This window comes from Diabrotica virgifera, chromosome 10 (assembly GCF_917563875.1).
Source record: "Diabrotica virgifera virgifera chromosome 10, PGI_DIABVI_V3a".
In the NCBI taxonomy this organism is placed as follows: domain Eukaryota; kingdom Metazoa; phylum Arthropoda; class Insecta; order Coleoptera; family Chrysomelidae; genus Diabrotica; species Diabrotica virgifera.
Genome location: NC_065452.1, coordinates 14073886 through 14540905, shown reverse-complemented (window position 1 = coordinate 14540905; position 467020 = coordinate 14073886). Strand labels below are relative to the sequence as shown.

Here is a 467020-nt window from a genome sequence, read left to right as displayed (position 1 = left end):
CCAAACCAATTTTCAACTCATATTGCTATATTTACGAAAGGCGCATGCCGCAAATAATTCAGATATAGTAAGTTACTTATTTGAGGCTGAAATAGGAGTCGTTTTAGTAGGATTTACTGCAAATCGTAGTTTCGAACTCCAGTTAAAACCAAAGTACAAATAATATATCTCACATGAAATCAGCAATGTACTCATAGGCGCCCATCATGCCCTCGGGCAGGGGGGACGGTGCCCCCTGTCTTTTAGGATGCTTTAAACTATTTAATGTCCAACATCTTCATGTCTGCCCCCACCCTAAAAATTTATGGGCCCATATGTACCGGGTGTCCCAATAAGAATGGCTCTCGGCCATATCTCAGGAATCGTTTATACTACAGCTTTGGGGAAAAAAAAATTATAACAAAAGTTGCCTCGGGAAAAGCCTGGAAATTATTTTCATAATTGTAAGTACACCGCTAGAGGGCGTAACTAAATAACAAAAATTTAAAAATCAAAATTTTACAAAATTTGCCTAATGAAAGGGCACTGGAAATTAGATCATCGTATTCTTCATAAAATTATGCGCATATTTGATTTCACAAGCTTAAGTCTGCCTTTGCAAATAAGAGGTGGGGGTGAGTGGGAACCTTGTTATGAAAAAATGGCTGTAAGTCTGGTTCTGCTAAATCGATTTTAGCAAACTTGGTCTTGTTGAAAACAGCTCTTTTTCGCCCATGTAAGAGTTATAATTTCGAAACAGCCTAATAAGTAATATACCAGCTAGGAGGCGCTATTTTATTTTTTTCAGAAATCTAGTTTTCTTTGGAAAATATTAAATACAAGTATGCATTTTTAATCCTGTATTACAAAATTAGGCCAAATTAGCAACAGGATAGCCAAAACCGCATGTCGATACCTTTTTTCTATCTCGAGATATCTTAAGAAACGTATAAATTAGAAACATAACTGATACTTACTGGTAAACGAAGTTCAGGAAATCAAAATGGAGACAAGTAGTGTGCTATGGAAAAAAATTAGAGCGTAGCACTTACGAAGTGCCGACAGAAGTGAATATTTCCTATAGATTCGATTATATTCGGTTCGATTCAATACGATTCCACTCCATTAGATTTAATTTTATTTAAGAATATACCAATTATGCCTATAATTTAATTTATAATATATACCCAATTTAATACACAATATATATCTATGATTTGTCAAACGTAGCAAAGAGTTTGAAAATATTACAATCACCATGAGGTTTTATGGCGATTGTGAGATTCTTAAACTCTTTGCCACGTTTGACAAACACTAGTGATTTTAACAAATGATGATTAACAAATTAAAAAAAAATTAAAGCACTCATGGGAGTGCCGACAGAAGTGAAAACTTCTTCTAGTATCTAAATTACGAGCTCAATGCTTTTTCCTTATCCAAAAAGAAGTGCTATACCTATTATATTATATACGCGTTGCGTACGTTCTATGCTATTTATGTATACATATATACATAATACATGTACGTACGAAATTTAGATCGCCAAAGTGATGACGGTCGCAAACACAATAAAAAGTGCAAAAGGTCCCTAAAAAAGTTTTCACTTCCAAATTGATTTCGTCGAAGCAATGACGGTCGCTAATTTAATACTTTTTCTCCATCTAAAAAGAGCACGACGTCTCTAAAGAAGTTTTCACTTTAAAAATTTATTTCGTTAAAGCAATGACCCATCGAAAAAGTGCAAAACGTCCCTAAAGCAGTTTTCACTTCCAGAATTAGTTCGTCGGAGCAATGACGGTCGCTAATTCAATACTTTTTCTACATCTAAAAAGGGCACAACCTCCCTAAAGAAGTTTTCACTTCAAAAATGCATTTCATCGAAGCAATGACGGTCGCTGATTCAATACTTTTCCCCATCTAAAAAGTGCACAACGTTTCTACGAAAGTTTTCGCTTCAAAAATGTATTTCGCCGAAGCGATGACGGTCGCTAATTCAACACTTTTTCCCCATTTAAAAAGGGCAAAACGCCCCTAAGAAAGCTTTCACTTCAAACATTATTTCGTCGAAGTAATGACGGTCGCGATGACGGTCACTAATTCACTACTTCTTCCCCATCTAAAAAGCGCACAACGTCCCTAAAGAAGTGTTCACTTCAAACATTTATTTGATCGAAGCAATGACGGTCGCGATGACGGTCGCTAATTCAATACTTTTTCCCCATCTAAAAAGTGCACAACGTCCCTCTAAAGAAGTTTTCACTTCAATAATATTACTATTATTATACGTAAATTATAATAATATACGTACAAAATTTATTTCGTCGAAGCGATGACGGTCGCGATAACATGACGGTCGCGAAATCAATCCTTTTTCCCCGTCCCAAAATAGATTGTACATTTATTTTAAATTTAAGTACTTCTACAATTTATATATACATACACATAATAATTATACGTACAAAATTTATTTCGCCGAAGAGATGACGGTCGCGATGACGGTCGCGAAATAAATCCTTTTTACCCATCCTCAAATATGTTTTACATTTATTTTAAATTTAAATACTTCTATACAATTTATACAGGGTGTTAATAAATAAGTATGAAAAATTTTAAGGGCTAATTCTACATAAAAAATTAATACCAGTTTGATCCATAAACATATGTCCGCAAATGCTTAGTTTCGGAGATACGGGGTGTTGAAATTTTTATTTCAAACTGCCAATTTATTTATTGCTCTAAGACCAGTTGAGCTATGAAAATGAAATTTGGTGAGTTTTAGGAGGTAGTTATTACGAATTTTTTGACATACAATTTAGAATTTTGTATTCATCATTGGCGCGCCTACGGGAAATGGTCTGAATTATTTTAAAGAAAAAAATAGTACGCCACTGAGATATTTCGAATTAGAAATTATTTTTAAATTCCACGTCTAATTTATGATAAAAAACCTCTCTTACCTTTTTTTCATATGATGCACCGCTTTTATGCAGAAAAATAAAACATCTGGCGCGTATTTTTCATTTCTTAATACATCATCAAGAACTATCCAATATAATAATACTAAACTAGAACAATAACAGACAATATTACTAATAAGATTTCAACTAGGTGCAAAGCTGCAAGAAATGTTTAAAATAATCTCCTTTACAGATAACAGAAAAATTTTATATTCATCATCGTAATGGTCTGAATTTTTTGAAGAAAAAAATAGTACGCCACTGAGATATGTCAAACTAAAAATCATTTTTAAATTTCTCGTTCAATTTACGATAAAAAATCTTTCTTTCCTTTTTTTCATACGAGGCGCCGTTTTTATACAAAAAAATAAAACATCTTAACGCTTACCAAGTATTTGAGGTAGTTTCCATATGCATAGAAACTAAGTTCAAATACTTTGTAAACGTTAAGATGTTTAATTTTTTTGCATAAAAACGGCGCCGCATATGAAAAAAAGGCAAGAAAGATTTTTGTCATCAATTGAACGAGGAATTCAAAAATGATTTTTAGTTTGACATATCTCAGTGGCGTACTATTTTTTTCTTCAAAAAATTCAGACCATTACCCGTACGCGCGCCAATGATGAATATAAAATTCTTCTGTTACCTGTAAAGGAGATCATTTCAAACATTTCTTGCAGCTTTGCACCTAGTTGAAATGGTATTAGTAATATTTTCTGTTATTGTTCTAGTTTAGTATTATTATATTGGACTAGTTAGGCCGTACTAAATCCATAGAATACTATAATTTTATACTAATACTATACTCTAATATACTATACTATACTACGACACTTTCGATTAGAACTTTTTAACCACGTTGAATAATATATCGCTTATACTATTTTAGTGAGTTTAAGACTTCCATTTACTACTCAAAAATTTATTTTTTAGCTCAAAATTCTAACATTTTCCGAAAAAACTCGCACCCCTAAACAAATACGAAATTACGCCGCTAACAAAGTCGAAATCGCCAAAAACAAATCGCAAAAAATTCAAAAATCACAAACCTCATATTGCGCTCCCACGCCTTTACAAAACTCGCACCCCTTAAAAATACGAAAATACGCCACTGACAAGGTCGAAATCGGCAAAATCAAATCGCAAAAAATTCATAAAGTATAATTCAAAAAATGCAAACCTCATATTGCCCTCCCACGCGTATCCAAAAACCCGCACCCCTTAAAAAATCCGAAACAACGCCAATGTCAGGATTAAAATCGACACAAAAAATTCGCAAAAAATTCAAAAAGCTTAAGGCCAAAAGTACTAAAATCATATTGCCTTCCCCACACCTATTCAAAACTCGCACCCCTTTAAAAATACAAAAGTACACCCATGAAAGGACTAACATCGGCACAAAAAATTCTCTAAAATTTTTAAAAGCTCAAGTCCAACAACACAAACCTTATATTACTACTTACACACCTATATAAAACTCGCACCCTTTAAAAAATACGAAAGTACGCCCATGACAGGGGTTAAAATCGGCACAAAAAATTTTAAAAGCCTAAGTCCAGTAGCAGAAACCTCATATTGCTACTTACACACCTATACAAAACTCGCATCCCTTAAAAAATCCGAAACGACGCCACTGACAGCGTTAAAACGGGCACGAAAAATTCGCAAAAATTTGAAAAAGCCTAAGTCCAACAGCACAAACCACATATTACCATCCCCATATCTATTCAAAATTCGCACCCCTTAAAAAAACGAAAGTACGCCCATCACAAGGTTCAAATGGGCACAAAGAATTCTCAAAACTTTTTAAAAGCTTAATTCCAAGAAGCACATACCTCATATTGCTACTTACACGTCTATGCAAAACTCGCACCCCTAAAAAAATCCGCAACCACGCCACTGTCAGGGTTAAAATCGACACAGAAAATTCGCAAAAAATTCAAAGAGCTTAAAACCAAAAGTAAAAACCTCATATTGCAATCCCACACCTATTCAAAACTCGCACCCCTTAAAAAATACGAAAGTACGCCGATGAAAACGCCAAAAACGGCACAAAAATATGTCAAAAAGTTTTAAAAGCTTAAGTCCAAAAGCGCAAACCTCATATTACTACTTACACAGGTATACAACACTCGCACCCTTTAAAAAATTCGAAAGCACGCCCATGACAGTCTTAGAATAGGCACAAAAAATTCTTAAAAAATTTTAAAAGGCTAAGTCCAGAAGCACATTCCTCATATTGCTACTTAAACACCTATACAAAACCCGCACCCCTTAAAAAATACGAAACGACGCCACTGACAGGATTAGAACGGACACGAAAAATTCGCAAAAAATTGAAAAAGTCTAAGTCCAAAAACTAATAAACATATTACCATCCCCATATCTATTCAAAACTCGCACCCCTTAAAAAACCGAAAGTACGCCCATGACAAAGTTAAAATCGGTACAAAAATTCTTAAAAAATTTTAAAAGCTTATTTAAAGAAGCGCATACCTCATATTGTTACTTACACACATATACAAAAGTTGCTCCCCTTACAAAAACCAAAACGACGCCACTGACAACGTTAAAACCGTCACGAAAATTCGCAAAAAATTCAAAAATCTTATCCAAAAGCAGAAATCTCATTTTATGTTTTTTTTTCTTAAATTTCATACCTATACAAAACTTGCACCCCTAAAAAATCCGTCACCACGCCACTGACCGAGTTAAAATTTACACGAAAAATTCGCAAAAAATTCAAAAAGCCTAAGTTCAAAAAAACAAACCTCATTTTCTTATTTCTTGTTGGAAATATCCCTATTTTTAACCCCTTTTTCCTCCTCATGGATACACCTCTGAACCAAACTTGGTTTTTCCAATCCACCACATCAAAACATTAACAACTATAAAACTTTGGTCAAAATCGAAGCCATAGGAGCGGAGCTAGATAATTTTTTCCGTTTTTTTTTATTTTTTGTTGTTTTTATTTTTTTTGACATTTCCCATCAAAAATTGAAAATTTGGAAAAACTTCTGTTTTTCGCCTCGCCGATGCGCAACTTTTGATGCCTCACGCGATTCGATACGTTTCGCCATAAGGGCGCTACCGGGGCGTAAAGTCAAAAAGTTGACCCCCCTTTGGTAGCCACCCCCACCCTTACTGTAGGGGAGTGAACGCCATTCGCAGTTGCCTGGCACGTAAGAACTGTGAAATATTTTGGCCATTTCAAAAATTTTAAAAAATTTTAAAAACTCTTCGTACACGAGGGATGAGTTTGCCATTTTTGACCATTTCTTCAAATTTCCCCTTTGCGAATTTTTTGTCCCGCCCCTGTTCCATCTAGCGGCTCCAGTCGAAAATCACACTTATTCCTAACGCTTATCGTCAAAACATGCTAAAATTTTATTGCGTTCGACTAACCCACCCCCCACCCCTATAAAAAACTCGCTCCCCTTAAAAAAAATAAAGTACGCCCCTGGGAGGGATGAACTTTGCACGAAAAAATCGCAAAAAATTTAGAAAGCTTAAGTCCAAACGCACTAACCTCCCCGGTCAAATGCACCCGATTTACGTCCATCTGAATATGTTTTTCAATTTTTTTCTTCAATCCCTTAGTAGGAGATTTTTTTGTGACGCCCCTGTTCGAGGTAGAGCACCCCGGTCAAAAGTGGCACTTCCAACGGTACTTCCATTTACTACTCAAAAACCTTATTTTTGAAGTCGAAATTCTCACGTTTTCCGTACAAACTCGCACCCTTAAACAAATACGAAAGTACGCCACTGACAGAGTCGAAATCGGCAAAATCAAATCGCAAAAAATTCATAAAGATTAAGTCCAAAAGTGCAAACCTCATATTGCCCTCCCACGCGTATCCAAAACTCGCACCCCTTAAAAAATCCGAAATCACGCCACTGTCAATTTTAAAATCGACACAAAAAACACAAAAAATTCAAAATGTTTCAGGCCAAAAGTACAACCTCATATTGCCATCCCCACAGCTATTCAAAACTCGCACCCCTTAAAAAATACGAAAGTACGCCCATGAAAAGGCTAAAATCGACACAAATAATTCTCAAAAAATTTTAAAAGCCTAAGTCCAGAAGCACCGACCTCATATTGCTACTTACACACCTATACAAAACCCGCACCCCTTAAAAAATCCGAAACAACGCCACTGACAGAGTTAAAACGGGCACGAAAAATTCGCAAAAAAATAATAAAAAAATTTAAGTCCAAAATCACAAACCTCATATTACCATCCCCATATCTATTCAAAACTCGCACCCCTTAAAAAATACGGAAGTACGCCCATGAAAAGGCTAAAATCGAGACAAATAATTCTCAAAAATTTTTAAAAGCCTAAGTCCAGAAGCACCGACCTCATATTGCTACTTACACACCTATACAAAACCCGCACCCCTTAAAAAATCCGAAACAACGCAACTGACAGAGTTAAAACGGGCACGAAAAATTACCAAAAAAATAATAAAGTTTAAGTCCAAAAGCACAAACCTCATAATATTACCATCCCCATATCTATTCAAAACTCGCACCCCTTAAAAAAACGAAAGTACGCCCATGATAAGGTTGAAATCGTCACAAAAAATTCTTAAAATTTTTTAAAAGCTTAATTCCAGAAGCACATACCTTATATTGCTACTTACACACTATACAAAAGTCGCCCCCCTTAAAAAATCCGAAACGACGCCACTGGAACGGTTAAAACCGCCACGAAAAAATCTTAAAAAATTCAAAAAACTTAAGTCTAAAAGCAAAAACCTCATTTTGTTTTTTTTTAATATTTCAGCCCTATGCAAAACTTACACCCCTTAAAAAATTCGAAACCACGCCACTGACACTGTTAAAATCGACACGAAAAATTCGAAAAAAATTCAAAAATCTTAAGTCCAAAAGTACCAATTTCATTTTGATTTTTTGTTGAAAATATCGCCATTTTCCCCCCTTTTTTCTCCCCATGGATGCGCCACTGATTGAAACTTAGTTTTTCGAATCCGCCACATCAAACCATTTACAACTATAAAAGTTTGACCAAAATCGCAGCCATAGGGGCGGAGCTATGTCATTTTTTCTGTTTTTTTTTTTTAATTTTTAATTTTTTTTTTGACATTTCCTGTCAAATATTGAAAATTTCGAAAATCACACATTTTTCGCCTCGCCAACGCGCAAATTTTGATGCCTCGCCCGATTCGATACGTTTTGCCATAAGGGCGCTACTGGGGCGTGAAGTTAAAAAAATGACCCCTCTTTGATAGCCACCCCCACCCTTACCGTAGGGGTGGGAACGTCATTCGCAGTTGCCTGGTACGTAAGAACTGTGGAATATTTTGGTCATTTCGAAAATATTGCAAACACTTAAAAACTCCGGGTACTTCGAGGGATGAGTTTGTCATTTTTGGCCATTTCATCAAAATTTCCCCTTTGCGAATTTTTTGTGCCGCCCCTGTTCAATCTAGCGGTTCCAGTCGAAAATCATATTTATTCCTAACGCTTAGCGTCAAAACGCGCTAAAATTATATCGCATACGACCAACCCACCCCCCACCCCTATGAAAAACTCGCTCCCCGTAGAAAAAAAGAAAGTACGCCTCTGGGAGGGATAAAAATTCCACCAAAAAATCGCAAAAAATTTAGAAAGCTTAAGTCCAAACGCACAAACCTCCCCGGTCAAAAGCACCCGATTTACGTCCATCTGAAATTTTTTTTCAACTTTTTTGCCCTTTTTTTCTTCAACCCGAACGTTCGCGATTTTTTTGTGACGCCCCTGGTCGAGATAGCGCACCCCAGACAAAAGTGACACCTATTTCTAACCCTTGGCTTTAAAACCCAATGAAATTTTTTCGCCTTCGACAATCACATCCCCCACTCCTAAGCAATACTCGTACCCCTTAAAAAATCCGAAAGCACGCCTCTGGCCGAATCGAAATCCCCACCAAAAATCATCGAAAAATTCAAAAAGCTTAACCCGAAAAGCACAAATCTCCCCATCTCGTACTTCCGGAGCTACAAAAACGCCCACTTGTGAATTATGTATATAGATAGACGAGGGACGACATCGTCATTTTTGGCCATCTCATCAAAATTTCCCATTTGCGAATTTTTGTGTACCCCTATTCGATCTAGCGGCTCCAGTCGAAAATCACACTTATTCCTAAAGCTTAGAGTCAAAACGCGCTAAAATTTTATCGGGTTCGACCAACCCACCCCCCACCCCTATGAAAACTCGCATCCCTTAAAAAAAAGGAAAGTACGCTCCCGAGCGGGATAAACATTCCACTAAAAAATCTCAAAAAATTAAAAATGGTTCAGTCCAAAACCACAACATTCCCCGGTCAAAAGCACCTAATTTACGTCCATCTGAAAATTTTCTTCATCTTTTTCGCCATTTATTAACATTTTTTCCTTCAACCCGAAAGTTGGCAAGGCTTTTGTGACGCCCCTGTTCGAGCTAGTGCACCCCGGTCAAAAGTGACACTTATCCCCAACCCTCGGCTTTAAAACAGACTCAAATTTTTTCGCCTTCGACAATCGAACCCCTCTCCACTAAGCAAAACCCGTACCCTTTAAAAAATCCGAAAGTACGCCCCTGACCGAATCGAAATCCACACCAAAAAATCATCAAAAAATTCAAAAAGCTTAACTCGAAAAGCACAAACCTCTCTGCCTCTTACATCCGAAGCTACAAAAACGCCCCAATTTGTATTATGTACAAAGAGATAGAGATTAGGCCGTTTTAAACGCACGAAATATACTCTACTATACCAAAATATTGCACTTTTGGTTAGAACTTTTTAACCGGAAATGATTAAAAAACCAACAGTATATATTTGTCCCCATCTTTATAAAGAACGTCGAATAATATATCGCTTATACTATTTCTGTGACTTTAAAACTTTCGTTTTAGGCGCGTTGAATAATATGTCGCCTGTACTATTTTGGCGACTTTAAACAGTACTTCCGGTTGTATTTCTAAATCCGTTAATCCGAGTTAAAATTACATTTTTATAAAAACCGAAATAAATCAAAACACCCTGTATTTAGGTATAGGGAAACAAATCGCAAAAAATTCAAAAACTTAGGTCCAAAAGCTCAAACCTCATATTGCCCTCCCACACCTATACAAAACTCGAACCCCTTAAAAAATACGAATTTGCGCCCCTGACACGGTTAAAATCGGCACAAAATAATAGCAATAAATTTAAAAATCTTATTCCAAAAATACAAACCTCATAATAATATTGCCACCCCCACACTTATACAAAACTCGCACCCCTTAAAAAATCCAAAACCACGCCCATGACAGGTGTCGAAATTGGCACAAACAAATCGCAAAAAATTCAAAAAGCTAAGTCCAAAAGCTTAACCTCATATTGCCCTCCCACACCTATACAAAATTCGCACCCCTTAAAAAATACAAAAGTACGTCCCTGACAGGGTTGAAATCGGCACAAAGAATTCTCAAAAAATTTAAAAAGCTTATATCCAAAAGCACAAACCTCATATTGCTCAACACACCTATACAAAACTCGCACCCCTTAAAAAATACGAAAGTACGTCACTGACAGAGTTAAAATCGGAACACAAAAATCGCAAAAAATTTAAAAAGCTAACACCAAAAGTACAAACCTTATATTGCCACCCTCACACCTATACAAAACCCGCACCCCTTAAAAAATACGAAAGTACGCCCATGACAGGGATCAAATCGGCATAAGCAATTCTCAAAAAATTCAAAAAGATTAAGTCCAGAAGCACAAACCTCATATTGCCCCTTACACACCTATACAAAACTCGCACCCCTTTGAAAATACGAAAGTACGCCCCTGATAGGATTCAAATTGGCACGAAAAATCGCAAAAAATTCAAAAAGCTTAAGTCTAAAAGCAAAATCCTCATTTTGTGTGTTTTTTTTAAGATTTCAGCCCTATGCAAAATTTGCACCCCTTAAAAAAATTCGAAACCACGCCACTGACAGGGTTAAAATTGACACGAAAAATTCGCAAAAAATTCAAAAAGTTCAAGTCCAAAAGGACAAACTTCATTTTCTGGTTTTGTTGGAAATATCCCTATTTTTGCCCCCTTTTTCCTCCCCATTGAGAAGCCTCTGATTTAAGCTTATTTTTTCGAATCCGCCATATCAAACCATTTACAACGGTAAAAGTTTGGTCAAAACCGAAGCCATAGGGGCTGAGCTATGTCAGTTTTTTGTTTTTTTCTTTTTTTTTTTTTCATTTTTAATTTTTTTTCGAAATTTTTTATCTAAAATTGAAAATTTCGAAAAACCTATGTTTTTCGTCTCATCGATGCGCAAATTTTGATACCTCGTGCGACTCAATATGTTACGGCTTAAGTACGCTACTGGGCCGCAAAGTTAACAACTTGACCCCTTTTTGGTTGCCCCCCCTACCCTTATCGTACGGGTTGGAACGCGGTTTACGGTTGCTTTGCATGTAAAAACTGTGAAATATTTTGGCCATTTCGGAAATTTTGCAAACATATAAAAACTCCGGGTACTTCGAGGGGTGAGTTTGTCATTTTTGGCCATTTCTTCAAATTTCCCCTTTGCGAATTTTTTGTGCCGCCCCTGTACGAGTTAGCGGTTCCAGTCGAAAATCACAATTATTCCTAACGCTTAGCGTCAAAACGCGCTAAAACTTTATCGCTTTCGACCAACCCACTCCTTACCCCTATGATAAACTCGCTCCCCTTAAAAAAAAGGAAAGTACTCCCCTGGAAGGGATAAACTTTGCACAAGAAAATTGCAAGAAATTTAGAAAGCTTAAGTTCAAAAGCACAACATTCTTCTTTTAAAACCACCCGATTTACGTCCATCTGAAATTTTTTTTCAACTTTTTTGCCCTCTTTTTCAATTTTTCCCTTCAACCCGCAAGTTTGCGATTTTTTTGTGACGCCCCTGTTTGAGGTAGTATCCCCGGGTCAAAAGTGACATTTATTCCTAACCCTTAGCTTTAAAACCCAATGAAATTTTTTCGCCTTTGACAATCGCACCCCCCTCCCCTAAGTAAAACTCGTACCCCTTAAAAAATCTGAAAGCACGCCTCTGACCGAATCAAAATCCGCACCAAAAATCATCAAAAAATTCAAAAAGCTTAACCCAAAAAGCACAAACATCTCTGTCTCGTACTTCCGGAGCTACAAAAACGCCCCAATTGAAATTATGATATATAGATAGATAGTACTTGATGATGTATTAAGAAATGAAAAATATGCGCCAAGATGTTTTATTTTTCTGCATAAAAACCGTGCATCATATGAAAAAAAGGCAAGAGAGATTTTTTATCATAAATTAGACGTCAAATTTAAAAATAATTTCTAATTCGAAATATCTCAGTGGCGTACTATTTTTTTCTTTAAAATAATTCAGACCATTGCCCGTAGGCGCGCCAATGATGAATACAAAATTCTTAATTGTATGTCATAAAATTCGTAATAACTACCTCCTAAAACTCACCAAATTTCATTTTCATACCTCAACTGGTCTTAGAGCAATAAATAAATTGGCAGTTTGAAATAAAAATTTCAACACCCCGTATCTCCGAAACTAAGCATTTGCGGACATATGTTTATAGAGCAAACTGGCATTAATTTTTCATGTAGAATTAGTCATTAAAATTTTTCATACTTATTTACTAACACCCTGTATAAACCTACACATAATATACCATATATAATGTACAATATTTATTTCGCCGAAGCGATGACGGTCGCGATGATGGTCGCAAAATCAATCCTTTTCCCACATCCTAAAATAGGTTTTACATTTATTTTAAATTTAAATACCTCTACACAATTTATATATACATGCACATAATAATATAACATAAGCGACGACGGTCGCAATGACGGTCGCGATAACAGTCGCGAATTCAATGCTTTTTCACCTATCCAAAAATCGCACAACGTCAATAAAGAAGTTTTCACTTCAAAAATATATATATACGTATGTACAAAATTAATTTCGCCAAAGTGATGACGGTCGCGGTGACGGTCGCCAAATCAATGCTGTTTCCCCATCCAAAATAGGATTTACATTTATTTTAAATTTAAATACTTCTACACAATTTATACACACATACATTATAATATTTATATACATACGTACAATATTTATCTCGCCGAAGCGATGACGGTTGCCAAATCAATCATTTTTCTCCATCCATAAATAGGTTTTACATTTATTTTAAATTTAAATACTTTTACAAAATTTATATATTTATATATTTATATATATATATATATATATATATATATATATATATATATATATATATATATATATATATATATATATATATATATATATATATATATATATATATATATATATTGTAACAATTTAAACGTAATGACTAGTGGGTGTATTCCTATGTTTTACCATTGTTTTATTTTGTGACGTCTATTTATCTATTTATGTATTTCTGTTTCACTACCAACTTTGCATGCAGGGTAAGTCAAAATCTTTTATTAAATTTTAGTATTGTATCGTTGATGAATTGTTTTTTTAGTCATGTAATAATAATTCTTGAAAAAGGCATGGATATCCAGCCGAAACGTCGAATAAATATGACATAACATCATAGCCATCTCTCTTTTTTATGAACCTAAACCCAAGAAACCAAATTATTAATATATATATATATATATATATATATATATATATATATATATATATATATATATATATATATATATATATAACAAATGAAATAGAGAATGTGGAAAAATCCCCTTACGAATAACTTACACATCCACTATTTCTGGCTGGGAAAAATTTTTCGAATAGAATCAAAGATCCAAACACCAGTTCTTAGAAATGTGTTTCGCCCTCTTCAACCTCCGTGGGCTCATCGGTAAAGATGAGAGGTTGAATATCTTTAGACACATTCCATCAAAATATATATATATATATATATATATATATATGTATATGAAACTTAAAGCTAAAATCAATATCAACAAAAGAATTAATATTAAAATTAAACTCACCAGGCTTCCGGGTTGAACCGCGTCGTTGGTTTCTAGGCCGAGCTTTCGACGTCCTCTCTGACGTCATCTTCAGGGCTTCCGGGGTCTCAGTCTCCTGAGGCTCCAGACACTACACTCACTACTCACTACTTCACTACTCACTGTAATACTGTTGTTGCTGACGCTGGGGCGGTCATTTATACCGTGGACTGATGTGACTGACGTGGCTGTCGATGACGTGGCGGAGTGGGAATTAGCGCGAAGACTATTTGGAGTGGCGCGAAGATTTTTGACGGCTGGAATTGTATTTGTAGATGGAGCGGACGATGTTTTCTTTAGGAGGGGTCTTCAAGTCGAAGGTAAACGGATGCCGTCATCTCTTTTATTGAGACAACTTGGCCGTTTTTCGATTTCTATGGCTTCTCGGATAATCCTTTGTTTATAGAAGCGGATGGGGGCTATGGTTCTGGAGTTTTCAAAGTCAATTTTGTGACCTGTATGAAGATGGTGTTGGCCTAGGGCTGAAACTGAATCGGAATTGCGAACAGATATGGAATGTTCATAAATCCTATTTTGGATTCTACGATTGGTTTGTCCTATGTAAGATCGGGGGCAGTCTGCACAAGGAATTTCATAAACTCCGTGTTGTTCATTTGGAATGTTGTCTTTGACGGATCGGACAAGAGATGAAAGTTTTTGTTGGGGGGTAAATACTGTTTTTATTCCTCGTGGTTTAAGAATTCTGTCGATTTTGTCAGTAACACCTTTGATATTGGGAAGAAAAGCTTTCGTATGATCAGGATCTGACTCTTTGGGTTGTGATTGAGCGGGAGATTGAAGTTTATGGATGCTCCTAAAAACTTTCATCTCTTGTCCGATCCGTCAAAGACAACATTCCAAATGAACAACACGGAGTTTATGAAATTCCTTGTGCAGACTGCCCCCGATCTTACATAGGACAAACCAATCGTAGAATCCAAAATAGGATTTATGAACATTCCATATCTGTTCGCAATTCCGATTCAGTTTCAGCCCTAGGCCAACACCATCTTCATACAGGTCACAAAATTGACTTTGAAAACTCCAGAACCATAGCCCCCATCCGCTTCTATAAACAAAGGATTATCCGAGAAGCCATAGAAATCGAAAAACGGCCAAGTTGTCTCAATAAAAGAGATGACGGCATCCGTTTACCTTCGACTTGGAGACCCCTCCTAAAGAAAACATCGTCCGCTCCATCTACAAATACAATTCCAGCCGTCAAAAATCTTCGCGCCACTCCAAATAGTCTTCGCGCTAATTCCCACTCCGCCACGTCATCGACAGCCACGTCAGTCACATCAGTCCACGGTATAAATGACCGCCCCAGCGTCAGCAACAACAGTATTACAGTGAGTAGTGAAGTAGTGAGTAGTGAGTGTAGTGTCTGGAGCCTCAGGAGACTGAGACCCCGGAAGCCCTGAAGATGACGTCAGAGAGGACGTCGAAAGCTCGGCCTAGAAACCAACGACGCGGTTCAACCCGGAAGCCTGGTGAGTTTAATTTTAATATTAATTCTTTTGTTGATATTGATTTTAGCTTTAAGTTTCATTGTATTAACCGCGGAAACCTTTCCGAACATATATGTATATATATATATATATATATATATATATATATATATATATATATACATATATTTGTAATATATACGTACAATATTTATTTCGCCGAAGCGATGACGGTCGCGATGACGGTCGCAATGACGGTCGCGAATTCAATGCTTTTACCCCATCCAAAAAGTGCGATGACGGTCGCAATGACGGTCGCGAATTCAATGCTTTTACCCCATCAAAAAAGTGCACAACGTCCCTAAAGAAGTTTTCACTTCAAAAAAATATTTCAAATTTAATAGTGAATTTAATTATTATTATATAAAATAAATAAAATGTTCAAAACTACAATTTGAGGATATGTAGGTTAAAAGGAATAATGTATTAACAACTTTAAAAAGGTTAATTTTGTATAAGGGCTTCCCCTTTAACAAGAGTACTTATCTAATAATAATCGAACTCTTCCATGCATTATTTACGATTCAAATGTACACGAAGTATTTACTATACTTCATTAGTAATTAAATTTTTCGCCAAATTGAAAAAAATATGGGTAACTTTATTAAGAAAAATAACTTAAAGCTTTATGTAACTTTATATTTATTAATCCTAAAATTAACGGGTAAAATCACTAGTATATATTATGTATTAAATTGGGTATATATTATGTAGGTATATATATATATATATATATATATATATATATATATATATATATATATATATATATATATATATATATATTATACTATAGGCATAAGATATATATTAAATAAAATTAAATCTAATCGAATGTAATCGAATTGAATCGAACCGAATATAATCGAATCTATAAGAAGTATTCACTTCTGTCGGCACTCCGCAAGTGCTATGCTCTAGTTTTTTCCACAGCACACTACTTACTTCCACTTTGATTTCCGGAACTTCGTTTACCGGTGACAGCATCAGTTATGTTTAAAATTTACACGTTTCTTAAAATATCTCAAGATAGAAAAAAGATATCGACATGCGGTTTTTGCTATTCTGTTGCTAATTTGGTCTAATTTTGTAGTACAGGATTAAAAATGCATACTTGTATTTAATATTTTCCAAAGAAAACTAGATTTCTGAAAAAAATTAAATAGCGACTCCTAGCTGGCATATTACTTACTAGGCTATTTCGAAATTATAACTATTACATTAAAGAAAAAGAGCTGTTTTCAGCGAGACCAAGTTTGCAAAAATCTATTTAGCAGAACCGGACTTACAGCCATTTTTTCATAACAAGGTTCCCACTCACCCCCACCTCTTATTTGCAAAGGTAGACTTAAACTTGTGAAATCAAATATGCGCAAAATTTTATGAAGAATACGATGATCTAATTTTCAGTGCCCTTTCATAAGGCAAATTTTGTAAAATTTTTATTTTTAAATTTTTTATATTCAGTTACGCCCTCTAGCGGTGGACTTACAATTATGAAAATAATTTCCAGGCTTTTCCCGTGGCAACTTTTGTTATAAAATTTTTTTCTCCAAAGCTGTACTATAAACGGTTCCTGAGATATGGCCGAGAGCCATTCTTATTGGGACACCCGGTACATACTTAGACACTATCAATAGCTGCGGCTAAAACTCGCTCTGATGGAATACAATGTTGCCAAATTTTGGCTGACAAAAATGTCACTTTTGGCGGGCAATTCAAATTTCAGTGTCACTCAAGGACAGTAGACTTTAAAAAATAATATTTTCATTTTTTTCAGTCATTTCAGTATTTATGGAGGACGGAGGCTACTGATGGATAATTCCGTTCAGTTTTCCAATTTTTTTTGTGTTCAGATTATTAATAAATAAATAATATATATGTTAAAAAGTTTATATAATGTATTTGAGAATTTTTTTGATGTTATATTTATAAAGAAAATGAAAAAAAGCACTTGTTTAATTTAAGTATTTTAAACAAAATCTGTTTTAAACATAAGCAAACGTTTAAAACAGTTGATTAAAACAAAACAACAACCCTGTTAAAATTGATGTCTATAATTTTTTTTTGTTGAAGTGTTCAAATGCCAAGAGCCAGGAAGGATGTAGTAAAACTGAAGAACAAAAAAAGGAATACATGATATGGATTAATAGTAATAAGGTGTAAGGCGTACAGAAAAATGAAACGAAAGCTTAAGAGATAACCAAAACAATGATAATAAATAACAAGGAAGGCCTAAACAACAGAGAAATAAAGTGCAATCAGATAACCTTAAAAAAAGTATCAACCTATGAATACCTAGGTAGGGAGTATAATAACTCACGACGGAAAAATAGACGCTGAAATTGCAAACGAAGGAAACAAATCGACACGAATATTTTATACCTTAAATAAACCCATACTAGGACATAAATACATACAAATGGAAGTGAAAAGGAAGATGCATAATACAATAACAAGACCAGTAATAACCTATGCAAGGCGAAAATTGGACAATACAGAAGAAACATGAGTCAAAAATAGAAGCAATGGAGATGAAACACTTAAAGGCTGTATGACACTATGCATTTTCTTGTATCATTTCTTGTATGTACTTTTGTGCCCTGTATGACACTATGCAAGTTCTTGTGTATAGAAAATTGTATGAAATTCGGCACGTGATTGGTCGAAATTTTGTTTGTCACCCTGTGTCACGTTATGGTAGTACTGCATCTACAGCTGATTTTAAAGATTTTATAAAATTTATAAACATTTTAATGAATTTTACGTTGACTGTTTGAGGTTGATTATTTGTGTTTTTATTTTGTTTTGATATTTGTGCTAAAGTATTTTCATTAGAATTATCTTCAGTTTGATCCAAATTAGGGATATTGTATTTTCGTCTATTAAAAAATTATGCACCATGAAACCTAAATTTATAGTTTGAACTTTACTAGGAGCTAAATATATGGTTATTAGTAGAACAGTAGTCCATACCAAACGGTATATTAAGTATCAATAAAAGATTTATAAATAATACCTACAAAAACACAAATAAATTCGTCAATACATTATATCTCATTTTCATTTCAGCCGCCATTATGAGTAAGTAATTATGACATTTTAGATGTTTTACCAGCAGGTTTTACGTTTTTGCTCTTTGCGCAGTTCTTGTACAAGAATCTGTGTCTGACTCAAATTCTTGTATCGTTTCTTGCATCTGTGTATGACACTATGCATTTTTTTGACATATCAGAAACGATATTAGAAATGATACAAGAAAATGTATAGTGTTATACAGCCTTACGAACGATTGCAGGAAAATGAAAATGGGGTACAATAAGAAAAGAAATAGAGCCAATATTATATCACATCCAAAATAAATAACTGGAATGGTATGGACATATCATAAGAATGAAACCAGAAAGGATGGCCAGGAAAATTCTGGAAATGGGAAACACAACAAAAAGGAGAAGAGGACATCCCCGAAAGAATTGGAGGGATCAAATAGAGGATATAGTACATGTACGAGGGACAACGAAAGAAGAAATGAAAAGCCTAGCCAAAAACAGAAAAGCGTAGAAAAATGGGTGAAAGAAACAGACCATGATCCGATACCGTAATAGGCATAAGGAAAAAAGACAAGAAGGATAGATAAACTGAACGAACATTCATTAAAAATTCTTGTTTTATGTAAATTCTATCTATAAAATTTACATTTATATTGAATTTAAATATATGGATTTGTTGATACTTTTAAAAAAAAAAAAGAAGTTCGATAAAGAAACAACTGTTCAGAATAATTATAATTATTTTATTTGTTCTTATAAATATTACAAAACTAAAACAAAAATACAAATGAAAATAAAATGTACAAAACTACAACCACCCATTTAATATGAATATACCTTTGGCCGCCCTTTAATGGTAAATTAATTTACAAATGCTTGCATGTAAGAACAATGTAAAATTAGTATGGCAGAGGATCACCAGGAAATAATACGAAATTAAATAGCATTTCAACTTATTTTTGTAACTCTACACAGAAAGCAAACATTTTGTTTTTATTTTAACTAAAACTTTGGTTTAATAGTAAAGTTTTTATTATTATTTTGTGTATCTGATGAAACGCATTTTTTTAATACCTAAAAACTTAAGTAACATCAATTTTTTGGTGGTTTCGGTCTACCTGGGGTAAAAACTGAACATACTTTTTTATGAGAAAATGGTGGAGAGTCTAAATTTGGGATTTAATATTGAAACAATGAAAAAGTGAAGCTGAAAGTTTCAAAATTTTATGTCTATTTTGTATAACAAAGTATAATAATATGTCCTTAGACTACTCGTTAAACATGTCTTACACAAACATATGGCAAATATCATCAAAAGCTAAACGAGTTAAAAATATTTACTATAACTTTTTTCTACTCCCGCAAGAAGTAAATTTAATGTTGTTCATTATAAAAATAAGATATTTATATTTTTAATTAAAAATATATGTTTTAATACTAGGTAATACATACAATACTGGAAGTATAACATTTAAAATGAAAATAAACCAATAATTTTATTGCATCTATAAGTAAGCGTCCTATGATGGCCACATCTACACTAAATTTAAAATTAAGATGCAGTAGAAATAAACAGACCAAGACAAGTTAAATGCTACTATTAGGAGTACTCCCGAATCATAATTCACAATGTACAAACTTTGGAAATCATGATTTGGGATTTACAATGTATATACATTGTAAATTATGATTCGGGAGTGCTCATAGTAGCATTTAACATGTCTTGGTTTGTTTATTTCTACTGCATCTTGAATTTAGTATAGTATATTTCTATAAATATTTAGGTAAATTTAAATACCAAAACAAAATATAATATGTTATTACCACTGAATGTTAAAAAATATTTGAGTACAGTAAAAACTATTAAAACTCTATTTTGTCTATTTTGTGAAAAGTTACTATTCACAAAGTTTATTTAGCAATAATGTATCAAACCCGGTATTACCACATCTGCGAAAGACAGTACCTCCGTTGACTAGGGTAGGTTTGTGACTATGGCCACTAATGTAGACACAATGAAATTCCAGGTTAATGTATGTAAGTGTAAATAATATGAAATATAGATTTATTATTTTTATAACAATACAATAATTTCGATGGTTAAACAGATTAGGTTAATCTTCATTGTACAGATCTATTTATTCTTACGAGATCTTTCCTTAGAACACTTAGAAATCAAATGCACATTGTTTCTCACTGGCCCTGGGAATAAAAATTATGGTTACTATTGATTTGTACACCAAGTTACTTGGCAGGTAATATTTATATTAACCATATACTTTGTTTCTATAAATGTTTAGATCAATTAAAAATGGTCTTCATTTGCCAATCTGTTAACATTTTTTTCAGCTCATGTACTGAATGTTCCATTAATTTCACATTTTCCCTAAAACAATATCAATGTAAAATCAAAAATATTCCTTTCATGATTGCATTTATTTTTGGAACTTTACATACCTTAAGGCGGGTTGACATTACTAGTGAATAACGAACGTGGCTCACGCTTACCTATTTTGCCCGTGCTATTGTCAGATATTTTATTATCTATTTTCAAACAGTACATTTGTATTTATGCAATGCATAGATACAAATCGACGCATTCAGCGAAGACTGTACTAACTCATTTTTTTAAGTTTTCGAATAAAGCAAGTTAAAGTTTTGCTTAACGCATAAAATCAGGGGTTCCTATTTACTAAATTGTTTTTATATTTATCCATTGTGTTTACCGTATTGTTCCACTTGTGCTTTTGAACATGTCAATTTTTTTTCTTTATATGGTTTTTGAATGAGTTAGTACAGTATTCGCTGGAAAAAATCGGGAAAATCCTGGATAGTACATCCTGGATACTTATGTATACTTATAAAATGCACCTTCTATTCACATGTATTATCTATCTAATAGAAATTTATACGCTGTACAACTTTTAAAACGTAAACAATGTTATTCATGTAGGCGTATTTTACTTAACCTAAAAATGCGAAAACTATACTAACTCACAAGACAATGACGATTCCGTTCGGAATGCCGAGGAAGACTATACTAACTTTGATTGAGATAGCTTATTACCTATCTCAGATAGGAGATAGGATAGTTTTCGTGGGATAATGTAAAGATATACAAGTTAGTACAATATCGAAGTGCAAAATTGGTTGCCTAAACGTAAACAGATTAATATAGAACTTTGTTCGGTGAAAGACATCACTGTTATCTAATTTGTCAGGGGTGTAACTCAAAAACGCCAAAAACTGAGTTAGTACAGTCTTCGTTGGATGCGTCGAAATGCACTGCTCGAGTTTGAAAATAGATAATAAAATATCTAACAATAGCAGGGGCAAAATACGTAAGCGTGAGCCACATTCCTTATTCACTAGTAATGTCAACCCGCCTTTATACTTACATTTAACAAGAGTAGAGACATGTTTACATTTTCCACTATTTTCTGCTTTACAAGAACATTTGGCTAATGCTCATGCCATTTGTGAAAGGTAGGGTTCCTTTAATTTCGTGGGGATTGGACCTTACTGAAGGAATAAACCATATTATATTTTGATGGTATGCTCAGAACTTCCTCTATTTTTCCAGCCAAAATAAGATGACCAGAGTTTAAAACTTCTTGAATTTTCAGTACCCAAGAACTTCAAATATCCCACGATACTACTTAACTTCATGACTAAAAAATAGAACCAAATAGAAAATAGAACTTAACACAGAACAAAACAAAATATTGTAGAACTTTCTTGAAAACAAGAACAAAACCAAATTTGTTTTTGACAGAATGACTTGAATGGAATGACAGACGATTTGTGACGGAACGGAACAGTAAATTAGGCAACATTGTATTCCATCAGGGCGAGCTTTAGCCGCAGCTCTATCAATGTTCACGATGACATCTAGCCACTGAAGCCTAAAGCACGAAGTCCTTCTCTTTTGAGCTTTGTACTTTCACCACACTAAAAGAACGCTAAAAGCATTACTCATCCCTAAGTATTACAACCGTTGTACAACCTAAAGGCTGTATGACACTATACATTTTCTTGTATCATTTCTAATATCGTTTCTGATATGTCAAAAAAATGCATAGTGTCATACACAGATACAAGAAACGATATCAGAAACGATACAAGAATTTGTGTCAGGCACAGATTATTGTACAAGAACTGCGCCAATTTCTGCGCAAAGAGCAAAAACGTAAAACCTGCTGGTAAAACATCTAAAATGTCAAAATTACTTACTCATAATGGCGGCTGAAATGAAAATGGGATAATGTATTGATGAATTTATTTGTGTTTTTGTAGGTATTATTTATAAATCTTTTATTGATACTTAATATACCGTTTGGTATGGACTACTGTTCTACTAATAACCATATATTTAGCTCCTAGTAAAGTTCAAACTATAAATTTAGGTTTCATGGTGCATAATTTTTTAATAGACGAAAATACAATAGTTCCTAATTTGGATCAAACTGAAGATAATTCTAATGCAAATATTTTAGCACAAATATCAAAACAAAATAAAAACACAAATAATCAACCTCAGTCAACGTACAATTCTGGTTAACATTAAAATGTTAATTATATAAAAGTTTATAAATTTTATAAAATATTTAAAATCAGCTGTGTCTGTAGATGCAGTACTCAGTACTACCACCGGTACTACCATAACGTGACACAGGGTGACAAACAAAATTTCGACCAATCACGTGCCGAATTTCATACAATTTTCGATACAAGAACTTGCATAGTGTAATACAGGGCACAAATGTACGTACAAGAAATGATACAAGAAACGATATTAGAAATGATACAAGAAAATGCATAGTGTCATACAGCCTTAAACGGTTATGATGATCAAAATGAATTTAGAAGCAAGGGATATTATTTTTTTGGTATATGTAATTAGTGTTGCAGGATGCGTGGCGCTGGCGCTTACTATAACACATGTACACCGTTCTGTGAATACCGACGTCTTTGACGTTCTATGTCATCACAGAACTTACCGCCAAATTTAAAAAGTAACTTCCAGCAAAATTATGTTTTGGGTCTAAAATAAAAGTCTTTATTGATGTATGAGACAGTATGAGAAATAAATAAATAAAATATGTCCATCGAAAAATCGTTAACTGTGTTCAACTCAAAATATTTTATATAAAATGCATATATACATGTAAATGAATTAATAAAATAAAAAAATATGAAAAAACATTTTTAAGAAACGCTTTTCTTTATTTACGAGTGACTAAAATTAAAAATATTATAAAAAAATCAACTAAAAAGCAAAAAGTAAAAAAAATTGAAAAAATCTAGCACGTCCGTCAAAGAAAAGCGTGGCGCGTGTTCATCGAATTTTCGCGCCACGCTTTTCTTTAACGAATGTGTTAGATTTTTTCAATGTTTTTTTTTGCTTTTTGGTTAATTTTTTTATAATATTTTTAATTTTAGTCACTCGTAACTAAAGAAAAGCGTTTCTTAATTTTTTTTTTCATATTTTTTTATTTTTTACTTTTTAGTCTTACACTTTTCAAACATTAAAATATATCGTCATGTTTATTAAAATATGTATAAAACATATGATGTACTAACATGAGAAGTAGTCGGAATCGGCAAAAAATTTGAAACTTTATTGTTTATTAATGAAGCATAACGTAAACAAATAACGTAAAAAGTGAAATTATGTATTGTTCATATCATTAGCTATACAATCCGTAAAAGTTTCAAGTTTTTACATTGTAAAAAACAAGAGAATTTAAGCGTTTTCCGTTAAAATCGTTTTTTTTTATTTAAACAATTATTAATAAACATGAAAACATTTTTTATTGACTATTCGTGTATTGTTCCCATGAATGCATATGTCTGCAAATTTTCATTCATTTGCATTGAAGAAAAGGCAGTCAGATTTGACGCAAACTATTGAACTAAATAAAAGCGTTTAAAAACGGTATTTTCTTGCTTTTATGTCCGGTATTTCCGACATTATCATGATTTTGAAGAGGTAAATAATTCTAGTAATCACAGCAGAAAAGAAATTTACAGAACGTTTATCAATTAACCGTTTTACGATTTATGGACTGCGAGTTGCGAGGATTTCGCACTTTGTCATTCCTGATATTTGTATTTCTATTATTTTTGACTACCATTATGCGTCACCTCTCTGTTATCTTAAGACCATATTAGCGCTGTTGCCGGCTTTTCTATATTACAAAGAACTGAAGATACAAAGCCGACTGACTATATTTTATCAAATAAAAACTTACGTTCGATGACACACACAAATAATTATTATTGTGTGTAAAGCGTAATTTTAATTAGTCGAAGTAATTAAATCATTTCAAGATATTACGACAAATGTATGCAAATGCAATTCAAGCATTTAGGGACAAAACTGTTGTTTTCATAATATTGTAATACTATTTGAACAATTTTAACGTTTGTGTTTTTGAGTTTATTAGCAAACAGGACTGAAATAACATTTCATACTCCATAATTTTTTCTGATTCACTTTCGGTTTTAATAAAATAGTTTACAATCACATTTGGCGTGGGGTTATAACGAAACTGATTCCAATGGCCAAGAACTAGAAAAATGGGCTAAAAGCGTGAACCTAAAACTTATTCACGATCCAAAGCAGCATGCGTCGTTCAACAGCGGAAGATGGCGCAGAGGTTACAACGCAGATAATATATTTGTCAGCGACAGAATTAGAAACCAGGTGACAAAAATCGTTGGAAGCGCCCTCCTAAAGACACAGCACATACCAATAATTTGTCTTTCCAGCGCGGCAATCGGATACGACATTATTCCTTTCAAGAGAAAGTTCAACTTTACTAAAGCAAAATGGGAAAAAGTCTCTGAAGTATTGGATCAAGGTTCCCAGCTAGAACCTTGCCCTGATTCATACGATAAATTTGTAGAAATCGTAAAGCAAGTATTACGGAAATTTATCCCTAGAGGTTGTCGAACTGAGTACATAGCGGGGCTCAATGAAGAATCTAAACCCCTACTTAAAAGATAACAGCTATATGAAGAAGACCCTTTCTCGGAAGCAACAATACAGGCTGGGGAGGAAATGTTACATGCGATATCCGCCAACAGAACGGAAAGGTGATGCAAGCTGGTCACGAGTCTGGACATGAAACAAAACAGCAGCCGTGCCTGGAAGCTGATTCGGAATCTTGGTAACGATCCCGCTGCTCCGGCAGTCAACATGACAGAAGTCACACCTGATCAGATAGCCCATCGTCTTTTAATGAACGGTTAGACGACATCAAGAAAGAACAAGGTGAGATCTCAAAGGAATATCGACGAAGAAAGAGATGTTCTAGGTACCTCTTTTTGTCTAGAAGAGATGAGAGGCGCGATCCACCAAATGAACCATACGAACAGAACAAATAAAGAACTTTGGACTAAAAACCGTAGAGTGGCTCGTAAAAATGATGAATTGGTGCATCCGTACATTACAAATCCCCAAAATCTGGAGGAAAGCTAGAGTGGTAGCCCTCTTAAAACCAGGGAAGGATCCGGCAGATACAAACAGTTTTAGACCTGTCTCTCTTTTGTGCAACACAATCAGATTGCCTGAAACCGACACCTGTCGAAGAGGTATACCCCATAGCTGGGATTGCTCCACCACCTATCAGGAGGAAGGTCACGTCAGAGGTAGAACGAAAAAAGCAGGAGACGGACCGAAGACACGCGTTATATAACCACCAAACTCAGCCAAGCAGACTAAGATCTCAGAAAAGCTTCCTGAAAACATCACGATCCATCCCTGAAGTGCCAGAGACGCGCCGTATACACCTATGGCAAGCGTCAGCTACCGCGACACATTTTCCTCCCTCAGAGGAAATGGCTGCTGGACACAATTTACCGTATCCGACTTGGAAAGAGCTAAACAGACTAAGAACCGGCTTTTAACGTTGTGCTAGTAACCTGAAAAAATGGGGACACCAGGAGGACGATACCTGCGACTGTGGCGCGGTTCAGACCAGCCGGCATCTACTATCATTCACAGAGATGAGAGATACCTGAACAGAAGAAGACTTAATTATAGCAAATGACAGGGCCATCTATGTGGCCAACCATTGGAAATACAGAATTTAAAGTTGTTGGTGTTCCGGACACGGAAAGTAAGTAAGTATCACATTTACAAATCAACTCCGCATATAGTCATCCTTACATAGCCAAAATAAAAACTTTGCTCTCTCAAATGCAAAAAACTAGAAAACTTATTTTTGTGTGGGTAAAAGCACACTCAGGTATCACATTCAATGAACAAGTTGCTAAAGCGGCTAAAGAAAAGTTGGGAGAAGATGTTACACCAGTGGCGGCCCGTGAGGTAGTGCCATAGAGCCATGGCACTACCTTGCTAACTATCCATAAACATATTTTTTATCTTCAAAACTTTTTAATTCCTATTAATTTTTTTGTGTGTATTTCTTTTGATCTTCATAAACTATATAAAATATGGCAACTATGGGCGCAATACAATCCCTGCCGACAGCGGAGAGTATTCGACAGGAGAATCTCCTTCGCGCCGAAGTCAGTACTGGCACGAGTAAAGAGAGAAAGATTTTACGAGCATTATATGTAAGTGACAGAGAAAGAGCTATATTGGACTATTAGTATACCTTAACATTAGAATCTCTGTGCCAGGCACGAGGGTATGAAGCCAGGGTCTATTTATTTTGAGTTTCTTTACGTGCTGGTTTGTCGCTTTTATTATGTATATTTTCTGTTAAAAAGTTTTTGTATTTATAATTAAACTTTTAGTGCATCATGATCGTGGGTATTTGATAATATTTTGATTATTTATTAAGTTTAATTTATTAATTGACAATAAAGATTAGTATTTTAAAAAATTTTTTGGTGGTTTTTCGCTAGAAAAAAAACTACAAATGTTATAAGGTGTTGTGGAGCTTTCGAGTTAGCTTTAAGAGGTCACGACGAAAAAGAAAATTCAGAAAATAGAGGTATATTTAAGGAGCTGGTCAATTTTAGCGCCGAATTAGACAAATACTTAATGGTTCATACTATTCAAAGTACCAGTCTTTCAAAGGTCTACCTTCTCCGGACATTTAGAAACTCGGTTTAAAACTGAATTAGAAGTAGGTACTGTATTAGCGAGACGAATTAAGTACTACCTCTGGGGCTGTTTTGCTATCGGTTTTATTGTATAGGGAAGGTTTAAAAAGCACATTTGAAGAAACTATTAAACTTTTAAGTATTTTAGTTACCATTCCTATATCAACATCTGAAGCAGAACGCTGTTTTTCGATGTTTACATCGAAACCTAGTGCTTTAGGTATGCTATCTGCAGAAAAGCATTTTGTAAATTGTATTGATAATTTTAATTATAAAGTCATTGAAAACTTTGCAACCAAAAAATAGAAGAATGAACTTCATATATCGTAAACTTTAAAAGTGACATTACAAAAATTTGTGCATTTGTGTGAATAATGAAATAGTATTATTTTTATAAATTGGTAAATAGAGACTAAATCGTAATAACAATTTTCAAGCACTATCAGCAGTAAATGCTGGTGGTAGCTTAAGAGGTTTTTATTATTAATTAATTTACGGAACTGTTTTGATCAATGTTGGACAATTGCTTGGCACCTCAGATCAATAAACTTAAGATATAGATAAAAGTATCCGCGCATATTTTTTTTTAGTTTTTGTTGTCAGTATACCTTTTTTTGACAATGTCGTGAATCCGTCACTAAAAATTTTGGCGGCTGCCCGAGTTGTGGCACTACCTTCTTAAAGTGGTACGAGCCGCCACTGTGTTACACCCTTATTAACATTAGATGAGAGAATAAATATTGCTAAGGATAATTTATATAAAAAATGGTCTAAACAATACAAAAATTTCATTTTGACAAAAGGTACAAGATATACATTGCTAGAACCCGATATTCGAAAAAATTACTGGTTTAAAAATTACGACTATCCGAGAAGTTCCATAACAACCATATCTCGGATGAACTTTGGACATGCTTGCTATCTGGCACATTTATCTCTCTCTCCTGTCGTTTCCCCATTACTGAGGATCGTGATTTCTTCCAATATTCCTAACAATGTTTCTCCATTGGTCTCTATCTTCAGCTGCTCTAAGAGCTTCGCAGAATGAGTTTCCAGCTGAATGCTTTATTTGGTCAGACCATCTAGTTGGTGATCGTCCTCTTGATCTTCTCCCCGGAACGTTTCCAGAAACAATTAATCTCTCCAAACTGTCGTCACCTCTGCGAACCACGTGACCAAAGAATTGCAGAATTCGTTGCAGACATATTGTGGACAGCCTTTTTTTAATATTGAGTTGGTTTAGAATGGAAACGTTTGTCCTATGAGCTGTCCAAGGTATGCGCAGCATTCTTCTCCAGCACCACATCTCAAAGGCATCAATTTTTTGGCGCTCGCATGCGCGAAGAGTCCAAGTCTCTGCTCCGTATAGAAATATTGAGAATACAAGGGCATTCACCAGTCTCATCTTGATATTTTGAGAGAGAGATCTGTCTTTCCAAAGTTTTGTTAGGCGACTCATCGCATTTTTTGCCATAACAATACGTCTCCGAACTTCTGCTTCACAGTTACCATCGTTAGTTATACTAGACCCGAGATAGACAAAGATGTTTACTATCTGGTATTCCTGTAATATGTTAGTCAGTTGAATAGTGTCAAATCTGTCGACCACCATTATTTTTGTCTTAGCTTTATTGATTTTCAGCAGTGGCGGCTCGTCAGAGGAGGCAAGGGAGGCTCAGCCTCCCCATAAATTTTTTACACACTCTATACTGTTTTGTTTATCATGAATCGCGAAAACAACAATTACTCTCACTATTATACAACGTGTAAATTCCATATTATCACTAATTATCCATACGTACGGAGCATTAGCATTAGAACGCATGATCGCGTCTCAGTTTTATTACATATTATTGTAGGCAGGACCCTGGGTTATCCCGAGATGCACGAACGGAGCCGAGAAGCCCAGCTTTCTCCGTTGCTAATGCTCCGTGCAGCGCAGCAGGCGTTTAAGGAGACCCGGTCTCCTAACAGTGGCATCTACGGCGCCATCACACGTTGCTCGGAGATATACCAAGGGAGGCAGTGTAGCTTCTCAGCTCCGTTGGGTGGTTGGGTGCGTCTCGGGACAACGAATTTTAGGGTCCTGACTAAATATAATGAAAAATCTAAAAGTGCGAATTTTGTTATGAAATTTGGTATGTGGGGTTATAATAATATTTGGAACAACTTGCTCAAATAACTTTTTCCGATATCTCTAACTCAAAGCAAAATATCGGTAATTTATCGTGTTTTTGAATTCGCAGTAGGCCGCGTTTAGAATTAAAAAAATTCAGTTGAGTATCTTAAAAATTTGAAGCTTCATTATGTATGGACTGCAAGACTTCAAATCTGTATTTATTTTGATATGCATAGGTATCTATTTACAAATAGATGGAATTGTTAACAAATAAACGACACAAACTTTGGTATTAAACTTTTACTATTAGACTAACTATTTTTAAAATGATGATATCATGAAATTATGAATTAGGATGATATTATGAAATGTAAATAAAAAATGGTCAAAAGATGGGGCCTTAAATTACATTTTTTGGCGCATTTTTTTGCTAGTGCAAATTTGTCTAGATATTTTACAGTTAGGTATAGCCTCCCCTATTGTAAAAATCACGAGCCGCCACTGATTTTCAGACCAACTTTATTGCTTTCGTACTCAACTTTTTGCAGAAGATCAAACATTTCTTGCTCATTGCTGCTATAACTGTAGTGTCATCAGCAAATCTTAAATTGGAGATTTTTCTACCAGCTACTGTTACTCCACCGGCCCATCCTTCTAAAACCATCCTCATGACATGTTCACCATAAATGTTAAATAAGTCAGGTGACAACACGCATCCTTGTCTAACACCTCTCTCGGTCTTGAATTGGTTTGAGAACTTCTGATCTAGTCGTACTGTCGCTATATTAGACTGGTACAGATTTTTAATAAGTGTCACCAGGTGCATTGGTGCGCCCATTTCTATTAAAATTGACCACAGATTTATCCAGCTTACACAATCAAATGCCTTTTGGTAGTCAACGAAGCATATAATCATAGGTACTTGAAATTCTCTAGACTTTTCAATGAGTTGTCTCAGGTTCAGGATTTGTTCCCTTGTACCTTTACCCTTTACAAACCCCGCTTGTTCCTGAGGTATTTGGTAATGTAGATAGGTTTTTAATCTGTTTTTGATGATATGCAACAAGATTTTACTATAGCATGTGTTATTAGTGACAGTGTGCGGTAGTTTTCACATCTGGTAGTAGTTCCTTTTTTGTGTAGTGGGATATAAATTGAGGTACACCAATCAGATGGCCATTTACCTGAATTCCAAAGAGCGACACAGATATAATGGATGATATGTAATCCTTTGTCACCTAGTAACTGTAGTATTTCACATGGTATTGAATCAATGCCTGGGGATTTATTTCTCTTTAGTGATTTAATTGCATCTTTGACTTCAGCGAGTAAGACAGTAGGTTCTCTAGGGTAGTCAGAAGGCCACTGATTTTCTGCTGATACCTCGTTATTTTTATATAGCTCGCCACAGTAGTTTCGCCATGTTTCCAATATTTCATCAGTATCGGTCTTTAAATTACCTTCCTTATCTATTACAGACCACGTTTGAGGTTTAAATTCTCTGGTAAGGAGTTTGATCTTCTGGAATAAGTCCCTCGGTTCATTTCGACAGCCATGTTCCTCTATCTCTCTGCATATTTGAGAGATGTAATCCGCTTTATCTTTGCGGCACTGTTTTCTGATTTCTCTCGATAACGCTCTGTATTAATCGTTTGTTCCGTATCTAGTTTTATGTTCTTTTCTGCGTTGAATCACAGTCCACGTATTATCGGATATCCATGGCTTACGGCCAGTGGAAACCGCTGCCTCACAGTCTTTTGCAGCCTCGATTACCTTATCTTTGAGATAGATCCAAGTGCTCTCAGGCTCACTATCTACTTGGTCTAAAGAAAGAGCACATTTATACAAAATAAAAATAATTGATAACAATCTTTGTGATATTTGCAATGAAACGGCAGATTTAGATCATATATTTTTTAATTGTAAGAAGTACACACATCAGTCGGACATTCTTACAAAAAATTTAAGCAGTTTAAAAGTTTACGGTCCCTATAATGTTATGTATCTTTTGGGACTGAGTGCTAAACGCATTTTTGATTTTAATTTGTTTTTCCTATACTCGTATGACTGTACAATTAAGTTATATAATGACTAGATTAGGCTTGTAGGTAACCTTAAATGGCTTTCCTTTTGATTGCCTACGTGCCTGCCTTACCGTGTGGGGTAGGTGTAGGTATATATAGGTAATCAATAATTAATAAAAAATGCTAAGAAAAACCCTTGGATGAGAAAAGTGTGACCCTTGTCCTTATTGCAAAATGTTTATTAAGATTAATTTAACAAAAATTCACTTTAAAAAAATGTTTATTATATCTATTCTTAACAAAAAGGTCGGTCAGACTTAGATAACCTTAACTTAGATTACTAATTAGATAATTTAGATAAGATATATTATGTTTATATATGTACTACTTACTTTGTTTCTGGTCGCATGGTCTAATACTAAAGCCAATAAAAAAAAAAACAGGACTGAACAAAGTAACGTCGATTCTCACTATACATTCCGTTTACTATACATACCCGTTCCATACACCTCCCATTAAAATTCAATTCTCACTTCCGTTTACTTCCCATACCCCATACCCGTTCCATACACATCCCATTTTGTAACCAGCATTTTCAGTAGACGTCGAGTTTACTTTCCGTCGCCGTTTACGTTTAAATATTGTATTTTCTTCCAGTTTGGTAACATTTGATCCTAAGTTTTTGACAGGAATACGCGTATTTTTTCCGGTCTGATAAAAATGTGGACTGAACAGGGCCGGATTTAAGGGGTGGCAGGCTGGGCAGCTGCCCGGGGCCCTCACATTCCGGGGGCCACCACAAAGCCTCATACGTAAAAAATATCAGCAAATTATTCACATAGAATTATTGTTCATCATCACATTGTTTGATTTGCTTGTATAGGATAAGTTGCTATGTGGAAATGCGTTCAATGTGTGTCCCCGTTTAGGATTTTGTCCTCTTCAGGGTTTGTAGTGAATGTATAGTGTTGGCAGCAAAAGCAAACAGTCCGAAAAACACACTGGGGCAAGCGCCGTGTCCTGGTGTTTTTGGATCCTGGGTTATGCCGGACGGTGGTGTCCAGAAGGCTAAGAAGTCAACAGAGAAGAAAGTTTGATGGATTGTTGTTGGTTTCATAGACATTTACGTGTACTGTCCGTGCTTTGCTCTCGACCAGTCTCCCTAGAAACCATTGTACAACGACAGGCGAACCTGCGTCCCTCGTCGGCGGTCAGGAGGTGGCTTTGAGCGCGGCGTGAACAGTCAAAGCCACCTCCTGATTAAAGAATTATTGTTGTTTTATACAAACACTTGTGCCGTCCACTCTCTAAATTTAGTTGCAAAAGCTTCAGCTGAGTGTTGTTCTGCTGCTACAGCATTATCTGATTTCTTAGAAGAACTATTTGTATTTTCACTTCCTCTACATATAGATACAACTTGTTAATCAAATGTTTAAAAGCTGCATCTTTAAGCAACAGCAACGCAGACCGTGGCAGAAATATTATTGTTCCTAAAAGAGTAAATACTACTAGATGGTTATCCAGAAGTGATACCGCAAAAGTGCTAGTTAAAGATAAATAAATAAATAATTTGGTAAAATTGTGGCTTATTTCCCATTAAAAGTAATTTATAATAAAAATGCCACAAGAAAATAGCTTCAGAACAACACTATAGTTAAAGATTATAATCAGACTAAAGTAGACTTATCCAAAATTTCAGGAGCAACAATTTAAAACTCGTAGCGATAAAAATTGTCTGTATAATCGGATGTGCTTACTATAAACAGGAATATTTGAAATATTTTGGAATGAAATCTTAGAGAAAACAAACAGTCCAAGTCGTATTCTCCAAGATCCAAATATTGCCCTTAATTCAGGAGTGGCAGCACTTAGATCACTTAAAGAATTTATACAGTCAAGACGTGACAATTTCAAAACATATGAGAGGCGAGGCGCGATGGTAAGCGGAAGTCAAGACTATTCGACACATAGAAAATAACTACGGAATATTCGACTGACTCCACTGGATTATGGAACATCTCAAGAGACTGAAATGACAACATCAGAGAAATTTAGGAATCACAATTTTATCGCTATTATAGATCACCTCATTACCTCTTTAAGTCAGAGGCTTTCTGCATATAAATGCATTCATTACAATTTTGGATTTTTAAATCATTTAGACATATTTTGGTCATGCATATAAATGTACAATATTTTGGCCATGTTATGCGACACCCAGAGAGATATAATATACTTCATTTAATAATACAAGGCAAGGTAGACGGAAGAAGAGGGCAGGTGGAAGAAGAGGGGCAGGTCGAAGAAGAACGTCATGGCTTAAAAATTTGAGAGAATGGTTTAACAGTTAACAGATTCTCTACATCCCTTTTCCGAACTGCCGTGAACAAAACTACTATAGCCAATGCTCGATAATCAAGCACGGCACATGAAGAAGAAGACATCATTTAGCTTCAGAGCTGTCAAAGCTTAGGTACTGAATTCTGTAGCAATAATTTAGACGAAATCCTAGGTGTCGAACTAATACAATCTGTAGAATTTTTCAAAGACGATATCTGCTCATTAAATATAAGCAAATAAAGAACTTTAAATGTACCGATTGCTAGAAGAAAAGAATGTGAATGATGCGTTTCCAAATATTGAGGTGATACTTCGTTTATATTTCTGATACTAACTAACTGTAGTGGGGAGAGGTAATACTCAAAATTTAAGTTAATTAAAAATTGACTTCGGTCTATGATAGGCCAAGAGCGTTTGAATGATCTCTCTATACTCTATAATGAGCATTGAACACGATGTCTTAAAGCAATAAGACATGTCCGACATAGTCAAGGAATGTTCAAGTAAAAAATCTCGAAAAGTATCCTGACTTCAACCCTACATCCTATGTTTATTTTTAATATTTTACTGTAAGAAATTTTAATTTTTACTGTATTTAAAAATATAGATATAGATAGTATTAACATTTTTTTAATGGTAGGACGTAGGGCCCCCACAACAATTCTGCCCAGGGGCCTCCACTGCCTTAAATCCGGCTCTGGGACTGAAGAAAATGTAATATTATATTGAATGAAAACAATGATTAAAACTAAAACAATAGTTATCATTAAACAACAAATCAGATATAAAATAGAAATTGATGGCATCAGTATTGAACAAGTAATGGAAATTAGATACCTTGGAGTTACATTGTGCAGCTACGGAGACCTAGGCAAAAAAGTGAGAAATCAAGTACCTACAAAAACCAAATACAGTCGAACCCGCTTATTGGAATAGCCTTTGTGACAATCAAAAGTATTCCTATACCCAGGATATTCTAATAACCGATCATTGGTCGCTAATAAAAACGTTTCGGGACCTCAAATTTTTATTCCTTAAACCGGGATATTCCTTTAAGCGATATTCTAATAAGCGGGTTCTACTACTGGGACTGGCAGGAAGCCTTAATAACACTATAGGGCGAAATCGACATATTAGGTAACACTGAGATGAAGTCAAGAATTTTTAAAATAATTATTATAAGACCAATAATGACATATGGATCAGAAAAAAGACCCGATACAGGCATAACACAAAGACTACTGGAAATGAGACTACTAGAGACGAGCAGGGCTGCTTTATCCATTAGGCAATATAGACAGTTGCCTAGGGCGGCAAATTATGAGAGGGCGGCAAAAATACTGTACAAAAAATATTTGTATATAAAAATTAAAATCGAATAACATTTAAGTACATAGTATATCCATCAATGGAATATAAGTGGGCATTCATTTCTAAAAAAAATTGCATTTTCTTAACCTTAACACTATTCATTCAACTTCAACTCAACAAAAAAGACAGAAGTCGTAAATTTAGAGATTATTGGGAATCCTTTTGGATTACTCGTGGTTGAAAATTTGCCATTTTCATTGAAAAATGTCGCCTTTTCGAACGGTTTTTTGCGAATACCTTAAAAATTATGCATCTAACGAAAAAAACTATATAAAACATTTTTGTAGCTTATGAAAAATCAAAGAGATTCGTTCCTTCATAAGTCTTCTAGTGATAACATAAAAAGAGATATGGTAGGTGAAAAGAAATTTTTTTTGTGCGTGCTCAAATGGGTGTGTTCAATTCAATAACAGAGAAATGGTCAATTTTAAGGGTATAATGCTATCAATATATTTTGTCACTACTGCCTGAAAAGACCTTTAAAACGACCGTACTGTTAAATTTCGATTACATTCAAACTAAGCGAGATATGGTGCAACAAAAAAGGATGACTAATTTATTTTAAGATAAAATGCGAAGTATGTATATTTTAACCCCTCATCCACCAGGTTTAAATGCATCGTTTTGCTTCTACAATACCTTTTACTATAGTGTTATTTCTATGTTCAACAAGTTGGACGGGTTTAAAATGTATGGTTTTTGAAAAAAATAAGATCAAATTATAGAGAGCATTTTTAAATTTTTTTTAAATCTTCCTTTTTCTCCATGTAACTTGAAAATGATAATGAGATACAGTAATGAAAGAAAAATAAAATTTTTATCTAAAAGAAACCCTACATTTTTGTAAGGTATTTTTTTACGTATCTCTTATCACTTTCGAATTACATGGAGAAAAAGGAAGATTTTTAAGAAAATTTAAAAATGCGCTCTATAATTTGATCTTATTCTTATTCTTTTCAAAAACCATTCATTTTAAACCCGTCCAACTTTTTGAATATAGAAATAACACTATAGTAGAAGGTATTCTAGAAGAAAAACGATGCATTTAAATTCTGGGGGATGATGGGTTAAATATACTTCTAAATCTCGCTTAGTTTGAATGTAACCGACATTTAACAGTTCTCGTTTTAAAAGTCTTTTCAAGCACTACACAAGGTATTCGTAGCATTATACCCCTAAAATCGACAATTTATCTGTTATTTTAAGTTGAATACACCGATTGAGCATGCACCAAAAAAATTTTTTTTCACCTACCATCTCTTTTTTTATTAAAACTAGAAGATTGATGAAAAAATGAATCTCTCTGATTTTTTATAAACTACAAAAATGTTTTATATAGTTTTTTTCGTTAGATGCACAATTTTTATGGTATTCCCAAAAAACCAGTTTCCGAAAAGTGTCATTTTTCAATGAAAATGGCAAATTTTTAACCACGAATAACTTATAAAACAGTTATTGCTTAGAATTAGGTTCTCTGGTCACTTCCGGTGTTAGTTTGATAAAAAAAATTTCCACTCCCGAGAACGGGTGGAAACCACCCCTAAGTTAAAAGCGTCATAGGACATGGCGTAGACAAATACCCTCACTGACTGCACTACATCATTCATAAAGGTTCATTTGGATACCACAATTAAATCACCAATCACCAATAATTGACATATCTAAATATTTAAAGAAGAGTGTATTGAAAGATTTTTCCCTAATTTTGATATTGCTTTGCGCATTTATTTGTGCCTCCCAGTTGCCAACCAACGTGTCCGCTGAAAGGTTATTTTCGAAAATGTCACGAATTTAAAATAGTCATGAAAATAATTTCCGATCAAGTAAGACGCAAGGACGTCTTAACAATTTGTCGTTTTTTTCCATAGAAAGTGACGTAACAAAGGCAATAAATGATGACGACATATGTGTTTTATGTATTCTTATTTAAATAAAAAAAATCTGCTTGCATTTTTTTTTCGCAAAAATGGTACATGCTTGAAGGGCGGCTACTAGAGAATTGCCTAGGGCGTCAATTGACCTAAACGCGGCCCTGGAGACAAGAGTACTAAGAAGAATTACAGGAAATATGCTGAGAGATCGAAAGAGGAGTAAAAACATTAGAAGAAAATATAACGTAGGTACAATTTATAAACGAATGGACACTAAAAAAAGAATGGAATAACAACATAGCAGAATGGAGAGACACGTGTGGTCAAAATAACAAGAAATAAATCACCAATCGGTAGAAGAAGTATCTGCCGAAAAAGCAAAAGATGGAGTGACAATCTTCCACAGAGGTTATCAATCCGCAATCGCAAATGAACAAGCATAATTGCTTATAAAGAGGAAGAAGATGATATTAGATGAAAAATATTTAATTATTTGTAGTCCAGGGCTCATCTGTTTTGAGATGGACGTTGAGAGGTGACTCAAATTTTTTTGCAGAAATTGCTTAAAAATAACTCAAATTAATAATATTTGAGTTATCCTCCCACTCAAAATGGTCCGGAACATTGTTTAAATAATCAAAATATCAAAATATGAAGGAAAAATTCGATTTTTTTATTGATTTTTTGAATATAACTTTAAAACTGTTCATTTCTGAGAAAAGTTGTACTGACATAAACGTTGCGTAATTAAATTTACTATAATATAGAATTGGTTAGAAATTTAAAAAATAGTCACCCTTGTTGCAAAATAGCAATACTTGCGAAGAAAAACCATACAAGAACAAGTATTCGCATTTTACGTTTTTCAACCATTTATGCTACACTTAGGACCTTCATATTTTACTCAGAAAAACTTTAAGATATAGTAAAACAACACTGCAAATTTCATTAAGATCGGTTTAATAGATTTTGCAAAATAAATTTTGCATTCCAGCTTTCGCAAAAAAAACTCATTTTTTAAAAATGTTGCAGGACTGAAAATAAAGCAGATAGTAAGTTGAATTTTTTTTGCTTATAGAAGTGTACTGTACCTTTCATTTGCAATTTGCAAAATTAAAATCGAATAATTACCACGGCGTCAGGAAATTTTTTAAATAAACATTAATTTTTGGTGCTGCATGCAGGACAGCGGTGTTCGATTCACACAAGTTGATTTCCATCAAAATTTCTTCTAATCTTTATTTAATATATTATTTTCTTACTCTATATTTTGTTAAATTTTAATATTTTAATTCCACAAAAATCAAACTAATTTTATTATTGTTTGTGAAATATTGTTTAAAAAATTTAATATGTTTAAAAATAATAAACTTTATTCTCTAAGTTAAAATATATGAACAAAGAAAGTTTTTGCTAAAAAAAGTGTTATTTCAAAGGATAGAGTATGTGTTTTTATTTTGCAATAAACAAATTTATTTATTTATATCGAAATGTAATAAAAATTAAAATCTATCAATCATTATCAAAGGTCATTGAAATGCCCAATCAGAGCAAACTATCCGCTATCCTGCGCGTAGCACCAATAATTAATGTTTATTTTAAAAAATTCCTGACGCCGTGGCAATTAATCGATTTTAATTTTGAAAATTGCAAATAAAAGGTACAGTACACTTCTATAAGCAAAAAAAATTGAACTTGCTATCTGCTTTATTTTCAGTCCTGTAACAATTTAAAAAAACGAATTTTTTTTGCGGAAGCTGGATTGCAAAATTTATTTTGCAAAATCTGTTGAACCGATGTTAATGAAATTTATAGTATTGTTTTACTGTATCATAAAGTTTTTCTGGGTGAAATATGAAGTTCCTAAGTGTAGCATAAATGGTTGAAAAAACGTAAAATGCGAATACTTGTTTTTGTATAGTTTTTTCGCAATTATTGCTATTTTGCAACAAGGGTGACTATTTTTTAAATTTTTAGCCAATTCTATATTGTAGGAAATTAAATTATGCAACTTTTATGTCAGTACAACTTTTCTCGGAAATGAATACTTTTAAAGTTATAATCAAAAAACGAAGAAAAAATCGAATTGTTCCTTCATTTTTTGACATTTTGATTATTTAAACAATGTTCCGGACCTTTTTGAGAGGGAGGATAACTCAAATATTATTATTTGAGTTATTTTCAAGCAATTTCTGCAAAAAAAATTGAGTCACCTCTCAACGTCCAAATCTACTAATATTTTTGCAGATCCGCCCTGGTCTATTGGCAACAGCCGGCAAAAGCAATGCCCTCAAACAGTTCCGGTTTAACCTTATTTCGGGCCCTGGGCGCTGGAGGTTTAGGGGTCTCCTTCACTGCTATTCTTTGTCATTTTTTTAACAAGAAAACACATGCACTAACTATAAAGGTTTATTGTAAAATCCATAAAATAAATTTTTTTAAACAAGCAAGAAGAATAGCAAACATAAGAAATAATCCAAAAAATACATTTAAAAACATAATAAAAAACAGAAAGTTCCACAAAACAATACATGACAAACAAAAAAACATATTCTAAAAAATATCTACATAAAGACAAAAATTAGACTCTTTTTCTTGACTTGGCATTCGCAAACTGACATATAATATTAAGTATCACAATTCAGTTTTATTTCGGCAGTTCTTCATTCTCTATATTTAATAGTGATAGTGCGTCTAGGTTTTCTTGGCCCAAATTCAAATTTGACCTTAAATATGTTTTTATTCTTTTTAAAGCCGAAAAAGACCGCTCGCCTGACGCATTACAAATTGGTATCGTCAAATAAAGGGCCTAGCCGGGTAAGATGATGAAAAGTGCCCCCAACTCGATTCGAATTCCATATAGGTTGCCGTTTAGCATATACAGTGAAACTCACTTTCTGAAATTTTTAGCCCGTTAAGTGGTCATGTGACCCACCTAGAGCCTAATTAGGGTTTTTATGTTTTTATTTTTTATCTCAGCCGCATCGAGAACTAGCGAAAAACTTTAAATAAAAAAGTTGTAAGCTTTAAAAAGTTCTGTCCGAATTTTTTTTTAATTTTTGGCGGGAAATTTAAATTTTAGAACGATTTTAAAATTTTGAATTAGTATAAAAAAATAACTAAGACATTCGTTTTCACGAAAAAAATATATAACGTGTATTTTTGCATAATGTTTCACCCTGAATTTTTTCAAATTTTTAAAATTGGTGAAACGCACCTTTAAAAATAAAAAACCGCATTTTTTCGGTTTTTTTTTTCGTTTTTTGATAAAATTCTATACATATTTTTCAAAAAAGATAACACCGTCACTAGAATAGGTAAAAAATTGAAAAATAATTGGGGTTTGCTTAATAAAATTTTTTTGTAGTGCCATCCATTTTCAAGATACAGGGCGTTGAAGAAAATAAAATTTTACACATTTTTACGATTTTTCCGAAACTACTAGCAACATTGTAATAAAATTTGGCGAGTTTTAAGAGATAGTTGTTGTGCATTTTTTGACATACAATTAAGAATTTTATATTTATCATTGGGGCGCATAGGGGTAATGGTCTGAACTTTTTAAAGAAAAAAGATAGTACGCCACTGACATATTTCAAATTAACAATCGTTTTTGAATTCCTCGTTCAATTTCTGACAAAAAATCTATCTTCCTATTTTTTCATACGACGAGTCATTTTTATTCAAAAAATAAAACATCTTACCCTTACAAAGTATTCGAACTTCTAGTAGTTTCTACATCTACATAAACTAGTCTATTTACATCCATTATAAAAACTAATTCTAATACTTTGGAAGCGTTAAGATATTTTATTTTTTGCAGCAAAACGGCGCGTCGTATGAAAAAATAAGAAGATAGTTTTTTTATCGCAAATTGAACGGGGAATCCAAAAATGATTGTTAATTTGAAATATGTCAGTGGCGTACTATCTTTTTTTCTTTGAGAAGTTCAGACCATTACCCCTATGCGCGCCAATGATGAATATCAAAGCCTTAATTGTATGTCAAAACATGCACAATAACTACCTCTTAAAACCCGCCAAGTTTTATTACAATGTTGCCAGTACTTTCGGCAAAATCGTAAAAAATGTGTAAAATTTTGTTTTCTTCAACGCCCTGTATCTTCAAAATGGATGGCGTTACAAAAAATTTTTATTAAGCAAACCCCAATTATTTTTCAGTGTTTTACGTCTTCTAGTGACGGTGTTACCTTTTTTAAAAAACATGTATAAAATTGTATCAAAACGAAAAAAAAAAAACCCGAAAAAATGCGGTTTTTTATGTTTAAAGGTACGTTTCACCAATTTTAAAATTTTGAAAAAATTTAGGGTGAAACATTATTCAAAAATACACGTTTTATATTTTTTTCGTAAAAACGAATGTCTTAGTTATTTTTTTATACTCATTTAAAATTTTAAAATCGTTCTAAAATTTAAATTTCCGGCCAAAAATAAAAAAAAAAAAATTTCGGACAGATCTTTTTAAAGCTTACAATTTTTTATTTAAAGTTTTTCGCTAGTTCTCGATGCGGCTGAGATAAAAAATAAAAACATAAAAACCCTAATTAGGCTCTAGGTGGGTCACATGACCACCTAGGGGGCTAAAAATTTCAGAAAGTGAGTTTCACTATATATGCTAAAGGCGACCTTTATGGGATTCGAATCGAGTTGGGGGCACTTTTCATCATCTTACCCGGCTAGGCCCTTTGCAGTAAAGTTAAAATATTGGGAAAAGTTGCCTTTACATCCTGGATGACATCAAATTTTTCATAAATTGTATGTTTATTCAAATTTTGGCATACCGTTATAAAATTGGTAGGTAATTTTATTATCCAAGTTCTCTTTGGTTTCATCAACATCGTTTTTATATTTCTCGCATAAAGTATTAATAATTGACGTCTTAACTTCTTCTTTATGTAGAAAAAAACATTTAAAAGCTGATGTAACATCCTTGTAGCATTCAATTCTCTTTAAAAGATGTTGAGGAATATTGTCGCATATAACATTAAACACTTCAATTTTGAATCTCTCTTGCCCCTTTAAAAGTGTTTGACTTTCATCTGCTTCATCGAAAAATGTTTTTTTTTTCTTTATTCTTAGAAGGTCAGTTGTATAGTAGATGTTTGAGATATCCTCGCCTTCGAAAAAGAAAGTTTTCGCCTCTTGTTCAATTTCGCTAAACTTATTTCTTGCGTCTTTAACAAAGCTCAAAAGAGATGCCATTAGTTTTACTCCAATTGACACGTTCAAGTCCACAGTTTATAACGTTTTGTTTGTTGCATTCACTTGTTCCAAAATTCTTACCCAAATCAATGGCAATAGAGCTGTCTCAAAGGTATCTATTTTATTGTGCAGTGCCTTGGCTTTATAAACTGCTGATTTGTTTTCATCACTTCCAGGAATTAATTGCAAATTTGGTGAGAGAGATAGCTAACTGAACCTTTTCCTGTATTCGCATACCGCTGTAAATGCTCAGCTAAGAAGTTGTCAAATTTAGCCAAGTAAACAAGACAACTTAAGTAATTGCCTCTATGACGACTCGTTAAATCCTCATTGAATCCACAGAAAGCTAGTCCTTGAGCAGCAAGTAATTTAATGGTAGCAACAACTCTTCTTAGGACCTTTACCCAATAGTCAGCTTCGCGTTCCACTTGCTCTTTCAAGCCAGCGTCTATAACTCCAATTAATGATGATCTTGTTATTAATGTAACCATAGAATTCAGATGAAATTTACATACTTTCTTCGCGAGAAAATTTTTTTTTCAATTGAAAATAATTTGCATGGGTAACAATAAACAGCTTTAACACTTGCGTCGTATATTAGCCAATCTCTCTTTTCTTTGCCTCCATTGGGTTTAACTCTATAAAAGTTGCTTTCATTTAATCTTCTATAATAAGCTTTGTCTCCATCTTGATACATTTTTTTACAATTATCTAAGGAATCACTCTTTGGTTTAAAAGTTATCACAGTCCTTATATGCAGTGTATTGGCGTATCTGCGTATGAAATTATTTTCGGAAAATATGTAGATTATTTAGCGACTTTATTTTTTTATAATTAAAAGGAACGGGCCCCTCCGGGGCCCGGGCCCCTGGGCGCCCACCCCAAGCGCCCAGTGGATAAACCTGCACTGTCCTCAAATGTATTACACTGTATTTTTTATTTTCAAAATTTTATAAGGCATGCCAAACAGGTTCTATAAATTTTTTGTCGTTCATATTACTCATCTCAACAACTTCGACTGAACCACGAGGTAACAATGTTCGAACATCTTGGATATTAAAGCACCCTATGTAACGCACAGCCGGCACAGCTGAATGTTGCTGAATTTTTATGTACAGTGTTGCCATGCTGTTTTCTATATATTTCTTTCATAATTTCAATCAATGTTAAATGTACCTACAAGAATAATAGAATAATAACATTTACTTCTCCGTCATTATACTAGTTATAATGACAAATGAGGTGTCAAATTAAAGCTTATAATCCAAGGATAGTACTAAAGGTGGAAAATTAGATCGGTTGTCTGTCCGTCTGTCTGTCTGACCGCGAATCTAACTCCTCCGTCACTATAACAGGTAGAATGACAAATGAGGTGTCAAATGAAAGCTTGTAATACAAGGATCGTACTAAAGGTGAGAAATTTCTCACCTTTAGTACCATCTTTGGATTATAAGCTTTCATTTGACACCCCATTTGTCATTCTACCTGTTATAGTGACGGAGGAGTTATATTCGCGGTCGGACGGACAGCAGGACAGACAGCCTATGTCAAACTTCTCACCTTTAGTATCATCCTTGGATTATAAGCTTTCATTTGACACCTCATTTGTTGTTCTACCTGGTATAGTGACGAAGGAATCATATACGCAGTCGGTCAGACAGACGGACAGACAGCCTAGGTTAAATTTCTCACCTTTAGTACCATCCTTGGATAAACTTTCATTTGACACCTCATTTGTCATTCTACCTGGTATAATGACGGAGGAGTTGAGTTTGCAAACAGACAGACAAGACGGACGGACGGACAGACGGACGTGGACAATTCAATGTTTTCACATTTTTTCAAAATTGGTGAAAACAACAACATAATAAACTTTACTTAATTGGTGTTTCAAAACTACATACTTACTTTTAACACATTACACAATATTACAAGGTTTCTAGCAAGTTAAACGTCACAATGATTTAAAATAATCAAGTAAAAACCTATATATACATAACATATTAGAACATACCTAAAATACACAAAAATGATACATTTCACACACAAATATAATGTCACAAAAAATTGTAACGTGATAGTATGAAAAAATAGAGGATACGGCAACGGTGTTACATGTGACGGTCGGACTGAGTCGGATCCAATGCCAATATCTACACAGACATAATTAGGGTGCTTTAATACCCAAGATGTCCCAATGTTCACACTATCCATAGCGTACACGAAACGTCGCCGAAAAATACGTGGCCGATACTGAATGCACGCCGGGGTTCAGGGCCCCCGCAAGGCTGATTGGCGCCCGCGTGCGGGACATATTTTAGCGCCCTTTAAATCTACTGTACATATAAAACTAATAAATATTTTTGAAAAATTTAAACCCAGAATGAAAGATACATTATTACTGAAGCCGAAAGTCCCTGAAAACTTCTATAAAGTTTGTTTTAATAAGTTACAGGGGTGAAAATAAAAGAGAAAATTTAGTGTGATTTTTAATAATTGCAAATATTTAATTCAAAAGAAACTTTTTGTTTATTTTAAGGGACTGTCGGTCCTCGGCAATAACATTATCGTTCATTCTGCGTTTAAATTTTTTAAAAATACTTATTAGTTTTCTCAGGATTCGAAAAAAATGAATACATTTAAAACACATTGAAAATGTTTATATTCTGTTTTATATATATTGTATACAATATTTCTGTTTATTTCTATTTTACTTCACTTTCTGTTATTTCTGGTCCAGTCTCTTCAACGAAATATTCGTTACAAAATAAGTTCCCAATCAAGTAGTACAGAAAACGACAATAAATATCGTTCTCACACCACCAGATTGACAACAGGTGGAACTTCTCTGGTTACTACCCTCGTGATTTTCAAAAATTATAAATCATATCTACGGGTGCCGAGACGAAATTAAGATGAGGGAATTTTAAATAATTCACGTCCCATCTGCTCAGCGTGGTAAAAGTTCAAACGAGAAAGCTTCCTAAGTACTTCACAAAAGAGTATAAACATTTTCAATTTCTTTGCAATCCGAAAATGCAGCATCATTATACTCTAGTTAAATCGGAGAGTGCAGGCAGAGTCTATACTGGTTTCGAGGATTTTTCCTCTCATCAGTAGTCCCATATCCTCTTCTCTCCATCGCAATTTTTTCGTCCAGCATGGATTTACTTGAAATTTACACAAAAGGTAGGGGATAGTCCAAGGATCATTTTCTATATCATGCCGCTGTACGCTAAAACATTGGGGGTGGTTGCCACCCCATCTCGGGGGCGGGAATTTTGTATTACATTTTAACCATGTAAATCGATGTAAAAAGTAATTCTAAGAAAAAAATGTTTTTTACATTTTCTTCGTAAAACTAATATTGTTCGAGTTATTCGCGCTTGAAAGTAACAGTTTTTCGACGAAAAAATCGACTTTTTTAGAGGGTTTTTGAGAATACCTAAAAAAATATGCATTTAATCAAAAAAGCTGTATATATGAAAATTGTATCTTTTAGTAACACAAACCAAATTCTTTTTCTGTAATATCTTTAAGACAAATACAAACCGAGATACTGCATGTTAAAAGTTAGCTTTTTTCGACAATTGCATAATTTTCGAGGAAAATTTAAATAATCGTTTTCAAGTATACAGTTAGACTTTTCAAAAATTAATAATAAAGTTTCTAGCCTGAAAATTAAGCGAAATATTCTGCTATCTGACACCGCAGTATTCAAATGGTAAGGTTTTTTTGACCTTACCATGATCAAATATTCGTTTTATATACAGAGAGAGTCTGTAAAGTGGAATAAATTCAATATCTCAAATGCTAATTGTTTTTTTGGAAAATGCTCAGACCCGTCGATTAGTATTTCAAATTGTCCTTTTTGACATTCAATAATAATGTATACAGGGTGTCCCAATTTAGAGATATGACGTCATCGTCGATTTTCTTAAATGGCAACACTGTCATTTTGATAGCTAATTTGATAGGGTTTGTAAAGTTATACATAACTGCAAAATATCAAATTTTTATTCTCTACCATTTACAAGATAATAGAAAATAACAAAGTTATATCTGTAATTTGGAATATATTCAATAATTAAAATACTAACTGTTTTTTTGAAAAATGCTCAGACCCGTCGATTAGTATATCAAATTGTCCTTTTTGACATATAATAATAATGTATACAGGGTGTCCCAATTTAGAGATATGACGTCATCGTTGATTTTCTTAAATGGCAACACTGTCATTTTGATAGCTATTTTGATAGGGTGTGTAAAGTTATACACAACTGCAAAATTTCAAATTTGTATTCTCTACCATTTAGATGATAATAAAAAATAACAAAGTTATGAAAAAGAAGTAATCAACTAATAATTGAATTTAATTATTTCAATAAATTAAGCAAAAACTCATAATGTTGCCCTCAATTATTGTCAAATTGTCAATGGGCAACGTTATGAACATTTGCTTAATTGAAATAAATAAATTCAATTATTATTTGATTACTTCTTGTTCTTCATAACTTTGTTATTTTTTATTATCTTGTAAATGGTAGGGAATAAAATTTTGAAATTTTTCAGATGTGTATAACTTTACACACGCTATCAAAATAGCTATCAAAATGATAGTGTTGCCATTTAAGAAAATCAACGATGACGTCATAAATTGGGACACCCTGTATACATTATTATTATATGTCAAAAATGACAATTTGATATACTAATCGACGGGTCTGAGCATTTTTCAAAAAAACAGTTAGTATTTTAATTATTGAATATATTCCAAATTACAGATATAACTTTGTTATTTTCTATTATCTTGTAAATAGATAGAGAATAAAAATTTGATATTTTGCAGTTATGTATAACTTTACAAACCCTATCAAATTAGCTATCAAAATGACAGTGTTGTCATTTAAGAAAATCGACGATGACGTCATATCTCTAAATTGGGACACCCTGTATACATTTTTATTGAATGTCAAAAAGGACAATTTGAAATACTAATCGACGGGTCTGAGCATTTTCCAAAAAAACAATTAGTATTTGAGATATTGAATTTATTCCACTTTACAGACTCTCTCTGTATAATGTAATTTTCGTGTGAAAGTCCTTTGTGCTCGTTGTTGATGTTTAACTTTTCTGGATACAAAAATAACCAACAGCATATTGAACAATTTTTTAAACAGACAGACAAGGTTTTTTCCAACCAATAAAAAACTACATAAGAAACAGAAGTATTTCATATCATAAATGGAACCCATCTCTCTTCATAGTGGTATTTTGACCTTTTTGACCATAGCTCCGAAGATGGCTTTATAAGCCGAAAGCGCTCAGCTAAGAATTATTAATTTTACACACTTCAAAAGTACACTTCTCCCCCTTTTACCTGTCAATAACAATATCGTTCATTCTGCGTTTAAATTTTTTAAATAACTTATTAGTTATCTCAGGATTCGAAAAAAATGAATACATTTAAAACACATTGAAAATTTTGACAGGCGACATTTTGCGCCTTTCCCCTTAAATTTTTTGCAACATTAATGAAGCACCCTGCATATTAAATTAAAAATATACATTTAAGTAAATAAACAATAATATTTTGTCATTTCAAAGTTTCCAAACAAATGTTATACAGGGTGTCTACATAACTAGGAGCCATATGGGAAACTGTTTTATTATTAATTTTACGAGAAAAAGTTATTCTTCATAAAAAGTTCTGCATTGTCTAGAACTCAGAATGCAACCATCAAATATCAAATTTTATGAATCTTATACGAGGTATGTCAAAAAATATGAATTTCGGTCAAGAGCAAAGTACGTTTAGTTTTCACAATATTGAAAAGTTATTATGAAAAGTTGTTCAGCATTAAAAACTATGTTTCTATATGCAATTACATATTTCTAATTGAAATATATTGTGATCTAGAAAGGCACTTTACTTTTGATCGAAACTCATATTTTTTACATATATCTCATATTTATAAAATTGAAAAAAAATTGATAGGATTTGATGGTTGCATCTTAGATTTTAGACCGTGCAAAGCTTTTTAGAAAGAACTTTTTATCGTACATTAATTGTACTTTTCAACAACGCCCTTTTCATTTATTAGAAATAATGTGATAAGTCTTTTATTATTAATAATTAGCCCTTTTCAGTTATTACAAATAATGTGATAACTCTTGTATTATTATTAATTAATTAATCAATAACAATAAAAGAGTTATCGCATTATTCGTAATAAAAGAAAAGGGCGTTGGGTACCTATCTGTCATTTGAGAAAAAAAATTTCAATTAAAAGGATGTAATTGCATATTAAAACATAGTTTTTAATTAATTCCAAACAACTTTTCATAATAATAAATTTCGATATTGTGAAATATAAGGTACCCTTGATCGAAATTCATATTTTTGATACTCATAAGATTGACACAATTTTATATTTGATTGCATTTTAGTTTTTAGACTATGCAAAGCATTGTATGAAGAATAAATTTTTCCGTAAAATTAATAATAAAAAAGTTTCCCATATGGTTCCAAGTTACGCAGACACAATGTCTTAATTATTTTCTTTTTTTTTTCAAAATAAATTGTAAATTGTGGATTTTATTAGAGGAAACCCGATTATAAATATTTAAAATAAATTATTATTATTCTATGCAATGATTATGATACTAAGCATTTTCACAATTAATTTAATTTCCACACCTCTTAAAATAACAACAAATAAAAAGGATTGTCCAATATTTTTTACACGAAAACAAAAGTTTAAAATCAGGGCAGAACAAACCCAACGGATATTGCAATAATAGTCGTAGGTAATTATTAACACCAATATAAAATAAAATTTTAAACCTTTCACTGCAGGAAACCACCCGTTCACCAGTAACAATAAATAATATTTTTGTCTAATAAACGCATAGATGAGAAGGGAAAAGATACTCAAGTCAAATACATAATCATAATTCATAGAGTATTTGTTTACTTAAGGGCAATTATCATAAATTCGAGTAAAAGATTCACTGATCCAGCAAGTTGTGTTTTTGTTGGAGTAAAACTGCTAAGTTGCGTTTTATGGGTGTTAATTTATGTTTCTCCTCGTCAAGGAGTGTGATTTGATATTTATTTCACTATTTTGAATGTCGCTTTAGTTTACAACATAAAATCGATTGGATGGTATGCCAAACGTAATTCAATCTACTTCAAAGGAAAAAATTAGGAAGGAACAACAAAATGTAATATATTTTTGATGGAGTAACTTATATATATTTCAACATTTCAAGACGGGAATAATTATTTTTTCAGTAATAACACAATATTTGATTTTTGAGATTTCTCTAGCTGTTCATGAAATAATTAAAATTGTATATAAAAAATTATTGTCTCATTTAAAATAAATATTTCTTATTTACCAAACCTTTGACTTGGCCCCCTTTGGAGTTACGCAGGCGTGCGCCGCACGCGTTGCACGCCCGGTTACGGGGGCCCTGTTTCTTAATAAACCTTTGGGCTAAAACATGGTTAAAATACAAAAAACCAAATTAATGGCATAAAGTAGACTGTATTTCAAAGAACATTATCTGTCTAGAAAGGGATTGATCGACACTCACCTTATATGAAATGGAATAAAAGATACAATTTGGCATTTATTTAAATAAAAAATAAAATATCAATGCAAATTAATGTACATTACAGACTGCTGCGCGATTAAAAAGAATGATGAGTTTAAATTTCTTTATCAAAGATAATCAAACCGAAAAGGTAACCTAATCTCTTTTGCGATTAACATGCGACATGTGTCGGTGTCATAAACGCCGAAAGAATAGCATATCAAAGAAACAAACTTATTGTTCATTATGTTAAAATATAATAGAAATATACTGTTGTTTGATAGTTAGTCGAAAATAGCCGCGCATTCTCAGCAAATTTTGGTTTGTTTAACTGATATCGCAACCCAGCACAAACGAAGTTTAGTCTTATAATTGAGACCGATAAAATTTGTGGTCAACTATTTCTAATGGGAATAAGCCACAATTTTACCAAAAAAATGATTTTATTAACGTTTCGAAGCCCAAATCGGGTTTCGTTGTCAAAATACAAAATACTACTAGAATAAACAAAAATGTTGTTGCTAAGTAAACAAATTCTTCTAATAATTTATTTAATCTGACTCATTTATATTGGCAATTCAGACGTATATTATACATTTTAAAGTAGGAGACTTTAAAATGATATCGCCAATATTTATGAGTTGCGTTCCTGGGACGACTTTACTAAAAGATAGTTCATTCGATTACATGAAATCAATCCCAACTCAAGAATATCCGTCACAAAAAAATCATAGCAAAAGTCAGAATTTGGTATTAGTTTTTTGAAGGTAAATTAAATGTAAGACCAAATACTTACTATGTCGGGATAGTATCACGAGGTTTTTTCCTGGTTTTCCCTCGTGATTTACTATGGAATCTTTAACGCGAGAATTTTACCGTCATCGTTGCATTTATGCCGACGGATATTCTTGAGTTGGGATTGATTTCATGTAATCGAATGAACTATCTTTTAGTAAAGTCGTCCCAGGAACGCAACTCATAAATATTGGCGATATCGTTTTAAAGTTTTCTACTTTAAAATGTATAATATACGTCTGAATTTCCAATATAAATGAGTCAGATTTAATAAATTATTAGAAGAATTTTTTTACTTAGCAACAACATTTTTGTTTATTCTAGTAGTATTTTGTATTTTGACAACGAAACCCGATTTGGGCTTCGAAACGTTAATAAAATTATTTTTTTGGTAAAATTGTGGCTTATTCCCATTAGAAATAGTTGATTAAAAAAATGCCACAAGGAAATAGCTTCAGAACAACAAAATTTGTGGTATTATATTTTTTATCAGCTAAGCTAAGATCACATAATTTTTAAAATGTTGTGGCGGCTATTATCACAATCTGGACAATTAATTTCAGAGCGAAGAAATCGTCTGCTGGGAAAGCATGTTCAAAATGTTTTATTAACCTCTGAGTACGTATCAAATGTGTCAAATATGTTCTTTTAATGGATATTTTGATTCGCTATGTATGCTTATGGTATTGTTCGTAATGCGCATATGTCCAATTTTACAAATTTTTGTTACATATTTTTTTGCGTCTCTTAGAGTCTCTATGCATCTAAGCATATACCCTAAATACTATACTCCCTAAAATGACACTCGGTTCTAACTGCAAGACGCAAGAGTCTCGCAGGGTTAGTCTTGTTCTTGCTCAAATCTTGCAGGGTCAGTCTTGGTCTTGGTCTTGCTAAAATTAGGCGGTCTTGGTCTTGGTCTTGCGAAAATGCAAGAACAAGACCAAGCCTGCAAGACCAAGAGCGATTTTGGGCAACACGAGTGGAGAAATATGACAACTATCTTTGTAAAGTCATTGTCATTGTTTGTATAAATTTGATCAAATATGGTAAATAAATGTTAGGTGTTTGTCATTATGAGGGTAGATTAAATATAAGAAGAGAGATGAGTTTGCAAGAAGCAGAAATGCAGCTCGAAGGCATGGATGATAAAAGAGAGAAAGATAACATCTCAACAGAGGAAGAAGTCATCAAATCAATACATAAATTGAAAGAAGACAAAGATCCTGGATCAGATGGCATACAGGTAGTATACCTAGGCTAGTAGAACTGATTTGGAAGCAGGTAAAACTACCAGCAGACTGGAACGTAGGAATAATTATTGTACTTATCCACAAGAAAGGGGATCAAACAGTTTGTGAATACTACAGAGGCATTACCCTGCTAAACGTGACCTACAAAATATGGGCCTACATTCTTTAGGATCGACTGTCGGGATATTGTGAAAGCATAATAGGCAAATACCAATGTGGGTTTCGCAGAGAAAAGTCTACTATCCATCAAATATTCCTTCTAAGACAAGCTTTGGGAAAACATATTAGTATGGAATTGATACTCACCATTTATTTGTGGATTTTAGATATGCCTATGACAATGTAGACAGAAATGCACTATACAAAGCCATGGTAGAATTTAATATCCCAATACACTTAGTAAAATTGGTGAAAGCAACTCTCTCAACAGTCGAGTGTACGGTTAGAATCAGTACGAAATATCAAGAATTTTCCAGACACAAACAGAACTACTTCGACAGAGAGATAGCCTATCGTGCCTTCTATTCAACATTTCCCTATAAAAAGCTTTTAAAGAATCTGGAATAGCAACAAGGGGGACCATTATTAATAGGAGTGATTACAGACTACATTGATATCATAGCAAGAAGACAGGCGGACCTGGTTCAATCGTTCGCGGCATTGGAAGCAGCAGCAAAAGAATGGGGACTCGTTAATACTAATAAAACTAAGTAGGTACATGAAGGTCACAAATAATAATTAAGTAGCCAAACCCGAAGATCTAACGGTTGGGACATATACTTTTGAAGGAATAAGAGAGTTCATATATCTAGGCTCACAAATCAACCAAATAAGTAATACAGTGACTGCAGAAATTAACAGGCGTATATATCGAGAAAGAAGAGCATACTATGGATTAAACAAACTTTTAACATCAAATTAATATACAGGGTGATTGATTAGTAGGGTAAAGCTCAATAGCTCCGCTATAGTAATAGATAGCAATAAAAGTTAATAACAAAAATTTTAGCCACCTTTGAGCTTCACATTACAAAATTAGTTAAAATGTTACAGGGTGTTCGATAACACAGTGGCAGACCTAACTTATGTTTTTTTAAATGGAACACCCTATATTTTATTTTACATTCGAAATCCTGTTAACTTCTCCATCACAAAAATATAAAGGTTTGTAATGCTATACAGGGTATTCACAAAGTTATAACCAATTTTATATGAAAATCGTAACAAGTTCAACTCCCTGTATAAATAAAAATAAGCACAACAGCAATGGTCTATTAATGGCATATTTTTTATTTATTGTCAAAATTTTTAAGAATTATTGATATTGCTAATTTTCTTTATATCAAATACAGGGTGAGTCAAAACGCAAGTACATTATTTTCTCAGTAATGTTAAATGGAACACCCTGTATTTTATATCATTGTTGAAAAGTAACATTACCGTACTTTAATTTTTATATAACATTCCCTATGCCCAAATTTATTAGTTTTCGAGATATTTTCATTTTTCAGAGCAAATTATTTTAGGTGTTTAAATTTATCTAAATTTTAAGTATGCCATGACTGAATTGACAATTGAAGATTACCGATTTATCAATCCGGTAATCAATGTAACACTGTAGCAAATAAAGAAATAAAAATAACTTATTAGTAATATATTTTACAAACAAAAACACAACCACTACATTCAACATTTTTGAAACAATTAAAAGCTATCTTTTTATGTAAATGCAACAAATAAACAAAGAAAATTAGTAATAAATTTTACAAAAAAACACACAAACACAAAATACAATATTTTGTGAAGACAATTAAACACTACTTTTGTATGTAAATGTAACAATGTAACAAATAAAGAACGAAACATAATTTATCAGTAATACATTTTGCAAAAAAACATGTTTGAAAAAATTAGAAGCTACTTTTAATAAAATATTTTTAATATTTAATTACATAAGGTGTTCAAAATTATCTCCTAACACATTTATGTACGCCTAAAAACGATCATTGAATGAGCTACTTACTCTACGGAGCATTTGTAAATTAACACATCGAAATACACTTTGTATTCTATTTTTCATCTCATCCCTTGTTGTTGGAGGTATTTTATAAACTTCATTATTAACGTAACCCCAAAAAAATCAGTCCAGTTTATTAAATTCTGGTGATTTGGGTGGCCACGGTACTGGTCCATTGAAAAATGAAAATATCTCGAAAACTAATAAATTTAGACATAGGGAATGTTATCTAAAAATTAAAGTACGGTAATGGTACTTTTCAATAGTGATATAAAATACATGGTGTTCCATTTAAAATTACTGAGAAAATAATGTACTTGCGTTTTGACTCACCCTGTATTTGATATAAAGAAAATTAGCAATATCGACCATTCTTGAAAATTTTGACAATACGTTAAAAAATATGGCATTAATAAACCATTGTTGTTTTGCTTATTTCTATTTATACAGGGAGTTGAACTTGTTACGATTTTCATATAAAATTGGTTATAACTTTGTAAATACCTGTATAACATAACAAACCTTTATATTTTTGTGATGGAGAAGTTAATAGAATTTCGAATTTAAAATAAAATATAGGGTGTTCCATTTAAAAAAACATAAGTTTGGTCTGCCACTGTGTTATCGAACACCCTGTACCATTCTAACTAATTTTGTAATGTGAAGCTCAAAGGTGGCTAAAATTTTTATTATTAACTTTTATTGCTATCTATTACTATAGCGGAGCTATTGAGCTTTACCCTACTAATCAATCACCCTGTAGTCTCAAAAAGAACAAAAATATTGATATACAGAACTCTAATCAAGCCCGTGCTCACTTACGCGTCAGAAACGTGGACGATAACAAAAAGTGATGAAGAGTGGTTAGGCTGTTTTGAACTTAAAATCCTCAGATTTTCTAAAGGCAGGAAAACTGATTATGGCGTAGATGCTATAATCACAGTATAAAGAGGGACAGTAAAACCTCTTCCATGTCGGCACTTTGATCTCAAGAAGTAATACCGGCAGTACGCAAATTGGTAATTCACCAGTGGTGGATGCGGGTTTTCCCTGTTAAGGGAGCGTTCAAGTATTACGTAACGCAATTTTTGAAGATTTTTGACCCCCCTCCCCCTAGGTAACGCACTCTAATGGGCGTTTAACTATTGCGTAACGCAATTTTTGAAGATTTTTAACCACCCACCCCCAACCTGCGTTACGTAATACTTGAACGGCCCCTAAAACCCGTACGTTTCTATGCGACTAGCAATGCGAGAGTGGGGCAAAGGCGACTGGGAACATTGCGCGGTCGCCATGCTCGACTAAAGATTTTACTTTCAATTTTTCCGAGAGTGGTTCTACTGTCCCTCTTTAAGCCAAGCGTCCACAGACCCGCATCGTACGCATCGTACGCAACGGATTTTAGTTTGCCTTACAATGATTGCCGATAATGCGATCCGTACGATGCGGATCAGTGGACGCGGTTACATAAGTTTCTGTACAAGGCAAACTAAAATCCGTTGCGTACGATGCGTCCGATGTGTACAATACGGGTCTGTGGACGCTTGGCTTTATACTGTGCTATAATCTTCAGCTTTACCGCCTTTATAATGAGCCTAGTGTTGGTAGGTCTATCAAAATAAACAGTCTGCGGTGGTTATGAGGGACCACTTAGAGGGAATGAATGGGATGGAGCCGTCGAAAATCATTTATAAGCAAAGACAGGATGGAGTAAGGAGAAGAGGCAGGTCCAGAGTACGATTTAAGGACCAGGTGGAAGACGGCTTACGAGTATTAAGATTACGATGGAAGCTGATTCTGGAACAGGTCAAGACCCATCATGAGTTGTAGTTTGTTGTAGGTCTTGACCCACCATCATATGCTTAACGTCAAATTGTGAGATTTCAGGTAAATGTCAGTCATGTACGGAGCGAATCAGAGGTGTAACCAGGATGGCACAAGGGGGGGAGGGTTACAACTACTTGATGGTCTCTGGAGGGTATGAAATAGTAATGGTGTTTAGCGTATATACCTCAAAGTAGTACATCCAAATTGGAGGGGGGTTATAACCCCCAAACCCCCCTAGTTACGCTTATGGATCGAATACCTACAAACTATTTATTTTTATATTTACTTACGATTGGTAAGTTTTGAATTTTATTTATTTATTTATTTATTGACGGGATTACCCCATTAAAAGTTATACAATTAACAATAATAAGTTAACGAGCTAAATATGTACTAATAATACTTTAACAACATTATAATTAGATAACAAATATTAGAATAAGAATAGATAGGTACTTATAACCTTAGAACTAACAAAAAAATTAAATAAATACTCTATTTAAATTATTTTTAAACATATTCAGAGATATATCAAAAATTTCAATGTGTTTGTCATTTATAAGTTTACAGTAACGATCTATAGGTGAATTTTGGCCATAACTTGTGCGATGGAAAGGAATATAAAATGTTATAAAATCACCTCTTCGATTTCTAGTTTTATATCAACATTAATACACTGTAATAGATCACAGCAATCTAAATTTCCATTTATTAAATTATACAAAAATACTAATCCTACTTGATTACGTCTATTTTCTAGTGTATTAAGTTTTAAACTGTTTTCTATTAATGAATAATCGTGGTCTACAATAGTTTTACCTAATTTAAATGCACAGAACCTCAAAAATTTGTGTTGAATTTTTTCAACAGTCATATTATGAACTGCATGGTATGGAGACCATACCATAGAGCCATATTCAAGTTTAGATCGCACCAAAGAACAATAAACTCCTCTTACAGTGTCAACTGAAAAATTACTACAGTGTCTCAAAATAAATCCTAACATTTTTGAAGACTGAACTGTTACGTAATTAATGTGTTCAACAAAACTCAAACTTTCGTCAAAAATCACTCCTAAATCTTTAACTTTTGAAACATATTTCAGATCTTCATTATTTATTTTATATGAAGTATTGATCTTCTTATTACCTTTGAAAAAACTAATGTAACAGCATTTTGAGACATTTAGGTTGAGTTTGTTTACTGTACACCAATGTGTCAATCTATCCAGGTCTTCCTGCAGAAGGTGTTGGTCTAAAGGACTAGAAATTATCTTTGATATTTTAAAATCGTCAGCAAAAGCTAAACCATCACTGTTTTCAAAGCAGTCGAAAATAGAATTCACAAACAGATCAAAGAAAATCGGTGAGCAGTGCCCGCCCTGAGGAACGCCCGATGTAACTGCAATAGAGTTTGACAGAAAGGATCCAACCTTAACCTTCTGCTGGTGGCCAGACAGAAAACTCTTGACCCAGATGACTGTGGTTATGCCAAAACCAATATCGATGAGCTTCTTAAGGAAAATGCTATGGTCAACTCGATCAAAAGCTTTAGATTTATTTATTTTATTTAGCGTATGGCTTAAGTATATCACAGAATATATTTAGATTTATGCATTATACAATGCATCACAAACAGATGTCCAATTTTTTTTATATTCGATTGACCCTTCGGTTGCCATTACAAAGTCTATAGGGTCGCCTGTGTATGCTCTGCGTGGGCAGTCCTGAACAATGTGACTGATCGTCTGTCTTGCAGCGCCGCAGTCACAAGAAGGCGAGGGGAGTTTACCCCATCTGTGGAGGGAGTCGGCGCATCTTCCACAGTTTGTTCGAATTCGATTAAGGGCTGCCCAAATCTTACGGGGACGTTCAAATTCGCCAGGTTTCCCTATGATGTCCGGTAGACTATGGTAATGCGGATCTGTCCTACTTTCCCAATCTTCTCTCCATCGGGTATTTAAGTCAAAAGCTTTAGAAAAGTCTGTATACACTGTATCAATTTGTTTAAAGTCTTCCATAGCATTTATTAATCTATTCTGATATAAAACTAAATTGGTAATAGTAGATTGACCCGAAAAAAACCCATGCTGATTCTTATTTATTAAATTTCGACATAACCAATTTAACTGACCACAAACCAAGCTGTCAAAAAGTTTGGGAATAGATGAATGTATGCAAACACTTATATAGTTCTTAACATTGCTGTTATCTCCGTTCTTGTAAATAGGCATAATATAACTATTTTTCCAGTAATCAGGAAAAACAGATGTTGTTAGGGACACATTATATAAAACATGCAATGATTTTGTAAGGCAAGCCGCACACCAAATAAACATGAAACGAAAAACATGAAACATGAAACGTGAAACATGTTTCATGAAAATAAAACACTGCTAAACAAATCTCAAAGTCCGCCTACCAATGAAACGAGTGTGATTCATGCTCATGACACATTTTTATTTTCGGAGAGTTTCATAAATGGCCGGACGTATATTTATTTAGCAGTGTTTTATTTCCATGAAACGTAATTTACGTTTCATGTTTCTTTGATGTGCGGCCTGCCTTAGAGTACAGATACACCTTTTAAGTAGAATATTGGGTATTCCATCAGAACCTAATGTAGTTTTACTAGGTAAACGCAAAATTTTATTATAAATTTATTGTATAGAAATGTCTGCAAAGTCAATATTTTGTGAACAATTTACAGGTAAAACTAAATTATCCACAGAACTATTTTGGTCTCCAGGAGTGTAGACTGTCTGAAAGTATTCCTTAAAAAGGTTCACAATGTCTTGGCCATTTTCTGCCAACTCTTCATTATACTGCATTGAGTGTGGTAGTGAGTGATTAGACTTTAGGTCGCGCACATACTTCCAAAAGTACCTAGGATTAGTTTTGAACTCATTATTTACATGAGATATATACTGAGACCAACATACTTCTCTGACTCGTTTGCATTCTGTACGTAGTTGACAAAATCTTAGGTAATCTGAATGTAATTGTGATTTACTGTAAGTTTTATGCATTTTTCTCTTTTGAGATGTTATGCATCGCAATTCTGGTGAAAACCATTTAGGAAAACTGCTAGATATATATTTTTTCAAAGGTACAAAAAGAGCAATTCCCATAGCCAAGATTTCATAAAAATTGTTAACTGAATCATTAATATTATTTGAGAAACATTGCTCCCACTGTACACTTGCTAAAAAATTATTAAGACCAAAATAGTTTGCATTCTTAAAATCATAGTAAAAATCATGTAGATGTAAGGTACTAGAGTCTTGATTGTTAGAAAATAGGTTTAAAGTACATTCGTAACTAAAATGGTGCAAACTATCAGCAAAAATAAAATCCTTAGATTTACTAAGTTGTACATTTTTGTCATTTGTAAACAACAGATCCAAATATATATTCCTACTATTGGGTATTTCATTTAATTGATACAGTTGCAAAAAACCAAATTGTTGAGCAAGTCCTACTGCATTCGATGTACCAGGACACTCTACTCGAACTCCATAATCGTCATTAAACCACCTAGCATCTGGTAAGTTATAGTCACCAAATAAATATATTTTATTCAACGGAAACCTTTGCAACATATTTTCAACTGCTTCACAATGTTTATTGTAATATATTTCAGGCATCTGAGGTGGAATATACAGACCTCCAATTATGAATTTTATACTTTTAAAATTACAAGAAATAAATAATTGCTCCACAGTTACCTGTTCTATATGGATTCTAGCAGAAGATATAGTTTTACGTACATAAACAAGAATGCCACCACCTCGTGATTTTTGACTAGTTAAACTTGATCTATCATTACGGTATATATTGTAATTTTGACATTCCAATTCACTATCCAAATAGTCACAGCACAGGTTGCTCTCAACTAATACTAAAATATCATAGGAGGAACTATTCACAGCCATTTTTAGAGCATCTAACTTAGTACGAAGACCTCCCACATTTTGGTAGTAAGCTATCAATGGGGTATTGATTAGTTTTCCTGATTTCTATGATTAATTCTTTTAGCTATAACCTTTGGTATCCCATTTATATATTTAATCTGAAGATCAGGTTCACCATTGCTTATTCTGCGTTGCAATTCCTCCTTAGCTGACTTAAAAGCATTTTGTTGTAGCTTTGTTGAGTCATATGATATTTTAAATGATTCTAGACGTCTTTTGGAACGAAAAATGTGCTTGACAGTTTCAGAATTATTGCAAATGATCTTAATTGGTCTAGGTTTGTTGTTTCTTCCTTTCTGACCTACTCTGAGTACCTTAACAATATCTGGTACCTTGGTTTGATGCCCTACTTTCTCAAAAATCTGATGCACAATCTGAGTATCATGTCTAATCTTATCCTGAAAATCAATAGCAGAAGACTCGGGAACATCATATACCATAAGGTTGTTTGCCCTAATGGAGCGTTCATGGGCTTCACTTAAAATCAACTCGATGTTCGATGATACTGGAGAAGATTTGAGTTCCTGCAGTTCCCTTTTAAGACTGTTAACTTCATCTTGTAACTCACTCATTTTTCTTACTACCATTGGAGCCGATTTGAAGGCATCTCGGCACTCCAAGCATAGAAACATTAAAGTTCTTTTTTGAAGCACTACAGCCCTCATTTCAGATGCAGACATTCCAGAACATTCCTCTGTCAGATGAAAAGTCGTCCTACAGCAATCACAATATATATGCTTGTCTTGGGATTTTATTTCCAAGTTGCATTGTTTACAATCTGCAGGCATGGTTAACCTCACTTTTAGCCTAACTGCTTTTAATTTTACAAGATAATAAAATATTACTAATATTTCTGGTAATTTCGGTCTTGTCAAAAATTTTTTGCGGCACCTGTCGGCGGCCTTTTTGAATACGTCGCCGGGGGGCACCGCCCCTCTTCCTCGTTATGGCCCTGATAGTAGAAGCGGAACGCGGAACTTTATCAGAGTGCGCAAAGTGGCCTTATCAATGTTTAATATGTACATGTTTAAGAAATTTGATACGGCCGCTTTAGATACGAGCTTGCCGATATTTTAATATCCCATTAATCATGAAAATTAGTCATTAGTACAGTCTTGCATATTAGTACAGTTAAAATTATTAGACGACAAAATATTTTGCCAGATAAATTAAAAAACAATAAAATCCTTTATAAAAGGTATAAATTTTTTAACCTTTTATAAAGAACACGAAATCAACACAAATCTAGAGAGAAACCCAGGAAATAATTGCAACGTAGAACAGCAGTGGCAATTCTTCAAAACCTCTATATTAGAACCAAGTAAGAAAGTACTTACTACAACCAAATGTAAGAAAGAAGAATGGATGGCGGAGGAAATTCTAGAGTTGATGAATGAAAGAAGAAAAACAAAACCATTAATAAGACCCGCTATAAACAGCTTCAAAACCAAATAAGAAGAAAAATTAGGGAGGCTAAAGAAACCTACTTCTCTGAAAAATGTAAAGAAATAGAAGAACTGCAAAATACATATGACAACTTACCTACATAAAAAAGTCAAAGAACTAGCCGGAATAGGAAATAGAAGAATCTCAAATATATTGCTCGACAAAAATGGAAATATTATAATGGAGACAAAACGAAAACTACGACGATGGAAAGATTATATCGAGGAACTGTTTCATGACCAGAGAGAAGCTAGTACATCCGTAGATAGCCAAACGGGAGATGTAGGCCCAGAGATAACCAAATCAGAGGTTAGTCAGACAATAAACTCTATGAAAACCAAGATGCCAATCTGCTGGTCCAGATGAATTGCCTAGCGAGCTGATAAAGTTGGTCAACGAGAAAAACCTGGACATAATAGTAGAACTGTTCAACGCTATCTATACTACAGGAATCATCCCTAGAGAAATGTTGACATCAGCCTTTGTGTGTTTGCCAAAGAAGGTGAATGCAAAAGAATGCAGTGACTACCGAACCATAAGCTTAATGTCACATAACTTGAAAATTCTATTGAAAATTATCCACGCCAGAATACACTCTAAACTGGAGCTGGATATTACTGACACTCAGTATGGGCTCCGCAATGGTATGGGTACCAGAGAGGCATTATTCTCCTTCAACGTGCTGGCACAGAGATGTTTGGATGTTAACCATCCTCTTTACGTATGTTTTATAGACGACAATCAGGCGTTTGATAAAGTAAAACATGATCGACTCATGGAAATCCTAAAAAATAAAAACCTAGATGAAAGAGATTTAAGACTAATAACACACCTCTTTTACAATCAGCGAGCAATAGTAAGAATTGAAAAAGAAACATCTGAAGAAATGGAAATAAAGAGAGGAGTCAGGCAAGGCTGCATAATATCACCTCTATTATTTAACGCTTATTCTGAAGAGGTAATGCGAGAAACTCTGGAAGATGAAACAGTCGGCATAAGAGTAAATGGAGTCTTAGTTAACAACATCAGATATGCAGATGATACCGTAATAATAGCCGATAGTTTACAAGACCTGCAAAGACTCATGAGTAAAATAGTAAGGTGTAGTAGGGAGTACGGACTCTCTCTCAATATCAAAAAGACGAAGTTTATGAAAATTAGTAAAAACAACCATAATACTAAGGAAATCTTGATAGTAGAGGGCCAGCAGATCGAAAGAGTAAAAAAGTACACTTACCTAGGAACACTTATAACAGAAAATAATGACTACACTGCAGAAATAAAAGTCAGAATCGAAAAAGCACGTTCCAATTTTATAAAAATGAAAAAGGTCCTATGTAGCAAAGATTTAACATTAGCTCTTAAAGTACGCCTAACAAAATGTTACGTCTACAGTGTTCTATACTATGGAGTGGAAGCATGGACGTTAAATGTAGAGACAATGAGACGACTTAACGCCTTTGAAATGTGGACCTATAGAAAAATTATGAGGGTTTCCTGGGTAGATAGAGTTACAAACAATGAAGTACTGAGAAGAATAGGTAAAGAAAAAGAAGTTGAACTTACAGTTAAAGAAAAGAAGCTACAGTATCTCGGACATGTGATGCGGGGCGAGAAGTATGGCATCCTACGACTCATAATGCAGGGAAAGATATATGGCAGAAGAAGCATCGGAAGAAGACGAATTTCATGGTTGAGGAACCTGAGAGAGTGGTTTGGATGCAGCTCAAAACAACTATTTAGAGCTACTGCCTCAAAAAAATTAAAATAGCTATGATGATTGCCAACCTCCGTAGCGGAGATGGCACCTGAAGAAGAAAGGATTTTATTGTCTTTTGTATTACATTGGTATACAGCCAACCACAGGAAAACTTTTTTCCACCTACCTCTACCGAAAGTATAATTTTCCGGACTTTATTGTAGGGAGCAAAGTAAAAATGGCGTCATGGTATTTCATTCATGAAATATAACTTATTGACGCCCTGTACAATATCTATTTTACGTAAGTATCTATACATTTTAACGTTTATTTATAAAACACCCTGTATTTTGCAGAATGGTAAAAAAGCAGTAAATTGTTATTTTGATTTAAAATAGGTTTGTTCTAGCAAACAGTCAAACTAGTCAGAAACCGTCAGCAAACAGTTGGTCAGTGAGAAAACATAATACAGTCACCAGTGCTATCCCCTCTACTCGCGCTGGTCCACTATTCGCTGATGATTTCAAACCGTTTGGAACTGATGCTAGAACAAACCTATTGTTTACATTAATAATTTGACAGTTGACAGTTATATTGTACCTACTTGTTAGTTTTCGTTCTAATACATTTTGTTGGTTAGTTACATAAATAAATTAAGTAAAAATGAAAAAATGACTTGAGATTTGAGGAAGGTGGAAAAACCATATATATAACATGGGAGTAAAGTGCCTTTGCCTTTTCCTCCTTTGAATGATTACCGCCCAGCTAGCAAGATAACGTTACCTTAACGTTAAATTTAGGTTTTTTTGTACTGTTCCGTAACATCTACCAAAAAATGACGTTAGTGGTTAGTGATACGAAATTTTAACATGTATGTATATTATACTGTAGCGGAAGAGAAATCTTGGCCGATCCCCGTATAACAGTAAACACCTCGAGAATGACGTAATCGGATGTGCTAGGCCTCGCCGGAGAATTCTGGAAGGTACGTCACGTAGGCGGAACAAGCCGATAGCTCGAGATGGGAGTCGATTGTTCCAGAATAACAACTGGGTATAAATACGGGCATATTTTGTGAATAAGTTTAGTGTATAAGATAAATTCGTCTGTAACTTATATAAATAAAGTCGTATATAAATTACGAACCGCTAGTTTTATTGTAATTAGAAGTAATTACACTAATCACGCTACAGTTGGTGTCAGGTGTGGGGTTAACTTAGTGCGATATAAATAAGTGAATTACAGAGAGACTTTAAAATACTTTTGGACTTTATTCGTCGGGAATAGTTAAAGTGCGTTGATTGTTCGGTATTCGGAAAGACTGTTAAAAGACATTTTGGAAAGTACGTGTGTGCCGACCAAAGATGTTGCTACAAGAACTTACAGTAAAACAGCTCCGTGAACAGCTAGAGGAACGGGATCTGGACAGCAGTGGGCTCAAGATAGTCCTACAAGAACGACTCGAAGAAGTCCTAACGAAGAACGGAGATGATCCAGAGACGTTCCACTTCCAGTCAGCAGAACAAGCAATCTTATCGAAATTAAAAACTGTTTCTGAAACGATTGATGATACTTCTAAGATAAGCAACGAGAAATTTGAAAGTGTTTCTCAAAAGATCGATGAAACTTCTAGACAGAACAACGAGAAACTTGAAGAAGTTAGTAGAAAAAGCGACGAGAAATTCGAAAATGTTGCTAAAAAAACTAGAAGAAGTTTGTAAACAGAACAATGAGAAATTTGAAGAAGTTTCTAGAACATTCGATAAGATGCAGAAAAGTGTAGAGACCGTAGAAGAAAAGATCAAACAGCTAGAGAGCAGGATAACCGATACAAAAGTACAACCATCAGTTAATGCAGCAGCGTTAGATCCTTTAGTGAAAGATGAACTACCGAGAGACGAAACGTCGCATAATATGAGATTCAAATTACCACCATTTGATGGAAAGTCCTCTTGGTCCATATATCTTAGACAGTTTGAAGCTATTGCGACCGCCAATCATTGGACCGAACAAGAAAAGGCTGTTTCCTTGACTGCTGCTTTACGAGGTGATGCTGCAGATATATTAAGGTCAATTCCCAAGGGTCAAGAAAATTGTTACCAGACCTTGTTCACTCGTCTAGAAAAACGCTATGGAGATGCCCATCTACAACAAGTATACAAAGCACAACTGCGAAGTAGAAGTCAACGAGCAAGTGAGAATCTGCAAGAATTTGAAGCAGATGTGGCTCGTGTGGTGCGGTTGGCTTATCCAGAGGTGCCAGACAGCGTTTTAGAAGAAATTGCAGTAGATACCTTCGTCAATGGGCTGAAAGATAATGAACTACAGAAAGCTTTACGACTAGCAAGACCGAAAGTTTTAGATGAAGCACTTGCTATTGCATTGGAACACGAAACGGCTAGTCAAACTTCACGAGGCCATAGAGTAAGAACCATTGAAGAAAGTGACGAACACAACGATGAACGTCTGGAGGAAATGATACGGAGAGTATTAAGTAATCAGATGCCAAAGAGACGCGAGCCTAGATGTTGGAATTGTGGAGACGTAGGCCACATTCGTCGTAATTGTAAGAAGATCGTACAGCCGTCGGAAAACTAGAGCGGGTCGACACCAAGGGGCAACTGCCGACCTCGAGAACTAGAGCCCCCATAGTAACTGTCAACCTTACGTCCTCCGGTGGAATCCACAACTTATACATCGAAGGTCGTATCAGTAATAGATGTAGATCATTTTTGGTGGATACAGGTGCAACGAGAACTATCGCACGTCCAGATGTAGTACGAGACCATAATAAATTATCACCTGCAACAGTAAAGCTTAGAACAGCGACTGGTGAGCTAATTAATACATATGGCGAGGCTAATATGTCAGTATCCATTGGCCAGACCACAGTTGAACATCAAGTATTAATTGCCGAGATCTCCGACGAGTTCATATTGGGGATGGACATACTACGAAAAGTGGGGGCAATATTGGATGTTCAAAATGGAGTTCTCAGGATCAACGGTGAAGAGTTGCCCTTTCACGACGACAAAGAAGATGTCATCCGCTTACTAACTACATGCGACGTAACCATACCCGGTAATAGTGAGAAAATTCTGATGACCATGCTTGATGGACACTGCCGAGAGGGAAGTTTAAGGATGGTCGAAGATGTAGAAAATGTCGAGTTCCTAACGGCGAAAACTTTGGTAAAAGTTCGAGATGTCATCCCTGTAAGAGTTATGAATTTAAGGGAAACTGCTATTAAGTTAAGTAGAGGAGCTTTGATCGGACAGTGTGTTCCCGTGGCTTCAATTTGCTCTATGAATACCAATGAGAAATCATCAAAGTTAAAATATCCAAAAGACCTTGTCGAGATGATCATTGAAAGATGCCAAGACCTTGACTATGAACGAACGGAAAAAGTAAGGTCTATGCTGATAGAGTATCAAGATGTTTTTGCTATTGATAAGAAGGATAAGGGCAAAACAAGCATAGTAACGCATAAAATAAATACCGGAGACGCTCAGCCAATCAGACAACGGCCTAGACGACTTCCATTTGCGAAAAGAGATGAAGCCGAAGAGATTATCAAGGATATGGACAAACAAGGGGTAATTGAACCATCGAACAGTCCATGGACATCACCAGTAGTTCTGGTAAAGAAGAAAGATGGTTCAACGCGTTTTTGTATCGACTACCGCCAGCTCAATGCGGTAACAAAAAAAGATAGTTATCCTTTGCCCAGAATAGACGATACATTGGATACTCTCTCCGGTTCTCGTTGGTTTTCCACACTCGATTTAAAAAGTGGATATTGGCAAGTAGACATGGAGCCAGCCGATCGGGAGAAAACCGCATTTTCGATAGGATCAGGGCTTTGGCAGTTTACGGCTATGCCGTTTGGTTTATGTAATGCCCCTGCCACATTTGAAAGATTAATGGAGGCAGTTTTAAGAGGTCTAACATGGAAAACATGCCTGGTTTACTTGGATGATGTAATTGTGGTTGGAAGGTCCTTTGATGAACATGCCAAGAATCTAATAGAAGTCTTTCAACGATTGAGGGCAGCGAACTTGAAGTTAAGTCCGAAGAAATGTCACATGTTTCGACGAGAAGTTAAGTATTTGGGACATATTGTATCGAGTAATGGTGTAACAGCTGATCCTGAAAAGATTGAAGCAATTAAAGATTGGCCAGTACCAAAAGATAAACATGAAATTAGAAGTTTCCTTGGCCTATGTACATATTACCGACGATTTGTCAAAGGATTTGCCAATATCTCCAAGGCCCTAACAAAGTTGACGGAGGAGGGCAAAGAATATACATGGAGTGAAGAGTGCCAAAAAGCTTTCGAACAACTACAAATGGCTCTGATCAGTGCACCGATATTAAGCTACCCGGGACAGGCAGGAAAATTTGTTTTGGATACCGATGCTAGCAACAGTGCTATAGGAGCTGTTCTCTCCCAAATCCAGGACGGACAGGAAAAAGTCATCGCTTATTTCAGCAAAGTCCTGTCGAAACCGGAAAGAAACTATTGCGTTACCAGAAGAGAACTGCTGGGTGTAGTGAAGGCTTGCGAACATTTCCATAAATACTTGTATGGCAGAAAGTTCCTTCTTCGCACCGATCACGCTGCTCTAAAATGGCTCATACAATTCCGTAATCCAGAGGGCCAGATGGCAAGATGGTTAGAACGATTACAAGAATATGATTACGAGATAGAACACAGGGCCGGAAGAGTTCACTCAAATGCTGATGCCCTTTCGAGACGACCATGCAGTGCGAATTGTAATCACTGTGCCAAATTAGAGGAACGATTTTGCCCCGTGAGACGAACCACCCTAATTAATGAGCAATGGCAGCCCCAACAGTTACAAGACGCCCAAGAAGATGATCCATGTATAAAAAGAGTATTGGATTGGATGCGGCAAGGTGAGAGACCTAGTTGGCAGAACATTAGTGCATGTAGTCCAGAAGTCAAGGCCTACTGGAGCCAATGGAATTGCCTGGTACTAAAAGATGATCTTCTGTACAGAACCTTTGAGAACGATGATGGTACAGAATCTAAGCTTCAGTTAATTGTACCTAAAAGTAAAGTGTCAGAAGTATTGCGTCAGTTGCATGACGGTACATCAGGTGGACACTTTGGTATTACGAAGACTCTGCAAAAGGTTCGAGAACGGTTCTATTGGGTGAACTGTAAAGATGATGTAAGAAGATGGTGCCGAAAATGTGAACCGTGTGCATCCGGTAATGGTCCGGTTGGTAAAAAGAGAGCACCCATGAGACAGTACAATGTTGGAAGTCCTATGGAAAGAGTAGCTATCGACATTGCAGGTCCATTTCCAGAAACCGATGCTGGAAATAAATACATCCTGGTAGCCATGGATTATTTTACAAAATGGACTGAGGCCTATGCATTACCAAATCAAGAAGCTGCTACCGTTGCAGAGGTACTTGTTAAAGAATTCTTTAGCCGATTTGGTGTTCCCTTGGAGATCCACTCCGACCAAGGGCGAAACTTTGAGTCAGCTCTTTTCCAAAACGTTTGTAAATTGATTGGTGCCAATAAGACCAGAACAACACCCCTGCATCCTCAATCAGATGGGATGGTCGAGAGGATGAACCGAACGATGGGTAAACACTTGTCCAAAGTTGTATCTGAACATCAGCGAGATTGGGACCAACACATTCATTTATTCCTGATGGCCTACCGCTCGGCCGTAAATGAAACTACAGGTCAAACACCAACCTGCCTGATGTTGGGTCGTGAAGTTCGGTTGCCCTGCGACCTAGAGTTTGGCTGCGGACCTTCCGAGGAACATGTTGCAGGCGAAGACTACGTTGACCGCCTGAAATTACGAATGAACAACATTCATGAACTTGCCCGACAACACATCCAGATAGCCAGTGACAGAATGAAAGATCAATATGATTCTCGATGCAAGAATGAAAGCTTCGAAGTAGGTGATCTTGTCTGGCTTTATAATCCGCAACGTCGTCGAGGCTTGTGTCCTAAACTGCAAAGACAATGGGAAGGTCCGTATGAAGTTAAGAAGAAAATAAATGACGTAATATATAGAATTAAGAAGTTGCCAAACGGTAAACCAAAAGTTATTCACATAAATCGTCTTGCACCATATGCTGGCTCAAATGAAACAGAAGAAGCACGAGTCCTCCAACAGGAGATGAAAGATGTCGCACAGCCAAGTTTTAATCAATTTATGTCAAATTACGCAGCGAGAAAGAGTGCTAGATTCGGCGTGACCACAGAAGTTCAGCAAGATCTGTTTGGTGTTCCAGAAAACGTCTCTCTGGCCCACTGTGTTGCCCAAGACCTCGAGATGACTAAAGGAATATCGTCCGTATTCAATAGAAAGTTCGGCCGCCTGGACGAGTTAAGAAATCAGCAGCCTAAAATTGGAAGAGTACTGCGATTGGAAGATGGTCCTCGATCTTTGCTGTATATGGTGACCAGAAAGTCTTATACGGACACGCCAAGCTACGAGAACATATGGCGTGCTCTAACTAATTTGAAGAAAATCGTGTGTAATTATGACATCAAAAATTTGGCTTTACCAAAAATAGGCCATGCAGTAGAAAATCTGGATTGGAAGATTGTGAGAAGCATGCTTGAAGTGGTCTTCAGAGGAACTGGTGTACAAATCACTGTGTGTTGCATGAACCCGAAGATGTCGTACCCTTCAAAGACAGTAGACTGTTATTTCTTCTTGAAGGGTGTATGCAGAGCTGGAGAGTCGTGTAGATTCCGCCATCCTGGGCCTTCATTTAGAGTTGCTGATCGAGACGCTCAGATCTTAAGAGGGGAGCAGTGTAGCGGAAGAGAAATCTTGGCCGATCCCCGTATAACAGTAAACACCTCGAGAATGACGTAATCGGATGTGCTAGGCCTCGCCGGAGAATTCTGGAAGGTACGTCACGTAGGCGGAACAAGCCGATAGCTCGAGATGGGAGTCGATTGTTCCAGAATAACAACTGGGTATAAATACGGGCATATTTTGTGAATAAGTTTAGTGTATAAGATAAATTCGTCTGTAACTTATATAAATAAAGTCGTATATAAATTACGAACCGCTAGTTTTATTGTAATTAGAAGTAATTACACTAATCACGCTACAATACGTATGTATTTATTCGTTTCTGAAACGTAGCTCTTTGGTAGTTATTTAATACGTATGAATTTATACATCCCTAAAACGTGGCTTTTTGGTGGCATTGCCACCGTGGCAATCACCGTGGCACACACAATGTTGCCAAACCGAATTTTTTTATATTGGGTTTAAATTTTCCAAGTGAATTTCCGAGTAATAACTGTAAAACTTTATTGTAAAAAAGTAAAAATCCTTTTAACCACTAACGGCCGGTTTCACAAGGTAAAGTTAACTTGTGGTTAAGAGATAACCAGAAGTTACGTCAAAATATGCGTTTTAGTTTCAGGTCAACGGCGAAGTATGGTTAACTCACAGAATTTTTAACCAGAGTTTGGAGTGGGTTACCCTTATGGGTATACCCAGAAGGGTAACAATTATGAAACTGAAACGCATATTTTGGGGTAATTTTGAGGTTATCTCTTAACCACAAGTTAACTTTACCTTGTGAAACTTTCTGTCCCGATTAAACCCCGGAAAGTACCTCGTCACTTGCGTTGTAATAAATGCAATTATAATTATTATTACTCCTGTGGGAGTTCTTTGTCAGTTCTCCTATCACGCGCGGCCTCCTGCGAATGGGGATGCTTTCTGGGTGTTCGTAGAGCCAATACCCAGAGGGTAGCAGGGATACTTGCCGTGGAACAAAAACTGACAGCTGGCAGTAGGTATGAAATGCACACCTATGACAATGGAGATTAATAGTTTATGTTTAGGGTCGCTGCCTAGGGATCGCCAGGGCACGTCTGGAGCCGGCGCTGGACGTGACAGCATGCGGGACGTCGCACAGTGGTGAATTTTGCCGAAAACCTGGCCAAAATGCAAAAATTTAAGTTTATATATTCCGAGAAACTTTATGTGAATCTTGCTCTGTAGGTTTCTGAGGATCATAAACGGCCGTTGAGGGTAGAACACTACAAGCATATCACATATTTATATTAGTGTAAAGTTGGGATTGAACGAAAGCGGACCGAATAAAATTAAAGTGAGTTTACAATTGAGGCATTGTTAGGTTTTCGTTTAAAACTATTTCTCTCTCTCCTGTCGTTTCCCCATTACCGAGGATCGTGATTTCTTCCAATATTCCTAACAATGTTTCTCCATTGGTCTCTATCTTCAGCTGCTCTAAGAGCTTCGCAGAATGAGTTTCCAGCTGAATGCTTTATTTGGTCAGACCATCTAGTTGGTGATCGTCCTCTTGATCTTCTCCCCGGAACGTTTCCAGAAACAGTTAATCTCTCCAAACTGTCGTCACCTCTGCGAACCACGTGACCAAAGAATTGCAGAATTCGTTGCAGACATATTGTGGACAGCCTTTTTTTAATATTGAGTTGGTTTAGAATGGAAACTTTTGTCTTATGAGCTGTCCAAGGTATGCGTAGCATTCTTCTCCAGCACCACATCTCAAAGGCATAAATTTTTTGGCGCTCGCATGCGCGAAGAGTCCAAGTCTCTGCTCCGTATAGAAATATTGAGAATACAAGGGCATTCACCAGTCTCATCTTGATATTTTGAGAGATAGATCTGTCTTTCCAAACTTTTGTTAGGCGACTCATCGCATTTTTTGGCATAACAATACGTCTCCGAACTTCTGCTTCACAGTTACCATCGTTACTTATACTAGACCCGAGATAGACAAAGGTGTTTACTATCTGGTATTCCTCTAATATGTTAGTCAGTTTTAAAACTATAGACGTGTATTATTTTGTTATTTTATAGTGGATGCTATTTCTGGAGGTAAGTGTAGTATTTTAATATACTTTTTAGATTCTTTTTCCTAACATAAACTTTATTTACAACATAATTACAAAATAATGGCAAGAATGTTCAATCGTTTTCTGTTTACCAAGTTTTAAAATGGGAAAAGTAAAAAAGTCAGCTTTGGCCAGCAAATATTTTTTGCTTAATAAATAATTCAATATGTATAGAAATATTCCTCAAGAAATCATCTGCAACAAGTTGCAAACTTAGCGGAATTCTTCATTTTAAAAAACTTTAACATGCTGGAGAATTTCTACATTAAGAGACTTTAATGTTACGGTCAGTTAATAAAGTAAGAACAAAATATGAAGCAGCTGGTCCAGTAAATTTACAGTTTTTTTTACACAAAAACCGCCGTTTTCTGTTATTTTTTTGCTTTCTTCTTCTTTTTTTAATCTTTAAGTCCTTTTACCTTTATGTATAAGCCTATCTTTTTTGCTTTCTTATTTTTATATTTTTTAATAATAATTTTGGTCGTGTGAGTCCAAAAATGTTGCCTTTTTTAAAAATAAAATGCATAAACGATACTTTATGTTAAGAAGCCAAAAATAGGTAGGTCAACTCTTAATACATCTGAATTGTTTTGTAAATGGATCCGATTAATTATAATAATTACCTACTAATGTGTGGCTTCTTAACACAAAGTTTCGTTTATGCATTTCATTTTTAAAAAATTAAAAATTTTGGTTTACACGACCAAAATTATTAAAAAATATAAAAATAAGGAAGCAAAAACATAGGATTATTCATAAGAGTAAAAGGAATTAAAGATTAAGAAAAAGAAGAAGAAAGCAAAAAAATAACAAAAAACGACGGCTCTTGTGTAAAAAAACTGTAAATTTACTGGATCAGATGCTTCATATTTTGTTCTTACTTTATTAACTGACAATATAACATTAAAGTCTCGTAATGTAGAAATTCTCCAGCATGTTATATTTTTTTAAAATGAAAAATTCCGCTACGGATTAACCTGGCTGTAGATGATTTTTTGAGGATTATTTACATACATTTTGAACTATTTATTAAGCAAAATATCTTTGCTGAGCAAAGTAGACTTTTTTACTTTTCCCTTTTTAAAACTTGGAAAACTTAAAACGATTGAAAATTCTTGCCAATATTTTGCAAATATGTTGTAAATAAAGTCTATTTTATGAAAAAAAAGTCTAAAAATACTCCACTTACCTCCAGACATAGCATCCAGTATAAATTAACAAAATAATTCACGTCTGTAGTTCTAAATGAAAACCAAACAATGCCCCAATATTATCGTATAACACACTTAATTTTTATTCGGTCCGCTGTCGTTTAATCACAACTTTACACTCATATAAATATATGATCTCATAGGCGCCCATAACCATGGGCACGGTCACGGCTCCCCTATCTTTTCTGTTGGTTTAAACTATATGTTGTCATCCAAAGTATACAAAATGTATTGTGCAACATCTTCACGTCTGGCCCCTCCCCTAAAAATTTTTTATATGGGCGCCCATACATGATCTGCTTGTATTTTTCTACCCTTAACGGCCGTTTATGATTCTCAAAAACCTACAGAGCAAGGTTAATAGAAAATTTCTCGGGGTATATCTATAAACTTAAATTTTTACATTTTGGCCAGGTTTTCGGTGAAATTCACCACTGTGCGTCGGTGGCAGGGTGTTGAGGAGGCGGGCCCTGTCATACAATCAGCTACAGCCCAACCACAACAACCACAAGTGAGCCAAACAACAACAAGTGCCGAACCCGCCGAAGGTGCTGTGCTTGGACATCAGCCGGCGCTCACTCAAGCGGGACGACCGAGGCAGCGCATGAAAGGGACTGTGTCCATTAACGAAAACATTTTGCGCATCTACTACAAGGTGACAAACCTCGGTCAAGAAACAATCGGCTACAGACAACAGCTGTATGCCGAATTTTGCAGGACGTCCCGGATATTCAAGTATCGGAGCAACGAGTATCAGACCAATACCGGGTAATTCTAAGAAACAACTCCTACAAATTCTCCTAAAAAGCCACATCTCAAAAGTTTCCATGCTTTCTCATTAAGTCAACAATCCAAATAACCTGATTTATCAATGCCCATAAAAATCAGGTTACTACGATTACTAACTTTCCTCAGGGCGTTTTGTTAAGAATGCAAAAAGAAAAAGAGCTGTTAACCACAATAAAAATAGCCAAAATCGAACACCTCTGTCACATCATGAGGAACAACGTGAGATATGGACTGCTGTACTAGTTTTACAGGGAACAGTAGACGGACAACGGGGAGTAGTAAGACGAATGGCTTCTAGTAGGTAGAATTTTCCTGGCTGAAAATTCTACCTACGTGGTTCAGCAGAACAACCACAAATCTTCTCAAAGCAGCAGTGTGCAAAGTACAGATTGCCATGATGATCGCCAACATCCAAAACGGATAGGCACTACAAGAAGAAGATGCCACAATATTATTGGCAGGGCCGTAACTACGATATTAGGGGCCCCGGGTCAAAGGTGATCTGGGGGCTCCCCCGGCAGGGGCAGCGGAAGGCGGGGTCCGGAAAAATGTTTGATATTTAACCCCTTGAAAACGCATTTTAATGGATTTCTCTGACTTAAGTTTCTTGTACCTACATATTGCTATTTTAGTTGACCAACACAAAAATTTTGAAATCACCTTATTTTTTATTCGCTTTAAAAAATTTAAAAGAAAAACAACAAAAGAGCAGATAGTAAAACAAAATGAGATAATATAATGAACCAATAAAAAGAAAATTTCTTAAAACATGGAAAAATATGAAGAAACCGAGTGGAAAAATATGAAGATGTGAAGGTTTATTTAGAGAAAATGCAGGAAGAGGTAAACCAGATTGCTGAGGAGATACAGAAAATTGAAAAGGTGGAAGAAAAATTCAAGAATGCGGTAAAATTCGCGGCGGGTGTAATTTCCTCACCAAAATAATCTTTTGCCTGCGTTTATAAGGGTATGTCATAATCCCACAGGTATTTTCCTCACCAAGACCAAAATGGTTATTTCAGTTATATCAGGTAGATTTTACTAAAAGGCATTCAATTGAATTATTTATCTACTATTAAATTACAGTCCCTTAGGGCCAGTATTTCAATAGCTACTTAAGCTTTTGCTTAGCTAAGCCTGTGTCAAAAGTTAAGGAGAAGCTTAAGCTGGGTGCCGTATTTCCATCATTCTCTTAACTAAACTGATGATCAGCTGTAAAGTTAATTGGTTTGGTACCTCTGAATACGTCAAAGTGCCAGAGCTAACTGTTCTGAGGTAAAAACCACCACTGTTGACATTTAATTTTATCTTGTCATCTGTATCAATGTTATTTTTACTTCACTTAATTTTGTGTACATGGTACATGTTTTTTTTTAGTTTATTGTCTATATTTTCTCTGGTTATATTTTTATTGTTATTTTGCATAAGCAATAGATCCGTCTTTGTAATTTTGTTTATTGGATAAATTCCTTAAAATGTCAAATTGGAATGTAAGTTTATTTTTGTAAAATAAATGTACCTATCAAGCATTGTAGAAATAAACAATTTTGATGTGCCTACCCCTTCCAAAAGTAGTAAGAATTTTAATAATCGTTATTACGATTAATAAATTAATAGATTATTATTTAATAATCCAATAATAACGTTATTACTTAAAAGTTGGTTTTCAAAACAATTCTAATTAATAATCTATAGAAATAACCTCAAAAAACAGAAAACAAATTTTAAGCAAAGGCTCAAACCAACTCCCGCTCGAGCTTAAAATTATTTGGTTTAAGCCTAGGCTTAAGCCTCAAATTGAAGTGGAAATACAGGCATCTAAGCTTAAGCAAAGGCTTAAAGTAAGCTTTGGCTTAAGTGAGGTTGGAAATACCGGCCCTAAGCTTGGTATAGAAATGTCTTGGTCTCTTGATTTAATATCAGAATATAAAAATGATTCTGAAAGAGGCAAGTGGCTCAAACATACTTTTGGCCTTACACATAAAACCAGAAGACGTATCAGATTGTTTTGTGTTTGATTTAATACCATGCAAACCAGGATAAATGAAATTTAAGATAGATATGTTGATTATTTAGTTTAAACTTATATAGACGAAAATGCCATATTCTCCCCATATTTGTGGACAGAGGCAAATTATTCTGTTATTCGTATTACTACGAATGCTTGCGAATCTTTTCATTCGCATTCTAATTTATCGTTTTGTAATACGCATCCATCCATATTATATATTTTCTTTGAAAAAATTAAAGAATTTCTTTGAAAAAATTTAAAGTTTGCATATTGCAAAACCTATCAAAAATAAACAAGTTAAACTGAAATTGAAAAATGTAGTAAATTTATTAATAAGATATCAGTCTAATCAAATGACTAGAATGGATTTTGTAAAGTGTCTGTCTTATTATAGTAAATATTAAATAATAATTTATACCTCTTGCATATTATCTATATTATAAACTATTATTATAATGTAAGGAAATGAATGTCTTCTATTCGGATTTCGGATGCTTTCATAATAGACATTCTTAAATTAAACCTATATTTTTATTTTATTACCTGAGCGAGTTGGTAAGCAAAATACCTACCGGATTAATAGGAACCTTTAAATTTGGTGAGGAAAATACCTGTCGGATTATATGTTTTTACTGGTTGGTGAGGAATTTACCTCCGCCCAAAATTCGATATGGAAAAAGTGGAAGAAAAATTGAAGGAGATCGGAAAATGTCAAAGAGGACGAGACCGTCGGGAAGTAATTGTATATCTACAGCTCTAACGAGAGCAGAATCCTATTTGACGAGGATAGTAGAAAACGATATCCGGTACCTTCAGCAGTGACACTCTCGAAGGCGAGTACTGTTACTGCTGTTAGATTTAGTATGCTGTGGTACTGGTGGGGCTGATTCCAATGTGCTCATTCCATCTTACCCTTACCTTTCTTTTTCTTTTCAATATGTGGTTCAGTTCACGTACCAAGATGTGGTCTGGGTAAATTGGTTAAGACAAAGTAGCTGGGACCAGGGGTCCTATTCCGGTTGCATTTTAGTTTTTATTTCGCCAAAATAACTAATTTCCTCAGTAACAATTTATATCTTTATGAAAGGTCTCGGGGGCCCCAGCTTAGCCCGGGCCCCTCTTCCAATGGCATTTTAGGTTTTATTACGCCGAAATAACTCATTTCCTAAGTAATAATTTAAATTTTTATGTTAAGGTCTCGGGAGCCCCTGCTTAGCTCAGGCCTCAGCGGACCCTTCTAATGGTTCTGTTCCAATTGCATTTTAGCCGAAAATACTAATTTCCCCAGTGAAAAATTAAAACTTTATGTTCAGTTCTAGGGTACCTCTGAAAGGTCTTTTTAAAATTGTGTCATTTGAAAATATTTTGTTGGGATCTGCTTTTAAAATACATATCTTTATTTTCCTCATTAAAATCTATGCACGGTCAAAAAAGGAGGACCTGCGGGGCCTCCTTGGCCGGGGGCCCCGGGGCACTGTCCCGGTTGCCCCAATGGTAGTTACGGTCCTGATTATTGGTGTAATGAAAATTACATTTTTAATTAACTAACGTTTGACGTTTCGATTTCAACTCCGGAAATTGTTCTCAAAAAAAAGATTATTTAAAAAAATTCTTGGAAGATGATTTCATTGGCGTAATTTTTATTATACCAATAATTAATAATTGTGGCTTAATCCCTTCCTTATCTTATAAACATAATACTTAAATTTTTTTAATAAACATTAATATTAAAACTTTTTCTATTTAAATATCAAAGCTATTTTTTTAATAATATAAAATTGAAATTATATTTTCGTTTGAGATTTTGTTATTAACATATTAAACAGAATAAAAGACTACAAATTTAAATTCAAAAATTTCCAGTGCGTCTATCGATAGTAAATTAATGATACGTCTCACTTGGAGATCTGGCAACGTTGACATCTGCAATCGGCTAACTTTGTCCAGCAGTCAGTTGATTTTCAGAGAACTATTTTAATATAGTCGACCAAGTCAGGCGCAAACGGTTCTGTGTAATAAAGTGGTAATAAGTGAGCTGAACTAATGTCTTTAGCGGAATCAGGAATTCAAAGAACTACGACAAATCTTCCCTCTCTTCTCTTGTTTAGTTTACTGTGACAGTTGTGGACGAAGGGTGTACAGCGTCAGTGTCAGTTACTAGACATGAACGTATTTAGATAGGGATGTTGAATGCTGAGTTCCTTAGTTTTAAGGTTACAGGACCCAATGATTTACACTTTATATGGATTCGCAATATTTTTTTTGGTGTTTTGGTGTGCACTATGGATAATTCACTTGTTAGCAATATTTTATGGGTAAGGGACCTTTATACATAACCTCAAACAGGGGCAATAGTGTTGTTTTTTGTGATATTAGTTTATTAAATTGAGTGCTTTTGTGTGTTTTAGTAAATACAGACTGCATAGAAAGGTTAAACCCTTGTCTACAGATGAACCTTACCCCGGTGTCTCAATTTTAAAGCCCCTAATGGGGACTGATGCCCATTTGGTCTCTAACTTGGAGACCTTTTTTACCATGAATTATCCAATGGTAAGTACTGCATTATTTTCAAAATTTACAAACTTATACATCTATTTTCATTATAAAATATTTTCCAAGCAATAGGCATCTTCTATATTTTAACGTTTCTGTTCTTCAATTATCTGCATCACATTGAATTCTCCTTATTACACAAATTCACAAATAAATAGTACAAAAAGTAGGTGAAACAATTCATTTTTAAAATATAGATAATCATTTACACTGACATTTGTATAATCTATGATTTCTTTTGGCAAAAAACCATTTATAGTTGTGTTCAATTGCTTTTTAAGTGTTGAGGCATATTATTTGCTAAACACCATAGAATAAAAAATTGATACCTGCTTGCTAAAATAAATAAAAACTAAAAGTTTATTTAAAACTTTATTTTTGAGTTTTTTTAAATGCCTTCTTTCTAAATAAATACCTTTTATTATTCATCCATTTAAATTTTTAGTTTGTGTTTAAGAGCGTAGGCCAAAATTTCGGGGCAGTGTTTTTTTAATGTATTAATTTTTTTCGAATCCTGGAAAAACTAATAAATATTTTTGAAAAATTTAAACGCAGAATGAAAGAGAACATTCGTACCGAGGGCAGAAGGTCCCTTAGAATAAATAAAAAGTTTCTTTTTATTGAGATATTTGAAATTAAAAATCACACTCAATTTTCAATTTTTTTTTACCACTGTAACTTATTAAAATTAACATTACCTATACCTATACAAGTTTTCAGTCACTTTTGTGAAATTATCCATGTTTTGAAATTTTGTCAGTAGGCTAAAAAAACATTAAAAATGTTAAATTTTCCATAAAGTATCTCGCATTTCTCAATCAAAGGAGCATCAATAAATATCATAAAATTACACACTAATTTGTCATTTTTCTGCCTGCCCCTTACATCTTCAGAAATTTGTACTTTTAGTTTGGATTTAACAGAACGAAAAATTTAGGATTTAGCAGGTTTTGATTCTGATGGGCGATGGGCCCAAATATGTATTAGTTTTCTCAGGATTCGAAAAAAAATTAATGGATTTAAAATTGCATTCGAGCAAAATTTTACGCTTCCGCTCTTAACAAATCTTTAAGAAATCTCTTTATTGCTTTTTGAAAATACACTGCTCAAAAAATTAACTCCATTTTTGATATCTCGAATTTCCTAAATCTGTTGTCCGATTTAAGTGATTTTTTTAATATTATATTATAGCCTTATTATTTAACAATATCGCTGTAATAATATTGTTGCTAGACAGGTAAAATTATCATTACATACCGAGTGTACCAATCAAACTGTGTTTTTCGCAAACACCCTGTGGAATATTCTAGCAATTATAAAATACTGAAATTAAAACCCAACTATAGCTTCAGGTTTTCTTAACATTCTGTTTTTTGGTTCATTTGCTTATGTTAGGTAGTTAGGTAATAAAAAGTTAGGTACTTGAACAACTAGCCATGTTTTTCGTCAATACAGGGTAATATCACCCGTATGCTTGCCTATGGTGAATATAAATTTCTTAATTGTATGTCAAAACATACGCAATAACTACCTCTTAAAACCCACCAAATTTTATTTGCATATCTCAACCGGTTTTAGAGCAATAAATAAATTGTCATTTGTAAGAAAAAATTAAACACTCCGTATCTCGAAAACGAAGCATTTGCGGACGTACCTACGTTTATAAAGCAAACTGTCATTATTTTTTCATGCCGAATTACCCCTTTAAGTTTGTGGTACTTATTTAACTACACCCTGTATAGATGAAGAACGTGCCTAGTTCAGTGTTCGGTATAAATGTTTAAGTAATTCAATACGGCCGTTTTGAAGATAAGCGCTTGCCGATATTTTAACATCACATTAATCATAAAAATTACTCATTAGTAGTCGACTTGCATATTAGTACAGTTAAAATTATTACAGAATAAAATATTAAACAAGAATAATTAGACTTTTTTCTACTTTTAAGGACAAAAAAGCAATTTCATTAATAGTCCAGGGCGGATCTGTTTTGAGATGGACGTTGAGAGGTGACTCAAATTTTTTTGCAGAAATTGCTTGAAAATAACTTAAATAATAGTATTTGAGTTATCCTCCCACTCAAAATGGTCCGGAACATTGTTTAAATAATCAAAATGTCAAAATATGAAAGGAAAAATTCGATTTTTTCATTGGTTTTTTGATTATAACTTTAAAATTATTCATTTCTGAGAAAAGTTGTACCGACATAAAAGTTGCGTAATTAAATTTCCTACAATATACAATTGGTTGAAAATTTAAAAAATAGTCACCCTTGTTGCAAAATAGCAATAATTGCGAAAAAAAAACATACAAAAACAAGTATTCGCATTTTACGTTTTTCAACCATTTATGCTACACTTAGGACCTTCATATTTTACCCAGAAAAACTTTATGATATAGTAAAACAGCACTGTAAATTTCATTAAGATCGGTTTAATAGATTTTGCAAAATAAATTTTGCAATCCAGCTTTCGCAAAAAAAATTCATTTTTTTAAAATGTTGCAGGACTGAAAATAAAGCAGATAGCAAGTTGAATTTTTTTTTGCTTATAGATGTGTACTGTACCTTTCCTTTGCAATTTGCAAAATTAAAATCGATTAATTACCACGGCGTCAGGAAATTTTTTAAATAAACATTAATTTTTGGTGCTACGCGCAGGACAGCGGTGTAGAATTCACACAAGTTGATTTCCACCAAAATTTCTTCCAATCTTTATCTAATATATATATTTTCTTACTCTATATTTTGTTGTATTTTAATATTTTAATTCCACAAAAATCAAACTAATTTTATTATTGTTTGTGAAATATTGTTTAAACAATTGCATATGTTTAAAAATAATAAAGTTTTATTCTCTAAGTTAAAATATATCAACAAAGAAAGTTTTTGCTAAAAAAAGTGTTATTTCAAAGGATAGGTATGTGTTTTTATTTTGCAATAAACAAGTTTATTTATTTATATCGAAATATAATAAAAATTAAAATGTATCAATCATTATCAAAGGTCATTGGAATGCCCAATCAGAGTAAACTATCCGCTGTCCTGCGCGTAGCACCAATAATTAATGTTTATTTAAAAAAATTCCTGACGCCGTGGTAGTTAATCGATTTTAGTTTTGCAAATTGCAAATGAAAGGTACAGTACACTTCTATAAGCAAAAAAAATTTCAACTTGCTATCTGCTTTATTTTCAGTCCTGTAACATTTTGAAAAAATGAATTTTTTTTGCGAAAGCTGGATTGCAAAATTTATTTTGCAAAATCTATTTAACCAATCTTAATTAAATTTACAGTATTGTTTTACTGTATCATAAAGTTTCTGTGAATGAAATATGAAGGTCCTAAGTTTAGTATAAATGGTTGAAAAGCGTAAAATGCGAATACTTGTTTTTGTATGGTTTTTTCGCAATAATTGCTATTTTGGAACAAGGGTGACTATTTTTTAAATTTTTAACCAATTCTATATTGTTGGAAATTTAATTACGCAACTTTTATGTCAGTACAAGTTTTCTCGGAAATGAATACTTTTAAAGTTATAATCAAAAAACGAAGAAAAAATCGAAATTTTCCTTCATTTTTTGACATTTTGATTATTTAAACAATGTTCCGGACCTTTTTGAGAGGGAGGATAACTCAAATATTATTATTTGAGTTATTTTCAGGCAATTTCTACAAAAAAATTTGTGTCACCTCTCAACGTCCAAATGTACTAATATTTTTACAGATGCGCCCTGGTCTATAACGTAACCGAAATCAAAATTACTCTGCACATCATTTTTGAAACGCTATTTGTTTATAATATCTCGTTTTTGTTGGTAAAAATAGTTATTTATGTACTAAGTCAGTAAAGTTACTCTTTATGGAACGAGTCTGATATTATGAGCAGAGCCAGCGAGGCGAATAGCAGACGAGTTCGATAAAGAGTCTTTACTGACGTGGTGCATACAAAATTTTATCGCCAACAATTTGATATTGGTTTTAACACTTACGTACAATTTACAATTTAAAAACTTTTTAAATTCTAGACGTCATAATAATTTCATGACATTGATGACAGATAACTTTTGCAAGATGACCGCTTTCGATTTTTAATCGATAGTTATCAATATTGAATAGTTGCTAAATCGGTAAAGTTTCAATTTATTTTATATGGATATAATTACAAAATACTAAAGAATTTTCCTTTTTGACATAAATTTAATTGATAATATCGCCAATTGTGTACAATATTTTTAATAATTATTAAAGTAAATAAATTTTAAGTTTACTCAAATACTCGCCATTCGATTACTGCTGTCGACAACTTACATTCAATCTCGGTTAATTTGATTAATCGCGGCAGGTAAAGTAAAATTCTTCTTTCAGTACAATAAAGTGTTACTTTACTGCCACAAATGAGGGCAAATGAGTACAATAATGAATGACTTTAGTGACGGTTGGCGATAATAGTTATTTGTGTACCAAGTCAGTAAAGTGACTATTTATCGAACGAGTCTGATATTACGAGAAGAGCGAGCGTAGCGAGCGAAGCTCGTAATAACAGACGAGTTCGATAAGGAGTCTTTACTGACGTGGTGCATACAAAATTTTACCGCCAACATATATTTTTTTAATTTAATGTCTTCCGAACCACTGGGGTTATAAACGACAACAATGGAAAATACATATTAAAAATAAAAAGAGATTATAATATTAACTGGGGAAATATTAACCCCGAACCACTGAGGTTATAAACGACAACAATGGAAAATACATATTAAAAATAAAAAGAGATTATAATATTAACTAAAAGGGGTAGTTCCCTGGGTTGGCTGTATACCTTATAGTTAAACAAACTGGAACATGAAGTAAAACCACTTCTATGTAAAAGGTATATTTACTAAAATTTTTTTTTCAAAATCCCAATGGATTGAATAAAATGTGTTCATCAGAACGTTTTCGAACCTATCGGTCCATCATCAGTGAATTTGAAATACTTGCAAAATAGCCCCAGAACCAAACAATGGTTGTGATTATAAATCAATCTACATTGTGTTATAATAATATTGTAAAGGCTAAACGCCGATGTTCAAAGATATAACCTCTGGGAACATGGTGATGCTATACCCGAGGACCCAATCAACCATCTTAGGTCAACGATGACTACCAATTATAATGTTAAGTAAATACATAATGTACTAACAAAAAGTATACCTAAAAAATTTGTGATACAATTAAATGTCTTTTATTCCTATTTCCTTTAAAAACTGTATTATTATATTGTTGATATTAATTTGTATTGTCTCTAAGAAGCTCAGATATGTCCCTGGGTAGGTTTAGTTTACTTCTCGTTTGCTGGTATATTTGACAATCGGTCAAGATATGTTTTATTGATATAAAATAATATTTGCCAACATAATTTGATATTAGTTTTAACACTTACTTGCAATTTACAATTTAAGAACATTTCATATTTTAGACGTCATAATAAATAAGTTCATGACAGTGATGACAGATAACTTGCAAGATGGCCGCTTTCGATTTTTAATCGATAGTTATCAATATTGAATAATTACTAAATCGGTAAAGTTTTAATTTATTTTATATGAATATAATTACAAAATATTACAGAATTTCATTTTTTGACATAAATTTAATTGATAATATAGCCAATTGTGTACAATATTTTTAATAATTAAAGTAAATAAATTTTAAGTCCACTCAAATACTCGCCATTCGATTACTGCCATCGACCACTTACATTCAATCTCGGTTAATTTGATCAATCGCGGCAGGTAAAGTAAAATTCTTCTTTCAGTACAATAAAGAGCTACTTTACTGCCGCAAATGAGGGCAGATGAGTACAATAATGAATGACTTTATAGTGACGGTTGGCGATAAAATATATTAATTCGTCTGGACTAAATTACGATTGTATTGAACTTGATACTCACACAATGTTGCCAAACTGAATGTTGTTATATTCGGTGTAAATTTTCCCACCGATTTCCGAGGCGACCATACTTTAACAACTAGCCTTGTTTTTCATCAATACAGTTTTTTTTTTTCAAATAAGCACGACAAACTTCAAAACCCCTTAATGCACAGTTTTTTTGAAAAAGACCGGCCAAAAAAAAGCAATTTGTTTTAATGAAAAAAGTGATCTAGTGCGCAGATCAGCCCAAAGAGTACTTGCATTTATCCGATTACTGAAATGATCGTCACGAAACTGTCACTGGACGATAACAATTTTTGTTGGAACAATCGGAAGGACGATGAGAGCAACAATCATCTTTTTGTTGGAACGTATTTTGTTTACTGCGCAGGAGCGTGATCATTACATACCTGTTTTTCATTGTGTTGGAACAAATGTATTATTATTATATTATATTTTACATTAAGTTTTAGTAAAATATATATTTATGAGCGAATCAGAATATGAATATGCACATTTGTCGGAAAGCGACTCACAAGGAAGAGATCAGCCGTAAGTAGAAAAAGCATATATTTTTTTGCGTTCACATTGTTATTTTCAATAGGGAACTTGCATAAATTTTTAAATATTAAAATGATATTAAAACACATAAGGTAACATCATGATCTTAAAACGCTTGCATGCGAAAAAAACAAATATTTTTAACCCGTACGCTAATTACGACGCTTTGAAAATGCTATAAAATTCAAATATCTTAGGAGGCTCTTGAACGTCCTTCTATTGGTTCGACGTCACGGGCCACGGTCGGTCAACCGGGCTAGCTAGTCGGAAACAACGCGATTAGGGTAGGTATCACGGGTATATTACATTTTAATCGTCTTTAATGGAAAATGCCTAGGTATTATTTATGTTCATCTTATATATTGTAATAAGTAGTTCCCTAATCAGCTTAGTTTTAAACTGAAATTGATAAAGTTGAGTGCTACTTTGTAAAAAGTTTAAAACGCATAATATGACGGACGAGGGTTTTTCAAAAGGTCAATCTGACTAACTTACCTACCGTTGATGTCTTCATCGTGGCAACTTTTATAAAAAGTAGTGAAAGCTATTCTATTGGAGAAATGCGAAGTGTCAAGGCAAATAAGTAAGAGTTATTAATAAGCATGTTTAAACCGTTTATAACAATAGTTTGGTACCATTATATTATAGTATACGATTTACCCCGTGGGTTTGATCTACCTACCTCTAATCGAATGATTTCGTATATCCTGGAAAAGATTACGGTGTAACTTTTTAATTTTTTATTGTAATGTTTATTAGTACCTACTGGAGCCTTTCATTATTGTGTTCAAAGCCTTCTGAGAAAAGATTATGGTGATTAGCAGACGTACTGATAGAACGTGTACATAGCCAACAAAATCCTTCTTTACAAAGTTAATAATACGCATAAATAAGAAGAATCATTATTGTAATTTTACAAGTTAATATCTTTATCATCTCAGCTTATACTTACACCGCATCCCTCGGTAGACCGCAAGCTATAGTAGAAACCCTACTGTAGACCGCATACTATAGTAGCACTAATACTTTTTACTTACTCTTACTTTCATTACTAAAAGTTTTGTTTATTTTTAAGTTAATTGTTTCTTCTTTGTTCTTCAACACAAGAAACGACAAAAGTAATTTCATAAAAAAGAACTTTTTGATACATGTCAACAGAGATAAAATGTTAATATGTTGCCTGTCACAGAAAAAATCAGTTTTGCCACAGAGTAAAACAAGATATTTCAATGATATTATTTATCTATGGGCAAACTGCATTAAATGCAATAGCCCACCCCGAACGGGCAAACGATACGAGTGGCCTGTGACGTCAGACCCCAGGTCTCGCTTTTGAAGTTGTTTAAAACGGAAATTTTAGGCGCGAAACTTTGATTAGATGTTGTACGTACACTATTCATTGTTAAGACGTAATATTTTGAATATAACATTTTAAAACATAAATTAACAATTTTATGCAAAAATTTTTTTAGTGCAAGTTCCCTATTCTCGATTGCATTCGAGTGTAAAAAATTATAGCAACATAAAATACAACGCCGCTCGAATTATCTCGAGTGTGCATAGTTTGGTTAGTTTAGCGTGCTCGAGTTAACTCGAGTGTGTACGTTAAAGGGTTAAGGGGTAATTCTGCATGAAAAAATAATAACAGTTTGCTCTATAAACGTCTATCCGCAAATGCTTCGTTTCGGATATACCGAGTGTTGAAATTGTTCTTACAAATGACGATTTATTTATTGCTCTAAAACCGGTTGAGATATGCAAATGAAATTTGGTGGGTAGTAAGAGGTAGTTATTGCGCATTTTTTGACATACAATTAAAAATTTTATATTCACCATAGGCGCCCATACGGGTGATTCTTAAAACCCACCAAATTTCATTTGCATACCTGAACCGGTTTTAGAACAATAAATAATTTACCATTTGTAAGAAAAATTTCAACACTCCGTATCTCAAAAACGAAGCATTTGCGGACATATGTTTATAAAGCAAACTGTCATTATTTTTTCATGCAAAATTACCCCTTAAAGTTTGTCATACTTATTTAATAACACCCTATCGATGAAAAACATGGCTAGTTGATAAAGTACCTAACTTTTTTATTATCCAACATAAGTGAATGAATCAAAAAACAAAATGTTAAGAAAACGTGAGGCTATAGTTGGGTTTGAATTTCAGTATTTTCTAAATGCTAGAATATTTCACAGGGCGTTGCGAACTTTGAGAAAAAACACCGTTTGATTGGTACACCTGTATACAATGACAATAAACCTGTCTAGCAACAATATTATTACAGCGATATTAATAAAGAATAAGGCTATAACATATTAAAAAAATCACTTAAATCAAACAACAGATTTAGGAAATTCGAGACATCAAAAATGACCCACTTTTTAAGATGGTGCCTAATAAAGGGTTAGCATAAGAGGTGGTCATTTACTGTGACATAAATGCTTTGCTAGTTAATACTCTGTTATAAATCAGTTAATTTTCTAGTAAATATCCAAAATTATTAAAATATACATATGTACTATAAATAAGTGACTGATGTAGGTATATATCCTAGGAATATTATCAGCAATAATTTGTATTGTATTTAAAAGTGGCCCTGCCAAAAAGATAAGATATGTAAATTAGGAGAATTTAGTTAAAATCTTATACAATGTGTACAGAAATTATCATAAATTGCTTTGATTTTATGTATTTAAATACGATATACGATAGATTTATAAAAACGTGAATTATCTTGAGAGGTATTGTCGAACCGAAGATCGGTGGAATATGCGCATTTTATCAATGAAATTCGATATTTTTAAGATATTCCAGAAGCCGCTACAGATAAAATGTTTTAACGACCTATTAATCATTCAGAATTACTCAACGGATATTAGTACAGTTAAAATAATTAAGACGATAACCGGACAACATTGATTTAATGAGTAAAATTTAGTTTTTTTTACTTTAATGACAAAAAAGCAAGCCCATTAGCAGAACCCAATTAAAAATTATTTTGCACATCATATTTGAAACATTATTTGGTTGAAAAATCTCATTTTTGTTGGCAAAAAAAATATATTAATTTGTTTGGACTAAATTACAGTTATACTTATCTTAAAAAGGATATGTTACTATCAACATTCGCACAGTGTTGCCAAACTGAATTTTGTTATTTTGGGTGTAAATTTTTTCCACGGATCTCCGAGGGTACAATACTTTTTAATTTAGCTAACTCAACATTCAATCAATCTACATTCAAGGGCGAATCCAGAGAGGGGGCCATGCCCCCCCCCCACCCCGAGAATTAAAAAATATAAACTTAAGGTAAATTCCATAAATGAGTCAGACAAAAACTTGAGGGTCTTGGATTTTTGTGAAAGTCGTCTTTTTTCCTGAGTGTTTTAATATCATTTTTAGCGATTTTACTATGATTTGGTATTTATTTAAATAAATTTGTATATTTCATCATAAAGTATAAATATAAAAGATGTTTCAACAGAAGAGACTCAAAAATGTCATTATACGGCATTATAATAAGATAATTTTGATATTTTCGGTCAAATTTTAGTATAGAAAACATTAAAATACTACTTTTTACATTATCCTCAATTCCAAAAATACATATCCTTCGATTTGGCTGAAAATTTGTCCACAGATAGCCCGTATACAGACCTTTAAGTGGTTAAAAGCAATTTTATTTTTTTACAATTAAAAAATAGTTCATTCAAAAATAGCAGTCAAAAATATAGTCGTCTAATGTACCTAAATACGATTAAGTCGGAAAATATCGACCGCACAAAAAAAAATGGTTAAAAGAAATTTTAATAATTGTAAATGCGATTTATTTGGAATAATTTTAGTTCCTACCATTTTTGTCGAAACGTTGAAAATGGAGGAGATATTAAATAAAAGCAACTGCTGTAAAACCAATCAGGTCTTAACCGCATACGTACTACCTTAAATATTGATTTTAGCAAAAAAATTAAAGATATCAATATTACATAAAATTTAATTCTCTCCATTTTTGTGTAGGTAAAGTTTTGTCGTAAAACTAATATTAAACGAGATAATTCAATAATTATGCTCTAACTGTTACTATTTCCCCCTTAGCTCTGAAATATCGGCCGCACCAAAAATTTGTAATAAAAGAAATTATAGAAAATCGCATTTTCAACAATTTCAACCCTACACTTTTTGTCGAAAAGTTGAAAATGGCGGAGATATTGAGCAAAAACGGTTCTGGTTTAAAATCAAGACGGCTAACGCAACGGCGGAATTCATTCGCCATTTTAAATTTACACTGCTATTGACCCCCTAAAGATTAGGAAAATAAAAATTTTGGGCAACTCGGCATGTAAGGTCAAATACTATCCCTACTGGACTGTAATATATTTTTTACTCTGATATTATTGCATGTGGTAAAAACGGAACTGGCAGAAGGCTCAGTGGCTTTATCAATGTTTGATATAAATGTTTAAGAAATTTGATACGGCCGCTTTAAAGATACGAGCTTGCCGATATTTTAACACCCATTAATCATGAAAACTAGTCATTAGTAGTCATCTTGCATATTAGTAGGTACAGTTAAAATTATTTTAGACGATAAAATATTTTGCCAGAGAAATTAAACATTTTTTTATTTGTAAGGACAAAAGAAGCAAGGTTATTATTAACGGAACCGAATTCAAAATTATTTTGCATATCATATTTGAAACGTTATTTGGTTAAAACATCTAATTTTTGTTGGTAAAAAAATATATTAATTTGTCTGGACTAAATTACGGTTTTGTTGATGTCCGATACTTTCGGTAGGACTTGGTATTCACACAATGTTGCCAAACTGAATTTTGTTATATTCAGTATATTGTATATTGTTTAACATTTTTTTTCATTGTAAAAAAGTAAAAATCCTTTTAACCACTTACAGTCCTGTATTTTGGCTATCTGTGGGCCAATTTTCATCCAAATCGAAGGATATGTATTTTGGGAATTGAGGAAAATTCTCGTTTTAACGTTTTCTAGACTAAAATTTAATCAAAAAAATCAAAATAACTTGTTATAATGCCCTATAATGACATTTTTGAGTACAGTCTGTCGAAACATTATTTTTTCTATTGATACCTACTTTATGATAAAATATACAAATTTATTTAACCCGGGAGCAGTCGCGGGGTTATAAAAAATCTAACATTTTATCCTTTTCTGTGATAACTTGATGAACAATTTTGCAGCATAACTTTCCACTCGTAAGTGCCTCGAGAAAAATTGTAGTACTGCGTGGGAATTTTTTTAAAATTTTTTTAAATTTTTTATTTTTCTTTGTGGAATCAATGGCTTTGGTGAGAACTAATTAGCTTTTAAATTGTCAGAAATAGGTATTTTTAACATAACAAGAAAATAAAAATATTATAAAATAGAAATTCATATTTAAATTCGTATTGTTAGATTTTTTCTCTACGCACGACTGCTTACGCAACAGAAGTGAGCGCGACTGCTCCCGGGTTAAATGCCAAAATCTGCCATCACTGCAGAATCACTGTAAAATTGCTAAAAAGGATCTTTAAAACACCCAAAGAAAAAAAAACGATTGTTCGGGTTTAAATGTCTTATTTTAATGTTACGCAGAATCTATACACCAAGTTTCAGACAAATCGGAGACCCAAGAATTTTTTTGGATCCAAAATTGAGTGGTTTGGGTTTGAATTTTAAGTTTTTTTATACAAAAGATACCGGAGATATCCTCCCCCCGGTATCCCCCAAAAAAGTTCATGCTTGCCCCCTCCTCGAAAATCGGACCTGGATCCGCCCTTGTCTACATTGTCTTTTTATTGGTTTTTATGATATAGTTATTTCTTTATAACCCGGTCTATATAGACATTTCAAATAACAAAAATTGCCGGAGAGCCAAATTTTGGTGGAGAGCTAGGGTATACCATAACAAATAAAGTTTAAAAAGTCGCCATCGATCCCATGTGTGCGTCAAAAGTTATTCGGGGTCAAAGGTCAAAATTTGAGAATTTTTGGATTTTTTTCGAAAACGGTAAGTTTTATCAAAAAAAAACCTTAAACCAAAGTTGTAGATCTTGAAATTCTCTACAAAAATAGTCCTCACTATTTTTTTCGTAAGAGTTGCCATTCCTGAGATATCGCGATTCAAAGAGTCACATTATACATGATATGCACACGTTTGCACACCACCTGTGAGGTAGTGTACTCGGCGCGTTTTTTACCGTGGTTTCCCCTGTAGGCCTACTCCACTAACTGTTTTGACAATTTTAGGATAATTTAAGGAAACAATACCGGTCAAGTTCTACATATTACCTTATTATTGATATTGATTATTGATATTGCTATTGATTATTAGGTTAACTATTGTTTTGATTTCTTTAGATATTTTAATCAGATTCATATTCTTGAAAGTCTACTTCAACAGTCAAGTCTTCTTCGATTTCATCTTCTTCCTCTTCCTCTTGCTGGATGTTCAAAATATGTTCAAATGGGACTGAGTCATTGGTCTCTTCATTAAAATCACAGGAGTCTTCCTCTGTTGTACTAAACTGGACATTTGAGCAAGACTGACCTTGGCAGTTGGTACACACTAGAGAACACAGCAACCCGACTTTTTTACATCCACATTTGGCACTACAACCTTTTTTGCAATTGCAAAAAATAGTGTCAATGAGTTTTTCTGGAGCAGGTGGGAGTAAGGTTTTAATCGGTTCCAGAGTATTATCTATTAATTTCCAACCCCAGTCTTCCGGATTCAGTTCATTGCCTAGCCATGTTTGAACTTGATAATATACTCGATACAAATGTTGAAAAGCAGATGCTGATGTTGGAGGAAGACATGATAGTTGTACTTGTTTCTTGTTTCGCGTATTTTTTACAAAAGTTAAGTATCGGTATTTATCAAGACAAATAATTTTTTTTGGAGCTCCATAAACCGCAAGAAGCTGAAAGAAAGCTGAAATGTTAACTGAAAAATTAATAGCTGCGAATATTGAAGTGAAACAAGCTAAAAATGACGCAGATGTCCTTATAATTGAGACAGCAATTGAAAAATTTAAGGCAACAAACACAACAATAATTGTAGTTGGTGAAGGTGTTGATATGTTGGTACTGATTACTGCAAGGACTCCAGTAGATAAGTTATTTATTTTCTGAAACCTGGAAGGGCTCAACAGCGAACAGAGGTGTATTCTTCGAATAGTTTATCGGCTTATCCCAAATGCCAAAAGTACATTTTATTTTTACATGCGATAACCGGCTGCGACACTACGTCCGCAATGTACAGAAGGGGCAAAACGTCAGTACTTAAATTATTCGAAAAAAAAGATTTGACTGACTGCTGTAAAGTTTTTACAGAACTTGATTCTACACCGCAAACAATAATTACGCAAGGAGTTCGCTTTCTTCTTGCGGTTTATGGAGCTCCAAAAAAAATTATTTGTCTTGATAAATACTGATACTTAACTTTTGTAAAAAATACGCGAAACAAGAAACAAGTACAACTATCATGTCTTCCTCCAACATCAGCATCTGCTTTTCAACATTTGTATCGAGTATATTAATTATCAAGTTCAAACATGGCTAGGCAAGGAACTGAATCCAGAAGACTGGGGTTGGAAATCAATAGATAATACTCTGGAACCGATTAAAACCTTACTCCCACCTGCTCCAGAAAAACTCCTTAACACTATTTTTTGCAATTGCAAAAAAGGTTGTAGTGCCAAATGTGGATGTAAAAAAGTCGGGTTGCTGTGTTCTCTAGTGTGTACCAACTGCCAAGGTCAGTCTTGCTCAAATGTCCAGTTTAGTACAACAGAGGAAGACTCCTGTGATTTTAATGAAGAGACCAATGACTCAGTCACATTTGAACAATTTTTGAACATCCAGCAAGAGGAAGAGGAAGAAGATGAAATCGAAGAAGACTTGACTGTTGAAGTAGACTTTCAAGAATATGAATCTGATTAAAATATCTAAAGAAATCAAAACAATAGTTAACCTAATAATCAATAGCAATATCAATAATCAATATCAATAATAAGGTAATATCTAGAACTTGACCGGTATTGTTTCCTTAAATTATCCTAAAACTGTCAAAACAGTTAGTGGAGTAGGCCTACAGGGGAAACCACGGTAAAAAAACGCGCCGAGTACACTACCTCACAGGTGGTCTGGAAACGTGTGCATATCATGTATAATGTGACTCTTTGAATCGCGATATCTCAGGAATGGCAATTCTTGGGAAAAAATAGTAAGGACTATTTTTGTAGAGAATTTTAAGATCTACAACTTTGGTTTAAGGTTTTTTTTTTTTGATAAAACTTACCGTTTTCGAAAAAAATCCAAAAAATCTCAAATTTTGACCTTTGACCCCGAATAACTTTTGACGCACACATGGGATCGATGGGGACTTTTTAAACTTTATTTGTTATGGTATACCCTAGCTCTCCACCAAAATTTGGCTCTCCGGCAATTTTTGTTATTAGCCAAGCATTTTGATGTCTAAGTTGACCGGATTATTAACTAGCTCCTTATATCGTCAGTTTAGCAAGATTAATATTTGTATTATTTTTTGTTAATAACAGTCCCTGTATTTTGTATCGTACAGTTGTCATTAAAAAAAATCATTCCAAATAATCTAATAAAACTTTTCTTCTGTATTTCCTACGGACTTGTACCTTCTGGCACTCAGCCAATTTTCTATCCAGAAAATACTTGCCTTTTACCTCACGTGAAGTTAATTTCCCTGCAGTATTTATTATATTGCAGGCTTTTTGTAGTAATATTAACATATTGCAATACATAAAATGATTTTTTTTAAATGTAAGTAATTATTAATTATAATTCTTCCACTCGTAACTTTTTCCATGCGTCACGTCACGATTCATTTTCAAACAAGTTAAATCAAAAAATAAAGTGAAACGTACGTCAATGTGTAGTATCATTGATACATACTATCAGAGTGTCAGTGGTAATAATTAGGAAATATCTATTATCCCGTGAACGTATTTTATAAAGTTATTTTATTGAAGTGTTTAATATTTTTCCACTATTGAGGAGATTGATGGACTCAACATTAAACATAAAGATAAGACCTATAAAGCTAAATATAAAACGGTAATAAATAAATTACAAAACAGTCACAACAAAAAAGTTAATATTGTTAAGATTTAATATAAATATTACCTAACGTTGAGAAATACAAAAGTATTGGGTGAATTACATAAATAAATTATTATTAATAATATTTTTAATACAGGGTGAGTCATGAGGGACTGTACATACTCCTACCTCGTATAGAGGCTCCTATGGGAAATAACAAATGACCATTAAAAAGTGTCTGCTCCCATTGTTTAATAATATACAGGGCGAATTTCGCATTTTGACAGAAATTTATATTCGTCATAATTTTTGAACGGTCAGATCGATGTGTCTCTTATTTTGGTCAATCGTTACACTATTATCACCCAATCAACTGATTTAGTCAAACTAGAAAAAAATCAGGTAAGGCTTTAAAAAATTAGTTCGTTTGGGTCTTACAAAAAATTTCACCCTGTATACGCTTTTTGAAAACTCTAATATGAATTTTACAAATTATACAAATAGACCATTAAAAGGGCATATTTATTTTTCCCCACACGGTTACTTAATTTTTTATAAAAAAAATAAAATTTGACTATGAATTAAAAGTATGGTAAAGTGAACCATAGATTTAAAAAAAATAACTTATTACAAAAATTAATTTTTTTTAAACAAATATTTAATTTATGTTACCACCCAATCAACTGATTTATTTAGACTAGAAAAAAATCAGGTCCGGCTTTAAAAAATTAGTTCGTTTGGGTCTTAGAAAAAATTTCACCCTGTATACGCTTTTTGAAAACTCTAATATGAATTTTACAAATTAGACAAATATGCATTTAAAATGGCATATTTATTTTTTCCCCACACGATTACTTAATTTTTTATAAAAAAGTCAAATTTGGCTATGAATAATTATTATATAAGTTTGGTAAAGTGAACCATACATTTAAAAAAATTAACTTTTATTACAAAAATTATTTTTTTTTAACAAATATTTAATTTATGTTACCACCCAATCAACTGATTTATTCAAACTAGAAAAAAAATCAGGCCCGGATTTAAAAAATTAGTTCGTTTTGGTCTAAACAAAATTTCACCCTGTATACGCTTTTTGAAAACTCTAATATGAATTTTACAAATTAGACAAATAGGCAATTTTAAAATGGCATATTTATTTTTTCCCCCACACGATTACTTAATTAAAAAATCAAATTTGTCAAAATCGGAATGTTAAGCTAAAAATGAAAAAAAAAAAATGAAATCACGGTTTAACTCGCTACAACTCTGTTCCATTTTAATATTTTTTTTTCTGAAATTTTTACAGCACATATCTCTTACCATTGAGAAGACTATGAAAATTGTTGTAGACTTTGAGTCTTCTTCTCGTAAAAGTTATGAATTTTAAAAAATAAAAGGTGCAGATTCGTGAATTGCAAAGTTAAATCGCAAAAATTAAGTGAAAAAATTTAAAATTTATCTATTTGATCACGTCTATGTTAAACTATAGAGTCCAAAGAGAAGTGTATGGGGAGTTTTAGATCTAGACGTGTTATAGAAAAAAAAAATGGTGAAACTTTTAATTTTAAGAAAAACGTTGTTTAATTTTTTTATTTTTATGGTAAAATTGCGATTTTGACAAATTTGATTTTTTAATAAAAAATTAAGTAATTGTGCGGGGAAAAAAATAAATATGCCATTTTAATTGCCTATTTGTCTAATTTGTAAAATTCATATTAGAGTTTTCAAAAAGCGTATACAGGGTGAAATTTTTTCTAAGACCCAAACGAACTAATTTTTTAAAGCCGGACCTGATTATTTTCTAGCTTGAATAAATCAGTTGATTGAGTGGTAACATAAATTAAATATTTAAATATTTTCAATTTAAAAATCTTTTAGTGATTTTTAATATTTTTCAATATTATTCATTTGCTATTAGGATTGAAAACTTGCTTCGTCTTTCAATTGCCAGATGGCGCTAGCCACCTATTATCATCCATTTGGTTGCGATGTGTGGGAAAACTTCTCGATGCAATTTAGTTGGATTATGGAGAACAGTGCCTACGTTTCTTCTGATGAAGCTCCAATAAGAGCAGAAAATCTAGGTTAAAGGAACTGGACTGCACTCCGTAATCTAATTAAAAAGTAAGATTGGTTTGCCTTCGCATCGCAACCGAATAAAAATGGTACACATTTTTATTTTAAATTAAATATTTGTTTAAAAAAATTAATTTTTGTAATAAAAGTTAATTTTTTTAAATCTATGGTTCACTTTACCAAACTTTTAATTCATAGTCAAATTTGATTTTTTTATAAAAAATTAAGTAATCGTGTGGGGAAAAAAACAAATATGCCATTTTAATTGCCTATTTGTCTAATTTGTAAAATTCATATTAGAGTTTTCAAAAAGCGTATACAGGGTGAAATTTTTTCTAAGACCAAAGCGAACTAATTTTTTAAAGCCGGACCTGATTTTTTTCTAGTTTGACTAAATCAGTTGATTAGGTGGTAATAGAGACACATCGATCTGACCGTTCAAAAATTATGACGAATACAAGTTTCTGTCAAAATGCAAAACTCGCCCTGTATATTATTAAACAATGGGAGCAGACACTTTTTAATGGTCATTTGTTATTCCCCATAGGGGCCTCTATACGAGGTAGGAGTATGTACAGTTCCTCATGACTCACCCTGTATAACGTACCTTTGGGGAAATAGTGATACAAGTGCAATTTTTTCACAAATTGAGTTATCAACACTACGATTATTATGTATGTACTCGTCTTTGTCTGGGACTCAATAGTCAGTATTGCAACTCCTCTTTTAATTTACTGAAATATTAGGTATATTAATTTATTTTTTATAAACATGAAACCAAATAAACTTTATTAATAAATAAATAAAAGTTTATTGATTTATAAAACCAAATATACAATGAATGCAAATAAACCAATAAACTGTCACTGTCATTGAAAATTATAAACTTCAAAATTCATAAGCTATCAAAGACATTCCGTATTGTTTATCTTTGGTTAACTTATTATGATTTCTATGGAGAAGCGGCTCAATTTTGCGATACTAGTTTCTGTTAGTTAAAGAGATATCTAGTTTAAAAAGTAATTCGTGAATAATTTTATGCATGGGAAAAGATAGCGTGGAAGAACTATAAAAGGCAACATTATAGTTCAGTGTCAGATATTTGACCTTTAAAAACAAGATGAACAATCTGAATTTTACTGCAAATATTAATTTTGGCATCCTAAAAAAGATGCAAAAAAGTGTGTCACTCCTACCCTCGGCTTTCCCTTAAACCTGCCCCCTCTCGTAGGGGTAAAAACGGAAAACATCGATTTACCAAGACTCTGTACGCCCAGTGCCGCCGAGAGATGAGCGGGCCCCGGTAAAAAGTGAAGGGCGGGCCCCCGGCAAAAAGTGAAGAGCAAAAAATTGTTTAGTTTCAAATATAAATTTTATCAAATTTTGATTATATTTATACCTAATAGTGAAAATATTTATAATACAGGTGTTTTTCGAGTTTTCTGATCGGCAAAAATACCTCTAATTTTCGAATGATTTTGCCAAATCATTCTCAATTCACAAAGTTGATAGGCAGCTAACCGATCCTGTTTCATTGTAGCTATCATTACCTCATAGCATTTTTTATGCGAAAAAGAAAACTAAAGGATCTATCTGCTTCTGCGACTGTCACCGGCAATGTGCAAAATATTCTTAACGCGATAACGATTTAAATTTGAGATGTTTAATTTTATTAAGCAAATCTATTGGAGAAAGTTGAGATTCACCAATATTATCCGTGTATATCGCTCTCAAATGAAAAATTTCATCTATCAATTATTCATTGATATCTTCTTTATAAAACTCGCGCAATACATATATCGATTTTTTTAATATTGCCTTCATCTTCATCTCTGAATATCCATAAAATTTTAAATGGCGAATGAATTTTATTTTCCGCATTAAATCTTCTGGTTAAATTGCTTATTATATGACAATATTAAATATTTCCCAGCGAAATATTGCGTGGGGCTCAAAATTATCAGTCGCATCACTACTATTAAATGTATAGGCCCAAGCAAATCATCAAAAATCTCACAGGCTTTTGCGCCGTTTTTCTTTATTTGATGTAAATACTGGATTTATTCCATATTTGCTTGGAACTAATTTAGATTCTTCAACATAGATTCTTCTGACTTTTTGTAAATCTTCTAGAAGCCCTGATATATTTTTAATCTCCATATCCATACCATAGTTTTATCTGACTGCACTGTAGTAATTGACTCCTGTGATTTATTGCTGTTAAAATTTGAAACCAAATCGATTAAAGGTCATAATATTAAATATAGCCGAGTATTAATTAAACGCATTATGGACTAAAGAAAAACGGGAAAAATTACGTCTTTGGTCTGATCGACGCCGGGCCCCTTACATCGCCGGGCCGCGAATTTACAAAACCTATACTATTTCAGTCATGGGGGCGACTGAATTCGAGTAGATTTTGTATGCAGAATATTAGAATATACAGTATGTCCCTGTAAGTTGGAACCATATGGAAAACTTTTTTATTATGAATTTTACGAAAAAAAGATACATATTCTTCATAAAAAGTTCTGCATGGTCTAAAACCGAAGATGCACTCATCTGATTTAAGTTTTCTTAATAGTATATGAGAGATGTCAAAAAATATGAATTTTTGTCAAGAGTAAAGTATCTTTATATATTTCACAAGTTTGCAAATTGTTATTATGAAAATTTATTTGGACTTAAAAATAATGTTCTACTACGCAACTACATTCTTCTAATTGAAAGAAAATTGAAAATTTCTCAAATTATCTCAAATTAATTTTCTCGATATTATTAGTCTTACGAAAAAAAAAATTATTCTTTATAAAAAGTTTTGCATGGTCTAAAAACTAAGATGCAACCATAATTTATCAAATTTTATCAATTGTATACAAGGTTTGTCAAAAAATATAAATTTTGTTCAAGAGTAAAATACCTTTATAGTTCACAATATTTCAATTAAAAAGATGTAATTGTATACTCATACATGTTTTTGAATTCTGAACAACTTTTTATAATAAATTTTTTCAGTATTGTGCAAAATAAAGGTACTTTACTCTTTAGCGAAATTCATATTATTTTTTGACATACCCCTTATAAAATTGATAAAATGTGAAATATTATTATTGAATCTTATTTTGTAGAACGTGCAAAATTTTTATAAAGAATAACTTTTTTTTGGTAAAATTAATAATTTCTGAGTTAAAAATAAAAATGATGTTAGGTATCTTCAATTTTTTTTTTCAATTAGAAGAACATAATTGTGCATTAGAACATAATTTTTAATTCCAAACAACTTTCGATAATAACAATTTTCAATATTGTGGAATATAAAGGTGCTTTACTCTTGAGAGAAAATCATATTTTTTGACATACCTCGTATACTTTTAATAAAATTTGATATCTGATGATTGTATCTTAGGTTTTCGACCATGCAAAACTTTTTATAAAGAACAACTTTTTTTCGTAAAAGTAATAATAAAAAAGTTTTCCATAAGGTTTAAACTTAGTCGGACATATTGTATAAAAATTAAAAAATATCTAACATGGATATTTACTAATATTAGATACTTACTAAATTATTGAACAGAGTTAAGTCAGTGTTTTTTTGCACTAGACTCGTTTTTTTCTATGCTTAAACTAATGTGAGGTTTCTTCTTTTTCTTTTTTTCCAGAGTGGTTGGTCTTCCAGACTGTATGCGATTCTGACCTTTTAGTCCCCTTTCCTTTCTTCGAGCTATATCGGTAGGTTGTATTCGAATATTTCGGTTCCTGGCAAATCGAGTTGTGTGAGAAAACATAGATACTATTTGTGACGGAGTTTTCATTTTTTCCAATGTTGTCACAAATTTTTTCAGCACTGTGGTATTCGCGGGACATTGATCTTTTTTTAATATATCTGAAAGTCTTATAAATTCGACGTGCATTCTATAATTTTTTTTTTCAATTAGAAGAATGTAGTTGCATATTAGAAAATTATTTTTAAGTCCAAACAAATTTTTGTAATAACAATTTTCAATCTTGTGAAATATATAAAGGTACTTTACTCTTGAGACAAATTCATATCTTTTGACATGCCTCGTATACTATTGATAAAACTCGATATCAGATGATTGCATCTTCGGTTTTAGATCATGCAGAACTTTTTATGAAGAATATGTACTAACCTTTTTTTCGTAAAATCAATAATAAAAAAGTTTTCCATAATATGGTTCCAACTTACAGGGACATACTGTATATATTCGTATATTAGTAATTATTCATCTGTTTTTAATTTTGAATATTATCCAAATATATATTATTCATTTTAATTTTTAAAACATATCTAAATTTTATGATATAATAATAAATCCACTTAGTAAATATTTGATTAGTTCTACTTACATGACTGAAACAGTATACACATTTGCTCAATAATAATAAAAAATTTCGCTTACAAATCCTACACCGATACAGTTACTTTCTGGACCGAAATAACATAGGATATGTAACTAATATTTTGCATACAAAACCTACTCGAATTCAGTCGCCCCCCATGACTGAAATAGTATAGGTTTTGTAAATTCGCCGCCGGGCCCCGGTAAAATGTACCGGCTGTACCGCCCTCTCGGCGGCCCTGTAGTACGCCCTAGAAAAAAATGTTTCAAACAAGAAATGTAGCTGAGACAATTTTGAACATAAATGCTTATTAGCACTTTTTGTGTAAAATTAACCTTTCTCTCATAAACAACGCTTGAAGCGACCGTGGATTTTTAATGTCAGTAACGCGCGCAAAATCGGTTTTTTAAATAAAATTTGTATCAACTCGACGGTAAAAATTCAGGTCCGTGAACTTAGCCCGAAAAAGTCGGGAAAAAATGTGATCGATGCCATTCGATTGTCCATTGATTGTCCACGTTTGTCCACCATGTTATTTCGTTAGTCCACCCATTAATTTTTTTTTATAAACAAAAATTTTTTTTCGGGCTAACTTCACAAATCCACAAATTTTCGAAAATTTAAAAAAACTCTTGCTATATTGTTTGTCCATCGTTTGTCCATGTTTGTCCACCACGTAATTTTTTTTGTCCACCCACTGATATTTTTATAATAATTTTTTTTTATATATAATATATTGCTTACGGATAATAGGACAATACCGCCGAAAAAGTACTTCAGACATTAGAATGAATGTTTATGCGGGAGCAGAATCTCAACTACCCATTTGTCCACACCCTCGCAGCGTTTGTCCAACCCCATAAAGTGCAAAACAACCCCCCTTAAAGACTTTAATCTATTTTTTTTAATTCTCAACCTGGCCAAATTCACGTCCGCTTAAGAACGCATTTAAACGTTATTTCAGGTTCAGAATCCCAACTACCCGTTTGTCCACTCCTTCGCCGCGTTTGTCCAACCCCTTAAAGTGCTAAACGACCCCCCTGGAGATTGTAATTATTTTTTTTAATTCTCAATTCGGGCTAACTTCACGTCCGCCTAAATGCGTATTTAAACGTTAATTCGGGGACAGAATCCCAACTACACGTTTGTCCACCCCTTCGCAGCGTTTGTCCAATCCCTTAAAGTGCGAAACGACCCCCACGCAGATTGTAGTTATTTTTTTTTATTTCTCAATTCGGGCTAACTTCACGTCCGCTTAAAAACACATTTACATGTTATTTCAGGTTCAGAATCCCAACTATCCGTTTGTCCACTCCTTCGCAGCGTTTGTCCAACCCCTTAAAGTGCGAAACCACTCCCCTGTTATTTGTAATTATTTTTTTTATTTCTTAATTCGGTAACTACAAACGTGTAGTTGGGACTCTGTCCACGAATTAACGTTTAAATACGCATTTAAGCGGACGTGAATTTAGCCCGAATTAAGAAATAAAAGAAGAATTCCAATCTCTAGGGGGGTCGTTTCGCACTTTAAGCGGTTGGACAAACGCTGTGAAGGGGTGGACAAACGTGTAGTTGGGATTCTGCCTCCGAATTAACGTTAAAATACGCATTTAAGCGGACGTGAAGTTGGCCCGAATTAAGAAATAAAAAAATAATTACAATCTCCAGGGCGGTCGGTTCGCACTTTAAGGGGTTGGACAAACGGTGTGAAGGGGTGGACAAACGTATAGTTGGGATTCTGCCCCCGAATTAACGTTTAAATACGCATTTAAGCGGACGTGAATTTAGCCCGAATTAAGAAATAAAAGAAGAATTCCAATCTCTAGGGGGGTCGTTTCGCACTTTAAGCGGTTGGACAAACGCTGTGAAGGGGTGGACAAACGTGTAGTTGGGATTCTGCCTCCGAATTAACGTTAAAATACGCATTTAAGCGGACGCGAAGTTAGCCCGAATTAAGAAATAAAAAAATAATTACAATTAACAAGGGGTGGTTTCGCACTTTAAGGGGTTGGACAAACGCTGTGAAGGGTTGGACAAACGGGTAGTTGTGATTCTGCACCCGAATTAACGTTTAAATACGCATTTAAGCGGACGTGAAGTTAGCCCGAATTAAGAAATAAAAAAAATAATTACAAATAACAGGAAGGGTGGTTTCGCACTTTAAGGGGTTGGACAAATGCTGCGAAGGAGTGGACAAACGGATAGTTGGGATTCTGAACCTGAAATAACATGTAAATGTGTTTTTAAGCGGACGTGAAGTTAGCCCGAATTGAGAAATAAAAAAAATAACTACAATCTGCGTGGGGGTCATTTCGCACTTTAAGGGGTTGGACAAACGCTGCGAAGGGGTGGACAAACGTGTAGTTGGGATTCTGCCCCCGAATTAACGTTTAAATACACATTTAAGCGGACATGAAGTTAGCCCGAATTGAGAATTAAAAAAAAATAATTACAATCTTCAGGGGGGTCGTTTCGCACTTTAAGGGGTTGGACAAACGCGGCGAAGAAGTGGACAAACGGGTAGTTGGGATTCTGAACCTGAAATAACGTTTAAATGCATTTTTAAGCGGACGTGATTTTAAACCGGGTTGAGAATTAAAAAAAAAAATAAATTAAAGTCTTCAAGGGGGCTGTTTTGCACTTTAAGGGGTTGGACAAACGCTGCGAGGTTGTGGACAAATGGGTAGTTGAGATTCTGCTCCCGCATAAACATTCATTCTAATGTCTGAAGTACTTTTTCGGCGGTACTGTCCTATTATCCGTAAGCAATATATTATATAAAAAAAAATTATTTTAAAAATATCAGCGGGTGGACAAAAAAAATTATGTGGTGGACAAACATGGACAAACAATATTGCAAGAGTTTTTTAAATTCTCGAAAATTTGTAGATTTGTGAAGTTGGCCCGAAAAAAAAATTTTTGTTTATAAAATAAAATTGATGGGTGGACTAACGAAATAACATGGTGGACAAACGTGGACAATCAATGGACAATCGAATGGCATCGATCACATTTTTTTCCCGACTTTTTCGGGCTAACTTCACGAACCTTAAAAATTCGATATCATTGATCAGAGTGCCCTATTAACACAAATCAAAATGCGTTTAAAATTGAAGAGTGCATCTTTCATATGCAATTTTTGAATTTTGTCGCAAATGAAGTCGGTTTCTATAAAGCTGTTAAATTAATGAACGCTTTAAACTATTTAAAACTACTTAACTTTAAAACTATTTAACTTAACTACTTAATGGTGCTAGCAAACTAAGAGAGTCATTCATATTCAGCTCAGCGGGGTACTATTGATGGAAATGTGTACTTAAATAAACAAGAGAACATTCCATAAAACAGGTAAATCACTTGTTGATAGAATTTCACACCTCGAAGAATAGCACCCCGCTGAGCTGAGTATTAATGACTTTTTTATACAGGGTGTTTCATTGGGAAAGTAGCATACGTTAACTGTAGAAAGAGGACACTTAGGCGGTCTCAAAAATACCATACTTAATGGGTGTTACTCCATTAATAATAAAGATACTGAGTGTTTTATCTATTTTGCCATTTTCTTAATTGGTTCATATCTTTTTAACCACACTGTATATTTATCCTATATTTGGCAAGAAAATATTGTTTAAGGTGTAAAATAAATTAATTAATTTACAATTGTAAAAAATCCAGGTCCGGATTAAAAAATATTGGAAAAATATTCCGACCCAAAAACAACACCCCGTAAATTCAATTTTTTTAAAATGGATTTTTCAGTTGAAAAGAGGATGAAAAACTAAATTTAGTGATATACTTTGAATTTTTGGCAAAATGATTTTTCTGGTCAAATTTTGAATTTGAATTCTGAAATTATGTGAATTTCGAGAGCTCTAAGTAGAAAAAAATTGAAATACAGCTTACAACTTGTCAACCGCACTGTATATTTATTTTATATTTAACACGCGAATATTCTTTTAGGTGTCCAATCAATTAATTCATTTACAATTATAAAAAATCCAGGTCCGGATTAAAAAATATTGTATAAATGTTCCGACCCAAAAAAACACCCTGTATATTAAGTTTTTTAAAATGGATTTGGCATTTGAAAAGAGGATAAAAAACTAAATTTAGTGGTATATTTTGAATTTTCGGCAAAATAATTTTTCCGGTAAAATTTTGAATTTGAATGTTGAAATTATGTGAATTGCGAAGCCCAAAGTAAAAAAAAATTAAAATATGACTTAATTTTAATTACTACCATTATTTAATCTAAATTGGTAAAATATTAACATTTTGACTCATAACAATAATTTTTGATGGTGGTAATTTTGTATAATTTTTAGATACTTTGTTTATTAAAGTGATGTATTCTTTATTGACTCTTTATTCATTATTTAAAGATGAATATTCGCCATAACCTATTTGTCACACATAATAAAACACACTGAAATGTTTTAACATTTTACCAATTTAATTAAAGAATGGTATTAATTAAAATTTAGTCGCATTTTAATTTTTTCTACTTAGAGCTCTCGCAATTGACATAATTTCAGAATTCAAATTCAAAATTTTATCAGAAAAATCATTTTGCCGAAAATTCAAAGTATACCACTAAATTTAGTTTTTCATGTTCTTTTCAAATGCAAAATCCATTTTAAAAAAATTTAATATACAGAGTGTTTTTTTGGGTCGAAACATTTTTACAATATTTTTTAATCCGGACCTGGATTTTTTTAATTGTAAATAAAATAATTGATTTTACACCTAAAAGAATATTGGCGTGTTAAATATAAAATAAATATACAGTGCGGTTGACAAGTTGTAAGCTGTATTTCAAATTTTTTTACTTAGAGCTCTCGAAATTCACATAATTTCAGAATTCAAATTCAAAATTTGACCAGAAAAATCATTTTGCCGAAAATTCGAAGTATACCTCTAAATTTAGTTTTTCATCCTCTTTTCAACTGAAAAATCCATTTTAAAAAAATTTAATGTACAGGGTGTTGTTTTTGGGTCGGAACATTTTTCCAATATTTTTTAATCCGAGCCTGGATTTTTTACTATTGTAGATAAATTAATTTATTGTAAACCGTAAAGGATATTTGTGTGCCAAATATAAAATTAATATACGGTGTGGTTAAAAAGTTATGAACCAAATAAAAAAATGGCAGAATAGATAAAACACCCAGTATCTTTGTTATTAATGGAGTAAGACCCATTAAGTATGGTATTTTTGAGACCGCCTAAATGTCCTCTTTCTACAGTTAAAGTATGTTACTTTCCCAATGAAACACCCTGTATATCGTTCTGCTGAGCGGGGTGCCATTGTCCGAGTTGTGAAATTATACAGGGTGTTCAGAAACTCTACCGACAAACAAAGACTGGAGATTTCTCAGATAACTTTAAGACAATTTAACTAAATTCGTCTAGTCCGAAAATGCTTCCTAAGGGAGCTAGAGCTCTTTGAAGATGGCGTCTTGTAATTAGTTTTTCTTAAATACCTCCACTACTAAAATTGGCACGCGTATTTATCTACCAGAGATTAATCAATTCCATCAATTGCGAATTTCTCATAGGTGTCCGTTTTGGATAGGGCAACGGTTATTTTATCGTATAACTTTTTTGCATTTAACTTTTAAGCATTTTTGACTCTGTATTAATAAATTGTGCGATATTCTAGTATTAAAAGGTACTCTTGCTTTAAGTCGGTAGGACACACCGTTTTGTAGAAAAATCGATTTGAAAGTATTTCGTTTCCTGAATTTGAAAAAAAAAATTGAAAACAATTTTCAAAAGGAAACGGTGTATTTACCAACTTAAAGCAAGAGTAATTTTTAATAGTAGAATACCTCATAATTTAATAATCTAGTCTCAAAAATGCTTAAAAATTAAAGACAAAAAGTTATGCGATAAAATAACCGTTGACCTACCCAAAACGGACGCATATGACCGGTATTAGAAATTTGCAATTAATGAAATCGATTCATCTCTGAAATATAAATAAACGTACCAGTTTTCGTTTTTCTAAATTTTTTTTTTCGAATTTTTTTTTGAAATTCAAAAAACGAAAAATTTTCAAATCGATTTTTCTAGAAAACGGTGTACCCTATCGACTTAAAGCAAGAGTACCTTTTAGTACTAGAATACCTGACATTGAATAATCCTTAGTCAAAAATGCTTAAAAATTAAAGACAAAAAAGTTATGCGACAAAATACCCGTTGCCCCACCCAAAACGAACGCCTATGACCGGTACTATAAATTCGTAATAGATTGAATCGATTTATCTCTAGAAGATAAATACGCGTACCAATTTTCTTTTTTCTAAATAGAAGCGTTCTGGAGGTATTTAAGAAAAACTAATTATAAGACGCCATCTTCAAATAGCTCTAGCTCCATCAGAAAGGAAGCATTTTCGGACTATGTGAACTGGGTTAAATTGTCTTAAAATTATCTGGGGAATCTCCTGTTTTCGTTTGTCGGTAGACTTTTTGGAACGGAGTAACCTAGTTGAGTCCCAGAGTTTATAATCCGTATTTATAATAGCCGAGTTGAGTCCCGAAGATGGGTAAATTGAGCCCCGTGTCTACCTGTGGCTTAGTCGGTGTACGTAATGATTTCTAGGAATTAGAAAACAATAATTTATTTTAGAGCATATAATTTTATTACAAAAATGTATACCTACAATATTTACAAAAAGCAATATAAGCTACTTCTACTTACATGCTAATTCATTTATTTAACTATTCTAAATTTTTCACCTACACTTTTGTGGTAATCAAATTCTGATATTAATCTATTATTTAATTTTAAAATTTGTTCATCTACAAATTTTTTTGATGTAAGGGTTTGTGCAGAATAATTTTTTTTTACTTTTTTTGTACACTTCTAATATTTTAACATACGTTTCACTTTGAAAGTCTATTAAAACTGTTAAAAATTGAAAAATATGAGGATGAGCAAAATAAAATGACGAGTTAAACCTGGAATGAAAACTATCACATGCGTTCGTCGTCCTTTGTAAACTGCTTGACATCTCCGCCCATATTTCTGGCGGAAACTTAGCCGATTCTGAGACATAATTATCGACCAGATAGTCCGCAAATTCTACTATTCTATGATTTTGTGGCTGTATTGATGATAAAGCTTCAACAAAGCAATCTCCTACATCTTCTGGGTTGAAAAATGGCATTCCAAAGCAGTATGTTAAATATTTTCCTACATCACTCTCTTTGTCTTTGTATAAGGATGTTAAATCTAGTGCCTGAATTTTGCGCCACCTGAAAAAAGAAAAAAACATCATTAGAATTACAACAGTATGACATATGGAAAATAAGTAAAAAACACCGGAAAACAAAAAGCGTATATACACATCATCATCATCAAAAATACAATTCAAATACTCGTATGTTAAATATGACTACTTATCAGGACCAGGAAAATTACAACAACGTGCATATGGGAAATCAGTAAAAAACACCAAAAACCAAAAAGTTTACATACACATCATCATCATCATCATCAAAAAAAAAAGATTCAAATATGTCAAATATGACTACTTATCAGGACCAGGAAAATTACAACAGCGTGGCATATGGGAAATCAGTACAAAAAAAACCAAAAAACAAAAAGCACACATACACATCATCATCATTCAAAAAAGGATTCAAACATGACTACTTACCAGGATTGTCCTAAATGGAATCGGCAGCCCTTCAATGAAACATTAGTCCAAACTTCAGTGACACTTTGCTGAATTGCTTCTTCAAAATCTGCAAATACCGTTCTTAAAGCGAGTTTTTTATTGCATTTCTCAACTTGTTCTGTTTAAGTGCCAGTGTATATGTATGTTTTTGTTTATTTGGCAATAAGAAGAAAACCAAAGGTATATCTTCTTTTAGACCATGGATGGAGAACATTTGCTTAAAAAACCTTGGGCAATATTCAAAAGTTCCATCTATATAAATGGTGTCCAAATCTGCTAAAAATTCTAAATTGCTGCTACAGGAAAACATAATAATTTGGTTTTCTATGTCGTTCACCATTAGAAAATCCTCGTTTTTGTTGGTTTTCACTGGAAATGTTTTTAATATATCATGAATTTCCTCCATACTTTTTGGTAATTTAGACAGAAGAGATCGTCGGGCGTTATACATATTTTTTCGAACCAATGCCACGTCTTTGGTAGTCAAGGTACTAATATCTCCATTTCGTAATTCCTTTTGCAAAATTTTCGTAGGTCTTTCACCGATGTCTTCTACGGCCTTTCGTTTTAAGGAGTTACTTAACATTTGACAGTTAAGTGCATCTTCGTTTAATTCGCTATGGTTGTGTTCATCCCGAATTTCCGTCACTACGTTGTCACCTTGGGTTTTTAAAAATGCTTTACATTTTTCTCTCGTCTGCGCACAACACATCCAACGCTTGTCGTTATTCTTTAAAGATTTGTGAAAACGATATTTGAAGCCATTTAACATAGTCAATTGTTTTTCTTTTTCACTAAAAATAATTTTGACTGAACTCATTTTGGCAATCAACTTAACACCGTATCGTATACAGATAGATCGCACCATACTAAATATTTTGTAGGATATTGCTTTTTTATATTTGATTACCATAAATGCATAACCAATAAAATCATTTCATTCCTCTATTGTTATTCCAGGTAATAACAATATTTCTAAATATGCTTAAGTACAAATTAGAAAGTACTTACAAATTAGAAAGCTATTAAAAGGTAATTAGAAGGATTACAATGCCCGGGACTCAATTCGACCATCTAAATATTTTGACCCTTCTTAATTCAGGTATATGGGACTCAATTTACCTATGCCCTTCTGGAAACCCTGTATAAACAAAGGTTTAATTTTATAAAACAGGTATGGTATGTTAAACAGTAAATGGTTAAGTTCAATTAGTTACTACTATAAACAGCCCGGATTAACCGATAATAGTATAAAAGGCCCGGTTTCAGGTAATATTTATTTTAGGCTTTATTATGGGAGTACCGTCTAGTCAGTGTTAATTGCAAAAGACCAACTCTGTCTACCTCGGTGACTTATCGCTCCGCGTGGGTCTTAACAATGGGCCAGACCAGATAAATTTAATAATATTTACGACCGCACTAATTGAACTCAAACCATTTACTGTTGAACAAACCATAGATCCATCGTTAATGGAATTTCTCAATTCTGACAATAGCATCACGCTCAGCTGAATATTAATGATTCTCTTAGATAGTTGGCCAGACTTTACTTGCGTTACTTCTTGAGTTATCTGATGTATCAACTGTCATTTTATAACGCGTTATACGTGGAGTTACGAGATAACTTTGTAGTTATGTAAGGATTTGTAAGGTTTAGGTTCATCTTTTGCGTTCTTTTTAGAAATAATGTTGTTCTGAAGCTATTTTCTTGTGGCATTTTTTATAATTAACTCCGTTTTGATGGGAAATAAGCCACAATTTTACTAAAAAAAACGATTTTATTAACGTTTCGACGTCCAAATCGGACGCCGTTGTCAAAATACAAAAAATATTAATGAATTAAACAAAAATGCTGCTTAATAAATCATTCTTCTAATAATTTATTTAATCTGACTCATTTATATCGGCAATTCAGACATATATTATATTATACATTTTAAAGTAGAAGACTTTAAAATGATATTTTTTCTCAATATTGATATTTCATGTAATCGAATGAACTATATTTCAGTAAAGTCGTCCCAGGAACGCAACTCATAAATATTGGCAATATCATTTTAAAGTCTTCTACTTTAAAATGTATAATATATCGCACCCTCAGTGCAAGACTGCAGTAACTCAAAATTTTATGAAAATGAAGTAATCATGGAATTCGATTGTAAACATGCATATCTATCCCCTGTAAAACTTTAGTAAGTTTCAAATGCTTAATGGGCTAAATATTACAACAACAACAGTTTAACTATTTTGCGTTTTTGAACAAAAGTTCCGTGCAAAACTGTTGTAACTCTAATGTAACAGAGTTACAACAGTTTTGCACGGAACACTGCAACAAGCAATGAAAAAAGTAAGATATTTGTTATTTTAATATCTATATCTGTGGTGTTTAATTTTAATATACAGCGCGTCTACGTAATCCATTAACGGCTGAGACAATAAACAAAGATTTTCGATACCAATCTATTCATGTAAATTTTATGTCCTTTGTGTGATATTATATTTATGTTCCATAAGATGTGTGCGATGTCGTTTGACCATTTATTTGTAAGATTGGATTAAAACCACATAAATTAAGACTAATTATTTACGACCAAAAAGTATTTTTTCTCATGAAAGGAAAAACAGTTATCTTAAAACTTGTGTATTGACAATACTGAGAGGTCAAAAATATCTATTCTCAGAAAACTTGCCAAAGAACAGCCAAAAATTCAAATGGCCAAAAAGAAAGATTTGGTATACTTATGCCATTCGGGTATGATACCAGAAGCCCACCATAGTTTTTATAAAAATATTTTGGCACAAGATGATGTACGAGAAGAGGACAACAACTACGGTAAAACCTGTCAGCAACGGCCACTAAAAATGAAAGAACTATTGGCCGATATAGAAAGGTGGCCGGTATTGCCAGTTTTTGTAGTCAAGATATACATAATTGGATTGGGGAATTTTTAAACTGGCCGTTATTACAGGTGGCCGATGTTGGCAGGTGGCCGGTAACACAGGTTTTACTGTAAAAGTAAATGTGTCTACACTTTTTACAATTTTCTCCGTGCAATACTGTTGTAACTTTGAAATTCTAATACTAAATGTGTAGTGATGTAACAATTTTTTCCGTGCAAAAGTGTTGTAACTTTGAAATTCCTAATTTTTTTGCATTAATATTATTTTATTTAAATTTCTATTTTTGGTTAATGTAATATAGGCTGAAATGCATGCAAAATCATAATTAAATGTTAATTTTTCTTAAAACTTGTGTCTTATTTCACCGATATTAGCACGAAAATAAACAAAATCGTCTTCGAAATGCCGCCTCTAAAGTGGATAGGCGCAAAATTTCGGCTTCAATGCTTTTTAAATGCCATTCATTTTTTTCAAATCCTGAGAAAACTAATTTGAAAAATTTAAACGCAGAATGAAAGATTACATTATTACCGGGGACCGAAAGTACCTGAAAACTTCTATAATGTTTATTTTAATAAGTTACAGGGGTGACAAAAAAAAAGAAAATTGTGTGAAAATTACGTGTGATTTTTAATTTCAAACATCTGATTAAAAAAAACTTTTTGTTTATTCTAAGGGACTTTCGGCCCTCGGTAATAATGTAATCTTTAATTCTGCGTTTAAATTTTTCAAAAATATTTATTGGTTTTCTCAGGATTCGAAAAAAAATGAATGCATCTAAAAAGCATTGGAGCCGAAATGTTGCGCATACGCCCTTAAATATTATTGAAACTTAACTTTTATTTTTATTAAATAAAACACAAAATGAACCAAAACTTTTTGAGCAAATGAACAAATGAACAAAAAACAACATTTACAAAAATTTCAATTTTACCCTTCTGACTTTAATTTTGGCAAACTCATCAATCAGATTGGTGTAGTCATAGTCTAAAGTAGCAGCTACTGAGAACTCTATTGAAATGAGTGCTACATTTTTTAGTTTTGTTTGTCTTATGGATCTTCGTAAAAAGATTTTATTAATTTTTAATTTTGAAAAACTTCTTTCCCCACTAGCTACCGAGACAGGGAGTGTTAATTAAATTCTTAGTGATACAACTACATTTAGGTATAAACGTTATTTTGGCACAAGTACATAGTTCATAACTTCCAAAGATTTCATGGAGTATGGTATCATTTGGCATACATATATCATGAAATTCTTCTAGAAGATCATTTGAATCTATATCCGATTCTTTTTCTTTTTCTATTGAAAGTATTGAATGAAGATTCATACAACATTTTTCTAGTGTTCCCTCAATTTAAAACTATAATAAAATCTATCAAACATTTAAATTTTTATGAGTTTCTAGAAGCAAAAATCGATCAATCAAAGCATTAAGACGATGTCTAAAATATAGATGAAAAAATTAATTTCAAATTTATCTTCCACTGTTTCCAAACTTTTCGTAATCAACTTAAATCAAGATATCAACTTAAATCAAGATATGAACTTATATCAAGATTTTCTGCAATTTCATTTGCAGTAATTTTCATTTGGTCATAGCCAGATTGTCTGCAACTTTTCATTTTTTCGCTTAGACAAAACATGGCTGTAAAAACAAATCCATAAAAAATAAAAACCTTATTTTGTAAAAGCTATATGTATTTAAAATCCCTAAAAAGGGCTGTATCACTTGTCACCTAAACTCTGCCACCAAACAGTTGTCAACTAAACTCTGCCTTTTCCAACCAATATGGTTGATGTCATGTGATGCCAGGGGTTAATCTGGAAATATTTTAAACATCTTTCAAAATCAGATAATATAATGTAACCCCAACTGTTTAAAATCAATTTAAGGGTTTTTACCCGTACATTTTTGGTGGCTTAAAGCATCTAAACCTGTGATAACACTGATGATGGAATATTGATTCCGAAAACGTTTTGTGATACAGCCCTTTTTAGGGATTTTAAATACATATATCTTTTACAAAACTAGGTTTTTATTTTTTGTGATTTATGGTATACAGCCAGTACAGAAATTTTTTCCTTGTGATATTTATAAATCCAATACCGAAATAACAAAGTCTGCATCCAGGGATTTTATTGTCCTATTTAACCTACTTTTATGGTGTATGTTGTGGTACATCATTCTCTTTCTCGCTCCAACCTGTACTATTTCTACATAAGGTTCTCGTTGTTAGACAAAACAATACTTACTTCCTTTTTAACTTCTGGGAAATAACTCACTCCGTATCGGTGAGATAAGACGGAATTTACGTTAAAAGTTATCAAGACAGTTATCTGTCAGTTATTTTAACATAACGCAAAACGTTCAAAATAACTTTGGTGATACATCACAAGGCTGAATGCCTTCTTTGTGGAAGCATTTCCGGTAGGTTTTAGTTTCGGAGGGGGTTCAAAAAATAAAACGACTAAAACTAAATAAAATAACCTTTATTTATATTCATAATAAAAATTTGAAAGATGTTAATATCTTAACTTTTCGGGGGGGGGGGGGGGTTTGAATGCCCAAAACCCCCCTGGCTACGCCCGTGATTTCCGGTGACGTCGACGTGAGGTCATTTGTAACGTGAAAGTTTAAATTTAGATTTTTTTGGCATATTTCAAATGCCTAATATTTGCTGCTAAAACTCAAAATCGAAATTTCGTGTTTCGTTTGAAGATAGGTTCTAACAACGGAAATTCCATAGCGACCGGTCAATGGAAGCGATAAATTTTATTGATCTCATAAGAATCGTAAAAAATGGCAAAAATCGCGCAACATTTATTTATTTAACAGCTTTATAGACAAGGACTTCATTTGCAGCAAAATGCAAAAATTGCATACAAAAGCTGCATTCTTTTTTAGGGTAGAAGGGGGTTTTAGGAGGAAACCCGAGGGTAGGAGTGGCAAACTTTTTTGCATCTTTTTTGGAATCCAAAAATTGACATTCTTAGCATCTGCTTGTTCTCGTGATTTTTAGAGATTCTGTGGCATTTTCATCTCTGACGATTGTACTTATTTATTTTTAACTCTTTATAAAGGCAACCACTATGCGAACCAGTGGCGTAGCTGAAGATTGGGGGGCCTCCCCGCCACAATTTTTGTGGGCCCCGTATTATAAACATAACGACAACTAATAACAGTATAATTACTAAAATATGTAGGTATACGATATCAATATAATATCGATATTTTTATCGAATATTGTTTTGAAGCTATTTCCTTGTGGCATTTTTACAATCAACTATTTTTAATGGGAAACAAGCCACAATTTTACCAAAAATGATTTTATTAACGTTTCGAAGCCCAACTCGGGTTTCGTTGTCAAAATACAAACTACTACTAAAATAAACTGCTTCTTTGATTTTTCTCTTTTTACTATCTGATTCTTTCAGGACTATACTTGAATCTCTCCACTGAACTCTATGTTCATTATCCCATGTGTGTTGACATATTTGAGATCTATCAAATTTTTAATATAAGACTGATGTTCACTTATTCTAACGTTTAATGGTCTTGATGTTTCACCTAAATAAAATTGTTCGCATTCACAAGGTATTTTATAAATGCAATTCTTTTTTCTTTCTTGTTCATTGTTAGGTTTAGTTTTAGATAGAATAGATCTCAATGTGTTTGTTGTTTTGAATGTTGTTGAAATGTTGAATGTATTTCCTATTGTTTTAAGTTTCTCGGATAGTCCTTTTATATATGGTATTGATATTTTCCTCGTATTATTTCTTGTGAATGTTGTAGGATCCCGTTCTAAGTTATTCTGTTCCATTCGATACAATCTTGACAATTCCTTATTTATAAACGATAAAGGATAATCATTTTTTAATAAAACAGATGTTAACAATTGTTTTTCTTCTAAAAATGAATTTTCGTTAGAACAAGTAATTTTGGCTCTATCATATAAGGATTTAATGATTCCCTTTTTAACGTTGATGTTGTGATTTGATTTGTAATTGAGATATCTGTTGGTATGTGTTGGTTTTCTATATACTTGAGTCTCATATCCAGTATCCTTCTTTGAGACTAAAACATCGAGGAAAGGCAAAGTGTTATTGTATTTCTTTTCCATTGTAAATTTTATTGTCTCTTCTTGATCGTTTATAATATTCAGGAATGTATCCAACAATTCTGATCTATGAGGCCATATTGAAAACACATCATCTAAATATCTCCACCATACTGTGGGTTTTAAATTTTGTTTAGAAATGATATTAGTTTCTAAATCCTCCATAAATATATCAGCATAATGGAGATAATAATGGAGATAAAGAAGAGCCCATTGCTAGACCAAAATTTTGTTTATAGAATTCATTATTTAGTTGAAAATAGGTATTATTAGTACATAATGTCAATATTTTTATATTTTTTATTTTTGTTATTATTTTTGGTAAAATTGTGGCTTGTTTCCCATTAAAAATAGTTGATTTTATCGAATATCGTAAAACTCTAACTGAAATTGATGGTGTGCATTTTAAGAAATATTTTCTTCTATTAGTTGTATTTTTGTTACAGTACGAAATCCTTTTTTGTGTCGAAGATGCAAAAGACCCAGCAATAGATGTAGTTAACGCATTATTAAAAAAATACCCCAACGTTCAAGCTGAAGTTTTCATTGGCGGCTCAAATGTTGGTGTCAATCCAAAAATTAATAACATGAACCAAGCATACGAAGCGTCTAGTTATGATTTAATTCTCATATCGGATAGTGGTATAAGAAGTAAGTCTATTTTGTAGTCTTGATGGTCAGAACTTAAGGTATTATAATAATCTACTGTTAAACCCGAATACGTTATTGTTAAAGGTCTACAGGGTGATTGATTAGTGGGGTAAACCTCAATAGATCCGCTATAGTAGTAGATAGCAATAAAAGCTAATAACAAAAATTGTACCCAACTTTGAGCTTCACATTACAAAATTAATTAGAATGCTACAGGGTATTCGATAACACAGTGGCAGACCAAACTTTTGTTTTTTTAAATAGAACATCCTATATTTTATTTTATATTCGAAATCTTTTTAACTTCTCCATCACAAAAAATAAAGGTTTGTTATGTTATATAGGGTATTTACAAAGTTATAACCAATTTTATATGAAAATCGGTAACAAGTTTAACTCCCTGTATTAATAAAAATAAGCACAATAGCAATGGTTTTTTAATGCCATATTTTTTTTATTTATTGTCAAAATTTTAAAAAATTATTGACATTGTTAATTTTCTTTATATCAAATACAGGGTGAGTCAAAACGCAAGTACATTATTTTCTCAGTAATTTTAAATGGAACACCCTGTATTTTATATCACTATTGAAAAGTACCATTACCGTACTTTAATTTTTAGATAACATTCCCTATATCCAAATTTATCAGTTTTCGAGATATTTTCTTTTTTCAGAGGAAATTCTTTTAGGTGTCTGAATTTTTCAAAAATTTTAAGTAAGCCAAGACCTAATTGACAATTGACGATTACTGATTATCAATCCGGTAATCAATGTATAGTGTAAGAATCATAGGTTGAACCTCTCAAAAGTCCGGTTTTATTTTTTTCTGGTATATCAAGGGGTGCTTATTATGAGACTAACTTTTTCTTGAAAAATTTCTCCCCGGAACCCCCCTTTTCATCCCTTTAAAGGGGGTAATTTGTGGCTTTTGCGAAACGTAGCCCTTCCTGTACGTTTTGTAAAAAATTTACTTAATAGTAAAATGAAGAGGACTATATTTCCTACTATTTTTTTTCCGACAGCATATGTCTATCACCCACCGTTTAGCGGGGCTGTCGCCCCAAAGTCGACAAATTTTTAAAAAAGATGTTTTTAAAATATTTTTTTCCCTAACTGTAATGAAAATTAAGAGGAAACTCTGGGGAGATTAATCACAAATAAGTGGCTGATTTTTTGGTATAGGTTTGATTTAAGGGTAGTTGCCCATTTTTTAATTACAGGGTGTTACATTTAAAAAAAAACCCCTTTTTATACCATCTGAACCGCGTATGCTAGAGTAATAAAACTTTCAGCGATTATCCATGTCCTAGTGTTATTTACAAATTTGTATAATGCACCCCCATATTTTCCCCGGAACCACCCCAAAAAAAGGAGAATTAATAAAGAAAATAATCAAAAATTGATTTTGCGCCACCACTGTGGCTTTAGGGTGCAGAGAAAATAAAATATGCATAGGTCATAATGTGTAGCAGACAGTGTGTTCTTTTATTTTCCATAAGTATGTTATCCATAAAATGTATAGGTGATGAAAAAAAAAACATACTGAAGCCCGCCAAAGCATTTCTGAGGTTTACGGCGCCACTGTGCCGTAACGGTTGCTTATACGAAAAAAATGCATAGGACCTTATTTGTAGAGAAAATAGTCGTCTTTTAATTCTGTATAAGTTTTGTTTAAAAAAAATGCATAGGTAATGAGAAAATCGTCAAAACATGCTCTCCAAGGGATAGGGGTAGTCTCTGCAGTTTATTTTCAATGATGAGGAGCAGTTTCCGCTGAGATGTTGCAATAATCATATATATTTATGAAAAACCCTATTGATGGAGCATATGTCCATATGGGTCAAAAAGCAAAAAAAAATTTTTTTTCAACCCCCCTTAGCTGAGGAATCTCCGGTTTTCGTTTGTCAAGAGAGTATCTGGAGACTCTGGACAGTATCTGGTTTAAAAGTAAAAACCGACATGTTTCGGGATTTTTCCTTGAAGTCGCCGGCTTACGAAATACCTAATTTATTACAAATATTTGTATTATACTGTATATTAGTCATGCACTTATTCATAAAAGTATAAGTGCGTGACTCAACAAACTGATTAGTCTAAAATCTCTGCATTTGGTGGGCCTGCTTTTCTTTGGTAATGTTGTGACAATGTAATTGTAACAGTGACTCCAACCAATCATCTGGTATTTTTCTTTCGTTGTAAATTTTGTTAAGAAAGTGGTTAAGTAGGTAATGTTTTCCTCGTCCAAAAGTTTAAGTAGCTTAGCCTCAGTAGGCTTAGGTAGAATACGAATATCATATTGTCAGCTCGATATCTCGAACCATATTCGATATAACCGATCTCAAAATCGAAAATTGTCGCAATAAAAAGTGTATCATTCATTTTGAATACCCATTTATATATGCTAAATAGTGATATTACTATACAGGGTGTTTCGTTAAGAATTGTCCATATAGTAACTGGAAAAACCTTAGCACAAAATAAGAAGATTTAACCTAAAACACTTAAATAAAATATTCCTCATTACCGAGATACAGAGTGTTTTATTACAAATATTCTAAAATGATTTAGCCCATTGTTTTAACACCTTCCAATGTTTTTTGTTCAAACTTGACAAACAGTTTACACATAGGATACTTTAACTAGTGTTAAAAGATAGTTTTCTGCTGTTACCAGAGGCGTGCTGTAGGGATATATACTTCCTTTTCGCCCCTTTTTCCCCCTCACAATCTACGCCACTGTCGTAATAATTATTTCAGCATGTTTGATTCTTCGTTGCTCTTCGATTCTTCGTTTAATATCGGAGAGGACCACAAAAAATCAAGTGGTGGATGCTAAAAGATGAGAAGAAAGGTCTATTCAGGGAAAGAATAGTAGAAAAAATATGTTGGAACATGAAAGAAGCCCTAACACAATTTGGAGAAAAATGGCCAATATTATTAGAGAGACGGCTATTGAAATAGTTGGGAAAACGTCAGGAAAGAAGTTTGAGGATAAAGAGACTTGGTGGTGGTCAAATGAAGTACAAGGAAAAATAAAAGAGAAGAGAAAATTATATAAAAAGTGGCAAGAAACCAGATCGGACATAGATCTTCAAAACTATATGGTGAAAAGCAATAGTTTTAAGTACCTAGGATCGGTATTACAGGGTAATGGAGAAATAGATGGAGATGCATGCAGTAGAATTAGGGCTGGATGGATGAAGTGGAAAGTGGTGTGTTGTGTGACAGAAAAATTCCAATGAAGCTGAAGGGAAAATTCTATAAAACAGCCATAAGACCGGCTATGATGCACGGAACTGAATGTTGGGCATTGAAAAAGAAAGAGGAACAACGAATGCATGTGACGGAAATGAGAATGCTTAGATGGATGAGTGGAGTGACAAAGAAGGATAAAATTAGAAATGAGTATATTAGGGGAAGTCTAGGTGTGGCACCAATTGATGCCAAAATGAGAGAGCATAGGTTAAGATGGTTTGGTCATGTTCAACGTCGAGACGTTAATCACCCAATACGAAGAATAGCTGAAGTGCAGATTCCTGGAAGGAGTAGGAGAGGAAGACCAAAGAAGACCTGGGGGGAGGCGATAAGGCAGGACATGTTGGTAAAGGGGATTAACATTGATATGACCCAAGATAGAATTGTGTGGAGACATGCAATTAGGGAAGCCGACCCCGCATAGGGATAAGGCAAAGAGAATGATGATGATGATTCTTCGTTGCGTTTTAAATTTTATTCTCTTGTCTCAATGCGGTAGAGTAAGTAGTTTTCAAGTTATTTGCGTTTAAAGATAATGGATTCAATAAGATTATGTATTTTAATCACATAATCGTATTGAATTTTGTTTAAAATACATAATCTTATTTAATCCATTATGTTTAAACGCAAATAACTTGAAAACTACTTACTTTATCGCATTGAGACAAGAGGGTGATATTTACGTAACATGTAACGAGGAATCAAAAAAACATGCTGAAAGGATTATTACGACAGTGGCGTAGATTGTGAGGGGGAAAAGGGGCGAAAAAGAAGTATATACCCTACAGCAGGCCTCTGAAAACAGCGGAAAACTATCTTTTAACACTAGAAGTGTTTTAGGTTAAATCTTCGTATTTTGTGCTAAGGTTTCTCAAGTTACGATATGGACAATTTTTAATGAAACACCCTGTATAAATATATAGTAATATAGAAATGATGTTTGCTAACCATTATCAGCTTGTTTCTCATGCGAAGATGACTTCAAACTCTGACAGATCGAGTTTTCTAAAAAAACACTAGTTTGTTTTCCAGTTAGTATTGTCACGAAAAATAATTACAATTATACACTATTTATTACATCTACATTCACGACCTCATAAAACTGTCACTGACCAGCACAACATTTATAGTTTCGAGATAGATCATAGGTAGCACAGAGTTCAACCACATTGACGCCAGTTTTCGCAGAATTAGAAAATGTGATTGTATCTGATTTTCGCTTATCACCATTTCCTTGATCAATGTTTTGGTTGGATCATTGTTGGTCATAATGAAGGGAAGACAGTATCAGCACTGCTTTAGACTGTTTATGCGTCATATCTTTTTGGAATGCAAACTGATTCGTCGAAGGCATTAACGAAATTGTCTTCTTCTTTTTCTTTTTGTATAGACATGACTCTGTCTGTTTTTTAATGTGCCTCAAGTAAGTTGTCGTTCCATCGTTTTCGTGGTCTTTCCTCTGATTGTCTTCCTATTGGGGAACCGTCTCTGGTTGTCCTTATTACTCTACTTGTTGCCATTCGGCTTATGTGGTCATTCCATTCTACTCTTCTGTTTCCTACCCAGTTATAAATGTTATCCACCTTGCATCTCCGTCGTATATCTGTAGTTCTGGCTCTGTCCCATAGTCTTAACATCGATTATTCGAAGGATTTTATCTGTCGTATCTGTGTTTGGCTCTCTCAGTTTGACATCAATTGGTGCCACACCTAGACTTCCCCTAATATACTCATTTTTAACTTTATTCTTTTTTGTCACTCCACTCATCCATCTAAGCATTCTCATTTCTCCCACATGCATTAGTTGTTCCTCTTTCTGTTTCACTACCCAACATTCAGTTCCGTACATCATAGAAGGTCTTATAGCTGTTTTATAGAATTTTCCCTTCAACTGGAATTTTTCTGTCACACAACACACCACTCGCTTCCTTTCACTTCATCCATCCAGCCCTAATTCTACTGCATACATCTCCGTCTATTTCTCCATTACTTTGTAATACCGATCCCAGGTACTTAAAACTATTGAAATCAATGGAAAAATTCCAATAGTTGGCTGTATACCATAGTTTAAAAAAAACTCATGCAGAAGTAAAAACTTCAAGTTGTATACTGGTATAAAATGGTTTATTAAAAAACTTCATAAAAAGTCGTGCAAAACGTTTTCGTTCTAATTCAGAACATCTTCAGTGCATTCTGCTGAGTAGTTGAAACTAGCACACCAATTAGAGTGGTAACATCATAATATATGGTTTACATCAGCGGTTCTCAACCTTTTTGAGTGATGTACCACCTACAGTTATTTTTATTATTTTTGGTACCACCTATATTTTTAAATTGTATTATCAATACTTACTAAGTACTACTATTTTAATTTTTTCTGTGTTTTGTGTACCACCGCCAATAATGATATGTACCACCAGTGGTACATGTACCGCAGATTGAGAACCTCTGGTTTACATGATAGATTTAGATAAAATATGGTGAATACCAGTCGATGTTAAAGAATTAAATTAGTACATGCTTAAAGGGCAACATGCTTCCCTGCTCGAAAGACTAGGTACTTGCCAGTTCAATGGGCACAGACCAACTGAACCATAAACTGACCAATAAACCATTTTATACCAGTATACAACTTGAAGTTTTTACTTCTGTATGAGTTTTTTTTAAAACTATTGCTTTTGACAATCATTTCACCATCCAAAAATACCATTTTATTTGTAGTAACTCCATCTTTAAATGAACATTCCAAATACCCTGTTTTTGTTCTACCAAGTTTTAAACCTTTTCCTCCAGAGCTTGTCTCCACTGTTCCAGTTTTGGTTCTAAGTCTCTTTCACTATTTCCTACTAACACGACATCATCAGCATACATTAAGCACCTTATAATGTTACGCTATAGTTTCGCTGTTATCTGGTCCAAAACTAATGAGAATCAATACGGACTAAGCACCGAGCCTTGGTGCAATCCTACTTTCACATGAAATTTATCAGTCTCTCCCACACCTGTCCTAACACTAGTCGTTACTCCCTCATACGTATCTGTCACAATGTTTACATATTCACCAGGGTCTCCTTTCTTATTGAGTGCCCACCACAGAATCTCTCGAGGAACTCTATCATATGCTTTCTCAAGATCAATGAATACCATATTAGCATTTGTTTCTTTACTCCTGTATTTTTCCATCAACTGCCTTATATTGAAAATTGCATCTGTTGGTGATCTGCCCTGCATAAAGCCAAATTGATTATCGGATATTTCGGTCTTTTCACGTATCCGTCTATCAATTACTCTCTTCCATATTTTCATGGTGTGACTAAGCAGTTTTATAGCCCTGTAGTTTGTATATTGTTGTGTATCTCCCTTATTTTTGTAGACAGGTACTAGTATACTGCTTCTCCATTCGTCTGGCATTTGTCCAACTTCCATAATTATATTCAATAAACCTGCTAGCCAACTTGTTCCTGTCTCTCTCAATGCTCTACACTCTACATACTTCCTCAGGAATATCATCTGGTCCGACTACTTTTCCTTTCTTTATTTTTTGAAGCGCTTGAGCCACTTCCTCGTTTGTTATTTTGGTGACCATTTCTGTTACTGTCTCCGTAACTCCACAGGCTGTCTGTCAAATTCTTCATTTAATAAACTATCAAAGTACTTTCTCCATCTCTTTTTGGCATCCTTTTCGTGAACCGAAATAATATTGAAATGATATCGAAATGTTTGTATTAAAATATAATTTTATATGCAAATAATGCAATATTATCATAATAATTATTATTTGAATTATCTATGTTTACACATTAGAATTCCCACAAAATCAAACCCCATGATAAACATCGTAGGTAATTTTGTAATGAAATCATAAAATGTCTGGGAAAACCAGACACCAGCAACCTTACACTACACTACCGTATCAAATATAATTATAAAAAAGTACAAAATACTGATTTTTACACATTCTTACGTGTTAGGTAGAGGTCATTCTGTAATAGTAGACAACCATGCATAAAACCACGTAGTCGGCTAAGTGAGTGTTATCAACGAACCTATTTATGTAAGCTCATTATCATAAATGCAGTTATTTTTGTCTTCCTAATAGACGGAGAGCTGGAGGTCGAAAATCATCGTCATAAGTAATATGGAGTTTGTCCTGTGAAATGCGTCCATTGTATATTGATAATTATAGTTTCGTTCGCGGTAAGGATCCTGGACTAGTCCAGGATTACTTCGCATGCGCACTTTAAAAAAGAGCGTTCGCGGTAACCGAGTTCTGAACTCCTAGTCCAGGATTTTGTCAGATTTTGTCATTCGCGGTAACCGAACTGCGAGTTCGGAACCAGTCCGACCTTCAAATATTACTTTACCATGTCATGTTGTATCTTTGCGTCAAGATATAAGAAATCTGGCCTGGCGTTTGTGGGATGTCCCTACCGATTTAGTATCATAATAACAAACAACAAACCCTCCAGGAGCGGATTCGCTAAAATTAAGGGGAAAGGAACAAATGCAAAATTTTGACGCCTGTCAAAATTTTCAATGTGTTTTAAATGTAATCATTTTTTTCGAATCCTGAGAAAACTAATATGTAAGTATTTTTAAAAAATTTAAACGCAGAATGAAAAATTACTTTATTACCGAGGGCCGAAAGTCCCTTGGAATGAATTAAAAGTTTCTTTTGAATGAGATATTTGAGATTAAAAATCAAACTAAATTTTCTCTTAGTTTTTCACCCCTGTAACTAATTAAAATAAACATTTTAGAAGTTTTCAGAGACTTTCGGCCCTCGGTAATAACGTAACGGCTTAAAGCCGAAAGTTCGTATCCATCCCCTTAACAAAAAAAATTCAAGTCTTCAAGTAGATATAATATTTTAATGGGGTTGGAATAATAAATATAAATTTAAATATCATATCATTATATTTATTACGTATTTATATCTATGTAGTTATAGGTACAGTGGAACCTCGATAAGTCGGATTAATCAGGACCGCGGCCGATCCGGGTTATCGAAAATCCGGGTTAGCCGGAGAATATGGTAAAAATTAATAAAATACGGTACTCTTACAGATAAACTTAATTATAATTGCCAAAAAAATGAAATACTTATGTCCTGTACATCTAAATTACGTACAGTTTTATACATTATTGTTTATGTCTTGGTAAAAAAACTCAGTCAAAGTGAGTTAATACATTGTCTAGAAATTTTAATTTTAATAATTTATTTGCATTGATAGGCAACGAGTCATTTCTGTAAATAATAAAAAGTACGGCCCTAGTAGCTGTTCCAAAACTATTGCCACCCGTCGCAAAGACAATTGAGGGATTAGTAACGTCAACTATTTATTATGATACTAAATCGGTAGGGACATCCCACCAGCGTCAGGTCAAATTTCTTATATCTTGACGAAAAGAATAGCAATGCAGTTTGTTTCTTATGGAGTTACCAGCCGCCTCCTTCACTCTTTTATACCTGTTATCTGTTTTCAAGTTCTTCAATGACATGACACTGTTTGGCTAGATGTTGACTCTTTGCTTCTCGTATTTTACGTCGAATTTATTTTTGTATGCTGTTATAAAGGTTTCGTTGTTTTTCGCTAGTCGCCGTTGTTCCATCAAATCCAATATGTTTTCGTCATCTAAGCCTGCTTTTTTAGCTTTGAGCTGCCTTGTAAATTCCTCACACAGATTTCTTTTACTGTTGTTATGATTTTATTTAAGCCCTAATCGACATTCTCACCGATATTTTCCCAAATTAAATTTTCGTTGAGTTGTCTTTGATAATGATGTTGATGTATCAACGATCGCATCAAATCGGAGGTGAAAACCTTCAGTGACTCCACTAATTTTCCACTTTCACCCCTTATTGCTACTTCCTGTATCCACTAATTTTCCACTTTCACACCCCTTATTGCTACTTCCTGTATCCTCTGAGGTGCCAGCCTGCAAGGGATCACAATTATTATCAATGTACAGCCGGTTCCTAAAAAAACTGATACGACTCTTAGTAAGATTTCATCATGTTGAGCAGTGTATTTGATTGATCTGACATTATATTTATTATGACAGACAAATAATAAAATAAACAAAAACAAACAACTGATTCATGAAAAAACTAATAAGTATTTTAGAAAAATTTAAACGCAGGATGAAAGATTACATTATTACCGAGGGCGGAAAGCCCCTTAGAATAAACAAGCAGTTTCTATTGAATGAAATATTTGAAATTAAATATCACACTTTTTTTTTATTCTCAGCCCTGTAACTTATCAAAATAAATATTATAGAAGTTTTCAGGGACTTTCAGCCCTCGGTAATAATGTAGTCTTTCATTCTGAGTTTAAATTTTTCAAAAATATTTATTAGCTTTCTCAGGATTCGAAAAAAAAATGAATACAATTAAAATACATTGAGAATTTTGACATGCGTCACAATTTTGCATTAACTCAATGTAAAATTCTAAACTGTTGAATTCCAGCTTCCCTAATTATTTGACATCAAAAGACATTAGAAACTATTTGTAGATGATTCAAATCTGTATTGAAAACAACTGTTAAAATTGGTCTACGTAATTAAACATATTCCAAAATTTTGTAAAAATGTAATACATTTCAGTTTTCAGCCCAAACTTAGGCCACACACAATGGAATAATGTTCACATTTTTGAACTGTCAATATTTTTATTTTATCATCTATTGTTTAAAAACAATACAGTTGATAAGATACCCTCAGTTGCGGAGAAAGTATTAATAATAAAGATTAATAATAAAGTCTAATAACCGTGGAACAGAATAAGCTATCTGACAAATTTTAAGATTTGGCAGTGACATTGACAGTATGTAAATATTAAGTATTTATCCTTCAAAATACACTGCTCAATTTTCTACAAAATACGCGTCAAGAGTCGTATCAGTTTTTTTTGGAACCAGGTGTACAATGGACGGCATTTCACAGGACAAAGAACGTATTACTTATGCTTATGACGATGATTTTTGACCTCCAGCTGTTAGTCTATAATGCCTGTAGTTTACACGTAATAGTTTAATTTATGTTAATAGCAGATTAATGAAAGATATTGTGGAACTACAATATTTGGTAATAAAATTGGTTTAAAAATTTGAAAAGTTGTTCTATAAGGCGCGATCTATATAATAGTCCAGTTACTTTGGAAGAAAACATGTTAATACCTCTATATTTTTTATAACCTCTATATTTTGGAATCAGTCTTATTATACCCCCCTCGTGAATTGTTATACTAATATTTTCATAATATTTATTACCAGGTCTCTATCTTCTTACCATATAAAAATAAGTGGTGGATTTTACAAATGTTCAAAATATCTCGATAAAAACTGGCTTATCGAAAAAGTACTAAGAGACAACAAAGTTTTAAAAACATTGTGTTTAACTAATGGTACCACAATTATAAGTTAATTGGAACGTACACAAATAATTGACGGAGGCACAAATTTCACCGTTATTTTTTTTAAGATGTTCCTGCCGTAAGAATGCCACATGTCATTTCAATTTCAATAAAAAATCTCTAATAGTTTTCGATATATTGGGAAAAATCGATTTTAATTTTATAACTTTAAAGGGCTGTAACTTTTTTATGTGCATATTTGTACTAAGGTAGGTAGGTAAGTTAGGTTCAAATAAACTATTTTTGGTCCCAGAATATGTGATTTAATTTAGGACCTGTCTTTTTGTTACACCCTGTATTATTGTACTCAAAGATCTACGTCAATTTTGGGTTTTAATTCATTTTCTTGTCAATCCGATATTCCGTAGAAAGAGTGGTGCAATATTTATACCACGACCTTGTTGTTTTATAGATGCACATAACCTGTTATTACGACTAGAGGCGATTTTAGAAAGTCGATGGAAAATTATTTAATTGCATTAATATCAGAAGTTTTAGATCAATACAAGCTATATTGTGACTACTTACTAAGGCTACGGCTCCACGGGCGAAAAATTGACGCTAGCAGTAGCGGTAAAATTACGGCAGCAGCACAGCTGTAAAATCTTGGCTCCGCGAGAACGACAATTTACAACATGCATAGCGCCGCATCTTGGTTTGTAGTGGTTCCATGCAGGGTCGGCGATAACGGGCCTGCGATGGATGCACTGCAGGCGGGTGCTCCTATTTGAGGGGCTCCAAAATGAGCTTTTTTCTGTATACATGTTAAACAAAATATTGTACTAATTAAAAAAACCGAAGGGCGTCTATGCTAATTTTGCAGACGGGACTTCATATCACCCATTTTCATAGGTCCACTGACATCTTCAAGGAGTTACTTAACATTTGACGATTGAGCACATCTTCGTTTAATTCACAATGATTGTGGTCATCCATAATTTCCGTCACTACGTTGTCCCCGTGGGTTTTTAAAATTGCTTTACATTTTTCTTTCGTCTGCGCACAAAAAATTCAACGCTTGTCATCATGCCGTCATTTTTTAAAGATTTGTGAAAACGATATTTGAAGCCATTTATCACAATCAATTGTTTACCTTTTTCACTAAGAACAACTTTCACAGAATTCATTTTGGCAATCAACTCAAACATTATCGTATACAGATAGATCGAGCTCTATAATGTTACCCTTCCTTATTAACTTATTTATTTTTAGCATATAGGCAAAACGCTCGGACGGGTCGAATTTTAAAATAATCATAGTATATTATAGCATCAATGTTTCGAACTTTACGCGATACATTTTGAGGTGACAGGCATAAATTTGATTTTTTTAACTGAGAAAGTACATCATGTGACACCTCATTTAAAAGCTTTTGAACTACTGATTACAAAACTGTATAATACTTTAATCCTTTTTGAAAGCGTAGGTGCAATATTTCGATCGAATTCTTTTTAAATGCATTCATTTTTTTCCAATCCTGAGAAGACTAATAAGTATTTTTGAAAAATTTAAACGCAGAATTAAATATTACAGTATTATCGAGGGTCAAAAGCCCCTGAGAACGTCTATAATGTTTATTTTAATAAGTCACAGGGGTAAAAAAAAGAGAAAATATAGTCTGATTTTTCATTTCAAATATATCATTCAAATGAAACTTCTTAGTTATTCTAAGGACTTTCAGCCCTCCGTATTAATGTAATCTTTCATTCTGTGTTTAAATTTTTCAAAAATACTTATTGGTTCTCAAGATTTGAAAAAAATTAATGCGTTTAAAAAGACTTAGATCAAAATTTTGCGCCTACGCTCTCAAATAGGATTAAAGTATTATCCATTTTTGTAATCAGTATTTCAAAAGCTTTTAAATAAGGTGTCACATGATGTACTTTCCAATTAAGGGGGGGGGGGTATGGTTTGAAATATAATTTTTATTCGAAGCTATGGTACAATTATTTTATTTTTAAATTAAATAAACATATTTAGTACAATTCTAAGAACATTTAGAAAAAAATGCAATCCAAAATATTAAAAAGTAAGCCATTGGTGACAAATTTTGACAGGCAGCTCACAAAAAAATGGATTTTGCGGTGGACATCAGAACTCGTCACTAGATCATACGAAACAAAAAATTCAAAAAGATTTAATTAGACTATGAGTTTCACGAGATCACAATCGAGTTTTTTTTATTTATAATGATTTTTGAATTTTTGGCATCACTCAGAAATCAAAAAATGAAATTTCTGGTAAACATTTTGTGAAAATCAACAGATTTACTATTGTTGAACAAAAAATAAGCAAAAAAAGAAAAATATCTCGACGTTGTTACCTCATGAAATGTCTCAAAAAATATGTGCAAAATATCAGGTAGATCGGCCGAGTAGTTTTTCAGTTACAATGTCCACCGCATTTGAAAAATCAGTTTTGAGAAAAATGCGTTTAAAGTTTTGACAACTGCATCTTCATCTTCTTATTTGTCTGCCAAATCGTAAAGTGCTGCACATTGAAATATGTTTTTTGAATCGAGGAGTAATCTACAAAAGAGAAGGCGAACAGTTGTTTAACGTTTCTCACTACGCTCAGGCGTGCTGGCGCGAAGTCGCGGCAAAGCGAGTCGAAGGTGGGGATATTCAACACGCTCTATCTCTGCTAATTTTACTCTGATTATTTTGAAATTTTCAGAGAGTATTCTTGAAAGTATGCACTTTTATTTGAAATAATAAAAAAAATTAAATATTTCAAACCATACCCCCCCCTTAAAAAAATCAAAGTTATGCTTGTCACCTGAAGAGGGATCGCGTAAAGTTCGAAACATTGATGCTATAATATATTATGATTATTTTAAAACTCGACCTGTCCCAGCGTTTTGCTTATGTGCTAAAAATAAATAAGTTAATAAGGGGGGTAACACTTATTCCAGCGCACTGTATGTATTACATTTTATATTTGATTATCATAAATGCATAACTAATAAAATACTTACAAATTAAAAGCTATTTAAAGGTAATTAGAAGGATTACGATGCCCGGGATTCAATTCGACCATCAAAATATTTTGACCCTTCTTAATTTAGATATATTTATGGGACTCAATTTACTTCCGCCCCTGTAAATTACTGTAAAAATAGGTCTGGACCTATCCATCTGCGACATGACCTTGACGACGCGCCTTTTCCCGATCTTGAGCGACAATGTACAGCTTCGTGGAGCCGCCCAGTATTATCGCTGTTGGTTTCATTCATCACTCTTCATTTTACTGCTACTGATAGCGTCAATTTCTCGCCCGTGGAGCCGTAGCCTAACGATTCAAGAAAAGAAAAACAATCTTTTTTTAAAACTATTTCCGGAGAGGAAATCGAAAAGTTAAATTTTTAGTTAAAAATGCAAGTGTCGTTACAATCAATTGTGGCTTAATTCGATATAAACACAATATTTAAAAATAATAGTCTAAGATACGATATAAGGTCGATTTGCACCGATCTGTTTATTGGATAAAAATTATTGGATATGTAATTTAGCATGTTAACAATTACAAAAAACAAGGGTTGCCCGATCTAATCTTGTTCTAACTATAATTAATTAATAATTAAAAAATTACATTTTTTTTTATAAATAAAAAAAAATTCGACTCAGGCAGATATTATTTCAGATTTTTTAATTTTATCTTTTAGGGAAAATAGGTCTTTTGTAATTTTTCTCTAAAGTTGATCGTTTTCTAGTTATAAACAATTTAAAACTGAAAAAAGTACGAAAGATGACGATTTTCAAGGCTCAAAAACATACGAATAAAATATCATTTTTGAAATTACGAAGTACCTAAATTCCAGTTCAAACCTTATTCTATCAGTTCTTGATAAGTCTTTTGGACTTATTCATTCTGAAACATTGTTTTTTAGTTGTTAATGCCCATAAGAAACCTTCCTCATTAACAATTAAAAAAATATGTTTTAGAATAGGTTTGTTCGTAGAACGATCAGCAACCGTTGCCAACCGTCAGACGCATGCGCGTTCGTAATCTACGAACTCATAACTGTTAACTGCGCAGCGCTAACTGTTAACTGCGCATGCGTCTGATGATTGGCAACGGTTGCTGATCGTTTGGATCGTACTACGAACAAACCTATTAAAACATGGCTAAAATTCTTATCGAGACCTGATAGAAAAAGGTTTGACCTTGAATTTACATAATATGTACTTGATTACAAAAATGATATGTTTTACTTGTGTTTTTGAGCCTTTAAAATTGTCATCTTTCGTTCTTTTTTCAGTTTTAAATTGTTTATAACTCGAAAACGGTCAACTTTAGAGAAAAATTACAAAAAATCTTTTTTTAGAATGACCCAAAAAATCTGAAATAATATCTGCCCGAGTTGAATTTTTTTTAAATTCATAAAAAAATTGTCATTTTTTAATTATTAATTAATTATATTTAGAACGGACGGGGTCGAGTTCGCTCCCAATGGTAAGAATTTTACCTGAACTAAAAAAGGTAGAGTCCGAATTGGCTCCCATAGACAAAATTTATTTTACCTAAACATGTCGAAAATATCACCCAGCGTTGTCACTTCTTTCAAATTTTCTCTTTTTGTTAGAAACAGGTACCTTCCTAGAAATATCTATGGGAAAGGAGGAAGACCTAACCCTTCGGTCCTAACTTAACTTTCGGGTATTAGAGTGTAGAGCGCAAACCGGCCGATTTCAGGTAAGAGCGCAAAACGGTCGAGCGCATACCGGCCTACACCGATAATTTGTGTTAAAATTGCCACATATGCCAATGTTGAACTAAAACAAACTCTAAAAGTATTTGTCTAAAAGTATAATTTTCCTATAAAAAGTCTATATCACTATGTAAATTTCCTAAGAAGTATAAATATTACACGATTTGGCAACAATGTCTAATGTTTCCGCGATTATATGAGAGCCTACCCGCATTCATGCGGGAGCCAATTCGTACCCTTCTAAAATATACCTGAACGAAGCGGAGCGAACTCGACTTCACCCGTTAGAACAAGATTAGATCGGGCTACCCTTGATTTTTGTAATTGTTAACATGTTAAATTACATATCCAATAATTTTTATCCATTAAACAGATCGGTACAAATCGAACTTATATCGGATCCTCTACTAAAAAAGAAAGTTATTATTACTAGTAAGCACCATACACCGCCATAACAATTCACTGTCAATAACACAAATTAACAGTTACGTTTATAAGGGTACCAATATAATCGATCCTATTCACATGAAATTAAACAATGAAGATACGTCAGTACAAGAAAAAGATACATTCTATCAACAACTGCAAGAGATACTGAAAAATAGGCAATCAGTGAGAAATATTAATAATTGATGAGCGATCTGAACGCAAGAACGGGAAGAAGACGAAATAATCCAGTGCCCTTAAAGATTTGTCGGACAATATTACCAGTTAATTGTAAATATTTTTCCTGCAGAAATCAGCTGTGAGGGTATAAATTGTATGACCCTTTATGATGCGTACGCCCCCCCACCGGGGACCCACTATGGAGTCATGGTTTTTTATTGCAGGATTGATAAAAATACCTACAATTTACTGGTAATATTTTCCGACAAATTTTTAATGCTACTCCAGTTGTCGGACGGACCAAAGTTTAGAAACCTCTATAATTACTAAACGCAATAAAAATTCGGACAAATTTTCGGACAACAAAATTTGATTCATGGATTTAAACCAACCCTTTAAGTTTTCTCGTCAGCGTTCTGACACTTACATTAACTTGTCTTGTGATCAAAACTCATTCTTGAGATTGGGAGCTAAGTGTGCGATTTCGCAAAGATTGAAGTTTTAAGTATTGATCATCTCTTGGCGTTTTACATCGTTTTCGTCCTTGATCAGGTCGCCAGGTTTCGTTTGTATTCTCCAGTCTCATTGTATCGCTTTGCTATACGAGCAACAGTCGATTGATATATACGCAGAAACCTTATTGGCTAAAAAAGCTAAAGTAACAGTTTTAACACACACTAACTCCCTTAAATGTGGCATATGCAATATCAGACATAAAAAAGTTAGTAAAAAGTAGAAAATCTAGTATACATTAAGTTCTGACCATCTGATGTCGATATATAATTCGTTTCGATATGTAACATTGATATTTTAGTGAAAGAAGATACTTTACTTGATATGGTAGAACATCTGACTGAAAAAACTGGCATTGTACACCAGATGCCTTTCACATCTGATTTTAGACCTGGATTTGCAGCCACCTTAGAAAAGGTACTTTGCACGATTTTGCTAAGACTCATAGGTACTAACACGTTTTGTTTCGTAGATCTATTTTGGTACTGCACAGTCAAGGATGTACTTAGGGGCAGATTTATTAGGGGTCAACTGTCACACGGGCATGTCAACACTAATGAGGAAGACTGTTTTGGAGGACCAGGGTGGTTTGAAAAAATTTGGCTGTTATTTAGCTGAAGATTTTTTTATAGCTAAGTCATTCCTCGATAACGGATGGAAAACTGCCATTAGTAGTCAGCCTGCTCTACAAAACTCTGGTATCTGTGATGTAAATAGTTTTCAAGCCAGACTTACAAGGTAAGTTTTTCAATTTTTCCTCACCTATGCTTTTTTAATACTGCTTTTAAATTTTTAATGTCGTCTCAATTTGTATCAAATACCTCGATATAAGTAAGCGATAATTATTATATAAATGAATTTGTTTTAATAATAGGTTGTTTCCCCGGTTTATATGCAGGGGTCTAGAATTATTTCGTCCGATATAAAATTCTTTAAATTAAAATATATAAAATAAAAATGAAATATAAAATTCATATATAAAATTTATATATTATATAAAAATAAAGTCCGATAAAATAAAGTCTTTATATTTTATATAAAGTCCGATATAAAGAAAAGTAAAAAACTTCGGTTTGTATAATGGTATAAAATTTATTAAAAACTTCGAAAAGGTCATTAAAATGGATTACAGAAAAAGATCAGAACGTTTTCGATCTAGTCAGATCATCTTCAATGACATTCTGTGTAGTAATTGAAACTAGCCCACTAGATGTTATATAAGATGTATAGTATAGTCTTCAAAATTACGTAGTTATTCATTAAAATATCTTTTATTACTATTAATGGATTTAACTATTAGTACTCCAAAACAGCATGGCTTCCCTGCTCGAAAATCTGAAGCGGTACTTGTCAAAGCGAGTGACACAGACCGAATGTGTGTATCATAAAGATTCAGGTCAATGTTCATTTGATAAATTTGATATTAATATACAGGGTGTTTCATTAATAATGGAAATATTTTAACTGTAGATTCCTGGTCTCAAAATATTACGGTTTTACCCAAATCACCAAATCACAAATACCTCTAGAACGCTTATATTTAGAGAAACGAAAACTGGTACGTCTATTGACATTCCAGGGATAAATCGGTTCCATAAATTGCGAATTTCATAGGCGTCCATTTTGGGGAGGGCAACGGTTATTTTATCGCCTAACTTTTTTGTCTTTAATGTTTAAGCATTTTTGACTCTGAATTATTAAATCGTGAGGTCTTCTAATACTAAAAGGTACTCTTACTTTAAGTCGATAGGATACACCGTTTTCTAGAAAAATCGATTTGAAAATTTTTCGTTCTGTGAATGTCAAAAGAAATTATTCAAAAAAACACTATTTAGAAAGATGAAAACTGGTACATTTATTTATTTTCCAGAGACTAATCGATTTCATTAATGGCGAATTTCTAGTACCGGTCATAGGCGTCCGTTTTGGGTAGGTCAACAGTTATTTTATAGCATAATTTTATTGTCATTAATTTTTAAGTATTTTTGACACTAGATTATTCAATTATGAGATATTCGAGTACTAAAAGTTACTCTTGCTTTAAGTTGGTAAAATACATCGTTTTTTTTTAAATTTTTTTCAATTTTTTTTTCAAATTTCCAAAACCGAAAACTTTTAAATCGATTTTTCTAGAAAACGGTGTGTCCTACCGACTTAAAGTAAGAGTACCTTTTAGTACTAGAATACGTCACAATTTAATAGTCCAGTATCAAAAATGCTTAAAAGTTAAAGAAAAAAAGTTATGCGATAAAATAACCGTTGCCCTACCCAAAACGGACGCCTATGACCGGTACTAGAAATTCGTAATGGATGGAATCGATTCATTACTGGAAAGTAAACATGTTCACAAATTTTCGTTTTTCTAAATAGAAGCGTTCTGGAGGTATTCAAGAAAAACTAATTACAAGATGCCATCTTCAAAGGGCTCTAGCTCCCTTAGGAAGCATTTTCGGACTAGGTGAATTGGGTTAAATTGTCTTAAAATTATCTGAGGAATCTCCTGTCTTCGTTTGTCGGTAGAGTTTCTGGACACCCTGTATACAAATTATGATTTGGGAGTGTTCTTCGTAACATTCAACGTGTCTTGGTTTGTTTATTTCTAGTGTATCTTTATTGTGATTGTAGTATCGAAATTCCAATGTATGGAATCGATTTACCTCTGGAAGATAAATAGGCGTATCAATTTTCGTTTTTCTAAATAGAAGCGTTCTGGAGGTATTTAAAAAAAATAGAATTACGCCATCTTCAAAGAACTCTAGCTCCCTTAGGAGACATTTTAGGACTATTACTATTATTAGGCCGATTTAGTAGGTACACAAGTTTCTTTGAAATTTTCAACGCCATAGCTCTTGTCAAAATCCATTACCTATAATTAGTAAAATTCAATTCTTCTAATGTGCTAAAAATCTAATTGTTATGTCTAGAGCTCGGGAAATATGCACTTAAAAAACCCTAAAATATGCATGCAGATATGCACAAAAAATAGTTAAAATATGCACTAAAATAAGCTTTTATGCATTTAATGTGTATAAATAAAAGACGCAGTAATCTTTGTATTGAAGTTATAAATTGAAGAAATTTATTTTATGCTAAAGCAACAAAAAATATTTATTAAAATTTCTATGACCTACATCATTAAATTCAATTATTCTTTATATTCATCATCATCATTCTTTATTATATTATTAATATAGTTCAAACTATATATTTTAAATGTTTTTCTAAATTTTCTAAAACTGTGCCATCTATCTGATAATAATTGTTTAGACGCGGAAGAACTTCTTTCTACACTGCGGTGCAAACAAATCGATCCACTAAGAATTTGGTCATTTTTAAAGTTTCGAATTTCCTAAACCTGTTGTTGGATTTAAGTGATTTTTTTACCACGTTATAGCCTTATTCATTGACAATATCGCTGTAATAATATTGTTGCTAGACAGTCAAACTGTCATTGTATACCGGGTGTACGAATCAAACTGTTTTTTGTCAAAGTTCGTATCACCCTGTGGACTATTCTAGCATTTATAAAATAGTGAAATTAAAACCTAACTATAGCCCCAGGTTTTCTTAACATTTTGTCTTTCGATTCATTCGCTTATATTGGATAATGAAAAAGTTAGGTACTTTAACAACTCTCCATGTTCGTCATCAGTACAGGGTGTTTCTATGTGTGACAAACTTTAGGGGGTAATTTTACCTGAGAAAATAATCACAATTTGCTTTATAATCATAATGTCCGCAAACTCTTCGATTCCGAGATACGGGATGTTCAATATTTTTTTTACAAACTGACGATTTATTTATTGCTTTAAAACCAGTTGAGATATGTAAATCAAATTTGGTGGGTTTTAAGAAGTAGTTATTGGCGCACAAACGGGTATTATGACCCATAATATTACCCGTACGCACGCCAATGGTGAATATAAAATTCTTAATTGTATGTCAAAAAATGTGCAATAACTACGTCTTAAAACCCACCAAATTTGATTTGCATATCTCAACTGGTTTTAACCGCTTAACGCACACATTTATTTGCAAAAATACGTCAAAAAATTACCTATTTATTTTATTACAGTAAAATAAACTACGAACAAGACCATTGTCACTAGATATAATCTAAAGTAAAAAAAATGCATATTTTATTAGAAAAATATAAAATAACAAATACCCTCATGCGCTCACCCGAGTTAACTCGGTCGTAACTTTTTGCATACAAAATACTACAAGTAAGAGAAAAAAATCGCAATTATTCAAGTATAATAATGTTAAATATTGCTAACAGTGTGATACACTCTAAACCAAGGGGTTACACACAGAGGTACGTCACAGTCAGGGCAGAACGTGCCATCAGCAAAATAGAATTCTACTCATCGTGATCCCACCCCAGTCGGCAGTCGATTGTAGAAAGTTTAAAATTAGAAACGAGTGGGCACTAGGATGGAACGAAAAAAATGATTTTATAATTTCAATGTGTAATAGTGATAGAAAGTTGCCTATAGCCATTGTGAAGCCACAAGTAAAATATTTTTCCAAACAATATATTTTTAGAGGTGCCGCAAAGGGGTTGAAAGTTAGAATTTTCAATTAAATTTTGCAAATTTTGATGATTTTGGTTTGATAAAAATAGCTATTGTAATGTCTTAATTCCTATTTTAAATGATAAATACACACTGTAAAACTACTCTTTCAAGATAATTTTAGTTTTAACTTACAACAATCCATTGTTTATTTTTACTAGAACTGGCAAAGTTTGAACTCGAATTCCATATCTAAAGAAATATTTTATAAAAATAAAATAAAAATTTCATTTTTAATTCAGTTGCAATGCGAAGGCAAAAAATAAGATTGTTTTGCCTTCGTTTTGCCTTCGCATTGCAACTGAATTAAAAATGAAATTTTTATTTTATTTTTATATTAGTCTTTACTCCTTTGAGTAACTAGGTCCATTTTCTGTTGTAATTTACCCGCTGAACAGACGGGGTCGTGAATTGTAAGGTTTTGAATTCCCTCTTGTCTTCTTCGCTTCAGCATCCATATGGCTTGCAAATTTTAGAAGCCTTGGGAGGTGTTACCAAGGAAATGGACCAATAAGTTTTCAATTTAAAAATCTTTTAGTAATATTTTTAATATTTTTAAATATTAATAATAATACTATTAGGATTGAAAACTTCATCTTTTAAATATTTTATAGGAAATATTTATTTCATTCCTTAATACAATTTAACATTCTGACTATAGCAGAAGAGCACATTTCAATAGCAGAGGAACATGGATCAACCTTGCTAGGGTATATAACTTCTGCTTCCGGAACAGGTGAAGCTATAAAAGATAATGGAGCATTTTCAAGAGGACAATCTTTTGAATATTTCCAATATAACAGCTGTCGGATTTGATGGAACTGCCACTAACAACGGCATTAACAATGGTGTAATTGCTTTTATATAAAAAAAGCTAAATAAGCCGCTGAAGTGGCCATGTTGTTTGTTCTATACCAATGAATAATTGCCTTTGCATCATTTGTTTTGCACATTGGATAGAAAAACTAAAGACCTTAATGAATTTGGAGGGCTTTTAGGCAAAGAACTTCTGTAACCAGCTTCCTGTGGTTAATTTCGTTCCCATACAAAACAACCTCCCTACTCTAGAGATTAAGGATGATCTAAGCACAGATCAAAAATATTTACTTGAAATGTGCAAAGCAATCTCCAGTGGTGTATATCCTTCTGATCTTTCTTTAAAAACCCATGGGAAATTAGCTCATTCACGCTGGCTTACGTTGGCCAATCGCCTTCTTCGGTTATATGTTGCAACAGAGAATCCTTCAAATAATCCGAAAACTGTAACTATGTATGTGATGAAGGTGTATGTCCCAGTCTGGTTTCATATCAAACTGAAACCATTTTGTGTAAATGGATCAAAACATATATGCAGACTCATCAAATTTTCACGTTATCTTTGTGAGGAACATCTCTAAATAATTGATCCAGTAATTCAACGGAATGGGACAAGAGAAAACATATAAGGGAGCTAGATCTGCTGCGACTTTTGAAGGCAAGATTGGAACTTATAAATGGTGTAGGGAAGTTTGTTGTCCCGAAACTTAACTTTAATGCCAATGACTTACATTGATATAGATATAATTAACTGGACGGTAGAATAAAATTACTTAGCCTCCTATGACAAAACATAGAACTGACGAGGACTTAAAAAATTTATAAATGAAGCAAGATACCCTAGTTGTCAGGTACAGTGTGTGGATTTTCCGTGTTTTCCCTGTCATACACAGGCAGTGAAAAGAGCCATAAAGCTCGTGACTTCTGTGGTCTTAAAGCAAAAATGGCTTTGTTAGAGCAAAGATTTCTTCCCAGAAGATCATGCTCAAGTTTGAGACAAAAAACCATTTTATTCAAGTATCAAGATGAATATTGTAACTAAAGAAATCTTATAGAAATGTGTACATATAGCAATGATAGCAATGTTAACTGTTATTAGAAATAATATTTGGCTAAGAAATGTTAGTTACGTCACCAGGTTAAATATAAAAAATATTTGAAATTTTCTGTATTTTTTGTTAAAAACCTATCTTTTCAAAGCTCTTGCGGCACCTCAAGATGTAAACCTAGAACAAAAATATTTTGTAGTTTTATTGTAGAAATGATAAGGCAACTTTCGAGTGCTATTAGAAAGTTCCATGAAAGAAAAAAATGTTTTTCCTATCCTTTCATTCCACCCTAGTGGGCACGGGCTAAAAATTTTTAGGGTGGCAGACGTGAAGATGTTGCAGATTACATTTCGTATAATTTTGATATATAGTTTACAGCACCCGAAGAGCTAGGGGGGCCACGGCCCCCCCTGCCCATAAGTATGGGCGTCCATGCAAGTGGGAATACCGTTATTTAACGCTAGAGGAGTTAAAACTCGTAGGCGCCTTATATATCGTTCAAATATTTTATACACGAGTTAACTCGGTTAAACGAAAATAGAAACGTAGTTTAAAACCGAGTTAACTCGGGTAAGCACGTTAAGCGGTTAAGCAATGAACATCCCGTATCCCGGAAACGAAGCGTTTGCGGACATATGATTATTAAGCAAACTGTCATTATTTTCATGTGTAAAATTACCCCTTAAAGTTTGCCGCACTTATTTCAAAAAAACCCTGTACTGATGACGAACATGGCCAGTTGTTAAAGTACCTAACGTTTTTAGTATCCAACATAAGCGAATGAATCGATAGATAAAATGTTAAGAAAACCTGAGGCTATAGTTAGGTTCTAATTTCAGTATTTTATAAATACTAGAATAGTCCACAAGGTGATGCGAACTTTGAGAAAAAAACAGTTTGATTCGTACACTCAGTATACAATGACAGTTTGACTGTCTAGCAACAATAATATTACAGCGATATTGTCAATGAATAAAGCTATAACGTGGTAAAAAATCACTTAAATCGAACAACGGGTTCAGGAATTTCGAAACTTCAAAAATTACCAAATTTTTAGTGGATCGATTTTTTGCATCGCAGTGTACTTCACATGAAGTTAAAGAAGCAAATTTAAAATATTGTGTAATTGAGGGTTCTACCTAAAAAATGAAATTATCTTCACAATTCCCCATCTTAATAATATTATTTATTTGAATTATTTTTTGATATCCCTCATTTTTCTTTACCGTGCGGAATTTTCGATACACGTTTTTGTTTTTTCCAAAGTGTTTAATTTTTTCATTTTGAATTGATAATTTCAATACATTGGTCTGATAAAATGTTTCTCTTTTCTAATTTATTAATTGATTAATATAAAATATGTTTGTCATCAATGATTTTGAACTCTGTTTTATTATTAATACACTTTTTCAGAAGAATTGATTTACTTACAATTTGTTTTGGCATTATCAAACATTTGATAAACACTCAAACAAAACTTCGCTGAATTAACTACGGACAGGACAGAACGACGATTGCAATTTGTGTTTTGCTAATGCAAATTCTGGTAGTTTGTTATTTCGGAAAAAAGCATACTGATTTATGATTTTATTTTTAATGCCGGCAATCGGCTTATCGCATTACTGTCCATTAGGGCTCATTGTCATATTACGCTAATACCAATATGAATTATTTCCGAGGGATATTTTTACCTACTTCGCTGAATTGCACTACTTGTGTCCTCAGATGTTTGTCCATATTGTGATATATCTGAAAATATGCACTTTTAATAAATGCATATGCACTTATAAAATTTATCCAAAATATGCAAATATGCACTTAATATGCATTTTGCATATTTCCCGAGCTCTAGTTATGTCTAACTGTTGAGGATATCTGATCGTACGTTGTGCGTATGGTTGCTGCCGTGAAGAGCGGCTACACTGTCAAGAAAATCTCATTTACTTTGCATTACATATCTCTCGTACACTGCATCGCATGTCTGAAATACGCTATAGGTGATGTGGGCTAAACCTTAATATTTTGAGCCCCGGAATCTACAGTTAAAATATTTCCAATTATTAATGAAACACCCTGTCTAACCAGCTCATCCGATTACGATAAAGTAAAACATGAAACATTTTTTGAAATTTACATTATATTATACATAAAACCAAAAATGCCGAGACAGTGATAGATAGTAAAGCATTGTTTCAATTTATACCCATTATTCAATTTTCTAATTGTCGCATTTTGTAGAATTTTGCGATTTTTTATCTACTTGCATGCGAAACGATAATTCCATTTAAATTACCCCCAAACAAAGTTTTCCGGGTTAGTTCTATTTCGTTCACCTGGTTAGGTTTCTTTATAGATTTAACATTCGACGAAAATACTTTTCCCATTTCCGTGATACTTATTAATTCGCCTGATGCATTGTAATTATAAGTTTTGTCAATTGGTGCAATTCCAATGATAGAGAGAACGGAATAGTAATGTCAGGGAGACCCGTGAAGTTGTCCCGAAAAAGGCGGGAAAAAAATGTGACCGAGGCCATTGGATTGTACGTTATATTTTCACGTTTGTCCACAGTGTTATTTCGTTAGTCCACCCATCAATTTTTTTATAGAAAAAATGTTTTTTTGGCTAACTTTACAAGTCTACAAATTTTCGAAGATCCCAAGTCTCTTGCTATATTGTTTGTCCATTTTTGTCCACCGCATAATTATGCTTGTCCACACACTGAATTTTTTAAAATAAAAAAAAATATACATTGCTTGTGGATAATACTTCTGAAAAAGTACTTCAGACGCCATTAGAAAACTGTTAAGTCATCATCATCATCATCATTGGCTCGACAGCCCTTTCTGGGTCTTGGCCTGTTCCAGGATTCTTCTCCACTCTGATCTGTTTCGTGCTTTTTTTCTCAATTTTTTTATTTTTAAGGTTTTTATATCATTTTCTATTTGTTCTAAATATCTCAGCTTCGGTCTTCCTCTTGTTCTTTTTCCTACTGGCATCTGTTTGAATATTTTGTTTGGTATTTCGCCTTCTTCCTTTCTTTCTACATGTCCCATCCAACGCAGCCGTCCTATTTTAATGAATGTTATGATATCTGGATCCTGGTATATTTCGTATAGTTCAAAGTGGTACCTTCTTCGCCAAATTCCATTTTCTTTTGTGCCCTTATGTGTCGCAAGATTTTTCTTTCAAAGGTGGCTAGCAATGTTTCCTCTCTTTTAGTGAGTGTCCAGATTTCTGAGCCGTATGTGAGTACCGGTCTTATTAGGGTTTTGTATATTTGGCATTTTGTTTTCCTTGCGACGTTGTCTGATCTTAGTTGCCGAATTAAGCCATGATAACTTTTATTGGCAATAAATATTCGCCTCTTCACTTCCTCTGCTACGTTATTATCAGATGTGACTAGGGATCCCAAGTATGTAAAGTTTTTTACCCCCTCAATGTTGTATTCTCCTATTGTTATATTTTGTGGCTGCCTTATTTCTGTGTTTTCACTTACCTGCATATATTTTGTTTTGTTCTGGTTGATTTTCAGGCCACTATTTTGTGCAGCTCGTTCTATTTGATTGAATGCCTCTATCATTTCTCTTCTTGATCTTGCGATTATGTCAACATCATCTACAAATGCTAGTATTTGCTGTTAGTATTTGCAAGAAAACTGTTAAGTACGCATTAAAAATGAACTGCGACCACTTTTCCCCTTTAGGAATCCTTCCTCCTAGAAGCAACACATTTGTTAAACAAGTAATCACGTCCCCTTAAAAACGCAATTAAATGTTTCTGCGGGGACAGTATCCCAACTACCCGTTTGTCTACCCCGCAGCGTTTGTCCAACCCCTTAAAGTGCGAATCCACCCCCTCAGAGACTTTAATTAATTTTTTAAAAACTTCCTCAACGCGGGCCAACTTCACGTCCCCTCAAAAATGTATTTTAACGTTACTCCGGGGGCAGAATCCCAACGACCCGTTTGTCCACCCCGCAGCCTTTGTTCAACCCCTTAAAGTGCGAATCCACCCCCTCAGAGACTTTGATTAAATTTTTAAAAACTTCCTCAACGCGGGCCAACTTCACGTCCCCTTAAAAATGTATTTAAACGTTACTCCGGGACGGAATCCCAATTCTTCTTCTTGTTCTTTTTGTATAGACATGACTCTGTCTGTTTTTTCAATGTGCCTCTAGCTAGTAAGTTGTTATTCTATCGTTTTCGTGGTCTTCCCACTGATCGTCTTCCTATATTGGGGAACCGTCTCTCGCTGTCCTTACTACTCTATTTGTTGTCATTCGGCGTATGTGGTCATTCCAATATATTCTTCTGTTTCTTAGCCGGTTATTAATGTTGTCCACCTTGCATCTCCGTCGTATATCTGTACTTCTAGCTCTGTCCCATAGAGTCTTACCATCGATTTTTAGAAGAGTTTTCATCTCCGCTGTTTGGAGCAATCTTTTTGTCCTCTCTGTGTCGGGTCGTGTTTCCGCCGCGTATGTCATTATTGCTCTTATGACTGTTTTGTAAATTCTGCCTTTCACTTCTTTTCCGATATTATTTATCTCCATACTGTGTTATTCAGGTAACCTGCGGCTCTGTTTGCTCTATTCACTTGATCTTCCGCTTCTGTTTCGAGCTTCCCGTAGCTATATAGTGTGATGCCTAGATATTTAAACTCCATCACATTTTGTCTTTTTTGGGGAAATTAACATGTTAAATTTTCTGGCGGTTATATTAAATTGGTGCGGCATACTTTGTAAATCATCTACACTTTGAGAGATTAGTATTGCATCGTCTGCATAGCAGATTATTTTGTTGTTTTTCTCCCATTTGGTATCCTTTTTTAGTTCTTACCTTTTTATTATGTGATCCATGGTCAGGTTGAACAATAAAGAACTCAAGGAATCCCCTGTCTTATCCCATTACCAGCTTAAATTGGGTCAGTTAATTCATTTTCCACTTTTACTTTTATTGTGTTGTTCTGGTAGATGTTTTCGATCGTTTTAATTATTATTCCTAGAGGTACTCTCTTGAGTATAACAAATGGATAACGACCTTTAATTCGACCATGTCAAATGCTTTCTTAAGGTCCACGAAACATAAATATGCCGATTTGTTGTATTGTAACCATTTTTCTTGAAATTGCCCCATTATATCGGTGCATGATCTTCCCGACCTAAAACCTCTAAAAATCGTGGTATAATTTTTTTGTAATATAATTTATGACAAATCTTTTTGTGACACCCTGTACAACCGGTTAAACCCAAAGTGATTTGTCTATTGACAATAGTATATTTGTATTTCATGTTGTTTTTTCTTTATGGTAACTCATTATGTCGTAAAAATATTTTTATCCGGCGGCAGTCAATGGAGAGCATGTTTTGATTTCACTTTCCAGCGTTTATTTGTACTACACCGTTTCAATTTTTACATTAATCGATTTATAGCAAAAAGCGTCATAAATATTTATTAATGCTGGCTTAGTCGTTTGCGTTGGGTTAAACAGACGTGGTTTGAGAGATTGAAAGTTTCCAGAAATATTTTCGTCAACACTTATGTCTCGTTCAAGCACGTTATCAGGTGTTTCCTTGAAACAAGTTCAAGCACACTTGGATTTTTGATAAAATAGTCTGACGATCGAACGTGTTTCGATAATACAGGCTTTTCGCTATAAATATCGCAAAGTTTTTGTTACTGAACTGTAAATTTTCTTGTGAAAAAAAGACTATAAAAGTGATAAATCTGAAAAATTCGATTTATTTTTTTAATAACAGCGTTGCTAAAATGTATTTAAAACAAAACTTATAGCCTGAATGGGTTCCTCTAAGTGCGATGCCACATTAGGCCGATGCCACATTATGCGTTTTGACCGGATGCGGTGAAAACGCATCCGTTTCCAACGCAACCGGACCGACCTGTCACACTATGCGTTTAGTCTGGTGCAGTTTGTAAGCGCGTACCGATGACTCAAAACTCATCCGTTTCCAACGCAACCAGACCGATCTGTCACACTATGCATCCGGCTAAAACGCATAATCTGACATCGGCCTTAGGCCGATGCCACATTATGCGTTTTGACCGGATGCGTTTCCGACGCATCCGGTGAAAACGCATAGTGTGACAGGTCGGTCCGGTTGCGTTGGAAGCGGATGCGTTTTGAGTCATCGGTACGCGCTTACTACCTGCACCAGACTAAACGCATAGTGTGACAGGTCGGTCCGGTTGCGTTGGAAACGGATGCGTTTTCACCGCATCCGTTCAAAACGCATAATGTGGCATCGGCCTTACGCGTTTTGACCGGATGCGTTTCCACCGCATCCAGTCAAAACGCATAGTGTGACAGGTCTGTCCGGTTGCGTTGGAAACGGATGCCTTTTGAGACATGGTTACGCGCTTACAAACTGCACCAGACAATGCATAGTGTGACAGGTCGGTCCGGTTTAGGGGTCGACAAGACAAGAATTCTTGTCTTGACAACAACTTCTTGTCTTGTCTTGAGAAAAAATCAAGATATTTAAAAAAAATCTTGTCTTCACGTTTTCTTGACATCTTATATCTTGACTTGACTCAAGAAATCTTGAGAAGATCTTGAAATTTCTTGATTATCCGGTCCGGTGATTCCCCAGCGACCTTTTTTTATTGCGTTGCTTGCTAACACGGCCTCCACTGCCACTGGGGGAAGTCCCCGATCTGCATTTGTTTCCTTGACGAACGCCAAATTTGATTTGCAGTTGGATGCTTAAAATAAGCATTTTGTATGTTTCGCACATATTTTTAACTTGGCGTATTTCATAAAAATGATTGAACCAAATCATAACAGTGTCGACATCGAAAAGGATTTTGATTATTTGGAGGATAAGATCGAAGTAGAAAATGATATAAATGATACTGCTTTGGATTTCAACTCTTCTGTAAGTCAAATTTAACATCTTGTCAAAAAATATCAAAAACTCAGGGCAAATGGAACTTAAACTTAAGTGCTTCCGAGGCCATAAATTGTAAGATGACTAAATGACTATCCCAAAATTAGATGTGCCTGCAAAGTGGCATTCAACTTTCGAGATACCAACATGGTGTTTAAGTGTAAAAAATATTTTAACTATATTTTGCGATAACATCAAAAATCTAAATAATTGCAAAATATTAGATGAAGAATGGGTTCTCATCAGTAAATTTTGTTAGTATCTGAGAAGCTTTAAAACACTTTCTTTAATACTCGAAGTGGGAAAATTTTTCACACTCCCATTGGTGGTAATTAGAGTAAACTTACTTTTAGATAAACTGGAAATATTGGGCTCATGAACTTGATAATAAAATTGATAGAGAGACGTTACTGCATTCAAGCTGCGAAAGATAAAATACTGAAAAACTATAACAAAACTAATTGTATATTATACTGTATAGTTCTTATTTTGGATCCTCGGCACAAAGTATAGGCATTTTCCTCTTCATCTTGGGGAAAGCTTCTACAATCAGAGGCAGTACAAAAATTTGAAGAAATAGTTAAAGCTCACTCACAATGATTTACAGAAGCTAATACCAGAGCCAGCATTTAGTCTGAAAAAAGAAAATAACGAACTAGTGTTGTAGTGTGTATTAATATTATACAACGTATGGCAGGAGCTCTAAACAACGTGACAATCGATGAAAAGCCCTATCCTATGAACGCACTATGAAAAATTGATCCGTTTGATGCCATCCTTCCGATGCGGGTTAGTGGTGTGGACGCTTACCTTTCTCGCTGAATAGTAGGGATGGGAAAAACCTACCGGTTTAAACCTAAAACCGGTTTTTTTACTTCGCAATAACCGGTTTTACCGGTTGTTTTTTTGTCCCGGTTATAACCGTTTTTTTTTTTAAAGTAAAAACCGGTTATTAGGTTTTTACGGTGATTAGGATTAGGTTAGGTATTATTTTGGATCCCAATGATAATTATTATTCTCAAGTAATTATTCCAAACAAAACCATAATTCAAATTTTATTTTATTTTATAAAATACAGAAGCAAACTGAAAGTGCAATCTCACATCAGCCAGAAACAATTATTAAGTTTTATTATATTTCCTTGAAAAGGTATTTGTAATCATAATATTTACATAAGAAGTGATCTGGTTGAATTAGACGCAAACATCACCTATTTTTCACACTTAACTCTTGACATTGAAAGTGGGTGAATGACTTTTTCTGATTACCAAAAATAATGCTCTGACTATGAATATCGAATTACTGATTACGAATACGAATCTCCAAAGAATTTCGCTACGTTTTCAAAACGATACACTCATACTTACAGGAAGTATTAAATGAGTTAAAATGTACCTATTCTACAAACATACAAACGTGTTACAAGTAATATATGTTCTTTCGATAGTATTACTAATTTTGATCATATTGATATCGAGTCGAATGGAGTATCGCAAAGTAAAGTGTATTGTAAATGTAACTTTGTAACCCTATTGGATTAAAAAAACCGAAAACCGGTTTTTCCAGAAACCGTTTTTTTTTGGCCGGTTATAACCGCCAGGTTAAACCGTAAGCAAAAAAAACCGGTATAACCGAAAACCGGTGTTTTGTCAAAAACCGCCATCCCTACTGAATAGTCTCTTGATCTAGTTGTTCTCATAGTCCAGGGCGCATCTGTTTTGAGATGGACGTTGAGAGGTGACTCAATTTTTTTTGCAGAAATTGCTTGAAAATAACTCAAATAATAGTATTTGAGTTATCCTCCCACTCAAAATGGTCCGGAACATTGTTTAAATAATCAAAATGTCAAAATATGAAGGAAAAGCTCGATTTTTTATTGGTTTTTTCATTATAACTTTAAAACTATTCATTTTTGAGAAAAGTTGCACTAACATAAAAGTTGCGTAATTAAATTTCCTACAATACAGAATTGGTTATAAATTTAAAAAATAGTCACCCTTGTTGCAAAATAGCAATAATTGCGAAAAAAACCATACAAAAACAAGTATTCGCATTTTACGTTTTTCAGACATTTATGCTACACGTAGGACCTTCATATTTTACCCAGAAAAACTTTATGCTATAGTAAAACAACACTGTAAATTTTATTAAGATCGGTTTAATAGATTTTGCAAAATAAATTTTGCAATCCAGCTTTCGCAAAAAAAAATTCATTTTTTTTTAATGTTGCAGGACTGAAAATAAAGCAGATAGCAAGTTGATTTTTTTTTCTTATAGAAGTGTACTGTACCTTTCGTTTGCAATTTGCAAAATTAAAATCGATTAATTACAACGGCGTCAGGAAATTTTTTAAATAAATATTAATTTTTGGTGCTACGCGCAGGACAGCGGTGTTCGATCCACACAATTTGATTTCCACCAAAATTTCTTCCAATCTTTATCTAATATATTATTTTCTTACTCTATATTTTGTTGTATTTTAATATTTTAATTCCACAAAAATCAAACTAATTTTATTATTGTTTGTGAAATATTGTTTAAAAAATTGCATATGTTTAAAAATAATAAACTTTTATTCTCTAAGTTAAAATATATGAAGAAAGAAAGTTTTTGCTAAAAAAAAGTGTTATTTCAAAGGATAGAGTATATGTGTTTTTATTTTGCAATAAACAAATTTATTTATTTAGATCGAAATGTAATGAAAATTAAAATGTATCAATCCTTATCAAAGGTCATTGGAATGCCCAATCAGAGCAAACTATCCGCTGTCCTGCGCGTAGCACCAATAATTAATGTTTATTTAAAAAAATTCCTGACGCCGTGGTAGTTAATCGATTTTAATTTTGCAAATTGCAAATGAAAGGTACAGTACACTTCTATACGCAAAAAAATTGCTATCTGCTTTATTTTCAGTCCTGTAACATTTTGAAAAAGTTAATTTTTTTGCGAAAGCTGGATTGCAAAATTTATTTTGTAAAATCTATTGAACCGATCTTAATGAAATTGACAGTGTTGTTTTACTGTATCATAAAGTTTTTCTGGGTGAAATGTGAAGGTCCTAAGTGTAGCATAAATGGTTGAAAAACGTAAAATGCGAATACTTGTTTTGGTATGGTTTTTTCGCAATTATTGCTATTTTGCAACAAGAGTGACTATTTTTTTAAATCTTTAACTAATTCTATATTGTAGGAAACTTAATTACGCAACTTTTTTGTCAGTACAACTTTTCTCGAAAATGAATACTTTTAAAGTTATAATAAAAAAACGAAGAAAAAAATCGAATTTTTCTTTCATTTTTTGACATTTTGATTATTTAAACAATGTTCCGGCCCTTTTTGAGAGGGAGGATAACTCAAATATTATTATTTGAGTTATTTTCAAGCAATTTCTGCAAAAAAATTTGAATCACCTCTCAACGTCCAAATGTACTAATATTTTCACTTTTCACAGATGCGCCCTGGTCTATCATTCTTCCACGAGAACTTCCTCGACATGTAGGTTTCTTAGTGGCTGACTACCCATCAAGCGCTTCGCGAGTGTATCCCAAATATATTCAATGTTCAATGATATTTAAATCTGGGCTCCTCGCTGGCCACTCCATAACCTGAATATTGTGGGTAGTCAAATAATTTTGCACCATGCGTTCCAATATATCCTGGCCACGTTTAGTCTCGCATTTTCTTCGTGAAGGATAAATTCTGGAATCATATTTTCAGCAAATGGGACAACAAAAGCGTCATAAATATTTATTAATTCTGGCTTAGTCGTTTGCATTGGGTTAAACAGACGTGGTTTGAGAGATTGAAGTTTCCAGAAATATTTTCGTCAACACTTATGTCTCGTTCAAGCACGTTATGAGGTTTTTCCTTGAAGCAAGTTCAAGCGCACTTGGATTTTTAATAAAATAGTCAGACGATCGAACGTTTTTCGATAATACAATCACTGACAAAAGTAATGGTGTACCATTTCTTCTCTCAAACAATGCTCATGAAAATATGCAAGAAAAGAGAGCCAATTTTAAAGATGTCGTGTCCCTAGTTTTGAACTAATTACTTCTATGAAAATATTAATTTTATTTAATTAATTACATCTAAGGCTTTCCGCTATAAATACAGCAAAGTTTTTGTTACTGAGGCGCAGTCGATCGACAAGTTTAGTGGATTTGCGATTTGCGATCGCTGGCTGGTTCGAGCCTCAGCTAGGTCATGAAATTAATAAAAAGGCCAACGCCGTAGTATAAAACTCAATAGAGTCTACGGCTTGGTCTGGACTAAACTAGCGTCTGATCGGCCTATGAAGGAGCGGTACGGCTAGAGATAAGGGCTTGCGGCTTGGTGATACTCCTCCATAGATCCCTACCGAAGGGCGTTGACGCCTAAGAATGGTGTATATATATAAGTATTATGATATCCTAAAGCATAAAACAGTCATTATTTAACCAATCAAAACCAAATTTTACCCATATTAAGGTTTACAATGTTTTATATAATTTTTGACAATAAGGGGTAGTTTACACCCCTAAAAATAATCAACACCCGTGGGCATGATATAGATAGAATATAGAATATGAAGTACAGGGTGAGATAATCCTAATCCCAAATTTTTATGCAAATCGATGCAAGCCGAAACTTTTAGGATAAATAATTTTTTTATATATATATCTCCAACAAGGGTGGTTTTAAGAGTTGAAATATTATAATATTGTAGCCTAAAGCATAAAACAATGATGATTTAACTAATAAAAACTAAATGTTGACCATATTAAAGTTTAAAATGATATTTTATAATTTTTTACAGTAATTAGGGGTAGTTATCACTCTTAAAAAACCAAAAGCAGACAACGGCTCAATATAGAAAATGTCCTAGATAGTAAAATGAGCCTAATCCCAAATTTTTTTAAACAAATATGTGCTGGACGAAAAAATTGCGAGGTTTTTCCATTTTTTCAGCTTCATTTCCTGGCCTATATGTTCAAATCATCATAAGTAGTTGAAACGGTCAAAACAAAGAGAGACGCACAGCACAGTCATCAAAAAAGCACGTGAGGTTATACTCGTATAATCAACATTTACTGAATCGATCTAGGAATAGTCAACTCAAACTCAGACTAGTAAAAGTTGAATTAAATTTTTCAAATCAACTTTTATAATATATTACTGCTCGTCAGAGGCGTGCGGTCCATGGAAGCGTGCGGTCCATGGAAGCGGGGAAGCGCCGCTTCCCTATTTATTCGTCGATATAAGAAAATATATTATTAATTAATATTTAATAATAAAATTTTCCCTAATCCAAATAATCTACATATTACCTAGCCAATAGGCATTGAAAAATATTAAAAATTAGTCGCGTACGAACGAACTCAATATGCACACAATTCAACTATTTGGTCCACTCCTGGCAGAAGCGCATCTCAAAATCGCCGCTTGTCATGCAGTTGTCCCTTTTAAAATTGGTCAGGGTTCAATGACCGCAGCCACTAGTCGCGCGAATTTTGGTATGCCATGGAAGCGCTCGTCGTATCGCGTTCCCGAAAGTGAGATGCTCCGACTGTTACTGCTGCTAAGGGGTGCTTAGGTATTACATACATTCGCTTAAAGAATATTTCGATTTAAATTTTTTGCAGAGATATTTCCTTTTACTGATCTTTTATTTGACATTTTACAGAAATCAAATGGTATTGCATTTTGTATAAGACAAATTGATGACTTTATTAATACGATAATTAAAAAAACGAGAGCAGTTTAAAAATATTTGGGATAAAACTGAACATATGGGGTTTGAACATGAAAGAAAAATAATTAAGATTGATAATTTCGGAGACAGAGAGACAGAGAAAACAGAGGAAACAAAGAGACCTTTTGATAATATTCTACAACAAATGAATTCTAGCTTTCAAAATTTTAACGATTTAAAATTTGTAGAATTATATATAATCTTAATATTTCTAATTATAATTCATCAAAATTTCCCACAGAGGAATTTATGTCATTACGATTAAATAATGAAAATTTTTTGATATCCCAGCTTTGCATTCTCAGTTAAGTATCATTTATGAAACAACTGACATGAATGATAAAGAAATACCCAGAAATCTGGGATTTCTTTATAACTACTGGTTTAAACGAGTCGCTGTGTGAAGTGGTCAAGTTGTGTGAATTAGTACTACTAACTATCCCAGCCACAAGTGCATCAGTTGAACGAAGTTTTGCAGTATTAAGATGCATTAAAAGTTTCAAATTAAGAGTTTAAAAGAAATTCAACAAGCGAAGACAGACTTTGAAAGTTAGCCCTATTATCCATTAAAAAAGACTGCATTCAACAATTATCAGAAGTTGATAGGAGAATAGACCTCGAGTATAAATAAGTGTCATTTTAGTGAAAGTTGTGTGTTGTGGAAAATGCCTCGGAGTATATTTTTTTTTAATATGATTCTTCTTTAGAAAACCAAACCCGGCGCGAGGGCTCAAGGCCCGAGCTAGCAATACAGATCAATGATAGGTCACTAGTCACTAGAAATAGCGGGAATAGAGTGCCACACGCATTCACGCGTCACGGATTTAGTGTGTGAGTCCTTGTACGCAGGACGTCTCACATAATTAAGTACTTTGCTGATAGAGAGCCCCTGCGCATCAGAGTGTTATCAGGTGGAAAGTTGCTCGACCCTCGACCCTTAAGAAAATATTTTTATCTCCTTATTGAATCGCTTCCCCTTTCGAAAAAGTCACCGCACGCCACTGCTGCTCGTTTTAGTTGGAGTTGACTCGAACTAGGAATAGTCAACTCTCTAACTGAAAATCAACTTGAACTGTAACATACACAATAGGTGCGTTCGCGGGAGCCTGTCGAGGACTAGTCGGCGACAAATTAGCAGCAAAACGCATGCGCACTTTAAAATTATATAATTAATATCGTTAATAGATAAATATACAAGGTATATTTTAATATAATTTAATAATTAGTTATTAATATTAATTAAAAGTAAATATACCTTGTTTATGTATCTATTAACGATATTATTTATATTAAATGAGGTTAGAAATTGTCGGCGACAATTTGTCAACTGTACCCGCGAACGCACCTATTATACACTGATCAAAATGAAAAAGAAGCCACTGATAAAGGTGTTCATAGTTTTGAACTAATCCTTTTTATGATTATATTATTTTTATTTAATTAAATCTAAGGCTTTTCGCTATAAATATAGCTAAGTTTTTGTTACAGAACTTTAAATTTTCTCGTGGAAAAAAAATAAAAAGTGATAAATCTGAAAAATTCGATTTATTGTTTTAATAATAGCGTTGCTAAAAATTATTTTAAAACTAATAGCGTGTATATTTTCCACAGAAGGCAGACAAAATACAGGGTGTTTCATTAATAATTGTCCATATGGTAACTGGAGAAAGCTTATTATAAAATACGAAGATTTAACCTAAAACACTTAAATAAAATGTGGTTCCTTACTGAGTTACAGGGTGTTTTACCTAAAAATTTAAAAACTAATTTTGCTCAGCATTTTAAAACTATTCGACGTATGCTTTTCATACTTGGCAGAAAGTGCGACTACTAGACACTCTACTAAATTATGATAAACGCTTCTAGCTACTACCAGAGGCGTACGACAGGGGATGGTGAATGGTTGACCCTTTTCAAATTCTACGTCACTGGAGGAATTACTATTTTGGTGCCATTTTTAGATTCTACAATACTTTCTACGTAAATAATATACTCTTCATTGGTAATGATAAAGTCATTAGTTTTCGAGATATTTGAAGTTAAATATGAAACGGTACAGTTATTTTGATTAATTTATGATATGATGCACATGATTAAAATTTAAAAATTATTTGTACCCAGTACTTTAAAACTATTTGGCGTATCCTTATCATGCTTGGCAGAAAGTGCATTGTACACCCTACTAAATTAAGATAAATAAACGTTTCTAGCTACTACCAGAGGCGTACGACAGGGGATAGTGGCTGGTTGACCCTTCCCAAATTCTACGCCACTGACGAAATTGTTATTTTAGTGTAATTTTTTGATTTTGCAATAGTTTTTATGTAAATAATATACTTTTCATTCTTAGCGATAAAATGATTAGTTTTCGAGATATTTGAAATTAAAAATGAAGCGACACAATACACTGATCAAAATAACCGTGTCGTTTCATTTTTAACTTCAAATATCTCGAAAACTAATGACTTTATCGTTACGAATGAAGAATATATTATTTTGATAGAAAGTATTGGAGAATCCAAAAATTGAACTAAAATAGCAATTTCGCCAGTGGCGTAGAATTGGAAAGGGTCAACCATACACTTTCCCCCGTCGTACGCCTCTGGTAATAGCAATAAACGTTTGTTTAACATAATTTAGTACCTTCTGCAGTACCTATACTTCCTGCCAAGTATGAAAAGGATACGTTAAATAGTTTGAAAATGCTAAGCAAAAATAGTTTTTAAATTTTTAGATAAAACACCCTGTAACTCAGTAAGTGTTTTTATTTAAGTGTTTTAGGTTAAATCTTTGTATTTTGTGCTAAGGTTTCTCCAGTTACTATATGGACAATTATTAATGAAACACCCTGTATATTTACAAAATTAAAAATAATTATGTATCAATTGTATCAAATTATTCATTGTTTGAAACGTAATTCTCGTCTATATGCAAATAGACATATTTGTGTGAGTGTTAATGTGTCTGAGTATCTGTCACTGATATTTTGAATATACATACATACTTAAATAAAGCATTCACAAAAAATATGTTGATGCTCCAAATTTTTTTCTCAATAAATGCAATTATTTTTTGTAGAATAACTCTGTTCGGATAACTTTTTCCAGTTAATTTTTAAGCTAGTGTTCATTAAAAAACATTTTAAAGGTAATTTCAAAAGCTATAAGACTACGTACATTAAAATATTTCGAAACATTTTCTTTTTAAATAGTAAAGGGCCAAAGTGCTGATTACAGATGTGTCAGGCACTTTATCTCAAACTTCAATTGGCTATATCTCTATTATTTTTCAAGCTACAACAAAAACAAAAAAATATTTTTGTGAAGAAAAAACTACATTTTTATATTAACTATTTTTAGGTATCTTTTATAGGTAAAAAAATGCAAATTTTTAGATAATTTCAAAAAATGCTAATACATATTAGATAATTTCAAAAAAAAATTTGCAAAAAATACTCGTCTGAAATCGTCTAAACTTTTGGAGCTGATAATTAATTCTATAATAAAATGAATTGTAGAAGATAAACGTTTAATTCCCATTCTGACGCATTAGAAAAAATGCAAAAATAGTGCATTATCCAGTATATTATCCCAACAATAAAAAGTCATCTTAAAACAATAATTATAAATCGCTTAGTATTATACTTAAGCCCCGTTTAGACACAGCGATAAGTCACAGCAACTTATTGTGATGACAAATTGCTGTGATTTGTTGATGATTGAAACGCTGTTTAGACGCTGCGATATGTTGCTGCGATTTATCGCGATGTGATTGACCACAACAAATTGAAGAGGGGAGTATTGTGTACACTTTACACCCTTCAATAAATTATAACGAGCTTTCATCCTAGTAGATCCTGTTAACTTCATCACAAAAATATAAAGGTTGGGTATGTTATACAGGGTATTTACAAAGTTAACCAATTTTATATGAAAATCGTAACAAGTTCAACTCGATTGATATTGCTAATTTTTTTATATCTAATACAGGGTGAGTTAAAACTCAAGTACATTATTTTCTCAGTAAAATTTAAATGGGATACCCTGTATTTTATATCACTATTGAAAAGTACCATTACCGTACTTTAATTTGTATACAACATTCCCTATGTCTAAATTTATTAGTTTTCGAGATATTTTCGTTTTTCAATGGACCAGTAGCGTGGCTACGCAGATCATCAGAATTTAATAAACTGGACTGATTTTTTGGGGTTACTTTAAGAATGAAGGTTATAAAATGCCTCCAACAACAAGAGAGGAGATGAAAAATAGAATACAAATTGTATTTCGAAGTGTTAATTTACAAATGCTTCGTAGTGTAAGTAACTTATTCAATGACCGTTTTTAGGCATGCATATAATGTGTTAGGCGGTCATTTTGAACAACTTTGTAATTATATAAATATTTAAAAAATTTTAATTTTTTCAAAAATGTTGTTTTGTATTAATGTTTTTTTTTTTGTAAATTTTTTTACTGATAAATTATTTTTCGTTCTTTATTTGTTGCATTGGTGTGCTAATGTACGTTCACCCTCTGGTGTATCTCGATTATCAATGATGATTGATCATGCAATGAAATTTAGAATGCCTGCTTATGTTTAGTGTGTATATAAATAAAAGAGAAAGTGTTGATATTATTTATGCTGAGTCGGCTTTGGCCATGAATTAGGAATATGTAATATTGGATTGCTGACACAACAAGATTGACAACTGGTACACTTGTGCGGAGTAATCTGGGTCACGTAATGTGTATAATAAACAAACGTGTGTTTGTTTACCAAGGACATTTAAATTTTAAAAGAGTGTGTCTTGCTCTTAATTGGATTCTTAATAATGGATGCTGTGAATCGCAATACACTAGCAGAACACTAGTTCAAAAATTTGATAAATCATTTATAATTTGATGCCAAAGTATTCTCTGAATTAAATTAGCATTTGCTAATATTCAGAGAATATTTGCTTTAATTCAGAGAATACTTTGGCATCAAATTATAAATGATTTATCAAATTTTTGAACTACTGTTCTGCTTGCTTGATTATCAAGTTAGCAGAACATGCGATAACTTTTAAAGAAGAAGAGCAATCAATTTTTTCTTGGAATATTAAATTTGCATTTAATTCAGAGAATACTTTGGCATTCAATTATAAATGATTTATCAATTTTTGAACTACTGTTCTGCTTGCTTGATTATCAAGTTAGCAGAACATGCGATAACTTTTAAAGAAGAAGAGCAATAAATTTTTTCTTGGAACATTAAATTTGCATTTAATTTACACTTAATTATGGTATAAGAATAATTATTGTGTTCTGCTGACTTTGTTCTGCTAACTTGATGGACGTGGACGTTCGATAAACTGCACCAACGTACTGCACCGTCATATTGCTACGATAAATCGTTGCCGTGTGTACCGGCCATTAGAGCTAGAATCCAGACTTGCATTGATATTCGTGGTGGAAATACACGATATTAAAATTTTTAAATTAATGTATTTTAATTAGAGGTACATTTTTAGTTTTCAATTTCTTATTTATTAAAAAAAATCTCTTTAAACAAAAAATATCTGTTCATTATCGATAGCTTAGTGTGAAAACCTCGTATTTCATTTCACAGAAAATTTTACAGGAGAGACTTTAAACTGAATTTCTGCATACTCTAACTTAAAACAAAAACTGTCTTTACTGTCTTTACATATTTTTCTGAGTACGTTTAGATCAGCGGTTCTCAATCTTTTTGTGTCATGTACTACCAAATACTTTTTATTATTTTTGGTACCACCTAACTGAAATACATATCTAACTAGGTAATCTAATTAACTATAATAGTGGTGCTGATTTTGGCTGTTTTTGCGTTTTGTGTACCACCTCAAAAAATGAAATGTACCACCAGTGGTACATGTACCACAGATTGAGAACCGCTGGTTTAGATCATTACACATACATTTTTAATATACAGGGTGTAACAAAAATACAGGTCATAAATTTAATCACATATTCTGAGACCAAAAATAGTTCGATTGAACCTAACTTACCTTAGTACAAATGTGCACATAAAAAAAGTTACAGCCCTTTGAAGTTACAAAATGAAAATCGATTTTTTCCAATATATCGAAAACTATTGGAGATTTCTTATTGAAGATGAACATGTGGCATTCCTATGGTAGTAGCATCTTAAGAAAAAATTATAGTGAAATTTAGACACCCCATAAAAATTTTATGGGGGTTTTGTTCCTTTAAACCTCCCCAAACTTTTGTGTACGTTCCAATTTAATTATTTTTGTAGTACCATTAGTTAAACACAATGTTTTAAAAATTTTTTTGTCACTTAGTACTTTTTCGAAAAGTCAGTTTTTATCGAGATATTTTGCATATTTGTCAAATCCATCACATATTTGTATATGGCTAAGTACGATTATGGAGACTTGAAATAATAGGAAAATTTATTTATGATTTACAGTTTTAGGTATATTTTGAACCGTATTAAAAAAGAAGCCACATCTCGATAAAAAGTGCCTTATCGAAAAAATACAAAGAACCAAAAAACTTTTAAAAACACTGTGTTTAACTAATAGTATCGCAGTAATAGTTTAATTGGAACGTACACAAACATTTGGGGGGTTTAAAGGAACAAAACCCCCCATAAAATCTTTATGTAAACATATTAGAAAAGAAGCCGCAACTCGATAAAAACTGCCTTGTCGAAAAAATACTAAGAACCAAAAAAGTTTTAAAAAGATTGAATTTAACTAATGGTATCACAATAATAATTTAATTGGAACGTACACAAAAGTTTGGGGGGTTTAAGGGAACAAAACCCCCATAACATTTTTATGGGGTGCACAAATTTCACTATAATTTTTCTTTAAGATATCCCTGTTATAAAAATGCCACATGTCCATTTTCAATAAAAAATCTCTAATAGTTTTCGATATATTCGAAAAAATAGATTTTCATTTTGTAACTTCAAAGGGCTGTAACTTTTTTTATGTGCATATTTGTACAAAGGTAAGTTAGGTTCATTCGAACTATTTTTGGTCCCAGAATAGGTCATTTAATTTATGACCTGTATTTTTATTACACCCTGTATATTTTGGGTCAGAGTATGCAGAAATTCAGTTTGAAGTCACTCATGCAAAATTTTCTGTAAAATGAGATACGAGGTTTTCACACTAAGCCTTATGTTATTTTTTTTTTATAATATGATCTATAACAGTAGTTTCTGAAAGTGTTAATAATAGCGAAATTAAAATCCAAATTTTTGGACGATGCATAACTTTTGAAGCTATGTGTATACACTTTAGTAACAAACTAGAATTCTGGCAAATTGTATGGAATTTATGTATGAAGGTCCTAGAAATTAAAAAAATCGGGGAGTTATTTGTAGCAAATGTGTTATTTAATAACTTTTAATTACTGTTTATAAGTTTTATTACTTTAATAAACAAAGCCATAACTAAAGGAATAATGGGATAATAATAATGCATGTTATTTAATGTCATATATTGTTAAGTAATGTTTTATGTTTATTACCGAATCATAAACAGCAAAATATCCGTAATAAAACTACGATTTGATAGTTGAATTAACGCGCATAATTTAATCAAGACTTATTAAGTTAAAACAGCGAGTTGCATATTTGTCATACTAACGAGCAGGAAGAGCGGTAGAAAGAGGGAGAGGGGAGTATTTAAAGGAAGAAAAAAACGTGACGGTATTTTGGAACGTATCTATAATAGACGGGACTGTACCGACGCCCCCGTTAGCGAAATTATTTCGATTCGATTTTTTTGCACAAACTTACTCAAAAAGAGGTCCTTATAACAAATCCACAGGGTGCCAGGCGGTGCCGTGGTCGAAAAATTGTTTAAATATTTTTTTTTAAACAAATTCACAAAAATATTTTTTTTATTTCGAACAAATTTGTTTTAGATAACTTAAGTGATTCTGAGCAAAAAAGGTCTCTTGTCATTTTTCTCTAAAATTGATTGTTGTTGAGTTATACGCGATTTAAAATTTGAAAAATGCGAAAATCGCCATTTTCAAGGCTTAATAACTTTACTAAAAGGGGGCTGAGGGGTACGTGTTTGGCGGATCCCCCGCGGATTTGCCACTGGCGTCTATGATCTTTTTGTGGAAGTTGAACCAATTTTGTTGAAGTTCTAATATCTCGATTTCTTTACACTGTTGTAACAGAATTTTGAGGAAACTTTGGAAAACTTTTGAACAAGTACTGTCAATAAACATGTGTGTTGCTCAATTTCGTTAGTTTTAAATTTACAATAATATAATAATACTAGGAAAATACGGATGGTTTTGTGAATCATTTCAATGGGTGTACACTGTACACATTACGCAGTTCCTGTTTTAACACCAAAAGCAGATTATTTACTTTATTACTTTACCACTAGACACCAATCAAAAATTATTTAAAACTACATAGTTTTGAACAAAAATAGGTTTCCATAAAATTATGTTGACTCAATGTAAATGTCACATTGTAAGATAAGATTAAAATTGTTGTAGAAGGTGAAACTGTTTACATATTTGATAAGGTTTTCTTTGTCACTTGAAGAAACCGCCATAACTGTTTTTTGTTGACTATTAATCACGTAGCAATACCAAAGTGCTTAAAAAGAAAGATGGAAAATAATTACAGACATCAAAATAATCTAGGGGACAAAAACAAAATGCAAGATTACAGACGGCTTTCAAATAATTTATTTTAAATATTAAGAAAAAAGTTATAAACAAGTCTTCCGAATATAAAATAACATTTTTTCTTAGATTTATTGCAATAGCTCCTAAGAAAATTAAAAAAGAACTCCATAAGTCGAAAAATGGTAACAAAACAGAAATACAAAAATAATTTGTTGCCCCTCAACTCCCAACACAATAGTCTTTAGATTAAGTTAGTATCGTATATGACCTCTATATTTGTTGTTGATTACTGTCCTACATCTGTTATGCAATCTCATGATCAGATGGTCAATGTCTTGCTGCGGTATTCTAGTCCACTCCATTGAAAGGCCCTCATAGTCTAAGAGCTAGTGAACCCTCCTCCGACTAACGGTCTTCCTGTAAGGCTAGAAATTTTTCTAGTGATAATTCATAGCATAACAAGGCTAAAAACCATGACCTGGCAGGCATCAGCCCTGCACATGTATCTACCAGGTGAATCGAAAAGTGCATAGTTTAGGGGAAAAATAAACTTTCTCCTGTAAAGTTTAAATTTAAGTATGTGTTTGAGTAAGTCATTTACAAGAAATGTGTACAATGCCAGGCGATTCTGAACAGCATAAGACCTTGCCAGGCGAGGGGAAAGATTAGGCTTTTTTCCTAAAATTATTTTTTTGCATCGAACGAAGTTTTTTTTAGATTTTTTGAATTATTCCAAACAGAAAAGGTCATTAGTGACTTTTCTCTTAGGTTAATAGTTTTTGACATATATGCGATTAAAAAGTTTAAAAATTGCTAAATCGACCATTTTTAACCCTGAATCGGACATTTAACAAAACAATTTTCTCAAATATTTACTGGACCTACAACCTACTGGATAGTGATGTTGATATAGTTACTTTCGAGTATTCGTTACAAATCGTTACTTTTGTATAAAGTAATAATTTACAGTATTCGTTACTTTGATTACTATGATTACTTTTGTTACTTTTGTATTTGAGTACCGGTAATCATATCGAGAATCGTATTTCTCAGTAGGTAGGTCTGTATAGGTATTCCGATATAACAACGACCTTCACCAATCTGTTTAAGAGATAAAAATGATTTGATTACTATGATTACTTTTGTATTTGAGTACCGGTAATCATATCGAGAATCGTATTTCTCAGTAGGTAGGTATTTTGTATAGGCATTCCGATATAATAACGACCTTTACGAAGTACGAAGTAATCAGAGTAATCAAAGTAGATACAATAGTCGTTACTCGCTCTGATACGATTGGTACGAAGTAATCAGAGTAATCAAAGTAATCAGAGTAATCAAAGTAATCAAAGTAAATACAATAGTCATTACTCGCTCTGATACGATTGGTACGAAGTAATCAGAGTAATCAAAGTCGATACAATAGTCGTTACTCGCTCTAATACGATTGGTATGAAGTAACGAAGTAATCAGAGTAATCAAAGTAACGATTTGCCTCTCTGTCTAGTAATCGTTACTTTCGGTATTCGTAAGTAACGAGTACTTTGTAACGAATAGTTACTTTTTCAACATCACTACTACTGGATATACAATAACTTCCTCAAGCTTTACTCAGAATGCTAAACTAAAAGAGCAGCAATTAGATCAGTAATCACATATGTGCTTGACACAGAAAAATGATGAATGGTTGTGCAAGGAATTGTTTGAATAAGATGTACACCACACCTCTAATTTATCCCAGAGCTAATCCTCGGTATAAAAATGCATTAACAAGAGTGGAAACAATTCCGCAATTGCAATATTAACTTTTAGCACGTTACAATACAATGTAGCATAATAGAATATCTTTTTTTATTTGTCCAGTTCATATTAGATAATCCGTCAGCATGAAAACCACGACTACACTGCACATTTATTCCTATTACCGGAAGTGGTTGCAATGGTCAATTAAATCATAACACCGAAGGTTTCCATTCATCGCTTTAATATTAATGAAACCGATAATAATTACAACCGGAGATAGTGTGTTCACAAGAATTGATTTCTCGGAAAGAACATCGAGGAAAATCGATGTTGAAAACACATGATACAACATAAATATATGTATGGCGTAATTATGGTTTGGCTGCTAATCTACATTAATGTGTAAGCGTGTGTGTCTACAAAAACTGCCGGTGATTATTATAAATCAGAAAAAGTAATAAAAAAATGGATATAGTATGTATAAAAAGTTAGAAAACTTATCGATATGCTTACAAAGAAACTTTCAATAAACAATGTTTTCTAGATCAAATTATGTGTTTACATGAATCAGAAGAATACCCGTTATTTATTATTGCATAATAACATAGATTTATTTTAACCCTATATTGCATGGATTCTAAATATGGACCCCAAAAGTGATTTCTTGTTTTGGGGTCCGGACAAATAGTCCCCGGAAAATCCCCACAAATTATCTCTGGACAAAAAAATCCCCGGACCAGAAATCCCCACAAAAATCCCGGACAAATAATCCCCACAATTTTTTTTGGAGAAAATATCCCCACAGAAAATCCCGGGCAAAAAATCCCCAAGAAATATTTACTGTCGAATAGTTCTCTAAAAGTTTTCCCGAAATTTTACCAAATTTCGAATTCCAATTCCATGCTGAAAGCTTCAAAATTTACATGACAGAGTGTGAGTTTTTTCAAAAATCCTGGAAGATACGGGGAATGGGCTAAGGCACCGTGCTTGACAGGTGCTTGGTAACGCGTGTTTTTTGATAACGCCCGATTACAACTACATACATTTTACTTAAAATCGTTCACATGCTAACGCGCGTTTTAGGTCATTAAAACGCGCGTTGGCATGTGAACGGTCTCAAGTAAAATGTATGTAGTTTTAATCGCGCGTTATCAAAACGCGCGTTAAGCGCCTGTCATGAAAACGGGGCCTTGGCTCATTCCCCATATCTTCCGTGATTTTTGGAAAAACTCACACTCTTTTGTCATGTAAATTTTGAAGTTTTCAGCATGGTATTGGAATTCGAAATTTGTTAAAATTTCGGGAAAACTTTTAAGAGCATTTGGCACCAAATATTTCTTGGGGAATTTTTGTCCAGGATTTTTTGTGGGGATATTTTGTCCAAAAAAATTTGTGGTGATTATTTGTCCGGGATTTTTTGTTGGGATTTTTTGTCTTTTTGTTCGTGGATTTTTTGTTCGGGGATAATTTGTGGGGATTTTTTGTCCGGGGTTATTTGTCCGGGAATTATTTGTCCTAGCTTCATCGTGCGATCTTTATTTTATCTTCAACAGCGCGGAAATGCGGCACATATCGTCGTATCCCTGCGAAAAGTCACTAACTGACATTTTGTGTGAAATTTACTTAACTACATCTAGTGGTGTACTGTGGGCAGTTTGTTCATCTGTAGAAGTCACTAACTGCAAAACTGAACGGAACATAGTAATTTAAAATTGGTAATAATCATTATATATATGACATGTAACTAACAAAAATATAAAACTGGTAAAATTCACTAACGGAGTTAACGACTTTTTCCAATAAGATCAATATGTTATAATATAATATATTATAGGGAATATTGTATGTTAAAAAATCACTAATGGCAGTTAGTGACTTTTGCCACAAGAGTGTTCCCTACAAAACTATAAAACCAAAGTCGCATATTGACTTTGTCAAAGAACATATTAATATGTTTTCCACCTACCTCTACCGAATGTATACTTATCCGGAGCTGATTGTAGGGAGCAAAGTTGTACTTTTTCTCCCTAGGGAGGAAAAGTAAAAGTGACGTCATGGTATTTCATTCATGAAATATGACTTATTGACGCCCTGTACAATATCTATTTTCTATTACGTAAGTATCTATACATTTTAAAGTTTATTTATAAAACACCCTGTATTTTGCAGAATGGTAAAAACAGTAAATTGTTATTTTGATTTAACAATGTTTACATTAATAATTTGACTTATATTTGACAGTTGACAGTTAATATTGTACCTACTTGTTAGTTTTAGTTCTAATAAATTTTGTTGGTTAGTTACATAAATAAATTAAGTAAAAATGAAAAAATGACTTGTTATCTGAGGAAGGTGGAAAAACCATATGTATAACATGGGAGTAAAGTGCCTTTTCCTCCCTTGAATGATTACTGCCCTCCGCTACGCGTTGGGCAGTAAACTTCATTCTCGGGAGGAAAAGTAGCACTTTCCTCCCTTGTTATACAAATAGCTATTCCTTCAGTGGAGTCGCACTACTGTAGGAAAAGTACAAAGAGACACTACTTGGACTCTAAGTTATCTATTCGCAAAATGTACTCACTCTATACTACATTATGTGAAGAAAAAAATAAAGTTCCAGTGGGTCATTCAGTATACCGAAAAGTTTTTTGTGAATCGTACAATTTGTCGATTTTTGTACCAAAGAAAGACCAGTGTCTTTTGTGTAATAAAGTTTCTGAGGCAAAATTAGCAGGAGAACTAACAGAAGAGCTGGAACAGCGCTTTAATGAGCATATTCAACGAAAAGAAGCAACCTATGAGGCAAAAGCCAATGACAAAATTAGGTCACAAGAAGATGCTACATTTATGTCAGCAACATTTAATATGCAAGCTGTTCTTCAGATACCCTCAGGAAATGTATCATTATTATATTACAGCCGTAAACTGTGTATTTACACTAAACAGTTATAAAGTTTAGATATGGGTACATTGGACCGTCAAACTCAATGTAAGTGGAAAAGGTCGTCAACCCTATGTTACCGAAATTAAGAAAGCATATGAGCACCCTATTCCGATCAGTTCATAAAAAAAGGATTTGTTACAACTTTGCAAGAAAGAAGTAATATGTACCTCAGGTACTTCATGACTGGTATGCTTCCTTAGCAACAGCGAATGTACCGGATTTAACACAGGAACCAGCCGTTGATGAAGAAGACGATGATGAAGAAGCCTTCTCAGAATAACAACTCATTTTAACTTGTTATAACTATAATAAATATAATAATAATATTGTCTTTACTTTTAATAAATCATTACTAGCATATGAGCTCTGTTTAGTATTTGGGAAAAATCACTAACTGCTTTTTTTTTGCCAAAAATCAGACGTATTACTAACTATTCTCGGATTATACATAACACTCATTATTCACTTATTGCAGCGTCACTAGAAACAATAAATATGGAAAATATTTTGTCAACGGTTAACTTTTTAAATTTAAATTATTACTTCAAATTAATGTATCTCGAAAACAGTAAAATGTCAGTTAGTGACATTTCGCAGGGAACCGACGATATGTTGTGTTGAACCAGGTTCTTAGGTTCTAGAACCGGGGGGTTCTTTTTGTTCCTGAACCTCGCTTTCCAAATATCTTTCCTCGCTTGGCTTGTAGGAGAGCATATCTGGATTTATTTCGCATAATGTGTTCAAAGTAGTCTAACTTTCGAGATTTGATGGTGGTCACTACCTCTTAAGTTCTTCTTCATTCTTCTGAGGATCTCCTCATTTGTAACCCGGTCATTCCACGGGAGTTTAAGAATTCTCCCATGTAGCCACATCTCAAATGTTTTTTATCTTCTGCACATATCTTCGTTCAAGGTCCACGATTCAATGCCATAAAAAAGGACAGAGAAGACGTAGCATCGCAGAATGCTTACTTTAATACCAAGAGAGAGGCTGCGGCTCTTGAAAAAGGCCCCCATACGGTTGAGGATTGATCTAGCTTTTCCAATGCGCGCTCTTATCTCTTGGTTATTGGTCCATTCTTCATTTATTATGGTGCCGAGGTGGTTGTAGTGCGTCACTCTTTCTACAAGGGTTTGGTTGATGTAAAGTTGACCTCCTGTTATATTTTTCTTGTTAATGATCATAAGCTTTGTCTTCTTTACGTTTATATTGAGTCCATATTGTTGACAGTAATACGTGATTTTGTTCATGAGGACTTGTAGGTCTTCTAGGTTGTCCGCAAATACTATGGTGTCATCTGCATACCTGATGTTATTTAGTCGGTATCCGTTTAGTAGGATACCTTTTTCAGTTTCGTGCAAAGCTTCGATAAATTTTCGTTAAGAGTATAGATTGAAAATTATAGGGGAGAAAATACAGCCTTGCCTCATTCCACGCATGCTTTTCACATGTTCAGTGTGTTCACCTTCAACTCTGAGGTTTGCAGTCTGATTCCAGTAAAGGTTTCTAATTGTTTTCAGATATTGGTTGTTAATTCCTGCTTCTTTTAGATATGCATCATCTTGGCATGCTGTACTCGATCAAATGCTTTCTCGTAATCAACCAGACATACGTATACGTCGCAATTGACGTCTCTGCATATCTGGAATAAGACTTGTATTGAAAACAAAGCCTCTCTCGTACCAACAGCATTTATGAACCCGAACTGGTTGGGAATTTACTTTTACATAGCTTGTAAATTCTCCTGATTTTTTTGGAAGTAAACTCAGACTTCAGCCATTTTGTTGGTATTTCTCCAGAGTTGTAGGTGTTGTTGAGTATCTTTGTGATTATTGCTATTGATTCGTTGTCCATTAGTTTGAGTAGTTCTGCTTATATATTATCGAGACCTGCTGCTTTGCTATCCTTTAGCTGTGTTTTTGCAGAATAAACTTCCTGCTGTAATATCAAAGAATATATACTCTCGTAGAAGAAGAGTTTGAATGGAACGGATGGTCACGTTTATTTGTCCCTTGAAAATACCGTAGTCATTGTCAGGCCACATGCACCAACTCAGTTGGTGCACAAAATCTTATGCTGAAACGTTACAGGGCAGTACCCTTCTATAAGGTCTATATTCTTTGGTAATATTCTTGGTATAATTTAGGTAATGAGAAATAAATTAAAAAATGCTTCTTCTTCTTTTTTTTTGTATAGACATGACCCTGATTCTTTCTACGAGCAATGATTTTTCTTTGGTAACAAAATGACTTTCTGTTAAGTGAAGCCTTCTTTGAGTTTTCCTTAGTCTACATGTCTACAATAAGAATCTCAATCCTTATATTATTTGCATTTACAGATCACCTGACTCTTCCGTGGAACTATTTTTTCAGAACCTGCTAAATTTGTTAGATGACCTACCCCATAAAAGTAGAAAAATTTTATGCGGGGACTTTAACATTGATTATGCTGCTGTTTGTGCTACACAAATATCCTTGATCAACATATTTGAATCGTATGGTCTAACAATACACGCTGATTCTCCTACAAGGATTACAAAAACTTCATCTACCATAATTGATTATACTGTCTCAGATTTCTCACCCCTTGATGTCCACTCTACAATTTTTAATGCTGGACTGTCTGATCATGATGCAGTTTATACGAAGTTTAATATCTTAAGCAAACCCTCCTCGAAAACCCGACGTTTAGGCAGGATTTTTTCTACCCGGAACTTTCGTAATTTCCAAATCTTATGCTTAACCTCTGAGTGGCACTTTCCTCTCAGTGGATAATAATTTCAGTGATTTTTTAGATAAGCTTGTCTGTATCTTCAATAAAGCATTTCCTTTAATCAAAACATCGCAAACCCTGGACTACTAAAGGCATCCGAATATCTTCCAAGAATATGCGTTCTCTACTCTACATCAAGAAATTTACTACCAACGTCTCTATCACTGAATATATCACCAAGTACAGGGCAACCTATCTTAAACTTATAAAATCAGCTAAAAAAATCTACTACCAAAACCGTCTGGGAAGCTCTAAAAGTGTTGCAAAAGAAACTTGGTCCATAATAAACGATCTTCGAAATAAAACCCACACTGCTCAAACATTTTCCCTTCCAGACCCTGAAAATCTAAATGAATACTTTGTTAATGTGAGTAAAAATATTACATCAACTATTTTGCAACAAAAAGATCTTATTTCCTATCTTCCTAATTCAAGAAAGGTCTCGAATTCATTCTTTATAAAACCAGTCGATAAATCTGAACTGATCCAAACAATCAATAGTATCAAAAGCAAATCTTCCTGTAGTACTGATGGTCTATCGATAAAAATTTTTTCTAATCTCCCAGAAAATGTGTTGGAAGTCCTCATCTCACTAATTAATGATTCTTTTGAGAAAGGCAAATTTCCAGAGTGCCTAAAGGCTGCCATCATTATTCCTCTTCATAAGGGTGGTGAAATATCTAATAGCTGCAATTATAGACCTATTACACTACTACCGGTACTCTCCAAAATTATTGAGAGACTCATAAAAGCCCGACTTATGTCCTATCTCGTTGAAAACAACATTTTATCACAAAATCAAGTTCGGCTTTTTAAATAATAGATGCACCACTGATGCCATGTTTTCTGTACTACATAAGGTTTATCAAGCACTGAACAATAATCTTCACACTGCCACCGTTTTTTGAGACTACGCCAAAGCTTTTGATTGTGTAAATCACATTTTGATAAACAAACTAAATTTCTACGGAATTCGAGGTATTTCTTTGAATTGGTTAGAATCTTACTTGGATGATAGGAAACAACTGGTTAGAGCAAATGATACAGACTCTAGTCTCAAAAACATTGTATGTGGGGTACCTCAAGGATCAGTATTGGGTCCTCTACTTTTCCTTATCTTTATTAATGACATCACTAGTTTAAAAATCGATGGAAAAATCTTTCTTTTTGCTGATGATACCAGTATCACTTGGAGCAACTCAAATATTGCAACTCTTCATGCTACTATAACTTCTGATCTACTTACAATAAAAACCTGGTCTGACTCTAATTTACTCTCGTTTAACGTAGATAAAACAGTAACATTATCTTATAAAGGAGCTCTCCAACCCTTACCTCTTAATAACAGCCAGATCAGTACTGTTGATTCTGTAAAATGTCTTGGTGTTTTTTTAGACAGCAACCTTAAATGGTCCCTCCATATTAATTTGTTAAGGAAGAAACTATCTTCAGCTTGCTATGCTATAAGATCTGTTTCGAATGAACTCAATTTAGCATCTTCCAAAATAACATATTTTTCTTTGTTCGAGTCACATCTTCGTTTTGGTCTTCCTTTTTGGGGTTCTGGTACAGCTGCCCAATTCGATGTTGTTTTCAAGTTACAAAATAGAGCAATAAGATATCTGTTTGGCCTCAGAAGAACAACACATTGTAGCAGTTACTTCAAAGATCACAGAATTTTAACCCTTCCATCTTTATATATTTTAGAAACTGTTTGCTTAATTCGTAAACATCTACATGTCTATCCACCAAGACCTAATCATGACTACTTCACGAGAAATTCTACCTTTGACGTCTATTTACCGACCCCGTCATCTGAGTTAGTAAAGAAATCTATATTATATTCCGCAAAAAAACTTTACAACCATCTCCCTCTACAACTTAAATCTGCAGCATCTTTCCCCAAATTCCGTAAACTGACAAAAGCCTACGTATCCGAAAGACCATATTATGCAGTAGAAGATTTTCTTAATCAATAACTAAGAAATTACAGTACCCTTTGCACAAGTAGTATTTTTGTTGTTATTTTTCATCTATATTTGGGTGTCATATTATGCAGCAGCTTAACTTTTAAACTTAATTACTAGGTAGACTATGCAATTTGCAATTTATTTAAATTTTTAAATTTTGCAATTGATTAACTGTTTAACTTCATTATTATTATTATTATTTTTTTTTTTTTTTTTTTTTTATTAGAAAAATATGTCGCATCCACCAAAAGGTTATTAGCGACGGAACAAAATATAAATAACAAAATTAAACAATTACAGATTGTACAAAATGTTTCTGGATCTGAGATAATTAACTATATTATTGTCACAGGAACAGTTTTGACCTAGAGCATGTGGTAGAGCGTTTGGGATCTTGTAGCGCTGTCTTTCTTGGTCATATTTACTACATATTGTTAAAAAGTGTTCGACTGTTAATCGGTCGTTACACTGATCACATATAGGTGGATTTTTCTTTGTGAACAGGTAAGAGTGCGTTAATCTTATATGACCTAGACGTAAACAAACGCGTAACCACAATTTGTTCTCGTCTATTGCGTGACGACGGGAGCCACTGAGACACATTATTTTTAATTTTATTTAGCTTGGAATTAGTTTGAAACCACTCATTTCGCCACAAAAACAACACTTTATTTTTAAAATAAGATTTTAAGTCACTGGAAACACACTTGTCTATCGGCTCTGAAAAATCACTTAAAATTGCCTCTCGTGCGGTCCTGTCCCCTTCTTCATTTCCTATTATTCCGACGTGTGAGGGAACCCATAAAAATTGGACGCTTCTTCCATGTTCATGAGCTTGGGAAAGCTGGTATTGTAGCAACTTTTCAAAAGGATGTTTCGGAAAAATATGTATTAATGAGTTTAGAGAGCTAAGGGAATCTGTTATGATCAGGGCTTTTGTGAGTGTAAACTCGTTAAGAAGTTTCACAGCGCGGTATATGGCGTAGAGTTCAGCTGCATATGTGTTACATGCTGGGGGTAAACAAGTGAAATGTTTTGAATTGTACAACTGATTGGTCTTTAAGTTTGTCTCCTGTAGACAAATAATATCTGGAGAATATTCAGATAAAAGAAGCTGTAGCATAGGGAGACGATGGAAAAATCTATCAATGTTCCATTGAAGTATCGCGTTGAATGTTGTTAACAGATTCGGAGTTAGATGATACTGAACAATTGTCTACAGAAGAGTCACTGTCTAAGTCAGAAATCTCATTCCCTAAATAGTTGTGTAGTTTCTTTTGAAGTTTTGTAAACTTGGTTTTTGTAGATCTATCATTTGCATATTGATAGCTGCTTTGTAAAAGATAGAGTAAACCAGCCATATCAGTTGTAAATGTTTTAACGACGCTAATAGTGTCGGGGGAGCCTTGGACATTATCAATAAGTAAAGACAATTGGTGGTAATTTAAAACCAATGGTGGGGTATGATTATCAATAAAATTTTCAAGAGTTACCCGTGTAGATGGGACTTTAGATGAGCGCGGTTTTTTTGGTTTAGATGATTTGGGTTTTGCAAACAGATTTTGTGATGAAATTGCTGAGTCTGAAGGAGGCGTATCGATCTCACCAATACTGCGTTTTATGGAAGAACTTGCGTTTTCGCAAGTGCTATTAGAGTTTTCACTTAGATGCTGTGGCTTTATTACATTTGGAGGTACTGGAGCAAACTCATTGGTAGTGGCAGAAGTCGAGCTTGAGGTTTTATTTGTAAGATTGGTTGAAATGGTTGTTTCAGAAAATTGTGGTGATGTATCAGTTTTATTAGAGTTTTCTGCAGTTGTATCTAATGGAAAAGGTGCTGATAGATTGGAGGGTCTTGCCTCCGAAGTTTGTGAAAACGGTATTGCCGCTGAATGAGGTTGATTGAAAGTGTTGCTATGAGTAGGAGTATTAGTAATTTCTTGGTCGTGAAGATTTGTAGGTGTAGGTGATATGCTCGGATTTGATAATGGATAACTTGATGACTGCTGAGTGTTTGGTACCTTGTGTAATATACTTGTTGGATCTGTTGGATTTGGTACTTCATTGTTTGACTCAATATGAGTTGATTCCGTTACTGAACTGTTATTGCATTGGGATGATATGTGTCCTGTATTTTTGCAAATAAAGCAGGTGAGTGTACCTTGTGACAAAAATATGCGGTGAGGTGTTTGGTCAAAATGTATTAGAATAGAATCTGGAATTGCTGATGTTATAGGGCTTACATAAACTTGCCTCCGAAAACTCAGTATGTGACTATATTCGGGAAGAGTGGAGCTAATTTTCAGAAATGTTATTGGGGAAATAAGCTTTAAACCGATATTCTGTAATTCTTCAACTAATACTTGATGAGGAATTGACGGGCATACACCAGACAAGACTAGTCTTTCTGCTGGAGAGACAAGTCTCCGTGCTGTTACAACTTCGCCGAGTACTTTTATAGAGCCATGTTGTGTCATGAAATTATCTACTACGGTTTTGTTTGCTAAATACATGCAGATTCTATTATGAGATAATCTAGATGAAAATATAATATTTTTTGGGTTGATGATTGTGCCCAAAGGAATTAAATAATCCTGCAGTTTAGCATTATCGATACAACTAAATACAATTGCTTGGGTCTTACTCGGAAAAGACTGTGAAGCGGCTGAAGCATAACTGTTTGTGATATTTGAACGTTGATTTACTGGACTGGTTAGATCGGAAGGTGTGTTTACATTGTGTGAAGACATTTTAAGCTGCGGTGGCGAAAGCTTAAGTCCGACTCTGGTAAGTGACAAACCAACCGCATGCTAGCTAACCTCACAAAATGATTGTACGTTGGTGTATTTTTCTTATTTGACGTTTTCTTTTCACAATAATAAACTAATAATTACGTATAGATGACTTACGTAGTAGTATCTAGTAGATAAACACTTTAGTTTTAAAAAACTATTTAATAATACCACTTGTTTTTAGTAAAAACTAGGAGTACAATATCACTACAACTTTACCATAACTTGCCAGGGCCGGTCTCCATTATTATTATTATTTTAATTTATACTGACGGTTTATGTAATTTTAGTAAATTGAATTGTTATTGTTTTGTTTTCTTGACTTTTTGTAAGCTTTGTCGATAAAATTGTACAATTTTTCATGACAATAAAGCATATTTCTATTCTATTCTATTCTATGTTTTTTCAATGTGCCTCTAGTAAGTTGTCGTTCCATCGTTTTCGTGGTCTTACCACTGATCGTCTTCCTATTGGGGAATCGTCTCTCGCTGTCCTGACTACCCTATTTATGTTGTCATTCGGCTTATGTGGTCATTCCATTCTATTCTTATGTTTCTTACCCAGTTATTAATGTTATCCACCTTGCATATCCGTCGTATATCTGTACTTCTAGCTCTGTCCCATAGAGTCTCACCATCGATTTTTCAAAGGGTTTTCATCTCCGCTGTTTCGAGCATTCTTTTTGTCCTCTCTGTGTCGGGTCGTGTTTCTGCCGCGTATGTCATTATTGGTCTGATGACTGTTTTGTAAATTCTGCCTTTCATTTTTTTTCCGATATTTTTATTTCTCCATGTTGTGTCATTCAGGCAACCTGCGGCTCTGTTTGCTCTATTCACTTTTCACTTGATCTTCCACTTCTATTTCGCTTACAAAAAATGCTTACTATCAATTTATTCTACCACGGATGACCGGTTTCGCGTAATGCAATTTACTATGCATCCTCAGCAGGTCTCCGGTACGGCGAAATTGTATCGGCATCAATAAAAAATCATGAAACAGGTCGATTATTATTTTTAAATTGCGATTTTTTTTGGCATATATATCATACAAGTAACGTCATCCATCTGGGCGTTATGACGTAATCGATGATTTTTTAAATGAGCATAGGGGTCATGTGCTAAGTCACTTGAAAGGTTATTCAATTCTCTATTCAGTAATATGAACATTAACACAATGGTTTATACAGGGTGTCCAAAAAAATTGTTTTTGAATTAAATTAATTGACACAAAAAGAAAAATGTAGATATGTATGTAATTTATTTATTTCAAAATACATTCTACTGCTGTCAGAAAACAGAAATAATTGTTTATTTAATAAATAAACATTACTTTTCCCTTAAATTCAATGTTCAAGCTGCCAAGAGGTACTGGGTTACAGTTTGAACATTGAATTTAAGCGAAACCAATGTTTATTTGTTAAATGAACTTTGTTTTCTGATAGGAGTAGAATATATTTTGAGTCAAATAAATTACATACATTAGGGTGGTTCGAAAAAAACTTTTTTTATTTCGGATCACTATAGTGAGCAAAAGTTGCCATTGGTATAGACTTGACTTATTATACATTTGTTTCATATCTTCCGGTCGCGCAACATAATACAAAATGAGCAAAATTAGTAGTTTTTGCAAAATTTCAAAGTTTGACTGTTTAGTACAATTTAATCGTACGAATTTTAGAGATGCTATAGTTTAATTCAATTACAATAATATATTTACAATCCAAGCATATGAGATAAATTTTGATATTCAAGTGGAATTCGGTCGCGCAGCTTCGTCAAAAATAGCAGACTACCGAGAGGCTAAGCGATAATGACGAATGCCAGCGAAGCGCGCGCACCCACAAATAGAGATACATGTGGGAAGACCTCTACAATGGAGTATTTGTCTTCTCCATTACAACGAACTGCCATTCCGCCACCTTTTCCAACACTTATATGGAAATACAACAGGCACAAAAGGATATCCGGACCGATTGGAAAGGCTCTACCTGATTGTGAAAGACTACCAGTTGTTGTTGATTTTAATCTTATCGATTGTGAGATTCAAAAAGTTGAAAAGCGTATTCATAGCAAGGACCGATTGTACTTGCTTGAGATATCAGAAGTCGTCAAGTTAGGACATTGTTCAGAAGACTTTGTAGTACGTGATCCTGGCCCAATGTCAAAGTTGGCATCGCTGAGCGGTGCAATAATGTGGTTCTAATATAGCCGTCTCTGAAACTGTGTCCACACACTTTACTTGAAACTTCAGTCACTAGCTTAACGCATCTTTAAACTGCCTGTGTATGGCATGGGAAAGTATCTATACTCATAACAGGCTTGAAGTCATTGCTCACATACTGTTTTATTTCTTCATTAGTCACTGTTCTGATCAGTGGAGGGGAGTCAGTGTACTGGTGTTCCATTTGATAATTTCGTAATACTATTTAGCTTCAAAGTTTAAGTTTGGTGGTTTAAAGATTCTGATAGAGTCACTTTCAGATATTGCTTGCTTTTCCTTCATGATACGCCTAAAGCCCACCTCTCATGGTTTCTTTCATCAGTTACCATAGCCAAAAGTAAATTTTCAGGATGGGCAAAGTATGCATTCCGTTGTAAAACGGGATCATCAACTTGAAGAAGCTCTTCTGGTAAGTACCTTGAAGATCCAATGATTTTGTAATCATGTCTAGTCCCATCTGTGGATTTGTGGTTAATTTTTGTGGAAACCACATAGGCATATTATAACATTTGAGAATGAATGTGATAATCTCTCTCAGATTTTCAGAAGGTTTGGACACACTGATGTAGAAACGCAAAACTCGGTTTGCAGTAGTAAGCCATCTTGAATGTGACGTTGGGCTAGGATCACGTACCCACTACAAAGTCTTCTGAACAATGAATAGGATTAAAATCAATAAGTGGTAGTCTTTCACAATCAGGTAGGGCCTTTCCAATTGGTCCGGAATATCCTATTGGTCCTGTTGTATTTTCATCGAAGTGTTGGAAAAGGTGGTGGAATGGCAGCTCGTTGTAATGGAGAAGACAAATACTCTATTGTAGAGGTATTTCCACATATATCTTTATTTGTGACTGCGCGCGCTTCGCTGGCATTCGTCACTTTCGCCTCGCCTCTCGGTAGTCTGCTGTTTTTTGACGAAGCTGCGCGACCGAATTTCACTTCAATATCAAAGTTTATCTTATATGCTTGGATTTTAAATATATTATTATAATTGAATTAACCTATAGCATCTCTAAAAGTCGTATGATGAAATTGTACTAAACAGTCAAACTTTGAAATTTTGCAAAAACTACTAATTTACTCATTTTGTATTATGTTGCGCGACCGGAAGATATGAAACAAATGTATCATAAGTGCATTTATATTGATTTTACATACTTTTAGTAGTTAATTCATGGTATAGGAACGCAATTAAAACCATCTGGCATGTTTAAAAAATATATGAAATATTAAGGTTTTTCACAATTTTTGCTCAGTATCCTTGAAAAGAAAAACATAGGTCAGAGGTATAGAAACATAATCAAAGAGCTCAATAGATCCAACAAAACACGAATTAAAACCACACACGGGCTCACGGAAGAAATCAAAATCAATGCAGGCATTAGACAAGGGGACAGCCTCAGTACATGCCTATTTAATTTAATAATGGATGAAGTTATAGGTAGTGTTAACATAATGAATCAGGGATACAAAATGGGTAACCGAACCATGAGAATACTTTGCTACGCAAATGATGCAATCTTAATAGCCGAAAACGAAGATGACTTACAACGCCTACTACAAAAATTCAAAATAACCGCCGAAAAGTATAACCTGACACTATCCAAAGAGAAAACCCAATCGATGGTAATATCCAGGAACCCAATTAGATGTAAGTTAGTAGTGGACGACCATATAATCGAACAGGTAATGGATTGCAGATACTTAGGTGTGGAAATATCTAGCGACAGGCATCTGTGGCAAGAATCAAAACAGCAGGCATGAACGCAGCGAGAATATCTGGTTTCCTGAGGGATATAATCTGGCGGAATAAATATATGAGCACCGAAAGCAAAGTCCGCATTTATAAGACATGTGTTAGACCCGTACTGACATACGCAGCTGAGACAAGGGCCGAGACAACAAAGACCAAACAGATAATGAGAACAACAGAGATGAAAACCCTAAGATCCATAAGAGGTATCACACTCAGAGATAGAGTACGAAACGAAGACACATTGAGAGAGCTAGGCGTTCAGGACGTAGTGAGATGGACAAGAGCGCGACGACGCATGTGGAGGGACCACGTAGATCGGATGGACCCTGAACGTATGGCGCATTGGGCGAAAACACAGAAGCCCAACACCAAGCGACCCATAGGAAGACCCAAAAAACGATGGTACGAGAGTTGGAGCTCCGGATCGCAGCAAAGACTGTAACAGAAGAAACAGGACATAGTCCTATTACAAGAAGAAGAAGAAGAAGACAATTTTTGCTAACTTCAATGGCATTGCGCGACCGGAAGACAAATTAATAAAAAAATAATAATTAGTGCTTTTTTCAAGTCTATACCAATGGCAACTTTTGCGCACTATAGCGATCTGAAATAAAAAAAAATTTTCGAACCACCCAACATACATTCTTCTTTTTGTGTCAATTGATTTAATTTAAAAATATTTTTGTGGACATCCTCTATAAATAATTATGTTAATGTGTATATTACTGAATAGATAATTAAATAGCCTTTCAAATGAGCTAGCGCACGAGCCCTATTCCCATTTAAAAAAATCATCTATTACGTCATAACGCCCGATAGCATGACGTCACTAGTACGAAATATACGTCAAAAAATCATAATTTGAAAATAAAAATCGTATTGTTTCAAGATTTTTCCTTAAAGTCGCCGGCTTATGAAATAAGCACACTGTATAACATCACGACGATGTCATTAGTAGAAAAAATTATACAATGTCAAAAAAACTTCAGCATATACACTAAGAATCAAAATTAACGCACCCTCTTAAAAATTGGACATTTTTGATGTCTCGTATTTCCTAAACCTGTTGTCCGATTTGAGTGATTTAGTATATTATAGCTTTATTTTTCAAGAATATAGGTGTAATAATATTATTGCTAAACAGGTAAGTGTCATTGTATATCGAGTGTAACAATGATAGTGTGTTTTTTCCGCAAAGTTTGGAACACCCTGTGGAATATTCTAGCGTATATAAAATATTGAAATTAAAACTCTACTGTAGCCTTAGGCTTTCTTAACATTTTGCTTTTTGATTCACTTGCTTATGTTGAATACTAAAAAAGTTAGGTACTTTAACAACTTGCAACGTTATTTATCAATGCAGGGTGTTCCTAAATAAGTGCGACAAACTTTAACGGTAATTCTGCATGAAAAAATAATGGCCGTTTGCTATATAAACATATGTCCGCAAATGCTTTGTTTCCGAGATACGGGGTGTTGAATTTTTTCTTACAAACTGACGATTTATTTATGGCCCTAAAACTGGTTGGGATATACAAATGAAATTTGGTAGGTTTTTAGAGCTAGTTATTGCCCATTTTTTGACATAAAATTAAGAGTTTTATGTTCACCATTGGCGTGTATATGGGTATAAACATTTTAGACTTCCGTATGCACGCCAATGGTAATTATAAAATTCTTAATTGTATGTCAAAAAATGCGCAATAACTACCTCTTAAAATTTACTAAATTTCATTTACATATCTCAACCGGTTTTAGAGCAATAAATAAATCGTCAGTTTGTAAGAAAAAATTCAACATCCCGTATCTCGGAAACGAAGCATTTGTGGACATATGTTTATAAAGCAAACGGTCATTCTTTTTTCACGTAGAATTATCCCTTACAGTTTGTCGCACTTATTTAGAAACACCCTGTATTGATGAAGAACATGGCTAATGGACCGTGATAGTCGTGACGTCAAATCAATGTTGGCTACTCTGGAATAATTTCCAAACAAAACAAAAATGTGTCAAAAATTCACACGTGGTGTTTATTTTCGTTTTTATAATTGGAATATATTGCTTGTAGGATGTTTAATTTTTACAAAGTGGTGATGTGTTGTGTACCCGCGATTGTAATCAATGCTCATAGTATATTTCCCATCATATTTCCAAATAGGATAAGTTAAGAACCTAAAGAAACGCAGTAAGTACCATGTAGTGTGTAAATCCTTGATTTTGTGTAGGGACATTTATAAAAATAAAAGCAATATGATTGATATGACTAACAAATATTGTGTCTTTAGAAAAAATGAGCAGATAATTGTTAAAACAAAATAAAATTAAAAATGATTACACAAATCACGTGTATAATCAATTGACAGACGTCAAACGTTTGCTTTATTTGGAAATTTTTTTGACGTTTTGACGTCACACTATCACGGTCCATTGTTAAAGTACCCTACTTTTTTATTATTCCACATAAGCGAATGAATCAAAAAGTAAAATGTTAAGAAATCCTAAGGCTATAGTTGAGTTTTAATTTCAATATTTTATATACGCTAGAACATTCCACAGGGTGTTCCAAACTGTGAGAAAAAAACACACTATCATTATTACACCCGGTATACAATGACACTTACCTGTTTAGCAATAATATTATTACATCGATATTTCTGAGGAATATAGCTGTAATATACTTAAAAAATCACTCACATGGGACAACAGGTTTAGACTAAGGTTTACACTAAGTAGTCCAGGGCGCATCTGTTTTAAGATTGAGAGGTGACTCAAATTTTTTTGCAGAAATTGCTTGAAAATAGATCAAATAATAATATTTGAGTTATCCTCCCTCTCAAAAAGATCCGGAACATTGTTTAAATAATCAAAATGTCAAAAGGTGAAGGAAAAATTCAATTTTTTTCTTCGTTTTTTGATTATAACTTTAAAACTATTCATTTCAGAGAAAAGTTATACTGACATAAAAGTTGCGTAATTAAATTTCCTACGACATAGGATTGGTTAAAAATTTTAAAAATAGTCACCCTAGTTAAAAAATAGCAATAATTGCGAAAAAACCATACAAAAACAAGTATTTGCATTTTACGTTTTTCAACCATTTATGCTACACTTAGGACCTTCATATTTTACCCAGAATAACTTTATGATACAGTAAAACAATACTGTAAATTTCATTAAGATCGGTGCAATAGATTATGCAAAATAAATTTTGCAATCCAGCTTTCGCAAAAAAAATTCATTTTTTTAAAATGTTACAGGACTGAAAATAAAGTAGATAGCAGGTTGAAATTTTTTTTGCTTATAGAAGAGTACTGTACCTTTCATTTGCAATTTAAAAAAATTAACATCGATTAATTACCACGGCGTCAGGAAATTTTTTAAATATACATTAATTTTTGGTGCTACGCGCAGGACAGCGGTGTTCGATTCACACAAGTTGATTTCCACCAAAATTTCTTCAATACTTTATCTAATATATTATTTTCTTACTCTATATTTTGTTGTATTTTAATATTTTAATTCCACAAAAATCAAACTAATTTTATTATTGTTTTTGAAATATTGTTTAAACAATTGCTTATGTTTAAAAATAATAAACTTTTATTCTCTAAGTTAAAATATATGAAAAAGAAAGTTTTTGCTAATAAAAGTGTTATTTCAAAGGATAGAGTATGTGTTTTTATTTTGCAATAAACAAATTTATTTATTTATATCTAAATGTAATAAAAATTAAAATGTATCAATCATTATCAAAGGTCATTGGAATGCCCAATCATAGCAAACATTCCGCAGTCCTGCGCGTAGCACCAATAATTAATGTTTATTTAAACAAATTTTCTGACGTCGTGGTGTTAATCGATTTTAATTTTGCAAAATTGCAAATGAAAGGTACATTACACTTCTATACGCAAAAAAAAATGTCAACTTGCTATCTGCTTTATTTTCAGTCCTGTAACATTTTGAAAAAATGATTTTTTTTTGCGAAAGCTAGATTGCAAAATTTATTTTGCAAAATCTATTGAAACGATCCTAATGAAATTATTAGTGTCGTTTTAGTGTATCATAAAGTTTTTCTGGGTGAAATATGAAGGTCCTAAGTGTAGCATAAATGGTTGAAAAACGTAAAATGCGAATACTTGTTTTTGTATGATTTTTTCGCAATTATCGCTATTTTGCAACAAGGGTGACTATTTTTTAAATTTGTAACTAATTCTATATTATAGGAAATTTAATTACGCAACTTTTATGTTAGTACAACTTTTCTCGGAAAAAAATACTTTTAAAGTTATAATCAAAAAACGAAGAAAAAAATCGAATTTTTCCTTAATTTTTTGACGTATTGATTTTTTAAACAATGTTCCGGACCTTTTTGAGAGGGAGGATAACTTAAATATTATTATATGATTTATTTTCAAGCAATTTCTGCAAAAAAATTTGAGTCACCTCTCAACGTCCAAATGTACTAATATTTTTACAGATGGGCCCTGGTCTAAAGATAGAAGGAAGCGCCACGCATAATTAGCAATAATTAAAATTTGGGCACTGAAAACAATCGAGGGAGGCCTCTGTTCAGCAACGGACGCTTCAGGACGTACAATATATTAGTATCATTCTGAAATATTTGCAGCATATCAACAACTTGCTTTCAATTTGAACTTGGACATAAAAATTGATTTATGTTATCTGTTCAGTCGATATCAGTGGACATTTCCTTACTACATAGATATATAATTTGCTGAATTATAAGTTTATTAATAACAACTTGCCACTGAAAACTAGTAATTATTAATCACTGTACTAACTATTTAAAACACTATCGTGATTTAATAATAAATGAACTGAAATTTACTGAAATGGAATTTAATGTTAATTAGTATGGAGTAAAAATGTGATCAATTTTATCCAATAAGGGGACTTTTAACTATTTAAATTGGAAAAAAAGACAATTTTTAAATATGTATTTTTAAAAATAAAACTATTGCATATTATATAATTTTATTATTATAATTTTTTATACACCGTTAAAAAGGGTTTGAAGTATACAGGGTGTTTGGTAACGAATGGGCCATAGCTAAACCGTAAGATTCCTGAGGTTGAAATAGGGCGATTTAAGCTAACTAACTTTAGTATAAAAGTTGATAATAACCGCAATACAGGGTGTCAAACTTTTATTTTATTTATTCTTGAATATTTCCTGACAGGAATGGGATGGGCGTGCATGGTTTGGAAGCTAAATTTAAAATTCGACGCTGAAAAATAAAATTACCTGTTTCTGCATACATGATTTGGACGCTGGGTCTAATTGAAATGTAAATGGAAAGTCAGGTAATAAAATTCTAGAGATTAAGCTTGATAAGGTTTATTTGTCACTTTGAAATAAATACGACATACATTTTACGAAATGGTATCGATCGATACAGTTAGTTTGATACTCATGTATCCTATCTCAGGTAAAAATGGCAGCCCAAAAATATATTTCAGCCATTTAGATATTTCACTGTCTGCCAATTTATATTCCCGAATTAAGCCACAACTGCCGATATTACGATACCAAGCTTGCATAAGATGAAAACGGCACCCTTTAATGTGCACATTTGGAAATTCAAAACGCGCAGCATTGTGGATAGCAATTTCAAAATCGGAGAATTACCAGTTTGTTTTTTGTGGGAAACGAAAGTAATTAGTTTCGGTAGTACCGTAAATAAATTATCAATATGTCATCAGATGTTACTATACAGAATGTCTCACCGAATAAATCCTATTCTACCTCTTACTCTACATCAGTGGAATTTATACAGCCCGTTGGATGTGCATGATTTGGACGCTAAATTTAAAAGACCCAAAGGAGGAAGACCCAACCCTTCGGTCCTAACTTTACTTTCTGGCAGCGTCCAAAACACGGGTACTTTTAAGACCCTCAGGTACTTTAGCGTCGAAAACATGCCCGCCCAATGGGATAACAACACAAAATTTGGCAAGCGGGCGTTTTTTGGGACGAGAAATCTAAATTCGTCACCAAAAATTAGGTATTACCCAGAGAGCGCCACATACGTCTTTCACGCGCTGATTTAATGTTCTTAATTAGACCAGGGCGCACCTATAAAAATATTAGTACATTTGAATGTTGAGAGGTGACTCATATTTTTTTGCAGAAAATGATTGGAAATAACTCAAATAATAATATTTGAGTTATCCTCCCACTCAAAAAGGTCCGGAACATTGTCTAAATAATCAAAATATCAAAAAATGAAGGAAAAATTCGATTTTTTTCTTGGATTTTTGGTTATAACTTTGAAAGTGTTCATTTTCGAGAAAAGTTGCACTAACATAAAAGTTGCGTAATTAAATTTCCTACAATATAGGATTAGCTAAAAACCCTTTAAAAATTGTCACCCTTGTTGCAAAATACCAATATTTGCGAAAAAACTATATAAAAAAAAACAAGTACATATTCGCATTTTACGTTTTTCAACCATTTATGCTAGACTTAGGACCTTCATATTTTACCCAGAAAAACTTTGTGATATAGTAAAACAACACTGTAAATTTCATTAAGATCGGTTTAACAGATTTTGCAAAATAAATTTTGCAATCCAGCTTTCGCAAAAAAATTCATTTTTTCAAAATATTGCAGGACTGAAAATAAAGCAGACAATTGCATTTTTTTACATATAGAATAATACTGTACCTTGCATTTTCAATTTTCAAAATTAAAATCGGGTAACTACTACAGCGTAAGGAATTTTTTTAAATAAACATTAATTTTTGGTGCTATGCGCAGGACAGCGGAGACGTTAGCTCTGATTGGGCATTCCAATGACCTTCGATAATGACTGATAAATTCTAATTTTTAGTACATTTCGATATAAATAAAGGAATTTGTTTATTGCAAAATAAAAACACATGCTTTGTCCTTTGAAATTACACATTTTTTAGCAAAAACTTTCTTTGTTCATATATTTTAACTTCGAGAATAAAAGTTTATTATTTTTAAACATATGCAATTGCTTAAACAATATTTCACAAACAATAATCAAATTAGTTTGATTTTTGTGGAATTAAAATATTAAAATACAACAAAATATAGAGTTAGAAAATAATATCTTACATAAAGATTTAAAGAAATTTTTGTGGAAATCAACTTGTATGAATCGAACACCGCTGTCCTGCGCGCAGCACCAAAAATTAATGTTTATTTAAAAAAATTCCTGACGCCGTGGTAGTTAACCGATTTTAATTCTACAAATTGCAAATGAAAGGTAAAGTATTCTTCTATATGTAAAAAAAATTCAACTTGCTATCTGCTTTATTTTCAGTCCTGCAACATTTAAAGAAAATTATTTTTTTTGCGAAACCTGGATTTCAAAATTTATTTTGCAAAATATATTGAACCAATCTTTATCAAATTTACAGTATTGTTTTATTATGTCATAAAGTTTTTTTGGGTAAAATATGAAGTTCCTAAATGTAGTATACATGGATGAAAACCGTAAAATGCGAATACAGTGAAACCCCGATAAGTCGGCCCCCGATAACCCGGAACTCCGGCTAACCCGGACCGATTTTTATCAGACAAACATTTCAACAATAAAAATGTATGTAATATAATATTTGAGAGATAATGGGTATTTGTGTAATTTGAACTACATATACCCTAGTAAAAATGACTCATGGCACACCACATTAATTGTCGTGTTATCGAAAACAACAGGAACCTGTAGTATCCTTTATTTATTTGAAACTGTCTTAGCATTTTTAAGAAAAGACTATTAAAATTCTTTTTTTAACAGTGGTCTTAGTCATCACTGTTATTAAATAACATAACATCAGAGACGGTATTGTGTGTAGTAAATTCGTATTGTTCGCTTCCGTTCTGTAATCGTTCGTAAATCTATTCAGATTTTGTGTTTGCGTGTTTTTTGTCTATAAGGGCAACAAAACGTAAAGAGGTTGTAGTGACAATGGAAAAGAAACTAGAAGCATTAAGTAGAATTGATAAAGGCAAATCTTGCAGCATTATATGGTGTCGGTACATCTACAGTATCGGATTGGAAGAAAAATAGAACTAAAATCGAAGAATTTTTTTTCAAAATAATAAAAGACAGTTTGGACAATCGGTGCAAAGCTAATAAAGCTAAGAATGAGACTCTTGACGACGCTTTGTATGTGTGGTTTTGTGTGGAATGCGAATGTGGTTTACCAGTGTCTGTGTGACAATTATAACGGAGTTTATCTGTAAGCATACCATATTTTATTAATTTTTACCATTTTCTCCGGATAACACGGATTTTCGATAACCCGGATCGGCCGCGGTCCCGATTAATCCGAGTTAACGGGGTTCCACTGTACTTGTTTTTTTTATGTTTTTTCGCAATTATTGCTATTTTGCAATAAGGGTGACAACTTTTAAAAATTTTAACCAATCCTATATTGTAGGAAATTTAATTACGCAACTTTTATGTCTCTGCAACTTTTCTCTGAAGTGAAAACTTTTAAAGTTATAATCAAAAAACGAAAAAAAAAATCGAATTTTTCCTTCATTTTTTGACATTTTGATTATTTAAACAATGTTTCGGACCTTTTTGAGTGGGAGTATAACTCAATTATTATTATATGAGTTAATTCCAAGCAATTTCTGCAAAAAAATATGAGTCACCTCTCAACGTCCATCTCACAGTGACGGCCAGTCAGGGTCGGCAGTGTTGGCAGTGCCGACCCACACATTTATAGATATTATAGATTTTTTTAATATTCAATTTAATCAGAGTTTATGTCATTTTTTGTATCTATGAAATAAAAAATACTGTCAGATAATACAGACTAAATTTTATTCATGGTTTTTGGAAGTTTTTTTAATTTATTATCGAAGGCGACGATTTTGAAAGTTGTGATGTGATATCTTGATCCGTGAAGCAATCGGTTTGAGAACTTTATTAAATGATTACTCTTTTAATATTCTTTTAAATATTTTTAAGAAAGTGTTTGCCCAAACCGATTTGATATTCATTGTTGTTCAAAATCAGTCAACTGACATTATTTATTCCAAAGATAGAATAAGAAAACTGGTGCAAAATCTCAAAGATTTTCGTAATGATAGTAGTTTCCAATATATACGCAGTGACGTTTTGGGTTCGCTTGATATTTCCGAACCACCCCAAAAAAGACACAGGCATGTTACATATCTCGAAAAACGAGTATATTTTGAAATTTTGGATACCTACTATGCAAATAGATACTCGTTTTTAGAATTTTGAAGATTTGCAAATTTTTGACCTCTTTGACGATTCAAAATTTAAAAGTTACCTTCGCCAAAGAATTTTCAAGATGAAGTAGTTTTCAATCCTAATAGCAAAATTAATAATATTGAAAACATTAAAAACATTACTAAAAGATTTTTAAATTGAAAACTTATTGGTACACTTTCCTGGTGACACCTCCAAGGCTTCTACAATATGCAAGCACATGGATGCTGCAGTGAAGACAAAGGGAAGGAATTCTATACTATGCAATTCACATCCCCCGTCTGCCGCTTGGTAAAGTTCCAACGGAAAATGCACCTGGTTACTCTACGGAGTAATACGACTATAAAAGATATTTATTTTTACAAATTACTTAAAAATTACTCTGATCCAAATATTTTCAGAAAGTTGAATAAGTTACAAAATATGTGTAATTTTATATAGTAAGTATTGCAATTCATTACAACAAACTGATCATCAATATATCTTATTACCACCAACTTCTGCTTTAAATGAACGGGATTTCTCTTGTCTCAAAAGAATCAAAACAAATTGTCGAAACACCATGAAACAAGAGAGAATGTCAAGTAAACCAAACAAAAAAATCTCCTATGATGATTTAAGCCCTTTAATTAGATGGTATACCTATATGAGGAGACAAAGAGACCTTGCCGACCCTGTCTCTAAGGCCACGAGCCGCCACTGCATCTCAAAACAGATCCGCCCTGTCGCCAAATTTCACCGTCTACGAACAAATAGAAACAGATCTACTTAGTATTTAAAGTATAAGAAGTTTAATTGAAAATGGTAATTCGCCCAATAGTGTGAAAAATAATTTATTCTTTCATTAATCTCTGTATTAAAATCAAGATATTTAAATAAAATTTTATCAATATGTATTTTATATTATCCCCTATCTAACTATTCATTTTTGTTTCAGGTATGTAATTTAATGATTTACTAAAATTGGTAAGTTGATTACAGCATATTTTGTAACCACTCTGAAAATAATTATAAATTATAAACACAGTATGTAAAAACCAAATGGAATAAATTCATTATTTCGTGAATAAACGATTTTGGAAATAAATCCCGAAACAGGTCGATTTGTAAATTATGATTTTTTGGCATATATGTCACACTAGTGAAAAATGGAATGTATCGTTTTTCTACTTTCTCAAAGTTTAAATGGATGCTTTTGAAGAAGATATTGAGAAACAAATTGAAGAGACTATTTGTTACTTCAATGAAAAAAGCATTAACATAAATGATACTTTGCTATTTGCTCTTGAACCATGTACCATTAGTTGATTTTGTTAAGTGAAAGAAGTAGAGAATGACTGATGAAGATAAAAAACCACCTCAGTGTCACGAAAAATGGGTTAACATGATTACAGGCTGATAAAGGTTTCTTACGTTCCACGTGCAAATTTTTAAATCATTATCCTTATTTCGTTTGCGAGTTCGTCGTCGGTTAGACAGTCCGGTTTCTTTCTTTGTAGCTCTCATAACAAAAGGTTTTTTACAGGGTTGGGTAGGTAACCCAACGCCTAACCCCCTTTTCGGAGGGCCATTTCACCCGCTCTAGTCAGTTCCCGACCCAACTTTCCACCCGGTTTGGATACCAGTTGGGTTGCTCGGTTTACTGGGGACACCAGCGTGAAGGTGAGAGTCGGATTTGAGTAGAAGAGGCTAATTAGAGTAAACTGGAATCAACTCCATGTTTTCGCATTCTACCCCTTTATCCCCCTATGCATCATCGCCATCCTTTAAAATCGGTATTATTGTTGCTTTTTCCCAATGATTCGGCATCTACTCCTCTCTCCATATGTACACAATTAGTTCATACAGTTTACGTTTTATCTCACTGCCGCCAAATTTAATATTTTCAATTGCTATTCCATTCTATGCGGCACTCTTATCGTTTTTCATGTTGCTTAAGATTTTTTCTACTTCTTCTTCTGTTGGTTCCTGTACTTTAATGTCGTCTTCTCCTATTGTCTGCCATTCTTCCCCTGGGTTTTCGTTTAGCAATTCATAGAAATATTCTCTCCATATCTCTTTCATTTTTTCTTCGCCGCCTAATAAGTTTCCTTCCTTGTCCTATATATACACATTGTTATTATATTTTTTTCCCTTCCCTTCCCGTTTTCCCTATGCCTAAACATCTGTCAGATCATAATAAATTGTAATACATTTTGTGAATGTGTTGAAAACAAAATTTATTTACCATTTCCCCCTAGGAATTGACTAAATGCTGATGGCACAGTTCGTGAATATTTCGCTTATGATTAATTTCAGATACTAAATTTATTGCTTCGCTATACTCAGTCAGAGCAAAATATCTTAGAGATGATTCTGTAAAGCTTCGTTGATCCGTAATAAACCAATTAGGTCTGAATTCCTTTAGGAACTTGTGATTTATAATAAAATTTCTCGAGTCCAATGGAACGTGAAAAAGTAAGTGCCTTCCTTCGCTTATTACGGAAAAAGCTTTGTTAATGAAAAATATAATCGTCGCTTATTTAGAAAAATATTTTGATTCGACGATGTTTCTTACGAAAAGTTGCGCTGTTAATATATTTACTTTATTTAAATGCTCTACAGGCCTTGTAGGCCTAGGGCTTTACAATTTTACTATAATTACAATTGTACTACACATTAATTTTGCTTTTTTATTAAATACAAGAAAAACGAAGATAAGAAATTTGTTTTTTTTTCTTTCATTTATAAAAACTATGTGTGTCTACTGAGTGGACGTACATATTTAAGTTCCTATAGACAAGGCGAAAACGGCGGGTTCGTTGGACAAAATATTCCCATGAGATTTTTTTGCATAATCACATTCGTGAGACAGCCCAGAATAAGGTTCAAGAAGTCGCCCACGCGAAAAGTGGTCCAATTTTTTTTAATCAAATTGCAAAAATCAATATTTTTGGCCGGAAGATTTTTTTTTAGATTTTTCGGACCATTCCGGACAGAAAAGGTTTCTTATAATTTTTCTCTAAAGTTGATCGTGTTCGAGTTATAAGCAATTTAAAATTTGAAAAACGCGAAAATGGCCATTTTTAAGACTTAATAACTCGGTTAAAAATGATTATTATGAAAGTCAGAAAGTGGCTAAATCAAACTTAAAGCCCTCCCTTCATGATCCTGAAGAAATTTGTGTCATTAATTTATTACTAAGCTGTTATTTTTAATTATTACTAATGAGTGGAAAGATCGTATTGACGCGGCTGTAAATGTGAGTGCGAGCGAGATGCGCCATTGGACTGCCTGAATGGCATCTCTTTCTCACTCATCATGGACGGCCGCCTAATACGTGCATGGCGCTCATTATTTTTACTTAAAAATAACAGCTTGGTAATCAAATGATGACAAAAATTTCTTCAGGTCTTGTAGGGGGTGCTTTAAATTTTGATTTAGTTACTTTCTGACTTTCATAGTAATAACTTTTAACCGAGTTATTAAGCCTTGAAAATCGCAATTTTTCGTTTTTTTTTCAATTTCATAATGCTTTTACCTCGAAAACGATGAACTTTAGAGAAAAATTATAAGAGACCTTTTTTATCCAGAATGGTCCAAAAAACTTAAAAAAAATGTTCTGGCTAAAATATTGATTTTTGCAATTTGATTAAAAAAAATTGTTTAAAAAAATTTGGACCGCTTTTCGCGTGGGCGACTTCTTGAATCTTATACTGGAATGTCTCACGAATGTGATTATGCAAAAAAATCTCATGGGAATATTTTCTCCAAAGAACCCGCCGTTTTCGCCTTGTCTACTACGTAAAACAATAAACAATTATTTACATTAAATTAAGTTATTGGCTTTCGTTTTGATCCCTGTAGAACAACGAACACTCCTCAGTTAGAGGTAAAAACTTACTCTGAAAGCTTGGAATATCTATTGTTTTTGTGTAAACTATAAGGAAAATTAAACTCTATAAAAAACGGAAAAGAACTACGTAACACTATGAAGAAAAGAAAAATGAGCTACTTTGGTCACATACTAAGAAATGAAAAATAAGAGAATGTGGAAGGAAAAAGAGGACCGAGGAGAGCACGCGCGTCCTGGTTGAAAAATTTAAAGCAGTGGAGTGGAAAACAACAATAGAACTCTTCATAACAGCTGCAGAAAGAGTAAAATGGGCCTGATGATCGCCAATGTCCTCAAAGGATGAGGCAGTTGAAGAAGAAGAAGAAAAAGGTTCCAGGACTAATTTTAAGCAAGATATGATTCTTCGAAATTACTATTACAATTTTAGATTTAGCCATACGGCTCACACTCCCTCTAAGGGGAAAATTGACTCATCCCAGATACCTACGGTATCAAAAGGATTGAGCTCTGGTGGGACTCTTTCCGTGTATCGAGCCCTCTAGGTGACTTGGTATGCAGGTGTATCTCCCAAAAATTTTCGTACACATCTGGCCGTTGCGAGTAGTACAGCTTTCTGCATGGTCTTGTAAATATGTTCATTTAGCCCCAGCTTTTTTATGCTTTCGAGGAGGTTATTCGGAACGACTCCAGTGGTATACATAATAATAGGTATCGTGTGGGTACTTTGCATTCTCCATTGTCTTCGTATTTGAATTTCCAGATCTCTGTACTTGGCGATCTTTTCAGTAAATTTACTACGTAGATTATTGTTGTTAGGTATCGCCACATCAATTAGTGTTGTTTGTCTTGTTAATTTATTAACCAGTACAAGATCTGGTCTATTATGTGCCACTGTTTGGTCTGTGAGCACAGTGCGGTCCCAGTATAGCTTGTAGTTTCCATCCTCAAGCATACTCTCAGGGACGTATTGATAATATGGAAGATGGTCCGTTTGGAGAAGTCCCAGCTTGATAGCTATCTCTTTTCCCACTGCGTCATGCCGTTCCTTGTATTCAGTTGTAGCAAATGCCTGGCAGCCCCTGTAAGATGTTGGATGGTTTTTTGGGTTTGACATCCATATCGGCATCTGTCGTTTTGAACATGAGGGTCTTTGACGATATATTTCAGGTAATTTCTGGTTGGTATAACCTGATCCTGAATGGCCAGTAATGAACCCTCCGTTTCAGGGAACATCTTTCCTGATGTCAACCAGTAGTTTGACGCTATATTGTCGACATAATCTTGGCTGACCTCATTGGAATGTCGCCCGTGCAGAGGTTTACCCAACCAAGCGCGCACTTTTTCGTCCTTAGTAAGGTGGTTTATGCGCATTTCTGGTTCCCTCAGTTTGATCGGTGTTGTGTCATCTACTGCGCAGATAGCGCGATGTAAAGTAGATGTCTCAGCCTGCATCTGAAAATAAGTTCTTAAATTAGCAATTTGTTTATCTAATTGCTCACCTATATCCATAAGTCCTCTTCCTCCTAAATTCTGTGGTAATGTCGTTCTTTCAACAGACCCCGGTTGATTGCGATATTTTCCGTTTCGATATTGTTTTCACCAGGTATTTGGAGGTGAATTTTAGTCTTCCAACTTGTCATTATATGCCTTAAAAAAGTCACTATGTTATCATCGACTTTGTATATTCTTAATATATCTATAAGCCATTCATGCGTCACTGAATCAAAGGCCTTTTTGTAATCAATAAAGGCAGTAAAGAGGTTCCTTTTTTTGGTGAATGCCTGGTTAGAAATGAGTCGATGATAAGTTGTTCTTTGCAACCCATGGAACCCTTAGCGCATCCTTTCTGTTGAAGCTCTATGATATTGTTTAGAGCACAGTGTTGATAGATACGCCGGGTTATACAGGATGTGACCAATTTATACAAAGTTGGAAGACAAGTAATTGGGCGGTACCTGGCTGGATCTTGGATGTTATTTTGATCCTTCGGTATTAAATAAGTGGTTCCCTGAGTTAGAAATGATGGTATTTCCTGATGGTTAGAAATGATGGTATTTCCAATGTTGATAAGCACTTATGAATACTCCCAAAACTTCTTAAGCCAGAAGTTCTGAACTCCGTTTAGTCCAGGAGATTTCTAGTTATGAAGCTCTTTGATGATATTTGAGACCTCTTCAGTATTGAATGGTTCGTAGTTAGCTGTGACAGTTGTGCGTCGTATCTTCTATCCAGCCAGCATTGTTGTTAAGAGCAGCTGGTGTGGAAAGATGATTTCCCCAAAAGTCATGAATCTCTTCTTGGCTTGGGTAAGACTTGTCGACACTTTCTACGGTGGAATTGGGTTTTCGGTAGAACGCCTTCTCAGAGTTCTCAAAAAGTGCATTGTCACATTTTCGGTTGTTACTAACTCTATACCTTCTTAATCGTCCTGAATAGACGGAGAGTTTTTGTTTTAATGTATCCAGACACTGTTGGACTGTGTTATTTTCTGGATCGTATCTACAGTGTCTTGCAGTGCTCCGCATTATTTCTTCAGCTCTCTTAATGACTTTTCTACTTGTTACACCTCTTATATTCTGTGACTTGACCAATATCCCTACGCAGTAATTCAATTTCTCCGAGAAGTCTTTTTTCCCAGGGTGCAGTTCTGTTACCAGTCCTTCCGTTATTAGTACCCCGTCGTGTTTTGATCTTAATGCCCATTACATTAGCAATTGCTGTTGCTGTACAGTAGATTAGCATATGCAGATATTCCAATGTGTGGGTTCTACGACATAATTAGGTAGGACTTCAGTGTTTACAATTTGTAACAGCGCACCTAGTTTCTTACAAGAGTTTATTCGTGGTAGCGGTGGTCTGCTAAGTGGATTTGTTCCATTAAACTCTTGTACGGCACAAGCCATTTCGTTTGCTAGGCTGTCACGTAACTCGTTGTTTTCCTGCGGTGTATTATCAGGTTGAGTTTCTGTTATGGGAAGCTCAGGGATCTGCTCATCTTGGATTTCATTCGGGACTTGATCTAAAACTAGCCCTTGGTTGTTAATCTCCCGTTCGACTTCGCTTTTGGTGGTATCGCGTCTAGTCTCTGGGATAAGGTTGTTTCTTATGATTACCCGGTATTGATCTGATACTCTTTACTCCGATACTTGAATATCTGGGTACTCCCTGCAAAATTCGGCATACAGCTGTTGTCTGTAGCCGATTGTTTATTGACCGAGGTTTGTCACCTTGTAATAGAAGCGCAAAATGTTTTCATTAATGGACACAGTCCATTTCATGCGCTGCCTCGGTCGTCCCGCTTGAGTGAGCGCCGGCTGATGTTCCAGCGCAGCACCTTCAGCGAGTGGAGCTCTTGCTGTTGTTTGGCTCGCTTGTGGTTGTTGGGCTGTAGCTGATTGTGTGACAGGGGCCCGCCTCCTTAACACCCTGTCACCGACGTCCCGCATGCTGTCACGTCCAGCGCCGGCTCCAGACGTGCCCTGGCGATCCCCAGGCAGCGATCCTAAACATAAATTATTTATCTCCTATCTTATGGGTGTGCATTTTATATCTACCAGGTGTCAGTTTTTGTTCCACGGCAAGTATCCCTGCTACCCTCTGGGTATTGGTGCCACGAATACCCAGAAAGCATCCCACATTCGCAGAGAGCCGCGCCTGATAGAAGAACGAAGAACCGACAAAAAACTCCCACAGGTGACAATTACAATTATTGTTATTATTACATATTATTAAAATTAAAATTATCTTATTTTTGACAATCATTTTTATGGCTGTTTTTGAATTTCTTATTTTAATTTCGTTCGTTGCATACATATTTAGGTAGATACGTTTCCAAATAAGAAAGATAGCTTATATTCTGTGCTTTAAAATATTGCATCATACAATGGGTATACAGTGGAACCTCGATTATCCGTCTCTCCATTAACCGTCCACTCTGTTAACCGTCAGGGTCCGTACATAAGTTGTATTGAGTACATAAGAAAAAATTTGAGTCATCAATTCATTTTTTTTAGCATTGCGATAAGCCAAACGAAATTCTCTGAAATGTACAATGCGGTAACAAATGAAGTTATGGCTGAATCAACTGTTTTGTTTTCGTTGCCTAAAGATGACTTAAAGGAATGGTTAATTTGTGATGAGGCCGCAAACGGCTATCGATTGCTGACAGATGATGGAATCGTTGAAATGGCAAAACAGAGGCTGACGAAACAGCTTCAGAAGCTGACACAAACTTGGAATTTGACAGTGGCGATGTCGATGATGCTTTTGCAACTGAAAAAGATTTGCCTAAAAAGCTAGAGAAGCTGCATCGCACATGCAACCATTCATCGAGTGGTATTCTCGACAAGAAGAATCCAATAAAGTAGATTGCATGATTTTACGCTGATTAAGAAATTCAGCCCTTGTAAAATGTGAAGCATCAGTAAAACAAACAAAGATTTCAGAATATTTTAAACCAAATTCGACAATATTAACCCTCCGTTAGTCGCTAGGATAAACGGAGCATCAAGAGTCGCTACGGTGTCAGAGACCGACAATTTAAAAAAAAAATAGTTATTGCTATAAAATTCGTACAAATATTTTATATTGTGTATAGGAATGACTGAAAAATATATTTGAAAATGTTTTATTGAAAAACAACAGATATAAAATGAAAAACCGCTTTCGTTTTCACTTCCCTCATCGTCAAAATAATTTTCATCGTAGCTAGGAACCATTTCCCATAATTCCATTCCAACGTTTTTGTTCGGCTTCAAAGGACATCTGTAAATAAGACTTGACCAAAACTTACCGATAAAATGCAATAATAAGATGTTAAACCTTTACCTGAACTGCAAGTTATGCCAATAAAGTAATAACCACACCGTTAGTCGCTACGGAGTCTTGCACCGAAAATAGCTATAAAACTCACACAACTGTACCCAAGTAGGTAAGAATGTACACTAACACGAGGTTAGTTGATAGGAAGAGGTACAGAAAGTGGCGATAGAAAAAAACAGTTATTTTGTAAATCCCGAATGAATAATTCTGTCGTCGGTGTGTGACACCGATAGCGACTAACGGAGGGTTAACACGAACACAAATTCTTCTTATTGTATTATCAAACAAAACAAACAAATAAAATTTGAGAGTTGTATTATCAATTTTTAACTTTTTTTAATGTTCTGTTAACCCTCTTTTCGTTTATCCGTCATACCCTTGGTCCGGTGCCCTGACGGATAATCGAGGTTCTACTGTATAATGATTCGCTAATATTTTTTTATCTCTACTTACGCTAATATTTCAAATTATTATTTTTTCATACACAACAAAGAAGCTTCGGAGAATCGGGAAATGTAAATCAGCATTATTCATAGAAAACGTCGTATTTAATTATAAAATTACTTCAACGTAATCATTTAAACAGTTTTCAATGTCAACGTCTATTTCTTCGTCAGCATTAGCTCCAATATCTTTTTCTGATATTGGAGAGAAATGAGAGTTTATCGGTTACACTTTTTATTTAACGTATTCAATCAAACACAATTAACAACAAACTGAAAACTGAATGGATATGCCGGTTACACACACAACCTTTCTGCTTCGAAGTTGGGACTGTAGTAATGATATACACTGTGTCCGTAAAGTATGGAACAAATTCTTTTATAGCTAAACAGAGCATTTTAAGAAATAATCCTGAAACACGTCGATTTTTGAGTTTAATTTACCGTATTTTAGAATAATATTCTAATATACAGGGTGAATTACTTTCGAGTAATGACGTCACCGTCATTTTTTTTTAATGGAACACCCCCATTTTGTGTCAATTTTCGGATTACTCTAGCTGAGCTGATTCCAAAAATGTATCACATGTTGATTCAAATTGGTACAGGGTGGACAAAAATAAAATAGTTTTGTGTGTGTTCATAAAATAACGCGTTAGTTTAATTAACAATATCAAAAATACTTATTGTATTTTTGATATTTTAATTAATTTTTGATTTTAATTAATTTTTGATATTGTTTAATTTAATATTTTAATTTAATATCAAAAATTAATTAAAATTTAATATTATGAGCACACAAAAAACTATTGTTTTTTGTCCACCCTGTAGCAATTTGAATCAACATGTGATACATTTTTGCAATTAGCTCAGCTAGAGTAATCCGAAAATTGAGACAAAATGGGGGTGTTCCATTAAAAAAAAAAAGACGGTGACGTCATTACTCGAAAGTAATTCACCCTGTATATTAGAATATTATTTTAAAATACGGTAAATTAAAATCAAAAATCGACATGTTTCAGGATTATTTCTTAAAATACTCTGTTAAGCTAAAAAAGAATTTGTTCCATACTTTACGGACACAGTGTATAAGCGCTAACACAGACGGGGCGGCGTACGTCGACTGAACCCCGCTGAGACGTCGAAAGCGACGCATCCCTTACTATTTATAGTTTGATGCAGTGGCACACACCATAGCTTAAGAGCTAGTCTAACCCTCCGTCTTCCTGTAAGGCTAGAAATTTGTATAGTGATAATTCATAGCACACCAAGGCTAAAAACCATGACCTGGCAGGCATCAGCCCTGCACGTGTATCTACCAGGTGAATTATTGAAAAGTGCATAGTTTAGGGGGAAAATAAACTTTCTCCTGTAAGGTTTAAATTTAAGTATGTGTTTGAGTAACTCATTTAGAAGAAATCGACGGTTTATAAAGATACCGACGCAAATGCTAATTTGTACTTTCGAGTAATAGCGGTTGAAAGAAAAAATTTAAAGTCTGTTTTGGCAAAAATGCCCTATTACACGCAATTTTTAATTTATTGAATTAATTTTTTGTATTTGATTATATTTTTTTAATATTTACCAGTAGAAGGCGAAAAATTAAGAAAAATCTTCAAATTCAGTAAAAAAATTTGCAGTTGCGCCGTTATCTCATTAAAAATGCACCCTAAAAACGTTAAGAAATATAGCGAATGTAAATATTTAGTGACGCATCTGCAATGAGGGTCGTTATATTTAATTAAAAGCGTTAATCAGCAGAGGTATTTTTGAAAATATAGTGACACTTCAACCAATACAACATTTTAATCACCAGAGTTTCTCACTGAAGTTTTATGCACATTTGACGGAAGGTACAAACTGGCACTACCTTTTTCACAAAATGGCTCAGATCCACGCCAAAATTTTACAAGCCTAAAATTTCACCGCCTCCTGTCGGTATATTTTTAAAGTAACAGAATTGTCATTGTCATATAAAAATAGGGCAAGAAATTACGAAAATTTTGATACCAAAAGCTAAAAAATCGATTTTTTGCAGTTACGTCGGTATCTTTATAAACCGTCTAAATGTGTACAATGACAGGCGATGCTGAACAGCATAAGACCATGCCAGACGAGGGGAAAGATTAGGGGTTTTTCCTAAAATTATTTTTTTTGCATCCAACAAAGTTTTTTTAGGTTTTTTGAATCAGTCCAAACAGAAAAGGTCTTTGGTAACTTTTCTCTTAGGTTAATAGTTTTTGTTATATAAGCGATTAAAAATTTTGAATATTGCGAAATCGGCCATTTGTAACCCTAAATCGGACATTTAGCTAAATATTTCAATGTTGCCAAGGTAGGTAGATATCCTTTAAACATTGATTGATGAAATCCGGAAGAGTTTTTTTCAATAAAATAGCGAAAACCCCTTTGTATTTTTAATTGCTAATCAAGCGGGCGCGACACTACAGTATAAGTGAGGACGTTTGAGTTTGCATAAATTCATTATCTCGAGAATGGGCAACTTTGAAGACAAATCCTCAGACAGGTCGATTTTTATTTTTGAATTAGGACTTTTTGGCATATATATATATATATATATATATATATATATATATATATATATATATATATATATATATAATACTAGTGACCTCATCCATCTGGGCGTGATGACGTAATCGATGATTTTTTTTTAATGAGATTAGGGGCTGTGTGATAGTTCATTTGAAAGTTTATTTAATTCTCTATTCAGTAATATAAACATTAACATAATTATTTGTACAGGGTGTACAAAAAATGTTTTCTTCTTTTGGTCAAATTTAATCAAAGTTAATTTAATAAAAAAAATTTTTTTGTACACCCTGTATAAATAATTATGTTAATGTTTATATTACTGAATAGATAATTAAATAACCTTTCAAATGAGCTATCACAAAACCCCTACTCTCATTTAAAAAATCATCGATTACGTCATCACGCCCAGATGGATGACGTCACTAGTATTATATATATGCCAAAAAGTCCTAATTTAAAAATAAAAATCGACCTGTGTGAGGATTTCTCTTCAAATTTGCCCATTCTCGAGATAATGAATTTATGCCAACTCAAACGTCCTCACTTATACTAGTGTCGCGCCCGCTTGATTAGCAATTAAAAACAAAGGGGTTTCCGATATTGTATTGCAAAAAACTCTTCGGGATTTCATCAATCAATGTTTAAAGAATATCTACCTACCTTGGCAACATTGAAATTTTTAGTTAAATGGCCGATTTCGCAATTTTCAAAATTTTTAAACGCTCATATAACAAAAACTATTAACCTAAGAGAAAAATCACCAAAGACCTTTTCTGTTTGGAATGATTCAAAAAACTTAAAAAAAATGTTCGATGCAAAAAATATAATTTTAGGAAAAACCCCTAATCTTTCCCCTCGTCTGGCAAGGTCTTATGCTGTTCAGAATCGCCTGTCATTGTACACATTTCTTCTAAATGACTTACTCAAATACATACTTAAATTTAAACCTTACAGGAGAAAGTTTATTTTTCCCCTAAACTATGCACTTTTCGATTTACCTGGTAGATACACGTGCAGGGCTGATGCCTGCCAGGTCATGGTTTTTAGTCTTGGTGTGCTATGAATTATCACTATACAAATTTCTAGCCGTACAGGAAGACCGTTAGTCGGAGGGTTCACTAGCTCTTAGACTACCAGGTGCTCTTAAAATTTTCGTTCCAGCGACGTTCCCGCGACCCATGCTAGAACCCATATGTCGCCAATCGGTTTTACTACTTTCGACGGCATATCATAAATGCATGTATCGTGGTACAACACAGACGTTTGAGCTGTTTTCTAGCGAATTTTGTTGTGAGTGTTGCCAAATCTTGTTTAATGATGGAAATTACAGACTTATTTTCATGTGGGACTCATTGTACTTTTAATTTTTATATCGTATAGCTTAATAGGCAACGCAGGACACGTTCGCGCGCTCTATGCGGCGGTTACATACAAAACAGGTTTGGAATAAATTGGTAGGCTTACATTTAGGTGTAGACATAAAAACGAGTATTTGTACAAACAAAATAAATGTAAAACGGAACAGATACTTCAGTTATGTCGAAAGTTCTCACAAAATACCCATGCATGGCCCATGCACTCGTTGCAGAACATTGAACCATTGATTCCTAACTACAGTCGCAGTTTTCCGTACAAAGCAAAGCTTGTGACATAATAGCTTTGACAGTTAATATTGGAATTCTTTTACTTTACTTCAACTTTATTTCTTATTGTTATCATTAATCATTTTTTTCTGTTCGTAAAATGAAAGAATTTTGAAAATTTATTTTATTATTGCAATAAATTTTTTTTGGTGAACTTTCCGGGCCCTAATAAAATGCGGGCCCGAGGCAGGCGCCTTACGGGCCTAGTGGTAAAATAGGCCATGCAGATGGGTGGCAGCTTGAACATTGAAATTAAGCGAAAAGCAAAGTCTATTTATCAAAAAACATTTTTTCTGTTTTGCGACACCAGTAGAATGTATTTTGAATTAAATAAATTACATATGAAAAGTACAGGGGAAAAACAAGGAATGTCACTTTTTCATTAATTTTGGTTTTTCTCGCTATGTGGTAGCAAAAACCGATTACTATCGACTAGGCTATCGATTCAGGACAATAAACAGATAGATTAGTAAAAAATAAATATTTACACTTTTATAAAAAAAGCTTTTTTATAATAAAACGTTTTTATTATTTATAGGAAAGAATATAAAATAATTTGTATAGGACACAACATTTTTCAAAAGAATAAAATATGAATTTTTAGTAGGTGTATTAACTGTTAAAATTATAATTCCAAAAATTACATTAGTATAAAAAAGTACTTTTTATAATACCACGGTTGTTTAAAATGGTATATATAATATTTATATATAATAATTAATTTATAAAATTCGAACTTTAAGTATATCAATTTTTAATTATTTATTAAAAAATTAAAGAAAGATACGCAACAGCCGTGTTCGAACTAGGGAACTCTCGGTCTGCAGTCTAATGCCACTGACCCACCATCAATTGGTAGATATCGATTTATTAACGTACTTTAAAATATCATTGCATTAGCCACATTTTTAAAATAGTTTGGATTAAAAAAAATCGATTTATCCATTCTGGGTGATTGATTAGTGGGGAAAAGCTCCGTAGATCCGTTATAGTAATAGATAGCAATAAAAGTTAACAACAAAAATTGTAGCCAACTTTGTTTACAGATTGATAAATAATAAGTAATCGTAAATTGTCAGTTTTAGACAATTCAGTCATGACTTACCTAAAATTTTGAAAGATTTAGACCCGTAATTAATAATTTGCTCTGAAAAATTAAAATACCTCAAAAACTAATAAAGGACCAGGCAACACTCCTTATGTAAAAGTGGTCCCGGTCAAATTTGATGAAAGTTTGGTCAATGATACTTCTTCATGTGTAGATTAAAAAAGTTCATCGCACCTGGGTCTGGATAACTACTATTCTCGAGTTATAGCCTTCTGAAGTTATTGGATTCGAGTGCTCGGTTTACGTTAATTGCACTAATTTACGGTCAAGTGAACGAAAATATTTATTATTAGAAGAAGAGAAACTCATGTTCTTCATACATACTTGCGTGTTGTATATGAATTTGTGGTCAAAAATAGTTGGATCGTATTTTAGTCTTCAGAAAACCTCCGAAAAGTCTTCAGAAAACTAAAGAAGTGCGGTATAAAAGGTGCTGCTAGATCGATATAAGCATTATCATGTTTTCATGAATGCTTCTCAGTTATGGAATACCAGCAAAACTACAGTTCCGCCTTATCTTTAGAAAACTACTGAACAGTGGCGGATCTAGGGGGGATGGGGGTAATTCCACTCGTAACATGGTCCAGAATAATTAAAGAAAAAATTGTTGAAACATAAAAAAATACATTAGTTGACATGAAACTTGTCCCGGATATCAGATATAAGACAGGTAGAGAACATGGACTTGATTTCAATACAAAAAAAACAAAGTAAATGGTAGTTTGTAAATGTTAAATATTAATTACAATTGTCTATGGAAAAATCGAGTTTAAATCATCTTCGACTATTCGTATGTTAACATTTTGCTGATTTCGGTTAGATGCATCATACGTCGTGTTAACTAACGACCTATCAGGATACTTAACATTGGGTTGATGTCTTGCAAGGCCTAAAAACCATAACACACTGATGATATGAGCACAAGTACCTACAGTTCTCTCACCAGATTGACAGGTACAGTAGTACCCGTTAATCGGTTTTTCTACAGGCTCATCTTTATCATTGTCTTCATCAATCGTATAGGAAATGAATACTTGGTGTTTTGTAGCTTGCCGAAACCTAGAAAATATTCGAACTCTTATGAATCCCGGTTTACACATTCATATTCTCATCAATTTGAAACTCCTCGTCATTTTCTCTTATTATTTTATCTTGTATGTAAGACGGTGCCAGTTTAATTTGATATATCCCAATCGTAAGGTCTTTTAGGTAGTCGAAGTCGAAAACAGGAAAGTTATCAAAATCATGATTATGAAGCCTTCTCCATTGACCATTTCTTCTATATGATTATACCTAAGTATGAATATTATAGAAAATTATAGTTATAAAAATAACCCTACAAAATTATTCTGTATAATATTTTGTATTAAAAAGCTCATCATCATTGGCTGTAGAACCCCTGGTGGACCTCGGTCTGTTCGAGAATCAGTTTCGATTCCATTCTATCCTCCGCCGTGGTTTTCCAATTTCGTACTCGTACCCATACCCATGGGCAGGGGGGGGGGCCGTGACCCCCTGGCTTTTCGGGTGCTTTGAATTATATATGGTTATTCAAAGTATACAAAATATAATGTGCAACATCTTCACGTTTGCCACCCCCCTAAAAAATTTTATATGGGCGCCCGTGCTCTGGGCTTACGTCTTTTCGTCACACTATCCGCTCTTTGGTTATAAATGTGTTTTGATGGCTCCATCTCGTTCATTTTCGTTAAATAAAGTTATTTAATTAATTCTGGAACATGTTACCGGTGGAATTACCCCTATCCCCCCTAGATCCGCCACTGTTCAGTAGTTTTCTAAAGATAAAGCCGAACTGCAGTTTTGCTGGTATTGCATAACTGAGAGGCATTCATGAAAACATGATAATGCTTATATCGATCTAGCAGCACATTTTATACCGCACTTCTTCAGTTTTCTGAAGATATTTCGGAGGTTTTCTGAAGACTAAAATAGGATCCAACTATTTCTGACCACAAATTCATATAAAACACGCAAGTATGTACGACGAACATGAGTTTCTCTTCTAATAATAAATATTTTCGTTCACTTGACCGTGAATTAGTGCACTTAACGTAAACCAAGCACCCGAATCCAATAACTTCAGAAGACTGTAACTCGAGAATAGTAGTTATTCAGACCCAGGTGCCATGGACTTTTTTAATCTACACATCAAGAAGTATCATTGACCAAACTTTCATCAAATTTGACCGGGACCACTTTTACATAAGGAGTGTTGCCTGGTCCTTTAAACATAGGGAATGTTATATATAAATTAAAGTAAGGTAATAGTACTTTTCTATAGTGACATAAAATACAGGATGTTTCATTTAAAATTACTGAGAAAATAATGTACTTGCGTTTTGACTCACCCTGTATTTAATATAAAGAAAATCAGGAATATCAATCATTTATGAAAATTTTGACAATAAGTAAAAAAATATGGCATCAATAAACCACTGCCGTTGTGCTTATTTTTATTTATACAGGGAGTTGAACTTGTTACGATTTTCATATAAAATTTGTTATAACTTTATAAATGCCCTGTATAACATACCAAACCTTTATATTTTTGTAATGGAGAAGTCAAGAAGATTTCGAATATAAAATAAAATATAGGGTGTTCCATTTAAAAAAACATAAGTTTGATCTGCCACTATGTTATCGAACACCCTGTAAAATTCTAACTAATTTTGTAATGTGAAGCGCAAAGTTGGCTACAATTTTTGTTATTAACTTTTATCGCAATCCATTACTACAACGGATCTACGGAGCTTTACCCTACTAATCAATCACCCTGTATAATACCAATTAAATATTGCATTGTTAGCTAGTTCAAAGCTATTCTGAAAATTTTAAGTATCTAAGTAGCCTAGAACTATTTTTAAAATGGATTACAAAGTTTGCGGAGTCCGTGACACCGACCAAGCCAAGTATATAATAAAAACGTTTTAAAATGTATACCATTTTTATTCAGTTGCAATGCGAAGGCAAAACAATCTTACTTTTCAATTAGAATACGGAGCGCAGTCCAGTCCTCTGAATCGCGATTTTCGGCTCTTATTGGAGCCTCATCGGAAAGAACGTAGGCACTGTTCTCCATACCCTAAGGGGCCGTCCATTAATCACGTGAGGTTTTTTTTAGCATTTTTTAACCCCCCCTCCCCCTTGGTGATACATTTTGACGTTCAAGGCCACGTATATCACGTGGATTGAGACATTTCGTGATTTTTATAGACCCCCTCCCCCCCCCCCCTTTCGAGCCTCACGTGATTAATGGACGGCCCCTAACTGACCAGCGCCGAGAGTTTCTCCCACCCATTGCAACCGAAGTGAAGGTATTAGGTGACTAGCGTCATCTGGCAATTGAGAAATGAAGTAGTTTTCAATCCTAATAGCAAAATTAATAATACTGAAAATATTAAAAATATTACTAAAAGATTTTTAAATTGAAAACTTATTGGTACATTTCAATAAGACCAAGACGAAGCTGCAGACGGGGGATGTGAATTGCATAGTGTAGAATTCCTTCCCTTTGTTCTTCACTGCAGCATCCATTTGGCTTGCAAATTGTAGAAGCCTTGGAGGTGTCACCAGGGAAATGTACCAATAAGTTTTCAATTTAAAAATCTTTTAGTAATATTTTTAATATTTTCAATATTATTAATTTTGCTATTAGGATTGAAAACTACTTCATCTTTAGATAGATTAGTCTATATAAAATTTTTAAGCATTTGTATCCAGTCGAAGGACCAGGATTGTCCGCACGCCACTGGACAAAAATAAGGAACATTAGCAGTTTGCATTTGGTGCATTATTAAATTAATAAGTTAATATAGATTCATATTATATTAAGATTATAGAATAAGAATTGCTAGAATTCTGCTAAGAAACTCCTAAGTAGTTTCTAGGTATCATAAGAATTAAACCTTTATTGGTATTTATCTCAATATGTATAAAATGTGACATTCCTTATTTTTCCCCTGTACTCTTCATATGTACATTCTTCTTTTTGTGTCAATTAATTTAATTAAAATATTTTTCTTCTTGGACACCCTGTATAAATAATTATGTTAATGTTGATATTACTGAATAGAGAATTGAATAACCTTTCAAATGAGCTAGCACACGACCCCTATTCCCTATTTAAAAATAAGGGGGGAGTGGAAGGGAAGGGGTTGACAAATGACAGATGAATGTACCGTAAAAATGTGTCCCCCTTAGATCAAAAATTGACCTCTTTTTTTGTTTCCTTAAAATCTAATAAATATCGAGGTGGACTCTTTTGTTTGGCCCACTCTGTGTACCGGGTGTCCCAATAAGAATGGCTCTCGGCCATATCTCAGGAACCGTTTATAGTAGAGCTTTGAAATAAAAAATTTTATAACAAAAGTTGCCTCAGGAAAAGCCTGGAAATTATTTTCATAATTGTGGGACCACCGCTAGAGGGCGTAATTGAATATCAAAAATTAAAAAATCTAAATTTTACAAAATTTTCCTAATGAAGGGGCACTGGAAATCCGATCGTCGTATTCTTCATAAAATTCTACGCATACTTGATTTGACAAGTTTAGGTCTACCTTTGGAAATAAGAGGTGGGGGTGAGTGGGAACCTTGTTATGAAAAACTGGCTGTGAGTCCGGTTCTGCTTAATCAAATTTTGCAAACTTAGTCTTGTTGAAGACAGATCTTTTTCGTCAATGTAAAAGTTATGATTTCGAACCAACTTACTGAGTAATATGCCAGCTAGAAGGCGTTATTTAATTTTTTTCAGAAATCTAGTGTTCCTTGGAAAATATTAAATACAAACATGCATTTTTAATACCATATTACAAAATTAGACAAAATTAGCAACAGAATAGCGAAAACCGCATGTTAATACCTTTTTTCTATCTCGAGATATCTTACAAAACGTGTAAATTTAAAAACATAACTGTTACTGTCACCGGTAAACGAAATAATTCATTAAAAGTAGTGTGCTATGGAAACAACAAAGAAACATTTTCCAGCTGTCAACGTATATTAGGTCTTTTCAACGCTTCTCATTTGTTTCGAGCCTCGTTCATATCTCGTATATTAATATTATACACGGATTATACGACATATGACAGAGGCTCGAAACAAATGAGAAGCGTTGAAAAGCCCTATTACAAAGAAATAAAAACAACTATTTAGTGATGACATAAACGTTCAAATTTTTGCCCATCATTTTCGTTGCAAACATTTACTCTTTCAAGAGTAGATTGAACAGCAGTCTCAATTTCTGCTCTCGATATGCTTTGAATGGCGTTTAGTATTCTCTGGATAATGTATTCTAGAGTAGTATATGATGGGCAACAATTTGAATATTTAGGTCGTCACTAAGTAGTTCTTTTTGTTCTGTGTTATATTTAATTTTAATAGTATTGTTTCTCTTTATATTGTTGTTTTAATTAATTATATTTTTATACGTTGACATCTGGAAAATGTTATTTTGTTTTTTTCCACAGCACACTACTTTTCATTAACTTAGTTTACCGGTGATAGTAACAGTTATGTATAAAATTTACACGTTTCTCGAGATATCTTGAGATAGACAAAAGGTATCGACATGCGGTTTTCGCTATTCTATTGCTAATTTAATCTAATTTTATAAAGTATGATTAAAAATGCATACTTGTATTTAATATTTTCCAAAGAAAACTAGATTTCTGAAAAAAATTAAATAACACCTCCCAGCTGGCTTATTACTTATTAGGATGGTTCAAAATTATCACGCTTACATTGAAGAAAAAGATCTGTCTTCAACAAGACCCAGTTTTCAAAATTTGATTTAGCAGAACCGGACTTACAGCCATTTTTTCATAACAAGGTTCCCACTCACCCCCACCTCTTATTTGCAAAGGTAGAGTTAAACTTGTTAAATCAAATATGCGCAGAATTTGATGAAGAATACAATAATCGGATTTCCAGTGCCCCTTCATTAGGAAAATTTTGTAAAATTTAGATTTTTTTATTTTTGATATTCAATTACGCCCTCTAGCGGTGGACCCACAATTATGAAAATAATTTCCAGGCTTTTCCTGAGGCAACTTTTGTTATAAAATTTTTTATTTCAAAGCTCTACTATAAACCGTTCCTGAGATATGGCCGAGAGCCATTCTTATTGGGACACCCGGTACATACATTGTCCTGTGATTGTCAAATAAAAACACGAAATCAACTCTGATTTTGGTACACAACGAAATAACTTTATCTACTTACCCGTTAAAATTAAACATGGAAAATTAAAACTGATAATGGAATTATTGATATTCGTAATTAAAACGTATGTCATAAGTCAGCTTTTACTTATAGACTAAGAGCCGCTATAGGTGAAATTTCTTAATCATTTTAGGTACGATAAGACCCTATAAATTAAATAGTAGAACCTAAAAGAAAACGTTTGAACACTGTACCGTCACTTTTCAGTGGCACATGCGTCGACAGCGGCGCATCAAACTATCCACTTATGGACGGGATACATAAATTAAAAAATACCCTCCCTCATTACCAGAATTTAATTTTTGAAGTTATACTTCTTTAGGCGCGATTGAGATTGAGGGTGAATTTATATTGATCTGCGCGCATGCGCACACCGACAGTACGGTATTAGTCGTTATACGGACTCTGATTGGGTGTTGAAATGATCTGTCAATAATAAATAATTGTTCAATATGAAGGTAAACAAATGTATAATATATTAGTTTTATTCTTGTGAGGACAGAAACAAAAAAGTTTATAATTTTAGTGACATTTAAGTAGTTTTTAAAAGCAACAGGTACGTAATAATTGTAAATGTATCATAGATACCTACCTATTTGAACCTACCAAAGTACATAGTATGTAATACTTTTATTTACATAATTTGATTACCATCAAAATTTCTATCAATGTTCACCTAATATATTGTTTTCTTACTCTATGTTTTGTTGTATTTTTTCAATTCTAAATCATTTCAATTCAAAATCAAAATTATTTAATTTAATTCAAAAATGTCAAAAGCTTAATCCGTTTAGTTAGTCGATTTTCGCACATAATGACACATTGCCTCCGTGGCGAAGCGTTTAAGGCGAATGAACCCCAATATACCAACCGCGCTGATAGCTGGTTCGAATCCCAATAAAACCTTTTATTTTTTTTTTATATATATTTTATGATTGTAAGTATATTTATTATATAATTTTATTTTCAGAAAATACGTATTTAGTTAAAAAAATTTCCGACAATTAATGTTCAGAAATCATTTGTGGCATTTTTAATGTGTTTGTGTGTGTTTTATTCTTTTATTATTTTAATTTTTGGCACTGTTTTAATAAAAACACTGTTTTTAGTAAGTATAAATTAGTTTAATATTTAAATAAAGTATAAATAAAAAGTATATTAATTTCGTTTAAATCATATAATAGAAGTATAACTTCTTACGTGCGTACAAAGTACACACACATTTTTTTTTCATTTTTTTTAAGTTCTATGTGATTAAGACATAAGATTCATCGTAATTTTAACCCACCATCCCCTTTCCCCTGCCCCCACCATCAAAAACTTCATTTTTCGTTTTTATTTTTTTTTTGGTGGGATGCAATCAATTTTGAAATTTCAAAAAATTCACACGCATAGCTGAGGCTTTTATAAAACATGCCTATTTTTATAGACCCATAGGTAGAGTGTACATAACCTCAAAAAATTAAAAGAATTTTTTTTTTCAAAAAAGCGTAAAACTTTTTTTGAGGAATAGCTGCAAGTCTATTTTTTTCTTAATCTTGTGTGTTTTATGAAACACTATATTTTTAATTTTTTTCAGATTTTTCCGTAAGGCTCCTCACCTTCAAAAATCCGAAAAACTGTTGTTTGGGGGTTTTTGGGGGATTTTCCCTATTTTATAGACTTCATAATATATCAAATCAATTTTGTTTTTATAGGTTATATGTAACTTGAAGTAACTGAGTCCTTTAGAATATTTAAAAATCAGAAAAACACGTTCAAACCCCCAAAACCCCCTTAAAAAACAGTTTTTTGGATTTTTGAAGGTGACCAGGGTTACAGAAAAATCTGAAAAAAATTAGAAATATAGTGTTTGATAAAATACACAAGACTAAGAAAAAATTAGATATGCAGCTATCCCCAAAAAAAAGTTATATACTTTTTTCCAAAAAAAAAATTATTTTGAGGTTATGTACACTCAACCTACAGGTCTATAAAAAATAGACGTGTTTTATAAAAGCCTTAACTATGCTTGTGAATTTTTTGAAATTTTAAAATTGATTGCATCCCACAAAAAAAAAATAAAATCGAAAAATAAAGTTTTTGATGGTGGGGGCAGGGAGAAGGATGTGGTGGGTTAAAATTACGATGAATCTTATGTCTTAATCACATAGAACTTAAAAAAATGAAAAAAACTAAATTCTGGTAATGAGGGAGGGTATTTTTTAATTTATGTATCCCGTCCATAAGTGGAAAGTTTGATGCGCCACTGTAGACGCATGTGCCACTGAAAAGTGACGGCACAGTGTTCAACCGTTTTCTTTTAGGTTCTACTATTTAAGTTATAGGTCCCGTCGTGCCTAAAATGATTAAGAAATTTCACCTATAGCGGCTCTTAGTCTATTATGCAGAGGATGTGTAAGAACACTATTTAAAATATAAATTATTTAAAATAAATCATTGAACATTCTTAAAAATTAACATTATGTTTTTAAATAGGGTATGTTTTATTGACGACAATTGATAAGATAATTGCCTAATTTGAATTCACGTTTCCCTATTTAAAAGTCAAGGTTTTGGGATAAAGAAAAGAATGTGTGTACTCTGTACGCACGTAAGAAGTTATACTTCTATTATGTATATAATTTCAACGAAATAAATATACTTAACAATTTAGTTGTATTTTATTTAAATATTAAACTAACTCTAATACTTACCTACCACTTTCAAAAAAAATTTATTAGAACAATACCAAAAATTAAAAAAAAACAAAAAGAATGTGAATCGTATGGGATTTGAACAGGGGACCTCTCGAATGCTCTGGTCCAGCGGTTCTCAATCTGTGGTACATGTACCACTGGTGGTACATATCGTTATTTGAGGTGGTACATAAAACGCAAAAACAGCCAAAATCAGCACCACTATGATAGTTAATTAGATAATTGATGGATTCGACCGTTACTTGATGGAAGTTCATTTTATCTCACAATAAAACACTGAAAAACGTTTGTTTTCTATACTTCCACAAAATTTATTACAACTATGTTATTACTACAGCTGTTTCGGCAAAGTGCCTTTCTCAAGTGATATATTTTACAATGTGTTTGCCTTTTTAAGTCTTTACTCGAGACTTCTTTAACTCGAGACAAACAGCTCCCCACTCCTCAACCTCTTCAGTTAAAGACTTAAAAAGGCAAACACATTGTAAAATATATCACTTGAGAAAGGCACTTTGCCGAAACAGCTGTAGTAATAACATAGTTGTAATAAATTTTGTGGAAGTATAGAAAACAAACGTTTTTCAGTGTTTTATTGTGAGTTAATTAGATCACCTAGATGGGGATTTTAATTAGGTGCGGTACACTAAAAATAATAAAAGTATTTGGTGGTACATGACACAAAATGATTGAGAACCGCTGCTCTGGTCCAATGCTCCATTAACGAAGCTATCATCGCTCTGTGTACGTGACATCTCGGACATAATTACAAATCACGGTGACAAATAGATCAAGTGAAGTATAAAAATGTTATAATAGATACTTTATTGTCTTACTCCCAAGGAAGACAAATCCAAAGGCACAACAATTATAATAAATAATATATTTACTAAAAACACATATTATATTCTTTTAATGCAGAGGTTCCCAACTGGTGGTCCGCGGACCCCTGGGGGTCCGCGAGGTATGGCTGAGGGGTCCGCAAGATATAAAAATAAATATATGAATGAAAATTTAATGACTTATTTGCGGTGATACATACATAACTTGAAAGATTAGCAACGAACTACATACTGTCTGTGTGCGCATGCGCCCAGAATAATAAAAATTCACCCTCAATCACGCTTAAAGAAGTATAACTTCAAAAAGTTTTTAATCTAATAGCACACAAAATGATATTTGAAATACCATTCTACAGGGTGAGTCATGAGGAACTCTACATACTCCTACCTCGTATAGAGGCTCCTATGGGGAATAACAAATGACCATTAAAACGTGTCTGCTCCCCTTGTTTAATAATATACAGGGCGAGTTTCGCATTTTGACAGAAATTTATATTCGTCATAATTTTTGAACGGTCAGATCGATGTGTCTCTTATTTTGGTCAACCGTTACACTATTGCCACCTAATCAACTGATTTATTCAAACTAGAAAAAAATCAGGTCCGGCTTTAAAAAATTAGTTCGTTTGGGTCTTAGAAAAAATTTCACCCTGTATACGCTTTTTGAAAACTCTAATATGAATTTTACAAATTAGACAAATAGGCAATTAAAATGGCATATTTATTTTTTCCCCACACGATTACTTAATTTTTTATAAAAAAATCAAATTTGACTATGAATTAAAAGTTTGGTAAAGTGAATCATAGATTTAATAAAATTTACTTTTATTACAAAAATTTATTTTTTTTGAACAAATATTTAATTTATGTTACCACCCAATCAACTGATTTATTCAAACTAGAAAAAAATCAGGCCCGGATTTAAAAAATTATTTCGTTTTGGTCTTAGAAAAAATATCACCCTGTATACGCTTTTTGAAAACTTTAATATGAATTTTACAAATTAGACAAATAGGCAATTAAAATGGCATATTTATTTTTTTCCCCACACGATTACTTAATTTTTTATTAAAAAATCAAATTTGTCAAAGTCGGAATTTTAACCTAAAAATGAAAAAAAAAAAAGATGAAATCACGATTTAACTCGCTACAACGTTCCATTTTAAATTTTTTTTCCGAAATTTTTACAGCACATATCTCTTACCATTGTGAAGACTATGACAATTGTTGTAGACTTTCAGTCTTCGTCTCGTAAAAATTATGAATTTTTAAAAATAAAAGGTGCAGATTCGTGAATTGCAAAGTTAAATCGCAAAAATTAAGTGAAAAATTTTAAAATTTATCTATTTGATCACGTCTATGTTAAACTACAGAGTCCAAAGAGAAGTGTTATAAGGAGTTTTAGATCTAGACGTGTTATAGAAAAAAAAATGATGAAACTTTTAATTTTAAGAAAAGCGTTCAATTTTTTTTTATTTTTATGGTAAAATTGCGATTTTGACAAATTTGATTTTTTAATAAAAAATTAAGTAATCGTGTGGGGAAAAAATTAATATGCCATTTTAATTGCCTATTTGTCTAATTTGTAAAATTCATATTAGAGTTTTCAAAATGCCTATACAGGGTAAAATTTTTTCTAAGACCCAAACGAACTAATTTTTTAAAGCCGGACCTGATTTTTTTCTAGTTCGAATAAATCAGTTGATTAGGTGGTAATAGTGTAACGATTGACCAAAATAAGAGACACATCGATCTGACCGTTCAAAAATTATGACGAATATGAATTTCTATCAAAATGCGAAACTCGCCCTGTATATTATTAAACAAGGGGAGCAGACACTTTTTAATGGTCGTTTGTTATTCCCCATAGGGGCCTCTATACGAGGTAGGAGTATGTACAGTTCCTCATGACTCACCCTGTATATCCTACCACATTAAAAACAATGAAAAACCTTCTCTGGTTACACCATTCGAGGCTTCTAAAAATGCAAGCCATACGGATTTTGAGACTATAGGACGATGAGGGAATTTTACAATTTATAATTCACATCCCATCTGCTCAGGCAGTAAATTTCCAGCCAAAATGGTTCCCTTCGTGCTCCAAATAGAGTAAATATATAAATTAAAAATGAATCTTCTTTTTTCTTTACGTGCCATCTCCGCGACGAAGGTTGGCAATCATCATTGCTATTCTAACTTTTGACACTACAGTCCTAAGGAGTTCAGTTGAGCTGCATCCAAACCATTCTCTGAGATTTCTCAGCCAGGGCATTTTTCTCCTACCTATGCTGCGCCTTCCTTGAGTCTTTCCCTGCATAATTAATTTGTCACCACGTGTTATATGACCCAAGTGTTGAAGTTTTCTTATTTCGATGGAACCCAGTATCTCCCTGCTGTGTATTCTTGTTAGTACTTCTTCATTGGTTATTCTGTCTGTCCAGGAGATTCTCAGCATTCTTCGATATGTCCACATTTCAAATGCTTCCAATCTATTGAGACATTGTTTATTAAGAGTCCATGTCCCCACACCATAGAAAAGAACAGAAAATACATAACATTTTCGTGTTCGCTTTCTAAGATTTAGGCTGAGGTCTCTACTACATAATATTTGTTTCATATTAGTGAATGCACTTCTAGCCCTTTCTATTCTAAATCTGATTTCTTTGGTATAATCGTTTGTTTCACTAATGTTTGTCCCTAAATAGTTATAATTCTGAACTCGTTCTATCGTCTTATTATTTACGTGTAGATTGATGTTTCTAATATTTTTCTTTGATATAATCATGAATAAACGCATAAAGCGCAGCGGTCGTATTATATTCTAGTCTAATCAGAGAGTACAGCAAGCATCTTTACCGGTTTCGGGGCTTCTTAGCCCCTCATACAGGAGATACATACTATACTGGTTCTGTATACCTGGTATACAGAATTACTGCCCACGGAGTATTATCCTATTATCGCCCATTGAGAAAATGAATTTATAATTTATTCAACCTAAACTCCTCACTGTCATAGCATCTTAGGGCTTACGAGAGCCCCATGGCTCCTTGGCTATCTTTGTATCTTTGCATGTATTGATCCTCTTCAGTTCGAAAGCCCCATGGTAATTTCCCTTGCACCTCTATGTTGGTGATATTATGTTCGGTCGAGGATATACAAAAAATGCGTCTCTGTCTGTCAGCACACTATATAGTAATATCGGGAAAATGTACCATTTAACTAGTGGTAGTTTTAAAGGAAGACATAAATCCTTGCATTAGAGAGGAGCTTTTTCGTATTGTTAAAATGTTGCTCTAGCTCATTCTGTTGGGGCCTTAATTTCTGTGAACTTTTCAAAGGATTAAATTAAAGGATGTTATTTATTTATTGTACGCAAGAGTGGTACCTCTAGGAATAATTAAAACGATCGAAATCATCTACCAAAACAACACAATAAAAATAAAAGTAGAAGAAGAACTAACTGACCCAATTGAAGCTAGCAATGGGATAAAGCCTGATCATGGATGAAATAATAAAAAAATACTCATTTTTTACACAAAAAAGAATGTGTGTGTGTACTTTGTACGCACGTAAGAAGTTATACTTCTATTATATGATTTCTTAAAAATAAATATATACTTTAAACAGTTTGTTTTAATTTTTTTTAAACAACAAACTAATTTTGTGCTTACCGCTTTCAAAAAAATAAAAAAAAAAGTATAGGATTGCACTGGATTCGAACTCAAGACCTCTCGATCTCTGGCCGAATGCTATACCAAACACGCTACGACGACTGTGTCTGTATCGGTTCGGACGTACCTAATGACAATTCACGGTAACAAACAGACAAGGTGTGAAGTATAATAAATATACAATAAAATGTTTTAATAATACTCATCTTACTCCTGAGGAAGGCAAAACCAAAGACACAAAAATTATAATAAATATACAGGGTGTAACGAAAATACAGGTCATAAATTTAATCACATGTTCTGGGACCAAACATAGTTTGACTGAACCTAACTTACCTTAGTACAAATGTGCATATAAAAAAAGTTACAACCCTTTGAAGTTACAAAATGAAAATCGATTTTTTCCAATATATCGAAAACTTTTAAAGAGTTTTTATTGAAAATGGACATATTGCATTCTTATGAGAGTAGCACCTTAAGAAAAAATTATAGTGAAATTTGAACTCCCTATAAAAATTTTATGGGGGTTTACTTCCTTTAAACCTCCCCAAACTTTTGTGTACGTTCCAATTAAATTATTATTGTAGTACCATTACTTAAACACAATATTTTTAAAACTTTTTTGGCTCTTAGTACTTTTTCGAAAAGTCAGTTTTTATCGAGATACAGTAGACTCCCGTAAGTTCGGCCTCGGTTAGTTCGGTCTCCGCTTAGTCCGGCCGGCTCTCTGAGCATTAGTCACACACTTTGCACATCAAAATTCATTAGAAAAGAAAATTCAGAAAAAAATTACTGACTTTTTTTAAGTGTTTAAGAAGCCAAACCACCAATGTGCAATATTTTTAAATTTTATTAGGCCTAGAGTTCTGTAAGTATTGTTTTATAGTATTTTTGTAACGATCTATCTTTTCATATATTATGTTAAATATATGTCAGAGTATTCCTCTGTGTTGTCTTCTACTTAATGTACAAGTGTTTTGTTTTTGCTAGATCCATACAAACACTAAATGGGCATTTTTTAGATAAGCATCGGTTAGTTCGGCCACTTTCAAGTTCGGCCTAGGGTCCGGTCCCGAGGTGGCCGAACTTACGGGAGTCTACTGTATTTTGAATATTTTTCAAATCCACCACATATTTGTATATGGCTAAGTACGATTATGGAGACTTGGTAATAATATGAAAATTTATGTATGATTTACATTTTTAGGTATATTTTGAACCGTATTAAAAAAGAAGTCATATCTCGATAAAAGTCACCTTCTCGAAAAAATACAAAGAGGCAAAAAAGTTTTAAAAACATTTTGTTTAACTAACGGTATCGCAGTAATAGTTTAATTAGAGCGTACACAAACATTTGGGGGGTTTAAAGGAACAAAACCCCCATAAAATTTTTATGTAAACATATTAAAAAAGAAGCCGCAACTCGATAAAAACTGCCTTATCGGAAAAACACTAAAAGCCAAAAAAGTTTTAGAAATATTGAATTTAACTAATGGTACCACAATAATAATTTAATTGGAACGTACAGAAAAGTTTGGGGGGGTTTAAGGGAACAAAACCCCCATAAAATTTTTATGGGGAGCACAAATTTCACTATAATTTTTCTTTAAGATGCTCCTCCCATACGAATGCCACATATCCATTTTCAATAACAAATCTGTAATAGTTTTCGATATATTCGAAAAAATCGATTTTCATTTTGTAACTTCAAAGGGCTATAACTTTTTTATGTACATATTTGTACTAAGGTAAGTTAGGTTCATTCGAACTATTTTTGGTCCCAGAATATGTGATTTAATTTATGACCTGTATTTTTGTTACACCCTGTATTTACTAAAAACACTAATATATTCTTTTCACACCTTTTCTTGCACTGATATATTTATACATAACTAGAAAGATTTAGCAACTAAACGCCATACAGTCTTTGTGCGCATGCGCGCAGTATTATGAAATTTTACTCTCAATCGCGCCTAAAGAAGTATAACTTCAAAAAGTGTCAACCTCGTTAGATAAAACTATGAAAATTTCAAATTTTTTTTATTTACAACCTTCAGATATTTTGACAAGTCCTTTTTTATATTTTGTACGAAATTTAGTCTATTCAGTTCAATTAAGTTATCCAAGTATTTTAATAAGTTTCTATTATCACATAACTATTTCTTTACGGCGTTCAATCTTTGTGACGCCCTGTATATATTGAGTGTAACGCAACTACGTATAATATCAATGTTATGATGTCCGTATTTGAATAAAAAATCAATGGAAAACAATTAACTAAGCAACAAATCTGTGTCAATATTTTCAATATCACTTTGCCTGATTATTTATAATAAGGAGACGTAAACCATACCATGTTAGTGACACTTTACAAATATATTTCTAATATATGAGAAAAACACGGCATATAAAAATATCAATTTATTATGTTGCTATTATACAGGGTGATTGATTAGTGGGGCTCAATAGATCCGCTATAGTAATAGATAGCAATAAAAGTTAATAACAAAAATTGTAGCCAACGTTGAGCTGCACATTACAAAATTAGTTAGAATGTTACAGGGTGTTCGATAACATAGTGGCAGACCAAACTTATGTTTTTTTTTTAAATGAAACACCCTATATTTTATTTTATATTCGAAATCTTCTTAACTTCCCCATTACAAAAATATAAAAGTTTGTTATGCTATGCAGGGTATTTATAAAGTTATAACCAATTATCTATGAAAATCGTAACAAGTTCAGCTCCCCGTATAAATAAAAATAAGCACAACAGCAATGGTTTATTGGTGCCATATTTTTTTGTTGATTGTCAAAATTTTTAAGAATGGTTGACATTGCTAATTTTCTTTATATCGAATACAGGGTGAGTCAAAACGCAAGTACATTCTTTTCTCAGAAATTTTAAATGGAACACCCTGTATTTTATGTCGCTATCGAAAAGTGCCAGTACCGTACGTTAATTTTTGTATAATATTCTCTATGTCTAAATTTGTAGTTTTCGAGATATTTTCATTTTTCAGGGCAATTTATTAATAAGGTGTCTAAATTTTTCCAAATTGTAAGTAAGCCATGACTGAATTGCCTAAAACTGACGGTTGACCATAGTTGTTTGTGTATTGTGTTATTAAATAGTAAAGATGAATTTTACTGTTGATGAAATGGTAGATATGATCTGGAATTGGGGGAGTGCAATAAAAATGCGATATTATCAGTAAGAATGGTATCCTGAACGGTTCCCTGAAAGATCACAACCTACAACAGCAAGCTTTAAAAAATTAAGGATTTTTTTTTAACCGCACTGGTTCAGTTATGTATAAAAAACACCGGCGAACAAAAAGTACTGTAACAGAGGAAAACGAAATAACTGTGTTGCTGACAGTTGCTGAAAATCAACATACAAGTATATGAAATATTTAGAAAGCAAACGAACTAATTTACTACTCTGTGCAAAGAACAGAATGCACCCTTACCGCATTGCATTGTACCAAGAATTAATTCAGGAAGATTCTGAAAAGAAAATATTATTTTGTGAATGGGCCTTAGATAAAATCAATTGACAGAGGGATTTCTTCGATAATGTAGTATTTCCAGAAGAAGCTAAGTTTCATAAAAACGGTTCAGCTAATAGGCATAACTTGATTACATATTAGGTTAGACACCTAATTAATAATTTGCTCTGAAAAATTACAATATCTCGAAAATTAACAAATTTGGGCATAGGGAATAAGGTATAAAAATTTAAGTACGGTAATTGTATTTTTCGATAGTGATATAAAATAAAGGGTGTTCCGTGTTCCATTTAAAATTTCTGAGAAAAGAATATACTTGCGTTTTGACTCACCCTGTATTCGATATAAAGAAAATTAGCAATGTCAACCATTCTTAAAAATTTTGACAATCAACAAAAAAATATGGCACCAAAAAACCATTGCTGTTGTACTTATTTTTATTTATACTGGGAGCTGAACTTGTTACGATTTTCATACAAAAATTGGTTATAACTTTGTACATACCCTGTATAACATAACAAACCTTTATATTTTTGTGATGGGACAGTTAAGGAGATTTCGAATATAAAATAAAATAGAGGGTGTTCCATTTAAAAAAACATAAGTTTGCTCTGCCACTAGGTTATCGAACACCCTGTAACATTCTAACTAATTTTGTAACATGAATCTCAAAGTTGTCTACAATTTTTGTTATTAACTTTTATTGCTATCTATTACTATAGCGGATCTATTGAGCTTCACCCCATTAATCAATCACCCTGTAGTATACGGTCCACTCCAAGGATGCGGTCTATTACCTGTGAATATCTATTACAGTGTGCAATGAAATGAAAACTCTTGTAGAAAAAAACATTTAACTTTTCACAAATCGTACAATATCGTTACCTTCATTCAATTCATTAACCTCGTTGTTTCTCGTGATTCTCCTCATCTTCTTTTCATATACTTTTCTCAGTATTTTTAACCCTCTAACTGGCAAGAGGTCCCTAAGGGGCCTATCGCTTAATATTTATTTAAACCACAGGTAAAATTAATATAGCCACAAACTGTTTTGAATCTTCTTCTCTAGTTCTTCTAGAGACGTTTAAAACGCATTCTAAATGCATTACGTCATATAATTACATTTCTGCCTCAGTTTTATGCGACAGGTCGTAGTCCAGGGTAATAAGGATTTTCTCTGGACACTCAAAGATCCAGGTAGCTGACTGCTTTTTTAGTTATTGTAGACCTATAGGAAGAAAACCTACCTGTTTCCTGCCTAGAGTTCGCGTCCGTTTTTTAATTATTAACAATTTAGTGCAAAAATCGCGATTTTTTCAATTTTTTGCACTTCATTCAAAAACTAAATAGTTGACATAAAATTACAAAATTTAGTTTAGAACATTAAAAAAACCTTCAAAATGCCGATTTTTGAAAGTTAAAAAGTTAATTTGTTCCTACGCAAACTGCAAAATAAGTGAAAATCGTTATTTGTTAATAACTTTTACTAAAACTACTTGAAAACTTTAGTGCAGGGGTTCCCAAACTTTTTTGTACCACGCCCCCTTTTGTTGAAATGAAAGCTTCTCGCGCCTCCCCTTTACAATAAATTGTATGCGCCTAAATAAGAACAAAACAAAACATTTATTTATTCTGCCATAAGATACAACAATATTAGTTTCCATAGAATACAAAAATTATTAATAAAAGAAAAATAGATTAGGTTGGTTAGTGAGATGGATGTGTTTGCGTTTTATTTACTAGTATGCCTATTCGTGGCTGAGTTTTAGTAAGTGCACAGCACAAGTCACTATCAACATCAAGTTTATTCCGATACTTTGTTTCAATTGCCACAAGTGTTGAAAATCGCACAGTTACTTGAAAAATGCAAATATAAATGAAAGCTTCCCGTGATACACTAAGATACACTTTGAAATATTGTAACCAAAATTAAGGTTTGTCAATTATAACAAATTATTTGGCAGAGGAATCATGCAAAAAATCATTTGGATTTATTTGCAAAGCATCTTCTTGAAGTGATTCAGGCAGGGAGTCTATGTTGACATGGAATGGATCAGTTGACATTCTGTAAATAAAATTGTCACAAGTGTTTGGGAAGTATTTCTGGAGCTCTTCAATTAGGCTCTCCAAATCGTTTGATATTTGGATTTTCAAACTTGATCCTTCATAAATGTCCTTGAAGCGTGTTTCTTCTAAGATTGGCTCTACTTTAGAAAAATTTGATTAATTTCAGGGGTTTGCTGATATTTTACGCCTCCAAAGTTGAGTAATTAAGCCTCCATCACAATGAGTAACTACTATATTTGAGTCTCCACCCTGCAGTTTTAGGTTAAGGCTGTTCAACAAGTCAAAGATGTCTGACAAATAAGCCAATATTACTTGGGTACAATGTTTTTTGAAGGCCATGTTTAGCTCATTTTGCTTTTGATGTTCCAAGGTGATTACTTCATCTCAAAGGTCAAATAATCTTGCCAACATGTTTCGTTTTGAGAGCCACCGTACTTATGTATGAAGTAGCAGTGTTTTGGGATTACTTTCTAAATCTTCACAACGAGTTTTAAACAGTCGAGTATTCAACGCACTGTTTTTTATGTACTTTCACTACTTTAATACACAACTTTAAGACAGCCATAAGTTCATTTGGAAGGGTTTTTGCTGCCAAGGCTTGTCGATGTATAAAACAATGTATCCCAATCACATCAGCATTTTTCTCTATTACTAATTGCAAATAGCCTGAGCGGAAACCAAGCATTGAAGGTGCGCCATCTGTACATAAACTGATCAGTTTTTGCAAAGAGAGTTCATGTTTGTCAAAAACCTCTCACTGCTTTCATAACATTAATATCTTTTGTCATGGTCTCCATTCTCCAACTCTGTAGAAAAGAGTAGCTCGTCTTTCATTCTTTCGTTTTGAATATACCGAACATAAACAATTAACTGAGAACATTGTGCTATGTCAGTACTCTCCTCTAGCTGAATAGCAAAAAATGGCGATTATTTTACTGCATCAACTACCTGGTTTTGTATGTTTCGGTCATATCATCAATGCGGCGTTTCACATTCACAGTGTTGTCAAAAAGAGGTATTTGAGATAACTTTTGCTTACTCTGCGTTACCAGACACAGTCTAACAAGCGATTAATTCTGAATTTTAGAAAAATAACTTAATTTAATTTAATGTTCAACTTGTCTCGCGCCCCCCCTGATATGTCCTCACGCCCCCCAGGAGGGGCGCGCCCCCCAATTTGGGAACCCCTGCTTTAGTGTTTCACCCAAAGTTGGGTATTGGAGTACTTAACAAACCCCTTAAAATTTGAGATCGATCCATTAATTAGTTTAGGAGTTATTCTAATTGTTTATCCCAGAGACCTTTATTTTGCAATAAGATAAGACAGAAAATAATGAAGATAGAGCAATTATGAGTATGCCAAATGAAAGTAGAAGAGTGATAGTATTAAAATGTATTAAAAAAAGATAAAAAAATGATTAACATAGTCAGAAATCCTAATGCCAAATTTTTAAAATTTTGTAATTTATAAACATTTAGAATAACTTTAAAAATGTTGTCCGTAGAAACAATCTTTTTATATATTCGAAAAGATAGTATTTTAACACGAATTTTCAAATAAAAAAATTTAGCCTGGGCTCATTTGGGACAAAGTTAGCCATATGTTTTTTTTTAATTCACAGCTAATTTGTTTATAATAATTAAGGAATCTCATTAATGTCATTTTAAAGAAGGGGATTTGTATTTTTTCTTAAAAAATTTGCACAAACATTATACCTTCACAGCACCCTCTACAATTTTTCAAAAATGTAGTGCAAACGATTACTACTAGGATTACTACAAATCCAGCGAGTTAAAATACCGAAAAAGCAATTTCAAACGAATATAATTTGCTGTATCTCCGTATCATCTCAATGGATTTTGATATTTCTTTTTTTAATTGGTATGTAATTTTTACGTACATTACAAATATGCAATTTGTTTATAAATTTATTAATTAATAAACAGTCTAATTTGTTTAAACAATTCTTGAGAAAATATTTTTTTTACAAAAATCTATTTTTTTAATCATAGTGTTTAGTTAATGATCACAGAAAAAGTTAAAGTACACTTTAATAAATAAATGATTTTTATTAGATAATTATTTATTGAAGATAATTTATTTTTTAAAGTATACCTTAACTTTTTCTATTATTAATAGGGATAGTATGATTAAAATCATGGATTTTTGGGAAAAAATTATTTTTTCAAAAATTGTTTAAGCAAATTAGACTGTTTATTAATTAATAAATGTCTAGACAAATTACATATTTGTAATGTACAGAAAAATTACATACAAATTAAAAAAAGAACGATCAAAATATATTCAGTAGATCCCGAGATATAGAAAATGATAGTAGTTTTAAGTTGCTTTTTTCAGTTTTTGAACTCGTGCATTTGTCGGCTCCCAGCTCCCCCTTCACTTACCACGACTAGTCACCAGTTAAACTACATTTTTAAAAATTCGTGTAAAATACCAGCTTTTCTAATATGTAAAATGACTTTTTCTACAGACAATATTTTTAAAGTTATTCTAAATGTTTTCAAACTACAAAATTTCACAAATTTGGCATTAGGATTTTTGACTATATTAGATAATCTTGTTATCATTTTTAGTACATTTTGATAGTATCAGTTTTCTACTTTCATTTGGCATACTCAGAATTGCCCTATCTTCATTATTTTCTGTCTTATGTTATTGCAAAATAAAGGTCTCTGGGATAAACAATTAGAATAACTCTTAAACTAATTAATGGATCGGTCTCAAATTTTGAGAGTTTGTTAAATACCCCAATACCCAACTTTGAGTGAAACACTAAAGTTCTAAGGTAGTTTTAGTAAAAGTTATTAACAAATAACGATTTTCACTTATTTTGCAGTTTGCGTAGCAACAAATTAACTTTTTAACTTTCAAAAATCGGCATTTTGAAGGTTTTTTAATGTTCTAAAAAATTAAATTTTGTAATTTGACATATTTGAGATCTATCAAATTCAACACGCATGGGATAATGAACATAGAGTTCAGTGGAGAGATTCAAGTATAGTCCTGAAAGAAACAGATAGTAAAAAGAGAAAAATCAAAGAAGCGGCTCTAATTATGCTAAACGAAACCAATTGTGTCGCAAATTCCTCGGTGGAATGCAGTAGGATGTGGATACCCATACTGAAAGAGGAAGTCAATAGAAAGAAAATACCACAATTAGTAAGTCAATAGTCGATATGAATATTATATAATATAATAATATGAATTAGTACATATTTTATATTTTAGTATTACTTATATATCCATGTATTATTGATATTATTTATAATTTAAACAAAATTATAGTAAAGTCAGAATTTGGTATTAATTTTGAGAGTAAATTAAATGTAAGAGCAAATACTTACGATGTCGGGATAGTATCACGAGGTTTTTCCTGGTTTTCCCTCGTGATTTACTATGAGATCTCTAACGCAAGAATTTTAATGTCACCGTTGCATATGGTTGTCTTTTTAAAGACAGATCACATGCTATGATTTTTTTGTGACGGGTATTCTTGAGTTGGGGTTGATTTCATGTAATCGAATGAACTATCTTTCAGTAAAGTCGTCCCAGGAACGCAAATCATAAATATTGGCAATATCATTTTAAAGTCTTCTACTTTAAAATTTATCATATGTATCTGAATTGCCGATATAAATGAGTCAAATTAAATAAATTATTAGAAGAATTTTTTTACTAAGCAACAACATTTTTGTTTATGTTAATAGTATTTTGTATTTTGACAACGGCACCCGATTTGGGCGTCGAAACGTTAATAAAAATCATTTTTTAATAATATTGTGGCTTATTTCCCATTATAAATAGTTAAAATTGTAAAAATGCCACAAGAAAATAGCTTCAGGATAACATGTGAAGTTTCGTCTCAATTTGTTGTGATTGTTGTGTGTTGTGCTATTATCTTTTAACATTTGATCACGTCTTTGTATATTTTGCTTATTGAAATGGCATTCAATATCAACTTGAGAAAGAAAAAGTTTGATTTCTCGGTAATGACCGAAGATGAAATCCAAGAACTTATGGATTCTGTTGAAACGGATTGGAAAAAAAGCAAAACATCCCATTGATGACATTCGCGTCGATAGTATTGATCACTTTTCACTTTAGCTCAGCAAAGAGGGTGGCAAAAAAAAATTGAAAATTTTGCAAAATGTCGAAAATTCAATGTGCGTGTAGCAAATGTGATATTCATTTATGTTGTTCTAATGCCAAAGACTGTTTTTATAATTGTCACCATAAAAATAGTTTACACCTATTCTGTTCTGTTTGTTTATTTTAGTAAAAGCCGTTCAAATCAATGTTCCGTTTAACCTTTATATTTTTCAATTAAACCGGCAAGGGGCACCTGAGGACCCCTTTACTTGATTTTACCTGGGAGCCAAACAAAATTCATAATTAAATTTTAATAGCATTTCTAGGTTTCTAAATACATTATTAAACTTGGAAAAAATACCCAGCTAAATAGAATAATTTTTAGAATCTTGCCAGTTAGAGGGTTAATTCGAACGTCTTGAGTTGGGCTTCATCTCTCTTCATCATTGTCCAGGTTTCATAACCATAGGTTACTACGGGTCTAATCAATGTTCTGTATAGTGGAACCTCGTTTACTCGGATTAATCAGGACCGCGGCCGATCCGGGTTAGCCGGAGAAAATGGTAAAAATTAATAAAATACGGTATACTTACAGATATACTCCGTTATAATTGAAATAACATGAAATATATATGCACAGTACACATCTAAATTACGTATCAATTACGCCTTTATCAACTCTACCTAATGCTTCTAGTTTCTTTTTTCCATCGGCACTACAACATTTTTACGTTTTGTTGCCATTACGTAGACAAAAAACACGCAAACACAAAATCTGAATAGATTTACGAACGATTACAGAACGGAAGCGAACAATACGACTGTACTACACACAATACGGTCTTAATCGCAACGATGTTATGTTATTTAATTACAGTGAAGACTAAAACCATTGTTTAAAAAAGAATTTTTTACATAGTCTTTTAGTCTTTTTTAAACAATGCTAAGACAGTTTGAAATAAATAAAGGATACTACAGGTGCCTGTTGTTTCCGATAACACGACAATGAACGTCGTGTGCCATGAGTCATTTTTTCTATCGTATATGTCAGGGGTGGCCAAACTGTGGCTCGGGAGCCACATGTGGCACTTTGAAGGATTACTTGTGGCTCTCAATAAATGTACCTGAATTACTTTTAATTCTTGTGTTGCAAAATGTCTTAAATTACTGACAGCAAATTTAAAAAACTAAGTGTAAAATCAGTACTTGTACAAGGAGATCCCTTATCACTGTGGCTGTTCAATTTGGCTTTAGAATATGTAATAAGTAAAATATCATCTCAGCTGACAGGAGCATTTAAGAATCGAGGATCAAAACTATTGTTTGCCTTTGCTGTGATATAGATGCAGTCGCTTATTCTACAAGAGACGTGAGAGTCGTGTTTTGACAACTCGAGGAAGAAACAGGTAGTCTGTGCCTTCGAATAAATGAGGACAAGACGAAATACATGCTAGTAACCAAAAATCCAAGACGAAGAGTTAGGCAGAATATAACAACTACTATTAATGACCACAACTTCGAAGTAGTAAAGAAGTTTAAATATCTAGGGGGCGGTAATCACAAATGACAACGACATATAAAAAGAGGTCTCAGCAAGGATGGCTGCGTGGAATAGAGCATTATACTCCCTATTATCATTATTAAGATCTAGTTGCTAAAAAACAATATAAATTAAAACTGTACATCCAGTCATTCCCCCAATTGTTACATATGAAAGTAAAAAATTGACTCTACATCAGCGGGAAATAAATAAGCTGCTGGTATTTGAAAGCAAAGTTCTCAAATGATAGTTGATGAATGAATGAATGATATTTGTCCCTCAAAGAGATGAATTGACAGGAGAGTGGAGAAGGTGCCGCAAAGTTGAATTGGTGACTGTGTATGGTACTGAAAACATCGTCAGACATATAAAAGCTAAGATAATATAGGCAATTCATGTGGTAGATCAGAGAAAGACAGAGTGTTAAAGACCGTGTTTTTGAGAGACGATAGAAGATCAGTAAGCCGTCCCAGAAACAGATGTAAAGGTGATGTAGAATAACTGAAGTATTCTGAATTAGTAAAGGCTGCTTGTAGAATTATTTGCACATTTCAAACAACGATGTGAACAATTTTATTTCACTTTAAAAATCGAATGGAGCCCGTCGACAAAGAAATCCGAAAACACGTAGAAAGTCATGAAAAAAGACTTCTTCTCCACGAAAATATTGAGGCCATCCAGCTCCTGGACAACTCAAACCAGAAAAGAAGACTGAAGAGGACCAAACCTCACGAGTTGGTGTAGTGTGTGACAAAGCTAATAGCGGAGCATTGCGCGACTAGTGTGCAAGCAACGTGTTGGTGTAGTGCGTGATAAAGTGAAAAGCAGCGCTTTGTGTAATAGTGCGCAAGCAAAAAGTGCGCCAGTAATAATAAAGACAATTAAGAAGACATCAAAGGGTGACTCTTAGATATTAAGTAGTTAGTAAGATAGAATAGATAAAAAGTTACTCATTGGTCAAAGACCAGATTGTAGCACTTAGCAAATAAAAAAATAAAAAAAATTTTTAAAAATCACGAAATCCAAACAGTGAGAGAGAAATGTAATAATATAATAACCTTTTTTTTCACTTTTTAGGTAATTGTTTAATTGCGGTTCGCGAAAAATTTCAAATTTTGACAAATGACTCGGACTGTCAAGGGGCTTGGCCACCCCTAGTATATGTAGTTCAAATTACACCAATAACCATTATCTCTCAAATATTATATTACATACATTTTTATTGTTGAAATGTTTGTCTGATAAAAATCGGTGCGGGTTAGCCGGACTTCCGGGTTATCGGGGGCCGACTTATCGGGGTTCCACTGTAGTCATTTTGCTTCTTTTGTCTCATATTTTCGATGCCATCAATCTTTTATTAGCAATTAGCATCATAGTATGTACGATTCCTGCTGGAAATACGTGCATTAATTTCGCTACTTACGGAATTCTTCTGATTTCTTAATATAGTGGCACCAGTTTATTCTATTGCTTTACAAACAATTTTTTTTTTGTTGCAATCTTAAAAAGTTGTGATTCGTGCATGCCCGATTTATAAATATCCATCACTTGAGAAATCCGTTATTGCGTTTAGCATCCAACATCTGCATGTGATTATCGAAACCATTCTACTGATAAGATAAGAAACGGTTTTTGGCTTCCAAAATTCACACCCGCCTGTGGTCTGTACCACATTATCGGTCGCGGTTTTTCCTTACGTTTATCTAAATGTTTTTATCTCAATCAGAGATTTTCTCGTAAAACTCTCGTACACTATCTTAACTGTAATAATTATTTTAGCTATTAGTCCAGGGCGCATCTGTTTTGAGATGGACGTTGAGAGGTGATTCATATTTTTTGCAGAAATTGCTTGGGATTAGCTCATATAATAATAATTGAGTTATCCTGCCACTCAAAAAGGTCCGGAACATTGTTTAAATAATCAAATTGTCAAAAAATGAAGAAAAAATTCGATTTTTTTCTTCGTTTTTTGATTATAACTTTAAAAGTATTCACTTTTGAGAAAAGTTGTACTAACATAAAAGTTGCGTTATTAAATTTCCTACAATATAGGATTGGTTAAAATTTTTAAAAATTGTCACCCTTGTTGCAAAATAGCAATAATTGCGAAAAAAACCATAAAAGAGAAGTATGTATTCGCATTTTACCTTTTTCATCCATTTATGCTACACTTAGGACCTTCATATTTTACCAAGAAAATCTTTATTATATAATAAAACAATACTGTAAATTTCATTAACATCGGTTCAATAGATTATGCAAAATAAATTTTGAAATCCAGCTTTCGCAAAAAAACTCATTTTTTCAAAATGTTACAGGACTGAAAATAAAGCAGATAGCAAGTTGAAATTTTTTTACATATAGAAGAATACTGTACCTTTCAGTTGCAATTTGCAAAATTAAAATCTGTTAACTAACACGGCGTCAGGAATTTTTTAAATAAACATTAATTTTTGGTGCTACGCGCAGGACAGCGGTGTTCAATTCACACAAGTTGATTTCCATCAAAATTTCTTCCAATCTTTATCTAATATATTATTTTCTTGCTCTATATTTTGTTGTATTTTAATATTTTAATTCCACAAAAATCAAACTAATTTGATTATTGTTTGTGAAATATTGTTTAAACAATTGCGTATGTTTAAAAATAATAAACTTTTATTCTTTAAGTTAAAATATGTGAACAAAGAAAATTTTTGCTAAAAAAGTGTTATTTTAAAGGACAGAGTAAGTGTTTTTATTTTGAAATAAACAAATTTATTATAAAATCAGCAATCATTATCAAAGGTCATTGCAATGCCCAATCAGAGCAAACGTATCCGCTGACCTGCGCGTAGCACCAAAAATTAATAGGTTTGCTCGTAGAACGATCAGCAACCGTTGCCAACCGTCAGACGCAAGCGCGTTCGTAGTCTACGAACTCGAACTGTTAACTACGCAGCGCTAACTGTTAACTGCGCATGCGTCTGATGGTTGGCAACGGTTGCTGATCGATTGGATCGTACTACGAACAAACCTAATGTTTATTTAAAAAAAAATCTGACGCCGTGGCAGTTAACCGCTTTTAATTTTGCAAATTGCAACTGGAAGGTACAGTATTCTTCTATATGTAAAATAAATTTCAACTTGCTGTCTGCTTTATTTTCAGTCCAGCAACATTTTGAAAAAATGAATTTTTTGCGAAAGCTGGATTGCAAAATTTATTTTGCATAATCTATTGAACCTATCTTAATGAAATTTACAGTATTGTTTTATTATATCATTAAGTTTTTCTGGGTAAAATATGAAAGTCCTAAGTGTAGCATAAATGGTTGAAAAACGTAAAATGCGAATACTTGTTTTTTATGGGTTTTTCACAATTATCGCTATTTTGCAACAATGATAATTTTTAAAATTTTCAACTAATCCTTTATTGTAGGAAATTTAATTACGCAACTTTTACGTCAGTGCAACTTTTGTCGGAAATTAATACTTTTAAAGTTATAATAAAAAAAAAACGAAGAAACAAATAGAATTTTTCCTTTATTTTTTGACATTTTGATTATTTAAAGAATGTTCCGGACCTATTTGAGTGGGAGGATAACTCAAATATTATTATATGAGTAATTTTCAAGCAATTTCTGCAAAAAAATATGAGTCACCTCTCAACGTCCAAATGTACCTACTATTTTTACAGATACGCCCTGGTCTATACAGGGTGGTTCACCTTATTCGCCTCGGTCTCTGTATGGAAAACGACTTGATATTTAAAAAAAAATTCTTCACAAAAATATACAGGGCCATTAACACTACAATTTAAAAATAATATGAGTTATACAGGGTGCTCCAAAAAGACTAGTATATCAAACTTATATTTTTTCTTATGAAATAACCTATATTTTATGACATTTTTAGATTACCCTTAAAATAAAAGTTCTACTTTCATACGACTTCCCGATACCTAAATACAGGGCGTTTTGATTTATTTCGATTTTTATAAAAATGTAAGGTTTTAGAAAAAAATAAATATCTAAGAATCTGAAAATTGAAGGCAATGGTTTTCTCGTGTGTTTAAAATAGAGTATTTGACATATTTAAATAAATGTTTACAGTAACAAAATTTTGTACAGGGTGGTCAAAATATTAGATTGTTCTATTAACAAATTCAAGCTGTAATAACGTAACTTATTTTAAATGAAACACCCTATATTTTATTAGTCTATCACGTGGACAATTTACTCAGCTTTCAATTTATGCTAGGGTTTCCTATACCTATCTCCCTTCATTTTTTAAATATTTAAAGGTTTCCTAATTTCTAAGCGTTAACAATATAAAATCAAGTACCTACGCCATGGTTATCTACAACCACATTACCAACCAAACACCTCTCAAACATCAACGATATACCTAGCTAAGATATCAATAACATTTAAAATTTCATCATTTCGTCACACAGGGTGTTTTATTATTTTAGTTGAATTATTCTATCGTATCGTTGGAATGCATTTTAAAAGATAATTAATAAGTGGAATAATACTTAATAAAACATTTAATATAAAATAGATATGTAGATAAAAAAAAGCAAGAAGCAAGTAAAATTCAATAATAAAATATAAATTAAAGAAATTGTTCAAAGTGACTTAGTCTAACATTAGTTGAATTTCGCCTAAGTGTGGCATTGAACAATATTCTTATTTTAAATGGTAGTATATTCGTTATAATGAGCGACATTTAAGTTATTATCTTTAATTCCAATAAGTGTTCTATACCCAAATTCACATATTATTCAGTAAATAGGTATATCTGTTTCATATTTTTATACAAAACGCTCGATTCCGTCAAAGTAGCCACCATAAGGCCGATGCCACATTATGCGTTTTGACCGGATGCGTTTCCGACGCATCCGGTGAAAACGCATAGTGTGACAGGTCGGTCCGGTTGCGTTGGAAGCGGATGCGTTTTGAGTCATCGGTACGCGCTTACTACCTGCACCAGACTAAACGCATAGTGTGACAGGTCGGTCCGGTTGCGTTGGAAACGGATGCGTTTTCACCGCATACGTTCAAAACGCATAATGTGGCATCGGCCTAATACTGCCGTCCTAAAGCCTGGGTTTCCTCGAAAGCGGCACCGACTAGCATCGACCGTACCACTGCGATGAATTACGTCAGATTACGGTGAAAAATTCAAGGTTCTTCACTGGGGCAATGGAATGTGTAAGCTCAGCAAGCGGTGGCTTCCAACGCATCCTTGGAAACCAACGCTATTATTTTGCATGGTACAGTTTTTTATGATGTCATTCATCGCAGTGTTACGATCGGAGGTTGTCGGCACCGCTTTCGAGGAAACCAGCGCTTTAATCCTTAGCTAAAACACCGTATCTACAGACACATCACATTAAGTAAAATCGATTTTTGTTTAAGCATTCGTATACATTGTCATTTTTAGTAAGCAAATAAGATAGATATGCACATTTGGGTTAGAAAGAAGTAAACATTTAATTTTTCAGATTTTTGCAGATACGGTGTTTTCGCTAAGCACAGCAGAATACCCCACCGACTACTCCAGAAGATATGAAAGGTAGAATCAGAGCTTCTTTTCAAAAAGCCACAGGATAAATGCTTTTAAAGACAAAACGATCGTTCGAAAAACGAATTCAATTATATTTAGAACAAGATGGGCGTCACTTTGAAAAATTTCTTTAATTTATTTCTTTGTTATTGAATTTTATTTGTTTCTTGTTTTTTTTTTCATTTGTCCGTCTTGTTATTAAATCTCTTTTGAATAAAAAAATGTTTTATTTTGCAACTAAACATTTACTAATATTGAAAAGTGAAAAATTTGTGAATATGAACATTTAGGAAGTCTTTAAATATTTAAAAAAAGAAGGGAGATAGGTATAGGAAACCCTAATATAGATTGAAAGCTAAGTAAATTATTCATATGATAGACTAATAAAATACAGGGTGTTTCATTTAAAATAAGTACGTTATTACAGCTTGAATTTGTTAATCGACCAATCTAATATTTTGACCACCCTGTACAAAATTTTCTTACAATAGATATCTATTTAAATATGTCGAATAGTCTATTATTAAGATCCAAGAGAAAAATTGCCTCCGATTTTTAGATTCGTAGATATTAATTTTTTTCTAAAACCTTACATTTTTATAAAAATCGAAATAAATCAAAACACTCTGTATTTAGGCATAGGGAACTCTTATGAAAGTATAGCTTATTTTTTAGGCGTAATCTAAAAATGTCATGAAATATAGGGTGTTCCATAAGAAAAAATATAAGTTTGATATACTACTCTTTTGGAGCACCCTGTATAATTCACATTATTTTTAAATTGTAGTGTTAATGGCCCTGTATATTTTTGTACAGAAATTTTTTTCAAATATTAAGTCGTTTTCCATACAGAGACCGAGGCGAATAAGGTGAAGCACCCTGTATATATATTGATGTAATATTAGTACGTCATACTCACGTTGTTTTTTTTATTTAAAACAGTTGTGAAAAAATATGACACACGACACACCGTCTTCTTATTGCACCGTCTCCTTTCGAAGGTTGGCGATCCAAATGACAATTGTAATTTTGGAAACTGCTGCTCGAAAGATTTTTGCTGATGAGCAGCCAAACCTTCTCCTCAGGTCTTTTACGCCACGAGTTCTGGAGTCATGCCAGTGATCTTTTGCCCGGTACTTTACTTTCCAATATGATTTTGAGTAATTCATCTCTTTAACCACTCAATACATGACCCAAGTATTGTATTTTTCCCTCTGATTATGTTTAATAATTCTTTTTGTTTATTCATGTGCCGAAGTACCTCATTGTTGGTAACTTTTTGTACCCATGGAATTCTCAGCATTCGTCTGTATATACACATCTCAAAGGCATTTATTCTTTTTTCTGTTTCAGAGTCTATTGTCTAACTTTCACACAACATACAGCGAGACAGAGAAAACGTAACATCTGATCATTCGGATTCTGAGTTCTAGACCAGATCTGATCTCGTAAAAAATGTTTTCATGTTCATTAGTGTTTTCATAAAATCCTTTATAAAAGGTATATTTGTTAAAATCCCTATACAGGGCTACATCAAAGACAGAACTAGTTTTCGATCGGTCGACCGATCATCATCATTGCAATACTAAAATGTGTACAACCAGATAAAATGATGCAAAGTATTTAAAATGTTGACTAAGGTTATAAAAAGTTATAGGTTATACTCACTTAGAATCTACATGCAAGCCACCAAAGTAAAAATAACAGGGTAAAAACCCTTGACAATTGATCCGTCATCGGAACATATGACAAAGATGTGAATTATAACATGGATGATTAAGATATCCAATGTTTTTCGCCCGAGGTACCAATGAGCTCTATCTGACAAGTTCACATCATGACTGTATGGAAGCAAGTGATTTTGATAACGGAAATTCTGAATGGTGACATGACAGGAATGACAGTTCCACAGGAAGTTATAATTTCCCTGTTGTTTTAACATAAAAACAAAAAATTATAACTTCCTGTGGAACTGTCATTCCTGTCATGTCACCATTCAGAATTTCCGTTATCAAAATCACTTGCTTCCATACAGTCATGATGTGAACTTGTCAGATAGAGCTCATTGGTACCTCGGGCGAAAAACATTGGATATCTTAATCATCCATGTTATAATTCACATCTTTGTCATATGTTCCGATGACGGATCAATTGTAAAGGGTTTTTACCCTGTTATTTTTACTTTGGTGGCTTGCATGTAGATTCTAAGTGAGTATAACCTATAACTTTTTATAACCTTAGTCAACATTTTAAATACTTTGCATCATTTTATCTGGTTGTACACATTTTAGGATTGCACTGATGATGATCGGTCAACCGATCGAAAACTAGTTCTTTCTTTGATGTAGCCCTGTATAGGGATTTTAACAAATATACCTTTTATAAAGGATTTTATGTTTTTGTAATGGTATACAGCCAACTACAGGAAATTTTTCCTCGTGGATTAGTGTTTTCCTCGCTTGTTCGATTCTTGATAGGATTTCTTTTTTTTTTTGGTTACACTGGCTGTTGATGTTTGCTCCAAAGTATTTTATGGAAGTTACCTATTCCATTAGTTGTCCCTTGGCCTTGGCAAATAAATGTAGTATGTAGTATCTTTGAAAATACTAGAATTTTAGTTTTGGAAACGTAAAGATGTAAACCGAACATTTCGCTATGACGATCTACCGCATTTTTTATAACTTACAGTTCTTGTATGTTGCTTGCTATTAGACGGCTATAAAAACAGATGGCCATAAACAAAAAACAAGAAATAAATCTAATTATCTGTTAAAAAGAAACTTATCAAACCTGTCGGGATTCTGGCGTGTCGGAATTTTGGCCTGTCGGGATTCTGGCTTATCGGGATTTTGGCCGTCGGGATTGTAGCTGTCGGGATTTTGGTTGTCCGGATTTTGGGATAGACCCGTTGAAATCACATAATAGAAGTATAACTTCTTACGTGCGTACAAAGTACACACACATTCTTTTTTTTTTAATATCTCTGACGACTGGACTAATATATCAAATTATTATCTATCTTGGAAATGATGGTTCAGAGGATGGTTTATTTTTATCTCTAAAAGTAAAAATAATGAGTCAAATGATAGTGATTCATAGATATCGACTGTAAACAAATATTTCAACACATCAAAATGAAAAATCAAATTCCTTTGTTATTATATTATTATGATGAGTGTAAAGTGGTAAATATATTTCCAATAATTTTAAAAGAATTATAGTGGAACCCGCTAATCCGAACGTTTGGCAAATCCGAACCAACAGAAAGTGAAAAAAATTAAATAATTCAAGACAAAAACGTAAAAAAATGTTTATTATACAGAGTAAAACCAAGAAATTTAACAATGTATGATTAATAGGACTTTGACATTTAAAATTTCTTAAAATGAATACATAGGTACTTTATACGTAGTGCTTATAAAGGTTAAATACAAACTTACTTCAGTTCTCTTGCAGTCAACTTGAGTCCAAAAATATTGTCCACACTTTTTCTTGAACGTTTTGCGACTCAAAATCAACGACAACGAAAGCTTTGAATTATTAGTTAGGCTAACTTTCGGATAATCCGAACTTTTCGGAAACCGAACAGGCTGTCCTCCAGATTAGTTCGGATTTGCGGGGTTCTACTATAATTATTGTTTTTTGCTTATACGCAAACAACTACTACACCAGGGAAATAAGGCAAAAATATACCATGTTCGGGACACTTGAGCAGCCAGGTTGCAAATGGGTTTTTTGGGTAATATATACCTAATCCATTATAAATACAAAAATTCCCGTCAGAGTTTGGACAAGAAATTTAGTTATTAACAAATAAGGGTCAAAAATGAGAGTTTTTTCGTTTAAATCGCTACAGGTGAAAATAGGGTAATTAAATGTCTTATTTATAATATTTTTCATTTAGTAGATGGGCCAAGGTTTAAAATAGCGTTTTTTGAATTTTGGTCCTATTATTTGTTGCTTCGGATGTTGCAAAATAAAACTAAAATTTCGGAAATAAAAAATTTGCTATAACTTTTGCGAAAATGAATTTAGGACTTTCATATTGCATGAAAAGTTGAGTCAAACAATCCATACAATGCACAAGACGATGCGTCAATTAGTCTAAATTTAATTCAATTTGTTTATCCCAAAGAGTTTCTTTTTTCGCCATGTTATTGTTCAGAAAATAATAATGATACAGCAATTCTGTGAAAACAATATGAAAGAAGAATAGTCATATTTTCAAAACGTTCAAAAAAATCATTAAAAAGTCATTTTTATCACTCAGAAAACAATTTACTAAAATATAGTCATTTTCGGCTTATAAACAATTTGAATAACTTTGTAAATATCGACTGTAGGCTAAAACTACAATGGAATTTGAAAAACTGGTATTTTTATACGAATTTTCAAAGAAAAACTTTTCGCCTAGGTTAATTACTGTCAAAGTTAGCCACTTTTTTTATTTAATTGACGGCTACTTTGTTTATAACAATTAAACAACCTAACTAGAGCTATTTTGAAGTTAAAGATGTATACGTTATGTGTAAAAGTTTGAGTAAACTTTGAACCTCAACAGAGTGGTTAATAAAGCTTTAAAAATGGCGTCCGAACGGAATTAATTCGTGGTCGGCGGAGGGGAATACTAAAATACGTGCACTCAAAAAATGAAACTGATTCTGCAAACATATGCTGCCATTAATATCGCTGGAACTTGTTGATGGATTTTGATCATAATTTTTTTAATTTATATGTACTCGTAGTCTTATAGAGTACGTTATGTACACACAACCCCACCTAACATTACAAAATGTTAGGGGGAACTCCCCTTATCACTCAGGGATATGAAAAATAGATTACGACCGATTCTAAGACCTACCGAATATACATATATAATTTCATAAAAATCGGTCAAGCGGTCTCGGAGGAGTATGGAAACTAACACTGTGACAGGAGAATTTTATAGATGTAAATATATAGATGGCTATTAACAAATAGATATTGGTGATAGAAGAGTGGAAATTAACAGTTGTATGTATTTTTTAATTCTACATCATATAAAATTAAGGTAGATAATTTTGTCCAAAAAAATAAAAAAAAGATGTCAGGGGGCAACCCCCTTATAACTTATGGGTATAAAAATAGATTAAAACCTCTTCAACGTCCTACAGGATAAACTTGTAAAATTTTATAAAAATCGGCCAAGCCGTTTCGGAGTAGTATGGTAACTAACACTGTTACAGGAGAATTTGATGTATATAGAAGTAACTGCGAATTAAATAATAAAAATGGCTAACTTTGAACCTAATTAACCTAGGCAAAAAGTTTTTTTCTGAAAATCCGTATAAAAATACCAGCTTTTGAAATCCTAAAGTAGATTTACTCTATAGGCAATATTAACAAAGTTATTCAAATTGTTTAGAAGCCAAAAATGACTCTATTTTATTAAACTTTTTTCGGAGTGATAAAAACGACTTTTTCATGATTTTTTTCAATACTTTAAAATTATAACTATTATTCTTGCATGTGGTTTCCACAGAATTGCTATGTCGTTATTATTTTCTGAACAATAACATTGCGAAAAAAAAAGCTCTTCGAGATAAACAAATTGAATAAAATTTAAACTAATTGACGAATCGTCTTAAAATTTTTTGTGCATTATATGGAATGTTTGACTCAACTTTTCGTGCAATATGAAAGTCTTAAGGCCTTTTTCGCAAAAGTTATAGCACATTTTTTATTTTTGAAATTTTAGTCTTATTTTGCACTTTCCGAAACAAAAAAGGATCGGACCAAAATTCAAAAAGTGCTATTTTAAACCATGGCTCATCTACAAAAAGAAGAATTTTATAAATAAGATATTTAATTACCCTATTTTTACCTGTAGCGATTTAAACGAAAACACTGCCATTTTTGACCCTTATTTGTTAATAACTAAGTTTCTCGTCCGAACTGTGACGGGCATTTTTGTATTTATAATGTATTAGGCATATAGTATATAGTACCCAAAAAATCCATTTGCAACCTGGCTGCTCAAGTGTCCCGACAAAAACCTTATTTCTCTGGACTATACGGAAATTTCACAAAAACTTTAAAATATAGGGTGAGGCAGATAAAGGGCCTATTAGAAATATCTCGAAAACTAAGGGCAACTGAATTATGAAAATTGGAATAAAGGGGTTTTGAAAACTGATCTCTTTAATGAAAATATTTTCATCTATTTGGTCCTTTCGGTTATACCGGAAGTTGCTTATAACTTCGTTTTTTTAAATGGGACACCCTGTATATTTTTACATTTTTGGATTCTCCTTGATTTATTCTTTCTTAAAATGTTAAGTTTTGTAATATTATACAGGGTAGTTTAAAAGATAATTCCGTTTTGTATTCATTTCGTAGCAAGTTTCACGCCCTGTAGAATTGTAGTAGTTTTACTTCAAAACCTCTTTTTATGTTCAAATGATTTTTAATATAGTCTACTATTGTCAACAATGATTAATATAGCTAGATTTTTAATTTTAGTATACAGGGTGGGTCGAAACTCAGAATGAGGATTTTCTGAGTTTTCTTAAATGGAACACCCTATATGTTAGTATTGTAGTGAAATGATATTTTATGGTACTTTTTATTCCTAAAGCAATCCCTATACCTAACTGCTATAATTTGTGCTTAATTGTTAATCGTGCCAACAATGTTAACTACGTAGGTATTTTGACAGCTCAACCATTATTGACAATTTTAAGTATCAGTCTAGATTAATATTAATTCATTTTCGAATAATTATTTGTGATTGAATATTTTCACGGCCAACCTAATAAAATTTAACGTATTTTGTGTTTTAATTAATGTTTGGCTTGAATCACCAATAACTAGCAAATTAAAGCAGTTAGGTATAGGGAATGCTTAAGAAATAAAAAAGTACCATAAAATAACATTTCATTTTAATACTAAAATACAGGGTGTTCTATTTAAGAAAACTCAGAAAATGCTCATTCCGAGTTTCGACCAACCCTGTATACTAAAATGAAAAATTTAATTATACCAATAATTCTTAACAATAGTAGAATATATTAAAAATCATTTGAATATAAATAAAGTTTATTATGTCAAACTACAACAATTCTACAGGGTGTGAATGTTGCTACGAAGTTAATAAGAAAACGTAATTATCTTTTAAACTACCCTGTATAATATCACAAACCTTATATTTTAAGAAAGAAGAAATCAAGGAGAATCTAAAAATGCAAAAATATACAGGGTGTCCCATTAAAAAAACGAAGTTACAATCAACTTCCGGTATAACCGGAAGTATCAAAGAGACCAAAATATTTTCATTAAATAGTTCACACCTCAAAACCCCTGTATTCCAATTTTCATGATTTTCTTACCTTTAGTTCTCGAGATATTTCTAATAGGCCCTTTATCTGCCTCACCCTGTATACTACATAGTCGAAGCAATAAAGCACTGAACCTCCGAAAGAAAAACGACAAGACGGATCTTAATAATTATTTTTGCATTCGATTCGTGAATGCGCCAGAAAACTTTGTGACCCCGAGCCATGATATAATATTGAAAAACTGCATACAAAAAATGCATTATTAAAGTGCATCTCAAACAGACAATAAAAAAAATTTCAGAACTCGTGAATTATCGGCGGAAATGAGTTCAATTTTGTTACTCGGGGGTTTTTGGTGTCGCTAACGACGAATATGACATCGGAAGTGATTACATGTCCGAAGTATCCCAGCTTTTTCTTCTTGATGTTTTTTATGATCTCAGTAGTCTTGCTGGGATGTTCTAGTATTGTGAAATTTCGAATCTTCTCCACCCAAGAAACTTAATTCTTCTAACACCACATTTTGAAAGCCTTGAGGCGATTTAGATCAATTTTTTTCACAGTCGAAGACTCCACACCATAAAGTAAGACCAAGAACACGTAGCAGCGAGGTAGGCAGATCCTCAATGCCAATTTTAGGTCTCTGTTACGTAATACCTTAAACATCCTTCTAAAAGCGGCTCTAGCCTGCTCTATCCTAGATCTAATTTCGCCGTGACTTTCTGCGTTACAATTTAATTGCTGTCCAAGGTAAACAATTTGATCAATTTGTTCAAGTTTGGTATTATTTACATATATGGGCGGTTTTATATTCTGTTGTTTACTTGTTACGAGTATTTTGGTTTTCCGTATCTTCAGATCCAAACCGGCTTCCTTTACAGCTCTCAACGAAACTATCTACAAGTAATGTTTGCAGATCTTCTTGAGTAGAAGATAGGACTACTGTGTCGTCAGCATAGCGTAAATTATTATTGATGACTTCACTGTTCATAATTATTCCTTCTTGTCTTTCAGAAAGTGCATTTCTGGAAAAATTCTTTCGGAGTAAACGTTGAAAAGCAGGGGCGGCAAGATGCATCCCTGCCGTACTCCTCTTGTAATATTCCAAACCGTCTGTATTCAGTGTATTCCTGTGATTCCAAACTGTCTACTAATTTCGGCCGGCAATGTAAATCTGTATTATAAACAATAATGTTAACAACGAGATAATGAAATATTAATATGCTCTTCAAGTTTCTTTAAAACGAGCGTTTGTCAAATCTGCCAGAAATAGAACTAATTAATAATTTCTATTATGTCCTAAGTTTATTACACAACACCACTGCTTCAATAAAGTTAATCTTTTAGAGGCCAATTTCATTTCACAGTTTCTAATTTTTGAATTCTGTTTTCGTTGTCGTGTATTCAGTATTCAAATATCCTACGCTGAAATAGTACTCCGGTCAATTTACACATCCGAGTTTACAAAAATTCATACCCAACTGAAAATTGGTAGGATTTTTCAAAATACCATCACAAATGAAATCTAAAAAGTCCTTATCGATCCGACCCGAGGAAAATAATTTTCTCGGAGTCAAAGATCACAAAACGGGTTTTTTGCAATTTTCAGCGAAACGGTAAGTTTTATCATAAAATGAGTCTAGACAAAAATTGTAGATCAGATAATTATCTATAAAAATGCCTTAGTCCTTTTTTTCTTAGAACCACCGTTTTTGAGATATAACGATTCAAAAAGTTTAAAGAGTTGTAATCGTCATAATATGCACGTTTCCTTGCTACCTGTGAGGTAGTGTACTTAGCGCATTTTTTTAACGTTGTTTCCCCGGTGGGCCTATTCCACGGATCTGTTGTGATTTTGTTTAATTTGAAGCTATGGAATAATTGATATTGGCAAGGGTTGAAAATGATAAGTGATATTGTTGTGAAGCTATTTCCTTGTGGCATTTTTATAATTAACTATTTTGATTGAGAAATAAGCCACAGTTAAGTTGGAAAAATAATTTTATTGCCGTTTCGACGCCCAAATCGGATGTTGTTGTCAAAATACAAAATATTACTAAATTAAGCAAAAATGTTGTTGCTTAGTAAAAAATTCTTCTAATAATTTATTTAATCTGACTCATTTATATTGGCAATTCAGACATATTATACATTTTTTAAAGTAGAAGACTTTAAAATGATATTGCCAATATTTTTGAGTTGCGTTCCTGGAACGACTTAACTATAACAGATATATATTATTGTATAATATATTATGTCTGAATTGCCGTTATAAATGAGTCAAATTAAATAAATTATTAGAATAATTTTTTACTAAGCAACAACATTTTTGTTTAATTTAGTAATATTTTGTATTTTGATAACGACATCCGGTTTGGGCGTCGAAACGTTAATAAATTTTTTTTTCAATTTAATTTTGGCTTATTTCCAAATCAAAATAGTTAATGATAAAGTGATAAAAGCGGTATAAATAAAAAAAAAGGGGAAATTTGTCCAACTGGTTCATTATTTTCTAATACTTCTGCTTCCTCTTCTTCTTAATATTCTTCTTCTTCTTCTTCTTCTTCTTCTTCTTCTTCTTCTTCTTCATCCTGGGTGCAAGTAAAATGTCCCAATGATGACACATCGCATGTCTCCTCCTTAGAATCAAATGACTTCTCAATTGCTGGTGTTTCAACATCGAAGCACGACCAGTTTTGACAATTAGTGCATGCTACTGAACAAAACAGGCCAACTTTTTTGCAACCGCGTTTTAGGGCTACATCCCTTTTTACAGTTTCAAAAAATTGTTTGTAGGAGTTTTTCCGGTGCAGGTTAGAGTAAAATTTTAACTGGTTCTAATGAATTGTCGACTAACTTCCAACCCCAGTCGTTTGGGTCTAGCTGATAACCAATTCTCTACTATGTACAGCATATAAAGTCCTCACGTATATTATAAACCAGCGGCTCCAACCACTAGCAGAAAATATTGGAGAGTATCAGACGGGCTTCCGACGGGGAAGATCGACACTGGATCAAATATTCACAGTAAAACAGATCTTGAGCAAAGCATGGGAACACGATATTGATGTTCACAACGTGTTTGTAGACTTCAAACAGGCATACGACTCAGTCAAAAGGAACAAACTATACTATATATTGGCTGAATTGGCAATACCACACAAGTTAATAAGACTCATTAAAGCCACAATGGATGAAACTCAGGCATGTGTACGAATACAAAACCACCGGACAGACTTTTTTAACATTTCGCAGGGACTAAAACAGGGAGATGGGCTGGCCCCAACATTGTTTAACCTGGCACTGGAGTATGCGGTTAGGCAAATGCAAACTGGACGAGGAAATCTACTGACCAACCGAACGGTTCAACTGGCCGCTTATGCTGATGATATTAATATTATGAGTAGAACATCAACAGGAGCACAGGAAACATATGCAGAGTTAAAAACAGAAACAAAAATGCTAGGTCTGGAAATTAACACAGAAAAAACAAAAATAATGACTCAGACGAGAAGAAATATAGTCCCAGAAAACATTATACATGAAGATGACATTGAAACGGTTGAAAAGTTTACATACCTGGGAGTAGAAATATATGCCGACGGATCAGAAGATGGAGAAATAAGGAAGAGAATAACGCAGGCAAACAGAGCTTATTTTGCCCTCTCCCATATATTTCGGTCAAAAAGTGTCCACCGAAATACAAAGATGAGAATCTATAAAACCTTAATTCGACCAATAACATGCTATGGCAGTGAAGTCTGGGTGCTGAAAGAAAAATCCAAAAACAAACTCGACACATTCGAAAGGAAAGTACTTAGGAGAATACTAGGACCTGTGAGGGAAAACGGAATCTTCAGAAGTCGATACAACAACGAGCTTTATCAACTTTATAAGGAAACCCCCCTGTCAGACTTCATTAGATTACAAAGATTGCAATGGGCCGGACATGTGATAAGAATGGGAGAGGATAGGCTACCAAAACGAGCACTGAATGCTAGAATGCAAGGAAAGAGACCGGTTGGGAAGCCACGAAAGCGCTGGGAAGACACAGTAAACAGCGACGCACAAGCCCTTTTAGGAGTCCGTGTATGGAGAAGAGCAGCCACAGACAGGCAAGGGTGGAGGCAAAAAATAAAGGAGGCCAAGGCTCAATTTGGGCTGTAGTGCCGTAGAAGAAGAGAAGAAGAAGATAACCAATTAATAACATACCTGAAAAAGATGTTGATGAGCAGCCGCTAAGGTAGGAGGAAGGCAAGGTAGTTGCATTTGTTTTTTATTTCGAGTATTTTTAACGAAACATGCATATCGAAACTTATCTAAGCACGTAGTTTTTTTAGGCTCTTCATACATAAAGAGAAAAAAGTTAATTCCGTTGGTAATAACTTCTTGTGGAATTGAATATTTTTTAAAAATCTTCAGCACATTGCATTAAATCTTGTTTTTCAAACATTTTAAAACAGTTGTTTTACCCTTCCTGAAAAATGCAGATGTCGTATCATAGCCGCCAGTTATTGTATGTAAAAATAATACATGATTTTGACACTTTTCAAAAGTAGATAAACTTTTCGATGAATATATTTCTGATTGATGTTGAGCTTTTCCAGGTTAAAAAAATATTTTTTCGATTTGAGTTCGAGCAGTAAGTAATACTGAAGCGTTTTACATGTCTGCTCTAATGGGATCAAGGATAAGATTAACTACATAGATACTTTGGGTCGAAATGGGGCCAAAGAAGGAGGAACAGGCATATAAAGCTTCTTGCGAGACGGCAGCTCATTTTTTGTGCGGTGGCAGGTCGTGGAATCGTTAGGGGGGTAAGAGGGTTTAAAGAAGACTAACTACCATAACCAAATTAGCAAAGGATACTTACACAGACTTGAGGACTTTCCTACTATTTAAAGAAATTTGGACGCCGTTTGAAAAATCCTCAAATTCACATATCGAGTACTTACTGGACATATTCCATACTTTTGGAACCAAATTGGGGGACATTCATCTTAGATTCCTCGTTGGGTCAAACTGGGCTATTATTTACCATCCTATGGCTTCTATGCCATTTCTTTTCTTTACTCTAAAACTTATTTCATTTGTATTAGACATCTAGGTAATAATTTTTTAAAAAAAGGTTACAGAAATAAAAATAGGTACATTTTATAATGTTTATTTAAACCTTTAGACTTTACCATGGACAATACAGATCTTACAATCTTTTCTATTTTTATATACATAATAACTTTTTAGAGCAGTGTATCTAAACAAAGTTTGACTTATGCTGTCAAGTCAAACGTCACTGCCATTTTATCTAATTTACATAAAACTTTCCGAGAGTCCATGTTGAAAACAAATTATTAAAATATTTAAAACCTTTACCAAATTAATATCCACTTGTGAATTTAATTAAAACAAATATTATTTCATACCTTTTTTAAAACAAAATCCATTGTCACACGTCACACTTGGAACTTAACCAAAATTTTCCATCCAAGATTGGGGAAGATATTCAATTAACCAAACAGGACACAGGATAAGTTGATACCAAATCAGAAATCTCATCCGGGAATCAGGAATTGAATACAGGAAAATGACCAAAACATCATAAAAACTGGAAAGCTTCTCAATACCATAGAATCGCCCACTACTTTACCGGCATAACTACGTCACAATACTTTTTACTCAATTTTCACATAAATATATCCAACGTAATGCTGTGAAATTTAGTAGCAGTATTCCTTAATATCTACTGGACAAATTGCAAGTCCTTCACTTCGTTTACCATAACGAAAAAAGCCATTTCCAAGCCGGAAAGTGCGATTCTCTGCGAGTCTGTTGAGTTCTACCAAAAAGATGTTTAACCTTCAAACATGCTTTTAGAACTAACTTTCTTTTCGGCGGGGTACCTAACCTTCCTAAAATTCTCCTTGCTCTTCAAGCCGATCACTGTTCTCGGCTGAAGGTATTGACATTGACCAATCGTCCAAGACAACTCAACGATCTTTCAAAATTCACACCAATAATACTAAAAGATGCTTCGCGCTCAAAAGAAAGGGAAAAATACTCGGGACTTTTCAAGGAATTCTTCTAGAATAAGGAATGTTTTCACAAATAAACAGGAAATTTCCTAAGTTTTACCATGTTGTGAAATAAACCGTAATACTCAGAACCAGGGGCGGTTCAGAATATTTTAATGATATATAAACTCACAAAATAAATTAGAAAAATAGATATTTTTCTTGGGATAGGATATAAAATTAATGGATACTATTTACAAAACATTGTAGCGGAAATCTATCTGCTACAATACGAGCAAGTCTACATCTTCACCCACAACAATAGTTGTATTGGTAAAGGTATATTGGTAAAAATATCAATTTCTATGGTTATAAATTCCATAATATGACACTTAAATCCATGTGATAACTGTAATGGCTTGTTTTTTACAAGTTTTTAGCGATTTGTGACAAACTAAAATTTTGGAGAAAGCGAGTTTTGATTCTATACCCCTCATATGTGTGTTAAGCTGACTGATAGAATAATATGTTTACCTATATTACAGCTTCAATGATGTAAGTATATACGCGGTACTAATACATATGACGATTACAACTCTTTAATTTTTGAATCGTTATATCAAAACGGTGGCTTTTAGAAAAAAAAGTATTGAGACATTTTTTATACATAATTAACTGGTTTACATTTTTTGTTAGAATTTTATGCTGAAACTTACCATTTCGCTAAAAATCGCTATAAACACGTTTTTGTGACCTTTGACCCCGAGTAAATTCTTTTTTCACCTACCTCTACCGAAAGTATACTTTTCCGGACCTGATTGTAGGGAGCAAAGCCGTACTTTTCCTCCTTATGGAGTAAAAGTACTTTTCCTCCCTAGGGAGAAAAAGTAAAAGTGACGTCATGGTATGTCATTGATGAAATAACTTATTAACGCCCTATACAATATTCTATTATCTATTACATAAGTATCTATACATTTTAACGTTTATTTATAGAACACCCTGTATTTTGCAAAATGGAAAAAACAGTAAATTGTTATTTGGATTTAACAATGTTTACATTAATAATTGTGACTTATATTTGACAGTTGACAGTTCCACTGTACCTACTTGTTAGTTTTAGCTCTCTAATAAATGTTGTTAGTTAGTTACATAAATAAAGTACCGGGTGTCCACTTATATTTTCCCTCATTTTAACTGCCTATAACTTCTAAACGGCTCAAGATAGAAATATGCTGTTTTCGCTTAAATGTTTTATTTTAGTAAAAGTTTTGTCTGAATGGACTGAATTTTTTATATCGCTTTCAAATACGAAAAGAAAAATGGCGGATTTTTGAAAAAAAACGTTGTTGACTTTTTTTAATGGAACACCCAGTATATTTTTTTGTAAATTGAAAGAAAGGTCATTCACCTATCCAGCGATATAAAGTTTTTCAAAATCGGTTGTCAAATCACTGAGTAATTAATTTTTAAAATGAGAGGTGCAACGTGGATATCACATACCTAAATAACATAACTTAGCAAATTGATATTATGTTATGTGATTTCCACATTGCATCTCTCATTTTAAAAATTAATTGCTCAGTCATTTGACCACCGATTTTAAAAAAAATTATATCGTTGGGTAGGGATATGACCGTTTTTTCAAGGTAAATGACCATTTTTTATGTTACTTTTAAAAAAAAATGGCGGATTTTTGGAAAAAAACGTTGTTGACTTTTTTTATTGAAACATCCAGTATATTTTTTTGTAGCTTGAAAAAACGGTCATTTACCTATCCAGCGATATTAATTTTTTTAAAATCGGTTGTCAAATGACTGAGCAAATAATTTTTAAAATGAAAGATGCAATGTGAAAATCACATAACATAATATCATTTTGCTTAGTAGTTATGTTATTTAGGTATGTGATATGCACGTTGCACCGCTCGTTTTAAAAATTAATTACTCAGTAATTTGACAACCGATTTTGAAAAACTTTATATCGCTGGATAGGTGAATGATCTTTCTTTCAATTTACAAAAAAATATACTGGGTGTTCCATTAAAAAAAGTCAACAACGTTTTTTTCAAAAATCCGCCATTTTTCTTTTCGTATTTGAAAGCGATATAAAAAATTCAATCTATTCAGACAAAACTTTTACTAAAATAAAACATTTCATCCAAAACCGCATATTTCTATCTTAAGCCGTTTAGAAGTTATAGGCAGTTAAAATGGGGGAAAATATAAGTGGACACCCGGTATTTAAAAATGAAACAATGACTTGTTATTTGAGGAAGGTGGAAAAATCATATGTATAACATGGGAGTAAAGTGCCTTTTCCTCCCTTGAATTATTACTGCCCTTCGCTACGCATCGGGTATTAAACTTCATTCTCGGGAGGAAAAGTCGCACTTTCCTCCCTTGTTATACAGATAGCTATTCCTCGGGTCAGATTGATGAGGACATTTTAGATTTCATTTATGATAGTGCTTTGAACAATCCTACCAGTTTTCAGTTGGATGCGAATTATTGTAACCTCACTCCTATTTTTGGGTCTAATTAGACCGGTCTATAACCTCATTCGATCCTCAGTAAAGAATTTTTGTACTAATTCGGGTTAACCCTAAGCTTGTTATGGTAATCAATCATGTTCATACACCATTAAACATTAAGCGATGTTGATTGTAACCTTATTCTCATTTTCTTGTGTACAAACTCTTCTAATATTTATCCGGCAACGTAATTATCACACATATTTTTTAAATCTCCCTTGTAACCCGGTCTATATAGACATTTCAAATAACAAAAATTGCCGGAGAGCCAAATTTTGGTGGAGAGCTAGGGTATACTATAACAAATAAAGTTTAAAAAGTCCCCATCGATCCCATGCGTGCGTCAAAAGTTATTCGGGCTCAAAGGTCAAAATTTTAGAGTTTTTGGATTTTTTTCGAAAACGGTAAGTTTTATCAAAAAAAAAAACTTAAACCAAAGTTGTAGATCTTAAAATTCTCTACAAAAATAGTCCTTACTATTTTTTTCCTAAGAGTTGCCATTCCTGAGATATCGCGATTGAAAGAGTCACATTATACATGATATGCACACGTTTCTCTACTGGAGTCTCAATTATAAGGACATCTGCGTCATTTTTAGCTTGTTTCACTTCAATATTCAATATGTAAAAGTTTATTGCAAATAAAGCAAAACTGAGACATTTTTAAAACTATAAAATTGTACAAATAACGGTAACGGTACTAAATGGTAGACGCTTGTAATAAGTACTTATATTCACTTGAACTGAACCTTCAGCACTAAAAGAAACAGATAATATTATGAACCAGACCTACGGACAATACTGTAGCCATTGCCTATAATAGACAATCTGTTCTTTTTTAAACAATGGTATAGCCAAATGTTTTTCAAGGCCACGTGGATAGAGGAAATTCAGTTTGGGACTGATTACCTTTTGAAGAAATATTTTCAGAATAGTATAATATACTATATAAAAGAGACACAAATAGGCATCTATACTTGTCTTAAGGGCCACATATGTATATACGTGGCTTATAATGTGCATATAATGTATAAAGTAACTTTTAAAATCGCGATATCTCAGGAATGGTAACTCTTAGGAAAAAAATTGTAAAAACAATTTTTGTAGAGAATGTTAAGATCTACAACTTTGGTTTGAGGTTTTTTTTTGATAAAACTTACCGTTTTCGAAAAAAATCCAAAAATCTCAAATTTTGACTTTTGACCTCGAATAACTTTTGTTGCACACATGGGATCGATGGGGACTTTTAAAACTTTATTTGTTATGGTATACCCTAGCTCTCCACCAAAATTTGGCTCTCCGGTAATTTTTGTTATTTGCCAAGCATTTTGATGTAAGTTGACCGGATTATTGGGAATAAAGCACGAATTGAAAAGTGTATTTTTTATCTTTAGATTCAGGCGTCATTACGCCTCAAATTTTGTGCTGCAGTGTTTTGTACTGTTTTTTATTTTTATTTTGCGCCTATTTTAACACAAAAAACACAATATGTAATTTATAACATATACAGCAGAACCCCGATTATCCGTGTGCGGATTATCCGGGCTGCGGATTATCCGTGTTATGATTTTCTATTACTCAAATTGCATTTTTGAGGTTTTATCAAAGTAGCGTGACCGTAAATCACTCGCCTTAAACCCTATACGCGGAGAAGGAGACTCATAATGAAAGATTTATTTTTCCTGTTATCCATTTATGATAGGTACATATGTATGTATATACGTATTGTCCGTCTAGAAAGTATCCTGAAAAAGAAAGCAGAATTATAATTTTACGGTATTTATTTCTATCACTTGAAATATAAAAATTCAACACATAATTCATCTCATTTACTTATACAACCTCCATTTAAATCTAAACACTTAACTGAACGTCCAGGTAAACCCGAAACTAGGTCAAGGCCATAATTTTCGGTAATGGTGTTCCAGGCCTGTAAAACTGGCCGAATCAAACCTTCTTTATCTCGTGGCGCTGCTCGTTCCACTTCAATCTTCATCAGTCCCCATATGTTTTCTATGGGGCTAAGATCTGGAGATGCTGCTGACCACGGAATTGTTGCCAATTCGTGCTCTTGCATCCAAGCTTGAGTATAAGCAGAAGTATGGCATCTTGCATTATCTTGCTGAAAACGCCACCCCTCTGGATATAAAACATGAGCCGTTTCAAGAAGAAAACCATTTAGGATGTCACAATATTTCGCAATATCAACAGTACCGTTAACTATACAGAGATGTGTAGCACCTGAGATATTGCTCCCCAAACCATTATTTTAGTGGGAAATTTGGAAATTTGAACGGTAAAATTTTCTCTTGATAGGAATTTTAGATGATTTGCACCAAGCTGGAAACAACTTTCATCAGAAATAAAGACATTATTAAAATTATCTTCTCGAAAACGTTGACAAAAATCTATTCTTCGTTGCCTTTGCAGAGGTGTCATTGTAGGGATTTTTTTGGATTCCGTGATATGTAGATGTGCTTTTTCAGTGACATGCGGACAGTTTCTGGGCACACTTTTATTCTTCGTTGATTTTCAAATCTGTTAGCTAATTTTCGAAACCCTAGGCGCGGATTTTGTCGTCCTAAAGCCACTAAAGCATTTAAATTATTTCCGCGAATCTTAAGGTCTACCCGAAACTGCTGTATGTCTCATATCTATGCCATTTTTTATCCTCTTTATTGTCTCATACACTGCACTTTTTCCTAGTTCAGTCAATTGCACTAATTTTTCTTAATTGCACTTTCTATCCAAATATTCCACCACTTTTCTTTTTTCTACTTGCGACATTATTTCACAAATCTTAAGTCTGTTTACAAACAACAATATTTGACAGATGGTGTTGTCTTGCGATTTTGTCCATAAGCTACTATCGGCACAACCTACTTGATGCATTACTTTTGTCTTAAAATGTTACAAAAAGGAAATCTATTAAAATTAGGAAAAATATAAAATTCCGAATACTTTCTAGACCAGTGTTTCTCAACCGCCGGTCCATGGACCGGCGCCGGTCCGTGGAAAAATTTTGCCGGTTCGCAGAAAATATGTTGCATTTGCAAACCCCCCGCGAATTTCGCGCTCTGATACTGTGACATCCAACAGAAAAAGTTCGTTGGCCTGTGCACTGATGGAGCAGCTAATATGACAGGAAAGCACTGTGGTGTTGCTAAAAAAATTCAAGAAGTTTCGTCCTCAGATCTCATCATTACACATTGTGTCATACATCGTCAATATTTAGCAACGAGAAATTTGCCACCAGGACTAAATGATGTTCTTTTGAGAATTTATAAAAATCGTGAATTTTAATAAGAACAGCGATTTAAATTCAAGATTATTTGCAATACTTTGCCAAGAAATAGGGGCAGAACATTACTTGTAACTACAACTAATAACTATTACTTCATGCTGAAGTAAGATGGTTGTCTCGGGGCAAAGTATTGACAAAAGCTATTTGAATTACGAACAGAAGTGAAAATATTTCTAAATGAAAAAAAATCTTCATTATCGAATTATTTTTCAGTTACAGAATGGGTCGCAAAACTGGCCTATCTGAGCGACATATTTTCTTACGTTAACGATTTAAATTAAAGTCTTCATCTTCGGGGTAGTACAACAGATATATTTAATTTGCACAGCAAAATATATGCTTTTAAGAAATAGATTAAGTGTTGGTTAACGCAAGTTAAACAAAATAATTGTCAAATATTCTCCGCTTACTTAGATTTCCTAAATACCAAAAAAGAATTAAATTATATAAAACATAATGCAACAATTTGTATCCATTTACAAGCACTGTATGATGGGTTTGAAAAGCATTTTCCCACAGACATCGGTGTACCTACTTGAGAGTAATTTATCGATAATACAACAAATCCTTTCATTTGTAGTGTTAACAAAATGAATCAGGGATACAAAATGGGTAACCGAACCATGAGAATACTTTGCTACGCAGATGATGCAATCTTAATAGCCGAAAACGAAGATGACTTAGAAAAGTATAACCTGACACTATCCACAGAGAAAACCCAATCGATGGTAATATCCAAGAACCCAATTAGATGTAAATTAGTAGTGGACGACCATATAATCGAACAGGCAATGGATTGTAGATATTTGGGTGTGGAAATATCTAGCGACAGGCATCTGTGGCAAGAAACAAAACAGCAGGTAACGGAAGCAGCGAGAATATCTGATTTCCTGAGGGATATAATCTGGCGGAATAAATATATGAGCACCGAAAGCAAAGTCCGCATTTATAAGACAAGGGCCGAGACAACAAAGACCAAACAAATAATCAGAATAACAGAGATGAAAACCCTAAGATCCATAAGAGGTATCACACTCAGAGATAGGTTACGAAACGAAGACACATTGAGGGAGCTAGGCGTTCAAGACGTAGTGAGATGCACAAGAGCACGGCGACGCATGTGGAGAGACCAAGTAGATCGGATGGACCCTAAACGTATGACGCAATGGGCGGAAACACAGAAGCCCAACGCCAAGCGACCCAAAAAACGATGGTACGAGAGCTGGAGCTCATCGCAGCAGCGACTGTAACAGAAGAAACAGGACATAGTCCTATTACAAGAAGAAGAAGAAGAACAGGAAGAAGAAATCCTCTCATAGAATATGAAAATCTTCAATTAAACAATGAAGGGAACAACATATTTTAAAATTGGGTTCTGATTTGACGTCAAAGGTAAATTTTTCGACAATGACATCCAATGAATTTTGGATCAAAATAAAAGAATAATATCCCAGTCTTCACAACCAGGCTATAAAGATGTTGCTCCCTTTTTCCACAACATATTGATGACTACAACTAAAAACAAAGCGCGGAATCGGTTGTCGATAAACACATGACTTCGATTAGCACTAACCAATTTACAACCCGAAATGGACACTGTTATACAGAAGAAACAGACAATCACATTAAACTGTTAAAAATTTTGTGAAAATAGTGTTTGTAATTTTAGTTTTCAATAATAATTTACTAAACATGTAGGTAATACATATTTGAAAAAATTATTGGTCCGCTAAAAATTATCGGGTATAATATTACAAGAGAGTGAGAATAAATTGAAAATAATGCGACATTTTTTCGAAAATTTGTTCTCTGGCATAAGGAACGAGAGCCCGCACGAGAGAGAACGTTTTTAGACACTCATAAAATATGTTAGGCGGTCATTTTGATCAAATTACATAAATATTTAAAATATTTTAATTTTTTCAAAAATGTTGTGTTTTGTGTTCATGTCTTTTTTGGAAAATTTTTGAAGTTATACTTCTCTAGGCGCGATTGAGAGTAAAATTTCATAATACTGCGCGTATGTGCACACAGACAGTATGGCGTTTTTAGTTGCTAAATCTTTCTAGTTATGTATAAATATATCAGTGCAAGAAAAGGTGTGAAAAGAATATATTAGTGTTTTTAGTAAATATATTTATTATAATTTTTGTGTCTTTGGATTTGTCTTCCTCAGGAGTAAGATGAGTATTATTAAAACATTTTATTGTATATTTATTATACTTTCACCTTGTCTGTTTGTTACCGTAAATTGTCATTAGGTACGTCCGAACCGATACAGACACAATCGTCGTAGCGTATTTGGTATAGCATTCGGCCAGAGATTGAGAGGTCTTGAGTTCGAATCCAGTGCAATCCTATACTTTTTTTTTTATTTTTTTGAAAGCGGTAAGCACAAAATTAGTTTGGTGTTTAAAAAAATTAAAACAAACTGTTTAAAGTATATTTATTTTTAAGAGATCATATATAGTAGAAGTATAACTTCTTACGTGCGTACAAAGTACACACACATTCTTTTTTGTGTAAAAATGAGTATTTTTTTATTATTTCATCCATGATCAGGCTTCTTCTTCTTCTTCTTGTAATAGGACTATGTCCTGTTTCTTCTGTTACAGTCGCTGCTGCGATGAGCTCCAGCTCTCGTACCATCGTTTTTTGGGTCGCTTGGCGTTGGGCTTCTGTGTTTCCGCCCATTGCGCCATACGTTTAGGGTCCATCCGATCTACTTGGTCTCTCCACATGCGTCGCCGTGCTCTTGTGCATCTCACTACGTCTTGAACGCCTAGCTCCCTCAATGTGTCTTCGTTTCGTATTCTATCTCTGAGTGTGATACCTCTTATGGATCTTAGGGTTTTCATCTCTGTTATTCTGATTATTTGTTTGGTCTTTGTTGTCTCGGCCCTTGTCTTATAAATGCGGACTTTGCTTTCGGTGCTCATATATTTATTCCGCCAGATTATATCCCTCAGGAAATCAGATATTCTCGCTGCTTCCGTTACCTGCTGTTTTGTTTCTTGCCACAGATGCCTGTCGCTAGATATTTCCACACCCAAATATCTACAATCCATTGCCTGTTCGATTATATGGTCGTCCACTACTAATTTACATCTAATTGGGTTCTTGGATATTACCATCGATTGGGTTTTCTCTGTGGATAGTGTCAGGTTATACTTTTCGGCGGTTATTTTGAATTTTTGTAGTAGGCGTTGTACTGTTCTTACGATGTCAGTTGGACCAGAAGCATTTTTGGGGTCCGGTCAGTAATTCTACGAAGAGCATAGAAATAAAGATAAACCATATAAACATTTGCTTGATTCAAAATTGATCACTCCTTGTATTAGTCCACATGGACGCGGGTGTGGCTTATTACTTTCTAACGTATCTTATTGGGCAATACTGAAGAGTAATTGGTCAAATTGTTCGGAAGTGCTTAGGCTCAAATCATATCGTTATCTGGTCAAAATACCTTCTCATGTTTCAAAGGCGGCAAGCAATATAAACACTATATAAACAGTGTCGTCGTCATAACTTACAATTATTTTATTTTTATAATACATACATTTTTTGTCTCATTTCTTTAGTGCTTAAAAAATGAATAAGCACATTAAATTGCATTTGTAAGTATTATATACTTTTAATGATCAATTTTAAATTTTAATAACTGTATTGTTTATACAGGATGTCCCATATATTATGCGAGATTTAATGACGTCAATTTGCTCAGTCCGCTGATTGGATAATGTAATTAATGGAATTTTTCATGTTTCATATTTTTATTTTTTCCATATTTTCCTTTGTATGTGTCCATGTCTAAGAGTCATATATGAGGAGAGGGAGTGTACATTGATTGAAGACTCTTGATTTTAGGTGTTGGGGGTATTTTTTTTTCTTTAGAATAAAAGACAGTTTTCCGAGTGATGCTCAGGCCAATCTTATTATTTTTTTTTATTTCTTCGGTCTGATTTTTTTTATTTAATTTAGTGATTTGTCCTAGAATATCTCTTTTACTTGCTTTATTCTTGTTTGTTCCACTGTAATTATTGGTTCTCCTTGTTGATTGGTCATGGCTTTTGTTTTACTGTAAGCGATATTCAGTCCCATCTTTGTCGATTCACTATCTAGTGCTTCCATCATTCTTTGTAATTCTTCACTATTTTCTGTTTTAATACAATATATTATATACTTACAAGTCAAAAGTGACATTTGGAAAAATTGTGTAGCTCATGTTCAAGTAAAATAAAAATATTATCTTGCTTTGTCACCAATATTAATGTCTTCTTCTTCTTTTCCTTCTTCTTCTTGTGTAGACATGACTCTGTCTATTTTTCGATGTGCCTCTAGTAAGTTGTCATTCCTGGCTGACATTTTTATTTATAAACAACTAACTGTCAAAAAATGGCATTTTTCCCTTTTTTTTTCAAATCAATGGAAAACAGTGAAACTTATGATTTTTTTAGTACAAATATCTGTGAGATTATGGAAAAATCTTTAAAATGACATATTACAAAGTTTGATATACTCATTTATTGTTAATATAATTGCGAAAAAATGTCGGAATTGCAAAAAAAAATTATTTTCGCAATAACTGTTGTAAAAATTTGTGTACAGGTTTGAAATTTTTGTCAAATGAGGGTTCTTTGGTGCTTAATATGTGATAAAAATTTCAAAGCGATTCATTCAATTGTTTAAATTTTATTCGAATTGTTTATCTCAGAGAGCATTTTTTTTGCAATAACATAAGTCAGAAAAAAATTACGTTAGAACCATTCCACAGGTGTCAAATGGGAAAGCATGAGCTATGTTTTCAACTTGGTTTAAAAAAAGCGAATAAAATATGCATCTATTAGTAATAAATAATTATGCAAAAGTATCGTAAATCTTTCCTTACAAACTTTTTGAATAACTTTTTCCGAAAAAATTAACTTTTTTACCCTGTTTTAAGAGCACAACTACCAAGTAATGTTATTTATATCATAATTGATGAAAAATTGTAATAAATATATATAATTTCTTATGTAACAAAATAAAATGTTTATAAGGAAAGATTTACGATACTTTTGCATAATTATTTATTACTAATAAATGCATTTTTCATTCGCTTTTTTTAAACCAAGTTGAAAATATAGCTCATGCTCTTTCATTTGACACCTGTGGAACGGTTCTAACATCGTTTTTTTCTGACTTATGTTATTGTGAAAAAATGCTCTCTGGGATAAACAATTTGAATAAAATTTAAACAATTGAATGAATCGCTTTGAAATTTTTATCACATATTAAGCACCAAAGAGCTCTTATATGACAAAAATTTCAAAGATGTACACTAATTTTTACAATAGATATTGCGAAATTAATTTTTTTTGCAATTATTTTAACAATAAATGAGTATATCAAACTTTGTAATACGTCATTTTAAAGCTTTTTCCATAATCTCAAAGATATTTGTACTAAAAAAACCATAAGTTTCACTGTTTTCCATTGATTTGGAAAAAAAAAGGGAAAAATGCCGTTTTTTGACACTTAATTGTTTATAAATAAAAATGGCCGCCAGATCCTACGCAGGAAATAGTTACAATTTGCTCTAATAGGTATTACCTGTCGAATAAACGCTTCAGTATCCTGGCTGCTTGAGTGTCATGGAAAAAACCTTATTACCCTTAGGCCTTAGACCATGGCGCATCTGCAAAAATATTAGTACATTTGGACGTTGAGAGGTGACTCAATTTTTTTTGCAGAAGTTGCTTGAAAATAACTCAAATAATAATATTTGAGTTATCCTCCCTCTCAAAAAGGTCCGGAACATTGTTTAAATAATCAAAATGTCAAAAAAGGAAAGAGAAATTCGATTTTTTTCTTCGTTTTTTGATTATAACTTTAAAAGTATTCATTTCCGAGAAAAGTTGTAATGACATAAAAGTTGCGTAATTAAATTTCCTATAATATAGAATTGGTTAAAAATTTAAAAAACAGTCACTCTTGTTGCAAAATAGCAATAATTGAGAAAAAACCATACAAAAACAAGTATTCGAATTTTACGTTTTTCAATCATTTATGCTACACATAGGACCTTCATATTTCACCCAGAAAATTTTTATGATAATGATACAGTAAAAGAATACTGTAAATTTCATTAAGATCGGTTTAATAGATTTTGCAAAATAAATTTTGCAATCCAGCTTTCGCAAAAAAAAATCATTTTTTCAAAATATTACAGGACTGAAAATAACGCAGATGGCAAGTTAAAAATTTTTTTGAGTATATAAGTGTACTGTACCTTTTATTTACAATTTGCAAAATTAAAATTGATTAACTACCACGGCGTCAGGAATTTTTTTAAGTAAACATTAATTATTGGTGCTACCGCAGGACAGCGGATAGTTTGCTCTGATTGGGCATTCCAATGATCTTTGATAATGATTGATACATTTTAATTTTTATTACATTTCGATATAAATAAATAAATTTGTTTATTGCAAAATAAAAACACATACTCTATCCTTTGAAATAACCTTTTTTTAGCAAAAACTTTCTTTGTTCATATATTTTAACTTAGAGAATAAAAGTTTATTATTTTTAAACATATGCAATTGTTTAAACAATATTTCACAAACAATAATAAAATTAGTTTGTTTTTTGTGGAATTAAAATATTAAAATACAACAAAATATAGAGTAAGAAAATAATATATTAAATAAAGATTGGAAGAAATTTTGGTGGAATTCAACTTGTGTGAATCGAACACCGCTGTCCTGCGCGTAGCACCAAAAATTAATTTTAAATTAAAAAATTTCCTGACGCCGTGGTAATCAATCGATTTTAATTTTGGAAATTGCAAATGAAAGGTACAGTACACTTCTATAAGCAAAAAAAAATTCAACTTGCTATCTGCTTTATTTTCAGTCCTGCAACATTTAAAACAAATGAATTTTTTTTGCGAAAGCTGGATTGCAAAATTTATTTTGCAAAATATATTAAACCGATCTTAATAAAATTTACAGTGTTGTGTTATTATATTATAAAGTTTTTCTGGGTAAAATATGAAGGTCCTGGGTGTAACATAAATGGTTGAAAAAAGTAAAATGCTAATACTTGTTTCTGTATGGTTTTTTCGCAATTATTGCTATTTTGCAACAAGAGTGACTATTTTTTAAATTTTTAACCAATTCTATATTGTAGGAAATTTAATTACGCAACTTTTATGTCAGTACAACTTTTCTCGGAAATCAACACTTTTAAAGTTATAATCAAAAAATGAAGAAAAAAATCGAATTTTTCCTTCATTTTTTGACATTTTGATTATTTAAACAATGTTCCGGGCCTTTTTGAGAGGGAGGATAACTATATTATTGATTAACTATATAATATTATTATTTGAGTTATTTTCAAGCAATTTCTGCAAAAAAATTTGAGTCACCTCTCAACGTCCATCTCAAAACAGATGGGCACTGGACTACCTGGACTAAATGGAGTATTAGCCAAACTACTGAGAATTAAACTATGTCGTTTATATTGACGTGTGCGCAATTTTTTGCTGAATTCGCCTGTGTTGAAATCTGAAAATAGATGTAACTTGAGTTACAACCTTGTTCGATGGGGGTGTCGAATTGTAGGGTTTAGAAAAGAGGGATGTCCCATGCGTTAATCCGTGACATAAAAGAAACTGTTATATCTAACGTCACTTTTTAGTTGATTGGTTTCCAGCGTATAGTAAATATTGTCCCATTCGCAGTAAAAAGCGTCGATAAAAAGTGGCCATGACATTGTTTATTAATAATTACAGAAGATTATAAGTATACATGACAATTTTAATTAAATTGTAACATACATTTTTTATATGAAATACATACTTCAGTTTAACGATCACGAATAAAAAGTTAGAATAGTTTTAAACGCTAGTTTTATTGGTATGTTATTGTTGTGTTAGTAGGATTTAAATTATGGTCATAATTATACAGAAATGTAGTACGAGGGCGGGCCGATAAGTACAGTAGAACCTCGATAGAACGGACCTCTATTTAACGGACTTCGGATATAACGGACGAAAAATCCGATCGAATGAAAAAAAAAATTTGAATGCAAAAAATATGAAAAATCGAATTCTGGAAGAGAAATTGGCAAGGAAAGGATCGCGGCACTAGTTTGTACTCAAGCCGATGGATCGCATGGATTGACTGTTATAAGTATTGGCAAATTTTCGTAAATTTATGTAGAGTTGTCAAATATATAATGCATCATCTGCCCGTTTCATATTATTGCTCTAATAAGGCATGGTTCACCACAGATATTTTCAAAAATTGGTTTTTTTAAGAATTTGTACCTGCAGTGAGAAAATTTCAAGAGAAGAAACTGGAAAAAACACCGAAAGAGGTGAATTGTTTTTTGATTTTAGACAACACTCCTGCTTATCCTCCTGAAAATATTCGTCATTCAGAAGATGGTAACTTTAATTGAATCGTTTTTTCCAAAAAATACATAGCTTATTCAACGCATGGATCAGTGAATAATTTTGGCAACCAAACGAGTATATTGTAAAAAGTTTTGAGATGAAGTCGAGAAGTAAAAAAGTATCAAACAAAACTTAATTCCTCTCTTCACTTAGAGATTTGTACACTGTATCTAAAGTACTACGGCATATATTTAAAAAAAAATTTGATTGATTTTAAACCTATTTTTATATAACGGACTTTCGGCTCGGACATACCGTCCCCACAATTAGTCCGTTATATCGAGGTTTTACTGTACTTACAAAACCTTACAGAAATAAAAAGTAGATTGGGACAAACAAGATCTTGCATCAGACAACTCCATAATGTAATCTGGAATAAAAACATCAAGGGAAAAACAAAAAGAATGATATACCAAACAATAGTAAGAAGCATCATGACATATGCCGCAGAAATTTGGGTCATAAACAAAAAAACCCAAAAAAGCATTCTGGCAACCGAAATGGAATACTGGAGAAGATGCTGTGGTCTCACCAGAAGAGACAGAATAACAAATGAGGAGATAAGGAGAAGAATGCAAGTGGAAAAAGATGCCCTGCAATATATAGACGAGAGAAGACTGAAATGGTACGGCCACGTACGCAGAGCAGAAAACACTTGGATAAACAAGGTTGCAGAATGGAGCCCAAGAGGAACGAGAAGAAGAGGACGACCTAGAAGATCTTGGAAAAATGAAGTCGACGAAGCCATGTCTAAGAAAGGATTGGAAGACGGAGACTGGGAAGATCGAAAAAAATGGAAGTCCTGGCTGACGGAAGGGAAACGGCATTAGCTGTAGACAACCCTTTATATATATATATATATATATATATATATATATATATATGTATATATACAAAACCTTACCTTCAAATAAAAAACGAAAATTTCAAAAATTGATTAATTTTTTTTAATAGTCTCCTTGTAGGAAGAATACTCCATAATAAAATCATAACAAAAATGAACTAAGTATCTTGAATAAGAAAATTAAAAATGAAGTTAGAAAAGATCTGAGACGATACAATACTAGGTATTAGACGGAGAGGCAGCGCTGAAAAATCTATTTCAATTTACTAAAGCTAGATTTTTCACAGTTGATTACTGTGAGTGTGTAGAGAAACATACTGCGGTCGGTCAAGCGAAACGTAGAACAGGGGTTACTGAGAGGGTATCAAAGTTGCTTTCCTACGAAGGTAATTATTTCCATTTACTAAGGCTGAAAATCAGTACACACATTCTAAATTAAATATAAATAAAAGTTATTATAGTCGGTCAGCTGTATGACGGGACAGAGCCGGTCGGTCGGCCCCAATGAATGTACAGGGTAGAGATGTATCAAGTCAAACTAGTTTGATTTTATTCAACAAACTTGACTTGACTTGAAAACCAAACTTTTTTTGTAAAAAAGTTTGACTTGACTTGATTTCGATATCTTTAGGTTTGACTTGAAATCAAACTTCTTCAAACAGTTTGAAGTTTGAATATCATATTGCGCGACGTGTTTATTTCCATTTCTAATTGAGAGGGTACCTACTGACTTTTGTTTTGACTTATTTGGATAGGTCTGAATCTGTACTCTGCTACTCCTCAAATTAGTTTGTAGTTCATATTAAGAAGTATGTGCTTGGCTTGTTTATTACGTTCGTTTTGAAGTCTGTGCTTTGTGAAATAATATCTTCTCTTCTTCTTCTTTTTATATAGACAATACTCTGTCTGTTTTTCAATGTGCCTCCAGTAAGTTGTCATTCCATCTTTTTCGTGGTCTTCCCACTGATCGTCTTCCTATTGGAGAACCGTCTCTTGCCGTCCTTACTACTCTATTTGTTGTCATTCGGCTTATGTGGTCGTTCCATTCTACTCTTCTGCTTTTCACCCAGTTATTAATGTTGTCCACCTTGCATCTCCTTCGTATATCTGCACTTCTAGCTCTATCCCACATCGTCTTACCATCGATTTTTCGCAATGTTTTCATCTCTGCTGTTTCTAGCAATCTTTTTGTCCTTTCTGTATCAGGTCGTGTTTCTGCTGCGTATGTCATTATTGGTCTGATGACTGTTTTGTAAATTCTGCCTTTCACTTCTTTTCCGATGTTTTTATTTCTCCATATTGTTTCATTCAGGCAACCTGCGGATCTGTTTGCTTTATTCACCTGATCTTCCTTCCACTTCTGTTTCGAGCTTTCCGTAGCTGCATAGTGTGATGCCTAGATATTTAAACTCCATGACTTGTTCTATTATTTGACCCTCCAGCTCTAATTTACACCTTATTAGATCTGCTGTTATAACCATGCATTTAGTCTTTTTTGGGGAAATTAACATGTTAAAGATTCTAGCAGTTATATTAAATTCGTGCAGCATACGTTGTAAATCATCTTCACTTTGAGAGATTAGTATTGCGTCGTCTGCATAGCAGATTATTTTAAGTTGTTTTTCTTCCATTTGGTATTCTTTTTTTTGTTCTTACTTTTAATAATATCTGAACCTGAATATTTTTCGGCTCAGAACAAGTGCCAGATCAAATTGAGTCTGATTTTGAAGATATCTCTTCTCTTCCACTGCAAAAATTAAGAGAAAAAAATCTGTAGTTGAAGTAGAATTAATTAAGAAAAATAAATATACTGATTTATTTGATATTGCGGCAGGTGATTTCAAAACAATGAAAATTGAAAAGTACATACTTGTATTATGTAAAAATAAAGAACAGTGTTATAAAATTACAATAAGTGAACTAATTCTTTAAGACGACATTGCAAAGTCGCAAAAAAATCATTAAACCTAGTCTATCAAAAATATAATATTTTGTTGTTCCTTCATACATTTTTGTTAAAGGGGCCGTTCAAGTATCATAGTAACACAATTTTACAACCTCTTTATCCCATCTGTACCTTTTCATCTTTTGTTGTGAAGAACGGTCCAGCTATTTATTGCCAACATGTGTTACTGTGCTTGATCTTTTAGACAAATTTTAAGATTTTTTCACTTGAATACTATTGTCCTATTGTAACATGAGCGGAGCGTGAGGGGGCAATATAATACAATCCAGGGGTTCTATGTAAAATATAAACGAAAGTTGAAAAGTTGGGAGATTGTGATTCCGTAGTTTTTTTTATTTTAGTTAAAAAACAATGTTATGTAACGCGCTGTTCGTAGCTCGACAACCCTTTTTGGGTCCTGACTTGTTCTAGGATTTTCCGCCATTCTGTTCTGTTCCTTGCTTTGTTCTTCCAATTGGTAATCTCAAGTGTTTTCAGGTCTTGTTCCATGTACCTAAGTTTGGTTCTTCCCTTTGACCTTCTCCCTACTGGTGTTTGCCTCATTATATGTTTTGGTGTTTCGGTCTCCAACATCCGTTTAACATGGCCCATCCAGCGCAGACGTCCGATCTTTAAGGATGTTATGACCTCGGGTTCGTTGTATGTTGCGTATAGTTCAAAATGATATCTTCTGCGCCATAGGTCATTTTCTTTCACCCCCTTATAATCGCTTTTCGACAGTGTCCATGTATATATAAGGACCATATATAAGGACCGGTTTTATCAGGGTTTTGTATATTTTGCATTTGGCTTTTCTGGTGATGTTGTTAGATCTTAGATGTTTAATTAGCTCATTTACTAACTTGCGTTACCCTCCCCCAACTTGCGTTACGTAATACTTTAAAGCTTCCAAAGTAGATAAAATTACACTTGGTATGATAAAAAAACTATCCAACGAATTCTTTGTTTTAATCTAGTGACACTCTAATATAAAAAAGTTATATTGATAAAACGAAACTTACCAGCAAGCAATTCTAAGCATACCTACATACAGGAATCATTTTCAAAAAATTTACCCTATTTGATTATAATCGCTTCCTGTATGAAGATACTTTTAAGTGGCACCCATTGTAATATTCAATCTCGACAAAAAACTATATCTACTAAATAAATTATTTTTCAAACTCTTTCAAACTAGTTTGACAAACAGTTTGAATTTTCAAACCTGTACGATTGACCAGTTTGACTTGACTTGAATTATTTGCCAGAAGGATTGACTTGAGTTTGACTTCAAATTAAGTCAAACTCAAGTCAAGTTCAAACATGCAAGTCAAACTTGTGCAACTCTAGTACAGGGTTATTCACTATATTTTGACCCCCTTCTAAACTGCTTTATGTACAGAATTAGAAAAAAATGTAAAATACAAAAGTTATTCGATTTTTTAATTATGATTTTTTGACATATATATCGTACTAGTGACGTCATCCATCTGGGCGTGATGAAATAATCGACTATTTTTTTAAATGAGAATAGGGGTCGTGTGCTAGCTCATTTGAAAGGTTATTCAATTCTCTATACAGTACTATAAACATTAAATTCATTATTTATACAGAGTGTCCAAAAAAAATTTTTGAATTATTAATTAAACAATAATTAATTTAATTAAAACAATTTTTTTTGGACACCCTGTATAATTAATCATGTTTTTGTTTATATTACTGAATAGGGAATTGAATAACCTTTCAAATGAGCTAGCACTTGACCCCTATTCCCATTTAAAAAAATAGTCGATTACGTCATCACGCCCAAATGGATGGCGTCGCTAGTACAATATACAGTATGTCCCTGTAAGTTGTATCCATATGGAAAACTTTTTTATTATTAATTTTACGAAAAAAGGTTATTCTTTATAAAAAGTTCTGCATGGTCCAAAACCCAAGATTCAACCATCAGATATCAAATTTTATTAATGTTATACGAGGTATGTCAAAAAGTTTGAGTTTCACTCAAGAGTAAAGTAGCTTTATTTTTCACAATATTGAAAATTGCTATTATGAAAAGTTGTTTGGAATTAAAAACTATATTCTAATATGCAATTACATCCTTCTAATTGAAAATTTTTTTTTTTTTTTATTATGAATAACATTTAGTTATTTCAATTCTGATAACTCTTTTATTATTAATTTTACGAAAAAAGTGATTCTTAATAAAAAGTTCTGGATGGTCTAAAACCTAAAATACAACCATTTTATATCGAATTTTATCAATTTTATACGAGGTATGTCAAAAAAGATGAATTTTGATCAAGTGTAAAGTACCTTTATAGTTTTGAATATTTCAATTAAAAGGATGTAATAATTACATACTGAAACATAGTTTTTAATTCTAAATAACTTTTCATAATAACAATTTTCGATATTCTGCCGTCCGTTAGCTAAAACATCGCTAAGCCACCATAGGCCGATTTTGAGTTATAGATGCCACACTATATAAAAAAAAATTCTCTATCGATCTGTCCTGGATTCGTATTTCTAAGTTTTGTAGTTTCAAAGATAGCATAAGCAAAAACATCGTTATCTACAACAAAAATTTAACTTTACACAGCTTAAACTACGTTTATCCACATTACTCAACTAAAACATCAGGAACCGCCTTCAATGATAGTATTTTGTTTAAATTTTCATTTAAGGTACTTAGCTAAAACCACGTTGCCCAAAGTTATACAACTATAAGACCGTTAACATACTTTAACTTTTTTTTAGTCAAGGTTTATTTCACTACATCGCGAAACAATACTTAACTAAAAACCCGTTATACACAATTACTACACTAAAATATCGATAAACTTTCTTAACGATATTAAAGCTAAGGAACATTTAAAATATTGCTGTACGATGTTAAACTTAAACATCGCTAACCTCCCTTAGCGTGTTTTGCGATAAATAATCTCCTAGAAGTTCCATAACTAAAACACCTATAAGTAACAATACTACGCTAAAACATCACTAGGCGACCTCCCACTCACCGTCTCACCTGTCCTACACTGCGGTCATATGTCATATCGTATATCGTCAGTGTCAGTATTCTATTGTTGGTCGGAGAAAGTACGTCACGCGCTTTTGGTGAACAGGATATTTCACTCCAAATCATCAATATGGCTAAGAAAATTTCTTAGTAAGTTCCTCTTTGCTATTATTACTAAAATTTTTAACAAATGCTCTTAAAAGTTAATGGAATCTTAATTACTACTTGTACTGTATAAGATGAAAGATTGTATATTTTTTATGTTTTCATGATAGTGTGTTTGTGTGTATGACAGTTTATGTTGTTTAAGAAATATTTACTTGTTTTCTAATCCTATTCCAATAATACCTATTATTATTCCTAGTAAATGTAATTTTTCGTTTTTTGCAGTTCTAAAATTTCCCGGCGATCTCAACTCATATTAGAATGGTAACGTCAAAAATACCAAGTTCGGATTACTTTAAGATGCGAACAGGAAACATAATTTGTAAACAATTTGTATGCTCGACCATATTCCATGACGTCGGCAGTTTTCAACAAATTTAGTGAGATTCAAAATAGTTTAACATCTTACCAATCCCGAAATTTGATAAACGAAATTACTATGCTAAACAAAGCCTCTCACAACGTATCATTAGAAAACACTGATATGTTTTGTAATGAAGAGATGCCAGCAAATGATTTTCCTTCTGATAATGTACCTGATTCTATCCAACATAATTCTTTTCACCCTGATAATAATACAAAACCATCATTATGCTATATATTAGATTTTAATTCAGACGACACAGTTCTTGACGAAGATTATATTCCGGATTCAAGCGAAGATTCAGACGATTTAAATTTGCCAGAAACGTTCCTTCGCACCGAAAATTGCCAAAGAAAAGTCAATTACGAACTTTTCCTACAAATTTAACTGAGCCTTCTACTTATACAGCTACACTCACCAAATCTTCACCATCTCATACATTCCGTAATTCACTGTCGTCAAATAAACATAAAAAAAGACGCGTTACGACAGATTTTCGAGAACTAAGATGCATTTAAAATGGGAAAAAAAGAGCCAAGAAAACACACTGTAGATTGGACTAATAAAAACAAAAATAGTCACACTATGCAAACGAAAAGCACTGGTACGGGGAGAAGTGAACTTGATGTCCAACCATAGAAACGAAAGAAATATGACACTGGCGGCCTAGGTGAACGGATTAAAGAGAAGAGAGCTAAAAAGCAATTAGAATACTGAGCAATTTACTGAGCAAGATAGAGCACAGTTAAACTCTGATTTTTGGAGTTTGTCTTTTGAACAGCGAAGAGTTTTTGTTATGTCTCAAGTGGCTGTAGCAGTTCCGAAAAGAAAATACACAAGTGAACCTAAAAGAAAGCCGAAAATATGTTTTGCGTTTAAGAAGAAAAGAAGTGGATATGTTATTGACGTGTGTAAAATTTTTTTTGTCTACCTTGGGTTAAAAAAAATAACGACGCGACATTGAGGTCACTTGATGTTACAAATCCCATTCATTCCGACATGCGTGGAAAACACCAGAAAACGCCTCGTATAGATCGCCAGTTAATTAATAACCACGAACAATCATTCAATCCTGCATAGTGCAATACAGATGCGAGCACGCGTCATTGAGACGATATTTACCGAGCGATATCAATATAACTTCTATGTACAAAGATTTTTGTTCAAAATATCCAGAAGAAAATAAAATATGTCCTATGAGGTTTATCGCAAACAACTCAAAACTTTGAATATTTCATTCACTCGACTTGGTAATGAGGAGTGCGAAATGTGTGAGTCTTTTACTTTACATAAAAAGCAAACATCAGATGATTGTAATACTGTAGTAGATTGCAATCCTTGTGTCGAATTTCGAAAACATCGCCTTAAGTATACACAAGCCAGGGAGTTGTATACTAAGCATAAAAATCTGGCTCAAAGTGACAATGTAATTTATATACCTTCAGATTTAGAAAAGATCATAATGCTACCAAGATTAGAATCCTTTAAAAGTATAATCTTTTGCCCACGTTTAATTACTTACAATCAAACTTTTGCTCCACTGGGAACAATAACATCTAATTAAAAACCGTTAACCGTTTTGTGGCATGATGGCATAGCTGGACGGACACAAGAAGATATAATGAGCGCCTTCTATGTATGTTTAATGAAAAATCGCGATATTCAGAACATTAATATATGGTTAGATAATTGTACAGCGCAAAATAAGAATTGGCTACTTTTATCTAAATTAGTTCATATGGTAAACAGTGACTTAATATCTACAGAAGAAATTTCCTTATTTTATTTTTAACCTGATCATACGTTTATGAGCGCTGATCAAGTTCACCATCAGGTAGAACTTGCAATGAAGAAGAAGGGTAATCTGTATGACTTTACCGATTTCGAAGACGCAGTTGCTTCGATAAATAACTCCAAAGTGATAGTCAAATCTATTTCACCACAAAATTTTGTTAATGTTCAAAATTTGATAAGTGAGAGGCATATACAAAAAAGTAACCCAAGAGGTCACTCATAAAATATGAAACATGTTTGTTTTAAACGAAATTCATTTGGGTTACTATATAAAAATAATTTTAATGAAGATTTTATATATCTGCAATTTATGACTGACAGATATTTAAAAAATCCAAGTTGTATGATTCTCACATTTAGCACTTCTCCAAAAGGCGTTGAACTTAACCGAAAAACTACGTCAATTGACAAATTAACGCCTATAGTACCGCCACATAAATTGACATTTTGGAAAACATTGCCAACAAAAACTGATGACGAGGAGGGGAATGAAACTAGATTTATGTTAACGTTGATAACTTTTAAATATTGTTAATGATAATATTAAAAGATAAACAATTTCTATGATTGGGAGACGGGAGGAGAGGACGGATAACAATGTTTTAAAATACGACATTTAAAAATAAATCCAGTTCCTGATTCATGAAACAAGTATAAGTATTATTATTAGTGCTTTCGGATTCACGCGAAATACAGTAGGAAAAATGAAAGAATACCCATGAACGAACATATAAAACACGCTGTATTTTCCTGTCACCGTGTCACACAAAATTTTTTGTGTGACACGGTGACAGGAAAATACAGCATGTTTTATATGTTCGTTCATGCGTATTCTTTCATTTTTTCTACTGTATGTCTCATCAAAATCTTATCCATCATATCCACTCAATCCCTTATGTGTTTTGTTATTTTTCTTAAACCAGTCTACGAAATTAAGTACATAAATAATTACATTCTTTTCATCTAAGAATTTGATATTCATTTGATAAGTTTTATTTTTTGTTCGATTTTTTATTTTGCCTATGACTGCTACTTTGTTTTTATACCTTCTTCATTTCTTTAATAATAATAAATGTTTCTTGTCCAAAGTTTGCCGTTTTATTTTGTTGTTTAACGACATTTTGCTGTATTGCTTCAAACCTAAGGCATTATTACTTAGCTAAAACATCGCTATTAAGGAAAGGTTATCAAATAAGTGATGTTTTAGTTAAGCATATAATATAAAAAATGGCTACTGGAGTAAACTATTTTAGCCAATAAACAATTAAACACCTTTAGTGATGTTTTAGACAAGGTTTTGTTTTAAAAATTAAATCAAAACCTTAACTACAACGTCATTAAATACTGTAGCGATATTATGGTGTCGGAATTATTGATAATTTAGTTATGTAAAAATTGTATCAAATATTTGTTCCAAAATACTAAACTAAAAAGTCATTAAAGTACGGTTAGCGATGTTTTAGTAAAGGTTTTCATATGTAATAAATAATAAATGACACAGCTAAAACCACTTCTATTGTTTTTTATACCATAAAATAAGTAAATTTTTTTTGAAACTCTATTTAATTGGAAGAGAATTAAAACACGTTCCTTTCGAAGTAACATACATACTTCTACGATAAATAGTTGTAAAGTAGCAATGGCTTGAAAATTTTCCCCCGTTTTTTGCTCATATCTCAAAATCGGTCTCTGTGGCTTAGTGATGTTTTAGCTAACGGACGGCAGTATTGTGAAAAATAAACGTATTTTACTCTTGAGCGAAATTCATATTTTTTTGACATACCTCGTATAAAATTGATAAAATTTGACATAAGATGGTTGTATGTTTTAGACCTTGCAGAACTTTTTATTAAGAATCACTTTTTCTCGTAAAATTAATAATAAAAGAGTTATCTGAATTGAAATAACTGAAAATAATGTTGTTATCCATAATTAAAAAAAAATTCAATTAGAAGGATGTAATTGCATACTAGAAAATAGTTTTTAATTCCAAACAACTTTTCATAATAGCAATTTTCAATATTGTGAAAAATAAAGCTACTTTACTCTTGAGTGAAATTCAAACTTTTTGACATACCTCGTATAATATTCAAAAAATTTGATGTTTGATGGTTAAATCTTAGGTTTTGGACCATGCAGAGCTTTTTATGAAGAATAGCTTTTTTTCGTAAAATTAATAATAAAAAAAGTTTTCCATATGGATACAACTTACAGGGACATACTGTATATTGTGTATATGTCAAAAAATCATAATTTAAAAATCGAATAACTTTTGTATTTTACATTTTTTTCTAATTCTGTAAATAAAGCAGTTTACAAGGGGGCCAAAATATCTGACAGCGTTCTCATGCCCAAAGTTTTATGTATATGACCTAGGCGGTATTTTGAAATGCCTACTGTCTCAGCTAACCCGCGCATCTTTAATCGGTGGTCTGCCAATAAGAGGTTGTGAATTTTTGTCACGTTATCCTCCTTAGTAGCTACATATCCACATATGTAGCTCTTCCTAAAAAACAAAAAGCAAGATTCAAAAAGATTCAAAAATTTATTGACTACGTTTACAAAAAAAAAGGAAGGAAATGTCAAGACCATCGAACTGTATCCCCAAGTAATGCCGCTAAGATTTTTATGCGATTAATTTATAACCGCATTCACAATAAGTGTGAAGAATACCTGAGTCGTTCTCAATATGGTTTTAGAAAATGTACAGGCACCAGAGAAGCAATTATGGGATTGACACTAATGGCAGAAAGGTATCTCGAGGTTCAAAAACAGCTGTATGTGTGCTTTGTCGATTATATAAAGGCCTTCGACCGCATTAGACACGAAGAATTGATTGAGGTGCTAAAAAAAGTAGGGCTGGACGGACACGACATAGCTATAATAAGCAATACATACTGGAACCACACAGGATGTGTTCGAACAGACAACGAAAATACCAATTATGTAAACATAGAACGAGGAGTGCGTCAAGGGTGCATTCTGTCCCCTCTACTATTTAACGTCTATGCCGAACATATCATCAGAGCTTCTCTTGAAGATCGCCCTGAAGGTGCCAGAGTCAATGGAATTATCATTAACAATGTAAGATATGCCGATGACACCGTAGTATTAGCGGAAACAGAAGACCAACTTAAAATATTGATGAATATACTATCAGAAGAAAGTCACAGACTGGACTTGGATATTAGTCTTGGATATTAGACTGAGTAACCTCAATAGAGAAGGCACTTAGGAGAGGGAGGATCCTCCTTGGTAGCGTTTTTGAGTTACCTGGGCAAGGTCCACCAAAAACTAAGTGCGATCAAGTTATAACTTCTTCTTTTTTTTGGCTCTACATCTCTAAGTGAGCCTTGGCCACGTTTACTATTTTTCTCATATTTTTTGCACTCCGTGTAATAATCTCCTATTGTTGCACCTCCATCTTACGTCTTACCAACTGACCTGCCATCGTGCCTTTTTTTCCCTAATTGGTTTATTTAAAAAAAAACTACACTTACTAAAAGCTAAGCTTAGCTTTTACGCCAGACACAGCGAGAATTAATATGTTGTACAAAAAAAGTCCCAAATATTAATTGGGACTCAATTAAGAACTATTATAATGGAAAAAGCTATCGTTTTTTTTGAAAAATGTGTCACATTGACAAATATTTTTTTTTAGGAATTATCACTATCATTTTTTGAGATTAATTTTTTAAGAAGGCCTGAATCTGTATTAAATGTGACATAATTTTAGGGGCGTAGTAAAGCAAAGATTAGAATTTAGATTATTTAATAAAGTTTCAACAATCTATTATTATTGTCCTTTCTAGTCCCATCTGTTGTCTAATGTAATTTCTTATGTGTTCTAGTCTAGTCCTTCTTGCTGACCTCCTCCAAAAATCTATCTCTTCTTCTTCTTCTTTTTGTATAGACATGACTCTGTCTGTTTTTTTCAATGTGTCTCTAGTAAGTTGTCGTTCCATCGTTTTCGTGGTCTTCCCACTGATCGTCTTCCTATTGGGAACCGACTTCTCTGTTTGTTTTCATTCGGCTGATGTTGTCATCCTATTCTTCTGTTTCTTACCGTTATTAATGTTATCCACCTTGCATCTCCATCGTATATCTATACGTGTAGCTCAGTCCCATAGAGTCTTACCATCGATTTTTCGAAGGGTTTTCACCTCCGCTGTTTCGAGCAATATTTTTGTCCTCTCTGTGTCGGGTCGTGTTTCTGCCGCGTATGTCATTATTGGACTGATGACTGTTTTGTAAATTCTGCCTTTCATTTCTTTTCCGATATTGTTATTTCTCCATATTGTGTAATTCAGGCAATCTGCGGCTCTGTTTGCTCTATTCACTTGATCTTCCACTTCTGTTTCGAGCCTTCCGTAGGTGATGCCTAGGTATTTAAACTCACATCACTTGCTCTATTATCTGACATTCCACCTCCAATTTACATCTTATTAGATCTGCTGTTATAACCATGCATTTTGTCTTTTTGGAGAAATTAACATGTTAAATTTTCTGGCGGATATGTTAAATTGGTGCAGCATACATTGTAAATCATCTTCACTTTGAGAGAATAATATTGCATCGTCTGCGTAGCAGATTATTTTAAGTTGTTTTTCTCCCATTTGGGGTCCTTTTTAGTTCTTTCTTTTTTATTATTTCGTCCATAATCAGGTTGAACAATAAAAGACTCAAGAAATTGGTGCAGCATACATTGTAAATCATCTTCACTTTGAGAGAATAATATTGCATCGTCTGCGTAGCAGATTATTTTAAGTTGTTTTTCTCCCATTTGGGGTCCTTTTTAGTTCTTTCTTTTTTATTATTTCGTCCATAATCAGGTTGAACAATAAAAGACTCAAGAAATTGGTGCAGCATACATTGTAAATCATCTTCACTTTGAGAGAATAATATTGCATCGTCTGCGTAGCAGTATCCTTTTTAGTTCTTACTTTTTTATTATTTCGTCCATGATCAGGTTGAACAATAAAGGACTCAAGGAATCCCCTGTCTTATCCCATTGCCGGCTCCAATTGGGTCAGTTAGTTCATCTTCCACTTTTACTTTTATTGTGTTGTTCTGGTAGATGTTTTCGATCGTTTTAATTATTCCTAGAGTTACCTCTCTCGAGTATAACAAATGGATAACGTCCTTTAATTTGACCTTGTCAAATGCTTTCTTAAGGTCCACGATACATAAATATGCCGGTTTGTTGTATTCCAACGATTTCTCTTGAACTTGCCTCATTACAAATCTCTATTACAAAAATCTATCTCAGTGGCTAGTAATTTAGTGCTATACTTCTTGGTTAATTGCCAGACTTCAAAAAGTGATAACAAAAATGGACAAAATTGTACATGAACATTAGGCAAGAAAATAATAAAACAAACAAATATATTAAACATTCAACCGCCTGGATGATTGTAACTTTTCGTGAGTTACGTACATGTAATAATGTATCCATTTGAAGATTATTATCTAAAAGTAATGACAGTGTCGCCTTCGTAAAGATAAAACAAACAATATTTTTTCATTAACCCATATAATCTCTATACGAGTAGTCAACGCAATGGCATAACAGGGTTATAGACATATATACGAGGATCTATTAAAAAATTTTAGTCCCTTATAATGTAACACGAGCGATAAACAATTATTTTCGTCAAAGCTACCCGAGCAAAAAATTACGTATGTTAAGTTTTAATCTGAATTTATATCAGTGATGTATATGTTACCGGCCAAACCCGATTTCAGGACAAACTAGTTTGGCCTAGTATAAACTAGTTTAGCCTAGGCCAAACTAGTTTATCCTGATATTAATACGAATACTACAGAATAAACTAGTGCGGCCTAGTATAAACATTATAGTATCTCTACATAGCCAAAATAAATAGATAAACGGAATAAAATACTGTGTAATTGGATGTAAGAGAATTATTTTTATAAAAACGATAATGATTCGTCGAAAACTAGTTGGTAATACAAACAATCATATTATAAAAAAGCTCAATTATGAACATTATTATTTATTTTTCTATCGAGTGTTTGGTGACACTTATAACTTCATAGTATCATTGCCTTCTTGCACTTGCATCTGTTTGTGGAGCAGCTTTTGTTATTAACTATTTTTATTGTGAAATAAGCCACAATTACATTGAAAAAAATAATTTCATTAAACATTTGATGCAACTCTCAATAAATATATTAGCTATTTTCGAGGTGAACATTTTTACCCACCCTTGGGCATACATGGAACCTACAAAAGGTTGGGCATTTAAGGGTTAAAACGGAGCTGAAAGGGTTAATTCATCATCCATCAATTGGTTTATAAATGGAGTTAAAATTTCTTGACACTGGCTTTCAGCATTTAGAATCCCTTCGAAAAATATGGGTCCTACATTACGTCGCTTGCTTATAGCACCCCAAACTCCAGGTTTCTGTAGATATAAAGGCGTTTCAATAAAATAATGCGGGTTATCTGCACTCCACATCCTCATATTCTGAGAATTTGTGTACCCAGAAAGATGAATCCAACATTCGTTAGTAAAAAAGGTTTTGTCTAATATCATAATCATCCAGATTTAGCCATACGGCCCGCACTCCCTCTAAGGGGAAAATTCACTCATCCCATATACCTAGGGTATCAAAAGGATTGAGATCTGGTGGGACTCTTTCTGTGTTATCGAGCCCTAGGTGACTTGGTACGCCGGAGTATCTCCCACAAATTTTCGCACGCATCTGGAGGTCGATAGTAGCACAGCTTTCTGCATAGTCTGGTAAAGATGTTCATTTAGACCCAGCTTTTTGAGGTTTTCTATGAGGTTCTTTGGATTCCAGTAGTAGAAAGAATAAGAGGTATTGTCTGGGTACTTTCCATTCTCCATTGTCTCCTTATTTGTATTTCGAGATCTCTATACTTGGCGATCTTTTCGTTGTGCTTAACACGCAGATTATTGTTGTTAGGTATTGCCACCTCTATTAATGTTGTTTGCCTAGTAAGTTTATTAACTAGTATGAGATCCTGTCTATTGTGTGCCACTCTTTGGTCTGTGAGCACAGTGCGATCCCAGTATAGCTTGTAGTTTTCGTTTTCAAGCATTCTATCAGGGAAGTATTGATAATAAGGAAGATGGTCGGTTTGGAGAAGTCCAAGTTTGCTAGCTAGTTCTTGGTGGAGAATCTTTCCTGCTGAGTCGTGGCGTTCTTTATAATCAGTTCCGACAAACGCCTGGCAGCCCCCGGTAAGATGTTGGATGGATTCTTAGGCTTGACATCCATATCGGCATTTGTCGTTTTGGACCTGAGGATATTTTACAATGTACTTCAGGTAACTGCTAATTGGAATAACCTGATCCTGAATGGCAAGTAGGAAACCTTCTGTCTCGGGAAACATCTCTCCTGATACCAACCAATAGTTCTACGCTCTACTGTCGACATATTCTTGGTTGACCTCATTGAGATGCCGTCCATGCAGTGGTTTACCCATCCAGGTGCGCATTTTGTCGTCCTTAGATAGGTGGTTTATGCGCATTTCTTGTTTCCTCAGTTTAAGCGGCGTTGAGTCATCCACTGCGCAGATTGCACGATGTAAAGTAGATGATTCAGCCTGTGCCTGAAAGTAAGTTCTTAAGTTAGCCACTTGTTTATCCAATTGCTCACCTATGTCCATTAGTCCTCTTCCTCCTAGATACCGCGGTAATGTTGTTCTCTCTACTGCACTGCGAGGATGATGGTTTTGTGCCTTTGTGAGAAGTGTTCTTGCTTTCCTCTGAAGACTTTCTATATCGGTTTTTGACCACTTGATAATACCAAATGAGTAGCTAAGCGCGGAGAAGGCGTACGTCTTTAATGCCTTAAACAAATTTTTACTATTGAGATATGATAGATTAAGCTTTCTTACCCTTCGTACAAATTCAGAAGTTAGTTCGGTTTTCATTTGCTTATGGTCAATTTTCCGCGCTTGCTTTACACCGAGATATTTATACATGTTATTTTCACCCATGGCGTCGATGTTCTGGCCATTTTGCATATCGAAACCACCGGGCTGAACCTGTCCTCTGACTATATTTAAGATACGGCTACCGAAGTGCATACTAATATCATTAGAGAACGTTTCTAATGTTTTTAGCATCTGATCTAGGTGTTTTCGAGTTGAAGCCATTAATTTTAAATCGTCCATATACAACAAATGATTAAGCTTCGCTACAACAGTATTATTATTTTTGATGCTAAAGCCTGAGTCAGTGGAATTCAGTAGCTGAGACAGTGGGTTCATTGCTAGGCAGAACCAAAGTGGACTCAAAGAGTCCCCCTGGAAAAGCCCCCGGTTGATTGGGATATCTTCAGTTTCGATATTGTTTTCACCCCGGTATTTGAAGGTGAATTTTTGTCTTCCATTCAGTCATTATATGCCTTAAAAAGGTCACTATATTATCATCTACTTTATATATTTTCAATATATCGATAAGCCATGCATGCGGCACTGAATCAAACGCTTTCTTGTAGTCAATGAAAGCAGTAAAGATATTTCGTTTTTTGATATATGCCTGGTTAGAAATGACCGAGTCGATAATAAGCTGTTCTTTACAGCCCATGGAACCCTTAGCGCATCCTTTCTCTTGAGGCTCTATGATATTGTTTAGAGCACAGTGTTGGTAGATACGCTGAGCTACACAGGATGTGACCAATTTGTACAATGTAGGTAGACAAGTAATTGAGCGGTACTTGGTTGGATCTTGGGTGTTATTTTGATCCTTCGGTATTAGATAAGTGGTCCCCTTAGTAAGGAATGATGGTAGTTCCTGCGGATTAAAAATAACATAATTAATTAAAATTGACAATCGCTCATGAACACTCCAAAACTTCTTTAGCCAGAAGTTTTGGACTCCGTCCAAAGGTTCGTAAGGAATATTATTGTAATGTTGACAGTTGTTCGTCGTGTCTTCAATCCATCCAGCATTGTTGTTGAGTAGCTGGCGTTGAAAGTTGGTTTCCCCAAAACTCATGAATTTCTTCTTGACTTGGGTATACTTTATTTTCATTTTCCACAGTGGAGTTAAGTTTCCTATAAAACGCCTTCTCTGAATGCTCAAAGAGTATGTTGTCGCATTTTAGGTTGTTACTGGCTTTGTATCTCCTTAGACGGCCTGAATAAACGGAGAGTTTTTGTTTTAATGTGTCCAGGCAATGCTCAGCTTTGTTGTTTTCTGGATCATGCTGTGAGTGTCTCGGAGTATTTCGCATTATTTCTTCAGCTCTTCTAATTAATTTTCTACTCGTTGTTCCTCGAATATATTCCGTTATTTTACCAATATCCCTTCGCAACGATTCAATTTTTCTTTGCAGCCGTTTTTCCCAAGGTGCAATTCTGTCACCAGTCCTTCCGTTGTTAGTACCCCGTCGTGTTCTGATCTTAACGCCCATTACATTAGCAATAGATGTTGCTGCAGAGTAGATCAACATATGCAAATACTCCAATGTTTGAGGTTCTACGACATAATTGGGTAGGACTTCAGTGTTCATAATTTGTAACAGCACACCTAGTTTACTACAAGAGTTTATTCTTGGTAGCGGTGGTCTGCTAAGTGGGTTTGTTCCACTAAACTCTTGTACGGCTCGTGTCATTTCGTTTAAAGACTATCGTGCAACTCGTTGTTGTTCTCATGTGTGTTCTCAGGTCGAGTTTCTTGTATGGCAGGTTCGGGAATCTGCTCATGTGTTTCGTTAGGGACTTGATCCACAACTAGCTCTTGGTTATTAATCTCCCTTTCGACTTCGCTTTTGATGGCATCGCGTCTAGTCTCAAGGATAAGATTATTTCTGATGATTACCCGGTATTGGTCTGCTACTCGTTGTTCAGATACTTGAATATTTGGGTACTCCGTGCAAAATTGGGCATACAGTTGTTGTCGGTAGCCGATTGCTTCTTGACCGAGGTTTGTCACCTTATAGTAAAAGCGCAGAATGTTTTCGTTCATGGACACAGTTCATTTCATACGCTGTCTCGGTCGTCCCGCTTGAGTGAGGGCCGGCTGATGTTCCATCGTAGCACCTTCAGCGAGTGGAGCTCTTGTTGTTGTTTGGCTCACTTCTGGTGGTTGTTGTTGTTGGGCTGTAGCTGTTTGTGTGACAGGGGCCCGCCTCCTCAACACCCTGCCACCGACGTCCCGCATGCTGCCACGTCCAGCGCCGCCTCCAGCCGTGCCCTGGCGATCCCCAGGCAGCGATCCTAAACATAAATCATTATTCGCCATATTAATGGGTTTGCATTTTATACCTACTGCCAGGTGTCAGTTTGTGCTCCACGGCAGGTATCCCTGCTACCCTCCGGGTATTGGCGCTACGAACACTCAGAAAGCATCCCCTATTCGCAGGGGGCCGCGCCTGATAGAAGAACTGACAAAAACTCCCACAGGTCATAATCATTATTATTGAGATTGTTCAGAAACCAATTACAAAAGGCTAAGCCTTTGGGGATAGTCGTTTAGGGTAATTTCATGGAAGGCTTCTAAGCGATACGGATGAAAACGTAAATCTTGCTTAAGAATACGCTAGCAAGTTCCATATGAAAGATCTACCTGTTGATATAAATGCCGAATTGATGTATGTGGTTGATCTACCATAACTGTTCTGACGAGTTCGATGTTTTCTTCAGGTTGCACTTTAGGCCTGCCTGCCCCTGGCTTGTGAGTTACGTTTCTCTGTAAACATCTACATACAACGCGACAAATAGTTCTGCAAATGACGTTATAATGAACCGCAAAATTGAGAAATTCTTCAACAAAATCTTCAAATGCATCTCGGTTGGAGTAAACCTATTCTCCGTTAATTCTTTGGCAATTTTTAAAATACATTTTGAGCATAGATCGTTTTTGTTCATCCGTGATAACCATTTTTAACAGTAATTTTGTTTACTAAAACTTGAAAAAATCAAAGTTGACGTAAACTGACAAATATATCTGAATTAATGATAGACATGCGCTATATAGCTATCTCTGTCCTTATTTTGTATAATAACTTTGGACAATATTTTTTAATCAGTGGATATAATTTTTGAGGTTTGATATATTATACGTAATAGGCCTTAATCTCGAGTACCAAAAAAAAGTTTATTAATAGCAAGCTGAAAATTTGTTAATAGAGAGTTATTGCCAACGTCTTTTAAGTCGGCCTGTAATAAAAGATCCTTTATTTTGACATATAAGCATGCGCAGTATTGCGTCTTTTATTTTTGTCCTTTAATAAAATACAGGCCCGCCTGTATTTAAGGAAAATTAGAGGACACCCTTCTTTTAATAAAAGTTCCTTTATTTTGACATAACGTGTCAAAAATGTGAAGAAAGGTCTAACTTCACTTGTATTTAGAATTTATCTTGTCACTTCTTTGGATTGATAATATTTATGTATTGTGGAATTGATATTTGATTTTGATAAGTGTTACCAGTGTTACTAATTACAATGATCAGACATAGAATATCATTAACTCATTTAAGCTCAATATATTTTACATTTTTGTATAGAAATAAAATATTTATTATAGATATAAGAGGTAGTTTTGATAAATTTTAATGAAGGTTAGGATTTGCTAAAATTCTAGATTCAAAATAGAGTTCAGTTCAACAGATATAATATAACAACAGGTTAACAAAATAAAACAAAGGTTCAAGTACCTATTTATTTTTGAATATTTAATCTTTTATAGATTAGGATCTATAAAGTTTTTAATCACAAGTATTAATACACTTTCATTTTCATGCCATCTTCTTCTTTTGGTTCCTATCCGTTTCGAATGTTGGAAATCATATTAGCAATCATAACCTTGCTAGCTGCGATTCGAAACAATTCCATTGATATTCTCCCTCTACTGGGTCTTCGCTTACCTTTGACTGTACCTTGCAATATGTATTGCAGCAGGGAGTAATGGTGCTGATTTCTCATATGTGTCCCAGATACTGCAGTTTTATGAGTTTCATGGTAAACACAATCTCCAATTCTTTCCTCATTCTTCCAGAACCTCCTTGTTCGTGATCCATTTCATGCCATCAGTATTTGTTAATTTAAACACTGCCAAAAAAATTAATAAAAAACCACCATAAAGCTTAATTCTTCTATTAGGTATATTTTTGTCTATCGGGAAGTTTAATTTCCAGATAACTAATTATTGGGAAGTTTATATAACAGTATCCTTAGTATATGTCTTTTCAGCTCCGGATAACTAGTTAACGGGAAGTTTGTCTCTGTCAGATATCTATTAGTATCTAATCTGTCAGATAAACTTCCTGATAACTAGTTATCCAGAGGTGAAAAGAGAGGGCCACAATGGATCGTAATGAACATATTTTAAACGATAAAAGATCAAACACCAATAGCATGTATATATTTATAAATTTATTATTGAAAACCTGCTAATGATCATAAAATACTTAAAATCAGTCATCAATATATTATTTATATTTATTTATACATTTATTAACAAACTGCAGTCCAATAAAAATAAAATTAGTTTAAGCTAGCTTTAAATGTCAAACAATGTTTTTAAACAAACACACACACAATTTAGTTGCATTAGATTAGCTCCTGGTTGAAAATGTACTGCCACAGCTTCTAATATATCAATATCAACAGCACACTCATTTGCCAGTATTTCAAGGTTTTCTCTATTATCTACTGCAATATTATGTAAAACTGAACAAGCTGATATTATTCTTTGATCAAAAGGTAACTTGCATCTCATTACATATGTTAAAATGGGAAATCTCTTCAAAATACCAAATGTCCCTTTCAATAATAATTCTTGAAGGGATTTGTGATTGATTATAAAAAAAAACTTCTGTCTGAATATTCTGCAATTGTGTCATTAGGTAGTTCTAGTTGAGGACTGGATATCCACTATTCCCTAATAATATATTCTCCAGAAATTCCCCATTTTATATACCCATAATGCAAAAGTATTTAAAAACTCCTAAAATAATATTTCCAATTGCATTTCCATATTATTGAACGATGAGTATTATGGGATATATTATGTTGTTCTCTAAATATCTTTAAATGACAAAATAATTAAATTTAACGTTTTACTCTTTTCAATTATCTTATTTTAATTTTTATCAACAAATGGAACTTTATAGGTTATTTTTATATTTACAAAAATATTTCATGTCATTATTTGTCAAAATAAAAGATTCTTTAACTGCGTTTGCAATACCACTCTTTTAGACCCGTCCTGTATTTGTCCTTTATTAAAGTATCCTGTAATAAAGGATCCTTTATTTGCCGGTGGCAATAACTCTCTATTAGCTTAACGGTGTCTAGTCGGACAAACTTTGATGTACGGGAACACTGAAACAGGGGAAGTTTTAATTGTGGAACAGGTTACAGGTTTCCAATGTCAGACTACGAAAACGTCCCATGTATTTTGTCAGAAAGAACTACCAATTGATTTGTTACCCTTTCAATAACTCTCATGCAAAAATCAGACTGCTAATTTACCACCAATATAATTCCTGTCATTTGACATGTTCTACGTGTCGGACTTATTAAAATACTTAACACATTTGTCGAACAAACATTTTTCATGTACATATTATATAAAGTTTGCTACGGAATAAACTTAAAAAAAACCTGCTAGTTTTCACAATCATAAATTTGTCAGGATGACACATTTCACAATTAAAATCACGTTCCACAATTAAAACTTCCTCTGTTCCAGTGTTCCCATACATCAAAGTTTGTCCGACTAGACCATCCATCCATCCAATGGCACTACAGCCCAAATCGAGCCTTGTCCTCCTTCAATAAGCTTCTCCAATCATTTCGATTTACCGCCGTTCTTTTCCATGAACGCGTTCCCAGAAAGTTCCTGGCATCCTCATCGACTTCGTCTTCCCATCTCTTTTTAGGTCTGTCCGACTAGACACCGTTAAGCTATTAACAAATTTTCAGCTTGCCATTAATCAACTTTTTTTGGTATGCGGGATCCGGGTCTATAATTTGAAATAGCATTCAACTATTGTTTATTTTTTAACCAGGAGGAGTAAACTAAAAAGACAGATCACACCCAAGAAAGTCACTAGAATAATCACCAAATACATCTTCTTTTTTGGTTGATCATGTCGAGCCTCGACGGTAATCCATAAATATTATATTATATTAATACGTCGCTAAAGAGTTCTAAAAACAACTGCTTTTTATACAAAAGCAGACTAAAAATCTAAAAATTAAAGGAATAAGTAGAAAATACAAAAAATCGCCGATATAACTTAATTAACCTATGAAATGCCAATTGTGTCAAAATTTGATAAATGTCATTAGTGTCAAAATTTAATAACAGTGGAGTAAACTTGCCTGCGGTTGAACCAATTACAAACAAGCATTACAGCGTGGTAATCGACACTGGATCAAATATTTACAGTCAAACAGATCTTGAGCAAATCATGGGAACACGATATTGATGTTCACATCGTGTTAGTAGACTTCAAACAGGCGTACGATTCAGTCAAAAGGAACAAACTATACTATACAGGGTGTTTCATTAATAATTGTCCATATAGTAACTGGAGAAACGTTAGCACAAAATACGACGATTTAACCTAAAACACTTAAATAAAATGTGGTTCCTTACTGAGTTACAGGGTGTTTTATCTAAAAATTTAAAAGTTATTTTTGCTCAGCATTTTAAAACTAATTAATTTGGGAAGGGTCAACCAGTTACTATCCCCTGTCGTACGCCTCTGGTAGTAGCTAGAAACGTTTATTTATCTTAATTTAGTAGGGTGTACAGTACCTACACTTACTGCCAAGTATGATAAGGATACGTCAAATAGTTTTAAAGTTCTGGGTACAAATAATTTTTCAATTTTAATCATATATCATATATGAATCATATCATAAATTAATCAAAATAACTGTGCCGTTTCATATTTAACTTCAAATATCTGTAAAACTAATGACTTTATCGTTACCAGTGAAGAGTACATTATTTACGTAGAAAGTATTGGAGAATCTAAAAATAGCACTAAAATAGTAATTCCTCCAGTGGCGTAGAATTTGAGAAGGGTCAACCATACACTATCCCCTGTCGTACGCCTCTGGTAGTAGCTAGAAACGTTTGTTTAACATAATTTAGTAGGGTGTATAGTAGTCCCACTTTCTGCCAAGTATGAAAAGTATACGTCGAATAGTTTTAAAATGCTGAGCAAAAATAATTTTTAAATTTTTAGATAGAACACCCTGTAACTCAATAAGGAACCACATTTTATTTAGGTATTTCAGGTTAAATCTTCGTATATTGTGCTAAGGTTTCTCCAGTTACCATATGGACAATTATTAATGAAACACCCTGTATATTGGCTGAATTGGCAATACCACACAAGCTAATAAGACTCATTAAAACCACAATGTATGAAACTCAGGCATGTGTACGAATACAAATCCACCGGACAGACTTTTTCAAAATTTCGCAGGGACTAAAGCAGAGAGATGGGCTGGCCCCAACATTGTTTAACCTGGCACTGGAGTATGCGGTTAGGCAAATGCAAACTGGACAACGGTTCAACTGGCCGCTTATGCCATGGTATTAATATTATGAGAAGAACATCAACAGGAGCACAGGAAACATACGCAGAGCTAAAAACACAAACAAAAATGCTACGTCTGGAAATTAACACAGTAAAAACAAAAATAATGACTCAGACGAGAAGAAATATAGTCCCACAAAACATTATACATGAAGATGACATTGAAACGGTTGGAAAGTTCACATACCTGGGAGTAGAAATATATGCCGACGGATCAGAAGATGGAGAAATACGGAAGAGAATATCTCAGGCAAACAGAGCTTATTTTGCCCTCTCCCATATATTTCGGTCTAAAGGAGGCCAAGGCTCAATTTGGGCTGTAGTGCCGTAGAAGAAGAAGAAAACCTCTTGGTTTAAAAACAAACCATAGGCATTTTCTAGATTTTCACAGTATGCAACTTGTACAGTGTGTCCACGGATGGGGTGCCCATGAGGAAAAACTTTTTTATTTTCAATTTTAGCGAAAAATGTCATTCTTGATAAAAAGTTTTGCTTGTTCTAAAACCCCATAAAATGAAATAAAATTCAAGTTTTTCAAATCCTGCTTATTTTTATAGCCAATTTTATGCAAATGCCTATACATTTTTGCACCGAAGTTCGAAATCGTAATAATAATAACTTGGGAGAACAACCCTTTCGCTTCTCTGGATTATGAAGTCAGACTTTGTCGTTCTCCTTGAATCATCAAATTATTTATTAATCCAATAATTTTAATAATGAAATTTATCACAAAATAAATTCTTTATTGAACGCTTGACATTGTCGAAAAAAATGACAATTCGCAAATTATTTATCGGAGTTGACAATTACTAACCTACATTGTGGCTTGGCAACACTAGATTATTGTTTCGATTTCGAACTTAGTGCAAAAATTTATAGGGATTTACATAAAATTGGCTACAAAATTAAGCAGGATTTGAAAAACTTGAATTTTATTTCGTTTTATGGGGTTTTAGAACAAGCAAAACTTTTTATCAAGAATGACATTTTTCGCTAAAATTGAAAATAAAAAAGTTTTTCCTCTTGGGTACCCCAACCGTGGACACACTGTATATTTACCTAGAATAATTATTAGTAAATCAATTCCGCCCTCGTCTCGTACATTTTTTTATGAAAATTTACATGTAGAACACTTTATTGATAGCATAATTGATTATAGTTATTAACAAATTTATTATCGAGAATCCATAATAATGTATTTTAGTATGTAATTAAATTTTTAAATAGTAAACATTTGTACTATAAACGAATTGTTTAGATTTGCGGATATAAAACAGTCATAATGTTGATAATGGCGTGTGCTTGTTTTATATCAGAAGTTCGGACTTGCGTTTAATACGGATTTAAAAAAAAATAAGATATTGCGGCACACCAATAATCAACACCCTTATTATAATCTTCTTATTTCGGCATCATAACCCTGGATGGGTCTTTGCCTGTCTGGCTATAGCCTTCCATTCAGATCTCTTGTGCCCTTCTCCTCCATTGTCTTATATTCATGGTTTTCAGGTCGTCTTCCACATCATCCAACCATCTCGTCTGGGCCTTCCTTTTTTTCGCCTTCCTACTGGCTTCCACTGTAATATCTTCTTTATCGTTTTTGTATCTTCTTGTCGCTGAACATGTCCCAGCCATGACAGTCATTTGACTTTTCACAAATCTTACAATATCATCGTTAACCTCGTCGTTTCTCTTGATTCTCCATGTGCCGTCTTCCTCTTGCAACGGGCCATATACATTTCTCAGTATCTTTCTCTCGAATGTACTGAGTTGGGTTTCATCTTTTTTCGTCATTACCCAGGTTTCACAACCATAGGTTATTAGGGGTCTAATCAATGTTCTGTAGATAGTGATTTTTGTTCTTTTGTCTAATAGTTTTGATGTCATCAATTTTTTATTAGCATAGTATGTACGATTTCCACTGAAAATACGTGCATTAATTTCGCTATTTACGGAATTCTTCCGATTGATTTCTGTGCCTAGATATGTGAAGGCATCCACACGTTCAACAGTATACTATAATTGAAGAGCAGACTTTCTATATGCATTTTGTCCATTTTTTCAAATTTTCAACTAAAGATCGCATCGCAAACTATATGTATAGAGCCACCATTTTGTGTCACGAAAGAGGTTCTAAATGCATTCTGTTGTCTGAAAATTAAATAAACAAAATACCTTGGACTTTCTATGTGCTGTATGTCCATTGACGGTAGACAAACTAACCGAAGTTTGTCCGTGCGCTATGGACTAATTGCGATTTGTTTGTCATTGGCAGTCATTGTCGTTGTATGACTTGGTGTCTGTACTGTGAAGTTTGTTTTATGTGCGTTTGTTTTTCCAATTTTCAACAAAACAATATAAAATAATGGATGTAGTTGTGACAGGGGATCATGTAGTTGGTGATACGGACCGTGGTAGCAGAAAAAGAAAAAGACATCTAACTAGTAGAAATAAACTGATAAAAATAAAAATGCAATCTGGCAGTGGTACTGTTGAGAAGTGTGGAGGGGACAAACGGTCTTTCAAGAATGTTGAAAAATTTGAAGCTGTTAAAAAATTTAAAGCCGGTTTGTAAGGACATGAAAGTCATTACGGGCGTGCTAAATCTCGGCGCATTTATTTATCATCTGAAAATAATATTACTATTGTATGGAATCTGTACAATCAGAGTACTGATGAGAATTTGAAAGTAAATTACAAGTATTTTAGTAGGATCTTTAATACTCATTTTAATATTGCATTTGGAAGCCCTGCTACTGACGTATGTGGCTTTTGTGTCAGGACCCAAACTTCTATTAGCCTTTGCAAAGACAAAACTGAAATAGAGAAACTAAGAACTTCTCTACGTGTACCTACATAAAATAAGGGCCAAACCATTTTTTAAACTAATGAATGAAACACCGGAACACACTGTTTCCTACTGTTTTGACCTTCACCTTCAGCAGGTCCAATCAAGTCTTACCGAAAGTGCCTACTCAAGATGCATTTTACGCCCAGCAGTTGTTTTTTTATTGTTTTTGTGTAACGGACGTGGATATCAAAAAGCCAGTTTTCTACACCTAGATGGAACATCAAGCAAAAAGGGGATCTGCAGAAACAAGTCCCGATCTACGTGATTTTCTTAATAAATCTGAATGTGGATCAGATATAAAATAGTTAAGACTATGGCACACATTAAAATGCACACACGATGCGTTTGCTGAAGTTACAGAGATGCCCCACAGAATGTTAAATCTGTGGTGGTACTTATTTTTTCGGTACGCGGACATTCATATTTGCCAGCGGACCGTGTTTTCGGACAAATTGAAAAAGTTACACAATCCTACAGTCTACAGTACAATAAAAAACCCTACACAATATTATGACATTTACTCCAAGAAGGGAGAAGTTAAACAACTTGGTAGAGACTGGACAGTTTATGATATAAAAAGTGCGTTAACCACTTTAAAAAAATTGAAGGAATCAGTGCAGAGAAACGAATTATTATTAAGAGATCGCAAAACAACAACGATATTTTGCTTAAGACCGAACTGTTCTACAGAAATGATGATCCATACAAACAATTCCAAACATTATTGAAACGTGGAAAGAAGCTTTCGACTTTAAACTTACCTACTGTAGAACTTCAAAACCAAATTAAACCAAAAGTACTCCAGAACCTCTCGAAACTATTAGTGGAACTATCAGGGACGAATTGGGTCAACGATCCTGAGCTAACATGGATACAACCAATTCTTTCTGACACTGGTGAGCAAAATGGGAATCAAGCTATCCTTGGTGAAACTGAGGATGATGATGTTATCGAAGGAGCTGAGTGCTGTGATTGCAATGATGATGACAATGGAGACCTTTATGACATGTAAAATGCCATTATTGTTCCATTCATTTTTAAACAATATTTTGTATTTAAAAATAAAATACTATTTGTATGAAGTTACTTGAGCTTTATTACATCGTTACTACCAAAAGTCAGTCATACCGCTTGTGTAGACAATCAAAATGCGTTTTGTCCAAGGATGACAATCTAAATGCAGTTTGTCCAACAGTTTTTTCAAGTTTTTTGGTATATTATTAATACTAGATTTTTGGCATATAGGTATAATACTTGAATGATTTTTTATCCATTTTTTAGGTTTAGTTAGTTTTTCGTTTAATTTCTTGCCAAACGCGTAGCAGTTTTTCTGTATTTGCCAAAATTACAAAAAGTGGACAAAATGCATTTCGAAAATCTGCTCCTCAATTATAGTTGTCTATTCCTACAATATTTTCATTCTCAGGTGTTGTTTTGATGGTCATGTACTTAGTTTTTCTTTCGTTTATTTTACGCCCTCTTTTTTGTTTGAAAAACAAAATTATAAGAAAACTTGAGGCTATAGTGGGCTTTTAATTTCAGTATTTTATAAATGCTACAAATACATAGAATATTCCACAGGCTGTTGCGAACTTTGAGAAAAAAACACAGTTTGATTGGTACACCCGATATACAATGACAATTTACCTGTCTAAATAGCAACAAGATTATTACAGCGGCATTGTTAAAGAATAAGGCTATAACATATAAATCGAACAACAGATTTAGGAATTTTGCGTTAATTTCTTGGAGAAGTGTACAGGGTTATTCACTATATTTTGACCCCCTGCAGTAAACTGCTTTATTTACAGAATTAGAAAAAAATGTAAAATACAAAAGTTACAACCATAGGTTATTACGGGTCTAATCAATGTTCTGTAGATAGTGATTTTTGTTCTTTTGTCTAATAATTTCGATGTCATCAATTTTTTATTAGCATAGTATGTACCATTTCCACTGAAAATACGTGCATTAATTTCGCTATTTACGGAATTCTTCTGATTGATTTCTGTGCCTAGATATGTGAAGGCATCCACACGTTCAACAGTATACTATAATTATAGTTGTCTATTCCTACAATATTTTCATTCTCAGGTGTTTTTTGATGGTAATTTACTTAGTTTTTCTTTCGTTTATTTTACGCCCTCTTTTTTGTTTGAAAAACAAAATTATAAGAAAACCTGAGGCTATAGTGGGCTTTTAATTTCAGTATTTTATAAATGCTACGAATACATAGAATATTCCACAGGCTATTGCGAACTTTGAGAAAAAAACAGTTTGATTGGTATACCCGATATACAATGACAATTTACCTGTCTAAATAGCAACAAGATTATTACAGCGGCATTCTTAAAGAATAGGGCTATAACATATAAATCGGACAACAGATCTAGGAATTTTGCGTTAATTTCTTGGAGAAGTGTACAGGGTTATTCACTATATTTTGACCCCCCTGTAAACTGCTTTATTTACAGAATTAGAAAAAAATGTAAAATACAAAAGTTATTCGATTTTTAAATTGTGATTTTTTGACATCTATATCGTACTAGTGACGTCATCCATTTGAGCGTGATGACGTAATCGACTATGTTTTTAAATGGCAATAGGGGTCGAGTGCTAGCTCACTTCAAAGGTAATTCAATTCCCTATTCAGTAATATAAACCTTAACATGATTAATTATAAAGGGTGTCCACAATTTTTTTTTTAATTAAATTAATTGACACAAAAAGAAGAATGTATGTAATTTATTTAATTCAAAATACATTCTGCTGCTGTCAGAAAACAGAAATAAATGTTTATTGATCAAATAAACATTACTTTTCACTTAAATTCAATGTTCAGCTGCCACCCATCTGCCTCTTGGCAGTTTGAACATTGAATTTAAGCAAAAATCAATGTTCATTTGTGTAATAAACTTTTATTTCTGTTTTCTAACAGCAGTAAAATGTATTTTAAATTAAATAAATTACATGCATTCTGCTTTTTGTGTCAATTAATTTAGTTAAAAAAAATATTTTGGACATCCTGTATAATTAATCATGTTAATGTTTATATTACTGAATGGGGAATTAAATAACCTTTCAAATGAGCTAGCACTCGACCCCTATTCCCATTTAAAAAATAGTCGATTACGTCATCACGCCCAAATGGATGACGTCACTAGTACGATATATATGTCAAAAAATCATAATTTAAAAATCGAATAACTTTTGTATTTTACATTTTTTTCTAATTCTGTAAATAAAGCAGTTTACAGGAGACAAATATAGTGAAGAACCCTGTACATTAGTGTCCGTTTATTTTTGCGGGTCAGTGTATCTTTCTCTAAAATGTAAAGAAACGTTTTATAGACAAACACACTTTTGCCACATTGTAGGTATTATTTATAAAAATATTGTGACAGGTACATTTAACGGTTTTTTGTGTTTCAATACGTTTCATATACGTTATCAAAATGTAGGTACTTGACATTAAAAAGTTATTAACTGATCTTACTCGTAAATACAATAATTTGTAACATAACGATAAATTTAGTACAGGAAAGTGGTACTAATTTTTACTAACAGACGTTTTTATTTTAATATTTGATTTTTTAATGTATGTTTCTAAAATCAGATTATTTATTTTCAAACTTTCTTCTTCTTAAGGTGCCTCTCCATTACTGAAGGTTGGCTATAACTACAGCAAATTGCTCTCTATCTTGAGCTGTTCTTAGTATCGAATGTGTGTCCATGCCTGTCTAGTCCCTTACGTTCTTCAGCCAGGAGTATTTTCTTCTTCCTGGACCTCTTCTTCCTTCAACTTTCCCTTCCATTATGAGTCGAAAAAGGTTGTATCTTTCTCCTCTGTAAATATGTCCTAGATAACTCGTTTTTCTGTTTTATACGATACTAGCTGACCCGGTGAACTTCGTTGCACCTTAGTGTATCCTAATTAAATAATCTGTCATAATTGTGATTCTAGATCAGTTCTTGAACGCAATTGCTAGAAATCAATTACTCAAAATCAACTGCTTGAAAATGAATTGCTCGGTTAAAAAAAAATTATATGTCCAAATATTTTTTCACAATAATGCAAAATTTGTTGGTATGGTCGAATGAAATTCGATAGTTTTAAGGCATTCCAGAAGCCGCTACAGATAAAATGTTTTAACAGCTCATTAATTATTCAGAATTAGTCGACGGTTATTAAAAGTTAAAATAATTAAGACGATAACTGGACGATAACGATTTAATGAGTGAAATTTAAATTTTTTTCTACTTTAATGACAAAAAAGCAAACTCATTAGCAGAACCCAATTAAAAATTATTTTGCACATCATATTTGAAAAAGCATTTGGTTGAAAAATCTCATTTTTGCTGGCAAAAAATATATTAATTTGTCTGGACTAAATTACAGTTCTGTTTATCTTAAAAGAGATATGTTACTATCAACATTCATACAGTGTTGCCAAACTGGATTTTGGTATTTTAAGTGTAAATTTTCCCAGCGATCTCCGAGGGTACAATACATAAAAACGATACATAATTTGACAAATTATATGATATTCCACGTATACAGTACGTAAATCGTTCAGCTGGACATAGGGAACATACAATATATAGATTTAGATAGATACATAAATACATACATTGTATTATATTGAGATAATTGAGGCAACTGAGCTTTCTCGATGACAATATGGTTGTTAGCATTAAGGGGCATTAACCTCAAAATTGACAAATCATTTTGACTGACATAAATAAACGTTAAAATATGAGAATGTAGTAGGTAGCTAAATATTTTTGGCCTAAGAAAATGGAAAAACTGTTTGGTTTTTAAAGTAAAATAAATTTTATTATTTGAATTCATACCTTAACCTTTAACTACACGCGCTGGCGTATTTTTGTACGCCACATATAAGAATTCTATTACAAATGTGTTTAAAAATTTAATTTTTGTCTTTGTTTATTTATCTAACCTATCACTGGAATGTGCTTTACACTGGATTTAGTTTCGTTATAATCGGCGTTCTAGGAAGATCGTAATTTATAGTTTATTATTTGTTGTTTCTTGTGGTGGATAATATACGCCACAATTATAGTAATACAATTAGTAATATAAGTACATATTTCGAATGTTTTTTAGTCATAATGGCACAAAATATATTTTTCTTTATAAACAATACTTTTTCTCAAGTAAAAAATATTTCAAAAAAATTTTTATTAGCAATTTTATTTATCATGGAGTCAGATTCCCGTTATATATCCCAATTTGCTTACTGAGAAGGAACTTCAAGTATTCGCTGACGCCGAGTAAGGTTTATAACAAACAAATAAGTGTAATTTTTCAAAAAAAAAAAATAAACAAATCCGCTGTTTTTAAGTGTATTTTCTTGTGGTGTATAAAGTACGCCACGCGTGTAGCTATGTTATAATGCGTGGGCAGTTAAAGCTTAAAATTCTAAATATTTATTAATTATGACAATAACAAAAAATAATATGAATCATTTAATACATGCAATAGTGTACATGATATTTTTCGTTAGTTCATCTAATAAACATAAATAAACTGGATGGTTTGCCCAGGCGAAAGCAAGATTTTTTGAAAATTGCGTAAAATTAAAAAATTCATATTTTATCCAATTTGAGTCCAAAAGTTAATCTGTTGCACTTTTCTTTTATGAAATTTCCCGTTCGTCCTTCTTCTGTGCTCAGAATTTTTCTACGGCTTACGGTTCGCTATTTCGGAAACGGACTGTGCTAGAGAAGAAAAAATAGCAGCGTTTTGTTCGAAATCCAGCAGGTAAACTATCTGTCAAATTTCACAAAAATCGGTCAATTCGTTTTGGAGGAGTATGGCAACAAAGATGTAAAATATTTAAATGGCTATTAAAAAATAACGGTTGAAGATAAAAAAGTGAAAATTTAGGATTGTATGTATCTTTTGCTTCTACATCATACAAAATTAAGGAAAAACGGTTTGTCAAAAAATTTAAAAAATATATTAGGGGGGACAAGCCCCCTTATGACGTACGGGCATGAAATCAGAGTTATGCCTATTCCCAGTCCGGTAGAATAGACGTGTAAAATTTCATAAAAATCTGTTGAGCCGTTCTCGAGTTATTAACGGTGTAACTAAAATAACTCGACTTTCTTTTATATATATATATATATATATATATATATATATATATATATATATATATATATATATATATATATAGATTTAAGAGTTCTCTCTCAGTCCCCATTCTTCTCAACACCTCGTTGTAGTGATGTTGATTATAGTTACTTTCAAGTATTCGTTACAAATGGTTACTTTTGTATAAAGTAATCATTTACAGTATTCGTTACTTTGATTACTATGATTTCTTTTGTTAAATTTGTATTTGAGTACCGGTGATTATATCGAGAATCGTATTTCTCAGTAGGTAGGTATTTTGTATAGGTATTCCGATATATCAACGACCTTCACCGATCTGTTTTTACTCGCTGGGATACGATTGGTAGAAAGTAAGCAAGTGTACTGGTTGTAGATTAGGGTGGAACAAAAAAGGTAAAAAAAATAAAAGAAAAGAAAAATTCTTGTGGCTATCGTTTAAAAGTTGTATCAGGTGATGAAAACAATTGGTGCGAGAGCATTTTGAAATAAAAAAATATCTTGAGGTTCCATATTGGATTTGAAAAATGAAAAAACAAAAAAATTATTTTTGTCGAAAAAATCAATATAGCTCTGATCAAATTTCAATGATCGTGTTTTACCAACTAAGTGTGACATTCTAAAGAGCTTTCTCTTTATTCGTAATAAGTTGACAAATAATAATAAAGATACATCTATCGCCGACGTCTTGAATGCCGTTGTAACGAAAGTAGAACAAATATGAATAAAAGCTTTTATTCCAACATTATCGCATAAGTGCATTCAAGATATGATTATACACAATATCAAAATCTTAAGCGATAGGTACACAAAAACTCAGCAAGCATCTGATTCATAAATAGAAAAGATTTGCCAGTTTCGAAAGGAGTGTAAAAAGTTATTGAATATCGCGGCTTGCATGTGCAACATGACTGAAACTGTGTGTACTTGTGATAAAATCAAGAAAGTACCACAAAATGAGCAAATTTTTCTGCAAGATCAACGATCCTGTCGAAAAATGGCAATTGGACCAGTGGATATTGCAGCATCTGCAGCAATAAGGAAGAAAATGAAAAGAACCATGAAGGCAAAGGCAAGTTCTCAAAAATATAGTATTGACGAAATTGTTCTTAAAGCATGTACCGTAGATTCCTCTAATCCTTCCATAAGTAGCAGCTTGTCTGACTCAAATTCTTCTGATGCAGATGATCATGAAGAAGAATTCATTGCTCCTTTGTTAACAGTTACAGTCCAACCATCTACCTCACAAATACTGCGGCACTTCACTTCAATGGCTAGTATGCTTATTTCATTGCAATGAGCTACCTCTACGTAATTTAATTCAACAGTTAGATGGACGCGCCAGTGGACCACTTGGTTTTTCAGGGCCAATAGGGAAACTTCTGGAACGCTGTGAAGAGAAGGCTGTTGTCGATTTTGTCGCAATATAAAACAACCTAGCAATATTATTAGAAACGACAGACCTTAGTACCGATCAGAAGTACTTGTACCAAATCAGTCAAGCAGTTGCCGCGTGAAAATGTCCTAATGATGGAGCCTTAAAAAACCTGGGAAAATATCACACGCAAGGTGGCTGACAGTTGATAATCGGTTGCTTCGATTATATGTTGGAACTGAATGTCCCAGCCCCCAATTAATTATGTTAGCAAGTTTCATCCAAAAAGTGTATGCACCAGTTTGGTTTTATATAAATCTGTATCCTAGCTGTTCTACTGGTTCAAAACATTTATGGCGAATGATCCATTATTCACGATTTCTACCAGTTGACCAAAGAAAAATTGGCGATGCCGTTATCCAAAGGAATGCTAACTTTGCCCATCCCGAAAATGTATTACTCGGTATGATGAAAGATGAACGAAAACATATACGGGAGCCAGGACTACGCAGAGTGCCGAAAGCTAGAGAAAGTCAGAAAAAAAAAGATCCGGAGATTCAAAATACCAACATTAAATTTTAGTGCTGCAGATTATAATGACTTAATTTCTGTTTCTTGATTCAAACTTACGGCTCCTCCTTTGCTAAAACATATTTCCAATGAAGATGTCAGGGATATGATTGATTCTGGGAATTACAACAACATAGAGGTCTTAAACTGCCCTTGTCATACAAAATCCATGGAAAGAACTGTTAAGGTAGTAACTGAAGCATCGGCTGCTGTTTGTTGACCAGAATAAAAGGATGGCTTTATTCGTTCAAGGTTGCAGTCTAGAAATATGCCGTTTTTTAACACAAAATCAGGCTACCAATCTTAAAATGTATATTGTATCATAAAACAATTATTTAGATCCAAAGAACTGATAAAAAGATAAATTTTTAAAATTTTATTTATTTTGTTATTCCCAAAAATTTAAATTTAATATGGAACCTGAAGATAGGGTCCAATACAAAAACGATTTCTTACAGTTTTATTATACATCAAAACACAACTTTTTCGCATTAGCCCCATAATTAATGTTTTTACGAATTGGTATCCAACTTTAAAGGTAAAGTTTATTAGGAATTTTTTCATTCTTTGAAAAGCGGACCTAGCACGTAGCTAGCACAAATAGTCCCCGGACAAATAATCCCGGACAAAAAATCCCCACAAATTATCCCTGGACAAAAAATCCTCAGACAAAAAATCCCCGGACAAATAATCCCCGGACAAATAATCCCCGGACAAATAATTCCCGGACAAAAAATCCCCACAAAAAATCCCCAAGAAATATTTGGCGCCGAATAGTTATCTAAAAGTTTTCCCGAAATTTTAACAAATTTCGAATTCCAATACCATGCTGAAAACTTTAAATTTTACTAGACAACAGAGTGAGTTTTTTCAAAAATTGTGGATATGGGGAATGAGCTAAGGCCCCGTTATCACGACAGGCGCTTAACGCTCATTTTGATAACGCGTGATTACAACTACATACATATTACTTGAGACCGTTCACATGCCAACGCGCGTCTTAATGAACTAAAACGCGCGTTAGCATGTGAACGGTCTTCAATAAAATGTATGCAATTATAATCGCGCATTATCAAAACGCACATTAAGCGCCTGTTATGAAAACGGGGCCTTAGCTCATTCACCATAACCATATCTTCCACGATTTTTGAAAAAACTCGCACTCTTTTGTCATGTAAAATTTTAAATTTTCAGCATGGAATTGGAATTCGAAATTTGTTAAAATTTCGGGAAAACTGAGAGAAACTATTCGGCAGCAAATATTTCTTAGGGATTTTTTGCCTGTGATTTTTTGTGGGGATATTTTGTCGAAAAAAATTTGTGGGGATTATTTGTCCTGGGATTTTTTGTCCAGGGATAATTTGTGGGGATTTTTTGTCCGGACACCCCTAGCACACTCGATACGAGCACGTATTTCAACCTCGTGATCAGCATCGTTGGTTATCCAGCAACCAAGATACTGGAATCTTTGTACGGGTTCTATCCCACAAAAAATCCCGGACAAAATATCCCCAAGAAATATTTGCTGCCGAATAGTTCTCTAAAAGTTTTCCTGAAATTTTAACAAATCTCGAATTCCAATTCCATGCTGAAAACATCAAATTTTACATGACAAAAGAGTTTTTCGATTTTTTTTTATAAACTGTCGATTTATTTATAGCTTTAAAACCAGTTGAGATATGCAAATAAAATTTGGTGGGTTTTAAGACGTAGTTATTGCACATTTTTTGACATACAATTAAGAATTTTATATTCACCATTGGCGCGCAAACGGGTATTATGACCGATAATATTACCCGTACGCACGCCAATGGTGAATATAAAATTTTTAATTGTATGTCAAAAAATGTGCAATAACTACGTCTTAAAACCCGCCAAATTTCATTTGCATATCTCAACTGGTTTTAAAGCAATAAATAAATCGTCAGTTTGTAAAAAAATATTGAACAAAATATCCCCACAAATTATCCCTGGACAAAAAATCCTCGGACAAAAAATCCCCGGACAAATAATCCCCGGACAAATAATCCCCGGACAAATAATTCCCGGACAAAAAATCCCCACAAAAAATCCCCAAGAAATATTTGGCGCCGAATAGTTCTCTAAAAGTTTTCCCGAAATTTTAACAAATTTCGAATTCCAATACCATGCTGAAAACTTTAAATTTTACTAGACAAAAGAGTGAGTTTTTTCAAAAATTGTGGAAGATATGGGGAATGAGCTAAGGCCCCGTTATCACGACAGGCGCTTAACGTTCATTTTGATAACGCGTGATTACAACTACATACATATTACTTGAGATCGTTCACATGCCAACGCGCGTCTTAATGAACTAAAACGCGCGTTAGCATGTGAACGGTCTTCAATAAAATGTATGCAATTATAATCGCGCATTATCAAAACGCGCATTAAGCGCCTGTTATGAAAACGGGGCCTTAGCTCATTCACCATATCTTCCACGATTTTTGAAAAAACTCGCACTCTTTTGTCATGTAAAATTTTAAATTTTCAGCATGGAATTGGAATTCGAAATTTGTTAAAATTTCGGGAAAACTGAGAGAAACTATTCGGCAGCAAATATTTCTTAGGGATTTTTTGCCTGTTGTGGCGATATTTTGTGGAAAAAAATTTGTGGGGATTATTTGTCCTTGGATTTTTTGTCCGGGATTATTTGTCCGGACACCCCTAGAACACTCGATACGAGCACGTATTTCGACCTCGTGATCAACATCGTTGGTTATCCAGCAACCAAGGTACTGGAATCTTTGTACGGGTTCTATCCCATAAAAAATCCCGGACAAAATATCCCCAAGAAATATTTGCTGCCGAATAGTTCTCTAAAAGTTTTCCTGAAATTTTAACAAATCTCGAATTCCAATTCCATGCTGAAAACATCAAATTTTACATGACAAAAGAGTTTTTCGATTTTTTTTTATAAACTGTCGATTTATTTATAGCTTTAAAACCAGTTGAGATATGCAAATAAAATTTAATGGGTTTTAAGACGTAGTTATTGCACATTTTTTGACATACAATTAAGAATTTTATATTCACCATTGGCGCGCAAACGGGTATTATGACCGATAATATTACCCGTACGCACGCCAATGGTGAATATAAAATTCTTAATTGTATGTCAAAAAATGTGCAATAACTACGTCTTAAAACCCGCCAAATTTGATTTGCATATCTCAACTGGTTTTAAAGCAATAAATAAATCGTCAGTTTGTAAAAAAATATTGAACATCCCGTATCTCGCAAACGAAGCGTTTGCGGACATATGATTATTAAGCAAACTGTCATTATTTTCATGTGTAAAATTACCCCTTAAAGTTTGCCGCACTTATTTCAAAAAAACCCTGTATTGATGACGAAGATGGCCAGTTGTTAAAGTACCTAACTTTTTTTATTATCCAACATAAGCGAATGAATCGAAAGACAAAATGTTAAGAAAACCTGAGGCTTTAGTTAGGTTTTAATTTCAGTATTTTATAAAGGCTAGAATAGTCCACAGGGTGATGCAAACTTTGATAAAAAGACACAGTTTGATTCGTACACCCTGTATACAATGGCAGTTTGACTGTCTAGCAACAATATTATTACAGCGATATTTTCAGTGAATAAGGCTATAAGTGGTAAAAAAATCTCTTAAATCGAACAACAGGTTTAGGAAATTCGAAACTTCAAAATGACCAAATTTTTAGTGGATCGATTTTTTTGCACCGCAGTGTAGTTGACTAGATTTAAATTTGTGCCGCAAATATTTTTTTTGTATTTTAAAATACAACACACACACACAAATTTTTATTCATGTGGATCCGGCTTAATAGTTGAAAATTTTAAGGGACTGGTTTAAATGCATTTCCATAGCTCTTCCGAACAGCGGTAGATAAAATAAAGATAGTGATGATGATATCCAACCTAATCCACAGCCCTTTAAATATTGCCGTGTTATTTTCAATAAAAGTGTAAATATTTCGAACATTATTAACCAATAGAACCTTATACAAACGATTTATATTAAAAAAAAATTCAATAGTTTAGCCTTAACAAAAGAAAACCAGAGGTTTGGCGCACCCTGTATAGATTTATTTGTGAATTGCAATTGAATTTTGTAGAATTAGCTATTAGATTATTTTTATAATGTTCCGTTCTGATTGATCAACATAAAACCATAGTTTTCTTTTAGTTTAATATACTTCGGTAGTTTCTAGAACTTTGGCAATGATATCTGACCTTTCAATTGCGTGTATGGGGTATGGGTAATTTCTGAGGTAATTGTTGGACTGAGTTGATACCGTTTATTGGAACTTTTACAATTTGGGGCGTGGTGTGACTCTTATGACCTAAAAATACTACATATTTTGCTCTATTGCCATAATATGTAGGGTGATTCCTGCATAATTGGTATTATTATATAATGAAAAACATTCTACGTAATAATCAGTTGTCAAAAATGTGATGGTTTAGTGGAAGTTATTTTGTTTTCTTCACTGTACTTTACTTAGTGTTGTTATTTTTTATCATTTTAACCTTGAAAATGCTTCATTCTCGAGATGTTAACGGAGAATCCGTAATTCTCCGTTAACATCTCGAAAATTAAGTATACATTTTTGTGAATGTTAAAATATAACGTGTATGTGAAAATATATTGTTAAAAGTGTAATGTTTTAATCATTAAAGTGCTTATTGAAAATGGCAAATAGCCGAAACGTTTAAGCAAGAATAGTGTTTCATTTATCAGACCGAAAAAATCCAGGAATAAAAATATTTTTAAACTAAAAGGGAGGTTCCCTAGGTTGGCTGTATACCATATAGTTAAAAAACTCTAACAAGAAGTAAAACCACTTCTATGTAAATTGGTATATTTATTAAAACTTAAAAATCCCAATGGATTGAATAAAAATGTCCAATTCAGAACGTTTTCAGACCTATCGGTCCATCATCAGTGAATGTGCATACTTGCTAAATAGCCCCAGAACCAAACAATGGTTGAATTTAAAATTCAATTTACATTATTTAAAAATAATATTAAACAGGCTAAACGCCGATGTTACAGGATATTGCCTATGGGAACATGGTGAAACCCTACCAAAACCTCAATCAACCATCTTAGGCCAACTTTGACTATAAAGTCTTTATAGTCAAAGTTGGCTTAAGATGGTTGATTGAGGTTTTGGTAGGGTTTCACCATGTTCCCATAGGCAATATCCTGTAACATCGGCGTTTAGCCTGTTTAATATTATTTTTAAATAATGTAAATTGAATTTTAAATTCAACCATTGTTTGGTTCTGGGGCTATTTAGCAAGTATGCACATTCACTGATGATGGACCGATAGGTCTGAAAACGTTCTGAATTGGACATTTTTATTCAATCCATTGGGATTTTTAAGTTTTAATAAATATACCAATTTACATAGAAGTGGTTTTACTTCTTGTTAGAGTTTTTTAAAAATATTTTTATAATATTATATGTATCGTATAGATCTAAACTCATAAATATCTACATTGATAACCAATCTCTTCTCAATTGTCCAAATTGATGTTTAACATTGACCCAATTAGTTTGAATAAGCTGTAAAATTCTTTTAGATGTTCCTATTAAATAGATATTTAAGTGAGTGATACATACAGAGTACACAGAAAATATCTAAATTTTGAATGAGTTTTTGTAAATTCGGGCAATTGCATTTCTGGTCTTTAATACAAAAAGAAATGGATCTTTTAACCTAAAAGGATCCTGTATATACCTGTCCAAGAAATTAACGCACCACCTTAAAAATGGGTCATTTTGATGTCTCGAATTTCCTAAACCTGTTGTCAGATTTAAGTGATTTTTTTAATATGTTATAGCCTTATTCTTTAACAATATCGCTGTAATAATATTGTTGCTAGACAGGTACATTGTCACTGTATACCGGGTGTACCAATCAAACTGTGATTTTTTCTCAAAATTCGCAACACCCTGTGGAATATTCTAGCATTTATAAAATACTGAAATTAAACCACAACTCTAGCCTCATGATTTCTTAACATTCTGTTTTTTTTATTCATTCGCTTATGTTGGATAATAAAAAAGTTAGGTACTTTAACAACTAGCCTTGTTTTTCGTAAATACAGGGTGTCAATGGCGTATAAGGTACATTCCTTGTCAAATCACTCAGGCAAAAACTTTTGGATCTCCGATTTTTCTGACACTTGGTGTATAGCTTCTGCGGGACGTAAAAATAAAATATTTAAGGTCAAAAGTCTTCTTCTTTTTTTTCTCAAATTGTTATTTTATGCGATTTTACAGTGATTTGGTGTTTATTTAAACAAATTTGCATTTTCTATCGTATCAATGGCATAAATAATATTTTAATAGAAGGGACTCAAAAATGTCATTATATGGCATTATACCAAGTTATTTTGATTCAAAACAAGTTTTTGGTCAAATTTTATAGTGTATAAAACGTTAAAATACTGTTTTTTACATTTTCCTCCATTCCCAAAATACATCATAATTGATTTGGGTGAAAATTTGCCCACAGATAGCCAAAACATAGAACTTTAAGCGGTTAGAAGGATTTGAATTATATTACAATACCAAAAAAGTTACATGCAATAATATCAGACTCAATAGTATACCTATTAGTCCAGTCGGGATAGCATTTGACCTTGCATGCCGAGCTGCCCAAAATTTTATTTTTCTAAACTTTAGGGGGGTCAATAGTAGCCTAACTTTAAAATCGCGAATGAATTCATCCGTTACGTTAACCGCCATCTTGATTTTAAAGAAGAACGGTTTTGGCTCAACATATCCATTTTTAACTTTTCGGCAAAAATTGTACGAACTGAAATTGTTTCAAATAAATCGTATTTACAAATTACAATTTCTTTTTAACAATTTTTGTCGTGAGGTCGATATTTTCTGAGTTAATTGTTACAGTAGACTCCTATATTTCCAACAGTGATATTGTATGTAACTTTTTCGATATTATAATATAATTCAAATCCTTCTAAAGTCCTATGTTTTGGGTATCTGTGGGAAAATTTTCAGTCAAATCGATTATGATGTATTTTGGGAATGGAGGAAAATGTAAAAAACGGTATTTTAACGTTTTCTACACTATAAAATTTTATCAAAAACTTGTTTTGAATCAAAATAACTTGTTGTATCATTGTAAAATCGCTTAAAATAACATTTTGAGAAAAAAAAAGAAGAAGAAGAAGACAATTCGACCTTAAATTATTTCTACATCCAGCAGATGCTATATACTAATTTTCAGACAAATCGGAGATCCAAAATTGACTGATTTGAAATAGAATCACCCTTAAACGTTTTAAGCTTAAAACATGTAATGTGACCTGTGATAACACTGATGATGGAATATTGATTCCGAAAACGTTTTGTTGTGATATATCCGTTTTTTAGGGATTTTAAAGATATGTTAAAGTTACAGGAATTTTTTCCTTGTGATATATTTAGTATAAGATGTTTCATTGAAAATTGTAATTCGCCCAATAGTGTGAAAATTAATTTATTTTTTTTTATTAATCTCAGACTGTTAAAATTAAGATATTTAAATAAAATTTTATCAATATTTTATATTACCCTCTATTTAATTATTCATTTTTGTTTCAGGTATGTAATTTGATGATTTACTAAAATTGGTAAGTTGATTACAGCATATATATTTTGTAAGCACTCTGAAAATAATTATAAATTGAAGGGCTCGGTAGTAAACAATGGTAAGGGACAAATTTTGATTTTTCGCGAAATAGTATGTAAAAGATGGCTAAGGACATGGCAAAAAAGAAAATTTTACTTAGTTTATCCTCCTAATAATAGATGGAGCCAGATTAATTTCTTAAAATTTGGTAAGGGACATGCATATGCATAAACATGAAAATAATGTTATGTGTCCATGATAATGCAGGTGTTCAAATCTAAATGAGTTTTTTACTGTTAACAGTGACAATTCTGATAGCTACGATGATTGCAACTCAGGTAAAGATCCTGAATTTCAAATATTTGGTGAAGCTAGGTCAAGTTTCTACAAAGAAGACAATTTCTGTATATTCTTAGAATAATTGTACGCAAGTAAAAAATTATAAAGGATGTACCTACTTAACATTGTTTACATCCACGTTCACTTTGCATAAAAACTTAACATTTTTTACTTGCAAACATGAAAATAATTTCTCTCCAGCGCTATATTATTATTTTTATTTAAACATTTTAGAAAACCCGAAAGATGTAAACTCATTTTGGGAATTGATTCCAGCTGTTTACCACAAATGGTATCTAAATTTAAAATAAATTTCTAGTACCTACCAAATTATGTTAAGTCAACACCACTTAACACGTTACGATAAACTATTTCAAATATTTTAGGTAAACAATGTTAAGTTTAGTTCATATTTTCATACTTTTCTAATTAATCATTTTAAAAAAATATTTGGTTTTTCATATTTTGCCTACGTATTAACAACATCTTCAGCTAGTTGTAACATGCTTCATAATCTTACATTTTTTAATAAAAAATATAAGAATATTTTTTTCAAAATTCAACACTTCAAAGCTCAAAACTTCTTTACTGCCCCTTGCCATTTTTTACTGCCGGACCCCTCAATTATACAGTGAGCACGTAAAGGTTGGAATAAATTCATTTTCTCGAGAACGGACGATTTTGGAAAAAAATCCCGAAATAGGTCGATTTTTATTTTTAAATTGCGACTTTTTGGCATATGTATCATACTAGTGACGTCACCCATCTGGGTGTGATGACGTAATCGATGATTTTTTTAAATGAGAATAGGGGTCGTGTTATAGCTCATTTGAAAGGTAATTCAATTCTCTATTCAGTAATATAAACATTAATATAATTATTTATACAGGGTGTCCAAATTTTTTTTTTAATTATATTTATTGACATAAAAAGAAGAATATGTGTAATTTATTTAACTCAAAATACATTTTACTGCTATCATAAAACAGGAAATAATGTTTATTTGTCAAATAAATATTGTTTTTTGCCTAAATTCAATATTAAAGCCGCCACCCACCTTCCTCTTGACAGTTTGAACATTTAATTTAAGCGAAAAGCAATGATTATTTTTCAAATAAACATTTTTTTCTGTTTTCTGAAAGAAGTAAAATGTAGTTTTGACTAAATAAATTACATGCATTCTTATTTTTATGTTAATAAATTTAATTAAAAAAAAATTCTTTTGGACACCTTGTATAAATAATTATGGAAATGTTTATATTACTGAATATAGAATTAAATTACCTTTCAAATGAGCTATCACACGACCCCTATTCCCATTTAAAAAATCATCGATGACGTCATCACGCCCAGATGGGTGACGCCACTAATAGTATGATATATATGCCAAAAAGTCGTAATTTAAAAATAAAAATTGACCTGTTTCGGGATTTTTGTCCAAAATCGTTCATTCTCGAGAAAATGAATTTATTCCGACCTTTACGTGCTCACTGTATACACCTACAGTATGTAAAAGCCAAATGGAATAAATTCATTCATTATTTCCTGAATGAACGATTTTGGAAATAAATCCCGAAGCAGGTCGATATTTCTAATTTATGATTTTTTTTAATTAGAATGGAGGTCGCGTACTAGCTCATTTGAAAGGCTTTATTCAATTTTCTATTCTTCTTCTTCTTCTTCTTCTTCTTCTTCTTGTTCTTCTTCTTCTTCTTCTTGTTCTTCTTCTTCTTCTTCTTCTTCTTTTATATAGGCAGTACTGCCTGTTTTTCTTCAACGGTGCCTTTCATTCTGCCTCTAAGTTGTCATTCGATCTTTTCCTTGGGCGTCCTATACTTCTCCTGCCTAACGGTGACTTGTCCCTGGCTATTCTTACTATCCTTGATTCAGACATCCTGGTTATGTGCTCATTCCACTCTTCTTTTCTGTTCTTTACCCAGGTATTTATATTGTCTACCCCACATCTGCGTCTGATTTCCTCACTTCTTACCCTATCCTGTAGTCCTTTTCCAGCAATCCTTCTTAAGATCTTCATTTCGTTGGTTTCCAGATGTCTTCGTGTTTTTCTTGTATCTGGTCTTGTTTCGGCCGTGTAAGTCATAACTGGCCTAATAACTGACTTATATATTCGGGCCTTTGTTTCCAATCTTAGGTGTTTGTTTTTCCAAATTGTGTCGTTTAGGCATCCGGCCGTTCTACTGGCTTTAATTATTTGGTCTTATACCTCTTCTTCGATATTGTTGTCGGCTGATAGATTAATTCCCAGATATTTGAAAGTCATTTGTATAATTTGATTGTCTAACTCCAATTTGCATCTTATTGGTTCCTTGTTTTTTGGGCTGATATTTTTATATTTATTTCTTTTGCGTTAATGTTGACCTCGCAATAATCTTTGTAGGTCGTCGTCGTACTCTGTTACTAACACGCTGTCATCAGCGTAACAGAGTATTTTTATCTCTCTATTGCCCATTTTGTACCCTCTTTTTTTCTTCACTTGTTTTATTATTGCATCCAAGATTATGTTAAACAGTAGAGGGCTTAGTGAATCTCCTTGCCTGATTCCTGTGTTTGTTTCTATGGGTTCTGTTATTATTCCATTGACTTTCATTTTGATTTTATTTCTTACATATATGTTTTCTATCAGTTTTATGATATCCAGTGGTAAATTTTTGTCATATAGTAGGTGTATCACATCTTTTAATTGGATTCTATCACACGCTTTCTCTAGGTCTATGAAACAGGAAAAGGCTGGTTTGTTATATTCTAATGATTTCTCCGCTATTTGCCGTATCACAAAAACTGCATCATTACGCGATCTTCCACTTCTAAATCCTTATTGTTCATCCGATATATTTATGCACGCCATTATTTTCTCCATCAGTATTTTTGTTATGAGTTTCAGTATAGTTGCTCCGTCAATTTATCCCTCTATAGTTACTGGGGTCTGCCCTATCACCTTTCTTAAATAACGCTATCATTTGAGTGGTTCTCCATTCTTCTGGAATTCTTCCTGTATTTATTATTTTACTTATAAGGATATTCAGTTCTTTGTGAAGTCTATCTCCTCCGTATTTTAAAAGTTCATTAGCTATTCCATCTTTCCCAGGAGCTTTTCGATTTTTCATCTTTTTTAAGGCGTTCTTTATATCTTCCTCTTTATTTTCTGTTTTCTCGTCCGATTCTAATCCTGATGTTTCCAGTTCTTTGTGATTAGCTGTTTGATAGAGGTTTTTTAGGTAAGTTGTCCATGTATTTGTATCAATATGTTTTACTTCTATCAATTCCTTCATCTCTGCTCTTTGACCTCTTATCATTTTCTACATGTCCTTTTGCATCCCATAAAAGTCGTGCTCCACCTTTTTTGAAAATGCTTCCCATGTTCTGTTTTCTTCCTTCTTACTATTGAGTTTAATTCATTTCGTACTCTTTTATATTCTTCATATCTTTGTTTCGTTCTGTTGGGCTTGTATTCTAGGTAGATTTTCTTTTTTTCTTGGCATTTTATTTTTATTTCTTCACAGAGCCATGGAGTTCTCCTTTTCTTTCGTATATGTTTACTTATCTTACGTTCTCCAAGTGCTTCCGTTGCTGCCATTTTGATATTATCTCTGATCTTGCTCCAACTTTCTTCTATGTCTTCATCCGGTGTAATGTAGTTTTCATTCAGTACTTTTTGCAGTCTTCTCTGGTATAGATCTCGTGTTGACAAGTCTCGTAGCTGTTCTACCTTTATTCTTGTCTCACATTCAACAGGGTCTTCTTTCCTGTTTCTTTGTAGCTCTATTCTGATTTTTCCAAGTACTAGGTTGTGATCGCTTCCAATATTAGCTGCACTTAAACATCGTATGTCTAGTACTTGAGAGTGGTGGATGTTTCTGTTTGTCAATATATAATCAATAACGGATCTGTGTCCTCTTGTATTTTGGAATGTATATTTTTTCTATTCAGTAATATAAACATTAACATAATTATTTATACAGGGTGTCCAAAAAAGATTTTGAATTAAATTGACAACAAGGAGAATGTGTGTAATTTATTTAATTCAAAATACATTTTACTGCTATCCGAAAATAGGAAAAAATGTTTATTCGATAAATAAACATTGATTTTCGCTTAAATTCAATGTTTAAGCTGCCACCCATCTGCCTGCTCTTGGCAGTTTGAACATTTAATTTAAGCGAAAAACAAAGTTTATTATTTATCAAATTAACATTTTTTTTCGGTTTTCTGACAGCAATAAAATGTACAGTATGCGCCAAAACAAACGACACTGAAAAACTAAAGCTTTATTAAACATGAAAAATTAAATAACAACATTTCAAATAATGCGAATTTTAAGTTTTGCTTCTATACAAAATGTGTTCAAAGTGCTCGCCATTGCGTTCCAAGCAGTACTCATAACGCTTAATAAGTTTGCTTAACATGTTATTAAAAATAGGCTGCTGCATTCTTCTGAAAAAGGTCAACTTTTTTCACGGAGTTCATCAATAGTTGCCGGTGGGTTTTCTGTAAAAACGGCTTGTTTCAGCGTAATACGTAAGCATCAAGAGTTGTTAGATCAGGTGAATGAGAAGGGTAAGGAAAATTCGTGTTACGGGAAATTACGCGGTCTTCAAAATTTTCCCGAATCAGATCTAAGGATGCTCTCGTGGTATGACAAGTAGCCCCATCCTGTTGGAACCATTGGGTATTCGACTGTATGTTTCTGGAACGACAGAATTGTCTGAGATCAATAAAAAATTGTGTCAAAATTTGTTCTCTATATCGCACTTGATTTAGTGTAACGGGTCTTCTACGCACGTCTTCCACGAAGTAAGGGCCCAATAATCCATTACCTGACCCTGCGCACCAAATTGTTACACGGTTACTATGAAGAGGTTTCTCTACGATGATGTCTGGTCGTTCAAAACCAAGAAAACGATTTGTCTGTCGATTGATAAATCCATTCAGATGGATGTGACATTCGTCTGTAAACCACACATTAGAAAAAAATAGGAATTGTTCATAAACCATTGCCAAGACTGAAGCACAATAAACAACTCTTGATTTCTTGTCTTGTCTTGTCAAGTGTTGCCCAATCTGTATTTTATAGGGAAAACCACCAATCTTCTTAAACATTCTTGGTGTAGACGTTTCACTCAAATTCATTTTTAAAAATGTTCTGCGGAGACTTCTTTTTGGTGATTCTAACACCTGTTGAAATAGCCTTCCTTGATTCGCATTTGTTGTCACGGTAACTGGACGACCAGTACAGCTTTTGCGTTGAGTTAGAACATTTCCTGTTCGTCAAAATTTTGCAACGACTCTTAACAAGTCCTTATTAATCGGTGCAGGCTTCTGAAACTCTTCCTGAAATTGATTGGCAACCATTAACAAACTAGGTCCATTTGATCGTCCATTCCCGTATGATCGGAAATAATACTCAATAATAAATATTTTTTCTTGCGTTGTAAGCATCATTTCGAATCTTTTTGACAGTTTGTTAGAATAAACAATGTTTAAAAATACACTATTGTCACTTGTGTCATATGACGCGATTATATTTCACAGGCTTCCTGATTTCAGTGTCCTTTGTTTTGGCGCTTACCGTATTTTGGAATTAAATAAATTACATACAGTTGAAAGATTCTAAAGGTGCCGGTGGGGGATGGCGTCTATGCGCATCAGTGTTACATAATATAGTCGTTGTATGAGAAAGAAAGTACAAAAGTAGAATACGTATACGAAAGTAGAATAAAATGCTGCTCCAAATAAAATAAACTTTATTTTTTCAAGAAAATTTTCAAGATAACTGAACTCATTATTTTTGCCAGAGATAACATCCGATTTTTCACCGGTTATTACTTTAAAACCAAATTTCACTACCAAATGAGAGAATACGAGAAATTATGGGAGTCACACATACAATAATTGATGACATAAAAACAAAACAACTAGTATGGTACGGCCATGTACAGAGAATGCCAGATGACAGGATCCCTAAGCAGATTTTGGCATGGACACCACAAGGGAGAAGAAAAAAAAGAAGGCCGAGAAAAAGCTGGAGGGAGGGAATTTAAAAAGAACTAGAGGAAAGAGAAATCCCTCCAGGTCTATGGTTAAACAGAGAAGAATGGCGGTAGGAGTCGAAAGGCGTCGTAGAACGCTGTAAACCGATAGTAGTAGTACCCCTATGTTCTAGTATCGGCTAAAAGTTATATTTTATAAAGCAACCCCCATAAAATGATTGTAACATGAACCGTTACAATAATTTCTTTTATACAGGGTGTTTCATTGGGAAACGGAAATACTTTAATGGTGAATAGAGGTCACCGAGCCGGTTCTAGATATACTACATTTTTGCCCTACCGACTTTTATAACCGATTTACAGGGTGTTTTATCGATTTTGTCCATTTCTTTCCGAAGCTATAACTTTGGAACCACCCTGTATATTTTTTTGATATTTGGTACACATATGTCTCATTCAACCAAACGACCGACATACTAACCATAAGAAAAATCCAGGTCCGGATTAACAAAAAATTATAAAGTAATTGTGACCTTAAAACAACACCCTGTATATTCAAATTTTAAAAATCTGTTTGCATATTTGAAAAGAGCACAAAAAAGTAATTTTAACGGTTTGATTCAACTTTTCGGCCAGACAATTTTATGACTTTAATTTTGAAATTATATCGAATTTTTTAAGAACTCTGCCATTAAAACACAGATATTATTAACTTTTAGTTATAAATTATTAAAGTTAATGAATAAATACTCATTTTAAAAATAATCAATACTTATTTACCACATTGGAACGACCCAATTACTAACAACAAGAAAAATCCAGGTCCTGATTAACAAAAAAATATAAAGTAATTGTGACCTTCAACCAACACCCTGTATATGGAAATTTTGAATATTTGTCTGCCCATTTCAAAAGAGCATAGAAAAATGTGAATAAAGATTTATTTGAATTTTTTGCGCGGTTGATTTAATTAGATAAATTTTGAAATTATATTGACATTTTAAAGAATTCTGAGATTAAAAACCAGGTGTTATTAAATTTTAAAAATTTAATGTTAATGAATCAATACTTATTTTAAAAATACTTAATACTTATTTACTACGTTAGCTTCATGGATTCTATGGATTTGTAGCTGTATGCACATCATTAAAAATTAGAATTGCAAGAATTTGGATATTTTAATGATTTAGTAAATTAAAAAAAACAGCTATATCTAATAAAAAAAATTCGTTTAAACAATTCAACAATTTAACATAAATTAAAAATATTTTAACTATAACAGTTGCTCAAAATGTCCGCCATTTTGTTCGATGCATTTCCTTGCTCGTTTTAAAATATTTCGAATCGATTTTCTAATTACATTGGGATTGTTCTTAATTTTCTGGCAGCTTTTTGTCATCTTGACAGAATTAATCAATATGATTTCAAAATTGCCGTAATTAAATTATCTGCGCAAAACTTTGACATGCATCTTTTAACGCAGTTTTTTATTCTCTTTTAAAATACGCAAACAAATTTTCAAAATTTCAATATACAGGGTGTTGTTTCAAGGGCACAATTACTTTATATTTTTTTGGTAGATCCGGACCTGGATTTTCTTGTGATTGCTAATTGGGTCGTTCCAATGTGGTAAATAAATATTGATTATTTTTAAAATGAGTATTTATTAATTATCTATAATAATATATAACTGAAAGTTAATAATATCTGCTTTTTAATGTCGAGAGTTCTTAAAAAATTCAATATAATTTCAAAATTAAAGTTATAAAATTGTCTGGCCGAAAAATTGAAGCGAACCATTAAACTTACTTTTTTGTGCTCTTTTCAAATATGTAAACGGATTTTCAAAATTTGAATATACAGGGTGTTGTTTTAAGGTCACAATTACTTTATAATTTTTTGTTAATCCGGACCTGGATTTTTCTTATGGTTAGTATGTCGGCCGTTTGGGTTTTGAATGAGACATATGTGTACCAAATATCAAAAAAATATACAGGGTGGTTCCAAAGTTATGGCTTCGGAAAGAAATGGACAAAATCGATAAAACACCCTGTAACTCGGTTATAAAAGTCGGTAGGGCAAAAAATGTAGTACATATATCTAGAACCGGCTCGGTGACCTCTATTCACCGTTAAAGTATTTCCGTTTCCCAATGAAACACCCTGTATAAATCAATATGTCCGTAATTATTACGGAAATACTGTATTTAAAGTATTCTTAAAATAATTACACCTATTATATCGACTTACTTTGCAATATGGGACAACAATAAGAGACATTACGTAGTTGACAAATTAAAAATTTCCTCATACAGTTCACCTATGCTCGTAGTCCTTTACCATTTTAATAAATACTATTAAATAGTTCTTACATGATTCACGGGTCACGTATATTTCAATTATTATACAATTACTTTTGGGAACAATCAATGTACTTGATTGGTAAAAACGCCTTGGCATGCAAGGTGTTGTTTAACTCGTCTACACTAAGAATAAGGTCTACATATAGATGATTTTCTCTTAAGGGAGACTCATATTGAAAGATTTATTTTTTCTGTTATCTTTTTGTGGTAGGTAAATACCATTGTATGTATGTAAATACTTATATATGTAGTCTATCTAAGAAATTAATGTTCGGATTATCTCTGCTTTTCAATTATCCGTACCACGTCCCGAGAAGCACGGATAATTGGGGTTCTACTGTATGTATACAGGGTGTAACAAATGTATGCAGGTCATAAATTAAATCACATATTCTGGGACTAAAAATAGTTCGATTGGACCTAACCTACCTTAGTACAAATATGCACATAAAAAAGTTACAGCCCTTTGAAGTTACAAAATGAAAATTGATTTTTTTCCAATATATCGAAAACTATTATAGATTTTTTATTGAAAATGGACATGCAGCATTCTTATGGCAGAAACATATTAAAAAAAATTACAGTGAAATTTGTGCACCCCATAAAAATTTTATGGGGGTTTGTTCCCTTTAACCCCCCCCCCCCAAACTTTTGTGTACTTTCCAATTAAATTATTATTGTGGTACCATTAGTTAAACACAATGGTTTTAAAACGATAGGTTTTTCGATAAGCCAGTGTTTATTGAGATATTTTGAATATTTGTCGAATCCACCACATATTTAAATATTGTTAAGTACGATTAGTAATAATATGAAAATTTATTTATAATTTACATTTTTAGGTATATTTTGAAACATATTAAAAAAGAAGCCACATCTCGATAAAAGGTCGCATATCGAAAAAATACTAAGAGGCGAAAAAGTTTTAAAAGCACTGTTTAACTAATGGTACCACAATAATAATTTAATTAGAACGTACACAAAAGTTTGGGAGAGTTTAAGGCTTAAGGGAACAAAACCCCATAAAATTTTTATGGGGTGTACAAATTTCACTGTAATTTTGTTTTAAGATTTTCCTATCATAAGAATGCAACATGTCCATTTTCGATTAAAAATCTCTAATAGTTTTCGATATATATATTGAAAAAAATCGATTTTCATTTTGTAACTTCAAAGGGTTGTAACTTTTTTTATGTGCACATTTGTATTAAGGTAAGTTAGGTTCAATCGAACTATTTTTGGTCCCTGAATACCTGATTTAATTTATGACCTGCAGTTTTGTTATACCCTGTACCTATATATAGAACTGGATTCGAAATCCGATATATTTGTCGACCGTGCAAGTATATTCTATAATAGTGTTGAATTATCGGGAATTGCGGTCTGTGGCTTAGATTGAAACTACATTTAATTCTGTTGAATTCGATATTTCGATGAGTATTTTTTATTAATTTTTCATCTTCATCAGGAACAAACTACAAAATTAACTAACAGTTATATACAAACATAATATTACAATGATATAACTTACGAATTGTCGTAGGTATGTTATATAAAGCAATTTAACTTAAAGTTTTAAGTTAAATTGCTTACAGAAAATAATGACAGTTTGCTTTATAACAATATGTCCGCAAACGCTTCGTTTCCGAGATACGGGATGTTCTATTTTTTTACAAACTGACTGTAATATAAGTAGGACACTCTGTATAGAATACCGTAAAATGGGGTTACTTTGACCGCTGGGGTGAATTTGACCGAAAACATAGAAAAATATCTATTGTGATATACTTCAGCCACCCTGTATAATTTTTAAAATTATTTTTAACGCTTCGGATTTATAAATATCTAAGAATTCATTTTTAAATAAAAAAAAAAGAATTAATATTCCAAGGGTTGTTAAATCCACCGATATAACGAACTAAGAAAGAATGGTTTAAAAAACGGTCAAATTAACCTCACCTAAAAGAAAAATAAGTTTAACAGGCAAAGGCATATACGGTCAACTTCCCCCCAGATGGGGTGAACTTGACCAAAGGCATTTTTTATTTTTTTTTGTAAGTCATGATTATTTTTTTGTAATTATAATCTAAGCTACTGAAAGTAGACGCCTAAACCCATAACATATTTGCATAATATGCAAAAATGTAGCAAAATTTAAAATATGATTTTTATAGGCTTGAAGTACAAAATCGGTCAATGTCACCCCATTTTACGGTAATATGTTTTAAGTTAATTTTAAATAACCTTATGAGATGTGTACTATTGGAGTGATATTGACCGCAGGTGAACTTGGAGACGTGTTGTTGTGATTAACAATTAACATATGAGGAATCAATTATATTATTATTGTACCGGGTGTCCCAATAAGAATGGCTCTCGGCCATATCTCAGGAACCGTTTATAGTAGAGCTTTGAAATAAAAAATTTTATAACAAAAGTTGCCTCAGGAAAAGCTTGGAAATTATTTTCATAATTGTGGGTCCACCGCTAGAGGGCGTAATTGAATATCAAAAATAAAAAAATCTAAATTTTACAAAATTTTCCTAATGAAGGGGCACTGGAAATCCGATTATTGTATTCTTCATCAAATTCTGCGCATATTTGATTTAACAAGTTTAACTCTACCTTTGCAAATAAGAGGTGGGGGGAGTGGGAACCTTGTTATGAAAAAATGGCTGTAAGTCCGGTTCTGCTAAATCAAATTTTGAAAACTAGGTCTTGTTGAAGACAGATCTTTTTCTTCAATGTAAGCGTGATAATTTTGAACCATCCTAATAAGTAATAAGCCAGCTGGGAGGCGTTATTTAATTTTTTTCAGAAATCTAGTTTTCTTTGGAAAATATTAAATACAAGTATGCATTTTTAATCATACTTTATAAAATTAGATTAAATTAGCAATAGAATAGCGAAAACCGCATGTCGATACCTTTTTTCTATCTCAAGATATCTCGAGAAACGTGTAAATTTTATACATAACTGTTAATATCACCGGTAAACTAAGTTAATGAAAAGTAGTGTGCTGTGGAAAAAAAACAAAATAACATTTTCCAGATGTCAACGTATAAAAATATAATTAATTAAAACAACAATATAAAGAGAAACAATACTATTAAAATTAAATATAACACAGAACAAAAAGAACTACTTAGTGACGACCTAAATATTCAAATTGTTGCCCATCATACACTACTCTAGAATACATTATCCAGAGAATACTAAACGCCATTCAAAGCATATCGAGAGCAGAAATTGAGACTGCTGTTCAATCTACTCTTGAAAGAGTAAATGTTTGCAACGAAACTGATGGGCAAGAATTTGAACGTTTATGTCATCACTAAATAGTTGTTTTTATTTCTTTGTAATAGGGCTTTTCAACGCTTCTCATTTGTTTCGAGCCTCTGTCATATGCCGTATAATCCGTGTATAATATTAATATACGAGATATGAACGAAGCTCGAAACAAATGAGAAGCGTTGAAAAGACCTAATATACGTTGACAGCTGGAAAATGTTTCTTTGTTGTTTCCATAGCACACTACTTTTAATGAATTTCGTTTACCGGTGACAGTAACAGTTATGTTTTTAAATTTACACGTTTTGTAAGATATCTCGAGATAGAAAAAAGGTATTAACATGCGGTTTTCGCTATTCTGTTGCTAATTTTGTCTAATTTTGTAATATGGTATTAAAAATGCATGTTTGTATTTAATATTTTCCAAGGAACACTAGATTTCTGAAAAAAATTAAATAACGCCTTCTAGCTGGCATATTACTCAGTAAGTTGGTTCGAAATCATAACTTTTACACTGACGAAAAAGATCTGTCTTCAACAAGACTAAGTTTGCAAAATTTGATTAAGCAGAACAGGACTCAGCCAGTTTTTCATAACAAGGTTCCCACTCACCCCCACCTCTTATTTCCAAAGGTAGACGTAAACTTGTCTAATCAAATATGCGTAGAATTTTATGAAGAATACGACGATCGGATTTCCAGTGCCCCTTCATTGGGAAAATTTTGTAAAATTTAGATTTTTTAATTTTTGATATTCAATTACGCCCTCTAGCGGTGGTCCCACAATTATGAAAATAATTTCCAGGCTTTTCCTGAGGCAACTTTTGTTATAAAATTTTTTATTTCAAAGCTCTACTACAAACGGTTCCTGAGATATGGCCGAGAGCCATTCTTATTGGGACACCCGGTACATACTGGGTGTCCCGAAAAGATTGGTCATCAATTATACCACGCATTCTGGGGTCAAAAATAGTTCGATTGAACCTAACTTACCTTAGTACAAATGTGCTCGTAAAAAAAGTTACAGCCCTTTGAAGTTACAAAATGAAAATCGATTTTTTTCAATATATCGAAAACTATTAGAGATTTTTTATTGAAAATGGACATGTATCATTCTTATGGCAGGAGCATCTTAAAACAAAATTATAGTGAAATTTGTCCACCCCATAAAAAATTATGGGGATTTTGTTCCGTTAAACCCCCCCAAACTTTTGTGTACGTTCCAATAAATTTATTATTGTAGTACCATTAGTTAAACACAACGTTTTTAAAACTTTTTTGCCTCTTAGTATTTTTTTGCTAAGGCACTTGTTATCGAGATGTGGCTTCTTTTTCAATATATTTACGTAAAAATTTTATGGGGGTTTTGTTCCTTTAAACCCCTCAAATGTTTGTGTACGTTCCAATTAAACTATTATTGTGGCACCATTAGTTAAACACATTGTTTTTAAAACTTTTGCCTCTTAGTCTTTTTTTAATAAGTCACCTTTTATCGAGATGTAGCTTCTTTTTTAAAATATACCTAAAAATGTAAATTATAAATAAATTTTCAGATTATTAACAGGTCTCTTATAATCGTACTTAACCATATACAAATATGTGGTGGATTCGACAAATATTCAAAATATCTCGATAAACACTGACTTATCGAGAAATTACTAAGAGGCAAAAAAGTTTAAAAACATTGTGTTTAACTAATGGTGCCACAATAATAATATAATTGGAACGTAAACAAAAGTTTGGGGGGGGGGTTTAAGGGAACAAAACCCCCATAAAATTTTTATGGGGCGCACAAATTTCACATTAATTTTTTTTAAGATTCCGCTGCCATAAAAATGCCTCATGTCCATTTTCAATAAAAAATCTCTGGAAGTTTTCGATATATGAAAAAAAATCGATTTTCATTTTTTAACTTCAAAGGGCTGTAACTTTTTTTGTGTGCACTATTGTATATAGGTAAGTGAGGTTCAATCAACCTATTTTGTACTCCAGAATGTGTGGTATAATTTATGACCAATCTTTTCGGGACACCCTGTATAATTGCTAAATGGTTTTTGCGATTTAATAGAATTATGGAAGTTGGACTAATGCCAGGCGAATGGAGAAGCAGTATACTAGTACCATTAGTACTTGTCTACAAAAACAAGGGATATATACAGCAGTGTACAAACTACAGGGCTATAAAACTGCTTAGCCACACCATGAAAATATGGGAGAGAGTAATTGATAGACGGATACGTCAAGAGACCGACATATCCGAGAATTAATTTGGCTTTATGCAGGGCAGATCAACAACAGACGCAATTTTCATTATAAGGCAGTTGATGGAAAAATACAGGAGTAAAGAAACAAATGTTCATATGGTATTCATTTATCTTGAGAAAGCATATGATAGAGTTCCTCGAGAGATTCTGTGGTGGGCACTCAATAAGAAAGGAGTCCCTGGTGCATATGTAAAGATTGTGAGGGATATGTATGAGGGAGTAACAACTAGTGTTAGGACAGGTGTGGGAGAGACTGATAAATTTCATGTGAAAGTAGGATTGCACCAAGGCTCGGTGCTTAGTCCGTATTAATTTTCATTAGTTTTGGACCAGATAACAGCGAAACTACAGGGTAACATTCCATGGTGCTTAATGTATGTTGATGATGTCGTGTTAGTAGGAAATAGTGAAAGAGACTTAGAACAAAAACTGGAACAGTGGACACGAGCTCTGGAGGGAAAAGGTTTAAAACTTAGTAGGACAAAGACAGAGTATTTGGAATGTTCATTTAAAGATGGAGTTACTACAAATAAAATGGTATCTTTGGATGGTGAACTGATTGTTAAAAGCAATAGTTTTCAGTACCTGGGATCGGTATTACAGAGTAATGGAGAAATAGATGAAGATGCATGCAGTAGAATTAGGGCTGGATGGATGAAGTGGAAGGAAGCGAGTGGTGTGTTGTGTGACAGAAAAGTTCCAATGAAGCTGAAAGGAAAATTCTATAAAACAGCCATAAGATCGGCTATGATGTACGGAACTGAATGTTGGGCAGTGAAAAAGAAAGAGAAACAACGAATGCATGTGGCGGAAGATGGATGAGTGGAGTGACAAGAAAGGATAAAATTAAAAATGAGTATATTATGGGAAGTCTAGGTGTGGCACCAATTGATGTCAAAATGAGAGAGCATAGATTGAGATGGTTTGGTCATGTTCAACGTCGAGACGTTAATCATCCAATACGAAGAGTAGCTGAAATGCAGACTCCTGGAAGAGTAGGAGAGGAAGACCAAAGAAGACCTGGGGGGAGGCGATAAGGCAGGACATGTTGGTAAAGGGGATTAATATTGATATGACCCAGGATAGAATTGTGTGGAGAAATACAATTAGGGAAGCCGACCCCGCATAGGGATAAGGCAAAGAGAATGATGATGATGATGAATTGCGACATGGTTTGGCAGATTTAATATTATTGCTTATAATACACTTCGAAGACTTATAAATAAAGTATGTTGTAGCAGATGAAGTAGTAATTATTTAAATAAGGACTATAAGGGTTATTTGAGTACCAACCCTTCAACATTTCTTTATATGGAGACCCTGCCAGTATTTATTTATTGCTGTAAAACCAATTGAGATATGCAAATCAAATTTGGTGGGTTTTAAGACGTAGACACATTTTTGACATACAATTAAGAATTTTATATTCACCATTGACGTGCATTCGGATAATATGATCGGTCATAATACCCGTTTTCGCGCTAATGGTGAATATTAAATTCTTAATTGTTTGTCAAAAAATGTGCAATAACTACGTCTTAAAACCCACCAAATTTGATTTGCATATCTCAACTGGTTTTAAAGCAATAAATAAATCGTCAGTTTGTAAAAAAAAATTGAACATCCAGTTTTAAACTGTTTTATTTTCTCATGTAAAATTGCCCCTTAAAGTTTGTCGCACTTATTTAGAACATTACGATACATTAGGTTAATTTGTTTTTATACGGATTCCATTTAAAGGATTATGCAGATAAAAAGTATTTTTTAGCAATGTTGTTTTGTTTCAAAGCCTTTATACGTCCAGTCCGGATTGTTGTGTGCCGCTGTTTGTTTTGTGTCTCTGAGATTCTGGGATTACGGTATTCGCGAAATTAGAATGTAAGAAATGTAGGTAATGTTCTCGAAAGTTTAAAATGTCTTACGCTGAACATAAATCAAATGGAAACTAGGTTAAGAAGGGCTAACATACATAAAACTTTCAACAATGAAGCTCTATACGTGAAGGTATGAATCTCAATTTGAAGTTTTGCTAGGTGACATTTGTTGTAAGATAATTCAAAAGAAAAGCTAAAGTAAATACTTCGTCTTATATAAAAAGAGAAGATATTTCTTAATTTTCACAGATTTTTGACACGTAATTTCGAGAATATTTTAAATTTACGTACAGTAAACGGACAACAAGCATATTTTGATATTTTTTACGATCTGTTTTTACTCTAGGGCAGGGGTCACCAATTAGCGGACCGTGGTCCGCATCCGGACCGTGAGCTAGTTTTGTGCGGACCGTCAATAAATTCAGAATATACCTAGTGTTTGGCAATTTTGAAAATGTTTGGCTATGAAATTGTATACTATGTTTGGCTCAACTTATGTGTGCGAAGCCTCTTTATCAATAATTAACTTTATTAAAAATCGGTAGAGATCTTACTTAACAGATGAATATCTCAACTCCCTAATGAGACTCAGTTGCACTAAACTCACCCCAAACTTTAGACAGGTTGTACATACAAAATGTCATTTTTCTCTCTGATAATTTAATTTCCCTCTTATTGTTATACTTACTAATCATTAATTTTGAAATTAAGTAAGCTGTAATATAAAATTGTCATGTGCATTTTTTTATATTCATTTCCTCTCTACTATAATATGTTAAGTAGGAGTACTTTTCAGATGTGCATTTAATTAAAATAATTTTCAGATTTAATAAGTTTGCAACAAAACCTTGCATTGAAACTAATGTAGAAAAGATACTTGATTATTTATAAAACAAATGATTATTTATTTTAAATTCCTCAGTTTCTTTTCTACAAAATTGAAGATGTCTAAAAACTTCATTAGCATTCAAAATATAAATTCCTAAATTTTAAAATATTCTCAGTAATAATTTACAATACTGCTGTTTTCAAAATATACTGATAATAACATCAAAACAATACACAATGAATTTATATTTTATTTATTATACAAGGAAAACTTACAGAAAAGTATACAGTAACCAAAAAACAATGAGATATTATTAGTTTTCCTTTCCATATTAGTCCATGTATGAGGCCACTTTCGTATGAAAAATGTTTCTGACTCAATTTCTTTGCGGATTCCTGTTCAAAAATGCCCCCTTTAAACAAATCAGAAGGGTGCCGGGTGAAACAATTTTTTAAGCAAATTCAAAATTACTTTTTTGCCTCGAAAAATGTATTTTTAGGTTTCTTAGGTAATTATAAACAATAAAGGTCTCTTGTCATATTTCTGAAAAGTTGATAGTTTTCGAGTTATAAGCAATTTAAAATCTGAAAAATGCGAAAATATGCTTTTGCGATGCTTGAAAACACTTAAGTTTTAATAAAATGACAGATCTTTTTTATTTAAGATAACCCAAAAATGCTAAAAACATATTTTCGCGGGCAAGAAAGGTGATGTTTTGAATTTATTAAAAAAACTATTAAACAATTTCTGTCCAAAAATTTCGCCCGGCGCCCTTCTGATTTGTTTATAGGGGATATTTTTTAACAAGAATCCACAAAGAAACCGAATCAGAACAGTCAGACACAGGCAGCATAAATCCGGACCCCAGAAGTGTCATAGGTTTTCGAAACGGATCCCCCAGGGAAACTAATTGGTGACCCCTGCTCTAGGGCAGGGGTTCCCGACCGGTGGTACGCGTACCACTGGTGGTACGCGCAGAGCCTATTTTACTTTAAATCAGGCCCGAGGCACTACTTAATTTTCGGGCCCCTAACAAAAATTTATATAAATAGTAATAATAATAATAACTTTTTTAAATGTATTAATTATTTAATAGAAATATCGTTGCACCAAAAGTTTTAATTTTTAAAATTGCAATTTTTAATTAATAACATTCTTAATATTTAATATATATTGCAATAAATAAAATTTATATTTCAATAATTAAAAATTGTTTGAAGTGCAAAATTTACCGTGGAGTTTCTCTATACTATGTACATCATATAAAGTCCTCACGTAAGTACATTATAAATGAGCGGCTCCATCCACTAGCAGAAAATATTATTGGAGAGTTTCAGACGGGGAAGATCGACAATGGACCAAATATTTACAGTCAAGCAGGTCTTTAGCAAATTATGGGAACACGACATTGATATTCACAACGTGTTTGTAGAGTTCAAACAGGCATACGACTTAGTCGAAAGGAAGAGACTATACCTACTTTGGCTGAATTCGCAATACCACACAAGCTAATTAGGCTCATTAAAGACACAATGGATGAAACTCAGGCATGTGTATGAGCATAAAACCACCTGACAGACTTTTTCAAAATCTCCCAGCGATTGAAGCAAGGCGATGGGCTGGCCCCAACATTGTTTAACCTGGCACTGAAGTATGCGGTTAGGCAAATGCAGACTGGACGAGGAACCCTACTGACCAACAGAACCGTTCAACTGGCCGCTCATGCCGATGATATTAATATTATGAGTAGAACATCAACAGGAGCATAAGAAACATACGCAGAGATAAAAACGCAAACGAAAAGGCTAGGTTTGGAAATTAACACAGAAAAACACAAAAATAATGATACAGGCGAGAAGAAATATAGTCCCACAAAACATTATACTTGAAGATGACATTGACGCGGTTGGAAAGTTTACATACCTGGGAGTAGAAATAATATATGCCGATGGATTATAAGATAGAGAAATACGGAGAATAACACAGGCAAACATAGCTTATTTTACCCTCTCCCATATATTTCGGTTTAAAAGTGTATACCGAAATATAAGGATAAGAATCTATAAAACCTTAATTCGACCAATAGCATGCTATGTGCTATGACAGTGAAACATGGGTCTTGAAAGAAACATCCAAAAACAAACTCGACGCATTCGAAGGTAAAGTACTAAGGAGAAAACTAGGACCAGCGAATTCGATACAACAACCAGCTTTATCAACTTTATAAGAAAACACCCCTGTCAAACTTCATCAGAATACAAAGATTGCAATGGGCCGGACATGTGATAAGAATGAGAGAGGTTAGGCTACCAAAAAGAGCATTGAACGCTTGGATGCAGGAAAAGAGACCGGTTGGAAAGCAAAGAAAGCGCTGGGAAGACACAATAAGCAGCGATGCACAAGCATTTTTAGGAGTCCATATATGGAGGGGAGCAGCGACAGATAAACAGGGCTGGAGGCGAAAAATAAAAGACGCCAAGGCTCAATTTGAGCTGTAGTGCCGTAGAAGAAGAAGAACAGGATGGAAGGATGAACTTCCTTTTTGCACACTGTTGTGGGTTGTAAAATATGATAATATTGCATCTTTTTGTGCCAGCCGTTCCTGTTTTCTTGATTTTTATTGTTTTTTTTTTCGTTTTTCACTGCCACTTAAATGTTTGTAACTCATGATAATAACGAAACGATTACTTAGTTAAGAAAAATAAGTGTTAAAAGAAATTTAATAAAACGACTAGGTACTGATTCTGATTAATGAATAGATTAGTTGAGCTAACTTAACCTTTCGTTACTCGCGCCAACTTTTTGTGATCGGATACTCGCGCACGGTGCAGGAGACCGGGTCCAAAAATATTGGGTCAGCAGTGTTTTAAAATTATTTTTTTTGCAAAATTGTGTACGATTAAATTATTTAATGAATATATGATCATATAATTTTGTAGATATGCGTTTTGTGTTCACATTATATTACTTTAATCAAAAATTTAATAATTTTCATTGTTATCCATTTATATGTATATACAAAAACTTTGGAAGTGAAAAAAAAATTGAATATGGTTAAATTTGTTTACTAAGAACTTTAGATCTTAATTCAATACACAAAAAAATTAAAAATAAAGAGTAATTGTAGTAACAAAAAAAGTTATAAAAATTAATTAACGTTTTTAAAACATGAAATACACAATGGTGTCACATTCATTGGAACAATGGTGTTCCAAACACAGATATTTTGAGCATATTTGGCAGTAAAACTTTGTTTTTCTATTTTTCTTCCAATCACAAACAGCACAGCGATCTGAAGTTCCTGGTGCTACGACTGGTACTTGTTCTGTTGGTAAACCACATATCTCCCTAAACCTCATTCTGATGGTTCTGGGTAAGTTATATATTTATATTTATATATATATAAATATAAATAAACTAATCTATAAACATTGAAAATAAGGAAAAGATCTTAAATTACCTTACTAATTAAAAATATCGATGTGTGATCCAAACACAAAAATTGGTGCACAAATACTCGCACACGGTGTACGGGACCGTGTTGCGTAATAACAAAAGGACAGTACTATTTTTTACACTGCGAACTGACTTTACCACAGTTGATTGACCACTGAAGAAGTATACGAAGTAGCCATTCAAAATCCCCACTACAAGCAGAGTTACAGGAATTTATTTACAGACCCGGTCTCCCACACCGTGTGCGAGTAACGGAGGGTTAAAAAGAACAGGACTGAAAACTAATAATACAAGCAATCAATACTTTATCTTTGCAAAAAACGGCATCAAACATCAAACTATATATTAAATTTAAAAGTGCATTTTAAATAAATATTATGACAAATACGTGACTATACCTCTGGTAAATCCTATCTCTTGTTAATCCTTCGGAGGGGTGTTTAAATTTTGCTAATTTTTAAAATGCAGACAAGACAATCTACCTACTCTTATTGCACTTTTATGACAAGAATGGTTTATGAATATAACTCTAACCTTATCATTTCCTGTTCGTAAAATTAAAAAATTTTGAAAATTTAATTTGTTCTTTTCAATAAAAATATTCTTTTGGTGATCTTTTCGGGCCCCATTAAAATGCGGGCCCGAGGCAGGGGCCTCATGGGCCTAGTGGTAAAATAGGCCCTGGGTACGCGGGAAGGTTTCAGGTGGTACGCGTCACGTGGGTGAAACACGCGATTACGCTGCTATGCAACTACTCGTATTTGTACGATTGTACGATTTGATTTTCATGAAGAAGTTATAGAAGAGTTTTTGTTCTGCAAATCACTTGAATCAAACTCTCCAGCGGAACTCATTTTTAATACAGTAAATGAGTATATATGATCAAAATAGACGTTCCTTGGTCAAAGTGTATTGGTGTATTTATAGATGGAGCAAAAGCTATGTCAGAAAAATTGACAGGGCTAGCAGCAAAAATAAAGAAAGTTGCTCCTGAATGCCGAAGTACACATTGCGTCATACAGCGAGAAAAATTAGCTGCTAAAGTTATGCCGGAAAATATGATCTCCGTTTCATCACATGCTATGAAAGTTATTAACTTCATAAAGGCTAGGGCTCTTAATTCAAGGTTATTCTCCTTGACCTGTGAAGGTATGTGTGGCAAGTTCAAAACTCTACTTTTGCATGTAGAAGTGAGATGGTTATCTCGAGGGAAAATTTTCACCCGTCTCTTCCAACTGACGACAGAAGTTTTAATGCTTTGAACTGAAAAAAATAATGACATGAAAACCTTGTTCTGTGATGAAGAATGATTGTCAAGATTGGCGTATCTATCTGACAATTTTGACAAGCGCAACACGTTGAACATGGGTCTTTAGGGAACAAAAACACCCTTCACAGTCAATGAGAAAATAAACTTTCAGAAAACTTGGTTCTTTTATGTTCTTAAATACAGGGAAATAATGTTTCTGCATTTTCGAGGCTGTCATCGTTTTTTGAAGAAAACAAAATATCTGCAATACCAGATTTGGTTGCTGACATAATTCTTCACTTGGAATCTTTTCAAGAAATTTGTAATAAATGTTTCTCTGAAGATTATTTCAAACTTGACAGGATCAGAAATCCTTTTGCAGAGACCTCGCCAAATGAGTTGGAATTACAGGAAATATTCATCGATCTAAGAGAAGACAATTCTATGAAGGACAGTTTTAAAGAGGAATCCTTAATTGACTTCTGGATCGGGTGCAAATCCGAGTATCTAATGCTCTTCTGGCAAGCTACGCTGTTTTTAATGCCATTTATCACTAGTTACTTATGTGAGACTGATTTTCCTGAACAACTATTGTATATAAAAATAAATATAGAAATAGACTAGTGTAAATATTTTACTAAAAAAATTAGGAATTGGGGAGGGGGGCTTCCTTAAATTCCAGGCCCCCGGTGTTTAGTGGTAATCTTCAAAATATTTCAGGTGGTACGCAGTTGCTAAAAGGTTGGGAACCCCTGCTCTAGGGAAAAGCAAAAAAATGTTGTTCGGGACTGTGACAAATCCACGTATCGGGATTTCTTTAGTTGTTATAAGCCGATACAGTATGATGGTCCAAATGTTTGGACGTCGCACGTTCCCGATAAAACAGATGTTAAAGATGCCCTCTGGCCAGTGGCGGATCTACGGGGAGGGAAATGAGCAAACCCCCCCCCCCCCATAACACGGTCCAAAATTAAAGAAAAAAAATTGTTTGAACATAATACAAGGTGTTTGGTACAGAATGGGCCATAAGTTAACTTTAGATTCCTGAGCTTAAAATAGGTCGATTTAAGCTAACTTACCTTAGTACGAAAGTTGATAATAACCGCAATACAGGGTGTCATAGTTAAACTTTTATTTGATTTATTCTTGAATATTTCCTGACAGGCATGAGCTAACAACACGAAATTTGGTGAGTGGGGGTTTTTTTGGGACGAGAAATCTAAATTCGCCACCAAAAATGATGTATTACCCAGAGGGCGCCACATACGTATTTCAGCGCTCTATCCCCCACTCTACATACTTTTTGAATCAAAACTTATTCTCTTAGTATTTTTACTTATAAAAGATATACTACATTCATCTCACTAAACTCAACTTTTTTCGAGATAAACGCATTTTAAGTCTGAGATGCAACATAGTTTTTTGCATAATATCACTGTAGTTACACCCCAAAAATAACTTAAAACCATAATAATTGTGCCAGTGCTCATATTTAAGTCATTGCATCGCAAATTTCATTTGAAAAAATTTGCGATACATTTTTGGAAATTTTTATGGTTTTAGTTATTTTTCGGGTGTACAGTGGGTGATCATATTATTAGAGCCACCTAGTAAAATTCAATGTTTTAGGGGAAGGGTATGTAATTGAGCTGTATCATATATTAATGGATTTGTTTCCATTTGGCTGTCTTGTTACACTTTATGAAAGTGCAATAAATAGTCTGACAATAGTGGCAACACGCATGTGTGGCAATTCATGACTCAGATGCCATTGTTTGTCAGTGCTGCCCAGCCTAGCTTGCAACTCGTGTGCCTATTATTTTGTATTCTTGGTGTTTAAAGTTATAATAAACTTTGTGAGTTTCCATTGCTCTCTAGTGATATTCTGACAGGCCTATACTATTTTTTGTGAATTAAGTAAAAATTGCGCATTCGTTACACTAGTGGTACCAGAACATCATGGGAAATCCAAAGACATATCACCAAGCAAAATAGCAGAAATTAAAACTTTAATATTAGTCCAGGGTAATAAGGTTTTTTTCATGACACTCGAGCAGCCAGGGTACTGAAGCGTTTTTTCGACAGGTAATACCTATAAGAGCAAATTGTAACTATTTCCTGCGTAGGATTCGGCGGCCATTTTTATTTATAAACAATTAAGTGTCAAAAAATGGCATTTTCCCTTTTTTTTCAAATCAATGGAAAACAGTGAAACTTATGGTTTTTTTAGTACAAATATCTTTGAGATTATGGAAAAAGCTTTAAAATAACGTATTACAAAGTTTGATATGCTCATTTATTGTTAATATAATTGCGAAAAAAGGTCGAAATTGCAAAAAAAATTAATTCCACAATATTGTAAAAATTAGTATACAGCTTTGAAATTTTTTTCATATAAGGGTTCTTTATTGCGTAATATGTGAAAAAAATTTCAAAGCGATTTATTCAATTGTTTAAATTTTATTCAAATTGTTTATCCCAGAGAGCATTTTTTTTGTAATAAGTCAGAAAAAAATGACGTTAGAACAATTCCACAGATGTCAAATGAAAGAGCATGAGCTATATTTTCAACTTGGTTTAAAAAAAGCGAATAAAAAATGCATTTATTAGTAATAAATAATTATGCAAAAGTGTCGTAAATCTTTCCTTATAAACTATTTATTTTGTTATATAAGAAATTATATATATTTATTACAATTTTTTATCAATTATGATATAAATAACATTACTTGGTAGTTGTGCACTTAAAACAGGGTAAAAAAGTTAATTTTTTTGGAAAAAGTTATTCAAAAAGTTTATAAGGAAAGATTTACGATACTTTTGCATAATTATTTATTACTAATAAAAGCATTTTTTATTCACTTTCTTTAAACCAAGTTGAAAATATAGTTCATGCTCTTCCATTTGACACCTGTGGAATGGTTCTAGCGTCATTTTTTTCTAACTTATGTTATTGCAAAAAAAATGCTCTCTGGGATAAACAATTTGAATAAAATTTAAACAATTAAATGAATCGCTTTGAAATTTTTATCACATATTAAGCACCAAAGAACCCTCATTTGACAAAAATTTCAAACCTGTACACTAATTTTTACAGCAGTTATTGCGAAAATAATTTTTTTTGCAATTCCGACCTTTTTTCGCAATTATATTAACAATAAATGATTATATCAATCTTTGTAATACATATGTCATTTTAAAGCTTTTTCCATAATCTCAAAGATATTTGCACTAAAAAAGTCAAAAGTTTCACTGTTTTCTATTGATTTAAAAAAAAAGGGAAAAATGCCATTTTTTGACAGTTAATTGTTTATAAATAAAAATGGCCGCCAGATCCTACGCAGGAAATAGCTACAATTTGCTCTTGTAGGTATTACCTGTCGAAAAAACGCTTCAGTACCCTGGCTGCTCGAGTGTCACGAACAGGGTATATTTTTGTCTTATTACACTGGCCTATATTCAATACTAATCACTCCAACAGAAACATAGCATCCATTTCTAAAGTTTCAAAGGCAACTTGGACCGTATAAAGAAAAAACTTACATACCATTATTAAACAAAAGTAAAATTTTCTTAGGTGGCTCTAATAATATGATCACCCATTGTAACTACAATGATATTATGCAAAAAATTATGTTGCCTCGCAGACTTAAAATGCGTTTATCTCGAAAACCGTTAAGTTTAGCGAGATGAATGTAGTATACCTTTTTTAAGTAAAAATATTAAGAGAATAAAAGTTTTGATTCAAAAAGTATATAGAGTGGGTAATTAAAAAATTGAACATATTAAATGAGCGCTGAAAGGCGTATGTGGCGCCCTCTGGGTAATACATCATTTTTGGTGGGGAATTTAGATTTCTTGTCCCAAAAAACCCCCGTTTACCAAATTTCGTGTTATTATCTTATGCCTGTTAGGAAATATTCAAGAATAAATAAAATAAAAGCCCAACTTTGACACCTTGTATTTCGGTTATTATCAACTTTTGTACTAAGGTAAGTTAACTTAAATCGACCTATTTTAACCTCAGGAATCTAAGGTTAAGCTATGGCCCATTCTTTACCAAACACCCTGTATATTAGCTGACTTGAAAGCGAAACCACAGAAAGACAAATTCAACTCAATAAACACGCTAGTTAGGAAAATTAAGGGAACTTCATGCCTATAAGTTATTATTAAATAATAAATTATTAATATTATTATAATTAAATTATTATTAAATAAATTTTATGTCTTTTATGTAATCTGAGTTTATCTTTTTTTGTCTTTTGGTTGGTTTTTCATTGGAAGTTTCCCCTAAGCCAAATTTTTCCTCTTAAGGCAAATTTCTAGATCCGCCACTGCCTCTGGCACGAAACAATCTTTAATTCTAGTCCGTAATTCCGTATAGACGGTGGATCTGTCTTGCTCCTTCTGCATTCCCCATATTCATACAGGTGGCGTTAGTTTTGGTGAGTGGTAACTCCCAAAATGATCGAGCCGAGCAGTATTCGAAGAGACTCCCTGGCAGTGTGACAGGTTGTTCCGTCCTGCTGAAACTATTGTTGATTTTAAGCTTGGACCGTTTTCGTAACCTTTTCCGTATGACCGAAAATAGTACTCCACCATAAAAAATTTTCTGCAAAACTGAGAACCATTCTGAAGTACCTAACATTATCACGACATTCAGATACGTTATAACGACGTTCGGAAACCACTCAGTACGTTTCGGTGTCTGATACATACAAATTTGAGGCATACGAATTTCAGTACTGTTTATTTTGCCGCATACCGTATAATAGATTCGCATTTTTAGAACTTAATTTCATTCATTTCGAATTTTATTCATAACATAATTTCCAATAGCAAACGATAATTTTGGCAACATTGTACCCAACGTGGTTCTGTGTCCTTTGCGTGGAAATAATTCAGAATCCAGTAGTCCGCTTGGGTATTTGATTTTTATAATATAATTCTTTGAGAACCCTTTGTTGGCCAACTGCGTGGAACAGATTTGAGATAAATTACATGTAGTTTATAAATAAGTTCCCTTTTATTTCGAATTTATCTGTAGAACGAAGTAGACGTGTGCCTACACACTACACACGTAATAGTCCAGGGCGCATCTGTTCTGAGATGGACGTTGAGAGGTGACTCAATTTTTTCTGCAGAAATTGCTTGAAAATAAATCAAATAATAATATTTGAGTTATCCTCCCTCTCAAAAAGGTCCGGAACATTGTTTAAATAATCAAACTGTCAAAAAATGAAGGAAAAATTCGATTTTTCTTGGTTTTTTGATTATAACTTTAAAAGTATTCATTTCCGAGAAAAGTTGTACTGACATAAAAGTTGCGTAATTATATTTTCTACAATATAGAATTAGTTAAAAATTTAGAAAATAGTCACCCTTGTTGCAAAATAGCAATAATTGCGAAAAAACCATACAAAAACGAGTATTCGCATTTTACGTTTTTCAGCCATTTATGCTACACTTAGGACCTTCATATTTCACTCAGAAAAACTTTATGATACAGTAAAACAACACTGTAAATTTTATTAAGATCGGTTCAATAGATTTTGCAAAATAAATTTTGCAATCCGGCTTTGGCAAAAACAATTCATTTTTTCAAAATGTTACAAAACTGAAAATAAAGCAGATAGCAAGTTAAATTTTTTTGCTTATAGAAGTGTACTGTACCTTTCATCTGCAATTTGCAAAATTAAAATCGATTAATTACCACGGCGTCAGGAAATTTTTTAATAAACATTAATTTTTGGTGCTACGCGCAGGACAGCGGTGTTTGATTCACACAAGTTGATTTCCACCAAAATTTCTTCCAATCTTTATCTAATATATTATTTTCTTACTCTGTATTTTGTTGTATTTTAATATTTTAATTCCACAAAAATCAAATTAATTTTATTATTGTTTGTGAAATATTGTTTAAACAATTGCATATGTTTAAAAATAATAAACTTTTATTCTCTAAGTTAAAATATATGAACAAAAAAAATTTTTGCTAATAAAAGTGTTATTTCAAATGATAGAGTATGTGTTTTTATTTTGCAATAAACAAATTTATTTATTTATATCGAAATGTAATAAAAATTAAAATGTATCAATCATTATCAAAGGTCATTGGAATGCCCAATCAGAGCAAACTATCCGCTGTCCTGCGCGAATTATGAATGTTCTTTGGAAAAACACTTTTTTAAAAAACTAAACTTCACAATTAAAACTTTTATTTCGACAAACAAAGATTTTAGATACAACACAATAATTTAAAATCAGACTTTACTTTAACATTTAAATTAGACTTTTATTTAGAGATTTTAATCAGACTGAAAAATATTGATTTTTACATGGTGTTTTATAATTTTATAATTGCTGATCTTGCTGTCCAATACGTCGCAATTAGGTCCAGAATGTTCAAGCGGTAGACTCGTGTTGACTCCACGTGGTAGAATTTACTGGATGGTAGCGGTCATTGTACTGTAACTACTCCATCCCCTGAAGAAGTTTTGTGAGGGACGAACAGAACTGTTGAGTTGGCCTCTTCTGGAGTTTCGTCGCTAGAGTTGGGCTTTTTGTTATTTGTTTTATACCTGTAACATATATAGAGGCAGATTATTGTAATTAAGATATATAAAGGAGTCATCCAAAAATGGTTATGGCTATGGTTCCATAATTTCGGGTTAATGGTCTCTAGATGTTCCTCTTCCTTAGAGAGTTCATGCAGTTTGTCTAAGGGGATGTGATCTATTCTTAATGGTTTGAATTTAATCGCTGGTTGAATATCTATGGTCCTAATTTTGGGAAGCATTAGTGGTTCCTCTGGGATGGTTGTTCTTGAATTTATGTAACTCTGGATTGGGGTCTTGAATTCACATCTGGGCGGAAGATTGATGAGATAAGTTCCTTTTAGGCCTGCTAAAAATGTTGTAAGAGCTTGTTGACGGAAAAATTCCTGTTTGCTTCTTTTAATGTCGGCATTTACAGTATGTAATTCTAAGTAATTGTTGATACAGCTTAAAAGTCCCATTATTTTTTCGTAAAAATGCATGATAGATTCTGTTGCTCCTTGTCTTAGATTTACTAAGTCTCTTGTAAGCGAATTTTCGTCTCTTTGGTCTCCAAAATTTTGAATTAATGCATTTTTTATTTCGTCAAAAGTTTCGCATCCATATACAGATATAACTTCTTTGGCTCTACCTGTTAATTTACTTATAATACCATGAAGCAAAAATTTATTTTGGATATTAGCTGCATTTAGTCTATCATAATAATGGTTTAGAAGTATTGTAGAAACTTTAATAAATTCATGTAATTCATTTGGGTTTCCGTCGAAATTTGGAAGAATGCATAAATTTTTCACGTCAAATTGTGGAACTGCCATATTTAAAAAAAATTTCAATATATAGTCAATAGTCAAATACGTATAGTAATTTCAAATATATCAATCTTAAACTTCTTATTATTTATCTATTAATCTCTAGTGTTTATTAATATATAGTCTTTATTAAGCTATTCAAATTTTTCTTTAAATAAATTTCTAAATCTGGCTCTAAAGTCAATCTAAGGACTTAGAGGAGATATTTCTAAATTATTTTAATCTTTCTATTAATTTATTCAAATCTTTGTTTTTATCTTCTTAATCTAGCTCTGATTCAATCTAAGGACTCAGAGGAGTCTGATTTAATAATATCTTTTTCAAAAATTAATCTTCTTAATTCTAAGTAATAATAAAAAATCGCTTACAGGATAAAGACGATGCCGATGTGCATTCCTTTGCTCCTGAAGGCTCCTAGCTTCTATTTCTAACTGCTAATTCCCTCGGGTGAACTCTGCAACGGTTTCCCTGGGGCTGGTTCTTGGAACAGTGGACAAACACTTAAAAGTGACGAGGATCTGTAAAGACTCTTCCACATCCTACTGACTGCGCCAATTATGAATGTTCTTTGGAAAAACACTTTTTTAAAAAACTAAACTTCACAATTAAAACTTTTATTTCGACAAACAAAGATTTTAGATACAACACAATAATTTAAAATCAGACTTTACTTTAACATTTAAATTAGACTTTTATTTAGAGATTTTAATCAGACTGAAAAATATTGATTTTTACATGGTGTTTTATAATTTTATAATTGCTGTCCAATACGTCGCAATTAGGTCCAGAATGTTCAAGCGGTAGACTCGTGTTGACTCCACGTGGTAGAATTTACTGGATGGTAGCGGTCATTGTACTGTAACTCGCGTAGCAACAATAATTAATGTTTATTTAAAAAAATTCCTGACGCTGTGGTAGTTAATCGATTTTAATTTTGCAAAATTGCAAATGAAAGGTACACTACACTTCTATACGCAAAAAAAAATTTCAACTTGCTGTCTGCTTTATTTTCAGTTCTGTAACATTTTGAAAAAATCAATTTTTTTGCGAAGGCTGGATTGCAAAATTTATTTTGCAAAATCTACTAAGCCGATCTTAATTAAATTTACAGTATTTTTTGACTGTATCATAGTGTTTTTCTGGGTGAAATATGAAGGTTCTAAGTGTAGCATAAATGGTTGAAAAACTTAGAATGCGAATACTTGTTTTTGTATAGTTTTTTCGCAAATATTGCTATTTTGCAACAAGGGTGACTATTTTTTAAATTTTTAACCAATTCTATATTGTAGGAAATTTAATTACGCAACTTTTATGTCATTACAACTTTTCTCGGAAATGAATACTTTGAAAGTTATAAACAAAAAACGAAGAAAAAAATCGAATATTTCCTTCATTTTTTGACATTTTGATTATTTAAACAATGTTCCGGACCTTTTTGAGAGGAAGGATAACTCAAATATTGTTATTTGAGTTATTTTCAAGCAATTTCTGCAAAAAAAAAGTCTTGAGTCACCTCTCAACGTCCAAATGTACTAATATTTTTACAGATGCGCCCTGGTCTATAACCTTTCTTGAGTTGATCGATTTTTAAAATTATTATACTTAACAAGAATTATCATACTTACCTCGTACGTCAAAGTTTAAAAAAGGATACAATATCCAAATATAGCTCCAATTTAATGTTTTATTAATGATGGGAAATATCATTAAGATGTTATAAACGTATTATTTGCTTGAGGTGTGCTATTTTTATTAATAATACTTTCTTAAACTAATCTTATTTCCTTAGTAAGTGGAAAGCACTTTATTTATAGAAATATTATTAGAATTTTTATCAAGTAAAAATGATTCAGAGTTCAAAGTTCCTTTGAATTGCACCTTATAAGTTAATAATACGAGTGGGACTGTTATAGTAGTACAATTTTTTTTTATGTAGACACTAATTTAGTTAATTTTAGTAGGGGAGGAAAGTATGCTAAAGGGCCTAGCCGGGTAAGATGGTGAAAAGTGCCCCCAACTCGATTTAAATTCCATATAGGCCACTTTTTAGCACATAAAGAGGAACTCACTTTCTGAAATTTTTAGCCTCCTAGGTGGTCACGTGACCCCCCTAGGGCCTAATTAGGCTTTTTATGTTTTTATTTTTTATCTCAGCCGCATCAAGAGCTAGCCAAAAACTTTATTTAAAAAAGTTGTAAGTTTCAAAAAGATCTATATGAAAAAAAAATTTTTATAATTTTTGGCGGGAAATTCGAATTTTTGGAACAATTTTAAACTTTTAAATAACTCTGAAAAAAAAACTAAGACAGTCGTTTTTACGAAAATCAATTATAATGTGTATTTTTGCACAATCTTTCACCCTGAAGTTTTTCAGATTTTTAAAATTGATGAAACGTACTTTTAAAAATAAAAAACCGCATTTTTTCGGTTTTTTTTCGTTTTTTTATACAATTTTATACCTATTTTTCAAAAAAGGTAACACCGTCACTAGAATAGGTAAAAAACTGAAAAATAATTGGGGTTTGCTTAATACAAATTTTTTGTAACGCCATCCATTTTCAAGATACAGGGCGTTGAAGAAAACAAAATTTTACACATTTTTTACGATTTTGCCGAAACTACTGGCACCATTGTAATAAAACTTGGCGGGTTTTAAGAGGTAGTTATTGTGCATGTTTTGACATACAATTAAGGATTTGATATTTATCATTGGCGCGCATAGGGGTAATGGTCTGAACTTTTTAAAGAATAAAGATAGTACGCCACTGACATATTTCAAATTAACAATCGTTTTTGAATTCCTCGTTCAATTTGTGACGAAAAATCTATCTTCTTATTTTTTCATACGACTCGCCATTTTTATTAAAAAAATCAAGATCTTAACTCTTACAAAGTATTCGAACTTCTAGTAGTTTCTACATCTACATAAACTCGTACATGTACATACATCCATTATAAAAATTAATTCGAATACTTTGGAAGCGTTAAGATATTTTATTTTTTGCAGCAAAACGGCGCGTCGTATGAAAAAATGAGAAGATAGTTTTTTTATTACAAATGGAACGAGGAATTCAAAAATGATTGTTAATTTGAAATATGTCAGTGGCGTACTATCTTTTTTCTTTGAAAATTCGGACCATTACCCCTATGCGCGCCAATGATGAATATCAAATCCTTAATTGTATGTCAAAACATGCACAATAACTACCTCTTAAAACCCGCCAAGTTTTAATACAATGGTGCCAGTAGTTTCGGCAAAATCGTAAAAAATGTGTAAAATTTTGTTTTCTTCAACGCCCTGTATCTTGAAAATTGATGGCGTTACAAAAAATTTTTATTAGGCAATCCCCAATTATTTTTCAGTTTTTTACCTATTCTAGTGACGGTGTTACTTTTTTTGAAAAATATGTATAAAATTGTATCAAAAAACGAAAAAAAAAACCGAAAAAATGCGGTTTTTAATTTTTAAAGGTACGTTTCACCAATTTTAAAAATCTGAAAAAATTCAGGGTGAAAGATTGTGCAAAAATACACATTATAATTGATTTTCGTAAAAACGAGTGTATTAGTTTTTTTTTCAGAGTTATTTAAAAGTTTAAAATTGTTCTAAAAATTCGAATTTCCCGCCAAAAATTATTAAAAAAAAAATTTTCATATAGATCTTTTTGAAACTTACAACTTTTTTAAATAAAGTTTTTGGCTAGCTCTTGATGCGGCTGAGATAAAAAATAAAAACATACAAAGCCTAATTAGGCTCTAGGGGAGTCACGTGACCACCTAGGGGGCTAAAAATTTCAGAAAGGGAGTTTCTCTATATGTGCTAAAAAGTGGCCTATATGGAATTTAAATCGAGTTGGGGGCACTTTTCACTATCTTACCCGGCTAGGCCCTTTGCTGTTGCTCGAGCGCTATGGGGACCTATTGGGTTGTGAAGAGTAGTGAGTAGGTCCTAAAACCAAAAAAAGTTGAGTTAAGTTTTCCATAAAGTGGGGGACTTTCCAATTTTTAATTTAATTTTCCATTTCCAACAGTCGTTTTTTCCGATTATAGCGCCATCTATACGTAATTCGAAAAAATGTCTTGAATAAAAGTTACTTATTTTTACGTAAAGAATCCAAGTCTGCAATAAAAATTGGGGGCTCTTATTTAAGATTTTAAAGTAACCCCCCACTCCATCTCCGTGGAGGGTCGTGTTTGGTGCCATTCGATATATTTTTCAAAAATATTGAATACGTGTATTTCGATCTGATGTTCATTTCGCGAAATATCGCGGGGTTCGTATTTAAAATTTTAAATTTGCTCCCACCCCTACCCGTGGGGGGTCGTGTTTGCTATCATTCGATAGATTTTTGAAAAATATTGAACACGTAGTTTTTAGTTTTTCCATCTGACGTTCATTTCGCGAAATATTCGCTTTTTTGTGAAATTTTCTGACTAGCCCATTTCTTTACGCTCTGCTCAAATCGTCAGATTTTTGAAATATACACTCTTTTGCATGTAATTAACTTACCTTACCTTAATCTGACGATTTCGAGTTTTTTTAAGGATATATTTTTTCCCTTAACGAACCCCCTGTATTAAGAGCCAATATAAGGTAGAGGTACATTTACAGGGTACAAGGTTTCTCGCCATGTGATAATCTGACACGCTCGAGTAACTGCAAAAATCCCCGCTTAGACTCCCCTACCATTGCATTTGTTTGATCCCCTTCACCATTATCTTTGCCTTTATTCATAAGTTTCTAATTACATTATTACCATAGTTTCTTGCCACCACCAATCCTCTTCATAGAAGTCTTTCCTAAGTACCCTCTATCAAGTCTTTTGTTTTCCTCTTCTACTCTTTCCTTGCAGTTACAATTCAACAACTCATGTCGGCTTTGAACGTCTCATATTCTTCTTAGCTTTCGCTCGTCCACAATTCCTTTCATCAATATCGATCCTGCGCAACATACTTTGTTCTGGCTATTTTTGTAATGTCATCTACCCATCTCATGTTCTGTTGGAGAAAAATTTTCCGCTTACCTTGGACAGATCATCGGACAAAATTTTTCAATGCTTAACCAACTTGGCATTAAAAAAAGGCTATCCACAACCCGATTGCAGCGAATTCTATAGTTATTTGGTCACGTGGTTCGCAGATGTGACGATAATTTAGAGAAATTAATTGTTTCTGGAAACGTTCCGAGGAGCAGACCAAGAGGATGGTCACCAACCAGATCATCATCATTGGCTCCACAATCCATGGCGGGTCTTGGACTGTTCCAGAATCAGTTTCCATTCCTTCCTATCCTTCCCATTGGTTTCCAATTTCGTCGTTTTCCACCTGATGCTTAAATCGTGTTCTGGGCTGCCTCTTCTCCTCACTCCATCCGGTCTCTGGCTATAAATGTGTTGTTGTTTATCCGATATAGCTCGTCATAAGCTCGTCATATAGCTCGTCAAAAGTTAGGGATGTAGAAATCATCATCATTCTCTTTGCCTTATCCCTATGCGGGGTCGGCTTCCCTAATTGCATTTCTCCACACAATTCTATCCTGGGTCATATCAATATTAATCCCCTTTACCAACATGTCCTGCCTAATCGTCTCCCCCCACGTCTTCTTTGGTCTTCCTCTCCTACTCCTTCCAGGAATCTGTACTTCAGTTACCCTTCGTATTGGATGATTAACGTCTCGACGTTGAACATGACCAAACCATCTCCACCTATGCTCTCTCATTTTGGCATCAATTGGTGCCACACCTAGACTTCCCCTAATATACTCATTTTTAATTTTATCCTTTCTTGTCACTCCACTCATCCACCTAAGCATTCTTATTTCCGCCACATGCAATCGTTGTTCCTCTTTCTTTTTTACTGCCCAACATTCAGTTCCGTACATCATAGCCGGTCTTATGGCTGTTTTATAGAATTTTCCCTTCAACTTCATTGGAATTTTCCTGTCACACAGCACACCACTCGCTTCCTTCCACTTCATCCATCCAGCCCTAATTCTACTGCATGCATCTCCATCTATTTCTCCATTACTCTGTAATTAACCCGATCAAAGAACAATCTGACCTCAAAAAAAAAAATAAAGGAAGGATGAAAATTTGGGAACAGGTAGTTGAAATTGTCTACTATTTTATAAAAAAAGTTTACAATTCTACACCCCCTCCATTTTACAAAAATAGGGAAATAAGGGTTGGTTTTTCATTAAAAGTGCTGTATTTCGGAAAATAAGGCAATAATAAAAAAAAAATTATTTAAAAATCATCAAGGTACTTTTATCCTAACATTTTGACTAAAAACTTTGTTTGCATCTTGATTCGTTTCTAACCTATAGCCCTTTTTAAATTACTTAACAGGGGCGCTTATTTGAATTGCGCGCGCAACAAGAATGTCACATTTTAGAATTAACTAACTTTTAAATCGATAATTTGAGGCATTTATCAAACATTAAAATGTACGAAAAAAACACAATACCTTTAGAAAAATATCAATTTTAACGTGAATATATTTTCATTGTGAATTACAAATTATTTAATTTAGAAAAATATGTTTTAAAATATACTAATACAAGTTTTGAGAGCAACAAATATTTTTTGTCACAAAAATTTATATAATCATTTAAATTAAAATTCCTTTTAGATTTACGTTTTAAGATGGCTTATTAACATTTAGATTTAAAATTGCACAACGTTACTTTAAAGGATAAAAATTTGTATGCCGATAAAAAATGGATATTTTTTTGATTTTTATTTTAAGTCAATTTTCAAGATTTCAATCGATAATATCTTTGTTGAAAATTCATAAAAAACTTTAAAAATATGCTTGTAGGTACTTAAAAATGTACTCTTTCGAAAGCGGTATCTATTTTTCTTATGCATAGAATACTTTTTAAATAAGGCTCACTTATTATAAACAACTACAAAAAAATGTCATGTTTAATATCTTTGTTGAAAATTCATAAAAAACTTTAAAAATATGCTTGTAGGTACTTAAAAATGTACTCTTTCGAAAGCGGTATCTATTTTTCTTATGCATAGAATACTTTTTAAATAAGGCTCACTTATTATAAACAACTACAAAAAAATGTCATGTTTTAATAAAAATCGATGCCATTCTTTTCTGAAAGCCTTTTTTTAAATGAAAATATGGGACATATTAAAAAAGGCTTGAATACCATATTACATATATATACAACACGCCTATTGCAAAGGTAAAAATATATGGGGCACGTAAAGACAGGTGAAAAAGTTGCTTAAAAGTGAAAACGGCGCGCTTCCTAAACACAGTAGACGAGACGAACATAACCTAAAAAATTGGAGCAATGTTCACGCTGCAATGTTTTGTTATCGTTTTCGGCTGTCAAAGTTTTTGAATTTATAACTTCAATAAAAGTGATCTGTTTGTTAGAAAATAATTGTGTAAATATTTACAATGAGTGCGAACAGTGAAACAAATAATAATAATTCTTGTTTTATTTGTGAAAAACATTTAGAATGTGATAACGAAAAAATTGTAATTGTCAAACGTGAAATTGAAACATTAAAAAGTATAAGTTTAGAAAGAAAAGATGATACACACAAAATGCTTTTGGACTGTGATGAAATTAAAATGCATAAAGAATGTAGACAAAAATATGTATTAAAGAGACTAGAAACGTTTTCATGCTGCATGCGGAAGTTGTCAAACTGGTAATTGTACAAATCATAAAAAAGAAGACATTATAGTTTCTGATAATGAAGATGATAATAGTTTAGATGGTAGCTGCCAAGAGACCCAAAATTATGATTTTACAGTTGATTCTATTATAAATGAAGTTGATTCAGACACAAATTTGAAACAATTTTGACACAAAAATGAAGTTTGAATAATTTAGATTAATTAATTAAATGTAAACAGTGACGATCCAGTTCGATATACAATAAACGATTTTTAATTGCACCTTTTATCATTTAAGTACTTCATACTCATTTGATCCTTTATAACTTAGGAGGCAACATCAGCGCGCGAAAAACGCGTTCCAAGATTGCAACTTTAATTTTGAATATTCTGTTGAGATATCTGGCACACATATTCGCAATATAGTAAAGAATTGTGGTACAGAGCCCAATTTAAGAAACATATTAGTATGTAGAAATTACTCTAAAATTAAATTAAATATAAAAACGAGTCTGTGCCGCTTTAAGAAGAACAAAAAAATACACTTTCTTCAAATAAACTTTTTTATCCCATGTCTAGATTTTGTGTCACAATGGAATTACTAAAAAACGATTATCTATAACAAGAAATCGAACTTGACTGACATGGCAACATTTAGCGCGCCTATGAGTATAATAATTATTGTTATCACATTACTGTGCCTTTGTTTCTGATAGTATAGTGTATAGTGTCACTGACACTGTAGTACTGCCGACACACTGTTGCCGCACTGTTGAAAGTTCGGAGAACTATCGAAAAAGAAAATGATGACACGCTGATGTAGCCTCTTAATAGAGTACATTTATTTTTAATTAAGTTAATTTAATTTTTAAATGAACTTTAGAAAACCTATAAGTATTTAGTAAAAGAAATATTTTTTTGAGAAATTTTGATATATTTTCATTTTATATGTTTATATTGAAATAATTAACTTAAAAATACAAGTATGTACTTTAAAATTATAGTTTATCAAATTATTAACTTAATTCGAAAAGAAAATAATATAGGATACGTGCACGCGCATGTAATTCGTTCAGGTAAGTACATACTTACAAAAAAAACCAAAGTTTTCAGTCCTTTTTTCAAAAATTCAAAAAAAAAATTCCAAAATTTTTCCACTGGCCGTAAATTTTTTTTGAAAATTTTTGGAAAATCTTAACCTCAAGCCCTTAATACACTCTGGACCAAAATTAACCGGCCATCTTAAAAATGGGTAATTTTTGATGTCTTATATCTCCTAAACCTGTTGTCCGATTTAAGTGATTTTTTAGTATGTTATAGCCTTATTCCTTGGCAATCTGGTTATAATAATATTATTGCTAAACAGATAAATTTTCATTGTATACCGGGTGTACGAATCAAACTGTGTTTTTTTCTTAAAGTTTGCATCACCCTGTGGAATATTCTAGCATTTGAAGAATACTAAAATTAAAACATAACTATAGAATCATGCTTTCTCAACACTTTGTTGTTTGATTGATTCGCTTAAGTTGGATAATAAAAAAGTTAGATGCTTTAACAACTAGACATGCTTTTTATCAATACCGGGTGTTTTAAAATAATTTTGGCAAAGTTTAAGGAATAATTCTGCATGAAAAATAATGACAGTTTGCTTTATAAACTTATGTCCGCAAATGCTTCGTTTCCGAGATAGGGGGTATTGAAATTTTTCTGACAAACTGACGATTTATTTATTGCTTTAAAGCCGGTCGAGACATGCAAATGCAATTTGGTGGGATTTACGACGTAGTTATTGCATATTTTTTGACATACAAATAAGAATTTAATATTCACCATTGGCGCGCATACGGGTAATATGAGCCATCATATTACTCGTATGCGCGCCAATGGTGAATATTAAATTCTTAATTGCATGCCAAAAAATGTGTAATCACTACGTATTAAAACCCACCAAATTTTATGTGCATATCTCAACCGGTTTTAAAGTAATAAATAAATCGTCAGTTTTTCAGAAAAATTTCAACACCCCATATCTTGTAAACGACGCATTTGCGGACATGTGTTTATAAAGAAAACTGTCATTATTTTTTCGTACAGAATTACCCCTTAAACTTTGGCAAAATTTTTTAAAAAGACCCTGTATTGATAAAAAACATGTCTAGTTGTTAAAGCACCTAACTTTTTTATTATCCAACATAAGCGAATCAATCAAACAACAAAATGTTTAGAAAGCATGAGGCTATAGTTAGGTTTTAATTTTAGTATTCTAAATATGCTAGAATTTTCCACAGGGTGATGCAAACTTTAAGAAAAAAACACAGTTTGATTCGTACACCCGGTATACAGTGAAAGTTTACCTGTTTAGCAACAATATTATCATAACGATATTGCCAAGGAATAAGGCTATAACATATTACAAAAATCACTTAAATCGGACAACAGGTTTAGGAGATATAAGACATCAAAAATGCCCCATTTTTAAGGTGGCCGGTTAATTTTGGTCCAGAGTGTAGATCTGTAAAGAGTGTGTTCACCAATTTTCAGATTAATTGATACAAAACTAACCGAATAAGACCATTTTAAAAATTTTTGGTTTTCAACCCTTATTAAAAATAGGCTATATCTCATAAAATAATCGAGATCTAAAAAAAATTTTAAGACCAATCTTTAAGGTTAAATCACTCTGATGACTATTTTATTTTTCACTGTTACATTTTTTTTATTGTTTCATTATTTTTAAAATACAGCACTTTTAATGAAAAACCAACCCTTATTTCCCTATTTTTGTAAAATGGAGATGGTTTCGAATTGTAAACTTTTTCTTATATAATAATAGACAATTTCAACTACCTATTCCCAAATTTTCATCCCTCCTTTAATTTTTTTGAGGTTTTTGTAAAGTTTTGTGTTCCTTGATGGGGCTAAATACCGATCCCAGGTACTTAAAACGGGTCTAGGACATTTCGCCGTCGCCGTTTCGCCGTCGCCATTTCGCCGTCGCCGTTTCGCCGTCGAGCCATTTCGCCGTCGCCGTTTCGTTGTTAGCATTCGTACTTATAATTTCGGGATGATCATTACTTGTATATAAGTTTTGAATGGTTTCCGAACGATTATATACTGTCACTTTTGCATAATGAAGTTTTTTATTTTTAATACAGTAAAAACCATTGAAATTGAAATCCATTTTCTCAATCTTAAGATTAGTCCGAAACTTCAATGCCGATGGAGATATTTTAGAATAGAGGACTTGCCCATAATTATGAAATGTAACTTTTTAAATATTTTTAATACTGTAAATATTTTATTTTTCAGACGAAAACAATGTATAGTTGAATACGAAAATATAACTTGGTTTTACGTGGTTTTACTAGCAACTACAGCATTTTATTTACACTGACATTTAGTATAAAAAAAGTTAGTATGTTGTTATCTCGTTCTTGTGAACTTAACCAATGCCGGGATGGCGACGAAGAAACGGCCTACGGCGAACTGGCTCGACGGCGAAACGGCCGACGGCGAAGTGGCTCGACGGCGAAACGGCGACGGCGAAATGGCGACGGCGAAACGGCGACGGCGAAACGTCCCAGTCCGCTTAAAACTACATATTGCTTTTTACAATCAGTTCACCATCCAATACTAAGTTTTAAACCTTTTTCCAGGGATGTAGAAAATTATGCTCAATTGTCATAGTTGATTTTTTCGTGAACAGATGAACGGATTCCGCTATTTTTTTTTTTCATTATTTTAGATTTTCTTTAGTATTTACGCAGTTGTGCAAAGGTTTACTCAAACTTTTTTTTTGTACTTATACCGGGTGGAAGAAAAGAAATGTTTTTCTTATGTTATGTTTGTGACCTGTAGGGAGGACGAGGTACAAATGTTAGTATACATAGAAATCGTATTATAGTCTTATATGTTTTGTGAACATTTTGTGTTTTGAATGTCCCTGATATCTTTAGAAACAAAAAAAATAGACGGATTTGTAATTTAACATGCGTTTTAACCGAAACAAAAGTTTGAGACTCCTTGTAGGGAGAAAATGGCTCAAAGGCGAGTATAGAGTATACCTCGATGTTATGTTGTAGTCTCATATTTTGTGAATATTTATTTTTTTAATTTTTCTGATATCTTTAATAACAAAGAAAGTAGTCGGAATTACTCTTGAATGTGTTTTAACTAACATGCGTCACACATGTTACACATAGAAACACATATTAAAGAGTAATACCGTCTAGTTTCTTTGTTATTACAGATATCAGAGAAATTAAAAAAAAATAAAATATTCAGAAAATATGAGACTACAACATAATATCGAGGTATAGTCACCTGTGTGCCTTTTCCTCCCTACAAGGTGTCTCAAATTTTTGTTTCGGTTAAAACACATGTTAAATTACAAAACCGTCTATTATTTTTGTTTCTAAAGATATCAGGGATATTCAAACAACAACATGTTCACAAAACACAAGACTACAATACGATTCTGATGTATACATACTCACATTATTTGTACCTCGTTCTCCATACAGGGTGTCTCAAACTTAACATAAGAAAAACATTTCTTTTCTTCCGCCCGGTATAAGTACAAAAATTAAGTTTGAGTAAACCTTTTCACAATTATTTAAATACTAAAGAAAAATAAATAATAAAAAAATAGCGGAATCCGTCTGTTCGCAAGAAAATCAACTATGAAAACAGCATAATTTCGATAGATATCCCTAACTTTGGCGAGCAGTTTATTTATACACGCCATTATTTTCTCCATTAGTATTTTTGTTATGAGTTTCAATATGGTGCTCAATAAATGTATCCCTCTATAGTTATGGTTACATATAGGGTCTGCCGGGTATGCCCTATATATAAAATATTTATTAAATATGTATATACCTACAATATATACTAACAAAAATATTAATGTGTAATGAGGTCAGTGTCACTATCACTATCATCAGCTAAATTAATTACATTACTTTGTAATTAATTAATATAATTATGTATGTATATCAAGATCGGAATTATCAATTTTTTATATTATACGATTGCATTTTGCCAGCTGCTAATTTTGTACTTAGCAATAATGAATTGAATTTAATTTTTTCACTTTAAAATTTACATTTAAAATCTTCTTCGTATTTGTTTCTTTAAAATAATGGTTATTTATGTACCAAGTCAGTAAAGTGACTCTTTATCGAACGAGTCTGATATTACGAGAAGAGCGAGCTTAGCGAGCGAGGCGAGTAACAGACGAGTTCGATAAAGAGTCTTTACTGACGTAGTGCATACAAAATTTTATCACCAACATAATTTGATTGGAAATCAACTTGGAATTTAAATTCCGATGATTCGCACCTTAAAGTTGACTACGTAAGAGTTTGGGTTCTGTAATAATTTAAAAATTATATAAAATGTATAAAATAAATTGAATAAAAACCTGTCGTTTATTTAATTTCTTTAAAATCTCATTATAACACTACGCAATTTTTTTAATTTGATTATCTTCATTATTTCATAAAATTGATCATCTTTAATTTTAATAATCCCTGAATGAAAAACTGGAAAATGAAGTACTGAAAGCTTGACAGCTTGGATAATGCCAAAATATATTTTATCTACAATTTCACTTTCTACAATAATTTGATATTGGTTTTAACACTTACAATTTACAATTTAAGAACTTTTTAAATTTTAGACGTCATAATAATTTCATGACAGCCCAAGTAACACAATAAAAACATTTTAGTTTTATTTAAGGTTTATAGAGGTTTTATTGTGGTAAATAAGAAGATAAAGGTTTTAAAGTTACCTTGTAGATATACTGCCAGAACTTTAAAACTGTTTAGCATTTGTCACTAGTTTTAACGTATCTAATCAGAGTATCAAATAAGACTAATTATTCTTAATAGATAATTTGTCTTATTGTAGTTTTAAAATGGTTTATTCTCAGTTCACTTTAAAACTAATCAGTTTTATGAAGAACTTCCGGATTGTTTGGTTTTATTAGATTCTAGTTTGTTACCTTTTAGTTTTATTGCAGTTTTAAAGATTCTCCTAATATGACTAATAAAACCTGTTATTAAAACTACTTGATCTCAAGACTATTATGTTAATAAAACATTTAAAACTATTTTTAGTTTTCTATAAAGTTGCTTTCTTAAAAGCAACTAGTAGGCTATATTAAAACCAAACGCTCTTAACTAAATCACTTTGGTTATCGTAAAGACTAAACTATGCTTCTTGTTAGAAACAATAAAGCTATCACTCATCCCCTCTTCTTTCATGTCCAAAATGGTCGGCCATCCGGAAAAATGTTTGATATTTAACCCCTTGAAAGCGCATTTCCCCTCCTATGTCAAGTCAAGTCAAATTTATTCATCACATGCGACATTGTACAAAGTACATGTATGAGACAAGTCAAAGTTACAGACATACAAAAGTATATAAATTAATAAATATGACAAAACATACTTAAAAGTTATTTTTAGAATATGGCTCTAGCTCACAAATGTATTGATGTACACACCTCCGAAAGTTTGGCTGATGTAAATTCATTCGTATATCTATTGGCAATTTGTTAAAGAAACTTATGGCTGCATAATGTGTGCTACCTTCCAACAAAACAGAACGATGTTGTGGATGTATGTGAACACCACACTCTCTTCTTTCTTTTTTTTTCAGCATATCCGGCAATAAGTATAAAATTAGCAGCGCTAATGATTACAGCTTCATCTGTATCTGACATTGCGGACGGATTATCAACGAATGCGTTCGTTCGCTACAATGTAAATGATCTTACTTTGTATCGAACGAATAACCAAGCAAACGCGTACGAATTCGTTCCTTTGTTCTTGTTCACTTTAATTTAAAAGCACCTTAAGGTGCCTTAAGCTACTGCAATGTGAGCCAAGCACACTCAGTGAAGCTGGTCAGTGTACTGGTGGGACTGATCCTAATGTGCTCATTTTATCTTATGTATACCTTTCTTTTCAATATGTGGTTCCTTTCACGTACCAAGATGTGGTCTGGGGTAAATTGATTAAGACAAAGTAGCTGGGACCTGGGGTCCCTATTCCGGTTGCATTTTAGTTTTTATTTCGCCAAAATAACTAATTTCCTGTCACAATTTATATGTTTACGAAAGGTCTCGGGGCCTCAGCTTAGCCCGGGCCTCCCTCTTCCAATGGCATTTTAGGTTTTATTACGCCGAAATAACTAATTTCTTGAGTAATATTTTAATTGAGTAATAATTTAAATTTTTATGTTAAGGGCTCGGGGGCCCTGTTCTGTTCCAATTGCATGTTAGTCTAAAATACTAATTTCCCCAGTGAAAAATTAAAACTATGTTGCGGTCTTTTCAAAATTGTGTCATTTGAAAATATTTCTTTGGGATCGGCTTTTAAAATATATATTTTTATTTTCCTCATTAAAATCTAAGCACGGGGCCCCCCTTGGTCGGGGGCCCCGGGGCACTGCCCCGGCTGCCCCAATGGTAGTTACGGCCCTGCTTTCCATATTAGATCCCCCTGATTTTAATCTTCAACATTTCCCTTTGTGTGTGGTATTATTTTTTAGTTTTAAAAACTCCTGCGGTTTTGGCCTTGCAGTGAAAGTTGTGGATCACCACAAATTAATGTTAAAATATTGGTTCTGCTACAGAGTGTAGATAAGAAAGCACGTGACCAACACTATTTTTAATTGTCGACCACATCCAAGGGCGAAAAATTTAAAAAGTATTAATGGAACTTTTACCTTTTAAATTTTAAAAAATTCGTTTTTTGTTTTTCATTTAACAACGTTCCTTGGTATCATAGAAATACTGTCCTAAATTTTTATTAAGAAATTCGAAATAAAAACGAATTTATAGATGTATTTATAACGGTACCTCCTTGAGCTAAAACTCGTTTGTATAGAACAACTTGCGCGACGTCCGACCTGTGCAGTTGTAACTCGACAGTCGACAGTTGGGTTCTAAAACTTACGATGCGAGCACGTGTTTTATATTATTGAAATTTATCGAAAATTATTATTTTGAAAATCGGAAAAATGCCTAGATCTGGTGGTCATTTAAAAGGCAGTCGAAATCAGGGGACACATCGAAATAAACATACTATGTATTAAAAGATAATTTAAAAGCAATAAGTTTACTGCAGAAAACAATTCTAAATTACCAAGTTTCTCGGCAAAAAATGAAAATCACAAAAAAATTATGGGAATAAAAATTGGGGAAATGTAACGAGTTGGTCGGAAAATATCGACGAAACTCGTATTGCTTAAGTCAATAGAAGGAGCAGCGAGACATCAAAAGAAAGCAGGATTAGGTGAAAAAAAAACACATTTGGTAAGTACAGCAAAATTAATTATATGTTTGATAACAACAGTAATTAAAACTGCTAAGTATATTATAATAAACTTTATTTTACATAGTTGCAATTAACGTTGAGTATAGACGGTGTTCCATCAATATGTGTGAATATAAAAATAAATAAATCGTATCTTTTTGCGTTCATAGGATGGACCCAAAAATTCGGTTCCTCTTATTTCTCTTTCTTCGACGATAAAGTAACCACAACGCTATAATTTGATTTCGCTCCATATAATATAATTATACCTTTTGTTCTACGAAATTATATTTAGTTTTATAGGGTAAACGACTCGGTGAAGACTGGAGTAGGGCGGCCGTCATCTTTTGTGTGAAATTATCTAAAAACAACATTTAAAACGAGGGGAACAACATTTAAAAACGAGTGGATGACGGCGGGTCTTTTAAATTCTGTACATGAAAAACATAGATTGTAATGTTGTGCTGAAGCTATTTCCTTGTGGCATTTTTGTAATAAACTATTCTAAATGGGAAACAAAGCGACAATTTAACTAAAAAAATTATTTTATTACCGTTTCGGTCGAAACGTAAATAAAATCATTTTTTTAGTTAAATTGTGGCTTATTTCCCATTAAGAATAGTTTATTACATAGATTGTATGAGCTAATTAGATGAGCTAATCCAAGATCCCACAAATAACTTAGTAGAACAACGATTATAAAAACAAATTAAGACTTTTAATTAAAAACATAAGAAATAATAACCGACAAAATAGAAATTGCAAATGAATTAAATACGCATTACAGTAAATTAGGACAAAAGTATGGACAAAAAATATTAATTTGTAATGATACATCGTAATGATACATATCAGACATCGTATCATGTACAGTTACGATCACTAAATAGTTTACACCTTAATTTTTATATTGTAATACTGTAAAATTGCAGTGTCTTACGGATTTCATAAATGTCAAAGTCAAAAAGTCAATGCTTGTCAAAAATTTCGAGAGTGTTGAAACATAAAATAACGATATCAAACTCCTCCAAAATGGTTATAATGAATTTGAATGATGCACAAAAGCAAGAGCAATTGCCAAACTCGAAGAAGGTTGGTTTTTAAGACAAGTTGCTGCAGATTTGGACGTGAGCCATATATGCGCATATGGAAAATCAAACAAAGATTGGATAATTTTGGATAGATATAAAATAAAATCGGTATTTTCAAACCGACTTCCTTGTTTTCATTATTAAGACCATAATCCATTCCATTCAAAAACACTTCTTTCTATACTTTCCATTTTGTTAAACTTTGTAAAATATATTTTTATATTATTTTTATTTTTTAATTTTAAATAACCTATTCTAGATACACCACTGTTACCGTCACTTTGACGTAAAAGGTGAGTTTAAACGAGGTAATAATTTAAAAAATCGGCTTCTAGATACGTAAGCCTGTAAACTATTCAATGACCGTAACTGTACCTACCTCAGCTACAAAGTGTAAATAAAACTAATATACCAAACAGCACAGCAAAATATCGTCGTGCGACTTAATTTTATTGTGTGAAAAGGACAAGTGCGTCAAAACTACCGCACGAGACAACCCTCGCACGTTCAAAATTCTTATAATGTGAAACAGCCCTTATGAAAAAAATTTGACCGACCATACCGGACAGTGAGGACTCCCAATATGCACCAGGAATCGCTGATTACAGAAAAAAAATATGACCATTTTGTCCGTTAAACTTACAGTAAAAGTACTTTGAACGCGATTTTCTCGAAATAACATTTTTCAAAACTGGGAGACGTTTTTCTCAAAATCTACTACACCAATCTCAGTAAACCCAAAATGTTTTGATACTTTATACACTACTCGAAGAAATTAACGCACCACCTTAAAATGGGTCATTTCTGAGGTCTCGAATTTCCTAAATCTGTCGGTCCGGTTTAAGTGATTTTTTTAATATGTTATAGCATTATTCTTAAACAATATCCCTCTAATAATCCATATTTAGCCATACGGCTCACACTCCCTCTAAGGGGAAAATTGACTCATCCCAGATACCTACGGTATCGAAAGGATTGAGCTCTGGTGGGACTCTTTCCGTGTTATCGAGCCCTAGGTGACTTGGTATGCTGGAGTATCTCCCAGAAATTTTCGTACGCTTCTGGCCGTCGCGAGTAGTACAGCTTTCTGCATGGTCTTATAAAGATGTTCATTTAGACTCAGCTTTTTTATGCTTTCGAGGAGGGTCTTCGGAATGAATCCAGTAGTAGACATAATAATCGGTATAGTCTGGGTACTTTGCATTCTCCATTGCCTTCGTATTTGAATTTCCAGATCTCTGTACTTGACGATCTTTTCAGTAAATTTACTACGTAGATTATTGTTGTTAGGTATCGCCACATCAATTAGTGTTGTTTGTCTTGTTAATTTATTAACTAGTACGAGATTTGGTCTATTATGTGCCACTGTTTGGTCTGTGAGCACAGTGCGGTCCCAGTATAGCTTGTAGTTGCCATCCTCAAGCATACTCTCGGGGACGTATTGATAATACGGGAGATGGTCCGCTTGGAGAAGTCCCAGCTTGATAGCTATCTCTTGATGAAGGGTTTTTCCAACTGCGTCATGCCGTTCCTTGTACTCAGTTGCATCAAATGCCTGGCAGCCCCCTGTAAGATGTTGGATGGTTTCTTGGGCTTGACATCCATATCGGCATCTGTCTTTTTGAACCTGAGGGTCTTTGATGATATATTTCAGGTAATTTCTTTTTGGTATAACCTGATCCTGAATGGCCAGTAATGAACCCTCCGTTTCAGGGAACATATTTCCTGATGTCAACCAATAGTTCGACGCTGTATTGTCGACATAGTCTTGGCTGACCTCATTGGGATGTCGCCTGTGCAGAGGTTTACCCATCCAGGTGCGCATTTTTTCGTGTTTAGTGAGGTGGTTTATGCGCATTTCTGGTTCCCTCAGTTTGATCGGTGTTGTGTCATCTACTGCGCAAATAGCGCGATGTAGAGTAGATGTCTCAGCTTGCATCTGAAAATAAGTTCTTAAATTAGGAATTTGTTTATCTAATTGCTCACCTATATCCATAAGTCCTCTTCCTCCTAGATTCCGTGGTAATATATTATTATATTATTATTAGTAGGAAAGCATATAGGTGTCACAATATAAATATTCAGAATAATGTACAAACTGACCCTAGTAGTTTTTGGCCCTTTATAAAATCCCGTGGTGTAAATAATAAAATTCCAACAGAGGTCTCTTATAGGGGTGTGGACATAAGTGGCTGTCAAGATATTGCCAATGTTTTTGCAGAATATTTTGGCTCTGTATTTCAAAGATCAAATAGTCTCAATAGTACACTGAATCAGAGGGGTTTTCACTTTTCAAAAGTACCAGTTGAGAATGTTCTCCAAAGCATTAAAAGACTAAAACCAAAAAAAGCCACAGGTAAGGACAATATACCAGCATTTACATTTTTAAAGGTTATGCAGAGGCTCTTTCTGTCCCTCTTACACTAATTTTTAATTTGTCACTTAAGCAAAGTAAATTTCCAGATAGCTTAAAGAATGCAACACCTATTATTTAACTCAGGTAATGCTGGCAACATTGAGAACTATAGGCCTATATCTGTCATCAATTCAATTGCTAAGATATTCAAGAACGTGCTTTATAACAATATTTTGAATTACTTTGGAGATAGGTTCTGTCCAGAACAACATGGTTTCTTACCAGGGAAGTCCGCTATGTCAAATTTGTGTGTTTTTACAAGCTTTACAGCATAGGCCATAAATAATAAAACTCAGCTGGATGTCATTTTTACCGACTGCACCAAAGCTTTTGATAGGATTGATCACTCTATACTTATTGAAAAGCTAAGCAAATTTGATTTTGATTCAGAAGCATGTATGTTTCTGAGGTCATACCTTTCTGATAGGTTAAATCAAGTTAAAGTAGGGAACGTTATGTCGATATCAGGGGTACCACAAGGTAGCAACTTGGGTCATCTTCTGTTCGCTATATTTATTAACGATTTGCCTCACTGTGTGAACTTTTCGACAAGCCTGCTATTTGCAGATGATTTTAAGATTTTTCGAGGAATTTCAACTCTGCAGGACTCTGAGACGCTGCAATGTGATCTGAACTCAGTAAGTCAATGGTTCGATGACAACAAAATGTTTCTAAATACTTCTAAATATATATTATAGTGACTGTACACCCCGATATGGGGCTAAGTCGCGAAAGGTTTCTAGATCCTATTTCTTAGGAGGATCAGTCCCTTTTGCTTATGTTATCTTCTTAACGATTTCTCTCCATTTTTTCCTGTCTCTAGTTTTTCCCCATCCATTCTCTGACTCCTGCGTTTTTTAAGTCTTCTTCAACTTCTTGCAACCACTTTGATCTTGGTCTTCCTCTTTTCTTTCTTCCTCCTGGATTCCATTCTATCATAGCATATGTCACTGCTTCATCTCCTGCCCGCCAGATGTGACCTAACTATCTAACTCTGCATTGCTTTATTTTGGTCACGATATCTTCCTTTAGTACTTTCTTAATCTATGCATTTGTTCGGCTTAGATATTCATTTTGCTCTGTTCTGATTGGTCCCAGTATGGTTCTCATGATCTTTCTCTCCACTATTCTTAAGCTTTCTTCATCTTTTTTAGTCATCGTCATTGTTTCTGCTGCGTATAATAATATTGGTCTAATTATGGTGTTATACATTCTCATCTTGGTTTTAATAGACAGTATTTTGCTTTTAAGTTGTGTTTTATTTGCAAAATAAGCTTTATTCGCTGCCAATATTTTTCTTTTATTTCTGGTATTCTTTCACCCGTTTTGCTTATTGTCACTCCTAGGTATTTGAAATGTTCTACATCTTCAAACTCTGAACTTCCTATTTTGGTTTTTTCTTTTATTGCTGTTTTCCCTAGTCTTAATATTTTTGTCTTTTCTTCATGTAATCTGAGTCCCATTGTCTCCCCTTTCTCTTTTATTTCTTCTAGCATTTATTTCATTATGTTTCTATTTTTTGCAATAATAACAATGTCGTCTGCGTAGGCGATTATTTGTCCACCTCTTGTTCTTAGGTTTCCTTTGTTTATATTTTGTAGTACATATTCTAAAGCTAGATTAAACAGTGTCGTGGATAAGGCATCCCCTTGTTTCACTCCTACATTTATAATGAATTCATCTGTCTCGCCTCTTTGCGTCTTTATACTTCTAAATATTAATCTAATAGTTCTAAATGTCATGTTTTTACTATCACTCGAAAAACACAATACGTGGAGAACCAATAAAAAATTTCTAACACTGTACTTGGAAGAAAGAACGCTTGCAAAGATCTTGGAGTAATGTTTCAGTAAAATTTGGGATTTAGTGAACATTATCGGATCATCATTGGAAAGACATACAGAACTCTTGGCTTCATAATTCGTAATTCAAAATTTTTTAAAAGAACTGAAACTCTAATATCATTATGCAATGCACTGGTAAGACCTCACTTGGAGTATGCCTCTATTATATGGGCACCACAAGCCGAATTCAATGTTGATCTGATTGAAAAGGTTCAAAAACGATTCTTGAGGTTTCTTTATATCAGAAAGTTTGGTATCTATCCCTACATGATTTCCTATAATGCTAAACTTGTTTAAAGTTCAGCGACTGGATAATAGAAGACATTTTCATTCAGCCCTTTTTATATACTATGTTGTAAATCACATTAAATATAAAGATTGCTTTTTTTATAAATAATATTAAATTGCATGTACCAAAAACACATTTAAGAATTAATAACAAACGACTGTTCTCAACTAATAAGACTGATTGTTCACCCATAAATAAGATGTTAGAAGAATGTAACCATATGATAATTAACTGTGATAAAGACTTTTTAAATTCTTCTGTGAAACAAATAAAAGTTGCTTCTGAAACAAATTTCTAGTCTACAAAAGTTGTCGTAAAATTTTATTTAGATGTATTTATTTGTATTTAGATGTATTTATTTGTCTAGATGTATTTGTAGTGTTTTTTTTTACTTGTTTTTACTTGTTCTATTCTGTTTAGGTTTAGTACTTAGTATAGGAATTAGTTTTTAGCAGTAGTAAGCACTCTTTTAATGCAATAACAATTATTTTGTGTATTAAAAGAGGTTAAATAAATAAATAAAATAAATAAAATATTGTTGCTAGACAGGTAAACCGGGTATACAGGTATACCGGGTGTACCAATCAAACTGTGTTTTTTCTCAAGGTTCACCACACCCTGTGGAATATTTTAGCATTTATAAAGTACTGAAATTAAAACCCAACTATAGCCTCAGATTTTCTTAACTTTCTGTTTTTTGATTCAATCGTTTATGTTGGATAATAAAAAAGTACAGTATTACCCCGAACTTACGCGATAGGTGGGACCGAGCGATAATCGCGTAAGTAGAATTCGTGTAAGTCGGGGTATAATTTCGTATATATGTATGTTTGGATGACATTATTACTCTTTCAAGTCTTCTTAGATATAAAACAAAAAATCCCTTTATAAAAGTAACAAACACCCACTCCATTAGAGAAAAGTGTAGATAAGAAATACATAATACAAAATAAAATCGCTGATTCCGTGTGAAAAGTCCAAACATGTATAATACATTGGATGAGCAATAGTGTGTGGGTGATAATTCTATTTCGTCGATAGCTAAACGATTGTGGCGCTTAAATAAGGAATCGACAAGATTTTAAAATCGCATATTAAATAACAAATCGACAAGATTTGAAAATCGCGTAACTCTGGGTAGCGTAAGTCGAGGTATTACTGTACTTTAAGAACTAGCCATGTTTTTCATCAATACAGGGAGTGCGACAAACTTTAAAGGGTAAGCCTACATGAAAAAGAAATGACAGTTTGCTTTATAAACTTATGTCCGCAAATGCTTCGTTTGCGAGATACGGGGTGTTGAAATTTTTCTTACAAACTGACGATTTATTTATTGCTCTAAAACCGGTTGAGATATGCAAATGAAATTTGGTGGGTTTTAAGAGGTAGTTATTGCGCATTTTTTGACATACAATTAAGAATTTTTTATTCACCATTAGCGTGCATACGGGTAATATGACCCGTCAATCGTGGTCATATTACAAAGTCAATCGTTGATTTCAAAAAGGTATAACCCACGTGGGCAGAACCTTACATGGGCAAAAGTTAATCTCTAAGTGTAACTATAATATTGTAGTTCTTGAAACAATTTCATTTTCATCAATTTTACGTGATGTCCTTTTTACGTGACTTACTTCAAAATTATTCAACCTTTATTTTATTAGCTCCTATTACCGACGTGTTAGCTATAAATCTTGTGTAATTTTTGGTACATCATTTATAGGTAGTTTAACTGTCTATTTTATGTAAATTGCCAATTTTACCTGTTTTTTCAAACATAAACAAAAAATGGCCCATTATTTTGTGATAAATATTTGTTTATCGTATTAATGACCGCATTTACGCTTAAATTGTTTCCGAAAAAGTTTTAGAAACGTGATCAATACTTATCTGTGTATGTGTAAAATGGATTGAAATTTCTAAAGCCTACACTCTGCCTGAAATCAATTCCTACACTAAAGAAGCTGAAGATCCAGACGTGACATATTGCAACTCATATTTTTCGGGAGGTTTTTTACCTCCCCGGTAGACCAGGGCGCATCTGTAAAAATATTAGTACATTTGGACGTTGAGAGGTGACTCAAATCTTTTGCAGAAATTGCTTGAAAATAACTCAAATAATAATATTTGAGTTATCCTCCCTCTCAAAAAGGTCCGGAACATTGTTTAAATAATCAAAACGTCAAAAAATGAAGGAAAAATTCGATTTTTTTCTTCGTTTTTTGATTATAACTTTAAAAGTATTCATTTGCGAGAAAAGTTGTACTGATGTAAAAGTTGCGTAATTAAATTTCCTACAATATAGAATTGGTTAATAATTTTAAAAAAAGTCACCCTTGTTGCAAAATAGCAATAATTGCGAAAAAACCATACAAAAACAAGTATTCGCATTTTACTTTTTTCAACCATTTATGCTAAACTTAGGACCTTCTTATTTCACCCAAAAAAACTTTATGATACAGTAAAATAATAATGTAAATTTCATCAAGATTGGTTCAATAGATTTTGCAAAATAAATTTTGCAATCCAGCTTTCGCAAAAAAAATTTATTTTTTCAAAATGTTACAGGACTGAAAATAAAGCAGATAGCAAGTTGACATTTTTTTTGCTTATAGAAGTGTACTTTACCTTTCATTTACAATTTGTAAAACTAAAATCGATTAACTACGACGGCGCGTCAGGAATTTTTTTTAAATAAACATTAGTTATTGGTGCTATGCGCAGGACAGCGGATAGTTTGCTCGGATTGGGCATTCCAATGACCTTTGATAATGATTGATACATATTAATTTTTATTACATTTCGATATAAATAAATAAATTTGTTTATTGCAAAATAAAAACACATACTGTATCCTTTGAAATAACACTTTTTTTAGCAAAAACTTTCTTTGTTCATATATTTTAACTTAAGAGAATAAAAGTTAATTATTTTTAAACATATGCAATTGTTTAGACAATATTTCACAAACAATAATAAAATTAGTTTGATTTTTGTGGAATTAAAATATTAAAATACAACAAAATATAGAGTAAGAAAATAATATATTAGATAAAGATTGGAAGAAATTTTGGTGGAAATCAACTTGTGTAAATCGAGCACCGCTGTCCTGCGCGTAGCACCAAAAATTAATGTTTATTTAAAAAATTTCCTGACGCCGTGGTAATTAATCGATTTTAATTTTGTAAATTCCAAATAAAAGGTACAGTACACTTCTATAAGCAAAAAAAATTCAACTTGCTATCTGCTTTATTTTCAGTCCTGCAACATTAAAAAAAATGAAATTTTTTTGCGAAACCTGGATTGCAAAATCTATTAAACCGATCGTAATGAAATTTACAGTGTTGTTTTACTATATCATAAAGTTTTTCTGGGTAAAATATGAAGGTCCTAAGTGTAGCATAAATGGTTGAAAAACGTAAAACGCGAATACTTGTTTTTGTATGTTTTTTTTCGCAATTATTTAAATTTTTTAAATACTATTTTTTAAATTTTTAACCAATTCTATATTGTAGGAAATTTAATTACGCAACTTTTATGTCAGACAACTTTTCTCAGAAATGAATAGTTTTAAAGTTATAATCAAAAAACCAATAAAAAAATCGAGTTTTTCCTTCATATTTTGACATTTTGATTATTTAAACAATGTTCCGGACCATTTTGAGTGGGAGGATAACTCAAATATTATTATTTGAGTTATTTTCAAGCAATTTCTGCAAAAAAAATTGAGTCACCTCTCAACGTCCATCTCAAAACAGATGCGCCCTGGACTATGGTAACACTCATGATCTCTCAAACAATTTAGATTTCACTTTTAAAATCGATATAATGTGAAACTTATGAATATACATATAACAAATTACGAATTATCACACGTTTACTCACCATGACGAATCGAAACCACTGAAAATATTAAATGAAAAATGTATATAGACTAGGAGCCGGTATAGGTGAAATGTGCTAATCATTTTAGGCACCATAAGACCCTATAACTTAAATAGTAGAACCTAAAAAAAACGTATGAACACTGTGCCGTCACTTTCTAGTGGCACATGCGTCGACAGTGGCGCATCAAACTTTCCACTTATGGACGGGATAAATAAATTAAATGGTAGATACCCTCCCTCACTCCCAGAATTAAATTTTTTTAATTTTTTTAAGTTCTATGTGATTATAAAATAAGACTCAGCTTAATTTTAATCCACCACCCCCTTCCTCCTACCCCCACCATCCAAAACTTCATTTTTCGTTTTTATTTTTTTTTTTAGGTGGGATGCAATCAATTTTAAAATTTCAAAAAATTGATAGGCATAGTTGAAGCTTTTATAAAACATGTCTATTTTTTATAGATCCGTAGGTTGAGTGTACCGGGTGTCCCAATAAGAATGGCTCTCGGCCATATCTCAGGAACTGTTTATACTACAGCTTTGGGAAAAAAAATTTATAACAAAAGTTGCCCCGAGAAAAGCCTGGAAATTATTTTCATAATTGTAAGTCCACCGCTAGAGGGCGTAATTGAGTAACAAAAATTAAAAAATCGAAATTTTACAAAATTTTCCTAATGAAAGGGCACTGGAAATCCAATCATCGTATTCTTCATACAATTCTATGCATATTTTATTTCACAAGTTTAAGTCTACCTGTGCAAATAAGAGGTGGGGGTGAGTGGGAACCTTGTTATGAAAAAATCGCTGTAAGTCCGGTTCTGCTTAATCGATTTTTACAAACTTGGTCTTGTTGAAAACAGTTTTTCGTCAATGTAATAGTTATAATTTGGAAATAGCCTATTACGTAATATGCCGGCTAGAAGGCGCTATTTATTTTTTTTTAGAAATCTAGTTTTCTTTGGAAAATATTAAATACAAGTATGTATTTTTTTCCTGTATTACAAAATTAGACCAAATTAGCAACAGAATACCGAAAACCGCATGTCGATACCTTTTTTCTATCTCGAGATATCTTAAGAAACATGTAAATTTTAAACATAACTGTTGCCGTCATATAAGTGGAAATATATAGAAGCACGTAGTGTGGTATGAAAAAAAACAAAGGAACATTGTCCAGATGTCACCGTATATAATGAATCAAAACAACAATAAGACAAACAACACTATAAAACAGGGGTGGCCAAACTGCGGCTCGCGAGCCACATGCGGCTCTTTGAAGAATTACTTGTGGCTCTCGATAAATGTACCCGAGATCCTTTTCAATTCTGTGTTATCATTTAAAAAAATTATTATCGTTCCGTATGTGTTTCAGAGTGTCTTTTAAATTACTGACAACAAAAGAAAGACCAAATGCAACTTTGTAACAAATTCCATTTCCATCCAAACTAAGAGTGATACGACACATCGAAAACTACGCGAAAGAACATTAAGAGTGGCGAGACAAAAAAGTTAGTAATCAACTCACTCCAGACCGATTTGTATACATATTTAGTCATTTTACTCGACTTAAAAAAATTTCTTACAATATTAAACTAGAAAATCTTAACGAGTGCGAGTAAATAAGAAAGCCAGAAGAAATATTAACCGAACTCCAAAATTGATTTCAAGACTTAAAATATTTTAAATCGTCTCTTCATTTTTTTCTGAATTCATTTAAAATAAACATAGTCCATAAGGTGACTTTTTTATTATCAATATATGACCCAAAGAACATTTGGAGAATTAAAATTAATAGAGACGTAAGAAGATCAAGCTCGAAAATAAAACTATAAGTCGACGCCGATTACCGAATTTTGGAAATTTGTACCAAAATCGAAGCTCATACCCTAAATTAAAAAAGGATGATTGGTCGAATTATTTCCATATTAGGAACAACGTACTTGTATGAAGCATTTAATTCCATTTTAAAATTCGTGAAATCCTAACACAGAAAGAATTACTGAGAAGTGCTACCACAAATTATTCACCAAATTTTAAAGAATTACCAAAACAAGGAAAACAAATGTTGGACAGGGAAAGGAACGAAAACATTACAAACGTGCTAAGACAGGGACCAATAGAGAAAAAAATTGAAAAAAGAAACTTGAATTGGTTTGGACATATAACTAGAATGAACGAGAACAGACTAGTAAAGAAGGTGACAGATGCCAAGAGACCAAGATACAGGGGAAAAGAAGAAGGAGCAGACCTAGAAAGGGGTGGATGGAACAAATCCAGGAAATCGGGACCAAGAGACGGCAAAACGGCGCAACAGGTGAAGAACATGGCAGGAGACCGGAAGGCGTGGACGAAATGGGTAAAAGATGGATAGGTGATAAGTGATAGCAAGTTCGACTTTCTTATTGGGCATAATGATAACGAGAAGAAGAATTATGAGAAAAATGTAATTAAGTTTTAATATTTCGTAATTTTATTTCTGTTTTCAATAATAAATAAGAGTTCTTTTAAACAACATTGTACATACCTTCTTTACATACTTTTTGAATACGTTTTTAATTGCGGCTCGCGAAAAATTTTAACTTGTGAAAAGTGGCTCTGACTATCAAGGAGCTTGCCCACCCCTGCTATAAAATATAACAAAAAAAGAGTGTGTGTACTTTGTACGCGAGTAAGAAGTTATACTTCTATTATTATTATTTTATCGAAATAAATATATTTTAAACAGTTTAATTTTATTTTTATTTAAACATTACACTAATTTTAATACTTAAAATAATACCAAAAAAATAGCGTTAATATGTAAATTTTTATGAATTGTTGCCTCCGCGCATTTGCTTTTCTCTCGATGAATCGTAGAAAATGTAAAAACGTCAGATTTTCTACACAAATTTTTAATTTTTATTTCATTATCTTTTAATATCAATTATCCTATTCCCAACTAAGATAAATACATAACTGTTATTGTCACCAGTAAACTAAGTTAAGGAAGTCAAAGTGGAAACAAATAGTGTGCTATGGAAAAAAAATAAAACTATTAGAATTATTAACTTCAAGAAGTCACCATTTGTCAAATTATGTGTCAAATCAGTAAAACATAAAAATTTGTGCATTGATGGTTTGTTGCGGTTTGTTTCTATTAAATTTTATATAAAATTTATACAGAGTGAAATTCAAGATGATTCTTACAAACTAAGAAGAATTTGACATGATAGCCACATTCTTTAAATGCATAAGAAATGCAACTGTTGCGGCTAGAATATATGCAATAAAATATCCCCAAAGACGTCACCCCAGTAGTAGAGTTTTTCATATTTTGTTTTGATTTATTATATACGGTGACATCTGGAAAATGTTTCTTTGTTTTTTTCCATAGCACACTGCTTTCTTCTATATATTTCTACTTATATGACAGCAACAGTTATGTTTAAAATTTACACGTTTCTTAAGATATCTCGAGATAGAAAAAAGGTATAGACATGCGGTTTTCGGTATTCTGTTGCTAATTTGGTCTAATTTTGTAATACAGGAAAAAAATACATACTTGTATTTAATATTTTCCAAAGAAAACTAGATTTCTAAAAAAAAATAAATAGCGCCTCCTAGCCGGCATATTACGTAATAGGCTGTTTCCAAATTATAACTATTACATTGACGAAAAAGAGCTGTTTTCAACAAGACCAAGTTTGCAAAAATCGATTAAGCAGAACCGGACTTACAGCGATTTTTTAATAACAAGGTTCCCACTCACCCCCACCTCTTATTTGCACAGGTAGACTTAAACTTGTGAAATAAAATATGCGCAGAATTTTATAAAGAATACGATAATCGGATTTCCAGTGCCCTTTCATTAGGCAAATTTTGTAAAATTTCGATTTTTTAATTTTTGATATTCAATTACGCCCTCTAGCGGCGGACTTACAATTATGAAAATAATTTCCAGGCTTTTCTCGAGGCAACTTTTCTTATAAAATTTTTTTCCCAAAGCTGTACTATAAACGGTTCCTGAGATATACCGAGCGCCATTCTTATTGGGACACCCGGTACATAACCTCAAGAAATTAAAAAAATAATTCTTTTGGAAAAAAGCGTATAACTTTTTTATTAGAGATGGTTGGAGATCTAATTTTTTTCTATTTTGTGTATCTTATCAAACATTATGTTTTTAATTTTTTTCAGATTTTTCCGTCATGTTCACCACCTTCAAAAATCCAAAAAACTGTTTTTTATGGGGGTTTTGGGGGTTTGAACGTGTTTCTCCCATTTTTAAATGTTATAAAGGACTCAGTTACTTCAATTTGCATATAACCTATAAAAAGAACATTGATTTGATCTATTTTCAAGTCATAAAACTAGAAAAATACCCAAAAACCCCCCAAAAAACAGTTTTTTGGATTTTTAAAGGTGGCGAAACTTACGGAAAAACTGAAAAAAATTAAAAACACAGTGTTGTATAACGCTCGCACGACATTTTTAAAAATGAGGTCATTCTTCTGTAATGATACCTTGCAACTTCGAAAGCGCATGATTAAATGCTACATTTGGTCAGTCCTCTTGTATGGTGTCGAAGCATGGACATTAAAAATATCCACCATTAACCGTTTGGATGCCTTTGAAATGTGGCTGCACAGACGTATTCTGAAAATACCATGGACGGCTATGCTGACAAATGTGGCAGTCCTTAAGAGAGCAAATGCTACCCGCGAGCTGCTTGATAACATCAAATATAGAAAGATGGCCTATTTTGGACACGTAGTAAGGGGAGACCGGTATGATATTCTTCAACTTATTATGATGGGTAAAATCGAAGGACGCAGAGGAATTGGTAGAAAGCAGGCCTCTTGGTTGAAGAATATCCGGGAGTGGACAGGAATAAAGAAAGCAGAACACCTATTTAGAATAGCTCGAGACAGACAGTTTCGCCATGTTAATCGCCAACGTCAAGGGGACTTGATAGGGCACGTTAAGAAGAAGATTAACGGTATTATTTATATTAAGTGAGGTTAGAAATTGTCGGCGACAATTTTTCAACTGTACCCGCGAACGCACCTATTATAAACATCAGGTTTCAGGTGTTCTGTGCATGTATGTGTTGACAAACAACATTTCTATATAGTGAATATACATTAACAATCGGATCAAAGTTTACCAAACGGCATTTTGTTCATTTTTTCAAAAGGAACAATTTTTATTTTAGTGAAATTAAATATTTCTAATAGTTTCTCTCTGCTGTCGTTTCCCCATTACTGAGGATCGTGATTTCTTCCAATATTCCCAACAATGTTTCTCCATTGGTCTCTATCTTCAGCTGCTCTAAGAGCTTCGCAGAATGAGTTTCCAGCTGAATTCTTTATTTGGTCGGACCATCTAGTTGGTGATCGTCCCCTTGATCTTCTCCCCGGAACGTTTCCAGAAACAATTAATCTCTCCAATTTGCCGTCACCTCTGCGAACCACGTGGCGAAAGAATTGCAGTATTCGTTGCAGACATATTGTGGACAGCCTTTTTTTAATCTTGAGTTGGTTTAGAATGGAAACGTTTGTCCTATGAGCTATCCAAGGTATGCGCAGCATTCTTCTCCAGCACCATATCTCAAAGGCATCAATTTTTTGGCGCTCTCTTGCGCGAAGGGTCCAAGTCTCTGCTCCGTATAGAAATATTGAGAATACAAGGGCATTCACCAGTCTCATCTTGATATTTTGAGAGATAGATCTGTCTTTCCAAACATTAGTTAGGCGACTCATCCCATTTTTTGCCATACCAATACGTCTCCGAACTTCTGGTTCACAGTTACCATCGTTAGTTAAACTAGACCCGAAATAGACAAAGGTGTTTACTATCTGGTATTCCTGTAACATGTTAGTCAGTTGAATAGTGTCGAATCTGTCGACCACCATTATTTTTGTCTTAGTTTTATTGATTTTAAGACCAACTTTAATGCTTTCGTACTCAACTCTTCGCAGGAGATCAAACATTTCTTGCTCATTTGTTGCTATAAGTGTAGTATCATCAGCAAATCTTAAATTGGAGATTTTCCTACCAGCTACTGTTACTCCACCGGCCCATCCTTCTAAAACCATCCTCATGACATGTTCACCATAAATGTTAAATAAGTCAGGTGACAACACGCATCCTTGTCTAACACCTCTGTCTTGAATTGTTTTGAGAACTTATGATCTAGTCGTACTGTTGCTATATTGGACTGGTACAGATTTTTAATAAGAGTCACCAGGTGCATTGGTGCCCATTTCTATTAAAATTGACCACAGATTTATCCAGCTTACACAATCAAATGCCTTTTGGTAGTCAACGAAGCATATAATCATAGGTATGTACTTGAAATTCTCTACTTTTTAATGAGTTATCTCAGGTTCAGGATTTGTTCCCTTGTACTTTTACCCTTTACAAACCCCGCTTGTTCCTGAAGTATTTGGTAATGTAGATAGGTTTTTAATCTGTTTTTGATGACGTGTAACAAAATTTTACTAGCATGTGTTAGTAGTGATAGTGTGCGGTAGTTTTCACATCTGGTAGTAGTTCCTTTTTTGAGTAGCGGGATATAAATTGAAGTACATCAATCAGATGGCCATTTTCCTGAATTCCAAACAGCGACACAGATAGAATCGATGATAAATATGTAATCCTTTGTCACCTAGTAACTGTAGTATTTCACATGGTATTGAATCAATGCCTGGGGATTTATTTCTCTTTAGTGATTTAATGGCATCTTTGACTTCAGCGAGTAAGACAGTAGGTTCTCTAGGGTAGTCAGAGGGCCACTGATTTTCTGCTGATACCTCGTTATTTTTATATAGCTCGCCACAGTAGTTTCGCCATGATTCCAATATTTCGTCAGTATCGGTCTTTAGATTACCTTCCTTATCTATTACAGACCACGTTTGAGGTTTAAATTCTCTGGTAAGGAGTTTGATCTTCTGGAATAAATCCCTCGGTTCATTTCGACAGCCATGTTCCTCTATCTCTCTGCATATTTGAGAGATGTAATCAGCTTTGTCTTTGCGGCACTGTTTTCTAATTTCTTTCGATAACGATCTGTATTCATCGTTTGTTCCGTATCTAGTTTTATGTTCTTTTCTGTGTTGAATCACAGTCCACTGAGTCCACGTATTATCTGATATCCATGGCTAAAGCGTCGTTTAGACACAGCGATAAGTAACAGCAACTAGTTGTGATGACAAGTTGCTGTGATTTGTTGATGATTGAAACGCTGTTTAGACGCTGCGATAAGTTGATGTGATTTATCGCGATGTGATTGACCACAACAAGTTGAAGAGGGGAGTATTGTGTACACTTTACATTCACACCCTTCAATAAATGATAACGAGTTTTCATGCTAACAAATAGATCCTCTTACCTTCTTACAAAAATATAAAGGTTGGGTATGTTATACAGGGTATTTACAAAGTTATAACCAATTTTATATGAAAATCGTAAAGTTCAACTCACTGTATAAATAAAAATAAGCACAACGGCAATGGTTTATTGGTGCCATATTTTTTTATTTAGTGTCAAAATTTTTAAAAATGATTTATATTGCTAATTTACTTTATATCTAATACAGGGTGAGTTAAAACTCAAGTACATTATTTTCTCAGTAAAATTTAAATGGGATACCCTGTATTTTATATCACTATTGAAAAGTACCATTACCGTACTTTAATTTGTATACAACATTCCCTATGTCTAAATTGTCCAGTACCAGTAGCGTGGCTACCCAGATCACCAGAATTTAATAAACTGGACTGATTTTTTGAGGTTACTTTTAAAATAGAATGAAGGTTATAAAATGCCTCCAACAACAAGAGATTTTAAGATGAAAAATAGAACAAACAGTCTATTTCGAAGTGTTAATTTACAAATGCTCCGTAGTGTAAGTAACTCATTCAATGACCGTTTTTAGATATGCATAAAATGTGTTAGGCGGTCATTTTGATCAAATTACATAAATATTTAAAATATTTTAATTTTTTCAAAAATGTTGTTTTGTGTTCATGTCTTTTTTGTAAAATTTTTTACTGATAAATTATTTTTCGTTCTTTATTTGTTACATTGGTACATTTACATACAAAAGTAGTTTTATTGGTTTTCACAGAATGTTTGTTTTGTGTTTGTTTTTTTTTGCAAAATTTATAATTAATAAATTATTTTTCTTCTTGATTCTTACACTTACACACAAAAGTAGTTTTTAATTGTTTCAAAAATTGTGTGAGTATGTTGTGGTTGTGTTTTTTTTTTGTAAAATTTATTACTAATAAATAATTTTTCTTTCTTTATTTGCTACATTGTTATATTTATTACCAGATTGATAATCAGTACTTAATCGTAAATTGTCAGTTTTAGACAATTCAGCTTATTACTCAAAATTTGGAAAGTTTTAGACCCGTAATTAATAATTTGCTCTGAAAAATGAAAACATCTCGAAAACTAATACATTTAGACATAGGGAATGTTTTATAAAAATTAAAGTAAGGTAATGATACTTTTCGATATGAGATTTAAAATACAGGGTGTTCCATTTAAAATTACTGGGAATATAATGTAGGTACTTTCGTTTTGACTCACCCTGTATGCAATATAAAGAAAATTAGCAATATCAATAATTTATGATATTGAAATACGAACGAACTCCTAAATTACGGAGAACAAGATGTAACTAAACAACTATTAAAACTAATACAAAACATAATAGAACAAAACAGAAGAATAGAGATCAAGCATTCTAATACCTCCCTTCAAAAAAGGAGACAAATCGGACCCGGAGAATTATAGAGGAATTAACTTATTAAACACAACATTAAAATTAACAACCAAAGTGATAACAAACAAATTGACTGAAATTATACCATTAGCAGAAGAATAACAAGGTTTTAGGTCGGGAACGTCATGCACTGACGCTGTATTTATAATGATGTAAGTTCAAGAGAAATCGTTGGAATATAACAAACCGGCATATTTATGTTTCGTGGACCTTAAGAAAGCATTTGACATGGTCAAATTAAAGGACGTTATCCATTTGTTATACTCGAGAGAGGTACCTCTAGGAATCATTAAAACGATCGAAATCACCTACCACAGCGGTGCTCAAAGAGTCGATCGCGATCGACCGGTCGATCGCCAAAGTTTTTGAAGTCGATCGTGATTCACGGAAAAATACAAATGGAAAGGACGGGGATTGCGCTGACTCACGGCATGTGCAACTTTACAACTTTTTATCAAATAAAAAAGCGCAATCAAGTTTTTTATTTTCTAAATTGTTTTTTTTACTACCAGTCGATCGGTGGACGCTTGCAGTTTATGTGGTAGATCCCACGCAGTTTAAGTCTGAGCACCACTGATCTACCAGAACCACACAATAAAAGTAAAAGTGGAAGATGAACTAACTGACCTAATTGAAGCCGCCAATGGGATAAGGCAGGTGGATTCATTGAGTCCTTTATTGTTCAACCTGATCATGGACGAAATAATAAAAAAAGTCAGAACTAAAAAAGGATACCAAATGGGAGACAAACAATTCAAAATAATCTTCTATGCATACGATGCAATACTAATCTCTCAAAATGAAGATGATTTACAACGTATTCTGCACCAATGTAACATAACCGCCAGAAAATTTAACATGTTAATTTCCCAAAAAAAAAACAAAATGCATGGTTATAACATCAGATCCAATAAGATTTAAATTGGAGCTGGAAGGTCAGGTAATAGAAGAAGTGATGGAGTTTAAATACCTAGACATCACACTATCTAGCTACGGAAGGCTCGAAACAGAAGTGGAAGATCAAGTTAATAGAGCAAACAGAGCCGCAGGTTGCCTGAATGACACAATATGGAGAAATAAAAATATCGGAAAAGATATGAAAGGCAGAATTTACAAAACAGTCATCAGAACAATAATGACATACGCGGCAGAAACACGACCGGACACAGAGAGGACAAAAAGATTGCTCGAAACAGCGAAGATGAAAACGTCGACGTTCTTTGCGTGAGCAGAGTTTGCCCATACTGGTGCTCCAAACTCCGCGGCCGAAAAACATAATGCCAAGGCAGAAGTGCGGAGAGTGTGTGGTTGTGCTCCCCATTTTGTATTAGTTAGCTTGCGGATGATATTATTTCTGGCACTTATTTTCTTCTTGACATCTTGACAGTGGTATCGGTAAGACAGAGTTCTATCCAGACGGACGCCAAGGTATTTTGGCGTCTTGTTGTGTTCCAGCATCTGACCACGCCATTCCACCTCCAGCGACCTTCGGGCATGCTTGTTTCTCAGGTGGAAAGCACATACCTGGGTTTTTGTGGGATTGGGTTTCAGATGGTTTTTATCATAGTATAGAGCTAAGTCTCCCAGGGCATCTGTCAGTTTCACTTCGACTTCATTGAAGGTTCTTCCCTGAGCTGCCACCGCTGTAATACCCTGTATAACATAACAATCCTTTATACTTTTGTAATGGCGAAGTTAAGAAGATTTTGAATATAAAATAAAATACAGGGTGTTCCATTTAAAAAAACAAAAGTTTGGTCTGCCACTATATTATCGAACATCCTGTAACATTCTAATTAATTTTGAAATGTGAATCTCGAAGTTGGCTACAATTTTTGTTAATAACTTTTATTGCTATCTATTATTATAACGGATCTACGGAGCTTAACCCCACTAATCAATCACCCTGTATTTACATATAATTCTTATAGTTGATAAAAGTATTATATTATTGTTGATTGATGCAACCCAACTCCAATGATGAATCGCTGTACCGTTTAGACACGACGATAAATTAAAACAACTCGATCGATAATAAGTAGATGCAACCCGATACCAACTTCAATCCAACTCCAACTTCGATAAGTCGCTGCGATGCACCGTTTACACACAATGATAAGTTGCAACAACTCCATTGATATTGATAAGTTGTTTGATTTATCGCTGTGTCTAAACGCCTCTTTAGGAGATACTTATTTAAACAATTATTAAATGGTTAATATCAAATTATCTAACGGGTTTTCAGCCTGGTACCCTCGAAAAAAAGAATCTACGCATCAAAAAACATGCAGAAGTGCATACTCAACCCCCCTGACTCCTAGACTAATTTTATGGATCCAATTTTCCACATAAAAGTTGTTATTGGTGTTGTATTGGGAGAAAACTGACACCACAATCGATTTCAACAGAAGTTTTTACGGGCACATTTTTATTAGTTCTTTAGTACCTAATTTGTCCATTGTTCTTGTTTTATGGTTTGTTAACAACGTTGTTATTTGTTGCAGGTGGGCCAAATTACGGGTGGCCATGTTACCTACAGTCATAATTCTTGAACCACTCTCCGAGTGCATGGTGATCGGAGCTTGTGCAGCTTGGGCGGCCAGCCTGTTGTTCCGATGGGAGCCCCTAGTTTTTTATTTAATTCATATATTGGTATGGTTCTTGTGTGATTGGATGTTGTTATCAATAATACAAGTAAGTAAAATATATGCTATATTAACACGTTCGCGGACACCTAGTTTTTATAGGTGTCAACTTCACCCTCTGAAGTTACAAAATGAAACTCGATTTTTTCCGATATATCGAACTATTGGAGATTTTTACTGAAAATGGACATGTGGCATGACTATGGCAGGAACATCTGAAAAAGAAATTATAGTGAAATTTGTGCACCCCATAAAAATTTTATGGGGATTTTGTTCCCTTAAACCCCCCCAAACTTTTATGTACGTTCCAATTAAATTATTATTGTGGTACCGTTAGTTAAACACAATGTTTTTGAAACTTTTTTGCCTCTTAGTATTTTTTAGATATACCAGTTTTAATCGAGATGCAGCTTCTTTTTTAAAATGTTAACATAACAATTTTATGGAGATTTTGTGCCTTTACACCCCCCAAATGTTTGAGTATGTTCCAATTAAACTATTATTGCGGTACCATTAGTTGAAAACAGTGTCTTTAAAACTTTTTTGCCTCTTAGTATTTTTCCGATAAGGCACCTTTTATCGAGATGTGGCTTCTTTTTTAATATGGTTCAAAATATACTTATAAAATCTGTAATTTATAAATAAATTTTCATATTATTATAGGGTCTCTATAATCGTACTTAACAGTATACAAATATGTGGTGGATTTGAAAAATATTCAAAATATTTCGATAAAAACTAGTTAGAAAAATTACTAAGAGGCAAAAAAGTTTTAAAAACATTGTGTTTAACTAATGGTGCCACAGTGATAATTTAATTGGAACGTACACAAAAGTTTGGGGGGTTTAAAGGAACAAAACCCCCATAAAATTTTTATGAGGTGCAGAATTTTTTTTAATATTTTGCTGTCATAGTAATGCCACATGTCCGTTTTCAATAAGAAAACTAAAATAGTTTTCGATATATTGGAAAAAATCGATTTTTATTTTGTAATTTTAAAGGGCTGTAACTTTTTTTTGTGTGCATATTTGTACTAGGGTAAGTTAGGTTCAATCGAACTATTTTTGGTTCCAGAATATGTGATTTAATTTATGACCTGTATTTTTGTTACACCCTGTATTTTTAGAGTGTATTATGAAGACTTACTACTATTACTACTATTTTAATTTTTTTTGTGTTTTGTGTACCACCGCAAGTAATGAACTGTACCACCAGTGGTACATGTACCACAGATTGAGAATCGCTGTTTTAGAATGTTTAGGTTGTTTTTTATAAAAAAAACAAGGTGCGGTAAATGCCGCTATGTCCATATAAACTGCTCGTCATAGAAAACGGGCACCCTAAAAAATTGGTAATTTTTGAGGTTGCGTATCTCCTAAACCTGTTGTCCGATTTAAGTGATTTTTCGAATATCTTATAGCCTTATTCTTTGTCAATATCCCTTTAATAATATTTTTGCTAAACAGGTAAATTTTCATTGTATACTGGGTGTACGTATCAAACTGTGTTTTTTTCTCAAAGTTCGCAACACCCTGTGGAATATCCTAGCATTTATAAAATACTGAAATTAAAACCCAACTATACCCTCAGGTTTTCTCAACATTCTGTTTTTTGATTCATTTGCTTATGTTGGATAATACAAAAGTTAGGTACTTTAACAATTAGCCATGTTCTTTTTCAGTACAGGGTGTTTCTAAACAAGTGCGACAAACTCTAAGAGGTAATTCTGCAGTAAAAAATAATGACAGTTTACTTTATAATCGTATGTCCCCAAATGCTTCATTTGCGAGATACAGGATGTTAAATTTTTTCTTACAAACTGACGATTTATTTATTGCTTTAAAACCGGTTGAGATATGCAAATGAAATTTGACGTAGTTATTGCACATTTTTTGACAGACAATTTAGAATTTTATATTCACCATTGGCGTGCATACGGGTACGTATGCACGCCAATAGTGAATATAAAATTCTTGATTGCAAGTCAAAAAATTCGCAATAACTATCTCTTAGAACCTACCAAATTTCATTTGCATATCTCAACCGGTTTTAGGGCAATAAAATAAATCGTCAGTTTGTAAAAAAAATTCAACATCCCGTATCTCGTAAACGAAGCATTTGCGGACATAAGTTTATAAAGCAAATATAATAAAGCATTATTTTTTCATGCAGAGTTGTCCCTTAAAGTTTATCGCACTTATTTACAAACAACCTATACTGATGAAGAACATGACTAGTTGTTAATGTACATAACTTTTGTATTATCCAACATAAGAGAATGAATAAAAAAACAGAATGTTCAGAAAACCTGAGGCTATAGTCGGGATTTAATTTCAGTATTTTATAAAGGCTAGAATATTCCACAGGGTGTTGCAAACTTTGAGAACAAAACACAATTTGATTCGTACACCCGGTATACAATGAAAATTTACCTGTTTAGCAAAAATATTATTACAAGAATATTGACAAAGAATAAGGCTATAACATATTCAAAAAATCACTTAAATCAGACAACAGGTTAAGGAGATACGCGACATCAAAAATGACCCATTTTTTAGGGTGCCCGTTTTCTATGACGCGCAGTGTATGTCACAAAAGTTGTGCAACTGGACAAAGCGGTACATGCCGCTCTCGATTAGTAAATGCAACTAAATCTTTATTTCTGTAAAAAATAATAAAGAAATATCCTTATAACGAAAATATAATACAGAGATACGCTTATATTAAAAAATTTAATTTTTGCGGTACAGTTTTTTTTCAAAATTAAAAAAAAAATGTTTTATTTTAAATCCAATTTTTTTCAAAACTGAGCACTTTGAACCAATGAAACTTGATAATATAAACAATACATAAGTAATGTAACTTGTAAAGCGGTAACGATTAATTTTATTTAAGAAGGTAAAAGTTTTTTTAAAAAACAAAAATAAACCTTTTTTTAAACACTTTAAAAAAGTTGTAATAAATTTTCCCCGAAAAGTGCTCCGTTTTTTATTATTTCACGTTGAAATATTCGATTTGGAATTTGACGAAGAAGAACCTACAATTCATTAGCTGCAACTCTGCTTCTACTGGATCTGCAGACCTCACGCATACACCATTTTTTTCAATTTTTTTTAAGCTATATTTTTACTAAGAATATTTTTTTCGCTAAAATACTTACTTTTTGAGTTATTTCCGAAAAACCGTCCTAAAACATTTTTTTTGGTTAAAAATGAACACATTCACTCGCAAATAACTCGAAAAGTATTGACTTAGTAAAAAAACTCTATAGAACAAAAGTTACTTAGAATTAGTCATTTTATCCAATTCCGGACTTATTTTGAACGTATATTTTTTCACCCCAGAGAAAAAATTTTTCACCCAGTATTTTCCAATTTTTGTAAAATGGAGGGGATATAGGATTGTAAACTTTTTCTTATACAGGATGTCCCGAAAAGATTGGTCATAAATTATACCACAGATTCTGGGGTCGAAAATAGGTTGATTAAACCTCATTTACCTATATACAATAGTGCACACAAAAAAAGTTACAGCCCTTTGAACTTACAAAATAAAAATCGATTTTTTTTTCATATATCGAAAACTCTTAAAGATTTTTTATTAAAAATGGACATGTGGCATTTTTGTGGCAGCTTCATCTTAAAAAAAAATTAAAGTGAAATTTGTGCACCCCATAAAAATTTTATGGGGGTTTTGTTCCCTTAAACCTCCCCAAACTTTTGTGTACGTTCCAATTAAATTATTATTGTGGTACCTTTAGTTAAACACAATGTTTTTAAAACTTTTTTACCTCTTAGTACTTTTTCCATAAGCCAGCGTTTATCGAGATATTTTGAGTATTTGTCGAATCCACCACATATTTGTATATGGTTAAGTACGATTATAGAGACCTGTTAATAAACTAAAAATTTATTTATAATTTACATTTTTAGGCATATTTTGAAAAAGAAGCCACATCTCGATAAAAGGTGACCTATCAAAAAAAGACTAAGAGGCAAAAAAGTTTTAAAAACACTGTGTTTAACTAATGGTACCACAATAATAGTTTCATTGGAACGTACACAAACATTTGGGGGGTTTAAAGGAACAAAACCCCCATAAAATTTTATTGTAAATATATTAAAAAACAAGCCGCATCTCGATAAAAACTCGCTTATAGAAAAAATACTAAGAGGCAAAAAAGTTTTAAAAACGTTGTGTTTAACTAATGGTACCACAATAATGAATTAATTGGAACGTACACAAAAGTTTGGGGGGGTTTAAGGGAACAAAACCCCCATAAAATTTTTATGGGGTGGACAAATTTCACTATAATTTTTTTTTAAGATTTTCCTGCCATAACAATGATACATGTCTATTTTCAATAAAAAATCTCTAATAGTTTTCGGTATATTGAAAAAAATCGATTTTTATTTTGTAACTTCAAAGGGCTGTAACTTTTTTTATGAGCACATTTGTACTAAGGTAAGTTAGGTTTAATCGAACTGTTTTGGACCCCAGAATGTGTGGTATAATTTATGACCAATCTTTTCGGGACACCCTGTATAATAATAGACAATTTCAACTACCTATTTCCAAATTTACATCCTTCCTTTATTTTTTTGGAGGTTTTCATAAAATTTTGCCTTCCCTGATCGGGCTATAATACAAATTTGAGGTATACGAATTTCAGTACTGTTCATTTACTTCAAAACTGTTTGGCACTGACAAGTTTTATTTATTTAAAACTTTCGTGATTAGATAAAATGCCAAGTGTTAGATATAGTTAAACTCGTATTGAACTGAGGATTTCAATAATAATACAATATACAGAGTGTTTTTAAAAAACTAAAGTGACTAATATTATCAGAAAAATGGTAAATCTGTCAACATTGCAAGCATCAAGTTTTATAGCATATTTTACTATTATATTATTTTAATGAACTAATAATTCATATTTACTACTGTGTTTATAATATACGTATATAGGTATAAAATATTATTAATATTTTATACATAAAACTGGACTATAAATGGAAATTTTATCGCCTAACAAATACATTGATAAGGTTTTATACTGATATTGTTTTTATCAAACAAAATATTTAATGGGCCATTTGGTTAATATTATAAGAAATTAAAGGTACATTTTAAATTTTTATTATAGCTATTAAACATACACGGTGATAAAATTGTTTTGAAAATTACATTTCTCATTTTCTACACACATCGCAAAAGTCTAGGTCAGGGACGCGCCAAGTAACTTCGGCGCCGTCGTGCAAAATATTGATAAGCGTCTTTGTTTTATCAAAATTACCAGGGTAGAAATATTATTCTGGGAAGACCATAGAACACAAGTACACTTATAAAAAATAATATATTCTTCTTCTTCCTTCTTGTATGTAGGTTTTCAAGCCTGCTTCTTCTTTAATATTAGCCTCCTAAATTGTTTAGATTATCGTACCATCTTTTTCTGGGTCTGCCAATACTTCTTCGTCCATTTGGTGATTTATCTCGTGCTATTTGTACTATCCTATCCTCCGCCATTCTACGAATGTGTTCATTCCACTCCTGCTTTCGTTTTGTCACCCATCCATTTATATCTTATACATTGCATGCTCTTCTTATGTTTTCGCTTCTCTCCCTATCCAGCAGACTTTTCCCTGTTTTTTGTCGAAGTATTTTCATCTCTGTTTTTTCTAGTAGTCTACGATCTGTTTTTAAACCAAGAGGAGTAATTCAAATTTACCGCGCCGTAATGCTTGTTTGTAATTGGTTCAAACTCGGGCAAATTTATTCCACTGTTATCAAATTTTTACACTAATGACATTTATGAAATTTTGACACTACTGGCATTTCATAGGTAAATTCCTATAGATAATTTTAAGATATTTTAACCCAATTCACCTAGTCCGAAAATGTTTCCTAAGGGAGCTAGAGCTCTTTGAAGATGGCGTCTTGTATTTAGTTTTTCTTAAATAACTCCAGAACGCTTCTATTGAAAAGAAACGAAAATTGGTACACATATTTATCTTCTAGAGATAAATCGATTCCATGTATTGCGAATTTCTAGTACCTAGTTCTAGTTTTGTTTTGGGTAGGGCAACAGTTATTTTATCGCATAAATTTTTTATCTTTAATGTTTAAGCATTTTTGACTCTGGATTATTAAATTTTCACAATTCTACAACTAAAAGGTACTCTTGTTTTAAGTCGATAGGATACAACGTTTTCTAGAAAAATCGATTTGAAAATTTTTCTTGTTTTGAATTTCCAAAAAAAAATAAAAAAAACTATTTAGAAATTCGAAAATTGGCACGTTTATTTATATTTCAGAGATGAGTCGATTTCATTAATTGCGGATTTCTAGTACGGGTCATATGCGTCCGTTTTGGGTAGGTCAACGATTATTTTATCGCATAATATTTTTGTCTTTAATTTTTAAGCATTTTTGACTCTAGATTATTAAGTTATGAGGTATTCTAGTACTAAAAGTTACTCTTGCTTTAAGTTGGTAAAATACACCGTTTATTTTAAAAAGTTTTTCAATTTTTTTTTTAAATTCAAAAAACGAAAAATTTTCAAATCGATTTTTCTAGAAAACCGTGTGTCCTACTGACTTAAAACAAGTGTACCTTTTAGTAATAGAATACCTCACAATTTAATAATTCAGTGTCAAAACAGCTTAAAAGTTAAAGACAAAAAAGTTATGTGATAAAATAACTGTTGCCCTGCCCAAAACATACGCCTATGATCAGTACTAGAAATTCGCAATGGAGTGGATCGATTTATCTCTGGAAGATAAATATACGCACCGATTTTCGTTTTTTTAAATTAAAGCGTTCTGGAGGTATTGAAGAAAAACTAATTACAAGACGCCGTTTTCAAAGAGCTCTAGCTCCCTTAGGAAACATTTTTGGACTAGTGAATTGAGCTAAATTGTCTTAAATTATCTGAAGAATCTCCTGTCTTCATTTGTCGGTAGAATTTCTGGACAACCTGTGTAGTAGTTATGAAAAATAATATATAAAACATTATATTCACAATGTATAAAATATATTGCACAATAAAACAGAACAGAATAAAAACTATGTGAAAGTTATAAATCATTACTTAAAATTATTAAAAAACTGAAGATAAAAAAATAAAACATATTTATATTGCGATTTTTTTTAAACAAACACACTTATTATGATGAAAACCAACGGAAATTTCTTAAAGAAATTGAACTTTTTTTGCTTTACCTTTGACAAATTCATTAATTTGATTTAATTTGATTCAGGTCCTTTAAAAACTCTTTAGAAATTTCTGTAGAAATCTGTAGAAAGCAAGATTTTCTAGCCGCTCCTAACCCATTCTAGATCTTAAGTAATTCTTAATTAGTTTAGTTTAGAAAATGATCTCTCGGCTCAAGCTAAAGAAATCGGTATAGTTAATAATATATCTACGTAACGCAATAGTAATATTTGGGAATGAGTGTACTAAGTTATTTTTTGCAATGTTTTTTTTACTTTAAAAAATATTTAGTTTTGAATTGGATATTTATTTAACTTGCCGACTCAAAGGGCGCCTTTAACGCCTTGGCGCCGTCGTGCGCCGCACGACCTTGCCCATATGGACGGCGCGTCCCTGGTCTAGGTATATTCTTATAACATAATAAAATTAATAAAAATAAATTCACGTGGTCGTTTAATTCCAATTGAATTTGTACATTTGCTCATCTTGTACATTTTTGTGAGTAAAACATAACGGCAAAGGTGATAACTAAGGCGCGGATTATATGTAAGTTTCATATTTTTACATATATTACATATTTATAGATTTAAAAAAGAAAGTGCATATTTTAGTGGTAAATACATATATTTACATATTTTCGTCACTTTACTCTGCAAAGAAAAACCCGAAAACCATTAAGACGTAATTATGCAGGGCCTGTCCGTTTATTTCTATGTACAGTGGAACCCCGTTAACTCGGATTAATCGGGACCGCGGCCGATCCGGGTTATCGAAAATCCGGGTTAGCCGGAGAAAATGGTAAAAATTAATAAAATATGGTATGCTTACAGATAAACTTCGTTATAATTGTCACACAGACACTGGTAAACCACGTTCGCATTCCACACAAAACCGCACATACAAAGCGTCGTCAAGAGTCTCATTCTTAGCTTTATTAGCTTTGCACCGATTGTCCAAACTGTCTTTTGTTATCATTTTGAAAAAAAATTCTTCGATTTTAGTTCTATTTTTCTTCCAATCCGATACTGTAGATGTACCGACACCATATAATGCTGCAAGATTCACCTTTATCAATTCTACTTAATGCTTCTAGTTTCTTTTCCATTGTCACTACAACATTTTTACGTTTTGTTGCCCTTATAGACAAAAGACACGCACACAAAATCTGAATAGATTTACGCACGATTACAGAACGGAAGCGAACAATACGACTTTACTACACACAATACCGTCTCTGATGTTATGTTATTTAATAACAGTGATGACTAAGACCATTGTTAAAAAAATAATTTTAATAGTCTTTTCTAAACAATGCTAAGACAGTTTCAAATAAATAAAGGATAATACAGGTGCCTGTTGTTTTCGATAACAGGACAATGAATGTGGTGTGCCATGAGTCATTTTTACTATGGTATATGTAGTTCAAATTACACAAATACCCATTATCTCTCAAATATTATATTACATAGAGTTGGTACAAAACCTCGTGAACCTTGAAAATGCGTATGTATAACCGAAATAAAATGAAGCCAAAAACATACGACTATTTTATTTGCTGCGAATTGCGCGACAGGGTCCCATCTGCACCCTGATATTTTCAGTAATGTCGGATTCAATCGTTTTGTTCGTATATTGACGTCACCAAATGAATGAATTAGGTTCACGAGATTTTGTAACAGCAATACATTTTTATTGTTAAAATGTTTGTCTGATAAAAATCGGTCCGGGTTAGCCGGACTTCGGGGTTATCGGGGGCCGACTTATCGGGGTTCCACTGTACTATTTACCTGACCTCTTAACAATTCTTAATTTCCGCAAATTAAGTTGACCGACTTGGATGTGGGGCCTGGCATTAACCATAAATTATCATAAAATGGACTATTATTTATTTTTCATTTATAATTTGAATAGACTTACAGCTCCCGAAACGAATCGTGGCCGATGCGATGACAAACGCTGAAGATCTGTGCAAGGCAATGGTTGCTTCTAACATTCCATTAAAAAAATTGAATAACGTGTAAGATCGTTTTTGGAAAATATTGCAAGTTTAACGTCCCGGATGAATCCACGTTGAGGAAATGAAGTGTCGACTCTAAATATAAATCAACAATGATCCAAATACGGGGAGCCATACGTAATAATTAATCCACGAGGAAAAATTTCCTGTAGTTGGCTGTATACCATTACAAAAACATGATTCAAAACTTGCTTCCATACAGTCATGATGTGAACTTGTCAGATAGAGCTCATTGGTACCTCGGGCGAAAAACATTGGATATCTTAATCATCCATGTTATAATTCACATCTTAGTCATATGTTCCGATGACGGATCAATTGTAAAGGGTTTTTACCCTGTAATTTTTACTTTGGTGGCTTGCATGTAGATTCTAAGATTGCACTGATGATGATCGGTCAACCGATTGAAAACTAGTTCTGTCTTTGATGTAGCCCTGTATAGGGATTTTAATAAATATACCTTTTATAAAGGATTTTACGTAATAATTACTTTTATGTTATTTTGGATAAAACTACAGACGCCTGCAGAAGATATTATTCATCTGCTAATTGGCGCACTAGAGGAACATGGTCCAGGAAACTCATTTTTAATATCTTCAAAACAACTTGAAAAAACCAACAATTTGACCGTTATACGATGCATTCAAGACACTTTGACAAACTTCTTTTTGCCACATGCCATTCCATTAAAAATTTGTGATTTTCTTATCGGATGCTGGGGGCAAAATTTAAAAGTATTTTATCAGAATCTTTTTCATATTACTTGTTTAGCTCATGGAGTTAACATGAGTTGCACAGATTATCAGAGCCCAATTTCCTCTTGTGAACGAATTAATTAGCAATGTAAAGAAGGTATTTCTTAAGGCTCCTTTGCGAGTTCAATTATACAAAGAGAGACTTCGCGACGTACCGCTGAAACCTGTACCCCCCAACCGGTATTAACTCGGTGGGGGAAAAAACGTAAAAAACGACATATCAGACTTTTCACAGGCTGTCATATCATCAAAAGCAGTTTTCGATAATAAGGAGGTGCATTAAAGTCTGATATTTATTAAAACGAATTATAGTTTTATCCCGGAACCAATTATGTTCTAGAAAAGAAGTCGCAACTTCTAGTTGATTTTGTGAAACTAATTGAAAATTTTCAGAAGGAATGCCAAAAAGTCAAAGGCGACATTGGTACAAAAGCTTTGGGGAAGCTTAAGCAGGTTTTAGAAAATAATGAAGGCTTCAAAATTACTCAGAATGTGTCATACATTTTTAGAGGCCATTTTGATATAGAAACGTTTATTGATGGAAACCTGTTAAAACAATTAATTATGCCCCTATTACCTCAGTAGATGTGGAGCGAACCTTCTCTTTATATAAACACAACATGTTTTCTGATAAAAGACAAACCTTTACCCTAGAAAATATGTAAAAATAAATTTGCTGAGTATTAACGTTATTTGTTTTTAGCTCATTTTATATTATTATTGCTTTAATTTATTTATTACATATTTTCGACGAATGCTTACATATTTATATTTTAAAAAATCTTTACATATACAGGGTGGTTCATCTTATTTGCCTCGGTGTCTGTACGGAAAACCACTTGATATTTTAAAAAAATTTCTTCACAGTAATATACAGGGCCAATAATACTACAATCTAAAAATAATGCGAATTATACAGGGTGCTCCAAAAAAGAGCGGTATATCAAAGTTATATTTTTTCTTATGGAATGCCCTATATATGATGACATTATTGAATTGACCTTAAAAATAAGCTATACTTTCATAAGTGTTCCCTATACCTAAATACAGGGTGTTTTGATTTATTTCGATTTTTATAAAAATGTAAGGTTTTAGAAAAAAATAAATATCTACGAATCTAAGAATCAGTAACAAATTCTTTCTTGGATCTTAATAACTGACTATTTAGCATACTTAAGCAGATGCTTATTGCAACAAAGTTTCTTACAGGGTGGTCAAAATATGAGATTGTTCTATTAACAAATTCAAGCTGTAATAACTTACTTAATTTAAATTGAACACCCTGTATCTTACTAGTATATCGCGTAGAAAATATACTTAGCTTTCAATTTGTATTAGGGTTTCCTATACCTATCTTTTTACAGGGTGGCCAAAATATTAGATTGTTCTATTAACAGATTCAAGCTGTAATAACTTACTTATTTTAAATAGAACACCCTGTATCTTACTAGCCTATCGCGTAGAAAATTTATTTAGCTTTCAATTCTTATTAGGGTTTCCTATACCTATCTCCCTTCATTTGTTAAATATTTAAAGATTTCCTTATTTGCAAGCTTTAAAAATTAGAATTAAGTAAATATGTCGTGGTTACATATATTATGTCCAACACATCACCAACACCGGCAATATACTTAGACATGATACTGTCATTAATAAAATTTTCATTGTTATCATGTAATCACACACACACAGAGTGTTGTATTATTTTAGTTGATTTTGGCCTACATGTGACATTGAATAATATGTTTATATTAAACTGCATACCCTATATAAGATGCCGTATTCTGGAAGATATTTAAATTATATTTCATTCCGTATAAGTATTTTCCATATCTTAAACCAACGGTTATTAAGTAAATTTAAGAACACCACTTTTTGTTTGAATCTTCGAATCGCAGTTACAAACAATTAAATGCAATGGCTACTATGACCAAATATTTACAGAATAACATGTGTATTGAGAATGTTTACATGAAATTGAAGATATTTTAAATATCTTCCATTATAAAGAATAGAATATCGAGTATGTCATTTAAAATAAGAACACTCTGTGTGATGAAATGATAAAAATATAAATTTTATTAACGAAAGTATCTTGACTAAGGTATTTAAGTATATTGCCGGTGTTGGTGATGTGTTGTACATAACCACGACATAGGTACTTAATTCTAATTTTTAAAGCTTACAAATTAGGAAATCTTTAAACATTTAAAAATGAAGGGAGATAGGTATAGGGAACCCTAATACGAATTGAAAGCAAAGTAAATTTTCTACGCGATAGACTAGTAAGATACAGGGTGTTCCATTTAAAATAAGTAAGGTATTACAGCTTGAATTTGTTAATAGAACAATCTAATATTTTGACCACCCTGTAAAAGATAGGTATAGGAAACCCTAATATAAATTAAAAGCTAAGTAAATTTTCTACTCGATAGACTAGTAAGATACAGGGTGTTCTATTTAAAATAAGTAAGTTATTACACCTTGAATTTGTTAATAGAACAATCTCATATTTTGACCACCCTGTAAGAAATTTTGTTGCAGTAAGCATCTGTTTAAGTATGCTAAATAGTCTATTATTAAGATCCAAAAAAGAATTTGTTACTGATTCTTAGATTCGTAGATATTTATTTTTTTCTAAAACCTTACATTTTCAAAAAAATCGGAATAAATCAAAACACCTTGTATTTAGGTATAGGGAACCCTTATGAAAGTATAGCTTATTTTTTAAGGTCAATTCAGTAATGTCATCAGATATAGAGCATTCCATAAGAAAAAATATAACTTTGATATACCACTCTTTTTTGGAGCACCCTGTATAATTCACATTATTTTTAGTTTGTAGTATTAATGGCCCTGTATATTTCTGTGAAGAAATTTTTTTAAAATATCAAGTGGTTTTCCGTACAGAGACCGAGGCGAATAAGATGAACCACCCTGTATATGTACATATTTTCATATATTTTCATACATATAATCCGCCCTTTAGTGATAACGAATATTTAATAGGAGAGGAAAAAACCATAGATTTTATACTGCAGTAAATATTCTGCTAGTTTCGATTTTGTTCATGTTATAAAGTTCTTGTTTAGTTGGTGCATTGAAAATATTGTTTTTTATTATGGAACGATGTCATTTAACTTTGGATGAGATGAACAGGGCTGTAGGCTTTCTTCAATGTGGCAAGCGGCAAACTAATGTAGCCGAGCGCATGGGAGTCCCTCAAAGTGTTACAAGTCAATTGTGGCAGCGTTTTTGTGTCACTAGAAGTCCAGCCGAACGTCATCTACATAGGACGTGAGGGCGCTACAACTGCAGCTCAAGGCCGATTTTTGGTGTTAACTTCTAGAAGACAACGAACAATTACAGCACCTGAATTGGTTAACGACTTGCAGCGGGCACACCAGGTAACCATGGGCCATGATACTGTAAGGAATCGTCTCCATGAAGCCAATCTCCAAAGTCGAAGGCCATTGAGATGTCCACCTATCTCCAGAGGCAATCGCGATGCAAGATTAGAGTGATCTCAAGAATATCGAAACTGGGATGCAAATTATTGGGCTATAGATATTCTACGACGAATCTAGATTTAGATTCCATTCAGATTCTCGACGAGTAAGAGGGTAGAGACGATATGGAAATGTACAAAGCTTAAAACATGTCCAGGACGTTTACACAGATGTGATACACTAATGGTATGGAGTGGAATAATAATCGGTGAAATATCAATCGTTAACCGAAATAATTGGGGGGCAGGTCGTTTCGGATAACAAGAATTTCGGTTAAAAATAACATTTTTTTTTGTATTCTTCTTGCATCAAATTACATAGTATTGGAGGGATATAGCTGCAAAACATTGTTGTCAAAGGAAAATACAAAAGAAAATAGAAGGTTTCTTTGTAAAAATAATCTAAACATGTTCTTTTTCCTTAATTTTATTGTTTTTTTAAATTCACTTTTCATTGACGTAATTATTCAAACTGTCAGCCATTTCGGTTAATCGATGTTTCGGTTAAAAAGGTTTCGGTTAACGGAGGTTTTATTGTATCTCGTTTTTCCAGACCGCATCCTTATAGCTCAGCAGTACCTCGACACAATTTTACTACCTATCGCTCGTCCGTTTGCTAGTGCGGTAGGTCAAAACTTCTAAGTCATGCATGATAATGCTCGTCCACATGTCGCACGTGCAGTGACAGACTGGCTTACCAAGGACGGTATTGATGTGTTGCCTTGGCCAGCACAATCCCCTGACCTGAATCCCACCGACCATGTATAGGACATGGTTTCCGAGAGCGGCTGATAGAAGAATGGGCAAACGTACCTCAACATGATATCGACAATCGCATTTCGTCTATGAACGACAGATGTAGAGCCGTAATAAATCAAGGTGAACGCCATACTTTGTATTAATTTTGTTTTTGTTTTTATTAGAACCGTATTTTGTGATGATCATTTTTTTTAATTGTACTTCTTCGTTATTTTTGACATTTCAACAAATTTTTTTGTATATAAAATACTACTAATCACTACAAATCGATTATTATTTATCCAAAAAAATTAAAGAAGAAATTAAATCTCTTTCTAAAAATATCCCTAGACTTTTCCGATGTGTGCGCAATTTTTGACATACAAATAAGAATTTTGTATTCATCATTGGCGCGCATACGGGTAATGGTCTGATTTTTTTTAAGAAAAAAATAGTACGCCGTTGAGTTATTTCAAATTAATAATTATTTTTAAATTCCGCGTTTAATTTATGGTAAAAAACCTCTTTTGTCTTATTTTCATATGATGCACCGTTTTTAATACCGTTCATATGATGCACCGTTCATATGATGCAAAAAAATAAACATCTTAGCGCGTATTTTTCATTTCCTTAATACATTATCAAGAACTATCTAATACAATACATAATACTAAACTAGAACAATAACAGAAAATAACACTAATAAGATTTCAACTAGGCGCAAAGCTACAACAAATGTTCAAAATGACCTCTTTCAGAGGTGACAGAAGAATTTTATATTCATATTTGGCGAGGTTACGGGTAATGGTCTGAATTTTTTTTAAGAAAAAATAATACGCCACTGAGATATGTCAAATTAAAAATCATTTTTGAATTCCTCGTATAATTTGTGAAAAAAATATATCTTGAATTTTTTCCTTATGAGGCGCCGTTTTTATAAAAAAAAATAATACATTTTAACGCTTACAAAGTATTCGAGGTCGTTTCCATATGTATAGAAACTTACTTCAATTTACTTTGTAAACGTTAAGATGTTTTATGTTTTTGTATAAAAACGGTGCCTATATGAAAAAAGGCAAGAAAGATTTTTTGTCGTAAATTGAACGAGAAATTCAAAAATGATGAAATATCACAGTGGCGTACTATTTTTTCATTAAAAAAATTCAAACCATTACCCGTACGCGCGCCAATGATGAATACACAATTCTTGTTTGTATGTCAAAAAATGCGAAATAACACCTTCTTAAAACCCAGCAAATTTCATTTTCATAGCTCAACATGTCTTAGAGCAATAAATAAATTGGCAGTTTGAAAGAAAAATTTTAACACCCCATATATCGTGGTTGCGTAACTTGAGGGAATTATACGGATGCACATTAACCAAACTATTCAGAGCAGCAGCATATAAGATCAGAATAGCCATGATGATTGCCAACCTCCGTCGCGGAAATGGCACGTGAAGAAGATCTCGAAAACGAAGCATTATTGCGGACATATGTTTATAGAGCAAACTGTCCTTATTTATTCATGTATAATTACCCCTTAAAGTTTGTCATACCTATTTAGAAACACCCTGTATATCGGCAATATTACTCCTATATGTAGGATGGAGATACAGGGACATGTAATGTCTCGTATAAATATGTAACTAGTCAAATTAATGCAGAACTCGTAATTTTTCCAAAAAAAACGTTATTGGTTTGAACTACATCCGTATGGCAATATTTATGGCCTTGACTTCTTCTTCTTAAAGTTCCATCTCCTATCGGAGGTTAGATATCATAATGGCTATGGTCACTTTGTTGACTGCTGCTCTGAACAGTTGTAATGAACTACAGTTAAATCATTCTCTAAGGTTCTGTGACATTATTTATAATGCTGCTCACAACCCGGCCTATTTATTTCCGAAGCTTCTCGGCGTTACGAGAAAAGGCCAGTCCTTACCAGGGCGTTCGAGGCGAGCGCTGCCGAAGTATATATAAAGAACCGAAATTCGTCCGCAGGCCAGTCAGTTAATATTTTACCATCGCGTGAATTATTGTAACGTGGCGATCGGGTTATTGAAATGTATATATTTTTAAAGTAGATAAATAATATTTGTAAATGAATTAAATAAGTTAGAAAGTGTAACATAAATTAGATATTGTTGTAAACTTAAGTGTTAAATTGTAAGTGTTACAAATTAAACAATTTCAAGTAAGTCTTTTATTTATTTAATAATAATTAAAAGTCAATTCGCGTAACATTGGTGATCAGAAGTAGGAATTAAAATAAATTCGCGTAAATACAGTTCGGAATAAATAAATAAATATAAATCGTAATAAATAAAGTGTCTTCACAACAATGTCTTCACAACATAAGAAAATCACTGATTTGATCGTTAAGGAGCTCCGCAACCAGTTAGAGGAGAGAGACATGGACACTACTGGGAAAAAGGCTGATCTAGTCGAACGTCTAAAGAACGCTCTTCAAGAAGAGGGTCAAGATCCAGAAACCTATTTGTTTGAATACAAGCATGCTGCTGTGATCTCGTCGATTTCGAAGGTTTCTGGTGAAATCTCCCAAGTTTCCTCGGATGTTTTGAAGGTTTCGACAGACATTACATCGTTAGAGAACAAAGTTTCGACAGACATTACATCGTTAGAGAACAAAGTTTCGACAGACATTACATCGCTAGAGAACAAAGTTTCGACAGACATTACATCGTTAGAGAAAAAGGTTTCTAGTGAAATTTCCCAAGTTTCCTCGGATGTTTTGAAAGTTTCGACAGACATTGCATCGTTAGAGAAGAAAGTTTCGGGTGATATTTCATCCCTTGACAGCAAAATGACTAACGAGATCTCTAAAGTCACTTCGGATTTTGACGACAAGATATCGTCCATAAAATCTACTTTTGAAGAAAAGATCAAGGAAATAGAAAAGAAAATGGAGGAAACGGAAAAAGTAGACAAAGGGATGGAACCCATCTTAACAGACATTAAAGATGATGAAACAAAATACAAATTGGAGCCACGGTCTATAGTTGAAGGGAGTGTGGGTTATGCTCGTGTTAAGGTGCCAAATTTCGACGGAAAGTCATCATGGAACAATTACATGAAACAGTTTGAAACAGTTTCAAGAGCGAACGGATGGTCTGAAAAAGACAAAGCTGTAAATCTGGTTATTGCTCTTTTCGAGCATCTCCTTGGCACGCGTTCGAGCATGCGTTGTGCACAGGTCTTCATGCCCAGCCTAATGCTATGAAACAATTAAGTGAACAAAAAGTCCTCCACTTTCGATCGGAAAAACTGTAATAATACCTATCCCCAGCTTTGATAGAGCCAAAGGAAATGCTTGAAATATTTTGGGTATCATACAAGGTAAAACAATTGACGGTTGATATAGAGTTGGTACGAAATACGGAACAATAAACTCTTTTTTCAAGAAATCAAATAAGAGAATGCAAAAGAAATTTCCTAATTTCAAAGATGTTCCAGACGTTAAGCTGTCTCTGTCTCTAAGAGAAATTAGTAAAAAAGATTCTAAAGGAGGACAAGCAAGGACTTATAAAATGCTACTGCAATAAGAAATGCTCTTCCAAATTACGTATGTAATTTCCATGCTCTTCCAAATGTGAGAATAAACAGTAATTTTTTTATTTTAATTACGACAATATAAAAATAATAAACATTAAAATTAAAAAATGACGTTTTATTCAACCTAATCTAATAAATTACGACATTTTAAGCTAGATCGGGGTTTGACTAGTCAAACCCCGATTTCATAAAATTAAATTTCGACCTTTGCCTGACCAACTTGGTCTCTCCTAGGTTTGACTAGTCAAAGGCCGAAACTCTAATTTATTTCGGGCTTTGACTAAGACCGTCAGTCAGACCTGAGGATTGCCTAGTCAAACCTAGGAGTACCTGAAATTCGGGCTTTGACTATAACATATGCATTTTACAAATAAAATTATTAATGTTAATATTTAAAATAAATGCATTCTATTTTGTATTTTTTTAGTTACTAGATTATTTTAGATAGTATATTTTTTCAATTTAATCATTTTTTTTTTGTTTCATTGTTTTATTTTTTTTTCAATTTTTTTTTTTAATTTTTTTGAACATATTTTACAAATACCTATAACTAATTACTATAATATTTTACTATCCGACAAGAAAGATACCAAACAGTCAAAAATTTTCTTTTTATTCAGTGACAGAATAAAGAGAATATTTACAGGGAGTGGGATGTTCTGGTCTATAATTCTTTTAATTGGGTGATTGGTTAGGTGTTTATGCTTCTTGCATTTAAAAAATATGTGGTTCAAGTCACTTTTAACCTAACATTCTTGACAAATATTCGAATCTAATATGTTTATTTTAAATAAATGTGCAGTATAACAGGCATGTCCAAATCTAAATCTACTGATGGTGGATATGTATTTGCGAGGGAGGGTGAAATTATTATACCAAGGTTTTTCTGGAATAATCGGTTGTATCAAACTGTATTGTGTTGTTGATATGCTACAGTACCTTTCCCAGTGTGTTTTCCAGTTCTTCATCTGTTCAGTTCTTAAACAAGCAAAAGCATCTAGAATGCAGGGCTGATATTTGGTTACTGTTCCATGGATGAGGAAATTTTTAGCTAATTGGTCTACGTGTTCATTATGTGTAAGTCCTGAATATACTTTGATCCACATAAGTTGTATTTTTTTACTTTGGGACTTGCCGAATAATGTGTTTTTTCCTACTCTCACAAAAAGCATCAGAGCACCATTAACTTTATACGAAACTACAAACCGACTAACTAGCATGTACTAATACATCAGTTGTCAGAATAAGTTGCCAAAATACACTCGCTATGCCATCATAGGCGACTTTCTCCTATACTATAGTAAAAGCCAGAGTTAGAATGCAGTATTAGTCTTACGGTACGCATGGATGCCGCTCATGTAGACACAGTGGTAGGTGCGTGTATACAACCGTAGGCAATTGTGTGCGCGTGCGCGTATATTCCAGTGCTATGATTCTTTAATCCGGTCCTAATGCACCGCTCGGGGCAAAACGGCAACGTGGTCGGCCGTTCTCCCGTAAGAAATACATTGCCCTCTGATACCTGCACTGCATTCTAACGGTGGCTTCTACTTTAGACTTTAAGCACGGTATACGTACAGACGGTATGCCGATTTTGGCGCCTAAATTCCGTCAGTTTCGCGCACGACGTCAGCTTCGAGGAACCCACACACTTGCCACTTGACTTGCAGATACATTTTTACATGCATTTGTGAAATTCTTTACACATGAAAGTTTTATGGAGCGGAGAATATATTTTGTTACTTTTAATTATTAGACATTATTGAACGTGTTAATATTCAATTTATTATTTGTATTGTTTTTGGTATCGTGTGGGTCTGGCATAAACTTAAAATGCCGAATTGTGCCGTATATATAATTGCAAAAACTATAATCAAAGTACAAAAGGTACGAAAATAAAATACTTCAGCTTTCCAAAGACAGATAATTTGTCGAAACAATGAATAATCGCTTGTCGCAGAGAAGATAAAATTAATTTAAAAAATGGCAAGTTTGGAATTAATTCTAAAATGCATATTTATAAGAAATTGATATAATATCAAAAATAAGTAATAAGAAGATACCAAAAAAGAGCTGTATTAAATAAATATTTTTATCTATAATAATATACGAGTATTTTATGTATAAGTAACTTTAACTTTTTTTAGCAACGATTTGCTCAATACAGTTTGAAGAAAAACATTTTGAAATTCCTCTGAAACAAAGGCTTTTGAATTACAATTCAATTCAACAGGTATACATTCTGGGTAAAAATTCGACAGCAATTTTCACAGAAAATTGAAATACAACAGATTTCAATGAGGAGTGTTTGTTGGATATTCTTAAGAACTCTCAGGGCGTACCATCTGATCCAGAATCAGAAGAAGTTTGCTTGACACAGAAAATGTTGTTAAACATTGCAAAAATTGACGAGGCGCTCGAAACAAAAGAATATAGTCTAAGAGCTAGAGGCGAGAAATCATCGTCATAAGTAATATGGAGTTTGGCATGTGAAATGTGTCTATTGTATGTTGATAATTACGACCCCTTTCAGGCTGACACCTCAGTGGATACAGGGAGTAGCAATAAGGGATGATGAAAGGGGAAATTAACGCAGTCATTAAAGGTTTTCACCTCCTATTTTGTTAAACCTCCATCGATTTACATGAAAATTGGTGAGTAGTTAGAACATACCTCAAGAAATAAAACTGATATGGTGCCAACGTGCGCTTTTACCCTGGGGGTGGATGCCACCCCTTCTCAGAGGTGAAAATTATTTTCCAAGGGACAAATTTTAAGCAAAATTTATTACCTCTAATTATTAAAATAAATCAATACTTTTTGAGTTATTAAAGATCAAAGATTTGAATTTTTCGTGAAATAAATGCAGGGTTTTTCGTAAATAATTCAAAAACTGTAAGTTTTATCAAAATAGTTATGATTACCAAAATTGAAGATAATAAAAAATAAAAGAGATTTCTTATTCGAAAAACCTTTGAGAATTAATAAAAAGTGAGTTATAGGTGATGGAATGTTTTTTTTTCGGCTAGTACCCAAATCTATGTATTCAAGCTCAAATAACGGGAACACGGTGCATTTTATAAAATATATTTACTGAACACTTGTCAAAGTACTTGGAAATATGTATCAAATGAGCTCCCGGAAAAGTTGATACAATTAAACATTATGCTACAAACATTTTTCAAAGTTTAGGCTCCAAAAATTTGGAGCTTAATTATTATATTATTTATATAAGTTTTTAAAATTGTTTTAAGACATTTATATAAAATATACCAAAAATGTATTTGAATATTATGTCAAATGTGCCCATTATTGGACACCCTCAGTTTCTGTACATATTCAGTTTATACAGGGGTGGTTCTAGACCAAAAAAAGTGGGGGGCAAGGGAACACAACCGCTGAATAAACAAGATAACGTGCCATTTTATCGAAAATTATAGTACAAAAGTACTGTAAAAACTGAAGGGGAGCAGCTGCCCCCTGCCCTGGCTAGAACCGCCACTAAGTTTATATCGATAGAAAAAATTCAATTAAATATAGAAATAAGATAAAAATAATATTTTAGTAACATACATTTAATTAATAATAATATGTTCTTTTTATCATTCGTAACTTCATGCATGTGCTCTTAAATTGACGCTATTGTATAGGTACTTGCTACTGTCATTTCGGAGTCGGCGTTTGCATTGAATATATCCATCTCGATCTGAGCTATATCAACATCTTTTGCGAACACGATACATTACAAGTATTTGGTTGAACGCCTATAAAAAAGATCCAACAGATCTGGTTATTGAACAAAATGGTTGGGAACTTGCTGAAGATAACACATATAAATTCAAATGGTTTGAAGGGCCTCAAATGCCAGAGATTGTTAGAGATATTATTTTTGAGAATGAAACAGACGATGAGATGGATGATGAGCAAGCTGATGATGATATTCATAATAGCGAAAGTGATGAAAATAATTATGATAGCGATTTTAGTTAATGTGACAACGAAAGTGAAAAATAAATAGTATTTTCAACGAAAATTTTGATTTCGTTTATAAATTCGCAAAGTCCGTTCGTTCGTTCCTGCGTTGCCACCCCTGCAATATCTGGAGCTTATGTACCGATGTCAATGTAGTTTTATCTCCTGAATCCAAATCTTTAAACGGCATTTCGATATGTCAAACCATCTTCGAGAAATGTTAACGAAAATTTCATATTATTTCAAAAATATATTACTTCATATAAACTGTAAAAGAATTGAAATATCAAATAAATAATAGTACTTATTAATTTTAATGTAAGTAATCTTAAATGGCAAGTTACAAATTTTTGGTGCTGTCTACCCAATGATTTATGTATTATGTATATTATATTGTATAATATACAGTGTGTCTACTTAAGTTGGACACACATATTATGGGACACTTTTTTATTTTTAATCTTACGAAATAAAGTTATAATTCATAAAAAGTTCTGCCTCGTCTAATACCTATGATCCAATCATCAGATAGAAAATTTTATCTATATTATAGGAGGTATTTTAAAAAATATGAATTTGGCTCAAGATTAAAGTACCTTTTTTTCACACTGTTGTAAATTATTGTTACTACGAAAAATTAAAATTGTTTGGAACTAAAAATTGTGTTCTAATATATGCAATAGTTGTTATTATTATAATTAAATAATTAATAATTATTATAATAATGTAACTATTATCTACATTCTTCTAATAAAAAGAAAATATTTAATTTTTTTCTCAAATTAGAGATACCTACCAATCATCATTTTCATTTATAACTCTTTTATTATTAATTTTACGAACAAAAATTATTCTTCATAAAAAGATCTGCACGGTCTAAAATCCAAGATGCAATCATAAACAATTATATAAAATTGTATCGATTTTAGTCGATGTGTAAAAAATATGAATTTCGCTCAAGAAATTCACTCATTCGCTCAAGTGCCTTTATAGCTCACAATATTTAAATAGTAGGATATAATTGCACATTAAACATAATTTTTAATTCTAAACAACTTTTCATAATAGCAATTTTCCATATTAGGAATTTAAATACATAAAAAACAAAGTTTTCGTTATAATAATGCTCGCATTTTTAACTTGTTATATTTAAATTGTAATAAAACGAACTTGATAATAAATTATAATCCTAACTTCATTCCCGAAATTCCTTTAAAAATTATTCTGTTAACAAATTTCAAAATAAATATTTAAATAGCGTATGTTTTAATTTTCACTTTTTCCTAAAAACTCGAAAGGGTTCTCTTATTTTCATCATCACTTGCTTAGCTTTGATGTTATAAACTTCATCTGGAGCTCACTTGATAGGTATTCTTGAGTACTTTGACAAGTGTTCAGTAAATATATTTTATAAAATGCACCGTTTTCCCGTTATTTGAGCTTGAATACTTAGATTTGGGTACTAGCCGAAAAAATATACATTCCATCACCTATAACTCACTTTTTATTAATTCTCAAAGGTTCTTCGAATAATAAATCTCTTTTATTTTTTATTATCTTCAATTTTGGTAATCATAACTATTTTGATAAAACTTACAGTTTTTGAATTATTCACGAAAAACCGCTTTATATCATGCATTTATTTCACGAAAAATTCAAATCTTTGATCTTTAATAACTCAAAAAGTATTGATTTATTTTAATAATTAGAAGTAACAAATTTTCCTTAAAATTTGTCCCTCTATCGATTAGTGGGGTTATTTTTAATAAAATAGTTTTCACCCCCGAGAAGGGGTGGCATCCACCCCCAGGGTAAAAGCGCACGTTGGCACCATATCAGTTTTGTTTCTTGAGTTATGCTCTAACTACTCACCAATTTTCATGCAAATCGATGGAGGTTTAACAAAATAGAAGGTGAAAACATTTAATGACTGCACCAACTTTCCCCTTTCATCCCTTATTGCTACTTCCTGTATCCACTGAGGTGTCAGCCTGAAAGGGGTCATAGTTATCAATATACAATAGACACATTTCACATGCCAAACTCCATATTACTTATGACGATGATTTCTCGCCTCTAGCTCTCCGTCTAATATGCGGAAAGAGATTCTTTTGTAGAACCAGATTTTTCAAAACCAGAACAAGACAAATTTATCAATAACGAAATAGGGCTGCTCATAGTGCTCATCCAAGATTTAGAGGTGAAAGAAAAAGCGAGTCAGGAATCAGTCAAATATGTAGCAGGATTTGTAGCATACAAATTTAAAAATAAGTACTCGTTGGAAAACTCTACTGCAGGTATGGACATAAATAGAGCCCCTGACTGGATACAAGCTGTCTCTAGAGGTTCTCTTTTACATCCAAATGATGATTTGTGGGAAGTGGCTCTGAAACTGGAGACAGAGTGCCATAAGATGCATGGTAACTCTTTATCTAAAGAGGAGAACATTTTTCACAAATTGACTACATTTTTCACAGTGACTTACGCAGTTGTCCTTTATTTCGCTAAAACTCGAACTTAGTTAAATAGAAAAACTAGTTTTAAAAATGCTCAAAGGAGCCTAGAGAAGAAAATGTCAAAATTGACCAATTTTAAAAAAATAATAGTATTTTTTTTGTTATCTTGCAATAAAGTATTCTATAAAATGTCTGCATTTTTTCTTTCCGTTTTTTGGTAGGACGATATAACGAATAGTATTATTTTTAACATCAATGTTTTCTTTTCTTTATTTAAAAAATATTTTTTAATTACCTGGCAATTTAAAAGAGAAAACATTTCATCAGGTTATTAAGACAATACTACAAAAAGTATAGTATTCTTGAATTAATAATCAAGGCTTATTATTTTTGGACGTATTTCCTCGCCAATAATTTTCAAATACATTTTTATTGAAAAACGTTTATGTGGACAAATTGTAAATCCCAAGGAATAAGAATAGTACATAAAACTATTTTCTCTTACAATCATTTTTAATCAAAAAATCAGACGCTATCATTTTAAATTCGATAAAACTGGAACGTATCTTCTAAAATAAAATGCATTTACAAAACATTCTCCTCGCGCGTGACGTCATACCAGTGAGAGAGATGCAACTGTGCATATCGTCTGTACGTGTACTGTGGACTTTAAGTAAGATTGAAATAACTTTAATAAAAATATTCTTCTGTTTCAGAACGGATCTTTACCTTTCAAAAGATTCGACTTCATCATTGGATGGCTGTTTCGTGAACTGTCCGGTCCATACCTGTTCCTTGTAGCTCTGTGTCATCCAGAAATTAAATGGCGTAACCGTGTATTTAAACTGACTTGGGGTGGTATGGCGCAGGAAGTCAAACCCTGAATCAAAGATTAAATTGTCAAGCGAGACTTCAATATACCAGTTATATCAAATACCTGATGTACATTTTTTTTTATTATTGTATTTGATTTCGTTATCTATTATTTATTTATTTGATTTTTGTTACGTGTTGAGAAATGACGGGTACTTTTTTCGTTTGTTACACTTTGTGGCATACCAGTTTTTGATAAAATAGCTAAACAACGTCATAAGTTTGAGTTAACTTTAAAAACAATTTAAGTAATATTTGAACCATATCACATACAGTTTTCCCTGTGGTTTCGACGTGTCTGTGATTCAAAAGATTACTTGTACGTATTTACGTATTACGTATATATGTTACAGTGAAAGTTGACGTTTCAGGGAAGGTTAACCTTTACTAGTCACGGTCGACTCTCGCTGGGCATCTTAGTGAAAGTTGAATTCTGAAATAACAAGATCAACTTTCACTAGTGAAGGTTGACCATTCTTAGTGAACGTCAACCTCCCCTACAGCAGTCTAGGGAAAGTTACACAGACGTACAAACAAGATCAACATCCACTAGTGAAGGTTGACAATTCCTATAGTGAATGACAACCTCCTCTACAACAGTCTAGGGAAAGTTAGAGAGAAATAAAAGACTAATCTTAAATCACGTATACTTTTATAACAAAAGTAAATTTAGAATTTGAAAGATGAACAAATAAGAACAAAATAAAACGTGAAACTATAGTCTACAATTTAAAGACTATAATAGAGACGAAAATACTATAGTCAACAATAATAAAATTATTTGTTGCAACATGATAATGCTTTATGGCATTTGGAATTGCATAAAACATTGTTTTTTATGCAGTAACACTTCTTTGTTTGGCACTTCTTGTTACAACTGCACTTAAAAAATCCTTGCCCACTTCCGGTTGACTGAGTAGTAGCAACTGTTCGTAAAGTAAGTGTCTTTTCCATTGGAATTTCATCTTCTTTTATAATGTTTACTGGACAAGTATTAAACTGGGATCTGCAAATAAAAAGATACTTGCAGGCTTAAATGTAAAATTACTAATTATTATACTATGCGGTATTAAATACGTTCAAACAAGTTAAACTTCATAAAAGTATTAAAAATGTAAACTAAATTGACGACAGGTCAAGGTCGTTCGCCCGCCGTGCACATCCGCCAGATGTTCAACATTCCCTAGGCTGATTCCGTGAAGGTTCACCTTCCCTAGTGAAAGCTGATATATATTTTCTACTATCAACATTCACTGGTCATTTCAGTGAAGGTCGACAATCACTAGCGACGGTACACCTTGACTAATATTCAGCTTTCACTGTAACATATATACCTACAACAGAATAATATCTGTATTGCCAAACTTTAGACTATGTTGATTGCAATTTTCGATTTTTAACCTCAAATAGAATTTTTTATTTATAAAAGTAATCTCTAGAAAATATGGTATGTTGAAGTTAAGCCGTTTTTGTAACAAGGCTGCCATTTACTTGAATTTCTAAAAAAATTGCAAAGCTGAATTTAAAGACAAAAAAATCTAAATAACCAATTTGTATTATACAGAATATACCTTAAATGTATGTAAAGTTAGCTGTTATGTAGTAGAAGCATTTTATTTACAGGTTCATTATTTTCTTTATAAAATTTCTTTATTCTTTAATTAAAAACTGAACATTCTTATTATTCTTTTAAACTAGTATATACGCACACCCAAACTTATATGGAATCATCTGATATTTCCTATTATTTCGCGCGAATTTAAAAAACCGAATGCACGAAGTCAAACAATATTTATGTTAAAGCAATCTAATAACAAATACATAACAATTAAATAAAACAATAAAGTATTTAACAAACAAATTGAAACTATGTAGTTGTTTTAAAGTGAATAACATAATAAATTTCAATGTTACAACGAATCATGTTTAAATTGTTTTTATTTATTGTTTTTGTTTTTATTGGTAGTCAGTCTTATCACCTCGTGATAAGACTGTGGGCACGCTCCTAATCAAATTATCAACATTTTGTTGTGGTAGGTTGCTCCATCCTTCAAGAGCATCTCCTACTAGCCGTGCGGTGTTTTGTGGATTATCCCGGTGAGCTCTAATTTTTCTTTTAAGTATATCCCACAAATACTCTATAGGGTTAAGCTCGGGTGAGCAAGCAGGCCACTCCAAACAAGGGATACCTTCTGCTTCAATGATGTCTCTAGTTACTCTAATGCAGGGGTTCCCAAACTTTTTTGTACCACGCCCCCTTTTGTTGAAATGAAAGCTTCTCGCGCCCCCCCCCCTTTAAAATAAATTGTATGAGCCTAAATAGGAACAAAACAAAAACAAATAAGTATTAGCTTGAAAACAAAACATTTATTTATTCTGCCATAAGATACAACAATATCAGTTTCCATTAAATACAAAAATTATTAATAAAAGAAAAATAGATTAGGTTGGTTAGTGCGATGGATATGCTTGCATTTTATTTACTAGTATGCTTATTGGTGGCTGAATTTTAGTAAGTGCACAGTACAAGTCACTACCAACATCAAGTTTATTCCGATACTTTGTTTTAATTGCCACGGGTGTTGAAAATCGCACAAATAGTTACTTGAAAAAGGCAAATATAAATGAAGAGCTTCCCGTGATACACTAAGATACACTTTGAAATATTTGAACCAAAATGAAGGTTTGTCAATTATAACAAAGTATTTGGCAGAGGAATCATGCAAAAAATAATTTGGATTTATTTGCAAAGCATCTTCTTGAAGCGATTCAGGCAGGGAGTCTATGTTGACATGAAATGGATCAGTTGACATTCTGTAAATAAAATTGTCACAAGTGTTTGGGAAGTATTTCTGGAACTCTTCAATTAGGCTCTCCAAATGGTTTGATATTTGGATTTTCAAACTTGATCCTTCATAAATGTCCTTGAAGCGTGTTTCTTCTGAGATTGGCTCTACTTTAGAGAAATTTGAATAATTTCAGGGGTTTGCTGATATTTTACGCCTCCAAAGTTGAGTAACTAAGCCTCAATCACAATGAGTAACTACTATATTTGAGTCTCCACCCTGCTGTTTTAGGTTAAGGCTGTTCAACGAGTCAAAGATGTCTGACAAATAAGCCAATATTACTTGGGTACAATGTTTTTTGAAGGCCATGTTTAGCTCATTTTGCTTTTGATGTTCCAAGGTGATTACTTCATCTCAAAGGTCAAATAATCTTGCCAACATGTTTCCTTTTGAGAGTCGTCATCGTACTTCTGTATGAAGTAACAGTGTTTTGTGATCACTTTCTAAATCTTCACAAAGAGTTTTAAACAGTCGAGTATTCAACGCACTGTTTTTTATGTACTTCACTACTTTAATACACAACTTTAAGACAGCCATAAGTTCATTTGGAAGGGTTTTTGCTGCCAAGGCTTGTCGATGTATAAAACAGTGTATCCCAATCACATCAGCATTTTTCTCTATTACTAATTGTAAATAGCCTGAGCGAAAACCAAGCATTGAAGGTGCGCCATCTGTACATAAACTGATCAGTTTTTGCCAAGAGAGTTCATGTTTGTCAAAAAACTCTCACACTGCTTTCATAACATTAATAGCTTTTGTTGTGGTCTCCAGTCTCCAACTCTGTAGAAAAGAGTAGCTCGTCTTTCATTCTTTTGTTTTGAATATACCGAACATAAACAATTAACTGATAACATTGTGATATGTCAGTACTCAATACTCTCGTCTAGTTGAATAGCAAAAAATGGCGATTATTTTACTGCATCAACTATCTAATTTGTATGTCTTCGGTCATATCATCAATGCGGCGTTTCACAGTGTTGTCGAAAAGAGGTATTTGAAGCGGTTAATTTTTAATTTTAGAAAAATAACTAAATTTAATTTAATGTTCAACTTCTTTCGCGCCCCCCTGATATGTCCTCACGCCCCACAGGGGGGGCGCGCCCCCCAGTTTGGGAACCCCTGCTCTAATGGTATGTGGAGGTTCTTATCATGCAAGAAAATTAAATTTTCTCCTGTTGCACTTCTCCAGAGCCTAACTACAGGTTATCAACATACCTGTGAGCAGTTATTGTTTGGATGAAAATTAAAGGAGTTTTTTTACGGATCACAATTCCTCTCCAAAACATTACACTTCCTCTTTTATATTTATGAAAAAATCTGACAGTTTCCGTTCTTGCTTGTCTTCATTGACCTCTAAGTACACGATTTCGTGGGTCATCTGATTTTACACAAATCCTGACTTTTTCTGAATATAGCAAATTTTGTCAATTCCCAATGTTCCAGTTTTGGTGGTGAAGACAAAAATTTAGGTGATCAATCTTATGCTGCCTGGATACCTCGGGATCCCATAACTGTCTCCTGCTGTATACTTCTTGGCACGAACTCTTCTTCTTATCGTTTCAACTGAAACCGTTACACCCGTAGCTTCCAAAAGCTACTTTGGAGCTGCTGGTGAGAAATGGTTGGGTGTCTTCCAGCTAATTGGACAATTAAGCGATGGTTGAGAGCCGTTATTACTTTCTGGCGACTTTACTTTGCTTTATTTTTGAGCTTTCCTAGTTCCTGTTACCTAGCATAGATTTTGGACAGAACGCCCTGTGTTACGCCTAGCCATAGCCACCTTTACTTTACAAGCCGTGAAGAGAAAAAGGCAACGTCGCAATTGTTGACGTCCGTAGTCTGACTTTCGGACTACCGCTTTCGAAACTACGATTTTAAAGTACAAATTCTGGTAAAATTTATAGTATTTTTTGAGTCGAACAAGAAAATATTATTAATTGGAAGTTTGTACAAAATAATATTAAAAGTAATTCCTTTTAAGTAACGTTTATTATACAAAAAAAAAACCAATAACAAAAATATAAACGGGATTCATTTTTTCTAATAAGTATTTTTCAAAAATTTAAACGCAGAGTGAAAGATTACGTTAGGACCAAGGGCCCAAAGTCCCTGAAAACTTCTATGTTTATTTTAATAAGTTACAGGGGAGAAAAACTAAGAAAATTTAGTGTGATTTTTAGTTTCAAATATGTCAAACTTTTTATTCATTCTAAGGGACTTTTGGCCCTCGGTAATAAAGTAATCTTTTAGTCTGCGTTTAAATTTTTCAAAAATACTTATTAGTTTTCTCAGAATTCGAAAAAAATGATTACATTTAAAATACAGGCGTCAAAATTTTGCATTTTGTTCCTTTCCCCTTAAAGTTTGTCGCACTTATTTAGAAACACCCTGAATTGATAAAGAACAAATCTAGTTATTAAACATAAGCGAATTAATCCAAAAAAACAGAATGTTAAGAAAACCGGAGTCTATAGTTGGGTTTTAATTTCAGTATTTTATAAATGCCCGGTACACCATAAAAATTTAACTGGTTAGCAACAATGTTATTACAGCGGTATTGTTAAAGAATTAGGCTATAACATATTAAAAAAATCACTTGAATCTGCCAACAGGTTTAGGAAATATAAGACATTAAAAATGACAAAATTTTTAAGTGGACGGATTTCTATATGCACGCAAGATTATATAAAAATATATATATTGAACTAAAATCATCTTAATAACATACCTTTTAATGTTCTTTATAATTTGGAGCACGAAATATTGTAAAATATTTCAGTTTCTCTGTAAATACAGTAAAAATTATTTAAAAACAAATGAGAACTGTCAGAATTAATCGGTCTGCCAATAGATGTTGCCAAGTTTCAACTTCATGGCTTGTAAAGTAAAGGTGGCTATGGCCTAGCTCTACAGCTATGTCCATTTGAGAACATTACTTAATCCACAAGACCAATAATATTTACCCGTTGTAAGTTCTATAACCCCACATGAGGCATATTTTCGTTTTTGAACGCAAAAGTTAGTTTATTTATTTTCGTTCAATTTGCAACTCAAGCAAATAACCTATACCGTACCGAGCTGTACTATCTGATTGCCTTATAGATTTGTTTATTTTCAATAAAAAGCTTTATTCTTCGCAACAATAACAGTTTTTTTTTCAAAAAAAAAATAAATTAATACCGAATATAGGAATATATACCGAATCATAATAGCCGAAATACATGGTGATTCCATATAAGTTTAGGTGTGTGTATGTACTTAAAAGTTATTTTAAAACGCATAAACTGCAAGATCTTAAAAAATAATTTCACTTAACACTATGGCATATATGATGAGCAATCTGTACCTAATATTTGTTTTGTTTCTTTTTTTTTATATTCTGTTAATAAAAGCTTCTGCTACATCTGTGTCGAAAAATGGGAAATGTATTGCAAGGTATTGTTAGTGAGAATGTCATCAATCGTGATATTTTACTTGCTTTATACAATATAATGAAGGTCCAGAGGTCCACTAGACTTAAGTAAGACATAATTGTAGCATTAATTTTTAAATAATGTCCGCTGGAAGGAAAGTGCATGAGAACAAGTGTTTCGGCTTTATTAATTTTTCTTATGCAATTTTATACAACTTGAAAATTGGGCTAAAGTCCTCAAAACGGGGTCGGAGTTTAATCTGAAAAGGTTGAACCTTTTCACCGAGTCCACTACAGCTCGGAGAGGTAACAAATCGCTGCGCTGTTGCCAAATCTACGGAATGAAACACATTTTGTTCTTTCTTGATAATTACCGACTGAATATTATTTATTGAACATTTATTATCGTAAATTTATTTAAAAATGTACATATAATAATTACAATGGGTGATTGTATTTCAAACCATTCAATTTTGGATCAAAATAACTTTTGGATCTTCGATTTGTCTGAAACTTGGTAGGTATACTTATACCATATGTGGAACGTAAAAATAAGCTCGGACTGAAGCATTTAAGTCCGAACAGCCTTCTTTTTTTTTCTCTGGAAATATCATTTTTTGCGATTTTATAGTGATTTGGTATTTATTTAAATAAATTAGTATATTTTATCATAAAGTATCAATAAAAAACAATGTTTTAATAGAGTAGACATAAACATGTCATTATAAGGCATTATAACAAGTTATTTTGATTCAAAACAAGTTTTTTATCAAATTTTAGTGTAGAAAACATTAAAATGCCGTTTTTTTACATGTTCCTCCATTCCCAAAATAAATCATATTCGATTTGGCTGAAAATTTGACCATATATAGCCAAAACACAGGACTGTAAGCGATTAAAAGGATTTTTATAGTTTTACAATAAAAAAAAGTTACATGCAATCATATCAGAGTCACGCCAAAAGTTATTTTGATCTAAAGTTGAGTGGTTTGAAATGGAATCACCCCTTATAATTATTATACGATATTTTTAAATAAATTTACGATAATAAATGTTCGTTAAATAATATTCAGTCGGTCATAATCAAAAAAGAACAAAATTTATTTCATTCCGTAGATTTGGCAACAGCGCATCGATTTGTTACCTCTTGGAGCTGTGCTGGTCTCTGAAAAGGTTTGACCTTTTCAGATTAAATCTCCGACCCCGTTCTGAGGACTTTAGCCGAAAATAATTCTACACCCATGATTGTAATATAAAAAGGTATCTACACAAAAAATTTTAAAACAAAAATTTTTTAAGTTATATTTTATATTTTTTTTTACTTAACACATTGATCGCCATGTTAGACATATATGGCCGACATCAACAACGCTAATTAGGTCACATCTGTCATATATGTCCGACCAAGATTTTTCTTGTGTTCATATAGCGATGCGTCACTCATATTTGAATGACACAATGCATATTTCAGCATTAGACGTGGCCTCATACAAAGCACATGTAGCCAAATTTCAGTTGAAATAAATAAACAACATTTGTATTAAAAACAAAAAATTTATTTGTTCATCCAAAATAAAATGCAAAATACTCAATTGAGTTTATGATTCCAAAACATTATTCTTCTTCTTCTCCTTCTTATATTAGGCCTCTTGGCCTGTTCTTAACCGATTTTGAGCTTGTATTCGTAGCTTTGATGTTGACTGCCAGCTATCTCGCCACCTTTTAAAGGGCCTTCCTATTGGTCTCTTGCCTGTTAGCTTCGAATCCCTTGCTATACGGGCTATTCTCTCGCTGTCCATTCTCGTCACATGCTGATTTCACTCTCTTCGTCTCTGTCTTCCCCACCGTACTATATCTTGTATGTTACAGAGATCTCTTATTCTGGCGTTCGATATTCTGTCTCTGTGTTTTCCCAGTTATTGACCTCAGCGTTCTCATTTCTGATGTTCTCAGTATCCTCTTGGTTTCTGCTGTGTCACATCTTGTTTCTATCGCGTACGTCAGGATCGGTCTTACACATGATTTGAATATGCGTACTTTCCCTTCCAACCTCATATCTTTGTTTCTCCAGATGACATCCCTCAGACATCCTGACACGTAATTGGCTTTATTTGCTTGCTTTCGGACGCTCTCTTTAACATCTCCATAACTACATATTTCGATTCCCAGATATTGGAATCTCGAGACTTGTTCAATTAGTTCGTTGTTAATTACTAATTTGCATCTTATGGGTTCCCTTGACACTACCAGGGATTTTGTCTTGGCTGTTGATATTTTCATGTTGTAGTTTCAAAACATTCAAAACACAAATAGTTGAAAGGTACAATTCGGGCAGTATGTGTATACTCTTTTTGCTTTGTTTCGGGCAACATGTTGCCGTTCGTCTTCTTTCATCTTGGCGTTACAAGAGACATCCTTTTTTGTTTGCAAGAAATGTATTTTACTTAGGTTGAGAGCCTTTGTTAGTATCTTCATTGTATTTAAAACATCTTGTACCATTTTTCCTTAAATAATAATATTTTCGTGGACTTTATTTGAGTTTTAGAGCCTGTCGGACTTTATGCAACCTTATAAGTTAGATGCATTTACAATTGAAATTGTAAGCATTTGCTTAATGTAGAAGCAAAAGTGTATAGTTGGTTGGACACATCAGTTCCTGGTTGCGAGACATTACTATTGAAGCTATACTGTTTTGATAAAGGACCCCACAACACTCCTTATGGAAAAGTGGTCCCGGTCAAATTTAACGAAAGTTTGGTCAATGATACTTCTCGATGTGTAGATTAAAAAAGTCCGTGGGACCTGGGCCTGAATAATTACTATTCTCGAGCTACAGCCTTCTGAAGTTATTGGATTCGAGTGCTCGGTTTACGTTAAGTGCATTAATTCACGGTCAAGTGAACGAAAATATTTATTATTGGAAGAAAAGTGACTCATTTTCTTCATGCATACTTGCATGTTGTATATGAATTCGTGGTCAAAAATAGATGCATCGTATTTAAGTCTTCAGAAAACCTCCGAAAATTCCTCAGAAAACTAAAGAAGTACGATATAAAATGTGCTGCTAGAGCGATATAAGAATTAGCATGTTTTCATTCATGCTTCACAGTTATGCAATAACAGCAAACCTGCAGTTCCGCCTTATCTTTAGAAAACTACTGAACAGTGTCGGATCTAAGGGGAATTCCCCCAGTAACACGGTCCAGAACAAAAGAAAAAATTGTTGAAACATAAAAAATACATTAGCTGACATGAAACTTGTCCCGCATATCAGATAAGACAAGTAGAGAACATGGACTTGATCTCAATACGAAAAAAAACAAAGTACCTGGTAGTTAGTAAACGCTAAATATTGCAAATAGTGCACCAGCAATACGGTAAAAATCATTTAGTTCTTTTGCATGTTGCATGTTCATAGAATTGGCAAAGAATTTAGAGATAATGGTCTCTATGGTACTCTACTTGTCTTTTATATGATATAGGGGACAAGTTTCATGTCAGCTAATGTATTTTTTATGTTTCAACAATTTTTTCCTTAGTTCTGGGCCGTGTTAAGCAGGCCGCGCTGGCTCATTTATTTCCATGTAGATATAGCAAAATCTGCCGATTGCTCTTAGCCGAGCCGATCGCTCTATGCCGATTCAGTGCGTGGTCTGCTTTACGGTGGGAATCCCCCAGAGATCCACCACTGTTCAGTAGTTTTCTAAAGATAAGGCGGAACTGCAGCTTTGCTGGTATTGCATAACTGTTAAGCATTAATGAAGACATGATAATTCTTATATCGCTCTAGCAGCACATTTTATATCGCATTTCTTTAGTTTTCTGACGAATTTTCGGAGGTTTTCTGAAGACTAAAATACGACGCATCTATATTTGACCACGAATTCCATATACAACACGCAAGTATGCATGAAGAAAATGAGTCTCTCTTCTTCTAATAATCAATATTTTCGTTCACTCGACCGTGAATTTGTGCAGTTAACGTAAACCGAGCACACGAATCCAATATCTTCAGAAGGCTGTAGCTCGAGAATAGTAGTTATTCAGACCCAGGTCCCATGGACTTTTTTAATCTACACATCGAGAAGTATTATTGACCACTTTCGTTAAATTTGACCGGGACCACTTTTCCATAAGGAGTGTTGCGGTGTCCTTTGTTTGGTTGATCAATAAGATGTTATACTACCATATTTGACTAACCCATCCAAATTAGACGACCAAGAAATTGTCATATTCCTTGATTAGTTGTCGAAACCCATTGTTTCAAGCAACTCCATTGTAATATAAGTGCTGTTTTCATTTGCGCTTCAACATATTTATTTGTCTGATCGCCCAAAATTTATAACCTCATCATCAATAAACAAGCATGTTTCGTAAGCCGATATAGTATTCGGTACATTTACCGGTAGGTCATGCTTTCCTGTAAAAGGAAAATCTTTGTGACGATCCTCGAATAAATTACAATTGAGTATATCTTAATAGTTTTCAATTCCGATGCGAATCGTCATTTATTTTGTCTTCACTTTCTTGATTTTGTTCAACTTCAATATCTTGCAGTATTGATTCAAAAATTTCTACAGATTCTTCTAAATCTAATTACTGGTCCGATGATACCCAATTTGGGTCGTTCCAAAGAATCGTCATGAGTCGTAGTCTAAACATCTCATATCACTTCCAGTACTATCACTTTCTTCTAGTAATGCTTTTAATTCGTGGAGGGATTTCTCTTTCCTCTAGTTCTTTTTCAATTCCCTCCCTCCAGCTTCTTCTCAGCCTTCCTCTTTTCCTTCTCCCTTGTGGTGTCCGCGTCAAAATCTGTTTAGGGATTCTGTCATCTGGCATTCTCTGTACATGGCCGTATTTTTTTTACCGTATGACTTGTTTTGTTTTTATGTCATCAATTATTGTGTGACTCACATCATTTCTCGTATTCTCTCATTTGGTATCCGATCACTTCTTGATTTGCCTGCTGCTCTTCTCCAGAAGTCCATTTCTATTACTAGTAACATTTTCTCTGTTCTTAGTTTCAGTGGCCAAACTTCACTGCCATATATGTGATTATACTTTTAAGTATGGTATTGTATATGAGCTGTTTGTTCGCTTTAGATATTGTCTGGTCCTACATAATGCCGTTCATCATGGATATGGCTTTTCTACCCTGTATGTTTCTGTCTTTTATAGCAGCTTCGAGTGTTCCATCTTGATTTATCTTCATGCCCAGGTACTTGTATTCATCACAGTGTTTAATTTCTACCCCATCGTCTAATGTAATGGACTGCTTTGTCCCTCCGATACACATGGCTTCAGTTTTCATAATGTTGACTTCTAGACCCCATTTGTTATATTGTTTTATTAGCTTCCGTGCGTTTAACGCAAATCGTCATGATCCTGAGCAATCAGGATATGGTCATCAGCGAAACATAAAGTGTATAGTGTTGTTTCGTCGTTGAGAGGGATTCCCATGCCATTACATTTTCTTTTCCACAGCTTGTAACGGGTAGCTCTTTTAAGACGACAGAATCAGTAAAACACAGGTTAAAAAATAAAGTAAATATATTTAAGATAATTATATACAGTTTAAAATGAATAAAATAAAATATATTTATATCTTCTGCAAATGAAAAGCAATATCATACTTCTTACTGCCATCCGAACATAATATTAAACTGATACGATAAACAATACAATATATACAATAACAATTTCGCTACGTTAAATCAACATAGCCATATATCCCGACTCGGAGACACCGCATTTCACTTCAATGCGACACGGTTGAACAGCGACACGCAGTCACTCGTTCCTCGCCACTACCGCCTACTGTGGTAACGGTTACAGTTCCATCTCAAATACGGTGCATCTCTGCCAATCGAGCTATTGCTAATTCAACACGTTAGCAACAACTGATTTTCTCATTCTCCTGGCTCGTCTTAAATATGCGCTCGATGCCACTTCTCCTTCAGTCTTTTTTCCCCCAGCGGTGTTATGAAGAAGGAATGCGCCAATACGGACACTCCTACGGTCTTCTCTGGTAGACCAGCTCATCGCTTGCCGTGGTATCATATCGTTACAAGCTTAAGTGCTTGTTCCAGATAAATTTTGAAAAGGGTAGGCGAAATACAGCAACACTGCTTCAATCCTTCCGTGACGTTAAATCCCTGAGACATCCTTGATCCAGTTTTAATTTTTGCACTCGTTCCATTATACAGACTTTGGACTGCTTTGATAATCATGTTTAATGTTGGTTTGCTGTAGGGTTGACCATAGTTTGCTGAGGGGCACACTGTCATATGCTTTTTGTAAGTCTACGTACACCAGATGAACAGACATCATTTTAAAAATATGTTTCTCTACGAAATATGATATGTGTTACAAATCCTGATACTGGTTGGTTAAATTAATAAACGTAATTCCAAATTGTAACTGTAATAAAAGTTAGTCTCCACGTTAACAAAAATAAACAGAATAATTCAACTTTGACATTACGAATTGTCGATGTTACGAACTGTTGCCGTTACGAATTGATGGCGTTACCATTTGTGAGGTTACGAACTGTCGCGTTACGAGATGTTTCGTCACGGAAATTATACACCCAGGCTAGCTCTGGCGATCAGTGTGTTAAAATGCACCAACTATAAGAGTACTTTGTTATTTTAATTTATTTATCTTGTTATAATCGTTTTATAATTCTTATTGTATTGTTGTGTATATAGGTATATATTTATTTCAAAAATATATTTTACTAATCTTGCTCATAGTTACTAAAGCGCGAATGGGAAATATGATAAAGAAGTAAATTATTTGGAGAAATAATTTAGGATTTGAAAGAAGATACTAATTGATAATATTTGAATAAATGAACTCCTAAAAAAAGTCTGTTAAACTACTGACTGTTTATACACGGTGGTCTTTTAGTAAAGAGATATGGCAACTACGTACCTCTTCCCTAAAGTATCTTTATAAACGATTCCCTAAAGTAGAAAATAAGATAGTACATAATTTATTTAAAGAAAAATATTATGTTATCTGTATTGGCTTATCGTGTAGTGGATATGCAAAAAAATTTCTATTTACCATTTCTAGTTGCACTAAGTACCCCTCAACTAAAGATTATGGAACTAAACAAATATGTAATAATGTTCATTTGACGTTTTTTAATATCAATAATTGGTTTCAGACAAGCTAGGCCGATATATGTTAATATATGATTACGTAGTAGTCTATTTTCCATTACTAATGGACAATTATGTATAAGACTACTATAAGTTATGTTAAGATCTCTTCTATACTATTAAGAAACGTATTTTTGTACAATTTCTATTGTAATAATGAATACCAGAACTATACTTCTAAATGTTCACTCTTTTTTCTTATATACATACCTTGAAGTACTTTTATTATACAATATAGAGAAGACCGCTACGCTACTGGTTGATGCATATTTTGTTCTTTTAAGATAGTACCAAGTTTTTCAGCCTTTCGATATAGTTCTACTAATAATAGTTTCTGCCTCTCAGTACCTCTACGGCTTATACACTGCGCGTCATAGAAAACGGGCACCCTAAAAAATGGGTCATTTTTGATGTCGTGTATCTCCTAAACCTGTTGTCCGATTTAAGTGATTTTTTGAATATGTTAGGTATAGCCTTATTCTTTGTCAATATCGCTGTAAAAATATTTTCGCTAAACAGGTAAATTTTCATTGTATACCGGGTGTACGAATCAAACTGTGTTTTTTTCTCAAAATTCGCAACACCCTGTGGAATATTCTAGCATTTATAAAATACTGAAATTAAAACCCAATTATAGCCTCAGGTTTCCTCAACATTCTGTTTTTTGATTCATTCGCTTATGTTGGATAATACAAAAGTTAGGTACTTGTAACAACTAGCCATGTTCTTTTTCAGTACAGGGTGTTTCTAAACAAGTGCGACAAACTTTAAGGGGTAATTCTGCATTAAAAAATAATGACAGTTTGCTATATAATCGTATGTCCGCAAATGCTTCGTTTCCGAGATACGGGATGTTGAATTTTTTCTTACAAACTGACGATTTATTTATTGCTTTAAAACCGGTTGAGATATGCAAATGAAATTTGGTGGATTTTAAGACGTAGTTGTTGCACATTTTTGACATACAATTAAGAATTTTATATTTTCCATTGGCGTGCATATGGGTAATATTATCAGTCATATTACCCGTATGCACCTCAATAGTTAATATAAAATTCTTAGTTGCATGTCAAAAAATTCACAATAACTATCTCTTAAAACCTACCAAATTTCATTTGCATATCTCAACCGGTTTTAGGTAATAAAATAAGTGATCAGTTTGTTAAAAAAAATTCAACATCCCGTATCTCGTAAACGAAGCATTTACGGACATAAGTTTATAAAGCAAACGGTCATTATTATTTCATGCAGAATTGCCCCTTAAAGTTTGTCGCACTTTTTTACAAACAACCTATACTGATGAAGAACATGACTAGTTGTTAAAGTACATAACTTTGGTATTATCCAACATAAGAGAATTAATCAAAAAACAGAATGTTAAAAAAACCTGAGGCTATAGTTGGGTTTTAATTTCAGTATGTATTTTATAAATGCTAGAATATTCCACAGGCTGTTGCGAACTTTGAGAAAAAAACACAGTTTGATTCGTACACCCGGTATACAATGAAAATTTACCTGTTTAGCAAAAATATTATTACAGGGATATTGACAAAGAATAAGGCTATAACATATTCAAAATATGTATCACTTAAATCGGACAACAGGTTTAGGAGATACACGACATCAAAAATGACCCAATTTTAGAGTGCCCGTTTTCTATGATGCGCAGTGTATGTATATGAAAGAATATGTCGGACGATTGGCCTCCTTGTCTTTGCCAATAGATCATTTTGCATAAAAATAATTTATTTAAAATATATCTTATTTTTTATATACATTTCGTTGATTTGTCGCTTTTACAAGGCATGTGCCTGCACTTTGGAATTCAAAAAACTGATTTCCAGAGGTTTCCTCTTGTGACCAAGACGACAAAAGTAGAAATGCAATTCTATACTTTACTATTTGTTTGCAACTGCCAGCTCAATACAAATGCAAATCTTCACTAATCTGTAAACAGCACTACAGCAGGTAAAGTGGTCAAACTAAAATCACTCAAATTAATATCCTCTATACTAAATTTACAATCAAGATGCAGTAGAAATAAACAAACCAAGACACGTTAAATGCTACTAGGAGCACTCCCGAATCATAATTTACAATGTATATACATTGTAAATCCCAAATAATGATTTATAAAGTTTATACATTGTAAATTATGATTCGGGAGTGCTCTAGTAGCATTTAACGTGTCTTGGTTTGTTTATTTCTACTGCATCTTGATTGTTACATATTCCCAGTATGGGGTATGTTAACATACCCCGTTCACATAGAGATATCAATACAAACCTATGGATTATATACCTAACAGGTCTGAAAAATCATGGGTCAGTGTTGGGAGAATCAAAAAGGGGCAGATTCATAATGTTAAATAAAATTAATGTTAAAGCCGATCCATCTTATTGCTATCTAACATTTAAGTAATGTAAATAAATTAAAAACTTACTGATTTACTTATAAATTATGGATTTTCGTCTCTTCCTCTTCTTCTGTGGTCAGATTCGTGGTCCGGCCCGATTGGAGTGAGTATATATTGACAAGATTTTTCAATGATATTATCAACGGTTCACAATCTTTCTTAATTTTTTTACGTGGTTTACGCCATTGGTCCAGTTATCTTTCGTTACGTTTTTTTATGGAATTTAATAAAAGTTGTTTGGCATCCTTCAATTTAAAAGTTGTATTCTGTCTGGCCACTTCACCTTTTACTCGAGTCCATATTAACTCTATTGGATTTAGTTGACAATGATAAGGTGGCAAACAGAATACCGTTATTCCTTTTGTTCTTGCCATTTCGTCAATGACATATTTTTTATAATACGATATATGCTGCCTTGTATTCGTAATATGTAATTCCGTTTTAAGCATAGTCTGATCATTATTTTGCGTTGGAGCCAGTCACACATATCCATCGTTTGCATGAGACTGTCGGTAACTTTTCCACTAATTTTGAGTAATTATTACCAGCATTATTAGGTAGAAAATTCAATACCTACCTGAGAACAGTAATCCTCAAAAACATCGGAGTTCATTTCTTCACGGCAACCTTTAGTGTTTAGTGGATTTTGAAACGAACTCAAATAAACCATTCTCCACAAAACCATGTTCGCTACCAATGTGTGTGATTATTAATATTCGATCCTTTTCTACGGGAGCATTTAAACCAGCAGAATATCCTTCTAGAAAGGCTTGTCAGATATTGCCTTCGCCAACAAACAATTTCTTCGGTATCGTTCAATATACTTTTTTTCTTTGATTTCCATAGCAAAAACTGATTTTTTTAAGTAATTTCCATAACTCTGCAAAAGTGAGGAAAATTATTATCTGTAATATTGTATCCAATGTAGGAATCTGATTGTTTAAAGAGAACGAATGAACTTTTCTCCGAAGGAAGCTTCTATGAAAGTCATCAATTTCCATTGGTTGTTTTCCTTCATGTCTTTTTGGCTCAGTAATATTTCGTTGTTTCTTCCACTTGAAAATCTGTTAATGGTTTCTTTCACTAACACGTGGGATACCGGAGCACATAGTCACTACATTAGGTTTGTTTCAACCCGTCACATTGCCATTCTTGAATGGTTACGAGGATGCGCAGTAACGAAAAATACGTTACTGCGCATAATTTTACGTTATTGCGCATGCGCGTAACGATACAAGAACGGAAATGTGACGTGTTGGAACAAACCTATTATTAACCGTTGTTAAAGATTGTTAATGAAGAAGGGAGTCATGAACATTAAACACAAGAGTTTTTTCTTTCAGAGATAACGCGCGGTTTTTTAACCTCTATTTGAAGATTTGCATATGCAATGAGCTGCCAGTTGTGAACAAATAGTCTTTAATCATTCTAAATACTACTAAAAGCTTGCAACCAGCTACGATCCTCTCTAAACTGCGAAAAGTATTTTTGGGTATACAGGTTTAACTGCGATATTATGCTGTACTTATATTCCTAAAAAGTATTGTTTAATAGTTTTTAATAGTGGCAGCCCTGTTATGTTATACATATATTTGTGCACGTGTATACTGTATATCAGTAAATGTTATTTGATTTGTACATTTTTGCGCTCATACATATTGTCGGATATTATTTACCACTATGTCTCAATCACTATCACCATATATCGGAAATATTTATTTTTGTTTTTATTGAATAAAAGTTGTTTTGTAATATAAACGGTCCTGTTTATTTCTTTTTACATTGACAATCTTATAATAACCCACTTTTCTGAATTTTTAGGGTCGAAATAGGCAACGATAACTACAAGCAAATGAAAGAATGGTTGCATAGTTTAGAGTACGAATAAATTATTCATTAAGCGAGGGTACCTGTGGGCGACAAATTGTCAGCAAATCGCATTCGCAGTTTAAAATAATATAAATAATATCGTTAATAGATAAATATACAAGGTATATTTACTTTTAATTAATATTAATAACTAATTATTAAATTATACTAGGTAAATATACCTTGTATATTTATCTATTAAAAAATATTATTTATATTAGGTGAGGTTAGGAATTGTCGGCGACAATTTCTCCAGGGTACCCGCGAACGCAACTATTTATTCAATGTCCAATATCCAATGTCAATAATATTTATTAAGGTCTTTCTACTATTTATTATTCAAGACATTTTAAGGAATAGTTAGCTTTCTTTTCTTCATTTATCCTTGTTTTTTCTTTCTTTATAGGACATTAATTATGATGCCTACTACTTTTTACAGTTTTGCTTTATTCTTTCACCATGGATGTGACAAAAATAAGCAGTCACAAATACATCCCAATGAAATGTTGGTTGTCTACGGTGCAGTTTTAAGAAACTTGTACAGTATGATGCAAATGTTTGAAATAAATTCGTTATTTCGGAAGTCAGCGACTTTAAGAAAAAATCCTGAAACAGGTCGATTTTTATTTTTAAATTAAGACTTTTGGCATATATATCATACTACTGACGTCAATCGATGATTTTTTTAAATGAGAATAGGGGCCGCGTTCCAGCTCGTTTGAAAGGTTATTTAATTCTCTATTCAGTAATGTAACCATTAACATAATTATTTATACAGGGTGGCCAAGAAAAATTGTTTTGAATTAAATTAATTGGCACAAAAAGAAGAATCTATTTAATTCAAAATACATTCTACTGCTGTCGGAAAACAGAAAAAATGTTTTTTGATAAATAAACATTGCTTTTCGCTTAATTTCAGTGTTCAAAAGCTGCCACCCATCTGCCTCTTGGCAGTTTGAACATTGAATTTAAGCGAAAAGCAATGTTTATTTATTAAATACACATTTTTTGTGTTTTCTGACAGCAGTAGAATGTATTTTGAATTAATTAAATTACATAGGTAGGTACATTCTTCTTTTTGTGTCAATTCATTTAATTCAAAATATTTTTTCTTTGACACCCTCTACAAATAATTATGTTAATGTTTATAGTACTGAATAGAGAATTGAATAACCTTTATCAAATGAGCTGGCACACGACCCCTATTCTCATTTAAAAAAATCATCGCTTACGTCATCGCGCCCAGTTGGATGAGTCACTAGTAGGTATGATATATAGGTATGTCAAAAACTCATATTTCAAAAATAAAAATCGACCTGTTTCAGGATTTTTCCTTAAAGTCGCTTATTTAAGAAATAACGAATTTATTCCAAACATTTGCACCATACTGTATAAGTATAATTAATGGTTCAAAAGAGTTAATTTATGTACCTGGTGTATGGTTACCATTTATTCAATGCGTAAACGTATTATCTATCATTCAAGACGCTTGTACCACTTTTATTGAGTAGAATAGGCGTTTTTGCTTTTTCTCTTTTTTCACCCATTCTAGACAGATAAGTAGGATTGTAGGCAGAGGGTCTACTGCTTTAAACAGTTGACAGTTTCCCTTTGTATTTGATCTTTATACTTACATTGCCGATTGCTATTTGAACTAGGTTAATTAATTTGCTTGGTATTTTTAAATCTTTTAATAAATTCATCAGTAATTTTTGTCGGTTTATTGAAAAATTATATGCTTGTTTGAAATCGGTAAAGACGGCGCAGATAGGAATAGGTACATATTATACACTTATAGCACATTCCCTCAGTTTGCTCAATGTAAAAATTTGATCTGTGACTAACCTGCATTTTCGAAAACCGTTATTATTTGTTTTGTATACTCTTATAATTTTGCTTGACTACCTACTTTTCGCTAATATTTTGTATACCGCATCCAGCAAGGATATTCCCCTATAGTTTGAGCAGTCTTCCCTGCCGAGTAATGTATACTGGATTGTTAAGAGGTCGTCACAGTGTTCACAGCGAGGACGGTTTTCAGAGGACATCAGATATCCATGCGTAAGACGAGTGTGACCTATTCTGAGCCTTCTTATAATAATGCTGTCTTTTCTGCTCATTTGAGGCATGGTGATGGAGGTTGTAACACTTGGTTGGATTCAGAGCTGTTTTAAGTACCGACAAAAAGTACTGAAGTCTTAAGTACCAGTACTTATTCAAAGTGGAAATAAGTATAAGTATCAGTACCAAGAATAAATAAGTACTTAAGTATTTCGCTTAAGTAGTACTTGAAAACAATAAATTTAAGTATTAGGTAACCGATTTGTGTACTTGTACTTACATTTAAAATATTTGGTGCTTAAATATCGAGATCATGAAGTACAAGTACTGACACATTTGTTCTAAGTAGGGGAGCGTAGGGTAAAGTGGAATAGCTAAACTTTGAAATCAAATAAATTTTACAATTTTCGAAATGAAATTTTGTAAAAAACACATCTTATTACAGTATAATTTAAGATAATTATGTCGAAATATAAATTAAATTAAGTTAATAATTTTTTTGTTATGCGTGGGTTTGTCAGGCATTGTCTTTTTTTCACTTTGCCCCGCATGGTTGGGTAAAGTGAAATAGTCTAGAGTACGGTTTGAAATCGTCCTAGCTTCTTACTTGGCGCTTCTTCCTTATTTTTCCGGATTTCATCTTCCAATTTAACGTAGCAACAGAAATTCCGTGTTGCATAGCAGCTTAATTTTGGCAAAGTCCCCCGTTCGCAAAGATTTGATTCCAGATGTCATTGGCTCCACAGACTATTGTTGTTGAGTCGTTTTTCGTTTATAGTTTCGCATTTTACACCTGGAAATACACATATTCTTTCTTAATGGTAGCAATCAAGTATAATTACAAGTGGGGTAAAGTGAAACGATAGTTCACTTTGCCCCATCTATTAACATTTCACATTGCCCCAAATGGATTTAAAAGCAAACTTGCCCAGTCAAAATTTTTAACCCTAACCTAACAATCTATATTTTAATATAAAAGATAGTTAAGTATGATTGCTTTCAAAAATATGTTGAGTTAAATAAGATAGAAGAATTAGCAATTACACTCACCTGTAGATTTTACAAATAGTCGTCCAAAAATGTACATATAGTGATATATAACATCGACAGACAACCGTTACAAAATGATCGATAAGCACGTACTACTTCTAAACATTGATTGGATTGTAAACAGTGATGGCTCCGTTTGCGTAAGAATTTGAAAACGAGCTATTTCGCTTTACCCCACTATTTCACTTTGCCCTTCCCTCCCCTACTTATGTAAAAGTGAAGAAGCTCATGTATAGCGGGAAAATTTCATTGAAATTAAGGATTAGAACACTTAAATATTAGATATTTGCAGTACTGTTGTATGAAATGGAGAGCTGGATGTTCAAAACAAGGAACATATAAATAATAATAATTATCTCGGTTATTCATAGCGTTCTTCGCATTTCGGTTCCCAGTTTCGTCGGTCGTTCCATTCGCCAGGGTGAAGATTCCTTTCCGACATTGCCTTCTGAATGCCGCGCCGCCTAGGCATGATTGTTTCGGCCTTCCTCTCTTCCTTCTTTCCCTTGGCGTCCATTTTAGAATTTGTTTTGGCAGTCTGTCGTCGTCCATTCTTTCTACATGACCATACCAGATCAGTTGTCTCTTGAATTTCGTCTATGATGGTTGACTTATTGACTCCTATTATATTTCTGATTTGGTCATTTTGTATTCTTTCAAGCCACAGTATATAGAGGTTCCACAGTAAAACCACTCCTCTGTCGGCGCTTTGATCTCAAGAAGTAATACCGGCAGTACGCAATTGGTAATTCACCAGTGGTGGATGCGGGTTTTCCCTGTTAAAATCCGTACGTTTCTATGCCATTAGCAATGCGAGAGTGGGGCAAAAGCGACTAAGAATATTGCGCGGTCGCCATGCGAGACTACAGATTTTACTTCCAATTTTTCGGAGAGTGGTTCTACAGTCCCTCTTTATACTGTGTTCAAGCCTTGATTTTCTAGCCGATCTTAACTCCAGAAGTCTATTTCCAATGCAGGTAGGCGTCGTTCCAGGGATTTAGTAAGTTGACTATACTTTTAAAGATGGAGTTTAAGATGAGATGTTTTCTTTCATTACATAGTTCCTTTTACCATAGCATCGGGTTTAGGAATCCAATCACCATTTTTCCTTTCACGATCCTTTCCTCTATCTCTTTTTCGATGCGCCCACTCTTGTTGATTGTTGTTCCCAAATATACATATTCCTCACAGTTCTTGATTGTTTCTTGTTCGTTAACTATTAGATCTTCTACTTCAGTCCCGATGCATAAATATTGCGTTTTGTTTCCATTTACAGAAAGGCCCCACCCCTCATATGTTTGAAATGACCGTCTCCTCATGAATTCTAAATCCGCTGCTACTACGACTTGGTAATCCGCGAAATGTAGAGTACATATTTATACACTGTGTCCGTAAAGTATGGAACAAATTCTTTTTTAGCTAAACAGAGCATTTGAAGAAATAATCCTGAAAGACGTCGATTTTTGATGTTAATTTACCGTATTTTAAAAATAATATTCTAATATACAGGGTGAATTACTTTCGAGTAATGACGTCACCGTCATTTTTTTTTAAATGGAACACCCCCATTTTGTCTCAATTTTCGGATTACTCTAGCTGAGCTGATTCCAAAAATGTATCACATGTTGATTCAAATTGGTACAGGGTGGACAAAAATACAATAGTTTTGTGTGTGCTCATAAAGTAACGCGTTAGTTAAATTAACAATATCAAAAATACTTATTGTCTAGCCAGTCTAGCGGATAGAATATGAAAGAAATTATTTCTTATCAATTTAAAAGAAACATAGTAGGCTATGTTTTTGTTAAATGTCATTATTTGTTTAGTAATTTATTTATGTTCAGTGACAGTTTAGTACTACAATATTTTTGGTATTTGTGAATGTTTTAATTATTGCTTAGATTTAATTTGAAGTAGAAATGGAGTTGAGTGTAAAGTAAAGAATTGAAATACTTATGATGGTTGGGTATGGAGACAGATCGCGAACTCAGATGGAAGTGTGCAATTTGTTTAATGATAAATATCCAGAAAGACCTATAACGCGTTCAACAGTCAGTAAGATTGAAAAGAAATTTCGAGAAACTGGTACGGTTGAAAATGCACGGAAATCAGGTCGTCCCTCTGCAAATTCTGACACAGCATTAGATGTTTTACTTATTAGTTTTGAAGAATATGCGCACACTTTTGTGCGTAAAGTTAGTCGCGATATCAGTGTTAGCAAAACAACGGTACACAAACTATTAAAGCTTGAAAAATGGCATCCATATAAAATCAAACTTGTGCAGGAATTAAACGAAGATGATTCCGATAGAAGAATTCAATTTTGCGAAGCAATGATGGATAACTGCCACCGAGACCCTCTCTTGGTACAAAACATTATTTTTTCTGATGAGGCAACTTTCACGTTAAATGGCGAGGTTAACCGTCAGAATTGTAGCAAATACTGGGCAAAAGAATTGATACTGGGCAAAAGAAAACCCCCACTGGATGCGTGAGCAACATACACAATACTCGCAAAAGGTAAATGTATGGGCTGGAATTGTAAGAAATCGAATCATCGGACCCTACTTTATCGAAAGTAATTTAAACGGGGCAACTTACCTTGAGTTTTTAAGGGGTTATCTCGTACCTACTTTACGTACTTAATTTGTTTCACAGCAGACGTAATCCTGGAGGTTTTGATAAAAGTTTAGGGTTTCAACAGGATGGTTCCACATTATGCTGTAGATGTTAGAAGGTACCTAGATGAAATTTTTCCGAACAGGTGGATTGGTAGACGTGGACCTATTGAATGGCCAGCGAGGTCACCAGATTTCAATTCTCTGGATTATTTTATGTGGGGCCATCTGAAGAATGTTGTGTATCAAACGAAACCAGCAAATATTCAAGAATTAAAACAGAGAATTCGGACAGCAATAAACAATATTTCTCAAGACACAATAAACAAGGTTTAACAAGAATTTGTACAACGTTTGGGTTACTGTCAAATACAGCAAGGGCTGCAGTTCGAACATTTATAAAGTCATGTATTTCATCATATTCTGTCCGCTAGACAATAAGTATTTTTGATAATATTGTTAATTTAACTAACGCGTTACTTTATGAACACACACAAAACTATTGTATTTTTGTCCACCCTGTACCAATTTGAATCAACATGTGATACATTTTTGGAATCAGCTCAGCTAGAGTAATCCGAAAATTAAGACAAAATGGGGGTGTTCCATTTAAAAAAAAATGACGGTGACGTTCATTACTCGAAAGTAATTCACCCTGTATATTAGAAGATTATTTTAGAATACGGTAAATTAAAATAAAAAATCGACGTGTTTCAGGATTATTTCTTAAAATGCTCTGTTTAGCTAAAAAAGAATTTGTTCCATACTTTACGGACACAGTGTATAACATTGTATCATTGTTAAGTTGGAATTCCCATCCCTGAACCTGAACAAGATCGTCTCCAGTGTTTTAGTGCTTCATCAATAAATTACAATAATTTTGTCAAAAGAAAAATAAATAAAGATACTCAGAGTAACGGGAATATTTTATTATAGTAATATTTATTTGTAAGATACCGGAAGCCTGGCTGACGAGTTCTAAAGGACGAAACAACAATTTGTCGACACATGATTACCACACACTACACTAAATCGAAAACATTGAAGAATATTTGCAGTAAAGTAAGCCGTAATACTTAAGAACTTTTAGTGAAGGGTTTAAGTACATTTCGAGTACTTAAGTATTTTTTATTTTTTAAATCACAAGTTAAAAAGTTACTTAAAACAAATTTAAGTACTAAGTACAAGTATTTGTCGGAATAGTTAAAAATTCAAGTACCACTAGACATATATTTTTTAGTACTTAGAATAAAGTACTTAAGTACAATTTTTAAGTACAGTCGGTAATCAGTACCGCAGCTATGGTTTGATTGTGCGTAATTTTGTATTTTGCATGTTCCAGTGTGTTTGCCAAGTGCTTAATACGTTGTTCTTAATACGTTCTTGATACTAGCGTTTAGATCTTCGTGAAGTTGTATGTTGTGCAGATTTTCTAGGGAGCAGGCCTATTTTGCTGCTTGATCAGCGTTCTCATTTCCATTAATAACAAAATGGGATGGTAGTGTTTTGACTGCTGTTGGCAGATAGGTGGTGTGGATGCGCTGTACAATGGGATGTATGGAGTATATATTTTTGATCGCAGCGAGAGAATCGGTGCTTATTGCTATATAATTATTTCTTATTAGCAATGGGCGACTCTAATGCCTTAAATATTCCGTACAGTTCATCTGTGTGTATACTGAATCTGGGAGAAACTCTCCTTTTTCGTATACCGCTATTAAGAGTGATATGCTCCAATATGTAGATTCTTCCCTCTCCCTTTATGAGTTCATGTAATCCTTCCGCTAAGTTTTCTTCTTCATATTTAAAAAGTTCTGGATTTATTGAGATTTCAGTTCTGGATTTATTGTCTTTTCATTCATGATCCATGTTTCTACGCTGTACCTATGATATATATATCGCCGTATCTAAAATTGTTTAACAAATATTAATACAATTTGTTTTAAACTGAGAAATGTTAAGCTGCAAAAATACTTTATATCTGCATTCTTAATATTTTTTCTGATGACCTAGGCCAATGAACGTATTCGAGAATATGAAGAAGACATGAGATGGAAATTGCTGAAAATTTGCTTACTATGAACAAAGAAGATTGCAAGAAAAGAACAGAATGTAAACCCAATGCACAATAGGCCAAAAAAGTCAAAATGTGATTTCCTTCAGAATTTTACAGCATTAACTATTTTAATATATCTATATAATAGTTGCAAAAGAATCATAAATTAAATAATTTTTCATGAATTGTTTAGTGTTTCTTTGACAACATATAATCCTTCCAATTCACCATATAACAATTTATTTAAGGGGACTTTTACTTTCTAAATTAAAAAAAAATCAAATTGAAGAATCTCAGATGCAGAATTCACCAGTATAATAAAATTAAAATGGTAAATAGTTATTTAAATCTGAGACTTTTCGTGTAGAGTGGGCCAAAGAAAAGAGTGGACCTCGATATTTGGCAGTATTTATCAGATTTTAAGGAAATAAAAAAACAGGTAAATTTTTGATCTACCACATTTTTATGGTACATATATCTGTCATTTGTCAACCCCCTCCTTTATTTTTAAATAGGGAATAGGGGTCGTGTGCTAGCTCATTTGAAAGGTTACTCAATTCTCTATTCAGTAATATTAACATTAACATAATCATTTACACAGGGTGTCCAAGAAAAATTATTTTGAATTAAATTTTTTGGCAAAAAAAGAAGAATGTATGTAATTTATTTAACTCAGAATACATTCTACTGCGGACAGAAAAAGTTGTTTATTTGATAAATAAACATTGTGTGTTGCTTAAATTCAATATTCAACCTACCAAGAGGCAGATGGGTGGCAGCTTGAACACTGAAATTAAGCGAAAAGCAATGTCTATTTATCAAAAAACATTTTTTCTGTTTTGTGAGAGCAGTAGATTAGAGTAGCATGTATTTTGAATTAAATAAATTACATACATTCTTCTTTTTGTGTCAATTAATTTAATTAAAATATTTTTTTATTGGACACCCTATATAAATAATTATGTTAATGTTGATATTACTGAATACAGAATTGAATAACCTTTCAAATGCGCTGGCGCACGACTTCTATGCCCTATTTAAAATAAGGGGGGGGGGGGAAGTGGAAGGGGTTGACAAATGTATGTACCGTAAAAATGTGTCCCCCTTAGATAAAAAATTGACCTGTTTTTTTATTTCCTTAAAATCCAATAAATACTGCCAAATATCGAGGTGGACTCTTTTGTTTGGCCCATATATATATATATATATATATATATATATATATATATATATATATATATATATATATATATAATAAACGGGTCAACTTTCAATATTTTACCGTAAGCACAGCATACCGCGCAAACCAGTTCAGTTTGAAAAGGGGTCATCTCCTAGAGATACCTATTCTACAACAAAAAATTGCTGTTTCTAGGTCTTTTAAAATTTAAAACATTTTTAAAATATTCATGAGCTTGTATTTAGCAGTTTAATGTGTGTAATAAATAATATTCACATTATGACTATTTTTTTCTTTTAATACCTGTTCATTTTGAAAACGAGCCATCTCTTTTTCAAAAAATTGCGGTTTCTAGGTCTTTTAAAATTTAAAAAACATTTTTAAGATATTCATCAGCTTGTAGTCAACCTTAAAACCAAAAAATACTTAAAAACAGGGATTTTCCTAATATTCTTAAAGATAAAAAGTTTTTTACCTCTACTGTAAAATTCAAAAAAGTGGAGGTGGAGATGACCCTTTTTCAAAATGACTGATTCAATTATTCCACAAACTTTATTATTACTATCAATTTCAAAATCGAGACATTGTTGTGGAAATGCAATGACATATTAAATTAAAAGGAATATCTGACACCTTTCTATTTGTTTTAAAAATATCTTCTGATCTCAAAAAATTATTCTAATAAAAGTTTATAGAACAGTAATATAAATAAATGTAGGATAAAAAGGAAAAAACAATATAGGCAGTGTGAAAAATAGACAAAAAAATTTAAAATACACATGTGAATATTCAAGTACAGTAGACTCCCGTAAGTTCGGCCACCTCAGGACCGGACCCTGGGCCGAACTTAAAAGTGGCCGAACTAACCGATGCTTATCTAAAAAATGCCTATTTATTGTTTGTATGGATCTAGCAAAAACAAAACACTTTTACATTAAGTAGAAGACAACATAGATGAATACTCTGACATATATGAAAAGATAGACCGTTACAAAAATACTAGAAAACAAAACTTACAGAAATCTAGACCTAATAAAATTTAAAAATATTATTGCACATTGATGGTTTGGCTTCTTAAACACTTAAAAAAGTCAGTAATTTTTTTCTGAATTTTCTTTTCTAATGATTTTTGATGTGCAAAGTGTGTGACTAATGCTCAGAGAGCCGGCCAGACTAAGCGGAGACCGAACTAACCGAGGCCGAACTTACGGGAGTCTACTGTATACAGTTTTAATAAGCAGGAATGCCTCTATATTGGATACCTTGTATAGTAACGAAACAAGGGCGGATCCAGAGGGAATCCATGTCTTTGTTTTATCCCCCCCACCCGAGAATTTAAAAAATTTGCTGATTACTTTAATAACGATAAGTTTTGAATGTCTTTATGGCAAAGTGTGCTAAAGGTGCCTTAAAACTCACCATTTTAACCTTAATTTTTAAAAAAATTTCCACAGATGACCCCCTCTCAAAAAGTGAATGCTCTTCTCCCACCATAACAGCAGAAAAGGTATTGAACGAAAATCTCACAACTTTACAATATTTTATTTTTTTACATTTTCTAAGTTTTCTATTACTCTTAGGTTTTGCTTGGCTTTAATTTCCTCTAGTGTCCTTTGAAATTCTCTTTTTGCTTCAGTTTCGGGGGGAAACAATTCACGCTTCTTTTCTACAACCCAATCTTCAAAATACTGTGGTTGGTTAAAGTAATGAAAAAGTGCCACAGGAAAAACTACATAAAGTGCCATTTTGGCAATCTCTAGTGTCCAAGTTCCCATGCTGCAACAAGAAATGACAGAGAATTAACTATAGTCTATTCAATGGATATACTACTGTTTTGAATTGTCACAACATCGAATATTTTACTGTTCAACAAGAAGTATGAAAGTAACTTTAAAAAAATCCTTTTTAAATGTAATAATTTTTAAAGCAATTTTAATTTTGTCGGGATGATCCAAAATAGTCCTACAGGGTGGCCGGAAAGTCCCTTTACAGTTCTGGACCTCGGAGGTAAACTAAACTATGTCGACATGGTGTTGTTTTGAATAAGTTCCTTTAATTCACTTATTTTATTAGTTGGATTATACAAAATTGGTTTATATTATCATTAAAATAGGGTCATTTTGTCTTTTAACCAATTATGGGATATATCACATTTTTGTTAACATCCGAAGTGCTCTAAACTTTGTTGCAAACACAATGTAAACACAGTTGCTCGAAATGACATAGTTTGCCTCCGAGGTCCAGAGTTATAATAATAATGTTTCAACACTGCACCAATGTTTGTTGGCGTTGTGGTGCATGAACAGCAATTGAAAGCTCAGGGAACTGCTAACACTTTATTTTCAACAAGATGGCACTCCCCATTTTGCTCTCACTGTCCACAACTGCGTAAATGAAAACTTCCCAGACTGATGGATTGGATGAGGTTCTCCAAAATGTTCTATATCAATGCCTTGGCCTCCAAGAAGTCCAGATTTGACAACGATATTAAAGAGAGGAGGTTAGAAAACGCAGGTATGTTTCGAGGACTTGCCAAAACGGAGTTAGCCAAGCTTTTACATCAGTTACTCTGGACATGAGATGATGTTTTGGATAAACAAATAAATAAAAAATAACTCACTCATGTTTGCATGTCGATGTTTTGGATAAACAAATAAATAAAAAATAACTCACAAACAAAATTCTGTTCTTATTTTTTCCCTGTGTAATATAACAAAAACAATTCATTAACACATTGAATGCCACATATAAAATACACAACACTTCTTGAAGGCCTAAGCTATACTGAATCAATTATTTCATATGGTACACTTGACTTAAGAGTTGAGTCATCGGCCTGTAAGTGGAAAGTGTTGTGACTCAACTCTTGAGTCATCGGCATTCAATGTGCTAATGTAAAGGGACTTTCCAGCCACCCTATATGTATGTATATTCATGGAATATACTATATTTAATTATTAACACTTTGGCTGCCGTGAGACACAAATGTTGTGTCTGTATCTCATGTTGTTGATAACAGCCGCGTGACACACTGTAGTTGTCTCAAAAGCATAGAAACGGGAGACTGGTGGCTGTCAGGACCCACTTTGTTTTTAACATTACGGCAGCCACCGTGTTAAATAATAAAGAGGTGTTTTAGTAACGCTAGAATGGATAAGTTCAGAATATATTAAAGGGTAGTCCTAACTGCCCCTAAAACATGGATCTAAAATCAGAGTAGTAGACAAATTATTGTAACATTGTTGGTACAAATAAATTAAAAACCAATGTAATATAGGAACTAAACAATATTTAAATAAATTTACTATTAGAATTATATAATTTTTTTCATATTCAACTTACATTTCTAGTATATTTAGCTGATTTAAAATAAAATTTCTTTATAACCCAGACCCCAGACACTAGACATTTCAGTTATTTGAGGTTATGTCATGTTATGAAACTGAAACTCTCTTTCCTTGTCTAAGCTGAAATCTATGAAATTTTGTTGCCCTTTCTCTAATAGATATTCAGTCACCTGTCAGTCCGTTATTTATTTCTTTAGTTCTGTTTGTATTCTGTTCCTTTACAAAATATTTGGTTTTGTAAATAACCAACTAAATAACAGCAAATAATTGAAAAAGTTAATACACGAATAACAAAACGCATTCAAGGGTAATTATTAATTTTGCGTCGCGGATGTTTCCCCAACTGTCATCAATACGACTAACTTCACGCGTAACTTTGATACGAGAATTATAAAAAAAATATGCATTGAAATCCAGATCCCGTAATTTTTTAAGCGTTATAAAGTGAGTACAAAGACATACATATTTCTTTCTTTGTAATTACAGCTTCAATTTACCGTACACTTCTCGTAGACTCTGCCGATAAGGTAGAGTCGTGTTGGGGAAACCTGGCGCGCCCATTAGAGCTTAATGTCTTAGACAAGGAAAAAAGAGCTTTCTTTCCTTGTCTAAGCTTAATGTCATATTTGTTTATGTTTTGACTTTGACAGTGACGTTTCCAAAATTAGAAAAAGAGAAAAGACAATTATTGTATCTCATACTCCATTGTGTTAACACTGTGAAGTGTTTTTTTGCAATTTCTGTGATCTTATGTTTAGGTAAAATAGTACAAACATAAGTTTGCAATAATTAGTTCTAAATTAACTATTACACATGTATATAAAAGTATGGTTTGGTAGAATTTTTGGTAAATATGACATTAATGATTATTATAAATACGACTTAATTGTATGACAAGTATTTACCATGGGTAATTGCAACTGCTTTAAGAGATCTACCACAGATGATATTTCCTTGTTAAGGGGTAGTGATAGTGTAAGAGAATCCTCTTCTGATCAGTTGGGTCCCCCAGCTTACCAGGTAAGTGACGATCAGCTGCTTGCTATTAATGTGTTGATCAATAACAGTATGTTTTGGTAATTTTATAAAGAACAAACCATCAAATTAATGGTCCAAATTCATTTTTATTCTGTCCATAAACATGTTTTTCTGAAAACTGAATTCTGTAGAGCTACAAAATTGTATATACAATCTTTGTTTTTATCATCAGCATTCTGCTGATACTTTGTTCCTTATAGGTCCTTTATCTCCATTTTCTTTTGTATTTTAAAAACAAACACAACAAAAGCACATCTCTCTTTTGACATAAGGCATCTCATTAGTAGCAAAAATAGTATCTAAAGTTTTCATTGTTTTCATTGACTCTCTAAGAATTATGTTACAAATATTGTCACTGAATAATAACTTCCAAACCTGTAAAGCTTCTACACTATCTCCAATTTAAGCTGCAGGGCATAATCCAGGTATACTGACATTCACTCTGCCCTGCCGAGACACAACTGTCTAGTGACGTTGGTAATTTCTTTTTTGGGAAATTAGGTTGCTAGACGTGACTGGAAATTACTACACAACCAAACATACCCACTCACAGCCAATATTATTAATAACATAAATAACATAAACCTTATGCCAATCAATAATTATTTATTTACATCATTATAATGTATTGATAACAAATGAGAAAATTATTTATTGTACAAAATAAAAATATTTTGTAGAAATTAATTCCACAAAACTTTATGGGTTTAGTATATACTCCCACTATTGCCAATAATTCTTCTTTTTTTAGTGAAAGATTAAGTTGATTTTGAATAGTTAATAGGTAGGAATTTTTGTGCTGCATGTTTCCTATTCCGAATGTGTCAAAGTGAATCTCGGCAAAGCGAATTCAGTATAACTGTAAAACTATATTATGCTTTACACGCTGGCCTTTATTTGAAGTTGGAGGATTTTTTGACCATTTGTATATATTTCTACCATAGAAATAATTTGAGAAATAATTTGAGAAATAATTCGTTTTCTTCCCCGAATCATCTTCTTTACTGCTTTGGTCAACATTATCTTCTCTATAAACCTATTCTGTCTCATTTTCAGTTTCTGAAACTAAAAAAAACTTTAGTATACTACATAATAATAATTTCATTAACACATTCTGTGCCCATGATGCACGAATAACATCACGAAAGTTTTATCAATGGTACCAATGATGCATAACTGGCATCAGTATTACTGTGTCACAAAATGAATACTTTGAGTATGTGGTACCAGCCAAGTGGCACTTGTTCAAGATGGGCACTGTACGTGTTAACTTACCCCCTCTTTCTGATTCAGTTTTGTGAACGCTGTCAATGGCAACATGTTAATCACACTTTGATTCCACTTCACTTATATCATCTTCTGCCACATCAAGCCATTTCAAAAGAGTTTCCTCATAGTCTTTATCCTTATATTTTACTTTGTTTGGACAAACTGGACCCCTCATCCATTTTTCAGTTAAATAGTAAATACTCACACAAATATTAACATCCCATCTAAGACGCACATCACACTCTGAGTCTAAATATCTTTCGAATAACAAGCTTCTGTAAACTGCTGAATTCAATACCACTAAATAACAACCCAACTTGAAATGTCATAAACAGGTCACCTTCAAAATGGTCTAGGTTTGAAATATCCCACTTTTGACAAGCAATACCATCTGAGAGGCATGGTGTTAGTACTTAAGGGTTAATGTCAATCAATAACAGTATGTTTTGGTAATTTTATAAACAACAAACAATCAAATGATCCAAATTCATTTTTATTCTGTCCACAAACATGTTTTTCTGAAAACTAAATTCTGTAGAGCTATAAAATTGTATATACAATCTTTTATCATCAGAATTCTACTGATATACTTTGTTTCTTAAGGTAACTGTACCTTTTACCCACCACTTAAGCTTCTGTTTAGAAGCAGATTCAATAATAAGAATACATTTTCTTTGCCTTTTTAGGATTTTTAAATATAACTGTTAATGTATTCGATTCAGCTAAGTAGTAATATAGAAAAAAAATGTTGTAATTATTATGTACAATATTCATTAAAATGCTCCCTTTACCTACCGCTTTAAAAACATTCACTTACGACCAGCTGATTTTTTCGCTATTACCGACCACAATCACCTAAACTTACTGGACATTTCAGCCGTATCAATGACCTTCTTTGTTGACTACTTATTTAAGTAATTAACTAAGAACATACTTATTTATTTAAAAATAATCGTATCTACTGGCTCAATAAAAAAAAAACAGATTTTAATACAGTATATCTCTCTCTATAGCGAACACGGGTATTATGAGGTTTCACTTATAATAAGGTACATTAGGTGTCCCATGAAATTCCTATTGAACTATAACACCTCTATAATGAGGCATATTTGGTTATAACGAGGGAAAATGAGATTGAAGAGCATGTCTCTCTACATGCTTTGGCACGGTGATGGCTATAAATAATAAATATCCCAGCTGCCTGTATACAAAAAAGACTAAAATCTGTGTGCTTATTGAGACCAGTGATGTAATAAACTCCACCGCCTGTCAACTCTTCCTGTTTATCCACAGACTCTTTCAAAAGTGCCATTCAAACAATATTATACATCATACATTACACAGAATGGCTTTACTATAGAAAGTTAATGTTTTAAAAAACTACATATTTATGTATTCATATGTATGCACAATATTATTGTTGTCTGATATAACGAGGTAATTTGTCTGTCATTTCAGTTCTCGTTATAGAGGGAGTCTACTGTATTATTAAAAATATTAATTCATAACTCAACAAATAAAAAGATATATTGGCCAAGTATAATAGATTCAACTGAATCTATTATATATAAAGTATATAAGTATACTTAATATATAATAGTATATTCACATACATACTAAGTATATTCATCTTAGTATGAAATAATTTTATTTTTTTATTATTATATTTTTTTATTCCATCTTCTCTGGAATTGCATAGATGCCTCTTTTATTCACAGGTTTTGGAGGATTAACTTTACAAAAATATTTAATTTTCTGAATATGATAAAATAGCCTCCTTCTCGGGTCATTTCCAATGTGCACCACTTATTGTCATGGTCTTCACTCTTAATCCCGTATCATCAAAGCCAAGACTCACTCCAGGAAAGTACACAGCTTCGTAAATAATCACAGCTCAAGTTCTCTCCCGAATTACTGCTCCTTTTTCTTTCGTTTGCAATAATCACCTAATAATTTTTTTGTAGTTTCACACAGGTTTCCTTATACAGGGTGTTTCATTAAGAATTGTCCATATAGTAACTGAAGAAACCTTAACACAAAATACGAAGATTAACCTAAAACATTTAAATAAAATATTCCTCCTTACCGAGATACAGAGTTTTTTTATTACAAATATTCTAAAATTATTTTAGCCCTTATTTTAATACCTTCAAATATTTTTTGTTTAATCTTTTAGTGCTAAAAGATAGTTTTCTGCTATTACCAGAGGCGTGCTGTAGGGATATACCTCTCTTTTCCCCCTCATAATCTATGCCACTGTCGTAATAATCATTTCAGTCCGTGTTTTGTTTCTTCATTACTTTTTACGTAAATATCATCCTTTGGTCTCAATGCGATAGAGTAAGTAGTTTTCAAGTTATTTTCGTTTACAGATAATGGATTCAATAAGATTATGTATTTTAAACAACATTCAATAAGATTATGTGTTTAAAATACATAATCTTATTGAATCCATTATCTGTACACGCAAATAATTTGAAAACTACTTACTCTATCGCATTGAGACAAAAGAATGATATTTACGTAAAAATTAACGAAGAATAAAAAAAATGCTGAAATTATTATTACGACCGACAGTGGCGTAGATTGTAAGGGGGAAAAAGGAAGTATAATATCCCGACATCATGCCCTAGAAAACATTTGTTTTCTATACTCCCACAAAATTTATTATAACTATGTAACTACAGCTGTTTCGGCAGAGTGCCTTTCTCAAGGGATTTAGTTTACTATGGGATTGCATTTTAAAGTCTTTAACTGAATAGGTTGAGGAGTGGGGAGCTGTTTATCTCGAGTTGGTCATTCAGAATTATATCTGTATTTTTCAATTTATTAATTTCCATAGATTCTTATAAAGATAGCTTAAGGCCTTTATTTTGAATATGAGGAATTTGAAACTGTTCATTAAAAGAATGGTTATGGTCTAGAATCTAGAAGGTGAAGTGCGTATGTAGAAGTGTCTACAATAGTGTACAATAGTGTACAATAGAAAAACAGACACTTCTACATACGCACTTCACCTTCTAGACTAGGCCATAATCATTCTTTTAACGAACAGTTTCAAATTCTTCATATTCAAAGTAAAGGCCTTGAGGTATCTTTATTAGAATCTATGGAAATTAATAAATTGAAAAATACAGATATAATTCTGAATGACCAACTCGAGACAAACAGCTCCCCACTCCTCAACCTCTTCAGTTAAAGACTTTGAAATGCAAACCCATAGTAAACTAAATCACTTGAGAAAGGCACTCTGCCGAAACAGCTGCAGTCACATAGTTATAATAAATTTTATGGAAGTATAGAAAACAAACGTTTTCAGTGTTTTATTATATTAATTTTTACAAACTTCGACTATTTTTGGCATACAATATTACTTTGATTCTTATCAATAATAATTATTGTTGAGCACTGTATTTACCTTGTCCTTAATACTGTGTCTTTCAATACTAAAATTAAGTTTTATTTAAAAAAATTTATGTTTTATATGTTTCCTTGATAAATTTAAAGTTTATAATGTTTATATAGGAGGTACTCCCAATTCACACAGCTTCCCCTGTATATCATCCATCTCCAAGTGTAACTCGTTCAGTTACCCAACTAACGGAAGAAGAACAGGTGAAAATAGCCAAACGAATTGGTTTAATCCAACATCTTCCTACAGGAATCTATGATGGATGCAAAAAGGCTAGAGAATGTGTTATTTGCATGGGTGAATTTCTAGTGGGGGATGCACTTCGGTATCTTCCATGCATGCACACTTATCACATGACTTGCATTGATGATTGGCTTATGAGAAGTCTTACTTGTCCTAGTTGTTTGGAGCCTGTGGATGCTGCTCTGCTCACTACTTATGAGACCAATTGATGGCCAGTGCCTTTGCATCAAAAATAATGCCAAACTGTGAACTAGAACAAAAGTAACTTAAACAGGTATACATTGGTAACAATTTATAATGTTATATCACAAGCACCACAATATTTACGCTTCATTGATGATTTTTAACAGGTTTAAAGATAGAATCAATGATTTTGTTGTCATAATCATTTTTAAACATCAAGTTTATAATTGTATATAGAAATATTTTATGACAATCAAGATCAAACTTTAATTTTACAAGTTTCTCTTCCTGGTTGTCTTTAACCAATACAAGAAATATTAAAAAAAATTGTAGTTAATCGGCTATTATTTGTATATGAATATTCCTGTGTTACAATGTATTCTTGTTTAAGACACCTACAGTTTGGCTAATAGTGAAAAACTGTGATCTGAACTGTTTGTTTTTAGAGGACGTGAAAGGTTTGTGTGAAAGGAGGCTGTGATAAATTAGCAAAGGAATAACTATAGGATGGTTGGTATATATCTATATATTTTGTTTGTCAGTGTCTTGACATTTCAGATTTTTATTAATTTAAGTACTTATTAGATTTATTAGTACACTTTATTTTGGAAATAGAGTATGGGCACCAGTAAAGTATTTTAATTTTTAATCAAAAATACAAGTTCGTGCAATGTTCTGGTCTCATATGATTATGCGAATAGTTTTAAAACCTCAACATGAAAAACTATTTTTTATAAATTTTCACAAAAAGTTGTTTGTGAAATAAAATATTTCAGGAAATTTACAAGTACGGTTAAGTGATTCTTGTGTCTATACTATGATCTGGAAATTGTATTGAGTGACTAATATTTAAAGTATGGACAGTTACTACCCTTTCAAATTAAGACACTGGTGTCTGACACTTGTGTCTGCCAAATTGTAGCAAAGCATTGTTTTAAATGAACGACTACAGACTGAAGCAGGCAACGAAAGGAGCGAGAATATCTGGTTTCCTGAGGGATATAATCTGCAGGAATAAATATATGAGCACCGAAAGTAAAGTCCGCATTTATACGACATGTGAGATACCCGTACTGACATACGCAGCTGAGACAAGGACCGAGACAACAAAGATCAAACAAATATGAGAACAACAGAGATGAAAATCCTAAGATTTATAAGAGGTATGACACTCAGAGACAGTAATATCCAGAATTCTTATTTCTGTTAAGTTTCAAGAGTACCTAACAGTGTACAGAATCAAATAAAAACTATGAATTTGGCTAATAGTACAAAGAGAAATTTGAAAATGTTTGGAATATGGCAAACTTAAGCTTTTACTCTTTCCCCAGAGTTTAAGAAAATAATATCTAAGATTGTGTTTTTTAATTTTAAGGGTTTTTAGATCACCTTGTACTATTTTACCCTTATTAGGAGTATTTCTCATATACTGAAGATCACATTAATTTATTGCATTAATTAGAAAAACATTAAAATATGTCACTACAATAAAGGAAGAGAAGACGAATAAAAAACTTACAACAGAGAAGTAAAAACTTCGTTTCTATAATGGTATATTGGTTTATTAAAAACTTAAAAAATTATCCAAATGGATTATAAAATTCCAGAATGACTTCGATCTTATCAGATCATCATCAGTGAAACATATTATATAACTATGGTACACGGACAACTACTGGGACTTTCTGTTTTAATTTGTAAGAAGAATACATCCAAGTAATGGGCACAAGGCAAATAAATAGAGATATTTATTAAATAATAGAACAAACTTTAGAAATATTTCGCTGTTAATAACTTTTGTAATGTTTTTGATCTGCGCATTTTCTACTAATACCGATAGTAACCGATAGGAAATGTGATAAAAGTGATATAGTGATATAAATATTACTGGTGCCTCTACCATATAAGCTATTATTTTATTTTATAAATTAAGAATAATTTAATCTCATGACAATATATACTGTCTCCAGTTTTATTAAAAATATGTCATAAGTTTAGTTGCATTTGGTACTAATAATAACAAAGTTTATTCTGATTGCATTCGATCAGTATTATTTTTTAAGTGGTATCATAGTACATCTATTTCCAATTGTACCAGCACGATAAAAAAAATAAATAAAAGTAGTGATTCAATAAGTTAACAAATACTTTCTTATACAAAAGTGAGACATTACGAGACAAAAATATGTTAAAAAATAACTACACTTCTCCAAGAAATTAACGCACCACCTTAAAAATGAGTCATTTTTGATGTCTCAAATTTCCTAACCTGTTGTCCGATTTAAGTGATTTTTTAAATATGTTATAGCCTTATTCTTTAAGAATATCGCTGTAATAATATTGTTGCCAGACAGGTAAATTATCATTGTATACCGGGTGTACCAATCAAACTGTGATTTTTTCTTGGGCCGCACCATGACGTCGGAATAAAAAATAAACCCATAGTATTTAATGGGGGTGCCTACATTGGATCCGTTTTTCTCCGATCCGATCAGATCAGCTCAGATCCAACGTCGGCCGACGTCGGAATAAAAAATAAACCCATAGTATTAAATGGCGGTGCCTACATTGGATCCGTTTTTCTCCGATCCGATCAGATCAGATCCGATATCGGCCGACGTCGGGAGTAGCTTCTCCTAGTAATTGAATTTTTTGTTTTAACTATTTCATGAAATAAATCAACAATAAATAGCCTCCAAATCTTAATATTTAATTTTGTAATATGTATCTCTACAAGATAGATATTTTATAATGTTGTCTTGAATATAATGGTTAAAAAATCTCTTTATTTACACAGGTAGAAAATTTAATACCTCTAGCACATAATAGGAAACAATTGTTCCCTATTCTGTGCCTCTAGGTAAATAGTTTTATTGGAATGGTCAATTTCACTTTGGTTATAGAATTTTAACGGGTAAAGTTGGGTCCATCGATATTTCGCCCGTCGGCAAATTCAAAGAGATAATATATGTATGTTATATGTATGTTATGAAATTCGAGTAAACCGATGTCCCTTTATCTAGGCACATGCCGGTATTTTTATAATCCGGTTACTCATCGTAAATCAATCAGTTTAGCACTTAAAAATTTATACTTGGGATTAGTACAGTTAAAATTGTTAGACAATTATACTATTAAGCAATATAATTGAAACTTTTTTCTACTTTGAAGGACAAAAAAGCGAGTTCATTAGCGGAACGTAATTCAGAATTATTCTGCAAATTACATTTGATACAATATTTGATTGAAATATCTAATTTTTGATGGTAAAAAATATATTAAATAAATATATTAATTTGTCTGGACTAAAGGTGGTAAAAGATGGTCTGGAGTTATATTTTTGTTTGAATTTGCCGACGTGCGATAGATATATGGTGTCAACTTTACTATAATGTGTCTTTGAAATTGCCGAAAATAATCTTAGATAAAACCGGAAGTATAATTATACTACCTATTATGTGTTACTATATCTTTTTATATCAGAATAATTTTTAATACGTGCCAACACAAGGCTACATAGTTTATAATAAATCAATGTATTTTTTCTTTTCTCATGAATTATTTTACGTGACGAATTTCTTGTGACGAAAAAGTAGGAAATAGAATCTTAAATTTATCAGGATAGTTACGTAGATTTTTGTTTATATTAAATTCACCTGAAGATCTGTCTTTATTAAATTTATTCATCCATCTACGCTTTTTTCTACGTCTTTTAATAACGTTGTTTTCCAACAACAGCCAACACATTACACCTCTTCATCATTGTCGGTGGTCGGAAGTTAACGGAACCAATGTAGGCACCCTCGCCGGAAAATCGGTCTATATCGGATCTGATCTGATCGGAGAAATACGGATCCAATGTAGGTGCCGCCTATCGGATCAGATCGGATCTGATCGGATCGGAGAAAAACGGATCCAATGTAGATGTGACGGCCTTAAAGTTCTCGTGACCCTGTGGAATATTCTAGCATTTATAAAATACTGAAATTAAAACCCAGCTATAGCCTCATGTTTACTTAACATTCTGTTTTTTTATTCATTCGCTTAACAACTAGCCATGTTTTTCGTCATTAGTGTTTTTAAATTAGTATTAGTATGTTAGTATTAGTAAATTCGAGACATTAAAAATTACAAATTTTTAAGGTGGTACGTTAATTTCTTGGAGAAGTGTATATGAGTAGTCTAAATTCAAAACCCGACATGTCCATTAAAACGATTTTTAAGTAAACCTAAAAAAACTTACAGAAACTTTATTTCTGTGTTCTTCCAAACATATGTCGTCAGTTTTGTTGTCATGTGCTTCCTTCTCCCTCAAAACATCTTGCGATGTTAGGCAACTAGCTTCTTTTGATGTAGATGCTGTAGAATTTTCGTCAAAGTCTTTCTAGACAAAGGATAATGTTTTATCGTTTTGCTAAGTCTCTGTAGTGCTTTTCAATCAGTTTACTTGTACTGTTGTTTTGATCTGGTTTTAATGGTAAGCCTACCCTCACAGCTGCAAGTTGCATACGCAGTTTCCGTCCCCTACTTATCAAAGATTTCAATAGAAGTTCAGTCACGATTTTATCTCTTGTGCCTTTGAGAGTACTGAAATATGAAATTAAGGAGGGTAAAATATGTGACAACTGTGGGGTTTCCGTGGGAAATCTGCGTGAAAATTGAATTTTCTTTCTAAAGAAAATCGCATGTGCTGCGATGATTTTCTCCCTCATGCTGTTTTATAAATCGATAGAGGAGTTTCCATTCTATTTTTCAAAATTTTGGCATAAGGGTTATGAATACAGCAGCCGCTATTTGGTAAAATTAGAAAACCACCCAAATAATCTTGCACTGAACCTGCTAGATTATAGTGAGCAGACTCGGAGACTGAAGAGGCACAAACCATTGAAGCTACCATATAGGTTCTAAGCAGCAGTGAAGTGAAGTGTAGTGCAGTGCAGTGAAGTACTTACCCTTACAGGACACAGTCCAATAATTTAAGAGACTAGTCGAGTCTTTGTTATCACTGGATAACAAATCCAAATTTATACATACACCCCTTTGAACAAACAACAAACATGCTTATATTTTTTATGTATTGATTGCATGTAGTAAATATCCTATAATAAAAAAAATAAGGGCAATTGCTGCCCTAATGGTGTTAATTATGACCTAAATACGTGATGTTAATAGGTATTAAAATATATATTATATATTAAAATCAGTGTAAATGATTTTTTCCTTCATGTTAGTTTTCCAGTCAAGAACTGGTTTATTGATGATGCAAGATTTGATTCTCCTAAAATGCCGGATAGTTATTTATTTATTCAGAGTCCAGAAGAGTTTTTTTTAGTCCGTTTTTAGTTGACCAGTTTCTAGTACGTTAATTAAAATATCTCAGATACCCTAGCTACACAATTACCCTAGCTATCCCAACTATCTCAGCTACTCCAGATATCAAGACAAGTATTTTTGGAGCAAATGTTTTCACAATTCGTCTTATTACAAAATATATTTTTAGATTTAGATGATAACAGTGAGCAAAATACACTAACATCAGATCAGAACCAGAGAAACCAATTAACATTAACATTAAATCCATCTACAAGACAGGAAATAATGGATGCCATTAAAGCACTGAAGAATAATAAAGCACCAGGGATTGACAACATACCAGCTGAAATTCTCAAAATTGGTGGACACACACTGATAGAAAGATTTCATCAACAGTCGTGTGGAACACAAGAAATTCCAGGACACCGGAAAAAAGCAATTATATGACCAATCCACAAGAAGGGAGACAAACTCGGCTATAAAAACTATAGAGGCATATCCTTATTATGTGTGAGTTATAAGGTGTTTACATGGATTATAAATCAGAGATTAAGTCACTTCACAAAACAAATCATAGGAGAATACCAGGACGGTCTACTATCGGCCAGTTATTCAACTTAAAACAAATCTTAGCTAACGCTTGGGAGTACGACATAGATATCTACCAAATCTTGGTAGATTTTCGACAAGCCTATGATAACATAAACAGAGGTAAAATATATTTAATTATGCAAGGATTTTATATCCAATGGAAATTGGTAAAAATGATTCAAGCTACCATGAGTCACACAAAAGCGCAAGTACGAGTTCAAAATCAATTGACAGATGCCTTCTAAATAACTAAAGTGCCCGACTTGAGCTGTAGCGCCATAGGAGAAAGAGAGCGAGAGTGAGGAAAATACATCAAGGTTGATCAGATTTTCACATGCTCTTGGAAATCGGCTTCCAAAAACGCCAGATTGAGTAATTATTTATCCAGAGTCCGAAAGAGTATTTTCTGCGTCCGTTTCTAGTTGCAGCGCATACGTTAGTCACAATATTCTAGATACCCCAGGTACCCTAGCTAGCCCAAGTACCTCAGCTACTCTAGATATCAAGACAGGTATTTTCAGGAGAAATGTTTTCACAATTCGTATTATTTCAAAATATATTTTCAGATTTAGATGACAACAGTGAGGAAAATACACCAAGAGGACCTTCATTCTTATTGGTTGAGTGGACATGTTCGTAGAACTTGTTTTTTTATCCTGAATATCTCATGTAAGATGCCGACTTTTATTTCTTAACTATACAACAACTGTAAATCTCAAATTCTTAAAACATGAAACTTGTCGGGTTTTGCATTTAACGCCTGATATGTAAGTAAATAACAACTACATATAATTTATCTGCTGGTTCAATTAGCAATGGATAACTATACATTTGTATCGTAGATTTACATATCAAAATACAACCAATAATTTTCTCTTCAAACTGGACGTGGATGCAATAAAAGAATCATTGAAGATACTAAAAACAAACTATTGTTTTACAACGCCTTATGAGTGCTATCTATAGTAGTGTTAATAATAGTTTTTAAATAACACATTTTTGTTTGACAGTATTTACTTTACAAAATATTGTTTACAGAATACAACGTGAACTAAAATATTGTTTTCAATGAAATATCTGTATAACTTTAATACACTCACCGACACAATTAACCGCTCACGTTGTATTTCTTTCATTTTGCAGAATTTGTCAATCTTGGACCAAATTTTATGACAGATGCTGAAAACTATCTTTAGGGAAAAGAAAACAATAAAATTATTGAAAAAAGTCGTTCAAGAGCTGCTTCTTACCTTAGGACTTCTTGGAGCCGGTTCGGCAATCCATTCATGATATCCTGAATATCCGATTGGGGAATATTGTGCCACTCCTCTACCGCAGAAATCTTGAGCACTCCGAAGGATGTAGGGCTTGTACTCTTGCACTTACCCGTTTTTTGAGGTTGTCCCAAATATGTTCAATTAGGTTAAGATCGTGACTGAGTGCCGGCCATGGTAAAACAAATCCCGAACTCATTAAGGTACTTACGGGTGAATCTTGCGGTATGGCAAGGTGCATTGTCATGCATTAGTCTCTCTAAAGTTTTCACCAATCGACGGTGCGAAAGGCATGACATGATCTTGGAGAACTTTTTTCTCGTATCTTTGAGCACTCGCACTACCTCTATCGAATACAATAAGATCAGTACGATCTTCGTAAGAAATACCTGACCAAATCATTATTGACCCTCCTCGGTAAGCCACTGTTTTGGTTATAGTGCATGGAGTAAACCTTTCATTTTGACGCCTGTGGACACGCTGACGTCCATCTGGACCTCTTAGGGCCAATTTCTCATATCGAGTTCAACTCTAGTTTAACCTGAACTTTTCGTCAGTTTAAAGTCGAAATCGTCTTTCTCAATTCACGTTCAACCGATGGCAGTTTAAACTACGTTCAACTTGAACGATGGAATTCGGCCGTTCAAAGATTTCAGAACCCAGTTCAGATGATTTCATGGATTTCGCATGCGTTGTATTAACACGAAACGCTGTCATAATATAAATATAACCTATTTTATTATATTAAGCCTAACGATAAACGATAACATTATTTTTGTTTTTATTACATTTATTTATAATTATTAAAATGACTATTTGACTATAAATACTTAAATTTAACTTTATTCAAAAACAGCACAAAAAGGTCGTACAAAATGGCGATAGTTTTTACCTTTTGCCATCTATTAGCATTTATCGAAAGCTGTAGAACGTGCACTAACAATGAGAAATGCATTCCAAACAAAACCGAAGTTCACCGGTGAACCTCAGTCAACTGAACCATAGATTAACGCAGGTATGAGAAATCGACCCTTAGGGCTATTCTGCTATCATCTAAGAACAGTATGTTTTTCTATTCCGCCACAGTCCGGTCAGCATATTCTCACACAAAACTAAGTCTAGCTCTACGGTGTTGTGGGAGCATCTGCGGAGCGTGAGCTGGACGGAAAGCCGTCAAATTTCTTTCTGCCAGTCTTCTAATGGTACTTTCACTCACACTAACATTTTCCACCTCAAAAAGACGCGTACGAGCTTCAGGAGGAGTGCAAAAGCGATTTCTCAACACATTGCTGATAATGAAGCGGTCATCTGTAAAGGATTTATATTAGCATCCAAAAAATAAGAGTATTTAATCGATTTAATTTTTAAAAGTCTTGGGGTCATTCCATTTCAAATCACTCAATTTTGGAACAAAAAAAATTTTGGACCTCCGATTTGTCTGAAAATTGGTATATAGCCTGTGAGGGACGTAAAAATAAGATATTTAAGGTCAAAAAATTTTCTTCTTTTTTTCTCAAAATGTTATTTTATGCGATTTTACAGTGATTTGGTGTTTATTTATACAAATTTGCATTTTCTATCGTAAAGTATCGATGGAAAACATAATATTTTAATAAAAGGGACTCAAAATTTCATTATATGGCATTATAACAAGTTACTTTGATTCAAAACAAGCTTTTGATCAAATTTTATACTGTAGAAAACGTTAAAATACCGTTTTTTTACATTTTTCTCCATTCCCAAAATACATCATAACCGATTTGGCTGAAAATTTTCCCACAGATAGACAAAACATGGTACTTTAAGTGGTGATAAGGATTTGAATTATATTACAATACCAAAAAAGTTACATGCAATATTACAGTCAAAAATATAGGCGTCTACTGTAAGTACAATTAACTCGAAATTATCGACCTCACGACAAAAATTGTTAAAATGAAATTGTAATAATTGTAAATACGATTTATTTGGAACAATTTCAGTTCCTACCATTTTTGTCGAAAAGTTAAAAATGGCGGAGATATTGAGCAAAACAGATTCTGCTTTAAAATCAAGATGGCGGCTAACGTAACGGAGGAATTCATTCGTGATTTTAAATTTAGGCTACTATTGACTCTCCTTAAGATCAGAAAAATAAAATTTTGGGCAGCTCGGCATTCAAGGTCAAATGCTATCCCGACTGGACTAATCCTACTTTTGAGTCTGATATTACTGCATGTAACTTTTTTGGTACTGTAATATAATTTAAATCCTTCTAACCACTTAAAGTCCTATCTTTTGGCTATCTGTGGGCAAATTTTCAGCCAAATCGATGATGATGTATTTTGGGAATGGAGGAAAATGTAAAAAACGGTATTTTAACGTTTTTTACACTATAAAATTTGATAAAAAACTTGTTTTGATTCAAAATAACTTGTTATAATGCCATATAATGACATTTTTGAGTCCTTTCTATTAAAATATTATGTTTTTCATTGATACTTTACGACAGAAAATGCAAATTTGTTTAAATAAACACCAAATCACTGTAAAATCGCATAACATTTTGAGAAAAAAAGAAGAAGATTTTTTGACCTTAAATATCTTATTTTTACGTCCCGCAGAAGCTATATACCAATTTTCAGACAAATCGGAGTTCCAAAATTTTTTGCCTGAGTGATTTGACATGGAATGTACCCTTGGATAAACATTATACACATTAAATGTTTGGATTTCATAAGTAGGTGGCATTGATTTATGTAATCTAGGCCACACATATTAAAAACAGCAAGTCAGCATTAATGCTGCTATTAGTAATTCACGGTCACGTTAAAGAATAGTCAATCATAACAAACAAATACGATTTAAAAGATGAAGTAGTTTTCAATCGTAATAGCAATATTAATAATATTTAAAAATATTAAAATATTACTAAAAGATTTTTAAATTGAAAACTTATTGGTCCATTTCCTTGGTAACACCTCCATGGCTTCTAAAATTTGCAAGCCAGATGGATGCTGAAGCGAAGAAAACAAGATGGAATTCAAAAAACTTACAATTCACGACCCTGTCTGTTCAGCTGGTAAATTCCAACAGAAAATGGACCTAGTTACTCAAAGAAGTAACGACCAATATAAAAATTCCATTTTTATTCAGTTGCAATGCAAAGGCTAAACAATCTTATTTTTCACTTAGGTTACGTAGCGCAGTCCAGCACTCTGAATCCTCGATTTTCGACTCTTGTTGGAGTCTCATCGGAGAGAACGTAGGCCTGCTACTCCATACTCTAAGTGACCAACACCGGGAGTTTATCCCCCACACCGCAACTGACGTGAATGGACAAATTGGTGAATGAAAATTTTTCAATTTAAAAATCTTTTAGTAATATTTTAATATTGCTATTAGGATTGAAAACTACTTCATCTTTCAATTGCCAGATGACGCTAGTCACCTAGTCCATTTACGTCAGTTGCGGTGTGGGGGATAAACTCTCGGTGTTGGTCACTTAGAGTATGGAGTAGCAGGCCTACGTTCTCTCCGATGAGACTCCAACAAGAGTCGAAAATCGTCGATTCAGAGGGCTGGACTGCGCTCCCTATTCTAAGTGAAAAATAAGATTGTTCTGCCTTCGCATTGCAACTGAATAAAAATGGAATTTTTATTTTATTTTTAAATACGATTTATTTATAGATACCTACGTAAAAAGATAGACAGAGATTATTCATTATTCACAAACAGACTTAGTTAGAGTCGAGACGGTGTCCATCCATCCAACACCAACTAGTTGCTGTAATACTTAGCGAGTTAAATAAATATATTCAAGTATTTAGTGTTTCATCCTAATCAACCCCATCACCACATGTGGCAACCCCGTACCACCATACATCAATATCGGTTTTGGCCTGGCTTGCGTGTGTATGAACCTGTCTCCAGAAATCGTCTGACAGCATCCCATACCGTAGTGCAGCCCCTATATCCTTTGGAGAGCTCAAGACGGATGCGGTAGAGGAGTGGCACAATATTCCCCAATCGGATATCCAGGATATCACGAATGGACTGCAGAACCGGCTCGGCTCCAAGAAGTCCTACGGGCCAGAGGCGGCATCACCAATTATTAATACTCATATTTTTTTAAATTAGACTATTATTTTCAAAATTATGTTTGTTTGAATTTTCTTCGAAGATTTTTAAACATTGGATTTTTGCTAAGCATCCCTTGCTAAACGACTTTTTTTACAATCATTTTATTGTTTTCCTTTCCTAAAAGGTAGTTTTCACCGCATTTTTCATAAAATGTGGTCCAAGATTGACAATTTCTACAAATTGAAAGAGATACAAGGTGGACGGGGAATTGTACCGGTGAGTGTATTATGTATCTCGGTTACCAGAAATTAATTTCTTCTGTGAAATACTTAGTTTTTCTGAGGAGTAAATTACAATGGGGAGTTTCATGGTTTTATTCGGATAATATGCTCAAAAGAAGTCCAAAAATTATATTAAGTATAGATTTATTATTAAGAACAATATTTTACATGAACATCCCATGTTTATTTAGTTATCCAAATCAAAGCTTATTTTTTTTTAAATCTTGTATATGCAGATTTTCATGTGGTTATTTCTCAGCTATTAGAAAAACCTTGTAAATATATATATTTCTTAGATAATTAATGTTGTGTTTATAAATAGTCACTTTTGTATTTTAAAGTGGTGATAGTCCTAGGTCTTTTCACATCTAATCAATATTTGCAAATAATTTTGAGAATAATAATTCTGTGAATCTTAATTTTGACAAAAATCTAGATCTGTCCCCTAGATAAAAAAAACATATTTATTTATGTTGGGCAACAGGTAACTGCCTCGGTATTTCTTAGATAAGTGTATTCGTTGGTGATGTGGTTTCAGATGCTACTAAACACAGTAAATCAGAAAGTATTGGTCCAAATATTTTGGATACCTTTCACAAAGATTTACCGATATTTTATTTGTAAAGTTGTTGGTTGACAATAACTGAATGCTCACTCTGGTTCTAATAAAGTAAGGATCAATCATCCCATGATCCCAAATGCTTACTTAATCACTGCATTCTTCTTCGAATGTAAGTTTTATGAATACGAAACTCATTATCGATAGATCAGTGATTTACTTGATACAGTTGGTTAGCGTTGATTATAGAAATAATAAAAAAGACGACTGAATATCCAGTATCCGTCCCTTGTGAGGTGATAATCTAATCGAATTATCGGTGTTGCCAAGTTGTGTATTTACTACTTTTTCTCAAGTACATCAATATACAACGTAAATTTCTAAATAATTTAGAAACTGTCCCATCAATTGCTAAACTTTGCTATGAGGTAAACTTAACCTTGCAGATTATACTGGTATTTTTTGGACTGTTGAAAAAGAGAGCTCAACTATATTTTTGATTCTTTGGCAGGCATTGATTAGGTATGGAAACACTTTCTTAGAAAATAGCATTTTATTGAATCTGATAACAATGAATCCAACTATTATACATCGTTTATTTTAAAGTGACTGTGACTTATAGAACAGTAGAGAAGTCAGTAGTGCCCGATTCTTTACAGTGATTGCTTTACAGAAAAATACTAACTGCTACATTATCATCTGTGGCAACTTGCTAGCTAAAAAGATTCCAGAAACATGGTTTTAATTAATTAACTCATTATCACAGTGCAATTTGTGGACGAGCAGTCGTGTATACAGGTGAAGTCTGTAGCAAGAAATGATGAGAGCATATTACAACATGGTCTACTAAAGAGTCAGATATAAGTCAGCATATCAGATTATAAGTCTTATATTCGCATTTTTCTTTACGGGAAACCTTCCTCCATAGTCTCCATAAAGACAGTTGGGAAAGTGGTGATAAGTACGTGTTTTTTCCATAAAAACATCCACAAAGCTGAACAATCTAAGAAAGGTCCCAGTAAAAAGAAGAACAAAATATAATACTGAGTTGCTAAAGTCTAAAAATAGTCTATGAAAACCTAAGCATAAAATACTGGACTAAATGCAAAGAAGCAATGCACGTGGCGACTGAAGGTGTTATAATATAAAACAAGGCTAGAAAAAATGAATATTTCTTCGACTAAAAACCACGAACTGGCAGAAAAACTAGCCATATTGAAAACTTCAGTAAAACAACACGATTAAAAATGTAAGAGTATGAAAATCTTAAACTAGTAGAGAAGAGAATTTTCAAACGGAAGAAGAAACAGCAATACAAAAACGCCCTAAACCTTAACCTAAGTTAAACGCTCTTAACTTTAACCTAAGATAGTCGACCACCAAAATAGAAAATACCCACGGAAATTCTACCAACAAATTTAATAAATAGTTATAGAAAAGATTTCAAAGCCAGAGTGCCTTTAAAAATAAGGATTTCTCTATATTTGACAAAAATTAGATATTAAACAGATTAAATTTTGAAGACCTACTTAGTGAGTTCACACCGTAGAAGAAATTAGAGAAGCCATCTTAAATTTAAAAAACACCAAAGCCCAAGTTCTGATGTTCTCCTCCTGCCGAACTATGTAAATATGGCTGCGACCACCTTTTGCAACACGTACGTAAGTTAATAACTAGATACTGACAAAGGAAAGCAACACCCGCGGAATGAAAATTGGGTAAACCTTCGCAAAAACAAAGAGACACGATGATGTACGATAATTAGGTATAATATATGCATTAACTTACTTAATATGGCATACGCAATACTATAGGCATTTGATATGTATCAAGAAACGGATATAGAAGAAGAAAGAGAAACAATAATGAACCCGGAACAAGGCGAAGAAGAAGAATTGACCTATACAGAAGTAAAAGATAAAATATGCAAACTGAAAAACGGGAAAACAGCGGGAGACGACGGAATATGTGCAGAACTTATAAAATACGGAGGTAAGGCACTATATACAGAAAGATTTATGAACTAATACAGAATATATGGAGTAAGGAAACAAGCCCGAAGAATGGAAGAAAGGAATTATTGTGACAATCCCAAAACAAGGAGACCGCAGGATATGTAAAAACTACCGAGCAATTAATTTACTGAATGTAACGTATAAAGTAATGACTGGTATAATTAGAGACAGACTAACAATATACACCGAGCAACGCATAGGAGACTACCAGTACTGTTTCAGACAACGAAGATCCACGATAGATGCTATCCATACACTAAAACAAGCGATATAGAAAACATATGAGTACGACGGAGAAGCACATATACTTTTCCTAGACTTTAAACAGGCCTTTGACAAACTAAGTGGAAGAAAACTGATCCAACACTTACAAGAGAGCAAAATACCAAGTAGAATTATAAGAATGATAGAAATGAGAATGCGAGATTCCCAAGCAACAATAGACACCGAAAGAGAGAGAACAGGTATAATAAAAATAAAAAATGGAGTAAGACAAGGAAATGCGCTCTCAACGGTACTATTTATTCTATTATTAGACAAGATATTAAAAAAGTTGTCAAACGCAGGAACTATAAATAAAAATGCAGCACAAATAATTGGATATGCGGACGATATAACCATAGTAGCAACAGATAAAAGGTCATTAAAGAAAACCTTCCAAGAAATAGAAAAGGAATCCAAACTGAGAGGACTGGAAATAAATGAAAATAAAACAAAATACATGAATGTAAGCAAGAAAAAGAAGTGACAACTGACAGAAATGACAATAGACGCACACAGCTTCGAAGAGGTTAAAACGCTCAAATATTTGGGAGTATTAGTCAACAGAAGAAATGAAAGTGTAGATATGAAAATAAGAATTCAAGCGGGAAACAAAACATTCTACATAAAACTTTTCAGAGATAAGAAGATAAGCCGAAACACAAAAATGAAAATCTACAAAACGACCATAAGACCAATAGAGCTATATGCTTTGGAGACATATAATGCCATAGGCGCAGTTCCGAATGAAGGCCACTTAAAGGAGAGAAAGACAAAGCAAAATGGCAGCGAATGCTCACCATTTTATGAACGTGAAGAAGAAACATGAATGCATGTCGGAGCTGTTATTTCAAGCTGTGCCAATATTAACTAAGTCCACTAGGTTTTCTACAAACCTGTTCGGTCGATCTTAAATTAAATTAACTTGAAGGAGAAGAACAACTTTCCTCACTGGTGGATTGTAAGATCAAGACTTTCTTTGGCAAATTCTTTCGTTGCTATACCAACATTTTTCAGTTTCCAAATCAAAATTTCAATTTCCTCAGTTTTCTGTGGACTGCTCTGGTAGATATCCCGTGTGGTACAATATTGTATATCACAGAACAATGTCTCAATATTTAAAGAACAATCATAAACATTTTCTTTATGTGGTACTTCTCGCTTAGCCATAAACTAGTCTCTTGTTCTCTGTCGTGCACGGAACCTACGGTAATCTGAAAACGCTAAAATTTTGAAAATGTCCGGGTTATTGTGACCAGCAGCTGTAGTGTACGATACAGAGTATGACCTATAAGTTTATCTATACAGTACGGAAACAAAGATATCTGTGACATCGCGTATGATACAGTAACAAAATGTTGGTTATGTATATTAGATGAGCAGCGATTTAAAATTTTATATTTTCGACGTTGCCAAATGCACAGTTTTTGAAATATACGGATAATATGCGTATTTTTAATTGAGACCACCCGTATATTTTACAATCTTTTGTTAGTTTTTTTTTATTGCCGATGGAACATATATATAATCTGTAAATGGCCACTATTAATATGTAGAAATTACGAAAAACATTTTTTATGTGTTATCTCATTTGCAATTCTGGGTTTCAGTTCTTGGATAGCCTGTGGCCTATTTACATATGCACATTTTGCTTTTTAAATAACTCCATAAAAAATAATCTAGAAGTGTCAAATCCGATGATCTTGCTGGTCATTCGATAGCTCCTCTTCTTCCAATCCAACGATTTGAAAATGTATTGTCGAGAAGCTCACGAATGCGTCGAAGATAATGACAAGATGCTCCGTCTTACAGAAACCAAATTGATCTATTCACGAGATGAGGATGTATATCATCAGGAATATGTGGCTAAATCTGCAATTAACTCTAATTCTAAAAATGCCCAGTGTTTTTCACCTGTTATGGTTCTGTCCCAAAAATAACATCCAATAATGATATTAAGTGCGTTCGCGGTTGGTTGTCGGCGACAAATTAGCAGCAAAACGCATGCGCACTTTAAAATGATATAAATAATACAGTAGAACCCCGAATTATCCGGGTACGGATTATCTGTGCTGCGGATTATCCGTGCTATGATTTTCTATTACTCGAGTTGCGTTTTTGAGGTTTTATCAAAATAGCGTCATCGTAAATCACTTGACGGAAACTCTATGTGACGAAAGAGAGACGCATAATGAAAGATTTATTTTTTTCTGTTATTTTTTATGGTAGGTACATAATATGTATGTGTATACGTACATATGTATTATACATAAGACATACATGTTCGGATTATCCGTGCTTTTCAATTATCCGTGCCACCCTTCGTTCCCGACGAGCACGGATAATCGGGGTTCTACTGTATCGTTAATATATAAATATAAAAGGTATGTTTACCTAGTATAATTTAATAATTAGTTATTAATATTAATTAAAAGTAAATATACCTTGCATATTTATCTATTAACGGTATTATTTATATTAAGTGAGGTTAGAAATTGTCAGCGACAATTTGTCAACTCTACCCGCGAACGCAACTATTATCGCGAATTACCACGAACTACAACGAATCACGCATCACGAATTGCGAATCATGCATAGTCGGTAGTCAGCATAAACTGCTATACATAATCTACATTTTGTTACTATATCATACGGGGTGTCACAAATATCTTTATGTTTCCATACTTTACTCGCGCACTGTATATTTACGTTGAAAAATATAATTAGATTATCACCTTGATAAACTGTTGTTAGAAAATGACGTCACCACCAGTTTAAAATAAACAAGCTATTCCATTACATTCCTGCCCAATGCTAGACCGTTCAAGTGATAAATAACAATGATCCCTTAGTTCATGAACACAAACATCAGCATTATTTGAGTAAATTTTAAGCTCATGCTTCCTACGTGATTTCATCCTTTTGGATGTTTATAACCGCAGTATTAAAAAGAATCTTTTGCAAAGGGAGAATTTTTCATAATACTATTTTGTTGGACCTTTCGTTTAAATAAAAAAAAAAACTGCAACTAAATTTGCGTGCATAGAAATCTGCCCACTTAAAAATTTGGTCATTTTTCATGTGTCGTATTTCCTAAACCTGTTGGCCGATTTAAGTGACTTTTTTAATATGTTATAGCCTGATTCTTTAACAATAGGTACCTCTGTAATAATATTGTTGCTAAACAGGTAAATTTTCATTATATACCGGATGTATGAATCAAACTCGTGTTTTTTTTTCTCAAAGTTCGCATTACCCTGTGGAATATTCTAGCATTTATAAAATACTGAAATTAAAACCCGACTATAGCCTCAGGTTTTCTTAACATTCTCTTTTGTGATTAATTTGCTTATGTTGTATAATAAAAAAGTTAGGTACTTTAACAACTAGACATGCTCTTCATCAATACAGGGTGTTTCTAAATAAGTACGACAAACTTTAATGGGTAATTCTGCATGAAAAAATAATGACAGTTTGCTTTATAAACGTATGTCCGCAAATGTTTCGTTTCAGAAATACGGGATGTTGAATTTTTTCTTACAAACTGACGATTTATTTATTGCTTTAAAACCGGTTGAGATATGCAAATGAAATTTGGTGGGTTTTAAGAGTTAGTTATTGCGAATTTTTTGACATACAATTAAGAATTTTATATTCATCATTAGCGTGCATACGGGTAATATGATCGGTCATATTACCCGTATGCACGCTAATGGTGATTATTAAATTCTTAATTGTATGTCAAAAAATGTGCAATAACTACGTCTTAAACCCCATCAAATTTCATTTGCATATCTCATCCGGTTTTAAAACATTTGCGAACATACGTTTATAAAGCAAACTGTCATTATTTTTTCATGTAGAAGTACCCCTTAAAGTTTGTCGCACTTATTTAGAAACACCTTATATTGATGAAGAACATGTCGAGTTGTTAAAGTACCTAACTTTTTTATTATCCAACCTAAGCGAATGAATCAAAAACATAATGTTAAGATATAGTTGAGAAGCTATAGTTGAGTTTTAATTTCAGTACAGTGGAACCCCGATAAGTCGGCCCCCGATAACCCGGAACTCCGGGTAACCCGGACCGATTTTTATCAGACAAACATTTCAACAATAAAAATGTATTGCTGTTACGAAATCTCGTAAACCTAATTCATTCATTTGGTGACGTCAATATACGAACGAAACGATTGATGAATCCGACATTACTGAAAATATCAGGGCAATCAGGGTGCAGATGGGACCCTGTCGCGCAATTCGCAGCAAATAAAATATTCGTATGTTTTTGGCTTCATTTTATTTCGTTTATACATACGCATTTTCAAGGTTCACGAGGTTTTGTACCAACTCTATGTAATATAATATTTGAGAGATAATGGAACCGGATTGAACTACATATAACATAGTAAAAATGACTCATGGTACACCACATTCATTGTCGAAAACAACATACACCTGTATTATCCTTTATTTTTTTGAAACTGTCTGTGTTATCATTGTTTAGAAAAGACTATTAAAATTCTTTTTTTAACAATGGTCTTAGTCATCACTTTTATTAAATAACATAACATCAGAGACGGTATTATGTGTAGTAAAGTCGTATTATTGTTCGCTTCCGTTTTGTAATCGTTCGTAAATTTATTCAGATTTTGTGTTTGTGTGTCTTTTGTCTATAAGGGCAACAAAACGTAAAAATGTTGTAGTGACAATGGAAAAGAAACTAGAAGCATTAAGTAGAATTGATAAAGGTGAATCTTGCAGCATTATATTATGGTGTCGGTACATCTACAGTATCGGATTAGAAGAAAAATAGAACTAAAATCGAAGAATTTTTTTTTTTCAAAATGATAACAAAAGACAGTTTAATCGGTGCAAAGCTAATAAAGCTAAGAATGAGACTTTTGACGACGCTTTGTATGTGTGGTTTTGTGTGGAATGCGAACGTGGTTTACCAGTGTCTGTGTGACAATTATAACGGAGTTTATCTGTAAGCATACCATATTTTATTAATTTTTACCATTTTCTCCGGCTAACCCGGATTTTCGATAACCCGGATCGGCCGCGGTCCCAATTAATCCGAGTTAACGGGGTTCCACTGTATTTTATAAATGCTAGAATATTCCACAGGGTGATGCGAACTTTGAGAAAAAAACACAGTTTGATTCGTACACCCAGTATACAATGAAAATTTACCTGTTCAGCAACAATACTCGTATTATTAAAGCGGTATTGTTAAAGAATCAGGCTATAACATATTAAAAAAGTCACTTAAATCGGCCAACAGGTTTAGGAAATACGAGACATCAAAAATGACCAAATTTTTAAGTGGGCGGACTTCTATGCACTCAATGTTTATATTACGTTCATTCCCAAGATAAGCTCGAGAGACACGTGATCGGTGGGTTTGTCATGTCGTCGCAGCTTTTCATTGGCTATAAATTAGTTTCTAACCAATGACAAGCTGCGACGATACGACACCCACCGATCAGTGCGACCTCTAGCTTAACTTGGGAACGAACGTAGTATAAATACTAAAATTGTATGTAGTTTCTGCCGAATATTGTTAATATATTATCAGTATATTCAATTTTTTTAACGCTCTTTCGATATATGTAATCAGAATATAAAAGAATACGAGCGATATAGGCGAACCCAACACTTTATATGTGGGGAAACTGATTGTAACCCTATCCTTTAGGTGTACGATTATTTAGCTTTTTTTTTTTTCAATATTTTGTCATTTTTATGTTATATGTATTTGCTTCAAATATGTGTACCATATTAAAAAAAAAAAACAAAATCTATAAACCTAGAGGCCTTTCAGGCTCAAAATTTGAACCTGGGACAAAATCAGAAACAAGAAAACAAATAATACAATTTAATAATTTTATTTTTGGTGATTTTATGTGTATATTATGAATTGATTGGTAGTCTTTTAAATAATCGCTGGGTGTGCCTTTCAAAAGCGGCGAAGAACCACCATTGCTGTACACTTTTTTTAATAGTTACTTCGTTGTTTAATTTTTTTATGTAATATAATTTCATAATTACAAATATTTGTTTTTATTGTATTATACAAAGAATCCACACTAACTGGATTTGTCCACATTTTTAGCGGTATACCAAAAGACAAGTGAGGGGCCTAGGGGCTCTATATACAGGATGTTTCATTAATAATTGTCCATATAGTAACTGGAGAAACCTTAGCACAAAATACGAAGATTTAACCTAAAACTCTTAAATAAAATGTGGTTCCTTACTGAGTTACAGGGTGTTTTATCTAAAAATTTAAAAATTATTTTTGCTCAGCATTTTAAAACTATTCGACGTATCCTTTTTATACTTGGCAGGAAGTGCGACTACTAGACACCCTACTAAATTATGATAAACAAACGTTTCTGGCTATTACCAGAGGCGTACTACGGGGGAAAGTGAATGGTTGACCCTTTCCAAATTCTACGCCACTGGCGGAATTGCTATTTTAGTTCAATTATTGGATTCTCCAATACTTTCTATGAAAATAATATACTCTTCATTCGTAACGATAAAGTCATTAGTTTTCGAGATCTTTGATCTTAAAAATGAAACGACACAGTTATTTTGATTAATGTATTGTGATGCTTCATATTTAATTTCAAATATCTCGAAAACTAATCATTTTATCGTTTCGAATGAAGAGTATATTATTTACATAAAAAGTACTGGAAAATCAAAAATTACACTAAAATAGCAATTTCGTCAGTGGCGTAGAATTTGGGAAGGGTCAACCCGCCACTATCCCCTGTCGTATGCCTCTGGTAGTAGCTAGAAACGTTTATTTATCTTAATTTAGTAGGGTGTACAGTACCTACACTTTCTGCCAAGTATGATAAGGATGCGCCAAATAGTTTTAAAGTACTGGGTACAAATAATTTTTAAATTGTAATCATATGAATCATATTTCATAAATTAATCAAAATAACTGTGCCGTTTCATATTTAACTTCAAATATCTGGAAAACGAATGACTTTATCGTTACCAATGAAGAGTATATTATTTACGTAGAAAGTATTGGAAAATCTAAAAACGGCACTAAAATAGTAATTCCTCCAGTGGCGTCGAAATTGAGAAGGGTCAACCATTCACTATCCCCTGTCGTACGCCTCTGGTAGTAGCTAGAAACGTTTGTTTATCATAATTTAGTAGGGTGTATAGTAGTCGCACTTTCTGCCAAGTATGAAAAGAATACGTTGAATAGTTTTAAAATGCTGAGCAAAAATAGTTTTTAAATTTTTAGATAAAACACCCTGTAACTCAGTAAGGGACCACATTTTATTTAAGTGCTTTAGGTTAAATCTTCGTATTTTGTGCTAAGGTTTCTCCAGTTACTATATGGACAATTATTAATGAAACACCCTGTATTTATTGAACAAAACTAAACAAAATAATAAATTGGGATAGTAACTGCGAATTTAAGCATTTGCTGACACAAGATTACTATATTAGGCCGTTGATTACCTATCCATATTCGAATATTCAATCAACGATTAGGCGTATATGCCCTCGATGAAGATACATCAAAACTGGAAGACGTACTCTCAAAAGTAGGCAGTCAGCGAGAAACAATGATGGGCGATCTGAAAGCAAGAATAAGAAGAAGACAAAATAATCCAGTAATAGGTAACCTTGGCTATGAAGGGACAAATATGAATGGATTCTATCTCCACAAAAATATACATAAATATACTTGGCATGAGGACACGAGACAATTAAAATCAGTTATATTATAGTTAGGTAGACATCAGATGTGAAAATACAAGACACTCGTGTATACAGGGGTATACAGGGTGATTCATCTTATTCGCCTCGGTCTCTGTGCGGAAAACCACTTAATATTTTAAAAAAATTTCTTCACAAAAATATACACGGCCTTTAATACTACAATCTAAAAATAATGTGAATTATACAGGGTGCTCCAAAAAAGAGTGGTATATCAAAGTTATATTTTTTCTTATGGAATGCCCTATATCTGATGACATTATTGAATTGACCTTAAAAAATAAGCTATACTTTCATAAGGGTTCCCTATACCTAAATACAGGGTGTTCTGATTTATTTCGATTTTTATAAAAATGTAAGGTTTTAGAAAAAAAATAAATATCTACGAATCTAAGAAGCAGTAATAAATTCTTTCTTGGATCTTAATAACAGACTATTTAGCATACTTAAACAGATGCTTATTGTAACAAAATTTCTTACAGGGTGGTCAAAATATGAGATTGTTCTATTAACAAATTCAAGCTGTAATAACTTACTTATTTTAAATGGAACACCCTGTATATTACTAGTCTATCGCGTAGAAAATTTACTTAGCTTTCAATTTGTATTAGGGTTTCTTATACCTATCTTTTTACAGGGTTGTCAAAATATTAGATTGTTCTATTAACAAATTCAAGCTGTAATAACTTACTTATTTTAAATGGAACACCTTGTATCTTACTAGTCTATCGCGTATAAAATTTACTTAGCTTTCAATTCTTATTAGGGTTTCCTATACCTATCTCCCTTCATGTTTTAAATATTTAAAGATTTCCTAATTTGTAAGCTTTAAAAATTAGAATTAAGTACCTGTGTCGTGGTTATGTACAACACATCACCAACACCGGCAATATACTTAAATATCTTAGTCAAGATAGTTTCATTAATATAATTCACATTTTTATCATTTAATCACACAGAGTGTTCTTATTTTAAATGACATACTCAATATTCTATTCTTTATAATGGAAGATATTTAAAATATCTTCAATTCAATGTAAACATTCTCAATACACATGTTATTCTGTAAATATAAATTCCCATGTTATTCTGTAAATACCTATTTTTACATATTTTTGTACAATAGGCTCGTTTTCGTCAAAGTAGCCATTGCATTTAATTGTTTGTAATTGCGATTCAAAGATTCAAACAAAAATCTCTTCCAGAATACGGCATCTAATATAGGGTATGCAGTTTAATATAAACATATTATTCAGTGTCACATGTAGGCCAAAATCAACTAAAATAATACAACACTCTGTGTGATTACATGATAACAATAAAAATTTTATTAATGACAGTATCTTGTCTAAGTATTTTGCCGGTGTTGGTGATGTGTTGTACATAAACAGGACATAGGTACTTAATTCTAATTTTTAAAGCTTACAAATTAGGAAATCTTTAAATATTTAAAACATGAAGGGAGATAGGTATAGGAAACCCTAATAAGAATTGAAAGCTAAGTAAATTTTATACGCGATAGACTAGTAAGATACAGGGTGTTCCATTTAAAATAAGTAAGTTATTACAGCTTGAATTTGTTAATAAAACAATCTAATATTTTGACCACCCTGTAAAAAGATAGGTATAGGAAACCCTAATACAAATTGAAAGCTAAGTAAATTTTCTACGCGATAGACTAGTAATATACAGGGTGTTCCATTTAAAATAAGTAAGTTATTACAGCTTGAATTTGTTAATAGAACAATCTCATATTTTGACCACCCTGTAAGAAATTTTGTTGCAATAAGCATCTGTTTAAGTATGCTAAATAGTCTGTTATTAAGATCCAAGAAATAATTTGTTACTGCTTCTTAGATTCGTAGATATTTATTTTTTTCTAAAACCTTACATTTTTATAAAAATCGAAATAAATCAAAACACCCTGTATTTAGGTATAGGGAACCCTTCTGAAAGTATAGCTTATTTTTTAAGGTCAATTCAATAATGTCATCAGATATAGGGCATTCCATAAGAAAAAATATAACTTTGATATACCACTCTTTTTTGGAACACCCTGTATAATTCACATTATTTTTATGTTGTAGTATTAACGGCCCTGTATATTTCTGTGAAGAATTTTTTTTTTAAATATCAAGTGGTTTTCCGTACAGAGACCGAGGCGAATAAGATGAACCACCCTGTATAATGTGGAGCGGACCATTTCTTAGGCTGTGGTCTCCAATAATACGCCAGGGAAATAACGCAAAAATGTAACATGTTCGGGACACTTGAGCAGCCAGGTTGCAAATGGGTTTTTTTGGTACTACAGTAGACTCGCGATTATCCGAGGTAACTGGGACCGTGACTACCTCGGATACGGAGAAAACTGGGTTAACACTGAGATTGGTTGTACTGATAGAGAAACATGTTAATAACCATAACCGTGGTGATTTTAATGACTAAAAACTAATACAGTACTGTCTATAAAAAATAAAAACATTTATATTATCAATATTACTATTTAAAAAAGTCTTTGATTTATTTTTGCGTAAGCTTCATTTCTCCTCTTTTTGAGGGGGCGATGTTGCGCCAAGGTTGAAAGTTGTAACTCACCGGTTACGACTTTTGCCTCGGTTAACCGAGGGGCTCGGATAACCGAGGCTCGGATAATCGCGAGTCTACTGTATATACCTAATACATTATAAATACAAAAATGCCCGTCACAGTTTGGACGAGAAATTTAGTTACATATTAACAAATAAGGGTCAAAAATGGGAGTTTTGTCGTTTAAATCGCTACAGGTAAAAATAGAGTAATTAAATATCTTATTTATAATATTTTTCTTTTAGTAGATGAGCCAAGGTTTAAAATAGCACTTTTTAAATTTTGGTCCGATCATTTGTTGCTTCAGATATTGCAAAATAAAACTAAAATTTCGAAAATAAAAAACTTGCTATAACTTTTGCGAAAATGAATTTAAGACTTTCATATTGCACGAAAAGTTAAGTCCAACAGTCCACACAATGCACACAAAATTTTAAGACGATTCGTCAATTAGTTTAAATTTTATTCAATTTGTTTATCCCAAAGAGCTTTTTTCGCAATGTTATTGTTCAGAAAATAATAATGATATGCCAATTCTGTGGAAACATCATGAAAGAATAGTCATATTTTCAACGCATTTAAAAAAATTATTAAAAAGTCATTTTTATTACGCAGAAAACATCATCATCATTCTCTTTGCCTTATCCCTATGCGGGGTCGGCTTCCCTAATTGCATTTCTCCACACAATTCTATCTTGGGTCATATCAATGTTAATCCCCTTTACCAACATGTCCTGCCTTATCGTCTTCCCCAGGTCTTCTTTGGTCTTCCTCTCCTACTCCTTCCAGTAATCTGCACTTCAGCTATTCTTCGTATTGGGTGATTAACGTCTCGACGTTGAACATGACCAAACCATCTTAACCTATGTTCTCTCATTTTGGCATCAATTGGTGCCACACCTAGACTTCCCTTAATATACTCATTTCTAATTTTATCCTTCTTTGTCACTCCACTCATCCATCTAAGCATTTTCATTTCCGCCACATGCATTCGTTGTTCCTCTTTCTTTTTCACTGCCTAACATTCAGTTCCGTGCATCATTGCCGGTCTTATGGCTGTTTTATAGAATTTTCCCTTCAGCTTCATTGGAATTTTTCTGTCACACAACACACCACTCGCTTCTTTCCACTTCATCCATCCAGCCCTAATTCTACTGCATGCATCTCCATATATTTCTCCATTACTCTGTAATACCGATCCTAGGTACTTAAAACTATTACTTTTCACAATCATTTCACCATCCAAAGATTCCATTTTATTTGTAGTAACTCCATCTTTAAATGAACATTCCAAATACTCTGTTTTTGTCCTACTAAATTTTAAACCTTTTTCCTCCAGAGCTTGTCTCCACTGTTCCAGTTTTTGTTCTAAATCTCTTTCACTATTTCCTATTAACACTACATCATCAGCATACATTAGGCACCATGGAATACTACCCTGTAGTTTCGCTGTTATCTGGTCCAAAACTAATGAGAATAAATAAGGACTAAGCACCGAGCCTTGGTGCAATCCTACTTTCACCTGAAATTTATCAGTCTCTCCCACACCTGTCCTAACACTAGTTGTTACTCCCTCATACATATCTCTCACAATCTTTACATATTCGCTAGGGACTCCTTTCTTATTGAGTGCCCACAACAGAACCTCTCGAGGAACTCTATCATATGCTTTCTCAAGATCAGTGAATACCATATGAGCGTTGGTCTCTTTATTCCTGTATTTTTCCATCAGTTGCCTTACAATGAAAATTGCATCTGTTGTTGATCTGCCCTGCATAAAGCCAAATTGATTATCGGATATTTCGGTTTCTTCACGTATCCGTCTATCAATTACTCTCTCCCATATTTTCATTGAGTGGCTAAGTAGTTTTATAGCCCTGTAGTTTGTGCATTGTTGTATGTCTCCCTTGTTTTTGTAGACAGGTACTAATATACTGCTTCTCCATTCGTCTGGTATTTGTCCAACTTCCATAATTCTATTAAATAGACCTGCTAGCCAACTTGTTCCTGTCTCTCCTAATGCTCTCCATACTTCCCCAGGAATATCATCTGGTCCGACTGCTTTTCCTTTCTTTATTTTTTGAAGCGCTTGAGCCACTTCATCGTTTGTTATTCTGGTAACCATTGCTGTTACTGTCTCCGTTAACTCCACAGGCTGTCTGTCAAATTCTTCATTTAATAGACTGTCAAAATAATTTCAACTACAAAAGTATTACCAGCTTTTGTGACACCAGTTAATAATATTTATATTAATAAATAATTTGACTAATAGATTTAACATTAATTTGTTTCAAAGCATACTTTATAATTATGTTCTCAAGATGTAAATAAATTTAAAAGGTAAATTAAAAGTTTAACAGATCTTACTCGTAAATACAATATAGCTAACATTTAATTTGGTACAGGAAAGTTGATGTGGTAGAAAAATTACTAGGGTAGATATCAAATTTGGTGGTTTATTTAATTTAGTAACTAATTTATGCATTCATTAGTATGGTAAAATATTTTTTTGTAAAATAATTTTAAGTTATTAAATTCAATTGAATTGTACTAGTATACGATTTATTTTAATCTTTAATTACGTTTTTATTTTCATATTTGATATTTTGATGTATGTTTCTAAAACCAGATTATAATTATTTTTTTTGCAAAAAAATTTTTTAATAAAAAATCCGCAAAAACGTAATATCTATAGTTTTTTTTAAATATCTACAAAACGGAACACGCTAGGTACATACAACCTTATACCAAAAGAAAGGTTGTAATATTTACTACAAAAGGCAATACTAATGTACAGGGTGTCACATTTAAAAAATATGAGAAAATTTTGTATTTGCAAATAGTGATCACACTGTATATTTTATGGGTATATGTCAAATATGTTAATTTTTTAAAAAATAACAGTATGCTAAAAAACTTTGACATATCATTTAAATTTTTATTACCTTGAAAGCCTAACCCACAGCCCTTTGAATATTACCATTTTTCTCAATAAAAGTGTAAATATTTCGAAAATTGTTAACTTTAGGCCAATAATACCTTATATAAATTCTTAATATTTTTAAAAACTATATTCAGAAATGATTTAATATATAGGGTGTTCCATTTAAAAAAACATAACTTTGGTTCGTACCGTCGTTCCGACTCACCCTGTATAATCGAAAATAATTTTAGATTATAGACGGCTTCGATATACATTGATTTTGTTAAAAACATTTTTTTGTATATCCCATAATTTAGCCGTAATCAAAGAAAACCAGAGGTTTGGCGCACCCTGTATATACCTAGGTCACACGATCAAACTAGGCAAACAGAATCAAACGGCAGAAATAACTAAAAGATACCAATAAATCTGAAGAAAAGGGTATTCAACAGTTGTATTCTACCAGTTATGACCTATGGCAGGGGTCACCAATTAGCGGACCGTGAGTTACTTTTGTACGGACCGTCATTAAATATCAGAATATAGCGTTTGGCAATTATTTTGAAAATATTTGGCCATGAAATTGTATATTATGTTTGACTCAACTTATGTGTGCGAAGCCGATTTATCAAGAATGCACTTTATTAAAAATTGGTACAGATCTTAGCTAACAGAGGAATATCTCCCCAATGAGAATCAGTTGCACCAAACTCACTCTAAACTTCAGACAGGTTGTACATAATAAAAAATGTCATTTTTCTCACTGATAAATTTGTAAAGAATGACAAATTTTCTGATTCGGTTTTTTTTTTGTGGATTCCTGTTCAAAAATGTCCCCTTAAACAAATCAGAAGGGGCCCGGGATGCCGGACAAAACAATCTCTTTATACAAAGTCAAAATTACCTTTTAGCCCCGAAAATTGTATAAAAAAAAAGGTCTCTTGTCATTTTTTTCAGGAGTTGATGGTTTTCGAGTTATAAGCGATTTAAAATCTGAAAAATGTGAAAATACCTACGCATTTTCGAGTTTTGAAAACTCATATGTAAATTATTAGTTTTCAGGTTGCCAAGTGCCTAAATTGAAGTTTATAAATTAAATTTCAAGATTCTAACGAGTAATCGGGACTTACTTCAATATAGACCGTTGTTTTTTAATTGTTAATTATGCGAGTCCATTCGACTTTTAAGTCGCCGCACATCGAAATTCATGGTGCGTCTCTGTCGCACTTATTATACATATTGTACGTACTTATGCAAAAAATGCCCAACAAATACTTCACATTTATTAAAATTTTATAATTTATTATTAACATATTTTTTTCTTAATGATTTATTTATTTATTCAATTAATTATTGCCAATGTGCTAATTAAATACGCCAATAAAAACAAACGCGGGACGAAGGTGGAAGATGTAATTGGAAGAATTGCGCAAATGAAATGGAACTGGATAAGACACGTGGCACGACAAAACATCAAAAGGTGGAAGAGAAACATTGTACAGTGAAGACCAGGCGACCACCCTCGTAGTAGAGGAAGACCACAAAAACGATGACTAGACGACATCAAAGCAAAATTGGGGAGAAATTGGCACCAATTAGCCTTAGCACAAAACAGAGAAGAATGGAGAACTCATGGGGAGGCCTTTGTCCAGGAGTTTATGCAAACAGGCTGAAGAAGAAGAAGAAGACTAAGTAGTAACCCAATCACACGACATGGCAAGTATACGCAAGTAACGATTATTCGCCAAGTACACGAGTCGTTTGAGCCCGCCTTAATAGTTTTATAGACTCATTCTTTAATTAATTTGCATGTGAAACAGTTGTTAATTCTGGCAGAGATTTTGATATGATTAGCAATTTAGATGAAGAATGTAAAAACTTTGCTTGCAGTTCTTTTATTTTATTCCTATTTTGACATTGTTCAGCTATATAATTCGAAATTGATTTTGTTTAAATTAAAATTAGTATATCTACTCTACTAAAAACAGGTAGGTCTGGTACCCTGGCTATTGCTAAAGCAGTTTTGTGCTCATTTCGCTTCATATTGACTTCTCGGAGCATCTGATGTAGTGTTAGAATCAGAAGGCCAACGGTAATGAGACCTAGCGTAGCCGTTGACTGAAAAGCGTGCTCAAATGAACGTGCGTGCTCTATCACAGCCTGTAAGATATGTTCAATGTTCACCCTATCGAAAAGTACATTCGGGTGTAACAATTCATTGGAGCGAGGTGTACTAACCCGAGTAAAAACAGGAGTCAATCCACCCCGCTCCAGACCATCCCTTTCCATCCTATACATTGATGCACCTATACACTGCACACTGATGCGCGATAGGGGCACAACTATCAGCCAAATGCTCTTCACATGGAAATCCTGGGTAATAGAATTCCAATGTGGTACCCTATACTCCAGGGAAATAAGGTTTTTGTCGGGACACTTGAGCAGCCAGGTTGCAAATGGATTTTTTGGCTACTATATACCTAATACAATATAAATACAAAAATGCCCGTCACAGTTCAGACGAGAAACTTAGAATACGGGTCAAAAATGGCAGTTTTTTCATTTAAATAGCTTTAAAAAGTCGTTTTCATCACTCCGAAAAAAGTTTAGTAAAATAGAGTCATTTTTGGCTTATAAATAATTTGAATAGCTTTGTTAATATTGACCATAGAGTAAATATACTTTAAGATTTAAAAAGTTGGTATTTTTACACGAATTTTCAGAAAAAAAAACTTTTTGCCTAGGTTAATTCGGCTCAAAGTTAGCCACTTTTATTATTTAATTCGCAGTTACTTTTATATACATCAAATTCTCCTGTAACAGTGTTAGTTACCATACTACTCCGAAACGGCCTGGCCGATTTTTATGAAATTTTAAACGTATATCCTATAGGAGGAGAAGAGGTTTTAATCTATTTTTTATACCCATAAGTTATAAGGGATTTGGTATACACCAACCCCTGACATTTTTTTTTTATTTTTTTGGACAAAATTATCTACCTTAATTTTATATGATGTAGAAATAAAAAATACATACAACCCTTAACTTTCACTTTTTTATCACCAACCCCTATTTGTTAACAGCCATCTATATATTTACATCTATAAAATTCTCCTGTCATAGTGTTACTTTCCATACTCCTCCGAGACCGCTTGACCGATTTTTATGTAATTTTATATACAGTAGGAAAAATGAAAGAATACCCATGAACGAACATATAAAACACACTGTATTTTCCTTTCACCGTGTCACATAAAAAATTGGCCGGCGCAAGTACATGTAATAATTATTGTTACATGTACTTGCGCTGGACAATTTTCTTTGCGACACGGTGAAAGGAAAATACAGTGTGTTTTATATGTTCGTTCATGGGTATTCTTTCATTTTTCCTACTGTATATGTGTATTCGGTAGGTCGTAGAATCAGTCGTAATCTACTTTTCATATCCCTGAGTGATAAGGGGAGTTCCCCCTAACATTTTGTAATGTTAGGTGGGGATGTGTGTACATAACGTACTCTATAAGACTACGAGTACATACAAATTAAAAAAATTATAGACTAAGTTTTCACTCTAATGGCATATAACATATCCCACCAGAATGAAAACAATGGGAACCTTCTCTGGTTACACCTCCGAGGCTTCTACAATTTGCAAGCCATACGGATGCTGAGACTAAGGAAGATGAGGGAATTCTACAATTTACAATTCACGTCACATCTGCTCAGCGCGGTAAAGTTCCAACGAGACTGGTTCCCTTCATACTCCACACAGAGTAAATGTAAATCAAAAATGAATAACCATTTTCAATTTCGTTGCAAAACGAAAATACAGCCGAACCATATTCCAGTCCAATCAGAGAGTGCTGCAAGCACCTCTACCGGTTTCGAAACTTATTAGTCTCTCATCAGGAGGCACATATGCTGCTCTCCCTGATACAACCAAAACAATTGTTTTGGTTGGATCAGGGAGAGCAGCATATGTGCCTCCTGATGAGAGACTAATAAGTTTCGAAACCGGTAGAGGTGCTTGCAGCACTCTCTGATTGGACTGGAATATGGTTCGGCTGTATTTTCGTTTTGCAACGAAATTGAAAATGGTTATTCATTTTTGATTTACATTTACTCTGTGTGGAGTATGAAGGGAACCAGTCTCGTTGGAACTTTACCGCGCTGAGCAGATGTGACGTGAATTGTAAATTGTAGAATTCCCTCATCTTCCTTAGTCTCAGCATCCGTATGGCTTGCAAATTGTAGAAGCCTCGGAGGTGTAACCAGAGAAGGTTCCCATTGTTTTCATTCTGGTGGGATATGTTATATGCCATTAGAGTGAAAACTTAGTCTTTTGCTAGCAGTTGCCGCTAGGGCATCTATGCCATTTCGTTCGTTGCAATTCGGGACTGCACGCTGGGGTTTGTTTTGGTTGGATCAGGGAGAGCAGCATATGTGCCTCCTGATGAGAGACTAATAAGTTTCGAAACCGGTAGAGGTGCTTGCAGCACTCTCTGATTGGACTGGAATATGGTTCGGCTGTATTTTCGTTTTGCAACGAAATTGAAAATGGTTATTCATTTTTAAAAAAATTATGATCAAAATCCATCAACAAGCTCCGGCGATATAAATCGTAGCATATGTTTGCAGAATCAGTTTCATTTTTTCAGTGCACAGATTTTAATAATTCCTCTCCACCGACCACGAATTAATTCCATTCGGACGCCATTTTTAAAACTTTATTAACCACTCTGTTGTGGTTCAAAGTTTACTCAAACTTTTACACATAAGCTATATATCTTCAACTTTAAAATAGCTCTAGTTAGGTTGCTTAATTGTTATATAACAGAGTACCTAGCCGTCAATTAAATAAAAAAAGTATCTACCTTTGACCGTAATTAACCTAGGCGAAAAATTTTTATCTGAAAATTCGTATAAAAATACCAGTTTTTCAAATCCCATTGTAGTTTTAGCCTACAGTCAATATTAACAAAGTTATTCAAATTGTTTATAAGCCAAAAATGACTCTATTTTAGTAAAATGTTTTCCGAGTGATAAAAATGACTTTTTAATGATTTTTTTTAAATGCGTTGAAAACATGACTATTTTACTTTCATGCTGTTTTCACAGAATTGCTATATCATTATTATTTTCTGAACAATAACGTTGGGAAAAAAAAGCTCTTTGCGATAAACAAATTGAATAAAATTTAAAACAATTGACGAATCGTCCTAAAATTTTTTGTGCATTGTGTGGACTGTTTGACTCAACTTTTCATGCAATATGAAAGTCTTAAATTCATTTTCGCAAAAGTTATAGCAAATTTTTTATTTTCGAAATTTTAGTTTTATTTTGCAATATCCGAAGCAACAAATGATCGGACCAAAGTTCAAAAAGCGCTATTTTAAACCTTGGCTTATCTACTAAAAGAAAAATATTATAAATAAGATATTTAATTACCATATTTTTACATGTAGCGATTTAAACGAAAAAACTTCCATTTTTGACCCTTATTTGTTAATAATTAAATTTCTCGTCCAAACTGTGACGGGCATTTTTGTATTTATAATGTATTAGGTATATAGTACCCAAAAAACCCATTTGCAACCTGGCTGCTCAAGTGTCCCGAACATGGTATATTTTTGCCTTATTTCCCTGGTGTACTAATTGATTTACAAATCAGGCCAGCGTGATGCGCTATATGCCTGTATCCTCTTATGACTTATCCGCGAACTAAAAGTGCTTGCTTAGGCCCTACGTGCCCGGTTTTTCTTTTTGTTTTGTGCTTTTATTTTGGTAGGCTATCGCCGGATTTTTTTGTTTTTTGTTTGTTTTGGTGACTTGAGCTACGAACTATCATCTTCTTTTATTTTTTTTATCTCTTAGGTCTCTTTTACTTACTTGTTCTCCCTCTGAGGTGTATTTTGATCAATTGCGATTATTAGGCAGTGTATATTTTTAATAAGAGCTATTTAGTGGCTAGGGCCTACATGGCCTGTTGAGCAAAATAAATAAAATAATATTTAGTGCTAGCAGTAGGTAAGCAGTGCCATCTCTTGGACGATTATTCAGACCGATTATGTATTCTGTTTCCTAAGGTTTTGTTTGTTTTTAATGATAAAACTTAATTTTACAAGATTAAATTAGCTGCTTCTTATATTTTTGTTTCTTTAACAATTTTTGACAAATTTTGGCGAATTATTTAGGTACGTCAAGATTTCACTAGGTACCAAATTCTAACAAGTAAATCTCTTTCCAATGCACAATACTTATGTATATTATTGTTTCTAAATAGGTACCTACTGCTTCTTTTATAAATGTTTATAATTAGATAGTACCTATACTAAATTTACAATCAAGATGCAGTAGAACTAAACAAACCAAGACACTTCACGAGGAGCACCCTCGAATCATGATTTACAATGTAGGTATAAACTTTGTAAATCATGATTTGAGATTTATACAATGTATATATGTATGTATATTGAAAATCATAATTTGGAAGTGCTCCTCGTAACATTGAAGTGTTGGTTTGTTTATTTCTACTGCATCTTGATTGTGAATTTAGTATAATGTGTATTTAGTTGCCGTGAAATCTTGTAATATATAGGTACCAGGCTGTATCGTCGCCCCCGTTAGGTAAATTATTTCGATTCGTTTTTTTGCACAAACTTACTCAAAAAGAGGTATGTACTTATAACAAATCCACAGGGTGCCGGGGTATGAAAATTGTTCAATTTTTTTAAACAAATTCAAAAAATCAATTTTTTCACTTCTTACAAATTTTTTTTAGATTCTTTGAGTCATTATAAAAAAGGTCTCTTGTGATTTTTCTCTATAATTGATTGTTGTCGAGTTATACACGATTTAAAATTTGAAAAACGCGAAAGTGGCCTTTTCAAGTCTCAATAACTCGGTTGAAAATTATCATTATGAAAGTCAAAAAGTGACTAAATCAAAGTTTAAAGCCTCCCCTACATGATCCTGAAGAAATTTGTGTCATTAATTTATTATTGAGCTGTGATTTTTAATTATTAACAATGAGCGCGAACAGCATATTGAGGCGGCCGTCAATGTGAGTACGAGTAAGATGTACCATTGGACTGCCGGAATGGTGCATCTCTTTCGCACTCACATTGACGGCCGCCTCAATACGCTGCTAGCGCTCATTATAATTAAAAATAACAGCTTACTAATAAATTAATGACACAAATTTCTTCAGTATCATGTAGGGAAGGCTTTAAAATTTGATTTAGTCACTTTCTGACTTTCATAATGATAATTTTTAACCGAGTCATTAAGACTTGAAAATTGCCGTTTTCGCGTTTTTCAAATTTTAAATCGCGTACCTATAACTCGACAACAATCAATTTTAGAGAAAAATCACAAGAGACCTTTTTTGCTAATAATGACCCGAAGAATCAAAAAAATTGTACGAAGTGAAAAAAATTGACTTTTTAAATTTGTTTAAAAAAAATTGTTTGAACAATTTTCCGACCGCGGCACCTCCCGGCAACCTGTGGATTTGTTATAAGGACCTCTTTTTGAGTAAGTTCCTCTAAGTTTGAGTAAGGACGACTGGTTTATAATGAAGAAGCTCTTCATGCTAATTCTGTGGGATATGTGCGGATATTAGGTGACCCCTAGATTTCATTAGCCCTTTCCTAGCATTCAAGTCTCTATCGCCACGTTCTCGGATCTTCTATTAAGGCCCACATTTAAAAACAACTTTATTACCTCCCTCATGAGTTTTTTTATTCAGTTATTCATATCGACTCGGACAACTATACCAAGGTCAAGCATCAGAAATTTGAGGAATACAAGATAGGTATTTAGTCCAGAGAAATAAGGTTTTTGTCGGGACACTTGAGCAGCCGGGTTGCAAATGGAATTTTTTGGGTACTATATACCTAATACATTATTAATACAAAAATGCCCGTCACAGTTCGGACGAAAAACTTAGTTATTAACAAATAAGATTAAAAAATGGCAGTTTTTTCGTTTAAATCGCTACAGGTAAAAATAGGGTAATTAAATATCTTATTTATAATATTCTTCTTTTTGTAGATGAGCCAAAGTTTAAAATGGCACTTTTTGAATTTTGGTCCGATCCTTTTTTGTTTCGGAAAGTGCAAAATTAGACTAAAATTTCAAAAATAATAAAGGTGCTATAACTTTTGCGAAAATGGCTTTAAGACTTTCGTATTGCACGAAAAGTTGAGTCAAAGATTCCATATAATGCACAAAATTTTTTAAGACGATTCGTTGATTAGTTTAAATTTTATTCAATTTATTTATCGCTAGGAGCTTTTTTTTCGCAATGTTATTGTTCAGAAAATAATAATGACATAGCAATTCTGTGGAAACCACATGCAAGAATAATAGTTATATTTTTAAAGTATTGAAAAAAATCGTTAAAAAGTCGTTTTTATCACTCCGAAAAAAGTTTAGAGAAATAGAGTCATTTTTGGCTTCTAAACAATTTGAATAACTTTGTTAATATTGACTATAGAGTAAATCTACTTTAGGATTTCAAAAGCTGGTATTTTTATACGAATTTTCAGAAAAAACTTTTTGCCTAGGTTAATTACGTTCAAAATTAGCCACTTTTATTATTTAATTCGCAGTTACTTCTATATAAGTACATCAAATTCTCCTGTAACAGTGTTAGTTACCATACTACTCCGAAACGGCTTGGCCGATTTTTATAAAATTTTACACGTTTATCCTGTAGGACGTTGAAGAGGTTTTAATCTATTTTTTATACCCTTAAGTTATAAGGGGGTTGCCCCCCTGACATTTTTTTAGTTTTTTGGACAAAATTATCTACCTTAATTTTATGTGGTGTAGAATTAAAAAATACATACAACCCTTAATTTTCTCTCTTCTATCACCAACCACTATTTGTTAATAGCCATCTAAATATTTACATCTATAAAATTCTCCTGTCACAGTGTTAGTTTCCATACTCCTCCGAGACCGCTTGACCGATTTTTATGAAATTATATATGTATATTCGGTAGGTCTTAGAATCGGTCGTAATCTATTTTTCATGTCCTTGAGTGATAAGGGGAGTTCCCCCTAACATTTTGTAATGTTAGGTGGGGTTGTGTGTACATAACGTACTCTATAAGACTACGAGTACATAAAAATGGAAAAAATTATGATCAAAATCCATCAACAAGTTCCAGCGATATTAATCGCAGCATATGTTTGCAGAATCAGTTTTATTTTTTGAGTGCGCGTATTTTAGTAATTCCCCTCCACCGACCACGAATTAATTTCGTTCGGACGCCATTTTTAAAGCTTTATTAACCACTCTGTTGAGGTTCAAAGTTTACTCAAATTTTTTCATATAACCTATATATCTTCAACTTTAAAATGGCTCTAGTTAGGTTGCTTAATTGTTATAAACAATGTAGCCGTCAATTAAATAAAAAAAGTGGCTAACTTTAACCGTAATAATTAACCTAGGCGAAAAGTTTTTCCTTGAAAATTGGTATATAAATACCAGTTTTTTAAATTCCATTGTAGTTTTAGCCTACAGTCAATATTAACAAAGTTATTCAAATTGTTTATAAGCCAAAAATGATTATATTTTAGTAGAATGTTTTCTGAGTGATAAAAATGACTTTTTAATGATTTTTTTTTAAATGCGTTGAAAATATGACTATTATTCTTTCATGCTGTTTTCACAGAATTGCTGTATCATTATTTTCTGAACAATAACATTGCGAAAAAAGCTCTTTGGGATAAACAAATTGAATAAAATTTAAACTAATTGACGCATCGTCTTAAAATTTTTTGTGCATTTTATGGACTGTTTGACTCAACTTTTCATGCAATATGAAAGTCCTAAATTCATTTTCGCAAAAGTTATAGCAAATTTTTTATTTTCGAAATTTTAGTTTTATTTTGCAATATCCGAAGCAACAAATAATCGGACCAAAATTAAAAAAACGGTGTTTTAAACCTTGGCTCATCTACTAAAAGAAAAATATTATAAATAAGACATTTAGGTAATTACCCTATTTTTACCTGTAGCGATTTAAACGAAAAAACTCTCATTTTTGACCCTTATTTGTTAATAACTAAATTTCTCGTCCAAACTGTGACGGGCATTTTTGTATTTATAATGTATTAGGTATATACCTAGTACCCAAAAAACCCATTTGCAACCTGGCTGCTCAAGTGTCCCGAACATGGTATATTTTTGCCTTATTTCCCTGGTGTAATTAGAATACCTATAGATGAGGAAGCTATTAGAAGGTATTCATGTCGACTCGGGCAACTTTAACAAGGTCCAGCATGAGAAATTTGAGGAATACCTATAGGACAAAATGTGCAATGATGAGTCTGTACGATTTTCATAAAAATGATCGATTCTGTAAGGTAGGCCACACACTTTTCAAGTGGTTAACATGTGCCATAGAATTTTAGTATTGAATTTATCGATTTATTAATTTATGGATGTAGAAAAAGTAATTTTATAATCTATGAAGTTCAAGTTTATAAAAAATTATATAAAAGTTCATTTACAAGAGATTTATCATAATTTACAAGATTTATTTCAAAAAATGCTACAAACAAGATACAACTATAAAACGGGAAATAACATACTTATGTATGTGCAATGCTTATATTAGTACCTAACCAAAATATACTCTTATCTGGAGAATGTGCTTTTGCCGTTGAAAGTTCTTGTTTACGATTTATTAAAAGTAACAACTATGTGCCATAAATAAAATATCTTGTATTTCATACTTTTGGGTATAAACACCCACTGTTTATGCTTAAAACTTTATAGACAAGGCGAAAACGGCTGCTTCGTTGGAAAAAATATTCCCATGAGATTTTTTTGCATAATCACATTCGTGAGACACCCCAAAATAAGGTTCAAGCAGTCACCCACGCGAAAAGTGGTCCCAATTATTTGTTTAAACAATTTTTTTAAACACATTGCAAAAATCCATATTTTTGGCCCGGACAAAATTATTTTAGGTTTTTTGGACCATTCTGAACAAAAAAAGTCTCTTTTAATTTTTTTTTTCTAAAGTTGATAGTTTTCGAGTTAAAGCATGTTTTATCCTCCTGATGAAAATATTATTATACCCTCTTATCTATGATACCTATTTTGTTTGTTACCCACACTTTTCGATTTCGTCTTTTTTTATTAGTATTAAAAATATATAACACGATAGGATCCGATACGAAGTATATAATACGATAAAATTCCTAAATAGCACAAACCACCGACGACGACCGCAATCTTTAAAACCGCGTACTTTAAGTCTGCCGTGTATCACCGACGGCGAGCCGAGTAAGTCCGCCATCTTTAAACTCGCGTACTTAAAGTTTGCGTGTGTATCACGCGCTTTAAGTTAATGCAGTGCTTATGACAGGGCGGGCTGTCGGGCGTCTGGACTATATTATATTATGTAGCTCGGGCGTTCTCGGCGCTTTTGTATGCTTGTTAAATATACATACGTTCATGGGCGTCCGCAGGATCAAAACTAGGGGGGGGGCAGGTTTGAGAAATAAAACAATTTTGAGAGTATTCACTGAGAGGGGTGAGGGGGAAGGGGTTTCCCTCAGAAAAGTTTTGAAACTAACCTTTTTGGAGCCAAAATTATAACTCAATGACTTCATACAAAAATGAAGCAAACTAAATATAATTTAAATAATTTTTAATGCTTTTTACAAAAACGTGATGCAAATTTAACAAGTCTATTTCCTCCTGGATAAACCTTCGATTTGTGAAGCAAGATAAATTGTCTGTTCCTAAACACTATTATTTAAACAACAATTTACGCGGATCAATTGTAAATTCTTGTAAAACTTTCTTTACAAGCTTTTTCTTTTTTGGTAATATTTGTTTTCGATGAATGCTCATTAGAGCTAACCCATTAAGGCGATCTTCGACCAT

General features: G+C 33.1%; 3 protein-coding genes and 1 long non-coding RNA gene across 5 annotated transcripts; 2 read left to right on the top strand and 2 right to left on the bottom strand.

Annotated features, from left to right (window-relative positions):
* Positions 1 to 19735: 19735 nt before the first annotated feature.
* Positions 19736 to 23166, bottom strand: LOC126878540 (uncharacterized). Its single transcript, XR_007695697.1, has 2 exons — positions 21924 to 23166; positions 19736 to 20911 (listed from the first exon to the last, which is right to left on the bottom strand). It is a non-coding gene; the product is annotated as an uncharacterized LOC126878540 (long non-coding RNA).
* Positions 23167 to 78056: 54890 nt separating this feature from the next.
* Positions 78057 to 408912, top strand: LOC114333918 (ceramide glucosyltransferase-B). Its single transcript, XM_050641309.1, has 7 exons — positions 78057 to 78402; positions 78496 to 78637; positions 115810 to 116014; positions 132821 to 132936; positions 132992 to 133257; positions 366060 to 366249; positions 391152 to 408912. Exons 1-7 carry the CDS (start codon positions 78278 to 78280, stop codon positions 391317 to 391319), a joined length of 1212 nt encoding a protein of 403 aa, XP_050497266.1. The 5' UTR covers positions 78057 to 78277; the 3' UTR covers positions 391320 to 408912.
* A 10599-nt stretch (positions 408913 to 419511) lies between these two features.
* On the bottom strand, positions 419512 to 421605 carry LOC114333917 (protein PET100 homolog, mitochondrial). Of its 2 annotated transcripts, none has more exons than XM_050641311.1 (2): positions 421331 to 421605; positions 419512 to 419764 (listed from the first exon to the last, which is right to left on the bottom strand). In XM_050641311.1, exon 2 carries the CDS (start codon positions 419761 to 419763, stop codon positions 419530 to 419532), a length of 234 nt encoding a protein of 77 aa, XP_050497268.1. In that variant the 5' UTR covers position 419764; positions 421331 to 421605; the 3' UTR covers positions 419512 to 419529. The 2 variants fall into 2 exon arrangements, with proteins under 2 accessions (XP_050497268.1, XP_028139712.1); XM_028283911.2 differs by lacking the exon at positions 421331 to 421605 and adding an exon at positions 420662 to 420758.
* Positions 421606 to 422024: 419 nt separating this feature from the next.
* LOC114333919 (RING finger protein 11) lies at positions 422025 to 447787 on the top strand. The gene is made up of 2 exons (XM_028283913.2): positions 422025 to 422355; positions 427168 to 447787. Exons 1-2 carry the CDS (start codon positions 422242 to 422244, stop codon positions 427504 to 427506), a joined length of 453 nt encoding a protein of 150 aa, XP_028139714.1. The 5' UTR covers positions 422025 to 422241; the 3' UTR covers positions 427507 to 447787.
* Positions 447788 to 467020: the final 19233 nt, after the last annotated feature.

Coding starts and splice junctions, on each gene's coding strand:
- LOC114333919 (XM_028283913.2), top strand. CDS start 422,242: ATGGGTAATTGCAACTGCTTTAAGAGATCTACCACAGATGATATTTCC. Junction 422,356..427,167: donor TGGGTCCCCCAGCTTACCAG/GTAAGTGACGAT, acceptor ATGTTTATATAG/GAGGTACTCCCAATTCACAC.
- LOC114333918 (XM_050641309.1), top strand. CDS start 78,278: ATGCTGAGTTCCTTAGTTTTAAGGTTACAGGACCCAATGATTTACACT. Junction 78,638..115,809: donor TTACCATGAATTATCCAATG/GTAAGTACTGCA, acceptor TTTTTGTTACAG/TACGAAATCCTTTTTTGTGT. Junction 116,015..132,820: donor ATCGGATAGTGGTATAAGAA/GTAAGTCTATTT, acceptor TTGATATTTTAG/TGAAAGAAGATACTTTACTT.
- LOC114333917 (XM_050641311.1), bottom strand. CDS start 419,763: ATGGGAACTTGGACACTAGAGATTGCCAAAATGGCACTTTATGTAGTT.